The 542,557-nt window shown below is 43.0% G+C and overlaps 9 protein-coding genes and 3 long non-coding RNA genes across 21 annotated transcripts; 3 read left to right on the top strand and 9 right to left on the bottom strand.

Annotated features, from left to right (window-relative positions):
* Positions 1–23,303: 23,303 nt before the first annotated feature.
* Positions 23,304–24,601, bottom strand: LOC128807913 (uncharacterized). Of its 2 annotated transcripts, none has more exons than XR_008437307.1 (3): positions 24,375–24,601; positions 23,734–23,808; positions 23,304–23,521 (listed from the first exon to the last, which is right to left on the bottom strand). It is a non-coding gene; the product is annotated as an uncharacterized LOC128807913 (long non-coding RNA). The 2 variants fall into 2 exon arrangements; XR_008437308.1 differs by having other exon boundaries at positions 23,769–23,808.
* Positions 24,602–70,540: 45,939 nt separating this feature from the next.
* Positions 70,541–73,235, bottom strand: KCNA1 (potassium voltage-gated channel subfamily A member 1). Its single transcript, XM_053977589.1, has one exon. It carries the CDS (start codon positions 73,218–73,220, stop codon positions 71,745–71,747), a length of 1,476 nt encoding a protein of 491 aa, XP_053833564.1. The 5' UTR covers positions 73,221–73,235; the 3' UTR covers positions 70,541–71,744.
* Positions 73,236–138,228: 64,993 nt separating this feature from the next.
* Positions 138,229–160,563, bottom strand: LOC128807873 (uncharacterized). Its single transcript, XR_008437300.1, has 3 exons — positions 156,632–160,563; positions 156,237–156,323; positions 138,229–139,711 (listed from the first exon to the last, which is right to left on the bottom strand). It is a non-coding gene; the product is annotated as an uncharacterized LOC128807873 (long non-coding RNA).
* Positions 160,564–160,698: 135 nt separating this feature from the next.
* LOC128807872 (potassium voltage-gated channel subfamily A member 6-like) lies at positions 160,699–162,775 on the bottom strand. The gene has a single exon (XM_053978543.1). The coding sequence runs from the start codon at positions 162,773–162,775 to the stop codon at positions 161,219–161,221; it is 1,557 nt and encodes a 518-aa protein (XP_053834518.1). The 3' UTR covers positions 160,699–161,218.
* A 32,503-nt stretch (positions 162,776–195,278) lies between these two features.
* On the bottom strand, positions 195,279–207,355 carry NDUFA9 (NADH:ubiquinone oxidoreductase subunit A9). The gene is made up of 11 exons (XM_053978175.1): positions 207,285–207,355; positions 205,089–205,259; positions 204,236–204,333; positions 203,961–204,052; positions 201,465–201,606; positions 201,025–201,127; positions 200,484–200,551; positions 200,273–200,349; positions 198,759–198,854; positions 196,895–196,961; positions 195,279–195,555 (listed from the first exon to the last, which is right to left on the bottom strand). The coding sequence occupies exons 1-11, from the start codon at positions 207,322–207,324 to the stop codon at positions 195,388–195,390; spliced, it is 1,122 nt and encodes a 373-aa protein (XP_053834150.1). The 5' UTR covers positions 207,325–207,355; the 3' UTR covers positions 195,279–195,387.
* A 28,879-nt stretch (positions 207,356–236,234) lies between these two features.
* On the bottom strand, positions 236,235–352,578 carry LRP6 (LDL receptor related protein 6). 2 transcript variants are annotated; one of them, XM_053977922.1, is made up of 23 exons: positions 352,332–352,578; positions 337,216–337,609; positions 301,601–301,798; positions 292,501–292,697; positions 291,666–291,797; positions 282,752–283,148; positions 282,089–282,260; positions 267,358–267,574; positions 265,974–266,263; positions 264,640–264,866; positions 261,629–261,813; positions 259,599–259,925; positions 256,109–256,311; positions 253,339–253,550; positions 252,970–253,160; positions 248,659–248,868; positions 247,306–247,431; positions 245,701–245,937; positions 243,929–244,039; positions 241,927–242,157; positions 241,028–241,164; positions 239,752–239,849; positions 236,235–236,628 (listed from the first exon to the last, which is right to left on the bottom strand). In XM_053977922.1, the coding sequence occupies exons 1-23, from the start codon at positions 352,384–352,386 to the stop codon at positions 236,337–236,339; spliced, it is 4,839 nt and encodes a 1,612-aa protein (XP_053833897.1). In that variant the 5' UTR covers positions 352,387–352,578; the 3' UTR covers positions 236,235–236,336. The 2 variants fall into 2 exon arrangements, with proteins under 2 accessions (XP_053833897.1, XP_053833898.1); XM_053977923.1 differs by lacking the exons at positions 337,216–337,609; positions 352,332–352,578 and adding an exon at positions 314,722–314,780.
* Positions 352,579–359,768: 7,190 nt separating this feature from the next.
* Positions 359,769–369,980, bottom strand: MANSC1 (MANSC domain containing 1). 3 transcript variants are annotated; one of them, XM_053977926.1, is made up of 4 exons: positions 369,928–369,980; positions 364,275–364,453; positions 363,797–363,937; positions 359,769–362,005 (listed from the first exon to the last, which is right to left on the bottom strand). In XM_053977926.1, the coding sequence occupies exons 2-4, from the start codon at positions 364,366–364,368 to the stop codon at positions 361,014–361,016; spliced, it is 1,227 nt and encodes a 408-aa protein (XP_053833901.1). In that variant the 5' UTR covers positions 364,369–364,453; positions 369,928–369,980; the 3' UTR covers positions 359,769–361,013. The 3 variants fall into 3 exon arrangements, with proteins under 3 accessions (XP_053833901.1, XP_053833900.1, XP_053833899.1); XM_053977925.1 differs by lacking the exon at positions 369,928–369,980 and adding an exon at positions 369,281–369,434; XM_053977924.1 differs by lacking the exons at positions 364,275–364,453; positions 369,928–369,980 and adding an exon at positions 364,783–365,200.
* Positions 369,981–370,076: 96 nt separating this feature from the next.
* Positions 370,077–427,417, top strand: BORCS5 (BLOC-1 related complex subunit 5). Its single transcript, XM_053977282.1, has 4 exons — positions 370,077–370,184; positions 370,594–370,737; positions 407,368–407,525; positions 423,732–427,417. Exons 1-4 carry the CDS (start codon positions 370,127–370,129, stop codon positions 423,960–423,962), a joined length of 591 nt encoding a protein of 196 aa, XP_053833257.1. The 5' UTR covers positions 370,077–370,126; the 3' UTR covers positions 423,963–427,417.
* Positions 427,418–428,250: 833 nt separating this feature from the next.
* DUSP16 (dual specificity phosphatase 16) lies at positions 428,251–491,309 on the bottom strand. 5 transcript variants are annotated; one of them, XM_053977281.1, is made up of 7 exons: positions 491,233–491,309; positions 456,681–457,284; positions 455,386–455,524; positions 443,030–443,193; positions 436,641–436,800; positions 435,833–435,956; positions 428,251–432,005 (listed from the first exon to the last, which is right to left on the bottom strand). In XM_053977281.1, exons 2-7 carry the CDS (start codon positions 456,909–456,911, stop codon positions 430,856–430,858), a joined length of 1,968 nt encoding a protein of 655 aa, XP_053833256.1. In that variant the 5' UTR covers positions 456,912–457,284; positions 491,233–491,309; the 3' UTR covers positions 428,251–430,855. The 5 variants fall into 5 exon arrangements, with proteins under 5 accessions (XP_053833256.1, XP_053833252.1, XP_053833253.1 ...); XM_053977277.1 differs by having other exon boundaries at positions 491,172–491,304; XM_053977278.1 differs by lacking the exon at positions 491,233–491,309 and adding an exon at positions 490,886–490,963.
* LOC128807149 (uncharacterized) lies at positions 490,900–495,500 on the top strand. The gene is made up of 3 exons (XR_008437064.1): positions 490,900–490,958; positions 491,696–491,786; positions 494,064–495,500. It is a non-coding gene; the product is annotated as an uncharacterized LOC128807149 (long non-coding RNA).
* Positions 495,501–509,498: 13,998 nt separating this feature from the next.
* On the top strand, positions 509,499–524,328 carry CREBL2 (cAMP responsive element binding protein like 2). Of its 2 annotated transcripts, none has more exons than XM_053977879.1 (4): positions 509,499–509,671; positions 517,044–517,241; positions 518,315–518,462; positions 523,211–524,328. In XM_053977879.1, exons 1-4 carry the CDS (start codon positions 509,657–509,659, stop codon positions 523,213–523,215), a joined length of 366 nt encoding a protein of 121 aa, XP_053833854.1. In that variant the 5' UTR covers positions 509,499–509,656; the 3' UTR covers positions 523,216–524,328. The 2 variants fall into 2 exon arrangements, with proteins under 2 accessions (XP_053833854.1, XP_053833855.1); XM_053977880.1 differs by lacking the exon at positions 523,211–524,328 and adding an exon at positions 519,171–520,987 and having other exon boundaries at positions 509,501–509,671.
* A 5,969-nt stretch (positions 524,329–530,297) lies between these two features.
* On the bottom strand, positions 530,298–541,302 carry LOC128807466 (probable G-protein coupled receptor 19). Its single transcript, XM_053977902.1, has 2 exons — positions 540,876–541,302; positions 530,298–531,649 (listed from the first exon to the last, which is right to left on the bottom strand). Exon 2 carries the CDS (start codon positions 531,612–531,614, stop codon positions 530,385–530,387), a length of 1,230 nt encoding a protein of 409 aa, XP_053833877.1. The 5' UTR covers positions 531,615–531,649; positions 540,876–541,302; the 3' UTR covers positions 530,298–530,384.
* Positions 541,303–542,557: the final 1,255 nt, after the last annotated feature.

Below are 542,557 nucleotides of genomic sequence, written 5' to 3'. Positions count from 1 at the left end.
TCCCCTCATATCCAGCCTGTGTCCCTGGGGGAGTCACATTTACTGCTTTTAATGACAGGAGAATATTTGGAGGGGTGTGCCAGACACCAAGTGATCTCCAGCAACTGCATCAAGGGAAAATGCAGAGAGCTGCAGTGATTCAGTCCCACGTGGGGGGACCTTTGCAGAACCAGGAGCCTGGACCCCACCCTCCAAGAAACAGCCCAAAGCCAAGTGATGGGGTTCAGCTTGGTCACCTGGGGCCACCTGGAGGGTGGATACATCCTCTTCTTTTCCCAGTGGGCACAGATTATTAGCAAACTCCTAATAAACTAGAAGGTAGCACCATTTCTCATACCACTGCATTGTGTCTGTCACTAGATGCATGACAAACCTTTTGGAAGGGCAAAGCACCAAAGATTAGCTTTTCAAAGCAGCTTTAGGAATTAGGCAGATCATGTGCTGGGAGTTTTTCATTGAAAGACATCACGTGCTGATGTTGCTGGACAGCTACTGCATTTCTATGATTTATGGAAACCATGGGAGAATTTAAACAAATATTTTTGGGAAAGGTGATTTAGGATGAAGGTTTTGAATTTGCAGGGTCAGGGGGTTAGAAGGGCAATCCAGTTTAGAAGAGGGTTTGGCTGACCTTTGGTAGCATGTTGGCTTTTTTGCTGACCCAGGGTCAGGGAGACAATTATAGTGAACTTTACAATCATAGTGAACTTTACACACTTCTTTTTGTGGTTGTTTTTGTTTGGTTTTGGTGGGGATTTTTTTGTTTGTTGTTTTTTTTGTTTGTTTGTTTGTTTGGGGTTTTTTTGTTGGTTTTTTTTTTTGTTTGTGTTGTGTTTGGTGTTTTTTTTTTTGTTTTGTTTTTTTTTTGTTTGGTTTTTGTTTGTTTTTTTTTTTTTTTGTTACAGAGCTTCCTATAAACACCTTTCATTGAATCTATATTTTTGGTGCCTCAGTCCTAAAAAGGGTTCAATGATTTATCTGTGTGAATCAATGGAAGTGATAAATCAGACCAGTCCTTTCTATCTGTCACATGTAGATGGGACTAGATTTTATTATATCCATCTGGCAGTTTTAAGTAAACTACCATGTTTGTTGAGTTATTTATATTGATGTATAAGACTCAGAATTACAGACACAAAACTTTTCCATCAAATGTTTTTTACCCTGGTGAAAAAATAATCACCTGCAGTGAATTTTCACAAATTTCATTTATGTGAACTATTTCATTGTTCACATAAACTGGATTTTTTTTTTTTTTTAATACCATGAAACATATTTTATTTTTTTTTAAACCTTCTCTCTTCCTGAAGTATTCCCAGTGGTGCTGTTGCAGATGTTCGCTAGCACGGCTGGCAGATGGAGAGATGTCCTCAGCAATGTGGTAGTTTTAGACTCCAGGAATGGGTGTCCTTTGATGAATGTCAGCACAACTGTGAGGGCAGCTCTGAAGGGACTGCACACAAAAGCCTCAGGGCTTTCACTTTTTTCTACTGACTTTCACTCAGTAGAAAAATAACCCCCAACATTGCTCCTTCACTGAAATAGTATTAGGGGAGCTCTTAGTGCCAAAGTGAATTGGGTTTTTCATTCAATGACTTGGCAAGAAAAAAGGGGATTGCAGGGACATGAATGACAGGCACAGTAATAAGGAACTCAGTTATATAGAATGTGTGACAGATCAGACAACTCCATCAGAGATTAAAAAATATATTAACCACTGAAAAACCTGGCTGTCTCCAGCATCCTTTAGAGGTGATTGCCACAAAATCATTATCAAGAGCAAGTACCAGCAGCAAAACAATCCTGAGGGCTTCTAGACTGTGCAGCTTTTGCTCTTTGGTCCTATGATCGCTATTGCTTCCAACCAGAGCTGTACTAAAAGCACAGATTACCAGAGGAGACCTGTTCTAATGCTTGAGAAAGGCAAGGAGCCACTCTCATCTGGAAACACAGGCTATGTCATGGTGCTGCTCTGAACCCCACAGCAGAGACTTGGCAGATTATAGAACCACAGAATGGTTTGGGTTGGAAGGGACCTTAAAAGATCAGCCAGTTCCAGCCCCTGCCATGGCCAGGGACACCTGCCACTAGCCCAGGTTGCTCAGAGCCCCATCCAACCTGGCCTTGGACACTGCCAGGGATGGGGCAGACACAGCTTCTCTGGGCAGCCTGTGCCACGGCCTCAGCACCCTCACAGGGAAGAATTTCTTCCCAATATCCAATCTAACCCTGCTCTCTGTCAGTGTGAAGCCATTCCCCCTTGTCCTGTCACTCCAGGCCCCTGTCAAGAGTCTTTCTCCATCTTCCCTGTGGGCTCCGTTCAGGGACAAGAAGGCCACAATGAGGTCACCTCAAAGCCTTCTCTTCTCCAGACAGAAGAACAAGATGATCTTTAAGGTCCCTTCCAACCCCAAACCATTCTGTGATTCTCTGATCCCTTCTGCAGCAGAACACACCTTCAAGTGATATCACCAACCTGCTCAGAACAACAAAACACCAAATAATAGCAGTAGGAATTTCAAGCTGGGTCAAAGAATATCTAACCACTTAAGGCACCACAACCTTAGCTATCAGCACACACTTAAAGATCTGATATGGCCAGATGCCTTCTCAAAACTTGCACATACCTGGCCCTCGGAACTCCTGAATGGCATCAAATTCACTTCCTATGCAATTCAAGTGGATCAAACTGCTCAAGTGTTTGAGGCATGCAGATATTCAGAGGTAGTGTTTTACATACAGAAAATAAAAATACTGTTAACTGTATGTATGTATGGAACTGGCTTCAATGAGAGGTAAATATCAGAGCTGAGGATTCCACAGAACAGGAAGGAAGGTGACAAACCCACAGCTCATATCTACATCTGCACTCTTGCTAAACAAGCTGCTTATGGGATAAAACATTTACAAGTCAGGAGAAGTTTAAGGATCATATTGTCAACACTTCCAGCAGATGAAGCACTACCTTGCTCCTTGGCAAATGTGCTTCAGAGCAAGCTCTGAACTCCTGCAATGGTATCTTTGTGAATATATTGCCAAGGGAGGTTCATGTCATCCCCCCTAATTCATGCTTTTTAACAACCACCTCAGCCCTCAATTGCTCGCAACAGAAATAAATGACAGCTGGTTTTATGAGTGCTCTCTCAACAATGGGGAACACAATAATAGATGTTTTCACAGCAATAGAATTTCCCACAGAATAATAATTGAATGGCTGAGTTAGTTTTGCTAATATGCAATTACCAATTTATACATGTTTCTGGGGAAATACAGTGGTTTCAGGTGACAATCAGCCGCCACTAAAACACTCTGAAGACCTCCCCAAACTTTCCAGTACATCTGGGTCTAGTCCACAAAGCTATTGTGCATGAAAAAATCCAAACTCACAGCAAAAAGAAGCCCTTAAGAGGCCCAGTGAAGCAGCTGAAGATGCTTCTGGCACAGGGATTCTGTTTCTTGATTGCCTCGCTTATGCACCATGCAACCAATTGCACAGACCTTGAAAGGTTTAAAAGAGATTACAGGAAGGGATTTTTGGCAGAGGTACTGAGCAGCCTGTCTCTGTGCATAGGACTGGGAGATTGCATCAACTCTTGTGTAAATTATGGTCTTAAACCCCAGTATTTTAATTTTACCAGCATAGATTTTTCAGTTTAATTAACCTGTGAGGGTCCCAGAAAAGTCATTTAGCCTCTCTGTGCTTCAGTTCCCAGAGCTGTGAAGGAGAAAGAAACCTTGTCTCTCCAACAGGAGTGTGGTGAAGGTGACCTGCAGTGAGTGGAGAGCCAAATCTGCCATGTTCCACCCATCTGGGTGCAAACTAGGGTACTTCTGGCTCTGGGACTGCAGTCTTTGTGACGTTGGGTCAGTAATTTCAAGTGTGAACCATCTAATAAAAGCCCTAAATGTAGGTGTCTACACCTAATGAACTTCTGCAAGGCTTAAGGGAGTTTTAAAGGCTAATCCAGCTGTCTACACAGAGGAATGTGCTGACATTCAGGGTGCCCCAAGGTATCTCACCTGAGCTCCCACTGTTCTGGTAGGCAAAGTATTCCTGCAAGCTCTGTGTCATATCTGTGAGATCCACGTGGATAGCAGAACTATCTTAAGGCATCTTCACAGTGGCACTGGACACCTACCAATGTACAGGCATCCTCTTTGCTTCTAGACCCACCTTTTGTCAGCCTTGCCTACTTACTTGATCAGTTCTTTGAAATAAGAACCTTCTCTCATGATGTTCTTTTGTCACCAAGCGTCAGTCTTGATTGTGGGAGCCTGTCACTCTGTTTTTTTAAAAGTTTTCTATGCCTTCTGATGTTTACATATTTCTACTAGAGTTCTCATGCACCATTCATGTAAATAATGATTGTTTTGCATTCTTCTTTGTGGGAGGAGAGAATTGGTAATCTGTTGGTTTGACCAGTGTGGTTGGAGAGGTGACAATTTCATCCTCCAATCCACTGTCACTTTTAGAATTCCATATATTGCGAGGTCAGAAATAAAAGTTACTTCCTTTTGCTCTTTTAATCTTAGTATGAGTGCATGAGTTATTTTTTGTCATAGTGTCACAGGAGCCTGAAACAGCCCTGTCTCCAAAAATGCATTCCCAAGTAACTACTAGGTCTAGAGAACTCAGAAACCTTCAACTTTCATCTCAAAATCTGTTGTCTTTTCAGCATGTCTTGAATTAGTGTTATTTCAAATTTGCACTGTGACTTGCAAGGAGATGGGACTTAAAGCTGATACCAAGCATCATCCAAAAACTTCCCAGAAATGAGTTTATTGATCAATCAGGTAACAAACCTCTTCCAAAAATAAAAACAAAAAACCAAACAAACCAAAACCCAAATCTTAGGCATCATGGTAGCAACAAGGTTTTTATGCCAAGATGTTGGCATAAAAGGAGTGAGAAGCCAAAAGAAAGAGAAGGTGATGAGCCTTCATTTAGACATCCAAGGGATGCCAGGAATATTTTTTTAGTCCTAGAGCTCTACAGAAAACACAGAACAAACTTGATTGTCCAATAGAAGCAGCCTGTGGATCTCCAAACCCAGACCACATGGCATTCCCAACATGCTGGAGCCATGGGTAGAGCACAGATGGAATTCCTGCTATAATTAGTGCAGTACCCATATAATGAGAGTACAGTGCTGATGATTGCTGTCTCTTGTTTTCCCATCCCATCAAGGGAATACAGAATCTCCATGTACCTGTCTCTTGGTAATGCTCGAATGTTTCAGTGCTTCTGAGAACTTCCCTCGTCCATTTCACTCCCACACAAACCCACCAACAGCACTGAACTGAGAAATTAATTCTGACCAGCTGTTCCTATTGAAGGGAGAGCACATAATAGAACTTGCCACTGAAAATCCATTGACATTGGAGAAGGGATTACTTTTCCTTTTTTTTTTTTTTTTTTCCACCCTCTAGATTCTGATATTCCTCCACTATGTGCACTCAGCTGATCAAACATACCAGTTATAACAGTTTCTGCTTCAGAAGCTGGAGATATTAAATGGTGCACAAACGTTGTGCAGGACACCTGCAAATGTCTGGGGTTCACACTGTAGGAAAGAGGATGCTCTTGTAATTGAAATGGTGCTCTTGAAAGAAAATAATGTGTATTCTGTTTTTATAATCAGATGCTCTGAATTACCACACCAACATCTGTCAGCCTCATGGGGATTCTGGAAGTCTAAGACAACTCTTCTTTTTTTGTTTGTTTGTTTGTTTGCCTGGTAGATACCCATATCATCCTTCTTCTGCAAAGATGTGCCCACCAAATTAAACTTACCTGGATCCCTCTGGGATGGTTCCATGCTTTCATCCCCTCTCCACAGAAATCTCCATGGAAATTAGTATGGCTCCTTTTCATCATCAAACCTTTCACCATAATTATGCCACCATAAAAATTGCTGACATGTGGTGGTCAACCAGTCCGTGATGTATCCCCAGCTCTTTCCACTTCACTTTTTATTCCAATTTTGCCTGCTCCCGCCTTTCTCCTGCTCATGCCTGCAAAGCACTGGATCGTTTCTAACATGCAGATTGCAGGCTCTGCAGAGTCTGATTCCCTGTGCAGTGACTACCCAAGTATTTATGACAGCAATAAAAATTGAGGATGCAAAATCCTCTTTCCTCCTCTAATGATCTGGTACATCTGCTCCCAGTGATCTGGAAGCCAAATAGAGCAGATATTTATAGGAGCCAGAAAATGAGCAGTTCGACTTTCCAACTTCCAATGGTAGATTTTGGAGCCAATAGGCAGCACAGAGTGTTCTGAGCTCTGTCCTCTAAAGCAATTACTGTGTGGCGAACAGCAGACCGTCCTGAAATTCCCTTATATTTACAACAGCAAAAAAGATTCAGTTTTGTCATGGTCCATCCTGAATCTCTAAGTGTGAAATAGAAGATTTCTCCCTGAGTTAAAGTAACTCATGACAAAAGACAGTGACATGAAATCCTTACTGAGGCAACAAATTCCTCCACGCAGAAAAAAATGGCAACATCTCTACTGGGCAGGACTTTGGCTGGATTTTATGTATTGTTCTCAAAGTGATGAACACTCTGTCCAAGGCCAGGTTGGATGGGGTTCTGAGCAACTTGGTCTAGCAGGAGGTGTCCCTGCCCAAGGCAAGGGGTTGGAACTGGATGATCTTTAAGTTCCCTTCCAACCCAAAACATTTTGGGATTCTCTGAAAACAGCGTGGGTGATTCACTGGAGAAAAACTGCCATTCCCCCTGGATTTATTGCAGAAAAAGAATGTGGTTGGGACTCCTCCAGTTCAGATTCCTTGTGCCTGTGGTGAATCAGTCAATAATAAAAGGGCCATACACAGCTGTAGAGCTGCATCATAAAAGTGACGTGATTCCTTTGCAACTCCCCGAGGCGTTATGAGGTTTAATTACTGTTTTATTCTTAGGGATCCTTACAGAAAGGCAATCTGTTCATGGCAAGAACTGTTAATATCATTGCTGCTGCTGGCAAGTACAGTCCTGGTAAAGGTGGCAACAAATGAACCAGAGTAAAATGCACAAATTTCCTCTCCTCCTGCTTTCCATTTCCCTGCGACTGCATTATGTCCTAGGGAAAGTTAACCTGGCCTACAGGCATTGGTCTTGTCATAATGCCAGGCTACAGGCCAAATCCTGAGGGATGATGTGGGCTAGCCCAATGTTACTTCAATAGACTTCATCCTTCCTTTTTATCTTGACCACCCTGAGAAGTTTGGAACTGATCCATTTGGGCTTGTGCACGCCACTTTGGTTTGTGGGATAGTCCTTGTTGCCCTACAGTGCTTTGAGACACAACCTTCTACACATCAGTGTGAGCAAAACACACTGATAGAGGATTCTCCTAGCTTGAAGGAAACCACCCCTCTGAGAGGAAAACACTGATCTCTGCGGCAGGAGAGACAACAGAGTACAGAGCAGGCACTGACCTTGGAAAGAAAGCCTGGTTCTGAGTATGCAGGTCACACACTCCTGCCTCATCTGTTTGTTAAAAAAAATTGAGGGTGTACAATTTGTCTTCATCTGTCTTACAGCAGATGAAGGAAGCCTTTTAATGACTTTCTGTCAGGAGGAGATTTAGGCAATTAGAATATGATATAATGACTCTATAGCTAGGAAGGCCCAAACTAATGATATAAAGAAAGCAGACAGAAGAAAAAGGGGCCTCCTTTTGAAAGAAAAAAAAAAGTCTACATGGCTCATGAGCTTCCTTAAGACTACAGAGATCGTGCACTGAAATTAGGATAATTTGCTGATAGTTCCATCTCTGTGCTAAGTAGGTAAGGAAGAAGATTTAAAGAGAGATTTGGAGGTTTCCTGCTGCCCCTTGGAAAAGCATCTCCAAAGGCATGTGTTTAGGACTCTGCTGAGTGCCAGCACAGGCTGCTTTGTGCAGTGCCAGAATTGCCCTCTGCACAATTCACCAACAGATCCCTCCCATCTGCTTACAAAACTATTCACTTTCACAGCCTCACCTGCCCAGCCTCTTCCCCAGGAGCAATGTCTCAACCAAAAAACAGCTGCCAGCAGTAAGAGGCGATGAGAGAAGTGCCTCATGTCACATCTGAGAGCCAGCAGTGGTACCCTGGCGAGCTGGTGACACTCCCCAGGTGGGAGAGGTGCAGCAAGGTTTCCACCCCGTGAATGGCAGAGGAGGACAGACCACCTGTGGCCCTAAATTAATAGAATAACCCACCCCTCAGCACTATCAGGAAATCACTTCTGTTGGGGTCCTTACACCTCAGTTAAATGGATTATCAGAATATCCTGTAGATCCCAGGCAAATATTCATTCTCCCTGAGCTACCTGGAAATCAGCCATAGATGCCAGGGCTCAGCTGTGGACTAGGGACTTATGCCAGTCTTTTTATTACCTGATTTTGGTCTTTTTGACATGTAGCCATGAGTCTTTAGCCATGTCTCAGGCATCACAGTCTTGTCTTCTGTACTTGGGAACATTTAACAGCTGCAAGAAATCTGTTTAGAAGGTTGATTTAGCAACAGAATCATAGACTCTCATGGATTCTAGGATCATTGGGTCCAACTCCTGGCCCTGCACAAACACCCCAACAATCCCACCCTGTGCCTGAGAGCGTTGTCCAAATGCACCTGGAGCTCGGGCAGCCTTGGGGCCGTGACCATTCCCTGGGGAGCCTGGGCAGTGCCCGGCACCTCTGGGGGAAGAACCTTTCCCTGATATCCAACCTAACCCTCCCCTGACCCAGCTCCAGCCGTTCCTTGGGTCCTGTCCCTGGTCACAGAGAGCAGAGATCAAGGCCTGCCCCTCTTCTTCCTCTCCTGAGAAGCTGCAGAACTGCTGTGAGCTCTCACTCAGGATGCTCTGCAACTGGACTGTTATGCTGAATGAAAGATTTTTTTTTTTTCACTGTGGATCATGAGAGGGAATGTTTGAGAAACATTGGCATTATTTGTACCAAAATGGTCCAACTCACACATCCCCTGGACAGGACTGGCAAGTGTAAATCATAGAATGGTTTGGGTTGGAAGGGACCTTAAAGATCACCCAGTTCCAACACCCCTGCCATGGGCAGGGACACCTTCCACTAGACCAGGTCCCTTCCACAGATCCAAGAGAGGGCCTGAAGCCACTTAAGCCCATGATGATGCATCTTAAGGGAATGCATTCATTGCTAAATATGATGTTCTGATTTGAATGCCACCCTCAACAGACTTTTACTCTCTTCTGCCATCACTCCTTCCATGGTCTTTGTTCACACAGAGGTTTTGATGACCTTAAGCTTTCCTCCACGGCTCTTTAGTCCCCAGATATACAGCATTTCATTTGACCTCTTCTGAAGCCTTTCAAATTAGCCTGCTCCTCCACCAAAATGCAGTGACCAGTGACCAAACCCCATTTTCCAATAAAAAACACCTAAGGGGGGAAAAAAATCACTTCTGACACTTCTCGCTTTTTATTTTTTTTACATATAATATTCCTTTCCACAGTGTTAACTCTGTTAAAAATGTAGTAAAATGCTGCGAGTTTTGAGAAGTATAAATTTGCATCACATTTATCTCAGAAATGAAGAGTTTGAGAGTATTATTAGTAATCTTAGTGGAAAATTGTAATTAAAAAACAAAACAAAACAAAACAAAAAAGCCAGAAAACCAAATCACCAAACAACCCTGTGGGAATTGCTTAGTCACTGCCTTGTACTTTGTGCAAAATAAATAAATTTGTGCTGAGTAAATCAAACATTAAATGCTGTGAGATCAGCCCTGGCAGGAGGATGGATATGCTCCTTTTGCAAGAGCTGAAAGGAGGATGCTCCTGGACAACTCTCACCTGAATCTGGCAGGGAGGTGAGAAGCAACCAAGCTTTGAGATGGCCTGGCAGAGTCCTGTGCCCACACAGACCTGGCAGAGAAAGGGGTGGTAAGGCTGGAGCCTAGGCAGGTGTGGTGTGGCATGGTTGTAACCTGCCAGACTCACAGCATTCTACCTCTTTTGCCTACTGCAATTAATTAATTAATTGAGCGAGACTAGGCCTATGCAGAATGTGCTTTTCTCCTTTTTTTTTTAAACCTGGTTTACTTTCTCATTGGTTTTTTTTTTTTTTTTAGATTAACAGAGAATTGTCACTGACATCTCTGACCTCTGCTGAATTTCCATTTCCCTCAGGTGAGCAAACTACAAGGCCAAATCTATAAACAGAAGGCATTATGTAATTTATTAAGACTGGAATTGAGTACCATCAGGAACTGTTACAGTTAGGATGGATCCTAAGCTAGAATTTTTTTTTATTATTATCTCTACCACTAGAGGCCTGTAATGTGCTGCACATTTGGAAAAATCCACATTATGTCAGTGGCATGAGAGTACTGTGAGTACAAATCTGCACCATGATTGTAAAGAAGTTTTTACATATTTAATTTCAGCTTCTGAAGACAACTTTCTGCCAATGGCAGAACAAGTTCAAATAAGCAACTTTTCAGCAGTTTAATAAGAGAAAACACTTAATAAGCAAATCATTAAATATTTATGAATATGAGCAACTTTCCTCAGCTCTCTTTAAAACCCATGGACTGATCTCTTGTGCAACATTGCTTAGATTGGGATTTACTGAACAGACACCCAACCAGCTGGTTTTGAGTTAGGAATAAATAGAGATTCAGGAATAAATATTCACATCTAGTGTGTTTGTGCATTTGTTTTGATAGTATAGCACATCTGACATCTTCACTGGTGTTGGTGGTCTGGAAAAAGGACCTCACCTATGCATGAAGGCTTAATGCTATTAAAGAAATAATTTTTTATTCTAAAGAAGTCATAAGAGACGGGTATTTCCAAAACAATAGTGCTGTTTATATCATGTTGGGGGGTTGTTTTGGTTTGGTTATCTTTCATGTTGATTTGGCTACCTCCTCACTCTGCTTTGCTCTGATAGGCCAATTTTCTGCTCGTACAGAGACAACTTTTCTGTGGATTTCAGAGTAACCCCTGAGATCTCTCTGTAAGTGAATTTCTGTGGGTAAAAGCAAGCTGAGCACTCAGACTGATGGTTTTCTACTCCTGACACGCCCCCAGTCCAGGTCTAATAACTACTTTCTTACGAGCTGGCCATCGGTCTGCGGGCAGAGCTGTCACCAAATGACACAAGCAAAAACGACGCACCACAGCCTTGGTCACGATGAAGAGACTAATTTATTTTTTCTGACTCCAATCTTTTATAGTTCTCAAAAGATGCCAGTGGATTGGAGGGTGAACGTGCCACCTCTCCAACGACACTGGACAAACTACCTGTACATCAAATTTCTCCGCCTCTATGAAAGAATGCAAAACAATAGGTTATTTACAGAAAGTTGTGTGAGAAAGTTCTCTACAAGAATGTAAATTCAGAAGGCTTTAGAAAACTCTTGATAACCAGGGCGACACAGAGCCACTGACCTTTCACAATATTCATTTCAGAGCTGCTGCTTCATCCTGAAGAGCACATTTCTTCACAAGTCACTCTCACTGGAGATGTTTGCAGAGGAAGGCAAGAGATGGCAGCAGAAATTGCTTCCTGGGATAAGATTCATCTCACCTAAGTTTACCCACCTGAAAGTTAGATGTCTTCAGCAAACCCACAGACCCTGGAGAGAAACCAGTGTTACTGGGAGGTGAGTCACCAAGCCTGTCAGCTCTGCCATGAATCACCAGTCAGCAGTGCTTTGGTTCTATACTGACAAAATAAAGCACCCAGAAGAGCCCAGACAATTAACTGAGACTTTATGCCTGAGTGTCATTGTTCAAATGAGGGGAAATATCCCTTTTGCTGCCCCCAGTGCTGGGTATCGATGGCAGTACTGGCAATATGCAGCTGTGAAGCTCTCAGAGGAGGGCTCTGGGAGGTAATTTCTCTGTGTGGGACATCAAGCAAGCAAAGTGGAGTGTAAAGAATTGGAGATGCTTTGATTTGCTGGTGCTGCCTCCCCCAGTGCTGTGAGTGCTAAGTGACTACATAAAACATGAGGGAGCCAGGCTTACCCAGAGCCCCATGGCCAGTCCTCTGCCAGCCACTGATGGCACAGGCCTGTGACACCCACACAGAAGGTGCTGTGCTTTCCTGCCCTGACCTTCCCTCGCTGGGGCACTGCCACTGTCCTTCTCTGAGCCCAGGTCTGGGGGTCACTGCAGAGCCTGAGCACAGCAAGGCAGTGAAAAAGCGAGGGGAGGAGGCGTTTTGGAGGTGGAAGCGCTTCCCTTGCCACCCAAGCCAAAGCCTGGAGGTGACTCATCCTCCTCTGCACCCGCTCTCGCACAGCTCCTTCACATGCTGTTCTTCCCTTCCTTCCCCTTCCTCTCCCTCCCTGTAGAGGTGGTCCAAAAAGTCCTTCTTTCCCCAGAAACAGATCTTTTTTTTTTTGCTTGGTCACTGGTGTATCCAGCCCTGGTTTTATGCATTGCTTCAGGCACTGCACGAGTTACTGCAGAACAGGGCAGCAAATCTGACACACTTGGTGGAATAAGCATTCCAAGTCAGGGGATCAGCAGATATAAACTGATGTGGCTCCAGAGAAAATATGACCCTCAGTCCTCCCTTTGTCTCTTGGGACAGCAAATGCAAAATGCCCCTGGTGAAGACTTGGAAAGCAGACTGGTTTAAACTGGGCACAGCTTTGCTGATTTTTAAAACTGTGCTGCTTCTAATTCCCACCAGCATGGGAATGTTCGATAACAGCCTTATTGTGCGCTTCAGCGCCCAGCTAAGCCCATCTTCCCACACACAGCAAGGAGGTGTCTGCTAAAATTAAACGTCATTCTCTCTGGCATTGTAGCACACCGAATATTCCTGCTGAAATGTGGCATGTGGAAGAGCTGATAAACAAATCCTCCGGGCTGAGACTTCAAACAGGGGAAGGCAGTAAAGCAGCATTATGCTGCCTCTCCCCAGCTGTAGAATTGGGGCTGTAACTCTCTGGAACAGAGAGCATCTGAGCCTCGGTGTCCCTGGCATGCTCATCCTAACAAAGCAGAAGTGCCAGAGGACTCGGTGACCCTGGGAAGCTGATCAGCTTCTCCCTCCAGGAAACTCTCACCATGGGAAGCCAGCATTCCCTTCCTGGGGTTGTTAAAGGATACACACACCCCTGGACTCATCAGGGAAGGCTTCCCTCCTCTCTTTCTCAAGGCTGCATCAGTAGGCTGATGCAAACATTTCAAAAAACGACATGGGAAGTACAGAAGCATACATCTCATCCTAAACCAAGTCCTTCAGCCTGGCTGAGGCTGCCCTTGAGGCAAACAGCTTAGCTTTGCACACCGAGGCAGGCTCCCTCAGCTGCCCTGAGCAGGTGTGGTTGGTCTGACGTCAGGGGACACCAGCTGAGGCTCAGGTCAGGCCTTTCTCCTGGGCCCATATGTTTCACAGGACACTGGGGCCATACTGTTGCACTTGAAGCAGTCACTCCTGTATTTAATAAAAAGCAAAAATGAGCCTTCTGGCAATGGAGGCAGAGCACCTCAGCATGACTCCATTGCAAATTGTTCTCCTCCCGCAAAAAAACATGGGGAACCATCAGAAAAAAAGGAGGTGATAACAATCCAGCAACCAGGGCTGGGGATGAGATCCACCAACAAAATTTCATTTTTAGCACCAACTCTCCAATGAGCACCTTGCTTTAGCCCTTCTGGAAAGTCCTTACCTTCTCATGCAAGATGGATATTCACACCAATATCCTTTAGACAAGCTCAGACCACCACAGAAATATATACAATATCCCCTTCTCTGACCCTATTACACTTTCTTTGAGAGGAAAAATGTTCCTCCTGCAAGAGTAAGCATTTGTGCTCTGGAGACTTCCCCTCATTCCTCAGTCTCTGTACAACATACCAAGAATTTAACATTGAGTTTATAAGTCGCTTCTAAAATAGGATTTTAACACCAATGATGGGAACACCTGCACTCACAGATTCTCAGAATCCCAGGATGGCTCAGGCTGGAAGGGACCACAGTGGGGCAGCTGGTCCCACCTCCCTGCTCCAGCAGGGCCCCCCAGCACAGGGCACAGGAGTGTGTCCAGCTGGTTCTGGAATATCTTCAGTGAGGAGACTCCACACCCACTCTGGTCACTGCCCAGGGAAGAAGTTCTGCCTCCTGCCCAGGTGGAACCTCCTGGGATCAGTCCCTGCCCGTTCCTCTGGTGCCATTGCTGGGCCCCCGGAGCAGAGCCTGGGCCCTGCTCGGAGCCCTCCCTGCACACAGGGACACCCAGGCCTGAGGTCTGGGTTGGAAAGGGCCTTAAAGATCATCCAGTTCCAACCCCTGCCATGGCCAGGGACACCTTCCACTTGCCCAGGTTGCTCAGAGCCCCATCCAACCTGGCCTGGAACACTGCCAGGGATGGGGCAGCCACAGCTTCTCTGGGCAACCTGTGCCAAGGCCTCAGCACCTTTATAGAGAATAACTCCTTCCCAATATCCAATCTAACCCTACTTTCTGTCAATGTGAAGCCATTCCCCCTTGTCCTGTCACTCCAGGCCCTTGTCCAGAGTCTCTCTCCATCTTTCCTGTGGGCTCCCTTCAGGCACTGCAAGGCCACAATGAGGTCACCCCAAAGCCTTCTCTTCTCCAGGCTGAACAATCCCAGTTCCCTCAGCCTTTCCTCCCAGCAGAGCTGCTCCATCCCTCTGATCCCCTTGGTGTCCCTGCTCTGGCCTGGCTCCAGCAGCTCCCTGTCCTTCCTGTGCTGGGATCCCAGGGCTGGAGGCAGCCCTGCAGGGGGGGTTGAGCAGAGCAGGGCAGAGGGGCAGAATCCCATCCCTTGATCTGCTGGAGTCCATGCAATAAAACATATGGACACTGGAAAAAATGCCAAGCTTCTTTCCCCCCCCCCCCTCATTTTGATTTCTTAGCTTAGGGATATAAGAAAGGGACAACTCTCCTCAAGCTGATGGAAGTTCTGCTACTACCAACATTCTGTTCAGCACACGCACTCAGATGGGGTACAGCTACTGAACACATAAAACAAAGATGCCCTGCATGCAAACACACCTTCTGTCTTTTCTGGAAGTGGAAGCCTGCAGAGGGAAGTGATGGCACTCCCACCACAGCGGCACTCTTCCTGTTCCCATCCTGGAGCAGGGTGGGAAACAAAGACTGAGCATCCTGCTCCCAGCTCACACAGCAAAGTCACTGAGGCAAAAGGCTTGGATGCAGGAGAAGGGGAAGGCAGGGAGAAAGGAAAGTTCCTTCTGCCTTTCAAAACTAAACATCAGATTTGGAGCTCATGAGCAGCTCATGCTTTTGGTTTGAGCCAGGTTCAAGGCAGGCAGGTGCTGGGCCAGCAGCCTCTGCAGTGCTGTCAATGCCTTCCACTGCTGATCTGCAGTTCCTTAACATCTTGGCATGTGGGAACTGCTCTGGCATCCACCTCACTTGAAATCTGCTGCCCACAGCCTCAGGGAACAGCCATGTCTTTTGGGACCCTCATTCCCTCTTTTTCCCCTATTCACAGAGAAGACAATGACTGCAAGAATAGAATGGAATAGAACAGAATAGAACAAAATATTTCAGTTGAAAGGGGCCCAGAATATTTATTTACATCCAGTCCAACAGCTGGAGCATGTCAGGGTTGACCAAAGGTTAAGGACATTGTCCAAATGCCTCTCAAACTCTGATGGACGTGGGGCACTGACCAGCCCTTCAGGAAGCCTGGTCCAGTGTCTCACCCCTCTCTTGGTAAAGAAATGCTTCCCAATGTCCAGTTTAAAAATCACACAGGGCAAGGGAATGTGCTGCATTTTCTGCCACTGCAGAGACAGAGAACTTGGGAAAAGGAAGGATAAATGTCCCCAGAAACTTTTCTCTGAAAAATGAACTTGGATATTGAAGCTATGGCTGCTGTTGTGCCATCATTCATGCTGATATTTGTTGTTGTGATCAACTATTAAATTCAGGTAAGGAAACTCTCAAGTAAAGGCTTAATGAAAACCAGTAATATTTCATCTTTCCTTTCTTTTTTCCTATGTGCATATTTGAGGGGAAGATGGCATAGAAATGACTACTTTCTTTCCTTTCGACCCTTTTACCAATGTGGGATTTCTGCCATTTGGCTAAGTTGACTTAGAATCTTTTTTTCTATAATAATTAGGATTTATCTGAAGCTGCTCTAGTGAGCTAGGCATGAGGATCTAGAATGAAAGACTGGTTGTTACTGTGAAAGCTGCTATTACTTCAGTATCTGAGCCTGATTGTGCTGGCCCTCAATTTCTTGTGAGAAATGACAGTAAATGGATTTCTGACTATCAGTGTCTGGGAAGAGACCTGATGCACTTACAAACTAAAATAAAGTCTATCCCTCCCCCAAAATAATAAACCTCCCAAAATACTGGACAGCAAGACCTTCTGGGACTCCCATGCATTTGTAGAGGATGTGTGTATGCTGAGAGGAAATCCTGTCTGTTGTTGCCATCTTGAATGCACAGGAAACATTTCTTTTGTGGATATGAATCCTTCTGTTGCAATTCTCCACGCATAGGAGGTGGCAGGATTCCCTCTAAGAAGAAATGAAAGTCCTTGCATGCCCCCACACTGATCTATCCTTCAGGATTCCCGTAAGGACTTGGAGCAGCTTATTTGCCATTTGTTAATCAAACTCAAGGGGACTTTTAATGTGAAAAAAGTCCTTTGAATGAGACAGTTGAGTGCATCCAGCGAGGGTTGCTCTAAGATGCAGACTGGCAGCCAGTACAGCTGATATTTGGTCCCAGAACTTTGACCCAAAGACTGACAACTTTTTTTTAGCATTTTTTGGAATTCTATGAAAAACTGAGGGGGGGGGTGGGGCGTGGAAAATTGCTCTTTTGAAAATCTTCCACATGTTGCCACAGAGCTCAGAGCAAGAGACTCACCAATATTTATGACTCCAGGGTCAGAACTGCTAATTGAATTAATTGAGGCTGTGCTGATTTGCACCGTCAGAGAACATGACCCCAAAACGTTGCATTTAAATTCATTTTCCCCATGTTTCCAGAGTTCTAATGAGAGACAAACTGCCTCCCCCTCAGGAGTCATAGGGTAGGGTGGTATATAAAATAAGAGCTGTTTGACTCCCCCTGTACCATTAGGGGCAGGGAATGAGGAGAGAATATTGATGGAGTGTGAGTGTGTTTGTCAAGGAGGAACAGGAAGGAAATGGAGATCTGCTGATGCTGACAGTATTTCCATGATCTCCAGATCTCCCCTGCAGCATCCCACCTCTACCAAGGCACCCCCTCCTCCAAATGGAGCACTTTGGGACCCTGCTGTGGTTTCTGTGTCAAAGCAGAAGTCACACACCAGTTCTGTTGTATCAAGCAGGGATCCTCCTTGCTGTGCATCTCTCCAGGACCCAACCCAGCAACTCTGACAGTTTGTCCCCAGAGACTGATCACCTCTTGCCGTGCTTCAGACATAGAACCTCTTGGCCATCCCACTTCTGCAGGGGATTGCTGGCTGCCCATCCCTCCAAGTGCTCTGCATCAAACCCAGCTAATGCTACACACAGAGCCCTGTAACCCAGGTGAACTCTGGCTCACCCTGCTACTGCTATCTGCTTACACCTCAGCTGCCTCCTCCAAATGATGGCTGCTGACCTGGTAATTTAAGCCTGGTCTCCCTTCACATGATTATATCATTCCTAGAAGCTGCAGTTGGCTTTGTAACGGAGCAAGTCCTCTGTGCAGGCCCAAGGGAACTTTCTAGGATGCTGTGGTGATCCTCACAAATTCCCCTGTCCTCCAGTCATCTGATGCATCACCAGATGCCACTTGGCTTGGATGCAGAGTGCTGTGCACACCATGGGTTTTCCAAATTCCCCTACCAATAAACCAGTTGCTCATTCCCTTGCTGGCTGTTGTTCATGAGAAGCATGGAAACTGCAAGCCACAATTATAAGCAATTATAAGCTCCTGTCCTTATATGATTCCCATGAAAAGAGCATGGGAGAACTTCGGTGTTCCTGACACCTGAGAGGTGTCCCTGCTCATGGCAGCAGGGTTGGGGCAAAATGATCTTTAAGGTCCTTTCCAGCCCAAACCATTCCATGAGCTTTGTGATCTTTGGAGCAAAACCTTATGGGCACAGGAAAGTGCTGTCTCCTCCTATGCAGAAATTGAGGTGCAGGACACCTTTCCCTTTTCAGGAGGGGATGGAACTTTGTGGAGCTGGAGATATGTAATGGACAAGGGATTTTCCACCCTTCAGTCCCTGGAATGAGCTCTGCCGAGAGAGGCCAACTTGAACTGCTGCCTGAATGCTGCAGTAACAAACTGGCCAAGCTGGCAGCTGCTGAACCATTGGTAGTCACACTCCCAGAATGGCCATCAGCTGCCACTTTGACAGGAATCCAGCAATGTTTGGTGGCATTTACCTTAGGGGACAGATATTTCTCTGCATCAGGGAGAGCAATTTAAGCTTTCAGAACTGTGTTTATATGTTTATTGCTTTTTTTTTTTTTTTTTTTTTTTTTTTGCATTCAAGAATTATTCCTGTCACAGATCAGACTCTGACTCAACTTAATTAGCATTGGAGAGGTCACCTCACAGAAACTGAGGTAGATGAAGGACAGGAAGTCATACACCATTTCCTTCCCTTCCTTGCTCCAGAAGGGAAAGTCTAAACATTTCTATGCTTGTGCCTGGCTCTGGTCCTGTGCAGGGCCAGGAGTTGGACTTGATGGTCCTTGTGGGTCCCTTCTATTCTGAGATTCTGTGAGATGACATTATATTAGCTATGACTGTTCAATTTTACCTTTATCTATAGCCAGCAGAGAAACCTTCCAAAACAGTGCTTTTTCTCTTTTTCTATGGCGATGAAATATGTTTGAAAAAGAGTGGAAACCACAGAATTAGCTGGGAATGCTGGCCCTCGGGCAGTGTGCTCCTGGACATATCAAATTTAGTAATGTATATTTAATAGTATGTCATTAAGATGATGTTGAGTTGGTTTCATCCTCATAAATCACACATCTCACTGCATGATCCAACTGGATTGCTCCAGTTTTGTTTCAATAATATTTAAGGGACTAGGCCAAGTTAACAGGCTAATTTTCATGCAGTTCATGCCCACAAGTACAGCTTTGCCTGGTATTTCTATGTCTCATCCAGCAGCTCCCGGATTCTTTACGAGATGGCAAAAATGAGGTAACTATAATCCATTGTTATTTGTGTTTCTGCTAACAATAAAAATCATCATGGATTTGCTGTCTATAGAGCACCTGACCATCCTTCCTGGAACAAAAATGCTGTAGAAGTGTTTCACCTCATTATTCAAGGATTTAGTCCAGCATTAAAAACTAACTTCTAGCTGGGAAAACTCACTCTTAAAATTCAATCTGAACTTCCTCTCTGTCAGTGTGAAGCCGTTCTCCCTTGTCCTGTCACTCCAGGCCCTTGTCAGTAGTCTCTTCATCTTTCCTGTGGGCTCCCTCCAGGTGCTGGAAGGCTGCAAGTTGTGTGGATGCTGAGGGCTGCAAAAGGACTCTCTCTGGGAGAGAACCAGACATGTAATTTTGCAGGCACAGCCTCAAACCACTGGTTTCCACACCATGACATGATAGCTAGTGAATGCAACAGTCCTCCAGGGTCCTGGCTCTGGAAAACTGGAGCTGACCCTCACTGTTTGGTCCAGCATGCCAAGGCTCACACAACCACATTTTTCACTCTCCCCTTCCCCTAGAAACCAGGGTGTCCAAATGGCCTGACCAACACATTGCAGTTTTTGCCCTTTGCTCCCTACAGGGACTGGTGTTAATCTGGTGGTTCTCTGCTAGTGCCTGTCCTTTGCCTTAAGGATAAACTCAGTGCACATTTCAAGAATTGCTCATGCAGTACAAGTTATTCCAGCAGATTCTAACACGAGAGAGGAACCACTGAGAGCAGCACAAAGCTGGTGGGAGGCAGTGCTTGGAGAAAGCCCAGGACCAGAGCAGCAGACCCAGGAAGGAATCTGTGTGTGGCAGCACCGTGCATCTCCACAGGAACCGTGTGACGGGGTCAGACTGACATCTGAGACACAGCAGAGCAGTGCTTGGAAGCACAGGGTCTCTCTCCTCTGTGCTGGCTTTCCTTCACTGCCTCATCTCACGATCATGGTTACATCCAGAAGCTACCAGCAACATCTTCCCCAAAACTACCATTTTTGTACCTGTTTCCAACAGCACTCCCCTGGATTTCAGTGAGCCTGCTGAAAGGAGAAGGAAAACCACTGGAAATGATTGTCCTGGGTGGTCTGGGGGTGCAGCTGTGTGTAAGCACAGCCACTTTGTACTCACAGCAATTCACGGTTCCCCTGGGGCTAAACCCCCTCTCAGTGTCTGCTGAGCTGGTGCTCACCTATAGCTGAGGATCAGATGGAGGTGTGGGGGTGGTGACACACGCTTGCTTGGAGGCAATTCCAGTCACACAAATCCAAAAGAAAATTCACAGAGCAGCCACCTGAAGCAGAACAGTCACTGCAAATGCCACCTCTCTGCCATCATGGAGCATGTTCAAAGCATGGAGGTTTCCACAGGTCAGGGACACAGCAGCAAAAACAAGGCAAAGATAATCTGCTGGGTATTAGTAGTAGGATATGGGTAATAAAAGGTCAGCTAGCTCAGGAGAAGCCCCTTTGATGTTTCAGATCTGCCTGACATCTGAGAAGTCTGCTGCCTTCCAGAGCTGGCAGCAAGAGCTACTGTTTTTCTCAGGCTCTTTTCTCCATGCCTGTGGCAAGTAAAGCAAGGACATATTCAGCACTGCCTGGCTTGGAAATGCTGTTTTTGGGGATGAGGGAACTCCAAGTCCTTACAGGATTACTGCTAGGGAGACATGTTGTAAAAAGAAAAGGCCCAGAGTTCATTTCCATTCCTGTTCCCACATTGCCCAGCCACCATGTCCCCTTCTTTAAGTTTGGCCTATGGCTGGCATCCAAGAACACAGATTCAAAACAGGCTTCTACTGCCCTACCTCCCTAGTTCCTCTTCTACCCCACAGCAACTACCACATTCCCAGCCTTGCTAAGGGGGTGAAATGCCAAAGGGCTTTTGCTGGAGGCTGCATGTGGCTTCAGATTGGAAGAGTGTAGGTTTAGATTGGATATCAGGAAGGAATTCTTCCCTGTGAGGGTGCTGAGGCCCTGGCACAGGGTGCCCAGAGCAGCTGTGGCTGCCCCATCCCTGGCAGTGTTCCAGGCCAGGCTGGATGGGGCTCTGAGCAAGCTGGGATAATGGAAGGTGTCCCTGTCTATGGCAGAGGCTGGAATGAGATAATCTTCAAGGTCCCTTCCAACCCAGGCCATTCTAGGATTCCATGATGATTCTCTGTGGATCATAACTGAGAAACAAAGGGTGGCAGCCAGCTCAGGAGCTGTGTCCTTCAGATGGGAGGTCAGGAGCAGCACTTTCCAGTCCTGCTTTTTGGACCTGCAGCACAGCTTTACTGTTGCTAAGCAAGTCAAAACTGTAGCTTCAAGAAGTCATGGCCACAGCCAAGCCAGCAGCCTGAAACCTGACCTGGATTTATTCTGTGAGCACGTGTTCCTGTGCTCAGGGTGTGACTGTGCTTGGATGTGGGGATGGCACAGTCTGATTGCACAGTTAATCCTTCATTACTAAGGTACTTGCTGCCTTCTCAGCTGCTAGGAGGGAGACAGACAGACAGATGAAGCCCTGACATTTTGTCTGCACAGAACCAGAGACCTGAACTTCTCCAGAGAGGAAATGCTGCTGGATACTGCCAAAAAAAAAGGACTTTGCTGTGCTCAAGTTTCCCTGACTTAGGTCTGCTTGGGGATACAGAGACGGAGCTGCTGTTACAAAATGTCTCCTACCCACGGAGCTCTTGGTAACATTTTCCTCATGGTTCCCAAGCTCCTCTGTCTCCACAGAGAACAAAAGAACATTCCCATTGCCTTTGCAACACAAACGCATCCTCACCTCAGCCAGCTGCATCAGTCGCGAGCCTTTTGCAAAGCAAATCCTTTGTGAGGAGCTCCGCTTGGAGCTCCAGTGGCTCGTTCCTGCAGGCAGAGCTCTCCAGGGCCGGGACTGCATCGTGGCTCGGCTCAGCTCAGGGCACTCCGTGCGCAGCACCAGCATCTGCAAAGTCATCTCACCTTGGCTGCAGAGAGCTGTGCCAAGCCGGAGCCCAGCTCCACGGGCGCTGCGCACTCCTGCCCGCAGGAACAGGCTCCGGGAGCACGGGCAGCCTCGCCGTGACCTTGCAAAACCTGCCAGAGAGGAGAGAGGCAGAGGAGCCCAGGCTCTCCCGGAGCGGGGCACAACCTGTCACAGCATCCCTTCTAAATTCCCCTCTCGCTCTGCCCCCTCTTCCTCCTCGTCTCTGGTGGAGGACAGGAGAGGTTGCTGGATCACCTGGTCGTGTCCAGCTGTCGTCACGCCCCTGATGACTGCGGTGTAATTATAGGAAGTTGTCTTGGCCCAGCTCCAGAAGCCAAGGACTCGGGTCTGGTATCCAATCATTTATTTCCCCCACAACTCAGGAACACTCAGCCTCTGCAACTCCAAACAGATCTAGGTTGCTCAGACTACCGGACCAGTTCTTTAGAGATGACTGTTCTTGGTTTTTAAGAAACAACTTCACCTTCTAGGATATTTCAGGTAGAAACTTCTGAGCAGAGCCACTCACTGTAAAATAATGAGCACACAATCCTGAAAAACGAGCTGCAGTGATGTTTTATACAACCAAAAAGGAAGGGAGGAGAAGAAGAGAACAGTAATCACGTCTGGATGCACCCACAGTGTCACTATTGCACTGGCAATTATGCCAAGCCTGTACATTTTTTTTTAATATTGAAAAGAGGGTAGGTTTTTTAATATCACATATCTTTAATATCACATTTCACACAATGGCTGTGAAACACATTTCACACACCTGTAACACACACCTTTTGTCCTATGATGCTCTCATGCTTACATAAGATGGAGGGATGAAAACCTCTGAAGTGCCAGCTGCAAGAGAAATTACTTTCCCCCTTATTCCACCACAGAGGAACCTGTGTTGGAATCTGCTAAACTGGGAACAGCTTCCACTTGAGCAATGCTGCTCTTACAGGCACCAGTCACGTCCTTACTCTGAGAAGGAGACAGAGGGCTCCACATCAGCGAGCTGCACACTCCCCACAGCTGACAAAGGAACGAGGAGCTCAGGGGGTCCATGACAGCGTTTGACAAAAGAGCTGGAGAAAGCCACCCCTGCTGTGAGCACAATCACCATTCCTGCTGCAGGAAGTGGAACACCAAGGCCGGCTTTCTAGGGACACAAGGATTAGCCAGGACAGATAAAAATGGCAATAACAGAAAATGAAATACAAGGCATTCCTTGCAAATTTAATTCTCCTCTTAGTGATGCATGTCCTTTTCATTTGCCAGGCTGGCACTGTCACCAAGGTCAATGCAAATGTGCTGTCAGCTGCAGGAAATTGGTGGCAAACTGAGCATTTCTGAATGTCCCCAGGATTTCTGATGGCCTCTGCAAAATCGCACTGGGCTTCATTCTCTTGTCACAAGTCCCACTTGTAGAACTAAATCAGTTTTTTTCCATTTAGGGAAGAGAAGACATCTCCATTAATCTGATTATCTTATCCCAACTCCCAACCAACAGAAGCTCTCCCATACCTAAGACAGAGGGTTTGCTGGAATTTTAGAAGAGATAAGAACATCACTTCACTGGTTCTCCTCTCCTAAAAGCACCCCAGCAGCTGCGATTATTTGTTCCCTGCAGTCCCACTCTCACCCTAAATGGCAGAGCTGGTCCAGCCAGAGCAGTACCTATTCTCCATCAGTGCTGTGCCAAAAGCTGTGCAGGCAGCTGTGGAACAACAACAAAAAAAGGTTCCAGAAGAGAACACTGGTAAAATACCACTTCTGAGACCCATCAGTTCTGTGAAATGTAAGAACATTGCTATTGCATCGTCTGCCAGCACCATGGCACTGCAGAAATCCTCCTCTCTGTAGAGAATGGGTGGGCTCCACCATCTGTCTCCTGAGCACTGCAGAGAGCACAACAACTCCCTCTGCACATGCTCTGGCACGCAGCAGCAGTGAGTGATGTCCCCAGCTCTGGCTCCGAGTGGGCAGATGCGAGCAAATAGGATTTATCAATTCATCACTGTGTTGCTTTTAGTTTTGCCTTGGTACAACTGCACTGAATTCCGAGCTAAGCTGGAGTAATACCTCAGGGAACCTGCTCCTCCTTCCTCCACCTACACATGCCCCACTTCACCCACAGCTTTCACCCCATGGAAAAGTGGGTTTGGGAAGAAAACTCTTTTAAAAATGAAGCGCTGGCAGAGCGGACAGCTTGAGGAAAGTTTCTTTCTCAGTGAAGTCACCTCTGAAATGGACTGGGGAACCAGAGCATCAAACACTCAGTACCTTGAGAATGACTTTTGTTCCCAGACTCATTTCATCTCCTAGCAGAGGACAGGAAGTGTCACTTGTAGTTATTGAATGGGACAAGCATGGCAAACAAGAGGATCCATGTTCCCCATCTCCCAGACAGGCTGTTCCATTGCTTTATGGATCCTGTAATTATTTCTGAAATCCAGCATTCAGCCGGGTGAAAAGAGATGAGACTTGCCCACCAGGTCATCTTCTCTCCATCAAACCCATCCCAATGTAATGGGAGTGGAGGATGTCAGAGATGTCACATCCACCAAAGCTGCCGACTTTTCTCTTAGCAACCCTAACAGTTGCCAGGAAACGATGCTTTGCTGTTACTACGGTGACACAGGGGACCAAAGCCACATGCCACACAACACCCACCTGCCAGGGAAGGGGAGAAATGCTCACCCTGGCTCTCCCATCCCTTCACAGGTGAGGAAAGCCTCCACTCAAGCCACAGAAATTCCAGCAGTGTAAATCAGGAGCAGGGTTCCTGCCATCTCTGGTCTAGAAAGGGCTTTGACCACTGTCCAGGTCACCAACAGGTTTGGTATTGCACTGCTTCCTGCCAGCACCCAGAGGGCCTTACTGAGGAGTGACATGAATCCTAAGGGAAGGTCTCAAAGGTGGCAGAGATATGTCAAGTGATCCAGAAACACCATCACCAAAACCCAGCACACAGAAGAGGGAAGAAAAGCCCCATTCTTTGTCTCACTGGATGACACCACTTCCTATTCTACAAGGAGCAAGAACAGGGAGAGGCATTTTTTTTTTTCTTTTTTGCTGTTTACTTGGCACACTTCAGATCTCAAACAGTACCACATAAAGCAGCAGGCCTATGTAAGTACCAACTCCTTTTGAGGGATCCAGCCAGGCTGTGCAAGATGGTGAGGGCTACAGCGAAGGGCCTGGAGGTGAAGACACAAAAGGAGTGGCTGATGTCACTTGGTCTGCTCAGCTGGAGAGGAGGAGATGAGGCCAGAGCTCACAGCAGTTCTGCAGCTTCCTCATGAAGGAAGAGGAGGGGCAGCTCTGATCTCTGCTCTGTGTGACCAGGGACAGGATCCAGAGAACGGCTGGAGCTGTCTCAGGGGAGGGTTAGGGTGGATATCAGGAAAAGATTCTTCCCACAAAGGGTGCTGGGGCACTGCCCAGGCTCCCCAGGGAATGGTCAGGGCCCCAAGGCTGCCAGAGCTCCAGGAACATTTGGACAACGCTCTCAGGCACAGGGTGGGATTGTTGGGGTGTCTGTGCAGGGCCAGGAGTTGGGCTGGATGATCCTTGTGGGTCCCTTCCAACTCAGTGGATTCTATGATTTTGTGACTGCAAGACCCCACAGAAGCAGAGACAGACACACAGCCTGCTGCAGGATCACACGGGGCGTTGTCTGCCCAGCCCAGGAGCTGCAGTTTTCCACGGTGCCACCACCTCAGCACAGCAAATGGACAGGATTCCAATCCCTTGTAAAGAATGGGAAGGAGGTTTCCTGCACCTCCCCCAGGCGGTTCCTGACCCTTGACACTGCAAACCTATGGTCTTCTGCAGAACAGGAACAGGATTCCAGCTCTGACTTTGCCAATGCATTAACTCTGCCTTTTCCTGCCTCAGGAGGCACCAAGTGTCAGCCCAGATGGAGCCTTCTGGAAGAGCAAACTACCTGTGTCAGCTAAGTGAGAGCCTTGACACCAACACAGATTTCTGTCCCCTCTTAATAGAAGCTGGGTTTCCTTTCCTTGCTACAGAGGAAGAAAAAAGGCCTTAGATTATTATCTCCTGGCCTAAAATTGGTTGAGTGTACCTCGCACCCCAAAGAAAACGTAGGTGGAATTGAAGATGGATGGGAAGACTGACGTATTGCCTCTCCCCCATCCCCAGCCCGTGTGGAGGTGAGCCAAGAGGAGCAGGGTGTTCCAGCTGAAGGGGTGGTGCAAAGTCCTTCCCTCCTGCAGAGGGAACAGCAGGGAATATTCTGCTCTCACTCCACATGAAACAGCACAGCTCCTCACCACATCCCACCCAGCGGGTGAGGGCAGAAGATACCAAAGTCTTTCAGAGCTGCCACTTTGCCACACATCAGAGCCAAGAGGATTAACTCAGTACGGGCAGATACTAAGCTCTGATCATCTTGTTCCAAGGCTACAGATTACTGCAATATGAGCCATGGGAAAAAAAAAAATACTTGAAAACCAGCTGACAACAAATCAAGCCAAAACATTTTTCTCAGAATGGGTAATGATAGAAAGAAAAAAAAAAAAAGAGAGAAATTATCACTTTTCTTTTTTTTTACCAGTTCAGAAGCTGATTAGAAATGTTTTGCTCCAAACTCTTAACAGAAAATACAGGCAAAAGATTTTCTGAAAGATGTAAGCACAAAGGAGCCATTTGATCTCTTGGTGCCATTCCTTTGTGTTCCACAGACTCCAATTGCATCCATTTGCTTCTTCATTAAACACAATGAGAAATATTGAGCTAAAACTTCTACTTTCTGAAAGCCATCCAGTTTTGAGAATATCAAGAGGTAGTGATGCTTCCCTTGATCATGTCCTCCAGGGAATAACAACTGGCCCTCATTTTCTGTTCTCTTACACACCAGTGACAAACTGTAGATCACCTGGAGGGCACGGATATACACCCATGCCATCCAGCCCACTCTACCAAAATTATTAGCACATTTCAGAGACAACCATCACTGGAGCCATTTATTATTTATCCAGCTCTGGAAGGTTATCAGCTCCCAGCTGAGATCATCAGAGACATTCTTCCTCCATCCTATCTGATTGAAGAGCAATGGAAATCCTGTCTGGGCTTTCTGACTGTGGGAATCGTGCCAGTTTGACCTCCCTTGGTGCCTCCAACAACCCTGTTTATGTAACCACAGAGCCATCCCCTGCCCTGGAGCAGTTGGCCAGAAGGCTGATGGGTAGTCTGGAATTACAGTAAATTTATATATGAGGTATGGCTTCTGTTAGGAATTGGGAGTGCCTTCTTATGGCTGACATAAGCAGGCCTGCATGTGAGGTTTACAAAGCACAATACTGCAGGTCACCAGGGAAATCAAGGCTGGGACTTTCAGGAGAGACTAGGAACAAAGATCCAGCTTAAAGCCAATGAGAAAGAATTTGCTGATTCTCCTTGGTGGGTCCCAACCCAAACAGACAAACCCAACATTCATCTGGAAGATCTGAATCCCAACCAGGGAGCAGTAGAAGTGGCATTTAGATGATGATTTGAGCTTGCTCTGATGCTTAAGGCAGGCTCAGCAAGGAAAAAAACCTCTTAGTGAGAAAAATTCTTGAACAGATTCCCTGTGATTCACTGTGTTCCTTGCTCCATCTGTTTCTCTTAATATCCAATGTAGCTACACATTAACCTCACATTTTAAGAATGAATGATGAAGGCTGTAGCCAGCATTATAGTCTACAGTGAAAAGGCTCCATAAGGCTAAGCTAAAAGAAGTTAACACTTCTAAGTGGTGTCTTTCAGTGTAAACCTGTCAAACCCTCCCAGCAGTACAACCCTGGAACACTAACCTGCTTTAATATGTAAGAAGCTGTGGCAACTGCTTCTAATGGGTTCCCGTTTTTGTTTTTTTTTTGTTTTTTTTCTTAATATTCCCTAACTCTTATTTCCTATTTTTGAGGTGATTCTCAAGCCAGGGACTCAGCCTCTGGGAGGTTCTGTGAAAGCAGTGGTCACCCTTTTCTTGTTTGAGTTGGCCAGTGCAAGCCAGGCTTGACACAAGCTGTAGGGAAGGAGTTGCTGAGGTGCTTTGCAGCACAGCACAGTCCTCAGGACAGGTTTTAGCAAGGGCAGAAACTTGCAGAAGGCATTTTTAATGTCCCCCTCTGCTACGTGAGAAGGAAATGCTTCTAGCACAGCCTGCCCACCCTGTCTCCTCCAGCCTGTTTCTCACCTCACATAAGTCCAGAACCCCTGAACTTCCCCGAGCTAAGATGGGAGGGAATTCTGGAATTCGGGAATTTTGCCCAAAAAAAAAAAAAAAAAAAAAAAAAAAAAAAAAAAAAAACCCGTGCATTTTTAGGTGGTTAAATCAAGAATAGAGCTCAGTCCTAATTTTCACAGAAAATATCCTGTCCACGACACTGTGTGTTTCTCACCAATCCAGGGCAGTGGAGCACAATGGAAAATCATATAGAAAAATCATGTTGGGATCTTCATGGATTGGCAGTGAAAGGTAACAGATGGTCTGCAAGAAGGATGGAGAGGGACTTTTTACACAGGCCTGGAGTGACAGGACACAAGGGAATGGCTTCACACTGACAGAGAACAGGTTTAGATTGGATATGAGGAAGGAATTCTTTCCTGTGAGGATGGTGAGGCCCTGGCACAGGTTGCCCAGAGAAGCTGTGGCTGCCTCATCCCTGGAAGTGTCTAAGGCCAGGCTGGATGGGGCTCTGAGCAAGCTGGGATAGTGGAAAGTGTCCCTGTCCATGGCAGGGGGGCTGGAATGAGATGATTTTAAATGTCCATTCTATGGATAAATTGTGCTCTCCCTTTTCTATCTCCAAGTCATACTTGGAATAAGCTGAATTTTACAAAGCCATTTTCCAGCTTTGTATTATTAAACAAAACATCATTGTGCCATTGGATCTGCCACATAAACAGACTCCCTCCAAGCGAGTTCTTATTCTCATTGGCATCTGTGATGTGTTTAATCACAGAGAGGTTTATCTCTCTGAACTTCAGGCATTTGATGTGGCTGTTCTAACCTCCAGAGGTAATGAACAGAACCAGAGACTTCCAGGATGCACCACATTGCCGTCAGAATGGGGACAGCTCCCTACACCAGGCAACTCCTGCTCCTTGATTCTGGATATCATGGGAGTTATCTTGCTCAGAATTATGTCTATGTCTTTGCAGTTGATGTCTACACATAAATGAAGTAAATCCTGTTCCAGTTGCCTCTGAGACTGTAAAGGAGTGGGCCAATCAGCTTTGCATCCATGAAGTTATAATGAAATGGTTAATGTAACACGGGCTGATATCCCTGGCTCTTTGGAGATTTAGGAGTTTAAGGTTCTTCTCAGGACATTTCAGATCTTCCCAGTCTAATGCCCATGTCAAGAAAAAACTCAAATTGCCAGGATCAACCACTTCATAATGATTTGTGTAGGAGAAAGGATTTCTACATATTCAGTTTAAATTAATGTCACTATTAGGCTGCTATTCCTTTATCCCAACTCTTGTCACACAATGCAATTATTATTGTTTTGGCAGCACCTTCCCTGAAACAACAAAGTACCCAGAGCCTGGAGCAGGGCCTGCCTGTCATCTTTTCACAGCTGCTGGATATTGATTATCACCCAATTGACATCCTCCCAGTTTTATTGTCTTGTTAAGGAGTTTATCATAAGATCTGTCTGACAATCCAAAAAGACTTAATTAGCATAGCACTAATAATTGAAGACTTCAGATGAGTAATAAAATACAAGACATAAATTTCTTATCACTCCTTCTTGCTACTTCCCTCCTGGCATGACAAAGCACAGTAGATGATGATGATGCCTCACAAATCTGTTTCCCTTCTTCACCCCAGAGACTCTATCTGATAGTACCTAATTTTGATAAGGAAAAAAATGCTGAAAATAAGGGTGGAAATCAGAAGGGACAGCCTTGTTTACTGGTATTCTGGAAGTCAATCCTATCCAGTCTTTCTGTAGTCTTGGAATGTATCAACCAGAAAGATCAACCTCCTTGCAGAACTATTGTGCAAGTACACCTGCTTTGTCTCCTCCTAGTCCCCAGGAAGGGATGGTATCACACAAATCCTATTCAGCAATTTCAAATAAAATTTGAACCCTTCAAGTTTGGGGCTGATCAAGTTTGGGGATGATCATCAGAGCTCCATAAGAGCATTTCACTTGTTGGAGTCAATATTCCACACAAGAAACACGCTGGTTCACCTTTGTGGAATAACTTCAGCCACATGTGATTCAGTTCAATTTATAAAGGAAAAAACTTGAATCTACCCACTCAGAGCACAACAGGGCATAAACTTTGGATGAGAGTCACCAAGAAATCTTTGCAAAGCTTTCCCTTTGATTTCTTTGAATAGAACAGAATAAAATCAGCAATGCACTTGGAGCAACCTTGAGCTAGAAGGGAGGAAAAAATTTCCAGAGCTCTCAGGGTACAAATGAAGCACCAGCAAGCTCTGATTCTCTAAAGCAAGACAAAATCACATGACAAGCTGCTCCACACAGTGACACAAAGGCATGAAGTCTTATCACTGAAAAGGTGATGCCAGATATAGAGTACTATGTCAGACAATGCAGATTTAATTCTCTCCCTTGGAAAAAAAAACTCTTTTTTTTTTTAATTACTACCCCCAGATGTGCTGCAAGACATAGATATGCCCATATTAAAATCCTATAAGGGTTTTTTAAAACATCTAATAATTTAAGAACGATTTAAGAACAATTAGATAAACATCTAATAATTTAAGAATGATTTAGTATATAAATACACCCTTCACTAACAAAAGGGGAAGGTTTCAAAAGCAGAGCAATTCTTTGTCCCACTCTTCCTGAAAATGAAACAGATTTTTCTCAGGTGAACTGTTGCTTCTTCAAAAAAACTTCTGTTCGGACAGACAAGAAAAAATAGTAGCTGAACTGGTAAAACATTATAATTTTTTATCAGTTATAGGAAAATGAACAAGAAATAAACTGTCTTTGAATGTATCCTTACTTTTACTTTGAAGGCATCCTTGGCAGCTTCCTTTGTTATTTTCTGTTTGAATTCCACCTAATGAAGACCAAAATGGCTTTATATGCAAGTGTCAGTTCAGAACATAAGGTCTTAAATAAGGTCAAGGTACTTTCAGATTCTCAAAGGCACCTAACTCTCAATCAATTAGCTCCAAGCAATCTTCAAGCAATCTGAGAGACTTTGGAGTCTTCATATAGCACTTGGACAGTTTGAAATTTAATCCATTTCATCTTGCACTGGATTTTATGCTCTTGGATGCTTGAAACGCTTTTGAAGACCAATCCTACTGATGGAATTGATGCCTTTAAAGATGCAAAGGGCAACAGAGCCACTGGACTTTCAGAAATGCATATTTTCTTTCCTCTGTACAACAGTTGCCTAGCTAGAGACCAAGGATAGCAGCAGTAGAGTCCTATTCCCACAGACTGGGATAAGAACAGGAATGATTATTAGGCATAGAGATTATACAGGAACAGTGGATCTGACTATGATAAACCCTGATTCTTCCAGATGCTTTTAGGCCAAGGTAAAGAGTTCTGACCAACCCTGAAAGGGAATGGGCAAGACTAAAGGACCTAATTGTGGCCTTTCAGGGCTTGAAGGGAGGCTGCAGCAAAAATGGGGAGACTATTTACAACAAATTACACTCCCAGCCCAGCTCCTGCAAGGCAGAGAAGTTCTGGTGCAGGAGAAGAAGTACAGGGAGTCACAGCCTTCCAAACCAACAAGATAAGCCCCAGGCAGAGCATATCTTGTTTTCTTTCCCAGCCTCCAGAAGCCTTCTCTGGAAGGGAAAGAAGACTGACCCCTTCTGACCCCCTTCTGCAACGTGGCTTTGAAAGCTGGATGTCAAATCCTCCCCCTTCCTGCCAAATAGAGACATTTTCAGAAGTCAAATTCAGTTTCCCAACTCTTACATGTGTTTATCCTGCTCACAGGATGATATTTAGCTCCCCGTATTTCTTCCCCTCTCGCTGGCCTGTCATCCAAGGGTGTGATTAGTTCATCAAAAGAATAAAGGGCAGTCCAACCTGCCTGAAGAGAGGTGATGGAAAATAGAGTCCTTGCTAACAAGAGCAGCAGGACAAGGGTCACATATTGGTAGAGGTGATGAAAGCTCCTGCAGGTCTATTCAGTGTGGCTTTTGCTATGAGAGTGAAGAGATTTGCTGGCCCTGAAGCAGGGAGAGGACACAGATGCTGTTTTGTTCCATATCAGTTACAGATTCTGGTCACTTGTGTAAGTTAATACTCTCCCAACTTCTTTTAGGCTCATTACAGCTCTTCTTCTGTTACAACTTGGCAGCACAGTTCTGCCTCTCTTTCCACAGGGAGAACATGCTGCCTTCTGCCCCTAACAGGCACACAGGGGCAAAGGGCAGATTTTAATCTCTGGATCTGCACTGGTGCTTCTAGCTCAGGTTTATTATCTGTGTAGAAGAGGAAGACAACAATCTCAGGAGTGCTCTCCCATTCAGAGCCAGTCTAAGGCTCTATTTGTGCTGATGAGAAAACATCTTTTCACCACTGTTCTCAAACAGGGCCATCTCCAGTCATTTTCTGCTGAAAACAATAATGTGTAAATAGGGAAGGAAATAAGGACTTGTGTCTCTCTATCCAGGTGAAATAAAAAGATTATAACTGTATAAAAAGGCGAGTTCCTGATGCTGTTGAACTTTCTTTTGAAAGTTTGTTCCCACCACAATTAGACTTTGGCTGTTGTTTTTTAGGGCGACAGCACCAGAATCATTGCCCAGAGTGTTGCTTCAGAAATTAATTCCGTCTCAGGGATGATGACAGGTTTTGAGATAGCCAAGCAAACAACATGCTGAAGTGCTGCCCATACTGTGCAGTGCTGTGAGTCCCAGCATTTAATCAGTTCTGGTGAAGGGGAAATGGTAGAAGCACACGTTCTGCTTCCCTGTTCAGCTCCTGAAGCACTCTGGCTACATCCAGAGCTCCAGTACAAGAAGCCACCACTCTAAGGTGAAAGGTGGCTTCTTGTATGGAAGGTGAGGGCCTCTGCTTCTTTATCCTCTCAAGAACCCTTTCACTTCCAAGAGAATATTAAATGAAGGAGGAATTTGTAAACAAGAACATGCAGAGGCCCAAGCCAGGTGCACAGGAGAGGGAGATGCACTGGGAAAGAACAAAAGCCACCCATTGATGGGACCACCAAGGATCATCAGGCACAGCTTTGGAGAGGAATTTGTAACTGATAAGGAGGAAACAGGAGGAACAGGACAACTGAGGATATTTGAGGAGGGCCTGAGAGACTGAACTTAAGGAACATTTAGTGGGTCAGGGCAAAACAAGAGGCAAGGAAAAAATAGGACATGAAGGGGTATAAAGAAGGGTCAGTCAAATGAAACCCCTCACTGATCAGTGTATTTGGCTGAACAAGCCTGCACCCAGTCACTACAATCCATCCTATGTTTTTATTAAAGCCACTTAAAATGGCCTTTTAAAGTATTTTAAAGCCTTTTGCTGCCTTTCTGTACAATTTCACAGTCTGTCCCATGTGTGGGAATGTTCTAAGGACAGGGTCCCAGCTACTGGGGACAGGAACTGACACAAACCAAATAGAAAGCATTTTGGAAAGGTTAAGTAGGGTGAAATGTCTCTTTGTTTTCTAACCTCAAATCTACTTCTTTGCAACTCAAATTTCCCCTCAATTTTTTTTTCAAATGCTCTCATGTGACAATTGCTGAAGCAACTCTCAACAAATTTAGGTGCTTAAATACAAAATATTTCAAGTTGTAAAGACTGTATTTAAGGAGAAAATAGATGATTTTTTTGGTCAACCCTGGACAGCAGGTGTTGTCTTCTATAAGATGGTCTGTATATATTCTATAGATGTAGGTACAGACACACTAAGGTAGCATTTAAAAAAAAAACAAACAAAACAGAAAATTATAATAAAGGTAATATCACATTCTATTTTCTTTCTGTCCTTATTACAAGGCAAATCATCTCTCCTGAGCAGCAGTGGGAAAGGCAGCAAGTTTTTCCTATGAACACATTACAGCAGGAATGGTTTAGCAGCATGGTTTAGACTCTGTTCCTGGGTCTCAGTTGAGAGATTCCTGATTTGAACACCTTTCAGTCAAGAAAGAGAGAAAACAATCCCTCCAGAGATATGGCTTTATCGAGGCATAATCCCTAATAAAGTAAAAGCCTTAATTTCACAAGGGAAGCAGATAAGGAAGCAATGCCTAGAAAGGGTTTAAACAGAGAGGCTTGAATAGATTCCCCAATTCCCTTTTGTATTGTGCATTTCTGGCCAGAGAAATATGTACAGGAGCTCCTGAAAACTGGAGTCCATAAGGTTTTCTCATCACCATCTAACTCCACCCCAGCCTTATTTTGTACTTTTTTCATGAAGCCAACCCTTTAGCTTCTCTAAAATTTGTTGCCACAATTTTCTATTCTGAGATCTTGTGGAGACAGGAAACCTTCAGAGGCACTCATACACTAATGCCAGCATCCATCAGCAACCACATTAGACAACAAAACCTCTTCCAATATGTCAATACAATAAACAGTGATCAAATTCCACTCAGTGCAGGCCACGAAGCCTTGCCTGTACTTCCTCATGATTTTTACATGACATGCTTAAATTTACGGGAACTGTCCTGGCCCATTTCTAAAGAAAGGAGTCAAAGAACTGTGGGTATTCAACTAAATAAGCAGGAAAGACAATTCCCTCTCTTCCCAGGGACAAATGCACAGCCATATCATCAACAAAATGGAAAAATGTCATTTCTGGGTTGCTTCAATTTTAAGCCAAATCCAGCAGCAGGCAGGCTTAGTTATGGTGGAACAATGCCTATGCTTTGCTGTGACCAAGATCTCTCAGATTCATTTCAGACATGGCTAAAATGGAGTTCTTTGGAGGGGAAAAAAAATATGCTGCTTATAAGTGAAAAAGCACATTCGAGGAGCTGCACACCCAGTGCTCCCTGGCACGAGCCAGACCACCGCAACTTCTGGAGCTACACATTCCCTTCAGGAGCCTCTGTTGCTCTGTCCTTCAGAAATCCAGCATCCCCTGAATCCTGGGGAGGGAGAAGGTTGAACTTCATGATGGAACAGTATGTAATTTTAACTGCTTAAATACAAATCTCATTTATTATGAAGGTAGCTTTACCACAGAGATAATGGCTGTGCTGAAACTATTATAAAACCTGCCATCCATTCCCTTCAGGAATCTTTACCAATGGCCCAGGTTTCCTGTTGGAATCTGACCTATGTAGATGCCAGTGGCTCTATGGTAAGTCACTAACCTTTTCCCAGCCTGTTTGTTTTTTTTTTTTAATCTGTTTACCAGCATATTCCACAATTCCAGTTTCCTCCAGTGACATGAGGAAGTTTCTCTAGGATGCCATCAGCATTCCCTGGTCTACAGAGCCCAGGAACTGTGCTAGTAGCATATTTGTTGCATTAAAGAAAAAAGAGAGCTCAGAAAGCTAAATTATCTAAAGCTATCTCCACAGATTGAGCACAGGATTTTTTATTTCAGAAGTAAATACTCTAAAATCCAATTTCACCTCCCACCAAGATTATGCAATATTAATTATGCAGTTATTAAAATTATAAAAATGCAATTATTAAAATTATAAAAATTAACTATGTGATATTAATATGCATAACAGATTTTCCTAGTATTGCTTCCAGTTCTTATCTTCCCTACCACTGCACTTTTTCTTTATAGAGTTATTGCTTATAGTGGAGAAACTTCTGCCACATGGAGCCTAAAAAATAATGTTTTGATTCCCAAAGGCCTTTTGGTAATATGGTAATGCAAACAATAAAGGCAAAATTTCCCTGTGGAGCTTTGCAATACAGTATTACCCACCCACCCCAAGAACTTACACTATAACTCTCTTTTTCCTAATGCTGGTATTCAGGAGAAAACACAGAAATGACAGAATTTAAAGCAAAAAGACAGATGATGCAGACATTTGTCATGCAGCCCTTCTATATGTTTGTTACACCTTCTCATCCTACTTTTCTTCTTCCCATCTTAACTCATTTGCTTTGAAATTCTTCCTTCTGCTGGATTCTGTAGCATGAATCTTGATCATTTTTAGAACAAACCATGCTCAGTTCATTTTAAAAACAAGGGTTTCTTTCCCACAAGACCTTGTGGGACCCATCTCCACTGTCTGCAGTCTGCAGGACAACTCACTTCACTTCCACTTCACTGCACTTCCACTTCCAACATTCCCATTCTGTGTTACTGCAGCATTTTTTGTGGGATCTCTCAGAAATTCCTGCCCCACCAATGCCTCGGGTTTTAGCTTCTATATTTTTCAGATTCTGTGCTGCTTTCATGTGGGGGTCTGGGCTTCATATAAGAGGATAGTAAGCTCTCTTCACAGAATAGGTAGACAAAACAATTCCTTCTCTAGCTGGGGACCAAGGACAGATCTCAGGCCCAAGAGCATAAACAATGGTGGATTGAAGAGAGAAAAACAAGAAGGATGGGACTTCATGGGCTAGAATTGTAATTATACAATTAGCTCCAATATGCAAATGGACCAAAACTTATAAAAGTGCAAGACCCTGTGACCAGTTGTCCATTTTTGTGACCTGGGGTGTAGCCCTGGCTGGGCTCTCATGCTGCTCAAGGTGGATCTACTGAGGCCTCCTAATAAATTCCTGCTTTATTCTTTAACTCTGTCTAGCCTCTGTTCTAGGCCAGCCTTCAGAAGGCATCACCACCACTACACACGTAGCTCTGCAGTGCTTGCACATTCCTTGAGCATTCCCGTTGTACTTCATAGCATCTCCCAGTCACTCCCCAGCATTCCCTCAGCCCACCCTCTCTGGAGCCAATGAAACACTCACTGCCAGGCACTGAGCTCCTTCATCTTGCCAGAGAATGTGGGAAAGGGCAGCATTGGTGTGAGAACTAAAATGGAACTGAGCACTGAAAAAGCCAACGTCACATTTCAAAAACTGACTCTCTCCAAACATAATTTCTGCTGTGTATGTAAAAGGTATTAAATACGTGAAAGAACTTGATCTTAGCCCCCATCAGGGGACAGGAGACCCAATCCAACAGAGCTATACTGAACTCTGAGGTTTCTACACTGAAGTTCCTCTCAGTTCCTTTTCCAGGAGATGATGTCAGTGCTGTTGGACAGGTGGATTACATGCAAAGGCTGCAGGCCAGGGTTTGCTCATCCTCTGATTTTGTCTCAGCATTTTGCACTGAAACAATGTCAGCTGGCTCAGGGCTTGCAGGTGCCATGGGGGGCAGGCAGGCAAGCCCAACTCACCTTAACTCACCCACCCTCCTCCCAAAATCCTGAGCTTTGTGCTGAATTGGAAATAAAACCAGCTCCCAGAATCACAGGATAGGTCAAGTCAGAAGGGACCACAGTGGTTGGTTTGGTTGGTTTTTAAACAGCTAATTCAGGAGATCTCTAAAGCTCATTATAAGGATATCCTGATAGTTACTGGATAAATTTTGTTTACAGCAATATTATTGTCTGCTATAGAATTGGACTGCTATGCATTTCTACCTCTATTTTAGCAATGTTTTTGGATTTTCTTAAGAAGGACTCCGCTGCTTTGGACTGGAAATGTAGGAGTCCATAGCCTTTAAGGAAGAAGGATACATGAATTATAGCAGGACTCACCAAAGTTCAGTATCCAAATGCTGAGGGACTCAAAAATGGGGAGGAAGGGGGTGCAGTGGAGCACCAACACACTTCTAAAGGCTCAGAGAAACCACAGCACATTTTTCCTGTTAATGGCTAGCACTTGTCCATGGTATTCAGAGCATAAATGGGATCTAAAGAGCAGCCAAAGAGCAGCCAATAGCAGTTTTCTAAGCACTGCTAGAATCAGTTATATTCATGGTGCAAAACAGACCAGTGGAATGACATTCATCACTCTATAGGCAAATTTAACATATGAGGATGCCTATCCTAAACCCTGGGACAGTACCTGGGTGTCTGGCCTGGCCTTCCAGAGATTTGGAATTTGATGCTGCCCTTTTAGTTGACAGGATTCCAGTGATTTTCAGGTTCAGGATACCAGAGTGATGCCACCAGGGTGCTTTTAGTTCAGGATACTGAGAATTGTATGGCATCCTCCTCCCTCTTGCCATTTTCCAGTCCTTCCCACTTTAGAGGGAAGCTTTGATGCAACAAGGATCACAGGCAAAAGGCTGGTGAAATCCCAGATGGAAGAAGGCCAGTGCAATTAGACAAAATCCCTCTTTGTAACTCACAATGTTTTCCCTAAGTAAATTATTACTAATTTGATATACCAGGAAACACAGCTGATATTTTTGAAGAAAAAAAAAAAACCAAAAAAAAAAACAAAAAAAAAAAAACAAAAAAAAAAAAAAAAAAAAAAAAAAAACCACCAAAAAACAACAACAAAAAAAAAACCTCTGTTCATGAAGACACAGCACTACAGGCCACAGAAAGACTAAGCCATGCTTAAGGACCAGCAATATTTACGGATTATTGGAGCAGCTGAATTTGCCCCAGGACCACATCTTCTCTGAAAGATGCACAAACCAAGTAGGCATCACAAGGAATGGACAGACAAAAAAAGTAGAAGAAAAGGAAATCTCTGTTTAAAGACTAAGATAAATGAGTGATATGACTGTTAGCAGTATATTTCCTTAAGGTTACCCATCCAAAAATTATGAAGGAATAGAAGTCATGTCACCAGCATAGAAAAATATCACAGAATACGTAAATTTGGAAGGGACCTCAGTGAGTCATCTGGTCCCACCTCTGTGCTCAAGCAGGATCAAAATATACAGCCTAGACAGCAAGAACAAGAGAAGCTTGAACAAAAACCATGTCTCAAACATCACTTCAAACCTTTTAAATGTTGCTTTTAATACTCTGTGCTTTTAGGCATGAATCTCACAGCTTTAAAATGAAAAAATACACATACACACATTTCCAGCCTTGGGATAACTTGACAAAACCCAGCATTCCACTTAATTAGAGTTTGTGGAAGATCATTTTTGAAGAGGCAGCTTGTGTCCCCTCACTACAGACCAAATGTTCCACTCTTTCCTCATCCAAATTTGAGATAGAGATGAATTCATCTTCCTTACTCCCTGTTGTGTAGAACAGGTTGTTCACAAAGTGGAAAAGCCTTCTGGAGTCTTTATTAGGGAAAAAAAAAAAAAGGGGGCAGAAGCTGACAATTAATAACAGTAAACTCCTGGAGTGACAATGACTGTGGCTTGTCCTCGAGTTATTACTTTCCCACCCCCTATTCAGATCTGAAATTCATGCTTTTCTGTTTGTGAGCTTCCCATCTGTTGCAAAGACAGCAAGAAGAAATATTCCACATGCATTTCTCCCACCATGGAAGAGGCATGAGAGGAGAGCTGATATTCCTGTATTGCTGTGCAGCAGCATCCAAAGGCTTCCCTTGGGATCAGTATGTGCTGGGCTGGGTTCTCTGTCAGTGCAGAGGACTTCAAGACCATGCTGCTTACAGCTTCAGGCAAAAGCAAGTGCAAATGTCTGTGAAAAACACTCCTGGACTTAAAATGTAAGCATTAAGATCCTTAAGACTTCAGAGTGATGGAGAAGTGGAGACAACTGAATAGAAAGAGAGTCTTGGGCTCTTTCTCAGATAAAACGTTCCAACCAACCATCAGCACCTCTCCTTCCACACTTGCTTCCTACCTCTGTGCATCAGTGGGGGACAGCAGCATTCCTTGCTAGGTAAAAAAAAAAAAAAAAAAAAAAAAAAACCACCACAAACAAACAAAAAACCACCAACCCCCCCCCCCCAAAACAAACCACCCAAAGAATTTTGCATCCATTACTGATACACCTTGAGCAGTGTGAGCTTAGAGGATGAACGTTACATTTATTTTCACTGATGACATAAGAAGGAAAACCCTGAACAGTCCAATAGGGAAAACAGTGGAAACCCAGTGATATAAGTGTGTAGGAAGTACATGAGCCACAGAACCTGGGAATCTGCTGAGATCTCCCTGCAGGGCTGCCTCCAGCCCTGGGATCCCAGCACAGGAAGGACAGGGAGCTGCTGGAGCCAGGCCAGAGCAGGGACACCCAGGGGATCAGAGGGATGGAGCAGCTCTGCTGGGAGGAAAGGCTGAGGGAACTGGGATTGTTCAGCCTGGAGAAGAGACTCTTTGGGGTGACCTCACTGTGGCCTTCTAGCACATGAAGGGAGCCCACAGGAAGGATGGAGAGAGACTCTGGACAAGGGCCTGGAATGACAGGAATGGCTTCACACTGACAGAGAGCAGGGTTAGATTGGATATTGGGAAGAAATTCTTCCCTGTGAGGGTGCTGAGGCCCTGGCACAGGTTTCCCAGAGAAGCTGTGGCTGCTCCATCCCTGGCAGGGGGTTGGAACTGGATGGTCTTTAATGTCCCTTCCAACCCTGGCCATTTTGTGATTCTGTGAATGTTGAAGAAATACTGATTTTCTGTAGAGGCATTAAAAATATTGGGGAAATGGTTGCCTGCATCCATGTGTTGTGCATGCTTTAGGAGATAGGGACTGACTGCACATAAATCTACTTGCTGTGAACTCATTTTACATCACCAGAAAACCCAGCAGGTTTTTGCTTGTCACATACAGGGGTGTCCTTCTGGTTGCCGAATCACATCCAGCTCTTACACAACAAGAACTTCAGATTAACCTTCATGGCTGTGATGGTGCATATTGGACTACACTTCCCCAAACACATTTTCTTAATGCCCTCCCAGTCCTTTGTTAGGAGATTAGTGCAAGCAATTATTCTCATGCCTTCATCTGTGTGAGGCCACCTCCCTCACGGAAGCCACCAGCAGAACTTGGTGATTACCAGGCTCAGTGCTTCAAAGGGCAAGAGGAAAAAAATAATCCTGCAGAGGGTTAGAAAGCCAAACTGCTGATTCATAGGCAGCAAAAAAAACCCTTCCATCCAACTGCTCAAAGATACAACCCCTCCATTCCATACACAAGCCCACATCTACACATTCATTCCTCCTCAGACACAGTGGCACACAGATATATTTTGCTCCTGTGGGTGCTTGTTACTACAAAATTGCAAAGCATTAGTGGACCTCCCTCCCACCTCCCTATCTTTGACAAAAATACTCTTTTTTTTCTTTGAAAGAAGTGCTCTCTTCCACCTCAGCCTGGTGTATGTTTGATAAAGCATGTAGCTCAGCCTTCTTATTTTTTAACTTGATAGACTCATTTCCATAGAGATCTCTGGAAGGCCAGAGAACAGAACCATCACACTCCCCCCTTCTGCTATCTTCACTTGAGTCTACAGTGCTTTTTTCCACATTTTCTTCCCATCCTCTCTCTTGTTGCACTTGTGCTTGACTAGAAACTCGTGTTTACCACTACAGCACTCCTGACTCATGCAAAATGTGAGATCCAACATTAACACAATTCATGAGAAGGGAATTAGTGAACAGAGAAAATGATGTCACCCTCTTCATCTCACCACCCACTCCATCCCAGGTCCTTCTGTGGCCCCAGCTGAAGCAGTAACTGAGCACTTCAGTGCCCATCATTTGGTGGATCTATCCCTAAAAAACCCCACACAGCAAAGCATTCATTTATCTATTTAAATTAGCAATGAGCCATCAAGCATGAGCCAAACAGAACTCTGATATTTATACAGAGATCAAAAAAAAATGAAAAATATACTTAAAACCTGAAAGATGGTTCTGAAATACCATTGCATTAATTGAATCACAGCTCTTCTGCAGATGTTTCAAATATTGTGCTCTAGAGCTTCCCAAGTACTTCATTGGTCATCTGGGCCTGCTCAAAGGCACTGGCAGTCCTCACAAGGCTGAAAATCTGCATCAGACCTGTACCTAATCTCTCACAGATTTTAGAAACTGGGGGTTGGATTTATCCTGGTTGTCTCCAGTGATTTATGGACTCACTGAACTACTGAGCCAGTGGTCTGAACTCCCGTTACAGTCACTGGGGTCAAACTGGTATTTCTGCAGCATGATCCACTTACTATCTGGTCAACATTTAAAGCTGTTCATGAATCACACCCAGCAATTCCTTCTCCTCTCAACAGACTGTGAGAAACCAGAGTGAGCCAAATGCAGCGCTCATAGTCTAGGAAGGAGATCACCCCTTGCTCTGAGCAACCTGGTGCAGTGGGAGGTGTCCCTGCTCATGGCAGGGGCATGGAATGAGATGATCTTTAAGGTCCCTGCCAAACCAGGCCATTCCATGATTCTATTATTAAGTAATGTTAATTGCTGTAATAGTTGAGTGCTAATTTGTAGCTTAGCTCCCCATTACCATTCACAGGGCACACAAAAATGGGACCCCCAAAACTGGAACCCCCAAAACCCAAGTAGTACAGAGAAGCGATATAAAAATTACTTCAGAGACTCTTTGAGAGAAATATAAACAAGATTAATGCTTTCTCTGTCATTTATTCTCCCAACAACAGAATCAATGTGACTCTGCTGCCCTGGCCAACTCAGATCCTCAGGTATTGTATATTAGCCAGATAAATACAAATATATACACAAATAACTTCCTACCCACATTGCAACTCTGACTGTGTCTGTAGTTATGAATTTTGGTTGGTTTTATCTTTTTTTTTTTTTTTTTTTGGCAGACTTCAAGAAGCCAGTGAATGTCACCAAATGCTTTCACAAATTGTTTTAACAAGCTGGATTCTGATCTGTTAAAGGCTTAAAAAAGGTAGATCGGCAGCAGGAAGAAGTGGATCATGGTGCTGCTGAAGAACGGTACTAAAAGCCAAAAAGGGAAATACACAGGGCAACCAGTTTGATGATGCAGCCACCAAATGAGTCTTCAGCCAGGTTGTGTAGGAGGGGATAACAAACCTTATCATCTCTGAAAATTGGAAACACCAGAAAGATCCTAAACCATACCCACCACTATCTACATCGTGCAGCATTGCACAGGCAGACTCTCAAATAAAGAAGAGCAATGACCATCTCCAGGCATTTGGGATTCTCACAGGACAGACACAGGATGGAGAATTTAAATGGGAATCTGCAACTAAAACTGATGCATTTAAATACAAAAAAAAATGGTACAAGTGTCAATAAAAATGTCCCAGTAGTAAGATGTGGAAAACAGCCTCTTGAAAGGTATGAAATAATAGAAAAAGCATTCTACAAAGCAGTCTTCTCTTAAAAGGAAGAAAAGAGGTTTAAAGAGACATCTAATGCAGGGATATAGGTCATGTTGTTATTTATAAAATGGTGATTCCTGTCATTTTTTCCAGTATATTCCTAAAATTAATCTTTCATCAGTGACAAAAGCAGAGTGAGTGGTAAAGAGCCCTTTCAGGTTTCTGTTCTGCAGAACTGTACAGAGAAATTAGGAAGAAATTAAAGAGTTAAATGCAGTCACCGTCAGCAGAAGCTTTTCCCAAATCAGACCTTGTGTCAATACGCTGAGAAGAAACTTAGGGGGTTATCACAGAAAGGCTGAAGTTATCAGGGACCTCTGGAGATCACCTGGTCCAACACTGCTCAGGTAGGGCCAGCTACAGCTGCCTACCCAGAATCATGGCCAGTCAGATCTGGAACAGCTCCAAGGATGACAACTCCAAAACCTCCCTGGGCAACCTTTGACAGTGTTCAATCACTTGGAAAAAACCCCAAACAAACAAAAACCCAACAAAACAACAACCAAAAAACAAGTTTGTATTCTAGTTTGTGCCCATTGCCTTTGGTCCTGTGGCTGGGCACCATGGAAAAAAGCCTGGCTTCATCTTATTTACCTACTCCCATCAGATAATTCTACACCTTGGTAAGATCCCCTTGAGATCTCTCAAGAGTTACAGTGCTCTCAGCTTTTCCTCACAGCAGAAATACTCCAGTCCCTTCATCAGACTCTCTCCAGCACATCCATGTCTTTCTCTTACTGGGCTCCCAGCACTTAAGACAATTCTCCAGGTGTGGCCTCACCAGTGCTAAACAGAGGGGGAGGATCACCTCCTTGAGTCGCTGACAATGATCCTCCTAACACAGCTCAGGATGCTTTTAACTTTCTTTGCTACTGGAGTACGCTTGGCTCTCATCCATCCTGGTGCCTGCCGGGTCCTTTCCTGCCAAGCTGCTTCCCAGTCACCCAGCCCCAGCAAATACTGGTGCCTCTTCCTTTCCAGGGCCACAGGACTTTGCACTCCTCCTTCCTGAGCTCCAGGAGGTTCCTGCCACCCATTTCCCCAGCCTGCCCAGGCTTCCCTGGGTGGCAGCACAGCCCCCAAGGACACCAGCCACTACTCCCAGTTCTCTGTCTGCTGTGGGAATACTCTGCCCATCATCTACATAATTAATGAGATGTTGGACAGGATTGGACTCCATTTAGACTTTGTGCCACTGACCATCCCCTTCAGCCTGTTCTCTGTCTTCTTATTTACCCCTCCCTCCATCTGCTCTGCTGTGAGGGACACAGTATCAAAAGCCTTACTGAAATCCAGGAGGACAATATCCACTGCTGTCCCCTCATCCACCAACCCATTCATTTCATCACAAAAGGTTGTCTGGCTTGGTCAAGCACAACATCTCTTTGGTAAACCCATGCAGCCTCCTTTTGGTCACCTTCCTGTGCCTGGAAATACCTCCTAGGGCAAGTTGTTCCATCACTTTCTGCAGAGATCAAGGTGAGCATGACCAGCCTGTACTTTCCTGGGCTCCTCCTTATTGCCTGCTCGTGGAAGGGAGTGGGAAGAGTATGAGGATATTCTTTTCAAGAAAAGAAATCTGACAATTGTGTGGCATCTACCCCGTGTTCCAAAGGAGGGAATGTTAGGTCCAGCCATATCCTCAGCAACATTCCACTGGTAATTTGAGGACTTCAGTGCCATCTAAATAACCTACTTCAGTTTGAACTGCTCCAGAAGTGACTATTTTTCCCTCCATGAGAACAAAAATGTCTCCCAGGGGCATCCAGCAGCCCTCAGGAAAACAAGGAGCTTTACATGCTGATAAGAACACGTTATGGTAGGGCAACATACAAACAAAAAAAAGGTACCTAGAAAGTTAATTAATTAAGGAAAGGTATCTTCCATCTAAGAGCAACGCCTTTTTTGAAAGCAGATGGTCTGGAGTCTGAAATAAAATCAGACTTCCCCCTGACTGCTTCCATCCCACATTACTTGATTAATTTTCCTCAAAGCATTTGGATGTAACTGAACTCCAACCATTGAATCAGCTACAAAATAAACATGGCTTGTTGTCCTTAGGCTGAGCTGCTGCATCTTGAAATAGTATTCCTGTTGAAGTTTAAGTCTATTCAGTACAAGGATTATTAATAACTCCTTTTATTAACATTCCTTTGGCTGAACTGTTTGGGGTCAGCTAAAAATGTTTTCTTCAGTAAGAGATATTCTGGAAGAAGCAGTGTTCTATCAGTTGAGGAGGCAAATCCAGAGAAAACAAAGAAAATTTAATCATCATCAGCTGGTGTTTTAGTTGCTGCTATTGACAAGCCAGGATTACAAAATGTGGCAGGTGTGGCATTTGGTTGGTTTTTTTGTGGGGGTTTCATGGGGGGAGTTCTTTTTACTTAAGTCCACACCAAAAATATGCTTTAAACACTTTTCTTAGGTACCTGAATTAGCAGATGGTATCAGCTTAAATGATGCATTTCTTCAAATCTACCTGGAAATGTGCACACAATCAGTTGTTGCTGGGCAAATCTTCATTATCTGCAAGGTGCAGCTATAACCAATGGCACAGCTACTTCTGCAGCATTATTGATCACGAGCAGGGGTGACAGCTTCATGCACCAGGGTATGGAGAGTGAAGTGCTGACCTGTTTTCTATCTACACAAGAACAACACCACCCAGAATTATCTAACTGGGATTATCACCTGACTGGCAGCAAGAAAGGCTGATGAACATTTTTATTCCAAAGCCCATTAAAATGGGAAAGGCATTAAGTCCTTCCAGTGGAAAATCTTACTTCTTCATGGAAGAACTTTCATCAATATCAAGTGTCATCTGTCACATAACCCACTGCAAATCTATCTTGTGTACCAGAACAACTTTCGCCTTTACTAGCAAGCACCTAAAGCTTCATTCACCTCTTCAGGGGAGAAGTTACTCTTAAAACCAATGGCTGTGACTTGCACAAAAGCTCAATTACCTCTGAGGGGCTAACACTACTCCTGGGATTCAGCAGGTTCCCACTAACTTTTGTGTGGAAAAGCTCTGTGCCATCAACAGAACAGAGGGCAGCATCCTACTCACTTAAACACATCCCTGCAGCTGCACAGAAAGCAAGCAGCAAACCAAAAATTGTCTCTGAAATGCATTCACACTGACTGCAAACCCAACATTTCCAAGAAAGCCTTGATTAAGTCTTGGAGACAAGCCAGATAGAAAATGAAGCACTTCTCTGAAAATTATAGTCACTGTTTCGTTTCTATTGGCTGCAAAGTGGTTTGTTTAAAAACGTTTCATTCCCACCACACATTTGAAGTAAACAGGTACACATGAAGCTTTAGGACTTAATCCTCTCCCCTATCTCCCTATTTCCTTCCCACCTCCCCAGTCATTAAACATCTCTCAGCAGCTTGCAAATGGTACCTCCTCCTACCACTGAGGTCACTCCAAAGCCTTTTCCTCTCCAGGCTGAGCAATCCCAGTTCCCTCAGCCCTTCATCACAGCAGAGCTGCTCCATCCCTCTGATCCCCTGGTGTCCCTGCTCTGGTACAGCTCTGAAAGCAGAAGGAAGTGGTGACATGAACTGCCTGGCCTCAGCATTTCAGAAGGGGTTGATTTTCCTGCCCGGTGACTACATACCATATCTGCTACGTCAAACAGTTTGTCATGGGGATTTTGTTTGCCTGCTTTTTGAGCAAAAAGAATGAAAGCATTTTCTTGAGGAAGAAATACCACTCGGTACAGTCTACAAAAATGGGTAGTTTTAAGCCAATTCAACTTAATTCATAATTCATCCTAATTGATGATACAAGGAATCTGTCTAAGCAAGTGCATGTTAGTGAAAAAGTAAAATGACCACAATGAATCACTTAACACATCTTCATGTGAAGTGGGGAAAACATTCCTAGGACAGTTATTCTTCTTTTGCTAAAGCAATTTGAGCCCAAGCCCTATCCTAGCACATACACCCTGCCAAGATCTCAGTCACCTTTAGAATCATGGAATGGAATCACAGGATCATTAATGTTGGAAAAGACACCCAAAATCACTGAGTACAACCTTTGGATAATCCCCACCTTATCAACTAAAGCATTAAGTGCCACATCCAGTTGTTTCTTGAACATCTCCAGGGATGGAGACTCCACCACTTCCTTGGGTAGCCCCTTCCAATGCCTGCCCATGCTTTCTGTGAAGAAATCTTTCCTGATGTCCAACCTGAACCTCCCCTGGCACAGCTTGAGACAGTTTCCTCTCATCCTTGTCCCTGGGAGAAGAGCCTGACCCCTCCCCAGCTGTCCCCCCCTGTCAGGGAGTTGTGCAGAGCCAGAAGGTCCCCCCTGAGCCTCCTTTTCTCCAGGCTGAGCCCCCCCCAGCTCCCTCAGCCCCTCCTGGTGCTCCAGCCCCTTCTCCAGCTCCGTTCCCTTCTCTGGACATGCTCCAGCCCCTCCATGTCCATCTTGCAGTGAGGGGCCAAGAAGTGTCCCAGGATCTGAGGTGTGGCAGTGCCAGCACAGGGGACAGTCACTGCCCTGGCCCTGCTGCCACACCCTGGCTGATCCAAGCCAGGTGCCACTGGCCTCCTGGCCACCTGGGCACAGCTGTCCCATGTTCAGCTGCTGTCCCCAGCAGCCCCAGGAGAATGCTGTGTGAGACCCATGTGAGACCCTGTCACCACTTAAAGGACTGGGCCTCACTTTCTGCCCAGCCCGTAACTTTGGATACCCCATTCTTCTCCCACTCCCCCATTTTCCACCACCACCACCAATCTTCCAGTTCCATGGTGACTGCATCCACAGGCTGATGAAGCTGAAAGCTGAGTTTTGAATTCACAGAATTCACAGAATGACCAGGTTGGAAGAGACCTTCAAGATCATCGAGTCCAATCCATGCCCCAACACCTCAAGTAAACCATGGCACTGAGGGCCACATCCAGTCCTTTTTTAAACACATTCAGGGATGGTGACTCTACCAACTCCCTGGGCAGACCATTCCAGTACTTTATCACCCTTTCTGTAAAAAACTTTTTCCTAATATCCAAACTCGATTTCCCTTAGCACAGCCTAAGACTGTCCTCTCGTTCTGTCGTTGCTGGCTGGAGAAAGAGATCAACCCCCACCTGACTACAGCCACCTTTCAGGTAGCTGATGTGAGCCACAGCACAGCTTCCAGGGCACCCAAGTAGATTTGGGCCTGTTGGGAGCATTAGCTGAGCACAGGCAGAGGAGCTGCTCCTTTTGGCAGCACATCACACACAGCTCAGTCAGGGGGAGCTGGCTCTGAAGCCACATTCCCAGTCAAACACTTCTTTTACCTCAGCTCCAACAGCTGCAGCCACAGAGCAAAATCCACGGAGCCGACAGGTTGCAAATCTCCCTGGCCTAAGGACTGAGTTTTCATTTGTCTTTGTACAGCCCCCAGAAACAAAAGGCACCCCAGCTCAAGTGACATTCTTGAGCTAGCTCAGCTTTCAAACTTTAAACTATTGCAATCACTTCTCCTAGATTCACGCTGATCATGCCACATAGGAGTCCAGCTCTTGCTTCCCTGCAGAAAACAAACATATCTTTTATGAGCTTTTTTCACTCCTAAGCATACCCTGTCCCCAATAACCAAGATCTTGGTTCTTTTCCCTCTGAACCCTATCAGGGCTTTCTGCCATCTGCTGTGTCTGTGACAGATGCTTGTATAACTGACAGATCAAGCTAAATATAAGATCTCAACACCCCCGTATGCTCCAAACATTCCAAGTTTAGTTCTCCTGTTGTAAGGGAGGCCTAAATATAGCAAGGTAAACCAAAAACATCTTTTATGTTGAAGTATTCCCAAGACTGATGACACCTCAGCACAAGTCCTCCGAAGCTTAGCAGGGAAGAGAGGGGACAACATCTCCCGAGGGTGTTATTTGGAGATTTAAAGCATCATTGCCAAGGCTGTAGCAAACCCTTCCCCCACGTGAGGGTACTCTGCTCTGAAGCAGCACAGCTCAGCTGTGTTTGCCACCATGGCTACAAATCCAGAGTGCCATGGAAGCTCCCTGGTGGAGAGCAGCACCCTGCAGGCAGCACCAGCTCAGCCTGGGAGGGGACTGATGCATCTTCTGCTCCTCATCTTGCTCAGCAGAGGAAAACTGCCCTCTTTTCCAGGGACCAACATGGGTAGAAAAGCTGTCCTCTTCCCCCCTGCCAAAGCCACAAGGCTCCCATGTCTTAAGGGATGGCGAAATCAAGGAACAGGAACCCTTTGCAGGCTGAAGAACACGCAGCAGCACAGGAACTGCTGTCTCTGGAGAACTTTTCACCTTGAAGTAGCTCACAGCACTTCATGTACTCCAAGTAGCCACCATATCACCCACCCCAGAAACCCAGGTGCCCACAGGGTAAGTTGACAGCAGCTGAGGCAGGCTGCTGGGGGGAAAAAAACACTTTTTATGTGGAAGATGAAAACACCACTGAGCAAACAGCATCAGAGAGGAGGGAGAAGCACATTTAAATAAGGAAATACAGGTGCCCACAATGAACTTCAGCCAGCTACTCTGTCTTGAGAGGTCTGTTGACCACAAGGAGCCAAAATCTTCTGGGTTTTTTTTGTCTCAAAACCACATTGATAACACAAATGTCACACTCTTGCACCATTGCAGCGCCCAGATGCAGTCACAGTGCTCTGATGAACCAGAGCTACAAATACTCCAACTTCTTCCTTCCAAGTTTCACTTAGGAATCTCCTGTTCAGGCACTGTTTATGTGACAATACAAATTGTTTTGTGAAATAAAGTGCAGCCCAAACTGTTTGTGAAGTCCCACTAACTGCAAATAAACCTGCCTCTTCTGACTTTGCATTTAATCTCCACTGAAGACAGTGATAGAGCTTTGGGTGACTTTAGTGAGCTTAAAAGCAGAGCCCAAAGGGTTGAACACCTCTCTCCAACAACAGAGAGCTGGCTGAAAACCTAAATGCTGTGCACCATCAGCCAGGAAATCCTCCCTCACCTAAAACATAAAGAACAGAAAGTTCCTAAAAAAAACCATAAAGTTCCTAAAACATAAAAAAAAAACAACTTGGCTGAATGAAGCAGGGAGGACATTGAGGTCTAGCTCTTCTTTTATGACTTTTGCATTTTGATAAAAGTTAACAAGCACAAAATTATCCATATCCCATTTCTAGGAGCATTCCTGTGCTCAAAACAGCCAAAGCTACTGACAGCACACATCCAAAATCCACCCAGGAGAGCAGAAGACAAGATTAGGCACAAGCATACTTGCAACACAAGTCAGACTGAGCCTGGTGCCTCCAGCCAGAGCTGTCAGTCTGTATCAGACGTGCTATGGTAATCAGGTGATCAGGTTAATTAAGTCCCGTTAGTGCTCTCAGGATCATGACACCAAGAGCAGGAGGGCAGCTGCAAATTGTAAGACACAGAGAATTGCCACAGATGTGGGCAAAATTCTTGCCTCATGCTCACACATCCCAACTCCAGAGAGCTGAGAGCCATGGTCTACAAACCCTGGGCTGAAGCAGTTGGCACAAGCCAAGGCACAGCCTCTCTCCCCAGCATGACTGGATGATGCACAGCCCTGAAATCCTCAGCATCCCCCGTCCCTGGCAGGTCCCACAGTGTGACCTTTATCCTGCTTCATTCCTGGCACAAGAAGGACAGGAAAGGTGATTTCTGAGCTCCAGCCTGCAGCTCTCAGAACAAACTGTGATGCCTTGCTCTCTCCCCTGTCCCTTTTTTCTCATGTAGCACCTATTCTCAACACAGGAGTGCTGGCTGGAATTGAGGAAGTTTGCACTGGGATAATTTTCTTCACAAGAGCTAGTACAGGGCTATGTCTCAGATTTTTGCTGGAAACAGCATGGATAACCCTGGGATGTTTTAGTTCTTGCTGAGCAGGGCTTGCACAGAGCAAAGGTCTTCTCTGCTTCTCAGTTAGGGAGTTGGGAGGGGACACAGCTGGGACAGCTGATCCCCATTGACCAAAGGGGGATCTCATACCACAGCACACGTGAGGAGGAGGAGGAAGTGGGATGTTGGCAGTGATGGTGTTTGTTTTCCCAAGGCAGAGTTAGAAGTGATGGAGCCCTACTTTCCTGGAAAGAGCTGAGCCATGGGCAGTGGTGAATGAATTCCATGTTTTGCTTTACTTGCAGCCCATGAGTTTTCTCACTTTCACCCTCCGATTCTCTCCCCCATCTCTCACTGCAGGGCAGTGAGTGGCTGTGTGGGGCTCAGCTGCCAGCTGGGGCTAAACCATGACAAAAGGTCATCTAGACCAACCTCCTGCTCAGAGCAGCACCACCATCAAATCTAGACCAGGTCACCTGCAGCTTCATCCAGCCAAATCATGGGCATTTCAAAGGCTGGAGTTGCCCAGCAGCTCTCCAGATGATTCATTTCACTGCTAAACTACCCACATGGTGACTTTTATTTTTTTTTTCTCATGTCCATTCTGAACCTCAGTAATCTCACTAGAGACCTCACATGGGGATTTCTCTGCAATTTAATGTCTTTCCCCTTTCAGATAACTCTCAGCCTTATCCACTGAACTCCCACACTAACACAGGCTGCCTTGCCCTTACATTTTCAAAGGTTTATATAGGACATACAGCTGTAAAGCTCCTGTTAAATATGACCTAATTTAGTTCCAAGTTTAGCATTACCAGGACATTTTCAGAGATGGGAATTTCACAGGCTTGTGGCTGTGCAGCCATGTGATTTTATGAAATAGCATTCAAGTGCAACATTTTCAGTAAGGCACTCCAGAGGAGGATATTTACAGGGCATCACTGTTTTCCAGGATTTCTAGGGTCCCAGAAGTTACCAAGCACCATTTGGCTGTTTCACACAGCCAAATGATTCTGTTTCAGGCCTGCCTGCATGACAGAATGCCCACGGAGCTGTCAGACACCTCGAGCATTATTTCAAAAGCATCACAGAGAGACCATGAAAAAGGTCAAGAGATCTGAGTCCCAGGAGCCCCAAGTGCAATGCCAGCTCTCCCAAGTATGAAAGAAGCAAGCTGGGCAAATCCTGCCTCTACATTCTCAATAGAAGACAAAAAATCAAAGGCAGCCTGCAAACTGTGAGGCTCTAACTGCCCTTGGACACACTGTGCAGCTCCCTTTGAAGCCAGCAGGACCACGGGGGAAAACACTTCTGAGATGTTGCAGTGGTTCTTGGAGCATTGCTTTGCTTTGGAGGGGAAAAAAAGCCTCAAACCCTAAAATCCATGCTGGACTGTGCATTCTGACAGAAGAACAAAATGAATGGGCATAAGAAGGCAGGAGATACGGTGCAGGCAATGCTCAGCACAGTACTTAAAAGCACTTTAAAAATTATGCTCGAAATATAATTTGGGCATAATAAATGGAATTGTATCAGAGAGCCCCAACATCTTGGAGGTGATAAGAGCTCCTTAATCACATCTGTGTAAACACTTGGATTTCAAAGGAGGGAAGCAAGAGAAATCAGAATGGAAAGGAACAGCCTAGAGAGTAATGACAAAATCCGATTCATCGCTGACCAGGACATCAACACTAAAGGAGAGCCACGCTTTTCAGAACAATCTGGCAAAATCAGACAATGAAAAACTAGATAAACCCTGTTACCTGAAATGGCCAAGCTGCCTAAATCCTCTGCAGGGTTTCTCCACGTGGGGAAATGAGAGAGTGGGCAGAGAGCCCCATTTTACCAAGGAGGTACAGAAACAGCTTTACAGCCACATCACAAATGAAGTGCCCAGAAGTCAATGAAGTAATTTAAGCTACAGCTCCTCTGCAGACATAAGGTCCATGTCTACACAGTGCCTTAAATAGCACACATTATGGATTCCCCAGCTGGCCCCATGTAGAGAAACTGCACAGGGAGAGAGAGACCATGCCTCAAATTATTGCACTGATTTTTGGTATCATCTCTATTGCAAGCGTAGAAGGAACCTGGAACAATTCCATTCAAGTGTGACAAAAAGGACTTAAAGGGCTCTGTTTATGAAGAAATTATTTCTGCCCTAATTTCACTCCCCCTTTTGCTTTCAGAGATCTGCCCTGTCTCTCCCAGACAAAATGTTACATTGAGTTGAGGTAAAAAAGCCAAGTGGAGTGACAGACATCTGCCATGCACTTGGGAAGAACCAAGGAGAAGAGTGGGGAATTAACTGTCACTACAGGGAAAAGCCACAGGAAAAAGAAAATGTAGACTGTCACATTTTCCAGTGATTAAACCCTTTCTGAAGATGTTTGAATGGCAGCAGGGATTGCTGAGGATTTTTGCCTCTCACATAGAACTCGCAACTCAAAGGTCCCATGCTCAAAGGACTGATTTGTATCTTTCAGCTGTATTAATCAAGAGTTACTCTGAGATAAGATTAAAATGCTCTCTAGAATGGGCAAGAAGGAGTTCATAGAGCAGGGAATTTCTTTAGGCCTAATCACTATGCTGATGGGATTCCCATTACTAGAAACTTACAGTTACATTCCATGTAAGCCCTGAAAAGGATCAAAATATTAATCATTTTGTCTGGCTAAAAATTATCCATCAAAGCCTTGTTCAGCCAAAAAAAAAAAAAAAAAAAAGGGATAAAAATTGAGTCATCTTGTCTATAAAACACTGATGTTCAGAGAATCTGTAAAGACTCTGGAATTTCTGTTGACCCCCCACCCAGTGAGTTCTGTTCTCTCTACTTGACAAGTTCTGCTCTCTCCCCCACAGAAAGCAGAGAAAGATGTAGCAGAACTGGAGCTGTGGGAGGTGGCACCCTCTGGAAAAATTGAGTCTGTGCTGCAGCAGCTCTACACAACCCCCTTTTTGGCAGAAAAACAGTTCGTTTCACAGGTAATGATTTAATAAATCAGGGAGTTCACTAGAATGAAGCCTGCCAAGTGTGTGAACAGTTTTTTCAGTTCCCTTTCCCAAAACCAAAAAGGTATTTGTCCACAGACTAAGAGACAAAATAATTTTTGTTAGGGGATTATTTTTTCTTCTCTTTGGACAGCCAAATGTTTTCTTCTGCCAACAAGAGAACAAGGATGTGTTGCTGAAAAATTATGGAGAAAAGAGAAAGCTTCTACTTCAAATCATGTTTTTGCAAGTTTGAAAATCTTTCCAGCTATTTTTTTCTAGCTGAGAGATTCTTATATTATTGAAAGTACCTAAAATGAGGAAAGTTCCTCTCTCTTCTACTTCAGCTGGTGATTTGTGAAAACATCACTATTTCCAGAATATTGATGGAATATCCTTCAGGCCAAAGTTTCACATCTCTTCATCTGACAAGCAGGGAAGCGAGCTCTGTTCTGTGACACACCTGCTTTGTGTGGCTCCAGACTTCTTTATTTTCCCTGACTCTTACTCACCCCAAAATTTCTGCAACTGGACAAAACCCAACACCCCTCCTCCCACTCCTCAGGAAATCAGACTTCAGGTCAGAAGGTTCCCTAAACCAGAAGAATCTAAGCATGCTCTTTTTTTCCCTTGATTCTGCAGAAACTGCTAGTGCCAGATGAGGACCCCCAGCCTATAACTTTGTCCATGTTCTTTTTCATAGACAATGATTGACTAGAATGGGGATATGAGTGAATTTTAACAGTGCATTCCAGCGCAGAGTTTGTCCTTTGTGCCTGGATTGTTACAGTGGCAGCATCTGTTTCACACTGCCATCAAATCACAGTGATGTTTCCACTCTCTCCTCAGGCTATGATGAATGTAATTTTCCAATGTTTTTCTGAATCCCACACAGCACTAATCAGCAATTATCAAAAGCAGCAAACACAAATAATTAAGATATTTCCATGGCATGCAGGCACAGTCTTCTCTGGGATGTGTGCCTCACACTGTCATGGCTAAAAATGTTATCTGTACCACCCAGGAGAAACCCTGAAGGGAAGGGCAGCTTCATCTCCATGTCTTGACCCTAACTCAAGCAAAACAGTGTGGATGAGGCATCCAAGGGATTTTCTGTTTTCAGAGGGAAAAGGGCCTTAAAAGTGACACCCTGTGTTCCATAATCACCCTTGCAAACATGGGGAAGCCCAACCAGGGGATGTAACAGCATCAGGTACCTTTAGTGTCTGACATCATTATAGGTGCTATGGCAGATCAACCAGTGCCCTTCATCCCCTCACGCCCGATTTCCCCCAAATACAGCCCAAACCCAAGAGGTTTCCATCTCCCTTGTACTGATTCTCAATCACATCTCCCTGTTTGCTCCAGTCTGGGCTCCTTAGCCAGCCTCCATTTCTTTAATGCACTGCAGCCAGGGGCTCCTATCAAACTTTGACATGGGGGATTTATTTTTGTTAATGTGGAATATTTCCTCCTGCTACAATTAGAGGGATACTAAATAAGCACGCTTACATATTCAAGTGTACTTATCTCAAATTCCCAGGAATAATCAGTGGATCTGTATGAGCATGCTGAATGGGTGGGAATGCCTGCTGAAAAGCCTACACACCCAGCTCCCCTCTCCTCTCTCCAGCTTATTTTTGCTGCTGAAACCACCCTTCCAATTTGGAGCTGCTGTAAAGTGGCAGAGCTCAGAGGAAATCAGTGGACCTACAGCAGTTCCTGTGACCCAAGATCTTTATATCATATCCCATTATAAACCAAGCAGGTTTGCCTTAACCAATGGTCTACCAAAAGTCCAGACCTGAGAACCTCTCTTCCCAGAATCTTATTTAAATTTCTGCTTTAATCTTTATGTGTGTAAATCTGCACAGAACTGACTCCATTCAAGTGAATTGAATAAGCAGCAGCTCAAACAGGTGTCCTCCATGTGAATAATTCCTTAAGAGACAAGAAACATGAAAGATTTTGCCTCCATTTGCCTGCATTTTGGCTCTTGCCTTGACCAAGGCCTTTTAACCAGAGAGAGAAAGAGAGAAAGAGAGAAAGATAGAAAGAAAGAGAGAAAGAGAGAGAGAAAGAGAGAGAGAAAAGAAAAGAAAAGAAAAGAAAAGAAAAGAAAAGAAAAGAAAAGAAAAGAAAAGAAAAGAAAAGAAAAGAAAAGAAAAGAAAAGAAAAGAAAAGAAAGAAAGAAAGAAAGAAAGAAAGAAAGAAAGAAAGAAAGAAAGAAAGAAAGAAAGAAAGAAAGAAAGAAAGAAAGAAAGAAAGAAAGAAAGAAAGAAAGAAAGAAAGAAAGAAAGAAAGAAAGAAAGAAAGAAAGAAAGAAAGAATCTTTTATTTATATATAGACATCAAGGGTATTTCTCATTTCTTTAACTTGTTTAACTTTTGAAAGAGACACTGACCATCACCTTTTAGGTTTTAAAGCAAACTCTATGTACCAGAAACCAGGCTGAACATGAGAATATATCTGTAAGGTGATTTAGATGACCATCCATATAAATTCTCCGGGGTTTCTGTGCCTTCTGCATCATCCTGTGCTTGAGGACAGACAACAGGGCTGTCAGTCACACCAGCCTGGGACAAACTCCAAGCTCCTCATCTGGCATGGATGTGCAGGGATGGGGCACCAAATGCCTCTGTCTGGATCCACAGTTCCTTGTGATCACACTGCCCCACTTGTGATCACACATCCCACAGAGATGATCAAAGGACTGGGAACGTCTGCCATATGCTCCAGGAGAGGCTGGGAGAGCTGGGACTGTTCCCGGAGAAGGGAAGACTCAGGGGGACCCCACAAATGTGGATGAATCCCTGATGGGGCAGAGTGTAAAGAAGACAGAGCCAGACTCTTGTCAGTAGTACCCAGTGACAGGCCAAGAGTCAATGGGCACGAACTGAACGACAAGGAATTCCACAGAAACATCAGAAAAACACTGGTTTTGAGTGTGAAGGTGATTGAACAGTGGAACACATTTCTCAGAGAGGTTGTGAAATCTCCATCCTTGGAGCTACTCAAAACATGAGTGCACATGGTCCTTTGCAGCTGGCTCCAGGAGACCCTGCTTGGGGCACAGAGGTTGGACTAGAAATCACCAGAGATTTCCTCCACACACAGCATTTCTGTGATTCTGTGCTACTGCTGAGCAAGAAAATAACAATCTTCAATACCTGGCCCAACACAAATGAAAGCATCACCTGACAACTACAATTATTTGTTAAAGAGTGCAAAGATGAAGTTTTTACAGATACCATCCATTCTGAAATTGGGAACACAAGGAATGATGAGGGAAAGGGTGGGGAGGGAGGAAAGGGGACAGGAGGGCAAGGACCAGGATGCCCAGTACTTTAACTACTCTTTAAACTGTAGCACATTTTCACTCTCCTAAGAAGACAAAAGTGACTCCAAGAGCCACAGACCGAGATGTCCATGTGGCCCAGGGCTGCAGGACAAGTACCATATTCCTTGGAGAGCTATGGAGAAGGGGAGCGCTGGGAGAGGTCTCCAACTTATCCCTCGTGGTGATTCTGCTCCAAAGGCCAAAGAACCACACAGACCCCAAAGAACTCCTGTGTGTCCTGAAGTCCAGAACACCAGGAATTCTCTCTACCTCTATGCCCAGGGACTTTGCAGAGTCAGGTAGTGATGGAGGCAGTGCTGGTACTCAGATTTTCTCAGGGCAAATTGTCATGTGTGTTGGACAGCGAATTTGTAGATGTGGATTTTTTTGCATAGCTATTTATCCTGAAGTCTGGGAAGGCTCAAACAATTGCTTGGAAGGCTGGAACTTCCTCACAGTATCAATGGATTATAATGTCCCTTCACCATATTTATGAGCAGACAGACATTCACCTGAGAGACATTTCCTAGCAGATCCATAAACTTGCTGTTTCTACTGAGCTTCACATCTTGTGACTCAACAGAAACCTTAAAAGAGAGTGCAGCAAAGGGTGAATCAGTCTTCTATTCATGCAATAAGAAGTATTGGCTGGAAAAGTTCAAACAAATGGAAATAGTAAGACCTTCTTATGTCTCAGTTTCCCCATCAGTCACAATCTCATCTTCCACAGAGATGCTGCTCACACAGGTTGTAAATAAAATGAGTCAGAGAGCTTTTCTCCCATTTATCCACAAAACACCTGCCTCACTCCAGATGTTACTGAATAGAAATAATCAGAGAGGGCTTTGTTTTAAACACTAATCACCAAGATTATATATAAAAAAAAAAAAGCTTTGTTTTACTCATGTTTTTAGTGTAGTCACACTCTGGGATCAAAGGCTCCATTCCACTTGGTGCTTTACACCAGCAGTTCCTGTCTTGATTGGGTGTATGGGAATTTCATCTGGACTAACCACAGAACATCATTCAAGCAACAGCATCTACTGCCTTCCCACATATCATTATTAATGTAATTCCTGCTCAGTAACATATTAAGAGGTGCTGAACTCCACTGGAATTTAGGGCACTTGGAAAGATCAGCTTGGAAATGCACGGGCACTCACAGACAAATGCCCTCAATTGCTCCCTGCTGCCATAAGCGGCTTTTGTACTACAATTTCAGGGCTCTTTCATGCTCATTCACTTCACACTGATAATCTCACTGGGCCACTGGCTTCCCCAGAGCCCAGCCCATTTCAACCAGCTGAGCTTCTAAGTGGTCCTTAGTCCCCTTTCCTGCTACAGAGACATTCTGTAGGGGCCTCATTCCCTCCCATGGCACCATCCTGTAAGGAGTGACTGGACCAGGGGGAATGGCTTCACACTGACAGAGAGCAGGTTTAGATTGGATATTGGGAAGAAATTCTTCCTTGTGCAGGCAGTGAGGCCCTGGCACAGGCTGCCCAGAGAAGCTGTGTCTGCCCCATCCCTGGAAGTGTCCAAGACCAGTTTGGATGGGTTTTGGAGCAACCTGAATTAGTGGAAGGTATCCCTGTGCATGGTAGGGGGTTGATCTTTAAGGTCCCTTCCAACCCAGACCATTCTGTGGTTCTGTGATCTTCCCCCATCCTGAAACAAACAAAGATCCCCTGGGATGCATTTAATAACTCTCAGTGTGATGTAGAGGAGTCAGTCACATCCTACCAGCCACAATGCTCTGAAAAGATCCAGCTGTTTTAATTGCTATGTCATCATCACTGCTCATCAATGTTTCACCATGGAGAGCAAGAAGTCCTGAAGCTGGGTGTAAGCTTTGGTGCAATTCACACTTAAGTTGAAGAGACTCACCTCCAAAGTGCATGTAGATTATGTTTGTAGAAAGAAGATACTCTGGTGTGTGTTTTTAACCATGTTCTGCACAAAGTGAGATACACAAGCAGGCTTAAAGTATCACAGCAGATATTTACTGTGAGAGAAATAAAGACTTCATTCCCCTACATTTCCAGATAATATTTATCTGCAGGAGGTTTTCGCTTCTCTTGTAAAAGCAAATAAAGCCTGGAGCATATTTAACTTCCACTACAGTAAATCATATTTTCTGATATTTTCTACAGTAGCTTTATCACAGAAGTGTTAAAAAATTCTGGAGAAGAGCAGGAATTAAAAAGTTTGCTTGCTCTGTAGATGTCTCCATGAAAGCTGACCTTTTCCATGTATCTTAAATGGTATAAAATTAATTTTCCATCTTTCACTCATGTTTTTCAGAAACTGTTCCATATTAAGTCCAAATCTATGCACAGGAAAAGAGAACAATTTAAGTCTTCTCTAAAACAGCAAAATGGACAAAATAAAGGATGCTCATGTCTTTATTTGCCTTAATTTTTATTATCTTAAAGTATAGACTTTGTTTGATCACAGAACACTGTCCAGAGTCACAGAACACCAACAGATGAAAATATGTTTGGTGTCACTTTAACACATCTCTCCTTTAGAAGAGGTGAGTTTTTCCCATATATTATACTACAGTGGAACCTGATAGGCAAGATTATTTCCTTCTGGCCAAGCTGAAACTCTTATTTATGTAAAACTTTATCAAATGTGAGTAGGAAAGGAACACCCTGAGCTGGTTAGCTCAGAAGACATGAGTTAGGTTGACTTGCACCAGGACATTTTTCATTTTGTACAGAGCAATGAGCTGCACAAATGCAGCCAGTGAAATCTCTGTTCCCATGTCCTTCACATTCATTTTGGCACCCAAGTCACAGGAGTAAGAACTGAATAAGTATTACCAAAAGGAGACACAGAAATTAAAAGACCAACACTCTCTTCACTCTGCTACCTGTCTGCCAGTCCCAAATGCTCCAGCCAGGCTGTGGGGTTGTGTGGACACACTGATCTGTTCTGGGCTGCTCTTTGTCTTGGGGGATTTCAGCAGCCTTTGGAAGGTGTCACAAGCAGGTGGGATCACAGACACCTGCAGGCCAGGAGAATCACATCCCAGTCCTGTCAGACAGAATGCAGGCTTTGAATATTCATTAGCAATAGTGGCTCTATTCTCTGCTGTGATACCCAGCTTCCATTTGCTACCTTTAATTAATAATTGAAGGTATTGACTCCCATTGTTTCCAACTGCTGTTCAGGATCCTCGATAAATAGATTGATACCCTGGATTAACACAGCACAGCCTGAGCATTCCCAGACCCTTGACTCATCTAAGGCACTGACACCAAAGCTCCCTTCCCATTTCTGAAACTCCTGAGACAGAACATGGTTTCTCTCCGACACTGAAATGCTACCGAAGGATGAGAGCAGCACATGAAATATTCACAGGGCAAACAGACACAGAGCCAAAGCAGATCAGAGCAGAACTCCAGGCCTGCCCAGACCCCAGGAAGTTTTCACAGTTTGCACTGACACGGAGATCTTATTGCATTTCTCATCCCAAGTGTCAACAAGGTGCTGTCCTGGAGATCAATTCAACTTTACCCCAGGAGGACCAAAGCAGTGGGTTTAAAATCTCCACACCAAACATACAGACTTGCTGGAGACTCAGCAAAAGTTTCACACAAACTGTGTGTTTTTGACAGACTGGCCACAGGACAACAAAATGCAGTGGTCTGGTTCATGCCACTTTTATGTCTCAAACATGGGAGGTTCAATAAAAACATAAAGGAAAAATGTGCAAAATGTTAAGAGCCAAAATGCCAGAAGCCAATGTGGCATGAGGTCCACAATTAACCCGTCATGATTTATTGCACAAATTTGTTCAAGACAAGAAAGTTTGTGTCAGAGCAGTGTTTTCCTCACAGGCAAAAAGATTTCCCATTTGGTGTTTGGAGCCTTAAAGTTAATCCATCCTTTTGTTGAACTAAACCAAACACCCAGGGTGACTTTGGGGTCTCAGCTCAGCTGGCAACACCCAGTTCCAACTGCATCCCTACATTCCAGTGACCAGTTGTGGATGTAAGCCCAGAAGTGCACAGCCCTCTGAACATCACCTTGTCTCTGCACAAACCTTGCAGTACTCACATCTTACCCTCTTCAGGACTTAAATATTAAGTACCACAAGAGTTTAAAGCCTCATTAGCAGTAAATATTCTTCTCTTGCAATTCAAGCCATTTCTTTATCATCTAAATAATCATAACAAGGGTATGTACCCCAAGTAGCAAGATCATTTTTAATTTCTCCTTCTAACTTCACAAATTTTTTTTTTAAAATTGCAACTGAAATAACCAAACTTAATGATACTAGTTGAAGCTGCAGGTGTCAGGGCAGAGGGAAATAAGAATATCCATGAGTATTTCAGGAACATTTACCAGTGATTTATTTTCATTAAAAGCCACATCAACAGCCAAAGTCCAGCAAATCAGGTTTGGCTGGCTAAATAGAAAAGCACCAAAAGAAAGCTACATCCCTGAAAGATGGAATTGTCTTGTTTGGGGCTGAAGATGAATACTGGAACACACTGAAAACGAACCAGAAGACTCAAAGAAGGAGGCAAAGATACATCTAAACACCTACCATTGCCTGAGTGACTCCACTTGAAGGCAGGACCCTGTTGCCAGTCTCAGCTCCCACCATCAATCCAGAATGTGTCATGACCCAGCTGCCACAGGAAACTAAAAAATCCTTCATTCAGAGTTTAGTGCAGAATTCTGCACGCAGATTTTTGTTCAGAATGGCCAAACAGCAATGAGCTAAACATTCAAAAAATTAAAAAACTTTTTTTTTGTCCCCAACCTGAAAAAAAAATACTTAAAATCGATTGTGTATTCTCAGTATTCATGACAAAAGAGCTGGAGGATCCATCTGGGTATCAGCCTAGGAACTGTGGGACTCTAAATGCCACTTCTACTGCACCTAGGTTTCACTCAGCAAAATTCTTATGTGAACTGAAAAAAGGTGAGGGAGGATGAAAAGGCTGAACCCATGAAATGCACCTGTCATTGACCTATCCTCCTCCTAAGGATCAACCAGTGCTTTTTCTGCAGCTCTCCCTGTCACAGTGACAACTGCAGGCTCCCCTGCTCCAGAGCCAAATGTGCTGCTGCTCCTACCTAGTGAGAGGAGGTCACCAAATATACCATCTGCAATTACAGTTTCTTCTGCTAGCTGTAAAACCTTTCTATTCAAGAGTTGCAATTGTCTTCTCATTGGAATAAAATGTGAGGTATTTTAGGAAGCTCTTAGAGGAGCTGAGTGGATTGAAGCATTGTTGTGCTAATTAAAGCTTCTTTGATTTTCCAACGCTTAATCTAACACTCTGTGAAGTGAGCATTTTTACAGCAAGGCCAGCCATGGGAGATAATGCAACTCCAAAAGTACCCAGTAGAAGCCTTGAGCACAGAACCTTTCTCATCTTCTTTTCTCCGCAGACTGAGAAAGAGCACAAAACCGTGGTGTTTCTGCAGCCTTCTGAGGGGAGAAGACACAACCCTGGTAACTCCTGTGGGCTCTGGGTTACTTCAAGAGCCTGTATCTGGCTGTGGCAGGGCAGAGAAGCTGCTCTTGGGGACAGCCCTGAATCAGATGTCTGATCTGCTCTGGCAGTCAGACCATCTGACTTAAACTGCCAGCCATGAAGGCACCTGCCCCAGATGCTGCAGAGGATGGGATGGGCAACCCCCCAACGCTGGGGAAAGGTGCACCCATCAGAAAAGTTTGCTTTTGCTTTCAGAGCTAAATGTCGTTTTATGGCTTGGAGGAGTTTTAGGGTTCTTATTCACCGAAGAATAAAGACCTGGTTTCTGCATGGCAAGAGAGTGTATATCACATCTGAGATCCACAGGATTCCATAAAGCAATTGTTTTGTAGCCATTAATCAAGTAGCACACTAAAATTGACCAACTTCCAAGATTACTTGCCAGATAAATCAAATTCATGTTGAAATCAACAATATTATACAAAGAAGGTAACAGGAAAATAGCATCTCATTACTCAAAGGACTCAGTCCCTCTCTGTATTGAAAGTCTGCTGAATTATTGCTTCTCTTCAAACACACTTGCCAGAGCAGCTGAAGAAGAAAGGAACTTATTCCATGGATCCTCATGTCTGTTACCTAAGCTATACCTGCAGAGACACATTTTTTTCCCCTCAGTATAGGATGCTTTAGAGACAACCTATAAAGGAGGTGGCTTGGTGTAGCCAAAGGAAGAACTTAACATACAAGTTTCTTGTAAATTATGAAGTATAAAATACAACATAGGAGGATTTGCATTTTGGGGTAAAAAATCCCACATATTTACTTTTGAGATTAAGTAAGGAATTAGCACAGAGATTCAACTAACCCAGTACACAGTGTTGGTTGGTTGGTTTTTTTTTTGTTTTTTTTTTTTTTTTTTTTGTTTTGGTGTTTTTTTGGGTTTTTTGAATTGAGTGATTTTAGAGGGCTAAATCATGCCCTAGGACCTGGTCCTGAATGCACAAAGTTTCAACGGGAAATAACAGAAACATTGCTAAGAGCAAATGGGAGAAGATTGCTGCTGCAGAGATGATAAACAAGCTTTTTTTTTTTTTTTTTTTTTTGGGTTGGGTTTTTCTAAACACAAAAAAAGAGAAAAGAAAGAAGCAATGAGACTTTAGACACACCCAGAGCCAGCAAAACTCAATGACAGTGATCACCCCCTAGACCACCACAAAGCAGCCAACAACAAACACACAGCTTGGACCAGACCCATTTAAGATCACTGCAAATCCTTACTGACAACTCAACAAAACAATTTCAGACAGTTTGTAAGTGATATTCAATCAGCTGACTCAAAGCTATCCATGAACGAGGGTTTCATTGACAAAAGCTTTTCTTGACCAAGAAGTCAAACCAGGTCAGGCAATAAAATCACAGGACAGGCCACACAAAATGTTTTGCCTCATGTAAGGTCAGGATATTTTTAATTCATTTCACTAACGTGTGATCAGCACTTTGTGTGCATCCCACTGTCGGAAACTGCCCCTATCTCCTGAAAAACCTCTACATCTCTGCGTGGACTCCCAACACACAACAGCTTTGGCACAAAATAACGAGCATTTATGTCATTGCCTCCTTTGTGAACAACACAACACTGGGACACAGCAACACGTGGCTCTCCCGGAGCGCTCTGCATGAAACATGCCTTGATGAAGCAATTTTCCACAGAAAACAACATCAACTCACTTGGACTTGCTGACATCCAACCCAACCCAAAGCCCATGGTCGGTCACACAGTGGTTTGAAGCCTGGTTACAAGTCTGCACTCAGATGATGTTAATTAATACCCACAAACCTTCGGAGGGTGCTGTCAGTGCTCGTGGCCAGTAGGTTTAACCTGATTTTGAGTTTTGGTGGGACTGAGTGATGTCTCAGAAGTGAGGGCAACACAGTTTGGCCTCAGAACATTATTCAGGGCTAGGTCCAAAGCCTGCAGAAGCCAAACCTTTGGATTAATTGCCCTGTAAAGCTTGAGTTGACAATTACAAGCCTCTCAAAGCCCACAGCCACATTTCCCACTCACTACATTGCCATTTCTTGTACCACTCAGTAGGAAAACCGTCAATAAAGCAACCATTCATTTCAGACAGAACTGGCCAATAGTGACAGCAGAGAAACCAGACTCCAGAAAACAACCAGACAGAACAAACCTGGGTAAGATCCTTAAAAATTATCTTTAATTGATGCCAAGTATGAACAGATGAACGAGTACAGAAGCAGGTAAAACTGCATAGATGAAAACTATACATTTCAAATAGTTCAAGAACTCATAACATCAGATGTTCTAAAAATGGTAAGTCAAACAATTTCAGTTTGGAAGTAAAATGAGCTGTAATGTGACAATGAAGTACATACTTGACCCAAAGTATAAGTGATTGGTAAATGGTGGAAATAAGTACAGCTGTGTCAGCTTAAATGGTTTGTTGCCCTGATGGTGCACTTTCATATGGAGACTATTCAGTTTATATATTTCACATCGGCAATATTTGATCTTTAAAGTCAGAGGTATGTCTGAGAGGCCATTTACAGTTCTATTAACAGCTGTTATTTATTCATTTCAAACCGATATACTGCAAAAAAACCCAATGTTTTACATGTAAAGGAAAGGAAAAAAAAGTATTTCATCATAGCAGGTAATAGGTAAGGGTTTGCTGAATTTAGTCATAAAAATATCATTTTTACTTTTGTACAAAAGTAAAATATACATTTGATCCCAATTACATTATAGAAATGTCACTGAAACAATAACATGGATCAAAAGACTGATGCACCTAAAGGAACTGAATGCAGCGTCTTCATTTTATTATAGAAACTAGAAATGGAAGATGATTTTTTTAATATATAACTTGTAGTGACATTTGCTAGAGCCTGTGAACAGGTGAAATATACAGAATTACACATATATTAACAGAAACCTTGAGACAAATTTCAGTTAAGACCTCAGTTTCATTTTATTTCCTTTGAAAATATCAAAGCATGCTATGCCTTGACAGCATAAATGGTTGACCTCACTGGTGGCAAGTTCACCTGTACTGAGTGAAACTGTAGAACACCCTGAAGTTTCTTTTTTTTGTTGTTGTTTTTTTGTTTTTTGTTTTTGCAGATACAAATACTGACACCTTTAAGAATACTTGATAAGCATTTCAGGAAAAAGAAATTCCCTTCACCTGATTAAGTAAAACCAGAACAACAGAGAACAGAAAAAGAAACTCAGCCTGGATTAAGTCCAACCAAAACAGAAGTGTAGGTCCCTAGTTAAAGCATCTCAGAAAAGGAGCCTGTTCCAGACTTGCAGGAGGCAGGTCTGGGACAAACTTGCCCTGCTGTGCAATTGCAAGGACAGCTTTCCAGTTCCGTCCAGCTCTGCAGCTACCGAGGCTAAATCACACCTTGGAGCTGACTCTGTGTCCCTGGGAGTCTGAAATTATGCTGAGGATCACTGGCATCAGGCTGCTGGAAGCCTACAGGATCAGACCATTCCTGGAAAAGCTGCAGTACCTCCCTCTTCTTCAGGTTAGGTGAAAAGATTAATCCAGAATGGCACCCCTCAAGCAACAGTTATCAAGGTAGTATTTGGAAAGGAATACATTCTCTCCGTGAATTGCATATATATGCAGAATATTTTGTTCTAAAATACAACTTTCCACCTTTTTCTTATAAATTTCAGATGTTCCTGACCTAGTGTTGGTTGTGTTTTGTTTAATAAATGCACATATCAGAAACTGCACTGTTCAAGTGTGGACTGTGGAAAAGTGAAATTTGCCCTCAGCTCCTTAAAATCAGCAGGTTTTGAGGTTACACTTGGGCTGCAGCTCTCTCACAGTAGAAACTAACTTCCTGTACTTCTGCCTAATGAAAACAATTGTCCCCCGGTATAGAAAAAACCCTGTCAATACAAGTTGCCACTGCTCCTGTTGCCAGTTTGGGCAGCTGCAGCCTGCAATGAATGACACACAGCTGGTTTGCTAAGAAGGGTCTGATCTCTGAAGTCTCTGCGTGGGCAAAAACCACTGCTACAAACAAGAGGACTTTGGTTCAATTTTGTCCTGTCTCCAGTGCTTCGTTCTGTCTCACAAGTGCTTGCCCATGTGACTATCAGTACATCAGTACATCAGGCTAGCACCTGTGCAGTTTTGTAAAGTGGAAATTAATTTCCCTGGGCCACAATTGTTTTTGGCTTCCCCAAAGGCAGCAGGGTGGATTATCCTCACAAAGGTGTAAACCAGGAACAAAGGGAAGGACTCACCAGAACTGGCACCAGGATCAAGTGTTAGTTTTCCCCTCAGTAAGCCAGGCTGTGAATCTGCAGCACTCGTGTACCAAAAGTTTTGGTGCACATGGGCACCCCCTGCACAATGGGGTCACTTCCAGTACGTCTAATGATTACTACAGGTTTCTCTGTCTGAATGGGCTTGTGAGGCAGATGAGGTAAACTGCATTAAGCCCCATTGTGTTCGGAATTAAAGCAGCCTTAATTCAATTCAGGTTACTTCCCTTTCAAAAAGAATGACTCCAAATCAGATTAAGGTTGCTTTAATACTGCAACAGAATGTCCATGCTGGGCTTTAAAGCAGTTTAACAAATCTACTTTAAATCCACACCTTTCATTAATTCGGATTAGCTTTCCTGAAGTCCTCGGTGGAGATAAGGCTTAGGACACCCCATGCAGGGAACCTGCACAGGTTTGCTAGGATGCTGTGAACTCACAGCCTGGCTAACTGCACCCCAATTTCCTCATGAAGGTGACTAAATCCAGTTCATGGCCTGTGCTGGAGCTGCCACACAAAGGGTTTGAGCTCTCGGCAGTCTTGCAGCAAGCCCTCGGTTGTGTGGAGGAGCAGGGTACAGAGTCCTTCATTTTCACTCTCACCCTTTCTCCTCTGCCTCTTCCTAGTGCTCTAGAGCTAAGTATGGTAGAACCAGATGGGGAATTCTGGCAGGGATACCAGTCTATGGGATTCCTGCCTGCTGACTCTCTGCTCCATTCCTGCCTCTGCACTGCAGTGCACTGCTGCCTTGCCCTTGCCAGGTAAATTCCCTCACCCCTTTCCCTGAGTGGACGAAGGAAAAGCCACACAGGACCAGCTGAGAAGCACAGAGAGGCACAGAGCAGTGGGTGGTGGTAAGGGTGTGGGGAATGACTCCTGCTAGAAAAGCTTTCTTCCCCTCACCAAACTAAAGACTGTCATATCCACTGAGTTCCCTGTCCAGCATAACATGGGCATCACTTCCAGGAGGGCCCTATCAAAGGAATTCTCTTGACTCTTTCAGAGAGGCACTACACTGGCCATCAGCTCATTTCCAGTCCTCTTCCAGTTATATAGAAAACCCCTTAGAGTCCACGTGTGGCAAAAAGAAACATAAGGGCCAAAAGAAAAAGAAAAAGATATATAAAAAGAAAATAAAGAAGTAAAGAAATAAAAAAAGGATGCTTGCTGATAAGAACAGGCAGTTTGTTAAGTGCACCTTCAGGCCCACAAAGACATTTCAGCACTCCTGTGTAAAGGGAGTAAGAACCTTGGTTTTGTTGTTTATTTTTTTTTGTGTCAAACTTGTCAAAAACACATGCCTATGCTACATGACGTTAATTCCTGTACTCCATATGGGTTGAGTTCCTTTGCAGTGAGCTATAAATGGGCAAAGCAACATTCAGGCTCCCCAAACCGTGAGTTCTAATGATCCGTCCCGGTCTCTTGACAAAGAATCGCTGCATGCAGCACTTTGTGCATAAGCAGAATGATCATCACTCTGCACATTAAATTAAGGTGTGCACACCCAGCTGGGGCAGAAGGTACCCAAGTGAGGCCTCATCTCCCAGATGCATCCTTCTGACCATCGGTCCCATAGCACTGAATTGATTATTGCTGTTTAGTTTAGTCAGATGGTGTTTTTATAAGCTGAGTGCAGCATTCAAGTCCGTTTTGACATCAGAAGTCATATCCTATGATTCAAGAGTTTGGGAAGATCAGGACCACTGGAATTTAATGGGGAGAGTGGTGTACAAAGGGCAAGGACGTGAGCAGGGGACAGGAAAGAAGCTTTACAACATCTACCTAGAGGATGTAATGCCCTGTTTTATCTGATGCTTTGCACTTCTTGCAGGAATTGGAGCTCCCTCAGTTCTTGATCTTTCTCATCACTAAGATTCACAGAAGTCACACAGTGAGAAATAAAGTCAAGTCTTTCTGGAAACCTAGCAGGTCAAGCTTGTGCGTAACTGCAGAGTTAGGGTTGGTTTTTAACTCTAAGTGCTTTGATTTTATTTTATATATACATGTGCCTGCATACATATGTGACACACACAGGAGCAGACATACATATATATATATATTTTTATACACATATATACATATATCAGAAAGATAGGGGAGGAAAGGATCTGTACAGCGTGGAAGGAGATGTGTTCAACAGCAGTTGGCCACATGCTAAGTGCAGAATGAAGATCCTCAACTTTGTCCATTTGAAAAATTGAGATCAGTGCCTACGTTAGTTCAGATCAAAGGTCATCATCTTCCAGGGCCTAGCAGTCAAGGCTGGCGTGTTGCAGAAGATACCTTCTCCTAGCATTGCTTCCCTCACCAGGAAACTATGGAAGTACAGTAAGATCAGGGACCAGGAAGAAGAACATGGCTCAAAGGCTGTGATGGGATCTAAGATCTGAAAGAGGATAGAGCAGACAGGGATGGGAGGGCCCTGCAAAGCCTTTCCCATCTACCTGCTGGGGAACCTACAGGAAAGAAGAGCATGGTCCTCCTCTGGTTGCCTGACTGGGCAATGCCTGGGCTCCCATTCCTCCTGTGCCCTGCCCTGCAGGGACAAGCTGCCAAAGAGCCACCTCAGGGAAAGGAAGGGCAGATACAGTGATGGCAGTAATGCCTCTATGAACAACCTGGGGAAACTGGAAGCCTCACATGAACACAACTAGGAGTTACTTGGCAGAAGCCAGTGCAGAGCCCTGCCGCATCAGACTGGCTGGGGAAAGAAAGTATTCCATGGGCACTGGTGGTCTCTGCCTGCCTCTTCTGCATCCCTCTCACTCCCACTTGATCTTCCTATCCCTAAACCTTTCCATGCTGTGCCAGTAGACAGCACAGGACACTCCTGACACACCGGACTGACTCCTTGTCCTTTCCCTCGGTGTCTCTGATCCACTCAGTTCCTGGAGGCACTTTCAGCAGTTTTGGAGGGTGTAAGATAAAGGCACTGTGCAACTCTCTCAGTCAATCTGCTGGGTCTCTTCAGTGACTTTTGGGGGGGGGGGGGGATACAAAAAAGTCTCAACTGATGACTGCAAAGAAACCAGCTGCTGCAATTCGGATGCATATAATAGATAAGTTTCATTTACATTCTGAAAATGCACCAAAAAGCATGCATCTGCACCTTTCATCTATAGAGGATACTAGGTTTTTAGGTGTTGCTATATATAACTTGACTTCTTAATTTTCCATATAGCTTTCCCTTTAAGGGATGGGATATGTTCCTTTCCAACAACGCCTGGACAAAAGCCAATACATTTCCCTGAGCAATGCAGGAAAACAATCAGGTTTCTCTAATCAGTTCATTCAGGCCCTCAGTCTATCAAGTGCTTTTTTTTTTTGTTTTTATTGTTATCATTATTGTTGTTATTATCATCATCATCATTATTATTATTATTATCATTGAATTCATGCACTAATTAATTCAAGTTACACTTTAATCAAATAGGCCATAATGCTGAATATTTGAACATGCTTTGATCTCCAAAAGTTATTGTTCCCATTTGACTAACATACGCACTTAAATACAGTACTTTAAATTACTAGTCAACGATTTAATAAATTAAGGAGTGCACTTCTGGTGAATGCAAATCAAAAAGAAGAAGAAAAGAAACTAAAAAAGAGAGGAGAAAGGACTTATTTTTAGAAGATTCAGTTCAAACGAAAGCTTATCCGCTATTGTCTGAGGTAACGTTTCAAGCATGCGATCATAAAATAAATAGTATCAAATTCAAACATGCTTCTATTAAACTCCATTGTGCTATCTTGCAACAGAGGGGCTTAAAGTTTTGTATCCAGTTCTGAACGGGGAGGGGGGGAAAAGTGTGTTTCTATCATCTGCATGTGAGAGAACTTAGCAGCATTGCAGATGTTTTGTCTTCAGTTTTGTTTGTTATTCTCCTTTTAGGATATTTCTTCTACAGACAGCAAAAGAGACCAGGCTTAAGTAGGTTTTTTAATAAGGTGCTGTGTGGATCTGTAGGTTGGAAGGATGGAATCTTTCACAGAGGGGGCGGAAGGAAAATTTGCACTCCTTCATAAACACCACGGCAAACACTTGCCGCAGGTTTTGGCTGATCTTTTTTTACTATTATCTGATGCACTTTCTTGCAATTGTGTAGTTTTGCAGAATATTTTTACTGGAATCCATGCATATGCTTAATAGCTCTAAAAACTGTCTTGCTTAGTTTAAGATAACTTTATCCAAAAAAAAAAAAAAAAAAAGAAAAAAAAAAAGAAAAAAAAAAGAGGAGCTAGGAGAGGAAAAGTTTAGGTCTAGCGTCATAACGGCTTAAAACTAAACTAGTTCAAATGGTTATCATTTGCCAGGTGGAAAATGTTTTTTTGAAAATAAACAAAATTTTATCTTTCGTGGATCCTGGAAGCTTCTTTATCGCAGAGCAAAGATTTGCAATGCAACAATGCATTTACGAGGTAAATAAAGCATTCAAAGACTATCAGTAAAGCATCTACAAAGTGTGACTGTGTCACTAAAGTCTTCAAGCTGTGAGTGGGGATTTTGTTTTGGGTTTTTCTGATTGTTTGTTTACACATCAGTCAGCAGCTTGCTTTTATTAACGCAGTTTTGGTTGGCTACAGTGCAGTTGCCAGTTCTGAGATTAGCCTCTCTAAAATTGTCTATGCTATTATTCATATCCTCTTCGATTTCCATGTACTCAGATTTGCTGATTGTGGAGGAGCTGCGGCGACTGAGATCACTGTCAGATGCTAAATTAGGGGAGCTAACGTGAAGTAACTGAGCCTGTTCTTCCCCTTCTGTTTCTCGGTGGTAGAAGTAGTTGAAGTTGGACACGATGACAGGTACAGGCAGGGCAATTGTCAGCACACCAGCGATGGCACACAAGGAGCCTACGATTTTGCCTCCAATTGTCACAGGGTACATGTCACCATAGCCCACAGTGGTCATGGATACCACCGCCCACCAGAAAGCATCAGGGATACTTGTGAAATGAGACTCAGGTTCTTCAGCCTCAGCAAAATATACCGCACTAGAGAACAAAATCACCCCAATGAAGAGGAAGAAGATTAGTAAACCTAGCTCTCTCATACTTGCTTTGAGGGTCTGTCCCAAAATCTGGAGGCCCTTAGAGTGCCGGGAGAGTTTGAAGATTCGAAAGACTCTTACCAGTCTGATGACTCTCAGGATGGCCAAGGAGGTGGCCTGCTCTCCTTTCTGAGTCCCCTCCCGCTCGGCCATCTCGGTGCCCAGGGTGATGAAGTAAGGGATGATGGCCACAATGTCAATGAAGTTCATTATGTTCTTGAAGAAATCAGTCTTGCTAGGGCAAGCAAAGAAGCGCACCACCAGCTCAAAGGAGAACCAGATGATGCACAAGGTCTCCACAACAAAGAAGGGATCTGTGAAGATGTTGGATTTGTAGACCTGGGTGGTGTTGTCAGTGCGGTGCACTGTGTACTCCTTGTCCTCCTTCAGCTCAGGTAATGTCTCTAGGCAGAAGATCACGATGGAGATGAGGATCACCATGACAGAGACTATGGCAATAACCCTTGCCGGCCCAGAGCTCTCTGGGTACTCGAAGAGGAGCCACACTTGGCGCTGGTACTCCCCCTCCGGCAAGGGTCTCTCCTCATCTTTAATGAATCCTTCATCTTCCCGGAACTTCTCCATGGCCTCCTCGCCCAGCTCATAAAATTTGATCTCCTCGGAGAACATGTCCAGGGGGACATTGACGGGCCGGCGCAGCCGCCCCCCGGACTGGTAGTAGTAGAGGATGGCATCGAAGCTGGGCCGGTTGCGGTCGAAGAAGTACTCGTTGCGCAAGGGGTCAAAATAGCGCATGCGCTTCTTGGGGTTGCCCAGCAGCGTGTTGGGGAACTGGGCTAAAGTCTTGAGCTGTGTCTCAAAGCGCAGTCCTGCAATGTTTATCACCACGCGCTCACAGCACTCGTGGTCGTCGTGGGCAGCGGGCTGGTAGCTATCCTGGGGGTGGCCAGGTAGCGCAGAAGTCTCGTCCATGTTCTCTCCAGCCATCACAGTCATGGTGGCACAGAGGAAAGGGGACCGAGGGGCAGGGGAGAAGTGAGGGAAAGGGAGGAGGAGGAGGAGGAGGAGGAGGATGGAGGAGCACAGAGAGACCCAGGGCGGTTCAAGGGTGAGGGGGTTGAGGTGGGATGGGGAGCTTGAGGAAGGGGTGGAAGAGGAGCCTAAAGGATGGAAATACCCAAAAGGGGGAAAGAGAGGCAGGATGAAGGGAGAGGCATCAGGGATGATGGGAGGGTGAAGAAAGAGGGAAGAAGTACCTTTAGGGGGGGCAGAGGGCAGGTAAGGTGAGGGGTCCTGTCCCCCACACCGGGAGGCTGAAGGTCTATGGAGTGCACCCCCAGGCTGGGGTTCCCCTCCCCAGCCGTCTCCTTTAGCCTTTAACTCGATCCGTCCACTTTTCTCGCCGGCTCGACCATCGCCGCAGCTGCTGCCACGAAGCTACCACACACACACACACACACACACACGCACACGCACATACACATAAAATAAATAAATAAATATAGAAATAAATATATAAATCACGGGCTGGCTGGGAGGCGAGTCCTTGCAATGCCAACTCAGCAAATTTCCATCACCTGCCTCTTCCTTCCCCCCCTCCCACCACCACCACCACTGCCCCGGTCCTCTCCTCTTTTGCGCTGGGGAGGGAGGGAGGAATGGAAATACTCTGCTTTGAAGGCATAAACCTCACTTGCAGGATGGGGGCTGCCAGGGAGGAGAGAAACAGAATAAACCAGCCCCCGATCCCCTCCACATACACACACACACTCAGGCGCAATGAATTGGCTTTCACACCAGCAGGAACATCCCGTTCTGCCCACTACGGCAGCACATGCGGAGTTCTACGCGTTCCTACACATCCCCGGACATGCACCGAGGCCTCCGAGGCAGGAAGGTGCCCCGAACTCATCGGGAGCTTCCCGGGAAACTTCAGCGGGGTCAGCTCCTGCAAGGAGTCTCCCGAGCACCGTGCTCCCCGCTGTGGAGACTTAGCTGAGCACTGACAACTTCATCACACCAACTGGGTGGCTGGGGGAGGGGGGAGATGGGGAGATTAGGAGGGGGGAGCAAAGCATCTCCTCTCCTGCTTTGCAGCAGCTAAAGGTAACTGAGAGAGAGACAGGGGGAGGGACGTCGACATCCCAGACCCAAACCGTCCAAAATCGAGTGGAACATCGGCAGGGAGAAGGGGCTTTTCCTTACCTGCTCCGGGTGAGACGCGCCGCTTAGGAGTAGGAGCCAGTGGCGGAATGCGTCAAGTCGCCTTGCAGCAGCATCCAAAAAAAACCAAACCAAAACAAAAACCGCAGCGGCAAACTTAACCCTCCTCCTCCTCCTCCTCTTGCGCCCCTCTTTCTAACGCAGCGATCGCTTTACAGGGCTGCCTGCGAGACACTGAAATATTCATACACTGTCTTAGGCTGCGCCAAGGGCGAGTGGGTTTAATTAGTTTCTGCTGAGAACCGCAGTGGGGGGTGGAGGGTGTGCGTGGAAAAGAGTGCAAAGTACCTTTTCCAAAAGGCTTGAGTTAGTCAATAAAATCAAGAAGTCCTAGATAGCTGCTGGCTGTCCGGCTCTCTTCCCTTAGGACAGCTGGAAAAGGAGCCGGGCGCTGGGCAGCGGCGGCGGAGGAGATGTCAGAGCGCCGCAGCCCTGCAGCCGCATCCCCGGAGTCGGTCTTGGCTCGTCCCGGCAGCAGCAGCGGCGGAGGCAGGAGGAGGCAGGAGCTGGACGCGTGTGGCAGGAGCGAGAGGGCTGCTGAATGCATAAGAGCGAGGAGCAAACTCGAGCCATTTCTTGACGCTGCAGTATCAGCAGAAACCTGAGAGCTGTTTGGTGCAGCTCGGGGATCGGGAGGGCGGGGGAGCCGGGGGCCGGGGCCGGCGGAGGAGGGAGGGATGCGCGCTGCCCCCGGGCCGGCCGCCCCCGCACGCTGCGCGCCGCGCCCCCGACGCAATGCGGGCGGCCCCGGGATGGGGCTGCGGGATGGAGCCAGCGGGATGCCGGGCAGCCGGCAGGGGAGGCACGGGCAGCCCGGACAGGTGCGCCGAGCAGCCGCTTCCCGACGCGCCGAGGGACGGCGGGACAGCGCTTGGTCCCCCCCGCAGCACCTGCGGCGGAGCGGGCCCGAACATCCGCACGGAGCGGGGCCGCACACCCGCACGGACCCCGGCTGCGGCCCCGGAGGGCGGCGGCTGCGCCCGCAGTGCCCGGAGACCCCTGGCCCCGGGCCCCGACCCGCCTCGGTACCGAACGGGGCTGCGCAACCGGAGCCTCCTGGACACACTGGTGGAGGCTAAATCCCGAGCGGAGTGGCTGGAATTGGGAGGGTTAATCGTCAGGCAGGGACAGTGCCCTTTCATGCTGCTTTGTCCCACCGAAGTCGTTTAATTGATGAATCACATAACTTCGAGATGGAAAAGACCCATTATGTCATCAGCTGGCCTCCCCTGCCAGCACAGGATTGCTCCCCACAGTATATGATCGCTTACATTATATAAAAGCCTGCTGCTCACTTTGTCAGGGCGGGAGCGGTGATCAAATACAACCCGTGCCTGTGTAATTTGAAGCACTCCAGAGCTAAGTAACACCAAGTCCGTGTTTAACAGACCTGGTCTCATTAGCTTTCCACTGCATAATACATTATCTTCACTTAAGATCACCACCTTGGAAGTCCAAAAATACTTAACAACCTGACCTCCCTGGTGGTTTCTGTCTCTTCTTCCCTTCCCCTTACTTATGCCCATGTTTTGTTGTTTGGGGTGAGGTTTTTTGATGATGTTGTGGTTTATTTTTAATTTTTTTGCCAGAGCAAAAACCATTTTAAAATTCTCTACCCCTGGCAGTGCTGCAATCACTAGTTAGCATGCTGCTTTCACCAGCCCTGTGGAAACATAAGTGCAAAGAAACAAACAGATTTCCTGTCTAGCCTGGTACAAGGGTGAGTTTTGCTGTTGTTTGGTTTGGTTTGGTTTGGTTTGGTTTTTTTTTCAGTATCACATATGCTGAAAGTTTTGTAAGAAACTTCTGGAGAAGTTGTGGGCAAGAGAAACATCTGTTTTGCCACTCCCAGGTGAAACAATCAAAACACGGAACAAAAAGAGAGAGTCTTCTTCCAGTAAAAAATAAAGCCCAATTTTCTGTCTGAAGTTCAGCAGCTGAGCATCAGCCTCCAGCCCTGGACCCTGTAAAATCTAAAACCCCCCCACCCAAAAAAAAAAAAGAAAGGCTGTCACATCACCTAAACTAACCAGGCTGTTTTTCAACCCCTTGAGAAACTCAGTGACAGCCTTTGAGTCAACCTCCTCTTATGGCAGTGAATTCCATGCCTGGCTGACACAGCTGGCTGCACAGAGTTCCAGGAGCTCTGCATTCAGTGTGCTCGGAGCTGCTGGGCAGAAGGAGCTCTGTGAGTGAGCGCTTTGTCCCCCTGTCCCAGCCCAAAGGATGCTCAGGAGTGGGCTGAAAATGCAAATTTGACAAGCAGAGGCCGGATCTCTTAGTGCTGCTCTGCCCTTGGCTTTCTGCAGGATTGCAGGCAAGGCTATACATTCTGCTTTTGCATCTGGAAAACAGGACTTAAAAGCGCTTCCTTGCCTGTCACAGCTCCTTAGGCTGCTGGTTTCTGAGAGCTGCCTTAGCACAGCAGAACCCAAATCCTCGTCGGGAGCTGCGTGCACAGAAATAAAAAAAAAAAAGAGGAGTGATAGCAACCTTAGTTTTTCCATTGCACCAAAAGCACAAATTAGGATATTGCTCTCCCCTCTCCTCATTTTGAATAGCTTTGAACTGTGGGATTTCTCTTTGCAATCTAACTACCATTACTGACAAGCAGTCACACTGGAAGGGAGGGATCTAAGTGGGCTATTAGCCATAGGGTCAATAAAATCTTGTTAAAGTACACCAACTAATGAGCAGTGTAACTAGGGCTTGCAAGGAGGTCGTATGTTACACATTATAGGGCTAAGTAGCTTCAATTAAACGTTGAGGAATGGAAGGAGAATCCAGCTTGCTGCCAAATTCAAAGGCTGCTGCTATTTCCTACCTTCTACATTACAGAAAAGGGTCAGCAGCAGCTGAACTGGTCATCCCCCCAAAGAGCCACACTGAGAAGTTCTCTTCAGGAACAAAATTTTTTCAAAAGGAAACTAAAAGTTGCAAAAAATTTTGCAGCTTTTTGTGGTGGGAAGTCTGGTGGTACTGTTGTGATGAGAAAGAGCAGCAGGTTTGTTTTTTTTTTTTTTTTTTCGTTTTTGTTTTTGAAAGAAAGAATCAAGTTGTTGATTAAAAGTGCTTGTGTGTTGTGAGGATTACAAAAAAAAAATTGTATTGAATGAACGTGAATCTGAAACTGGTTTAAAGAAATAAGCATCGGCTTTACACAGTAAAACAGGCTTTAAACACTGTCAGCAGGGAACCTGGAAAATCCTGATTGAAATCAATGGATGCAGAAGAAGCACAGTGGATTTCTAAGAATGGCATCATTCCTGTGAGTGTCTTGAATGGCCCCCAAAATTTCCTCACCTGAAAGAGACATTCTGTGTGATAAAAACCATTGTGAAATCCAATGGCTAAAGAATGTCCTCGTTGCTTGAACACTATGGATCCTCACAGGCACTGTAATCCCAATCCATCTAAGCCTGGAAACCAACCTGGACACATTATAGCTCCATTTTGAGCTGCCTGAAGCCACCAATGTGTTGTGCAGGTGTCATCACACACCTCATTTAATGGCCCTGGGAAGCAGAGGATAAAGTGAGATGTTCTGGCCCCAGTTTGCTGTGCAGAGGCTCTGTCAATCGTTCTGGTTCATGACATGGAAAGCGTCAACAGATGGAACCAAAGGTGAGCTTGTGGTGTTGACAGTTGGATTTTCTTCCTCGAGGGCAACAAAGAATCCCTCAAAAGTTATTAATCTTTTAACACCGATTTATGAGCCTTGCTAATATCCTTCAGTATTATTATGCATTTTTTGTGACTGGGATAATCAAATCTCATGCTTCAAAGAATATTGATAGCTGATGGGAGATGACAATTACTTTGGTTCCCTCTTGTTATATAATTTCATTTTTTGTCCTGTTCCCTTTAAAGCCTTAAATATGGGCCCTCTGTGATCAAAAAAGCCAAGGAGTGGACCCAGTCCTGTTGCAACACAGAGGGAAGACGAGAGCTTGGGAGTTATCCCTGTGAAGAAGGAAACAGAAACTGCCCTCACTCATATGATAGTTGTGCCATTTGGACCAGCTTGGAGAGAAAATATGTCCCTGCCTTGCCTCTATATCCAACATCAGTAGGTTGGAAAGGTGCAAAGGGTGGCAACAGGAGAATGGCTGGGCAGAGAAGAACAAAAAATGTTCTGTATTAGGTTGGGGTTGAGCTTTCTTCTGTCCTCCTCAAAAGCAGATATATAATCAGAAATGGAAACAGAGTGCCAATCCACCCCTGAGCATATTCAGGTTTTTAACACACAGGACTTTTTTCTTAATGGGAGCCACTTTTGGCTTCCCATAATTGGATGACTTAGTACAAGATTTTTTAAAAGCAGCACAGCAAGAACATATTTATCAAGAGTGCTGCTGGCCACTAAGTGCAGAGAGGAGAGAGTGACCTTTCCCCATGTCATGAGGGGTGAGAACCACTGTCAGAGAAGGGAACAACTGAGGAGGACAGAGCACCACCAGAGCAAGCACGTTCCTGTAAAATCCCAGAACCAGTCCTTGCAGTGGGTCCTTGCAATACACAATCGAGAAGTCAGTTTTGGGAAGTCTGAGTTTGCTCCTGTGTGAGCTCATTTGCAGGATGAATCCACCCTATTAAAAAAGATTCTGACACATATTTAAACAAAGCCCCACCTCATATGGCACCGAGCTGCCCAGGAGTGAATCAGAAAGTGGTGGTGTTTTTGAAACAAGAAGTCTTGTTGTGAAGCCCCAAGCTTGAGAATGAGTGGTGATGAGCGATAGAATCCCATAATCATAGAATGGTTTGGGTTGGAAGGGACCTTGAAGATCATCTCATTCCAGTGCCACCCCCTGCCATGGCCAGGGACACCTTCCACTAGCCCAGGTTGCTCCAAAACCCATCCAGCCTGGCCTTGGACATTTCCAGAGATGGGGCAGACACAGCTTCCCTGGGCAACCTGTGCCAGGGCCTCAGCACCCTCACAGGAAAGAATTTCTTCCCAACATCCAATCTAAACCTGCTCTCTGTCAGTGTGAAGCCATTCTCCCTTGTCCTGTCATTCCAGGCCCTTGTCCAGAGTCTCTCTCCATCTTTTTTGGAGGCTCCCTTCAGGCACTGGAATTCTGCAATGAGATCACCCCAAAGCCTTCTCTTTTCTAGCCTGGAGAAACACACCAAAATGTGCCTTAGGAACTCAAAGCATAACAGGATACTCCCACTGCTCAAATATCTACCAGTCTTGCCATAGCCATAATCACAGCTACCCTACAAAATCAGAGCTAGATTTAGCCCTAGCTGGGCTGCAAGGTCACCTGCAACAGAACTCCAGGAACACTCATTGATAGCAACGTTAGTCTGCAGCAATAGGACTTAAGAGTTTATAGCAGAGCATATTTTAAGGCCACTGGACAGTTGCAAGCTCTTGATGAGTTGCCGTGAAATATGGCACATTATCACTTGGTCTTGTGATAAAGGACACTGAGAATCCGCTCACATCCATCACTGAGCAAGTCATGTGGAGGGAGAAGTCCTCATGGGCTTCATTTAGCCTTCCCAAAAAGTGTTGCCTTATTGTTTAAGCAGGCTGGTGCCTGCCTCAAAAGCTGACTGTAGACCTGAAATTCAGGCTAGCAAAACATGGCAGTCTGTTGGCACTCTTAGTGTTACTGAGGGAAAATTCCTGAAAAGGAGAGATGTAAAGGAGAGAGGTAAAGAGACCTACAGAGAAAGGAACAGATTATACATCAGTGGCAGTGAAAAACAAGAGGCAGCTGCATAAAATGAGAATCTACACTGATGCCAAACCAGTGTCTACAGGATTGAAGTCACCAGACATCAGCAGTAATCAAAGTAAGGCTCAATTAGGTGTATCAAATTCAAAAGTATTCAGTGTTTCTTAGGAGTCAGAGCAGCATCTTATACTGGATTCATGATGGTCTTTATTACACCTGACAGCATGTGAATGCTGGAATCACAATCATGTGTGCTCCAGCAGAAACTAACACATGCAGTGGAGGGATTCCCAGGCACCAAGGCAGTGGCTGAGGGTAGTTTCCGCTGGAACTGGAAGTGTTGAAGAAGAAGGAGCCCCAGCCATGATTCCAGACCCTCAGAACACTATATTAGACTGAACGTAGATAAGCCGAAGCTTTCAGAGAACAGTGACATCTATGAACTCTTCAGTGTTTCCAATTATACCTCAAAAACCATAGAGCCACGAAGGAAATGTCCAGAACAAAAGTGGTAAAGGATTTCTAGTGGTTCATAGAGAAGACCAACTACTAGATTCTTCTTTTTGTCCTCCTGCCTCTCAGGACACAAGAATTATTGAAGAAGTTATCACACAGAGACAAGATTTGCCAGCAGTCAGGGCCCCATGTGATAGGGTAAAGGCAATCCAGCACAGGGAACCAGTCCCAAACTGCTATAAACCCCTGGAACAGACAGAGCCACAGAAAGCTTGGACCTTGCTGCACAGTCAGCACCTGGAGCACTTCCTGGTGGAACCCTGACAGATAAACAAGGTGCTCCTGCACAGGGGGTGGGACAATCCCAGTGTGTCACTTTGGGGCACAGCAGGAAGATGCAGCATGAGCTCCAGCTTCCATGCTGAGGAAGTGCTGAGTGCTCCTGGAAGCTGTCTGGGTGGGATGATAAAGGCATGGAACCACTTTGTGTCTAGAGTGTGCAGCTCTGCTGGGAGGAGGAAGGAGCACAGGCGCTGCCCATCTTGTCACTAGGCAAAGGATTGAGTGTTTGTGTCTCTGTGTGTGTGCACATGTGCAAGACGGGGTTTTATTTGGAGCAGGACAAGCAATAATCCCTGAGGATATAAGAGCTGCCATCAGTAAATGAATAACTTCATACCTAGGGATAGAGGGTGCTTTATTGGAGCCAGACTATTCCTCATGCCAGGCAGCAATGTGCACTGCAGAGTGTGGTCAGGATAAAAACTGATCAGCTGGGATCTTCCTGCCGTTCCAAGACACCTTTGCAAATGGCCATTTTTAAGGATAAGAGATGGATGGTCAGCTTTTTGGGATCTGGCTCTGGAGGAAGCTCTGGCAAGAGCTGATTAGGAGTGCAGCAGTGCCTTCCCACAGTCTGACAGACTTTGCATGCCCTGCTCTGACACGGCTCGTAGCACTCTGCAGCAGAATTTGTGCCATTCAGCACTTCACAGGCCAGATTTGAGCACCAGATGTCTTGCCATGGGTATCAAAAATGAAGAGGAGTGAGATCAAATAGTTAGCAGCATAAACAGTGCAGGGAGTAATAGTCAAAACAAGACAGTCAGGAAGTGATCCTTACCTGCCTAAGCTAGGATCCAGCAAAGCTTTTTCCCTAAGACTAAACAGGGAATGACCAATGCATCTACTGAAGGAAACATGTAGAGGAGGGTAGATTGCAGTCCAGCAGCCAGGCTTTAGAAGCAGTCACACTAAACAAGAAACTCACAATAAAGAAATGGAAAAAACAGAAGGTCATTTGCATCTGCTGCTCAGAGTGGGGCAGATATGAAGACAGAGAGCAGCAGCACAGGTAAGGCCAAAGGAAAGCAGCTGCAGCCTGGCAGGGATCATACAGTGGCAGGAGAGTGCCTAAGGAAGGCCAGAGATAGCTGCAGAGCTGGGAGAAATGTCATGATACAGCCTGAGCAGAGACCAAACCAGAAAACATCAGCACCAAGGTGTTTGCGCAGCAGAGCTGCACTAGTGGGAAATGGGGTAATGTAAAAGATGTGAGGGCAACAAAGGCCTGGCCATAAAGGAGTCCTTATCTCTTGGAGGGACTCAGGATCTTCAGCCCCAGCTCTAAGCCCGTAGAAAGCCTGAAAGAACCACACAAGGGCAGAAAATGCTGAGCAGGTAGTTCAAGTGTCTGTGGAAGAGGGTTGGAAACGCTCCCTGCTACATTTGTCCTTCCCTGATGAGAATTCCCAGTGCAGGTTGCTTTGCAGAGCTGCTTTGGCAGCAGAGCTTCCTCTTGCTTTATTTTCAGCATGCAGGAGAAGCAAAAATGCTTAACAGGGTGTGTTTCAACATATATTTGCCTTAGAGCCCAAATTTAGAGTTACAGTTGCATGTCCTCTTTCAGGAACATGGTTCTTGCTGACCTGCCTGCCCAGAATTCTTCTTGTCTGCTGGAGAGAGCTCAAGTGAAGCAGAAGCAATTATTTACAGGAAAAGAAAGAACTTGAGTAAACAAAAACACCAGCGGCTACTGCATATTAAAGTGAAAGACCCAGATGCTTTGAAGCCTTGTCCCCAGGTGATTTTACGTACTCCAGAATAATTCTAAGTCTTACCAAAATGAAGGTAGCAAGGCACCCCTCAGACACTACCAGGCCATCAGTGCTTCATCTTTCCTGTGCCTTGGGCATTGCTGTTGTTCCAGCTTCTCAGTCTTGCTTTTTTCTGTCTTGTCCTACTTTATATCTGGGCCAGGGTCTGTTCTGGACTCGAGAAGTTGGTGACCTATTCCCTTTCTGGAGCTTCTTCTGTGCTGGCTGTGGCAGGAGGGTATGGTCTGCTTCCTGTTGATTGTATTCCTTAAGCACTTTGTTAGATCATAGCTCTGGGGTTTTGAGCACCTCTTTTTATGATTTATTTTCACTTGAAGTCCCAAAATCAAGTCTCACGGTGTTTAAAATGCCACTGAGTGCTTAGTGAGCACATTGCAGTAGGGCCATTACACTTCAGACAAATCTCTCCCTCCCTATGTGGCAACTTGCTGAGTTATTTACAAATTGCTTGCCTTTAGAATTTCTAAAGCTTTTGTCTGTTAGGTCCCGCTTTTCAAATCTTTGTGCATTATGTAGGAAAAGAGAAAGGACATCCATCACACACCTCCTGTCTGTGTTCAATTGCCTCAAGGCAGCAGTCAGCAAGTTAATATTCAACAGTTACAGCAGTACTTTCTGACTTCAGCAGTGCCTAAGGACCGATCCCAGGATAATGATCCCATTGTACTGCGTAGCAGAGAAATACATTGATAGTGTGAGGCATGCCAGGAAGAGCCTTTCAACAAGGGACAGGCAGCAGTGAGCATGGCAAGATGGATTTGCAGGGCAAACATAACAGCACAGGGCGAAAGGCCTTGCCAGCAGCTACTTCCAAACGTTCTGCCAATAACAGTGCATGTGAGAGATGAAAACATGAAGGATGCTCCAAATCTGAGCCAGATTATCAGACCACTGTTCTCACCCGGTCTTACCAAATATCTGCTTTTTCTACATCCTGATATGTGCTTTGGAACAGGTAATCACTGTCAAACCACATCCCCAAAGCAGCAGAACCCTTGGCAGAGATCTCTGGGATGTGTGGCAGGAGCCAGCAAAACCCTCTCGTGGAAGGAAGTTTGCTGTCTGCCTGAAGCCTCAAGGTGATTCATGTTTGATCATTTGGATTCAGAGCCTGCCCTAATCATAATCTTTCATTTCCCTCATGCTTACTGATACAGTTTAAAAACATAAACTGCTTGTTGTTCTTAAAAACATAAACTGTTTTCCAGTTTAAAGACAAGAGGTGGTGCTTGCCTCTGTCCTCACAAGCCAACATTTTGCCTATGGAAATCGCCATGGCCTGGGTGAAGTGAAAGGAATCCCACCTACCTGCAAGGACAGGTTAATACCCAACCACCCAGGCCTCCAGTGTCCTGGCATGTTTTACACATGGCAAGTCCATCCCTTTTCTCCTGTGAATGAACATGGATTTATTTAGAGTTCCCAAACTATGGATGGATTTCAGGTTCGCTTATGAAAATTTTACCTAGACCTGCCTGAGGTCACTGTGTGGGGTTCAATGAAGCCAATTTTCTACAACAGCAAAGCAGTAGAAAAGCAATTATGATCTTTTGTTTGATTGCTAAATAGAGATAGAAATATAATCATTAAGAAGTGATATCAGATGATATCTTCATCTGTAACACTATTTCCGCATTTGGGTGTCTTGTATTGTGGGGAAAAGGCAGAGATTGAAAATGCATTAAATATAACAGCTAAAGATGACAAATGGGTGTAGGAAAAAAAAAAGAAATTGTGTGGAAATAATGTATTTCAACATAAACCAAATCCTTCTTTAATTGGTCTCTGCAATTTATTAAATTTATCACAAATCTTGAGTAGTTTCAGGTTATCCCCAGCTGTGGACTTCTGGAATTAACCTTGTTAAAAAAATGATCACCCTTCTAACTCACAGGCATCTGTGACTGTGCAAATCTCCTTGGATTGCTACCAGCTGGAAAATCAGAACATGGAGCAGAACTCTGACCTTCGTGCTGCAAAATCTGAGGAAACAATCAACTGAAGGAGATAAAGGAGAATCCTCCTCATTAAGGAGGAAGTGGTACAGAAATCAAATTCGCTTGTGCAAAGATTCCCTTTGCCAGCCAGCCCACCAAGGCAAAGAGCTCCACCTCCTCAGGCAGCCGCAGGGAGGATCTGGGAATTTTACCTTGGAGCATTAAATTAACCAGAGCACTCTAAGGAGTTGGCACAGAGGGGGTTGGAGGGTCTATTTCCCTGTTTGTGGAAGAGCTGTAGGAGCAGACCAGGCTGCTCTTTTATTCTAGCCAGGGAAACAACAAAGACATGCAGGGACATTAGCGCCGAGTAAACACAGCACAATCAAAGGAGCTATTTCCTCACATAATATGAAAGTCACCACTGTATTGAGGACAAGCACAAGTCATATGTTCCTCTTAAGTCCTACTTAATCCCTGCTTTGAGGATTTAAAGGACGTTCAAGTGATTCATAAACCCTGTTTGTGCTGTCTGCACAAGAATGTTTTTTACCCACCACAAAGACAGCTGAGCCATGGGAAATTCTGCACTGGGTCTCATCAATGGAATAATGCTGTTGTGTTCAGGAAGGTGTGGCTGAGGCTCTGTCTCACTTGCAGCTGTAGCTTTAATATCTGACATCCTGATAATCCAAACTTACGGTTTATGGTGGGCCTTGATTCCCCACAGGGTTCTGGAAGTAATGTATGTGTCTTACCGGCATCATTTCATATCTGGCTGGGAAAGTAACTCAAGGAGGAGCTTTGCATCAAGCACAAGCCAGGAATAAAGGCAGGAGGTCTCTTCTGGCTGACAGTTTATTGATCTGAGCCAGCATGACCAACTTCCTGTTTTCTGAAAAAAAAACAAAAAGAGATAGAAAACTGGAAAATTGTCTGCTTGTTTTCAGAGAATATGTCCAGCTGGAAAATGGGCTGAAATCAGCAAGATGGTGCCTAAGTGTTGCTGCTTTTGAAGGTAACAATGGTTTCAGATACCTTTTGCACAGTGTGTGTGAATTTATTTTTGCTTGGGTGTTTGGTTTATGCCTTGTTGTGGTGATCTGTTCTTGTTCCTCTTGCATATTTTTTCTGCAGGTTCCTTGGCAGTGGCTCCTGCATCTATCACAGCTCGGTTCTGCAGCACGCAGCGGAAAGGAGATTATTCAGATCTATAGTTCTGTCAAATGACACTCCTTAAGATATTGTGTAAGCTTAAAAAGGTGAATTTATGCTCTGGCTTTTATATCTCTTTGTGCCAAGGCACTTTGATGTATAAAAATCCTTCAAAAAAAGCAAATAAACATGTACACCCACCACTTGCTGGAGTCATGAGCTCTGAGAGTTATTTTGCTGGGGGGCTGATACCTTCACTCCTCCTTTCTTAAAAGGAAAAAGAATCAGAGAGACTATTTACAAGGGTCTGGAGTGACAGGACAAGGGGCAATGGCTTCACACTGACAGAGAGAAGGGTTAGATTGGATATTGGGAAGAAATTTTTCCCTGTGAGGGTGCTGAGGGTCTGGCACAGGTTGCTCAGAGAAGCTGAGGTTGCCCCACCCCCAGAAGTGTTTCAAGTCAGGTTGGATGGGGCTCTGAGCAGCCTGGGATAGTGGAAGGTGTCCCTGCCCATGGCAGGGGTTGGAACTGGATGATCTTTAAGGCCCCTTCCAACCCCAGTCATTCTATGTGTCCATGAAATTGAAACACGTTGTGAGAAGCAAAGAAAAACTGGTATTGAAAAGGTATCGGAGACAAACTCTGGACAAGGTAATCTTTATTTTTGATCCACAGAATAAATCCTAATACCTAGATAAAGTTGTAGATGCTGGATTCTAGTCCCAGAACCCTGGTTCTCACTTGTGACCCTCAGCAGCAGCAGCTTGGTCCACACACTTTTCTTCCCCTTCCCATTTTTCATCTTGCCTTTCCTATGTAGACTGTAGTCTCTGTGGAGCAAGAGTTTGTATGTCCATGTGATATGTAATTCAGGTGGCCCTGATCCTGTGCCAGTAAAAAAATATAAAAATCTCCAGTCTGACAGTCAGCAATGCAGCTGGGAAGTTGGAGAGGGAGCAACAGTACTGTTTGTTCCTGATGGAGCATGACATCTGTCTCTGTCCAGCTTTGATCACTAAAGAAAAGAAAGCTTTCCCAGGTCCTTTCGTACTGCTTTCCCTGCTGTGCTGCTCTTTTTTGCTCCTAGAGAGTTCCCCAGCTGCAGCAGGAACTCCCAGCTCTCTGTCCCTGCTGGGGGGAAATGGTGCTCCCTGCCAGCAGAGGTGTCCTGGATGCAATTATAAACCAGAGGGATCTCCTGTGGCATGAGGAATATTGCATTTACTCTGGATATTTAGCAAGAACTGGCAATCCAAAACTTTCTGGGTCCAGTCCTCCTTTCTTTCAAAACCCCTCAGCAGTTCTCTCCTATAAGCCCATGTTCCATGCTGGAACACCTTTGGCTTTGCAGCAGATGGCAATGCAGCACTGCCCGCTGCCAAGATGAGCCAGTTCATTTTGCCATCGTCTGCATCTTACTATGAAGCAGCAGAAAAAGAGGGAAGAAAACCCCCACTTGGCAGCTGATCTGTGGCAGGTTATCTCCTGTTGTGGGGCTCTCAGCAATATGAGCACATTGATTCAAATAACTCGGGAATAAGCAAACGGAGAAGTCCAGAGACGGCTGGCCCTTACTGACATGGTGGACATAGTCCTGAAGACAAGCTACAGAGCCAGCTAAAATTCCAACCTCAGATTCCTAAACAGCTCAGATTTTCCTGTGCTTTTTCCCATGGGAGGGGCAGAACATGTCCCCTTGGTGCAGCATTGAAATGGAGCATTTTCTTGGCATTGTACCTTTCCTGTCTGCTCTCTCCACCCGCTTTCATCACACTGTGTCTCAGCATTAACCTGGCTCTTGGGCAGGCACATGATGCTATGGAATTAAAAGCTTGAGTTTTTAGCAGATTAGTCCAATCAACTTTCAGTTGTGACAAAAACAAAACCTTCAAATGGGGAGCCAGCAAGGAATGCACAAGATATCCATGGGTAGATTTAGTTCAATTAAAAATATCCATTTTATTTCTTATGCCCTGTATGTGCTTTTAATCATTTCAATAAAGGCAAATCAAGAGCTTTCAACTTGCTCAGGTCCACAGTGAGTTAAAACTCATCTTTTATGAAGAAGTTTCTAGTTTCCTATTTTTTGGAGCATTTTCCATGGGCCACTGAATGTCTTCAAAATAACAACCAAAGCCTTATAAATACAAGCACAGCCTTCCTTTCCCTCTGAAACTCTGAATCTCTCTTAGAAAATAAACAGGGATGGACACTTCAAGATGATGGTTCCTGTTCCAAGACCTGAAGAATTTTACAGAAATCCCTCTTGCTGCTCTTCTACCTTGGGGCTGTGGCAGAAGGGAGCTGTGGAGCCAGATTCAAGCTCTTGGTGCACTGCAAAGCCACAGCTTCTGATGGATTTGCTCCTCATTGAGGATGCCACAAGAGTGAAAAAAAGGGTCAGGAAGTTCAGATACAGCCTCAAGGAGCAGCCTCCAGCAGCAGGTAAAAAGATAGAGAGCATCATCATTTTCCAGGGAGCTTGATAAAGTTTTCAAATAAAACAGCATTTCTGATACCACACAGAGTAAATGCAATGCTCTGTTGTAAATCAAATTAGGCAAGGGATACCAACATTTCAATATCCCCCCCTGCAAAAAAAAAAAAAAAGTTTATACATCCAAAACAAACAAACAACAGGAAAAAAGAAAGGAATATGAAAACATCATAGCTAAAATGTGCCTTTCATCTTTTTGTGTCAGGTTCTGAATTATTACAGATCAGCAGTGTGCTATCCTGCTGCATACTTGTGAAACATCCATAAGAAATTTTTGGTTTTACTTGAAAACAAAACAAAACAAAACAAAAACAAAAACAAAAACAAAAACAAAACAAAAAAAAAACAAAAACAAAAAAAAAAAAAAAACCAAAAAAAAAAAAAAACATGCAAACTATTTCAGCTAAATCCAAGGGATCATTTTGTATTTCCAAATGCACAGAAAACTCAAGTCACTTGCAGTTAAAATTACCTTTCCCAACCCAGTGACATTCATTTAGGCTCTGCAGTGTTTTTGCTGAGCTGTGCTGGAGTTTTGACTGGAGTTTGGTATAAATCAGGATTTTCATGCCTGTGCTTGTCTGTGCAGCAGAAATAATAGGCAGTAGTGTGTACCTAGGAAAAACTGACCTAGCTGAGAAGTTTAAGTTGATTATCTTGGAGCACAAACCTGAGAAGTTAAGGAAAGAGAGGGTTTTCCTGTGCTGCTTTTACTATGGGTGAAGCAAAAGCAGAAATTCAGGTGGACAGATGGAGGTGCATTTCAAAGCACAGCACTTAAAACTCTCCAAAGCTCCCAGAGTCCAACAGTATTTTATTTTCCTGAGCTGCAAGAACCTGCTGGACACAGATGTCCCTGCATGGGTGAACACAAGCATTGCCCATCTGGATACAGATAAAAAGGCAGTGCAAATTACAGGAGGACATGCTTCAGTAATGGTGTCTTAGACAAGACTCAGTGAAACAGGGAAGTGTGGACAGAAATCTGATGGTTAATTCTAAAGATTTATTTACTTAGTGCATCAAAGACTGACACAGTTCAGATACCTCCTAGATCCTTGGAGACAGGTATTTTACTAAATATTTATTGGTTTTCAGACACTGAACTTCCGTCTTCAGCTACCATTGTGCAGTTTTGGGGTTTTCCCCCTTCTTAAATCTGTTATCCCAGAGGTGCTACCACTGTCCCTGATAGGCTCAGCCTTGACCAGTGGCAGGTCCATCCTGGAGCCATCTGGAACTGGCTCTGTTGGACATGGGCAGAATTTCCAGCAACTTGTCACCCCTTCTACCAAAACTGTGACCTGCGAACACAATGCACCCCAAAATGAAAATAACCACAGTGAAATGTATATTTTTCTCAAACCTCTTCTGTGTATTTTTCAGGCTTAAATGGATCTGATTTTAGAATACTACCTGTTCAAGGTAAAGCTAGGAATAGCTTCCCTGCCAGAAGCAATTCATGCTAAGTGCATTCTTTGAATGCAGGGCTGGCCTTTAGGGATCTGCTTGTGTGATGCAAATGTGCAAAGCTGGATGTGGAAATAAGAAAAATCCTTTCACACAGGCTCTTCATTGAGCTTTCTTGTCCATAGAGAGCAGGGGTGCAAAGTTCAGTGGCCTAAACATAAATTGTAGCTTGGAGTATTTTGCTGTGCTACATTTTATTTCTGTGACTTTCCCAAGTAGATGTTACATGTCAAAATATGATCCTAAACAGGCTTATTTGCTTCAAAATGTTACATTTTGCTAGCCAGGATTTCTTCATAATTTTCAGTCTAAACCTGCTCTTGGTCAGTGAGAAGGCAGTGAAAGTTGTGCCAGGGCATCCTACTATAGAGAGGATTACAAAATATGTCATATAATGTTAATCCAGTCACAGCCAAAATAACACACTTTAATTCACAGGGCAACTCACAGCACCATTGTAGGGTGACACAAAAGGTGGTGAGGATGGTAACTGCAGAAAATTCCTACTAGTTTACTAGGAGAGGAACATGAAGAGGGACTATTTACCAGGGCCTGGAGTGACAGGACAAGGGGCAATGGCTTCACACTGACAGAGAGCAGGGATTGGATATTGGGAAGGAATTATTCTCTATAAAGGTGCTGAGGCCCTGGCACAGGTTGCCCAGGGAAGCTGTGGCTGCCCCATCCCTGGCAGTGTCCAAGGCCAGGCTGGATGGGGCTCTGAGCAAGGGGCTGGAACTGGATGATATTTAAAGTCAATTCCAACCATTCTGTGATTCTGAGAAAGTGGTTCCAGGTGGTAAAACCACATCTGCCCACCACCCCCTCAAGCCATAATTTGAATGAAACAGCACAGGCCAACCATTGCTTTAGCCTTTTGCTCTTTGCATAATATTACCAGCCCTCCCAGGCTTGAGTGTAAGGAGCTTAGCTCTGCAGCATTATTGTGACTAATCTCATCAGAGACTGCTGTGGCAGCCAGGCTCCCCGAGACAGACGATGGGGAGGATCTCAGAATAAGGGAAAGGCAGATGGGGAAGCCCCACATAAATCATAAATAATATGAAATAAACATTCAAGAGCTCAATGAAAATCCCAGATTAAAAAACCCAAAAAACCCCATGTCTAGTCTCAGGCCGCTTTGCACCTAAAAATATCAAAATCCCATTTCTGTTCTTTCATAGACTGAGAGAATATAGATCTGTATCAGAAGAATCTAATGTGGGCATGAACCTATATGGGACATTTCCTGCTGGACTTCCCATAAGTTTAAAATCTATTTTACACTTCAGAAGTACTACATTAGTAGTGGCAAATTCACCAAATAATGTGACTCCATCATCCTGAAAATTAGTTTATCCTCAACCTCAAGGCACAAAGTTATCTTAAGAAAAGATTAATTAAAACAAGACTTTCTTTTTATTTGCTTTCTCTCAGGTAAAAAAGAAAAAAAAAGTCACTTGGCTGGAAATAATAGGATGATTAGAGAGGATGTCTGGCTTAGACTGTGATGAAGACCCAAAAAGCTAGGACATTTCAGGTTTTCCTACGGCTTCCAACAGAGACCAAGAAAGAAACTTGTACCATAGAAAGGGCCAAAAGGATAGATCCAGCCCAGTGGAATAGATGGGAAGAGACCCTGGGCAAGGTTATGAACTTTCAAGAGAGAAAAGTGTATTGCTGGGAATCTACTGTAACTGTTCAGTGGCTACAAGCTTCCAGAATCATGTAAAATGTGCTTTCTTCAGCGATTTTGATTTGTATGCTAGGAACTCACCTGTTAAGGCAGCATTTTCTTAACAAAACAAAACAAAACAAAACAAAACAAAACAAAACAAAATACAGTCTCATGGAAAACATGAGATTGGAAGTATGTAGGCACTGAAAAATAATAGTCATGAAGACTGGACAAAATTACATCATGATCCACAGATTAACCTTTGTCAGATCTGTTGCAAGGCATGTCAGAAGAACAGGGAGGGCTGGCTGGGAAAACATAAAATTGCCTGAAAGAATACATATTTATCCACTCATATCTGCCCATCCATCCATTCACTGATCTTGTGCACACCCTGACAAGACATGCTTCCAGCTTCCTTTCTTTCCCTCTCACACATCAATCCAGGCAGTTACTGGACATGATAATTATAGTAAGCTCTAAAATCCCAATAAATACTACCAAGCTGGCTACTCAGAGGCTTCCATGACATCGACTTTTTAACACAGTAATGATGATTAGACTGTATTGCATCTGAGTATTTTAGAGGTTTACCCCTTGATTAGACTTAGGGAGAGGGAGGAAATACTGTCAGAAATGGGAAGGAGATATTTCAGCGTGGAAAGAGGTTATGTTTTCAAATTTTGACTTTTAGAACAGTGGCAGAATAATAAACATGTAGAGGTTCCTGGTTTTAGGCTCTGGTGTTCTTTCAGTGACAGAGAAGTGATGCCCCTGCTGCTGTGAGGGCTCTGGAACACCCAGTGCTGTGGAAACTGGGCTAGCCCATGTCCTGTAGCATGAGCTCAATTTCTTAGGCTGTACTTGCAAAAGGGCAAAAAGCTTGGCTTGCTACTCATGGTTGTGCCCAAATTCCATCGCCCAGTGTCACCAGTGGAAATGCCCAAGCTTTTCACTACCAAGAGCAAAATCAGAACCAGGGTGGGGGGCAGTGGAAACAAAACCAGGGATGTAGCACATCCCACCCTCCACCTGCATGTTGGCCAGGCATTGCCTCAGGGTTATATCAGTCCTACCTGCCCCCTCTCTCCATCCCACCTGAGCCAGGAAAATCGTGCAGCTCACTGTAAAGTTTAGGAAACACAAACTAGTTCCTCTTCTGGCCTAAACTCACAGAGCTCAAATGCTTCCTCTGAGGGAAATGCCTTCTGAATCTCAAATTTCTCATGATTCAGAACTTACTCAGAGCCCTTCTTTCCAGCACATCTCACAAAAGGCACCATTTAGTTTTGCTGCCTCAAGATCTTTCTATTCTGCAGCAGCAGCAGCAGAGTAGGACCAGGATGAGGAGGGAAACACACAGGATAAGTGAACATTTGGCAGTCCAAATGGCTGAAAGGTGAAGAAGGGATCCTGGCACATGGTGAGTCAAGAAAAAAGAAAGTCAATAGTCAAGAAAAAAAATCTGGGAAGGGTTGATACAACTGCACATGAGAGGAGTATGCTCTGGGTGGAGAAGGGTTGCAGGGGACTAGCAGCATTGCAGGGGCTGCGAAATCTCTAGAGGGCTATGGGTGAGTAGAGTGAAGCAAGGTTCATCAGATCCTTCTCCTGAATCCAGTAAGTGACTCTTACAGAATCTGGATATCAACAAATACATCAGAACCAGGTGACTCACTCCATTTTGGTTGCTCTAAGTGCTGTGAAGTTCTGTGTACAGCAAACAGTGATTCACAAAGGATGAGTAAGGCCCAGCAGTCTGTCGCAAGAGCAGTGGAAACCTGCCAAGGCCATGGCAGCCCGTGTGTTCTGTGTGTCACAGGATGGAGTGACATGTCAATCCCCTTTCCTCCTTATTTTCCATTAAAGTTTGTCCAGACTCCTGGCCAGAATCAAGGCCCATTGGATGCCCAGGTCATTTTGTACCAAGACACAGCTTCTGGTTCTGGGTGAAATTACTTCTGAAAGGCAAAAATAAAAAATATCATCAGTATTGTAGCTCTTGGTAGGAATTGAGGCTCTGGTTCTGTGTGGCACTGAGGAGGGAAAAACGAGACTTTAGACAACAACCACTGTTCCTGACTAGGAACAGCAAATGTATATGAGAGGAGCCAAATGAAAGATACGTCAGCTGAAGAGGAAATCAGTTGAAAGGGGCAGTCTTAGTTTCCTCAGCAAACTACAGTTCAAAGGCTTGATCAGTGAGGATAAAAAATGGTAGATTTTGATATTGGGGCTATTTCATATTCCTGCTGACTGACCTACAAAAAGAATGTTTATGTTTCTACTGCTTTGAAATGTTTTATACCTTCCAGCCTGTGTTTACTTGTTGCTTGGTATCTGTACTCACTTCCACTGACACTGAATATAAACAGAAAAACAGCTGTCTTTATAAATTCCAGCATCTCCTTCTGCAGAAAACTCCCAGAGCAGACATGGCAGCTGTTTAGCAGCACACAATATTCCTGTGCACCACTTGAGGGTATGAAGGAGTGCAGATCCCCATATCCCATTGCCATTGCAAGAGGAAAGCATAGATGATTAGGCTATAGTTTGCCACACTGAATTTGAGCAGTAAGCTAAGGTTAATGGCCCTACAACACTTGAGAAAAGTGTAATTGATCTCTTAGAGAGCATGAGTGATTAGGAGATGGGTTTGTGTCACTGGGAAGGTAGTGCTGTCAACACCACAGTGCCACTAACAGTGTTCACAGGGCACCCCTTCACCCAGCCTAGTGAAATGGATCTGCTTCATTGCTCACATTTGCCATCATCTTATAAAAATGGACCTAGGCTGATTCCATTGCTTTTTGTGTTGGTCACAACCAGAGGAACTGCTCAAATAGGGATTCATACATCTCAAAATAATCCATTTCCTGCTCCTCCCAAAGTCAGGTAATGTTGCTATACCCATTTCATTGCATTTGAGTCAGAGCTGCAGTAAATTGCCTCAAACACCAGGAATTGTCGTGGTGCTGCATCCGAGGTGATGAAGCCGGAGCCACTGAGGATATGGCAAACTGAGATCAAAGTCACAGAATCACAGAATGGCTTGGGTTGGAAGGGACCTTAAAGATCATCCAGCTCCACCCTCCTGCCATGGGCAGGGACACCTGCCACTATCCCAGGTTGCTCAGAGCCACATCCAACCTGGCCTTGGACATTTCCAGGGATGGAGCAGCCACAGCTTCTCTGGGAACCTGTGCCAGGGCCTCAGCACCCTCACAGGGAAGAATTTCTTCCCAATATCCATTCTAACCCTGCTCTCTGTCAGCGTGAAGCCATTCCCCCTTGTCCTGTCACTCCAGGCCCTTGTCCAGAGTCTCTCTCCATCTTTCCTGTGGGCACTGCAAGGCCACAGTGAGGTCACCCCAAAGCCTTCTCTTCTCCAGGCTGAACAATCCCAGTTCCCTCAGCCTTTCCTCCCAGCAGAGCTGCTCCATCCCTTGGTGTCCCTGCTCTGGCCTGGCTCCAGCAGCTCCCTGTCCTTCCTGTGCTGGGATCCCAGGGCTGGATGCAGCTCTGCAGCGGGGGGTCTCTGTCAATGTGGACTTGCAGATTTGCTCTACTCCCACAGTGGGACTCCAGCATGGGAGAATCCCCCTCTGGAAATGAGAGGAAAGAGCAATAAAAAGTTTTTGTCTCATCAGATTCACCAGAGTTATCTTCCAGAAAAAATTCTGAGGAAGAACTTTTCAACTGCAATCCTTTTCTTCCCAGCAAAACCAAATGTAACAAAATAAAGTCAGTAAAACAAACCAAAAAGTTTATGGAAGGATGGAAGTCTTTCCCCTTTCCATTTCCATTCACAGATTAATTTTAATTCATTACCTTGTCTACCTTATCATACAAACTGACTAAAATAACAAATGATCTTTTAATTGCATGCCCTTTCTTAATGCAGATGTGAGCCTAAATTTCCTTCTCAACAATTGGTTGTATTTCTACTTGAGCTTTTCACAGTAGAACAGAAATAGATCTTATCTGACTCCAAAGGGATTGTTAGCAACGTGCAGATTAGAAGGAAAACAGATACTGGGGCAGAAAAGATGTAGTTCTGCTCGTATTTTTAATCAGATCTAGATGTTGTCCCCAAGTTAAGAAACACTGCAGCCAGGGTGGACCAACCCAGGGCTGAGCATGAGTTTAAACTGCTTCTGCACAGAGGCATCACATCCAACAGGCACAAGCCTTGAGCCACTCAAGTGCACAGAAGACACAATCCTGTTAAGGACATGTTCCGGTTTGAAAGCAAAACCAGTGAGAGACTCCAAGTCAGAAATACAATTTATTAGAAAAAAGGAAAAAGAAACAAAATACATGCAATAATACAAAAGGAAAACTACTGACAGAGTCAGAATACAACCTGACACCCCTTTGGCCAGCGTGTTGGTAGCAGTCCAAATTGGAATGGCTGCAGTCCTCCTGGAGTGGCAGATGTGGTTCCTTTGGAGCACCGATCCTGTAGAAGGGCGCAGTCTTCCTCTTAGGGTCCAGTGGAAAACCCCAGCTGATCCTCTTGGAAACCAGTGGAAAGGCTGCCTCTGATGTCCCCAAAACCCAGATTATATCCAGGTAGGAATGCTTGGCTCCTCCCTCTGGGCAGAGCATCTCACAATGGGATGTTACAGTTCTTATCAGTCACGGAGTGACATTCAATGGCCCATTATCAGCAGATGTCTCCCAGGAGAGAGGATTGGTTGTGGAAGAGATAAAGAAAACTGCCCACTTAACAAAAGACAACTGCCATACAGATGGAAATGGAATACATCTTGCCTTTCAATCTGGGATAGGACAGTCGCAACATCTTTCATCCTGCCAGCCTTGGATTTTGAGAAGCTTTTGAAAAGGATGTGTCTTTCAGCAGGCAAAGCCCTTGTTTCTCTGGTGTCATATGCACACCTGAATACCTTTATTAGAAAGGTGAATAAGTGACATTCTTCAGTTTTCCAAGAACAGAAATTTAATTTTGTGGCCAAACAAAGGCAGCTGGATCACAGCCCATGCTGTTAGAAATTCCTCTGAAGTCCCCAGTGGAATGCAGAGTGGTTCACAATGTGAAGAATGCACACAAAAACTCAGAGCCCAGTGAGCTGCACTTGGGAAGGATTTTGGCCCCCTCATATCAGTCTCCTCCTTCCCTCTGCTGAGCTAAAGCACCAGGCATTAAGATGCTGAGCCAAAATGTAGAATTTCCTGCAGAGCTCTGGTTTAGAGACATTTGAAATATGACAGTGAAACTAAAACCCATGTTTTCTTGATGGCAAAGAGAGGAGCAGGAAAAAAAATATTTTCAAGGACACAGTATTGCTTGGGTCATCCAGTCAGCAGCAGAAACTTGTAACAGGACAATGAACACCAAATATACCAATATTTGAGTATCCTTGAATGTTTGTGGGTGATGTTTTCACTTTTAAGCCTTAAAGAAAGCTCATGACCTTGCAGTGGCACATCCCTATGGCAGAATCCTGTCCACTAATTCTCGCATTAAACCTGCATCTTGCCTTATAATGTGAACAATTCACGTTAAATGGCAGCACAGGGACTAGAAAGGTGCAGGTTAGTATTTTTCCAACGTAGCAATAGTTGAACATAAGTTTAATCCTGGGCATGCCAGCCCATCACACTCTGGGCTGGGAAATGTTCCTTTTTAATACATTTTTCCATTGTTTTCCCACCAGCACTTGAAATCTTACTAAGGCAGCATTTGCTTTTTTTACAGTTCATTTCTCTGCTACAAATATCTTTAAAAACAGGCAGTTAAGCAGCGTAAGACCACAGATGGACAACACTAATCTTCATAAAAATGAGCAGAACCCCCTTGTTTTCCATCAGTGCTGCATTCATATCAAATGTGTGTCTGAACAGGCTGGCACAAGGGTGCTGACTGCCCATGTTCCCAGCATTAGTGCTCACCTTTCCTTCACCAGCCCATTGGAAAGAGGAAAGGGGAATTTGCCATCCTCTCTGGATGACAGCTGCAATTCTGAACTTTCACACCTAGAGCTGAGAGCCTGATTTTGAGGAGAACCACAATAATGAATGAGGCAAACATTGCAATGGTGAAAAGGGAAGTTGTGGCCAGCACAAAACTCTTTGTCTAATCTGGTGTGACACGAGACACCTTTTGTCCTTATGGCACTTGAATTGTTGACTGATTTATTTTCAGTTTGAAAAAGCTTTTTAAGATGACACCTGAGGGCAGGGTGTTTTCAGGATAGTTAACTTTGCTGTTATGTCAGTTAACATTAAGACAGGCAAAAAACAGCTTTTAAAATGAAAATATAAGTCTTATCCAGCAAAGCAAGCAGCTGTTCAGGCTTGGCTTCTTTCTTGATATATATTTAGTCAAATGCACTGAGCTTGCAAGGGACCAAAAATAAAATATCTATAGTATGGCTTTCTGCACCCCCACATCCCCAAAATCCCAGCATCTCACAGATATACAAAACCAGCCTAAAATCTGAGCAGCAGGGTCTCCACTAGAATATACTTGCCTAGCTCAGCAGCTGGACTTTTATTTCACACAGACCAATAGCCAAAACCTGGAGAAAGCTGCTACAATGCACTCTGTGCTCTGCTAGCCCCACCAGGGTTCTCAGACGGCCACAGTTCCTAGTATTTAATCATGCCAAAACTCACTTAGCCCTTGAAATCAGACAAGATCAAGCTTATGAAGTGTGGGAAGCTCCTCCAGCATTCACTCAGTGGCAATTTACTGTAACTCCAGTAATGAGTTCCTCCCATGAGGCACTTGCATATCTGAGGCACTATTTCCTGAGGCTGTCATGTCATTAATTTCCAGTGTTTATAGGCCAGTGGAGCTCCTGGATTTGCTGTGTGTGAAGGCTGGGAGATTCTAGTGCATCTGCTGCAGTGCAGAGCATGGGCATCCAGCCCCCAGCACAACCTCTTCAGAGGGAGGAGTTCAAAACAGAGGACACCCCTGGAACTGGGAATACAAGTATGGTGAACACATTTGCTTTCAAATTATCTTTTAAGCCCACAGCTAAACACTTGCTCATCAAAATTAGGTTTTAACTTGGATTTTCAAACCTCCTCCAAGGCAAATCAGATGGAGGAAATTTTCTTATATTCCCCCCTACCTGAATTCAAAATTTTCATTGTGAACCATGAGTAACTCTGAAAACAACACTGCTATTTGTTGTTGCTGTAATGAACATTTTGTTCCAGATTGGAAATCTCTCTCTCTCTTTTCTTCTCTTTTTTTTTTCATTTAAAGTAAGTTTTTAAGCCTGAGTAGATTTTTTTCTTTTACCTACCAAGATTTTTAATCAACCAAGTAAACAAAGAATGCAGTATTCCATCACCTCTTCTATGAGGAACTACAAAGGGATTTTAAGGCATCCTCAATGTGCCTGCAGAACTATGGATTGTGACCAGGGGAGGTAAGATGATGAAGGCAAGGCAGAAGGTTAAACAGTAGAGTAAGCAGCATGTCAGGAAATGCAGAGAAAAATGTCATTTATTTTTATCCAGAAGCCTTTTCGCTTGACAGAACTGAAGAACCCCGTTTTATAGGGGGTACCCATAGGACTTGCAGACTTAAAGTAATTCCATTTAGATTTTAAGCCAGAAAAACACAGTATTTCCATTTAGGTGTGTGTGTGTCTGGTGGAGGGAGGGCACCCCTGGGGGTGGCCCTGCCTTGGCAGGAAGGTTGGACTGGATGATCTCCTTCCAACCCAAAGAGTTCTGTGATTCTGTGACCATAAGTCATGCTATAGGATTTGGATCACAGCAGGAATTTGTAACCAGAAAATTCCCCAAGAAGTCTAAGAAGTCCTCAGGGAACATGTGATGATGTAACTGCTGCTTGATAGCTTTTTTATTGTTCTTCTCTGTATTCTCCACTTTGTGAATCACATTTTTACTTCTTGAAAGTAATTTTTTTTTTTATTTTAGGAGTTCTCTTTGAAATAATTACCTTTTTTTCCTCTGACAAAAAAAAAAAAATTGTGATTTATACCTACATCTCCTCTCCAGCAGTTCTGACTTTTAAAGCTTTGAATATTTGTGCCTTTGCATAAAATTAAGGAAGCAGATAATTTATCTCTTGATTCCTAACACTGCTGTAAAGTAGTGAACTTTAAATAAATTGGTTTACAGTAGTAACCAGGCAGTCCAGACGAGTCCCTGCCTAAACATCCTACAATCCAAGAAGATAGAGAGGATGTTTTATGAGAAAAAGAGACATGGATTGATCACACACAACATGAGATACACACCTGAATGCTGGACACGTCAGCCTCTCTCTGCCTTGAGAGCAACACCACAGCTGTGGTAAAAGTGGGATTTGATCCTGGCTTCCTTACACACATGGAAAAAGAAGTTCCAATGCTAGGATCCTGCAGCTCTTTTAAGATAACTGTCCAAATTAAAAAAATAAAAAAATATAAAATACAAAATAGGCAGTGTTGTCTGGAAACCAACTGGAAAGACACAGAATATTTGTGGAATAGAATTTTTTAACAAAATATTACTTTCCTTAGACCTGCAGCTCTCCTCTCAGCCTCTGCAGTCCTCTGAGCCTTAGAAATATCTGCTTTTCAGGGAGATTGGATAATGCACAACTTCTGGTTGCACCTTTTGCCATCTTCCCCAGGCACTGTGCCAGACAAATGAAAGTCACTAGCCTCCTTTCCAGTCATGCTCACTTGGAGGCTGAGCTCAACCACCCACCTACTCCCCAGTCCTTGTCAGCTGGTGATTTTTCACCTCTTCTCTCATCATCCTGCCGTTCCCAGCACCCCATTAAACCCTGCCTGTGTGTCTGCTGCCTTGCCTTCACCCAAGAAAGCTCAGCACTGCAAGCCCTGATAAGTGAATTTAACCTTCAGCACGAATATCAAGTCTCACATGACTCAGGCACACAATTAAGCTTTGCAAGATAAGGGGCTAATTAATTTAATTGCCAAACAGAAAGAGGGAACTCCTACTCAGGTTTGCCTGAAATCATGTTGTTAATTAATAATTTATTTATTTGCCATTTTACTTTGAAACCAGAAGGTAATGGAAATGTGAACAATAGCTCCCTGTTCCTCCCTTTAAATGTTGATTTTCCACATCAAATGGAAGCCTCTCTTTTAGGGCATGTGGGAGGAAACGAAACAAAACAAAACAAAATTCTGATGTTTCAGACAGAATTTTAAAAGCTGTACTTTTAGTTTAATCAAGAAGTAGTGGGATTAAACAACAATTAATACATTATCCTCTATCATGAGACCTTTGCACTAAATGTGATAGTGATAACAATTTGTTCTGTGGAAAAATGTTCTGAAATCAGGTGGATTTGGCTAACCTCATTGGAGACATGCTTATTAGTGACTCACTCAGGATTCTGGTAACCAGGAGGATTTAGAACATACCTGATTTTAAGTGGAGCAGTTCAATGAATATATGTAATATCTGCTCAAATCATTAAGGTTAAAAAGTTGCATAATAAGCATTTGACTAAACCACAAATCTAAATCTGGTTCTCAGAAGAAATGTTTCTAATTTTTTTCTCCAGTTTTCCTCAGGAATTTATTCAGGCTTTTTGCAAAATGTGTGTGTTGGAATAAATGCTAATATTTTTCCCTGTGAAATGGCCTGAGTTGGCCAGAAGTTCTCCAAAAGTAAGTGGAAGCAAAAATTTAATTATTTCTTCAGAATACATTTTTCCCAGCTTTACTTTAAGTCCGTTCTCTTGACACTGAAGATAAATTTTAATGTACCAATATCCATTTTATAATAAAATTCAGTGTAGAAATGGTTCAGCACTCATTCACTGCTTCTGTCCTAGAGCAGTGAAGAACCACACTTAATAACATATTTGCTGTCTACCTAGTAACAGTTTCTGCAGCATCTTCTGGGATGCTACAACCCAGAGCAGCAGGAAACCAGTCAACTGAGCCAATCCCTCCAACCCTGTAGATTCATTGCAGCCTCACCAGCTGTTTTCTTATCCAACATAAAATGCATGAGCAGATGTGCCTGTCCCCAAGGCTCCTCTGAGAGATTTTAAAGCTTTCCAGCAATGATCACAGAATCACACAATGGTTTGGGTTGGAAGGGACCTTAAAGATGAGCCAGTTCCAATCCCCTGCCATGGGCAGGGACGCCTCCCACTGGACCAGGTTGTTTGAAGCTTCATCCATCCTGGAACCCTTCCAGGGGCAGCCCCAGCTTCTCTGGGCACCCTGTGCCAGGGCCTCACCACTCCCACAAGGAAGAATTTCTTCCCAGTATCCAATCTAACCCTGCTCTCTGTCAGTGTGAAGCCATTCCCCCTTGTCCTGTCACTCCTGACCCTTGTCCAGAGTCTCTCTCCATCTTTCCTGTAGGTTCTCTTCAGGCCCTGCAAGGCCACAGTGAGGTCACCCAAAGCCTTCTCTTCTCCAGGCTGAACAATCCCAGTTCCCTCAGCCTTTCCTCCCAGCAGAGCTGCTCCATCCCTCTGATCCCGTTGGTGTCCCTGCTCTGGCCTGGCTCCAGCAGCTCCCTGTCCTTCCTGTGCTGGGATCCCAGGGCTGGAGGCAGCCCTGCAGGGAGATCTCAGCAGAGCAGGGCAGAGGGGCACAATCCCTTTCCTCACAGGGTAGAGAATGGTAGAGAAGAGCAGGCCAGCAGGCAGTGCTCCTCCTCAGCTGGATTTCCCCAGTAAGGGAATCTGTGGTCTCTCCCTCTCTGGGAAATGCCCAAATGCTGTCCCAGGATGAGAAAGGAGAGACTGGACACATTCCTGGGCACTTTGTTTCTGTGGGAGGTGGAGCAGTAGTCAAGGTTCTGAGTGGCAATTTGGAACAAGGCTCTGCAGCAGGATACAGGACAGGGATAAGTTACTCATGAGCACAGATGAAGAGTAATCCTGCATTAGTCACACCACAGATAATAAGAGCTGGAAAATGATGACATGTGAGCCTCATGTTAAACCCACTTATGCTTAATTCTCGGTGCTGAATATAAATTGTTCTAAAGAACAACGCATTCCTCTACAGAACAGTTCTTCACATCATGCCACTAACATCTCTGTCATCTTGATTTAGGCCATTTAAATGTCAGTAAGACAAGTTAACACTGCCTGAGGGCAGCTCTGTCCCATGCACCAGAAATCTTTTTCTGTCACATTCTGCTTTCCTGCAGTGCCTCATGAAAAGATGCAACTTTCGCATGCAGGGGTAGATTTGCAGTGGGGTTACAGGGGAGAGGGATGGTGAATCCCCTTTCTCCCCCCCATATTCCTCTCCAGTGCAGTATGAAATATAAAGAATTAAGATCTATTGTGACTTGGTGTATCTCTGCCACCACCCTGGCCATGCTGTAGCCAGCCTGCCGTTTTCCGACCCTGAATGCCTTGATTCTCCAAAGGTGTGTTGCTACATCCCCAAAAAACCCCAAATGAAAAGCCATGGATGATGAGGGAGCCCAAGTCAAATTTTCCATATGAATACAGGGAGCCCATCTGCCTTGCAACCTCTTTGAATGCCAAAAGAGACACAATTTCTACCATCAGACAGGATTATTAGACATTAAAAACACAGAAAATATCACAAGCCACAGAACCACAAAATCAATTAGGTGGAAAAGACTTCCAAGGTCATTGAGTCCAACCTTTGTCTAGTGCAACTTTTGACCATGCTGGTCAGGGAGAAACTGGATTTTGAAGGGCAGAATATTCCAGAGGGAAAGGGGAGCTACTGTGTTGCTTTCTGAGGACGTAAGTTCAACATAAAAAGCTATAATGAATTCTTCTTTTGGCAAAAGTGGGTGTAGAGCCTGACAGCATTAAAACCTCGGAGGTGAAATTTGAAAATGTTAGCAGATTATTAGCATTGTATAAAAAAAAATGTGCAGAAAGCTGCAGTGCTGAATTAATGAAGTGCTGCCCTCTCAACCCCTTGCAGCCTGTTTGAAGAGAGTCTCTGAAGCTCCTGCCACAAGGTTCCCCCCACCTGAAGCCATGGGGTTGTATAGTGCAGACCACACTCAACCAGGTGCCTCCTACCTGCTGAGGTTCCAGGTTTGTCCCACCTGCAGGAGAATTTCAGAGCAGGGGCTCAAAGGCACCTTTGAAGGAGAGTTAAAAATGAATTTTATAAACAATCTTTGGGTCCTGGGAGAGCTGTACCTACTCCTGCAGCTTTCTCTAAAGGTAACATATAGCCTGAGACTCACAGGAAATGTATTTTACCCACCCTTCTGGAGACTGAACTTCCGAAGCACTGTCACAGCATTTTTTCCTAATGACTTTGTGTATTTGTTCTTGAAGAAGAACAACAACTTTGGAGGTGGGGAGGAGAAGAGAAATATGTTCTCTGAAGATGCTGTTTCTGGAGGTTACTTTTAGTAAGCCTGGAGTCTGCTGCCACTGAAATCAGCCAGAAAGTTGTCACTGGCACCAGTGGGAACAAGAGCACGTGCAGCAGTTTTACATTCAGAGGCTGAGTTAGGAAGTCTTTTGTTCTTTCCTCTGGTTTACATGTCTTGTTTACACAGGACAGTTAATGCCAATAAAGGGACTAACCACCACTAACAGGCAGCTGTAACAGATAACCCGTGAGCATGGGATGGATTGTGTTACAGCAGGGAAGGGGGGATTTGTAGCTCTGTGTTAAACTAGGATGCTGCTTCCCCAGACGAGGAGCATTTTCTCCACTAGTTAAATCGAAGCAGGGATCTAATTTATTTGTACTGAATCACTCCTCCTGTACCCACCCCTGAACACCCTCTCCCTGGGAACAAGGCAGTTGAAGGTATTCATCTCCTAGCATCAATGCCTGCCTGGTGAATATGCCAAGCACCTTAGCAGGAGGTTTCAAAGGCATTTCCCTACAGCAGGGAACTGATAGAACTCCTGTCTCTTAGGATTTTTACACTCTCATGGAAATAAAAGTGCTGTGACTGACACAGTAGCATCCACCCCTTCCCTGCAACCCCCCTGCCCCACATGCTTCAACGTTGCCATCATTCCTTTGCACACCCTGGATTTCTCTCTGAGGTCTTTCTCTGAGTCCCAGGCTCTTCATTTAACCATACAAGAGAGGCTCTTCATGCTCCCTCTCTCTCTCAATCTCTTCTCAACCTCAGCCCTTCCCTTCCACTTCACAGTGTTTTTATTTACCCAGATTCACTTTCCTCCATACCCCACCCTGCTGCAGACCCTCCTTCACTGTCAAATTGCTCCTGGCTCCCCCTTTCTGTTTTCATCATCTTGGCTTGCACTCTCAGCATCCCTTCCTTCCTCCTTCTCAGAGTTACCCTCGGTATGCCCTGCACCCCCTTTGCCATGACCTTTAAGCTTTCCCACACTAATATCTGGTACCCAACAGGTGCCCCCTGCCCTCTCCAGGCATGTCAAACATCAGGCTGTGCAAGCATCCCTGTGAAGGCTTTGAATGTCCAAGCAGGAAACCCAAGGCAGTGCTGTATGAACTGAGTTCTCTCCAAGGGCATGTGTGGTACCTCGGGGTCTGGGCTCTGCTTTGCTCCTATAAAGACTTGAGACTCCAGCCCAGAGCAGAGGGCATCCCTGCCCTCAGACAAGCACCTTCAGGATTTGCAGTCAACCCACAACAAGGGTTATCCTGCATTTTTCTTGCAGTGTCTGCTTGGTGCCAACAGGGTCTCCTCGATTTGCAGAGAGGAGTCCAGGTGTGGATCCATCTGAGACACGGCCAAAATATTGGAACATGCCCTGTGCTGTTGCATAATGTGGGCTTAACTTTCAGTGTCTTCTGAGGGAAAATCTATAAAAGAGTTTAACCCTCTTTGCTATAAGGTTTCTGTTCTTTTCTGTCATCCCTCTGTGTTACTAGTGTGTCTTTCACTAATATCCTCTCTCACTAATACCTCCTTTTCATTTCCACGCTTCCCTTTCTTCCTCCCAGCCAATTTACAAACCCTTTGGCAATGGCAGAGCTGGGTGGGAATGGCTTCACACTGACAGAGACCAGGTTTACATTGGATATGAGGAAGAAATTCTTCCCTGTGAGGGTGCTGAGGCCCTGACACAGATTTCCCAGACAAGTTGTGGCTGCCCAGCTTGGACAGGGCTCTGAGCAAGCTGGGATAGTGGAAGGTGTCCCTGCTCTGGCAGGGGGTTGGAACTGGCTGATTTTTAAGGTCCCTTCCAACCCAAACCTCTCCAGGACTCTATGAAGGGGTCAGGGAGGCAGCATCCAGCTTTGCAAATGAGGTCATTACAGGCAAAGCTGGAAATTTAGCCCAGTCCCTGATAGGATTGGGCTGACTCCCAGTGGGTTTGTTTCTCTGGAGACACCCAGTCTGGGTTTGGTCACTCTGTCTGCAAACACAGCTTTAGCTCTTAAGCCCTGCTCTTCTTCCCAGCACAGATATGAAATCCAGCAGATAAAAACTGGGATCCTTTCCCTGCAATAAAGGAGGAATTTTTATTCCCTGCAGAAAGCTTGTGCAGAAGATGGTTGTTCTGAGTGTGCTGCTTGCTGTTCATTTAACCAGTGTGCCAGGCTGCAGTAAGCCCTAGATTGTGTTGTTTGTTAAGGAGTTTTCAGCAAAATTTCTGCTATAAAATATCACCATGGCAAAAAGAAACCTTTCATGGCAGTGTTTTCATTCAGTGAAAACTCTGGGGATGCAGAAGCCTGGGTCCAGGAGGAAAACCCTGATAAAAAGCAGTGTGAAAGAGTCTATTTTCCTTGTGTATGACACATGGCTTTATCTCTCAACATCTGGATTAGGCAGGGAACCTCATCCTGAGTCTCCTGTCCCTCCTTTACTCCAGCAAAGCCACATCCAAAGGGAACTTTCTAGCCCAGGGCAGGTGTTTCACAGTATTCCCTGCTGGAGTGTATCTAACCTGCATAAATACTTAAACACTTGCTGAGAGAGGAGAGCGTTTTGCAAGAGATTGATTTGACAGTGCTGTTGTTCAGGCGTTCACACAGGATGTGGGAAACTGAGGTTCAGGTCCCTGCCTCAATGAATATTGAATTATTTATGGAAAGAGGAGCAGCTGCAGTAGGGAAGAGAGAGACACAACAATGCCTCTGCAGCTGGGGCATTTATAGGGCATGTTGGAAAGGGCAGAGCAAGATCTCATCCCCAACTATCCCACATTCCTGGTGACTGTCCCAGCCATGGCTGGCTCCCTTGCTCTGTTACCTCAGAGGAAACCTTCAGAGCTTGTCCCTGTCCCACTGCAAAAGTTGTAAAGCCTCTGTGTAGTACAAATTACTCCAGTTCTGGCATTTTTCAGCCTTTCAGACCTCTGGTTTTGAGTGTAAATATTCTTTTACGCCGTACAAATATTTAAAATGCAAATTAAAAGATTTCTGTCTTCCCTGTGACCTCTCAAGGGAGCAGTCTGAATAGTTTGCTGTATTTTCAGCCTGGATTACAGGGCCTACTGGTCTGGGCTTCTGAGTACTTCTGTGGCTGAGAAAAAAATAATTAAAAAAAACCAAAATTAATGGGGTTTGTATTTGGTTTGGACAGTCATAAGGCTTGAGGTCAGGCTTGCAGGAGCAATTTCCGTAGACTAACACTCCCAAGCTGTGTCTTATAAAGTCCTTAAGGATCAGGAAAGGAGGTTGTAAAAATAAAACATCCTCTCTGAAGAAACATGAATATTAGGTTCTCAGGCCTCACCACAGAGGTGTTGGCTTACCACCTACAGGCACTCCTCATGGAGTCCAGAAGCTCGGGCTCACTCTTCCACAGAAAGTCCACATGCAGAGGAAGGAGTGGACATTATGTGGCAAGTGGGGTGAACTTTTGAGTTTCATGGTGTCTCTGGACTTTCTTCCCAGTCCTTTACTCTCCTTCAGGTTGTCACCCCCTTTTTTATGCTTGCTGTTTGCACCAGGTCAGAGAATTTATTATGTGAAATCTCAAAGCTTCATCCTTGCTTATGTTCACACAGTCATCCCAGGTCATTTTTGCTTGGCCACTGTTGTCCTCAGTGTGGACTTCAAGCCTGTCAGATCTAACTGTTCTGCTCACCCCATGAATACAGAAATACAGGTGTCCCTGGCTGCTGACTTCAGTAAACACTGGTTCTCTTCAAAGCTTCCACCAGCTAAATGCCTTCAAAACCATAAAATTCTCCTTAGAGCAAATGGGTTATGCATATTCACATCACTGCTTCCTCATCTTCCAGCTTGCTGAAATCCTCCTTAACTTAGCAAGGAGTGCAAAACTGAAGGTGTTGCTATCCATCAGGCAGGGATCTCTTGGCAGACAGGGATAGCTCTGCTTTGAGGCAGGGAAAGGACATGAGTGAGGAATGGCACCCAAACTTCCCATCTGGTCAGTGACTGGGGCAGCTCTGTGCTCAAAGGAGCTAAAGGAGGGCCCAGATCTGTTAGACTGCTCCTAAACAGGAGATGACTGCCTGCAGACTGGAGTTAGGACTATTTAGGAAAGGTCAATTCCGTGCCAGCTCTTTCCTAGCACAGGCAGTGACCTTGCAGCTCCCAGGGATGCTCCCAGACCACACGCAGGTTTAACGCGACAGACACAGCCTTGTTGCCAAACCCTGCAGGATGAAGGATCTCACTTTTATCTTACTCAATTCAGAAAACCTCCAGCTTGTGGGGAAGGGTAAGACATGTCCTATTTTGCTGCTTTGTGAAAGGCCATTTAGCAATAAACATGTAGCAGAGAAGGCAAAATTTGTTGCACAATCCATCACCCTGACCTTTGCAGGAAATAAAGCTCTGCTTCGGAGCTCATCAACAACAACTCATGGCCTGATTTACTGCTAGGGCTCCCTAATTTTATGCTAATGTAACTCTATTGATTTCTGCAGATTTGCAGTGGTATTACATGGGAGGAACATGAAAATAAACTGAGCACTCAGTGTGATGAGGGGACTGTGTGACAAAGAGCTTGCCTGTGTTTTCCAATTTTATCATCTGGCCTAATGAAAGCCACTACTTCTCCATGCACTCCTTGATGCCATCAGTCCAAGCACAGTGTTAGTTTGAAAAAGTGATAAATTACCTTCTCTTAGTGCTGCCTGGATCTAAAGCTATTTGTGAATTACTGCCAGTAGGTATTTAAAGACAAGAGAAAAAAAAAAAAATTAAAATCAATTCAGCAAATGCCCCTAAGTAGTACAAACAAAGGAAAATTTGTAAATGACCTGTGCTCAGCATATCTGTCACCAACAGAGATGACAATGTTTGGCAGTATTTTTCCAGTTGATTTGTAACCACTCTGCAGAGCAGTGAAAGTTGGATGAAATTCTTGTGCTGCCACTTATTTTTCTATTTGTTTGTTGATGGTTTTTTGTCTCTGCACTGAGCACAAATGTTCTCCTTTGGGCTGCTTCTCTGACTTTTGGTTCATGCTGCAGAAGGAAAAACATGAATCCCTTCACAGCTGCTATTCTGGCTTATCAAAGACTTGCTTAAAACACATTAGAGTCAAAGAAAGGCTGCTGTGCAGCAGACACAGGACAACAGGGTGAAAAGATGATGTAAAAACAACTCCTTTGCAAAGCAAAGTTTAGAAAGCAGAGCTTAGTGTGAAGCAGAAAAAGACATGCATGTTAATTTGACCATATGACTGGGAATAAGGAGCCCAATGATTCTTTTTGGTAGGGAAAAATAAATCCATGGGACCTCCTCAGGTGGAAGAGCATATTCATTACATTTCTGGCAGTAGGATAGAAAAAGGGTGTCTCATTTTTTGAGAGAATGTACCTCACACTTTGTTCAGAAGCTTGCTTTGGTCTCAGTGTCTGGCTCCTGACACCTGCATGGATTTATTTCCACCACAAGCTCCTGTGTACACCTTCTTTCAGGATGATGCCTGTCAAAACAAAGCCATGAATTCAACCACTGGCCCTTCCCTCTCTCCGTGGTCTTATCCCTAATGCAAACTAGAAATTAAAGCTGTGCTTTTTTTAAAGGAAGTTTCTGGATTTTGGCAGAATATGGAATAGGAAATATTGATAGGGCAAAATGATTATCCACAGAGCAGAAGAGGGGATTTAATTTAATGCTATGGGGATAGAATAATAGTACTACTAAATTTCTTGGGAATAATAGGCAAACAGTAAAACTATTTCCATACAAGCTCAGAAGATCAAACAGGAAAATGATCTAGAGTTACTGAATTTCACTGACCAAGGCCAAAATCTGAGATTCCAGCAGGAGGATGTTCATTCAGGGTGGTAAGGGATGGACCCACGGTACCAGAAGCTGTTTGGATTCAGCTGACAGCAGCTCTGAGTTACAGGTTAGTTGGTGGTCATAAAACGGATCAAGAACTGACATTCATTCATTAATTCTTTACTGGGGACACAAAGGAATATTTTCCTTACCCTGCATCCATCAGCTCAGTCTCGAACAGCTGGCAAAGACTGGTGAGGTACAGGCATGGCTACCCAAAAACAGGGAAGAATTCAGGGAACAAAGGAGAAGAGCTTTACTTAGATTCCCATCCTAGCTCCCAGTTAGCCTTAGAACCTGCTGCAAAGGACCTTGTCACTGGCCTTTCACCCAAGGTGCTGCCTGTGTAATATTTAGCTCCACAGCTGGGTTGGTCCTGTAGTACACACATACACACACTCCTTGTGCACTTCCAAAGGTTTTCTGGTCTGCTAGAGCATGAAGGGGAAGTAAATAGCACACACAAACTGCCTTCCCATTGCAAGCAGAGAGGATCAGACTCTCAGACCACGACAGCAGAGTGTGACCAGTCCCCTGCAGCCAAACATCCCCTCAGCCAAGCTGGGCCCATTGCTTGCTGCTCTCCAGCATTATCAGGGAATATTATCACTTATATCAGCCCCCAAATCCTTCAAATTCCACTGCAAGATGTGGCAGACAGTAAGATGGCACCCACCAAAGTAAAATGAACCCCAGCTGCTGGGTGACAGAAGTAGGGGTGTGGGACTGCCCTTTTTCTCTGGCTGGGAGGGAAGGAGTGATGAGCAGAGGGGAGCAGCTGCAGGAATCCCAAGCTGTGCTTCCCATTTCTTATTCTGTCTGGGAAACTGGGAGATGGTCAGGAGTGAGTCTGAGAGGTGGGGGAGCAGGAGGGTGAGGGACAGGAGGCCTTTGGTGTAGGTGTGGGAAGCACAGGCGCCGTGCAGCCGTGAATCCAGGGCTGACAGCAGCATGGCAGGACTGTCACGTTCACACTCTGCCTGGAATTACCTCACCACCAGCATCTCTTCCACAAAAGCTCTTTCACACCTTCTACAAATGTGTAAAAGTAAACAAACTCCCACTACGGGTAAAAAAACTCTGCCAGCGTAAGAAACCTCGAGCAGGTTTTTTTTTTTTAAGCTGAGGAAAAGTGCACAAAGATTGTGCTGGCTTGTTAAGCTGTATGTACATGAGGACTTTGTGACCTGCTCTCACTTTTCACAGGACTTATCCTGGCTTCCCATGGGTTTGTAAAATATAGGTATATTGCAAAATATCCCTTTTACACCCTTCAAAAGGAAACATTTTTTCTTCACCAGTATTTGCTCTACAGTGGGTTGAGCTCATCCTTCATGTCCCTGCAAAACTGAAGGGAGAATTACACAGGATCAGGTTTGGGTATCTGCTGTGAGTTAGTGGGTACAGAGGCCTATCCATAGGGTGAACCAAATTCCCTTGTTCCTTTGATTTATTTCCAGCCACCAAGAGTAAGGCAGTTAAACGTGTCAACTCAACTGGATTTTAATCCAAGTTTTCACTGAAAATTTCCATGGCTTAAAATCATGTATTTCTTAAAACAGTAGCATGCAATAAAGTACAATACATGCCCCTGCCACTAAGCAAAAACCAAAATCTACAGAACCCTGTGTGTTTTCAGCAGCTCAAATGCTGGGAGCCCTTGGATCCAATGCAAGCATGATGCACTTTGGTTTGCCTCCTGTTCTTCAGGGCATTTCTGTCTAGTGTAAGTGTTCAGTGGGAATAAGAACATGAAATGACCTGAGAGAAAGCTCAGTGCATCAAGGTCTACATATATTCCAAAAAGTAGTAGAGAAACTGTTGCCATAACAAAGTTCATCTGCCTTGAAGGCAGAGAAGAAAACAAAGAATAAAGATTTTTATCATAACTCCAAGAAGGTCCTTTGCTGCATAAACAGCTCAGGCTGATGCTGAGCTGAGGAGGGCTAAAGGGTTTGGTGATGCACAGGAACACCACCTGCACCACAAGATTGTTGTATCACTGCTGCTCTGCACTTCAGAAAATCATAAAATCACAGAAAGGTTTGGACTGGAAGGGATCTTATAGATCATCCAGTTCCACCCCCTGCCATGGGCAGGGACACCTGCCACTATCCCAGGTTGCTCAGAGTCACATCCAACCTGGCCTTGGACACTTCCAGGGATGGGGCAGCCACAGCTGTTCTGGAAAACCTGTGCCAAGGCCTCAGCATCCTCTCAGTGAAGAGTTTCTTCCCATTATCCAATCTAACCCTGCTCTCTGTCAGTGTGAAGCCATCCCCCCTTGTCCTGTCACTCCAGGCCCTTGTAGATTGTTTCTCTCCATCCCTTCAGGCACTGCAAGGCCACAATGAGGTCACCCCAAAGCCTTCTCTTCTCCAGGCTGAACAATCCCAGTTCCCTCAGCCTTTCCTCCCAGCAGAGCTGCTCCATCCCTCTGATCCCCTTGGTGTCCCTGCTCTGGCCTGGCTCCAGCAGCTCCCTGTCCTTCCTGTGCTGGGATCCCAGGGCTGGAGGCAGCCCTGCAAGGGGGGGCTGAGCAGAGAGGGGCAGAGGGGCAGAATCTCCCCTCACTCAGAGCATCTGCACATTACTCCTACTGATGGTCTTTGTAGTGTTAAATGTGGGCTTGGGAGTCATCTACAGGAGCTCCTCGGACCTGTGTGGCAGCAGAAGTCTCACAAGAGAGAATTGGCCATTGCTTTGTGAAGGGCTGGCATGATGGGTGCTGACAAAGGCACTCCATGGAGCCAGGGCCTTGCTTTCTCCAACAAACTGTCAAGCTAAAGGCAAGATACATAAAATCACTGCTTCTAAAAGGAGATGTAAGCCTCTAGAAACAGAAAGTGGGGCCACGCTCCCAAAGGATTTGCCAGTCTTCTCTGGGAGCAATCCTGATATAAACACACTCACCAGTACAAAGAGTAAGAGCTGCTTCTTTGGAGGGGGAAAGACACCTTCATTTGTCAGAGAGGAGCAGACAGGGTAGAAGCTGTTTAAGAAAACATCTTTCTTGCATTTCAGGACACTGGGGAACACTGGAGCTGTGACAATGTTTCGGGTCTTGAAATGCGGATGTAAGGAAAAGAAAGTTTACTTCATCTAGATGTGGAGTGTAGAATAGTTACTTGTCCCCCCTGCCTTCCTATGCCACAGAGATGCAGGCAGTGGAAGAGGGAACTCTCAGGTGCCACCGTGTTTGCCTCAGAGTAGATGTGTGCAGGTGTTTTAAAACTCTCCCTGTCTGAGGGGGATAAAAAACTGAGCTGTTTCAACTGGTTTAAGAGCAGGCAAATGTAAGAACTCCCACCTTGCAAACAAAGGTATGAGACCAAACTGAAGTTCAAGTTCACTTATCAGAGGAAGCACCATGCATTCATGCTTTACAGTTCCCTCTGTCACTGCTGACTTGGAAAAAACAGTAGCTAGGCAAAGTGTGGCTTCACCTGGAGAAGTGTGGCTTCACCTGGCTCCATGGTCCTTTCCATCCTGTGGATTAAATTTCCTTGGGAAGCCATCAGAGGATTGCATGGGCCTTTGCTAGGAAAACTGCAGCACTAGCATGTGACCTGGGGAAGATCTCTTCACTGAAACAATTATAATGGTCACTTTTGTAAGCTCAGGGAGGGACAAGGCATGTTTAATATGGCACCTGGCTGTGCCCTGGCAGCCAGGAGGGACAGCCCTGTCCTGGGGGCACCAGGCTCAGCATGGCCAGCCAGGACAGGGAGGGAATTGTCCCACTCTGTTCTGGGCTGAGGCAGCCTCACCTCGAGTGCTGGGGCAGCTTTGGGTGCCACAATAGTAGGAAGATCTAAAGCTATTACAGAGCTGGGTCAGGGGAGGGTTAGGCTGGATTTCAAGAAGATATTCTTCTCCCAGAGGGTGGCTGGACACTGAACAGTCTCCCCCAAGCACAAAGCCAGAGAGAGCTCAAGAAGTGTTTGGACAATGCTCTTGGGCACATGGTGATTCTTGGGCTGTCCTTTGTGCAGGGCCAGGAGCTGGACTGGATGATCCTTGTGGTTCCTTTCCAGTTCAGGACATTCTGTGATTCTATGAAGCTTCTCCCAGTGAATCTTCAGCAAGTTACAACATAGAATCAGTCCTCCATTTCCATTTATAGCCTAATTCCCTTGATCTTTCTAGCACTAAGTGGTTACCACTGTGTCATGCAGGCCCAGATTACAGCAGCTCTTCCAGGCAAGAGAAAGGTGATGCCAGAATAGGGAGAAGACTTTGGTTTCTCCAAAGGCTACAATGAGTTAAGCAGGTGCAGCATTCCCATTTTTACACACAGATGGGAAGATGGAGCCATTCCATGCAGATGGTGAGCTGTGTAACAAGAAATTCCTGCTCTGCATCAGCCTGCTGATGTGCCTCCTGCCAGAGGGCATCTGCAGCCTGAGCACTGCCAGTTTCCAGCCCGGGCTTTTCCCCCATTCCACCAGCACTGCTTGTACAAACAGGGAGAAGGCACCGCATCCCACCATCCCTCCTCTGCTCCTTCAGGCCTGGGGAAGCAGAAAATCTACACATTTATCACTCAGAAAGGCACTTTGGTGACAGTGGAAAATATTACACACAGACATAAAAATAGTCGTGTCTCCTACCCAACAACAGCATTATTTTAATGTGATGGATGGCTTAAACCAAATAAAGTTACTTTCAGAGGCAAACCTCGACCTTCAGGGCTCTTTATTAGATATGTAAAGCTTCATCCACCAGGGCTCTCAAGCAGCTGTTTAAACATGCAGTCTTAATGAAGTCAGCAATGCTCCTGATGTGTTTCAAGCACACTTTGCTGGATCCATGCCCCTAAAACAACTCTGCTGTCTTTAACCGTGGAGGTGTTTAATGGCCCAGGTGTCACACAGTGGAAGTGATCACTGTTCCTGTCACCCAGAGGGAGATGAGGGCATGTTTTAGGCCAGGTTCAAATGCTATTGGTTTTTCATCAGTTTCAGCAGGGCTACTTCCACTCCAATTATTAAGACCAGCATCACAGAGTTGTGCCTCCTCCCAGAAGCTTAGTTATTGTTGGTGTATTATTTACATATTTAGCCAAGAGAAATTCACAGTGCAGAGTCTATTTTAGCCCTAGTTTTGGAAGGGGTCTGCTATAGCTGGCGTTATTATATATGCGGAATTCCAGGTGCACATCTGACCAAAGTACCAACAAGTATTTTCAATCTCCATGGAATGCCTACTAGTGATGCTCCAAAACATCTTTCTCAGACTGCCTGTGTAGCTCATTCTTCTTTCTAGTAATTCTTCCATCTCTGACCAGTGAAAACAGGGACACCATTATATTTACCCAACCTCATTTGCCATCTCAGCTGGGGTGAGGCTGAGCTCAAGATGCCAACCAGGCCCATGGCAGTGCTTACAGTGCAGGCTGGTTGTTAGGGCTGGGCCTGCAGATGCAGGAAATCCAGGCAGTGCTGGCTCCTGCAGCCCAGTGACACAGCTGATCACCAGCCAACACTGCTTCAGACAAGCAGGAGATCTCTCTTGGCTCCACTGGCCATCATTGGGATCTCCATGGCTCAGAGCAGGTGCTTAATCATGGACATCTGATGACATCTGAGGTTGACAAGGCTGTCCCTGCTCTGACTTTCAGTTCCTGCTGCAGGAGAGTGCCACACTCCATGCTGTAATTCCCCAAGCACCTCTGGGATACCCTAGGAAGCTCACTGCTTATTTACTTCAGATCTTGTTAGTCTAGAAGACTTGGTTGTGTCAAGGACCAGAGGTTTTTGCTCTGTCCTCTCAAGAGAGGGGGCCTAGTGGGACACATTTACCACTGACATTGACACAAGTAAGAATAGTGTTTGCTTTGAAACCAAAAATCCTGTACCAACAGCCCCATTGCTTATGAGACTTATTAGTCAAGCAACAGTTTTAAACCTTGTGAATTAAATACTCTATTATAAAAAATAAAGCTTAGTGGTAAGATAGTTGAAAGAAGCAGAAAATTCAAAGTCAGTTATTCAAAACAACCAAAGGAAGTCCATTTTAAAGGTATTGATGAGACTATTTCTCTCAGACCACTAAGCATCTGAGACATTCAGATATCCAGAAACAGAGTAGACTGCAATTTATTTACCTGATCTATGCAGGCTAATGTAACTGGGGTTTTAAGTAATAATTTATTGATAGACACCTATTTGTGAGCACTATATAATCCCCTGAGATTGTGGCATATTTCTTCAGACACAAGGGGTCAGGCAGTTAAGACAAACTGAGAGCAGAGAGGATGCAAACACAACAAATTTTCACCTGATTTTTGCAAAGCAGTATAGAAAACACCAAAATAACAAGATCATCGCTTTTGTACAACAGTGCAGTCACTGTTCCTGGGTGTAGGACTAACCTCTGCAAAGAATTTTTTATTTGCTGTATCTCAGTTTCTCCAGTGGAAAATGGCCAGTCTGCTGCCCGAAACAAGAAGTGCTGTGTGAATTCAGCTGCTGATGTGATGTCCCTGATTCTGTTCACAGCTGGTGAGGGCTGTTGGCACAGCAGACCTGTGTGGGTCAGGCAGGCATTCTGTTTTCCACACAGTGCTGGAATGCTGGTGTGCAGAGGTGGCTGTGTGGGTTGGCAGTTGTGGTGCTGTTGACTCTGAGCTGTCCATGATGGCATCATTTGTACACAGCTCTGAAGAGAGCCCTTGTCAGGCTCATTACCATCTGGGCAGAGTCATTCCCAGAGCAGAGCCAGCCTGGCTGAATGGACAGACTGGGGGAGGTGATGTTGGGGACCAGTGCTGTGGAAAGAGACCTGGGGGTCCTGGTTCATGGCCAATTGGACATGGGCCAGCAGTAGCCTGGAGCCAGGAGGGACAGCCCTGTCCTGGGGGCACCAGGTCCAGCATGGCCAGCCAGGGCAGGAAGGGGATTGTCCTGCTCTGCTCTGGGCTGGGGCAGCCTCACCTCAAGTGCCAGAGCAGTTTTGGGTGCCACAACATAAGAAAGATCTAAATCTAAAGAGAGTGTCCAAAGGAGGCCACCAGGATGGGGAAAGGCCTGGAGGGAAAGCCACATGAGAAGCAGCTGAGGGCACTTGGTCTGTTCAGCTGGAGAAGAGAAGACTGAGGCCAGAGCTCACAGCAGTTCTGCAGCTTACTCATGAAGGAAGAGGAGGGGCAGCTCTGATCTCTGCTCTGTGTGACCAGGGACAGGACCCAGGGAACAGCTGGAGCTGTGTCAGGGGAAGTTTAGGTTGGATATCAGGCAAGAGTTCTTCCCCCAGAGGGTGCTGGGGCACTGTCCAGGCTCCCCAGGGAATGGTCACGTCCCCAAGGCTGCCAGAGCTCCAGGAGTGTTTGGACAATGCTCTTAGGAAAAGGATGGGATTGTTGGAGTGTCTGTGCAGGGCCAGGAGTTGGGTTGGGTGATCCTTGTGGGTCCTTTCCAACTCAGGATATTCTGTGATTCCATGGCTATGTCAACTGCAGGGAACACTAACCAGGAATAAGCTGATTTTATGGCAATGAAGCACAAATGGGTGGTTTACAAATTGCAGGACAAGGAAGCTGATCATATATCCTGAAAAGCTAATGATGATATGCAAGGAGATAGCCAGCCATCCCACGGCCTGGTCAAGGTGAAGACAGGTAGGAAGGTGGGCACCTTCTTACTTGAAACTAAAACCCAGGCAAAACTGATCTCTGCTTAGGTTTGATTACAAGCACGAATCTCAGGTTGGGTTCATCAAAGATCCAGGATGGGATCTGAGTATTGAGTGAAATGAGTGCTCAGATTTCCAGCAGGTCCAATTCATGTTTAGACTCAAGCTCAGCTCTCAGGCTGGGGATCTACAGTTGCAGAAAGGAAGGTGATGAACCTCAGCAGTTTTAACTGGAAACCACTCCAAACTAAGATCTGGGAAAGTGCTGCTTTCTATTATATGAAGAATAAAATGATAACAAAGCAAAAAAAAAAAAAAAAAATCTAACAGAGCTGCTTAAAAGTGGGGTCCTGTACAATTTTCCTCTGCCTCAGATTTTGGAGCCTTGTTCAAGCTGGAAATTGGAGGGGAATTCTGATTTGGTTTGTTTTGTGGGCATTGTTATGTTGGCAATTTTTGGCTTGTGTCTGCTTCCCAAATTGGGAAGTTACATCAACATATGCATTTTTTATTCTTGTTTTAACCCATTCTCAGGCTCACCTTCAAGACAAGGACTTGGAACCCCACATGTATTTCAAACTTTTTTTTTTTCCCCCACTGGATTTGATTTCACTTTTTACTTTCTCTGATTGAAAGAGGAAAAGCAGAACAGGTGTCACTTTATCAAACTCTTCTGAACCACATGCATTTAGGCAGATAAGGGCCCAGAAAGGACCATGCAGGTCTGGTTCTGTCAGGATTAAAGCCTCCAGGAGGGCAAACATAGGAGGCAGTGTGCAAGGGGTGCTCATGCTGTGTCTTACCCTATTTATAGGGTAATGATGTTGATATCTGTGTTTGTAGGAACTGAAATAATAAATTGAGTCAAGAGTATGCCCCTAGAGAGATCACCATGAACCCCACCTCTTCCCTGTGTCCTGCTGCATGACATGGTATTATCAGTATAACTGGGATGCTTATCTGTGTCCAGGTACTGCTGCTCCCTTTTCCTCTATCACCTGGGGTCAATCTCTACAGCCAACCTCACCAGAACTTTAAGGGCTTTAAAATATCCCTACAAACCCTTCAGGACTGCACTTGGTGTGAACAATACAGACTGTTTCTGCTCTGGACCTCCACCAACAAGCCAGTGCTCAGGCTGCTCTTGCTCTGCTTCTCATCTCATGTACATTAAAAATACTTTCCTGTTCTCCTAGAGCTCCCAGGCACCTTCCTGCTCCCTTCCTGTCTGCCTGGTGGACCTGCTGCTGTGCCAGCACTGTGTTCTCTGTGCCTGCAGGCCTATTTCTGTGCACACCAGACCAAGAAGTTTCTCCAGTGCCACACCTGAATGGACAGAGCCTCCCATCTGCCTCACTCCCACCCACTCTGCAGATTTGGGCTGGTGCTTCCCACCAGCAGAAGGCAAACTGTGGCACAAGAGAACACTTGAATCACAGAATCACCCAATCATTCAGGTTGGAAAAGACCTCTGAGATCATCAAGTTCAACCTGTGACCAAACACCAGACCATGGCAACCAGTGCCATGTCCAGTCTTTCCTTAAACACTTCTGGAGATGGGGACTCCCTCACCACCCTGGACAGCTTCTTCCAATACTTAATCACCCTTTCAGTAAAGAAATTCTTCCTAATATCCAGTCTGAACCTCTCCTGTTGCAGCTTGAGGCCATTTCCTCTCATCCTGTCCCGTGTTCTATGGGAGCACCTGGCTGCTCCCTCCTGTCAGGGAGTTGTGCAGAGCCAGAAGGTCCCCCCTGACCCTCCTTTTCTCCAGACTGAGCCCCTTTTCCAGCTCCCTCAGCTGCTGCTCATAGGACTTGTGCTCCAGACCCTTCCCCAGCTCCGTTCCCTCCTCTGGACATGCTCCAGCCCCTCAATGCCCATCTTGCAGTGACAGGTGCAGAACTGGACACAGGATTTGAGGTGTGGCCTCACCAGTGCCCAGTACGGGGGGGCAATCACTGCTCTCATCCTGCTGGCCACCCCATTGTTCATCCCAGCTGGGTGCCATTTGCCTTCTTGCCCACACGTTGGCTCCTATTCAGCCACTGTCACCAGCACCTCCAGGCCCTCTCCCTTTCCAGCCATTCTGCCCCAGAATGGAGCACTGCAGGAAACTGCTGGGGCCAAAGTGTAGGACCCAGCACTTGGCCTGGTTGAACCTCAAGTTCCCCCTAATGACCACAGCAGTCTAATTGTCTCCTGTCTTTGAGACCTTTGACTCTTGGAAACAGTTGATAAGAAAGATCCTTTGCTAAGGCAACACCTCTGGCTGTCCAGGGATCTCTGTCTGAGTGTCCATCATCTGTGAGGGTAGCCAGCACTGCTCTGGAAAGCAGCCTGCAAAAGGCTGTGTCCTCTGGGAACAGAGTCCCCGCACTGAGACCATCCCCAGCCAGTCAGTTTTGTGTTATCCTCAGCTGGCATCTCTTTGCCATGCAAGCTAGGGGCTTGTCTTCCCTGCCCCCAAGTCCAGGGCTGTCTTAGGTTACATTGTAAGATGTAACCAAAAATATGTATTCTACCACCACCTTCAGAAGCTGTTAAAGCATGTGGGGCAGTGTTCCTTATCTCCTTCATGATCTCCATCCCTGATAACTCCCGGGGCTATCTTCTGTTAATGGGCCATCGAGTCTCACTGCATGACTGACAAAATTACATCATCCCATTGGGAGATGCTCCGCCCAGGGGGAGGAACCAAGCATTTCTACCTAGGTATAATCTGAGGCTTGGAACTCCACAGGCAGTCCTATCTACTCCATTCTCAGAGGACAAGAGCTCCATAACCACCACCAGACCTTCAGAGGAAGACCCAACCCTTCTACAGGATCACTGCTTCAACAGAACCACATCTATTACTTCAACAGGAATGCAGCCACCATTTAATGGGACTGCTACCATCACCATGACCAACAGGGCCTCCTTGGGATCCTCCCAAGTCAGGGCCTCCTGACAGGGGATCTCCCACTGGCTTGTTTTCAAACTAGCACAAGGGCTGGCTATAATTCATGCAATGCTGCTCCAATTTCTTTCCCCAATTCATGTTTTCCCCAGGGGTTGCTCCCTGTAAATAGGCTTCCTTCTGCAATAGTAGCACAAGGTGTACATTTCCCATCTTCTTTACGAGCCCCTCCTGCCTTTCCATATTCTTTTATGCTGTTCTGATCTTTCTGTACTTACCTAGGTAATACTGTGTCAGAACCCATCCTCCTTCAACTCTAAATTGCTTCCCCTTTCCTTCTGCCTCCCCATTTGCACGCAATTTTTTGTCTTTTCTAATTAATCTCCCTGCAATGCTGAGATGCTAATAAAATCAGAGGGAGAAAGGATTTTTATGGGACCTGGAGCTTGCTTGAAAGCTAATAACCTTGCTAAAGCAGATTTAAGAGATGCTAGGTGCAGCCTTGCTCTGTGTGCAAACCTTGACTCAGCACATATGCAAACAGGCTCCAAAAATAGCTTGCACTTTCCCAATTCACATGTGATGCATGTGCCATAATTCTGCACTGTGCTTTCCAAAAATAGCACTCACACACCATTGGCTGGTCTAAATCCATGGACATTTAGCTTTTTCAACCCAGGCATCAAAGCACGTGGCTGCACAGCTTTTTCATAGAGGGATTTTTCTCCTGGGCGCCTCCCCCTCTATTCACAAAAATAAAGAGGTTTATCCCCTCCCCTGTGCAATTGCTTAAGATCCCCGTGGCAACTGCAGAAACCCCTCGTGAGGAGAAGTGACATTAGGTGTTGGCTCAGAGGTATTTTTAGCTTCTTGCTGTGCTCTCTAGCAGCTGGGAGCAAAGAGGTAACCTGTCACCTTGAAGCCAGCCAATTCCCCTGGAACAGCAGCGAGGGCTCTGCAGAGCAGCAACCCAGAAACCACAGCCTGACAAGCAGGGCTTGTCTGCACGCAGATCTGAGCAAGGAGCTTGGTTAGAGACTGAATGAAAGCCTGCTTTCCTGTATTTCAAGGGTAGAGACTGAATGAAGGGCTTCTCTCCTGTATTCCAGGGATAGAGACTGAATGAAGGGCTTCTCTCCTGTATTTCAGGGATGGAGACTGAATGAAAGACTTCTCTCCTGTATTTCAGGGATGGAGACTGAATGAAAGTCTTCTGTATTTCAGGGGAGCAGGTGAGTGTCTGGGACAGGACTGGAAAGGCAGAGCACTGATCTGATCACTGGGATCAAGGCCAGGGTGGATGGAGCTCTGAGCAATCTGGGCTAGTGGGAGGTGTCCCTGTCCATGGAGGGGGGTGGAACAAGATGAACTTCAAAGCCTTTCCAACCCAGACCATTCTAGGATTCTGTGAGAACCATTTCTTTGGAATAAAGCAGCTAGGGAGCTGGGGAGCCATGTTTGCATGGTCCAGCACAACTCCAGGGCACTACAGGTCCAGGGATGCCTCACAGGTTTCCAGCCACACTTCAAATCATGGTTACACACCCACTGTGGTACAGGACACAGCAAGAGTCTACACCCCATGAAGGGACACTGCGAATTCCTTTGAGGACTTCTCTTGCTAAAGCAAATATGGCACAGACACAGAGCAAAAGCACATAAAGTGTCCACTCAAATGCAGCCCAAAATGTACAAGAATAACTCTGTCCCACCAGGCCTTTATGTCAGAGCAGGTGCTGTTCTTCCTGCAGCTGTGGCGAGCAGCTCCCATGGCTGCTATCAATAGTGCAGCAGGAACGTGAGGAACATCCATACCTTCTTTCCAGTGGTCCTGCTGGATGATCCAACACTGCTTTAATCCCTTATCAGTGATCATTAGTTGTGCAACAGCCTGAAAGGATAAGACAGATGTGATACATGAGTCTTATCACTTAGCAGACCAGGTCTTCAAGTGCCTGTAGTGGTGAGAACAGATCTGAAGTAAACGGCAGTGCACCTTCTTGGGGCTGTGCTGTGCAGGGCTAAGGGCTGGCCTTGGTGAGCCTTGTGGGTCCCTTTCAGCTCAGGAGGTTCTACAATTCTATATTCTGTGATCTATCAGGCTGATAACACTGATATTGTCCTCCAAGCCTGAGGAAAGGAATTTAACCTGCAGATAATCCAGGGACTGAGAGACAGCCTGGGCCAAACTCATTTGGGATCGATACTGCAAGGTCCCAAGTACTCACTGGCAGCACACCACACCTCCTTTCCCTTATCTAAATAGCCTGGTACTACCACTACCTCTCTTATCAAGTCCTGCTTTACACTCACTGAACTCCAGCAGCTTTGCTCCTAAAATATACAGGCACACAAATATGCTGGCATGACTCAGAGGTGGTAACATCAGTGGGATTTTTTTTTGCATAGCAGGAATGTTTAAAGATAAAAATTAATGCAGCTACTCCAGGGGCAGAGGGAGAACTCAAGGAACTGGCAGCTCAAATCCCATTACCTGTGGGTATCTTTGCAAGTACTCACAGCCTCTGACCAAGGGCCTTTCACATCTGCATCAGCTCATGGTGGAGATGCTTAACCCTCAAAAACAGGCACTGAAGGGGAAACCTCTTGAGGGTTTGCAGCTTTCCTTCTATTCAGCCATCTTTACTGCAACACCAGCATCTAACACTTCGTTATTCCCGAGGAAAATAGAGGGAATTTTTGCCAGAAAGCACTTGGGGGTGCTGGTGGGCGAGAGCTGGCCCTGTCCCAGCTGTGTATGCTGGGACCCAGAACACCTCTGTGCTGGGCTGAGCCCCCAGTGTGGGCAGCAGGGAAGGGGAGAGGGGGAGAGGGGGATTCTGCCCCTCTGCCCCTCTCTGCTCAGCCCCCCCTGCAGGGCTGCCTCCAGCCCTGGGATCCCAGCACAGGAAGGACAGGGAGCTGCTGGAGCCAGGCCAGAGCAGGGACACCAAGGGGATCAGAGGGATGGAGCAGCTCTGCTGGGAGGAAAGGCTGAGGGAACTGGGATTGTTCAGCCTGGAGAAGAGAAGGCTTTGGGGTGACCTCACTGTGGCCTTGCAGTGCCTGAAGGGAGCCCACAGGAAAGATGGAGAGACACTCTTGACAAGGGCCTGGAATGACAGAAGAAGGGGTAATAGCTTCAAAATGAAAGAGAATAGGTTTAGATTAGACAGTAAGACAAAATTCTTCCCTGTGAGGGTGCTGAGGCTCTGGCACAGGTTTTCCAGAGAAGCTGTGGCTGCGCAATCCCTGGAAGTGTCCAAGGCCTGGTCTAGTGGAAGGTAGCCCTGCCCATGACAGGGGATTTGGAAATGGATGATCTTTTAAGTCCCTTCCCACACAGCCATTCTATGATTTTATGATTCCTATCCCTCCTGTCCCAGTCCTTCAGCTCCCATATGATTTTCAGATTCCTACAAGCCACTCCTTGGGGACAGCAGTGCTCCAAACTGCTGATAGCCGGTTTGCAGTGGAAGTACAGCAGTGACCTGGAGCTGCTGACTGGGCACGGGTCACAAAGGGTGTCTTAAAGGATGTCCCCAAGACAGAGTCTCTGCTCCATTCCCCCATGAGCAGAGTGGGTTCAGCTCTTGCTGGAACACCTCCGCTGCTCCGTGGTGCAGACGGAGCCCACAGCCCCGCTGAGCTGGCACAGACTGTGGGCTAGAGCAGCGCCGGGGAGTTGGTGTGTGACAGACAGGCTGGCTCCTCCGCTCCTGGGTCACCACGGAGCTCCTGGATGTCACCGTGCAGCTGTGGGGGGGATGGGGGATGTGAGCGTGCTCTTGGCTGCCATTCTGTCCGAGGAAAGGCAGCCTCATTTATGCAGAGTTCTGAATAAATTCCCTGCTAACCTCCCAGCCATCTGCCGTGGCAGTTGTACCTTCAGAGGCAGCCAACCAGCTCAGCTGCCAGCAGCACGAAGCAGAACTGGTGCCTTCTCAGAGCATGGGGGCTGCTGCCAACAGAACTTGAAGTCAGGCAGTTTTCCTGGGGGCTGCTCTTTGTCCAGTGGCGTGAAATGTAAGAACAGTGTGAGGCACCTGCGATGAAATGCAAACCTAGGCAAAACCCCCCCGGTTTGGTTACAAATGTGAGTCTCAGTTTAGGTTCACAAAAGTTCAAAGGTCTCCTGGTGAACTTGGCGTGAGCCTTTTGAGAACCAGTACTGGATGCTGGGAAATTTAGAGCCCTGAGCAACCCTTTGAGATCAAGGTGTGACTGAGGAAGCACCAAACAAAGAGGCAGGTCCGTGCAAGAGGTGGTGACTCTGTTTGGGAGGGCAGAGTGCATCAGCTCCAGGTCATGCTGTACTTCCACTGCAAACTGGGTTTGGAGCACTGCTGCTCCCAAGGAGTGGCTTGTAGGAATCTGAAAATCAGATGGGAGCTGAAGGGCTGGGATAGGAGGGATGGGAATCATAAAATCATAGAACGGCTGGGTGGGAAGGGACCTAAAAGATTATCCATTTCCAAATCCCCTGTCATGGGCAGGGACACCTTCCACTGTCCTAGGTGCTCAGAGCCCCGTCTAACCTGGCCTTGGACACTTCCTGCAGGATTCTGTGGATAGTAGCTGTTTACAAGTGTTCAGCTGGTCAAACTCATGGAAGAGAAATCCCTTGGAGGTTTATACTTGAAATAAATTCCACCAAGTTGTGAAACTTCTGGATGTTTCCTGGGTTCAGGGAATGGACTCGGAGCAAGAACAGCACTAAGAGTCATTCCTGTGTACTGCATTATTTCCTTGACCAGCACTCAGGGTTCAAAGGTGCAAAAGCATTTATAATCTCAAGTTTTACTGAAACAAGGGAGTTTAAGTTTCTATGCCTTTGTGATTCTGCAGAAGGGTGGCTCACCACCTCCCACAGAGACTTTTGCTCAGTCTTCCCATGACATTCACACAAGTGATGGAGGAGGTGCTCCACATGTGTCCATGGTCTGTTATATCAATATTCAAAGGCTCAGCTGAGCTAGTACAGCCCAATGAACAAATCCATGTAGTTAAAGGACAGGAATTGTCCTCTTGGGCAGTGTTGTCTACAGCAGGAAGTATAGAAGAGACATTGGCTTAAGCATCCATGAAAAGATTAAATTCAGACATCATCCCTCACATTTGTGAGGGGATCAGAGCATGACATGGGCAAATACTACATTCAACTGATGTGTGATCATCTTCTGTGAGGGTGGGGAGGCCCTGGCACGGGCTGCCCAGAGCAGCTGTGGCTGCCCCAGCCCTGGCAGTGTTCCAGGCCAGGTTGGAAGGGGCTCTGAGCAACCTGGGCCCATGGCAGGGGGGTTGAGCCACATGGTCCTGGATGTCCCTTCCAAGCCAGGCCATTCTGTGATTTCTATGGAGCCACCAGAGCTCAGTGATAAATCTTGCTTCCCTTGCAGACAAATGTTCCCCCACATCAACTACTTTGACTGACATGACTGGAGCAGTGCCAGTTTACACCAGCAGTACATCTGCTCCCACATCTTTACATAACTGTTCCTGAATTTCCCCCCCCCCCTTTTTTTTCCCCCTCCCCAAAGGTAAAAAGAAGCTGTGATTATGCTGGATTCATTTGAGAAATTCAACCAAAATTGATGACACCATGATGATTATTACCAATATTTGCCATCATTCATATTTAAACTTTTCCCCATGTTTCTTTCAGAGCTGGGTTATTTAATTCATTCCCAATATAAAAAGCAAGGGGAAAAAAAAGCTTTGTAAAAACATTAAACATGCTGCAAGACTTGGGCCAAACCTGATTTACAGTCACTCTAGATGATCTAATAATGTACAGATCAGATTCATGCAGCAGTGAGCAATTTGACGGTCAGACCAACAGTGTTTCAGAAAAGGGGAAAGCCACGAGGCAAGCAAAAGGATGCTCTGTGCAAATGAAACACTTCATAGTGGGGCTCTGCTTGCAAAAGCATTTTTCACCCTCAACATTAATGTTTATCTGTTCTAAAGCATCACCTATGGTAAATGCCAGGCACGTTTACTATAGGCACTGTGTTGACATCACCCTAGAGAAAAGAACAATGGTTTGGCAGCCTGCAAAGTCTTTTTAAAAATAGACTATGAAGCCCCTGAGAAAACGACAGGCTCTAAAAATAGGACTAGAGCTGAGGAAGGCCAAAAAAAAAAAAAAAAAAAAGTAGAAATAAAAAGCTTTCCTGATGCTAAAGCTCAGGGTCAGCTGCAAAATGTGGGGTTCCTTCAAGGACACATAATGAATGCATTGCAGTGCTCTGCAATGAATGAAAGCTCCCTCTCTGAGGTTTTCCTGTGCTGCACTGGTCTCTCAATGAGGGGGGAAGAGGGAAAAGGCACAATTTTAGCAAATCCAAGTAGGTACAATCTAGGATTTCCCCTCCTTCCTCCCCCTGACCAGCCCTTGATAAAAACATCTCCCAGAAGTGGTGTGGATCTCCCTTTGCTTCTCCCTCCACACACCCCCCAGCCTCTGTTCTCCAGTGCCAGTGTTCCTTCTCATAAAAACAGATTTTGTGAGCACATCTTTGCTGCACTGGCACAGAGACAGACCTCAGGAGGCTGAGAAAATCATTGTAATAACCCAAATAATTGCAAGCAAACGTCCCAGATTCTTGGTTATTCGTGATGGAGCAAGCTGGACATCCCATTTTCAACTTTCATGCCCAAGTATCAGGATAAAGCATGAGGCTTCTGCAGGAGTTTAGACCCTCCTTTTGGCCCACAACACTGGTAATTTTTAGTATCATTCTCTCATAGAATGAGAAAATATGAAATATTTTATGAAATAAAACCAGAGCCCTCCAGTGGCCAAAAGCACACCAGTAACCTTGCTGGAGGCTAACCAGGGATGGACTCCAAGTTAGCTGCCCTACTTTAACTTGGCACCAGCCAACAACTGGTTTGGGAAGGGCTGGACAGCTGCAGTCAGTGGGATGTACTGGGACAGACACACGTGAGGACTGTGGGATCCCATGGGTTAAAATCCTGGCATCACTAGTGGAGTAGACACCAATGAAACAGGGAGCCACTTAAAATGGCCATGGTCACCTGTTGGGAATAAATTGATTTCCCTTAAAAAGTGGCAGGGGAGGAAGGGGCTAGCCTTAGTTTTTGACAGGAATGCAATGGAAAGGCAAGCCATGGGCACAGCCATGGGTCAGGCACCCCAGAAATGCCACTCTGCCACCTTAGAGGACAGCTGTGAGCCCCCAGGGAATTCTCTCCCTGTAAGGCAGGCACCAAATTCAGCCAAAGTTGTGCCTGTGCTATAGGCAGCTGCCCTACAAACAACTGCTCGGTGTAGATGTTTTGTTTCCTTGGCCAGTCGCCTAAATGGAGCTCTTCTTTCTCCAGTTCTGTGTTATTTACCAAGGAGTGGATTCTGCAGAAGCTGAGCCTGTGTGTGTGTCATTCAGAGTCTCAGGATCTCCTAATGGTGGATCCTGAAGGTGTGACAGCACTTTCCTTTTGGGATTATCCTGTTCCTGTGACCCTCCTTGCCAGGTGCTCTCTGTTGCAAAAGAAAGCAGGTTTTCTTATCTAGGGTTTCCTTCCTTTAACTTTGATGACTCCAGTTTTGATTTTTTTTTTTTCCCAAAACCACAAGGAAATTGAGTTACCTCTAAAGTCATGGAAATGCCACGCAGTCTCCTGATTGTCAGTTCCCTCCTCACAGGGTGGGTCCACTCAGCAGCAGATCCAGGCTGCTTTGGGTTTCTCCAGCTGAGGAATGCCATGGAAGAGTCTTCCCTCACAGGCTGCATAAACCTCAACCCTGCCCCAGCTCTCTTTGCTCCTGGGACAAACCCTCCAGAGGACCAGGAAACTTTACCAAGTGTGGAGTAGATCTTCCCCACAAGGCTCCAGCCCCATTTCCCTGCCCACTCACAGATGCTGACAGTGAAGGAGTGCTCCATTCCACTGAGCTTCCAGACACCAGGATGATATTCCCAGCTGGCACAGAGGGCTGGCACTTTTTGATTCCAGGGAGAAGATTAACCTTTCAGCCCATGTTAAATGGATATTCAAAATCAAGCTGGATACAGAGATGCCATTAAAAAAAAACAATCCAGGACATAAGAAGTATGAGCTGAATTATTCTCCAGAAACCTCAATATACTTAAAATGGGGGAAACAATGGAAAATAATGGGAAAACCTCTAGAAATGCAGTTTTGCAGAATCATGAGCCTGGTATAGCTTTCTACAGATGAAAACCCAAGAGCCAGAAGAAGATTAGTAAGAAAATTCATTTGTCCATTCTTTTTTTCTTTCCCACCACAGGTATCTCAATCCTCAGACATCAATGAGCAAAAGTAAGGATTTTTTTCCCCAGCAGCCCTATCCACAAATGGCTTTAAAATTATCACTTCTATTCTGGGAGGGATACCACAAAAGGAAAAAAAAAAAACAACAACTTTCACTCTCCCACAATCTATCAACAGAATGAAAGGGGTGTCTGCATTTGGAAGAACTCAAGGAAGCATTTGGCAGAGTTCATAAGACAAAAGGAGAAGATCAAACAGGTGAGAAAGAAGAAGGAACTGTGGAAGAAATTTTGAAAGATTACAGAGGTACAACTGGAGAAACTTCCTATGGGTGAAAAAGCACCCCAATGGCCTAGAAAAAAAAATGTTCATGTGTGTTATATACTGCTTTGAGATCAAGATGACAGGGAGGAGAAATGACCACTATTTAACCAAGATAGCAATAAAGTGTCTTTAAATACCTTAAAACAAACTGTCTCCATGCAAATTGGAGATATTCTGGTTTTATACAGCAGAATTTACTGCAGTCGAGACAATAAATCAGTGTTTTACAGCTTGTTTACCATGCATGGAGCCAGTCAATCCAGCTTAATGACTTGCAGGACACGAGCTCTAGAGGCTTCTGGCTGCATTATTCAACACTGATAGAGAGCCCTGAGAAGAGCAGAAACAGGTCCTCATGCCAGCAGCATACAGATGATATCCAGGTGGGCAGGGACAACAATGCTGAGAAACAGACAGTCAGGGAATCCTTGTCACCAGGACCTAGGGAAAAACTGAGTGTCTGCCTGACCTCGCTTAGCAAGGAGAGTCACGTTAATTTATAATCACAGAATCATAGAATGGTTTGGGTGGGAAGGGGTCTTGAAAATCATCCAGTTCCACCCCCTGCCATGGGCAGGGACACCTTCCACTAGCCCAGGTTGCCCAGAGCCCCATCCAACCTGGCCTGGAACACTGCCAGGGATGGGGCAGCCACAGCTTCTCTGGGCAACCTGTGCCAGGACCTAAGCACCCTCACAGGGAAGAATTTCTTCCCAATATCCAATCTAACCCTGCTCTCTGTCAGTGTGAGGCCAGTCCCCCTTGTCCTGTCACTCCAGGCCCTTGTCCAGAGTCTCTCTCCATCTTTCCTGTGGGCTCCCTTCAGGCACTGCAAGGCCACAATGAGGTCACCCCAAAGCCTTCTCTTCTCCAGGCTGAACAATCCCAGTTCCCTCAGCCTTTCTTCCCAGCAGAGCTGCTCCATCCCTCTGATCCCCTGGGTGTCCCTGCTCTGGCCTGGCTCCAGCAGCTCCATCCCAGAGCACAGCCTTTTGGCCTGGGATCCTTTTGCAGCATTCCTGAGCACCCCACGTGAAAAAAAGTTATCTCCAGTCTCTGGAGGGAATTGTTTGGAGACATTTTTCCTGGTATGTATCCCATTCTCACTACTGTAGCCTTTAAAGGGAAGACACAGACTAGAAAGACAGGCCCAGAATGTATCCTGGACATTAGTCCTGCATGTGTTGGATGGGAATGCTGGAGAGTGACTTTACCATGACAGAGCTCTGCCATGGGTCTTAAGAGGAGTAACAATTCTTTGATTAGTGGCAAAGAACTCTGTGTTGCTCTAATTGCCAGATTAAGCACCTTTGTCAGCTTAACCATCCCCAAAAGATGCAAATCAGACTGTAACAGGATAACCATCCCCATCACAGTCCTCTACAACTGAGAGCCTGCTGAGCAGGGAATGTTACTAGAGGTCAGAGAGGAATTTTTTCCCTGCATCCACCCCAACAGGAGGATTTGTGGCGACACTGTCAGACTCAGCAGCAGCACTGCTGGTGTGTTTGATGCAGCCAAGCTTGGCCAGGGTAAGAAAATGCTTTAAGCCCTGCTTGGCCTGATTTTTGGAGTCAAAAAGTAGTGGTTTCTTTGTTAGTTCCTTGAGAAGGTTATCACAGCATTGGGCTCTGCCTTGTCTGAAATGGTTTGATTTTTTCTGGAGGAGTTAAAGCACACCTGGGTCCCCACATAAGGCCCCCATTGCCATTCACCTCAGCAATGAGTCCTGCAGTGAATGTTGCGTGTTTGCTCTGCTCCCTCTGACTCTACAATGTTAACTGGAATCAAGACCACGTCTCTGGCTTGCACCAGATCCCAGCTACCCAACCAGAACCAAATCTAGACATGTCCCACCAGCACCTTCTCTAAGCCTTCCTTCTCTCTCCTTCTCTCTGCCACACCTGCTTTTCCAGCCTCTCTCACAACAGGATGTGGCTGCTCCATCAATTTTACCTCCCAGGAACCAGCCACTTTCTGATGCAGAGAAAGCTGCAGCTTTGACATACAGGCAGCTCATCAGCTCCATTTGCTGTCACTCACTGCTTCAATTTTTGTGCACATGATTCTATTCACTGAACTCCCACTGAAACCTAAAGGAAAGATTTTAGATGTACCTAAACATCTACTCCTTTTATTCCCCTCAAAGACATTTCCTTCTCCTAGCAATTGATTTCCAGAAAAGTAGAGATTAAGGAGCTGTTTCTTACAAGCTGGCAACAGTTTGAGTATCCTCTAGTGGCATGAAATGGGATTTCAATCACTAAACCTTGGATGTCTGTAAGACCTCCCACCCTTCCCATGCCAGCAAATATCCTCCCTCCCCTGAATCTGCTTTGCTGTGCTCCCTAGCATCCCTCACAATCCCAAATTCTGGATAACTTCAGCTGTGGTAGCCACAAGAAAAGGAAAAAAGAGTTTCCTTTCAGAGAAACTTTAAGTGGCACTGCTCTGCCATGACAAGCTTGGTGACAAATCATGGTGGAACAGCTCTTGGCCCTCTGCAGTTCTGCGCACTTCACACATGGGGAACATTCCTGCATTTCCTTGTCCACAGAGAGTTTTCAGTCATCCAAAAGCATCTGCTTTAGTGTTGGCAAAGTCAGTTCTGTAATAACCCAGGTTCCAGAGGCTGAGTGGAAAAGGAGAACCTTTCTTTAGCTCTTTTTTTGCGTCATCCTGTAACCTTTAAATTGGAACAGCACCTCTGCTATTGAATTCAACAGGAGATTTCATACAGTTTTTTTATGAGACTCATTACCTGGGGAGTACATCTGCCATCAGTTTTAAAGCCAGAAAAGATTGCTATGATCATGTATTGTACTTAGAAAAGGGAGCAGTGGAATCTCAACCTACTGGCAGCTCTGTAAGGCAGCTAGCACTTCTCCCACTGTCAGCCTTGCACCTTCTCTGTCCTCTAAACCTGCAAGTTAGTATCCACAAGTTAAAATCCACTCTTCACTGTGTTAAAACTGGCTGGATGGCCAGGCAAAGGGGGTGGTGGTGAATGGAGTTACATCCAGGGGATGGCCAGTACATCCAGAGGTGTTCACAGGGCTCAGTGTTGGGACAGCTCTCTTTAAATGACAACCTGGACAAGGGGATTGAGTGCACCCTCAGTCATTTCTCAGATGACACCCAGCTGGGTGGCAGTGTGGATCTGCTGGAGGGCAGGAGGGCTCTGCAGAGGGATCTGGACAGGCTGGATCCATGGGCCCAGGCCAGTGCTCTGAGGGTCCACACGGCCAAGGGCCCGGTCCTGCCTTGGCTCACACCACCCCCCTGCAGCTCCAGGCTGGGCAGAGGGGCTGGAAAGCTGGGAAAGGCCCTGGGGGTGCTGGGGACAGCGGCTGGACGGGAGCCAGGTGTGCCCAGGGGGGCAGGAGGCCAATGGCACCTGGGCTGTGCCAGCCAGGGTGTGGCAGCAGGGCCAGGGCAGTGACTGTCCCCTGTGCTGGCACTGCTGGGGCCACACCTCAGATCCTGGGGCACGGCTGGGAACCTCAGGACAAGAAAGACACGGAGGGGCTGGAGCGTGTCCAGAGAAGGGAATGGAGCTGGGGAAGGGGCTGGAGCACCAGGAGGGGCTGAGGGAGCTGGGGAGGCTCAGCCTGGAGAAAAGGAGGCTCAGGGGGGACCTTGTGGCTCTGCACAACTCCTGACAGGAGGGGACAGCTGGGGGGATTGGGCTCTGCTCGCAGAGAACAGGGACAGGAGAAGAGGAAACAGTCTCAAGCTTTGTCAGGGGAGGGTGAGGGTGGACATCAGGAGGAATTTCTTCATAGAAAGGGTGCTCAGGCATTGGAAGGGGCTGCCCAGGGAGGGCAGGGAGCCCCCATGCCTGAAGGTGTTCCAGAAATGACTGGACATGGCACTCAGTGCTCTGGGCTGGGTGATAAGGTGATGTTTGGTCACAGGTTGGACTCAATTATCCTAAAGATCTTTTCCAACCTGAATGATTCTGTTATTCAATGATTCTATGATTCTAAGGTACCCTAATGATAACCTCGGCAGAAAAACACCCCACACTTCCATCAGCAAAGGAAGAGAGAAAAATCTAGAGACTGTCCTAGAGGCAGAGTGTGTAGGGGCAAGTATTCACACACCTGAAACAGGAAAAAAAAAAAAAAAAAAAAAAAAAAAAAAAAAAAAAAAAGATAATCAGGCATTGGAACAGCTTATTCCTGAATGGATCCCGCGCCCTCTGCTGGAGCGCTGTGCTCATCCCAGCCCAGCCAGGGAGGAGAGAACGGAATACAGGCGTGCCATGGGAGGTTCAGAGCTGGGAACAGGCAGGGGCCAGTTAGGAGGGAGAAAGCTCAAGGGATATAATGCAATGTAAAGGCTATTCATGAGAGAAAAATGAAACACTACACAATAGGTGATGAGGTGGGGGACTTGCTCCCTGCAGGGTACCCAGAGGGGGATGGATGGACAAAGGGATTTGGGGCTGACTCAGCTCACTTCACAGCAAAGACCAGACCCCAAAATTTGGACACTACAGCAGAGGGGAATTTGGAATGCCAGGTTTACTAAAAAATTCATCAGAAATCCCTGGCATGCCTGAGAACAGTGCCAATCTTTTCTGCAAGCACAGGTGAAATCAGTGATATGGATGAAGGGCACTGCCTGCACAGCCTCTGGGAGGGTTCCACCTCCACCTGTGCTGCTCAAGCCACTGCAGCCACTTTCCCAGGAAGTCTCATGATGTCCTCTAGTGTCCCAACAGCACTGTGCAGCAGATGTAAGGCAAGCTATCCTTGCAAACTTCTCCAGGCCTCTGGCATCAGGGATACTCAGAGGAGGGGCAGATCAGCAGATGCTGGAATGTCCATCCCCACTTCTGGGGATGCACAGGACAAAGGTATCAGTGAGACTCAGGCCTTTACAGCACAGTGTATTTGTACCTCTGACACCTGGGGCTGCCTCCAGTCTGGAACTGCAGCTTGGTCAGGAGTGTGGCTGGATGAAAAGCCCTGGGAGCTTTCTTCCCTCCTTCTGTGATGCCCAGGTTTGATTCCTGTGTGGAGATATAAAGGAATGGCAGGACTGTATTGGGTGTGCAGAGCAATCAGAAGTCACAAAGTGAGCAGCTGCAGGAGGCAAACAGCACCTGGTTGATTTGGAAGGAGCTACAGCTACACATCCCTATATAGCAAGTTTAGGATAGGAAGTGACTTCCTGAAACACAGTATCAAAACCTACTGGAAAAGGTGAATTTTTTCTAGTAATAAACAAGGAAATTATTCCCCTATGAGTATGCAAATTGCTACTCAGCAAATGGCCTGGGCTATGGGGAGCTGTTAATGTGCACAAAATCAATATCCAGGCAGTTTGTCTGCTCCACTCAAAGCAAAACACAGCAGCCACGCTGGCTTGGATTCGTCTAGGGTATGGAATATAATTTCCCCCTTCTTTGGAAAGAGAGAGTGCTGTGCAGACCTGATGGTGTTATCAAGAATTCAACACTTCACACAGATTTGACCAGGTCACAAAGAGAAATAGACACAGGGTTGTCACATTTCTCTGGTGAGAACTTCACCTCTTCCTTATATATGAGCTTCAGACTCTCACTCTTGTGACTACTTGCTCCTTTTCCAGGAGTGGATGTTTGCTGCCTGCAATAAATTTGAAAATTAGGGATGAACTCTACACAGTGCAGCCAATGTCCATCAAGCCATGGTTCGAAACTCTTTAAGGGTCTATGGACAAGTTTTAAGGAGTCCATAAAGGTCATTAAGAAAAAATAGTTGGTTGTCACAAACTGGTATTTACTATACTGCTATTCTCACCCCCAGCAACAATATTTAGAGTATCTGCAAATAAAAGACTGGGAAACAGTTATTTTACTCCATCAGAGCTTGGGAAAGGTCAGATCTAGATCTCTCCAAAGGGTCAAAGCTATATAACACCAGTTAATACCATTTACTATAGAAGCTGAACTGATTTTGGTCTAGACATAAGTTTCCTGTTTCTGCCAAACTTGAATGCATGAATATTAAAGTCTGAAGAATGACTACAAGCAGACCACCTAAACCTACAGACCCACTGTTTCCCATTTTTAACCATGCCAGGATCTTCTCTTTTGATCACATGAGTGGACTTTTCCCTCTAAAAGCTTCTGACCTAACCAAGAAGACTCACCATTACCGCTGTGCTTGTTTATCTCTCCAAAGAAATCAGTGTCCTAAAGGAAAACCTTTCATAACAGAAATTACGGTGACTTCTATGAAGGACATTTTTTGTATTTATCAGGCATTCATTGATTCAATTCCTTGTTATACAATTAATTCTCCTCCTACAGAAGTTAAATTTACCAGACTGCAGTACCTTAGATACACCTATGGAACTGCTTTAAAGAAAGTCACCACCTTTGTTACTCTGCAGACTTCAGGCAACAATGGAGGATTAAGTGAATGAAGTGCTGCAAGAAATTCCACAATTTCCCTTGAAAGTCATGAGTGAATATCACTCAGTTCTGATGATCTGTCAATCTGTCTGCAACACAGTTTCTGCCACAGTTATTCAATAGAAGAGATGTTGCTCTGTCTTTGATTTCATTTCTTCTAATTTAATGACTCTCCAAATTGTATTCTCTACTGGGATCGCTAATTCACTTCTAGGAAAATCATTTTAACAGACCAATTACGACAGCAAATACAAATGCTGTACTCAAAATTAATACATTTATACTCCTCCCTGCTTCTCCTTCTTCCTGACATTCCCTTTATATCTGTATTGCCATGAATGCAGTTTAATATCTGTGGGCCCTTCTGGCAGATGCAGATGCAGCTCAACTGGTCAGCCTTGCACAGCTTATGCCTTCATAATTCACCCCCTAAAAACCTTCTCTCAAACTTATCCTAAGCCTGATTGGTTTAAAAAACCCTCTTTATCTTATCTGCAGTAAGTCAGACTGAAGAGGGTGTCACAAAATTTAACACCATGCAAGGGACTGAAAAAATGTAGGAGGACAGATTCCTGGGGCTCACAGACACAGACCTCACCTTTTGCTGGGGCTCCCTAAATCCCAGATTTCAGAAGGAAGCCATGAAATGTGTATTTACAAGAGTGGAGGTCAGGGCTGCGCTTGCAGCCTGACCAGAATTGCCTTTATCTCCATCACCCATTTACAGTTCTGATGAGTGATCACCTGCAGCAGCCCAAGGCAGGTGAGATGACCACTCCTCCCTTCAGATCTTTGCTACCTGCTAGATAAAAAAGACATTTTCATAGGAAAAAAATTAATAGAAGAATTTTGAGTTTTACTTAATAAATACAAAAGGGGGAGAGGTGGTGGTGATAGGGAGCTAAAGGGGTTTGCATCATTGTAACCCAAATCTGATTAATTTTTTGGGGTGAAAAGATGGTTTATGTGATATTGCCTGGACATTATACATCTACCTGTAGTTGTGAGCAATCTCAATACTACACACATTGCTGCAGGTTTGGAGCACTGCTGGTGCAGGCTGGCAGTGGTGGGGTCTGTAATGATGGGATCCAAAACACAGCTCCTCGGTGGCATTTGTGCCACTCACTTTAGTGCAGTGGGGTTTGGGACAGCAACTGCCCTCCAGAGGGGAGTGAAGAATCATCTGGGCTGGATGAAGAAGGGAAAGAGATGAAGTAAAGTAAGCAAGTGTGGTTTGAAATGTGGCAGCTGAGAGAACAAAAGACTTTGCAAAACAAACAAAATATGTGCATTAACTCAAATGTGCAAATGTGTCCATGGCTCAAGGATTAGAGGCAGTGAGGGCTTTGGGTGACAGGGAGCAGACAAGCACATGTACTCACCAGTAACAATGCTGCCACAGTGGTGGGAAAAAAAAAAAAGAAAATAAATCTGTGTGGGAACCATTGCCCTTCAGCAAGACACAGATTCCTGCATCCACTGGGAGAACAAGGCTTTTTCCTTGACTGTTGTCTCCTTGCCCTCTTCCAGTGTGACTGTGAGGCAGACACATGGATAAATGCCACATACATGGGCTTACCTTTGTGGCTCCTGAGTCCAGGAGCAAGCAAAAGCTGAGTGAGGAGTAATTTGGAGATTGCCATTGAGCATTCCCACATGCAGTGCCCACGATGGAGCAGGACAGGTCTCGTGGAAGGTGGTAACACTCTGGGGAGTGCCCACATTGGCACTCTTTAGTCTCGGTATCCAACCAGACACAGAATGTGGGAGATGCAAAAGCACCTTCAGCAACACCTTTCCTTGAGCAAGGGCTGGAATGGAGTCAGACACATCCCTCACCAGCACCACACTGATCTCCAGCCAGGAGATCACTCCAACCTGGTGGCAGGCAGAGCTGTCACAGCACAGAGGGACCAGCCCTGCAGGACCTGCAGGGCAACATGCCAAATTATCTTCACATCTTTCCCTGTGGCAGGAGTTCAGTGCAGCACTGCAGCACCCACCTCTGAGGAAGGTGAAATTCTGCAAGGGGACATGGACTGTCCTAAAAAAGCTGCAGACCCATATTAACTCCACATCAAACATTTCATATGAACACAGTAAAGTCCAAGAGGGCAACCAACCTTTTTGACATAAAAAAAACCTCACACAACACTTTAAAAAATACTGATTTTATTCATGTCTAGCCTATTCAACAGTGGATCACACTGGCAGGAACAACCACAAATATCGAGTTACAAGGTTTCACCAGGTTCTCGCCTGTGCAATGCTGGATTTGAGTCAAGCACATATTATGGTACCACCACTAATGACAATGATTGCTGTTCAAAGCTCACTTGAGTCCCATCTCCCTGGTGCACTTCCAAGGCCAACAACCTCTTGTGTGGGATTGTCCGAGGGAATTTGTGTTCTCAAAGCCTGAATGCAGCAAACATCCTGAAGCACATACTCCAGCTAAAAATTCCTTATACCTCATTTGTTCTTTATTTGAAAGGCTTCAAGTTTTCAGTGAAACAAACAAACAAAAAAGCTCCCACCATCAACAATTGCTCAGAAATATTCGACCTGACCTGTATAAATCAGGTCCAGTAAGGGAGCTGGAATTACTTATCTCACATGACCTGGCCAGCAAATTCCAGCTATTTTCCTTGGAATGATGCATCAGACCAAGGTTTCACACCAAAAGCAAAGCACCCCTGTCAATATCATGCCTGCTGGTGGTGTCAGCACACAGTATGGACCAAGGTTTCTGTCCCATGGATTTCCCCAGGATATTCACACTTTCCCAAAGGTAGCCTGCACCTATGCTGACTCTGAAGACAATTGCCCTTGTAAGAAGGGTACGTGGCAGCTCTGGTCACTCATGGTCAGCCACATGGCCTTGACACACAGATCAGGATAAAGGGACTTGGACGATTCCCACAGCTGGCCTGCACTGATAGATAGAGCAAGTCCCTTGGGATTGTGGAGTGCATTTTGCCTCCCAAAGACTGCAGGCTCACATCCACACCCAGGACTATTCAGAAGAGCTGCACCAGGAGCAGCCTCCATCTGGCAGCTCAGGGTTTCTCTAAGCCTGTGGGAGCCACAGGTAGTCAGGAAGCTCCCCAGAGATCCAGACCCTCAGCCAACAGCAGAAAGATGTATTGAAGTCCCAGAGCTGCCAAATCAGAGAGAACTACCTTCCACCTCTTTTCCCTCACACACTGATGCTGAAAACTGTCAGATAGGCTAAAAGTCACTCAGGGAGATATAGAGGGTGTTACTGAGTTCTAGGGAAGCTGGATGCCCAGCATCCATCAAACTACCTTCTGGAAATCCCAGCTGTCACATTTCACTCCACTCTTCCCCTCAGGCTTTCCCCTTCCAGAATCAATTCTTCCTACCCCCCCTCTCCCACTCCCCTTTGCTGGCAACACACACAAGCTGGATCCACACATGGTCACGGAAATTTGGCTGCACAGCTGACCTTTGCTGCTGCCAAAGGGAGGGAATTCCAGGCCAGAGCACCCCTCTCTGCCCTTCACTTTTCAGAGCTAATTGGGTTTTCTATCACTTTCAGCACGGCACAGCATGGACTCATGGAGCTTGAAAAGCAGCAGAGGTTTTTATCACCATGGTGCAACAGGAGAAGACTTCAGAGCATTTTCTGGGAACGCCACGTACAGTTATATTACAATTGCAGAATTGTCTGGCTATTGTGTCTCCTAAGTCACACAATGGACTACAAACAGTGCTATTTCAGTGAAACTCTACAACCACTGAAAGTAAGTCACTAACTCTGTTAGAGCAGGCAATGGACTCACATGTTCACAAAAACTGACTACAGATGCTAAAGCCAGACGCTTTGTAGGTAAATGAGAAACACCTCTGGTTTGGGCCCATCCCTCAGGCAGCAGATTTTTTGCACAAACAGGATGATTACTACTTGTAGAGCTATATGAAACATTTACCTTTTTATCCAAGTTATGAAAGCATAGCTTTGAAAAGCACAGTAATCCAAGGCCAAAAAGACAGGCAGACAAATGGACAGACTTCTGCCACTCATTTGGTTTTCTTAGAGAGAGCTCTTTGCTCTTCTAAGGGCTGACCTTATGCATTTGCCAGATCTGGATGCTTCACTTGAAAAAAAGGCTTAAAGGAAGTTTCAACAGCAAACTCTTCTGGAGGTGTCCTGTGTCAATCTCCAGCTTCCCACAGGACTCAGTGCTTGTCTGGGGCTTTTGAGGAACAGCTCATAAATTGCTGCTATTCAGCCACTGGCAGTTGAATCCTGCTTTATTTAGTTTTCCCAGAAATAAGATGCATTGGAATCTTGTAGCGGATTCTCTCTGCTTCCTTCCTCCAGTCCCTGCTCACACTTCGTTTCAGTTTCCTGGAATGCTGACCCCTTTAAAAGCAGCAGCAGCAAGAAAACCACAGAGCAAGGAGAAGAGTTTCCTGACCATAAAGGTTGCACCCCCTGCATAGAGAGAAACTCCACCAACTTTACAGGAAGAAGATGCAACAACCTCTTTTGCAGCATCCTGACATGACAGCCTTGCAGCACACAGAATCCAGCCTAGCAAGGAAAAAAAAAAAAAAAGGTGTTGTGTTAAAAAAATGCACAAGAAAAAGGTGTTATTTTACATGGATCACAGTAAAGCCACAACAACCTAAGGGTTCATTTCTTCATGAGAATGTTTGAAGGGGCTGAATTTGAAATCTGTTGTCAGCTGCAGCTGGCTAAAATGGAAAGGGCTACATTTCTTTGCTTACCTTGATGCCTACTGGGATCAGCTTTAGGGCCAATTTTGCCTTGCAGCTCCTGGGAATTACACACCTGTCTTCTTGCATGAGATGAAATATATTTATTAGAAGGTTGCAAAATGTGTTAGGATGCATTGCAGTGCTGTGCTCTTCAAGGACAGAGGCACAAAGTCTGATTCCTACTGTAACTGGGACTTTGGGGATTCCCAGAGCCATTTTCATGGCACCTAATTTTAGGTCATTTTAAGATAGATATGTAATGACAATTTGGCTTATAGCCCCTCCCTCTGTGCCAGGGGCAGGAAAGTCTATCAAAGCAAATAAGGGAATTTAATTTTTTTTTTTTTAATTAGATCAGAAACTCGTTATGAGACAGTACAACAAAAATAGTTGGGTCTGCAAGAATTTTTCTTCCTTTAGGGACTTCTCCATTGTCACACTTTTGTGCAGTCCATTCCAGCTGCATCTGTGCTGGTGACTCATAAAACCTAAAGGGCTATTAATAAGTTATTAAAAGTATCTGCAGTCTTCCACAACAAAAGAAGGAGAAAGAAAAAAATGACTGGAATAAATGAAGGACTGCACCCTGTGGAAGGGATCCACACTGGAGCAGATCATGAAGAACTGCAGCCCACGGGAAATGCTCACACTGGAGAAGTTCCTGGAGGACTGACTTCCATGGGAAGAATTCCCCCACTGGACCAAGAGGGAGAGTGTGAGAAATCTGTGATGATATTTTCTCTCCCCTGTGGAGCTGAGGATAGAGAGTGACAGAGTGGCTTTGAGGGGCACCTGGCACCTAGCCAGGGTTAACCCACCACAGCTACATGGAGAGGATATGATCTTAAATTCACCGTTCCAGGACTCCTGAGTGCTAAACACAACTCTGAGGTCCAGACTTAATTGTGTGAGCAGGGCTAGTAATGAGCTTAAAGAAGTTCAGCTTGTGCCTGACAAAATGCTGAGCAGCTCAAGCCTTGCACTGCAAGGAGTTTGCACAGTTTATGCTTTTACACAGCATTTTCCACCACAATTCCCTTTCCCACTCAGTGCAGGGGTTTGAAAGCAGCTTGTTCCACGATGAAAACCATACACTTTCCAGTCCCGAGCTCCCACAGCTCTTGCTACTGCTTGGCTGTGACTCAAGTAGCCAGAAAAAGAAAAAGAACAGGCTGTAAAAAGTGTGGCAGTGAGAAAGCTCTGGGCCAGAAGGTTGTTTGTCACATTGCCAAAGCCCAAAGGAGGAGAAAGAAGTGGGAGAAACATCAGAGATGGGAGAAGCCTACAAAGTGAACAAGATTTGTCGAGTTCTGCCTAGGTTCCAAGAGGAGAAAATGTCAGCAGCACAAAAATATATAAATATGCATCCTTACATAAATATAAATATACACCAACACATTTGCATCTGCTCTTCAAAAAGTTTTCTAAGACAAAGGAAAGCCAGGTCTACCAACAAAATGCACAACTTGCTTGCTTTGAGTTCACCACTATTGTGAGCAATCTCTGCTTTCCAGGCTAAATATGTGCTGATCTTCAAAGCAAAATTCCCTCAGCGAGTTTTCTTTCATGTCAATTCCTTTTTTCCTGGGGATTTATATGTTGGAGAAGAGAGTTTTCACTTCAGGGATTACAGAGGATGGAAAAATTGAGATGCTGAGGCCAGCTCACAGTTTTCAAGAGATTCAGAGTGGCAAGAATTGAATCCCAGTGATTGTTTGGAGTTTGGCAAAGCAGAGACCCCATCAGACAATCCAGAGGCAGAAAGACATGTCTGCAGCAGCTGCATGAATTGAACCTCTGACAAATGCCTGGATTTCTCAGCAGTGTGAGCAATCACAGTGGTGGTTTGGTCTGATTCTTGTGCTAGTTTTACACTTATGTGTATGACATGGATCTTCCCCAAAGGTAGTAGAGATGTTCCATGGGGAAAGGAGAGGATGAGACTCTAAATAGTCAATATTTGATGTCTAGGATCTCCTTTTAGCCACTGTGTATATTAAAAATAAAAAAAATGCTTAGAAATTGTAAAATATACTCTCTTACAACTTGTTTCTGACCTGCAGGGAGATGATTCCTGCTCCTTTATGGTTTGTAAATTCATTTAGGAAAACTCTCTGGCAGCAAACCTGACTCCTCTTGAACTGGAAGTGCTGCATGTTTAAGGTGTATAATGTTACCTCCCCGTTCAAAGCAAGGGTTGTGCAAAAGAACCGTGGTCCCAGTAAATAAAAAGGTAATGAATTTTATAAACAGGTTTTTGAGTTTAGCATGAAAAATTTTCTTGAATTACTTGTAAATCGAAAAGCCAAAGTCTAAATTTTTCTGGCCAACCTTTCATTGGGTGTTCTAGAAACAAAGCATATGCAGGGATCAAACACTGCAGCCATAAGCAGATCTCTGCAAACAGCTTAGAAAATATAACTGAGCTGTTTTGTTCAGTTACAGCAGAACAAACAATCATTCAATACTGAAGATACTGGGAAAAACCCAACCAGCTGTGGCCAGCAAACCTCACATTCTAAATCTGTCCACTAAGCCAGGGTTTAGCCAGCACAGCACAGCAGAGACTGGCATGAAATCATCCTGTATCCAAATTTATGACAGTGCTGGAAAGCACCATCAAAATAATGATTACTTTCACTCACACAGGGAAAGCAACAGGAAAGGTTTGCACTGGGCCAGAAGAGTGGCAGGTGGACCAAAGAAGATTCTTCTATCTCTATAACTCTACAAATACAAAAGTAATAAAGCACCTAAAAGGAATGGGCATGAAGGCAAATGTGAAGCATAGAGAAACAAAATACCAAAGTACTCCTTGCCTATGACTTACTCATTACTCAGTTATTGCTTAGTTACTTTTAAATACTATTTAAAGTACAAAACTAAACCAAGAACTTCCCACGTGGTGAATGACATTGGACGCTCAGCTTGAAGTCTAAAGGGGCTGAGTTCCAGAAAGCAGAATGAAGGTCTTGTACACAAACAAAACCTGCTACACTGCTGTTGTTTTTTACAAGGTGGGCCTCATTTATGTGTAGAGGGTTGCAGGGGGTTAATTTTGGGCACCCACTTCTCTATTCTTTATTGTCCTTAATTTTGAGAGCCTGATACTGATGCCTCAATTAATAATAAATAGCTCAACACGCCTCGGTGAAGTTTTCTGAGAACAGAGATGTGAAAAATTGGACTATGCTCTGGAATGGGATCTAAACTCACCTGAGCAACTTTTCAGCCACACTTCAGACACCTTCTACATTTATGAATTGAAAACATGGAATAACACTCATGTTTAAAACCAAACTTCTGCCTCCTGCTTCCATGCAAGGTCTTGGAATGCCCCTCAGTGGTGAGAGATGCAATCCCATTCAGGCTCTACATGCAAGTAAGAAGATCTACAGACAGAAGCAACTTCTACTGGGTTAACTGAGAATAATTTCAGGCTTTGAATGTCCCTGAGTATGGCAAAAACGTGGGAAAAGTTACTTCAAGTGGATGTAACTCCACTGAAGCAAATTTTACTCGCTTTCATTAGGACAGACCCCTGTGGCAGCCAGGCTATCCCACTGTGCAGAGATAAGGGAGAGGTGATTAAACAGACCAGATCCAATGTATTTATAGTGCCCATCTTAAAGCACAGAAGCAGAAAAGAGCAGCGGGATTGTGAAGTGAGCAGCTCTGTTCCTGACGAGAGGATGAACTCCTTCCAGTGTTTCTCTGTTGCAAAGGACACATCAAACCAGCCAGCAGAACTAAGTGGAAAGATCCAGCACAGCCTCATGTGAGATTGCTTGTTTTAGCTTGACTGAGCAAATCAAAATACTCAAGGAAATTCCCAACACTTCACCATCCTTCCTCAAATTAAACCCCCAGTTTAACCCCCTATATGCAGCTCACACTTCCCTCCCTGGGAGCCATCTGGGACTCCTTTGAGGAATCCTGACTTTCCAGCACATGTTGTGTTTAATTCTGACATTAAAAGGACGTTGTTGGGTTTAATGACATTGTGCAAAGACTACACTGACTTGTTCCAGAAAATGCACCATGTGACAAGTCCCACATCCATTCCCTAAATCTGACCCAAGCCTAAGTGCTTGTCCTCAGCTGCCACCAAAGCAGCTCCTTCAAAGCTAACTCTGGAGATAAAAACCACAGGGAATCTTGGGTTTCTGTACATAAAGGAAATGGATTAATAAATGCTGGGGCAGACAGTGCTGCTCATGGGAGTGCAGCTTTCATGGCTGGGCTGGTTTTGGCTGGGGTACAGTTAATTTCCTGCCAGGGGCTGTGTTTTGGGTTTGTGCTGAACACGGGGTTGATCATACAGGGATGGTTTTGGTTGTGCTGACACAGACCCAACTGTTTTTCCTACTGCCATGCTGGCAAGGGGACTGGGGGTGTGTGGCAGGAGACACAGCTGGGACAGGTGACCCCAAGTGACATTCCAGACCTTATGGCATCATCATCAGTGTATAACGTGGGGGGAAGAAGATGGAAAGGGATGGATGTTCAGGATGATGGTGTTTGTCTTCTCATGTCACCTTTAGGTGTGATGGGCCCCTGCTCTCCTGGGGATGGCTGAGCACCTGCCTGCCCATGGCAAGCAGGGAATTAACTTTGCTTTGCCTGTGTGCACTGCTCTTCCTTTCCCTATAAAACAGCCGTTATCCCAACCCAGAGGTTTTCCAGGTTTTACCCTTCCCATTCTCTCCCGTATCCCGCTGGTGGGAAGTGAGGGAGCACTCACCGGGCACCCGCGCAGGTGTCCCCTGTCTCATACCTCCCTGGCCCACAGGATGGCACTGCGACACTCCACAAACTCCTCCCGGGCTCTGGGGGCTGCTTCCTGACAGCAACAGTCAGTATTTTTCCCAAAGTCAGACTTTTTCCCACTGCAATTCAAATTTCCTCAGAATTTCAGGCTTTTCGGAATTCAATAGAATTCCACAGAATCTCCCATGCCGGTGCATGTCCTTGGCCAGAAAGATCAACTCTCTTTCTGTGGGCATTTTGCTGGAATAAACAACAATGATCTTTACCCCAGAAAAGGCTCCATTGGAAGCTACACACCAACCCTCCAGAACAACGATGTTTTTTGCTGCTGAGAAATTGTATTCAGTAAAACCTGAGATTAATTAATAACAAGGAAGGGTCTGGAGAGCCAGTTCTGTGAGGAGTACCTGAGGGAGCTGGGGGGGGGCTCAGCCTGGAGAAAAGGAGGCTCAGGGGGGACCTTGTGGCTCTGCACAACTCCCTGACAGGAGGGGACAGCTGGGGGGATCGGGCTCTGCTCCCAGGGAACAGGGACAGGACGAGAAGAAATGGCCTCAAGGGGAGGGTCAGGTTGGACATCAGAAGGAATTTCTTCATGGAAGGGGTGGTCAGGCTTTGGAGGGGGCTGTCCAGGGTGGGGGTGTGATCTCCATCCCCAGAGGTGTCCAGGGAATGACTGGACGTGGCACTCAGCGCCATGGTCTGGGGACAAGGTGGGGATCAGACAGCTGGACTTGGTGATCTTGGGGGTCTTTCCCAACCTTAATTACTCTCTGATTCTATGACCAGCTATTGCTTCCAACACACTTCAAAGTACTGTACAAAACCAAATTCACTTTGCAATCTCGCTATTTACCACACCACCATTTGCATTTTACTGAAGATCACTACAAAAACCTTGCAGTTTGGAGAGCCTACAGCTTTCCAGTACTGACGTCCACCACACCTTCACAAGCGTGGACACACCTGGCACACGAGCTCCTGTTCAACTGGTACAGCACCCACACAGTTTCCCAGTCCTTCCCCATTTATGGGTCAAAGATGCAGCCAAACCACCAACGTGAAAATTTGGGCTGCACAGATTTCGAAGTCTTCTCGTCAGTGCTGGAGGAGCCTATGACACAGGGCTTAGGTTTTTCCCTAGGCTCACAAAGTATCCCTTCCAGAGAAATATTTTGGGAGAACTGCAGAGTCAATGACTTTAAATTAAAATTCAACAAGATACGCTTGCCCTTATTAAAATTTTTTTGAAAGGACCACAAAGGTCAATGTTTTCAGCTTAAAGTGGCTGAGAAGATGAAGCAACCAGAGCTCTACTCAGCTTGAATCCAACCTTCCTTATCAACTGTAACCTCACTGCTAGCCCTTATTAAATCCTCATCTTTCTTCACTGCTGTTTGAAATGCCTTTTTGAAATATCCCAAGGGAACCAGCACACAAAATCCCACCAAAACAAACCCTGAACATACCTTTCTCTTCCTTATTTCTTCCTCCACTTTATATACTGAGCCACAAGGTCTGGAATATCCCTCTGCAGCAGAGGCAAAGACAGCAACTGCTAAGGACAACAGCCTGCTGGGGACAGCAAAACAGCCATGGTCCTGCTGCCACCCCAGCCCTGGATGGCAGCTGCTGCCATGTGGGAAAGGGGCTTAGGGACAAGGAAATTCCTGCCATGATTGTGGCAGTGGCCATAGTCATCTCCACTCCTCACCTCTCCCCTTGTCCCAAGGGTCTCCAGGGTTTCCCTGTGATCAAAGCCAGCAATGGGAATACAAGCAGCAAGTTCATGTCCCCTGTGAAGGAGACTCAGGCACTGCCCAGGGAAGAAGTTCTGCCTCCTGCCCAGGTGGAACCTCCTGGGATCAGTCCCTGCCCGTTCCTCTGGTGCCATTGCTGGGCCCCCGGAGCAGAGCCTGGGCCCTGCTCGGAGCCCTCCCTGCACACAGGGACACCCAGGCCTGAGGGCCCCTCTCAGCTGGGGCTCCTCTCGAGGCTGGACAGCCCCAGCTCCCTCAGCCTTTCCTGGTCAAGGAGATGCTCCAGGCCCTTCCTTATCTCTGCAGTCTCTGCTGGCCCCACTCCAGGAGCTCCATGGCCCTGCTGTGCTGAGGAGCCCAGAGCTGGACACAGCTCTGCAGATGTGCCCAGGGCTGGGCAGAGGGGCAGGATCACCCCTGAGCTACTGCTTGGAGCAAGAGGCAGCATTTTGAAATGCATGTGCTATTGCTCCAACTCTGTTTCACTAAAGTCACTAGAAAAAATTCCCAATGGCCATGGTGTGCTTAGGCATTTTTTTAAACACCACCTTCTATCAAAGTTCTAGAGGTGTGAATTTATGGTATCTCCTGAGTGCCTGGCTGCTTAGTTAAGTATTTATACTCCCACTATAGTCACCTGAAGACACAGTAGTGAGGTTTCCAATTATTGACAGAAAGCATGGAAAGGGATGTAGGGGCACAGGGAAATAGTCAGAGAATCACAGAATAGCCTGGATTGGAAGAGATCCTAGAGATCATTTGGTTCCAACCCCTGCCATGGGCAGGGACACCTTCCACTATCCCAGGTTGCTCAGAGCCCCATCCAACCTGGCCTTGGACACTGCCAGGGATGGGCAGCCACAGCTTCTCTGGGCACATCTTCCCTGTGCCAGGGCGTCACCACCCTCACAGGGAAGATTTTCTTCCTAAAATAAAATTATCAATGGCAGCATCATTACTGAAGCAAGTAAAGATTGTCAACATCCCATTTATCCTGCTTCCAGCTGTGAAAATAACAATATCCTTTACAGAAGTTACAACCATGTGAAATCAGGAACAGATCATAGAAGCTCCTTGAAGATCTCAGAGTAAGCAGCTGCCCCAGGTGCACATTTAGGTTCAATCCCCATCCTTGGAAGTGTCCAAGGCCAGGCTGGATGGGGCTCTGAACATCCTGGTCTGGTGGAAGGTGTCTCTCCCTTGGCAGGGGCACTGAATGAGATCAACTTGAAGGTCCCTTCCAACCCAAGCCATTCTGTAATTCTATGATTCTAATTTCCCAGGGCTGTCTCACACCATCTGCTTGCGAGTTCCTGCAGGAAAAAAATGGCCATTTGCATTATATGAAGACAAATGAGTGCACCTAGAAATTTACCATTGATAAACACCCAACTGCACGCTGAAGAGATAAAAATGTTATTTCTCTTCCAGAGTCAGAGGAATTGAAGTACAGGAAAAGTGAAATGTTAGATCCATCCCGGATCCTGACCCAGAATGTGCCTGTGAGCATCAGTCTGTCCACAGATCAGCATGGTGCTGTGGCACATCTGACAGTCAGAGCTCAGAAAACATTCAAATGGGAATTTTAGTTACACTTCAAAACATTGAATTTTCAAGATAAACAGGCATTGCTTCCCAATGATACAGTGAATAGACCTAAAAAAACCCCCCTAAATTATGAAAAAGGCTTCTAAAGTACCCTGTGCCATGCTGCCTAGTTGGCATCAGAAGAGAAATGTGCTGATGTATGAACACCAGCTGAGAATTTGGCTCCATTTGCCTGAAACCAAGTCTCTGTACCAGCAGGGATATTAAAACATTTCAGCCATCAAAAAAAAAAAAAAAAAAAAAAAAAAAAAAAACAAAACAAAAACCTTCATGCATCATGGTGGACACAAAGACATGGCATGACCCTTTCTCTAAAAACATAAGGTTTTTGTAAGACTCATGCACTGCTTGTAAGACTCCAGCACCTAAATGTGCTGTAGGACAGGAAGGAATTTGCAAGAGGATTCATCTGGGCCTTTTTACATATGCTTGCTTCTGAATCACCAATATATGACTAAATATAAACCATGAAGAGCTGTAATTGCTATTCTATGTATCCTCATATCCCTCTGAAATACCATAAAGGAAGAAAAACTACCAAATCATTTAGGAGGATTAGTTTCTAACAATGCCAGTGAATATCTGCAAAAAAAAAAAAAAAAAAAACCAAAAAAACCAATCTTGCCAGATTGTGCAAAGTGCAGATTTGACTGCTCAGTATCAGTCCTTCATGCTTGGAGAGTTGACACAAATCTCTGAAAGAGCTGGTGAACTCCTTCCACCTCCAGCATATTTTTCTTCTGCTGTTTTAACACCTTGGTCCCTGAGGGGAACTCAGGGGGTAGAAGAGAAGAACTTGCTTCAATTCCCTTCTTCTGAACTAGCTGTGAAAAGTGATGTCAGCCTCTTATCTCCATGGAGCAAGCATTCCAGGAGCTTTCAATTTACCTTGCAGTTAAGTCAGCTCTGGGCTTTGTCAGACAGAAATATTCTTGCACACTTTTAATTATCTACAAGGGAAGATGATTTTAAGCCTGCAAGGGAAGGGGAGTCACAATTGAGGGGCCTGCTCTGAGTGTTTTGTGCCTGAGCCGGGAAAACAGGGATCAGATCAGCCAAGCCCAACACAGAGCCAGGTAACAGCAGGACTTGTCAGCATTTGGGTATTCCATGAGTCCCATGCACAGGGACAAACATTTTCCTGTGCTTTTTTCATCCTCACTGCCCATCTGTTTGTCACCGCTGTTGTGACAGCAGCACAACACCGTGTCCTGAGGGAGGAGAAGTCTCCAGCTGTGCCTGACATTATCCAGGTGCCAGGGAGAAGATGAGGAATACTCAGAAAGATCTCCCTGTCTAAGAGGTTTAGGGAAAAGAAGGAAACCAATGGTTTTATACTGTCCCATCTTATTGCTGAGGCACTGAGATGTGAGGGACATCCAGTACTGGGGACTGTCCCCTTGACTCCAAACCCAATATTTAAATCACCTTCCTTCCTAAGCAGTCTCTTAACTATCAAAAAAAAAAAAAAAAAAAAAAAAAAAAAAAAAAAAAAACCCACACAACCTTTTGATGCAATTACAACAAGCAGAAATGCCAGGGCCAGAAGTACCAGTGGGTGGTTTTTCTACACAGTTTCCATGATTGGGGATGGAGGATGGAGAGGAAAGCTGCATCAGCCTCCAGAACCCCTCCCAGCTGCAGCTGGCTCGATCAATATGTATTCAGACATCTTCTATGGGGATGCTGATTAGTGGTTACTGTGCAAGGAACTCCCAGCTCATCTCCTCTGAAATCCCCTTAGCTAAGTGTTAGTGGCAGCTCACAAATCTGCATAGGTTTGGTTTATTTTTTTCTTTTTTTAAAAAAAGAAAAAAGTAAGGGAGCAGCCACAGTCCTCTGCAGATAGCACCTTTTCCTTCCATTCTCAATTCACCCAGAAAATTTTAGTAACAAGCTTTTTGTAGTTTTTTAAATTTTTTTTTTATCACATAATCTCGGCGTAAAAAGATCCTAAAAGCTGACCAGCTGAGTGGGAACAGGAGGAGTTCACAATTCAGAATGACATGTTCTAACAAGTCAGACAGCACTGGAAAAGCAGCTTGGTCTCATCAAAAAAACTTTCTCACCTGGGCAGGTGTTGCAGCTGCAGAAAAGAACAATTAGCTTGGCTCAGCCATAGCCAAAGCACTGAAACATCCCTTCTGTCACTGGGAATACATGCTGTAATTACCAGTGAGCTTTGGGCTGTCATTCCATCTCTTCTGGAGCATTTGAGTATCACCTAGCTGAATTCAAGTAGTAGAATTCAAGTATTGGAGCTGACACTGGAGCCACACTGGTAATGAACAGGAACAACCAATGCCTACCACTACACTGCTTAAAAAAAGAGTTTATTAAAAATAAACGCCCCTAAACCAAGGATAATCCCCTTCCTTCCAAAAGGAAGAAAACCCCACAAACCCCAAATCCATGTAATATATTTCATTCCAGATCAAAGTTAGGAAAAAAACAAACAAAACACCGAAGAAACAAACAAAAAACCACCAAAAACAACAACAGCAAAAACTAAACAAAACCAAACAAACTAAGAAAACCAAAACAGGCCAAATTTTGTGTTTTTCCTTGTTTACATGCATTTTCTTAAAAAAAAAAAGGCAAAAAAAAAATTTAGAATATTAAGAAAGAGATCGTGCACGCTACAAAATTTTCCAAACATGCCTTTTGTGAAGAGTACCAAAATGAACTGAAATGAAACTTCTCTCCCAAATATTGCTGATTTTGAGGAAGGGGAATATTGCTGATTTCGGGGAAAATACATCCTAGAGAAATGTTTGCAGTCCACTGCTGAAAACGGTAGCAGATCATCAAATACCGGACTAATGTGGCAGTGAATACTCTCCAAAACTTTTCTGAAAGTCACTTCCAAGGACAGACTACAAAGATCAATTGCTTTGTCATAAGCATGAAAGGCCATAGTCTACAGTTCTCAAAGGAATGTGCCAGACAGTGCTATTTCTGACACGCTAAAATATGAGAATAATTCAGAGCCTGAGAACTACACTCTGCTAAGGGTCCCTTCCAGCCTGGGCTATTCCATAATTCTGTGAGTAAACTGAGATCAGAAATAAATGCACCACTGTGTTCATGGTTCAAATCAAACTCCTTGGCTTACTCGGTGTTTCTTACAACTCCTTTCTAATGTGGCTTGCTGCCATGACTCAAAGGATGCCAAGTGCTTGGGACAGGTTCTTAAGACATCTTAGGGGTCACCAGATTTGTGTGCACCATCCTGCCAACACCGCTGATAGAGCACAAGTGGTGTCCACATTCACAGGCTTTTGTGATGTGCATGGATAGTCATAACATTTCCATTGCCTGGCTTTCCTTTTCATTGAATCACAAAATCATAGAACACCCTGAGCTGTTGATGAGTTGGACGAGACCTACAAGGATCATCAAGTCCAACTCCTGGTCCTGCCCAGGACACCCCAACAATTCTGAAGCTCTGGCAGCCTTGGGGCCATGACCATTCCCTGGGGAGCCTGGGCAGTGCCCCAGCACCCTCTGGGGGAAGAACTCTTGCCTGATATCCAACCTAACTCTCCCATGACACAGCTCCAGCCATTCTCCGGGTCCTGTCCCTGGTCACACAGAGCAGAGATCAGAGCTGCCCCTCCTCTTCCCCTTGTGAGGAAGCTGCAGAACTGCTGTGAGCTCTGGCCTCAGTCTCCTCTTCTCCAGCTGAACAGACCAAGTGCCCTCAGCTGCTCCTCGTGCAGTTTCACCTCCAGGCCCTTCACCATCTTTCTATTCACAGGAGAAAAGCTAAAGAGCAGAACTGGTTGGCCAAAATAGCGATGGAAATGACAAGACAATGGTTGCCTCACTGAAGCGAACAAAGAGCATCAACAAGCTCAAGGAAAGCTCAAGGACCAAGTCGAAGGACAGCTCCTTCCTGGCATTTCTGTGACACAGCTGGCTGAATGGATGAAGCTCCCACCTCGGTCAATATTTTTTCTGCCTCCTGAGCTTAAGGGAATCTTCACCTCCACAAGGGGAAACAATTTGAGAGAGGTAAGAGAGGAAATGTGAAGTTTTGTTCTGTCTGTGTCAGAACAGTGTGTGCAATAGGAAATTCTTCTGCTCATCTCTTCAGACCAGAGTGGATCGATGGCTCTGATCTCATACCCAACAGTGCTGCTCCCCACAATTCCCTGACAGGAGGGTGAGGCCAGGTGAGAATCAGCCTTTTCTCTAGGGGAACAAGGGACAGAACAGGAAAGGGCCTGAAGTCACATGAGGGAAGGTTCAGGTTGGATATTAGGAAAAAAAATTTACTGAAAGAGTAGTTAAACATTAGAACAGACTGCCCAGGGCAGTGCTGGAGTCACCAGCCCTGGAATATTCAAAGAATGAGTGGACATAGCACTTCATGATATGGTTTTCTGGGCACTGTGGTATTCCACTGAAAGCTGGACTTGATGATCTTGGAGATATTTTCCAACCTTAATGATTCTGTGAGCAGCAGTTGTTGAAGACCATGCATCACTGCTTATTTCTGCAACAAACCATGGAATCACAGACTGCTTTGGGTTGGAAAGGACCTTAAAGATCATCTCATTCCAACCCTCCTGCCAGAGGGGCAGGAACACCTTCCACCACAGCAGGTTGCTCAAATCAGATAATCTAGCTGAGCTGCAGCAGAGCTGGTTCAAGGCTTTCCCCCACATTAGTTGCAATGCACTGTTCTGATGATTCCAGGCAGCTCATGGGAGTGAGGAATGACCACAGATTCCAGGAAGAAGGAAGGTCAGCTAGAGAGCTCTGAATAGGGAGAAAGGACTGGACAAGGTGAGTAGCCATTCCAGGCTGAGGGGAAGAGCAGTGAACAGAGTTGGGTAGGTTTTTTAAAGGGTGTGAATTTGCTCTCTAACCCCACACCAGCTGCTTGAAGGATATGGTATCCCCTGTGCCATTCTACCCCACTCCTAGGACTTCCTTCTCTCTCCTCAGTCCCACAGAGGAAAAAAACTCCCAAAACTCACAGTTCCTCTCCTAGCTTTCCCTCCTACCCACAAACCCCAAGTATTTAATAGTAAAATCACCAGGATTTGGTCTTTTGTAGGTAAATGTGCAGTATGGCAAACGATCTGGAGACAAAAGAAATGTGGGAAGATCTTACAATTTCTCATATTTTTCTTCTCTTTTAGTTACTTTGCCCCCAGTACTTTCCTAACTAGAGGTCTTGTCAGTCTTTTGCTGGCCTAGGAAAGTCAGGCTCTTCAGCTTCTCTATAGCAAAACACTTTCCATCCACCTGACCATACTTGCTGTTCTTCTGTGCATCCTGCCTGACCAAATTTAGGTCACCAACAATGCACACAGCATTCCAGATGAGGTCTTGCAGAATTATTATTTCCCAGGTGTTACTGAACGTGCTTGTCCTGAGATTTTCCAAGACTTGTACCTCGATTTTTATGGCTGCATTACTCTGGTGGCTCAGTTAGTGACGCTGGCACTCTGGCTGAGTGAAGGACAGGGAGCTGCTGGAGCCAGGCCAGAGCAGGGACACCAAGGGGATCAGAGGGATGGAGCAGCTCTGCTGGGAGGAAAGGCTGAGGGAACTGGGATTGTTCAGCCTGGAGAAGAGAAGGCTTTGGGGTGACCTCACTGTGGCCTTGCAGTGCCTGAAGGGAGCCCACAGGAAAGATGGAGAGAGACTCTGGACAAGGGCCTGGAGTGACAGGACAAGGGGGAATGGCTTCACACTGACAGAGAGCAGGGTTAGATTGGATATTGGGAAGAAATTCTTCCCTGTGGGGGTAGTGAAACCTTGGAACAGATTTCCCAGAGCAGCTGTAGCTGCCCCATCACTGGATATATTCAAGACCAGACTGGATAGGGCTCTGAGCAATCAAGATGTCCCTGCCCATGGCAGGGGGTTGGAACGAGATGATCTTTACGGCCCTTTCTAACCCTGGACATGCCATGATTCCACAACTATTCCTTCTACTCACCCTCATCTGCCCCATCTCCAGTGGTATTTTCCCTTATAGCAAACTTTTAAAGGGGATTTTACACAAAGCTCTCTGTCCAGTTTCAGGGAAGGCAGGACTGAGATCAGAAGAGTTAGAGCAGGAAAGTCCCATTTTTTCCAACCTAGTACACCCTGTAAATGGAGACTTTGAAACCAGCAGATGTAGAGCCAACCTACCAGGACTGCAATGATTTTCACATAGCCCTATCAGCAAAAAAAAATGTAGGAGGCGCAGAGCTTGCCTCCACATCTACCTCTGCCACCCTTCTGTTGTTCTATTACTCGAGAATTGCAACTACATTTCTTTAGCCTAAAAAGCTCTGTCTCCTTGGGACACATATCCAGGCAAGAGGAAGCCAAGATGGAGAGTGGTCAGGAATCCAGAGCCAGCAAGTGCTCCATTCAGCACCAGGAATTTGGTGGCCATGCACGCCCCAGGCCAGCCGGGCTCCTGTTCCAGCCAGGCACGTGAGTGGGGGTGTCAAGGGCACAAAAATGCCAAGCACAGCACAGCAGACAGGCACTCGCTCTCACCTTATGGTGTGGCAGTGGCATACCTTCCCCAGAGCTCCGGAGCAGACAGGCAGACAAAGAGACTGTGGTCCAATTCTGCTTTTGCCGGGGATAAATTTGGAGTCACTTCACTGACGTCAGTGGAGTTATTCCAGAATTGCACCAGTGTAAAAGAGGGCAGCATCTGCTTTCTGAAAATGGATGCCATCAAGCTAATTGAAAACAACAGATGCATCAAGGAGCAGCAAGAAGGGATGGTAATGTTCCAGTTTTCTTGTAAAATACCATTTAATTTCCCTCCAGAGAATGTAAGAGAATAAACCGATATGTACTCTAAAAGCCAAACCTTTTGTTGGTGTAAAATTGTATACAACCTTTTAGGTGAATGGACCAATGTGCACCTACAGCGCCCTAAAGAGATCCAGACTAGTCATGTGCACTTATAGCCTTCTTCTTTGGGCCTGATTCTTCTCTCAGACTCATTTAAATCAGGAGTAATACCATCCAGAATCTTAAGGAAACACTTATCTAACCTTGGGGAGAGAGTAGAATCGAGGCCGTTCATTTTGTTAAATGGACAATGGCTAGATTTGGTAATTAAATCAAAAAATTTGTGACTTACGCCACTTTTGGACTAAGGGCGTTCCAAAATTTTATGCCACTGAATAAATATCTTTATATTAATTTAGTGAAAATGAAGCCAAAGAAGTACTTGCTCAGTTTTCTTTGTGTGAAGACAAAGGTTTCCCCCAATTCTTATCTCCAATGAATAATTAACACAGCTTCATTATTTATGGTGACCATGGAAATTGATAAGCACATTCCCTCCTGCAAATCCTTTCTTTCCTTTCACTAAGAAGAAGTTTGACACAGCAGAGCTCAATTATTTCATGGGCTCCATCTTATTAATTGGCACTACAGACAACCTGGATATTTCCAGTGGTGAGGATTCATCATTGAATGTTCTAGGACCGTAAAACCCACACTGACCTCAGCTATGAGTTTCCCAAAATGTAAAGCCATGTTATGATATTCAAACTCCTTGTGCCAGCCAACAAGCCCCGGACAGACTTCCCTGGAGCAAGGGAAAACCCACCCAAAGAGGGAAAATCATGTGGAATTAACATGTACTAACAGCATCTGCTGCACTGTTAATTTGCACAGTCCCTGTCTGCTTTCCCCAGAAACATTTTTCTGGATTTATCTCCTGGGTAGGGTCTTGTAGGACCCCAGTCTGAACAAGAAGAGCTCCTTGAAACTGGCAGGCAGTTTCCTCAGGCACTGTCTTTGGTGGCAGCTAAGGACACGCAGCATCCCCTGGTTCCTTTCATCAGGGGATTAAGTCTTTTCATCCTGCCAACACCTGCTCCCCTCCTTATGCCTGAAGCAGGTGCCTGCAATTCAGGCATTCTCCTGCGAACCTGCTGATAACATGGCTGCAAATCTCTTCAGAAGGGATCTGCCTCTAGTGCAAGCTTCAAAGAGCCACGATGAAGGGCTCAAGGCTTTGCTCTTGGTTACAGCAGCACCAACAGAGCTATCTTGTGCTCACAGGGCTGCCATGGAGGCAGTATCTTCCAATTCCCCGTCAATCTGCCCACATCTTTCCACCACTGAGAAATAAACGCATTAAATGCTGCTGCTCTTAATTTCTGTCAATAAAAACTTAAAGTTAAGCTTAGCTCTGCTGAGTTTTGTGGGACTTACTTGGACTTGAGTCAGGTGAGAGCTTTTGGGAAAGCTGTGATTGACTCCTGCTGTAATCTGCAGATCTTTCCCTGATGTAAACAGGACCTCAAGAAAAGAACAAACAAAAATAAGCAGTTTATCAAACAGTACACATGCTTGGATTTGATGCAGAAGATTGAAGTTGGAACCCAATATAATCCAAGGTAGTTGTACTAAAAGGAGTTTTGCCAGCTTGAATCAGCAGATGGTGAGGATCTGGCTCATACTACATTTCTGTAGTTTATAATTATCTTTCTTTCTTCACCTAGAACCAGATTCTCCCTTTAGGCTGCAAATCTTAATTAGAAAATCTTTCCTCATTAATTTCAAGAAACTCTTGGTCGTTAATTTCCCAGAACAGAAAGAAACCTTACCTATTTCTGCAATAGCAGCAGATGCTGGAGCTGTTTGTTCCTTTGCTTTTAGGCTTGATGCTGTTCTTTCCATCACCATGTGGAAGACACTTCAGTCCTTACCCTGTCTCTTGCTGCCCTGAATTTTCTTTACACTCACTCTTCTTTATCCCATAGGGACCTCCGAATGAGAGGACCCAGGAGAGAAGATCAAGTCCACCTTCACCCTCACAGCTGCTGTAGCAGTGAATTTTTATCCACGAAAGCTGGATCAAAAGGCCCAAACAGGAAATTACTTAAAAATCCCAAATTCTAACATTTTCCAAGAAGGAGCAGAACAGGAATCTTGGAGGTGAGAACAGGAGTCCAACAGTAAAACACCACAGAACAGGTCTTGATGCCTTTCATGCTTCCAGTCCTTTGTGTGGACAAAAAAAAATGGTATCCTCAGTAAAATTCTTCCTTTCCTTCCTTTCTTCCCCACCTCCAAGGAGATGATTTCTGCCCTGCCTGCTTTGGTGCAAAACATCCTGTGGGAAAATTATCAGGGGAACCAACCGTCACAAACCAGCCAGGGGATCTGGAAGGAGCAATAGTTTCTTCCACTGCAAAACTATTTCCTAGTGAGATTGCTGCAAGAGGAATTTCTGGGTCTTTAATGCAATGCTTTAGTTTATATTCCTTGTCACCAGGCACCCAGATGACTGTACATTCACAGGCCAGTTGCCCCTCAGCTCAGATTGTCCTTCACACACTCTCCAGCTCTCTGTGTGCAAGAATGGACAAAAAGAATCTCTTCCCCTCTCCAGGTTTGCACTCCCTGCTTTCAAAGGCTGGAGATTGCCCACCTGAAGTTGGACAGGGCAGCTGTACACAATATAAGGTGATGGGATCAGCTCTAGTAGGCAAAGAAAACATCTGTAAAGATAAGGTGCTGAAATCTGAGCACAAAATATCCAAAGAGTGCTTTCACTTGTAGCCACAATCACAGCACGGAGAGAAACAGTCCGGGAGGTTGTTATGGAAACAGGTCCCTGGAGGTGCCTACTTGGCTTCACAGGGATGTGCTCTACCTTCAGAAGGAAACAGATTTGCATTTTGAGCAGCCGGGGGCAGTGCTAAGGGCTGAGAACTTCAGGTAAGGTTTTTGAAAGCATCTCTGTGGTTCGGTGGCACGAGACCTCTGGTAAAGTCCATGGCACGGGTGCCACTGTGTCATTTCAGTCATGTGAAAAAAAAATCTGAAGGTGCCTTAACAAAGGTCAGATTCCACAGGTTCTGTAACATATAGCATTACTGATGACTCTGGGACTTCACTGCTTTTCAGGAGGTGCTTAGAGAAGGATTTACATGCCCCAGATGAGTCCCAAGATTACAGTTTCCATGCTTCTGTTGGTGTTCTGTATTTGCCATTCTGTATCTCTTAGAGCAAACACAGAAAACCCAGGGAGCAAACACCACTCCTGCTTTACACATTTTCATGTGCACTTTTCTTTTCAGAACTGACAAACGTGGCTCACAAAAACTGCACAGAGCTGCCTTGCTCATCACAAAATTCCTTCACAGCTTGGGTGCGATCTGCGGGTGGGAGGTTTCCAATACCCACTAGAAACTCACTGCTGCATTCCACCTGGAAACTCACTGCTGGATCCCACCCAAAGGCAGGACAGCTCTTTGCAAGAGGATCTGTGTAAGACACGCTGGGATTGTGCTACCAGTGATCTTTTTCTCTTGCTGGAGTCTCCATGCCCAGCCGTAACAACCTGTTCTGGGCAGGGAGGGCTCCTGCCTGGCAGGGCCAGCAGGGCCAGGCCCAGGGGGAAGAACGAGCACAGGAATTTTCTGACGTAGGCTCAGCATGTCTCATGACTCCTCCTGAACTTGTGTTCAACCTGAGTTTTTTATATCTTACTTTGGGGGAACTTTTATCAGCTGATAGACTCAGGCATAAAATATCCCCAAACATGGGCATTCTGCTGGGAGAGGGCAGCAGCCTCGAAACATCCCTCTTAAATAGCAGCTTCTTTTGCTAGTTTCTAGCAACACAAAATTTGAAGAACAGTCCCTCTCTTGGCCTCACAGTAAAGATTTCATTAAGGTGACCCCGAAACACAACTAAGAACACCACCAAGACTAAGACACACTAAGAACTGGACAACTTTTATACAAAATCAACAGAGATGCCACCATGCCCCTCAGTTCCACTTATTCACCAGGACAATTTACCCACCAGCTGATTACACACATCAAGGGATGCAGAATGGTCCCCAAGGCTCAGAACTTCACAAACATTTGCCTCAGTCCCATGAAAAACAGAGCAATTAGGCTTTATTCAGGCAAACCCCTCTGAGCTATGAGCCCTCACCACATCAAACTCATGTCTCCCAGACTGAGACGAGTGGCATCTTCCTACTGATTTCAGCAAGAGGGAGAGCAGAGGTTTTAATATAATGGTTGTGTGCTGACCCCAAGGGAGATCCCTGCACACCAAAAACATTTCAGAAGGCAACAGGACTCAGGAGAAATGGAGTAGTTATGATTTGCACAAACAACTTCTACCATATGAGCAGGGCCAGGATGGAGAGAGGCCACAATAAAAGCACTCTAGGCATGGAGCCATATCTCAAGACAACTGAAAACAGGCAGAGTAATGAAGATGCAAACAGATCCCATCTCACAACCAGTTCCATAGCCAGTTTTGACTATATTAAAGGATAGGGCTCTGAGCAACCTGGTCTAGTGGAAAGTGTCCCTCTTTGGAAAGAGATGACTTTTAAGGTCTCTTCCAACCCAGGTCATTCTATGATGCTATGATATGACTTTAGCATTCTTAGTCTTATGGCTTGAAAAGCACAATATATACACAAAATCTATTCTCTGTATTTTTGCACCTTGGCATTATGTCTGGTTTATGTATTACACATGTCCCATGCAATATGTAGTACATTCCAATATGCATTTCATACAGTGTGATGCAAGGCATTAATGGCTGCCTTTGCTTTCATACACATGCAGACGTGTGAATGCAGAATAAACACTTAGAATTCAAACAAGAAGGACTTTTCCTTGCAGGAAAATCTGCCAGTGGAATGTGAAAGCATCCATTTCCCTTTCTCACCTGCTGGCAGAGCTTGAAACATTTTTCAAGTTAGGCGTAAGGCAGAGCTGACTGAAACTAATGAAATGATCTGGGAAGCAAAACGTGTATTTGAAGATAGAAATCTCTGGTCCCTTGGCAAACCCAGAACTGCAGGCCAAGCTGTGCATATTTTGCATGGCTGGCACAAACTGCTCTCACAAAACCAAGTGCAAAAACACTGCTGTCCCTCCTATCCATGAAATACCAGTAGCTGGCTAGGCCAGCAATAGAGCAAAAGCATCTCTACAGGGCTCGCTGTTTCTCCCCTCATTCAAAGGGTCTGGAGGACGCTGCTGGCTTTGTGCAGACAGCTTAGGGAAGTTTGTATCCATGCCAGTCTCAGTTTCAAATGTTGACACGCTCACCCTGGGGCATTTTATGCCTGTGACTTGCCAAACCAGCGCGATCCTCGCACAGCACAGGTGCAGAGCCCTCTGTGGTCAGGATTTTTCTGCCATGTCAACAAAATGCCAACACGCAAACTTCCCTCAGCTACACAAATGCTCAATTAAAAAAAGCAGCAGAGTCAACTGCTCTCACATGCCTGAATACAGAGCTGGGTGTCTGAAGCACAAAGAACATCTCATTAAACGCTATTGTGTGAAGATGAACTCTGCAAATAACAAATGAATTTACTCCAACACGCCTTGCATCAGAAGGCACTTACCACTATGAAGATTAAGTTGGTACTATAAAAGCCAATTAACATCAGGGCACTGGCATAAATAAGGCTGAGATAAGCTCAAAACACAGAGAATCTTCACCAAGTCTGTTGACTACTTTAAGCCTGTTTTTGATACATGATGTATGGTCACAAGTAGCAAAGAGCTTTTAGATTTATGCACCTTTTTTTCCTTTTTTTTTTTTTTTTTTTTTTTTTTTTGAAACACAAACCAGGAGGATCTTTTAGCATGCCAAGGGTTGCAAAGAAGGCATCTGCTTGCTGGCTTTCCTCTACAGCTGCAGAGCTCCCTGTGATCCTGGCTGCAGCGTTTCCATTATTCAAAGGCAATGGCATGGCAGGCGTGACTGATCCCACAGCCAAGGGCACTGCGCTGGCACAGGGACTGAGAGCACGGCTTGAGCCAGATGTTTGTAGCCCCTTTAACTGTTCACTCTGCTGAATGCTTCTGCTGAAGTAGTGGCAAGGGCTTCTCTGCTAGTGGAGTTACAAGACTTGGTTTCGGAGCAAATGTTGGATTAAAGCAGTCATCAAAAGCAGAGAAATGCACAAGGGAGTGGGGATGACAGCTAGCACTCCACGGAATAAAGCAAGAACATTTCTGGCTGCACACAGTAATGAGAAACAGCACATCAGGCCAGAAGAGCCCATTATCACAATCATTCTGTTTACGGTATCACAATTCACAGTCTGGCATGTAAATGCTGAATAGATCCAGCTGCTTGTAGGAAGACAACTGTAACAGCAGCTTGCAGCTCCGTGTCTGGACCCAGGACAACAAAACTCATCACACCTCTGTCAGCATTTTCTTCTCTTTATATCCCTGGTTATTGGGAGGAATGAAGTTGGAATATTTCATGGACTCCAGGTCTTCGGCTTCCAGGAATTCAGATTTGCTGAGGGACTGATTACTGTCCCCCTTCTTGGGCTCAGAGAAGGGTGACTGTTGCTGGCCACAGGTGACGTGGGTGTACTGGCACTGCTCCTCGTGGTCAGTCTCTCGGTGGTAGAAGTAGTTGAAGTTGGACACGATGACAGGGACAGGCAGGGCAATGGTGAGCACACCCGCGATGGCACACAAGGAGCCTACAATCTTGCCACCAATGGTCATGGGATACATGTCCCCATAGCCCACAGTGGTCATGGACACCACAGCCCACCAGAAAGCATCAGGGATGCTGGTGAACAGTGAGTCAGGGTCATCAGTCTCTGCGAAGTAGACAGCACTGGAGAAGAGGATCACCCCGATGAAGAGGAAGAAGATGAGGAGGCCCAGCTCCCTCATGCTGGCCTGGAGAGTCTTCCCTAAGATCTGCAGCCCCTTGGAGTGCCTGGAGAGCTTGAAGATCCTGAAGACTCTGACCAGGCGGATGACTCTGAGGATGGCCAGGGACATGGCTTGCTGCTGGCCCCCGTTGTTGCTGCTGCTCCCGGGCTGCTGCTTCTGCTGCTGCTGCTGGGCCAGCTCGGTGCCCAGGGTGATGAAGTAGGGGATGATGGCCACAATGTCAATGATGTTCATGATGTTGCGGGAGAACTCGGGCTTGCTGGGGCAGGCAAAGAAGCGCACGAGGAGCTCGAAGGAGAACCAGATGATGCACAGGGTCTCGATGAGGAAGAAGGGGTCTGTGAAGAACGGGCCGGAGCCGGCGGCGGGACGCAGGGGCGGGGGGGTCCCGCTCGGCGGTGGCAGCGGCGGCAGCAGCAGCACCTCGTCCCCGAGTGGCGCAGACTCCCCGAAGCCAGGCTGGGGGCCCTTGGGCTCCTGGCGGAACTCGGGCAGGGTCTCCAGGCAGAAGATGACGATGGAGATAAGGATGACCAGCACGGAGACGATGGCGATGGCTCGGGCCGGCCCGGAGCTCTCGGGGTACTCAAAGAGCAGCCAGACCTGGCGCTGGAAGTGATGCTGGGGCAGGGGCTTCTCCTCCTCTGGGATGAATCCCTCGTCCTCCCGGAATGTCTCGATAGCCTCCTGGCCCAGCTGGTAGAAGCGGATCTCCTCCAGGAAGATGTCCAGGGGCACATGGACCGGCCGGCGGAGCCGGCCCCCGGACTGGTAATAGTAGAGGATGGCGTCGAAGCTGGGCCGGTTGCGGTCGAAGAAGTACTCGTTGCGGAGCGGGTCGAAGTAGCGCACCCGGCGGCTGGGGTCCCCCAGCAGCGTGTCGGGGAAGATGGAGAGGGTCCGCAGCTGCGTCTCGAAGCGCAGCCCCGAGATGTTGATCACCAGGCGCTCGCTGCTGCAGCAGCTGCCGCCGCTCCGCTCCTCGCCCGGCGCCTCCGCCTCCGCCTCGCCGCCCGCCCGCGGGGCCGCCAGCGCCAGCGGCTCCTCCGCCCGCATCCCGCCCGCTCTGCCCGGCGCTGCCCTTCCTCGCCTGCCCTTCCCTTCCCTGCTCCTCCGCCTCGCCCCGCTCGCCTTCAGCGCCCGCCGCCCGCCGCCATCCGCCTGTTGCGCCTCGGTGCGGCCGCGCTCGCCCGGCGGCTCCGCGGGGCTCCCGGCGCGGCTCCTCCTCCGGCCGCGGGGCTCGGGGCACCGCGCCGCCGCCGCTGCTGCCGCTGCTGCCGCGCCCGGCTCCGCGCTGCGCTCCCCGCGCACACGCAGGGACACACAGACACAGAGACACGCGGGAGAGGGAGGTGTGCGAGCACACACGCGCGGTGTCACACGCGGGGAGAGGGGCACACGCAGACACACGCACACGCAGGCACCCGCACGGAGACAGAGAGACACAGACACGCACGCCGCGCCAGCGCCGACACGCTCAGCCACAGACGGATGCGCGCACCCGCCGACGGGGGATGCTCGCCCCACCTCTCCCCCCGCCGCGGAGGACGCCGCAGCCCCAGCCCAGGGGCGTCGGCTTTTCGGGGGAGACCCCCGAGTGGGAGCCGCCGGGGGTTCAGCTCTCCGGCCAGGAGTTTCGCAAGGGCTGGTCCAAAGGGTGGCACCGCCGCCGCCCTTCTTTCGCCCACCCCTCCCCCCTGGAGTCCTGCCCTCGTCCCCTCAGGCAAACCCCTGCCGGGGGCTGTCCCACACCGCCGGCTCCGGGCAGGGCTCAGAGCCCAGCCGTGGGACCAGGCTGACCTCGGTGTTGTTCCCGTCCCCGCCGCAGGCTGGAGTTGACCTTGAGCCAGTCACTCCATGCCTGTGGCTCGCAGACCTCCATTTATAAATGTCATTGCCGTGATGCAAGCACGACGGTGGCATCGGACCATCCACAGATGGAGACAACCTGTCACGGTGAACCGGGGAAAGATACAGGTAAATGCAGTTTCTCTCCTCATTTGGGGTGGACGGAGTTTGCCTCTTTTCCCACATACCAAACACGTGAGCTTTTTTTTTTTTTTTTTTTTTTGGTCCATCACCGCACAGCCAGCATTAAGTCTTCCCAAAATCAGAATCTGCATTTCACAAGCAATCAGACTACCAGCTCTTTTTGGCTTTAGAAACCTGTGGTTTGCCCTGTCCCTGTCACGCTCGGCATTTGAAAGCGCAGAGAAACTCACGACATTGTACTTTCTCCTGAAAGAGAGAAAATGGGCTAACAGGTGACTCTGCTTCCGTCCTTCCCAGGACAAAAGTCTGTCTTTCCCTTGAAAGCCCTTTGTCGGTGCTAAATGTTATAAACCAGGCTTTTATCATCGCAGCATCTGATGCCTTTGCTGGCTGCAAGCCATGTGCTTAGCCTACACCATCTCTTAGCAGCACGGATATAGAGGAAAACATTCCCCTTTTTACGCCTCCCTCCTCCCAGTCCCTCCTAACTAGCTGGCAATTCCTGGTTCAGGCTCTGGGCATTTTGACCAGCTGACTGTGGCTGCTTTCTTTGGCTCTGTTCTCAGGAAGGAGGTGAATATGAATTAAATGTCACTTCATCCCCTTTCCTTTCTTGCTCATTAGCATTGAAGACGGCTGTTGCAAAAGAAAGCATATTTTTTCATTTGTGGGGAGATGCCTGTCACACAAGGAAGCGTATTTTTGTTTCATATTATACATAATTGGGGTATGGCAGCCAGATGAAAAAGACTTTGCTGGGGAATATACCTATTCTCTGGAAAAAAAAATTTAAAAAGAATCAGTGTTTGCCTTTGTAATAGTAAAATGCTTCTTGCTGAAATTTCTTTTTCAATTATTACAATGAATTATTCATTCCCGGGATTATTTGAATTATAATTATGATTTATTCATTTACAGGGTTAATTGTTGAGAAATCCTTTCAAAACAGCTTTCAGGAAGGATGGAAAAGCTCCCGATGTTTCTAAGAGGACACACAGTGCATGTCTACATGACGGAGCTCGCCCTGTGCTGGGTTTGAAGGAGCAAGCTTCAGTCAGCAGAGCAGAGTCAGCGTGGAGCTCCAGCACGGTGTGCAGGACCATTTTCCAGCCCACACAGACATTCCATGCTGCCGCGGCTCTGGGCTCCCCGTTACCTGGGCGAGCAGCGCTCCGGGCAGCCGAGGTGCTCCCGCACCCCATCCCTTCCCACCCTCCTGCCACAGCCCAGCTCCGAGCAGCTCTGCACCGCCTGGGCTTGCTCCTGACAGCCCTTCAGAAGCCGCTGTCCCTGCGGTGCGCTCGGGCTCGGTGTTAAAGCCAGAAGCCCTTGCAGCGTGTAACACAACCCTTGTCAGCACGCAGCCCGCTCCCGAGCCGCCCCGCACCCCTCCCTCACTTCTATATTGAGGCAATGCCAGCTGCCACCATTCAGCCTCCTGCTGGGCCAGCAGCTCCCCATGGCTCACAATCTGCAGAGCTGCAGGCAAGGGGGACCCGGAGGTGTCGGGAGGGACAAGAATAGTGTCCCCAAAAGCCACACTGCTGTGCCATAACGCTCCCTGGGGAGGGATTTGGGTGCTGGCCCTGAAGCCAGCACCACAAGATGGGTGCCACTAACCTCCTCTTTGGGGCAGTGGCTGTGATCACATCTCCAAGCTCGGGTCTGGCACCTCGCTGTGGTTCAAGAGTTGCTGATGAGCACATCCTCCCGCAGGCTGTATTGGTCATTAATGCCAAGGTGCACAAAAATCCCTTCAGAGATTCATGGGGGAAATGGTTCTGGCTAGCACAGGACACTCAGTTCTGGGCTCTCATCCTGCTCCAAAAACTGGGAGGACATTGTTCTTCCAGGCCTGGTCCATACAGGCACTGTCAATCTGCAGCACAGGACTTCAGTTTCAACCATTCCTTTGGATGCACCCCCAAACGTGGCTCAGCATTTTGGGTAACACTGCCACCCTTTGTATTTCCTTTAGCTCCCTTTTGCAGGATTTGATGTGATCAGCACTGCAGCTGCCAAAAAATTGTGTCTGTGTAGCATTTTCTCAGGAAAGCCAAACCCAGAGACCCTCACTACAAAACTAAGATATCCCAAGTGGGAATCCAGGTTTGAGGCTAGGGCATGCAAAACTTCTTAGCCACTTCCTTGTCTTCCTGCATTTCCCAGTCACCTCATTGTCTCCTGAACTTTCCAATTCCCTCCTCCACGGCTCCTGTGCTACCCCTATCTTCTGCTTCCCACATTCAGGTACTTTTCCCAGTTATGGAGCTTCTCATCCCTATAACCTCACTACAGTGTCTTCACTTGCTTGCAACCCAGTAGCAAAATACTTTTCATATCCCTTTTCCAAAACTCCTTTTGGGGCTGAAGGCTGCCCAGTACGTGCTGGGGATGCTGGCTGACTACTGGACCTTCAGCAGAACAGCTTGACATGCTTTTCTCATGTGACATCTTGTAACACTCACCCCCATCAAACGGAGAAACAAGAAGAACACCTTCCATACCTGAAGTATATTTTGGTGATCAATGCACCTCTAAAATCATCCATCAGCATCCTTAATGCAGAGCCTGGGAGGCACAACAGAACCTCCCACAGGCTGGAGGCCCTGGGGTAGGAATCATTTCCCAAGAGCCAAAATATTCCACACATCAAACAAATCCCCACAGTCTAAAAAGAGCAATAGACAGGGAAAATGAAAAAAAAAATGCAATAGCTGGCAGAGCATCCCCATTTGAAATGGTAATTTACACTTATGCACAGTACCAATTACAGCCAACTTCATATTTCCCTTCTTACTCAGAGCCATAAATCTATAAATGAGAGTGCTGAACAGGGGAGGGAAGCAGAATTAGCTTGAGCCCTGGAGCTGTTAGGCATACCACTCGGAAACAGGAGTTCTCCAGGTTTGTTCTCTCACCAGAAAGCAGGAGAAGCCTGAAGGATGTTTATTAACATCCTTCCAGGCATCAGAGAATCAACTACTGGGGCATCAAATGTTCATGGTCAGATCCCTGAGTGCCTTCAGCCTCTTTATTCTAGTCCAAGTGAAGGCCTGGGTTTGAAACATTGCTCTGCATCTCACAGAATGCCAGAATCACTTAGGGTAGGAAAGAGCAGTGATTTCACTGCATATGGGCAATGAAACCTTGGCTCTCCTATTTGTTTTACACTCCAAGAGGGAAGAAAATACACAAAGAATTCTCAGTTTGTGTAACTGCAGATCTCAAAGAACCAGACAAGGTGAGGAGGGCTGGGCATCTAACAATACCCACATATCCACCATGATTTCATGCATCACCACAATGAGCAGGGATTAAAAAAAAACATTTTTCTCAAAACAGAAGTAACCCTGAATATTCTGTGATGGGAAACCCTCCATCCCAGTGCTAGAATCATAGAATGGCCAGGGTTGGAAGGGATCTTAAAGACCATCCTATTCCAAAGCCCTGCCATTGGCAGGGGGGACATCTTCCCCTAGCCCAGGTTGCTCAGATCCCCATGCAGCCAGGCCTTGAGCAGTCCCTGTGCTGTCCTTTGAAAAGGGTGCTTGTGTCACTGCTGACTGATGGAGGAAAAACTGCACTTCCACAAAGTGAAGGTGACAGTCCCATTCCCTGGATCAACCCAGACTATTCCTGGAATGCTGTCCTTTCTGTGTGTTGGATGAGGACATGTTCTTGTACTGGCAAAAATTATAATTAAAGATTTTGTGACAATACTGGGATAAATGGAAGAGGGGAAGACGAAACAGGTTGTACCAGAAACTTTGACACAAATATTTCCTAGCTTTCAAGTACTTCGGCTAACCTAAAGTGCCTTAAATACAGTGTTTGTCTTGGGTTTCCCCCCAGAATTCTATCTACAGATAAGTAACTTTTAAATCTTTCTTTTTAAATCCCTTAAGTATTTCCTATGTGAATACATTGGGGTTTTTTCAGATGTCCTTTCCCAGAGAGATGCTGTGGATGTGTTTCAGGGACTTCAGGTTCCTGTTTATCACAGGAGGAAAAACATCCTGTCATAGTTTTTAGGTTCACAACACAACCCTGTGGTTTGTGAGCAAATTAATGTGTGACAGACAGTGACAGCAGCATGCAGACCCCTCACCAGGAAAAGATGGAGGGTTTCACAGCTCTTTGCTAGGCAGCTTAAAATGGCTGAGGTGTACAAATACTGTGTCAGGTTTTGCAGCATCAGATGCAACTGCTTTGACAGCTCTGTTCATGCTTCAGCTGAATCTTGTCCTCTTGTGGGTCTGTTCAACCTCTTTTGCTCCTGCACTCCAATTTCCATTCTTTAATTTATTTCCATCCTAGAGGCCCTGAGGTGGTTCCAAGTGTTTATTCTTCCTTCCTGTCCCTCAGCTCCTGTCCATGTCCCATCCTCCTTCCCACGTCCTGTCTTCTCCCAGCCTTTTCAGTTTGCTGTTCTATCCTTCCTCATTTCCCAGTTCCTTCTGCTCCAATCCTTTCATTTAACTTTGGCTCGCACCAAAACCCCAATATTTCAATGAAGCCCTGCTTCCATGCAAGAGAAAGGCATTATTTCCAAAATTACAAGAGATTCTGGAGAATTCTGCTGTGGCATTTGGTCCATCTACATCTGGGTGCCCATCCACTGCTTCCAAATGTACAGTGAGGAAAATTATTTTAGCCCAAGTCCAGAATGCCCTTGCAAGGAGTGCTGGCTAAGAACAGGTTGTACATGCTGCCAGTGGCACCTCTGATGGTTTTAGCTGGTGGTGCAATGTTTTCTAAGTGGCCCAGGAAATGATCAGTGCCTTATATGCTGTGGAAGGCTATGTGGAAGGAGAAAGCTTCTGCTTCTTTAAGGATCCTTTCAATGCAAAGAGAAACTCTTGACAAGGGCCTGGAGGGACAGGGAATGGCTTCACACTGACAGAGAGCGGGTATAGATGGAATATCGGGCAGAAATTAGAAATTGTTCCCTGTGAGGGTGCTGAGGCCCTGGCACAGGGTGCCCAGAGAAGCTCTGGCTGCCCCATCCCTGGAAGTGTCCAAGGCCAGGTTGGATGGGGCTTGGAGCAACCTGGGATAGTGGAAGGTGTCCCTGCCATGGCAGGGGGTTGGAACAAAATGATCTTTAAGGTCCCTTCCAATCCAGTCTATGATTCTATGAAAGGTGATAATAAAGGGAAAAATAGAAAGAAAAGCACACAGAGACACAAAGGGATGACTGAGAAATGACAAACACCAACATTTTTCAGTCATTAATTTCAATGGATGAGGGCAACAAGGAACAGGAAGAGCTGTGACAGTTGAGGGGGGGGGCCTGTGAAACTATAGAAAACTTGGGGAGAGTTTAGGAGCTGCTGGCCACTTACAGCATCCTTTAACAACTGTCCCTAAGAGCTTGGGATCACCCACTGAGGACATCTCTACAGTCACATGCACTTGCAGCCTGTTTAAACTTTATTAAAAAGATAAACAAAACCAAAAGAGAAAGACAAAACCCAAGAGAAAACCAACCAACAGTAGCAAAAAACACCTCAGCTGTGGAAATTCGTTACATTTAAATTTGTTAGTCCTTACAAGTTCTAACACTCTGTTGGATGTTGCCTGTATCATCACAAAACTCACCTTATTTTATGCCACCCTCTCTTTTATTAAGATTTTAGTGAGATTTGTATGGCTCTGATGTGAAGGGAACTCTCTGCTGCAAGGGAGGCCCCCATCCCTTGTGTGTCATGCATCCATCCTGCCCCCTCTGCCTGTCCACAGTCCCAGCCACAAAGAGGAGGAAAAGGATTTGGCCTTTCTGTAACTTCAAATTGCCCCTCACAGGGATTTCTGTTCAGCCCTGGAATGGAAGTGATGAGACTTCCAGAGGTCATCTGGCTAAAAAAGGCTCATGTCCCCACCTGTGAGGACACAGCTGGCAGCACTGTTCCTTCTCTCACCTCAGGCTGCCTCTCCCTTCATCCCATTCTCTGACTTCTGCACCCTCCCACTTCCCAGTGTCCTGCCTGCAGGCGTGGAGAGCTCTGGAGACACAGCTCTCAGCCTGCCACCTGTTATCCCATCCCTTCCTGCCAGGAGCAGCAGGTCTTGGCCAGCCAGAACGGTCCCTCCCACTGATACAGGAACATCTGGTCTTCCCAGAGCTAAGGAATCCTCAGGCACTTCCATAGTAAAGCTCTGACAAGTCTCTAACGAAATGCATGGTAAAAAAAATGCATTGAGAAAATTTCTTCAAGGATGGCAGAAAGCACCATGATGTCAGAATAGCCTCCCTGCCAAATTTTCTGGCTCTGCTCAAAAAGTAGGAGAGCTTTGTAGCAAAATGAGTGTAATAAATTCTGACAGGCAGAGCAAAACATTTTCCACCATCTTTGTTTCAGAGACAGCCAAATATTCCCCCCCCCCTCCCCACTCTGGTTTGTTTTAGCAGAAGCTTTCAAAATAAAAACAAGCAAGCAAATTAGCTCAGAGGTAGACAAGCAACATGAAAAAAATCTCATTTGAGCAGTCTTAAGATCAACAAGAAACCTTCCAGCTGGGGCAGAGAGGGCTTTACCAGACTCCTCAAAATATAACAGTAGCATGATCATTGAACTTAGTATTTTGGTATTATTATCATTACTGAATATAAACCAAATAGACACCAAATTCAATTAAAGCTCAACCTGATGTACAAAACCCAGTACCAGGCTAAATCCATTCACCCAGACTTCCCACCCTTCTTGGCTATAAAGGGCAAAAATAACTTCCCCTCTTCTTAACCACTGGAACATGAAGTCAATCTTCAAATACACAGCAATAAAAAGCAGATGGAAGATTAGCTCTGTAACAAAAGCCATCTCTTCCCCTGCATGAAAATTGCTGAAAAGCAGTGGGGCATTGCAGAGAATCTGAATAAAAAACCTAAGAGTCACAAATAAGGTGAGGATGAAAAATATCTGGCAGAAATCGCCCATGCAAAAATAATCTCTGTCTGCTCCTGGATCCTGGACTTTCTGGAAACCACTGGAGAGCCACAAGTTCTGATTCTTTCAGTCTGAATCAGATTTCAGGGCAAGAGGAACTGGTTCAATAAGTAAACAGGCAAAAAAGAAAAAAAAAAAAAAAAAAGGAAAGCTAATACATAAATTGCTCAGTGAGGTAGGGAAGGTAGAGAAAAAGGACAAGAGAAAGTCTGAGGTGCTCACTGCTTTTTGTGTTTCTTTCTTTCTTTAGTTTTCCCAGCAATGTTGCCTCCCTTGTTTTGTCAGGAATACAGTGTTGTTGTCTCATCATTAATGCCCATTTTGTAGGAAACAAAAGCCATTGCACTTCCCTGGCTATGTCCTGTGCTACAATTTAATGGAATCTGAGCAACGTGTTAAACTGCAATGGAAGAGAGCTATACAGTAAATTTGTCTGATTTGAGACCTCCAATTTTAGGTTTTTTCAAGGTTTGGAGCTTGGCAGAGTCACAGTTTTAAGCACTAGACGCAGTTTAAAGCCTTCTGTGTTAATCTTGGAAGCAGACCTGGGAGAACTTTGCTGTAAAACCTCTTTGAGAGCAAGGGTTTCCAAGGAAAGGGTGTTTTCTCCAAGCTCCAGCTGCTGCTTGCAGAACACATCTACAGCACCAATATCTAATTATCTCACTGGGATGTGATCAACCTGAGGCATGCAGGAAAGGCTCCTCCAAAGGGGAAGAAGAGTTTCAGGATCACCAGGAGCCAAGGAAAAAAGCTCTCTGTCCCAGTGTCAAGCTATAGACATGGAGCTGGCACCTAACACCAGATTAGACCAAGGATTTGAGCTCTGTGCACAGCCCAAAGCAGTGAATCACACTCTTTCCATGACATCTCTCCTATCAGATCTGTCTTCTCCACTTATATCCAACAGTTTCCTAATGCTTGCCAAGCCAGGCCTCAGCTCTTGGGAGGAGGAACAACAGCAGCATCACTTTCATTATTAAAAAAAAAAAAAAAACACCCTGAACAGGCACAGGCTGCCTGTAAAACAAACCTTCCTAAACCACCCTTTGGAGTTTAATGAGAAATCCATAAAATTAAGTTTTTATAGCATTACCAGGTCAAGGCTTGCTGTGAAGATGTCAGCACCCAATGGACTGCAAGGGACAAATACTACATGGTCTTGGACTCAGGAGAAGCCTTTTATAGTAACTTAGGTACTGTTGGAGGGACAGGCATGGGAGCAGTTTTCCTTGGTTGGTGGAATCCCTCTGACCTCTTTTGGGATCACTGGAAGGGAGCCTGGAATGTCAGTGGAGCCAGGCTCTAACGCTGCTGAGGGCTTTTCTGATGAACACTTCTGTGAAATGCTGTTCCAGCACAAGAGTCAAACAAAATTCCTTAACTATAATGTTGATGCTCACTTCTTCAGAAAGAAAGGAGTGAGAACATCTCACTCAGCCTCAGTTCTCTGTCCCAAGACTGACAAAAGTTTAACTTTTTACTCTAATAACCAGAACTATAAAAGCCTTTTTCCTCTCAAAATATCGAACATCTCTTTAATAACACGTAATGAAGAGGATGTGGTTGAATAATGCAATTCTTTTGCCCCAGTTCTAATACATTTTTTTTTATAGTGCTCATCTAAGTCACTAAAAGGAATTAATATTTTATTGCTTTCTATGAAAAATGCATAATGCCTTTCCCATAGCAAGGTTTCAAACTCCAGTTGCTTCTGTTCAGATTGGAATTTTTTTCTGATTTTGCTCTCACTGAAGCCAATAATCCTCTGTGGGAAAATACCTAAATTATTTCTTAAAAGATGAAGAGGAGCCTTAAATTTATCATGGAAGATGGTTTTGAATTTGAGCCATAAAGCTCCTATCATGTTTTAGTTCCACAGCCCTGAAAACCCAGAAATTTCAGTTCCTGTTTGTAAACATGCTAACCCTTTCTAGAACTCTGCTTTGAGTAGCCTCTGATTTTTAGGAAAAGCTTTCTTTGCAACATATATAATCTCCTAATCTTTTCCTGTTATAAATCCCTGCCTGTGTGATGGGCCAGTCAAACCCTTGGAACCAAAATATTTGCAAACAAGACTTTATCAGACTGTCAATTAAGCAAACAAAACTGAACTGATAGGTCTGTGGAATCAAAACTATTGCTGGCATCTTGGTGTTGGAGGAAAAACAAGGAACCTCACTTGAATTTAAGAAGAGCTTAAGCATCCCTAAAGCAGCCAGATTCACTGCCAGACATCTAAAAATAAATGAAGTATTCTGGACTTTTAAAAAGCAAACAAAACTCGTCTTATTTCCCAGTAGGTTCACAGGAGCAGCTTCTCTAAGAATTTTCCCAAGGGAACCATTTCACCTGAGGACAGTGATCCCAATCCTGCAGGTTTTTACCCTGCTGAGAAGTGCTCTTTCAGCCATTTTAGCACAACTAGCACCTAGCTTGAGGAATGGATTGACTAAGTGATCAGGAAATGTGGAATTCTGAACTTCAGATCATTTGTGGAGACATTGCTATTAATATTTAAGAATAATAATTAAAAAAAAACCCCATAGATCAGCTCAGGACAGAAATAGCATTTAACTGCACTTCATTTTGTGAGGCATTTTGAGCTGTCATCAGAGCCAGCTATTGGAATGGAGCCTTAAAGATCACATCTATTTTTGTAAGCCCAAAATGACCAATAATTCTGCAAATGCTGAGCTAATTCTGCAAATGCTGAGCTCTTTGCAGCACCTGATGCCCAGGCTGTGGAGATCATTGCAGCCCAGGAAAACACTCCCTGTGTGCTCCCAAACAACGTACGAGGGAGGTTACACAAGAAAAATATTTGCCAAGCCTTCAGAGGAAGGCTTTTGCACAGATTTCTTTCTCTGCAGCCAAGAAGTGCTCTCTCCCAAGCACATCCCCCAGGAACACTGGAAAGATCAGGCTGCTTTCCACTCCAGGGGCCCCTTTGGCAGCTGTTTCTGCACAGGTAATGCAAGAACATGTTCTGAGAAAGGAACTCCAGCCTCCTTGTAGGGGCAACAGTGACCTGAGAGTCATTCTTGTGCCTGTAGAAGGACATCAGTGCTACTGAAAACCCACTTAATGGATTTGCTTCCAGCATTCCTTCAATTACACGTAAGCCTACCCAGCTTGCAGTGACAGATTCAGAGGTTTCTGTGGCCATGCTGTTCCTGCTCTGAGGAGATGTCTCATCCGCTGATTATCTCTGACTTATGGGGAGATTGCAGCTGGATCCAGCTGAGCACTGTGGCAACAAAGCAACATCAAACTGCTCAGCCCTCCAGCACCTGAAGGGAGCCTACAAAAAACATGTGGAGAGACTTTTTACAAGGAGATGGATGCAGTGACAGAACAAAGGGGAATGGATTGAAACAGAGCAGAGGTTTAGATTGGGTATTAGGAAGAAATTCTTCCCTGTGAGGGTGCTGAGGCCCTGGCACAGATTTCCCAGAGAAGCTGTGGCTGCCCCATCCCTGGCAGTGTTCCAGGCCAGGCTGGATGGGGCTCTGAGCAACCTGGGCTAGTGGAAGGTGTCCCTGCCCATGGCAGGGGTTGGAGCAAGACAATCTTAAAGGTCTCTTCCAACCCAAACCATTCCACGATTCTATGTCCACTCCTGCCTCATGTCAGATGAATTCACCTGACCTCTGATAGCCAAGGAAATGATAACCTAAAGGAACACCATGTGCCTGTTTTCCATTTTTTATCAGTTCACTGCACCAGAAATAGACCTGTGCAAATTCTATGTGCTTGTCATTGCGGGGTTTGGTGCCTTATCTATGCATTTCTTTCTTCCCCCATTTTCCCTGCCTGCTCCTAAGGAGAAAGAGGATTCAAGAGTGGCTGTTTATAAGAACCATAAGGCTGAGCAACAGCCTCCTGTGTCCTTCTGCTCTGCCCTTTCCCAGTGCCTGGCTTCCAAGGATGCTGCTGAGTGGAACAGGCAGGAAGGTGGCTGCAGTTCACCCCCACCTGGCAGCTGCTCCTGAGTTTCCTCTGAGCAGAGAACCAAGGATCACTCCCTCTATTCATCTTAGAGAAGGGGAAATAAAAAGCTCTCTTGTCATTAAATCTCAGCTGCTACTGATGCCTAATAATATGCATTTTCCATCAGAGAACTGTCCTCACAGAAGATTCTCAGACAGCCTTGGTTAAAATGTAATTCCCAAATCTTTGCAAGTGAAGAAGGGCTACCATCCTCATTGTTCAAAAGGAGGTTTGTCTGATCACCAATTTTTAATTCCCAGGAAGACAAGTGAAAGAGCCTCCAGTGAACAATCACTGTTTCTGAGCCCAAAATGTTATTGATTATCCCTGGGTAAACATGCAGACATTTGCTGGCAGTCATCAGGACTACATCAAGGTAATTGAGGTCCAAGGGACCCACAAGACACTGGGATCTCACTTCCAGGATGGCAAACGTATGCAGAACTTGGCCCTGGATCAGAAGAAAAAATGAATTGACAAGGATCTTCTAACAGGCACAGGTTTAAATTTAAAATATAAACTTGATAGTTATTTAAGCTACAGAGCTGCTCCTTAAAAGGGTATTAAAACAGGTAGAATTTGTGGCAAGAGAAAGGGAACCTGAACACTTCTGAGGGACAGAATTTGTGTGCTCCACAATCTTCTCAGTGGGTGAACTGCACATAAAGTCAGTGGCACAGACCAACATTGCAATTCAGATAATTGGGTGAGGAACAAAAAATTAGGGATCATCACAAAATGGATTTCTCTCTGCTATTCCCAAGTGATTGCCATTATTTGCACCAAGGACTTCCATAATGAGTTCCAAGCACTACACAATGGCAAATCATCTCATATTGATTTCTTAGGAAACAAACCATTATCTCTATCTCCTTTTTTTTTTCCTTCTGTGCTTGTTACAGAGGCACTACACTTGATCTCATGTTCAAAATCTTACCCCAGACTCAAAGAATGCTCCTTCCCTTCCAGAGAAACTTGAACTTATGTGTGAGCTTGTTATTCCATTTCCACAGGAAGCTGCTATGTTTGTGTGGTTTTGGTCCATGGTGGAAAAAGTTAATTTTCCAAGCTAGTCAGGATCACACTCCCTTAGGTGCCTGACTACGGATATTCAATGTTAATGCACTTCTGAATCATTAATCCATTTTTTCCATTTTTTCAAAGGAACGAGGTGCACAGATCTTCCCCAACTAACTGACATGAAAAGGAAACGTTCTGCTGAATACAAAGATCTTCTGATTGCATCATAAAGGAGGTAAAACACTTCACCAGCAAAGTGACAGGAGGTGAATACCTCAGGCTTCATGTAAAACAAAAGGTGCATTGAGCCTGAAGGGTTCAGATGAAAGAATCCTTTCATTCCAAGGTAGCTAGGGTACAAATTAGGTGAGTAGGCTCTTAGAACAGAACCATCTTTTCTTTCTCGGTCACATTCAGTGCTGAAAGTTTGGTGTCTGCAAGTCCCAACTTTTTGAGGGTCTTAAACAGAATGACTCCATGTTTCAGTAGTGCCTTCCACCCAAACTTCTTGACTCACCCTTAGAATTTTTGTCAGATTCACTTTTACTCTTCCCAGGTATGTGGGTAAGTTATTAAAGCCAAATAATGCAGGCTTTGCACAAATCTTTAGGTATATTTGGGCATGTTTGCATGCATATTTGGTTGCAGGGCTATGCTTATTTACAGAATTATCCCCTGGCTGTAGAAATACTCGTGTCCTTGTAAATTCATACATGCCAGTGTTATTGAATCTTTTAGGGAGTTTTTGCATGATGCATCTGTAAATGCACCTTAAAAACTGTTGCATTACCCTTTCTTTTTTTTCCCTCATGACTTTTCTGCTTCTGGTTTCAGATATTGTTTTCCCTCATGACTTTTCTGCTTCTGGTTTCAGATATTGGAGAACAGATGACCAATGCACAGCAAGAACAGGAAAGGGAGCTTATCTTCAAACAGTTCAGAGGTATTGCAGAGTTACATGAATTTAACATCTGCTTTTCACTGTGAAGTTTCAAATATTTATTTCAAGACAGATCAGGACTGGATTGCTCCAGAGACCAAGGTAATTTGTTCTATAATTTACTCACAGAGAACTCGGTGAGATTTAAATCAAGGCTTTAGAAGATGAGCAGCTTTGTTTTTGGTGCAGGGATGCTCAGCACCCTCCATTAATTGGCCCCATGGAATCTTCTCCAGACAAACTACAAAACTCTAAATCTTTCCCTGAAAAGGGTATGGCTTTGGAACAGGTCAGCTTTAGTGATGGTTTAGTTTTGTAGATGGGGAAGAGGCACAAGCTGAGTGCCCAAGGACACAAAGCCCCTCAGTGGCAGGGCTGAGGTTATATTGGAGTTATCTCTGTTCAGTGCAGTGCTTTAACAAGCTCATATCCATGTGTGGCAATGTTCCATCCCTCTCTTGTCACACACAGCACATCTCAGGTGGTCATTCCTGGATACAGACAGAGGTTTGTGTCTTCAGGGTTAGCTTGTTTCAGAGAAAAACTTATCCCAAAAATATCCTATCACTGATCCTCCCTGCTCTTTCTCTGCCCCAAGTGCCCTATTCTCTTCCTGAAGATCCCCAGCTTGCATCTGGCTGTCAGGAAGGGAGAATAGCAAAAAATTATAAACCTACCAAAAAATCTTTCCCAACTGTTAATGAAGCAGGGAAAGTGAAGAAATGAGCTATTAGACACCAGGTCCTGCCTTGAGGGGGGCATGCAAGGCTTTTCCCATATCACAGAGGATTCCTGCTCAACATCAGGCAGGAGCAACCCACCTGCAGTGAGCAGAGCAAGTGCTGAACCCACTGAACACAGGATCAGAGCCCGAGGCTCTTTGGAGGACAAACACAATCCATCCCAAGGCTCGGCTCCCGTTTCACCACAGCCGGAGGGGAAAGAAAGCCAAGCCGAGTCTGCCACGCTGCTCAGAGCTTCAGACACACTGGAGGGAGGGTGAGAGCACCAAGGAGATGTTTGTAATTGAATTTCTGTTTATTTTGGTCCAAGGTTGAGGTCAGTGCACAATGAGGAGGTTATCAGATGACTCATATTAGCCGGAGCACTGTGCTGGGATAAAGTTAGTACTGTGCCTACTGGGAAGATGTGAGGTTGTCAGATAGCCAGGGTACAGCCTTATAGAATTCATTTCTATTCCTGAAGTGATTTTCTTGACCAAGTCTGAGAAGAGAAGGAACATTCTTTTGTAGTGGTATGAGGCGTTGGGAACCCAGGCTTTATTCATCATGTGCTCATCTGAATTGACAGGAAAACTCAATATTAATATACATTACTTGCACTTTTTAACATTTGCCAGGATAATAAGACATATGCAGTGATATCCAGGGGTTTTTCTACCTGAAGAACCATAGATGTACATCTCTAAGAAGCATTTCCTTGATGTTTTGCCTAATTAATGACACAAGCGGTAGGAGTAAGACAAAAACTTAAAGAACCCTTTTATTGCTTCATTCAAGTCCAAGGCAAAACCTCTGTATTTTCTCTGTGGCAAGAGTCTGGGACCTCCTGGGTGTCATGGGAGAAACACAAAATTAAAGAGATGACCCAGAAAGGAAGTAAAGGGAACACAAAACAGATGCTGTGTTCATATATTTGTGCACAGGCCTGTAGGAAATCCAGTCAAAATGTTTTAGCCAGGATTATCCATCCTTGTGGATGAATCATAAACCACTCCTAAAGCATGAACAGCTATTTCAGTGAGTCTTTTAAAATATAAACTGGAGTAACTTCAGTGGAATGGCACCAAAGTTGTCCAGCCTTGAGAGTTTGTCCTGTGAGAAGAAGCTGAAGCAACGGAGCTTGATTACACTGAAAATAAAACTTCGGGGACACATTAAAGCCACCTTCCAATCCCTGACAGGCTTTTGCCAAGGCCAAAGAGCAGGGATCTCACATGCCCAGCTCCAGAACAATGCAAAAGGGTCCTGAATTGAAGCAAGAGGGGTTCCTACTGGACATAAGGGTGGGGGGGAAAGGCACAGGAAAATATCAAAGCACAGGAACAGGTTACCTAGAGATGTTGTGGTGACGGGCAGTCTATGGCGTTAAAGGTTTTTAAGACCCAACCTGACACATTTCTGCACAATCTGGTCTCATTTCAGATATAATGCTGCTTTCAGCAGCAGGCTGGACTATGGAGATCCAGAAACACTTGATTAATTTGAGTAATTCTGTCATCCTGCCCTGTGGCCCTGAATTATGCCATAAAATGGTAGCAGCTCAGAGGCCTGTGCAGCTCTGATTTGTTTTGTGTTTTGTGCAAACACAGAAAAACCAATAAAGAACAGGATGTGGCTCCCTGTCCTCCAAGGCTTCCCCAAACCATCCTCTGGAAAGACAGAAGATGGAGACCAAGGCCATGAGTTTCTTGAAACTGTGCATCCATAGTGGAGAGAGACTCTTGACAAGGGGGGGACAGGATTCCTGGAGTGACAGGACAAGGGAGAATGGCTTCACACTGACAAAGAAAAGGGTTAGATTGGGTATTGGAAAAAAAATTGTTCCCTGTGAGGCTGCTGAGGCCCTGGCACAGGTTTTCCAGAGAAGCTGTGGCTGACCCATCCCTGGAAGTGTCCAAGGCCAGGCTGGATGGGGCTCTGAGCAACCTGGGCAAGTGGAAGGTGTCCCTGCCCATGGCAGGGGGTGGAACTGGATGATCCCAAGGGCCCCTTCCAACCCAAACCATTCTATAACTCTCTGATTCTATTAAAATCTCCTATTTTGGGAAAAACAGTTAAGTTTTAGAGCTTTTGAAAGACAGGAAAAAATCTGAGCCATTCAGTTTCTGAATAATTAACTCCCCTAACTCATTCTGCATGTCCTGATCTCCATTTTGAAGCCTGATTATCCTCAGGATCAGGGGAACAAAAGCCCTTTAATTTTTTCTAGAAGTATAGGTGCTAAATATAGAACCAGCTTAAACTATTAAAATATAATGCACCAATTCATCTGAAAAGCAACAAACCAATTAATCTTTATTTCTGCAGCTGTGGGCACATTTTTTCTCCTTTAGCCATGGATTCCCACAAAGCTTTTGTGGGGGATGAGTTGACACAAATGACAAGGTATCATTTTCAAGGGCTCCTGTGTCACAGAAACTTCATCAGCAAAAGCCTCCAAGATCCAGACAGGCAAAGCCATGGCTGGTGTCACCTGGTGGCAATTTGCCCTTGCAGGAGGATTCCCAGAGGTGCCCTCCAGCCAACACTTCCATGATTTTTCCAAAGCTCCTCAGCAGAATTCTGGCAGCTCACTGGTCATACAGAAGTGCATGTAAAAGTCATGTTGAACAGACCTCTTAAAACTCTGCAGCCACTCCACTTATCACCCTAATCACAAAGATCCTATTCTCTACCACGTGAATTTTCCAACAGGAAGGTGGGGAATCAAATCTGCAAGGACAAGGATCAGCTCAAGAGTCAAAGGACTGATACCTCCTCATGTAGTCTCTGTTAAAGAGTAAGATAGAAAAATGGCTGTGCATCTCAGCTTGGAAAAAAAGATCTTTTTTTTCTTTGGCCCAACTTCCTAGCCCTCAATGAAAATCCAAAAATTTTTTGAAGTCTCCCAAGTACATCTTTTTTATACAGATTATGCTTCTTCTTTATTAACTTCAGATCAAAGCTCTTCACTCTTTAAGTGGGGAGCCAAAGGGATCAGGTAAAGTAAATATCCTCTTCTCTGCAATTTCATATGCAAACACTGAGTTTTCAGGCTGGGAAGACATGATTTAGTAGTTTTACTGCAAAAGAAAAATCTGCATTTATACCCTGATTGTCACATGGATGACTTTGCTCTTTCTCAATATTTTTTTTAATGTGATGATTATACCTAACCAGAGAGGGCATATGGATTAGTTCTTGGGTTCAATACAGGAAAAATTAGATGAAGTCTCTCACCCACCATCATTAGACATGTTAGATGGACTATTCTATGCAAAATAAAGTGAGTAGATACCTTGAGTCCCCATTAAAACATTTCCCAAAGGCAACATCCAAGCTATATTATGCTGTACAAAGAGTGCCAGAGATTTTTCCTGCCCCAGCCAGTCATTCACATTCAAAACCCATGCAGCTGAGCTCTGTCATACACTCATTTTGAAACTTGTCTGCTAATGAGAGGTGCACAACCAGTTTTGCTCCCATCAGTTATATTAAAAATAAAAGTTTGATCCTGAGGCCAGGCCAACGTTTCTGTAGCAGTTGGCAACCTTAAATGATCTTTAAGACCAAAACTCTCTAATAAGAACTTCATTATGAAATTTTATTCCACCAAGACCTGCAGCCCTTCTCACATGGAAGATCTATACAAGTGAATATTTGCAGACTCACACCCTCATGAAGAGGTAAATCCAGAGAGCTGGATTTATTACTGGGGGTGGGGGGGGGGAAATAATCCATTTCAGACATATGACCTGTTAGCTAAATATCTATTCCTCAACTTTTTACTATTTTGATAACCATCTGCGAAGGAGAGAGAGACTATTTACATGAGCATGTAGTGACAGGAGAAAAGGGAGTGGCTTCACACAGAAAGGAAATTTCCATTAGATATCAGGAAGAAATTCTTCCCTGTGAGGGTGTGAGGCCCTGGCACAGGTTTCCCAGAGAAGCTGTGGCTGCCCCATCCCTGGAAGTGTCCAAGGCCAGGCTGGATGGGGCTCTGAGCAGCCTGAGCTAGTGGAAGGTGTCCCTGCCTATGCTAGGCTTGGTTTATGTCAGCATAAACTGTATTTTACAATAATTGAGCCTGTTTATTGTAATATTTTTAGACCAATTTCCCAAACTGAATAGGAGTGTGTGTGAAATTACCCCTTGTGAAAGAATCTTGAGGCACCAACCACTGACAGCCAAGCTCCCACAGCTTTTCCTATCTGCGAGATGAAAATTACTCCCCAGGAGCACTGATGCTCCCCTAGAGGACACAAGGGTTCCTCTAAGCCACTATCAGCAGCATCTGAATTAAATTAGCCTTAGAAGCCCTCACTAGCTCATTCCCTGTCAGCTCACGTGCCAGCACATCTACAAAGAGGCCATAAAACACAGCCTCGGAGCAGGACTGGTGCTAAAAGTGTCCAAGAACTGCTCTTTACTCAAATCCCACCTGATTTCTCTCTGCCCAAGCAGCTGCCCTTGTCTCTCTAGCAGTGCCACCACAGCCTGATTTCAACTAAAAGCACCAGAAAGCCATAAATCTCTGATACAGCAACTTTCCACAGAGGAGAGAAAGCCTAGAAATTCCCCTTCCAAAGGGAAAAAAAAAAAAAAAAAAATCAACATTTGGCAGAGAAAAATCCTACCACAATTCATCCCTGTGTAGGAAAGAAGATGTGATCAGCTCCAGTGCTCAGGTGTGTCCTGATGTGTGCCCTGGCTGTTTGCACACACATTCCTCAGGGAAATGTCAGCTTTGCAGTGGTTACACGAGGGCTGCTGAGCAGGGGCAGCAGCACAGAGCCTGCACTGCATCTTGATCCGTGTCTGAGAAACTCAGCAAAGGCTCTTCCTATGGGGTGGCCACGTTTTAAGCCTGCTGGGAGCTTGTGTAAGTGCTCTGTTGACATTTTGGAAAGCAAGGGAGACACATTTGGGGTTAAATCCCTGCCTGCCTATCTCACTGCATGTTCCTGGCTTTAATCAGGGGGTGAATATAGATAGAAGTAGGAAGTGGGAAGAGATGCAGCTCAACTATTTAGAAAACAGAGCTCTGATGAATTATGCAGCTTTCCTCCATCATTTTCAAAAAGTATTCACAAGGAACAAGTGGAGTTGCATTTCTCCAACTGCAAAGACCTAAGGCTTTGGGAAGACCTTGTCCCATGGAGGAAAGAAATCCCCCCCAGACAGGCAGATATTGATTTCAAAGCTGTGGAAATGACTCCTGAAACACAGGAGATCACAGGAAATTTAATTTTTCTGTACTAATAGGCTTAATTTATCATCTACAGGGTTGTTTAGGAGGGGAGAGAGCGGGGAACCCCACAATATTTTAAAATGGTTCAAATGAGATGTGGAAAAGTTTAGCAAGGAAAAATAAAAGCAACTACAAAACTTCGTGGAAAATTGGGGGGAAAGGGCACTTTTACATGGAAAAAGAAAACAAAAAAATCTGCCCTGCCATCAATGAATTCTGAAGCTCATGTTGAATTTCTTGACTGAGCATCTCTCCTCAGGATCTACAGTAAGCCATCCTGCTGGAACTAAGGAGATTTGTCTGGAAGTTCAGCCAGGTGCCTTAAACCTCCTGGATGAAAAAGCACTTCAACACTGAGCACTCCTAATTCACAGCTCATCCCTCACAAATCTCAAGACAAGCAGCAGCCGAGGCAGAGCTGGAGAGCAGGTCCCAGGGCAGTTTAAAATGATTAAAAAGAAACACAAACAGCCACAGAGAAAAGAAAATCTCTTCATTCAAGAGGATGGCTGATCAGCTCCTCCTCTCCATCAAATCTGGTTTTCCTTGGAGGGTGCTGGAGAGCCCTTTCAAAGTGCAGTGCTTGTCCTGGCTTTGGGATGGCACAGCAGGCACAGGAACTCCATCTCCTGGGTGAAATTCAGCTCCCTGTATCCCAAAGGCAGGTCCCAAAGCTGTCTAAATTGTGATCTAGAGATATCTTCAGGCTCTGTTTAGACTAGTAACAGCTTTGGGTGCACACCATCCACACATAGATGGAGAGGCCACTGCTTGGTTCCCAGTGATCAACCACAGTAACCACAGCTTGGACTAGATGATCTTTAAGGTTCCCTTCCAAGCCAAGCCACTCTTGATATGATTCCATGAAAAATTACCTAGTTTTGAGACTCTCCAAGGATGAAGATTTCACTGTCTCTTGGAGCTTTACCAACAGTGAACAACTCTCACGAGGAAAATATTTTTCCTTGCATCACATCAGAGAAGATACAGTCCTCACCACAGACCTGAAACTGGAGACTCAGAACTTTTACTTCCCACACAACTGTATCTAGACTAGAGCTGTGCACAGCTGCAAGCCTGGACAGAAATCTAAAATTAGTAATATCTTCTCTAATTTCAAACCTACCTTGAGACCCTCTCCTGCTCCAGGTGTCCAAAATAAGTTTCTGCCTGGAGACAGCACACTGGGGTTTGCAGATTAAAAATGTTTAAAGCCCCAAATGATCAAAACTCCCCGGCCACAATCCCTAAGAGAGAAAGTGAATATCCACATGTAATTTCATCTGCTGACTACCTCTTAACACCATCTTCTGATGGGACACTTCAATTTCCCGGGTTTCTGCTGGAACTGCAATGCTGCAGAGGGGAAATGGGACAGGAGGCTCCTGAAGAGAATTTCCTGGCACAGCTGGGAGGGAGCTGACAAGGGAAGGCACCCAGAGAAGGACTGGTGGGAGATGTGAGGGTTGGAGGCTGTCTTGGACAGAGTCATGAGGTTTTGGTTCTCTGAGAAGTAAGGAAGGGTGCCAGCAGAACTTCCAGCCTGGATTTCCTAAGGTCAAACTTTGGCCTGTTTGGGATGACAGAGTCCCTAGGGAGGCAATGCTGAAGGGCAAAGGAGACCAGGAAGGCTGGAAATTCTTCATGAACGAAATCCTACAGGTGCAGGAACATCCCCATGAGGAAGGAGACCAGCCTGGATGAACAGGGAGATTTGGTGAGAACTCAGGACAAAAAAAAGGCTGTTGATCACCTTGGGAAGAAGGGGCAGCTGTGCTAGAGGACTACAAAGATTTGGTGAGGATCTGCAGGGAGAAAGTTAGACAGGTCAAAGCCCAGCAAGAACTTGCTCTGGCTGCTGCTGTAAAAGACATTAAGAACTGTTCTGCTACCAAATCTTCAGCCAAAGATACTGTGGGCCATTGAAAAAAAAGGTGCCTTTTGAGGAGGTTTTTATTCCTATTGTTTCATAGGGATGATAAAATCAGTTTTAGAGGTGTCAGAGAGAACCTATCAAGGAAGAAAGAGACAAATCTCCAGGTTAGGAAGGAATTTAGGTAATGCAAAACTACCAGACACACAAAGCAGCAAGGCCTCTGTTCTCTGAATGTTTCCTTAAGTCTTGCAAATATTTCAGTGTTTGGCTTTGTGTTTACTACACTTGCACTGGACTAACCTGGCTGAACCACTGCCTCACATTCACCTGAACTCACAGCAATCTCCAAACTTTTGTGTCCTTTTTGGCAACTGGGGGACTCTCCCATTTGGTTGGTAAGAGTCCCCACCAAGGAATGCATTTACTTTCTTTTCCCATATTTCACCCCTGAAAGCTGGCTTGAGGCTGCTCATTCAGCTGTGCAGCATCCAGCTGAGAGCAGCAGCTTCTCACACTGTCCTGAGCCTCACCCAGCTCTGAAGTGCCTCGTGTCCAAGAACAGCCTAAGTTTCATCCAAAACCTCCCAGGGCTCCTGCTGTGGAGAAAGGAATCAGGAAACCCCTTGCCTTTCCTCTGGACATAAGCCACACAGTTTGCCCTAGAGCCATGCTCTGCAGGAGACAGAGGACTTCAAGCCTTGCAACTGGGTGGAAGCAAATTTGGCAAAAATCAAAATTCCTTCTAAAAATCCTTAGCCCTGTTGAGAAGAAAATGCAATGTCCTTGCCTGTGGACTCCAGAGGCACTTCATTCAACCTTGAAACACACTCTCCTTAAACTCCAAAACTGGTTCAGGTCAGTGTCAGTTTGTACATTTCCTTAACCTTATTTTCAAAGCTGAGGACCACCCAATATTCCCACCTCAAATGGAGACAAACTTTTTCCTGCCCTTTTTATTCTTTAAGCAGCTACCTATTTTCAGGGTTGGGGTTTTTTGTTGGTGTTTGTTTGGTTTTTTTTTTCCCCACAGGCAGTGTCTTGCATAAAACATCTATTAATGAAGTGGCAAAGACAAGATCTGGTTGCTTTGTGGTTTGCTTGGTTTTTCATTCTCATTGTCAAAAATAGTTGATAGTTTCTACTGCAGATATCACTTCTAAAATGCTGCTTCTGTGGCCATGACAATGAAGAGCCATATCATTAGTTTGTTAAATCAGGCTTTTTCAGAATGGCTGGGAAATCAGTCCAAAAAATTGGGTGACCTAAAGGATTACAATGATAGAAATCACATGAAAAAAAACCAAGTAAACAGTGTCTACTCAGAGATCGATCAGAATTTCTCCTCTGTTATGTGTTCAGACTGAAAAGGAACGAAGGCTCCATTTGCTGCTTGATTACAGGATGACTGCAAGAGATCAATAGGACAAAACTATGAAGGTAGTTAAGAACATCCTTTGAATGAAAAGAAACTAAGAAAAAAAAAAAAAAGCTTACTTTGTGTCACCTAAGAAAATGAAGTTGAAAATGAAATTGCCTAAGTTGAAGTTGACTACTTCTTTGGTTTCCCAGGAGGGAAAAATACAAAGGAAAGAAATTTCTAAGTTAAAAGACAACCCTAGCTTAAGAAGCACACATGGACTTGTTTATCTCCACTCCCCAATGAAAGATGTGGGCTGAAAATTGGGGAGAAGTTTCTAAGGATCAGAACTATGAAGTTCTGGAGCAGCCTTCCATGAGCAGGGAGCAAAGGAGCTCTTTTTTGACACAAAGCTTGAGTAGTTCTTCCATTAAAAGACTTATGGGCTGTGTGCACTGTGCATGCATGAGAAATTATCCTAAACAGCATTATGGGAAAATGCTACAGATCAGAGGTATGAAACACTTGCACAGGCTTTATTATTATTTCTATTATTTGGTCAAAGTTTACTGAATCTTTCCTGTTCCTAGTAATCTTTTTGCGGTGATGAAATCACCAGAGTTAAAAAAGCCAAGACAGAGAACTGTCCAACCTGCTGAGGAGAGTTTCAAACTAAGAATGATGGAGGATGGACAGAGTGACCAGCAGTTTGGTGAAGAAATAAGCAAAGAGAGTGGGATAGTGTGAACAGAAGGGACCTTACTTGAAATGAGAGACCCAAAACTGGGCACAGCACTCGAGGTATGGCCTCACCAGTGCCAAAGGACACACAGAGGGACAACCACTTCCCTAATTAACAGCCTAGGCTCTTAAATCCTGGCATTGCTCAGTGAAATGCACCATAATCAACTTCACAGTAGCTTAGCAGGGTCTGTGCAAAAGCAATCTGCCATAATTGCAGCAGCAAGATGTTGTGAAGGGCTCCTCCCTTACAGAGGGAGACGCTGGCTCATGTTTCCGAGCACTTAAAAGTGTGGACAACTTGACACAGTCCCTGCAATACTGCACTGTTGCAGTGTCATGCTTAGAGAAACAGCCCATCCGTGGGGGCTTCGAGCAGTCAGACACTTCTAAGGTTTCTGTCTTGAAAGGAAGGGGATGAACAAGACGAGAAATAAAATTTTTATACCCATTTTTTCATTTCATTTCACAGAGAAGGGGGGAAGGATTGCTCTGTGAAGGATCAAATGACATAATTATAGAATCATAGAATGGTTTAGGTTGGAAGGGTTGAAAGATCATCCAGTTCCACCTCCTCTGCCATTGCAGGGACACCTTCCACTAGACCAGGTTGCTCAGAGCCCCATGGATACCTTTAATCCAAAACATTCTATTGTTTTAAATGAATAATGGTAAATTAAGGCTATTTGGTATTTGCTGACAAACACAAGCAGTGCCCATCACAGAGAGTTTTAAGGCAGATTAAATATGTATAAGGAAGATACTTTGAAGAGAGATATTTTGTAGAATAACAAGAGCATGTTTGCCCTGTGTGAAGGTGATTCACCTCATGAGATATCCACCTCATTGTGGCCTTCCAGTGCCTGAAGGGAGCCTACAGAAAGATATGGAGAGACTCTTGACAAGGGCCTGGAGTGACAGGACAAGGGGGAATGGCTTCACACTGGCAGAGAGCAGGTTTAGATTGGATATTGGGAAAAAATTCTTCCCTGTGGGGGTGCTGAGGCCCTGGCACAGGTTGCTCAGAGCAGCTGTGGCTGCCCCATCCCTGGCAGTGTCCAAGGCCAGGCTGGATGGGGCTCTGAGCAAGCTGGGATAGTGGCAGGTGTCCCTGGCCATGGCAGGGGGTTGGAACTGGACGATCTGTAAGGTTCCTCCCAGCCCAGGCCATTCTGTGATGGTCATGTGAGACCTCACAATCACAGCTCCCTCAGAGCTCACACACTGAAATTTCCTCTCTGTTTATCCCATAGCTCTAAGTGTGTTTACCATCATCATCTTGTTCCCAGGGCTTTTCCCCTGCAAGCCCAAAGGCCTGTTTTAATTGGGGGGTGTTCACCACTGACATTTAATAAACAGTAATTACTTGAGCTTTAATCTGTTCTGCAGGTTCTTCTAAGAGGAACTCAAACCTTCAGGGAGAAAATCAACTGCTATGATGCTTTTGTGAGCTATAAGCAGACAAGGTTTTTTTTGCCCTCCCTAAAGAGCAGCAAGCCCTGTCACAGTGTGACATAGGTAGCAAACTGTGAATCTAATTAAGTGTATAATTATGCAGCAGATTGCAGCACAGTGTGCTGTTACTTAAACCAAGTGACTTGCATGCCAGTCCCAGAGACATGGAACTCGATGCAGACTGAGCTGAACACATTAGGGAGCATTTCTAGGGTGGGGTGAAGAAGGAGCCAGGCTCAGTTCATCCACACTAATGGCACCTGCACCCCTTCAACAAAAAAAAAAAAAAAAAAAAAAGGAGGTGCAAAAACAAACTTGGGCAATGCTATGGAGTTGCTCATGAAGGTTTGCAAATATTTGTCTCAGCCTTTTTTGGATGTGGCTGTCAGCATGGAGCTCTAGCACAGCATCCGTACTCCTTGAATTATAGCAAATTGATAATACCTCCTCAAATTGCATGTGTATGAGAAGAATTTCCCATTTATCAAACTCCCCACAGAAGCAGTAGCTGGAAGATGTGTGCCATGGCACCATGGACCTCCCAGGTTTGAGTCCTGACACTTGCACAAACAACACTTCCAGCGAGAATTCCTGTTATATAACCCACACAGAACTGACCTACATTTGCAAATCTCTCTTGAACCACTGCAAGAGGAACACAAATGGAATGAGAAGCCAGCACTGACTTCAGAGCTCTGTGTGCCCACCACAGCAGGGCTCAAGTTAGGTGTGGCTTCAGCTTCAAAGCTGCTGCACTACCGTTGTTGCTTTAGGCACTTGGAAACAGATGGCACATTTCTGGGGAACTCTGCAGGCACACACACACTGCCAGGTACCATTTTGCCTTGTCTGGGACAACTAGGGACTCCAAGTAGATTCACAGAGAGCAGATGGAAGAACACGCTCCGAAGTAACGCCGAGTCTCCCGAAAATCAGGGAAAACACAGTTTGAAATCTAATCTCAGATTACAGCTGATAAACGAAGGCAGAATCTGCTGGTGTCAGGAAATATAAAACAATTGCTAAAATCACATTTCATGTGATTTCTATCATTGTAATCCTTTAGGTCACCCAATTTTTTGGACTGATTTCCCAGCCTTTCTGAAAAAGCCTGATTTAACAAACTAATGATATGGCTCTTCATTGTCATGGCCACAGAAGCAGCATTTTAGAAGTGATATCTGCAGTAGAAACTAATCAACTATTTTTGACAATGAGAATGAAAACCAAGCAAACCACAAAGCAACCAGATCTTGTCTTTGCCACTTCATTAATAGATGTTTTATGCAAGACACTGCCTGTGGGAAAAAAAAAAAAAACAAAAAAAAACAACAAAAACAACAAAAAACCCCAACCCTGAAAACAGGTAGCTGCTTAAAGAATAAAAAGGGCAGGAAAAAGTTTGTCTCCATTTGAGGTGGGAATATTGGGTGGTCCTCAGCTTTGAAAATAAGGTTAAGGAAATGTACAAACTGACACTGACCTGAACCAGTTTTGGAGTTTAAGGAGAGTGTGTTTCAAGGTTGAATGAAGTGCCTCTGGAGTCCACAGGCAAGAACATTGCATTTTCTTCTCATCAGGGCTAAGGATTTTTAGAAGGAATTTTGATTTTTGCCAAATTTGCTTCCACCCAGTCGCAAGGCTTGAAGCCCTCTGGCTCCTGCAGAGCATGGCTCTAGGGCAAACTGTGTGGCTTATGTCCAGAGGAAGGGCAGGGGGTTTCCTGATTCCTTTCTCCACAGCAGGAGCCCTGGGAGGTTTTGGATGAGCGAAACTTAGGCTGTTCTTGGACATGAAAGTCGAGCTGAACACCCAGGTACTGTCAGTGCTTGGTTTCAAGGAGGGAGCTCCATGCAAAGCCCCAGATTCCAGGCACAGAGGATGGGATATGACCCTGATCTGCCCTGTGGGACTGATGGACCCTCCCTGTCACTGGCAGTCTTTGGTCTTGCACAGTTTACTGAGGGCCTTTGGGTGGCTGACCATGAGCAGCTCTGCCCTTTAGCCCTCTCAGTGCTGGTAATTAATTGTCAAGCTGGTGGATGTCCTCTCCTCACCTCACCTGGATCTCAGCACAAGGGAAAACGGCTCCCAGTCTGCTGAATATTTAAAAAACCCCTCAGGTTATGTACCAGAAAATTAATGCAAAATGCACTGCACTGGAAAATGGGTACAGGAAGATAGATATACACCAGGTTAAATATCATCAACAAAGCCCAGGAACATAAAAAAAAAAAAAAACAACACACAAAAAAACATAATAAAAAAAACCCCAAAACTCTGTATAGGAATGGAAAACTTGTGCTGTGATATGGACAAGAATAGTGACAAACAGATGAAACCAGTAGTAAATAATCTTTCTGAAAATTACAATTTTTCTTCTCCTGCTTTTGATACGAGACAGATGAAATTCAAATAATAATTTGGCTCAACGTTGCCCACTGGTCCTGACTGGAGCACACTTGATGCAAGCAGGGCTCTATACCCCGTTGATAACAAGTACACTTAATGTTTCAGCAGGGCTGCAGTTTCACAAAGAGGGAGGACAATGAAAAGGTAAATCTAAATTTATCTCCTGACTTTAGAGAAGTCAAGCAAAAAAAAGATGTGAATGAAAGCAGTGTGGGGTTTTTTTAACATTTTCTTATTATTGATTATCACAGTTTCACCACACAAGGTTTGCTCAGAACGAATCAAATCCCCCAGTAACAGATTAAATGATTCTGTCTCTTCTCTGATTTAGTTTCCCCTTAAAGAAACTGGCAGTTAATAGTCCCTTAAATAGCTCCTGTCTCCAGACCAGCTCTTCTATCCATTCCACCAGACACTACAGAATAAAACCTTTTCTTCCTTTTCAAATTCTTCCTCCCAAGGTGGGTTCCTGCTGCACACGCAGTAAAGCCAAGCAAGCTTGAGCACACAGCCAAGGAGGGAAGCATTTCCTTTGCATTTCTGAATTTTCTCCTTTTCAGCAAGAATTTCTTCAAGGCAGGATTATTGAGCATTGGGATAGGCTGCCCAGGGATGATGTGTCTGTGGTTCTAAAATGAAGTCAGTGGCCTGAGCAAGTCAGATTAGGAATTTCAAATAGACTTAAGCCAGTCTTTTTGAAGACTAGCATGAAAAATTTCAAATATTTAAAGTTAATTAATAGGGAAGGGTATTGTTCTATAATTTATGCTGTATCACTAGATTTTTCTTGTTTCAAGAATATACAAAGATGTGAGAGGTTCTTCTTCTTTTGTTATAGATTCATAAATGCACTGAAGTTCAGGCTGGGAGAACTCTAAAGGCAGCAAAAAGAAAGGAATAAGGTGGTCTGGGGAGCAACAAACATGGAAAAATGAGTGGCTCTTTTCTTTCTTACCCAAAACCAACTTAAGGGTATAAAGCATGGGGTGTATGTGGGAGAAAAAAGTAAGAAAAATGCTGGCAAAACTGGAAACAGGTGAATATCTTTTGTTTTCATTTTCACTCAATTGTGTTACTAAATTACTGCTCTGACACATTCTTGGGACAAAACCTCTGCTTTGCCCAGGTTGGCCTCAGACTTCAGAGGCTCAAAAAATGCAGTGGCAGCATCAGCTTTATTTTAATTAATTACAACATTAGCAAGAGGTGAACTTCCTAAGGAAATTGTACCTACGGAATGTGTATGTGCTCCTATTCTCCACCCTTCCCTCAGAAATTCCTGTTGGCCAAAGACGGGACAAATTCATAGAGAACAAAACCTGCACTTTGCCCACTCATAGAAAGACTAGAACATAAATTTAAGCCTTACACACCAGTTAATTCCATGGCAGAGAGACAACACAAACACTGTAACAGGGACAAAATGAGGCGCTGATGCCGTTATAGCCCTGAGAAGCCAAGCACAAGACACCGACCCAGAAGAAACAAGATGTCTCCAGGGGAGGAATTTTTCAGCTTTTTACTGAAGCTCCAGCTTGCAAAACCACCCATTCTTGAATCTGTAAAGCCCACAACAGATATTTCAGATAGCAAAAAGGCAAAAGAATGACTTAGCACAGGCACTGCCGGCTGAAGGGAAGCAGCAGCTCCATGAGCAGCTCCCACAACCACTACTGCCAGAGCCAAACTGACTCCTTGCCATGCACCTGCCTCCCTCACACCCACCTAAAGCTGCTTTGAGCAGTTTGTTGTCACCTTTGCCCCCAGTCTTGCCTCCAGCCACACCAGAGGGGAGGCTCACTTGAAAGGCTCCTCAGGTGCAGGCAGCTGGACAAATCCCTTACAGCACCTGAGGTGCTCCTCTGGCAGAACTGGGATTCTGTTTCTTGGTACAGACTGCTTTGACCAGGGACCAGAGAGGCATCTCCTCCATGTAGAGGAGGTTTGCAATAGTAAGGTTCAGGGATAATCTTGAGACAAGTGAACTCAATGGTTTTAAAGCAAGGAACATGCACCTCTGTTGCTAAAATCACAGAATCACAGAATGGTTGGGGTTGGAAGGGTAAAGATCATCTTGTTCCAACCCCCTGCCAAGGGCAGGGACACCTTTCATTATCCCAGGTTGCTCAGAGCCCCATCCAGCCTGGCCTTGGACACCTCCAGGGATGGAGCAGCCACATCTTCTCTGGACAACCTGTGCCAGGTTCCTCTGAATGGCGTCCTGTCCTTCAGGTGTGACAACTCTGCTTTAGTGTCATCTGTAAACTTCCTGAGGGTGCACTCGATCCCTTTGGCTGCATCATTGAAAAAGGCCTTAAACAACACAGATCCCAGTATGAACTCCCGAGGGACACCACTTGTCCCCGATGTCCATCAGGACAGTGAGCTGTTGACAACTCCCCTTTGGATGTGTATACACAAAAAACTTCGGAGGGAGGTATTTAATGGCTTTTTAATCAGTTGTATCAGCCCAGAGGATGAATGTTGGGGAAGGAGGTTCCGGAAGAGGTGAATGGAAAACCGGGATCAGGATTTGCTAAGCACCAGCTCCGTCTACTGGCGAGTCAGTGCAAGCCAGGTCTGCGTTGCTAGAGATGTTTTTTCCAGCTGTGAATTCCACGTGCTGCTTCAAACCAGAGTCTCGATAACAAAACCCCTGACGTTCCCTAATAACGATGAGAAAGGCAATCTCCATTCTGTAGTTTGCAACATGCCCAACTAATGTTAAGCTTCTCCAAGAAGGAATGGTGCTTAGAGAGTAAGTTCCAGGAAAGAAGCCCTATAGCAGCACACCATCACTGTTCTCAGTTCTGCCACCAACTTCCCTTTGCTCTTTTGTCAGTGCCCTTCACCTTCTGATCCCCTACCTCAAAGAAGCTGCAATAATATTCTCATTAATTACTCAGAATTTGGATTGCTTTAAATGTATGAATCCTCTGATCTCATCTCATAGAATCCCATCCATGTGCATTTCTTAGGGCACAGGGAAAAGAAGAAATAACAGCAGGAAGAGAGAGGTAACTACAGAATAATTACTGCCAGCATGAATGCTCCTCTCAGTCATTAAAATCTGCCCTCTAAGCAACTGGAGAAACCCTTAAGCATTTCCCAGCCTGGAGAAAAAAAGGCTCGGGGGGACCTTCTGACTCTACACAACTCACAAGAGGAGGGTGCAACCAGGTGGGGATCAGGCTCTGCTCCCAATAAGAAGAGATAGGACAGCAGGAAACGGCCTCAAGCTGTGCCAAAGGAGGTTCAGGTTGGACATCAGCAGGAATTTCTTCGTGGAAGGGGTGCTCAGGCATTGGAAGGGGCTGCCCAGGGACACTGTGAAATCCTCATCCCTGGAGGCGTTCAAGAAACCACTGGGTGTGGCACTCAGTGCTGTGGTCTAATTGTCAAGGTGGTAACCCAAGATTGGACTCAACAATCTTGGAGGTCTTTTCCAACCTTAGCAATTCCATGGATTACAGCAATTCTGTACTCAGGGCTGTATTACAAAATAAAGGAATTGCTTCAGAAAGGTAACTAAGGAGAAATCACAGTGCAGTTTCTGCAAGGTGGGAAGGGGAAGTGCTGTGTAAGGCAAAGTACTGTGGTGTGATGCTCCACTTTACCCATATTCCTGATGTGGAACAGCTGCTTCAAGCAAATTTCTCATGGATATTCACACCCCCTTCCCACTCTCTAATGGCTGTCTGAATTTAAGATCCTGCAGGAGATCTCAGCAGTGCAACTGGAAAAGCTGTGCTTTGAATGAGAGGGGCGGGAGAAATAAATCACTGCACCATGGTAAACATTTCCAGAACTGGCACCTCGCATTCCAACACTGCCAGCTTTTCCTGCAGCACTTTGCTGTCTGAAAATGGAAACTGCTCGTTAGCCATGCAGGGCTACATGATAATTGCATCTCTCTGTACTCTTGTGAAGCAGCTCAGGAACACAAGTGCTTTCACAGGAGGATGTGAGCAACATGCAATAAATGAAGATCAGGGCCACACTTAGCAAATGAGTGCTAATGAGACTACAGAGTTAAGATCTAATAGAGAAAAGCTGGCAGTCAAAAATAATAAAAACTTAGGCTCAAATTACTAACAATATGCGCTTCACTTCCAGTTTGCGTTAGCTTTTGAACTTATCAAAAGAAAAATAAACAATCCATGAAACCCAAATTTAATACTTCCTTCGAAGGCAGGATCAAAAAACTCACAAGAGCCCAACTCTTTTTCACAGAATAAACATGAGCAGCAGCAGTTTTGATGTGGAACAACAAAACGTGGAAGCTCTTGAAATCTGAGAAACACTTTGCCCAGGAGTTTCACAGTAATTTGGCAATACAGAAAGAGTGAGAGATTGTGTTCTCTGACTACAGCAATCAGCTGAGGGAGCTGGGCATGTTTAACATGGAGAAAAGGAGGCTCAGTGACTTTGTGGCTCTCTACAACTCCCTGAAAGGAGGCTGGCACTTTCTTTAAGAGCCATGTTCAGCACAGAAAACCAAGTTCAGAAGAGTCAAAAACATAAAACCAGGGCTTTGTCTGAGCCCCGTCGTCTGAACAGGCAGCCTTCCCAGCAATCCCTACTGGAAAGGGCACCTTCTGGGTGACCTAGTCCCGAACTGCAACACTCTTGAAACCATTTGAACACCTAAAGCTCAGTGATACATTTGCTTTGAGAGCCAAGGGAGAAAGGGACAAGTGTTATGGCACATTCCCTCTAATCCCAACCTTCAAAACATTACAATGCTCCCCAGCTAAGTAACCACGTTATTTGCTTTTGTGGCAGACAGAAAATCCACGTTGCAGTGATAGTCCCCCCCCTTAACTGAAAAGACAACACTGGTGAAATACAGTTTACATGATTAATACATTTTACTCAGTATGTACACAGTTCTCCAAAGAAGTTGGGTCATCCAAAGGCAGTTTAAGAAGCTTTAAGCATCCCCCTTGCCAGCTGTTACATGGGCTGTGTTTTTGGCTTTGCTTCCTCCAGCTCAGCGTCCAACCAGCGGAACCTGCGGTGACGGCGCAGGACTTCGATGGCTTTTTGTTCCAGGGGGGTTGGTTCAATCTCCAGCTCTTCAAAACCAGGAAGGTCAGGAAATGTCATGTCTGTTGTGTGAAACTTCAACAAGAATGGGGAGGGTAAGGAAAAAGAAAAGATAATTCACTTGAAATTAACAGCCTTACACCCAATGCAATCATTCTCCTGCCAAAAGTAGAGGAAGAGGAAAGATTCAAACAGAATTGTGGCATAATTACACAAGGTCACAAGTACCAAGACCTTCAACAGGAGGTACAGGTATTCTGCATCCAGCAAGAAGTCTTTCAGGCTTTAATTCAGGAATAAATACCATGCAGGAAGTGCCTTCCTTTTTTCTCCATACATTATCAGGGAGGTTACTGCATCGCAATGGCAAAATTAAGTGCAACTCCAAGGCTATACCTGAACTCCAATTATGGATATTCTGATTTGTCAAGAAAATGTTGTGTTGAATTATCACCTCTGGTAGATGGTTTTGCTCTGTTTATGGTTTAGAACATGGTTCTGCACAAATAGTTAATTCTATTACCATATATGCAAACCATATGACTTAAATCCTAGAAAACAGAAATTTCTTTTATGCTGGTGTTCCTTGAAAGGCCTTTTGAATCAAACACATCTAATACTGTACAGATTATTTAAGGAAGAAAAGCTTGGAAAGAGGAAGAATCAGACTCAGAAGTGACACAAAGAAAGTCTTACACTATTTATGCTACAGCTGACTTGCAGCTGACTTGCAGTGTTAGTGATTTGGTGCAGGCTTATTTTATGAAATGTAACTCAAGAAACTACAAAGGCAGGCAAAGAAAGGTTTTTGGAGATGTTACAATTATATTACCTGGGGGACAATCAGGTTAAGTAGGCTACTGATATTGTGTTAGAACAAAATATATTGAAATTCCAATGCTGCAAAACAGGTGGGAGAAGTCACTCCATAATTCAGAAAGCAGAAAGTTTAGGGAATGTACATGACTATCTCTGCTAGCCTACACATAAGCCAAATTTTGACACTAATACTTGCCAATTCCTACTTTTTCCTTGCTTGCAGTTGGTTTTTTGCAACTTATTTCTCCACCCCCAATGAAACACTCTGAGAAGTCAGGAATAAACATGAAGTGGCAACGTTCTCCCAGGAAACACACTTGAATGTTAAGCAAGATTTTGGAATGCGTGCAGGGTGTCAGTTCAACTTCAGTAGTTAAAAACACCATTCCCTGGATGATGGAAGTGATTTTAGTGCATCTAGAGGTACATAAACTAATAGTGGGGAGCACTGCCCCCCTCACTTTGCTCATCCAACCTCTGCTTTCGGCTGTTTTCAATTTCAAGTGGTTTTGGGGAATGCAAAACTACAAGTGGGAGTTCCAAATGCACAATAAAACATTTCCCAGGAGGGATTTTTGGCTGGTCCCACACTTACCCGATCCACCTTGTCCCGTGTCAACCATGGTTCAAATGGATTAATCTCAAAGAATCTTGCAACTAAACTGTGAACAGAAGAAATATTGCAAAAGTGCAGTCATTTATCCAGATACACAGAAATCTGGTGAAAATTATTTCAGACTTAATAGATGGTGAGCAAGAGCTTGTTCTGAAGCTGTTCTTGCAAGCTCTGAGTTCATTAAAGCATTAGATGTGCCAGCCACCAAGTTTTCAGTTGTTTTTCTGTTAATTAACTATTCCTGAATTATTGTATTATTTTACTTTGGATGGAATGGAGAAGCAGATCTCTAGAAGTTAAAATGAGCATTATTGGGTGGGGAAAAATAAATTCCCCATCCAATTCCCCACACACCGAAGGGCTGAGTCTTGCCCGTGCCGTTCATCCAAACTCTGTTTCCTGCCAGTCTAGGCAGCAATCCAATTAGTCACAAAGTTGGATTCAATGCCTTCAGGAGAAAACACACTTGCTGACAACTAAATGAGTTATCAGCAACACAAACAAGCTGGTGGAATCTGGAGCAATCTATAAAAAGGGTGAGGATTGGGGTATCTGCAGTTTTCAGAAATGAAGTTTCCCTTGAAAGAAAGGAAATCTGACAGGGAAAAGAAAATAATGCTACAGTTCTTGCTCAGTGTCTCGGGACCAGCAGCAGAATCTCTCACTGAACAGGTAGGACTTCTTGCTGAAGTGCTCCCCTGGAAGATGAGGGTGCTACTGAGTTACTGCACATAAACACAACCAGGCTCATCTGCCTTTTAGGAGCATTCTTTTCTCAAAAATATGATCACTTAGTTTAACCCATAAATAAAAAAGCATAACATGGACTGCAGCAAATGTGAATGAAACTAAGAAGCACCCACATAGCACCTCTCTAACAAGCTGCTCTGTGTCACCAGAGTCATGTTATAACCTGGTGCCTCTTGCAGCCAACACAGGAACAGCCACAATAGTTTAGGATGTTCTAAGTGTTATCCATCAGCACTTCCAATGCTGAGTCGTACTGGCAGGAGGGTTCTAACTCTGGTGACTGATTAAGCTTGTTAATTTGCATTGTACTAAAAATGAGGAGGACCAGGATGCCAAATAATAACACAGCCCCATCGTGCTGAGGGTAACTTCTGAAATGGCATTTATTGTTTGGGGTAGCTCTTCAAAAAGATGTGATTATTCCCTAAGGATCAGGTCCAGGCTCAGCAGCAGATCCTTAAGATTGTGAAAAAAAATCTGTCAGGGTCTGCAGTCAGCAACATACACAAATTTTCCCTGTGGTATTGTTAAAAATCATTTAGTTTGCTACTAATTTTATTGATTAGTATTTATTGCTACTTCTTGGCTCAGCAAAGCCATTCAATCACAGAATGACTTAGGTAGAAGACCTCCAGGATGATCAAGTCGAACCTTTGCTGTGATCACCACTTTGTCAACTAGACCAGACCACTGAGTGCCATGTCCAGTTGTTTCTTCAACACCTCCCTGGGCAGCCCATTCCAATGTTCAACCACCCTTTCTGTGAAGAAATTCTTCCTGATGTCCAACCTGAGCATCCCCTGGCGCAGCTTGAGGCTATGTGCTCTCATGCTGTCCCTAGGTGTCAGGGAGAAATGACTCTGGAATGAACACCTATGTTAAGCTCACTACAAGCATACGTTTCATGTACCAGCTCATCAAATGCAGGCCTGTTTCCAAGCTGAAGGCTCAAAACTGGCTAACAAGTACCTCAGGAAAGGCAACTTCTGCAGCCCCACCACTTTAATTACAACTGGGCAGAGTAAATAACCCATGCAAGCGGTATTTATGCTTCTGTGCTGCCAAGAGCTTACTGAATTAGGGTCCCACTTACTGGTAGAGAGGCCGTGGCAGCGGGTAGGGAATGAAGGGGTGGTGGGCAACGGCGTAGATGTACTCGACCATGTCGTACAGGAGGTACCGGTGAGGGCTGGAAGGGAACGCAGCACACATCACACCTCAGTCAGCTACACTGCAATATTAGCACCAGAAAAGAAAAACAATTTTAAACCCTCCACCCCCAAGGCTACAAAAAGCCTGTTTCTTCAATCCAAATAATTTGCCAGCAGAGATTTCCCTGTGGCTCACAGGGAGGAGGTTTATCCTGGAGGACTGCAGCTTGTGGAAGGGCCCATCCTGGAGCTGGGGAAAAGCATGGAAAAGATTTGGCAGAAAGGAACAGTGGGCATTTGGCTGCTGGCCAAGGGTAACCCACCACAACCACACTGGATGAAGTGTTTCTATGTGCTTTGAAAGCACACCTGAATATGCCTCCTTCCATGCTGATTCTGTTCTGAACTCAAAGATTTCCAGCACTGTGACAGGAGTTTGTTCAAGCCCACTTGGAAGGCAAAAATCAAATGCAGAATTAAGGATGCTTGATTAACAACACATCCCATCTCTGGTAGGAAATGGCTGCAGGGAAATTGATTCATTTGCCTTTACTTGACTAAGAGTATCTTGTTCTATTTAAAAGCAAGATGAATTGTCCAAAAAATACATTCCTCTCTCTCAAGATGGAGAGAATGAAGCAGTCAGACCTCCATCCACCTGCCTAAGAGTAACATAAACCACTGGGAATTCCCATTCCTTTCTTGTTCAGATCCTGCCTTGGCATTTTAGGCCCTCTAGATGTGATCAGACTGAGCTGTCAGGCATCTCCCCTGGCCTTCCAGGCAATTTGCTGCCATTCCAAAACATTCTGAAAAGCTCCACGACACCACAAGAGCACACTGCTGAGTAGTTTGTTAAACGCAGGATCTCACAGATGCCAAGGTCTAAGGTTACAAGCGTGAAAACTGAGCCTTCAACTGACATGTTCTCCAGAAAAGTTCTGAGAGATCAAAGAACCATAAAATGGTTTGGGTTGAAAGGGACCTTAAAAACCATCTCATTCTAGCCCCACCTCCCACTATCCCAGGTTGCTCAGAGCCCTGTCTAACCTGGCCTTGAACACTTCAAGGGATGGGCAAGCCACAGATTCTCTGGGCAAACTGTAAATCCAGTCTCTAACTGTAGATCCACTGCCTCTAAGCCATTCTAATTCCAGGTGGTTTCCACACAGCTTTCCCAGAATTCTCCCCAAATCCATGTTGTCTAGCATGGTTCCCAAGCTAGTACTTCTTTGTGTGCACATACATCACAGGAAATGCAGTGGGGCCCAGATTAGGATTTTCGAAGTACTCACTGTAAGAGCTTGAGCCATTTTTCCTCCCAAAAAGGAGGTGGAATTTATTGCAGCTTGAACTGTGTGCATGGATGGAGAAATTAAATGTACTGTGCAGCATGCCAAAAAATGACACCAAAAAGATGTACTACAGTTAATAAGAATCAGAAAAAGTGACCTACCCAGCCAAGGCATATGTTTTTCCTTTTGCATCAGGATTCTTAATTGCATTAACAATTGCCTTTGCTACATCAACCACCTGGGAGGAACAAATCCCGACAGTTACCAAGAGAAAACAGGAATACATGCACACACTCTTCTTTCAGAGGTGGTTTACAGACCAACACATCCACCCACCAAGGATTTGGGATTGGGATTTCATGGAAAACTTACATAGACTGGTTGTTTGACTGTTTTTTTGCCCAGAGAAACAAGAGGCACACCACCAAACCAGCGCATGTCTGACAGAAAAAAAGAGAAAATCTGGGAATCCTTTCAGTACCAGAATAACCAGGACATTTGACACCACACTGAGTGTGGATCTCTTCTGAAAATTGACTTCTCTTTAAAAAAAAAAATAGGATTGGGAAGAATTCCCAGCCAATTGCAGCAGCATTTTTTTTTCAAGACACATTTAGTTTTTGTATTAACAGCAATGAGAGGTCTGCACTTGCTGTTTCCTTAGAGTGGGTCAGTAACCCACCCCCCCTCCCCCAAATAAAATGATTACAAAAATAAAAACAAAGAGCAACATCTAACTAGATTGAGAAAGAATTCTGTCAAGAGGTGAGAATTTAGTATGTTGCTGTATATCCCATGCACTGCTGGTAAGAACACACCTGTCTGCTTTTCAGAAGCAAATCCTATTTTCTCTCTATTCTCTAAAGGCAGTTACACAAATCACACATGGGATTATTACTCCAAGAGTACCTACTTGCATAATGATTGAGAAATCGGTCCTCTCTCCCAAACATCTCAGAGGGCTTCAAAATTACAGCATCTGGAAATTCTTCCCTCACTGCCTTCTCTCCAACAGCCTATCAATTAAAACAAACACATTCATTAGATCCATGCTGAACCAAGCAGAAGTGAATGCCTTTCATAACAGAAGGCATCCTTGACTACAGAACTGAAAGAAATTATGCCATCAGTAGCACAAAAATTATTTATATCTAAGCCATTTGATCCTTGAGATACTGCTCTAAGATGAAGGTCTCACAGAAAGCCCAAATATTTCTCAGCTGCAGAAAACAGGTTTTAGTAAATTCATACACTGATTTCCTTCTAATAGCCCCAGCTGGGGGAAAAAACCAAACCCAAACCAAACACAAAGTACATTCTCACGAAATATATTCAAGTGGATTCCAGACTTACTTTGTTCCTGAGGTATTTGGAGGGACTCTTCATGCTAGCATTCAGGTGAGAGATATGAATGAACTTTTCCACACCAGCTTCCCTGCTTATCTGTGCGATACTTTGAGGAATATTTACAAATTCATCTTCAAATTTGAAGTTTCTAAAGCAAGGCAAGACCCAAATGTTACTTTAAGAGCAATCAACAATGCCTGCCACTCAGCCAAAAAGCAATCATTATGTTTTACTTGAATGAATTATCAAAAACCTACACTAACACTCTATGTTGGAAACAACATTTCCCTTCATGATGGACCCTTCACATAATAAAAATTAGAGGAAAATGAAATTGCAACTGTAATCTTCAATTTTAGTTTCTCTGCCCTTTCACCTGATAAGATTAAATCAGTATGAAAAATCCTCTTGCCCACTTCTCTGTGACAAAGAGAAACCTCCCAGTCAAAGTGAAAACAGGTTATTTTTATTAGAAGAAGCACTCCTGCATCTTGAACTCTGAGTAAGGTTGTGCTTTTACAAATCCTGTTCAAAACTTGCCTTGATTTGTAAAAGCACAAAGAAGCTCAAAATTTCTGAGCAGCACAAATCAGGGCAGATGTCTGGCAGGGGGGAAGAAGACAAAAACAAACCAGAGAACACAGAGGTGCTCATGAAAATGGAAAAAACAATTTGTCAGAGCATTTAGAACCATTTCAGAGCTGCAAGGGACTTCCAGGAGAAGCAATCCTCCTCACATCCTCCCTGTATGACATTCAAGGGGCCTAAATTAGGGGGTTATACTGTCAAGCAGTTTGGTATCTGATCAAGAACAATACAGACAGGAGCTCTATCTCCACACAGAACTGACATTATAGGCTGCCAACAATTCCAAAATTGCAAGAAAGAGAACTGGCTTCTCATGTTGTTGTATTGTCCCTGTAGACACCCCTGCATCTTGACCATTTGCTTTGGGTAACAAACATCTTATCCAAACACCTCCCTCTGTGTCCTTATCTCCTCCCACAGCTCTTCAGATCCCACTGGAGTCCAAAGAAAGCCTTAAAAATACAAAGTTATTTTTGAACCTTCAATAACTAATCTGATCCTGGGAACCATCACTCCTGTTCTGCTCACCAAAACAGATTTAGAAACATATGAGAATGAACAACATCCCTCCTGTAACCATGGAGTTTTAAACAACACAGTACACACAGAGGAGCCTGGACACAAGTACAAAGCAAGGAAGGAAATATTTCATGGCAGGCTTTGCTTTTTTTGACTGATCTCTCCATCTAATCTTACTTTTCTTCCTGCCCAAGTCTTTCACAGGCTCTGGGATGATTACAATGGTTACCCTGACCTCGTGTTTAACAAATCAGAGAACTTGGATCTCAGGGTTTCAGCACCACCACTGATACCCACATGCACAAAGCATGTGATTAAAACATTTGTGCCACACAGTGGTTAAGTTCTGTAATGTCCAGAAGTTTTAAACATGGACCAAGACTTGTCCATTTCAATCTATTGAAACTGCACAGAAACAAGGTTTGGGGATTTTGAACCAGAATGAAACTTTCTGCTGTTGTCCTCACACTTCCTTCTAATAATAAAAGAAACTGCCTTTTCTATAAATCATACTTTTTACACAAGTCCAGAAATTTTGAACATCAAAGGGCTGTTCATAAAAAAAAAAGGGCAACAAAAGCATTAGGTTTATAAACAGAGATGAAACTAATATCTATGTTTGTTTCTGTCTACTACCAGAGCAAAAATTATGCACCATACAAAGGCAAATCTCACCATTAAATTTTTGTCTGGCAGTTCTGCACAAGGCTTTAAATAAAATGGATATAACTGCATGAACACACACACACACAGAAGATGGCTGTTACAGGTATTTTTAACCTAAAATATGGGAATTTTTAAATGGATTTCAAAATGGAACTATTCTTAGAAATTATTATCGAAGAATGCTTCTGTAGCTAATATTGTCTGTGCCAAAATTCTACCAAGGAATAATGCTACTCATCATAATCTTAGGGACTCTCCATCAGCTATTCCTGTTTGATCATGGCTTTTTCTAGCAGGCTACAACTCATCACTATGTCCAAGTGACAGGATGAAATATTACTTCTTTGATAATGTAAATACAAATATAATGCAAATATCAGTTAAATATAAAAAATTGTTAATATAAGAAATTGGTGAGGCTTTGTCACCTATAGGAAGGCACTCAGGGAACACTCATGAGGTATGTGAAAGTAGCACATTTGAATTTTCTGACAGAACAAAAGCTGTACACTGGAAAATTGTGGAAAGAATGCACTTTTCCAAAGCAGATCACAACCAGGACTGACCAGGAGTTACCCATTTAAAGAAATTTTACATGCAAAATATTGGGGTTGTCTTTTCACAGAAGCTGAGAACAATGGCAACATCACTGCACACACATGCTGTAAAACAATGGCTACAATACCTGGTGCAAATCTATGATATATAGGAAAAAAAAAGGAAAATTACTTTGTTTCCCATTCCTTTCCAATAAGATTAATGACCACATTGCTGTGTTCCACGGCTCTTCGGATGGAATCTTTGTCCCTACAGTCCCACTCCTGCAAGCAGAGCATCAAATGGGGAAAAAATGAGATAGTGTGTAAATAAGCATCACCAAAGCAAGCTCTTTCACACCATTTCCATTTAGAGGCTAAACAACAGCTGGAGCTGTGTCTTTGAGAAGGATTACCAGGCTGCCTTGTATAGCCAGGGGCTTGTGCTTGCTCTCAAGCCAGACTCACCATGAAGAGGAGCTGCCCCAGGTCCCCCATGGGCCGCAGATACATCAGGTCATACTGATCACAGCGATAGGGGATGATGACTTGAGAGCCAATGCGACCTAAAGGGCCACAAAAACCACAAAGTTTCAAACAAATACCTCTCTTTAAGTAGATGAACTTCTGAATAAACAAAGCTCACTTTTTTCCCCTGGCATTAAAGCACTACAGTTAGACACAGATATCTTAAATGCATATCTGCAGAGCTAAAAGTAGAACAGAACTAAGGTTCTTCTTGAACCCACATAAATCAAATGCTTAAATAGGATTTTTTCCTTAATATTTAGGCTTGTAAGACAAAATGCCAAAGCTTGTTAACAAACAACAAATAAAATGGTGTGTCCTATAAACACAGCACAATACCTAAAAAATGGAACATTTGCAAGGATATTTACATTTTGTAAGCTGTATGAAAAGAAAGAGGGGGAAAAAAAGCAGTATGGGTTCTTTTCCAAAATTTAAATTCAAAAGGGCAATTTTAAAGATTTCCAATCAAAGTCCTACAAAGGTTTAGTAAAATGTCCTAATAAGGCAAAAAACAGAAGAATCAAATACATGTTGTAGCTCTCCTCAGACTTGCATTCTACAGAGGGGTAGGACTTCTTTTAATGACCTTAATCTTCCAAAGCTCCAAAATCTCCTTGATTAAAACACTTTTTACTACTTGTCACTTGCTGGAACTTAGGCAGACTGCAAAGCACTTTTAAGATCCAAAATGCCAGAGACTTCTCCATCACTCTGCAACCTAGAGACTAATTAGGGTAGTTAAACATCTTTTTGGGTAGTTTCTTTAGTCAGTACTCCTGGTGAGCATTACCTAAGCGGTTGACAACGTATCGTCCCAGGAAACCTGTGGCTCCAAAGACAGTGGCCACAATGCCACTGACAGAGGATCTTCCACTTCTCCCATGAGGGATCACGGCGTGATGGACCTGCCGGTGCTGCTGCAACACCGACGGTGCTGCAGTCAGGACAGAAATTCCATGGCCTGCAGAGGGAACAGGAGAGAGCTCAGGACATTCATTGGGATTCAGCACTGCTAACTCACAGCTCATATTGGTTTTCTTATCACAGATCCTTTTTCTGTAATATCCCACACCAAGACTCCTGATAGGCTGTTTCAGAGGTATCTGGAAAGGTCAGAGGGGAGCAGGCCTGGGAAGTTGTTGGTAAAGTTAAGGACCAAGCTGAGACAGGGAGGGAGCAAACAAAGGTTATCAGTTCTTAAAGAGCAAGGAAAGCTCACTGTGAGTTTAGGGTGAAGCAAGTAAAGAATACTCAGTAAAAATATAAAATATAGCAGAGGCAGCAATCCTGTATCACAGCTCTGAAGTGAGGAGATAGGGAGAGATGCAAAGAGCCAGATCCATGACAGATGGGATACTGCCTCAAAGCTGTTTCTTTCCTCAAGGAGCTAGGAAAACTTGGGAGCCATGGAGGCAGGACATCATCAGGATACTGAAATACAAGAGCATGTGGTAACAGGACAAGAGGAAATGGCCTCACACTGACAGAGAGGAGATATGGATAGGATATCAGGAAGAAATTCTTCCCTGTGAGGGTGCTGAGGCTCTGGAAGCAACCTGACATGTGCACCCTGAAGGAGGTTTTAACCCAACGTGGTTAGGAATTACCAGTTACACAGGGGCACTGACACTGCAGCCACAATGTTCAGAAGATCAAAAGGACAGAGTGTGTTGAGGCATAAATGATATTCTGTTACCTCAGCTGGCAGAACTCAAACCAGAAAGTCCAACCAGATTCCAGCACCTGAAGGAGGTTTTTTGCTACCCAAAAGTCTGTCTATCCCTGTTCTCTCCCCACAAACTGGAAAAAGATATTGCATCTCCAATTTTGTCCTGAAAGACAGTTTGAGAGCACTGAAAGTTAAAAAAAATCAATAATAATTTATATCTTTCAACTACTCAGTGGCTTCTTTGGCTTTACTTCAGCAAAAATTATTGGTGGCAGGCTGTTCATAATGCCCCTTTCCTCTTCGCTATCATACCAACAAATAATAGCTAATTACTGCTTTGCATTCTCCCACTTCTGTGGATTCCCCTGCTGTGCTCACCTTATCCTATAAGTGTTTAGTGATGAGCAACTTTCCTTGTTCCATCACTCTATGAGGTCTGGCTGCCCTAAATTATCACCAGCTATGGTAATATGTCCAATCATTGCTTCAAATTGCAGTTTCCAGAGCAGCTGTGGCTGCCCCATCCCTGGCAGTGCCCAAGGCCAGGCTGGATGGGGCTGGGAACAACCTGGGATAGTGGAAGGTGTCCCTGCCCATGGCAGGGGGTTGGAACCAGGTCATCCTTAAGGTCCCTTCCAATCCAAATAATTCTGTCATTGTATGGATTAAAGCTCACATATCTGCAGTGAACCCAAAGCACTTTTTTCTCTACCCAAAAGTTTGTCTATCCCCATTCTCTCCCAACCCCACAGACTGGAAAAAGACACCACATCTCCCATTCTGTCCTGGAAGGCAGTCTGACAGCCTTCTGGTAAATAAAGAACTGCTCCCATTAAAAGGATATTAAATTCCTCCCACTAAATTCCTCCCTGCCCTTTACCAACAAAAGCCGTTTGCCATCTCCCATGTTACTCAACTGTGAGCAGAATCAGTTTAAACAGAATCAAAGACCCAAATACACGCCTTAAATACAATATTGGTAGCTAAGCTTTACCATAGATCCTGGCCCAAAGGTCACGGTCACCTAAGAAAGGAATCCAAATTTTTAGCTTATAGGGCAGTGACAGCCCCAGCACGACAGCCGCAGCTACACCCCGAGCCCTTTGCGCTCCAACCCGCAGCTCCCTAAGGAGAAGGCAGGCACAAACACGTTCATTTCCGCGGCCCCGGAAAAATTCTCGGCAGCTCCCTTCCAGCCGCTGCGGGGCCAGCTCCCCTCGAGCAGAGCCGGGAGCGGAGCGTGTCCCGGGCCGGAGCGGAGCCGAGGGCGGCGTGCCCGGCGGGGGCCGTGAGGGGCCCGGCGGGGCTGACACTCACCTGCCCTTGGCAGCCGCAGCCCGCGCGCCGCCGCCGCCATCTTGCGCCTTCCCGGGGCCGGGCGGCGCGTGCGCGGGGCCGCGGGCGCAGCGCGGCTGCGCGGGGCGGGGCCGCGGGGCCCTCAGGGGCTGCCGCGGGAATGAAAGAGCCGCGGAGGGCGCTGAGGCTGCTCCGTGACCCGGCGTTGCCGTGTCAGCCGTGACACTGAGTGGTGCCTCCGGTGTTTGCTTCAGCACCTCAGAGTGTAAAAGCAACTCCAGCCTGGGCAGCCTATTCCGATGTCCAAGAAGAAAAAAAAATGCTTCTTTAAGTTAAGGGATTTTTTCGTGGTGTCCAACCCGAGCCTCTCCTGGCACAGCCTTGAGGCCGTTTCCTCTTGTCCTGTGTTCCCTGGGAGCAGAGCCCGGCCCCGGCTGGACAGTTTCAGATTAGCGGTGGCTGCGATGCTGTGCGCAGCTGAGAAGGGAGGTGCGAGCCCCCCGTGTGTTCGGCCTGTTTGCAGACGGCAAGGGGGAGATGAAGGCCTGGCTTTTCCCTCATAAAACCGACCTACGGTGGCGATGTGGGCTTGCGAAAGAAGGAGACGCTCCCGGCCTTGCTCTAAACCCTCCAAGTGCAGAGCCAAGCTGAAAACGTCACTGCTCTCCAATCCGCTGTGTCAGGACAAAAAGATCTCGCTCCTTTCAAGTACAAACTCTTATTTGCAACACGAACTCCTCTGTGCTAATAAATCTTTTCTCTCTGGCAGAGTCCAGCTACAAACCTGAAACCAGTCGGCAAAAACGCCGCTCACAAAAGTGCCAGCTGAGAAAGCTCTTGCTGCTTACAAATTCCATTGCATCCAAAGACCAACCAGTACACAGTACTGTGAGAAATGCTACTCACTTCCAAAAGTTTAGAAAGGTTTATTAGAACCTTATCAAAAACACAGCAGAAGATTGAATAGAGAAAATATTACAAAGCCGGGAGCAAAGGATCTTTCTCATCATGTGCTCACTCACACAACGGAGGTTTCACCTTTAGCCTCTCCCAAAGTTCTGTCCATCGACTCCTTTGCTGTCCAGTGGTGGAGTTTACTTCCTTAAATCTTCGTTGGAGGTCAGCTGTTGCCATAGTAGCAAGCCGACCCTCACAAATGTCCCAAACCCAGGCCGTTCCCTGATAACAGTGCAAGGGGAGGGGGGGGGGGGGGTAAAACATAACTATAAATCTATAAAACTGCTCTTAACATATGTGCGTGATATTTGCCTTTTAATTGTGAGAGTCAAGCATCGCGTTACTCATCTATCACACTGCTATCTGCACTTTCCTTCTCAGCTCTATGAAGCATCATAAGCCTTCAGTCTCACAGAGCCAGGATCTGAACGGAATGGCTCCGGTGACTGCTCACACACTAAAGGTGCCAGGACAGAAAGCTCATCAGCAGCTTGGCTTTTGCATTCCCACCGGGACAGTTCAACAGCTCTCGCCGACAGAGCTGCCTGGTAGGAAAAGCCATTAAATTTCAACAGGACTACCCAATCTGCGGATCCAAAATTGCTTTCTTTGCCAAAGAGAGGAACTATAAACCTCATGTCAAAAGAAATTCGATCCCCTCCTCCGGAACAAACAGCACCCAGGAAATGAGCCCCTACAAAGGTGCCAGAACACTGTTACTGGACATTTACCTGCCCCGGGCGCTCTTACCAGCTACTCACCAATCCTGAGCATAATAGGACTTTGTTAGAAATAAGTGCACTGCCAAAATTTCTGAAGGACACCTCTGAGAAGTGGAAGCCACGTGCCAAATTGAGCAGTGTGAGGAGCAGTTCTTTGGGTGCAGCTGAAGTTGTAAGGCAGCACCAGCATTCTCAGCTGACACTTACGTGAGCTTTGCTTTTGCCGGATGGCTTCAAGTTTGTAGCCGAGCTCTGCGAGAGTGAAAAAATGTATTAGTGTAAAGGAGTTTGTGTTGCCGCTTGAGTGTGGGGCAAATAAGAGTTTGTACTCGGGAGAGCAGCGAGATCCTTTTCTCCTGACTGTTGATTTGAGCGCGGTGGCGATTTCAACCTGGATCTGCGCTTTGGCTACTTTAGATAGGCGAGGTGCGTTTTGTTCTTTGGCAAGTCCGCACCGCCATCGTGTGGTTCATTTTATGCCAGTGCCCAGGAAAAAGCCGAGCGCTTTTCTAGCCCGGCACCATTCGTGTGAGAGCAGGGTAGGGGTTCTGTTTTGGACGTTCTATTCGACTGAAAGCACGTGATCCTGCATAGAAGTGATACAAAATTTCTATAGCCAAACCGAATTTTATTTCTATATCTTTTATTTTAAAGCCAGCAAGCAAGCAACGCCGGGTGGCCGGGGAGTCACCGTTCCACCAACGGCACACGCAACTTATACGTTCGGCAAAGTATGTCTACTGTTTTTAAGCCTACAAAGCATTTTCCAATGTGCTTGTGTTAGTCCGAATCAGCAAATATCAATAAGCTGGGATCAGCAATTTCATAATCTTTCCAGGTGGTTGTTAGCCTCCTGTCCTTCGTGTGGTCGTCTGGAGGGAGGCCTTACAGGTGTCGCCTACATGATTTTTGTCAAGTGTGTCAAGCTTTTTATTATACATAAGCATTTAGTCGTTCTGTTGCAATATCCCTTTAGCTGTACCACAACTTCCTCTATTTTATTCTAAGCATCAGTCCTCTTGCTACCTCATCTCTTTACTATACTTCTATTTTGATGCTTTATTTGGCTATTCAGTCAGAAAGTTTCAATTGCTGATTCCACTGCCAATTGACACAAATCACAAAAACATTTTTCACAAAAGGAAGGGACGAATGATTCTGCATGTGAAGGAAGACGAATTGTCTCACTGTTGGCTGTGCAGTTTATAAGGCTGCAAAAGGAAAGTGAATTCCAGCACTGCCTCTTTCTTCTAGAATTTCTCTTGTGGGACCAGCTGCTGAACGTTCTTTGCTTTGTAACTGGACTCTGATGGTGCATGAGGGTCCCCAGAGCTAAGCACGCATTCCTGGGTGTGCTGCACTTTAAAAGCTGCAGGGACAAAGTGAAGGCCAGCGCTTACTTTTTGTTCTAGGAGCTGTGGACTGAGAGCAATAGAAGGATATGGCAAGTTCTGAAGCTGGGCTCTGCAAGAGTGAAGGAATGAGATGGTCCATGGGCATAAGTCCAGGGTGTGTGTTGCTTTTTACAAGATGTGAGTTAGATGTGAAGACAACAACAACAGCTTCTTGGGCGGGCACATTTTGTGACCAATAGTTCCACTTGATACAGCTCAGGTTCAGGAAATCTTCATGATCAAAAGAAAGAATGAGGTAGTCATTTGGTTTGAAAGGAAAACGCCTAGCCACTATTTGCAGGGTGTTGTTGATAGCCTTCAAAAGGAACGTGAAACAGAGCAACTGTTTTCTCCTCTTTTGATTCCAGATTAAAATGACCCAGCTGGGCTAGTGAGAGAGCCAAAGTGTCAAGGTACATGCAGCTGAAAAAAAAAGAAGCATAATAAGAATGTGTTTTGTGGCATTTAAAGCTGCTCAGGAAAAGGGATGGCCAGCACTGTCTCTTTTGTTCCAGGATCTTTTCTTTGAGGCAGCTGATGATCCTGAAGGTCTTTAGGCATATCTGAAAGGATAGGATTCCACATTCAGCTTAGAAGAAATTTAACCTTCCAACTGAAAGCCTAATGAGACAATGGCAAGCATGAAGATTCACAGGCTGCAAAATAATTCCACAAGAGCACAAGTACCATCTCAGTACTTGCTGCCAACAGTATTCCAAACCCCTGTCCTGGATTCGTGTCTGAAAGATCTGTCCCTTGATTTGAAGGCGATTTTCTGGAGTCACAGCACATTATTCCATCAGCCAGCTTCTCAGCTCGGGGATGAGAAAGCTGCAATGCCATTGCCCCTCAATTGGGTGCATTTTCAGCATGCTGATTCCACTGCAGCCTCATCACCCACCCAGACCTTCTCTAAGGACCTCACCATGGAGGAAAGGAGGGCAGAGAGAGAGCTCCTGGCAGTGCCATGAGGTGTTAGTGAAAACAGAAACTGATATTATTGCAAACAGTAACAGTGTTTTCCTCCAGCCTGATTTGTGATAGGAAGCAATTGTGTGAAATACGTTCCAGAGAAACAAAAGGAATGCTATTAAAATGAAAAATTCTTAAAAGGGAGACACGTAAGAGGAGAAGCAATGAAATCTTTTTATTAGTTATGCTGTTTGTAAAAGTGGAATACCGGAAACTCTTGCTTGTTTCAATGATCTAGGAATGGATAATATAATTCCATATTTCTCACCTAATAATAACATTTGGCTTATGATACTTTAAAAACAATGTTCTTAATTTAAAGAATAGCCAAATCATTCTTTTAGACCAAAAAGGAATTTACTCTAATTTTTTCACAATTTTAACATTTCAAAATTATCAGTTAAAAATGAACCGACAAAATGCCAACAGTGCTTTGTGTTCCTAGGCACAAGTAAAAGCTTCTAAAATATTAAAAGAATGTTTATGCAATGAATGAGGTACAGACATTTTAAAATTCCCCACAGTGCCAGGAGCAACTGTGAAAATGCATCCCGGGGAGGAGATGCTGCATTCTGGCACAGATCTGATAAGAAAAGGACATCAGCAGCTCTGTGTGGGTGGCTGGCTGTGCTCCCACAAGCTTCCCAATATTCTTCCCATTATGTTTTAATATTTCTGTACTGTATATTTCCTAGGGATTCTGATTGAAGCAATGGGAGCAGGGTTGCATGGTAGAAAATATCAGTGTACTCAGCATATCAACCACGTCTGAAGCTCTCCTTGGCCTGAATTAGGATTTCCTTAGAATCTAACAAAAGATAGCTTTTTAAAATAAAATTTTAAAAACCCAAAAACAAAACCAGAAAACCTAAAAACTTAAAAAAAATAAAAAGAGGAGAGGGAAGGGGGAGAGGGAAGGGGGAGGGGGAAGGGAAGGGAAGGGAAGGGAAGGGAAGGGAAGGGAAGGGAAGGGAAGGGAAGGGAAGGGAAGGGAAGGGAAGGGAAGGGAAGGGAAGGGAAGGGAAGGGAAGGGAAGGGAAGGGAAGGGAAGGGAAGGGAAGGGAAGGGAAGGGAAGGGAAGGGAAGGGAAGGGAAGGGAAGGGAAGGGAAGGGAAGGGAAGGGAAGGGAAGGGAAGGGAAGGGAAGGGAAGGGAAGGGAAGGGAAGGGAAGGGAAGGGAAGGGAAGGGAAGGGAAGGGAAGGGAAGGGAAGGGAAGGGAAGGGAAGGGAAGGGAAGGGAAGGGAAGGGAAGGGAAGGGAAGGGAAGGGAAGGGAAGGGAAGGGAAGGGAAGGGAAGGGAAGGGAAGGGAAGGGAAGGGAAGGGAAGGGAAGGGAAGGGAAGGGCATAAAATATCAGCAAGCATTTGCTATTTTACTGTTCTCCTGAGGACACACTTTTAAAAGGTATTTCTGGTATCCTTACTCCCAGGTCATGTTTTCCAGTCAGGTACAGTCTGAGTTACTCAAAGTTTGAAGGCATTTGCTTTTGACATTCTAGAATTGGTTTTATTTGGTGACTTTTCACAACGTTTTGGCTTTCTTATTTACTCAAGACTGGCTTTGTGCTCCTCTCAGAGATGTATCATAAAGGGAGGCAGAACTGAAGTGTGTTTTAAATTACCTTCAAACTGACAAAGGCCACAATACAATTTTCCATATTCCTCATACAGGTATTAGAAAATCAATGGCCTTTAAATAATAGCAATAATGTTTATATTTTATTACTGTTTGAAAATGTATTTATACACAATTACACCATAAGATTTTGTTTAAAAATTGCTTTTTAACACCAATTTAATTTCTATTTTTAATTTAATTTTCTAATAGAAACAGCTTCAAGAACTTTATAAATACTGGGAAAAGACTTGCAATATCATCTAGCATTCTTACTTGCAGCTATGTACAGATCTGCAGTTCTCACACAAAATAAAAGATTTACACTACAGTTAGAACAGAGATAACTGGCATAGCAACAAAACTGGAAACCAAGGATAACTGGAGTTATGGCATTTCTACATTCCTGCCATGTGCTGAAGAGTATTTATGTGAAATTGATGATTTTTAGGAGCACATCGTATGGCACTCAGTGTATCTTTCTGGCTCTTATAGTTGTAACAAAAAGTCAAAAGCTCTGAGTATTATGTGGAATTATTTCTGAGATGTTCCTTCATTTGGGTTATTTTGTAATTTTACCTTCTCTTAGTGTTAAATGGGGGAAGGGAAGATGCTGAGGCTGTAGGGATTGTCTCATTTTTGGATTTGGGTTTTGTTTAAGGCTTCATAAATCAGTGTGGCTAGACTAATTTCTAGAATTTGACAATCTGGATTTTTATCTCAAGATACATGTTTTATAGTAGAAAGATTATTAAGACTTCAAATATGAGAAATGTAAAATATGTGTAGAAAAAAAAAAATCTCAGTTTTTTTCTAAAGAAATAAGTGGCAGCAAAATGTTACAGGCCATGCTACTGTGCAACGTGACTCCTCAAAAATAATTGCAAAAAATGTCTAAGCACTCCCTGTGCTTTTACTTTTAGTTCAGTTTCTTTTATACAAAGCAGCATGTCACATCTCCTGTAATCTGTTTTCCAAAAACTGAAAGCTTGGAAGTTTGCTTTACTCTATTAAATTTACCCATTAAGATATAGAGACTTTGCACTCCGCAGAGACCTCTGTTCAGTTATTGAGTGAATTATTTATAACCCACTTAAAGGCAGTATTGCTGTAAAATATTTAAATGTAGTTTAGCCTCTGAATCAAAGTCAATATAAACCAGACTGGTTTTGCCAAAGGGAATTCCTTATTACACAGATTCCTTTTCTACTTTAAAATTTTTCTGTTAGGATAATTTTTTAGCAGAACAATGTTTGTCTCAATACATGAGTATTTTATTTTTTGAAAAAAAACCCACAGCTGTGTTAATAAAAATGCAAACACAAATCTCAACAAAATCTCTCTACACCCACGCAGCCTTTCCCTATTTCACAAACAAGTTCCACAAAGATTTTTAATTTTTGTAGATTTATTTTAAATGGCCTATCTTCCCACAAAGTATTTTCGTATTTGAGGCTTATTTGGGATAATGACTCTGTACCTTATTATTATATTTATGAAAATAAAAAATGTCCTGAACCATAAAAATCCAAAATGTTTAATGGAAAATGTGTGTTTCCATGCTCACCACTTTAATCACTTAAGATATCAATTTATTTATGCAAATACTGACAGCAAATTATTGACAAAAGCAGTTTTTGGAAATGTTCACTTTTCTGATGGCAGCTATGAAGACTTCAAGGTTGAAACCCAAGGCCTGAGTAATTGAGGGGGGCAGCAAAATGATATTTCTACATGTGAAAAGTTTAGTATTTCTTTTCTTGAAGAATTTAGAATTGCCAACTAGATAGTAAAACCCTACATTTATTTTGCTTGCAGGTGATTTTTCTAAACTCAGGCACTCAGATCACTGAGTTCACCCTGAGACTGATCAATCCCACCTTGTCACCCAGCCCTGAGCACTGAGTGCCACTTCCAGTCATTCCTTGGACATCTCTAGGGCTGGAGACTCCACTGCCTCCCTGGGCAGCCCCTTCCAGTGCCTGACAGCCCTTTCCAGTGCCTGACAGCCCTTTCCAGTGCCTGACAGCCCTTTCCAGCCCCTCTGCCCCAGCCTGGAGCTGCAGGGCTGGTGTGACCCAAGAGCAGGACCTGGCACTTGGCCCTGTTGAACCTCAGACCAAATGTGTGACCTTGCACAACCATGCCTGGCTTAAAGGGCAAAAGGGAGAAGAGCTGGATCGGAGCAAGGACCACACATTTTGATGACCCCTTCTCTTGTCCATTGCTGCAAACACTTCTGTGTTTCTGCTGTGCTCACCACAGAGCCAAGTGGGATATTCTTTCCTCAGGAGAAAGGCAATTTTTTTCCCAATTTAAAACAAGAACGTGGAAGAGTTCCTGGTGAGTGGACAGCAACAGACATTTGGCCCCTCACTTACAAGCCTTTCCCCCTTTCTCCTAAATCGTACAGTTGTATGCAAATTATTAGCAAATGTACAGGACAAACTTGCTGATAATGTGCATGAACTCTTGCCCAGAGGTTCACAAGGTTTGGCAGCAATGTCACTGCTGATAAAAATGTAAGGAAGAAAGGAGGCAAGTGAAACCCTGCCAAGTGGAAAGTGAATGGCACATCATTTTAGCATGACCAGAGGAGCTTTGGATGCAGGGAATGGTGGTTGAGCAGGGACCACCAGCTCTTCTTTGCCAGGCTCAAACGGAATAGGAAGTGAGAGCTGAGCACAAAACAGCTCCTCAGCTGATTTATATTTAATAATTTTAATTATACCTGGAGCTAATTGTTTTGTGAACAAATGCAGTTTTAGCACATAACAAACAGTCCCTCCTTCCCATATTCCCTCTGTCAGCACAGCTGACACTTGTCTAAGGTTTACCAGCATTTATCACAGCAAAATCCTCTGCACACAGAGGAAAAACAGAGTGAGAAACTGCCAGAAGTTTTCCTCCTGAGCTGTTAACCCTGCAGATGAACTTCAGACTTGCATCATTTGTTGTGATAGTGCCCTGGGAATGCCTGTGACAGGCCAAGAGGCAAGAACTGCTGAGAATAGATTTGCTTCAAGAGTGTTCATCCCAGCATACTCCATTTGTTCAACATATTTACACTATTAAGACACACTGTGTGTGTTTGCTTTTTTGGGTAGCTTACAGTCTTACATAAAAAGAGCAGGCTGAATTTAAATTCAAAGGGAGAGAGGTGTGCAGGAAATGGATGGAGACACCAGGATTTGCAACTGTGAGAGAAAGAAAGGGGTGTCTATCATGCCCAGTCCAAATTCTTCCAGCTGCAAGAGATAATTGATTTTATAGAAAATCTGCATTTCGTCTTTGCAGAGAAAATTCTTTGAGAAATTGACATCATTTTAAATGTCTGGCACAAAGACATAACATACTTACATGATGCCTTTTGCCATAAAATATCTAATAAATATGCCTACAGTGAACATCAACAGCTAGAATAGACAACTCTATTGCTTGCCAGCATTGTTTTAGTGATGCAGAATATACCAAATATTTTCTATTTGGTGCAATTAAATCAAGCCTAGAAATCTTGTGAAATTGTGTATGAATATTAACTTACCAAATGGCAACACCCATAGTAATGGCCAAAGCCAACTGCTTAGGGCTGCATTAAGTAAAATTCATAACACACAGGACTTGAGCAGTAGAAAACAATCCTGGTACTGGATGCTCAAAAAAAAATTTTTTTTAATAAAAGTTAAAAATATAAAAGTTAAAAATATGCTCACCTTATATAGAATTACTCATTTATACTCCAGAAAGTAGCTGGATGTGTTCCTGAACAGGATGAAGTCAATTTAAAGCAGTGTAATTAGGGATAAACAGCTACAAGTGATGGAGTGGAAACTCCTCAAGAGGAAAAATGATACAACATGAGAGGCTGGTTGGTTGCCAGAAACACAATTGTAACCAGTTGCCATTTGTCTTCATGGGCAATGCTGCAAGAATAACGAGTGAAATTTAGAAGGAGAATAAAGATGGGTGCTACAGCCCTGGAGGATGAATGCCCCAGATGTGGAGGTGAACAACCTGGATACAGAGCTCACCTTGTTTAACCATGCAGCCTCCATATTCCTACCTGGGTGAGTCAGAAATATGTCAAAGGTTTTAGTAACAAAAACATCAACTCAAAATACTTCAATGTTTAAGAGGAATAAAATGGAGGAATAAAATGGAATTCTTACAGGATGCTGCTTGTTGGAGTCCAAATCTAGGCTTTGCAATATTAAAAGCCCTGGAAGACAAGACCTTCTGGAGACAAAGGAACTACTTCTGGAAAAAAGAACTTGCAGACTTTGCTTTTGGGAAAGAAATAAATTCAGGAAAGGACTGAAAGCCTTGATCTATTGACTCATGTGATTTGCTTTAATTTCTTCAACAACTGACCAGTGTAATCTGGTTATTTATGCTCCTAAACAAGATGAAGGCTAGGTGAAGGAGAGGACACATAAAAGAAAAAAAGGGGCATTTAAACTGGCTCACATGAATAAAGTATAAACCAAATACACCATCTACCCCCAAGGCAGATGCTGGATTGACCATCCAGATGCTGGTAACTCATCCTGTTTAAATCCCTCTCCTGCATTTCACACAGCTGGAAGAAACAAGAGAATAGGGACTGACTACTGTATTGGTGCACAGTAAGATACACAAGATAAATTCCTTTTCCTTTTCCAGTAGATTTGCTGCAATCATATATTGGGAATATTCTTTGTTTCCTTCACAAAGGATAGTAAAATAGCTTCTAAAACAGACAAATCACTGAATCTGGAAGGTGGAGGATTTACCAGGCTCAATGCCAGTGCTTTGGACCTTGCCTGTAGTATCTTTACTTACCCAAACATTTTAAAGACAGATTTAGCAGAAACATTCAGCTTTCTTATTGCTGGCCAGCCTTCATGACTTCTGAAACAAGAGAGCATGCAGGATCAAACAATATGCTGGCTGTGGGATGATTCCAGCTCCTTCAGAAGGAACTAGATTTTCATGGAAATACAACTTGTCCTCTGCTCTTCACTGGCTGAGTTCATGTATCTACAGCCCCTTCCCCAGCTCCGTTCCCTTAGACAGCTGACTGTGCTTGTGAATGAGCAGCTGCTGGATTTTTACAGAATTTTTACTGAATTGCCTTCAGTGTGCACACAAGCCCGCTGCTCTGCTGCTTCGTTTTTCACCTTCTGTGAATTGCACTCTACTGAAGCTGAGCCAGGCTATTCAGCTTTGCCGCTTTTCAGCATCTGTGCTCCATTTATGCACTGTGACATCTCTCGAGGTTTTTTGCCTTTGCCAGGCTGGAGTGTTCCCGCTGCTCCAGGGAGCTGGGCAGGAGCAGGCAGAGAGCACGGCCATCTGCCAGCAGTTTGCAGGTTGCCTAGGAAAGAGCAGTGTCCTTGGAATGTGCAGCAAATCAAATTTCTTGGCAAGATCGGGGTAAGTGCACAGTGCTGGTACACTTTCTCCTTGTGAGAAGTAGTGGAAAAGCTTTTTGCTAGGATGTAGACGACTAGAGACGCAGAACAGGGGGCTCCGTAGCGCTCCGAAGGGAAGTGCCGTTCCGGGCATCTTTTGGCAGAAGCGGCGCTCCGGAGCGCAGCGCTGCCGCTCCAGGGATCTGCGCGAAGCAGCCGCTCCTTCGCCTCCGGTAGCCAGAGAGCGCGGTGGCTTGCAAGAGGCGAAGAACGAAGCTGCAAAGAAGCGGGCTTGTGTGCACAGCCCTCAGACTGCTGGAGGGACGGTGGCTGACACTGAAGATCCTCTAGCCCAACCCCTGGCCATGGGCAGGAACACCTTCTGCTATCCCAGGTTGCTCCAAGCCCCATAAGCTTGGACATTTCCAGGGATGGGGCAGCCACAGCTTCTCTGGGCAACCTGTGCCAGGGCCTCATCACCCTCATCATTAAAACTTTCTTCTTTATATCCGATCTAAAACTGCCCTCTTTCAGTTTAAAACCATTGTCCTTTGTGCTGTACTGCAGGGTCTGGTAAAAAGTCCCTCTCCATTTGTCTTTGCCCCTTCTATACACTGAAAATTCACAATAAGTTCTCCTCAGGGCCTTCTCCACGCTGAACAGCTCCCAGCTCTCCCAGCCTATCTTCACACAGGAGGTGCTCCAGCCTTCTGTCCATCTTTGTGGCCTCTCCTGGACTTGCTCCAACAGAGCCGTGTCTTTCCCATGCTGAAGGCTGGATGCATCACTCCAGGAGAGGTCTCACCAGAGTGCAGTAGCAGGACAGAATCCCTCCCTCACAAACTGGAATGTACAGTAACAGATATTTCAAGAATCTGAAACAGCTCAATGACGTCAGGAAATTCAACTCAAATGAGAAAATGCTTTTCAGAGACAGCTGTATATGACTTTTTAGTCAATGCCTCTCTCATATTTCACTATTAATCCAGAAATTTACACATTTTGTACTTTGGGTTTATTATTATGGAAATAAAGGAATTAAGAAAAACTTGCTTTAGAGGGATTTTGTCTCATTTTGCCTTTTAGGGAAACAGTACTTAATGTCTTATTGAAAAGGCTGGGAGAAAAGAGGATGATACTCAAATGTTTTGCTGACTCCCATGCTCTGGAACATATCCTTGGCAGTCAGGACAGATCACAGCCTACAGTATCCTAAACCAAACTGGTTAAAGGGCAGGGTAGTGGGAGACTGCAGTGTCTTTACCTTATACCACCTGAACTGTGCTGAGCTGCCCATCAGAATAAAGACAAGACGTGACTGTAAATAACAAGAAAAATAAAAGGACACAGATTTCCCCCATGCAGTGTACCAAAAGAAATCCAGTCCAGGATTACTTTTCTACTGGCAGCTTCATGGCACAACTTGAGGTTTCTGAGAGCCTGGGTGCTACCACAGCAGGATGCTTCATAGGAAAAGGGAGCCAGGAGCTGGAGATGACAGCAAGCAGCCCAGAGCAGCATCCTTGTGGGCACAGGACAGCCTCCAGTACCTGTGCAAGGTGGGCAGAGCTGGTTTGGTGATCCCAACCAGGCACAGCCAAAGAGGCTCAGGAGGAGTCAGGGTCTGGATTGGCAAAGCTGCAGCACAAAGAGTAAGGGCCTGAGCGAGATGTAACCCTGAGCACAGCAGGGAAAAGCCTCCTCCCCACTGAAGGCTCCTCATGTGGCTTTCCCTGGCATCCCATCTGGTGTCACGCAGTCACACCACACCTGGTGGCCTGGAACATTAATGCCAAACCCTGGGGAGGAGGAGGGGGGAATGCCAGAGTGTTAAAAGAGGAGGAAGAGGAGGAGAGCAGTGCCTCCTTGACCCCCAGCCTCACTGTGCCGCATCACTCACTACACAGAGAGAAGATGAGGCAAAACACTTTGGAAAAGCTCCATCATTTGGTAACTTGAAAAAAGAAGAAAGATTCAGTCTAAAAATTTCCATCTAAGCCAAAGAGGCAAGGATAGCAGCACCACTCAGAAACACACTTTAATGCGCAGTGTATCCTTGTGCGATCTCCCCTTGCACATTTCATTTCTGGTTTGGCACAGTGACAAGTGCCAGGAGGGGCACTCAGCCCCTTCTCGGTGCCTCAGTCTCCTCCGGAGCTCAGTCTGTGTTTCACGCCTCTGGCCGGGCAGAAGAGCCAAAGCCTTTCACGCCGGGTCGGTCTCGTGGCTCTCCAGCGGAGCCATCGGCTCGTCCCGGGCTGCGGGCGCCGCTTCCGTGCCGGGCGAGGGCGGCTCTCCTCGGGCGGCTCTGCAGCCGCTTCGCCCGCCGGGTGTCGCTGCCCGACGCCTTTTCCCCGGCCGGGGCCGGGGCCGTGTTGAGGCTGGGGCCGGGGCTGGGTTGGGGTTGGCGCCGAGACTCGGCCGGGGCAGGGCACAGGCTTAGGCCGGGGCTGCCGTGGGGCCGGGACGGGCTGGGGCCGGGGCAGTCCCACCGTCCCGCAGCCTCGGCCGGCGCTCTCCGGGCAGCGCTGCGGGCAGGGGCGACCGAAGGCTCTGCTCCAAACCCCCCGTACTGCCGTGAGCTCTTGCTGAGCAGCCCGAACGCCCGTGGTGAGCGTGGCAGCTGCTGCGCAGAGATGCGCAGAGATGCTGGCGTTTGACCTGCCTGTGCCCAGCTTCGTGCCCTTGGAAGCCCCCGGCACTATTGTTGCTGGGGAGGAAAAACCGTAACCCAAGCCTTTCCATCTCTCAAAAGAAGTTCTTTCCCTCTTTGATTTATTTTTCCCTCCTGTAAACAAATATTTCCTCTCAGCAGAGCTCACAGTCTCTTCCCATTTTTAAGGGGAATCTTCTTACGCTTTTGGCTCAATACGTATCATAAAAATCAACCATAGTTTTAGTTTTAATCTGAGAAACCTTATGAAGAGACTGAGAAGCCAAAGAGAAACCAAATGTGAACATCGTGGAAAGTGAAGAATTATACTGCCATTATTCAGAATGTTTGCTCTCCTGTCCTCTTTCAGAAAAGGCTATTGAAATAAATTTTCCTTGTGAGACAAAGCAGTGGGACAAAAATAGATAAGCACAATGAAGCAAAAATAATTAAAGCACATTAAAAATGATATTGTATTGTATCTATCAGAGTTTCCCCTTTGCATCCATCTTGTCTGCTCTGGGACGGTTTCCAGTTCTGTTTGAAATAGCTACTGCCTAAATGAAAGGAGGAGTCAGATCACACCTTGCCTTACACTCACATCCACCCAGGCTGGCTGTAACACGTTTAGAAATATCTCTGTTCTTATATTGCTCCATAATGGACAAAGTCAGGTCCCTCCACCCAGAGGTTTTAGAAACCCAGAGCTCCAGCCAAGAAAGAAAGCTGGCTACAGCTTTTCTTGTCTGCCAATTTGCAAACATGGACTGACACACTATTCCCTAAATACCACCAGAGATTTAGAAGAATCAAGGTGTTTTGTTTTGATTTTCAGTTTAAAATTATGGCCAGAATGGCTATCTCAAGAGTATACTCTGAGGTGGAAAGTGGCAGAAGATCATGGAAGTAGCAGGTTGGGTGAGTGGCTGTATGTCAGAGGAGGACATTGATCCATGGGTAGTGATGCTGCCTCAATCCAATCCAATCCAATCCAATCCAATCCAATCCAATCCAATCCAATCCAACCAGATGAAAGTTATTCTTTGCCAGTATATTTCAAAAGTTATGCAGGACTATAAATACACCTGTGATTATAAGATCAACACAAATGCCAAGTGAAAAATGGACAACTTTCTTCTTTTTTGTCGTGATAGGACACAGAACAAGGCAATCATTTCTATGGGAACAGGGTAGATAAAATGGGGCAGAGTTGACATTAGTTTGGTTTTGCTCAGTCTTCTCTCTTTCTGACTGTTTCTATAAAATACAAAAATACAAAAGTTCACCTTTAAACCTGTAGTTTAGTTCTTTTTTCCTGTTCCCTTCAGGCTGCCCTTCCCTTTACTGGGCCTCAAGTACCACTTCCCTTTCCAGGGAAGGGAACTTGAGGGGAACCCTTTCCACCCCCCTGCCCTTCTTTTAGTCTTGTAACAAATACATTCTGCATCAGGATATGGAGTATGTTTGAAAAGAAAACAAAATTTGAAGTTTTTGCAGTTCAGGGCATGACAGATCATTAATAATCTTTAATATGCAAGTTTTCCATCTGCTATTCTTGTTCTGAGGTCAGCTGGTCCAAGGAAAGCAGGAAGGAAATAGGAAGCTTCAGTGAACACGAACAAAAAGCCTTCTATAAGCCTGCAATGTATATGTGAACTCCAAGCTGCTATTCCCTGGAAAATCCAAAGTTCATTTGGCGCATATTTCTGCTCCTACTCGTAAATTCCTCTGTTGGAAGGAAAGGCACCAGGATGAGCTTATCCATGCAACAGCCTCAGATCAAGGTGCAGCCTCAAGTACTTTTGTTCTCCTCCAAATCCCTCTGCATCTCCTAAAACTATTTCTCTGCCACAGATAAATGCAAGTGTTCCCCCGTTCAGCTGTTTCATATGCACGGAGCCCCTCCTAGCAATTTCATGTACAAGCTTATTTTGGAAATGGAGGATCAGTGTGGTGAAAATCCCTCTTAAAATGGAAGTGTGCTTGTGGTTAGTTATACAGGTAACAGAATCATAATTTTGGTTCACAAGCTACAAGAGCATCACCGTGCCATTTTACTGATCTTACCTAATTAATGCTTAACATGAGTTTGGGAAAAAAATGCAATGCCATATGAAAAAAAAAATAGATTAGTTTATGGGTGTTTATAACAGAAGAGTCTCAGTGTAAGCACTGCATTGGGAAGTGCCATTCCTAAATCACAACTATAAGCAGACTGACTTGTTTGAATGTTCTTCTCATAAGGAAGCACGATAGGCATTGAATTTTATTGCAAGTGTAGTGTCCTTTTCAGTGAAAGCTTATGAACATGTTTTGATGAAAGACTGAAAATATGAAATAAAAGAAGTGAACTTCTGTATTCTTAAGGGAAGTGCTGTGCTTGCAAGACTGGCTCTGGCAGGATGAGTCTAGCCACTGGAAGAGGAGAAGAAAGACTGGAAATCAGCAGGCACCCAGGTGCAATAGCCATGGAAGGTAATAAAAACCTTCTTGTCTGCACTCAGTTTCTTCTGCATTATGTTTGTCTATAATCCAGCAAAAGATTCTCTAGATATGGATTATATGGCTATATTTATCATCATTAATTTAGATACCAAACAACATCCTTTCAGGTATCAAATATTTTGTGGTATCAGAAAGGGAAGGAACTGCTCTGGGATTCTAGAGCTCTAATCCAACCAAGTGAATGGTGGGGGTGATCCAGCAGGTGACAGGCTGCCCTAAAACTGTCAGCAGGCACATCTGGTATTCCCTTTTTGCTGCCAGATCTTTTGCTGCACAGTGATGGTTAATTCAGTCTAGTGCAGGTCATAAACAGTGACCTACTACTTCTGCTGGTGCTGAAAGCCAAGCACTGCATCACTTCTCTTCCAGAAGCCTGTGGCAACCTCTCAGTTTGGAACATGGGGACTATTTCTGGACAGGCACAAACCAGCAGACAGCTCCTCTTCTGAAGGACCTGTATCAGCCTAGGCCTTTTCCTACAGCATGTGGTGTCTCTATTTCACATCAGTAACATCTGTTGCCACTAGGGATGTTTTCCCTGGCACCCTAGATCAACTCTGCCTTTGCTAATTAGGTTGTGCCCCATTCAGTTAAAGTTAAGTGAGGGGACATAATCCTTAATCTTGTGAGTTACTGCTTTCCATCCTAAGGCAACTATATCACAATGCATCCACTGTGTCATGTAGAGGGGTCCTGCTGGGTGGGTTTCTGAGCAAAAGCAGCTTCCCACACCATCCACACAGTTTAAAACAGTCCAGTTCTCTTGCACAGACAGCACCTGTCTGGTCAGGTTTTATGGGAAGGACTGGCCATGCTGTTTAATGAGCCCTGGTGACCTGTGGTGGTTCTGCTTTTCTCCATGAGAACTATAAGTGAGTCAGGGTCATCCAAGAGGAAAGGATCCAGCTGGAAAAGCTGGGAGAGAAAACCTGGCATTTTCTTCCCCTGGAATGGGAAAAGCCTCCACTACCATGTAGCCCAATCTGCTCCTCTGTACACGAGAACAGAGCTGAAGGGAAAGACCTGCACCTGGGATGGGTTGTTTTGCATGGTCAGGGTGAGAAGGAAGTGCTCTTCCACCATCCTGGAGCAGACACCAGATTTAGCAAATATACCCAGGAGCTGCTGAAGGAGAGCACAAAGAGGTCTCCTTTCAGCCCCAGCCTTACTCATGTGCCCTGTCTCAGGTATGGCTCTGACTCTTGATGCCAATGAATTATTCTTTGAGGAACCAAGGGATACTTCTGTATCAACTGCCCTTGTCCCTGTGGGGGACTTCAACTTGCCAGAAATAAACTGGGAGCATTACACAGCTGGCACAAACAGGTCCAGAAGATTCCTAAAAACCTGGATGGCAACTTTATGGAACAGGAAGTTGTCTTGGAAAGATGTCCTTGATCTGCTGCTTGTCAACAGAGAGAGTCTCGTGAGCAAAGTGGAGATTGGGGCTGTCTTGGACACAGTGATCAAGGAGCCATCAAGTTTAAAATCTCTGTTGATGAGAGGAAAAGTGACAGCAAAACCTCAATCCTGGACATGAGGAGAGCAGACTTCAGGCTGTGCAGGGAACCAGCGAGTAAAATCCCCTGGGAAGGCGTTTGTGCAGGTGCTGGGGTCCATCAGTGCTGGTCACTTGTTAAACATCACCTCCTGTGCAATTCCAAAATGTCAGAAGTCAGGCTGGCAAGACAACAGGCCAGATTGGCTAAGCAGGGATCTTCCTTTGGATATAAGGCAAAAATAAGAAGCTGTGTGCCCAGTGGAAGCAGGGTCAGGTGATGTGAAAGGAACAGAGATGTTGCTGGTCATATTAGGGAGAAAATTCAAGCAGCCAAAGCTCAATTTCCTTTTATGACAAGGTAACACACTTGGTTTCACCAAGGGAATGTGGTGTTTTTGGACTTCAAAGCTTTCGATACTGACTCTCCCAGGATCCTTCTGGACAATCTGTCCAGCTTCCAGCTGGATAAACACGTCATGGGATGGGTAAGGAACTGGCTCATGGGTTGTGCACAAGGGGTGACTATGACTGGGGTGACATCAGGCTGGCATCAGTCACTGGCAGGGTTCTGCAGGGCTCCATCCTCAGCCCTGTGCTCTTCTCATTAATGACTTGGATGCAGGACTGGAGGGAGACCAAATAAGTTTGCAGATGATACAAAATTGGGAGGAGCTGTTGGCTCCCTCTAGGACAGAGAGACCCCACAGAGAGACCTGGACAAAACAGAGAGATGGGCAATCACCAACCATGTGAAGTTTAACAAGGGCAACTGCCAGTCATATTTCAGAGTGACTGGCCATGCTTTCATTTTACATTAATCTTTCACAAAATATCTTTGTGTTCTGTTGTAGGATCCTCTGGTGTCTATTTGGGGTGTTCCTGCAAAAGGTAGAGAGATTTACTGTGAAAAACGCCAATCACTTGGTTTTTAAAATTTTAAAAAGTTTAATAATAATAAAATGGTTATAAAAATAGAAATAAAATGGTTATAAAAATTACAGTAATAAAAATTTAGAGTTAGAGTTACAAGACAATAAAAAACAAAGACTTACGGACATCCGGAGGCTCTTGGGCACTTAAGCCACGACAAGCATACCTTGTGAACAAAGGAATCACCCTTAAAACAATACACTGTTGCCTATTCATCTATACTTCATGGTTATGCATACATTATATTTAAAACAAGAAACTCTCTCTGTTATATGTCAACTGTTTCCTTTAATCCCCATGGCATCTCCAAGTCTGAGCAAGGCCTGAAGAAATTAGCTTCTTCTGATAAGAAAACCATAAAGATGAAAGATGCATCTGAAAGATGCTTTCTTTTGCCTCCCTATCCACGAAGCCAGCCAGAAAATTTTTACATTTGAATAGAAAAGCCCTAAAAGCAGGCACAAAACCTAGCTCACATGATCCATGTGCCTCAAAGCTTCAAAATCCCCCACTCTGGAGAACAGCTTGCAAAGAACCAGAGTTCTGGGAAACTCCACAAGAAGAAAAAAGAAGCCTTTCAAATTTCCTAGAACTCCAAGGATAGAGTATTAAAAAAAAAAAGACACAGGCATGGCAGGGTAGTGCCAGCTATAAGTTTATAATTACAGACTGTTTGTTAAATAGAGATCTCCAGTAGACAAAGGAAGCCACACAGACCTTTCACCAGCTAAAGAGTGCCCTCATGCCAGCTCCAACTTTAAGACTTCCAGATCCTCTCTATTCTCCCGTGTGGCTCAAAGACTTAAATTCATACCGGAGGGCAGCTGCTTACTTTTCCAAGCAAATAGATGCAATACCAAAAGATAGCCAGGTTACCTCAGAGCTGTGGCAGCAGTCGTACTGAAAGGCAGCAGGCAGGTGGGAGGTGAATTGCAGTGAGGCACAGAGGGGAACAGCTCCATTCCCCTGTGCTCAGGCACTTGTCTGAAAGTGGATTTACTGCCTGGGACTTGTCTGCTGCACGGACTCACAATCTGGAACAGGTTCAGGGTTAAAAGTTCACAGCTGGGGTGTTGCAGTGTGAGTTTCTAAATGGCTCCATGAGCGTGCACTGCTCCAAATGCATACTTTGAGTCTGTATATATGTTCTTTTCTTTCCCTTTTGCCAATTCTAAGGCCTGAGTTAGAGCAACTATCCCAGCCTTTTGTGCAGAGGTATTCATTGGCAGGGGCCCAGATTCTATTACCTCCCTGCAGGTAGTAATTGCATACCCGGCGTGTCGTTTTCCACTGATGATATAACTGCTTCCATCAGTAAACCAGAGTTCTGCATCCTCGAGAGGGGTGTCCTTCAAGTCAGGGCAGCTGGACTAGGTGGCCTTGATGGTCTCCAGGCAGTCATGTTCCACTGGCTCCCCTTGGTTTTCACTGAGGAAGGAGGCTGGATTGACAATGTTAGTCACCACTACCTCCACACCATCTTGCTCTACTATAATAGCTTGGTATCTCAGGAACCGTGGGGAAAGCCAATGCTGCCTTTCACCTCCAGCACTGCAGACACCGTGTGAGACACCAGCACAGTCATTTTCTGGCCCAGGGTGAATTTGTGTGCCTCTTGGATGTTCAGTACGACTGCTGCAACAGCTCTGAGGCACCCAGGCCACCCTCTAGCTGCTGTATCCAATTGCTTAGAGAAGTAAGGCACTGCTCTCTGGTACAGGCCGAGGTCCTGTGCTAATAGTCCCAAGGCGATTCCTTGCTTCTCATGGGAGAACAAGAGGAAAGGCTTACTCACATCTGGCAATCCCAGGGCTGGAGCTGACATGAGGGCTTTTTTCAGCTGGTTGAAAGCCTGCCTAGCTTCCTTTGTCCATTGGATGTCCCTGCTTTCAGTTGCAGTTAGTTCATAGAAGGGCTTAACAAACAGTCCATAGTTATAGATCCATAACTGCACCACTCTGTCATCCCCAGGAAAGTTCGTAGTTCCTTTACAGTCTGAGGTTTTGGGGTCTGGCATATTGCCTCCTTCCAGCTTTGGCCCAGGGTACGTTGTCCAGCACTGACTTTGTAACCCAGATAAGTTACTTTCTGTTTTACTTCTTGGGCCTTTTTCTTTGATACCCGCTACCCTTGGAGCCCCAAAAAGTTCAAGAGGCTTATCGTCCAGGCCATGCATGCTTCCCTTGTCCGTGTGGCTATCAGGATGTCATCTACATACTGTAGCAACTTCCCTTCCTCTGGAGGGGCTTCCCAGGTCTCTAATTCCTCTGCAAGTTGTTCTCCAAACAAAGTGGGTGAGTTTTTGAATCCTTGTGGGAGTCTGGTCCATGTAAGTTGGACTCCCACTCTTCACCCGCTTTTAGGACTTTCCCATTCAAATGCAAAAATTTTCTGGCTGGCTTCGTGGATAGGAAGGCAAAAGAAGGCGTCTTTTAAATCTAAAATGGTAAACCAAGTTAGCTCGGGTGTTAAGCAAATTAATAACGTGTAGGGATTGGCCACCACAGGATACAGATTACCTTGTTCACAGTTACCTTGTTCACGGCTCGCAGATCCTGTACTAACCGGTATGACCCATCAGGTTTGCAAACTGGTAGGATAGGGGTATTAAAATCAGGTTGACATTCTTTTCATAATCCTAGATGCAAAAAGTTCTCAAATACTGGGCTAATTCCTTCCTTATCCCCCCTCCTCAAGGAATACTGTTTAACCCTGACAGGTTGCTTTCCCTCTTTTAGCCTGATCTGTATAGGGGGAGCGTTTTTTGCTCTCCCGGGTACATCAGAGGCCCATACCCCAGGGAATACCTGATTCATTATCTCTTCATCAATTTCAGTTTCCCTTGTGACTTCACTAGTGGTTAATACCAAACTCAGTATTTCTACATACTTTTGATGATTTACCTCCAGAGTAATTTCCCCATTTTTAAATGTAATAGTTGCCTGTAATTGTTCCAGCAAATCTCTGCCCAAAAGTGGCTCAGGGGAGTTGGGCATATACAGAAATTTGTGGATCCCCCACTGCTTTCCCAGTTTGTATTTTAGTGGCCTAAAGAAAAATGCCTTTTCAGTTTGGCCAGTTGCTCTTGTAACTATAGCATAATCACCTCCTATGGGCATCAAAGCTGTATTTAGAACTGAGTAGGTTGCCTCAGTATCAACCAGAATTTTACTTCTTTCTCCATTTCCCCCAGCTTCAGATTTACAACCAGAGGGCCTGCTGGGGTATTCTCCTCTGGTCCCCCCTAATCCTGCTGCACATGGGCTACCACCCTTCTCCTCTGATTCAGAGGGGGCTTTGATGCTACAGTCCCTTTGCCAATCAGGGTTATTTCAGAGGGAGAAGAAAATATCACAATAAGAAACTTCCTCCCATTTCTCTTCCCTCCATAGATATTTGATTGCATTTCTTTTTGTGACAAAAAAAATTAATAATTATCCAAATATTCAAATCAAAATATTAATAAACAATTATAGTTAATCAAATAACCAAACTAAAATATAATAGCAGAATTAATAATCAATAATACTTTAATTACCTTTAATATTAAAATATTAATGTATTCATTAATAGATCATAATTAACCATTAACTCCTATTAATTTGTTGTTTGCCCAGTCCCATACAAATTTATGAACTCCTAAGGGTTCAATCCAAAACACTGGGGAGGAAAGAAAAGAAAGAAAAAAAAAATTATTTAGTTCTTCTTTTTAATACTAAGGCTGTGCCACTTCTTTATTCTTTCCCAATCTTCTTTAAACACGTCCCAGGTTTCAGAGACTAGGTGGCTTTTCCCACAGATTAAATTCACTATTTCACACCTTGCTTGTTCAGCCCCTGGGTTATAGTATCTCAGCAATTCAGGGGTGCACGCACGACACGTGGATCTCCGTCTGTATGAAATACAAAACCACCTCCTCTGGCACTTCAAGCATCGGAGGAGAACCCAAGCTGTGTGCCAGTCTGGCTTCCAGCAAAAGGTTGTCAATCCACACTCGAAACAGGGGATCACCCCCTTCCAGACCCCACCTCCAGGGGTTCCTAAGCGCCCGTTCAGCTGGCGGTTGTTCCCAGTCAAAGGCTGGACAGCAACCTGCTGAACTTTGGTACATCCCTCCCAAGAACACTCCGTCTCTCCCTCCGTCCTCTCCTTCTATGACTACCTGATGGATGAAGAGACTGACTTGGTTCAAGCTGAAACCACTTGTGTAGAGCTTGTCTCAGAGGCTGGTCTCTGAGGCTGAAGATTGTGGTCTTCCTCATGATTGAGCTTTTGAACTTTTCTCCTTTGCGCGTGCACTTTTGGTCCTTTGGTGCATATCTGAGTACGTCTGTCAGTCTTGATAAGCTTGGAGACAGAGGAGCCCCTTTATCTGGGTTCTTGCAAGAAGCTTCAGAAATTTTCATTTTCCTATGCCCTTTGTGCCCTGGCAGAGGTTTCTTAAGTAAAAGGTTAAAATTCAACACATAATTTTACAAGCTAAAATTTAAATGCTTAATTCATTTTGTTAACTCAAGTGAACTCCAAAAATCTCTATTTCAGTATTATCCTGTAAACCAATCTCAGGGATCAATGACTGAGACTTTAAGCTTTAAAATATTGTCAGTTGCACTGCAAATCCCATGTGTCTGTAGAGCCCTCTACAGCATTAGAAAACTCAGCCCATTCTGACTTTTATGAAGAGCAAAGACACACATTGTACCTTCAATTACCTGTCCTCCAGATGCCGAAATAAAATGAAACATATTTCTCCTTTTCCACTCTTAGTTTTATTATAAAAATCAACATTTCATTTGTTACAACTCAGTTTATAGTAATAATTGGAAAGGATTTTTGTACAAGGTTTATATACACCGTACAAGTAAAGCACTTTATTTTACAAAAAAAAAAATGTTAGTGAATGAGTGAATAGGGCTGGCCAAATGTTGGCCATTATAATATAAATACATCCTTGCAAAGCACCATCGTACTGAAGTTGATGAACAAGAGACACCAGCTGGCTTTAAGACAATGACAAACAGTGATTAAAGCTTACAACAAAAGAACAAACAAAACAAACCAAAAACAAAGAGTTAAAATCTGAAAGCAGCACCAGATCCTTCACTTGCAAACAAGGCTAGTTCAGATTAAGCCTAGTGGTATCCTCTTTACAAAAAAACCACTTCCCTTTTCCACTGACTCTCCCCTGCATGGCTTAAGGCTGCAGCCATTTTCATCAGGACTTCAAAGCTGCTCCTGGTTCATTTAAAGAGGGGAACACTGGCTCTCCAACAGTTTGTAACAATCACCCTCCTGCCCTCTGCTAGGACAATCCTGAATAAAACACCAACACTTTACTTATCCTGTCCTGCACAGTTCTGGTGTGAATCACCAGTTCCTATAAATGCTACAAATCCCTTCCCTTTTTAAAGATGGAAAAGAAAGAAAAATTTGGATCACTACTGTATTTTGACTTCTTTTAGAAAAGAAATCAGCTGTTTTGTAACCCTTTTCAAGCTATTCATTCATTCCTAACTTATTAGCAAGGTTTATCTGTCATCTGCCATTAAGTTAAAGGTTGATTTTCAAGCTATACCAACACCAAAATGCAATTTAAAAAATCTCATTGCTAAGAAAGCAATTTCTGAATAGCAATGCTTAAATTCTTTTTGCACTCAATAAGCCAGTTATTTTTCTGTTGCAGCACTAATAAGTAAACTGCACAGTACAGGTTCAGAAGCAGATTCTGTCACTAACAATACAGTGTGACAAACATGCTCAAGGCAAAAAGGTCAGGAAAAGAAAGTGATTGATTTCTTCTTAAGAGGCATTTTGAAGAAGTCATCTGATCCAACAGAATGTGTGACCAGGGAGTTCTGTAGCTCAAGCAGTTCCCCTCAGAATGGTGCTAATTAATTAATCTGACATTTGCCAAGCAATCAGGAATGGAAATTATATTCAAGACAGTGGCCTTTTCTTCATCTCAGCACAGGTTTAACTACTTTAAAGCTTAAACTGTGTTTAGGACTTACCAATGAAGGCATCTCTAGAGAATGAGCTGTAATGAATAGAGAAGCAATGCAGAGCTGCAGACCACAACACCATCAAGGCCCATTAGTGTAATAAATAGGAATGACAGGGATTTTCCACATGCACCTTCACTTGCAGCTGAATGCAGCACCTGCCATATCAAGCAGTTTGGGTGCAGTTTTCTTCATAATTATGCTAGGGCTACAGCAGACTGCTTTTCATGTCCCTACAAAACACAGAGGAGCTTTACTCATCTGCAAAATGGACTGCAAAAGTAGGGGAACAATATAAGAAATGTGCTTCCTCTCCTGCCTGGCTTGACAGAGCATTAAGGATTTGAGTGTTCTGCTTCTGTCATACAACCTGCCCAAAAGGAGCCCAGAGTAGGTGAGACACAGCAGGACAACACTCAGCATTATCACTCTGGGAGTCAGGGAGGCTGAATCTATGCACAAGAGAAAATTATCAGCTTTGGGTAAATGCCCATTATCAAAGATTTGGGTACCTGCACACGCACCTGTACTTGCATGTGGGGAGGGAAATGCTGCGGTAGAAATCCGGAATTTACAGTGCAGAAAGTTTCAACTCACAGCAAAGTGAATCCTTTGATATCAAATGGCTCACTTATATATTTTGCATTACTGTAAATATTTCATTTAATGTATGTGCACAGGTTGCATGAATTTATATTCATGGAAACCAGTCTTTATTTCAAATGCAGATGCCATGTGTGTGTTCTGTTTATCACATCCAAGTTATTTCCTAACAAATATTTTGGTATCCAAAAGCAGTGGGGAAATGAAGAGTGCCCCTTAGAAAGCCATGAGCAGCATGCAGCATGACATGCCAGGTATAACTTTAAAAGGTAGACTTAGGTCTCATTAATGCTGCCATTTAAACATGCAAAGTTAGTTTTCAACAACTTATGCTGTAATGTCTTGTTTTGTTTTTTAGCTACAACAGACTGGGCATGCCAGCTATTCCCATCACCAGACAGCCAGCTAGGAACTGCCCAGTATCTACAGAGAGGAAAAAATACACAAGGGTTCCTTGTGTTAATGCCCTACTTTACCTGATGCTGTAGGATAAGGACCTTTATGCTTAACTGGAAGGACAAGGAACAATTTCCACTGCCATCAGTGAGATCCCTTCCATGCTAATGGTACAAACCCACTTCAGCAATTTCCTGAATGGGCATGTCTGTGTTATCTACGGTCCCAATACCTCAGTCAACTGGAGAAGCAGGAGAAAAGATGATCCTCACTGAGGGAAAGAGAGAATATGAATCACACCTGGCTCAGTGCCAAAGGAGAACAGAGAGAAAATGTTCAGTCTCAACATTTATCCATTGGGAATGTGTCAGGTGTGGGTACTGGTTGCATCAGTGCTTTTTTAATCTGGAGATCTGCCCAAGAGGAGCTTCACAGATCAGTACCTCTTTCAAAAATTTACTCCAGTTTACTGAGAAAATACATGCATTTACAAAATCATATCACAGCTTCCTGCTCAGACGAGGAACAGCCTGTTCTCCATGCTGGGCATTTTTAGTGGAAAACCCCAGCCTGTCCACTTCCCCTCTCATGAACCTCCCAGAAGCACCCAAAATACTTGATGCACAAATTGAAACATCAAATCCTACATGGAATTCTATGGCAACTCTACTGACTTCAGTTGGGTTATGTGGATGTAAACCAGCACAGGAGGCAGCACGATCCATATGCAGAGAATGTTTTTCTTCTAAACAAATCCTTGCTTATAATTAACACACAAATTTACCTACAGGAAGCTCCCTCCAAGGGGATGCCTCAGTGAGGCAGTCCAGCTGCACCAGAAAGAGGATACCACTCCTTAAGCTCAACCATCCTGGAGTTTTTCAAACAGAAATTGGCACACGGAGAAAAGCATTTTGCAAGAAGAGACCATTGCAGTACAAGCACTTGGACTGAGATACAACAATACAATATTCTTCTGAGTTCATTAGTGCAAGTTTCCACATGTGAACCCCACACGGAATGCTGCACATGAAAAAATGTAAACAACAGAGAAATTCTAATTCTCATCGGTGTGCCAGCCTCACCCCCCACCCCAACACACCCGCCCTCCCCCCCCTTCATATATATGGTTTTCAGTTCCCTTAGAGTTCACAACACCCTCCCCAACATCCATCCTGCTGGACAACACAAGGAAGCTTCTCCACCAGCAAGGAAGAGCTGGAAGAGTCAGAAGAACAACCACCATAATTCCTAGAAACTAGAATGAAGCTGGGCAAAAAACTCCTTAGTACACCATCTTCAGAGACCAACAGCAATAGCCTGGAGATCAACAAGGCTTTTTAAAGATTCCTCAGGTATACTGGACTAGTAGGAAAAACCCTTTATTAGAGATGGAACCCCAATGACACAGTTTTCCTTGGAGCTGAAACCAAATGAGCATCCAGTACTCCAGATGAGTGGCAGCTAGCAAAAATAACTTGTCATTAATTTTGTCAACAGCATCAATTGTAAGCCCAAGCCATATTTTCAGATAACTTATGGCTGGGAAGGAAGCAACAGAGAACAATAAAACCCAAAGGCGCCTCTGGAAAGTTGCTATCCCCATTCCATACCCAAAGGTGAGGAGGCAGGAGCTCCCAGGACCTTTGTTTTGAGAAAGAAGACTCAGAGGGCCAGTCTGTGAAAGCACTGAGCACCTTCAGTGGATGTGATGTCAAAAGAAGGTGCAAATGCACAATGCCATCTAAGACCAGGTATGCTGTGTGCTCTGCTGCAACAAAACAAATTCAAAGCACTGCACTGGAGTCCAAGAGGAGCTAACAATACCCTAGGTTGCCCCTTAAACCACACAAATAATGTTTTCACTTGATTAAATAATCTCCCTGTCAAAATCACCATGGTGAGGCTGATGGGAGAAGGGGTTAAATATGACAATATACAAAAATAGAGATGTGAATATAAAATGGTTTGGTTAAGAATATCTTAAAATTTGACATTCACAGTGGTTAATACTTAAGTATTAAACTCACACCACACAAAAGAGGAGGTATGTCAAAATCATACTGAGAAAAACTGGCTTTACCTAACACAAAGCAAATACGAGCAGTTAATATAGCAGGGGAACCCCTTCCAATGATCAAAACATCTATCTTTCTTATGGACAGTTGTTCCACTGAAAGTTAAATGCTTCCTTACTAGGAAAAAATAATATATATATTTATATATATGATTTGTATACTGTGATATTAATATACACTGAAAGTACTGCAAGGATATATTATTCATTTACAGTAAAACTAACAATCCATGGTTAAATTTATAGATTATAAATATGCTGTCTATATTATATGTGGTATAAAAATATTTGACATTTTGTGGGCACTAGGTCAAAATAAGATTTTCTTTTTTAAGGGACTAAAAATCATTCAGGTATATGCATATTACCCTTGTCAATGATGTGAGAATCGTACTGACCTGGTACAAAACAGAGACCTACCATGCTGGCAAAATGAGGAGGGTAATGTATAGCGTGATAGCCACTATATGACAAGGCTAATTAGGAGAAACACCGGCATTTACAGCAGCCCAGTTCTAGCAGTACTTTAAACTGGAATATCATGAATTTAAGTGACACGGGCAGGAAGAAAGGATGAAGAAAGAAAACCTAACTGGGATTAAAAACCAAATTTTAAGATACACCCAACAAAAATAACTGAAATTCCAGAAGCGGGGAGAAAGCTTTAAACGCTCTCATTTGTTAAATGCATTAAGGAAAAACAGAGGTGTATTCATTTTAAAAAGTGTGCAATTGATTTTCTGGATTCACTGCTACGACTGCTGTATTCCTGTAGAAAACAAAGCCCTTTGTGTAAGGTTAATATCTGTCCTGACTGCATTTTCAAGTTTAACTTTAGTTGCTGGCCTTCTGCAGTTAACATAGAGGTTATTTGGCTACTTCCGAGTATCTATGGTATGCTGCTCTGAGACGGACTTCTTTATTATTAACTACTTTAAACATTTTTGGTATTGACAAAACTCACGTATCACCTCACTGGACAAGAAACATATCCCAGCCCTTCCATTTCCCTATGTGCTCAGTCACTTCACTGGATTAAGGCATGTTTTTGTGTTCCATTTGCAAAAATAAAAACTTTTTGTACAAACATCTGGGATCTTTTATACAAAAATTCTTTCTTCTTATGGCACAAGCAGCAGCTGCTGTTTAAGAAAATATATAAATATCCTTTTTTTTTTTCCTTTTTGTTGTTTTTTTTTTGGTTTTTTTTTTTTTTTTTTTTTAGAATTCTTCTGTACAAATATCTTCAGTGCTCCTCCTCCGCCCACACATTTCACTGTACACTGTCCTCTCCTCCCCCCCCCCGTCCCCAGCGGAACGTTTTGTATTTACAGCGCAGGGCGGGGGGCGGCCCCTCACGAGGAGTCGGTGCAGGGCGACGGCGGCGGCGGGTACAGGTGGTGCGAGTAGCTGCGCTCCGTGTAGGGGGACGGCGGGCAGCTCTCGCAGTTCTCCTCGGCAGACAGGTACTGGCTGCGCGGCGTGGGCGGCGGCGGCACCGGCTCCGAGTCGTAGTTGAGGTCGCTGGTGTAGCCCTTGGCGGCGGCCGCGGGGAGCCGGCGGCTCGGGGCGTAGTCGCTGTCGCACACGTCCGTGCTGCAGGGCGTCGTGGGCGGCGCGAAGTGCCGGTAGCTGTAGGGCCGGTAGCTGTAGCGGGGAGATGGAGGGGGGGGGGGGGAATGGGTCACTTTTCCTTTCTCAAAGGGGATAAGCCCAAGGTGGAAACAGAAAGCGGGGCAACCTCTGCAGTAATGCACAGCATCTCCTCTCCAAACTTTCCCTGCAGAAGGGCTACAACCCTTAAAGCTGTAGGGGTTTTTCCCCCCGCTCTGCAATAGAAGCAGGTCAAGAATTATGTATGACTGGTTATAGGCTTTGCAGACAATTTTTTTCTGTTACCAGAATCCCCTCCATCAGGTACCCATTTTGTTTTAACTAGTTGTTCTTCATATCAGAGCTACATGTAGAAAGAATTGTTATACTCTACACAACGTGGGTGGTATAAATGCAATATAAAAATGCAGATAATACACTTGGGGGACAGAGGAAATGTTTAATTTATCTAAGCTTTGCTTTATCATGACACTCTTATTGCCAGATCTGTTATCAAGGTCATTTATTCTGCAAAGCCCTTTCTCTATATTTTTGTAGTAACCCATTAAATCTTTCTTCTAAGAGGAGATCTTTCCATTGTATAACACATTATTTTGGGCTTTACTTGTAGAAAATAAATTTTGTGCTCGAAACTGCTGGAATTGGACGGTAGGCCACGTTTGGTGTAAGTATTCTATTATTCAGGTTAATTTAATCCATAATTGTCAGGATCTGTGATATTTAGATGCTCCCGAGATTGTAGAAAGTGTCTGTCTTTCAGCCTCGCTGCCAAAGAAGGAGTTGTAATTCGTCTGTGCTGGTTTTCAAAGTTGTTTATTCTTTCTCATTTAAAATAGTTTCTCTCTGACCTGCAGCAGGTCTGTCCTGCAGGGCAGCGTGCAGGGCTCTGCCCCTCAGTGGGATGTTACAAACATTCTATACTAGAAACTACGTGTGCTATATTTACAATAATGTGCCAATATCTATCACCCATGTTGAACAGTGTGTCCCCAGCCTAAACCGACAGAAAAATGCCAACACCACAGTGAAACATGGAGGGCATGAAGAAGAAGAAAAAGGACAAGGCATGCCCAGTTTCCTCCATCTTGCCTCCTTTGAATGCCTTATCTAGAATCCTAAAATTCTACTTTTGCACCCTTGCCACACTAATTACTACTTGAATCAAACACTCAGAGCTTGTAATTCATCCTGTAAGATTGAAAACTCTTTTCCGTGGACAGAGATCAGAGCCGGTGTCTCTCAGGGCTCTGTACAGGGGCGTTTCTGACCCCTTGCCAGGGTCCCAGACCTTCCAGGGTGGCCACAGGGATGCCCTGGATTCCCACACATAATGTTGTGGGTTCCCCATCCCTGGAAGCGTTCCAGGCCAGCCTGGACAGGGCATGGAATAACCTGGTCTAGGGGAAGATGTCCCCACCCATGGCAGAGGGTGGAACTGGATGGGCTGAAGTTCTCTCCTCCCCCACACCATTCTGTGATGCCAAGAACACTGAAGAGCCCAGGTTTGCCAAGTGCTTCCCAATCTCCAGATGCTTCCGGTGACCCTGGCACTGCCTGCTCAGAGATGCAAGGAGCACCTGTAAGAGCTTGTGCTGTGCCACAGAAAGGAGCAGTGGCTGAGAGCAAGTCTCACACAACAGGCTCCCTAAGGACTTAATTGAGGTAGAAAAAGTTGCTCCTAAGAGAGTGGGGCAGGGAGGGCATGGGTGTGTGCATGTGCCTCTGTAATAGCTGTGTTGCAATTATGGAGACGATAATTCTGTTTCCATTATGCAATTTCTGGATACTAACTTCCAAGGCCAGACAGAAGGACTGAAAATTACCTGGCACACTCACAGCACTCAGGAGAAGTATTCCTTAGAGAAGTAACTGGGATGAAATTCTCAAAGGCTGCTACCACAAAACATCTTTTAAAGTGAGCCCAAGATAGTTTCAAGGAAACAAATTAGAAAGGGAAATGCATGGTAACTACAACTCCCAGCATCACTGTCAGTGGCTGGGAACACGAGGGAATGCAGCTCCTCTATAGTCAAGTCAGAATATTAGGAAAGAAGTAAGATCAGAAGCAGGAAGAGCAGTGTTTATTTTTGGATGGGTGAGCATTTGGAAAAAATTAAACCCTATGCTACATCCCTAATATAATTTATAGTACTAAAAGTCACATCAGCTAACCAGCAGATGACCCATGCTGGTGCCTGAATTTGGTTTCTTTCATTAGAAAATTACTTGTAATTTTAAAAGATTTTTCATATGGCTGCAAGGGATCATTATAAACATCTGGTCTGACCTTCTGCACAACAGAGGCCATATTTTCTGCTAATGGAGAAGAGATGTCTGTTCAGCCCCAGATACCTCATTACCCAAAGCCCCCAAAGGCTCTGTGTTAGGGAGGCACATCTTTCAGACAAATACAGCGCTCTCTTCTCATTGACCAAATCTACTGGTGATTTGGGAGGGGAACTTTTACACCCTTGTGTAGCAGGGGTCTATTGCTCTATTTCTGGTAACTTGTCATAAAATCGTAACTAACTCCAGCATTCTTACAGAGAAGGTAAGAAAAATACATTCAAACAGAGATGAAATGCATGCTCATAAATACTAGTCAAGAGAAAATAAAGCAAAAGGTTAGCAATCTTTTCCAGACATTAACCCTTATTGTGTCAAACTGGAAATTCTGTGCTTTATCGAGACAACAACATTAATGTTACTTGTGACCTATTAGCCTTTATATTGCCAACTTTTCCTCCATAGGGCATTTGCTTATAATTTCTGATTATTACATAATAAATTATTTATGGCAGAAGCCTAAAAAAGGCAGGATTCACTCCAGGATAAGTTTTTTTGGCTTAAAATACTCATGGCACTACGTTTCTTTTGGCACATAGCTGGTTTTGTGATGAGTGCTGTCATTCCCCCTAAGGAATATACCCCAGGGATGTATCACTACCCACTTAGTGTATGATTTACCTCAAACAGTGCTGCACTTCCACACAGCCAGCAGTGACATGATACACGTGAGCCCATTTAAGCACCAGTTTAGTGCTTGCAGAATTAGGGCCTTTGATTGTAATTCTTACAGAGCAGAGGCTGCCTTTATTCTGCATTTTCTACACTAACTGCTTTGATCCTGACAGGAGCTACTGTAATAGTAATTACCTGTAGGATCTATGAGTGGATGGGCTGTTTGAAGAATAACCAAATTCCATGGTATAGTGTGAACGTTCAGTAGCTGGTGATGGTGGTGGGTTCAAAATCTAAGGAGTAAGAAAGGAAAAAAGGCACTTTTAAAACGGAAAGATACAAAGGGAACTCGAGAAAACACCAGTTTATAGTTTTTAGTACTGTCTAATAGGAACCTTAAGTAAAGAACTGCATGCATACATAGCCCTCCCAGCAAACAGGATTTTTTTCCTGTTTATTCCCCAGCTCTTATCAGACCCTGGAAATGCCATTTGTTGCCATTCCTATTGGCTACTACTAAGCTCTTCTCAAAAAACGCCGACTGCTTTGGCTATTTTGACACAGCCAGTGCTGAGAAGTAAAGTTGCAGCAAGCTGTTCAATTCTAGATTGTCACTAGGGATACCACTGCCCAAGGCAGACTGGCAGATCTCTGCTCCTGCAAGCTGCAGTCTCCAAGTATTGCTCTGCTTATAATACTTGCAGCATGCTGGCCAAGGCAAGCATTCCTTCCCTATGCAGGCATGTTCTTATTCCATGTATTTGGATTAATTTAAAGCTGATTTAAAGCCTGATCAGTTGATTCTCAGAACTGAAAACCAACAGTTGAAGATTCCAGCCTTCACTGACCAACCATGGGGTTCTTTAACACTCGACCGTGGCTTGGCGAGCTCCATGAAAATACCCAAACCAACCACCACAGATGCTAGAAGTGAAGGACAGGGAGCCCTCTAGGGCTGCCACCAACTGTTACACAGCAGTTAGTGCAGCACCCTACACATTTGTGATGGAGGGATGTTACAGAGCTGCAAAACACTTGTTTACTTATTTACCTGTCACTTGTAAGACACGTGACACAAAGCTTCATTTTAACTCCTTGACAGGTCTGTACAGAATCAACATTAGTTTTACTGTCAGAGGCACATGGCAGAGTATAATGAAAGGAGATCTCTCTGCCAGAGCTGCTCAACATCTACAGGGATTTTTTCCATCTCCCCTGACATTCAATCTAATATCTTTCTTCCTGGCACTGAGCTCTCTCACAACTTTTTTTAATTAAGTGAAAATTTCTAGACCATTTTGGAAAAAGACAATCCTCTTCCATTTCAAAATCACTTACTCAATATCCAAACAAGTTTATTATATTAGAATTCTAAATCAAAACATGAATCTGTCAAATTGATTAACCTTTAGACAGACACTGTCACTTCCCTGAAAGTTATTAAAAGTTTATGAATAACAGAATGACTTACTGGAGGAAAGTAAGTGCCTTTGGTACTTGAAGAACTGCTGGAGGAGGCTCCTGTAACATGGGCTCTGTCATAGGGTGGGCCACTGCTCCCTCCCATAATGCTGAGGGAGCTGATGACAGATTTACCTCGAGACATACCTGAAGAACAGAGATGTATGTCAGTATTCAATTCTTCCTCAATTCACAGACAAAAGGAAGCTTAAAAAAATAATCTGAAGGACAACAGCAGTATAAGCACAACTTGCAAACCCAAAATTAATTATCTTGGTATTAAAACCAAATCATGCTCTGAGAGGAGCCTGCTGGATCTAAAAGCCACAAGTTACAGTACATATTTAATCAATATATACAGAAGCACTGCATATAGATGAAGTGCAATGTTGTGGTTAAGTTTTACTTTTTAAACAGCAGTAGCATCATGTGCCTGGGCTGGTACTGGAAAATTCATCATTAAATTAAATAAGTTGAGACCAAAGTTATTGCTGATCATTATAGACTTGGCAAGAAGTCTCACAAGCATACAAACTTAGACTGCAAACCTACTAAGAATGATTACATAATGTTTAAAGTCCCATGAATATAACTCTGTGTAACTTTACCCTATACTGTTGTGAAAATTTGCTGGTGCTGCAATAGCCCAAAAAGGGGATTCCTTATAGCAAAAGAAGAAAATGCACAGTGTGTGCATTTATTTAAGCTAAGTGCCTAAATGCTTGTGAACAGCACGGGTAAAATAGCAGTTCATTATTGTAAAGAAGGATGGTAACAAGACTTGGCAGTCCTGGCTTCCCACAGCTTCCAAGAACTGCATCTGGAGCAGACATTTCCTGTACACAGATGCACAGTATCCTCAAGTACAGCTGTGGGGTGCCAAGGACAAGGATCATGCCCTTTACTTACCAGGGAGAGACCCTGACAGAGAGCTTGGGTGAGGCACGTAGCCCAGAGGTACTGAGGCTGGTCCGTGCACCACGTAATCATTGGTCATGGTTTCCCCATCGCCCTTCATGCGTGGGCACAGCACCCTCTGGCAGATGAAGTACATTGCTCCCACCACAAAGACTGTAAGGATCACACCAATGATGGAGCCTATGGTGTTGTTGGGCTGTGGTGCAGGTTCCTCCGTTGTGTCTAAAAGGGAAAAGGAAAATCAGACCATGTAAGTTTGGACCAACATCAATTTTTCTTGCGTCTTTCCACTTTCCTCCTCTTCTGTAGGCGGACAACAACTTTCAAATTAATATATGGGAGGAACAAACAGGCCCTAGGACAGGTCTGTTCAAAGACTCTGTGTCCATAAGGGCTACCTGCAGCTTCCAAGATGACCTCCAAACATGCCATGAGGTTTTTCAGATCACAAATAACAGGAAATGAGCAGTAAGTACATGCATGTGCAGGGGGAGTGATGGCCCTGCTCTTGCTTCAGTTTGACAAGCAGAGCTATCCTTTGAACTTGATGAACAAGACCTGCAGCCAGGCCTCCAGATGACACTGTGCAGGGGACTCCTCTTGTGCTTTTCTTGTCACACCTCAGCTATCAGAGTAACAGACCGGCCCTCCCTTTTCTCAGCAGTGTAACAATCACTTATGGTGCACCATCTTGACTGTTCAGCAGTGATGAATTTGGGGTTTGCTGCTGTTTATTAAACTACCTAAACTATTCCACATCTGACCCACCCTTATGGTTACAGATACAGCTGAGCATCAGCCTAAGAAGTGCCACCTTACGAGGACTCTGTACCCCAAACAATTATTCAACAGTCAAAATGAGTGGCTTTCTCTACAAGACCAATTCTAAGCAATGACATTTCTGGGAGTAAATGACAACCCCCTGCCTGTGCTCATGAATTTGACAAGAAAGGCAGACTTTAAAGTATTTTTTTGTTCCAGTCAGTGTTTTACATCTTACACATTACTGAAAGTTTTTTCCTCAACACATTTCCTTCTCCCTGAACACCAAACACACACTTGAACCAGCTTGTCACAGTCTACAGAGATAAGTAAACAGATTTCTGATCATAGTGAAAGAGGGATGGTGACAACTGCCATCTTATTCTGGGTGGGCCAATTTCCCATCCTCTGTTAAAAAACTGGAGAACATACAAACTCTAATAAAGGGAACTACACAAGCCTGTGATAATGTCACTAGTGACTTGGTAGCATGACAGAACATCTCTTAATACTCCTTCTTAAGATCAAGGGTCCAACTCTGGCTTTGCATTTTCAAATTATTTGTGTGCCAGCTGTGATATATGGATCTCTAACACAAGACGAGATGTTCCTATTTATAATTTCTTTTAAAGCACCAACAGTGAAAGTGAACTTTCAAATTGGAATTTTGAAGGCAGTGGCTTTCTTGTAGAGCCCTGGAGATTTCAAGGTTGGGGATATCACTTGTTACAAATCAGAAATCAAGCTCAGAATTACATCCTTTCAAGATAAAAAAAAAGAAATTTTAGAAGGTTTACTCTATAAACAGAGTGCTCCTCTGATTCTGAAAGCACCTGCTATTAATTCTCTGGATGAGAAAACCATGAAGCAGAGAAGTTATATATGAATGCTTCATGCCAGTAGATATTTTTAATATTGCACCAACTCAGGATATAAACATTATAGTAAAACAAACCTTTTACTTCTTTTAAAATTAAAAAAAAATAAGAAGAAAAGTAACAGGCATTCTCTGCCTCAGAAACTACTTGTTCAATATACTAATTATTTTTGTTATTTCTATTCCACCACATTGTGCACTAATTGCATGACAGCAGTTATGAAGAGAAGCATTTTTAATTCTGGGACCAACTAATTCAGTCTGCTTGGCAGAATAAAATCAAACTCATAGGAAAGATGAGAAGCAAATTTTGGATACTGCAACCAAGTCTCCAGTCTCAGGCAGTACACTTACAACATCCTTGCTCATCAGAGCTGTCACTGCAGTCCAGGTTGTGATCACACTTCTTGCTTTTCCCGATGCACTGCCCACTGGCACAGCGGAACTGATCCGTTAAACACAGCACTGCAAAGAACCCCCACACCAACAGTCAGCATCAGAAACCTCTCTTGAAAATCGTTAAGAAATAAAGACACCAAAGCATACAATCAGGAGTATCTTGGGAGAGCTTGGAGTGCTGCAAGCTTCATTTCTGGAAGTAGCCAGTGGCACACAAAGCCCCTCACGTGAACCATGCAGAGCAAGCGACTCAGTGTTCTGTGGAGGATAGTGCACACTGGTACCTGGGCTTTACTGCCTGCTTACAGTAAGAACACTACAAGATAAAGTGACCCTCATCTAAAATAACTCAGAGGCCATTAAGAAGACAGTCACTTATCCCTGGATATGGTTATTGCAATATTACTATAAGAATCTCCAAATCCAAGCATTTACTATAATATAAGAAAGAATTAAGTTATGAAAAATAAATCTGCCAAACCATGATAATAAAATTGTTTAAGAAAGATAAACGTCCTTCTTAATGTCCTTATGCTCTTCCTGTAAACCAGAGAAGTCCTCAATCATGAGACAATATATTGACTTGATATTATGTTTTTAAACAGAAACAGAGGACAAAATATAAAACTGAAGCTTTGCCAGTACACTGAAAAAATAAAAGGTGCTGCGGGCAAGGTGTTGGCTGCTGCTGTTTCCACATATTCCTGCCTGCTGTTTCTCTTAAATCCAGAAATCCTTTTTTGTCTTCAGCTGAATTAAGAAGTTAAACTAAAGGCTTTTCTGATTTGTAATGAACTTGAATACTCTCAGCAACAGGACCACTTTGAAGGTGATAAACAGCCCCTAGTCTTGACATCTCCAGTTGGTGAATGACAACTGGGAAGTTAACTTGCACAACATATTTTCAGATGTCAGCATCTCAGCTAGCTAATAATCACCTTTTAGCACACGGGAATTTCAGCTCTGTGTTTTTGTTTGAGCTGAAGCACATCTTTTGGAAAGAAATTTAGCCTTGATTTAAAGACATTTCAACAGTCTCCACAAAGAAGGAAAATGCACTGAAAGGATATAAAGAAGAAGCATCCTTTCGAGCTTACAAGCTGTCCCTACAACTGCAATAGGGAAAGGATGAGTTTGCTCAGATTTCATGTTTTGTAGTGGTGGTGCAGTTCAGATTCCATCAGCAAAACCTGTTCTTTCCAAAATGAACTTAATTCTCATTGTGCTGGCAACAGCACTTCCCTCTGTAAAGATGGCTTAAATACTCTCTTTTGCTGTGCTTTATGGGAAGAAGAGGTCTCCAGAAATCTCCTCTGTCTCTCACTCCCGCTTACTCAGAAAAGCTCATTTTGTTCAGGTATTGTAAAATAAACAATCCCAAAACCTTTACTCGGTACAAGGCACACAAAAAACTATGACAAGGATTTGCTCCACTTTGTAGTTCACCCCCAGATACTAGGTTTTTAGAGCTTAAAATCATGCCATTTTTGATAGTACTTTTCACAAACGGCATTTAAGCCACTCTGATGGAGATCACTCTTTATTTCCACTTCACAGGCAGAGAAACAAAAGTATGGAGTTATGAAATAACTTATATTTAACAGAGCAGTTTAAAAACTATCAGAACTTTGGATCTTTTCAAATCCTACACAGCAATAATGCTGGTACTCATCCCAGTGTCCCTGTGACAGGTACATTTCCATCCCACTTGGCAGTATCCTCCATACCTTCGCAGTTCTTCTCGTCCGAGTTGTCCTGACAATTCGCTTCCCCATTGCAGCGCAGGGCACTGTCTATGCACTGCCCACTCTCACACTGGAACTGGCTGTCAGAGCACACTGGGCAGTTCTTCTCATCACTGTGGTCTTCACACTCAGTGAACCCATCGCAGCGCCAGGCCACCGGGATGCAGTCAATCTCACCTGTGAAACAGGTGAACTGCTGAGGGGAGCATGTTGGTGGTTCTTTGAAAATCAAGCAAACAAACAGAAGTTAAAAATCCAGGTGAACAAACAGTAGATCAGGACACGTAAGGACAAGAGCTCAGCTGCTTTCCTATATCAAAGCAGCTGATGAACAACATGCCACATCATAAGGTCACTTCCACAGCCACTGCGTTCACAGACACTTTTGCAGACCTTGAGGCCAGTGTGACTGATGCAGGCTCACATCAATGGGGGCTTGACAGATGAAGAACAAGAGGAACAGAGAAACATGCACACTCAAAGCACAATTATTTTCTTCCCTTCCCACTTCAGACTGTCACACCTTTCTCTTAGTAAGACTTCAAGTCAAAGCCATCACACTCTTCAACTCACCTTTTCCTGCCACACCACTGTATACACAGCCAGTGGCTTACCCTCTTTTTCATGTTTGACAGTCATTGTATAGAAGATTTTAAAAGGATGTAATTTGCTGCAGATGGATGCACTGTGACTCAGTGTCTAGTTATGTGCCCTTCACAGCTCTATTCAGTCAAAATTATTTTAAAACAAAAAACTGCTCCATCTAGTCGAGTTCCACTACCTCAACACATCTGTTAGCTGTTATTTAACATTTACTACATTAACTGTTAATCTCAGGCAGTAAGTAAGTGTGGATATTTTCCCTTTTTTTAATCCCCCTTTCCTCCCGCGGCTTTTTGGCCTGGTATTAAACTTGCTCTGAGAAAATATCTGGATTATGTTAGCTCTTGTTCCATTGTGAGACCACACGTCGCCTCAACGGCGAGATGATTGCATAATAAATCCATTCAGTCCAGTGGCACCAAAGTGCCTGTCCTCTCCCCCATTCCAGCCCCATCCCTAGAGACACCAGGGCATGGGCTACAATGGCCATATTGCCATGGAAGGAGGCAACTTGCCCTTCTGGGTCTGCAGTTCAGAAAGACACGCACAGGGTGAGCTTGGGGAGGACAACAGAGAAGTACAAAACAGCACAGACTATGCAATGTGCCAGAATGTGAGAATCTACCACTGCCTGGAAGGGCAGAACATGGTGAGTGACAGCAAAAAGTAATAAAAATCATACAATTAAAGAATCAAGTTGATATAATTCAACTTAAGTTGAGTCTTAAGCGTGAGTCTTAAGTAGAAAGAGTGAACAGAAATCCTTATTCAACAGTTAGGGATTTTTTTCCTCTTCCCTTACTCCTTCTCAATAGTTGCAAATTTAGCTGGAGGGTGGAGGGAAAGAGGTGAGTCTGTACAGGTGTGTAACAGCACCCGGTGCACTGTCACATTCCTTTGGCTCAGAAGCCATCCCTGAAGATGGAGACCCTCCCCAAGGCTGAAGCTAAGAGCTCAGTGACACAGAACTCGTGAAGGACTCACCTCCGCAGGACAGCTCATCCTGCAGCAGCACCAGGTGCACGGGGCAAGAGCAGCGAGTGGAGCCATCCCCCTTCACAATGCAAATGTGCGAGCAGCCACCATTATCTTGAGAGCACGGATGTTGTCCTAGGATTTTAAAAATAAGACAGGGACTGATAAGAAATCCCCAACTATTTTATGACCTTTCAGTCATTTCTTCATTACCCCCTGGAGAGAGGATTAATGAAAAATCTCTGTTAATATTGTATTTTGTTGTATTTCTCCCTTTACACACATCTGTAATTACAGCACACATTGGTAATTCTCCATGATCTGAAACTACTCTAAGAATTTATACTAAAACAGTACTCAAAGCATTTTGCTTCTTGTGTGAGGTGGCAGTAGTTCTCCGCAGCAAATAGCATATTAGTAATACAAAAAGATGTCTTGGATTCCATACTTCATTTGCTCTACCAAAGACCATTTAAAAAATAAACTTTTCTAATTTACAAATTCTGAAGCTTCCACACTATCTCTGAAACTCAACACGCTCTAGATAAATATATATCTTCATTTTAATGTTTAATAAGGACAACATACTTCTCTTGGAACTCCTGACAGATTTACTGAGATTAATAGCACACAAAACTAGTAGTAGTCTGCACTGATGTTTTAATTAAACATCCCCAGACATTTTTCTACATATTTCTCCAAGGCATGCACCACAGCCTACTAACCAGGCCTATTTCCTCCAGGATGACAGCAACTCCACTGCTTTAACCATTCATCTCCCACCACTTCAAGCATGTGTGTGTGGAAAGGCCAGGTAAGCAGAAATTTTTTAAAAGTGCAGCCATGATCAACACAAATTGCTATTTAATACACATTTCCTTTGTGCAATGCAACATTGCTCTTCTGTCAATTCACTTTCAGTATGAAACACCACCACCAAAAATTGTTCACTTTGCCTTCAAGGCAGGCAGTCCACTGAAACTTTGACAGCTAGTGACAGGCCCTGAGAGCTGCGCTTGCCTAAACAGTGAACACCCAATAACAATGCACTAGCATGATCCAGAAAGTCCCCTATTAGGGATAACAGGATGTTTTCACTGTGTCTAGAGACACTCAAATGCCAGGTGCCTGGATGGGACTACCAATCAAGTTGTCATCAGCAACAAAACATGATGCTGGGGTTGTGATAGATTTCCAGTCCGTTGCCAAGTGCCTGAAGGAAACAACCTAACAGCACAGATACCAATTTCTCACCCCTTCCTTCTGCACTGATGTTGATCAGCAACAAGGCACAACAGGCTCGTGTCTCTTGGCTCGAGTCTCCCAGGCCCTATTTGTACCTGCAAGCAGGATTGCACTCACTGTATTCCTGCAGGTTGAGCTCCTTCACAGCATGGATGTCACTGAGTTGTGCAATACGAGCCTGGACCTTTGTACGTCCTTCTCGGCCGGTCATATCGATCTTTTCAATCATCTGCTGCTGCCTGTCAATCCAGTACAGCCAGTTCTCAAAGACAGTCAGTCCCACAGGCTGCAAGATGTTGGAGTCTTCCAAAACGATCCGGTTAGCACCTGCAGAAGGGAAAGAGTGCTTTGGTTCAACTAGGCAAAACTATCAGAAACATCTCCTACACTACTCACACCATTATTTTTCACTACTTTTGTGCTACTGGGTAAGCCTACTGCAAAAACCCAGGCAATACTGGATCCTCTGATGCAAGACTAATGCATTTTGCAGAGAGATGATCAAATTTTTTTTCCTGCTTTCACCAAGGAGAGAGTTTTTGTGCTCAAAAAATATCTAGTGTATTTAAGAAGCACCTGGAGTGGAGGGGCTCATCTCTCATGAGCCTCTCCAGTCTCTTATCAATATGATGGAAATCAGTAGTTCTTTTCATTCTTCTTTCCCTTTTTGAGAGATTAAATTGCTTTGTCTTGCCATACAACAGGGAATAAGAAGATGGATTATTGGCTTCAGCTAACTCATACAAGATAAATTCCAAGTGAAAGCAGGGTAATCAGGACTTCTCACATGAATGATGAGATTAACACTTCTGACTTCCTCATGTTCTTTTCTTTCAGCTATGTTACCTTCACTAAGCTATTAGTGCTAAATTGGGAATGCTCCTTTCTTTCTAGCAAATACTTTCCTGAGTTCCTTTAGCAATCACCAGGTGCAGACAAGAGGCCTTACATCTCTGGAGAGTGGTTGTTGATTTCTATGCCATATTTTCTGGCATTAAATACAGTCAAGAGCAACTGTCACATTGTTTTAAAGGTATCACTAAAGTCTGTCTGAAGACAGTGAAGATTTTGTAACTCACACAGAAGAAAAATATTAGTCAAAACCTGAGGGCTCAGGAGGGAGGCTTAATCCATGCTTCCTTTATTTAACACGATGACGTGGTCATTAACAGTCAAATATTCAGTGAGTTGATCAGATTCTGAGCACAAAATTACTTGCAAAGCTCATGGAATCTGCTTCAATTTTGAGAAGCTGAAACAGGATCACACATGTCAAGCTAAAGCTTGAAAATTTACCTATAAATCCTGGTATTTATGATATCTGAGCTCACTGCTGTGCTTATTTTTCTCTTCTACTACAGCAAACAATAGCTTTACATTGTTCATCCATAGAATGATTTACCGTAAGTTTTTATATTTTTTTTCTGTACAAATATACTGGAATAACTGAACACCAGGGGGAAAAAAAATCTACCTTAGCCACACAAGATAACCTTACAGGACAGAAGACACATGTACTACATGATTTTATACTTTGAATAAATTCTATCCCTCTCTGCTTTGTTTAGTAGTACAAAGGGGTTTTTTGCTTGTTGAGAATTTAATTAACATTATGTCAATGACGATGACTTAGAAACAAATTGAGCTATGAAAAAATATATTTATCTCCTTTTCACTAAATGCACAGAGAGCTCAGAAGTTAAGTAACCTTCCAAACATTTACCAAGTGTTAAAACCTGAAGGAAAACATGGGAATTCAAATCAGCTAGGCTGGGCTCTCACCACCACTTTGGAGCAACACCAGCAATGATCTGATTAAGAAAAGACGTTGATGAATTCTGAAGGAGGTTATACCCAGACTGATGTAGAAATTAATAGACTGAGTGATGTAAGTCAACCTAAATAACTGCAACCATCTATTAAACTCCAATAACATGATTAATTCTGTCAGAAAAACGTAAGAAACAGAAACCTGCACCTTGAGAAATAAAGTTAAGCTGAGAATAGGGCAAAATGCAAGGAAGACAGGAAGAAATACAAAAGCTAAAACCTTGACCTACCCAAATGGAGTCTGTACATGCCCTGCTCTGCCATGCCCACATCAATCAGCATGGCATTTTGCAGTATGTTCCTAAAGCTCTGAAGCTTAATATTTTCACTCCCTTAATGTCTTAATCTTTCTTTTTAATATTTGTGACCAAGTGTAGCTGACTATTTCTGACTAAACTGAGACATTAAATCCCTTCTTCCATCAACCAACAATGAAACCCGAAGCTGACTCATCAGGGTGCTAGTCTCCTTTATTGGGAATGTCAGATGAAAGGGAGACATGATTAAGAGGAGCTTTGTCTCCTGGCATCACCATCTCCTTTCCAGCAATACCATTTACAAAAAGATTTAAAACCAACTAAATAAATACAAAAATCAGGACACACCCATAGCTCATTCTATTTCCAAATAAAAATTACTTAATTTCAGAATCATTAGACATTTCCAAATCACACTAATTATTCTGGAATAGAAGAACTAATTTCCAAATAGTTTCCATGGTAGGGAGCTAATTCCAGTCACCTTTTCATAAACAACCCCTTAATCATGTGAAGAATCTGGTTAACTTCAATAGGATCTCCCATTTGGGCAGAAAAACCAAGTCCTGACTGCATGCCTGAAGGACAGGGAGGAAAAGAAGGACTACATCACATAAAAGGCATCCTAGCTTGTCTTTATGGGTACTGGAATCTACAGAATTGACAGAGCAAAAGACTGAATGCTTTTAAGAAGCTAACATGCAGAAAAATTACTCTGCTGGTCAAAAGAGCTTATTAATCAGCATTCCTAAGCACAGGAATGCATCTCAGCAGTTAGCAATTTATTGTGGTGATTATAGCAATCTATTTGTGGTGCAAATGCCAAAATCAAGGGAGGTTTTGGAATGTTTCTTCCTTCATGCTCTTCGAAATATGGTTTGTAAAGTAAAAACTTTTACTATATAACATTGGTGATCCAACAGCCACATCTTTAAGGAAAAAAAAAAAGCAGAATCATTAAACCTAGACTTAATTAGAATTTAGACCCATCTCCTTGTCTGGTGTCCTAATTTCAGGCAGATAACAGATAAAGAGAGAAATAAAGCACGTGTAATATTCTCCTGCCTGTTACTCTACTCATGCAAACTCTGGATCTGGGACAGCTTGGAACGTACCGAGCAACACCACCGCACTTCTTCTTTTGTTGTTCTTTAATAATTCACTAACTCAGGTTGTGTCTTGCATTTTAAAACTGTAAACAATCATGATATCACAGTTCAGTACTGACCCTAAATCTTCCAGTGACACACCACTGAAAAAAATTACTGTCTTTCTGAGCTTTAATTCCAACCATCTAGGAAAAACAAACTGTTTTTCAAACCAAAAGCTTATTCTAGGTACTTAGCAAAAGGCTGAAAATCCAAGTGGTGTTAACAGGGTTACATGCTGCTACTTTGAATGAAGGTACCATGTCATAAGTGGAAGACATTACCAGAAACATTACTGCAGGCTGCCATAACTCCTTTTATGCTTTCAACTCTCATTTCCAGCAACAACATCCAGCCCAATCTGTATCACAAATTAGTACTGATGCTACATGAGGCAGCTGAGCTGATCCAGCAGTTTTCTGGATTAGGCTAGTAAATGAAAGACATTTGTCTTTCTTGCCCAATCTGGACCATATAATTCTCCCCTCTTCTCTTGCTCCACTTCTGGTTGCTTGCTGGACTCTCTCTTTCCTGAAACAACGCAGCTTTCCAAGCCAACAGAACACCAATCTCTATTTGTCTCTTTCTGTATAATGTTGTTAGGTCATTGTGAAATGGGCTGAATGAACTCATAGAGGTCAGACAAGCAGCATAACCAATCTTGGGGAGCAAGCAAAGAGAATTCCACAGCTGGAAAAGGGAGGTTTGAGGACAGAGGGATGTTACATCTTCTCTATCCTTCTCACATCTTTTCACCCCAAATGACAGGTACAAGAGCAACTTGGAAACCTGCTGCTTCAAGTCTGCAGGACATATTTTTCCACTAACAGGGAACTTTCCTCTGATTGACAGATTACTGCACCAAAAGCAGTGCCTTTATAAACAACCCTTTTTCTCCCCTTTCCAAAACTGCTGCTATTTATTCGTCAACTAACTCTGGGAAACTACACAAAGGTTTTGCAGTGAGAAACCAAAGTAAATAGCATGTGTAGCAATTAATAATGCAAATCACAGTCATGAAACTGTAAAGACATGCTGCATGAATCATGCACATTCCCTGGCTGGGAATTCAGGGAGTGATTAGAATCATAGTACAGACTGTTTATAGTAGGAAGGAAAAGATGACACCTTTCTTTACATTCCCCCACACCCACACCACACAAATGAATCACTGAATTAAGGTGCTACTCTACCTGAAAGGTCACTGCTTTCAATTCTGCGCAGATCCGAGTCAGCCCAGAACAATTTGCCCAGCTGGCCGTCAACAGCTAAGGCGATGGGCTTGCTCAAACCACTGAAAAAAAGGACTTCTCGCTCAGTTCCATCCAGTGCTGCTCTCTCAATTTTAGGAGATCTCTCCTGGAGGTTGGTGAAATACATGTATCTGGAACAGAATGATTAGAGGGGAAAAAAGGTTCATTTGATCTTTCCACATTTTTGCTATAAATCCAAGACATCTTAACAAATGTCAAAGTTGTTTTTCATTCTGACAAACAGAAAACAAGCTACAGCAAGAAAACAACTTGATTCTCAAAACCCTGGGCCTGAATTTTCCTACATACCCTTTCTCTGGATTCACCACAATGGCTCTGGGCCTATCCTGATCCCCCTTGAGCACCACTCCCATGGGTCTCCCATCCAAGTGAGTCACATTGATGACGTTGGTGGCCTCGCAGGTCCAGTAGATGTAGCGGCTGTAGATGTCAATGCTGAGGTCGTAGGGCTGCATATCCAAGTTCTGATTGGGAACTGGACTTGTCACAACAGTGAGGCTCTGCAAAGGAAACAACACACAGGAGAACATTTAATCTTAATCTAATGTGAATAACTTTATTTGCTATGGATGCACCATGTCTAACTACTGCTCAGAAAAAGGAGACAGCCAAATATTACCATAAAGTAAGGAGCGACCCAGGTTCTGTTGCCACACCAACACCTTTGATAAGAAAGAGACACTTAGTCCTGATGGTTTGCTGTAATGACAATCACACAAGCTGACTGCAGCTTGTAAGACTTTGCAAGTTTGACCTCTAAGTCCAAATTCTGTCTGTGTTCAAGGTCCAGAGTCAGCTCCTATATTTCCTCTACTTTTTGGATAACTCAAGAGTTCAGTTTGGATAGACCCAAACCCAGCACATTTAACACTCTACAATAGAAATGTACCATCACTAATTCCCAAAGCTGCAGCTGAGCAGAGAAAAACAAAGGCAAAGTGAGGCCAGACTTGAAATGCTGGCCTCATTATTCTCCACCTTTGCTGCCATCTCAGTTGGAGGACATGAGGGTGGTTAATCAAGGGAAGGCAGCTCTGCAAAGATGGAAAGGACATCAGCTAGTGTACAACACTGACTTCAGAGCATTTCCAGATAACACCTTACTAGTTCAAGGTCTTGTCTTCTACTGGTCTAGACCTCTGGAGTTGGCATGCCTTTTTCTTCTTTTTGAAGAGGATTAATAAATCAGTAAACATGGCCTACATAAACATTTTGTAAGCCATGGTTATGAAGTGAGCAACCTCTACCCTCTCATCCCCAAATTAACCTTCACCAGAAAATTTGCCTAACTTTATTTGGCTTGTCACCTCTATGAAATGGTGTGCCTGCAAGTCTTCTATTTGTTTATTCTGCTGAAGCTGGCAAAAACATGGTGGCTTTGACTAGTTTTGGGTATTATTTAGATATTCCTAAATTAAAAGCATTGCTAAATTAAGAGTTAAGGCTGAAGGGCATACAGCAGGATGCAACTACTACCACACCCACCACCAGAAACCACACTCTTAAAATTCAACTGAATATAGCACCTCTCTTGTGTTGTGCTGTTCATCTTAGTCTCTCACTCGTCCCACATTCAAAAAATCAGGAAGAAAAGATCTATTTTAAAATGCAAAATCAAATAAGCAGTCACTGGTCAGAGTTAACCTCACTAAACCTGCATATTTGTTTGTATGGCCAGGTTTTGGTTGGGGGGGTGCTATAGGGATGGGTTCTCTGAGAAGGTGCTGGAAGCTTCCCCCATGCCCAGCAGAGCCAATGCCACCGAATCCAGGATGGTCCCACCACCAGCCAAGGCTGGGCCAATCAGGGATGTTGGTAACACCTCTGGGATAACATATTTAAGAGGAAGAAAAGATACTGGGCAGAAGCAGTTGCAGTCAGAGAAGAGTGGAATAAGACTGTGAGAGGAACAGCCCTGCAGACACCAATGGCAGTGAGGAAGGAGGGGCACGAGCTGCTCCAGGATTCCCCTGTGCCCCTGCAGCCAATGGAGGGCACGGGGGTGCAGAGATCCACTGCAGTCCCTGGAGGAGCCCTTGCTGGAGCAGGGGGATGCCCAAAGGAGGCTGTGACCCTATGAGATACCCCATGGAGAGAAGAGCCCACACTGGAGCAGGTTTCCTGGTAGGATGTGTGAGCCTGTGAGGGACCCAGGGCCTGTTCCTGAGAGACTGCACCCCGTGGGAAGGACTCACACTGGAGCAGTTCATGAAGCAAACATAACCCATAGGAAGGACTCATTTTGGAGGCAGAAGTTCATGGAAGACTATCTCCGGTGGGAGTGACCCCACACTGGAGCAGGGAAAAAAAGACTCCTCTCCATGAGGAGGAAACAGTGGCAGAACAAAGTGTGATGAACAGACTGTAATCCCTTATCCCAATTCATAAGCCTTTTGCTGTATCCTGTCCAGCTGAGGAGGGAACTGACAGGGTGGTTTGGGTGGGTGTCTGGCCTCCAGCCAGGGTTGAACCACCAAAACTTCTATTACCTTTTGCCTTCTACCCTACTCTACTTTCTCTGTATTCTCCAGTCAAATACATTTTCCCAAGCCTGCTACATCTTTTACAGGTTCAGTCTAGTCACTCCATGCCCCAGTGATTTACAACAACTCTCTTCCCTATCTGCTTCAGAACCTGGGAGGCTCCAGACACAGCAGTGTACTCACACAGTTCCAGCCTCCTCATTTCAGAGGATCTAGCCCTGCACTCTGCTCACATACCTTTGTCACACCCCCCATTTCTCCCAAGAACATTCCCTTTCATGTTTCATATCTCAAATATGGGCTTCAAACAGCTTCCAGACAAAAGACAGTGTTGAGCAAATAATTGTACTGGGAACAACAGTATGCTCAAGCTGGCCTTGGTTTTCCATGCTTTATTTATTGCTGCACCTCCCAGATTTACTGACTGAGGACTCCAGAAAACTCCAGATGACAGTCGTTTTACCAAGGGACAGTAACCTACAGGGAAGCCTGTGCATCTAAATTATCCCCATACAGCCAGTCCTTGTTTGGCACAGGCATGCCAAACATTCAGCAATTCCACCCCCTCAGGATACCTGGCTGCCATCTTCCTGTGCCTTCCGGATGATGTTCTGCCGAGAGTCAATCCAGTAGAGCTGCTTCTCCAGGGGGTCGTAATCAATGGCCCGGACGTTGCGGAGGCTGTGGATGGGGAGTATGATATCTGGGCTCTGCTGCTCATCTATCACCATGCGATTAATCGCGTTCTTCTGACTGAACAACAGAAAGGTGGTAGGAGCTAGATGGGTTAAAAAAAGAAAAGGGGTTGAAAGAGTTACACGTGGCAATGACACAGGGCATTTTTATGTTTAAGAATGACAACTACAATCCATAACCAGACATTTATTTCATTCCCCTTTTCCCTCTTCCTTTGCCAAAACCAAACAAAAAATCAAAACATAACAATCCCAACCTCTGATGAGTACGAAAAGCCTTTCAAATTAACTCTTTTTACTATAAATGTCCGTATATGACTATGATAGGCAAAGATCAGATTTTTTAAGTGGCAGGACTAGTGAATACAAAGACCTCTGCCAAAAGCATCTCAAAGAAGAATGGTCAATTATGCCCCTCAAAGAACTGTCCATTTTCTTTCTAAAGGGGTTTCAGGGAAATGCAGCTCCACTATATTGAAGTTGAACCCTTTGCTAGGTGCACTTCTACTTGCAGAGGAAGGTGAGAAAAAGCCAGCACAGGTTCCTTATTTAGATGTTTCAGGGAAAAGAGATTGACCGTGGTTCAGTCCTGTTCCTACAAATCCTTTTTCTGCCTGTACTGGAATGAAACAACTAATTTACAGGAAAAATTCTTAACTGTGTGTGAGGCTGTGTTTTTGGACAAAAATGCATTTGCTTTTCTCAAAGCTATGTATCTTTATTATTTCTAGATGGTTATCTGGGAATGACAACCTGCAATGAAAAAAAGAAATTTGATATTCTGCCCTGCAAAAATCTCCTGGACAAAAGTTTGTTCTTTGTAATTAGAAATACCATCAAAGATTTCAGCACCCCATACAGCTGTAGTTTACCAGCTGTAACTTACAGTAAGTGCACAAAGCATTGAATACATCATTGAGAAAAATTACAGAACTGGGTCAGAAATGAGAGAAGGTAGTGAAAGCATTTTCCTTTTTCAGAGGGTTCTTTTCAATAATGCTCTACCTGAAGCCACTGCTGTGCAAGATGGTACAAGAGTAAATTGCCAGAAATGCAGCTTAAAGCCTCCCTGAAGTTTGTACAATCAATTCTCTACAGCCCAAGTCTGTAGAGAGATTAGCAGTGGGACACTGCATTCATTTACCAGCCTGTAAAACAGGTAAGGCAGCACCTGGGAAAGGGGAGGAAGCAAAAGTCTCCTAGAGAACATCATCACCTTGCTTTGTTATTTTAGCATACACTTTGAACAGCTATTCTGAATGCTGGGGAAAAAAAAAAGGCAGGGAGGAGTTTCCTTGGAAACCAACACTCTCTCCTAACATCCTATAACAATCAGGCCTAATTGCAAGGTATTTTTGCTTTCTGGAAAATCTGTATTTTCCCTCCAAGCACTTTTCCAATACTTTAAGCAGCCTTCTACTTAGCACTAAACTGTGTAAGAAAGCACAAAAAAAAAAATAAAGCAAAGACAAGTTTATATGAATGTGTACAGCAAAAAAATGGATTCAGAAACATCAGAATTCTTACCAAGAAATTATGATAGAAATGGAAAGGGAAAAAACTTAAGGTAAAACAATGCAGGTAAACATGTAAGCACCTAAAATTATTTCTACTCTTCCCCAAAGATATCCTCTTACTTTCTAAGACTGCCTGGCTTACAACTTTGAATTGATGGCTCATTATAAAAAGCAACAGCAGAATTTCTCCCCTTGAGACTCCACATCTCTGAAACAGTACCAATTTCAGAAATCCCTTTCCAGTTTTCATCATTCTCCCTCCCAATAGTCACATATTTTATCTGTATTTTTGGAAGCAGGCAAATGGAGTGCATTGAGTATGTCTCCTGTGTAACCCTGCCTTCCAACTTCATGACACGTGGTAGGTCTGAAGAGATCTCACCAGAGTATAATTAAAAGAACTTATGCATGCATGAGCAGGGTATTCTGAAAGGGAGGACCTCTAGACAGGGCATGGACTAATAATGTTCAGGAGGTACATAAGTAATACAGGCAAAAGAAAGTTAGAACTATTCATGCTCCAATTATAGTGTCCAAAAAAAGGAATTCAATTATACACAGAGAGGCCTAAATCTTCAATTAGCTATAAATGAGAAGCTGGAAATTTCCCAGGTTTGAATATAGCAGAGGAAAACTCCTAATACCACACAAAGAGCCCTCAACTGTACCATGGGGAAATGGTTCTATTTGCTCGCAATGCATTTCCTATATTTTGCTCCTTGCTCTGTTTCCAGGAGCATTTTCACAAGAAAAACATGACCTTTGATCATTCTGCTACTTTTTCTCCACTGGAAGTCAAATTCCTCCACCTAGAAGGTCACAGTCACTACCAGAGAGATGCCAGCTGTGCCTCTTACTTGCACAAACACGTCAAAGTACCAAGGTGCAAGAATCCAGTTGTCATGTAAGGGGCCATTGTAATAAAAAAAAAGGAGAGCAGAAGTACAGAACACAAAGGGAGTAGAAAAGCCCAGTTTTTTGAAAAGTATGGTTCTCCAAAAATGCCATGAGGTGGCATTTGTGCAACAATCTGCCCAGCTTTTGGCTTTAAAACAAAGTTGGATGTCTCTACTCATGCGTAATGTGGGTGAGATATAATCTGTCTCTCTGTACCACGAATCTCTTCCCCCACTGACTAATGTGAATGACACCAGTGGAAGTCAGCCATCCAAAGTTGCTGCCAAAATTATGAGAGCTTCACTGCAGCCAGTTATTGAGAGATGGATAAATTATTTGGTTAGAAACTAATTACACACAGCCTGAGGAGCCTTGTGGTTTGTATTCTGCACAACAATTAAGAAAAATGGGGCTTGGCTGCACTGAGATCAGGAACCAGACTGCTGGGGAAGCCATGGAGCCCAACCCATCCTCACTGAGGAAAAACACTTGTAGAGGTCTGGGAGTGGCCCACCTCAGCATCTCATCAGCCAGCAAACACAGCTACTACAGAATGAAATCCTGACCCCATAAAAGCTGCACAAAGTCTAGAATCCAGACTAAAGTATCACAAATCCTTTATGCCAGGCAATACTAGGAATACATAAGCAGATAATTAAACAAACAAGTAAGCACTTGAAGAGGGTCTGACAGAGACACAGAACCAATATATGTTTAGCTTTCGTGTTTACACAGATGTAGCCAAGCCACTGGAAAAATTCACTAACAGCCATTCTTATTTAATTAAGAAAGTGGTATGTTGCAAGATTATTTTCTTTTTTCTATGTTGTCTTAAAATTCAGTAAGATATTACTACTAGAAAACTCTAAAACTCTTTCTTTCCTCCAAGTACAATGCTGGCATGGGTTACTAAACACATGTGCTCCTGCATTTCCTGTTCATTCCTTATGGCTTACCACTGCAGGTCCTGTTGTCGGAGTTCAAGGAATAGTGAGCTGGGCAGCCACAGACAAAGCCTCCCACTGGGACTGCCAGGCACAGGTGAGAGCAGTGCCCATTGCTGGAGGCACACTCGTTCCAGCCCGCCTGCCGGGAGGAGTGGAAGACCAGGATGTCCATAACGTAATCCAGGTGGCCCTGGATGATGGTTCGGTTCTGGCCACTGGTCTTGTTGGCTCGTTCGATGCTGCGCCGGCTCCAGTCTGTCCAGTAAATGTAATCCTGGTACTGGGTCAGGCCAAAGGGGTGAGGCAAATCATCAGCTATGATCTCACGGTCAAGGCCTGTGTCCAAAAAGAAGGGAGAGAAAAAGTGGAGTGACATGGGCACAATACTGTTGGACATTCCCCTGCCCAGAAAGGTTACCACACAATTACTTTAAAGTTACTCTTTCATTATTACAACAGTAAATTACAACGTAATGTACAGTAGACAAAAGGAATCTCAGAGCCTATCACAGAAATGTGCTAATCCTGCTTGTCATTCACAGAAAAAAATGTAGTTTACCGAAGAAAAAATTTCAATTTTGAAAATTATCAGGGTTCTCAGAAAGATTCTGTCCTTTCCTCCCTTCCCAAAAGTGACAGGATGCTTCTCAATCAAGTGCAGGATCCTGACACTGTATTTCCAGTTGAGCATCTCTTGCACCACACTTTTCCCATTGCTTATAAACAGAAAATTGTTATGAGCTTAATGAAATACTACATTGCATTATGAGAAAAATTAAATGTACGAGGCTAAAATAACTTGTCTCTGGAATGTCACAACATTCTAGAGCAGCCAGAAAGTCAGGACAGGGAACAGCTAATTGTGTGTACCATGGAAATGTTAAGAGATCTTAAGAAGCAGGACATGGCAGGGGGAAATTATTTCAACTCTGTTTTATCAACCACTTCATTACTAAGGTACCTCCTGCTGTGTAGTCACACAAAATGAACAGATTATGAAGCACAAAATCATTCCCTCTTTGCACACAGAAGTCAAGGATGCACAGCCCCACAGGTATCTGTGCTGTCACCAGCCACGGGCACAGGGAAAAAGAAGCTCTGATGCTGTTTCCAGTCCCACATTTCAGAGGGAAACATGGAGCAGGCCTCCCCAGCACACCAAAATATATGAGAAGCTGAAGAAAAGCTTTTCTATCACACATAATTCCCATATTGCATTTTCCTGTTTTGATCTTTTTCTAGCTTTGTTCCACTACTGCAAGCATACTGTTTAAAGCAGACTAATTCCTTTAGCATTAAATACTGGCTAATTATTAATGCTTAAATATTGGCTATTGTTAATGCTAATCTGAATAATTTAGCATACAACAAGGTAGTTCACTCCTGTGAGTGCTGAGAAGTTAAAACAAGGTACTGTGCAAATCTGAGAGGGCCTAGGTCCTCCACACAGTACTCTGGAACAGTGAAAGAATAAAATATTCCACCTCCATTTAGCTGCAATTACCAGTTTATAAAATCATCACAGACCCCAGCACAAGAAAACTCTCCTGCTGATAAACACTAGCCAGGAAAAGGTCCTTAACATGCAGAATACAGGGGGAGAAAATACCTGAGGATACTAACAAAGATATAAAACCAAATTGTATTAAATTACATGCTGAGTAAGATGTTATCTTCTTGTTGACTTTCCTTCTACCTTTGTTATGTATTTTCTAGTGCTCTTGAGAATAGCAAAGCAAGACTCTCCAAAACACTGCAAGATGACATATTTGTCCTACATATAACTGGAAATATGTACACCTTGTGTAATTTTAACTTTCTGAGCAACCCAATCACTTACAAGAAAATCGAGGCCTTGCTAACCACAGTGTCACATGAACATGATTGATAGAAGCAAACATTAAAGGCATGCGAGGTTGGGAAATTTTATTTTTGTCTTATGATGTGTATCTTTGCATTATTTAAGCCACGATTTGCCACGAGGGAGCTGCAAAAAGCAGCATTGCCCTCAGGATGCTGCCCAGGGCTCTGGGGCTCACCTAACATGTTGGAGGACTCTATCAGGTTGGTGTCCAGGTCGGTCCAGTACAGGCGCCTCTTGGCGTAGTCAATGGTCAGGCCGTTAGCACGTCCCACATTTGGGACCAGCGTGGTCCTCTCACTGCCATCCATAGCAGCTCTGTCAATCTTTGGCTTGCCACCCCACTCAGTCCAGTACATGAACCTGATTAAAAGAACAGAAGAAAGAAAAATAATTGCGTTCAATCCAAGACAACTCAAGAGGAAAACCAAAACAATAATCCTTTGAAAGCATAAGAGAAAAAGAAGAGCTGTAAATTCAAGCATTTATTAAGACTCATTGTGCTAAATTAGGTTGGCTTTTTTTTCCAAAGTAGAGGCAAGAAAGTGAGCCAAGTTTCCTCAAAATGATTCCAACATTATTTTTTCCCACTTGGACCTGGATTTTCACCAGCAAGTTCTGTGTGACAGCACTTTGCTAGTAACTAATCCATGTATGTCGTTTAAGAGGCAGAGGCTGGCAGTCAGGCACCTTCATTTACACCTGATTATTTAGCAGGGTGTGTTTCCAGAGCCCTTATCTTCTGTTTCTAGTCAGTTGTCTCTCAAATGAAGGAACACAAAAAGGTAGATCTGCAGGGTACCTTTGTTAATAGGTGCCACCACTCATGTCCACACAACTAAGTCAACCAGTCACGTACTTACATCAGTGTCTGACATCTCAGCCGAGACACACAAAACTGTATGGCATTTCCACTGGAGCAAAAATACAATTATTACATACTCACATGCCAGCTTATGCCTCATTTGGAAGAAGGACAGACTTGCACATATTTACATTTTCTTTAGGCACTGCACAGTAGAGTAGGATGTATATTTCTATATTATATATTTGATGGCTAGTTAGTCACTTCCAAAATAGGAAGCTGATACCATTTCAAAATAAAAGTGAGAGGCAGCTATCCAATATTTACACCTTTGGGTTTTAATAACTCTAGTAACAAACCCCTGGGAAGTCTTTCAGTTCCAACAAACTGCACAATAGGAAAGGTTGCTTCAGAAACTGATGATCAGCAGGGAGAAATTCATTAGACACCAGGAATACTTGCAAATTTCTCTTAAAAATTTTGCAAGTACTTTGTGTATACATTTTGCAAGTTGGACACAGCACAGAGCCAAGTGTTAGAATTGCCCCCCATGGCAGCAATGCCTTGAAAACTTCAATTTAAAATACAACTATACTGTATGTATATTTATATAAGTGTACATACATACATAAGTATACAGCTATACTATTGCTGTAAGGAAAAATGAGCATTCTGACCCAAGTAATTTTTTTTCTGATCTGTGTTGAAGAGACAAAGCACTGAATGATGATAATCCTTGGGAAAAACCTACTTCCAGTGTAAAACCAGAATCATCCATAGCAGCCTTTTGTTACAAATGAGTAACTGAGTCTAAGAATCTGATGTTGAATTCTCATCCAGGCAACCCCTGGCACATCAGGGCTGAATCCAATCTAGGATCCCACTGGAACTGAGCATTGCCATCACCATGTTGAAATAAAGCAGAAGGAATGTGTTTCAAGTTCTCTGCATTGCTGTAGCTCTCACAGTGAGACTGGGAACTGTGATAATGTCGTAACCCGTGTAAATGAAGTTCCTTCATTTGAAAAAAAATGCAATATTGGAATAACCTCAAAAAGTTTTTGCAGTAATTAGTGTTATGTGCATATGGGATAACTTGTGCATATACAATTGTTATATATATCTTATATATATATATAGGTAAGAAACATTCTTATAAAAGATTTTTTGAGCGCACAAGTCAGTGTCGGGGATTGCATCACAGTGTCAAAACCACCCGGACAAGAGGAAGGAGAACCTCATTTGGAAATGAATGAACGTAGGCAGCCCGGAGATGGGTCGTTCCCAAGGTGATCCGAGGAACACCAGGGATGGATATAAAATATCTAAGATTGAGACAGCCGGAGCCATCGGGGAGATACATCTCAATACCGGATTCTGGGAACGCAGTCATGGATGTTCATCACTCACACACCCAGAGAAAGAACTCCACATGGATATGTGAAGTTCTGAAAGGAAGAAAAGGGACTCTGCCACGGGCAGAACAAACTGTATAAAAACCACTCAGGCAGGACAGTCGGTGTGAAACACAGGGGACCCTCTGCTGTAGTGGCTGGACCTGTGTCTCACCCAGTGCTGATATCTGGGCTCAGCACTGACCCTTTCTGATTGGATTGTGGCTATCTCGCACCAAATTTTGGTCGTGTAATAAAAATCTATTTTTATTAAATATTAAATTTGGCTCAATTAATTTTTACTTATAACATTAGTTATTGTCAAGTGAGTGTGTCAGAGCTATTTCAGAAGCTGAATAGTTAGCTTGACTTGCCCCATTCCTTCCTCCCTCTCCCTGTTTATTGCCCTACTTTTGCTATTACACTTCAATCTAACTGAGAAGTGTCTTCTCAGAAAATCTTTCATTTGGGGCATAGGTGAACATAATTGTTCCCCCTCCTTCTCTGTCCTTCTTCCCTTGTCTGTACAAACGAAAAGGTTTCTTTATCTGAAGAAATAAATATCTTCCTTGTGCTCAGACTATAAACTTCGCTCTCCTATCCTCAAATTAAATCATTTAATACCTTTATTGGACCCTAACTTGTGATAAAAAGAATCCTAATTTCTAAAATGATAAATATATTCCTTTCAAAGCTATAGTCCTTTTCTAAATAATCAATTCCATAAACCTAAAATTACTTTGATTCTGTGGTTAATTATAAAACTAAATATAAATCCCTTTCTAATGAGCTGCTCTGATTTTTTTTTTTTTTAATATTTTTAATGATTATTCAGGACATTAAGAGTGTATTTCTCTAAATTACCAGGTTGTATTCCCCAGCTCAGTTCTCTCAGGGTTTACAGGCAGTGCTTAACTACCATGCCCTAGAGGAAGCATTACAATGTTGTTTTTCACTGTTCATAAACACAGAATTAAATCAGCAAGTTACCCCTCAGCAGGGTCGAGTGCCAGTGCCCGGGGACTGTCGAGATCTTTCCACACAAGCACCTGGCGGTGCTGCCCGTCCAGCTTGGACACCTCGATCCGGTTTGTGCCAGTGTCAGCCCAGTACAAGTTCTTCCCCAGCCAGTCCACAGCCATGCCCTCAGGGTAATCCAAGCCGAACTCCACGACGTGTTCCAGCGCGCTGCCATTCATAAATGCTCTGCTGATGGTCTGCAGGGATACAAAGATACACAGGCAAATTAGAAAACTTACCAGCCTGTCACTGGGCTGCTTGTTTTCTTTGTTGAATTTTAAACACTTTCAGATTTTAGACATCTCAGAGGATCTTACAATATGCTACTTATTTGCAAAGCAAACAATGCTGCTATTCAGAAGTAATGATTTACTGCGCCCTGTGAATGTATTCTGTGTCAACTACAATAGCATTTCACTGAGGAAATAAATGGGATAACTAGTCTGGTTGAATGAAGCATCTACATGACCAAGTGACCTTAATAACTCAGTGCCAGCTTCGAGGGGGAAATATTTTGGCTCTCCCAGGACTATACAAAAGCATCAATGTTATAGCACGGAACACTACTTAAAGCAGCCAAATGAAAAAAATAGTGCAGGACAGAACAGCAAATAGAAGAAAACAACCAAACGACTGATAAACTCTGTAGCTTCAGTACTGATGGCTAAATTTAATTTCACTAAGCACAATCTCTTCTTGGACTTTTATTCAAAAGACTTTTTTAAACTCTGCCATCAGGATCAGCCTGCGATAGCAGATACAGCCAGAATTCCATTTTAACAATATATTAGAGTTTAGGCATTCCTTGATAAGCCTGAAAATGTTAGAATAGTACAGAATTCTTTTGGCAAACATGGGCTACCTTTCCATGTCCTCAATATTCCCATCTGCACACACTCGTCATACTCACAACCAATCAGAAGTTAACAAATCCCTGATTTTGGTTTACTTCCTAGTTTGAACACAACCTGCTAATTATGCCAGTTTGTGACAGCACACAGCAGGGCAGTTTATGTATCAGTCTTCATGTGTATCACTTACGCAGCTCAAAAGAATATCATGCTTAGGGAGTTCAGCCAAGTCACCACTTGCAGACTCATTTAAACTCTGTGTTTTCAACTACTGCGATTCTCCAATCGCAAAAGTCCGTAAGTTATTGTTGGCATATGTCTCAAGTCAGTTGCAGAAAATGTAATTAAAAACGAAACTCTTTCACATATCCCTTGAATTTTGTAAACCCCATTAATCAACCTACTCTTAAAGATCTCAAGGAGCTTAATAGCCAACATGGACTAAATCTCTACCTTCAGTGAAATGTCAGTCCAGTAAATGCGATTGTCTGTCACATCAAAATCCAGAGCAGAAGCTTCCTTGACCCCAGTGAGCGGAATAGCAACGTTGTTATTGTTGGTTTCTAGGGAGATGCGCCTGATGTCTGCTCTCCTGGAAAAGAGCAGGAAAGCTTCTGGCACGATGCAGGTCTTCATGTCGCTGATGAGCTCCAGGCCGATGGGGCAGGCGCAGCGAAGGCCTTGTGGTCGGTACAGACACAGGTGGCTGCAGCCGCCGTTGTCTTCTGCACAGGGGTTTGTACCTAAGCAGGCAACAAGAGGAAAAGCACCCATTGCAAACTGACTGCAGGTGAAAGGTGAAGCTAGTCCTCACATGCATCAGCCACACTATGAGTCCTCCAAACTAACATGCAGTTTTTCTCCTTGTATTCTCTGATCAAATTATTTTTCATTCATTTCCTGTAATCCTTTAGACAGACCTTACTCTCCTTGGCTGGAAAGCCAGTGATTGTTTTCCTTACACCAAGAAACAAACCCAGCACTAGGGAAAGGGATCTGGGCTTCAACAGCTACTGATGATCCCAATTCACAACACAAGCACTGAATGCATGGTAAGTGTATGTTCTGCTGCCTTTTACAGTACACTGGTCCAGCTACCTACCCCCTTGCATTCCTGCAGGTAAAAAACTTGCAGAACTATTTTCACATCCATTCAATGGTCTCTCCAGGATGCACGCGAAGCAGCTCTTTGCAATACTCACTTACATACCTGCACATGCTGGAAATTGAACTAAGAGAAGCTTGGCACTAAGGAGTTCAATTGGCCAAACAGTTGGAAACAGGGCTGCATTCAAAACATGCACATCTTGGGGCATTAGCCACACAAAGTTACATATCAACTACATTTCTCTCGTTTCCTGCAGTACAATCCAGACATGACAGCGAGAAGCTGCAAGCCGTATCCACATAGCAGGACACTCAAGTACTGTGGTGAGCTCTGTGATGCTACAATTATACTGCTACCAGTGCTTGGATAGCTTAGGATAGGCAATTTAAAGCTAGATGCTGCTTTTTTACACCACAAACGCCTACAGGGAAGGAAGTACTTCTAGGTATTTTTAAAGATTATTTTCTAATATTAACGTAAAAACTACTGAACGGATTAAAACTGGCTCATTCTTAGCTTTTGCATACTGGCAGCACATGTTCAGCTTGATATTCTTCCAAGCTACAGAACTTGGAAGCTCCTCACAGAAGACCTAACCCACCTTATCAAGCTGCACCCTGCAGTCATCATGCCATAGGACCGAATTCTGCCCATTTCTAAAACTCTGCAGTACAGCACTGCTGACATTTTCTAGCACATTCTCCCTTGGCTGATTAGCAGACCACTCACCGATGATCTGGTGGACGTTGGTGGCTTTCAGGCCCATCAGATCGGGTAGCTGGTCGATGATTATCTCTCTCTCTGCCGTGCACTTGTGCACACGCTCAATGCTGCGCCTTTGCCAGTCTGTCCAGTAAATGTAGTCTCCCAACAGAGTGAATCCAAATATATGAGGCAGCTTGTCCTCCACCAGGACTCTCCTACCAGTTCCATCAGCATTCATGACCTATGAATATAGACAGACTTTTCAGATATATAGAATAAACCTGCCACTATTTGGCAGATTAACAAACTAGCTGCTCTATGCTCAGACTTCAAATTAAAAAATAATCTCCTAGGCATTATAATGCTATCAATGTTACACGGTGCCCTAATAAAAAAGAAGAGACTCTTTATTAACAGGTACTTACTCTAAAAGATTTATTTACAAGTTTAGTCTCGTAACCAGATCGTAATGTGGAATTATGACACAATACTTGTTACCTTTGCTTTAGGAACTATTATTATGGTATAATAGTTACTCCTGTTATGACTCTCTCATTTCTGACATGAGTTTTGGTTTAATTTTAAAGAGGAATCACCGTGTTTTACACAAATGAAGACAATTTATAATGGCCAAAGAGTTCTGGCTCAGCATCTTCTAGTCCACAGTCCCTCCCAAGTGAGCTTTGCCCATATTACAGAGAGCATTAAGAGGAGACCCCACACAAATACTGGGAGGCAAACAGTGAAGAAGATCTACAGAGTATATTTATATTCCCCTGTCTGAATAAAGAATCAGTTTTACATTCTTCAAAATTAAGTACAGTAATTTTTTTTTACTACAAGGAACAGCTGTAGTCTGTAAATAATTACATGCCTTTGATCAAGACACTTGAATTTACTGTGTCATTTTTCTCTACTGCTAAAAAGGAGTAATACCTAACTTCCTTAGTGATGCACTGAAAGGATTAATTAAACATATGTATGCATGTTCAAGTGATCGAGTGCCTTATGAATGCCAAATATTATTATAAAATGTACCATACTGACAGGAATAGAGTCCCATGTTTTAAGACAAGCTTAAAATGGTTCAGTGCTGCAATTTTTCAGAAAAAAAAATCCTTCTGAAGTATTTCTACTTGTTTCAAGGCCACAGCTTAAGTTTACAGTATATATACCACTCTTCCAAAACCAGGAAAAAACCTCCAACCAACCTTAAATAAAAACTTTCAGAAACAATATGATTCATAAAATCCAAGGTAGCATACTAATACCTGAAACATTAAAGAATCCTTCCCACCACCCAAGCATGTTCTAAGTCAATGACTGGGAAAGGGGTAGTTTATTAAACCACTGTTTTCAAATCTCTCTCATGGAATTGAGATAACCACAAACAAATCTATATGGCTTCCTATCCTTCCCATGGCTCCAACCCAAAGACTTATGCAATGACAACCTTCAGGATCAACTGGTTTAGAACCTCAGACTAGACTGATGATAGCTGGTGGCCAGAATATCTTCCCAGATCACAAGAAATGCTACTTTGGAGCAACTCCTACCCAGGCATATATGAGAAGAAAGGAACAGAGAAATGGAACTGAAACACACACCTTTCCCAGGACACAGTATAATAAAATATTTATAAATTCCCTTTAAAAAGTGGAAGAAATGCTATAACTTTCACAATAATTCAATTTCTCCTTAAAACTATACCTTGTCCAACTTCCCAACATTTTGGCACTTACTCTCAGTATATTAAAATAGGAACTGAATCTTTTTGTGCACATTTCCCTAAAGGGATGCTGCATATTTGCTGGATTGTAGGAATAAGCTCTGTATTTACTTCTGAAGAAAGGTCATAATTACTTAATGGAATTAGCTTACCAAAACCCTTCAGTCCAGCAGAATATACAGCATGCTTCTATAAATGCACTAATGCATGTGTATCTCAAAAATAGATGACTTGTCTGTGGTGACTTGTTTCCTCCCTCCCCCTTAAACTACAGAGATAAGTCATTTGTTTGCAACTAATTAATACATGGCAATTAGTGCTTGCTGAGCAGACCAAGAAGATACACAGAATGGAAGGATGTTGAAAAATGAACCAAATAAAACCACACAGTAATAAGCAATAAAACATCACCATCACAAAGTAGCATTTTTTAAAATTACATTTTTCTTGCCTTGTATTTATAAAAGAAAGAAAATTCTCTATTTAAGAGAATTTAACTACTGGCAAAAAAATTAGTTGGAAGGTGTGTGGTATGAGATGAATTTTCTTCGGCAAACTTTAAGAGCTGTTCAAATAAGCTTCCCCCTATACTGAAAAGAGTCAGGCAAAGATAAGGGACTTAATCCTTAAGTGTCTGCTTTTAATTAATTTTTGGTTTGACACATAAAGGCTATTTTGAAAGATAGCTTTACACCTCCTAGACAAAACATGCCCCTTTCTGAAAGTATTTACATATACCTGCCACGCTGCTCCCACTGCAATTTTACCTGAGCACATCTGGACTATGTTGCCTAATATAAACATTTGCCCACTACCACCACATATATATATATTTCCATGGCACCATGTTGTCTGCACTAACTTTGGCTGCATGTTAGGTGATTTCAATAGAAATCAAACAGTCTGGTGTAAGGCAGAAGGGAAGTGGCAAGGGATGCAGGGGTGATACGTACAAGAAGAATAAAGCAAAAAGGGACAATCACTTAATAACTACTTTCAAGGGATTTCAGCCTCATCTTTTCACATACTCAAACTCAGACAACAACCAAGTCCCAGGCTATAATCCTTTCTGGATTCTCCACATGGATCAGCTCCTCACAGCGAAGCCCCACAGAATCCCACACACAATAAACCCACCTTCAGCTGCTACGAGGCAGTATCTCCAGAGGTTTATGCTGCTTTTAACCACAATGTGGTGTGAGTTTCACATTCTGAGGCCATTCTGAATACTACAAATCACACTGAGAATATAGGCTACAACAGGAAACAGATGTGGTGTAACCACAAACACCACCTTTACTGAAAGAGCAAGTAGTTCCATGAAAAAAAAATATTTAAAAGTGCAAAAATTAAATGGCCTCAGACAAAATGCCAGATATCCTGCTTGGAGAATAAGGGCTTTGTTTATCCTAAAATAATAATGAATGCAAACCAGCAGCCTCATGAACATACAGCTTATTCAAAGTAATTGAATTACTACTGAAAATGTAGTCACATTTTAAAATGTTGTACTTAGTGATCAGCAGGAACAATAAAATAACAACTCTGAAGCACTACTTTTCATTTAAATTTACAGACTGGAATACACAATGACATATTCTAAGGGTCTTTCTTGTTATTAGATACCTCACATTCAATTCGCTTCTAAGTACCAGTAATCACTGGGATAAATAGGCTAATGCAGTGAATTTACCTTTTTGATAATCTGGGATTTGAATGTATGGTAGTTTAAACTTGTCACTTGACTGCTTTAGGTCTAGAGTTTCATCATTAAATCTCTCTCATTTATGAAAGCCATGTTCAGCTCTGCATAGAGCTTGTGCTGGGACCCTGGCAGAACTGCAGACTAGCAGTCCTCTCAAGTCCAGTGCACCGAGGCCAGGGGCAGCAGAGACTGAGCAGATGTGCACTGGTTCATGTGCACAGCACTGAGGAGAAGCCCATCACAGAAAGCATCTGTCCCTGAGATGAAGCTGACAGAGTGCAGACCATTATCTTTCATCTTAACTCATAAGCAAGGTTGAATGTTCAACACAGAACGACAGAATCATAGACCAGCCCAGGTTGGGAGAACCCCTGAAAGATCATCTGGTCCATTTTTTGATGGGAAAGAAGCCTAGATAAGATTATCCAGCATCCTGTCCAATTACATCTTGAAAACTACTAGTAAGGGGAGGGACTCGACTACATGCCTTAGTAAAGTATTTCTTTCTTATATTAAAATGAAACCTCCCTCAAGGCACCTTGTACCAGTTGCCCCTGTCCTCTCCAGTGTGGTACCATCCATGTACCTGGACAGCCTCCCTCCTCCTTTCCTGAGTACTGGAAAAATGTGAGCCTTCTCTTCCCCATGGAGAAGAGACCAAACCCCTTCTGTCTTTCCTCACAGGTTGGGCTCTCATCATTCCTTTAGGTGCTCTCCACTCTCTCTGCATCTCTGTTGAATTTGGGGACCAGAGCTAGACACAGCTGTGTATGGCCTGAGTGGGATGGTCCCCATGGATGCAGCCCAGGATCCTGTTTGTCTTCATTGTACAGCAGCACACTGGCATCATTTGCCCTCAGTAAAGCTGCATTGGCTTGTGCCAACCACCTGCTTCCTTTGGCTTGCAGGTTTCTAGGAGAACTCTTTCCAGGGACTGGAATAAGACTAATGGGCCTGTAGCTTCCCAGGTCCTCTTTTGGATATACTGGTAAATAATCAGGGAGCAGGTTAAATATCATGCATGCTAAGCTCTTTCTCTGGCTGATAGGAGCAGAGGAAGTCAACAATCAATGAAAATTTATAAACAACAAATGGTAACACTATGTTCAAAAAATATATTACTTATGAGTATGGGATAGGCCTCTGTGATGGACTCTAAGTCCCCAGCTACACTACAAGATGTTGCCAAAACATTATTTCTTTCACAGACACACATGAGTAAAACAAAAATCCAACCTCCCCTAAAACAAACAACTCTTCCAGTAAAATCCGTAAGTTCCTCTAATTTCCGATACTTGAATCTAAGCACTGATTTTTAAAATCAACAGCCTGTTTTTGGACAAACAACAGATACCTTAGCTGAACTTCAGCATCTTTACTAGCACCAGCTTACTCATTCTCAGAAAGGCCAGAAGACTTCACTTAATATGCAGGACCTCAATTGCTCTGCTCAAGTACTACTGCCATCACTGCCCCAGCTCTACAAAATTTGTATCAGGCATCACAGCTGGAAAGCATCTTCCCCCACTGAGTCACAGGAAGGATGCAATTGTAGCATTCATCTGTCTTCTGGAAGGATAAGGAATTAGAAAGCCTTCTGACCCTGTGGCAATGCTTTGCATGTCACATGTCCTACAGGTGCAGAGCACACTAGCCTGTTGTTTCCTTGGAACATGTTAAAATATACTCTGGATATATAGGTATAGTTTACCTTACAGTATGCACAAAAGCCCTGACATTTGGCACAGGCTTCTATGATGGAACTGTCACCCCCCCCCCCCAAAAAAAAAAAAAAAAGCTAAACTCTTCCTGAGCAGATCTTAAATTCTTAATTCATTCCAGTGACAACTTGGGTTTCTCCCAATAGTTTAAAACCAGCAGAAATAATCAGAAAGCATTACACCTTCACAATTTCAACATGGGTCATGCTAATGCACCACAGGAATAGATACAACTTAGAACGAGGTAAAAAGGGGAATTTCTCATGAGTTTGATCATTAACACTGATCTACTTAAGATGCTTGCAAGAAAGCATTACTGTAGAACACCCTGAAATACTGAATTCAATACAAATGCCCCAGATATTCCAATATACCATGGTGAGCAAGGCTTGCATTATACCTGAAATAATTTAGGAATACTCACACTCAAGGCTTAGTTACTTCAGCCCTGATTATGCAGAGGTAAATACCTGCATGTGCTGTTTGATACAACAAGTGACAACTCAGTTCATGGCAATGCTAATCAGGGATATGACTGTTCATTGTCTACCTAAATGTACATGAATCTTACTTTACAAGGAAAGTAAGCTTAATTAGATTTATTTGGTTAAAGAAAAGAAAAGAACCTTGGGCAGCATCTCTCTTAAAAATAACTCAAAAAGATAGCTGGAATGCCTTCTAACCATTATTTTTGCATTTTTTCGGACTCTGTTTAAGAACAATGTATTTTCAACTTCTCTAAGTAGCATAAAACAGACTGGAATGATTTTACTGTTATGGCTGCAGCAATATCATATAATTAACACATATAATTAAATGTATTTACTGCAAAACAGCTGCTCTAAGAGTGAAACAAAGAGATATCTTGTCTAAATTTCCCTCTAAAAATAGTCTTGATCAACTATAAGTGAGCAACTGAAGCTTTCAACTCAGTTTGAAGAAATTATTTTGTCAGTGTCATTTACTTACTATTAACAGCATTTCTCCTCAATTCTAAAACATTAAGGAATGAAATGGGAAGTCCTCTCTTCATTGTGGTGAAGAATCAGCTGAGGAATCAGCAGAAAGGTTCCCTGAAACCCTTTGGATTTGCTTCAGAAACCAAATGCCTCCAGCCAAGTCCATGATTTCTTACTGTTAATTGTTTTATAATAGCCATTAACAATTCCTAATTTAACAGTTGTTCAGTTTCCTTTAGAGCTCTAACAATTTTTCCGAAGAATTCAAAATATATTTTTTCTGAGCATGGATAATATTCCTAATAGGACTGCCATGAAGATAAATATGTACAAACAGTACAGAGATTAATTTCATAAACACCCTTTCTATCAAGCTACACACACTGCTGTAAGTTCATTTCTTTCACAATAAGACAACTTTCTTAGCTCACTGACCAATGCCAACAGCAGAAATGTTTTCTCTGTGGTGGAATTTAATTTTAGAAACAAGTGATTCAGTTTTTAATGCAATGGTTAAAGTCAGGTAAAGTTACAAGTAGGCAAGGAAAATATTTTAGAACCATTGTGGCAATCACAGATAACATCTCCTAGGCAATCACATGCAACACAAAACAACTCCTGCATTTGTAAAGAAAAGGCTAAGACAAAAAAATGAGCCAAAATGATAAATAAGATGAGAAGAGAGATTTTCATGGGGGGGGAAAAAGGAGCTCCCCTGAAAAGATTCAGTGGTAAAACAGCTGACTAAAAACACTTTACTACAGAGATTAATTTTGGTATGTAATCCAAAGGGTGGAGTGGCAGCAGTCAGGGAGCGTTCTGTTACCTGGGCATAGGCTGTGGGGGCAGCAAAGGAAACTAATGACTCCATTTTGCAACTTACTATTTAGCAACTAAGACCTGTGAGCAGCTACACACAACACTTTGCAGAATGTAAACCAGACTAGCCAAGACCAACCTGAAACCTCACAGTGGGTTTGGGGGAACAGTTTTACAAGATTAAGTTCAGCATAGCAACTTCTGATGGCTCTTGCATGTGGGCAAAGCCTCTGTGCTCTTCTTTCCCAAGGTCCTTTCTTTCAGTGCCTTGCACCAGAAACTTATTTTTCACCTGTTCTCTACCTAACCTGATGTTTTCCAGACTCTTTAATAAGTGACAATAATTGCTTTTTATTGAGGGGAAAAAATGTGGAAAGTTTTCTACTGTTCTACCAAGTCCAGGTAGTTCAGGGAATAGTGCAGTGAGAGACTCAGCCAGTTATGAGACACATTTCATTTCTGGTGGCAGTAAGCTTTCATGTTGATTCAATTGCTCCTGTTCACTAAATCACTTCGATTCCAAGGGTCTTGCATGTCCAAGAGCTTGGCTTACCACAGACTCTTTGCCACACTACAAGATGATGCATGGTACCAGAAAAGATGTTCAGGTTAAGACTACAAAATCTCACAGCAAAGTAAGAAGCCTGTGTGAAGAAAGCTAAATCATTATTGAGAGCGATTGGAGGTCAGGTGAATACTTCCAAAAAAGCTCAGGTCCAAGATCAGTACGAGGTTTTGTACAGCAACACAACTCAGCTTGTGAAAAGGGGAAAGAAAGACAGAATTTTGCAGATTGAGGGATAACAGTGGATTGACAAACAGTACTCAGCTGAACCAGAAACATAGACAATAGCTCAGTATCTCTTCACATTTTTCCCCACCTTGCCATAAAATATTTGAAGTATGTCAGACTCAGCCGAGCTGATGACTGGCTGTGTCGGTTTGAGGGATTTCAGTGTTTTCCCTTAGGTAACCAATACTGGCTGCTAGCAGAGGCTTGTTGCTTTCTAGGTGAGACACCTGCATAAACCAAGATACAATTTCCTAACTCCAATGTGAAAAATCTGGGAAGCATGTACAACATATGAATGTAGATCCAACAGTTATACTCCAATCAGCTGCATGCTGGGCCATGGGGACCATGAGGCTTTCAGAGCTATCAGCAGCAAAGCAGGACTGCTCATCTTTTAGCAAAGGTTGTAAGAAATGTCTCTGAATTCCCAATGTGAGCCAGGTCAGCACAACTTTCTGCTCAAATATGTCTCGAGCATGGGTATTTGCCTCTGACACAGTGATTCCAGGCTCTCCTTAGACATCACAGAAAAAAAACCAGTCCTTTTAGAGTAGGACTCATCTAATCTATTCTTAACTTTTACAGTGTGGAAGTGCAGATTTCCAACATTTTTATAAAGGCAACATAAAGGAACTTAAATGAGCTGAATGTATCTACATCTCATGAGACAAAACCCACTATAGATTTCAGGATGAATTGCAGATCTATGACAGAACCATTTGAAAACTGAATGCCAAAATCTTCTCCACATAATTTTTAGGGCAGTAATTTCACTTAGAAAAGTACCATCTTTGGTACTCAGATCAGAGAGTCAAGTTACTTTTTGGCAGGAGTTCTGGCTCCATCTCCCCAAAAAGCTTCCTTCAGTAGTCTCTTTGGTAGGAACCTCTCCCTGTCCCACGAAGCATGACAGTCTGTGGATAGCAGATCCCTCAGGACTTCTTGGAGAACTCCTCATCACAAGTGGCTTGTAATGTAAGGTCTCAATAATCATACTTTTCATATCTGGGTTTTGTTTAGGTAATCTCAACTTATCAAAAGTAATAAAAAGTTAACTTTTAATGTTCCAAATTTGAAACTAGCATGGATGTTTTAAATGCTTCTTCTATTTTATTTTTGCAATAAAACACCTGGAGTTGACTACATGATCTTTAGAGGTCCCTTCCAACCTTATGATTCTGTGAAAAGGTACATCTCTAAGTGACAATTCTGTATCCCCATGTTCAAAAATCAAAGTAAAAAAAAGGATTTTTTTTTTACACATAGTAACAAGCTTACAGTGTCAGGAGGTCCTAACTCAGCATTGGAGTCCATGACCATTCAAATCCTTGTATCCAGCTCTGCGACAGCCAGGAGACCTTACTAATATGTTGTCTATGGCCGTCGTTTGTTTGCTTTTTAATAATCTTTAACTATCTTGGTCAGCATCACAAAATTTAATTCTTCCTTAAGTTCATTCAGAAGTTCAAAAGAAATCTCTCAAATTAAAATTACACCAAGTATAAACTAATACTGGTTTGTTGTTTTGTTTTTTTTTAATAAATCCTTACTCTACTACTAATTTTAAAAACCTATATTTTTTTTTCTTAATACAGGCTTAGCATGTGTTAAGAAATAGCTGGAAATACCCCAACAAAGTAAGCTTTAAATTTCTGAAACTGGGATGGAGTACAGGGATCTGTACCTACTCTTTACAGTATATACTTGTTCTTTTGTTGAATTAAATTCCCAAGTTCCACAACTATCCAAAGCAAAAGTAAACAGCAAAGCAACTTCAGGTATTTGTTTCAACTACCTTACTTCTCATACGTCCAAAAGTTTAATGCAAGTACACAAAAGCAGCTGTGTTCAAGAGCTAGAAATATAATGGATTCTGCTTCTCAGTTTTCAAACCTGTGCTTCAAGTAGGCTGGATGGGGTAGGATCAGTAACCAGGCTTGCAAGTCATCAGCATTTCACAGTACAAAGACTAATGGTATGAGACAAAAATTCTCAGTCAGAAAATAATTGGTATGTACTTAGAAAACAAAATTTCCTTATTAGGGTGGCAGTAAAATTGAGGGAGTTGTCATCGGAGGAAAATATAGCCCTGCAATTTCAGGATTAGAATATGAATTAGAGCGTTCTCTAGATGCCAGACTATTAGCTCCTAGGTCAAAGACAAAAATGTCCTCTCTGTTCAAGATTTCTGTGCTCTATAAAGTCTTAGCAGCATCTGCTTTTCTGTTGTCCAGCAAGCTGAGTTCTGAACACTGGTGTGTACTTAAGCTGAAAAACAGCAGGATGTAATACTTTCCATATTAATCATGAGGATTAGAGACAGTAATGCTAGGCATGGCTAATAGATTTGGGAATGCAGAAACAGTTCAAGTTGGAGCTGCACTCAAAAATCACCAGATAATGCTTGGATCTGAGCAGGAGGTACATCCTTTCTTCACACTCACCACTAGTAGGTGTTAGTGGGTGTCATCTCCGGCTCTGAGAATGGAGAATAGGAGAGGATAAATAAAGAAAAATGAAGCAGAGATAGAGAAACTACGAGAAATCAGCCATATCATCATGACTTCCCCTTAACACACACAGCCACACATGCATGCAGCCGTTTATAATTGCTTTATCAATACCAGCTTTGCTGACCATTTAAATATCCAACCTATGCCTTAAAACAGGTAGTGTACGTGCCAAGAACACAAATATTCACTAGAGCAGGAAAACACAAGACCAATTCAACAGAGCAGATCATACATTTTTAACCTCATAGCACGGCAGGAAAATGCTTTAAACCTGTAGCAAGTCAATGAGAAATCTTCCCCACTGGTAAGCACAATAGCAGCCATCCATTTCAATAGAAGTTTATCAGCAGTGAAACCTGACCGAGATAAATGACGAAGCTGTTGAGCCACAGCCTGCTTCTGCCTGCTGCAGGCTGCCAGATAAAATGGGAACAAAAGCTCCCTGCTGTACCCCCTACCAGTCTCCATTAACCCCTGCTGATGCTTTATTATCGTCTGGGGGTTCCAGAACAGCATAGCATGAATCAGTGGGTAAAAAATAAATAATAAAAGCTCCTACGTAGCACAAACAAACCAGAAACATGGCTTGCAAGAATGACATTCAGTTTGGTACCCCTGCAATTAAATAATGGTTCTGAGGAATCCCACATGCAAAGGAGAGAAAAATGAGAAAAGCACAAAGTATGTAAAATCATGTATGCAAAAACTACTTAAAGGCAATAAAGGCAAGTACACAAATGCATTCTCCTGCTTTTCAACTATACACAAACACATGAAGCAAAGCAGGGACCAGGTATTTTATTCTTTTATTGCCTTCATGTCCAATTCCAAATTTCATCTTTGGAACCTGTCACAAATACCTTTCTTTGTTGCACCTACACCAGCGTCCTTTCTTCAAATATAAGTTTAAAACATTTACTGAAGGCCAAAGCATCTTCTATTACACAGATATAAAAAAAATGGATGGTGAGGGCATGGAAAGTGCAGCAAATCTCAAGATTCCTGGTTGCCATTGGAGAGTAAGCAGTGTGAGCAAACGTGAAATGTTAGTAGTATTTTAACTATCATAGATTAAGATAGGAATTTACATTTAGCAGAGGCCACCTGATTAGTTAACACCAGAGACTCTACCAGTCGAGCTGGCCCTGCCCAATCAAAATCTCCATGTACTGTAGAAGGGGATAAAGTGCCTATGAGGAATGTGTTAGGGAAGAGAGTTTGGATCAGTTCTGCCTCAAGCAAAAGCAAACCCATCCATGGGATTGTTTTTGCTCAAGACTGGGGTGTACTCGGTGGGTGATGTAGCGGGATGGGGAAACAATACGGGTACCTCAGGGGATGCATGAGAACAGTGTGTGATGTTGAGCTGTATAATATTGGTTGCTGAATGGCACTGCCATTGCATGCCATAACTCCATGGACAATGAGGAGGGACTGCTCCAGACACACCAGTCATGAGCTCCTGATGTAATTTGCAGCCAGCCAACATCACAACAGTCCTCCTGCCCTGGAAGACACTTGGGACAGAGAGAAGCCACAGCCATGGACTAAATTAACTCAACAAACATCTTGAGGGGATGGCCATTGACTACAGAAATGAGAGCTGTACTTCGTGTGTGTGTTTGTCTGTGTGTATATATACATGTATATAGTTGGAAGGAGTAGGACCTGGGCATATAAAAGGACATGGTATAAAATAAGGGGTAGGACATGTCCTGGTTCTGGCCAGGACAGGATTAATTTTTGCAGTAGTCAGGAGGGAGCATGGCCAGGACCTGGAGGTTATTCTGTACCCCTTCAAGTCATTGCTGGGGGTGGGGGAAAGGGACTCTTTTCCAGGGAGAAGGGGTTCCTTCAAATTGAGGAAACATGGCAGGAGGAGAGGGAGTCATCCAGTTTTTTCTATTGTCAGGGGTATTCTGAATGAATAATATCTTTCTCTCATTACTATTGTGCTGTTACTGTTAGTTTTCTTATCTCATCGCTGTTTTCAGTAAATTATTCTTATCTCAACCACTGATCTTTGCTTTTTGCGCCTCCAATTCTCCTCTCCATCCTGTTGGAGAAGCGAGAGGTGTGTGATTTGGAGAGTCTTGGTGGGAGCACTAAATTGGGGAGCACCATTTCTTAATCATGACAGGTGTAGATAAAAAAAATCCCCTTTAGACTGAACCTTTCTCTTGGATGGACACCTCCACTTCATCCTATAGAGCCCTTCCATGCTTTACTAACTGCAGAAGCCACACTGAACATGTGTGCTGATCACTACCAGGGTCACTGATTTTCAACCCCTTTCTGCCCCTCTGAAGTGCAGTTAGCAGGCAGCAACATTGCATCTAAGGGAGAACATGACAGAATGGCCTCAACACAGGAGAAGAGAGGCTGTATGGGTTCCATCCAAAGCTTTACCCATCCCAGTATCCTTTCTCAGAGAATAATCAACACTTACACAACTGCATAAGAAAGGAAACACATACAGAAACTTTTCAAGAAGACTCCTTCCTTCTACAGCAATTTACAGTTCAGTGATTTGTAGTTCAGAGGCAATTTTATTTGCCACTAAATTGCAGGGGAATTCCCTTCCACAAACCTACTCAGTCTTCCTAGTAACATGTACAACCATTTCCACAACGTACAACATCTACTTTTGTTTGTTCTGCACCCACCATCTAAAATTAGTTACAAGGACCAACATCTTCTGTCAAAAAAGGCGACTGTGTGGGAAGTGTTGATCACCTTACACAAAATTTTACAGATCTGTGTTGCATATGCCTAAATGAACACCTTCAGGAATCAAAAAATACAAACGCACATCCTCAAACAAAACTAAAATCCAAAAGCACCAAAGAAAAACTGTGGGAGAACTTCTCTGTTGCTTTAAAGGTTTTAGCCCGACTGTTTCAAGATTTACTGCAAGTTGGTAAGAGTTAACAAATGTTAACTTTTTATAAAAAGCTGCAGCAGTAATATAACTCTAACACTTGGAGACTCATAGGAAAAAAATAACTAGTAATTCTGAAATCTTAGAGTGATAAATCTTTTCTGATGCCCCGCATAGATGGTACATGACAACCTGGAACAAACTCATTTTGCTGGCTTACACTGATTTAAGAACAATGAAATGGAAACTGTCCCAAAAAACCTTTGTGCCAAATCAGATATCTTCTGTCCTACCACAGACACTGTAATGTTGACATAAACATTCTATGATGTGTTCTAGCCAGTTTGACAGAATTGCAGCAGTGAGTTCATGCCTGATCTAGATGAAAATTTCTGCCACAAACTGATCCAGCACTGAATATAATCATTATTAATGAATACAGAATTTCAGTGTTCTGGCAAACATGAGGGTGAAGAATGCCTAACTTTCCTTTTGCAAAACACATCCAAGGCTGAGACAGTATCAGGGCTGAAGTGCTCAATAAATAAATCTCTACACATCACTAAGACTATTTTCTCCTCTTTTCTCAGAGCTGGTGTAATATTAGGTGAATTACAGACTATAAATCTTGTTTTCAGGACAAAGAAAACTCTGCTCCCTGAGGCTCTCTCAAGGACTGCTTCAAAGCAACTCACCTTGCAGGACTGGAGTTACTTTGGCTCTAAAGGAGAACTAACAGTTATGTGACCTTTCAGCACATGACTATGACTTCACCTTGACTTATTTGTAGTTATAAATGAGTAAAAACAACTTTGTAAGTCTAGAAAAGATACAATTGTGCCTGATATGATAAGTGCTAAAAGTTATTTGCAACAGTTAGGAATCAACAAGGAAAGCTGTAATTCCTCAAAGGAAGGCAAATCTACCAGGATATAGCACAGGCAGACCTGTGTACCAGGTAGCAGTCAAGGCTTCCATTTCCAACAAAAGCTTTTGACAGCAAACTGATCAAATGCTAAACAATACCATTTTCTCAAAGACTGACAGATAATAAATGTCAAATTTGTTTTGTAACTTACACAACAAAATAAATGCAAGACTTTCAATGTGGGAGAGAAGCAAAAGTGTCTCTTTTTAAATTAAAAGTTTCAACTGGACATGTCAGAAAAAAAGGGAAATCTATACTTTTGCTGAAACTCTAATTAAACAAGGGAGATGCAAAGTATAAATAATTATATGTGAAATAAGATTTATTTCTTTAAAATATGTTTTACTAGGGTCTAAATTGAGTAGTGCAAAGAGTGAAAGGTTTTTTTTTAACTACATACATTAATCCTAGTAAAAAGCTTTTTCCCCTGATGACTTAAGAATTGACTTATTTAACAAGTCCTTATCACACATTCTTACAAAGACAGCTCTACTACATGGATATAATTTCTATTTTACACAAAAAAAAATGAGGGAAGAATAGCAAGTAACTTGCCCAAAGGCTGAGAAGAACAGAGTTATTTCTTAAAGCACAACTCAACCACCATCCTATCACCCTTTCTGGCTGTATCAAAATACAAACACCTAGAAAAGCGAAACTACATTCTATAACTTCATGGAATAAAAAATTCAGGTACAGTTACAAACCTCTATTTTGTCTGTTTTGGCATCTCCCCAGTATATTTTGCTTTCTGCATAATCCAGTGCCAACCCATTTGGCCAGCCAAGTGAGGTGTTCACCAGCACAATTCTGTCTGAGCCATCCAATGCTGCCCTCTCAATCTTTGGGATTTCTCCCCAATCAGTCCAGTACATGTACCTACAAAGGAAACAAAATCTTATTAATACAAACCTCCAATATTCTTATAGCTTCTTCTGGACTACTCTTCCCCAAAACCATACAGCACACAGAAAGTTACATCCCTAAACCAAAAATACTTCCTTACCTAGGTAACAATGCCCAAACTATTCAGAAAGAATTGGCATGTAAACACACAAAATTCCTGAAATAGTCTGCTCAGCAAGGCAATATAACCAGTGCTATTAGCGAGAATAAACAAGCTGATTCAAGCAGTCCACAAAAATATTTTTAAAAATAATAAAATAGAGACACATAAGGTGACTACCCAGGTGGTCAAAGTAGAGCAGCAGTGCTTGTGCCTCAGAGCCTTAACTTTCAGAGAATCCCAGTATTTCCATTTGGAAAGCTCAGAAGTTTATCACTGCATCCCATTATCTGCACAGAAGCAGACAGAGGTATCTTCTTTGCATGACCAATATTTTTAAAAATGCTCACAAACAGCTCCTCACCCAACCATGGGATCCAGCACAATAGCTCTGGGTTCTTCCAGGTCTTCTGATATCAAGATTTTCCTCATGGTCCCATTAAGCCTGGTGACTTCGATGCGGTCCGTACCGGTGTCCGTCCAGTACAGGTTGCGGGCCACCCAGTCCACAGCGATGCCATCGGGGTGCGCGATCTGAGCGGTGACCACGAACTGGCTGCCTGAGCCGTCAAGGAAGGAGCGTCGGATGGCCCTCACTTCATCATCCGTCCAGTAGATGTATCCTTCCAGAGGATCAAAGTCGATGGCGATGGCGTGGCGGATGTCCTCCAGCGGCAGCACGATGTCCGTGAAATCGGGGGTGTCCAAGGAAATGCGCCTCAGGTCCGTCCGACGGGCCAGGAGCAGCAGTGCAGTGGCACCTGCAGGAACAGGACAAACACAAACATCTTGGAAACACTGTGCAAGAGGTCTGGAAACAGAGAACCTGAGTCTGTTCTTTCCCAGCAACATGGTCTAGCTACCTTGATTTCACAGGACCTAACCAAACTGCTGGGTACTAGCAGAGAATTCCACTCCAAGGCTTCAAATGTGAAGTTGCTCACAATGTTCTTCTTCAGAACAAGTCAGATATGTTTATAGAGAAAATTCAGCGGTCCTTTCCTTTCCCAGGATGTATCATGTTGCACATATTCTCTCTCCATATCGTTCCATCCAAATTTACTGAAATAGATATGCAGCAACTATGCTGCTATTTTATGCAAATCAACAGATGGCCTGTGTTATATGTGTATGTGATAATTTGTGCAGAGAAAACTGTCATATATTTTATAGATATGTATTAGTAAGAAATACCCTTATAAAAAGATTTTAAACACACAAGTCAGTGTCGGGGATTGCATCACAGTGTGGAAACCACCTGGACAAGAGGAGGGAGAACCTCATTTACAAACGAATGAATGTGGCCAGCCGGAGATGGATCGTTCCTTAAGGTGATTCGAGGAACTAAAATATCTCAGGATTGAGATAGCTGAGCCATCGGGGAGATACATCTCAATACTGAATTCCTCGATCATGGATGTCCATCACTCTCATATGTTTTGTTCAGCTGGTCACAGAGAAAGAACTCTACATGAATATATGCAGTCCTGAAAGGAAGAAAAGGGACTCTGCCTCGGGCAGGAAAAGTCGTATAAAAATCGCTCGGGCAGGACAGTTGGTGTGAAACACGGGGGACCCTCTGCTGTAGCGGTCGGACCTGTGTCTCACCCAGTGCTGATACCTGGGCTCAGCACTGATCCTTTCTGATTGGATTGTGGCTTTTCATTGCTGTTCTCTAAATTTATATTTGGATCATTTAATAAATTTTCTTTAATTAATAAATTGGAGCATTCATTCAGAACAGCCTGCAACCTCTTAGATGAGAAATTAGTTATTTACTGAATGTTTGCTGCTGTTGGTGAGAGGACAACCATGACAAACAAGCTGTATGTTTCAACAATGCCTGATGAATGGAAAAAATGTAACATAAAACACCACGAGTTTCTCTTTTGAGAAACACTTATTGGAGAAGTCAGATTTGGGAGCAGACCATTGTGCAATCACCATGCAGAGCAGGAGGGCTGTCACCTTCTCCCACATTTGTTAAGGACAAGCTTATTGAAGACATGAAGATAAATAACAGTGTTTTGAGCCAAAGCACACAAAAGCCTTGCTGGCTTTTGGGTCAAAAGTCAGAATCACAATAAATAACTAAGATCAGCTTGCACTGCAGAAGATGTTTTCACATAGGCAACACAGCATGTTTAATGGTACTATCAATGACGGTTGCACTTATTGTCTAATCTAATTAATTTTCATTTAATTTTCTATTCTATGTCCCCAGTTTTCAAGGTAATGAAAGATAAAAACCACCACACCCCATTCCAATTAAAGTGGCTTATCAGTTTGGAGTCTTAGGGAGATAAGAGCAGCTCAGGCCTGAGGGAAGCCTGAGCTAAGGTGAAAAATGCATGTATAATTGCAGGGAAAGTGTGGTGCAATGGCTCTCCTCAAAGAGTGAGAGGACAGGCTTTGGCAGGGACTGATGGAGGATGAGGGGGAGGGTGGAGAAGGAAAACAAATGCATGAACATGCAGTGAAAATGAGCAATCACCAAGCCACATTTTGTCCATGTCTTGATTTTGATGTGTAAGAGGTATAAATAAGAGCTAAAAGACTGAAAAAGCCAAAACTGAAGTAAGTTGGTGATGAAAGAAGAACGTTGCTGTCTGATGCCAAATTTGTTTTTAAAAAAAAAAGACAGTAATTGATGCTGGTGCTAGCTGAAACTCACTGCATGCTAAACCTTGGAAAGATGCCAAAGCAGCCACTGCTTCATTTACAGGAAGTTTTAGGTGTTAAAAACCTCTAAGACACTTTCACAGTGCTGCAGGAAATAGCACCTTTCAACAACTGAAGCTGAGGATATTATTACAAGTGTTTCTGACTGGTAGTCCAGAATGGACTAAGATCAGCTTTGGGATCCTCTGCCCTAAAACACCTTGTGTTCAGAAATACATGTAAACACTACTCCAGAGTTCTTCTAGTGAGTAACTATTATGCATTAATTAATCAGGATTGAGGAACCTGTAATTACATGCCTATGTATCCTTCAAAATACCGTAAAGCATGAGACACAGCCAATGGAAAAAAGGCCTGTTAGAGTGGGGTTTTTTTATTATTATTACAGAAGCAATTAATCTTGACACTGCAGTCTCTATGTACATCTGTATTTGCTGCTACTATGTTTAACAAAAAATTCAGCATCAAGATTCAAGCAGATGGGCATTATGTTAACAGAAAGTCTTAGTACATAACTAATTCCTACAATTTAGGTTCAAGGAAGAAAGAAACCCCTACTACATTTTCTTAGCAACTTCAGTCATTTATCCAACCTGACTTTTAAACATAATAATGACAAACATATTAAAAACCCCAAACAATGATATCTTTTTTTGCGTTATCAAGTAAACCTAAGGTTGAGCAAATGCCCTAACCTCAGAGTTCAAAATATATATACTGTCTACCATATACAGAAAAAGTGTAAGGCATAATTTAAAAATAATTTGTGTGTTCTGGCTGAAATTGACAGTCATTTCAAAGAACCAATTCCAGGTTTCCAGAAAGACTCAGTTCAGCATAACCATACCCTTGCTCGAACTCACCCTTAAAATTGACCAACTGACCTTCCCATTTTTCCCAAAGACGACCCATTTCAACAGCTTCAGTATCCTGCTTTCAGCCTGCAACACTGTTGTTTAGTCAAACAACCCACTGTGTTTAAGCTTTAATTCAGCACTGGGAAATGACTGGCTTTCAGCTAACCCGTGCTGGACTCTGGAACCCCAAGCTAAGAATTTCATGGTCCTTATTTGGCAGCTTTGCCAGCATTCCAATCCCTCCATCAAACACCCGCCCTGAGCCCTCCAACCAGGCAATAAAAAGTTTAAAGCTTACTTCAGAGCTATTACCCAAACATTTGCAAACCAACACCTCAGCTGCTTAGTTAGCTCAGCAGTCATTCCGTTCAGGAAAAAGAAACGGAGCAGCAGAGAAGCACCACACTTCCAGGCAGGTTGAGGGAAAGATCGCTCTGAATCCCTCCAGGCTTGTCCTGACAATAGCAAGAGCTGGGCATATTTATAGACTGATCCCATTACTGCCTTGATAACAGCCAGGGAAAAGAACCCCAGGTGGTCTCAAAAGTGTGGCAAACACCAGCTGTGCAAAGTTTACCTGGCTAGGCACTGATCACCACTCAGAAGATGCTCAAGGTACTCAAAGGAGTCAGGACATGACAAAACCAATCAATTTTGTTCACTTCTACTCCAAAGACCAGTTATGAAGTAAAAGCTAAGATGACAGCAGGATCTCCAGACCTCTTGCCTTGCCTAAGAAAAATCAAACCTCTAATGACAAGCATGAGGGAGAGAATATTATGAATACAGAATCGTATTTCAAAAAAAGAAAGAAAAAGACAATGCAGGCTGCACGCAAGCATAACTTTATTTTTGGCTTTAAAAAAAAATTATCAGCACTTATTAGGGGAACTGGAACAAGTCACAAACATATAAAACTCCTACAACCTCAGCTGGCTTAGATGCTATCAAAGGGCACATGGAGGCTGCAGCCAGAACTCTGATCTCACACACATATGCAGACCTGAGTTTCTAAACCATTCAACTTGTGGACTAAGCTCAAGATTCTTTTTAGCAGTGCCTCAAGTCACAGGATATTCAAGATAGTTAGCAATTTTTTGAAAGCCAAGTCCCTTACTTGTCTAAATATGGACATAATAAGCCCTTGCTTATTATGCTATAGCCACTCTTAGTTTTGAGAGCTTCAGCCTACTTTTATTAAGCACTTTGAAAGCTGGGATTACAAGCTCACGGACGGTGCATTACATTAGTACTGGAACTAATACTTGCCTCAAAAATTCACTATTAAAATTCTAAATAATTTAAATCTGTGTGTTAGCTGAAGTTAAGGGAAGGGGGAGAAAGGGGGAATCAGAGCAAGCATAAAGATACACGCAACGGCACAGCTTTAAGTCCAATGCCCTTCTAACCTTTATAATTAATTACATATTCTCAGTGATATACAGGCCTCACTCATTTGTAAGTTATTGAACTTTAAAGCCATCAGTGGTTGCTGAGCTACACAGACACATGCTCAGGAATGCATACAAAACAAGTGTTAAACCTAAGACATGTATAATGCATTCCCTGTATCTGAGAAAACATGATTAATACATCCCAAATATAATTACTTCACATTTGACCAAAACATTTAATTATTAAATGTTTTTCCCCAGTTTTGAAGTCACTATTGTGAAAGAGTCCCTGATACAACAACACAAACAAGTTTTTCATGTAAGCTCAACCTTAAAACTACAAAGGCAAAAGAACATATATCTGCAATTAATTATATATTTCTTCTTTCCTTTAAAAGAAATTAAAGAATGAAGGTGTGAAACTAACATCCCGATCTATGCTATCAAATCGGGATCCTGGCTATTCCTGACAAAGCAAATTAGGCAGTGGACAGCCTTAAATTGCAAAAGGAAGTGCAAAATTCTGCTTCCTGCCTCCAGGCCTACTAGAAAAATAGGATGTGAGTATCCATGGGCAAAGACTGTTTTCCTGGAAGAGAACAGAATGGCCAAAACAAGGCTGAAATCAAAGTGTGAAGCACTGCTTTTTCTTTGTGAGGCAACTCAGACCTCCTTGCTCAGCTGCAGTCACCGCTGGTTTTCGCAGTTTAAACCACAACTGTGGTTTAAAAAGTGGTTTAAACCACTTTTTTCACTATTGGCAGAAGCAATTGCGGGACACAAGTCAAACTCCTTACAGGCAAAGACAGAAGCCGAGCACATGGACAGAGAGATCTTCAAGCACTGGTAAGAATCTAACTCCAATGACAAACTCATTTATATAGGAAAATTCAGGTTTGTCTTACAACTGTCAAAAGATCATTTGAATGTAGCACTGCCAAACTCAGAACAGCAGCACACACAATACTGCAAAAGAAATTCCAGTATGTTGTGCAGAAGAACAATAAATTACCAAGAATAAAACACAAGGTGGTAAAAGCTGTCTGGCAGAAGACCAGAGTCCTGCCTGGATAGAGGATTATCTGGCCATGAAATAACTTTGCTTCTCTTTTGCTTGAGGAACAGGGATTTACAAACTTTCACCTAGGCAATGGGGGAGCTAAAACCTCGCTACAAGCCCACATCTCAGTATACTCCACTGTTTTGATTTGTATTACCAGGTATTAGAAAAATAGTTAGTTTTATTCTAAGGTATCACCCCTTCCTGAATCACTGTGGAGAAATCTTTCAAAATTGGAATGTGTGTGTGCTATTGTATTCATAGATCTTACCAGAACTATTAAAACTTCTCAAAGGTAAGATTTTAAAAACCCTACAAAAATGGAGAAACTAGCACTGGGAGAAAGGCAAGGGAGGAAAAGATTTTCTATAAACCAAGATTATTCAAAAATGCTAGGTTGTCATGGAAACTGCTCAGGGAGGGTCAGCCAGCCTCACCTTTGGCTGCCAGCATCATCTGTCAATGCCAAAGCACTGCAAACACCACAAACACACACTCAAATTCACCCATCAAAATCTTTCCAGCACAGTCCAGTGCAGAATGAAACAAATCTCTTCAAAAAGGCTCATTTCCATGAAACAATTCTGTTTAGGAACCAATCTGATTTTAGTATACTGCTAGAAGACAAAACCATCTTAAAGAGGAGAAAATCAGCCTAATTTTTCACCTTTCTTCACTTATCAGTCACCAGTCTCTCCTATGGTCATGTACACATTCTAATTGCAAATGGAGATTTAATCAGCACTGCAGCATTACAGATGTATACTGAAACTATCTGACGTAAAAATGTTCAGTTCTCAGGGTTCCACTCTACTTTCACAGCAAATACAGAGAACAGGCAAGTACAAGGGGAAAAAAACAGCCCAAGAAACAAGAATCAATCCCTCACCTCTGCACACTTGAAAATGAAAAAACAAATTTACTTCCCAGGGGTCCTGGAGGAGCCTAAGAAAGGAAGTCCCCACAGAGACAAGTCCAGATTCACATCTTGAACTCTGGTCTATGGCTACTCTGGCTCTGTTCAAGTGCCACACTCTCCTCCCTCCCCCAAATCAATAATTGAAACCTTTGCACCTACAGGAAGAAGTTCCAGGGGATCTCTGCCTTGAAGAGCTCTGGAAAGTTCTAGGTCACTCACAAAAGCTCTAAGTCTGCTTAGGGATCTGCACCTCCCTTCAGAGAGAGAGGAGTGAAAAAAAAAAAAAAAATCACTATTTTGGGGCATGCTCAGTTCTAAATGCTGAACTTCTTTTATGAGTATGTAAGAAATTAGCCCTGCACAGGATCAAAGCTGCACAAAACCAATGGACCTGATGAATAATTTGAGTAGGTTGTTTCATCTGGGTTATGTGCTGTCTCCTTTCTAAGACCAAGTTAAATAAACAGTCTCAATTTTCTCCCCTCTTCCCACCCTTTTTTTCCTGAAAAGATAGAGGCAGAATGTTCCCAAAAGATAAAGCAGCAGAATGGTGGTTTAAAATGCAACATGATATTGACAAGCATAAAAGAAATGTTCCTGTATAAAGTTTTTTTGCATACAACTGGACAAAATACTGTAGCAACTTGGTTAACAATATTTCTAGTACAGTGGGGGCTTATATTCTGTAAATCAAATACACATTATGGCTGACTGGGAACATAAAATTTGGCTTCTCATGTTCAGAAGTGGGAGAAAAGAGCAACAGTTACAAATTCTGAGACATAAGAAATAGCTAAAAAAGTGAACTGATGATTCTGAATATCTCTGCATGAAAACTCCTTTTAATAAGCTTCTGGGGTGGATTTTTAATACTGTTCTTCTACTTACCCTTGGTAATTTACTTTGATACACTGGAATTTATCTGTGCATAGCAAGTATTTTTGAAAAAGCACATGGATTTGTGTCACATTCTGACTACATACAACCAACCCAGAGCAGTATTATTAAAGCTTCTCCTTACACCAAGGGAAATAGAAGAAAAACATCTTGTTTGTGTATTGGGAAATTCTTATAAACAATCCTGCCAGGCTAAATTGGGAGCTGTTTTTCACATAAAAGCAGCAATTTATTTCAACAAGGTTCACAGAGACACACAAAAATAATCAGCAGAGAGCATGAAATAGCATGAAATTAAAGAAAACTCTGAGCATAGCTGACAAACCTGAAATAATTTTTAAAATATGAAACTCCAATTAAAAAAATATTTCTGTATCCATTTTATTTGGCTTATTTACGCTAAGCTCTGCTGTATCATTTCTTCCTCTATTTACTTCTGTCCTAGGGAGATGATCTGCATGAAAGATGGTTATTTATGATCTAGCTAATTATCTCCCAGTGTTAATTTTGAGCCTGTGTACTACAGCAACCACAACACATCACAAGACCTACACTTACAAAATATAACAATTTAAAATCATGTAGCCCACAATAAGAAACTAAAAGCAGTTTTGGGTCAGCGCTTACAGCTCTAAATCTTGATCATGTCTTGAGTTTTAGAGCTTTCAGCACCTCTAAAGACATGTCATTATTTTCAGAGAGAGATGTCAGGTGTAAGTGTGTATAATAAATGGATATCAGACTTAAAAAAAAAATTAAAAAGGAGTTGTTGTACAATCTAATTAGCCAAATACTTAATGATCAATGTCAGAAATATTTTGGAGACAACAGTGGATGTAGGTATCTTTTTCTCTAAGAAAAAGCAACAACAGAGCCTCCCAAAATTTGCAGGGAGTTAGTGACATGTGGGTATTCTCAGCTCAGTCAGAGAGAGAGAGAAAGGTTTTCTAACCAGGCAAGAGCCTGGGAAACAGTTGGGAAAGAATGTAAATAATTCTCTAATCTATCTTGTTATTCACATTGTTTATAGATATGTCCTGCTACTGTGTGTCATTCACTGCACACCAATGGTGTGGGATGTTTTTACTCTAAGACCAGTGGAATTAGTCTTCTCGATGTGCTCTATATGTAGAGCGGTACATTTGAAATAAAGGAAAGAGTTCATTTTCTTAACCTTCTGATCTGGAGTTCTCTGTTCCCGTCCTGCTCAACAGCGTCAGTGACAGAGATAGAACTGCAACTTAAAATTTGTAACTGGAGGTAACCTGCCCTTTGGTCATGAGAATTCTTCCTTTTTAAAACACAGAGGGCATTTTCCAATCACTTATCTGTACTGCAAAAGCATACATCATTTCAGAATTCGCCGCCCCTAACATGCATTATTCATATAGTGCAGCTGGAAGAACCCCTTTCCCTTCAAAAGCTACTTTGTGCTTAATCTAAAGGATTTTTTTAAAAACAAAGCCTACCATCTTTGCAGGTCTTTCCATTCTCAAGAAGTTTCACACCAGTGGGACATGCACACTGATAAGAGGGCTTGGTAGGAGACATCAAACACAAATGGGAGCAGCCACCATTATTAGTTCCACATGGGTTTGTAGCTGTTAAACATAAATCACACAGATTAATGCTTCTGATAACAATGACCTCATATCATGTGTTAAGACACAAATGGCATTTGAGTGGTAGAATCAGTGGTAGCAACACAGATTAAAGGAGGAAATTATAAATACAGAACAAGTAAAAATTACTTCCAAGTGTTGACTAGTGGGGTACTTATGGTATCAAAATGCATGGATGTTTAATGTTTCCCTTCTTGGGAAAGTAGCACTTAGCTCTAAAAAAGAAATTTGTTTCAGCTCTGCTCTTCTCATTTTTACAAACTCTTTAGCATACTGGTGCTGAATGTATATATAAAAACAAAATGGTTAAGACAGTGGTTACTACACAGGGCTAGTCGTGCTTAACATCATCTGCCAAATTAACAGTACTTTTCACTCAGGAACTACCACGTAGAAAAATAAAAATACTGTGTTGCCTGAAGCTATGGTACAGGAAACAGAAAAATACAACAAGAGCATAAATGTGTCAGGCAGAAAAAAAGCAAGAGATGGGGGGTTTTCTTGCACTTAAAAATCCCTGTAAAAAATGTAGAGAATATCTGGTTTCCCTTTGGGTCTTTTGCACTGGAAAAATTGCATCATGACATGGGTGAAGCCAGCCAGCACCATACAGAAAGTCTAATTAAGACTTTTGCAAATCAGTTCCAGATTGCAATTAAAAAAGGACAGCAAGACAGCTTACCATTTGGCTGCCTCTTCTGGCTGAAGGCATGGATATCCATGGGAGAGAAGATGTTGGAATGTATTTCACGCAGGTCATCCCCGGAGTACTTGCTGCAGGCCAAGATCGAATGTGTGTTCCAGTCAGTCCAGTACAACGTGTCCCCAAACAGTGTCAAAGCAAAGGGATGTGGAAGGGAGCCTTTAACCACTGCTTGCCTAACAGAGCACAGGGAGAAAATGAATGCTCAAACACAGTTCATGTGACAGTTTTGCCAGAACACAGCTTCTGTGAAAAGAAGTTTGGGTACTGTTGATGAGAACTTTGTACTTATTTATTTCTGGGAAACAAATATACTGCCCCTGCTTTGGGGAATGATATGAAGGAACCACACAGGAATGCTATTTTCAGTCTGCCTACTGATGCTGAGAAGCCCAAGAGATGCTAACTGAAATCCTTACAGAGATCTGTTGGTACTTTTTATCTCTTGAACAGTCCATGCCTGTAGGGCTCTCTGCCACCACATGAACAGCAGATGATTTTGTGCAAGTCTGACTGCTACCTGCTGATATACCATGTCCACCAATTCCAGCCTCAGCAGATTTCACACTGAGACAAACTGGTCAATTAGCTATCCATCCATCTCCATCCATCCATCCATCCATCCATTCATCCATCCATCCATCCATCCATCCATCTCTTCCAGTTCCTCTTTTGAACCATCAAAACAATACTGTAAAGTAGTTTTTCACTCTAAAGAAATCCTTAAAGTTACTTCCATTATTATGGTAATTATTAAGCTATTGTTTTTACTATAAGCAGTGCCATTAAACAGCGTTCTAGTGATTTTCTGCCATGGTAATGATATAATTTCTGAGCAAACTGGGTCACTGCCTCTCTCCAGGTTCACAAACAAAATTAAAGTGTATACTCATATATTTTATGTATATATACAAAGACATGCTCATTAGCCATCACAAAAATGCAGCACAAACATTACTGAAGACAGTTTTTCCAGGTTCTTGTGATGTACAAACTAATTATCTGTACCTAAGAGCCTCAGAACTGGAATTAAGTAGCTCAAGTCTTATTTTTGTTTTATTCAGAATCACAGAAAAGTTTAAGATGGAGAGGACTACAGAGGTCATCTGCACCAACACAAAGCAGGGCCACCACACAAGTACCACTTACAGGAGTGCTTCTTCCCATCTCCTTTCTTCTTAACTGCCTAAGTGGAAGTGTGTTCCCACCTAGGCAAGGTCCTTCTGAACAGTGGGGATCACCATCCCTTTCCTGAACTGGAAGCATAAGGGACTGACACACAGCCCTGCTACTCCTTCTGAATAAAGCCCACTATGAACATCAGCCTCCCATTTTTCTTCTTGCAGGGAAGATGGTAATCATCCATACATTTACTGAGAAAACACCCCCGCACCACAGGCATGACTTCTGGAAATAAGTCTAACTGAAGTGGTTTAACAGACAACAAAAATACATTTTAACAGCAAATATTTGGAAAATAAGAGTAACAGAAGAGTATATTAAAGCAAGAAGCATGAAGGTGTCTTCTGAGTACAAAGAAACTATAGTCATTACCATCCTTTCACCTTAGCTTCTGAAAAAAGATGCATTATAAGCTTTTTTTTTTTCTATAGTTCCCTTGCTTATCACTCTAGTGTTCCAATTCTACACAAAATGAAATCTTCTATTTCTTGGTATTTTGCACTCAAAAGTAGGACATAGTATCTTTCTTATCTCTGTCTGGAGTCAGGTATATATATTTGCTTCTAATTAAATGCACCAACTAAGCATCTTACAAAAGACCACTGTAATATAATTTAAACCTGAAACCTGCCAGCCAAACAGTGAGGCCAGAATGACACAACACATTCTGGTACCATAGCAAGTATAAAGGCATTCTAAATCTGCAAATGTTTTAAGCAACCCTACCCCCAAACCCTAAATACCTTCAGATTTGAATTTTAGTTTAGATCAGGCTTGGAGACTAAGTCTTTATGTATGACATATTGTATAACATTTGACAAATGACACATACGATATTTTGTCATATGAAACAGACACAATCAAAGACCAAAACTCTCATTATAACCAAACCTGCACCAAAGACAGCATTCCCATAACAAGAGAAGCCACATTTTTATGAAGCATTCTGACTAACTTTAGATGTTCTAGCCTGTATGTCTCTAAACCATTAACACTCCAGCTTCACAGTAGCAAAACTCCTTTCAGGTGACCCCTGAGGCTGCCTGTGTTCAGTCTCCAGGGCAGGGTGGAAGCATTTTTGACATTTATGTTTCACTCCATTTCTCTAGTGTCCCTATGGGGCAGCCCATACCTATTACCATCTCCCAGGCTATCAGAAAGGGGGGGAAAATCTGCTTTTAGTGCTCTTCATATTAAAGAAAGCATGTAAGAGGTTTGCATGAAGCAAATTAAAATATTTTAAACAAAACCTTATTGGCCATCTACAGAATGCTTCATGCTTTGAAAATTAACAAAATTGCAGGAATTTCACATCTTCAGCTTGTGACAACTGGAAATACTAGCAAGTGGCCAAAACACTCAGAGCATGAATCAGTTGAAGCAGGATCAAAGACTAAGATGCACCCATAAAATATCACATGAAGGATGCCACAAGGAGGGCAGGGAGCTCTGGTTCCCTCAGCTCACAGGATCTCCTCTCCTGCCAACCTAACAAAAGCATTTGCAATGCAAACTCGAAAAGTAATGCATTTTTACCATGAATGCTTGTCCAAATATTCCTATCAGAAGACAAGCCTGCTTTTAATTAGCTGAGAAAGTAAGCAAGAAACATGATTTGTGGGATATAATGCTCTCTTTTCAGACTGAAGTGTTCTTGTCTTTTGCCGCTTCTTTAAGCCACAATTGCCACGTGTTTCCAGAAAGAATATATAACAAACAGGTCTAGCCATGACATTTCAAATCCAACCTGCAATGAAAGTCTGAAAAAGTCACTCAGAAATCAAATTACAGTTAAGAAATGAAGTCATTCTGTGGGTCATTTTTCAGGTAAACAGATGTTTTGAAGTTCCACTTCTCCAGCACTTTTGTTTTCAGAAGTACCTTGGGGAAGAACCAAGAAATTTAACCTAGCTCTATGTCCAAATAATCTAATTAATTCTGTTTATGCAGGATTCTCTAGCAGTTTTAATTAGGGCATTATTTGGCTTCTGCACTGGACTGTGATGGTGAGGTATTGAAACAGGCTTCTCACCACTGACTGGTTCTTCTTCATTGCTTGAATGTGTTAAGCAATTTTATCACACAGAAATATACAGAAAGGTATAAACAGAACCTGAGATTTTATACCTTGTACATAATGTCATGTACTGTACAAATTATAGGCAAATAAGGAAAAAATCCTCTTCTAAATGCAGGGATACAGTATTTTTAGTGTTTCAACACATCTGCAACTAATCATCTGGCAGACAGACATGAGCTGATGCTTGAAAAGAGGAGCTAGGAAAATCAATGCTCAAGTGCAAACTTAAGACATTCACCTCTTGCAAGAGCTTCCCAGCTTTCTGACAGTTGCTGAAAGTATGTTTTCTTACAGTGGCCTCAAAAACCATCTCATTAGCACAAAGACTTCCTGGGGGACCTTGTAAGTGCACTTCCCTTCAGCCAGTAACGTGTTAACTTATTAATTAGAACTGCTGCTGCAGGGTACAGGAAGGGGAAATTAATTCAAGAACTGCTTTAGCAGGCCAACCTATCTTGGGGACTCTACTCACAGGAGAGCTGTCTGCATTTCAGTTTTGTTTAATTAGTCCCACAAAAAGCAACTGTTCCCTCTGATAAGAGCAGGGCAAGAGCTGAAAAAAAAAAAAAAACCACAAAAACCACAAAACCGCATCTTCTATGTATCAATTTATTTCTGTGATTATTGCATTCTGACATGAAAAACTGTTCATTCCTTCCTCTCACTGGCAAATCAATGGCATTAGTCATCAAGTTCTTTGCTCTTGTCTTTATTCTAATGAGCCCAACACTGGAGCAGCTAGGGCTAGTAAATCCCAGGGCTAGCAGGTAATGAACCATAATCATCCCTGTAAAATTTGCTAGAGAGGTTTTCTCAGGAATTTATGACTCTACTACATATTTAACTGAGTACTACTGCCAGAGCTGTCATGCTATACACTGCTTTAGTGGCTCACTGTGACTCCAGTCCTACTGGAAAAGGTGACAAAAACTCCACCAAATCACAATAATTAAGGCTTATAATTTGTTTCTCTCTCTACATAATCCTGCCACCAGCCTATTGTACTCTTCCACTTTCCACTTTCCAGACCCCTGCAAACAAGTAAAGGATTCACGGCCATCATGCACCTGGGATGGGGCAGCCCTGGATGCACGGACAGACTGGGAATGAGAGGCTGGAAAGCAGTGCCAGGGAAAGGGACCTGGGGGTCCTGGTCAATGTCCCAGTTGGACATGAGGCTGCAGTGTCCTGCAGCCAGGAGGGACATCCCTGTCCTGGGGGCATCAGGCACAGCTGGGCCAGAGAGGGATTGTCCTGCTCTGCTCTGGGGCAGCCTCACCTCAAATATTGTGTGAAGTTTTGGATGCCACAATGTAAGAAAGACATAAAGCCATTAGAGAGTGTGCAAAGGAGGGCATGAGGATGGTGAAGGGCCTTGAGGGGAAGCCGTGTGAGGAGCAGCTGAGGGCACTTGGTCTGTTCAGCTGGAGGAGACTGAGGGCAGAGAGCGCAGTCACAGCTTCTCCTGAGGGGAGCAGGAGGGGCAGGCACTGAGCTCTGCTCTCTGGGACCAGGGACAGGACCCAGGGAACGGCTGGAGCTGGGTCAGGGAAGGGTTAGGTTGGATATCAGAAAAGGTTCTTCCCCCAGAGGTGCCGGGCACTGCCCAGGCTCCCCAGGGAATGGTCACGGCCCCAAGGCTGCCGGAGCTCCAGGAGCGTTGGGACAACGCTCTCAGGGATGCACGGGGTGGGATTGTTGGGGTGTCTGTGCAGGGCCAGGGGTTGGACTCAATGATCCTTGTGGGTCCCTTCCAACTCAGGATATTCCATGATTCAGATCAATGTACTTCTCTGAGATATAAATCTTTGGTTTGGATTTCTTAGAGATTTAGAGATACATCACGAATTTCTAGAGAGAACCTCTTCCAAATTTTCAATCTCTGAGGTCTGAATTTCAATACTTTAATGCTGTCAGTGACACCAATTAAAATATTTTCCTATTTACACTGCATTTTTTCATTTTCCAAAACCACAAAATCAGTTTTCTCTGAACTGTTTGAAATTTTTTTTTTGAGAGAAGGATGTTAGTTCCTACCAAGTATTTCTCCCAAAGCAATTAAAACTTATGCATGAAGCTTTTACAATTGCTTATCTGCTACAGACTCTTTCCCACCTCCTGCCATGCAACGGTAAAAAACTTGACAGATTAAATCCTTACTCATCTGCTTTCTTTTCTAGGTTACCAAAACTATCCAGATTTAGAAGACACAATTTTTATGAAGATATATGTCTTTCAGTAACCCATTTGCCTTTTTCATTTCAATAGGGCCAACTTCCAGAAGCATATATTTTCCCAGATATGCTGGCATTAGATAAGGCATCAGAAAAGCTAGTAACACTTTGGAAGGATAAAGGAATCTGTTCTGATCAAGAGAAACTTAGAAACAAAAAACCTCAAACTAACCAAGTATAAACATAAATCAGCAATTTAGAAAAGTAGTCTAAATATCAACAAAAAACAAATCACCAGAACTGGCAGTTTCTAAACAAACCAAAGAGTCTGGTTTAAGTTAGATTAGGTACTTGATAACGATCTTATTCTCCCCCACACTTAATTCTTAAGGAAAAAAAACCTAACTGATAACTTCTTGAGAAGTGGTGGTGGATAACTGTAGGTGGGGTATGGTAGTCTGTTATTTTACAGTTGGTTCTTCTGTAGTATGTTTTGATATTCCTTGTTATAAGTTATAATCATTCGTTCTATGTACCCCATTTGGCTTCCCTAATGGTTCAGCCCTGAGTTGTTCACTACAGTTTTCCCTGCCAAAATGGATGTCAATTCACTTGTCAGTCTCCCTGTACATCTCCCTTGTTCCCTTGTCTTACCCCTGTCAAAGATAACACACTCCTTTGGTTCTGGAGTGTTCCCTGCCTTTCACCCCTTCCTCGGAGCAGAATTGGGTTGTAGGGTTTGCTCCCTCCCCGTGTTGGCTTCTTTTGGGGAGCCTTACCCTGCACCCCTCCCCTGAGGCCCTCCTGCTGGTCAAAGGTTGTGTCCTCCCCGTGTTCCCCCCACCCTTTAAAAGTAGCCCCTTCAGGCTCAGATTTGTCACTTGCTCTGCCCCACTTGGAGATTAAATCCTTGGAGACTCAGACAAGTGTCCTTCCCTTATTCCCGCGCCTCGGTTTCCCCGTGCCCTGTGCCCCTGCTGCGCTGGCCACGCCGCAGCGATCACGGCCACCCGCGACAGTCCCGCAGAGACTTGGGGCGGCCGCTCCGTGTCTGTCCTGCGGCCACCAGCGGGACAGCGAGCGGCCAACCTCCGTCCCGCGGCCGCCGAGAGCCAGGCACAGTGGGGTGATTTGTTGGTTGCTTTTTTTTAAGGGGTTGGAGATGGCTAGGAAAAAAGGCTAAATGCTTTGTGGGTTTTGGGTGGTTCGGTGGGGTGATTTTTTCCACTGAAAAGGAATATCTAAAAGACTTTTGCTTCAGCTGCAGAATTAGAAGTTGTGTTTTCTTTTCTAGTATTAGTGAATCAGCTACTGGAAAAGATGAACAAAATAATTAAAAGATAAAATAAGAATTACAGCTTTAAAATAAAATACCACATTGAAAAAGCTGAATTTGTTGGATAGCCAAAAGACAGTATCTACACAAAAAAAAACCGAAAAACAACTCTTTGGACAGCCCCAGAAGATCTTTTTTCTTAATACAGGCAGAGGCTAAGTGGTCACAGCAGAAAAAAAAAACACCCCATAAAATCCCACTGTAGAACAGTCTAACTTCTGCAGTTCTTTTTTTTTTTTTTACCCCTTATGATGTAATTGCAAAGAATAAAAAATGAAACCAAAATGCCTAGATACAGATGTTGACTGCTTTTTGAATCTTCAGAACTTTCCCACATGCCTAGGGAAAAACAGGTGCTGTTAGAATTGGTTTGTGCCTCTGAGTGCTTAAGGGAAGTCCAATGTTCTTTCCTTTCTAGGAATGACTTCCCTTTCTGCCCCTCAAATAGTAATATATTAGCATACTGCCACGACATATTCCTGATACTGAAATGTATTAATTTGAAAAAGAAACTTAACCTAAAGCATTTGACTCCGTTGTTTTTTATGGCTGTGTAAGAATTAGTAGATCTAAAAATCTAAATTATTTGTCTATATAGGTCTTTATTACAGACTTAAATAATTCCAGAGAATTTACTGTGGAATGAGGTAACTGCTGGGACTCAGGTGATTTCAATTCTATGCCATGAGCAGCTGTTGGACACAGCTGTGTACACACAGACAAGGCTGGTCAGCCCCTTGCACCAAGAAAATTCAGCACTTCCTAAGCCTCATCCTACAGGTTAACCAACAGCAGACCAGGGAATAAACACCATGAAAATAAAAACAGAACACTAAACACAAGTATATTTACATCACTGTGCAACAGATCAGCAGCAAGAGAGAAACTGCAAAGAAGTCAGTAGCAAAACAAGATTGAAAAAGCAGAACTGCCAGCAGAAAACACTGAAGTAGCTCTGGAACAAGAAAGGCTGGAGACACCAGATAAAATTAAAAATAGTCAAATTTCTAATGTACATGCTGATTTCTATCCTTTGCTCTCCATTACTTGAAAACTTATGTGACAGTCTTCTTTTTGGAAAGAATCTCTATGAAATATTTCTCTCTTTTTGGTACTAAGTTTTGTTTCTTGTGACACAAACAGCAAATGAAGGACTACTTCAAAATAGATATCCATGATGTTTTGAATTAACCAAGCTAGTCATAATACTTATATCCAAAGACACAAATTTAAAACTGCATTCAACTCCAGGTACTTTCCATGAACCAACACCATTACAAACGTACTGCATGAACTTGTGATCACTTAAAAGGCAGAACTTAGGAGAAAACCAGCACTACAAAGACATTGTGGATTTCAAAATAAATATCACAAGAAGACAGTGGGCATGTTTCATGCATGTTGCCTGTGGTCCTACTTACCAGTCCACACAAAAGAATGATCTTATCAATAGAATTAATTTCTTTATGTCAAATTAACATTTGTGGTGAAAGGTGGGCAAGTCCCTAAGATGTCAGAACAAAGAGCATAAGAAAGGATATTTCATGCCTATCTAAATTAGCTGAAACATCACAAAAATTTGCAAAGAACAACTCCACAAAAAAATAATCTCTCCATATGACACCTTGGGCACAAGCTGTGATTTATTTGTGTGTGCAAGCAGTACTTGTCAAACTCATCTAACAAAGAGAGTCATGGCCCAAATTAGAGATAAACATATATACACAAAGTACCAGTTACACCCTTAATTAAGAAGTAGCCGTGATTGGACCAAAAATAATCACTTCATTGCTTTAAATCTGTCCAAGGAAAACAGATTTTTAGTTAGTCATAGAGAGCTATGTCATTTTAACTTAGTTGTCCTTTAAGGACTGTTTTTCACTAATTTCCCAGCCCCTAAGTTTAATAATACTGAAATATTAATATAGGATGATACATTTTGTCATATTATCTTCTGCATTTCTGAATACCACAGCAAGACTGCACAGGAGGCCTACTGAAAAGAGACAATCTTGCTATATAGTCTTACACTATTAAGAGCAGGATTTGAGGATTTTTTTAATGGAACTGATTCTGAGGAAAGTCTTTGGGAGAGTTACAGATTACCCTGAAGAGAAGGATACATTCCACTTCACAGTGCTGGAAAGGTGAGGATGGTGAAGGAGAAAAGTTTCTGACAGCACTGGGTTGCTTAAAATTTTGCGAGTGCTAATGTGACAATTCGCTGCAACAGAGATTACGATATTGCTTAGGCAGCATCTTCTAAGAAAATCCCCACATCACACCCATAAACAAAAAACTTTTTACCTATGACTTCCATCCAGATTTGATTTGTGGATGAAATTCAGTTTAGCATCTGCCCAATAGAGCTTCTGTTCCTCATAATCCAGCGTCAGTCCGTTTGGCCAATATATGTCTGTGTTAACGATAATGGAGCGGCTTGAACCATCCATCCCAGCTCGTTCTATCTTTGGCGCTTCTCCCCAGTCTGTCCAGTACATGAACCTACAATTATTTGAAAAAAGACAAAAAAAGAAAGAAATCATGTATAAATCTGCAACTTTCAGTAAAGACAAAGGCACTCTCCGTTCTGCAGAGACAATGTCTGTGGAGCTCTGGTCTACAGGTAAGGGGCACATACCCTGTGAAACAAAGCAAAGTTACCTTCCAAAAGCTGAAGAAAAACAACTTCAGACAAACCCACAGTGCTAAATCAGGTTATATTTCCGTATGTTTCTTTCTTTCCTTGGGTCAGCTGAGAAAGTTGGAGATATCCAACAGATCTCGACAACCATCTCAAAATTCATCATTAAACAGCAAAGGCAGATACTACAAATTGTCATAAAAGTACAACAGCTTCTCTAATGTGTCAGAATTTAGGTGGGCACAGAAGAAGGTGTGCAGACTTATAGCAGACATAGTTGCATGTGGTGCAGTGAAATGGTTTTGATGGAAGATCAATTAATGTCCTTTTATTTCCAGAGAAATTCAAGACAAGCAAGAAAGTCAACACATTTAGAAGCACAGCTTGCATCCAGTAACTGAGAAAAATACTCAGTGAAATCTTTTAAGTCTGGACAAGCAAGTTTTAAAACATGTAACATGCATCAATTTTTAAACATTATTTAACAAGTAGTGGGGAGAGGGAAGCTACTCAGTTGCATTTAAGATTGAGGCAAAGCAAGGGAAACCACTTTATTTTGGCTGGAGACTAGCAGGGGGTAAGAATATTTGGGCTTTTTCTGCAGGTGGTAGAAAATGGATTTACTTCTGTGGGTTGTTGACTGAAGTAACTAAACTGAAGTAACATAGAATATAAACAGATCAGCCAAAGTGTGTCCATGGTGCTTGCTCTGTTTTGTTGCTGCAGCTGGAACGGACTACTGTCCTAAATTGCTTCTCATAACCTCATGACTTCTGCCTGCCAGCATTACCTGCTTGTATCTGTGCTCCATAGCCTAGGTCAGTCAAAACAATCCAGATTAGGAAAAACCTGAAGCCTTTAATCAAACTCAGATCATCACACAACCACAACAGGTCAGTATATGGTAGCCACATGTGAAGAGGCCACCCATCCTCTAAAGAAAAACAAATGCACAACACGTTTAAGAAACACTTGCAGATGAAGTTATTCTTGGCAAAGATTTATTCTTATTCTTATTATTTTAAAGAGTCAGGAAATTCCATGTCATATCTTCCCCCTTAATTAATTCATGTCTACAGCATGTTTGTTTTAATGTGCAGCAAAATCTGTGGACAGAAATGCAGCTGATTAACACAAATATTGTCCTATTTGATCCCAAGTGAGTCATTCTTCATGGAGCAACACGTTTATCTTAACACAGAGCACAAAAATATCTGAAGAGAACACGTGAGATTTCTGAAGGCATAAACAAGTGCCTCAAATAAACTGGTTTTTCATCAGGAAGAAGGACAAACCCCAAATAATTTTCAGATAGGTAGCACAGTAGCAAGGCACCCGGTCAAGCTATGCAGTAAGAAATCACACACAAAAAAGAAATGTTAAAAAAAAGTCAGGCAGCATTTCACCAGTGAGCACGTGAGAAAGAAATGAGAAAAAGAGAGATTTACTTTTAACTTCTTTAAGACAGCCCTGCTTTGCCCTAGCTGTCAAGTCTTAGACTTACAAATCAAGGTTAATAGGTTCCAAGGCTCTGACCAGCCTGCTGGACTGATGTTTTTGGGCTGAAACAGCTCATTAATTGCTGTGCAGCCTCATATTCTTCCCTGTCTCGTTCTCACCTCTCATGCACGCTGCAATTACTCAAGCAAAAACAGGTAAAGGTAGTTTGGTAAGAAAGTAAAGGCTTTCCAGACATCACAAAAACAGCCCTATTTCATTTGTCAAGAGGAACACACACACACACAGAACTGGCTTTAAGATTCAGTAGTATTTCCAATCAGCTCCAGTGACCTCTGTGAACTTTCTTCAACAGTTTGGGTTTTTTCACTATCACGTTTGTTTTCCTCCACCTTGCTTGAAAGCCTGTGGGTTTTAAGGTCTCCATTAAAACTCTCTGGAACCAGCCATGCTCCAGCTGATGACAGCCATGCAGACAAGCTAAGGGCAATTCTCCCTCTTCCCCAACCTCTTCAAACACATTTAGTTATGTAAATGAAAAAAAAATTTAAAAAAATTTTTAAATTTTAAAAAGTCACCACCCAAGCCCATGGGATAGAGCAAAGTATTAAGAGAAAAGTAGAGTTTTGTGCTAAATCATCTAATTATACCTTGCAATACAATTAAAATCCAGGAATCTAGATTTTCATTTTACCAGCAGAGTCTGTAAATCTAAATAAAATCTAAAATAAGAAGAAAAACAACAACAACAAAGTGTATTTCTTTTTATATGTGCTTGTAACTTTCAGTATTACAGAGTCATGCCTCCCTCCAAAGAGTTGAGGAACATCAAGTATTTGATACACACTTAGAGAAGATAGGAAGGTTCTTAGACTTAAATAAAAAAGTCGTATGATGGTGGCTGAAAATGTTGGTTTATCTTAAAGTTTATCCCATCATTAAAAATTAGGAACAAATAGAGAAAGAGTTTTGATAGTTCTTCCCTACAAACTGTTTTCTATGCCTCTTTAAATCTAGCATTTTTTAGTTTTTGCATTCTGGTGCATAAGGTGAATCCAGGCAATAAAACTTCCTTCTGAAAGGCCTCAGAAATCACTTTGCACTGTGTAGTTGTAACTTCACAATTTTGATTTGCCTCAAATAAAAGGTTTTGCCATAGGAAAACAAAAACCCAGCAAAACAAAAAGGATGAAACAGCACGTCACAGTTCATTCTGCATGATGAACAAATCTAATAAGTAACAGAGCTTTTTTCCAAAAAGCCCATAAAGTCTAGGCACTCTGATGGCAGAATATCCCCCATCCAGAGATGGAAGCTCACAGACTACCAATGCCAAGACTACATGCTATAATTTAGCAGTGATTTCCAACAGTAAGCAGAGAAGGAGAGAAATTTATTGCCAGCACCCATCAGCTTTGCAACTTTGTGATCCACAAACATTCACTTTCCTGAATGTTACTCAGCTGCTTAATTAGGGCAGCTAATTATTTGGTGAGGTCCTTCACAGTGAAGGCCCCAGCTCTACAATTATGCTTTGTTCAGGCCCTAAGAACTTCTGAGCTCTACAGGGAGCTGCCAAACTTCAGAGCTTGCAGCAGCCCCTGTGGAGCTCATCAGCTCTGCAGTGGACCCTGTGAAACACAGCCTGCTCCAGCACTAACAGGACTGGCACTCCTGTAACCAATAAATACAAGGCACTGGAGTAGTTCAGAAAAACTAAGCACAATAAGTATGTTTGGTTACTGAAAATAGCTCTTGACTTGAGAAGAAATGTTCAGGAGTTTACAAAAAGACAATTGAATCAAGTGACCCTCCAGGTAGCTGAACGGAGACTCCTTCTGAGGCAAGTTCACAAAGGGAGTAAAACTGCAATCCAGAAGCACACAGCAGTATTGAAAGACACAGAAGATGGATGTTCAAATAAGGGGACTAAAAGTATGACAGGAAGGTTTTAATGACAAGTTTCTCAACCAACTGCAAAAATCAGAAAATATTTTCGGTCCTCCAGGAAAAGCAAAAAAAATGTACATATAAATTAAATATGGAAATAATTCTTCATAAAAGAGAGGAAGAAATATCCTTTGGGGATACAATAAAGATAAACATGAGAGAAAACATGTTTTAGCTAGCTGAGAACTGTATTCTTTTACAATAGTTTTTCTCTGTAAATAAGTATATTAGTTATTGAGTAGATTAGTTGAATGTAATTTTCAGAGCTGCTTTACAATAATGTCTTATGTTAATATTCAGTGCAGTCAACACCATTTTCTGTGCAAATCTGCAGCCTCTTGTTTGCCTCTACACTGCTCTTGCACATACTAAGAGCAGCTATGTGAGGCATGGAGGTGAATTGAGCAGGGAACTGTTAACACCCTCACACACTGAATCTTTTACTTTTTACCCTTGTTTTGGGTTCAGAAGCCAAAGGGTTCCCAACAGAGCTGCAGTTTCCCATTTCAGGTAGGCACAGCTGGCTCTGAACCACCTGCTTTAAACATTGCTATGTACACTGGACAAAATCCAATCAAGATTTCTTACACTGAAAATGAAGCCTTTTTTTATTTCACTCTTCTGCAAGGCATCAGTGTGTCTAGTAAATGACTAAACAACCCAGATGTGCTGAAAATGCTTGATGAGCAAGCACCAGTGGCCCCAGCTGTGCCTCTGTAACTGTCCCCACCCTGACCCTCCATCCTCATCCCTTGCACCTCAGGGACGGTGGAGGATGAGCACAACTCCACAGGTGCTTGGACCTCAGCTACTGAATTCCACAGTCCAGACAACCAGCATCAAACCTAGACAGGGGTCTCTGTGCAGCAACTGGAATACAATGACCTGTGACAGGGACACCTCAATATGGCATCACTTCTCACACAGCAGGAACCTGTGCAGGAACAGGGGTCATTGTGAATAAGTTACTGCAGCTTCTGCAGCTCACTTGTCAGGGATGCTAAAAGATTCAGCTGACAAGTGGGAGAAACCAATGTGTAAAATTCCATGTGTAAGTCTACTATACACACCAGGAAAAGCTCTACTGGGACTTTTATGTTGTAAGGCATACAAATATTTTGCCCAGTATACTCTATATTGGTTCTGTCAAGATGAAGATGCTGTTCTGGTGATAGCACTTTAATGCAATTGTCTGTATTTATCCTAGGACATCAGGCAGGATACTAATCAAGCAAAAGCCATCTGTAACCAGAATGGCAATGTGAGGATTTCCACTTTGGAGCTGGTTTTACTCCCCTACTCAGACCTTATCCAGCAGGAGAAATAAAATCATCACCAGACCTTCCCTTTTCTTGGAATCCATTTCTAAAATAAGGGACAAATGCAAACATTCCACTTTTGGAATGAAGAAAAGCTGTGATGAAGAGATCAAAAGGCAATGCTTTGTCTCTGGCTCAGTATCACAAATGAAGTATAAAACTATAACGAGATTTTGTAGATGGCATTCATAAACCCTGAAAATAATGCTTTAGAAAAGCCACTGAAATTCTTTCTTAAGAAATCAACACAGAAGCATAAACCTACATGATATTATAATTTCCTAACCAAAAAGAAAAAAAAAACCTCAGTGTTCAAGCTAGTTACAACTAGCTATGGCCTCTGTTTTCAGGTATTCCAATTTAAAGAAAATGCTGGGCAATCTAACAAAAGAGATGAGAGATTGTTTTCCATTTTCACCCAGACATTTCTGAGGGTCTACAGGAAGTAAGGTTTGACTGGGCTGTCAAACCAAACATACACTGATGCACTGCAGCCTCTCATGCATATGGTTGTCCTTTTGGCCACAGATCCCCAGGAAAAAGAGAGGGATATTCATTAAAAAACAAGAAGCAGTTATTTTTTTGCCGAATGCTCACAAAGGCAGAATTTTAATTGTTTGAGCAGGTGGAAAGGTCTCCTGCTCCTTGAACTTGTAAATTAACCTTTGCTATCTCCTGACACAAAAGGTCCAATGACATGCCTTCCACAGTTAGGAAACAAAAGCCGTTTCTTGGTTTCTCCTAGAGGAAGCAGGAAATAAAGCTTGTCAAAACTTAGCAGCATTTGAAAAACAGTATTTGAAACAACAATTTTCCCAGTTTATGCCAAAAAAATAGAGAAGGATACAATTTCCTCTCTCTGCTACCGATTAACACAATCCCTAGACCCTTGCTGACCTCAAGACAGAAGCAAGATCCAAATGTGCTTTGGAAGACTCCAGCCAGCCCCTTGCCACAGGAGCCACTCCAGATATTATACAGCAGACCCTGCCAAGTTCACACAGCAGGTAAGCCAACAGAAAAACAAAATGTAATTAATGGAAAAGGAGATGGACAAAATAAGATAAAATTCCTTGCCTTCCAACCTACCTTGGTTCTTCAAATAAGAAATAGAGGAAAGAAAATAGAGGAAAGAAAACCAGCTAGCAGTTTTGACAGAGTTTCAAAAACACAAGCACACAAACAAAAATACCACAAACCAACAACTGTGACAGAGTCTCTCAAGAGGCCAGGAGAGAAGCTGAGCCAGGAACATGTGCTGGGTAACTCTGCAGGGCTGAGGAGTCTCACAGAGGTCTGCTCTGGCAATGCCTCAAACATTGCCCAGGAGGAGCCCACATACACAGAAAGACACATTCCAAATAGTTCTTTAAGAACCTACCAAATGGTGCAGATCTCTATGCACCTGTGAACTGAACAAAATTGTGAAAGCTAGTACAAAAGAATATTTAGCTACATTAAAACTACGGGTGGGGGAAAGCAGTGAGAAAATGTTGGGATCACAGACAAAATTTCTCAGACAAAATTTACCTTCTTTGTACAATGAAATAATCTGTTTATTTACAGGGACATGCACTAAAAATATAAACATTTGCATTGCACATATTTAGTTGGTAAATGAGGATTTAGAATTTTGTAATTTCAAAGAGCTTTGGGTTGAAACTAGACAAGTCAGCTGCTACAATAATTTTTCACTCCTTGGAATTGTTCTCCATATCTCCTTTTACATCCTGAATGCAGGAAGGGCAGAAAGATTTTCCCTATACTTACATCTTAAATTGAAGCCCTACAACACCTAGAATTGAAGCCCCTGAACTTCTCCATGGCAAGAGAGCACAGTCATTTGTGCCAGTTGTGTTGCTCAGTGAATGAGGGCGAGAGAGAAGAATCTGCCATTTGGCATTCTGGGCTGTTTCTCAGAAACAACAATCTAGGCATAACCTACTGCTGTGCAAGGCTTGGAGTTACGAACTCCTCCATTCCAGGTACTCCACAGATATACCACTTAGACCCAGCAAACAGAACATACTGTTATAACCATCCCAGCAATCCTTAATGCAGAGTCATCTTACAGTGAGAACAGTTTTTAACCATGACCCACTCATTCAACTTTACCCACTGATTTAATGGACATTTACTCTGAGTCCCATCAATCCAGCTGCAGTTCACCTTAACATCAAGAGGGTACCTGCGCTAAAACATGGATGGGCAGGATGGCACAGCCAGGAACAAGAGAAGATTAGGTCAAAAAAACTATCAGAGATATGACCTACCATCAACTGAACTTGGGGAACAACATGTTCAGTATCATGAGATCTTTTTGCAACATTTTCTCAGTGAGATTTCTTTTTTTTTATCATTCCAAGACTTCAATCAGTAAAGTATCCCCTTGTTATTCAGCCTCTCTATCAGTACACAGCTACCAACTGGATGATTTTTATGTTCTTGATTCCTGACTCTTCCAAGAAGCCCTACAGAACTTTAATGTTCTGCCAAGCCATGCTGAATCTTACCCTCCATATCACATTTCAGCACCCTGCTAATTCTTTTTTCATAGTTTTCATCCTATTGTTTGCTATGTAAATCAGGCTTACTTACACATAACCATCATTCCTTAGGCTTTTTTTGAAATTCAATGGACTCATGTCATCTAGGGGTTCAGTGCATTTTCAGTGCAGCTCCTGTCCTTGTGATTTATCAGTTTGTTAATATGGAAACCAACCTGATGCCACTTTGATCGTCCACCGGAATCACTAAATCACTTATTCTCTTGTAAGAAAGTGGCACACACCAATTAATCTTTTCACACCACAGAATTACATGAAATATGGCCTTGTTTTTAACCAAAAGCTACGTGATATTCATTACAAAACAAACCACCAAAAAAGGCAGTGGGAGGAAGAGGAGAGATTTCTCTATAGCAGGTAAGAAGAATAAAGGGACGCATTGTAATTAATGCATAATGAGATAGGTTACATTACACAAGATTTGCTTAGAGACCTAATTCTGGAGATACAAACCTAGGTAGACTTGGCTTTTATTGAGAAGAAACTATGTTTGCCCAGAGCATTTTAGAAAGGTCAATAAAATGTGGTCTGAATTCTGGCCAAAGGCTTTGTATTCAGATGGAACAAACACCATTTCATTTCTATACTGAAGACATTATTATAAAATAACTGAGATATCTGAGACTTCACTCAAGCTTTTTCTAAGTTAGATTTTGCTATAAAGGAAGTAAGAATGCTTCTACTTTTCCATTCCTACTGTAAACAGCTAAATACCAAGTACTTGGATTCAATTTTTATGGAAAAAGTGGCTATCCATTCTACAGCAGCTATTACACACCTGGAATTCTGAAGTTAAAAATCAATTAACACAGCTTTAAACCCAGGTCATTAGCTTTTCTCCCTACAGGCTTCTTTTGCAAGTCAGTCACTGCTCTTCAAGTAAGAGCCACTTGCATACAAATTGCTTCCACCAGAGAGATACATCAAAAGTGGGAAAAAATTCCAAATCCTTGTCCTAGTACAGGCCTCATTCACAAGATATCTTCTAACAAGGCACACAAAAAATGCCCACCAAATATTATACTAAGGGAAAAACCCCAAGTATGTTTCCAGTCACTCAAGTATAAAACTTACTCTAGTTTAAACCTTTCACCTCAAGCCTGAATTGCTTAGCAGAAAAACGTGCTGATAATTTGCCCTCAGCTCACAGAATTTAAGAAAATTATACTAAATGCTGTTAAAAGGTTTTTACAAAATACAGGCTTCTTACAAAGAGAGAAATGTTCTTCCCTGTTTTTCTCACAGTATCTGCAGGGGGTGGGGAAAGGACCACATTTTGAGCAATTTATTTAGATAAAAGAGCAAGTTTTGAAATGCAGCTGCTTCTTGGGAGGGCAAGTAAGAAATGGATACTACAGAAATGATACCATGATATACTAAAAATCTTAGGGAGGGGAAGTCTACTTTTATTTAGCAACAATGTGGGGAACTATTGCTTACATAAGCGACCTCTAGAAATTTCTTATGTAAAATCTTATGCAAAATTAGAGATTTTCAACATCAGCAAAACACCCAGTTTTCGTTGTGGGCAACTTTGATGCTGACAGAAGCATAAAGTAAGATTTTAACAATATTTTTCATATTTAAATAATGCTTCTTTCTTGCCCAATAAATACTTTACTTATAAAGTGAGCCTTCTGTTTTGTAGTTGCTTTTGCCACTCAAGGCTGCCACTTTTCCACCTCTCTCCTGCATCAATGCGAAGAGTTGATGCAGAAGAGCCCAAAAGCTTCTCTCCCTACACCTACTGCTAGTTACCTTCCTCTGCTCTTACCCCACTCCAAATCTGTCCAAAGAGGTAAGAAAGATGTCTCAATGACAATACAAGAAGAGGAAAAAATGTAGAGAGGTGCAGAAAACTCCAAAACAGTGATGGTACCAAAGAAGCCCACCTAGGTCAAATCACTTATCTTGTTTTCAAACCATGCAAACTGAACAAAATCTATCTAGTTCAAAGCTTTTCCTGCAGAAGATAATAACTTGAGTCATTTTATAGAAAAACTCATTCACCTATTTTAACAAAACAATGTAATTGCTCTTTGCATCTAATTTGCAAAGCTGTCACATTAAACAAAACACTAACTACGTATAAAGTAAATTATACACCAAAACATGTATAATAAGGATAATAAGCATATGATAAAAATGAACAGGCTAAGATCAATAAATAGATAAACGTTTTTTGTTTTTTTTTCTTTTTGCTCTATGGTGAAACTTACTGCTTCATTCAGTGGGAATCTAACACATTCAGGAAGGTCCTGCAGAGAGACCTGGACAGATTAAAGAGCTGGGCAATCACCAACCCTCTCAAGTTCAACAAGGGACAGTGCCGGATTCTCCACCTGGGATGGGGCAGCCCTGGATGCACGGACAGACTGGGAATGAGAAGCTGGAAAGCAGTGCCAGGGAAAGGGACCTGGGGGTCCTGGTCAATGTCCCAGTTGGACATGAGGCTGCAGTGTCCTGCAGCCAGGAGGGACATCCCTGTCCTGGGGGCATCAGGCACAGCTGGGCCAGAGAGGGATTGTCCTGCTCTGTTCTGGGGCAGCCCCATCTCGAATATTGTGTGAAGTTTTGGATGCCACAATATCGAAAAGACATTAAACTATTAGAGAGTGTCCAAAGGAGGGCATGAGGATGGTGAAGGGCCTTGAGGGGAAGCCGTGTGAGGAGCAGCTGAGGGCACTTGGTCTGTTCAGCTGGAGGAGACTGAGGGCAGAGAGCGCAGTCACAGCTTCTCCTGAGGGGAGCAGGAGGGGCAGGCACTGAGCTCTGCTCTCTGGGACCAGGGACAGGACCCAGGGAACGGCTGGAGCTGGGTCAGGGGAGGGTTAGGTTGAATATCAGAAAAGGTTCTTCCCCCAGAGGTGCCGGGCACTGCCCAGGCTCCCCAGGGAATGGTCACAGCCCCAAGGCTGCCGGAGCTCTGTGAGCTTTGGGACAACGCTCTCAGGGATGCACGGGGGGGGGGGGGGGGGGGAGGATTTTTGGGGTGTCTGTGCAGGGCCAGAGGCCGGATCCTTGTGCATCTGTCCAACTTGGAATATTCTGTGATTCTGTGAAAAGCTGGTACTACTGATGCCTTGTGAAGACTGATCTAGAACAGAGGCTAAAGATATAATTAAAGAATAAAGTAGGTATTTATTAAAAGGTCTCAGTGGATACACCTTGGGCAGTACAATAGCCCAGTCAGGGCTACACTCAAGATGAACCCAAAATGGTCACAAAATGCATGACTGGTGATGAGGTCTCTCACTTTTATAGTCCCATCCTTCTTGTTTCTCTCTCTTCATTCTACTGTTGTTTATGCTCTTGGGCCCAACATTTGGATTGGTTGTTCTTGGTCCCCATCTAGAGAAGGAATTGTTTTGTCTACGTACTCTGTGAAGAGAGCTTACTATCCCTTAATATGAAGCTCAGAACTACATACTAAAGCAGTATAGAATCTGAAAAATATAAAAGCTAAAACCTGAGGCATCACTATTGACGATCTTGTGTTAAAAACATCTTGATACAACCCCCCAGAACAACTGCATTTCAACAGAAAGTGAGAGCTAAACAGAAGAAATGCCAACTTAATGATTAGCAATTTAATTTACAGAGAAATTGCATTTCCCAATATCTAAACTTGTGTCGCATTCTGCCCTGTAATCTTTACGTTAGGCAAGATCAACTGTTCTCTAAAGTACAACTGTACCAACCCAGGGGTGGGAACGCAACGAGAGCGGTGCTGGTGTCAGCTGCCACAGTACTCCTTCCTGACCACTGACATACAATGATGAGGTGCAGTCCTTTTTCCACTACAGAATTGCATTAGTGGGATGACAGAGTGGAAGGATACAAGTTGTCAAATTTCTCGTCCCTCAAACCACATTTTATTATTGCCCTCCCACTATATCCCTATTACATTCAAAAGCAGATGTTTTAGCACTTGGTGTAGCACTATTCCTCTACACTGTAAATTAGTTTTTTCTCAAGCTGACCGAGCACTGCATCTATTTGCCATCAATCCAAGTGCACCAAGCAACCATAATTCACTCTGTTGGAATCAGGACAGCATTAGTACTGTTTTATTGAAGAGGACAAAGCACTTAAATTCCAAAACTCTTACAGTCACAGTCTTCAGATTTGCGACCAAGCCATATAACTTACTGTATAACTTAGAGGTTTTGCTGTATATTATTTCTGCCCATAAGCGAAGTATGGTTAATACATCTGTGTTCTGGGTTTTCCTTTAAGCTTACATCTTTCATGGAAATGTGTAACATGCTCAGCCAGTGCTTGTAGAAAAACAAACAAAATCCCACATGATGTGTGCATATGTATGGATGTTCTTCTCCTCAGGAGCTGAGTTTATGTCCACCAGTGATCAAATCAAATCTCAAGTGCAACAACTTCTGAAAACTGACTGCATACACTTCCAAAAAAATTGTCTTTTGCTCTACATTTAATTTACTCCTTTCATATCAGGTCCCCTTTTAATCTGTCCATTCCATGGTCTGCTTCAGATAATACTTTCCTTTGTTATAAGTCATGAGCAGTAATCCCTTCATGGTTGTTATCCAATTTTACCAAAGGCTTTAATCTGCTTTATTGACAATAACTCTTTAACTACTCTGAACTGAACTGAATTGAAGTAAAACAGATCTCCAGTTCTGCAACTGAACAAAAAACCCCAAAAACCCAAATAAATCGACAAACAACCCAGAGTTTAGAATCACCACGGAGGACAAAAATATGTTTAGAAAATTAATTATATGAAACAATTCAAACAGAGAATTTCTAATATACACAAGTGGTAGCAACAGTAAGAATTTCCCCCAAGTGTGTAAGAAATATAGATGGTTAATTTATTCAAAAGAGACTTAACTCTTTATAACCTTGCTCTTCTTTTGTTCCATGGACTGCTGTGAGCTGCCAAGATAGGTTGGTTTTGCAGGATTAGCAGTGAGGAGACAGAGGACCAACCCTTTAGATAACAAATGGCACAGGGACCTGTGACACAGCCAGGTGACCAGACACTCAGAGACAGCAGTGACAGCCCCTAGACTTTCCTGCTCTTAGACCGAGAGGGTATAAAAGACCAGGGTCTCCTTTGTTCAGGGTCTCAGAGGCACCCAGCTCCAGCTGTTATTTTGTTATTTAGCTATTGCACCAAGATAAAATTATTTTAAGGATTGACACGCGTGACACTGTGCTATGGGAAACCTGGAATGTGCAGCTGGAAGGAGGTTTGGTCCCAGCTCAGGTGGTGCAAGAGTGACTACTAGAGTGGTCTTGGATGGTCCAACAGGGAACTTCCCTCAACACCGCCCACTAAGAGCTTGATAGAATCACACAAATTGTATAAAACGGATGGCTAGACCACAAAGTAACTCTGTTACTTGGTAGTGGAAACAAATGCATATTTAGCTTAACTTTACTAATTCAAAATCCAAGAAAACAGGCACTGCAGCTTTGTCACAACATGAGGAAAGAAAATTGACTTACCGACAGCAGTAGATACTGCGTAGAGCATGAGACTCTTAATCTCAGGGTCGTGGGTTCGTGCCCCACATTGGGCGCCAGCTGAAAGAATCCCCTGATCCCCTCTGAGCACGGTGGGGGGGGAATCCTACATGGACAAAGATAAAAGATGGGAAGCGCTCTTCTCTTTGAGACTCAAATCCTGTTAATTATTAGGAGCCACCTTGGATCCAGGTGACGCCTCAGAGGGTAACAGAGACTGAGGCGTCTGGTGGCATCCAGAAGAAAAAAAGAGACTGAAGCTGTCGTCCAGGGGGGTTTTGAGCCCAGGGAAAAAGGGGTGGGGCGGAACCAGGAAGCCACATCCAATGGGACACAAGTGAGGAGAGAGGGAGGGGGGAGCAGGTCAGGGAGAGACCACCACACCTGAGGCTTAGTGGGGAGGGGAAAGGTGTGTGGAATAGACCAATGTGACATAAACTCCATAGTGCAATATAAATACTACTGAGTGCAAATTCCCAATCACCCAGTGCAAAACAACAACTAAATAAGCTATTTAGTGCATCACAACAAGATACCTCCTAAAAGCTTCTTCTAATCAACTCCCTTCCCACACCAGTAACAATGCAAATCCCTAAGTCACAACTCAGAAATTTGCAGAAAGGGGGAAGGGGTATCAAGGTACTTTTCCCACCTCAAGTCTAATTGACTCATTTCTACAGGATCAGCTGAGAGAGCTGACATAACTACTTGCTTGAGAAAGGGCTTTTCCAGTGCAGCAAAAATTCATTCTGTAAACAAGCCCTTTTCTAGGATAGTATTCAATACCATGCTCTGTACTCAGGGAAGCTAAGAAGCTGAAATTCCAAGTAATACATAAAATTACAGAGCTGTACATACTGATGACTTTATTATCCCCTTTAGATTTTCGGTATAAAAATCTTCTCAGAGCTCTTCAGTGTTCCTCTACACTGGGCTGCGATCCCTAAAAGATTTTCCAAAGCAAATTCAGACATCAGTGCATAAAAACCATAAGAATTCCTATTAAAAAGGGGATGGGGAGACTCCACACCCTCTCTGGACAATCTGTTCAGTGCTCAGGCACTGCCCAGGGAAGAAGTTCTGCCTCCTGCCCAAGTGGAACCTCCTGGGATCAGTCCCTGCCCGTTCCTCTGGTGCCATTGCTGGGCCCCCGGAGCAGAGCCTGGGCCCTGCTCGGAGCCCTCCCTGCACACAGGGACACCCAGGCCTGAGGGCCCCTCTCAGCTGGGGCTCCTCTCGAGGCTGGACAGCCCCAGCTCCCTCAGCCTTTCCTGGTCAAGGAGATGCTCCAGGCCCTTCCTTATCTCTGCAGTCTCTGCTGGCCCCACTCCAGGAGCTCCATGTCCCTCCTGTCCTGATGATCCCAGAGCTGGACACAGCTCTCCAGATGTTCCTCACAGGGCTGAGCAGAGGGGCAGGATCACTCCCTGACCTGCTGGCACTGCTCTTCCTGATACATCCCAGGGTTCCACTGGCCCTCTTGTCCCCCAGGGCACTGCTGGCTCAGGGACAGCTCGTTGTCCACCAGGACCCCCAGGTCCTTCCCCACAGAGCTGCTCTCCAGCAGATCAGCCCCACGCCTGTACAAGTGCTTAGGGTTGCTCCTGCCCAGGTGCAGGACCTGCATTTGCTCTTGTTGAATGTCAGACAGTTCCTCTCTGCCCATCTCTCCAAGCTGAGTCCCTCTGATGGGCTGCACAGCCCTCAGGGCTGTCAGCTGCTCTTCCCAGCTTTGTGCCATCAGTGAACTGCTGAGGAGGCATCGACCCCTCAGACAATCCCTGATGAACAAGTTAAACAACACTGAGCCCAGAACAGAGCCCTGGAGGACACGACTAGTGACAGGCCTCCAACTAGACCCTAGGCCACTGATCACAACCCTTTGGGATCTGCCACTCAGCCAATTTTCAGTCCACCTCCCTGTCCACCCATCCAGGCCACACTTCTGGAGTTTGCCAGTGAGGATGTCATGAGAAGCAGTGTCAAAAGTCTTGTTGAAATCAAGGCAGACAATATACACTGCTCCACAACTACCATCCAAGCAGTTATTTCACTGGAGAAGGCAATCAGGTTGGTTAAACATTACTTACTTTTAGTGAACCCATGCTGACTGCTCCTGATCACCTTATCTTCCATGTGGACAGAGGTAGCCTCCAGAATGAGGCACTCCATCACCTTTCCAGGAATTGAGGTGAGGCTGACTGGTCAATAGTTCCCAGGGCCCTTCTTCTTGCTCATTTTGAAGACGGGGGTGACATTTGCTTTCTTTCAGTCCTCAGGCACTTCTCCTGATCTTCACAACCTCTCCAAGGTGATCATGAGTGGCTTCACTATGGTGAAGCACTCTCAGCACTCATGGAGGCATCCTATCAGGGACCATGGACTTGTGCATTCAGGTTTGTTTAAGTGTTCTCTGATCCTCCTTAACCAAGGGAAAGTCTTCTCCCTGACGTTCCTTTACGTTGTTCTCCTGGGTCAGAGATCCCAGAAGGCTGGTCTTACTGGTGAGGACTGATGCAAAGGCAGCATTCAGTAACTCTGCCTCTTCTGTGTCCTGTGTTACTAGGGCCCCCCCTTCACCTACTAATGGGCTCACATTATCCTTAATTTCCCTTTTGTTGGTGTATTTGAAAATGTCCTTCTAGTTATCCTTGACATCCTTAGCCAGATTTAGTTCTAGATGAGCCTTGGCCTTTCTAGTCTCATTCCTACTTATCCTGACAACCACTCTATATTCACTCCAAGTGGCCTAGCCTTGCTTCCATCTCCTGTGAACTTCTTGTCTATATTTAAGCAATGACAGGAGCTCTTTATTCATCCATGGAGGTTCTCACACCCTCAGCCTGACTTCTTTCTTTCTCATTGGGATGCATCATTCTTGAGCCTGAAGGAGGTGAGCCTTGAACACTGACCAACTCTCTTGGACCCCTCTTCACTGCAGGGCCTGCTCCCATGGGATTCTTCCAAGAATATCCTCAAAGAGGCTTAAGTTAGGTCACCTCCATCTTGCTTATTGTCCTGCTACCTCTTCATTCAACACTGAACTCTACAATCTCATGATCACTACAGCCAAGGCTGCACATCTTCAGCAAGGCCTTCCATGTTGGTCAGTGTGAGGTCAAGGACCACACATTCCTTGTGGGATCCTCTCACTGACAGGAAGTTGTCCTCAAGGCTTCCCAAGAACCTCTTGGTCTGTTTGTACTTTGCTGTGTAGCTTCTGCAGTAGATTCCAGGGCAGTTAAAAATCCCCCACAAGAACCAGGGACTGTGACTTTCAGACTGCTTCTACTTGCCTCATCCACTTCCCTCCTCCTGACTGGGCAGCCTGTGGCACACAGCCACAACAGTGTCATGCTTACTAGCCTGTCCTTTTGTCCCGACCCGCAAGCTCTCGACTCACTCGTCCTCCTCACCAAGACACAGCTCGACACAGTCCAAGTGCTGCCTCACCACTGTTCCCTCCTGGTCTGTCTCTCCCAAACAGTGTGCAGCCCTTGATGCCAACATTCCAGTCACAGGAGCTGTCCCACTACATCCCTGTAACTGCAATGAGACCAAAGCCTTGGGCTGCACATACATCTCCAGTTCCTCCTGTTTGTCTAGGGAGTTCCTGTTTCTTGAACAGGAATAAGAAAGCAAGATGACCCTTTTTGTTCAGTCTTTTACATCATGTTAAGAAATTGTCTAATAAACTCACATTTATGGTGTTTGCTTTATTGTAGTGGCATTTTAGATTTTCAATTAAATTGTTAAACTACAGTAATTTTTCAAAACAAGAACATACTTTTTTTCCTCCATCATTTTTACAGTCCATAGAAGCAACTGCACTCAGCAAATCTGGCACTGAAACAAATAGTTATTCATTCTAAATAATCAGAGTCTTTTGAGGGTAAGTGGCATTAATTACAAGGTCCAGTTTTAAAACCCAATTTCAAAGGGTGAGCTCACCAGCTAGGCTCCTCAAACAAAAGGTGGAAAGAAGTAGCTTTTTGCAGAGGTTACAGCACTGCTCTGACTCAGCCCAAGGAGAAAGCCACCCTGTTCCAGTGACTGTAAAGGCAATTGAGGTGGCTGTAAAGGGAGTTGAGGTGGTCAGCTCAACTCACGCAGTTGGGTACCTAAGTATGGCAAAAGAATATCCCCCCTCAGAAATTTCTTTCTGACTGTCAAACAGAAAGAAATAGGATTTGTGCCTTACTTGAGGTCTCAGATTACAGAAAAAGAAATAAGGCTTGCTCAGTTTGGCAAGAATTGAACTTTCATTTATATCCTAATGAGAGCTTACTATGTGGGTTTTTTTGTTCTTTTCAAACGCAAAGAGTCATCAATCCAAACTGATGTCACTGAGGCAGTTATACCTGGGGACTAAGTGAAGTCACCAACTTCAGTATTTAAGCAGGGCCATCGTCTCCTCTGTAGGTAGCTCCTTCTAGACAGGTACTGAAACCTGTCAAGGCAGAGACTAGAGTGTTTTTTTCAACACAAAACCCAAGCAAACTTCCTAGATCATTTAAATAAAGTTCATACAGAGACTGTTACAAGAAAACATAGTACCAGAGATCTATGTATTGCTTTTTCTATTGTGCATCCCCTGCAATGAACTGGATGTTGACTTATATTGACTAATGGGCAAAACCTCTGAAAACAAACAGAAAACACCCATAGGAACTTTCTCTGTGAACAATGGAATGAAGAAAATTTGGTCATCTAGAAAGAGGCACATCAAGCTAGATTCCTTGAAGTTTAATGAAAACAAAGGCACTAAATGAAGCACGGTCCCGCAGGTGCAGCACTTGGAGCAGTGCCTGTCCCATATGGGTGCCCTGTTACAAACATGCAGGATGCCACTGGGCTGGGAGGCCACTGGGAGAAGAAGCTGGGGCCCAGCTTGACCAAAATTGAGCAACAAATTGCAAATGTCAAATTGGGAGTGACACAGATATCTGCAGTATTCACACATGCATCATATATTAGCTACTAATGGTGCTTTTATCCCTGTTTTTAGGTTACTGTCAGCTCCTAGATCCATCAGGTTTCTGTATGCATGTGCTCAGTGTTAGTTTAACATAACCCGATCTCATATATTCAATGTGAAAAGATGTGAATACTGCTTTTCTCAGCTGCATAAACCTCAGATGCATAAATCTGTAACCTCAGAGCAGCTAATGAAGAGTATCACAAAATTGTGCAGCAACCCTTTCCTTTGCACTCTTCCATGTGATCCAAGGTCAGGAGTGAAAATTGCCATCTATCACCAACTAACAACTTTTGGCTTTTAATCACATTGGCAGAAGTAGCAAGAGGCTCTGGGTATCCATGCATGAAATATGTGGAAAACCAGCAGAGCTCTTGATAAAACTTCTTTGACAGAGCAACATTAGCTCTTGTAATATGCTCATGGGAATGGCTTGCTGCTCTTTGGTTCAACCCTCCATGGGAAGCACTAATCTGTGCCCAGACTGTTTTTGAGCTGTGCATATTTAAGACAAAATTATGAGAGAAAACAGGTATTAGTTTGCAGAATAGCCTGTCACTAACTATGCCACCACAGTAGTATCCAATCTTCACACCATTAAGCAGCTCAAACATTCAGTTAACAGCTGTTCTGACAAGACTGGAGTGGTACATGAGGCCCATGAGCTATTTATTTTGGCAGTAAAGTGATGCTACTTCTTTTCTGTTCTCCCAATCCCACCTGTAGAAGCATCCTGAATGCATCCTGTGCTAGAAGCTGATGGAGCAAGAACATCTACCAAATTATAAAAAGGGTCTGTTAATAACTGTGTATATTTCCTCTTTTGCATCTGCTCCTATATTTAAAGACAATACAACTTTCACAAAGTAAGCTGCTTAGTGCTGAAACAAAAGATGAACAAATCACAGAGTGAATTAGAAGGCTGCTGTAGCAATTCAATAACATTGCTTTGACAAGTAATGAAGTCAGATGTTTCTGCATTTCATAGTGTGGACTTCAATAATTCAGCAGGAAAATCAGACCTTTAAATAGGGATACCATGTAACTCAAGTGTCTTCTAGTCTGTAATAACCTTAGAGAAAAACCACCAGTGAGCAAAAATCAGAAAATAGATATGACAGCTTAGTACATATTAAAGAAAAAATTGCCTATAAGAACAGCAAACAGATAAATACTATTCCTGTATGTCAACCAGATTATACAATGGAAGTATACAGGTCAACAAGCACAAGAAGCTATAACTTCTGCCAAGAGGAAGAGGCTCCATCTCTCTTCAGCTGCTCTGCTTCTATCTCATGAAAAAAGACCTCAAACCTATATTTTTATCACCTTCTTGCCTTCTGGGGTCTACAAGACAGCTATAAAAATTCTGGTGAACCTGACAAGCCTGGATCCTATCTTCCATCTAGGCAACATGTAGTGTAGGACAAACCACAGTGTCAGAATGAGGAAGAGCTGACAAAGGAATGAGGACTGGGGATGTGGAAAGGGCAGTATGTTTTTTCAGAAGCAGGCATTTCACTGTCATCTAAGCATTGCTTAGCTGTCACCACAGTGGAACAGCATGTGACCATAACTTTTAAAACTGAAAGATCTGTGTGGATAGAAACACCTAAGAAGAGGAAGATTGCAATGCTGCCACAGCTGAAAATCCTCGTCCACCTTACCAGCTACCCATTGTGGAATGACTGGAAGAGAACAGGAAACTCAAGGTTCCAACCATGTGACCCAGGATGTCAGCCTTATGGAAAGCTGTCAAAACAAATGTTTCACCAAAAAAATGTCAATTTTGATGAATCAGCATTCCAACTAAAATAAATGGTCAGATAATTCTATACCAACTTAAACTAACTGAAAATCCTTTAATGGAAGTGTTAGCTCTTACTTCACCATTTAATGCAGTTTATATTATTTATCTCTTCATTAAGAAAAAATAAATCATATAAAATTAAGACAGGTCAGCACCTCTGTTTCTTTATATACAGTTCAGCAGCACATAAGCACCATGTTTTTTACAGTCATAAGGATGCAGCAATAGCAAAGAATGCTTTTATCACAAACATTCCTAGAGTCCATCTCAGAATCTCCCAAAGCGTTCCCAAAAGTGTTTACACTAATTCGAGGTTTTGAAACACATTTTTACTTTTGCCTTTCTAATTCATCTAAACCGTTTGACAAGCAGTGCTGTTAGAATGAGTATATAACAGCACAGCTGCTGCTCCACACATTTAAAACAATCACAAAAGGCTGCTACAGCTTTGGCCCAGGCCTATCCCGTTCAGGCAGAGAGAATCTCAGTACCTCTTCCAGCAGGAATCTGTAGGAGTGGAAGACAGGAAAAAGAAAAGCAGAGAACCACGTTGTGCTCATAAACCAGCTAAATAACATCAAATATCTTGAAAAAGAAAGTTAAGTCAGAAATAGTGATATGCTCAGAATTTGTCATCAAAAAAACCACCAAAACCACAATACACCACACAAAGAAGAATCAGAAACAAAATTCTCAGCTATCCACCCCTTGAAAAATGTAGTACACAGAATATCTGCTCAGCGATACACAAATCACTCACTCCACTCAACTATAGTGATAAGGCAGACTGCACCATTACTCAAACTCCTGTCTTTTCAGACATATTACACCACTAAATATGTGATGCTTTTGTAAAGTTACATGCTTGTAACTATTGCCATTTCATTAGTGTTCAACTTAATCTGTACCTAAACATTCCTTATCTAAAGAAGTAACTTCTGAAGCTCAAATGATGCAATGCTACCATATACAGTTATTATTTTCTACACACTGACTTCCTTGTGTAAACCAGCTGTTGGCATTTTCAGAACGATTATGCTGTCTGGATGCCTGATACTTTATATCATGGCCCACTCTGCTGCTAATCACAGGAGCTGAGCATTCATTATACCAAGAGTTACACAGAGAAACCTTCCTTTGAGACATCATCTATTTATCTAAACGAGTGGTTTGACAGCTTTTAACTGAAATTAAATAGCATCTCATCCTCAACTAAAATATTCAGTTGCTAGATATCCTGACTTCCTTTCCCAGGGTACATTTAGACCTTTACAACACCAAAACCTTGCAGCCTGTGCCCTTCTGGGTGACAAACCATCAATTAAACGCTCCCTTAGGCAATCGCCTATTTAAGGCTTTGTGCTGTGTTGTGATTTTTAAGCTGTCATTGATATAAAACCACTACCCACCAACTCAGAACCAAGTGCACATGACAACAGATGCTTCCAAGTGGACCCCAGTTCCAGCCCGGCAGCCACCATTTCCATGTGTTGGTGTACACATTACTCACACAAACATTCACAAATCACACAGCTAAGTGTTTCTATGCAAAAAAGAACCTACACATTAAAAAAAAAAAAAAAAAAAAAAAGTGCCTAAGTCTCTGTGAACAGCACTCCCAGTAGAGTACACTTACCTCATTCACAGTAACCTTGGCAATGGTCACAGATTTTATTACTGGGAATGCACAGTGTTAGCATCAAAATGCCAATTCAATCAAATGGTACTTTTCTTCTGGCAGCAACAAAAGTTTGTCTGTGGGATCATTCAGCTTACTTTTGCTGACATGTTTTGCCCGTTCTTGTGCTTCCAAAGAGATAAATAAAAGAACTGCTTCTCTAAACAAATTCATCCAATGCACTCTGGAACATGTCAAGAGTGACACAAACAAAACATGACAATGCAGACTAAAAGGCTGAAAGAGCAGAGGGAACTCCTAAAGTGATTGTTAAAAAAAAGTAGTTTGCTTTCTCTTATGATATGTGAAAGCAGCCCTACTTCTCAAAAGAGGAATAGTAGTAAAACACTTATGTGGAAAAGAAGTGGTAGAAAGGAAGAAAAACAGAGCTTGGTGTTCACGTGTGTTTGTGAAAAACACCTTTATCAGGTCATACTGTCTTCACTGCTAGTTATTTTTATTTAATGTAAAACCTATCTTCTCACTCCACTTTCATACCTTCCCACTTCTTAACATGGTGATAGACACAAACTTAAATTCAGTGAAACTTGTGAAAAAGAAACCAGGACTAAAATAAAACTGAATTCTGAAAGAACCAATTCAACTCCTCCACTACTAAACCGCAGTCATGTCCTCACTGAAGGGCAACTCTGCCCCAAAGCAGAATACTGTCCATATCCACTATTGTCTCCAAAATCACCAGCTGACTACAGAGAAATTCAGTTTTTGAAAACAACTTAAACCACCTTGAATCCTATAGTGGGCAAAAAATCTATCCACAAAAAAAAGTCAAGGAAAAATAAGACACTCTGAAATAAAACTGGGCATGGCCATTCCTGTCAAACAGTTCCTACTGCCAAAACACTGAATAAGGTGTTGTAATCAAATTAACTATATAACACAGCATGTGAATTGCATAACTCAATCTACCAATGTCTAGATGGAGACTGCACCAGGCCCTAAATTACCACTTTCTTAACTTACATGATTTCTCATCAGGCATGGAAACACAGCTACATTAAAATGGTGTTGTCTTTAGTTATGCAAGACAGGGTAATTCTAGGTGAAATAAAACTACTTAAAGTCAAAAACTTTATGTACACGGTTTGCCAAGGAATTTTTGTTGACTTTCTGGATGTATCAATCAATAAATCAATATCAATCATATCCCATTATGATTTTGGAAAATTAAACAGTTTTATTTTTTTACATACTTAAAACTTCACAGTTAGCAACACAAAGAAAACACCAAACTATCTCTGTGAACAGCTCTCAAGAGTATTAAGAAAATAAATGCCAGTGACTTTGTAATTCCAGAGGGACAGGCTGAAATGAAGAAACAAGTAATGTAATATCTTCAAAGTCAGACATAAAAAGGTTAATTGTTCCCATTGAGTTTTCTTATTGTTTTGTAAAAAAAGACCCAGAACTTTTCCATCATAAAAACATTAGTCAAGCATTCACTCAATATATGTTTGACAAGCTTTGTCTTATATTCATGTGAACTTCTTGACCATGCTCATACCAAAGGAAACCTACCTAGAAGCAACAGATCATGAAAATGGCAAGTTTCATGGTTCACAGGAACCATACTTTGCCACAAAGATATGTGTGCAAAAGAAACAGGTAGCCATTGCTTTTGTTGAAATTAATTTTTAAAAATTTCAAGCATAAAATTAATTACATACTTGTTTCTCACTACGTAGCTTGGCAATTTTCAAATTCCCAGCTAAACTCTACTTCATTAACCAATTTTGGCACAAGCATAGGGGAGAGCTGTCGTCACACTGTTTTAAATGTGATTTTGGTCAGAAAAAATACATAGATTAAGCTTCATTATATCCTTTACCTTCTCAAGGGGAAACCCTTGAAGTTCATATTCAGCAGTTCCTGAAAAGAAGTTTTATATGGTATCTAGAGTCCTGCACTAAGAAAACAATCACTTAAGTCTGGACACTGGAATGCCACAAACTCTTTGTACAAAACCAGACCTGTCTACCTAAACAGCATGGTCAACACTGCTATGGCAAAATAACAATTAATACTGTGATTTTATCTGTCCAAGCTGCATGGCCTACCACAACAAGCCAGTTTGAAAAAACAGACAGTTCACAGGACAGATTCTAAGGAGCATCTTAAATATAGTTTGGAAAGCAGAACTTGAGAAAGAAAAGCACTTAAAAGCCACAACCCCAAAGGATATCCCTAATGCCTACATTACACACATTCCCTCCAAAAGCTGATGGCAAAGCAAACTTCGAAAGTCGGAAAGTGAATGGTGTACACGGTGGAGGCAAATGGAGGGGAGAGAATGAAAGAAGAATGGCACAATTAGATGATCTTGACAAATACATATTCTAAAAACCTCTCATCTTCTTCCACCTCAAAACCCACATATTTGCTTCTAACTAGGTTTTTTAATGCTGAAACTTCACTGAGTAATCCTATTTTCAAAATACTACATGCTTTTCCATTAGCAGAACTTTTTCTTTTAGTATATTTACTCCATAAATTTAGTTTATAGATAACTGGCTCTGCAGATTCTTTCACTGCTACAAAACATTTTATTTTCCCTAGTTAAGCAGGTAGTTGTAAATTTAGGAACAATAATCCCCAATCAAATTTAGTCCTGAAAATCAGCAATAGAAGAATGATGCCAAGTCACTCATGAGTTTAAGATTAGACAGGCAGTACTCAAGGCAAGGTTCAAGCATCAAGTAATTCCCATAGATGACTTTCCACTTGATTTCAGAAGTGTTCTCATCAAGCCTGTTTAATTGTTTAGGGTCGCTGTCTTTTGTTTTGTCTTTTCTTACCTTAAATATAGGACTTCCCCTAGTCTATAAAGAGCTGCCAGGCAGCACTTTCCAATATTACAAATTTTACTTGTGATCTTCATGAACTTACTTTTAGAGTATCTTAAGGAGTTTCTCTCTCCTCCATCTTTTCCGAACGTCCTGAGAGGTGTTCCAATCCCTGAGCTCCAGGACCACAAAGTGTGAGGTGAAGCAAGCAGCAAGGAAGCATGTTTGTGAAGGCTTCCAGATAAAAGTCAAAAGGCTTTGTAGATTCTGAAATATCTTCACCCAAACCAAGTTGTTCTGCAATTACATTCTGTTTTTAATGGCTTGGCTTCTGTAACACATTTCAGGCCCTTCTTATTCATAGATCATTTGGTCTATGTACTGCTAACATTATACTGGTGAACTCTACAGATAAAATATTCAGCAGTTGTTTGCAGAGATCACTCTTTGCAAGCAAAAGAGTGACAAAAAAACTTTAACAGGAGCCAGAGCTCAAAAATCTAAAATCTCCCACCCTGTTGCACAGGTGGCCCTTTGGCATCTGGAAGCCTATTCATACTGGAGAAAACGTCAAGACTATCTCTTTATGGATGACCATAAAGCCCCAAAACACAAAAATTACTAAGCCTTTCTTCCAGCCACTGCTTGGCTCTATTTCAGGTGTGTCCTGCTGGACATTTAAAACTGCTGATGCACAGAAATCCTCCATATTCTGGATTTTCCTTTTTTAATTTTCATGAGCTAATTATCTGTGTGTGATAGCAGCCATTTTATTCTGAAGAGGGATACAGAGAAGACAGGACTTGCAACAATTGAGCCACAGTTTAATGAGAATCTGCCCCAGACAGGGAAACTTGTGACTGGAAGCAAGGAGAACCTGTTTACATTTCATGGCTATCAATAAGGCTGCCCTTTGTCTACTTAAATAATGGGCAAAATGCTCTGGTTATACAAGCTGATGAAAGATCACCATTTTTAATTACATTAAAATAAATACATTTATATTAAGGACTCAGTTTTCCAAGTCTCATTTCTTTAAATAGAAGAACATTCTTTTATGCAAGGAGAGAATTCTCCTCATGTTAAGCAACACATTTCTGTCAAACCTCAAGAACACATTGTACTTTCATGCTTTCATAGTATCCATCATTTAAATCCAAATTTGGTTTGTAGTTATAAAATGTTGATTAGGACTATGTAATTTATTTAATGCTAAAGCTTTTAGTGGTTATGAGCAGCAATCAGACCTTTACTCAAACAAATCTCTGGTTACAGTGCTGACTGGCTGGCCAAGCCATCCTACGCCTGCCAGCTCAGCACTGAGGGCTGGCTTGGACACCACATCCAGCGATGCTTCTGCTCAGTCAAGAGACTGCCTTTACAGGTGTGTAGAGAGAGGGCAACAGAAATGCTCAGTCAGAACCTCCAGCTACCACTGCCGGCCACAGTAAGCACATTATAAAATGCTGATTAAAACAGCATGTCATCCTATTGCAGTAAAACAACAAATTGTTTAATCAGGAAGGCACAGTAAAATTGCAGCCCAACCTGTACTTTTTATGCAGCTAATAGAGTGTTTGTGTGACATCTCATGATCAGGTGAAACACCAGTTTAGCAACATAAGCAGGGACAATAAAACCAGACAGCTCTGGACTGTTAGTAACTGCTCAAGCTCCATCACATTTAAAGTGTTTACAGTAATAAATAAGCAGGTTTTGGTTTACATATCTGAAAGTTCTTCCAGGATGTACTTACAGTTCCACTACTTTATAAACCATATATCCCTCTTGAGTTATTTCCCTCCCCCGCTTAATTTTTACACCAGGCTAGCCAGGCTTATAACCAGATCTAAACACGTCCTTCACAGAAACAATTTTTTTTAGCATAGACAAGAAAAATGCATGTTGAAAAATCACAGAAATATCAAAATAGTATCTTTTAGTACAAGAATAAGTTTGTCAGAATTCATCCTGGAGGTTAGATCATTATATAAGGCACAGTTTTATTCTATGACAAACATCTTGTTTATAGCAAAAGAATCTGCTTCTACTCGAGAAATAAAGACATTTATACGCTTCACTACAATACACAGCAAAAGAATCACACAAGCTTACACAATCACACAAGCAAGAACATTTTCTTGAATTTTAAGGGAATTTTTAAACAATGGGCTAGAGCAGAGATCTTACTTATCCTTTGAATAAGAAAAGCAAGTTTCACACTTAACACAGATTTATTTAGGAGAAAAGCTGTTAGACTTAACAGTGCTCTTAGCTGCATAATTTCCTATCTTTACTACTTCTTGCTTGAAGTGACAGAGAAAACTTAATACAACTAATACTTTATGCTGAAACATGAAATTAAGATGTAAAAGTGAGAAACGACACGGTTCCCATGAGAAATGAAAATGAGAAATGAAAATGTAAAGTATGTGTTAAACAACCCTGGGGAAAGAAAGGAGGCGGGGGAGGAGGGTGGAAGAGAGAGGCCCAGAGTGCTGACTTTTTTTTTTTTTTTAAGGAGAGTGGTATTAGAAGGATTCTAATTAAACCATTAAGGTCCAGAAAATGTGTTACTATTTTTTATATTTCTACTCATCAGTTCAAGGGGAAAAAAAGGGCTCCACATTTATGGACACTTATGGTTTGCTGTTTCTGTTTGGTTTTTTGGTTGGGTTTTTTTGGGGGGGTGGGAAGGAGATGTTCTGTCAGTTTGTTTGGATTTTAGGTTTTAAGGTACAAAACAATTAGACTGTTTCAAGTATGAGATACAATTAACTAGACACAGACACCACAAACATATATTACATATACATTCTCACCCACACATATGCATTTAAAGTACACAGTCTAAAATCTAGAGCAATACCATGGAACAGCATCTCTGGCTGATATGAAGTGACCCTGCTCCCACTGACAAGGGTCTATTTCAATTACTTTCCCTCATTACAGAACACCCACAACTGGGCCAGATGCTTTAAAAACAACCTGGAAGGGGGAATCCACTACCAAAGAAATAGACTAAGCAGAAACTCACAACTTAGGCTATAGCTGTACAACAAAGAGTTAAAAGGAGTAATTTCTTTCTCCAAGTGTCAAGCAGAAATCCAAAGCAGTAACTTTTGCTTTGTTCAGCTGATTTTCAGGGCATATAGACACCGATCCTAAAATGGTAAAATAGTACTGGTCCAGATATAAGCTCAACTAACAAGCCTGACACCCTGTAATGTGAACCAGCTCTAATCTGCTCCTGTCTCAGGGTCACTGCACAAGTTCTCAAAATGCTTATTTAGATATTTTATTAGGCCACCTCAACATCTGTCCCTGGTATGTCCTCCTTGCTCAGTGGCTGCACTGTAAAAGCTGCATTTGCTCAAAGTCCTCCACACAGTGTATTATCCTGTAGTACAGGATTTTATGCAACATTTTATCTGACCACTTTACAGAGATGTCAGAAGTGGAACACATTCATTCTCCAGGGGGACAGTTATTTTTTTTCCAGGAATGCAGCCAAATAAAGATGGTCTTCTACAGACTTTTTTCTTTGTTAATCATGCCGAAACTTCATGCAGCTGAGTGCTCCGATTTTCATTTTTAAAACAAATGTAATCCATAGTTTACTTAAAGAATATTATCAGTCTGTTTCAAATCATGTTAGCAAAGGAATTTATCAGCTTTCTTCAGGAAATAAGCCATAAATCAATCTTTTTTTTGCCAAAAATGTTAATCCAGTTATTAATGTCCTCCAGAGGAACAAAGGCAACTTTCTTCTGCTCCACTTTCTACAGCACAGACCAAAACCTTTGTTCTAAAGTTTGGACCAAACTCTAAAATGAACAGATTTCAGTAACTCCCCAAAACACGGATGGAGGACACACCTAATCCACAACCAACCAGCCCAACTTTGATTTTAAATTAAGGAAATGTAAGATTTCTTCCATCTGTGCACCCCATGAAAAGGCCAGACACCACCGTGCTCCTCTGACCCTCTGTGACTCAAGACTGGCTGTGAACAGCTACAAATGCCCCAGGTCAGCTGTACAGGTGTATTGGCTGATACAGCACAGCAAGAACTGTGAGTGTAATTGCATCTTATGGCAGAAAGTGTGTTTATGGTACTGCAGCTCACCAAGAAAGGCAAGAAGATGGTTGCAGGATGCAGATAGAAAGTTTAAACCACACTGCAATGAGCTGTAATCACTAAAGGCTAATTTTGTTTTCTGGTGCAGATCTGCCTTAAGACACACTGTCTGCAAGGCTCATCATAATTTCTAAAAAAATCCCCTCTGTAATATCCTGCTTTGAGATAGTAAAGAGATTACAAACAAAACCTTTTCCCAAGATGAATTATAAAAGTAATTCATTGTGATTATTAAGCTCAGTCAGCTGCAGTGGTTTTAGTGAGCAAGCTCCCTGCTACAAGTCTTAATAGCTGTCATGGATTCTGAAGTTACGATTTCCTGACAAACACGGCCAACTTATCTAAGTTACATCTGGGGGAGAGAAGAATTATTTCTAAGGTTTTTGGTTTGTTTGGGTTCTTTTGACTTTTTTTTTACTCTGGCCCCTTTCTCAGAAACTGCATGGACTTTCCTTTAAAGCCTCTCCACTTCCTTCACAAGCAATGCTACTTTGGACTTCTCAAGCAAGAACATAGAATGGACAACTTATCAGATTATAACTCTGCTGTAAATTAATAAGGTCCCTTTGAGCGCCTGTTAAGTTATTAAAAGTTATCTTAGAACTATTTTCATTTTTAGAAGTGTGTGAAAAAATATTTTTTAATTAACATAATGCATAACAGAAGCTTAAAATAATGATTTTTCTTTTTTTAAATACAACAGGTCTTCATAGTCTAGACTTGGATGCTAAATTATAATTGCAGGGACTGAAAATGCAGATACAGAAGCCTGCCCAAAGACTCATCACCAGACGTTATTCATGCAGAGCAGAAATTACTACCTCACTTTACATACTTCGTTCTAACTTATTAAATAAACACTGCATGCAAATCTGAAGTATTCTTTGATGCATGAATACTTTATAGCAAGTTGCATTAAGTTAACTAATTCCTGTCACCTTTATCACTACAGCACTGACCTGTTAAAGGACAGGACAAATCATACTCTTGAAAGTTACCTTAAATTGCCAATAGACCACCTTTTTGCATATCATATTTACATGTCTCACCCAAACAAGTCTGAAACTGAAGTGGAAAAAAAAAGCCAAAGAACTGAAGTGTTCTGACAAAATCTACAGTGCTGCAAGATGCTACTGACATTCACAGGAAGGCTTGCAGGATCTGGAAAGCACAGTTCTCAACTGATCCCCTTCACAATCTTCTTTTTTAGCCCAAGAACTGAATGAAGGAGGTAGGGATGTAAGATTATTTTCAAACTTGCCTACATCTAAAAGCATCTACAACTTTGTTATATGAGTCTATAAAAAAAATGTTTGTCCTGCACTAATCAATTCTGTGCATTCTCGTTTGATTTTTAGCAAGCAAAATCTCTCCCATCTCCTCCCACAAAGAAAAAAACTAGGCAAAACAACTGCAAAATAAAGAAAATATATTAGCAAGCATGTTCCTCCGAGTTCTTGGCAACCTCTGGCAATAGGGTGAGGACAGGCAGACAGTGGCACTAACATCTAAAACCAGCACAGCAAGATTTACAAGAGAGGTCACCTCTCCAAGTCCTCACTGTTTTAAGTATGTGGGTTTCTGGTTACCCTCCTTCACCTCCTCCTTCACATGAGGAGAAAAAAGATGATGAGGAAGAAACTAACACTTTGTGCTGTGCAATAAAATGACACCTTTACCATTTCTGCATCTATCCAACATGGAAATATCCTAGCATAGGACTAGAAACTAGCACCATATGGACCATACAAGACTAATCTCAAACAAACTTTGCTAAGTTTTGCCTGTCAATGACAGGCAAAAAAAAAAAAAAAAAAAAAAAAAAAACCTGAAGAAAACCAAACCCCCTAGAGTAAAAAATTCAAGGCTATTACAGTAAATGAATAGTGTCTGCTCTTGTTCACAGTAGCCACAAAGACCTCCACAGGACCAAGCTTGTACTCAAGAAGCAAAGGGAGCTACAGTAGTTCTGGGGCAGGAGATGGCAAGGACATTCTAGATACAGTGCCAGGACAAAGTGTTGCACCCTGCTGGGTTCTGAATCATGCAGTATAATCCTGGCCTAAGCAACCTTCTCTGCTTTGAAAGGCCATGCCTGGAGATCAAGGTCAACCATCAGTGCCTATGCAAGGATCACCCACCTACCAGTGACAGCAGAGCTGCATTTTAGATTGTCCCAGAGTTACATGCAGCCCCAAGAGGCAAGGTAGGCCACTCCTGGTGCAGTTTCATCAGGACAACCTCTGCAATACTGTTGCAATCTTTAAGTAATGAAAATGTACCTTGTGGTTTGTTTAATATCCCAGCTATTACCGGAATTTAGCGATGTTATTTGCAATCATCAACATCATCTGATCAACAGAGCCTCCTTAGGTGAAGAAAGATGAAATACATCTTACAAATCTCTGTGCCATAATCATAGAAGTCTGCAGATTTTATATCACTTGCCTACATGTCACCTGTAAAACCTCAAAATTACCTCCTTAGTACATGGGCCAGGCTATACAGCAAACAATTAGCTGAGTGCACTGATCTGTCACCTGTGAAACATTTCTGGCAGCAGAGGAGCAGCAGAAAGATTTCCAGTCAGAAATCACCTGCTCAAGGGAGAGGTAGCATCAAGCAAGAGAAGGTATGAAGCAAAGCCTTCAGGTGTTTGCATTATTTTGGGAATTTACATCCAAAGTGCCATTTTATGTAATGTTAACTTGCCTGAAAACAAAAATATACTGTATAAGTGAATTTACTGAGAAATTCTGAATTTTTTGTTCATTTTAAAAATGTTTTTTCCCCCCCAAATCAAAGGTACTGTAACTGTTAATAGAACTGTCCATTTCCCTTTCCTTATTCTGTTGTATAACATCTACCACTCAGCAAACGTACTACCACTTCCCACAAATCTTTTGTTGCAAGGCTAAGATGTAAGCCCTGTACTACAGTTGCTTTTGTGCTTGACATGCTCAAGACATCAGTTTTCAACTTTCAAAACACCAAAAGAAGTAGGTGCATAAAAAAAAGTATGTGTTCCCTGCAAAATTTTGCATTAAAAAATGTAAGTCTGCTGGGGGAAGGGTACCCATTAAACCTGAAGATCTTCCCCAGCATTCAAAGTACTTCATCCAGAAATCAGCTTCAGCTACCATAAAAAGTGTTGTAGCTCTTTGTACTCTAATTCCATTCATTAACCAAAACCCTTTACAACCCAGAAGTTTTACAAGACCTTAACAATTAAGGTAACTCTATATAGCCACTTGATTTAAAACATGTCCTGAAAAGCAAGCAATTAGTCACCACTTCTAGGAGACACTTAAAATTACCTTTGTGGTGAACAATACACATACAAGTGAGAAAAGCCAGTTCATTCTGGAACAAGGATAGTGCTCCTTACGAAGAAAGTTGATTGTCTACAGAGTAATTTTTGGGAAATTTAAACTATGATAATGAAGACTTGACCATAAGGACAAAAGGGCTGCACAAATTAAAAAGCAAAAATAACCAAACATATCAACCCCCCAACAACAAAAAAACACAACACAACAAGAAAACAGCAGTAGAAATATACAATACTGCACTTTAAAGCAGTACTTGCTCAAGAATCTGGATATACCTTTTTTTTTTCCAACTTGAATGCCAAAGCAGAAAAATCTCTTTTCTACTTGCTCAACTTTCATGTGAGCTGCTCTTGAATACAGTGCTCTCCTGCACTTGTTGATCTAGCACTTGGTCTTCTCCTGGCAAAAAGTCACCACTAAAGTGTCAGTGCTGCCCCAGCTGCAGATCTTATTAAAAAGGGTCTCGTGTTTAACACCAGTCAGGAAAACATTCCAGAAAGGATGGATAGGACCAAGGAGCCTTCCTGGAACCTGCCAGCTCACTTCAAAAGAAGGCTGAACTAACACCCCATTCCCCTCACCTTTATCTTGGGGCCCTTCTCTTTCCTACTACAAACAGAGTATTTTATTGAGTATCAAGACAAGTAAAACAAGGAAGTTGTAGTGTATGAACATGAGCAATGAGAAGCTCAAACCTCAGAATGTACATAGGAGATGGCCAGTGAGAAGAATATAGATGTTTCAGATTTTAATGCCCTCCTACACTAAGTAAAAAAAAAACCCAGACTTGGCTGCTGTGCCTCAGTTACCAGATAATAAATATTTTCCATTAGTAAATCCACTGCATTTTTATTACTGATAACAGACATGGGAACCAAGTCTAACTTGAACTCCAGTATCTCAGTTACACATAGAACCTCACACACAATCACCTGATGGCAGTGAAGTAAAGCTGCCCAAAACCACTTTTTCTTTAATGCCTCAACTGTTTCTGTAACGTGCTCTGAAAGAGCCCAATGACATTCCTCCAAAGCATCACAGCACCAAGCAGTGACCTTCACAACCCTGGAGTATCCTACAGCAGCAGTTGTGAGAAAGACCAGAGCACTGGTGAAACACTTAAATTTTACCAAATTTCGCTATGTGAGACACTTCCAAGAAAATGCATTATTCATCACTATGTATCTCTGCTAGTTCATACTGTTAACATTTAATTTCCAAGCAGGCATTCTCATGTTTTCAGCAAGACAGATACATTTAATATAAATATACATCCATAAAAAAATAAATATACATCCAACCCCAGAAAAGACTAATGGTTTGGGACTTATATCAGCTTTCAGATATTTCATTAAACACTTGATGCATGCTAAGTTAGATAAATTATTTTTCACAATTTAACTTTGATGAGAAACTGAACTAATTGGTAAAGATGACCTTAGTCTAAGTTTTCCTGCTAAATTATTTTTTTTCATGAATTGCAAGTTTAGAAAATTGCATCTGAAACAAACATTGTCAGAGCATAATGGGAGGTGGATTATACTGCATGAAAACATGAGGAGGAGGTTTGCTTTTCCAGGTTTCATTTTTTATTAACTGCTCTTAGAATTTTTTATGGCTTACTCCTACCACTATTTGCCAGGCAATATCTTGAAACCAAAAAGACAAACACAGGACTAAAAAAAAAATGCAAATACTAGTGAAAGAAGCATCCATACAAGAACAGTTTGGGGAATTATTTTTCTTTTTAAATTTACATCTCTGTACTCATGTCACCCTTCCACCTATATTTCAAGCTTCAGAGGCTGTTCTGAAATGTAACCAAATTTATTAAAAACTGAAAGGTTTTCTGTTATAAAACTGCATGTGAGAACTGCAAGTTTTGCACCTGCAACATGGTAAACCAGAAAGTGGATATACTGCTGTATTACCTTCTCAAAACATACTCTTCACATAACAACTTAGAAAGTGACCTTCAAAAATTTGGAAGAAAAAAAATATTTTGTCCTTAAATTACAGTTGCTGGAGAGATTTTTTTTTTTTTTTTTGCTTTGGTTAGAGGGGTTTTTTTTGAGTTGGTGAAAGGGGTTTGGTGTTTGCTTTTTTGTTTGTTTTGGTTTAAATTTCAGCATATTTTTAGGAGTGTTTACTCCTACTGCTTTAACAGATCACCAGGATAGAAACGTTACAGGTTTGCTTTACTTTTGACCTATTTCATTTTTCTTCTTGTCTTTTCCTCTTGGTGTAAAGTATTAAGAAGGAGTAAGGAGTATGCAAACATCAAGTTGGGATTGCTGAGCATACTACTCTGCACATTCAGAAACTACAAACACTGTTCTAAAAAAAGACCAACTGGCTTCATAACAGTGAGCTTTACTGCTAACCAACAAGAATCTCCTTCCCTCTGGTTACAAACCAAATCAAAGCCACTTTAAATGTGTGCTTCCTTCCTTTTTCTCTCACTTTCAGGATGGTGGGTAGAAAAGATATGAATATTACACTTTCCTTACACTCTTAAAGGGTTTTAGAATCTAATAAAATACAACTAACACTATCATTGCCTCCAATTTACAGGTTGCAAATACATGGAAAAAGCATACATACAGACTTTTGTTATTTCCAAAGCTTGAAATATGGGTACCAGCAAATAAACATATCTTCTGTTTATAAATTGTCAAAGAACTATTGGAACTGAGTAAGAAAATACTCAAGATATAGTGTTTCTATGAAGTTCAGGAAAGAAGCTGTGTTTTGCAGAGATTTTCTTCTTTTGGAGGAAAAAAGTCAAACAAAAATTATAACGCAAACAAATGGCAAGCAGTGAAATGCAACCCTCATCTTTCCAAAGAAACAAGACACTAATTTGCCACCCCTAAAAAAGAGTTGGCTGAAAAACATGCGAAATGGCAGTACAACAAGTTTTTTCCTTGCTTGTTCAAGAAAAAAAAATTGCAGTAAAAATTCATTCTATGCTACAGATGTAAAATATTTTCAAAAAAATACACAGCATCAAGGATAGTCCATTAGTATTCCACTTTGGTTCTCCCAAATGCTTTGTCACAGACAAAACCTCAAGCCAGCCATTCACATAACATCACCAAAACTCCAATGAATTTTCCATTGTTGGCAAACACTGCTTTGTTCCAAGAACAGAGCAAAAAGAGCCACATCCAGGGACTCAAATGGGAACTGAGAATATAACATCAGTTCTAGAAGGAGCTGAGACAAAACCACAGGATTTTTAAAACAGGAGTTCCTCCCAAGGGTGGGGAAAGGAGCTTCTCGTAAATTTTCTGATTAAGCTTCAAAACACATCTCAAGTTGTTATTAGTACAGTATGTTGACTTCTCCCATTTCTTCAGATACTTCAATAAAGCATGAATATCAACAATGAATAACACTCAAAAAAATTTCATTTCCTGACACTTCAGAGAGGCACACGTCTGTCTGTTCACAGGCCACTAACACAGCTTTTTAGAACTTCTCCATTTCTGCTAATCTTCTGCACTACAGCCCAACTAAGTTTCTAGTACTGTTTTCTAAAGTCTGATGATTCTTGATTGTTCACAAACCAATATGAATGGAATTTCACAAGTCTGCAAATCGCACCAATAGAAAGAAACAAATGATGCAAAATGGCTTAGGATAACTTTGATAACAGCATTTGAAATCATTCAACAAACAAGAAATAGTACAAATTTTGGTATTTGTAACTATTTTAAAAAAGACTTACCCTCTTGCAGGATCTAAGGCAATTGCTCTGGGTTGATCCAATTCTTGCCAAAACAAAACTTTCCTCAGTGATCCATCTAAGTTAGAAACCTCAATCCGATTTGTTTCTGAATCTGTCCAGTACAACTTCTCCCCCAGCCAGTCACAGGCCAGCCCGTCGGGCGACAGAAGTCCAGAAACGACCACGTTTTGTACGCTCCCGGATTTATTGAACTCTGTCCGTTTGATGGCTTCCTCGCTGACATCACTCCAGTAAATCAAGCCCTTGAGGAACACGAAGTCCACGGCGGCCGCGTCCTCCAGGCCCCCCACGATCACCGTGGCGTTCTCCTTGCCGTGGGCAGCATCCACCAGCCGCAGATCCCGGCGGTTCGCGTACAGCAGCAGCGGGGCAGCTGCACACGGGACAGAAACGGGAGGACACACAGACAGGGGTGTTAGCATCACTCATACCAAACATAGCTTGCACTGTGACAGTGTGTCAGGTCATCAGTAGCTACAGATTTAAGAGTATGTTTGTAAAACTAAGAAATGCCGGAGAGCCATTTTGAAGTTTGACTAAAAAGCACCGACTCAAACCTTTTCAACTTGGTTACAAGTCTTCGTAATGGGCAGCTCACTATTCTGGGTTGTGCATTATTAAAATAACATTAAAGAAGAAGGGAGAGAACAAAGAAAATGGAGGTTTGAAATGCCAAATGACACTGCTCTGTAGAGAATGATCAGAAAGATGAGTAAAGCAGTTTTCTAAGCATTCAGTACTGGCTCACCTGAGCAAGGATTACTTTTCTTGATAGAATTTAGTAATATACACTGCACCTCTATAGAAACATAAGTCATGTCAAGCTATCAGAGCCACCTGCATGTCAATATTCCCTTAAATTATATATCTCAGACATTTTATATAGAATACATAAAAATACAAAATTCATTGCACAGCATGAGGCAAATGTTGGTTTACAGTGTTGAAGGTAGCATGAGGAGGTACAGAGAAAAATAATTCTACAGGAATGGACAAAACACAGTTCTTTCAAACTCAACTCTACCATCCCTGCTGTGTTCTCTAACACAAAGCCTTGATTTTATATGCTTTATTTGCTTACCCTGTCAGTTTGCACAGTCTTTATATTTTTCATAACACCTAAGATGACTAATGTAAAGCAGTAACCATGAAAAAAGACAGCTTCTTAAATGTAATATGCCTGCTTAATTGTCCTTAACCACAAGCTATATATAGCATGATGAAAATTCCAGCCTCATTCCTATTTCAACAAAAGGTTCAGAAAAATACTACATTTGTATAAGGCAGACAATGACACCCTTTAAAACCCACTACCAGAAAACATTTCTACCGTTCCCTGCATTTACTCAGAAACTGTAGCACCAGAGCTCTAGAGAGGCATTTAGATCTATAAATGCTCCTCTACCTGTCACCACACAAATTTCACAGGGATCTTGCAGATTTACTCTTCAGCATAGGTGGGCACTTCAAATCTGCAGCAGGATGGACATCCAAACCAAAAGGTCAAAAATTACAGGGCAAAGGACATGCATGGCTCAGTGATGTCAAGGGCCACACTGCCAGGAGAGGAACAGTTCCCTGCATGCCAAACTCACACTGAAACTGGAAATACTAACAGACTTGAGTAAATTCAAAAGCTGGTTTCCAGGATCAGACTACTCCCCTCATTATCTTATGACAAAACAATTTCTCAAAGACCCTGTCACATGTGAATTGGGAGAAGCTGAAAGAACTAAGAACCATCATTCATCTATCTGCAATTAAATGAGTTCTATATATGTTTTGGGGTGGTGGGAGTTTTGTTGGTCTTTAAGAAAACTGAATTGCTTAGACTGTCATCCACAATTTAGAAACACTGAATATAACTTGATTTATGCTGAACTTTAGACAGAACAAGGGAGGGGTGAAACTTTGTTAGTTTTAGTAATACCAAATTTGCTTTCTGGAGAAGGGAATACAAATACAATTTTTTATTGTGGAAAAAAAACATGCAAGTTTAGAGATTATTTTCCCATGAAGAAGGGGTAGACTTTTTAAAATTAGATGGAGAATCTTTATATTAAGAATTTATTATTACCTTACTTTGCTATCTCCTTCCCTTCCTTGCATAATTTTCCACCCCTAAGTACATTTTCTTGAAGGGCAGATTGCTTACGAAGACCACATGTTTCAGAAAAAAAGTATTCAATAAACTGCAAGGCGTAAAAAATTGTAATACTATAAACTGCAAGGTGTAAAAAAATGTAATACATTAAAAACCTTTACTTTTTAAAGCCTACCTACAACTGTAACCTGAAAAATCTAGTTAACAGCCAGCTCAGTGTCATCTAGTGCACACAGGAGTGTGCAGCCAGCTGGCACACTCCACACACCAGTGAGTACAAACTTCATTATTATGTGCAACGTGGAGCACCCTTGCACACAGCATGCACTGAACTGGCACACCAGGTAATCAGCCAGGCCTGAAGGCACTGCTGAGCCTCACACAGCCACGCTGCAGAGGTTACTCACTCCCTGCTGGAGCTCAGACTGGCTGGCTGAGCAGGGACCACAGACAAACACCTCTGCAGCAATGAGACAGCTTAGCTGAATGACAACTAAGGAGAAACACAGCTACATTTAGGATGTGTAGCTTCATGCAGATTGATACAAAGCCTCAACTTGTAACACATTCCAAAGGGCTGGCAGATGAGCACGTTAAGCTTTCCAATTTGTTGCGACATTCAGGAATGAAGCCTGCATCACCAAAATAATAAAAACCAGGTTTGTTCCCCACCGCCTCCAGCCCTTCCCAGAACACACTAAGGCTTCAATGTGCTATAAAACCCAGTCACTGAAGTTGGCAGCATTAGGACTGAGTATCATCTCTGCATTTACTTCACCCAGACAGCAGTGCCAAGAGCAAAATTGTGCCAGAAGATCCCACCCTCTCCCAGCTTCGAAAGCACAGGACATTGAAGAGATGGCTTTCTTGAATAATGAAGTTATGAACTGTGCTAATAACCTGGGAAGAAGTCCAAGAGCATCCCCTTTCAAAGCTGGGCAACTATTTGGCAGTTAAGTTATAATAAGGCAAAAAGATACATTTCAGATTTTAAGAAGCTGAACTCTTTACGTGTTTTTATTTCTCTTTCTGTAGACATAACAAAATATAGTGTAACTACAACAAACCACAATACATTGAAGAGAAGCACATATTCTTGAAAGATAAAAACACCCATCCTGGAAATCAAGAACAGAAATAGTAATGAATATTACTACGTCCTCTATGACTTGAGAGGTCTACATGCAGGTGATTCTTCTAATTAAAGTACCCAATACAGAGTAAGAGTTATGCTTAGTTATAAACTGAGGGATATTTTTTTTTGTATCCACCATCAAGAAAAAATGTTTCCTTAAAGAACACAAAAGTTACAAAAACTCAAAAAACTCAAGTTCAACACATTTCAACTGCAACAAAAATAATTTGCATGGTAAGAAACTTCTGCCAGTAGTGGTCACTGAGCCTGTAACTGTTTCTTAACTGCAATGTTCAGGTAAGACCTTTCCTAAGTTTACCACGTGCAGTATTAAAGTCCAGACATTATCTTTTTTGCCTTACTTTTACTAGTAGAATTCTACCAGCATCCTTCTTCCCAATGCCAAACTCCAGTTCTTACACCACATATTTCTCTTGGCTGCAGCTCCTGTCTCTCTTACTGAAAGTTGCTAATCCCCAGGACACTCAAGTCTGCTTTCCCTTGCACTTGTTTACTCAAGTCTTGCTTTGTACTCTGACTTATGGGCATCTGTTACAGGCATAAAATGCTGCTGCCCACAGGATGCAAAGTGACAAACCAACATAAAATGTGCACTGTACCAGCTAAAAAGGATTTTTAATCTTTTTGGTGTTTCAATGGAAATTTAAAGCTGTCAGAATTTGTCATGCTTTTCTTTAACTAGTCCAGTGGCCTTTTCCACAAATTTCCACTTTCTCCTTTCTACCTTCAGTGATCCAGGACAGCTCTGGGTGCTATGAGGCAAGGGCAGTGTTACCTTCATCATGCTCATTCTTTTTCACTGACATGGAGTTTAGCCTGGCAAAAACAATTAGCACACACTCATTTCCCCCAAACCCTTTTTTCTCAGTCTCAAATCCCAGCAATACCACTTTCTACCCCGTCCCTCTGTTAAGAGCCCCCTCCCAAGCTGATTCAAATCACAACATCAGCGAAAGGTTTGACTGGGTTAGCAAGTTGAGTCAACTCAAGAAGTGGTTCAGAAAACTCCAAAGCTGACATAAGGCGAGCAGCAGGGAGCTGGAAGGGGGAGCAGCTCTCCCCCTTCCACTGGCAGCCTGCTGTATCTGCTCAAGATGTGACTGCAGCCATCTCCTTTCTCCCCAGCTTCACTTCCAGCTGTCCATTCCTGACCCCTCTTCTGCATTGGCTCAAGCACTTGTCCCATGCCACAATGCAGGCGAGACAATGCAGGAAGCTAAACCAGCAGAAGGCTACTGGGCTCTCCCCACCGCCTGCCAAAAAGCAATTTTTTAGCCAGCCATCATCTAGAATCAGTTCAGACCAAAAAATCAAATCAATATAAGCACTAGCACAGCAGGGAAAGGAAGGACTGCATCAGCTTTGACTAATTAACTGAACCAGTTCCTCATGAACCTCCAGTTAAAGAAGAGGACTCAGAGCAGAGGTGGCCACTGATAAGTTGTGGCAACCTGCCACAGAATCACAGTGTGGATACCACTGAGCAACTGCTGACATTATGGAAAGAAATATCCATGTTGAAGACACAGGAAGAAACCCCCTGGATTGTCACACTGAAAGATGATGCCATTGAGTTGGGAAGGGAATACTCCCCATCTTTTAAAAGTCTTGCTGAAGAACTCTGAGTGTCTAAAGTGAATTGGCACTGCCAAGCACACTGCTATGAGGACAGCAAATGCGAGGACTGGAGAGGCGACAGTGATGAGATGTACCAAACAAATACACGCTGACCTGGATGAGGCACAGTAAGCAAGGACTCCAAATGCCTTGACAGAATGACAATGCATTCACATTCAGCTCATAAGAGAAGGAAAAGCAGAGAAATGGACATAGATAACCAGCAAAGAAAATTAACTGCAACCTCCCTAAAACCATTCAATACACAAAACTCCTTGTATGCAATACAATAATCATCCCCAAGATGTTCCATAGAGAACCAACACAAGAATGTAAGGAAAAGTTTCTGGACTGGCACAAGGACTCAGGAGCAGTCAGTTGTGAGGACCCTTCACTCCCTGGGTTTCAAATTTCTTCATCACTGCTCATGCTTCCAAGAAATTCTGTATATTTATTTTCTGCAAATGTTTGAGTTTTGCTGCTCAGTTTGGAGAAGCAAGAATGAAAAGATCGAGGTAGCATTGGGAAGAAAGCCTGGGAGACTTGTATCAAATAAGAAGAGAGTCAATTTGAAAATTAACATAAATTTTTCTAAATAGCCTCAAGAAACTTATACAGAGATGGTTTATATTTTCAAGCAAACAATAAAATCATCAGGAAATACATAAGAGTTTTAAAGCACAGCAAGCAACAGGCCAGGATTTTGCACCCAGTTCTCCATCACAGCACTTTCCCAATTTTTTCCACAGAAGACAGTTCCCAGTTCCATTTTTAAAAATAAAAATAATTAACTGATTTAATAGTGCCCATCATTCCTCTTTCACTGTGAACAGAGAGCACGCTTCTCTGTGAAACTCATTCTCACAAATATACTTGCAGGACACAGCAGGCAACCAGGAATTTAGTAAACACACATGAGGCAGCACAAACTTGGCAGAAAGGGATTTTTCTCCTCTTTTCAGCTAACCTTAAATATACTCCTCAGGTTAAAGCCATGCAAGGGCTGTTCAGATGGTAACTCAAAAGGTCACAGGAGCAGCAGGTCAGTGAAGGAGAAGAGTAGCCAGATCAGTGCAACAGCAAAGACACCAAGCTAGACAACAACAGCATTTGGATTCTGCACTAAACTTTACTGTTTTCAGGCCTTTGGCCAGATACTAGCTTTATAGACCAAGACATCCTGCAGGACTAGCTGGTACAGAGGCAGTTAGTCATCCTTTAACCTGCTAAATACAGGGAAAAAATTACCTTACTAAAGATAGAAGGATGGAGACATGAGAATGAGAGGAAGAAAAAGAAAAAAGAAGAAGGACTTCAGGAAAGAATAGAAATACCAGGTCCAGGCATAAAAAGCCAATAGACCTGCCAGATTATAGCAAAAGCACTCATGACTGAAATACACCATGAAGTCTCAGTCCATGACAGGCAAAAAACCTTCTGAATAGCAGGTATCACCTGCCAAATCATCCCACTGGCAACAGAGCCATACAGCAGGATTACCAGAGCGTGGCTCTTCTCAGTGCTAGGTAGCACACTCACACAGATCTTTTGTCCACCTTTCTGTAACATGGACTCCCCTGTTCTGAAATTCTTTTGATTTCACTCTCATGGGGATGGAACACAGCACTTTAGCTCTGACATTTTTCTAACTTTATATTCTGAATCTACCTGGCTGACAACAGGATGAGCAGAGAGCTGATGAATCATCTTGCAGCTGCATTGCCACGAAACACCACCACCTCCTTTCCATGACCCTTCTGGTTATAGAGCAGCAGCAAAATAAAGGTGACCTGGCACTTTCCAGGGCAAACTGCAGGCTATGGAAAGCAGGAAGGCTCTTTAGGGATGTGCAATCAAGTACTTCCATGATCCACATTCATGTCTGCAGAATTTCAACATTACACAGCTCATTTTCTCAGGTGTCCTCATAATCTTCCTTCAATACTCTTCCAGCTTCTCAAATGGTTGTCAGAATAACACACAGCACTGCAAATGAAGTCATACCAGTTCCACACACATTGGCAATACTTCCCCAGTTCCACTGGCAACTCCCCTATTTAAATCAACACGATCTGTTTAATGAAAAAGTTAATTAGCAAACACCTCTGCTCCTGCAGAAAAGTCTTGTTTGTCTCCACCAGTGAGAATCCCACATCTCAGTAGGGATGGTATTCTGCCATCTAAGCTAAGCACTGTGAAGACAGGGAAGAGAACTGGATCACACTGAAACAAAACACTGCCCTTCACACCTTTTGGCATCACCTTTTCCTACAGTGCTTCTAACAGTGAGAAAACAAACCAAAAGCCTGGATGATATTCCTCAGGAAGCTGTTGAAGCTGAGTCCCTCCACTGAAGGACAGCACCGAGACACAACACTGTGGTGCTGGGACAGCTAGAGCCCATTTCCCAAATTCTAGGAAGGCTAAAGGCTACAAGACACACTTTGTACACCCTGGTAAGCCGAGGTGGGAATGCCCCAAGGTTTGCCGCTACTCTGGAGCAACTGCAGCTCACGTGTTCCAGCCTAAACAGCTCACATTTGAGGGTGCACATCTGGTCAGGAATGGCCTGGAAGTGTTACTCTCTGTCACTCCCACTAGTTTACTCACCTCCTTTGCTGGGGTGCAACCCAAGCACATGGGAACAGCCCAAGCCATGGGGTCTTACCCCAATTGCTCTTAGTTCCACATGGATCAAAGAACTCACACCCTCAACAGCAGCACACTTACAACAAATAAAGCCTTTCTCCACACTGACAAGAAGCTCACAGGCAATGAACTACTCTCAGACGACTTTTCCAACCATTTATCCAAGGCTGCACACCAGTCTAAAAGATACTCAAAAAATATTTTCTGAAGTGTGTCAGTTTGTCTCACCAGGTAAAAACCAAATCAAATAAAACAGCTTATTTATTCTGTTTAGATGCTGGGATTTTTTTGTTAGTTTAGATTTCTTAAGCACTACCAGGAAGTTATTGTAAAGCAGGAACATAGAATTTAGCATGAAAGACCCCAGTTCAAATTAATATTTATGGACTCTTTTTTAATAAGGTAAGGAAAGATGAAGACATACTTCAATAATTTTGAGAATTGTTGGACATTTAATTTTTATTTTGTAAAAAACTATTGAAGCATACTTTCAACTCTCATACTTTTAATATCCCAGCACTACTAATGTCAAATGTTCAACAGGCTTACATTAGTTGTAATAACACATAGAAAAAAAACAAACAAACCACCCCATGAAACAACACACACACACTCTCATACATGTGGAAACCCTTGGAAAAAGTGAACGACCTTGTCTTTTTCAAATTTAATGGGAATCATTTCTGGAAACTCAAAAGAAAAACCAATAAACCCATAAACACAAAACCACCCAACTTGGAATTACATTACTCATTTTACCATTATCTACAGGGTAAAAGGGTAACTGCTGAGCTTCAGTTAGGTTTTTGAGTTATAAGAACATCAGTGCATTTTCTAAATTGGCATAATAAAGACTCAAGGTCTTATAATTTATAGACCTTGTATCTTATAAGGTCCTTGTAGAGCTTATAAGATACAAAGTCTACAGATTCCTACTCCTCTGTTATTCTTAATATTCTTTCTCTATTAATCTGTGTGTGGACAAGAGGATTCTTGTATTTTCAAAGTGATAATATTTTAATTAACACTAATACTATAAGTAGTAGTTTTATTCCCTGCTTTGACAGAACAACCAAGGGAACAAAGTTTAAAATTCTATAGCACCTTAAATTTCTGTTACTTTCCACGTATCCTTAACTTCCAGAATTCCAGTAAACATATCAGCTACTTTCTATAAGCTTGAACTCTGACAATGGAGAGAGGAGAATCTTTGTTATTAAGGAATTCTAGAGGCACAAATAGTTAAAAAACCCCAGCACACTACATACAAACTGTATTTTTCTTCTGGGACCTAAATGGGCAGAGAGGGGAGGAATAACGGAAAAATATAAAGGTATCAGAGAAGAAAACAAACCATTTTTGATTAAGCAAAATGATATAGCTAGTTGATTAAATATGATTACTGTCTCAAATATGATTACTTTTCAAATTGGACATCAAGAACTCACACATGGCCCTCATAAACAGAATTAAAACTATAATCCCATTATTGCTGCATTTATTATATCACAAGGGAGTAATTCTATTTAGGTAATGTGATCCTGTAACAAGATCCTAAAAAAATCTGTATGAATGTTGCCATTTTCCATGTCTGTTTCTACTAAAAACATTTCCTTATTGTTCTCCCCATATAAATACTGAAGCTCAAAAAGCATTCCAGCTTTTAAACTAACATGCTTCTATCTCCAAGTAGTTTATAACATTTTGCAAAGGAAACAAAGTTTTACTAAGTAAAGCATTGCTTCTTTTAACCTAGACTTTGACTGGTTAGTTTCTTAAAAGTCTATTAATAATAAGATATTAACAGTATTCCCATTCTATTCATATACTGGTATGTTTGACTCCAATTCGAAATTGGTGGGGAACTGTTCCAACTACAGGGAAAGATAATAATGAGACAAAAACCCCACCCTATTTTCATAACCATTTCACCAGAGAATATATCAAAAAGCAGAAATGACAACAAGATCATTTCTACTTGCAAATGCAAGCACTGTGTTCTGGTTAAGTTTGTCCATATGGAGCAAATAGCAAGCCTTTCACAATGTGAATGTCCTGACATAAATATTTATAAACTACAAGGATATCTAGAGAGTTTAATGAAGGCTCTCTATGTCAGCATGCCTGGTAAATGCATAAACTGGAAAAAGTTGATTTATATTTAGGGTGCCAATATCCAGCATTTATGTATCATTTGTTAAAGATCCAAAGCTTTCCCCTTTCAAGCCTTGGACAATTATCACAAAAGAATGACACAGCCCCTTTGTTTGGAGCACTGGGTATTCTGTAATTCTGCAAGTGGTACATACTCTGAAGCCACACCTGATGTGTGAGCTAAAAAAACTAAAGGTTATTAGGAGAGCATGTACTTCGTTCACTGAACAGCAATTACACTTTGGAAGAGTCATCACTACAAAGTGCTTGGCACAGAAGTGGAAGCACTGGCTGCTGGCTCATCCCAAACCTCATGTGCACACACCGACAGTCATCCTTGCTGAGGCACAGCATCTAAAACTCGAGGGCTCAGTTTTAAGTGGGAAGCACCAACTGTGAACATGAGCAGACCATCCCTGAAGCCTGCAGGGCAGCTGCATGCCACTCCACATCTTTCTAAGCAACTTACACCTCTTACTGGTACAAGTCCATCTGAGGGAAATTCCTTATCTACCTAAATTCTGCCCAAAGCTCTCAGGTGAGTGGGCTGGAACAGGAGGGCTCCCCAGCAGGAGAACTGGAGAAGGAGCTGAGCAGGCTTCCAGACACAGCAGATCCACCAGCTCAGCCAGAAGCAGGAGTGTGCAACAAAGCTTTAGTTCCAACTGCATTTCTGGCACCACGCAACAGTAACATGGACCCCTCCCTACGGTACAAGGAACTCTGGAATATGCCACCAGCAAAGCAACCCATTTAACATTTCTTCAGAAATTAATGAGGTTAAATATGTTGGGGACAAAGAATAGAGTATTTAAGTCTGCAGACTTGCTGCTAGAGGAAGATGGATGGTGAGAGATCAGAAACTGAGACCAGTTTCTCCCCGTTTTCCTGCCCTAGCCCACTCCCTCAGGGGGAAGAAAAAATATCTTCACTCTAGTTGGTTTAAACTAAAAAGTAAATCCCATATTACATGCACTGCAGCAGATATTTTTGAAGCTGGCATTTTTGAAATGTGACATCATCATAAAGGTGAATTACAGATGTCCAAAGGAATCAGATTTCTCTAGCTCCCAAAGACAGAGCTTGAAAGGTTCCTATATGCCCAATCCTTAAAAACAAAAACAAAACAAACAAAAAACAAACAAACAAAACAAAAAAAAAAAAAAAAAAAAAAACACCAAAAAACAAAACCTAAACTCTCCTACATATTCTATTGCTTATAGCCAAATTCCTTACCTAGAACTCTGGGAATGCAGACTGAAGCAACTCTCTAGGGAAAAAGGAAACACGAATACAGCTCATGCCCCTCTAACCAGTATTGCTATGAAACAAAACCAAAGTTTTCCACCTGAATACCTTCATATAACTCATGCTGAAGGATACAAGAAGTCCTTTACCTGCATATACCTCTGACTAGACCATCCCTATATCTTGTCAAAAATGCTACTTTACCTTACCTCCAAGACAGTAAAAATTGCCATCAAACTTTTGCAGTCCTAATTTTTCAGTTTTAAATAAAATCTACAGCAATCTGATGATAACTAAACTGTATCACAGAGATGCAACTGAAAGAACTGTAAAATTAATAGTGGATTTTGGAACACCTTAGATCACACTAATTTTAGACTATTCTATGAAAAGATGAAAGAGGAAAATGGCAGATAAGGGCACACTGATTTCTGAGGAATCACACAATGAAGAAACATGACTAGAAAATGGTTGATTCAAGCTTGGGTGAAGAAATAGACCATGATTATAAAACAAATATATATTTTCAAGTCTTACTGCCATAGTATTGCACAGTGTCTAGGTGAGGAGACCCTTCACCTGAATGCTCTACCTGGAAATGCCACATTTGGTCTCCAACCTGAGTGTTTCAGGGGTAAAAACCTATATTCCTTGTCCACTTCTCTGACTTCCAGTAGAAAAATGTGTGCACACACTATGGATATTCTCAGTTCAGTCAGAGAGAAAAAGAGAGAGATGCTAAGCCTGGGAAAAAGTCCAAAAGGAATGTAAACAATTATTATCTCTCCTTCTGTTCATATTGTTTATAGATATGTTCTGCCACCATGTGCTATTCATAGTGCACCAATGGTGTGAAAGGTTTTCACTTTTAAGACCAATCATATTTCACCTTATTGATCCTGGTTATAAAAGAGGAACACTACTTGTTAATAAAGTTCTCTTCTTGACTTCTGACTTGGAGTCATATTATTCCTGTCCTGCCTCAACAGCAACACACACACCACCAAAGTTTAGCAAAGTTTCGAACACATCACTGCTTAGCAAAGTTTTGAACATTAAACTCTTCTAAACAACATGCAAATGGATCTATCTTAAAAAAAAACACAAAAAACCCAAGTATCTGTTTATGAAAACAGAAACAATGGAATAAAATCAATTAAAACAGTAACAATATTATAACAATAATAATGGATTCAAACAAACTCTCTTTTGAACTCTAGGAAAGCATAGTTTGAAAATACCCATTACCAAAAAGACATTTTCATTTCTTCACTTCACAGAAGTCTGTAACATTCGGTAGCTTTGCACAAACATCCTTTAAAAGATTTCTATTCAAGCAAGAGCTTTAGGTACTGCCTGCATGATCAGGGTTTAAAGACAAAACAAAACAGCAATTGCATGCTGACTGGAGAGCTATTTCAAGAAGAAAGCAAGCCATGAACACTGGTGGAGGAAGAACTCTATTTTTCACTTTTTAAAAAGTTGAAACCTCAGTTTCGCAGTTATCTGTAGTGTCCTGACAGATGTGATGACACTGCTTTTGCCTCTTTGCAGCTGTCAGTTATCTAACAATTATCTCTCTCACTGGTTTCACAGCTGTCCTGAAGAACACCTCAAAGCTGCCATGGAGCAGCTCTAACTCCACTCCTCTGGAATACCCTAAGGGAGTGGCTTCAAAAAGCACTGTTGGTCAAAGAGGTGGAAGCCCAATATCCCAAATCAAACCAAGAGGAGAGAACAGAGACCAGGGACACCTTTCTTCTGGCAGCTATAACGTAAAAAAAGAAAAAAAAAAAAAACAAGCCCAAACCACAGAGCCTCTACAGCACCCTGTCATAATGGTAACCTCCTGTCTCTTAGAAATTCAAATACTTGCCCTGACAATATCAGTAGGATCTGGTTTATTGCAGTCCTTGGATGATTTTTGAGACAGGTGCCTCACCCTATGCATCCATTTCTAGCCAGTAACAGCTTCACACTTCTTCAAGTCCTTATGCATTTCCAGGGTACTGAGTTTTTTTCCTTTCCAGACTGGTAAACAAGTCTACCACAGTTTCTTCAGAGTAATAGTTCAGTTGTCATAAACCTTTGTCCATTTGTCTTTTCTATGAGAATAGGAGGCTGTCTCTGGAAGCAGAGAGGATGCTGCAATCCAGAAACACACACCACTAGATTTGCTGGGTTTCTGTCTCCAGCACTGTCAGCTTGGCATCCTCAACCACACTGAATTCACAAACTAAACAGTGAACTTCATAACTCCAACTCTACTTTCATGTATAAGCTTATTCATACTCATGCTGGCACTGCCTCTGCCTCATTAAGGAACTGCTGACACCTCTTCTGAACTCAACACATGTTACTCAAACCTACTCCACTTGCATAGATGCTGTTTATTAGGGAGGATGTATGCATTAAAATTTGATTTTTGTTTCTTCACGGTTCAGCTGTTCCCTGCTGTTTATCTTTATCTAAAGTAACAATTAGCCAGTAGGAAAATTACTATTGTGTCACAAACAGAGGATTACAACTTCAGGTAGGCAATCAAACAGCAGGGCACCATGAACACAGAAGAAACAGAAACGCTGTTGGGATACAAATGTCCTTGGCAATAGAGAGTGGTGGGAGATGAGAAAAGAAATGACAGCCATATGATTTAAAGACTTAATGCTTTTTCAAAGTGTCCCATTAAGCATGAGGTATACAAAAATTTGCAAAAGCACGTGCCACTATTTTGAGATTAATTTGCAGAAATTACTGTAACAATATTCTGTGACATCACATACAAAAGCTATTTCTGTGCTGTCATTTCAACTGGACTGAACATCAAATTAAAGCCAAATACATGGTATATTAAGCATGGGTATGATTGTTACTTATTAAAATAAACTAATCAGGAAACAGTTTCTCCCTATACTCCAGAGCCAACTTAACTTTTAAAATTTGGGGTTTAACAGCCACAATGTAAGTATAAAAAGTTACACATGCCAAATAAATATATTTGTATCTCTGCAAACAGGATACAATATGGCAAACAGATGCACAGGGTAAAAAAAAGGCTATGGATGAGATGAAAATCTTTGTTTTCCAGATTACTGAGCAACTGGAGACTAAGCAGTTACTTCAACCTACACCACCTTTAGATTAACTTTCATCAAAACACTCTAATGGGGAGGAACTCTAAATCAAAATGTGGTTGATTAACTGTTAGCAATTAATCTCTTAATTCATTTCTAGCATGAAAAAAGTCAAAATCAAGTAAACAGAAACATTATGTATGCAAGCACCACAGGCGATTTCTTCCCAGAAAGACTGAACACAGATAATAGTTACTGTGGTTAGGTTTACAGCATTAAAAAAAAAAAAAAAAAAAAAAAAAAAAAATCCTGTTTTCTTTCACTCTGCTCTGCAAGACAAGAAATTTTGCTGGAGCCGGGAAGTAGAATCAAAAATCTCAGCACTCGACTGCTCCTTTAAACTGTATGAACATCCATGATGGTTCACCAGAGAAACACAAACTTCTCTCAAGTCCCAGCGCAGCGCCAGCCCAGCTGAGAGCTGAGCCTTCACTGCTCCCCTCGCTCCCTTGGCTGCGGGGAGAGGGTCGGTGCAGCACCGGTTCCTGGGCATCCCCCGCTCCCGCATGCCGAGCACGCGGGGGCTCCGCGCTCCCCCCGCACCCCGCGGGATGGAACCGCGGCGGGTGAGCGGGACCAAGCCGGCGGTGGGCACAGCAGGACCGGCCTGACACCGGCGGGGCCGAGCTCTGCCCCAGAGCCGCTGGTGCTCACGGACTGCTGGGCTTGCAGAGAGACACGGGGGGGAGCGTGCGGTAGTTTAGGGGAACCCTTAAAAAAAAAAAAAAAAAAAAAAAAAAGAAAAAGAAAGAAAGAAAAGAGAAGGAAAAGACAAAACTTGAAAACAACAATGGGGCGGCTCGGTGGCCGCTGGCAGGGCGGGCTGCTCCCGGCGCGGCTCGGGAAGTTGCTCAGGAGCCGGGGAGGCGGCGGCGGCCGGGAGCGAGGGAGGGAGCGCTGCCCCCGCGCCGGGCCCCGCGCCCCGCCGGCAGCCAGGCCTCGCCGCTCCCCTCCCGCACGCCCAAACATGGCCCCTCGCCACCAACCCGGCAACTTTCCCCCTGCCCCTCCCGCCGCCGCCCGCCCCGCTTACCTCGCATCAGGGAACAAAAACTGCAGGCGAGTAGGCTGCGCAGGACGGCCCCCATCTTCCCTCCCTCCTCGCTCTCACCGGCGGGGAGGCGGCGGCGGGGAGCAGCACCTCCGCTGCCAGTTCATGCTTCCAGGCGGGCGGGGGAGGCGGCGGGGAAGGGGAGGGCGGGAGGCGGGGAAGGGCGGCCGGGGGAGATCCCCCCTCGCCGGTCCCTAGCAGGCCACTGGCCCCGGCGTGCCGCTGCGGGAGCGGGCGCTGCCCTCCATGCCGGCTGCTGCCGCCGCCGCCGCCGCCTCACCGCGACCGCCGCGGTCCTTCCCCCATCCACCCCTCCGCCTCCGCCGGGCGCGCACAGGCGCAGGGATACAGTCCTCCTCCTCCCTCTCCTCCTCCTCTTCCTTTTCCTCCTCCTCCCGCGCCGCGGCCGGCCGGCTCCCGGCGCAGCGCCCGCCCCCGGCACCGCTCCCATCGGGGAGGGCGGGAGCGGAGGGGCGGGGGCGCTGGGGCGTGCAGCTCCCCTCTCCCGGGCGGGATCGCGCACACGCCCCGGCAGCTCCGCAGCCGGCAGAGCCCCGGCAGGGCGCGCGGCCCCGGGGGGACTCCCTAAGGGAGGGAGGTGAGCGGGGTTACGGCACCCCCCGAGCACAGGGACGGGGCGAGATGGGGGGCGGCCGCATTCCAGCGGGACTACTTTGCCTCCCCTCGCCCCCTCCGCCGCCTGCGATGCGTTTTCTGGCCCGTGAGGACGGGACTACTTTCTGCCACAGAGCTGCGGCGGCGTCCGAGAGGCAGCACAAAGGCTCCGATCCCGATCCCCATCCCGATCCCGATCCCGATCCCGATCCTGGAACGGGCTGTAACGCCGGAGCATCGCCCGGCGGGCGGGCGGCAGGCAGGGCGGCAAAATGAAGTTACGGTCCGTCCCCGCGGTGTGCAGACTGAAACGCAATAAATGCCGGCCTTTCCCAGAGCAGAGGGAGCAGGCGTCCCTTATCAGCAGGAATTGCTGCCCGGCTGATGTAATGATGCGTGATTTATTTCCCAGCGCTTTCGGGGGTGCTCTGCGTTATTGTCCTCCTTGCTAAACTAAATGTGCTGGGCTGGGTTTGTGCTGCTTAGAGTGGTGTTACCAATAATATGAGTGGCCAACGTGCTGTGTTTAAACATAGTCTTTTCCCCTCTTGCATAGTTAAGATTTTGTAATACACCCTCAATTGAAAAAAAACTTCCCTCCTTACTTTGTTTGTTCCGGATAAACAATGTAAAATGCAGCTTTCTTGCATTTCCTCTACATGAGAAAATCTACTTCATTATTTCAACGTGTCTAAACGTTTTCATTAAGTCTAGATGTCTATATCACATTCTCCCTCCCTCACAGAATGTGACAGCTGGTGAGCAGAATAATGATATGAAGCAGAACAACTTAGAGCAACATTTGAGGCACTTAAATTCCAAAATCGGTATTATTTTCAGGATTATTAGAAACTCACAGTAAAGTTTAACTTTTACCTTCATATGTGTTCAACATATATTTTCATAGCTTTTCTTGTTATTACAGTAGGAGATAACATCTGGGCCAGATTAAAGGCCTGGGCATTGTAGGCTGACTCTAAAGGGCTCCTGGTGTCATGTGATATTATCAGACTCTCAGCTTTTACTGCAGAATAAATGTTTAAAATAGAAGAAAATAGAGGTGTTTTTTTTGTTTTTTTTTTTTTGTTTGTTTTTTTTTTTTTTTTTTTTGTTTTTTTTTTTTTTTAATGAAGTCCATCCAACCTTCAAGATTGCAAAAAAAAAGACTTTGAAAATGTAAACAATTCGGCTCAACAGCAATATCTGCCTGAGGCCAGGTCTACATTACAAAATTTTGTCCTTGACTGTCTGCTGGGTGAAATAGCCTCCTCTGTTACTGTGCTGTCAGCTGGGAGGATTAGCAAACTCGAGCAAGATCCACATGGATAATAGATGGGAAGACTTGCCATACAAAAATATATCCTGGAGAAGAGAGAACCTGTGTCCAATCCTTGTCACCTCTAGATTTTGCAGGAGCAGGCAAAAGGAGCACACATTTATATTTATTTTCACCGTTTAAAAGGAAAATGGAGTTATTGTTGATTTGAGGTTTGGGTTTGTTTTTTTTTTTTTCCCCTCACAGTGTTTCCTTTTTCCATACTTGTAGTGTTCCACAATCTGTCACTAGCCTCTTGAGAAGTATGGCAGGTCTGTAATGAGTTCTTTGTATCTTAATCATACAGTGCACAGCTGAGGAAAACCTCAAGCCTGCACCCCTGCATCACAAGAACACATTTCTTCACATACCATTCCCTCTCACATCTTGTCTGTTTCTGCTGGAAACACTCTGGTGTCTTGACTATCTCCCTTGGGAGCCTGATCCCCTGCCTGGTTGCTCTGACTCTTAAAGACATCTTCCCTGCTGCCCAAGCTGACTGGTTTTACTTTTAGCTTTTGAATACTAATATGCTGTCACTTTGGTGCATTTTGCCATTTTTCTATAATTCAAACCCTTTCCTACTTGGATTTCCTCTAAGCCCATTAATGATTATTGGCTTCACCTCCCTCAGCCTAGTCCCTTTTCCCACAGGCTGCCTAGAATCATTCACCTTAGAAAGAGAAACCTTCATTTGCTGGCTCAAATCCAGCTGAGGCTGAGAACCTGGACAGCTTTATTCTTAACTCTGAACTTGGATGGTGGCTCAATGACCCAAGAGTTTTCGTGGGATTATTTTTAAACTTGGGCAAGTTCCCTGGTTTAGTTGGTGGCTCAGCTTCACAAGCAGTTGTGTCAGCTCCTGGGACAGCAAGGGACAGCAGTCAGAGCTCATGAAACCAGCAGCAACTGCCAGAGTCACTCTGCTTTTGGGCTGCACCCCAAGTTTGAGTAGAGTCAATGGCATCTTCTGTTGTAGATGTCGGCGAACCCAATGGGAAGAATGATGATGTCTGACTTAGTTCAGAAGGCTGAATGACTTCTTTATTATAATTATGCTATAATACATTAATATACTATATAAAAGAGGATACTAGAAACTACATGCTACTTTCTCTAACTATCATCTCTAACTACTAACAACTCATGACCCTCTCGCGCGAGTCCAGACACAGGTGGATCCAATTGGCCATCAGGCCCAAACATTCCACCATGATCCAACCAAGCGATCATTCTAGGTAAACAATTCTCCAAACACATTCCACAAGAGAAAAACAAGGAGCAGAAATAGACATTGTTTTCTCTTTCATTTCTCTCTGTGTACCTTTATGAAAAATCCTGAGAGAGAGAGAGAAATGTGCTTGCCACAATCTTCTGTAGAGCCAGAACCAAAGTCCCTAAGGAGCAAAAGCTGTTAGAAGAAGATGGATGCTCAGCAAATGAATTTGTGGCTGTCCATATGACAGAAGCCACTATCATAATTAGCTCTCTCACAGAATGTTTCATCAAGAATTAATGGGCATAGCATGCTGAAATGCTGGTCCCACTGAAGGCAGTGGTAAAGTTCTCACTGATTTCAAAAGGGCCAGGGTTTCATACTGAAAGTCAAGTTTAAGTCCTCATGCCCCCAGCAGGAAAGTCTGCAGCGCAGGAGCTGGGGAAATGGGATGTAATGTTGCCATCCAATGATGCCTGTTACAACCATTTCACAGAATAAAATAGGACATCCTGAATTGTGACATCATTGTCATCATCTTGCCACATTGCTTAGGTCATACAGTTTATAAAGAAAAATGTTTCATCCAACTCTTCCTCAAAACAAGGTCAGTTCTAATAAATGTGATAGAAATGTCTGACACAGTTTATCCTATTCCAAGAGTGCAATGGGTTCACTATAGCATTCCTTCTTCAATGAACAGAGGACCAGATCATAGAATAATCAAGAATTTCTTCCTAATATTTGCCTTTTTCCAGTTGGAAGCCATTCTCCCTTGTCCTATCACTAATGCCCTTGTGAAAAGCCCCTCTCCATCTCTAAGCCCCCTTCAGGCACTAGAAGGCTTGAAGCCCCATCTTCTCCAGGCTGAATGACCCCAACTCTCTCAACCTGCATTCATGGCAGAGGTGCTCCAGCCCCGAACTCATCTTTTTGCCTTGCCTTGGATCCAGCAGGTCCACATCCCTCTTATGTGGGGGCCCCAGAGCAGCATGCAGGACTCCAGGTGAGGTCTCCTGAGAGCAGAATCACCTCCCTCAGTGATCATGTTTTCCTTCTTGAAGTTCAATCACAAGCATTGATACTTTTCCCCTCACTTTTCCTCCTGTGCCATATGAACTGCACCTTTTTACCAGGATATAGGTGCCTTATAAGCAGATTTCCTTGAACAGAGTCATCTCTCTAGTCCAGCAATTTTCTCCAGTCATCAAACCTGACTTGTTTTTGCCATTGCTATCACCACAACCAAATCACAGCAAAATTAGCACTTCCACTAATTCTGTGGCAATTTTCCCATCAAGTAGCCCATCAAATCCCCCTTTTTTATCACACATGGAGTTGCATTTCCTCCTTGCGTTTCAGTACTATTTTATTATTCCCCAGCTCTTTCCTCCCCCTCCCCCCTTCAATACCCATCCTTTCTTTCCTATCTTCTCTACCAGAAGAGGTTGCCTGGTGCAAGAAAAAATGTGGCTAAAAAAAAATCCTTGCAACAAAACCTTCACAGAGGAGAAGGTGCTTGAGTTCAGCAGCCTGTACAGGCAAGCTAGTCTAACAGAAACCCAGCAATATCCCCACAGGGAAATATGAAATAAGATGACCTGGAAGGCTTGGGCATTTTCTTTGAGACTTTGGAGGAGCATTTGGACTTCTGCTGGTGGTGCATTCAAGGTCAGGCTGTCTACCTACTACTTCTTTTCTCCTCTCCCATCTCCCAGGGAATTGAAAATAGCCCTTCCTGAGGTCACGTTTCTTCAGCAGTCATGTTTTTTAGTGTGAACCATGCAGGATTCTGATTTTAATTTGGCACTGCCCACCAGACCACAGGGCAAGTCCAAGACTTTCCTTAGGAATATTTAGCTGTGGCTACATTTCAAAGCCATATTACAAAAATGTCATTTGAGAAAGTTACTGTTCTAAAATTTGTAAAGTGCTTTAATGCTATGTTGATACAGCAAAACCATCCTTTTAAAAGAGCTCACATTTCAGGCTGACAGACACCAAAACACTATTTTGTTTTAGCTTGCTCAGCTTTTCAAAACCAGTCAGCATCTGGGCTCTATTAACCATAACATGCGTGCCTTTTAAGCAACAACAATTTAAGAATATTTCCTTTTCAACCCCCTTTCAAACCCCTTCAGCATTTTGCAATATGCATAGTATTTAAGAATTCTACTTTGCACTACAACCTTTGAAGTTGAAAAATTAGTAACTGGTAAAGCCTTGTACATTTTCTTGCACTCTTTTAGTCACAGGGATTAGTAACTAGAATTTATGCCTATGGTCAAGAAAGGTAAGCCACAATAATTAGCAATCTTTCCTACAACAGTTTTCAATCTTTATGTATGTCATATGGTGTGACACACCATGTGTGTGCAGAGAAGAGCTCATTTACCACCTGCACTAGCCACTTCTGGGCTAAACTACTCTACCACAGACTGCAGTGTATGGCAAGTAAAGAGACCCATCCCTCTTCATTCAGACTTTGTGAGGAAGAGTCATTTATGTTTCCTGTTTGTATTTCATATTTATAGCCATGTTCATGTTATATTTATGTTGATATTAATATCTTTATATTATATATATAATTTATATTATATATAATAAATATATTATATAATATAAATATAATAATTATAATATAAATATTATTATATATAAATATTATAAAATATAGATATATAATATTATATATTATATAAATATAATAAATATATATACATTATATGTATATATATAATGTATATATATATATAAATTAGTCTGCAGTTCAGCAAAGACACTAAGCACCTCAAGAATACGGGTGTGGAGCATCAACCATGGTATCTCTTCAGGGGTGTTGTTTTTATGAGCTGTTAGTCAAGTTCTCAAAATAGGCTAGAAAACCACGCTGAGTTTCTCAGAGCAGGAAAGATTGCCCTCTAATGGTTAATCTCTAGGTCTAATGTCTGCAATGTTTTATTAAGTGCTCCTCTTCTATGTGGTTTGTAAGGTAAGGCCACACAAATGCAAGATGTTGGAACTATTTATTATTTAAAGGAAAACTCAAATCTTTGTTATACTCTTAATTGAGGAATAAATTAATTATTAAAAACAAAGATGAAGGCATATTCTTGGTAACATTCTCATTAAACTACCATTAGCCAGGGTTCCTCAGAGGAAGAGGGATGCCTCTGACAATTCAGAACTATTAATCATAATGGATTTAACAAATTTTATATTTCACTGTGGGAAATGTTTCAAGGTCTGAAAAAAATAGCACGAAAGATATCCAGTTTATTTCAGTATCTTAAAAGCTACTGTGAATGCCCTAGAGATCGATCTCACTCTTGCAGGAGTAAACTTCAAGGAACAAAATCCTTAAGAAAGTCTTTAAATCAACTAATCACAAGGCATTGCCTGTTACAGCAGGGATGCCTGTGGGTCCTTAAGCTTGCACTGGCTGCATATATAAAGATTTCTGTGGCTTATGGCCTGTAACTCATTCTTCACATGATGAGGGGATGGAAGAGGCAATTATACACAGCTGAAGTGTCATTCACTGCCTTTCCATTTTCATCAATTCTTTAAATAATTTCTTTGCAGTGTAGATTTCAATAAATGCTCTTCTAATATAGCTGGCAACTAAATGTAGATAAATAACAAAGGAAAACTCAGAGAAAGTAAGACCCAGTCCCCAAATATATTTATTAAAACACTAGTGTCTGCTATGAAGACATTATTGAAAGATGATAATATTCTATTTTGGAATAATTAGATTATATTTTTTTCTCTCAAGAAGAAACAGTGATTAGAGTGAGGTTGCCCAATCCATTCCTCATCCTTCCTTTTTCTACCCTCTCCGCAGTCAAAACCACAAAGACAGTATTTGGTCACGTGGATCTTTGCATAAGAGACAGGGAATTGTGTCTGAATAGCCCTGACTTGTAAAGCTCCTTCCAATGCCTTTTTCAGTGTCAGAGCTTTGCAGTTAATGCAACTTCTACTATTTTTTTTCCTTATTGCAATTGTAAAAAATCTAATACCTTTACAACAATTTGAAAAGGGCTTACACAGGGCAAAATCCCCGTTTAATCTCAGCATATTAAGAAATCTTTTTTTTTTTTTTTTTGAACAATACATTTAAAGTGCTATTTTCCCAAAACACTTCTTTCTTTCAAGATAACTAAAGTTCTAAATGTTGAAAGGAACTATGATTTAGAGTCCTATCTTCACTTGTGGTTTAAGAATCCTGGCACTTTAACAGGAAGAAACAGCTAGTATATGTGTGGCCTAACCATTGTCAGACTTAAACAATGTAGCAGACCAGCTGGTTTTATATATAAAAAGCAATTTGCAGTCTCCATATAGTAAGAATTCAAGTTCTTGACACAAGGAACACTGACTTTTCTTTGATCTCTGAATAATGGAATTTTCAGAGAATTTTTCTGCATTTAGTTATTTAGAGCTTTCAGAAAACTTGCCTTGAGGCCATTTTTTGGATCACACCTGTTTCCCACCACACTAAGCTCGACAGATCTAAGAATCTCTTGGATGTGAGTCAAATTTCATATTTTGTAATAGAATTGTTTCCTTGCATTCGTGAGGCACCCTTCCTTCTCTGCTGTGACGTTTGCTGTTGATCATGCCACCTGACATGAACACTGAAATCTAGCCTTTCATTCTAAAACCAGTTTTGGACTGACTGCATGAGAAGGGAAATTTAAGTAACATGAACTGGAAGTTGTGTGGCAGTAGATGTTCCCACTTACTCTCCCTGTTGAAGAGTGAGGAAAACATAAAATCATAGAGTTGTTTAGGTTGGAAAAAAAGTAGAATATCAAGATAACTGTTACTAAGCAGCCATGCTTATTACCAGCCACATGAAGGGGACACTGGAAGTGAAGAGGGTGTGCTTTGAGAGCACTCTGATTTGCAGTATGTAGTTTTAAGTATACCTGTGATGTATGCAGAAGAACTTTAAAGATATGTATATAACCATAAACTGTATTTAGATAAGGAAAATTAAATTATGACATATGTAATGTATTTTTTTCTGTTTATACCCAAAACCATTTGGATGCAAAGCTCTATTACTAAGTATTCCTTTAAAGATACAAATAGGGTAAATAGGATTGCCAGGCAATTGTATAATGCTCCAGTATTTGCTGCAAATAGCAGTGAAAACACCCATGTGCTGCACAGGTACTCAGTTTATTAGGTGTACTTCAATTTCACTAATCTTGTCACAGTACAGATTAAGCTCATGAAATGCTTTTTCTCCTTAAATATAAGACCTTCTTAGCTTAACTTGGATTTAGATGTTTACTCTCAGGATTTAGGAATAAATCAAAAATGACAGACATTATAGTTCAGCACAGACAGAGCATTTCTTCTCACCACCAAACCCATCTCCTGTCTCCTGCTTTCCCATTAGAGCTCGAAAAAGGAATCTGAGATTTCAATATCTACTGTTCCATTTCAGAGTTCTCCTCTCAAAAGTGAGAGATGCTCCTCAAAATTTTATTCCCTCTCCCAGTCAGACATCAGCATACATTCCATTGATCAAATAATCCAGCCTGGTGTAATGCCTCTTCTGAAGAGATTCATGGATTTTCTTCCCTGTCAGCACAATAACTAGCAACAAGAACATCACCCCAAAAAACAAAGCTGCTACAAGGCTGCTTTTTTCCCCCAGCTGAAAGGCACCTTTCGCTCTCAGAACACCTTCTGACAGGGAGCTTTCTGAGTCAGATGGGTTATAACCCCAAAGGTCATTTTGGGAAGATGCGGGGGAATCGCTGGACAGAATGAAACCTGGAAAAGAAAGGAGAGTCACATGGCTGGTATCATTGGAAGAGACAACTGTTGGCTCAGGAGCCATGGCTGGAGTCCTTAGTCCTGATAGGGCAGTAGCAGATCCAGATTTCATGGTCACCTGCACGGTTGTAGAAGGAGAAGCAGAATTTGTGGGCTTGGAAAGAGGAACACGAGTAACAGTGATGCTGGTGGCAGGGACAGCAGGTTTAGCTGCAGTGGCTGCAGCAGGTGGAGAGGCAGCTGTGGTGGGGCTGGGTGTGGTTGGTTTGGCAGCACCAGGATGCAGAGAGGTTGTAAGAGACTCCAGGTGGGCAGTACCTGCTGGCACAGGAGCAGGAGAAGCGCTGCTGGTTTCAGGGGCACCTGCAGTGGTGGGGAAGGAAGCACTGGGGTTTCCAACTGGAACAGCAGAAGCCGTGTTTGGTGGCAGATTAATTACCTGCTGCCTTGAGATGGGGTCTAAGCTCTCAGATTCTTTTGCTCTTTGAGATTCAGGAGAAACTGTGTGAAGTTCCATGTTGTCCAGATGCTTGCCTATGTGATTCAGGAGTTCAGATGCCTGATGAAAGATAGACTGCTCCAAACTGGCAGTGTGATTCTGATGGATATTCTGACTGTGAGAAATAAAGGTTCCAGCATCCGAAGGCAAAGAATACTCATTAGAAGAAAAGTTCTCAGTTTTGATGGATTTATCCTCTAGGGCATGAATGTCTGGAAACAGAAATACTGGTATTTAATTATTAAATCTATTTTTGACTAATGTAGGCATACTCTATTTGTATTTCTTAGAAACATTTATGTAAGGGGGCTATAAGAGATAATGACTAATGAAACTTCCTTTCTTTAAAATATGCACAGTGACATTTAAATTCTATGTCATAAAAGCTGTCAGCCTCAAGCCTAGTCACATAACAGTGTTCTGTGCAGAAATACCATGCAAATAATAATCCTAAAAGCTATCTGATTTTACAGTATTTTTTCTACAGTATTTACCTGATTTACAGGTATTATAGAAAGTATTTGGCTGAGCATAAGCTCTTTGGAAAGAAAGGCTAATTGTCAATTCATATTATATATATAATTTTATAATTTTATTTATAAAAATATTGAAATATATACAATATATTCATGATAACCATTCAGCTGCTGCACAGAACATTTAAAAGGGAGCATGCTCTCAAGTAGTTCTGACTCTCACTCATCTCTTTTTAATATTGAAACAAAAAAGTTTGTTAAATGCACTGGACTTGAAATAAATAAAGAAGTATCTTTCCCCCTTTCATCTTGGTCTTCCGTGTAACCACGTACAGATTCTCTTATGAAAGAACAAAGTTTGCAACATTTGTTGGTACCGACACTGCTCAGGTGCTACCTTTGAAAACTTGCCAAGAACATTAAACAAGCTAGCATAATCTTTCCACAATTAAATGTTCACAGAAAATCAAACCTCCAAAAAGAAAGTGTTAAATACAATCAAGTTGTTCACTCAGCATTGCATTACATGCCAAACAAAAGCACAAGCATGATCGTATTTCTTGTTTCTCTGTTTGAAACCCCAATGTTCTTCTAGGGCAGAAAGAGCTGGAGGAAAGTGTAATTTTAGTAATAATTTTACAGAAATGCAGTTCATTTGTTGCACATTGCTTTTGCACGATTCCTGTGAGATTGCGCTTGCACAAAAATGCTTGGTAACATTACGCGAGTAATCTTTCTATGTATCATACTGTTGCTCCTTGCATAGTTCCTCTTGGAAAAATTATCTTTTTCAGCAGAAGTTCGATCTCTCAAGCAGCCATATAAAAACCACCTTGGCAGGACAGTCTAATTATCAGTTTCTTATCTGAGCTATTCAAACAGGTCTGGTGCAAGTCAACGTCAATCAACAAGTAGGCCTTGCTATTAAAAAAAAACAGCATAGGCCAGAGAGCAAGAAATTTCTGAGTGTGCAGCCCACATGCCATAAAGCTCTGAGTTTAGAAAGTTTGCTTCTGCACTTCAGGTTCCCTAACTGAAAGCAGAAAATAATAATTATTTATTATAATAATTATTTATTATAACTGCAAATTATTCATCAGTGTAGCATGGGTCCTTTAAATACACAGCTGGCTACAAGGGCATGGTATTTCCATTGGTTTTTGTGATACTTTTCAGTATTGTGTACAGGAAATTTTCCTTCTTGACTATATCTAGATGGAAGCAGCTTCTTTTTGTTTTAAGCAAGGACAAATTATGAGGATTTCTGAATCTAATGTGAAGGAATATTATAAGGGTTGGGACATTACTCCAAGCTGGAAGCTGGGCCCACAAAGGAGCTCACCACACAACTGCCCATCCATCCTCCACAACGAAAAAGAGACATATTTTTAAATCATAATGCTTGACTTAGAACACTGTACTAAAAATATGACCTTCAAACAGTTCCTGATCACTAGTGAAACTTCACAGGTGCAAAAGTCATTTTGCAGTGTGGTGTGGGGGCTGATGGCTCTCGGTGTTATTTACCTGTAGTTATCTTGTAGCTCACAAGTCCTGTTGCAGGTTTCATTGGACAAGCCTCAGTGCTAGGACAGTAAAACAAGTAGCAGTTTGGATGTGTTCTTGCTCTTGCAGCATTAAAAGTAATCAAATTGCACTTATTGTCTCCTGCAAAAAAAAAAAAAGTAAATGCCTGTTTCAGCAGTAAGAACTTTTATAGCAGTATGGTAATGAGATCTAGTTTGTTAACTTTTGCTCATGTGAGTAAGAGGAAAACTACTAGCATAACATTCCTACAGGAAAAAATTGCCAGGGACTGCAGAAGAATGGCCCAGGGCCAAAATATGAAAGGTCACACCTTCCTTTTCCTGTACAAATAAAGTTGGGGAAATTATGAGTCTAATCTCTCATCCTCCCCCCATGCATACCACACCAGCACCACTTTATACAACAATTGCTCACTTACAAATTCTGATAAATCTGAAAACCTCCTTGATATACTCACGAGGAAGAAAATTATTTAGACATTTTTCCTTATTACATCTCAGGAATCGCTTGGCTAGCTGCTGCTTTGGGGGGGTCACCTTCACCACTGTCATTTCTAGTTGCTGCTCTACTCCTACTGCTCCAAGAGCTTGATTCAAACCAGCTGTCTCAGAGGAGAGTGACCATTCTCATTTTTGGCTAAAATTAAATACAATGCAAAATGTCAGCCACTTCTAGTGCATCTACTAAACACAGCTTACGCACCTTCGGGGTTCGGGATTTGGGAGGTTTTAACGCTTAAAACTAACGCTGTTTCTGCGATGCAACTATTTTCCTGAACACTACAGGGTCTTGCGTTAAGATCTAACATCTACTGGCAAAAGAAGGTAGCAGCCGCAAGATGGAACTAAGCGCAGCCTGAATGAGAGGGTAAATTCCGTGCTGAATACGGACAACACCAGCACCCCACAAGCCCAAACTCCAGAATTATTCTCCCAGGCAGCGGCGGAGAAGGAGGCCGACGTTACCTGCGAGCCGGTGCCCCGAGCAGCAGGCGCGGACACACGCACCCGCGCTGGGGACGCGCAGCGGCTCCACGCCCCGGACGCCGCGGGGCAGGGACAAGTTTATATCGATGATGGAATTCTCCATCTTCTCCGCGGAGCACTCCTGGCTCAGCGCCGGCCCGGCCATCACGCAGGTGATCGCCAGCAGGCGAACCGGCCAGCGGCTGCCCCCGCGGGACATGGTGACCCGGACCGGTCCCCGCGGGGCTCCTCCGGCACGGCCGGGATTCGCGGCTAGTAGCAGCCCTGGGAGCCGCGCCGAGGGGTCTCCGCTGCTCCCGGGGCGGGCACGCGTTCCTAGGGCACCTTCGGGCTACCCCCGCCCGCAGCGAGGGGTCGGGAAGGCAGCGGCGGAGCCCGGCCGGACTCGGGACGGCGGCTCGGGCAGTCCCGGCACGTCCGGGAGGAGGGGCCGTGGGAGGCGGGCCCGGGACGCCTGCTGCCCCCCTCCTGCCTGCCTGCCCTCCTCCTCCTCCTGGAATTCCTGCTTACCTACCTACTACCTTCCTCCTGCCTTCCAGCCTGCCCTCCTCCTCTCTTGCTTCCTTCTCACTGCCCGCCATTCTCCTGTCCCATTCCTGCCTTTTCTCCTGCATTCCCTCCTTCTCCCTTGCTTCCCCTTTCCTGCCCTCTTCCTCTTCCTGCCCTTCTCCTCTTGCCTGCCCTTCTCCTGCCTTCCTCCCGCCCTCCTCCTTCTGCGTGCCCAGAGGGGCTGCGAGGGTATTCCCGCTCCTACAGCCACTCGCCGGCACCAAGGGTCCTTCCTGAGCATCAGACACAAAGGCAAAACCACCTAGAGGAGCTCTTAGTGATCAGGGTGATAATCTTTTGCCCACAGTCAGACTTTTCCTCCACCTGAGATCTGCTTTTGGGAGCTGTAATGAAAGCGATTAATATGCATATCCTGGACTAAATGGACGTGGACATATTTACATGTGTGTGTAAAAGACTCCTTGCTACCTGAGTAATCCTGTTCAAATCATAACCAAGCACAAGACATTTGTGGAATGGGAAAAAAAAAAAAAAAAAGAACAAAAAAGCCTATCTACTGGGACCCCGATTGGTGTCTTGGCCATTCTTCTGCCAGCTGTTTCAGTCAACTGCTTGCTTAAGTCATGATTTGCTTGGAAATTTTTCATTTCCTCTTTTTTTTCTTTTTTTTTTTCCTTAGTATTTTGGGGTAGTGTTTAGGGTAATGTTTAGAGTAAAAGTAGACCAAAGGAGTGCAAAGAGTAAAATGATTACAAGATAAGATTCCTTCTTTTTCCAGAAAGAGATAATTTTCTTTTCAGAGATGTGCATTACTTGAAGAGATCCCAAAGGGCAGGTTAGTGTATATATTGTAATGGTTAGATACCAAGGCATGGGAGGCTGTCTTGTTTTTCATGCCCAGCGAGTTCCCTTTGTCAGTACTGCTGGCTGTTGGCTTTTATTTGGACATGAGTGTTGTGACTGAGCCCACCATCTCATTTTGCATCACATGGCCATCTTGGGGCAATTAATAATGTTTGTTTGTGATTCCCGCAGTCTTGGTGGGATGGTTTCTTCTAAAATTTTCAGCTGCACTTGTTTAAGAAAATGTTTCTTTCTAGCCCTCTTTTGGTAAACTGGTGACATTTTCACTGTTAAAAGAAAAAGTCCCAAGAGAATCTGAACGTTAAGGTGTTGCCTACTAACGGCATCACACAGTGAATGAACAGGGGAATGAATACTAAAAGCAAGCACAGGTATTACCCTGCTATGTATTAGACAAAGGTGCAGCTTCTGCCTTTGCTTATGTAGAGGTGGTGGAAGAAGCCAAGCAGAAAGAAGCTGAAAAATAAGGCTAAAGGTCTGGCTGAGGTGGTCAGAACAGCTGAAGAAACTGGTTTTTCACCTGAACTGTTGAGATGGAGAATGTGAGAATATGCACAGAGACTGCTGTGGTCAGACAGGCATAGACGACCACGGGAAAATGAGAAGGGCTGATGTCATCTACAAGCAGGGCAGAAGAGATACTGGGGATAACATGACTGCCCCACTCTGTCCACCATGGCAAATTTCTGCTCTTCCTGGTGGGGCAGGCACTCACTCTCCCTGGGGAGACCAGAAGCAAATTGGCCAGGCTGCTGAGGTGCAGGGAAGCCAAGGTCCATCAAAAGCTACGCAGAAACCACATCCACTGAGCTAGGAGAGAGCCAGCCTTGCCCAGCAGCTGCTGTGTTCCCTTACCACTGCAATGGGAAGAAAGGGAGGCTGAGAGAGAGAGAATGGTGGGACACCACTAGCTCTTAGACATAGTGCTAGGTCACTAAAGTTGTTTTCTGTAGAGCATCTCTCTGCTTTGGAGCCAGTGTTGTACATGGTGAAATGCTCAGGCACAGATAAGATGATATTGTGATCTATTCAAACAGGTTACAAAAGCACCTAGTGCAGCATACAGCCTACAGCTAGCAACAGCTTCTGTTGGATTGGGATTGCCTTCCCATAGCCTGGATCCCAGTAACTCTACTGAGGTCCAGTCCTCAAGAGATAGGAGCATCATTATTGTGTGAGATTAAATCTTGGTGGAAATTAGCAAAGGCAGCCAAGAGAAACGGTGCCGAGTTTGGTGCAGAGCTTTGGATGATGTTGGGCTTTGGGAGTGAGCAGAGAAAAGGCTTTTTCAGAAACCAGCACAGGCCAGGGCAGTTCTTATTTATAGACAATTCTTCTGTCATAGGCATGATGTGTTTGCTGATTTGATTGTCAAATATGAAAACAGTAAGTCTCAAATCTCAAAGTATGTTTCCTTTTCATTTGCAGTAGTGGTTTTTTTAACTTTTAAATCTTGTTTTCCTAAGCCTGAGCTGCCTGTGGACTTTTGATCTGGGCTGCTTTTCCCTCACTCCTGGCACATGGGTATATAAGGGCTGCTGGAGATGGGTGTTACCCACACTACTCTGCTCTGTGCCCAGCACTTTGGGGTTTGGCAGGTTTGCCTTGGTGCAGAAGAATGAATACATTTAATTAAAAAAAAATCACATAATCACAGAATTGTTAGGGTTGGAAAGGACCTCTAGAGATCATCCAGTCCTGCCCCACTCAGAGCAGGTGGCACAGCAATCCACATTCCAGGTGGCTTTGGAGTTTCTCCAGAAGGGAAGACTCCACAACCTCCCTGGGCAGCTGTTCCAGTGCTTGCCATCCTCAATGGGAAGTAGTTCTTCTTCATGTTGAAATAAAACTTCTCGTATTTTAGTTTATGGCTATTGCTCCTTGTGCTGTCACTGGGCACCACTCAAAAGAGGCTGGTTCCTCCTCTTGGCACCCCCTTTAAGATATTTATCTGCATTAAGGAGATCGTCTCTCAGTTGTCTCTTCTCCAGACTAAACAGGCCCAGCCCCTGCAGTCTCTTTGTAGCAGGGCATCTCACTCCTCACAAGAACTTATTTGTTAACTGGTCAGACAACTCAAACAGGACAAGCTGTCTTGTGGTAGGTCATTTTGGGGCCATGGGGTTAACATGGGTCTGGCATCTCCCAGCTGCCATTAAATATCTCACTGTCCAAGTGAGATCTGGAATGATAAGCTGGATTTCTGACTGACAGACACCTCACTTTACAACTATAAAAGCCACACCAAACTTCCACAAAGCAGAAATCTTCTACACATTTACCTGGAAATGTGTGGAGTTTCTCCCCTGAACGGGGACACTGCTTTGCCGATACTCTCCTGGAGGCTGAGTGAAGGAATCTGTGAATGTTATTGACCTGTCAGTGGGAAGTAACATATCACTCCTAATACTATTTCTTTTGCTACCTTTAATAGACGTACCTTGATATTGTGCACTGTTTTATGTTATGCTGTAATCTACCCCTAGTTGTTTTAGTTTTATACTGTGTAGTAAGTAATTCTGATTAAGATCTTTTGTCTGTTTATCACTTGTCTGTTCAATAAATAATTCATTTTAATAAATAGACCTGATCTGCCATGACTAGGAACTTGTAGGCCAGAGTGAGTCCTTACATTTAAACGGTTGCCAAAATCTGAGCTATGGCAGAGCTTATCTGAAGCTCCCACTCCTCCCATGGCACCCATCTTATAGGAGAGATGCTCCAAACCCACATCATCCTTGTGGCCTCTGCTAGACGCTCTCCTCACCACAAACTGGGAAATGAGCTCTCTCACCCAGTTTGCTAGGTTAGAAAGCTGACATTATTCAGCACAGACATACGTGGGTATTGCCTCACCAAACATGTTAATCAGTTATCAAAACTTTTGACTATTTATACATTTTGGTAAACAAAGGAATTCATTGGTTACCAGTTATGTAGTTCTCTTATTAATTAGTATTCTATCTTCTACTGGTTAATGATTCACTCGTTTTTCATGTTAATTAGTCCACATGATCAGTTTTTCTCTTCTTTTGGGTCAAGGAGTTTCTTGGGTTGGTGGCCTGTGATCAGTGGTTGGAGATCCCCCCCCTACCAGAATTACCTTTTCCCACTTGGAGCTGATTTCAACACAAACACTGAGCATCCGCGGCCGGGCCAGGGAGGAGATTGTCCTGCTCTGCTCTAGGCTGGGGCAGCCTCATCTCGAATATTGTGTGAAGTTTTAGGTGCCACAATATCGGAAAGACATTAAACTATTAGAGAGTGTCAAAAGGAGGGCACGAGGATGGTGAAGGGCCTTGAGGGGAGGCCCTGTGAGGAGCAGCTGAGGGCACTTGGTCTGTTCAGCTGGAGGAGACTGAGGGCAGAGAGCGCAGTCACAGCTTCTCCTGAGGGGAGCAGGAGGGACAGGACCCAGGGAACGGCTGGAGCTGGGTCAGGGGAGGGTTAGGTTGGATATCAGAAAAGGTTCTTCCCCCAGAGGTGCCGGGCACTGCCCAGGCTCCCCAGGGAATGGTCACGGCCCCAAGGCTGCCGGAGCTCCAGGAGCGTTGGGACAACGCTCTCAGGGATGCACAAGGGGGGATTTTTGGGGTGTCTGTGCAGGGCCAGGGGCTGGACTCAATAATCCTTGTGTGTCCCTTCCAACTCAGGATATTCGGTCACAGGCTCCTTTTCAAAGAAATATAACTTGTCCGGTAACACCGAGGAGCGCAGAAGGGGACACAGCACTACAAATATTGGCCTCACTAGAGCTGAGCAGCGGAGGAGGAGTGTCTTCCCTGGCCACACAGATCAGCGTTGCTCTGCCGCCCGCCGAGGCCTTGGCGGGGCAGCGCCGAGCAGCCTGAGCCGGGCCCCGCCCGCCGGGCGGAGCCGCCTGACCCGGCGCAGCCGGAACCCCGTGGGCGGTGGCGGCCCCCGCGCTGCGGCGGACGGAGGCACCGCCATGGGCGCGGAGCAGAGCGCCGAGGCCGAGAGCCGCCCGGGCGAGCCCAGCGCCGCAGGTCGGTGCCTGGCGGGGAGCGAGGGCGCGGAGCTGTGGCGGCACAGCGGCTGTGGAGAAGGGAAGGGCTCTTTCTCCGGGAGGCAGCGGCAGCGCGGCCCGGCCCTTCCTGTGACGGCGCGGGGGCACCGCCCGGGCCGGGGGAGCGGAGCCGGGGATGGGGAGCGCCCCGGGCGCGGATGCGGAGCTGGCGGAGCAGGAGTGAGCGGGCCGTCAGTGCTGCAGGTGTTCCGGAATCAGCTGTTCGCCGGTGGGGAGAGGGAACGGAGCTTAGAGCCCTTCAGTGATCTCGGCAATGTGCTATGAAAAGCATAGCTGTGCAATGTTAAATAGAGCGATATTCGCATAGGGTTGGATTCTGGTGTAATCTGCTTGTAAAGTTGATTATTCCCTCTCCCTTCAATATCCAGCATCTCCGTTGCCAGCCAAGCACCGAGCAAAAATGGACGACATTGTGGTCGTAGCCCCAGGAACACAATCCTCACGGAATGTCAGCAATGATCCAGATGTCATAAAACTGCAGGAAATTCCAACTTTCCAGCCCCTTTTGAAAGGTAAGTGATCGTTTTTCCTCTGTTTTTAAATGCTTTCTTTTTTTTTTTTTGTTCCTAATGGCATTTGTGTATCCTGAGGTTTCTACTGAAGTTCATGTTTCTGTCCCTATTTTTCACTTCCTCTCTTGTTTTAAACCTTAGTCTCTTTTGTTATGCCATAATTAATCCCAACCTTCTAAACAGTGGGTGAACTAGTTTAGAGGTGTGCTGGTAATGTTCTCTGCAATGGAACCATCTGCTGTGAAGACAAAACAGCTCCAAGCATACCAGCTTGCCCTGTACCACTGGTTGATGAGAGATGCTGTGTTATGTTCTAATATATAATGGATGATGGTCTCCTGTTTTGCTCTAATCTTTTAAAAACAGACTATATATTACTCTCAGAGTCATAGCTACCTGTGTATGCGTTCAGCTGTTTGAAATCAAGGTACCTTGAGGGAGTTTTCAACACAGACCAGATTTTATTCTTGTTTTTTGTAGTAGGGTAGATGGGCTGAGACTTTTCTTTGTTTCTTTTCTTTTCACTTTTTTTTTTTTTCTTTCATCCCTCGCACCCATTCTTTGTTTCTTCTGAAACAAAGGAAAGCGAAGATTTCAATCAAAGTTGTTGAGCCTGCAGTTTAACAAAAAAAACTGGCCTGTGTGTTTTGTGGCCTGGCTTCTAGCTATCTCTTTTTGAGGAAAATGCAGAGTGGCCTTAGCATCTGAAAAGGCATCACTAGAGGTAATCTACCAGAGGTAGCATCACACCACGACTTTTTGGACAGAAAGTATTTACTTTTTGTTTGTTTGTATATGCCTACTCCATGAGGGTACTGAAACATGCCTAAAACTTGTAGACATTATTATAGCCTACTGGGCCATACATTTAATATTTTATTGGGCACTTTATTTTATGAGTAGGTTCTGGATGTGCATGGCACTGACTGCTGTTTCCCTGCAGAAGGGGCAAAAAGAGAGGCCATGAAAAAAAAGCAGAACACGCTTCGCCAGTAAAGCACATGCTTTGTCCTGCTTTGTATGTAAGACAGAACCAGGGTCATGCTAGTGACAGCTTGACATGTAAATGCTGGAATCCAAATCCCTAAAAGAAATTAGGAAGTTTTAATATGAGAGAAAAAAATTTAGAAGATGCTACAATATCTGGCACAAAAGTTGTGTGTGTATAAGAGTGTGATGACAAAGAGTTTCAGTTCCACCCAAGCTCGTGAGCAAACCTGGGTTGCACAAGACCTGTGGAAGGAAGTCCTGGGAAGTGAGACTGGTGATCACTTCCAGACGTGTTGTTCCTGTGAGGCTGTTAGAGTCTCAAAGATCTCACAAGTCTCTCAAGAGTCTCAAGGCTTGAGGAGGGAAGTGAGAAAGAACAGAAAGCTGCAGCCATGTGGCTGAAACGCAAAGGCTGGAGGTTATAGCCTTGGATGACCAGTCCAGGTCAGCTCCTAAATGTGCACCCTTTAAGTTGTCTTGGTGGCTGAGTTGCTTTTTCTGGCCTTACTTTGGACCTGAAGGTGTGGATGTACAATAGAAACGTTCTCTTCTGTTTTTGTCACTTGGCCTGCTGCTTCCCTACAAGTCTCCTGAGACGTGGTGACATCTGGTGACTGCTCAAGAGTTTTGCATGCTGAATCACTTTTGTGAACACCTTTTTCAGCCTCAAGTATTTGTTATTACTTGAACAACCAGACTGTGATACTTGTGTTCACTACAGCAAGTAGTGTGGGCCTGTTGAGCGAGTTGACTCTTGAGAGATGGCAGATCTACCACAGGCCCACTTGGGAAACTGTTTTGTTTTGGACTGGTCTCTTATCTGTATTCTTCCCATGCAAGATTGTTTCTGGAAAGGTTGAAGAAGTTTCGAGATCTTTTAGGAGCTCATTCTAAAAGCTTGTGTCTTGTGATCTACCAGCTTGCAGATGGACTTATAGTCCCTGTGGACTTCATTGTTCTATTCAGTTGCTCCTTGCCTAAGCAAAGCCAAGGGGTTTTATTTTGCTTTTGAGTTTCAAAAGGGTAATAATCATTAAATAAACGGACTGGAAAGGTACATGGTCATGTTAACACTGCATGTTCTTGAAAAACAAATGCCCTTGTTCCTCCTAGCCATATTGAGTTGAGCTTGTGATCAGTGAACCTGGAAATCTTTACCATTGTGCTCTCTCACTTGGAAGAAAATGCCAGTGTCCTGTCCATTACGTCTTTCATTCTTGCCCTCGACTTCTACAGGGAGAATTGCACCTCAGAGTTACAGCTATGATCCCTTGTAAAAAGTCCCTCTCCATATTTCTTGTAGGCTCACTTCAGGAACTGGAAAGCTGCTGTGAGGTTGCTCTAAGCTCTGTCCAACTTGACCTTGAAGACTCCTCATCATAAAAAAAAATTTCTTCCTTATGTCCAATCTAAACCTACTCTCTTTGGTTTAAAACCTATCTCCTTGCTCCTTCATTGCAGGCCCAGATAAAAAGTCTCTCTCTTTCTTATGAACTTTATTTGTCTCTGGAGGTTTTCTGGGGAAAGAAACATTTTTCTTGCTTATGGCTAGAATTGTGCACTGGTAAAAGGTATTCAGCATGAAGAAGCAATAGAAACAGAGGTTACTGTATCACTGCAAAGGCACTGTGTGAGCGGCAGAAACTTCCTTACATGCTGTGCCTCCTCCTGTTCTGTAGGATTTTGTAATTAGTTTCCTCTCCAATCTCATTTCATGGTTCTTCAGGTCAGCCTGGTGTTATTGTGACCATCTGAGAATCCTGACTGGTTGACAAAAGCTGCCAGATAGGCAGTGACTGTCAGCTGCTGCTGGCAGGTCAGGGAGGACTGTGACCTCCCTCTGGTGGATCTTGTACATTAAAATTAACCCCTAACTAAAACAGCACCTGTAGTAACTTGAAACAAACTTTTGATGACTTGTCCCCTGTAAGTACTGGTTATGTTTTTGTGCTGTCCTTTCCCTTGTTGTTTCCTCCTTGTTTGGAGGAAGCTGTTTTGGCAGCATCTCTTGGAAATGTGGTACACTGGGTATTGAGCTTACTGTGAGTTCACTGAATATGGGCTAGTGGTTATTTAGAAACAATGCAGCAACCCTGGTTTATGTTCTGACTTATTTCTGGAGGAAACCTTAATACTAAAATAATAATTTTAATGCTAGATACTTAGCTGTTGAAGCTGTTGGTGGTGCCTACTTGGCTTTCTGCAAGAACTTTGATGTGCTGAGCAGAAATACCATGTGGGAGGGAGTTAACTGTGTCCTGGCTTATCAATTTGCCACAGACTTTAATGAGGAGTATCTGCATGCTGGCCAGAGTACCTTGAAATCACTACTAATAGGCTAAGGTGAAAGGCAAATAACTGCTTATAACATCTAAAATATCCAAGTGTAATCATAATTGCTAACAGAATGTGTAATCTCTTTATGTTGGGAGGAGACTGGAAGTCAGATGCATCTGATTGATTAGGTAGAGGAGCTAGTGTGTTCTGCTGGGGTGTAGATGGTGAATCTTTCCAGACAAGGATAAGCATGTAATGGGAAAGCACATGGAGAACTCTTTTCTGCCCTCAAGGATTTTAGGCATCAAAATCTGGATATAATTTTTTCTCTTTCCTCTCTCTTCCCTTCACATTTGTGTACTTTTATTCATCATTACTGCCTTGTTCATAAGTTAAGACTTGATTGAGTCTTTGACTGAGGGGCCAGTTAAATTTATCACTTTTTTTTTAATGTTTCTGTTGGCGTCTTTCTCTGATGGATGTCCATCCGTTGAACGTGATGTTTTCTATCAATGAAGATTGCATGCAATGAAATATTCATGTCTGGGAGATACATTTATGCCCTGTACATCCATACTGTACAGACCTGTCTTTACTGTATATACCAGCTGTACAAGTGTAGGTTGCTTCATGTGATGCTGCGTGACCCCCCACCCCGCTGGTTTTGGAATGTTTGTGTCTTACTGCTGGACCAGCAGCAGCATTGTATTGCATCACTTTTGAATGTTGAATGTTTCTGTTTGATCTTAGGCTTTATAGGAATTAATAAGTTTATCCAAGTCCAGAAGGTTATTTGGTTTTGGGCCAGTTAGTTTATTGAGAAATATTATGCTTACCCAACAGGATGTAAATTATTGCACCCTAATTATTGATTTTTTTTCTGTATGGGTGCTGATTCCATCAAGTGACTATGGTTGAGGTAAAAGATGAGAGGATGCTTCTGTATGTACTGCCTGTCTGCAGTTAACTGCACTTTCTGTAACATCACATCATTCAAAAACTCCACTCTTGTATTTATTTCCTGCCCAAACACTATCAGAAGAATAAAGAGCAGATTCCAGAAAGTCGTATGTGTAAATAATGTGCCCCTTTTCTAATTAGTGTTTCACTTACTAAAATAGTATAAAAATGAAAAAGGTTTTAGGGTACAAATGAAAAAGCAGGTCTGCTCCAGCCCTTAGCCTTGTTATCAAAACAGTGTGGGAGCTCAGCTTAACCATGTTCTCTCTAGATAATTGTGTAAGATGAGATCACCTTGAAGTTTAGAATCAAATTTGATCTGCCTCTATTCCTTTCTTAGGGCATCTTAACAAAAGGGAAAATAGGAATTTTGTGGTTCATTTGACTTAAACAGTGAGGTCTAACATACTGAATATTCCCTCTGTTTTCCATGTGGGGCTGGCCATGGTATGCTTGGCTTGTTGACACACCCTTGCATGCATAAACCAGAAGATGTGCAATTGCAAATTCAACCCTGAGATGCAGATGATCTCCTGGACATCCTGATTTTCAGTTTGCAGTAGTAACAAAGTGATGAGTGGTAATGTTAGTAGGGAGTGGAATTGCTGCCTGTTGTAGCTGTGCATAGGCACCACTCTGCCAGCATGCCTGCAGGCTGAGCTAAGGGGCACTAGGCAGCCTTTGGTGGGAGCTGCTAAGACACTACTCAGCCTGTGGCCATCCTTGGAATACTGTATGCATATTATTGTGGGAGATGTTTTTCTTTTTTATGGTGGAAATTCTTATCTTTCAGCAATCTTAAGCCTCTTGAGAATTTCTGAAGATGGCATTGCAGCGATGTGAGCACCTTCTGTGTGTGAGCTGGTATTTTGGATGCTTGTGGAGTTTTTTGTTTGAGGTTTTCCTGTGTGTATGTGTGTGACTGTTTACATAGGTGCTTTTAGCTGTGTTGCACATGTCTACTTCTCTCATGTTTTAAAATATTTATAATATTACAATTATGTGTGTAATTGTGGCACATAATTTCGGAGAAGACACAATATGCCCAGGCTGCCCCTTGATGTGTTCATTAAATGCAAAATGTGTATTATCTCCTGCCAGCCTGTTGTATTAAAGATCCAGTATGACTATGTTTCTTCATGTGGTAAAGAGTTGAAGGGCAAAATTAAGTGCACTTGCTACTTATGAGAGGTTTCTTAATGAGGTTAAGGGCAAACAGTAAAAATAGTAGGCTGCTGTTTGAATACACTTGTGTGGGATTTTTGTGGGTTTTTTTAATATGCTGATGCATATAGAAATGACACTCTTGAAAAGGTAGGCAAGTCTGTACTAACGCAGTGAAAACTGAGACTTTGGGGTCCTATGCTGCAATTGTTAGTTGGGATGTCCTGTGGAATTCACTTGTGTAACTTAGACAGCAGTATTGCAATGTGAAGTGTCACTCAGTGTTGCAGTAAAAGACCTGAGAAGCCCAGGCATTAAAATTAGATTATTTTCACCATGCTACATCAGCATGGCAGTGATATATTTGTGCCCAAGGGAAAGGCATAACAGCAAGTGGGATGTTGGGACAGCAGCACAGGCTGTTAGTGGGTAACTGCTGTGCAGGAGAAATCTATGCATTTCATGCCTTGGGAGTAAGGAAGTGCACCAGCAGTCCTACAACTCAGGCTTGCAAAGTCCTTTCTCTGTTTTCTGACTTGCTGTTTTTTACCCCTGTAGTTAAGAAAATGGATATTGAGATTGGAAAGCCTGCAGTCTAGGTAAGTGCCACAGGGTGTCAGTGGAATACAGAAGAAGTAGCAGACATAGTTGAAAAGGGGTGGAAACCTTGCTGAAACAGCACGCTGGAAACTTTTCTTTTCAAGCTCTTTCCATGAAACATTTGTGTTCTATTTGCACTGGTACCAAGTGACCAAGGTCTTGGTGACCTTGCTGGGTTTGGTACCCATTGGACCTGTGTGTTGAGGCACACAGTGCTTTTTACTGAGAGGCAGCTATAGGCTGAAACAGTACTAGGTCTGTGAGGAGGAGATGGTGCAGTGATGTTCAGCTGAAAACCTTTCAGGAGGCTCTGTGATATTGAAAAATAGAAATTTTGGGTGCCACTTATTTTTGGTTGTTGCTACTAGCGAGTTTCTACATGTGTGTGGTAAGAAAATGTGTAAATAGATCAGCAATAATTCAGGTGAAAGAATTTGAGGTTCAGAGGCTGTCCATGGCTCTTGATCCTCACCTCAGTACACCATCTGTAACAGGGAGTTCAGTAGCTTTTTCTTGACAACACTGTTTTGATCATAGGTATGTTGAAGACCAAGGTGATCTCATGCCAACAGTGGTGCATAGTAAGTGCTTCCCTGGTGGCCCATTGTGCTGAGAAAAAATGTTTATTTGCCACAGGGTATGGAACTTGGGAACTGTGTCTAGAAAATGATTGCAACACTTTCCTTCTCCCCAGCTCAAAAATGTTCAGTTCAACGAGGTCTTTCCAGTTCATCTCCAGCCCTACAAACCAGTGTTGCTGTGAGAGTGCAGATCATGGGATGAAGTGTGTGAGGGGTGAGACACAAGTGAGAAGGGTAAAGGGGAAGAAACAATGTGTCTGTTAAGTGATAGCCTAAAATTCCAGGCTTTTACCTCACCTTCCTCGTGTATGAGTACAGGTAATCTCACATAAATGAAAACATTTGTTTGGGAGGATCTTTGTATTGATCACATATATCTGTTCAGCTAAATCCAGTGCTTTGCTAATTCCTAAGTTATTTTTAGGAGAGGGAGTGTAGAAGAGGAACGTCTTGAACCTTAATCTCTCTTGCCTTGGAAATGTCATGAAGGTATCTTGTGTCCAGTCTATCATGCCAATAAAAGCCCTTTGAGTTGGCAAGGGATTTATGTGATTCTCTTTTCATCAGTGCAGTAATGGGAGGTCTGTACCACAACATCTGGACATCAGCTGAAGAGTACTGTCCTTCACTATATACTGCCCAAAGCTTTTGGTGCTTGGGAAGGTTGTTGGTGCACACTAAGAACTTAAGATTATAACCTATTTGCATATAACCATTAAAAAAAAAATTAACATGCTAATATAGGCAACGTTACTGCTTGCCTAAAGTTGTTCTCAGTGAGACACCATGCAAAATTACTTGTGCATGTTCTCCTCCCCCTGATCTCAACTGTCCAAAGTGAAATCCCTGGCAAGACATGCCACTTCAGCATATGGATTTCGGTGTAAAAGTACTGGAGTCTGAGTTTCCTCATTTAAAATTCACTCTTTCTGCAATTTTTTTCTAAACTCCTGTGCCAGCTACCATGGACGGGAAAGCCGTGTTTCAAGTTAGAACAAGAAGTGTAGTGCCAAGGAAAACCCTTATCCTAAAGAATCCCTTTTTTTTTTTTGGATATTAGCTGACCAGACAAGTGATTGTCTCTTCCTACTGTGTTTTTACTCTGCTGTGTCCTTACTGTGGTGGGTTTTCTGCTGTGCATCCTCCACCTTCTCTCTGACTGTTGTGTGTAATTGGAAGCTGACCTGGGATCTGCTGGACTGCAGACACCATTTGCAGCTGTGGTGCTGTAAATGGAATGCTTCCAAAGAGCTCCTTGGAAAGTGTGATATTATGGACCTGGGAATTATAAATCATAGTCATCAAGAGACTTCAAAAAACCATAATTTTCATCTGGTCGTGTTTCAGTGAGTAACCCTTTGCTTTTAGTTCTTTGTCAAACTAAGATGGTGTTGACGAGCTCTGGGAAGAACAAATCCTAGTGATGCTTCGCAAGTTTTGGATAAAATTTAAGTGTTCCTTTTGATACTGTATCAAACACAAATAAAACTGCTGGAAAGGCACTGGTGCTGGCTGATCTCTCTGCAAGGAATGGCTCAGGGTTGGCCTCAGCTGGCTCAGGAGGAGGATGGGAAAAAGGTTGGTCAGAATTTTTTTATCCATTCTCATTCTTTGTAGTAGGAGTCTTGGAAGGTTTCTGTCAGTTAAACAAAGCCTGAACCTAAAGGGGAAGCTTGATTTTTCCTTTTAACCCTGAAGTCTTGACTTCATCTGATTAAACAGAACGTTTATCTTTAATAGGAAGTGGAAGAGATATTGAAAATAAAACTTCTCAAGTACTGCATGCTGCTTTGCCTCCCATGAGAGCAAATCTTACTTTTTCTGTGATGTGAAAGTAGGAAGATGCAGGTGATTGAAATGGAAGTACATGTTTGCATTTATACATTTGCAGAAACAGGACAAATCAGGATAGAATACTTACTCTTGGTTTTGGTTGTCTCCCCGTCAGGGAACTTGTCACCAGTTTTAGTATGAACTGAAATTTGGAGTCAGTTTGGGTGGTGGCGGCTGAATTGCTTTTTTTTTTGCAATAGTTTGAACTTCTTCACTCTTGTACATTCCCTCAGTTATTCATTTGATTTATTATATTCTGTGGTAGAGAAGACAGAAAGAATTTGTAGATTAATCACTTGGAATGTAGATGATTTCTTTTGTCTAATGATCTCAATTATGACAACTGATGATTAAGTTGCAGTGGTGTTTTAGACTTTCAGTTCTTTATTGTAAATGCCAAATGCCTTTTATTACTATCTGAATCCAATTACTTTTGTGGTCAATGTTTGCATATGTATTTAGATGAGGAATGTAAAGGCTCAGCCTAGATTTTAATGCCAGGCAATGGGACAAATGTGGTAGGAGCAGAATTATTTTACATGTCTTATCTCTTGCCTGTGCAAAGAAAATTGTGGTGGTATGTCAACCTTTGTACCACCTCAACTTGCAGAAGGAAGAATCTAAAAAGATAAAAGTTTTGATTGCCTCAATTATTTAAGATGTAAGTAAAAATAAAGCAGTTTTCTGTGCTGTGAGTTAGATACTGAAGTGCTGTACTGCAGGAGTAGGATTGATGTGAAAAAGGGTGGTCTCTCCATAAAGATACAGTGAAATGGTTGAGTGAGTTGGCTAAAAATGGGCTGTGCTGATCTGCCATCATGGTCAATGTGCAGCAGGGAAAGGTAAGGGTAGTGCATTCAGGACAAAAGGTGGAAATTGTTGAATATTGACAGATTTGGTAGAGTTTTGGGAAAAGGTGAGAAACTGAGGATGTTTGTCTTCCAACCTCCAATCAATTAATGTTTAACCAGTGGTCCTGAATGACTCATCTCTACTCCTTGTAAACAAAATTTTAAGATGAAAGGAAGGTAGGGTGATCAGTGTAACCAGGGAATTCCCTGGGAAATAAAAAAGGAAAGACGCTTCTGGCAGGCAAGGAACTTGATTTGGCTCACCATGGGATCTGGCAGGCACTTTGGCTGGTGTGGGGAGAAATCTCAGGGGTTGTGGACTGTGGTCATGTGGGCACCAGCTGAGATCAGCTCTGCCAGCTGTCCCGGTTAGGTACTTTAGCACTAAGGCAAGCACATATCCAAAATCAGCTTCTGCACTTGGTGCTGTAGAAGATAACGTGCAGGATTTATTGAGGCACTCTGGCTTCCCACAGAGTGTCCCTTTTGGATTCACTGATGCTTTGCTGACCAACATACTCCTCAGGAAAGTGGGGCAGGGTGGTTATGAAGCACTGGGTGGTGATGCTGTCACAGGAGCAGAGACCACTGGACTGGTGGACTTGCACCTTTGGGGCTTCTGTACAAATATTTTGTATTCTGCTCTTTAATCCTCAGTTTGGTTTGGTGATTTTTCCAAGAGCAGAACAAGCTAAACCTAATGGCTTGGGACTCTTTTCCCTAAAACCAGCAGAATTGGTCTTTACTTTGGAAAGCTGCCATCCAGACGGAACTGAGGCTGGAAAAGATAAAACATGCTGAGACTGTTCATAAATTTTTTGTTTAGAAACTGTTTTGATGCCAGCTATTTTGATGTTTTTTATTTTCCTGCTCCCTTCTTAACTTAAGGGGCTTGGTAAGAAAACAAAACCTGTGCTACTTCTAATTTTTAACTCTACTGAAGTTTTTCAGAAGACTGATCAAGTTCTCTGCTGTGCTAAACTGCCTCTTTATTATCCAGATTGCTAGGCTTCTTTTTCTTGCAAATCAAAATAAGGTACAGTGAAATCAAGATAAGAGTGTATTATTGTATTGTTCAAGCCCTGAATATCAGAAAATAAAATGAAATAAATCTTACTATGCAGCTGAAAACCACAGAAATCTCTCTCTCCTCTGTCATTTCCTCAGCTTCTAGTCAGTACTACCATGCCTTCAGTGTAGCTTGGGAGAGTGTGTGGGTTCTTGCCTCTTTGACTGAAGCCTCTCTGCATGTAAGAGTGAAATTAATGTGACTTATTCTTGACTGATTTTCACTTCCTGTGGCCCACCACACTGATTACATCCCCTTTGAAATATTTCCTTTGCAAAATGGGGCCACAAATGCACCCCTGCATGAAATAGAAGGGATTTGAGTTGCTGGCATTTGGTTAAAAAATAAGAGATTTTCTAGTATGTGTATTTTCAGGCAGAGGCATTGCTCAGGCATGAGGGGATTCAATGGATAATGTGCTAAATTAAGCATGTCAGGGTGCACCTAATGTTTTTGTTGCATAAGACTAGATATGAGATGGTTTCTTGAAAGTAAAGGTAAGTTGTCTATTTTATTATTATTGCTTATTCTATGTCTGGTGTAAATGGAGCTGATGCCTCAGTGGGATGGAGGCAGGGAGGGGGAACTGAGTTTAGCCTGGTATTTACCAGTGACCAAAGGGTGTTGTTCAGTCTCTGTATTCAGCTTTAAATGTCAGGCAACAAACCATGTACAGCCTTGGTACTTGTGGATGGCTTAGAGCAAAATGGGAATTATTTTGAATGTCTTTCAAATATATGATAAAAAGTCTTTGAACCTCAGTGTAATAGTCTTTATATAAGCACGTGTAATGCATAGATAACTTTTTTCCTGAAATTTTAATGAGATGGGCTATTTTCTCCCGAGCATTAGACAAATTGGTGTTTTCCATGAGCAAGTCTAGGATGTATATTCGTTGCCTGTTTTCACTCAGCACTAATACTTACTTTTAATGCCCCTTCTACAATCTTGTTTCCCTCTTCTCATTAATAGGGCAGTTTCTGGAGAGTGTCCGTGACAGAAGCAGCTCTTCAGATGTGCTGGGACTGTTTCCTGTGAAAGACAGGAGTGCATAGGTTGATATGGTGGTTCAACCCTGGCTGGAGGCCAGATACCCATGGAAGCCACCCTATCACTCCCCTCCTCAACTGCACAGGGTAAAGGAGATACAACAAAAGGCTCATGAGAGATCACTTATGGGCAAAACAGACTTGACCTGGGGAAATTATTTAAATTTAATACCAGTCAAAATCAGAACAGCATAATGAGAAGTAAAACAAACCTTAAAAACACCTTCTCCTCACCCCTCCTTTCTTCCTGGGCTCTACCTCCTCCCTGCCAAGCATCACAGGGAGACTGGAATGGGGGTCATGGTCAGTTCACCACACCTTGTTCTGCTACTGCTCAGGGTTGGAGACCTTTCTGTGCTCCTCCATGGGGTCCCTCCTGTGGGGTGCAGTCCCTCAGGGACAGGCTGCTCCAGTCTGGGTCCCCCACAGGGTCACAAGTCCTGCCAGCAAAACTGCTCTAGTGTGAGCTCCTCTCTCCACAGCCTCCTTTGGGCATCCCCCTGCTCCAGCATGGGCTCCTCCAGGAGCTTCAAGTGGATCTCTGCATCCCCATGGATCTCCATGGGCTGCAGGGGCACAGGGGAATCCTCTGCCCTTCCTTCCTCCCTGCCCTTAGTGTCTGCAGGGCTGTTCCTCTCAAATGTTGTTACTCTGCTCTTCTCTGGCTGCAATTGCTTCTGCCCAGTAACTTTTTTCATCCATAAATCTTTTATGCCAGAGGTGTCACCAGCCATCCCTGATGGGCTGAGCCTCCTGGAGCTCATGGTATTGGCTTTGCTGGACATGGGGGAAGCTTCCTGCCACTTCTTACAGAAGCCACCCCTGTAGCTGCCTCTGCTCCCAACACCTGGCCATGCACACCCAGTGCAGCTGAGGAGCAGATGGGCTGAGTGGCACACAGGCTGCTGTCCCCCTCCTCAGCCACAGAGCTGTGTGCCTCATGCCACGCTGAGGTGGAGCAAGCACAGCCAAAAAAGCAGAAGTAACATGGGGTGAGATGCAGTGAGCAAAGGGGCTGGATCCCCTTTTTGAGCACTGGGGGAAGAATCAGTGCCAAAGTTCCAGGTTGTAACAAGCCTTAATACACTGATGTTGGCTGTCCTGTCAGTACATTTCTACTCCCTCTGTGTAGTGGTAAAGTAAGGTAGTCACAATCACAAACTCGCTGTACCATTGACTGTTGTCCATCTAGAGCTGTGTCTGTGAGTTCAGGGAGGAGTGAGTTCTGCTGGTGAGCTCTTCAGTACTGTTTCATTGAACTTTGGTAAGAGCTACTGCTATACCACTTCGGATTTTCAGCTGTGGGATATTTTCTCTTGAAATTAAGCCAGGATGTGCTCACTTGTACAAAGTTATGTGCAAATGCCTTTTTTTCCCTTGAGTCTCAGTTATCAATGTTTGGAGTTTACTGTACCTTGTAACTATTTTTATTCATTTAATACACTAGGCTTGTTGCAGCCAAAATGTTGGTCATGAAACAGTGCTAAGAAATTTTAAGCTTGAAAGAAAATTTTGTATTTCTTCCACAGGAAATGTAATAAGTGACCTTTAAATAGTGTCTTATCTCATGTTTATACTGAACTTCAACTCTTGTTTATCAATTTTTTTCTTATGAAAGGAATGAACATTCTTTCAATCCTTAAGGATCAGAGAGCTGAAAAACTCCTGTGTTTGTTCTTCCTTGTATTTTTTTATTCACAGTGACATTTTAAGACTTGCCTACCTTATCCTTAAAATGCAACTGCATTAGGATGTGTATTGGTGAAGGAGCAGCTGCTCCCTTTGGAGTTCCCTGTAGTTCCAGGGACACTCAGAGTCAAGGTTGCTGCAGCTGGAGGAGGCCCTCATCTGAGCTGCTGCCTCACAGGTGATGACGTAGGTATTGTTCTTGTAAAACAGGTCAGGAAATGGAGATGTCCTGTATTACTGCCCTAAAAACCTTAGTTTTGCACATAGTCATGGCTCCCACATCTGATTGTAGCATTTGCTGAGTAAAATAGGTCTAGTAGGTCATACTTCTGCCATTTATATTGTCAGCCATGTGTATATTGTCCATTTCAGCTGAACTGTTTGTTTTTATCAGCAAACTACGGTAAGAAATTTGGACCCAACAGTAAGTCCCTAGTGGAAGGAAATTAGATTTTTTTTTTGGCCGTGTCTGCAATTGTTCTGGATATCAAAGACACTCTTAAATTCTTTTTTGTTTTTAAAGACATTGAATAGCCTGTTCATTCTTGGCTGTTGTCTTCTATTTCTCTCCTTGTTAAGAGATTGCACAACTTGACATTAAAATCAATAATTCCTCATTGATAATTGCTCTCAGGCTATGACATCAGGATTTTCTGGAAATATAAATTCATAGTGCTGATAGCAGACTATATGATTTCACTGTGGAAACTGGCCAGTACACTTGGATTCCCCGATGTGCAGAAGATGATATAACATGAGTCTGTATATGTGCCTGACACATTTGGTCTGTGTTTTCGAGGGACTGATGTATTACCAAGAGCACAGTCTGTAATTCAGGTGTGCTCTGATGAAGCCAGAGCACCTCCTTGCTATTAACTGCTGGAATATTTTGCTGTTCTTATTCAGCTGTCCCGTTTTCTGCCTTTGCATTATTTATTTTTGCCTAGCAGAGGGATTAAGTGCTTCTTCCAAATATTGCTGCAGGGATTAGTCTGCCATAGGCTTTTTTCCTTCTGGCATTCCTGCAGTTCCTGGCAGTTTAATACCTTTTGGAAGCCTGGTGCAGACCTGCATTGAGGCAGTGCTCTGCTCTGAAGCAGATGTGTTCATAAGGATTATCAGGAACATTCTTCGCTTGCACGTGGGTGGAGTGGGCTCAGTGTTTAAGTGAGACAGACCACGGCAGGCGGCTCCAGAAGTTAGGAATTGCAATTAGATGCTGGAACAGTCAACCACAGGATGCTGCTGGGGCCAAGAATTTAACAAGGTTCAAAAAGGAATTGGATGTTTGCTTAGGGGTTAGGAATGGAGGGAGTTGTCAGAATAAATGATTACCAAACGTTTTGGAGGGAGTCTCATACCTTGTATTTTTGAGTCTGTGCTGGCGAGGTTACCTGATTCTGCTGATGCCTGGGCTCCTAATACTCCTATTAAGGAGTATTGGTGTGATTAGTATTATTCATTCCTCCTAGGGTGTGATGCAGCACTAGTCAGCCCTTTAGTTATGATCCACTTTGGCGGTTCTCTTTTTGAAAACTATGCCTGAGGCTTTTGGGGAACTGGGAAAATTAAATTTGCAGGTTTGGCGTGCAATACGGTTACAACCTCTTGGTTTTATGCATTTTAGGGGAGGGCTGCTTGTGGTAGGGGAAGGTATGTACACCCTCAGCAGTAATGCCATTGCTGTGAACACCCTAACTGCCTTGGGAAGGAGTAGATTTGGGTGTTAGGGACTAACTTTTAGGCAGTGCAAGGCAGTGTCAGGGAGTCTCAAACTGGAGTAGTGGGGCAGAACCATTCTCAGCTAATAAAGTTGTTAAGTATGTCCCTGAGCTCGGGCTGTGCACTTCCCCCAGACCTCAGCCTGTATCTTTTGTAAGAGCCTATACTGGGCTCTGTAGCTTTGCCTGCTTGTTCAGCATTGACTTGTACCTCTTCACAAAGCTTTTTAGTTTTAAACATGTGCATTGTACACACCTCAAACACTGCAGTGGTCTTTGGGGAGTGGCATGAGCTCAGCAGGTTTCATCTCCTGACCTTCCAGCTGGCTCGCCAAGTTCAGTTGGAGCTTAAAGCTGGTTGAAAGCAGTCTCGTTTTCCCTACTCCCTTGTGTTATCCCTGCCTCTCATGCAGCCAGACAGGGAGCTGAGCCAACTGAAAACTTAACCCTACCCTCTCTAAAGCAACACTGGTTTCTCTCAATCTCATTTCCCTGAACTAGCTTTCCACCTAGCTGTAAAAGCAATAGCGATTTAAAGGAGAGGTCTATATAGTGTATTTGGGTTGCATATGGGGATGTAGGACAGCAGCTTTGGCTTAAATTGGCCTGCCTTGTATGCTGAAATATAGGGTTTTGTCCAGCAATCCTGAACACAAATTCAAAGCAGAAATAAGTTTGGGGGTTTATACCCTTACTTTAAGTGTTTGAGCTCCATGAACTGTCCTCATTCCTCAAGAGCTTATTTATTTATTTATTTTGCTGCCAATTTTAAGAGAAAAGAAAATAAGTAAAAAATCCTATGGGGTAATTCTGTTGCTTTTGGATAAAAATGAAAAGGACAGAATTTTCATTCTCTTCCTATGCTTGCTGGAAAGACCTGTTGCAAACAAGGCCAGTGATATTGTGAAGGGCTGCTCATTAATGTTTTCTATAGCAGCAGTATAATTTCTTGATAGTTAAATGGTAGGATTTTATACTGTGCTTCTACCAGTTTTAAAAATTTTCCTTAGGAAATGAGAATAGGATGGAAAGAGACTTCCAGGATTTCAGGGTCTACAGCACCATGGATGAAAGAATGAATGAAGCCTTGCAGCATATGGTCTGATGGCTGTGGTGAAGGTGACATTTGGCTGTACAGAAGGTCACCATTTTTTAAATAATTTCAGTGTCGTGAATCAAAGACATAGTACCTTCAATATAGTGTTGTTAAAGAAGGAAACTTGAGTTTCTTTACATTGTGATTTTTGTTCTGCAGCTGTATTTGAGAAGTTATTTGTTTCTCCAGAATTAGGGTTTTCTGCTCTGTGTTTCCAGCCTGTCTCGGTGTCTGGCAGTGGCTGGATGAAGGTTAACATCTGGGATGCAAACTGCTTCCTCTTTTCCAGGTTCTCTGCTGACATCACCACTCTCTCGAATGGAACTCTTGCAGTGAAACCTGAAGGATGCAGACAGAACTCCTCAACTCCTGCCCCAGCTGGTTAAACCAGGACAGATTGGTTAAAGCATGCACAGAAATGATGGTGCTATTGCAAAATGTTCAGACCTTGCTTCTCCTTTTTAAATTGTACTGAGACATGACAGTGTTCCAGTCTCAAAACCAGTGGAGTCTGCCAAACATGTTTTGTGGTGTTAGTCTGGTGGAGAAGAGAGTGCCTTAAAGACTGAACATAGGTAGGTTGGAGATAAATAGCTGTGAAGTTTGGTGTGCTCTGAGAGGGGAGAGGCTGGGTTAAATGAAGCAAAGGAGTGGCTTTCAGTCATAGATCTTGGAATGCTTTTGGTAAAGAGGACCAGAGCAGGGCTTCAAGCCCTTTGCTTGGAGGAGAGAAAGGTGAAGCTGCTCCTGTTGAAAAGATGAGCTCTGTGTGATTGTTGAAGCCAGTGGGTGCAGGTGGCAGGAGGTGCATGACTCATGCAGGAGGGGGAGTTGTAGCTTGTTCCTGTGTGACCCCAGGGGAGTGTTCCTGTGTACAACTCATTTGGGTGATAGTCATGCATGATTTTGAAGAACTTACATGGGCATCACAGAAATGGTAAGTTGAAACACCTGTGTTTACCTTAGTTCTCTCTAAGGAAAGACTTGATGTGGATTGAAGTGTTCTGGTTGAATGACAGTTGTCTTTTCAGCCACTGAAAAGTTGCATGCTATCCACAAAAACTGCCATTTAGACATTTTGCTTTGTAGACAAAAATCAGAAGGCAAATGGAAAAGTATGGGAAGAACATGTGTTTTCAAGCTCTCTGAAGCCAGCATGTCTAGAAGTACAGGAGATAGTCCTATAACTTTGCTAATGCTGAAAGGAAAAATACTACACGTCCTAAAATTAGCAATGCAGTTGTGGAAGTAGCACTGAGTCTCAACGTGTGGGATGGGTGCATGCACATGTTCACATGTACAGTAATTACAATAGCCTGTTATGTCCTGACCGCAATAGAAGGTGAGCTTGCTCCATTTTTCAGTATCTAAGAAAGGAATTTGGCCCTGTGAATGAATTTGAAATGCTGTCAGAAGCATTCTTTCATGTTATAAGAAACATGTACATTCTGCGGTTGCAGGTGGTTATGGTCATATACCAGAATGCAAATGATGTGCTCCTTGCTGCTGCTTCTCCCACCCAGGCTGCACTTGACCAGTTTGCATTAACCAAGTGGGAGAAAAGAGGCAGAGTGCAAACACTAAGTTAGAACTTGGTGTAAGTTAAAAGTTCTGTTCTGGTAGCATTTCTGTGGACCTCTTTGTTGGAAGGATATAGAATGATCCTACTGCAAAGGGGTAATGTGCTGTGAAGTTTTGTAATGTTTTTTAAGAGTAGCAGAGATTACAGAAGCACTGTTTACAAGTCATAAAGACTTAAACACCCTAACATTTGTCTTTGTCCATTGCTCAGAATTGCTGAAGGTGGCTGGTGCCTTTGGAGACACACTAGTCCAGTTTCCCTGTACAAAGCTAGGTCAGCAAAAGTGGATTGCCCAAGACCCTGTTTGGTTGTGGTTTGGGTATCTCCAGGGATGGAGATGCTCCAACTTCTTTGGGTACCTGATCCACTGTTGGATTGCCTTCATAATAAAAAAAAAAAATCAACAAAACAAAACCAAAAGAAGCTTATGTTTATGTGTTTCAGTTTTTGTCCACTGTTTCTTATCCTTTCACTCCATACTTGAGAAGAGCCTGACTCCTTTTATGCCTCTCATCAGGTGTTTATCATAGATGGGATTCCCCCCCCATGCTTTTTCTTCTTGAGGATAAGCAGTTCCAGCTCACTCAACCTTCCCTTGTGGGACAGATTTGTAGCCCCTTAATGATCTCTGTGATCCTTATCTGGACTTACTGCCAGCATGTCCATGCCTGCCTTGTACTGGGAAGCCCAGCACTGGACACAGCACTGGGCTGTGCTGGGCAGAATGGAAGGACCACCTTCCTTGATCTGCTGGCAGCTCTTCCCCATGCAGCCCGGGATCTCTTGGCTGCCTCTGCTGCAGAAGCTTGCTGTTGGCTCATGTTCAGCTTGCTGTCTGTCTGTGAGTCCTTCTCTGTGAGGCTGCTCTCTCCCCCAGCGTGAGCTGGGGCTCAGGGTGGCTACTCCCCTGGTGCAGGATTCTGCATTTTGTGTTGCTGAACTTCATGAGATTCCCATCAGCACATTTCTCCAGCCTGTCAAGGTGCCTCTGAATGGCAGAGGTGTTTTCAGCTATTTTGTATAATCTGAAAGTTTGCTGAGAGGGCTCTGTCCCTTCACCTAGGTCATTTATAAACATGTAAAAGTAGTGGCCCCAGTATCATAGTCTGGAGTCACACCACCAGTAACTGTCCTCCAGCTGGACTTCATTCCACTTACCACAACCCTTTGAGCCTTGCAGCTAAGCCAGTTTTCAATCCACCTCACTTTTCTCCAGCCCATTTAGAGGTTGTATGAAGTTAAAATCTGTCTAAGTAAGGACCCATTGAACCATTGCTAATTAAAAGGCCCAGACAAATATTTTTTGAAACAGGAAATGAAAAGGAAATAGTAATGCAGAGGCAGAGACAGAAGGTTGCAAAAGAGCAGGGAGAGGAAAGGTGGATAAGTCTGGTTTTGGGTGGGAATTCTGCTAATGAGCTGTGGCTTAGCTTTTCCTTTGTCTGTAAGAGACTTTGGAGATGTGGACTCATTTTTGGAGGAAAGTAAGTCAAAATGTTAGGATGGAAAAGTTCAAAATATTGTTTGGAGATCTCAAAAAGCTGCAGAGAAAACCTGAGCCATGCCATGGCTCAGTTTCACAAGGACTAGCTGAATATAATATATAACTGGCTGAAATTAATGTACTGCATTCAAACCCTTCTTGTCCCCACAGGAGAAAAACTTTCCTTTTATTATTGTTGATTTATACAAACTTTTCTCTCTTGAATGTGGGAAATGATCCAGTACTTAAATATTAGGCATTGTGGACCTCAAGGTTCTGCATGCTATGCACACGTTTATCTCAGCTGGTTCTGTTTCAATTGATGCTAATTGGTTTTGTTGAAAGAAAAGCTTCTGATAAGATGTCTTGTTATTTGGGCTCATTTGAAGCTAATTAAACCCCTGAGACAGCACTGCTATATGTTTTTTAATTCCTGTTGTGAAAAAAAAAGGTGTTTATTTTGTTCACAGGCATATGAATTCCTGTATTGCAACTGTCACCTCCCTTGTTGCATGGGGTGTATCCTACTGGAGGACAGCTCTGGCAATTTCTGCAGTCAGTCTGTCCGTTGAAATAAACCAGCCAGGGAGGTGTCAGTCGGCCAAACGCCACTAAAATTAGATGTTTAATTATAGTCAAGGTCGTTTGGGAACGATGAATGGTCCTTTGGGTCGTTTGGTTGTTTCTGTTCCTGTCAGTGTTTCTGTGACCAAGCATCCTATTTCTGGGTACTGGAAATACTCACATACTTCAAATACTGTAAAAAAGATACCCTAGAAAAGAACGCAACCCTAAAATGAGCACAGGTGGGACCTGGCATTCAGGTTTCCTATGGAGCTGCATCCCTACTTGTCAGCCAAGGCTTGTTTCACCTTTAGGACAGCAAAACCACCACTGATGGGGTAGCATCAAATGGATATGCTTCTCTATCCCTCCAAAAACATTCCTCCCTTTTCCACTTAATCTCTGTCTGGACACTGTGTTTCAATGTTTGTGCTTGTAATACATGTTTCAGTGCAAATGCTTGTAAGCAATTTTGTGCTAAAAATGTTCTTTTTATGTTCTGGAAAATCAGCCTTTTTTTAAAATTTAATTTTAAGACTGGTGTGTATAGTTTCTGTTCGTGTGGGGTTTTTATGGCATGCTTGTCCACGTTTGGTTAAAGGTTTGTAGTGTTTCTGTGTGAGGTGTTGGTGCATCTGCCTGTCTGTTTAGTCATGGAAAGGGACAGGATAACCTCGAGGGCAATTGGCTACAGTAGTGGTGTAGCATCTTATCAGGCCTTCAAGGCAAGAGGAGAATTTCCATTTATTTAGGCTGACTGTCTTATTGAAAAGAGAGAGGGGAGCCCAATTAGGTTAAGCACACTACTTTGCAAATTTGTATTCGATTACTTTAATTTTTACAATTTCGAAAGAACTGTTAAGAAAACGAGATAAGACCTTGATCTTCCAAAACACCTCTCTACAAGATGGCAGCTTTCTCACTGGAAATTGATATTAAAAAGTCTTATTTGTTGATTAAAGTTAATTTGAGAGCCTGGATGTTACTTCCTTATGGTTTGAGAACATATTTCTTGCCTGACCTTGACTGTGATTGTTACTTGTACTCTGCCTACTTCCATTAAAGCAGTCAAGGCTTTTAGAAAATCACATGATGAGGAGGAACTGTCTTGTTTGTTAACATTTTCTATATGAACTAAAAAAAAAAAATAATAAAGGGAACTACACTTGGCTTGCTGTTATGTGAGAGGATGTTGCAGGTAACCCTGTGGCAGCAGGTACTGCTGGGATTTGTGAACTTGAAAGAGCAGTTGGATCCAAGAGATATTTGAGACACCACTGAGAACTGGAAAGGTTGAAGTACCCAAGGACAGGTTGACTGGCCTGTCTAATCACTGGATTCCTGTGCTTTGTTTGAAGCCAGGTTGTCATCTTGCCTTTCTTCCTTCTTACAGCCTTCTCTAAGTTATGGTGGCAAGGCAAGGAGTCATTCCCTGTGGGTTTTTCTCAGTCCTTCTAATGCTCTAGTATAGCTGGCATATGTTCATGGTAATATTCAAAACTAATTTTTTTCTTTACTTTCTTTTTGAAGGTACTTGTTGTTCACTGTATCACATAGAAGCTAAAAGAACATTGTTTTCATGAGCTGTTAAGAACAGCTGCAGCCTTTTCCTGAACACTGGGGAGATTTTAGGATGGGTTTTCTAGAAAAGTGTGAGACAGTAGGTTGGTGCTAGCAGAACATCTATTTACAGCAGACCTATTCCTTCTGGATAACTGTGCAGATGGATTTTTCTTGCTCCCCAGTGACCCAGAGAGGGATGCAATTGTAGTTGCAACATATCAATTAACCTGTAAGTTGAAGCTTCTGTAGAGTGCTTGCTCTTTGATGGAATTGTATGTAAGAGCCAGTCAGGGTGAAAGGTATCTGTTCTGAGTCTTTATTCACTGCTGGACATTCCAGGGCTCTCGACCTTTACTCAGCCCTTTAGGTTTTGTCAAAATTTTCTCTGCTTCTTGTTTTAATAGATTGTCTGTGGGCTCTGTGGGCCCATGAACAGACAGCAATACATTTTATTCAGCACTGGTTGTCTGAAGGCGCAGGTTGATGTACTTCAGATAAATGTCAGCTTGGGTAAGGGGCATGGGGAACATGCCTGGAAAGGACCATTTGCTTCCCTTTTCTCCAGAAAGCTGGTGGCTTGTGAGGAGTGGATGGATAAAGGAGGGAGGGGAGAAAAGGAAATCATAGGTTCTCCATTAGGTTGGGAGGAAGGGACAGCAGCCCATTAATCAGCTATGAACCTTCACTAACTTTAGAGCATGCTAAGAAAGGATATAAGAAAATCTATTAAAAAAAAAAACAACAAAAAAAACCTAAGGTTAAAAACTAAGGTTAAAAAGACATTGGTCTGCACTCCTGGATTTTTTTTTTTTTTTTTTTTTTTTTTCTTCTCTGCAGTATCAGCTTTTTCTTGTTCACAGAGAGACAAACAGACTCTTGTTCCAGGGGAAGGGGGTGGTGGGAGACCCGGGTAAGCAGCAAGGAATGTCCTGTTCACCGCCTCACTCGGCTCCAGGTCGAAGACATGCAGGGGGGAGGATTTTAATATATAACGAAGAGCAAAGTGTCAGAAAACAAACAACAATGAAAGCAAAATGTAGCCAGTAACCTTGGGGCTCTGACACTGAGCAAATGTTTATCAGAGGAAGATTCTGCTGGACATCACTGGATAAGAATGAGTTGATGTCACTCTTGGCAAGGGCAGGAGCTCATTTTTTTTCCACACAAACAGCACAACACAGCAAGAGGAAGGAGAGAGAACGGTGGGAAGAAGGGGAGGGGACAGAGGAAGAGGAGAGAGCTATTTGCTATAAATTGTTCTAATAATAATAATATACTAAAGCATGGCTTGTTTTGTTGGAAGGGATCTCAATGCTGGGACATAAATAGGCAAAAGGATGGACCAGGGCTCCTCCTGCACTGTGGCTCTGCAGACCTGTACACACATTCCTCACAGCTGTTGCGTAATTTGCTTTGACTTGCTCCCAGTCCAGAGTGTACTACAGGCTTATTCCTGTGGCCCTCATTCAACAAAACCTCATTTGGCTTCAATGGGAATTTCTGCTTGAATAAAGAAGTTCAGCTTTTGTGACCTCTGGTAGTTTCTGTGCCTGGCCAATGAATAGGAGGACATCCCCTCACCCTCAGTCTCTGTATGTCCTTATTCTGAAGCTTCATCATATTTTTTACTTCAAGTAATGCAGAGTTTTCTCTGTAGAAAAAGAGACTTACATCACATAGGCAGCAGAACAGTGAAAGCTGCCTTTCAACAGGGACCACTTGCTAGCCAAGAAGCAACAACTGGTAGGTATTTGGTGAATTTCGAGGTGAGCAGTCTTGGAAGGCACCTCAGAAAAGATGTAGGTATGATGAGTAGATGTAGTGATAGAACAGTTCTAGAAAAAACTGCTCCTAGAAATGAAACAAACAATCTTCTAAAACCAAAAAAACATGGGAAATCTTTAACAGCATCTAATCTCTGGGTTGTCTATACTGAAACATCTACTGCTTATCATCCCCTGTATAAATGCTCCTGCAGAGCATAGAAGTGACCGGGATTTTAAGAAAAAATTGTTTTAAAACATATAACAAGAATAGGAGTTGTATGGTGTGTGCTCTGTGTTCATGTACTCCAGCTCAGAGCAGACCATTTCTAAAGTGGCTCAAGTTAAGCTAGAAAAGAGCTCTCCAAGGCTGGAAGAGAGGTGCCAGTACTGAGCCTTCTAGGAGTATGGATGTGAGGTACTTTTTGTGTCGTGTAGCCTTCCCTTTCCTCATCCTCACCATGTACATAGGTTGCTATCAGCAACCTGAGCTATCCCAACATCTCTAAGGTGTTTTTTTGCTTATCAAACAGCTCTTCAGGATACTGAGCACTTGTGGGAAAAGGGCCATTCTCTTCCAGAATGTAGGATTTAAGGACTGGATTGTTTAGAGCCCAAATTTTCAGGTCGGTTAAACAATGTAGCATGTTCAGCTGGCTCTCACCACCAGCCTTGTGGAGCTGCTGTGGCAGTGTAAGGAGGCAAAGTTTTACGTTTGACCCTCTTGCTGTAGGATTCTCTTAGGTATGTGTGAGCCTCTGGAAGCTTTTCTGTTTGATCACTTCCTGCTAGACCACGATGTCTCATTCAGAACACTCAGCCACCATGGTGTGGAGGGAGCACATTGGGGTGTTCTCTGGTGAATGACCTTACTGGACTCGTGTGCACTTGAGACCTTTGCAGTGACTCAGCTCCGGGCATGAGCAAAGAACAGTGCATCAGCCCTCAAGGCACACTGGACAGAGAAAAGAAAAAGCTGTTGTGTTTGTGTTGGCTGGAGCCTTTGATAAGTGCAGGCAGTTTAACTTGGGAAGGAGGAACAATCAGGTTTGTTGCATGTTCCACTCCTTTACCAAAAGCTTTCAGAATCAAACAAATAATTTAACTGCTGCTGCAAGTGCTGTCCTCCTCTCCTAAATTAAGTCATAAGAAGGGGAAAAAATAATCACACATCTCCTACATGTTCATTACCTGCACAGTTGAATGAAAATATTTAAGGTTCTAGTGAATTTTTAGGAGAGTCTTAAGAAGTCAAAGGTCTGGACTTTAAAGTTCTAACATGTTCTAAATTGTTTTATACCTTAATTTTAAATAAGTTGAAGAGGTAGATACTGTTACATATTGCTGTTGCTCGTGTTTCTGTAGAGCTGGTTTTCCTATTCTTTCTTCTGCAGTCCAGGAAGAGATGCATATGTGTCTGTATTACCACAGTTTGTTTTCTTATTGCTTTTAGACTTTTATTGTTAGAGCAGAGATGTGGAGTCAAGATGTTGATATGTATTTATATTAGTAAGAATAAGAAATGCTTCATAATTTCAGAACAAAAAACTGTTCTTCTGTCATCACCCCTGTGGTTACAGATGATCAAAATTCTTCCTCTACAACTTCAAAAAATGTGTGGCCTTTACTGAAATCTACCTCTCAGTCTGTTTTTGTGTTGTCTGAAAAAGCAGTGCTAAAATCACTGTAAAAGTGGAGATGTTTGCATAGGACCTGATACAAAAACAGCATCTGGAACAGCTACTTTCTGCTAATAGCTGTAGAATTAATTACTGTCAGTGTCACAAACCAAGTTGTTGTTTCAATGAAGAGAAAGTGAGCTTTATGGACAAGTGTATATAATAATATTAAACTCAGCAGCTGAGTAACTGTTCAGTGTTTTTAGTTCAATTTGGCTGTTGTTCATATTTTCTAGTATTAGGAGCATCTGGTATTAGTATGTCCTCGTGTACCACAATTACTCTCATTGGTAGTATTTCAATGTTGTATGTATCCATAACATGATCTTCCTCACAGTGCAGGAGGATTATTCCAAGAGTGAATTCTGTGCTTGGGGAGGTGCTTTTATAAGTTTGCATGCCAGACTCTGCCCTAGACTGTGGAAAAATGTCTGTCTGTCTGTCTCCAGATCATCCCCAGAGCAGGAGAGTCGATGTAACAGCTGTGAGGAGAGTGGACATACCTATGGCTTTGTGTTTTGTGCTGCTTCTGAGGCTTGTTGGCCCCCTTGTGAGTCAGCTTGGCTCAGTGGGATGAGAATCCAGGAGTGACAAGTAGGTAGTTTTCTGGTAGGTTGGTGGGCTGAATCCATCTGTGCAGGAGCTTAGTGAGAACCAGAACTGGAATAAGAAAAGCAAGGAGGGGTGGCAGAGCAACAAGGATGAATTCCATTTTTGGGACAGCACCCCAAGATCTACTCAGGATGTAGTTCTGAGAGTGTGTCTTTAACAGGGACAGGTGGGAGGCTTTCCAGCTGGAAAGGCTTTATAGGTATTTTAATGGACCTTATAAGTACCTTGAGGGAGATGTGATTTAGGATGAGCAAAACTCCACCTGCCACTTATTTAAAACCTTTATGGTGACATTTTGCTGTAAAATGACTGATACTTTCCGTGACAGACATAGGAAACCAGTTCATGCTGTGTGTGAGCACACCATCAGCAGGCTGTATATAGAAAAATAAAAAATAAGGGGGAATGTTTTTACAGCTGCCCTGTTTTGAGGGGGTTAAGTGGAGAAATGAATGAATTGTTGTATTCTGGCTATTTCTAACTGCTGAGAAGTGGTGCACGTGCTTGAGTCAGGCTCAAGAAGCTCCCAGGCTTCCTGACCCTGGACTGTTACTTATAGCTGGTAAAAGCAGTACTCCTAGATTGCAGTTGCCTAGAAGGACAGGATCACACAAATGTTGTCATTAGGTATTTAAAGCTTGCTTAAGTAGCCACTTATTTTAATAGTGAGATTATGCTCTTTCATAATATTTTTACTAATGAGTTCATTTACTGAACTGCAGAAGGAATGTAGACTGAGGAGGTGCAGTTTGCTTTTTTTTTCCCCCCCCTCTGGGAATTTTAAAACGCTTTGTGCTAAGGATTCCTTTTTGTGCTTTGTCTTTCTTCAAGGCATGTTGCACTTGACAGTATTTGACAGAAGATGATAAATACAGAAATAATACAGAGCACAGAGGGCCACTTACTTCTGTAAGTGAAACTGTAACTGTTGAATGTTTTAGGTGCCATAATAAGGCCCTCCAAGCTGAGTGATTAGTTTCTTAAAAATACTGTCAGAAGTAAATAGTGTGTGTGTTGTAGTCTGCTTCCTTCCCCATCTCAGCTTTTAGGTCATTTCAGTATCCTAAATTTGGTTGTTATAATTCCATGGCAGCTCCGTATTTCCCTCTGGACTTTTTAGTAGACAACCCTAAAAAGCAAGAGAATCCAGTTAAACTTGTTACAAGAAAAAGTAAGGAGCCATTTCTTAATTTCTGTAAAGTATATGATGTACGAGCTATGTATGTATGGATTACAAAATATCAAATGTTTCCTCTGCCCCACTTGGACTTTGCTACTCCCGAGTAGTGCAGCCATTTCAAGTCAGGCTGGTAAAGCCTTCAGAATAGAAAAGTAGAAAATTAAAATTGCATGTGACATGGCAGCCCACATTACTAGCAAAACTGCTGAGGGATAAGTTGTGTTGCATGTGAGACAAGAAGATAAAGTAGAAAATGTCAACTCTGTTGCATTTACAAGTTTACTCTTGTTCTTTGCTATATTTTCCTGAATGCACATGGTAGAGATAAACTACTGTTCCTAGTACCTGTGGCTAGAACATGCCAATAGTATATTTTGGACAGTGCTTCTTTAATGTACATTTTAAATAGTGCTCTTGAAAAATAGGCAAAGGCCATGATATGGCCATTATTCTTTTCATTATGGCAATGTGCCACTGTTCTGTCCACTTTATTGTGTGGGTACAAAACTGATAGGAAGTAAATGAGTTGGAGTTGATGATTGTTGTGAGTCCCTTCCAACTCAGAATATTGTGTGATTCTTATTTTTAAAGGAAATCTTTTTGTGAAGGTTTTCTCTACCACTTTTAAAACAGTTTTCTCATTGCATGGAAAAGAACTGAAATCTTGGACTTGCTGAACCTGTTAGTAAATGGCCTGTTGATCAGTCTTGCTCCATACCATGCTGTGAAAATAAATTGCAAACAAGACTCTCAGATTTACATCTGAACTGAAGAAAATGCCCAAAAGTAAACTGACACTGCTGTCTGTTAATTTTCTCCAAACTTCTGGGCTCTTGGTGTAAGCAGCAGAGTGCATGTGCCCCCATTGTTTACCTGGGTTTAGTGTGTGTACACAGGCTGGGTATTGTGGAATAGCAAACGCACGCCAACTTCATGTGGGTGCTTAGAAGTGATTTTAGATGTCACCTTTTCTCTAAACCACAAAATACTGGTATTTTGGGGCACTTTTTTACTGCTGGTATGGGCTGTGTTGTGAATGAATACCCATGCACTTTGACCTAAAATAAAATAAACATTGCTGTGAGGCTTATCTTTAATACTAGGAATAGAATCAGTTGCATGGGTTTTGGCTTGTAGATTTTTTTTTTTAATTCTTTAAAAGAAATTGAGTTTATTTGATCCTGCTGTCCCATTTCTCATCTGTCTACAGCCTAGAAAACTTTGCAGCAAGAGAGATACAAAAGGTAGTTAAGGTCCCATTATTTTAAGGTAGATGGATGGACAGGTAAAGTTGAGACTCACTCAAGGCTTTGCGCACATAAAATAATTGAAGTGACATCTTGTTGCTGCTAGAACAGAGAAGTTCTCTGTCCTTTCCTTGCCCCTCTCCTGGGACTAGCTCTAGTATTTGATCTTGTGGTGCTCTGATTCCTTTTGCTACCCTAGAGGAAAGAGAAAACCACAGGATTAGTTGTCTGTGGTTTTAGTGGAGTGAATAATTTTCTGTGCAAGAGCTGTGGTGAGGCATGTGATGAAGAAGGTGGGAGTTGGATCTTCCTTTCTGCGGAGCATGAATTTGGGAGTCAGAAGGAAGAAGGTGTTGATTTGGCTCTGGCTTTTTTGAACCTTTAGTAGATATCTAGGAATCTGTGTGGGAGAGGCCGTGTCAATGCTCAGTGCTCAGCCCTTGTGGTGCTGTAGAAAATGAGGCTCCTCTGCTGCCTGTCTCTCTGGTGTTTGGTATGTGAGGGTCAGAGAAGGGGAGGGATGTTCTGGTGCTGAAGTCATCAGGCCAAGGGACAGCAGCTTCCATGTGGTCTCAGATAAATTGTCTAATGTCTTTGTGTCTCAATTCCTCATCTTTTAAGATGATGTTAGTTTAGTAGCTTTTGGGTTTGCAGAGTAGTTGGAATAACAGGGTTAGCTGCAGCCCTTGGGTATGACATGCTTGTATGATCAGATGATTGTACCCCATGGGTCTCTTGTACTGCTTTTTCAAGGAAAAAAAAGGATGTTGCAAAGCAAATACAGTTTATTGCATAGCACAAGAGCATCGTCTCCCACTTCCCTATGAACAACCCTGTCCTTTTTTCTACTCTTGTGTCTATTCTTATACTTTGAGGTCTGTTGCAGGAAGTTGGCCCAATGATATTGGAACTGTGTAGTCAAAACCACTTCTTTTCCATATTATTTCTGTGCTCTAGAAGTGAAAAGTTCGTGGGGAGATGGACTAAGTAGGATCTTGACACTTTTAGTTGACAAAGTGCAGCTGTATGTACTCTTCAGAGTATATTGTATACCTTTTTCCCTACCTGGAGCTTCAAAAGAAGTTTCCAGTTTTGTGGCAACCTCTAGGAACTTTTTGAAGGTATAACTCTGGGCAATCTCGCAATTGCAGAGGCACATCTTTAGTGACTCCAGACTGAAATCTCAGCACCTGCAGATGGTACACTGTTTTTTCATTTTCTTTTGGACATTCAGGTTCCTAACAACCTAAATGAGGCAGCATTTCTGCTTTATTTCGGCTTCATTTCTTTTAAAATGGAAGGTTGCATTTAGGCATTTTTGTACATCACTGGGAGAAATTTGTGCCTTTCAGCAGTCTTCAAAATCCTGGTCATTATCTGGCTCCATGGTGCTAACTGCTGTATGGCTCATACAAAGCATGTGAGAGAAGCTGCAAACTTCAGTGCTGTAAAAAAACTGTGTGCACAATATTGATTATCTGTGGCCATCCCTGAGTGACAGAGAAAGCTCTAATGATACATAGAAATCTTTGCAGAATGTAAGTCTTAAGCAAAATGAGTCTTCATTGGAAAGCAGAAGTATCACAAACAAATACTTAATGTAAATAATAGTAACAGCAAATTCCCCTCTGAATCACAGTTTCTTTAATATAAATTATGTGACCTCAATAGGTGGAAATGTGTAACAGTGTGGGGGGTTTGTCTTAGAATGGTAGCAAGCTGCATTTTTATAGAAGCTTAAATGTCCTGAATCCTCTTAATGTTCGTTTTTTAAGACACATGGTGGAGGAACAAAAGGGGAGGTGATTTTATATTTATATATCTCAGTGACTAATGTCTTGCAGGCCGTAACTTAGGGAGTGTTAGGAGACCCGGGTAGGGAATTCACACCGAGAGCATATTTGGGCTCTGTGGTCAGAAAAGTTGCCTGTTAAAGGATTTGACAAGAGGAGAGTCCTCAGCCCATCTGTCACCCATGCAGAAGTAAACGGTCACATGGTACCGACTCCAAAGTAGAGGGAAAGTCTGCTGCTCCAGCCAACATTCTTTGCAACAATGCAAATGTGTTCTTTGCTCACACAATAGCTATTCAGTTTGGCTACAGTCATTGTGCTCCCCCACTAAAGTTCAAAGGAAGTGAAAATATACACAGGCGACAAAGCCAACTTTTGTTTTGGAGTGAATATGTATTTTAGTATGAGGTATTTTTTCAGTAAGATTTTTAGAAAATTAACTGCTCTGAGTAAAAGATCATGTGATCATCCACATTTCAACTTAAAGATTTCTGGATGAATAGTAGTGATTTTATTTTTATTTCATTTTTCAGTTTCTTTATGATTGACTTTTACTAATTGCCTTTTTCTTAAGGGTGGCCTGAGTTTTCAAATTTGAGTGTATAAATATTGATGTTTCCTAACTCAGGTGTTATTAAAAACACACAAACCAACCAAAAGCAAACCATTAAAAATCCCACAACAAAACCAAAACAACCTTCAGAAAAGTTATTTTGGTTATCAGGCTTTGCTGAAAAATTTAGTCTTTTCTTAGTTTTTGAGAATGAGAGGGGAAGTACACAATTAGAATTCAAAGCATTTAGTCAGTAAGAGTCCTGTAAAACCGATTACAATATCTTTATGCAAGTATTCTAATACCTTTTATTGTGCTGCACATAGGTGTGCAATTCTTTCTTTTCAGTAGATGATATTGAAGTGCACCTGCATAGAGAACATATGGAAATGAGCTCTCTATTGCAGCTAATAACAAGTTGCTGCCTCTAAACATGTGCAAGCAGCAACCGTCAAGAAACAAGACTCTGTCTTTAGAGATGTAATTTCATCTGTTTCTTGTGTGGATCTTTTTTTGGTACTTAGGAATCTTGAAAGTACCTGCAAGACAATCTTCCCATGCAAATAGCAACAAGGAAGACAACGATAATAGTTAATCTGTGGCCACTGAGGCCAGACTTTATTTAAGAAGGTGACAAGACTGGGTAGCTTCTACCTAAGAGCTTTAGAAGTGCTTGATGAGGCAAGATGTGGGGTTGATAGTTTTTAAATACCCTTGGAACACAGAAAAATTCCTGGAGATTTGAAAAACACTAGTTCTTTTTGAGCTGAAACTAATGTTGCCTTGATGATAGTAAATGAAATGATTCTATTATATATACTACATTATTATTATATACTATAGTAACTGTAATCTCCTCAAATTCATGTGGAATAGAAGAGCTGTCTTGGATTAATTTTATGAAGAGGAATATCATAACAAAATGAGAGTGGCAAGAGAAGTGGGGAATGGCTGAAATAAGTTTCAGGCAGTACAGGTGGGTTTGAAGAATGGTAGAAGGAAAAGCAGTGTAGTTAAAGCAGTATGAAGGTAAAAAGATACCCACACTCCAAAACCAAACAAAGACCCCCCCTCCCCCCCAAACCAAAAGAAGATTGTGTTAGGAGAGCAAAAGGTTAAAAACTGTAGTGGATTACATAGGAAGTCATCAGAAAAGCAGAACAGAAATCTCCTTCAAAATGGCTTGAAGGAAAGCCATTTTCTACTTATATGTACTTAATAAAAAAAAAAAAAAAACTATAAGCTTTTTAGGTTCTCTAGAAACTTGCTGAAGAGTCTGTGGGATTGTCTTCAGAGAAGATTTTCAGAAAAGGATCATTCTTTACAAGGATGAATGAGACGTGTTCACAGAAGAGGTTTTAGAAAAAATGGTAATGCCCATCGTAATAACCCTCCAAAACCAACATCAGGAATGCCTCTGTAAAGCTGATGAACCATTGCTAACTGTGGTGTGGAATCTGATGCTTTATTTAACCTTAGTCTTGTAATGCACACTCTTAAAAAGGGTGTTGGTGATTAGCGGGTCCTGCAAAGGGGTAGCAGTTATAAATGCATCTGCATTTTTAGAGGTGTGACCAATATACTCTGGAGAAGAATTGATTTGGCTTTTAAAGAGAGAAGTAAGGCCTCAGGTTAGAGGCATTTGAAGATATTACAGAGGTAATCCAAGAAATTCTGTTATCTGTGGGAGAGGAGACTGAACCAGTGGGGTTTTTGAGCTTGGAAAGATGTCGGAATGCAGTGCAACCTGCTCAGACTTCTGTTGTGTCACAGCGCAACTACAGAGCGTAAAGCAAGTGCAAAGGGATTTGTTCACATCATACTTATTGTCACAAGGTATTTTGGAGATAAAGATACACCTTTCAAAAAGGAGTAGTGAAATTCAAGTATCCACAGCTTCACTGAGTACAGTCTTTTCTGCCTGAAATTTTTATTAATATCTTGTGAGGCATAAAAAAGATGTTTTTTTCCCTAAATGTCCACTGTTGTTAGATGGACAACATCTAACATGTTGGAAGCAGTATTCTGGGCAAGGTAAACTTCTGGTCTGATTTAGGAAGGTGTAACTTCTGAAATCCTCTCTTATATTCCACAGAAAGATTGGTTAGCTCATGACAGCAACTCTTTCTGGCCTTAGAATTAGTAACAAGACCCCACAACATCATATGCTTTGCTGTCTGTAATAATAAATTAACAACCTACTGGTTTTCTTTTTGTAATGCCTGCTGTTACTGGTTGAAAAGGGGATTGACGAGTCAAAGTACAGAAGTCAAAATGAAATATTAATGCTTTCAGGCTGGAAAGCACTCAAAGTGTTGTTGCGATCGCCCACTAAAGCAGCAGAACATAACTGTGGTGGGGTACTGTGTTCTGTGTGTGTGTAGAATCAGTATTGCGTGAAAAGCTTTCTTTCAAGAACTCCACTTCTAGTCATAAAAATGGTTTTTAAACTAACAGCTTTCTTCTGCTCAGTAGGATATGATATGTTGGACGTGTATGTTGACCTGGAACCAGCAAGGAGATGACTAAGTAGGAGGAAAATGGTTTTAACATGCCTCTGCTTTGCCAAGGAATATGGAAACAATAACGGATTTGTCAAGTCTGTGGGTCAGCTAGCCTTGTAGTGATATATGAGATTTCTCTGTGCACGACATACTTGGTGTATTGAGTTGGTTTTTTTTCCGAAGCATCGTTGTGTTTTAGAAATGTGACTCTTTCTTTGTCCCAGCTGCTGTTTGTCACCTCCTGGTCATGCTGTTTACTGACCAGATGTGTAAGTAAGTGGGAGATTTGACGTCTCGTCATCATGGCAGGCACAGAGGTGGTCTTCCTTGTTTTATGGTGTAATTGGATAGCCAGGACTGTGCAATGTTTGGCACTTGCCAAACCCTTCTGGTCCATGCACTGGAGCTGTGCAGGAGGCCTTCTGTTCTCCCGTTCCTGTTTTCTCCAGCCACGACATCCCCGTGCAGCCCTCCCTCCTCATGCTGAGGCGTGTTGTATCACTCATATTCCAAGCAGCCTCTTCCCAAGGCTCCAGACAGTGCACAGAAGATTTCTGGTGTGCTTCCTTCTTTGGAAGAGAGCCAGCAGCTTGAAAAATGACTATTCAGTTTAATAAGACATGAAAACTCTCAGTGCTGTTTTCTTTTGATTTAAGAGCAGAACTGAGCTCTTGGAGGGCTGGGGAGTAATAATCCCACAGAAGAAATCACAGTAACACCATTTCTTCAGTGCAGAAGGGATAGTACACCAGTAGTTGGTTGCTCTGAGATGTGCTGGTGGCCAGGTTCAAGTTCTGGATGTTTCAGGAGCGAGCCTGAACCACTCAGTGACCTCTGTCTCTCCCCTTTTTGGCACTTGTAAGAGTGACCTAATAAATATGTTATTGCAACAGATGTGATCTCATATCCTCTTACAAACCACATGTAGACCAGTCACTGAGGGATGGCCCTGTTCAGTGGAGAGGTCACAATGTGGGACAAGGTTTTAAGAAGGAAGCAATGATTTTTCAAGAGGAGAGGATTTTTACTAATACATTATATTAATATAAATAAGATTTGCTAAAAAAAACCAAAATGCAGTGAATTAATTAAATCATAGAATAGTTTTGGTTGGGAGGATGATCAGATGGTTGAGAGGTTTTGGTTGGGAGGATGACAAGATGATCTGTGAAGATCATCTAGTCCAGCCACCCTGTCATGGGCAAAAACATCTTTCACTCCCTTTCACTAGATGAGGTTGCTCAAAGTCCCATCCAACCTTACCTTGAACATTTTCAGGGATGGGACATCCAACTTCTCACCACCGTCATGTTTACAATGTTTAAAAACATGTTTACAATGTCTTCCTTATGTCAAATTTAAATTTCTTCTGATTTAAAACTATTGTCTCTTGTCCTGTTACCTGGTACAAGTCTGTCTTTTCCACAAGCCCCTTTAAATATTGATAAAGTCTCCTTGGAGGTTTCTGTTTTTCAGGCTGAACAACCCCAGCGCTCTGTCTTTCCTCACTAGAGAAGTGTTCCAGCCTTCTGACCATTTTTGTGTCCCTCCTGTGGCCTCACTCCAGCAGATCCATGTCTGTCTTACACTGGATCCCCTGAGCTGGATGCAGTGCTCCAGGTGGGGTCACACCTGAGCAGGGCAGAAGGGAATGTTAGTAAGAAATGTTAAGATTTATAGCATGGTTCGTAAGTGGTTACAGTGAGCAGCAAAAAATGGTGGATTGACCTTCTGACAATGGGAGTTCCTGCCAGGCTGCATGGCCTTTTTGGGCTCTTGTTTACTGTACTTTTTCCTTTCTTGCAAGTTGAAAATAAGCTAAATTGTTCTCTGGTATTGTCAGCATTTCAGCATGTCAGAGGTCTTTGGATAAGTTAATTCCTTTGGTTTCTCCCTACTGCATCATCCAGAATAATACCATAGTCTATCTTTAAGCAGCATATGATGTTTGTTTTTTATCCCTAGTCCAAACATTTGTACTGGATTGTATTTCCCTCTCTGCTTCTTATGAAGGAATTGAAGCCGTCTCCCTTCACTTGAGCTCATGTTTTCAGGATAGGAAACGAGAGGCTTAGGTTTATTAATTTTTGTTTTAGCATTATGTAACCTGTGCAAGGCTGTAAGTACAAGAGTCTAAGTAGCATGTTCTTTATTAGCTCATTTTACAGTTCTTGGCCTGTTCCACTTCAAAATTCTCATAAGCAGCATAAGTTGGCTAAAGTACATACTTCATGTTAATTAAATCTCTCAAACAGTATCTAATTTTCTTTTTCCTTTTGAAGTTGGTGAGAGATTAGTAATAAAAGAAAATTAGCTGGCTGATAGCATCATGTATTTGATCAGTGCAGAGACAGGATAAGTGCCTCAGGTGTATGGTGAACTCTTCATTCCTATGTGAACATTTAGCATATTAAAAGTTGACAACATTATTTGAACATTCATCCTGACAAGATAATATTGTAAAAGATCCCAATTCGTGAACTGAGGAAGCACAAGAATATGAAACATAAACAACTTTTAAAAAGTCTTATTTCCTTCAGTGGGTTTGTTCCTGTTGCAGTTTTGTACTTTACCTGAAAGTAGATTTGAAAGATCTGCATCTAAGACTTTGTTTGAGATTATTCCCTCAAAAATATAAAAAATAACTTGACTGTTGCTAATACAGGGTTTTGAGACGAAATTGTTTGTTTCCTCTCCTGACCTCTTGACTGAGGCAACACAATTGTCGTGGACAAATCAGTAAAACAAAATTACCTTTTTTTTTAATCTCTAATGATGAAGTTTTGTGTAGAGAGCAATTGAGAGCATCCTGGGAGAATAAGATGTTGAGTGTTGATGAAATGTAAACCTCCTTCTTCATATTTGATGAAGTTACTGTCGTAATTTTATTTTCATTTTGATCTGCAAATGTTTTCAAAAAAGGTTTAACTTGCTCATATTCATAAGATATTTCTGACTTGCTTCTTGGTTTCTATTTTGTTCTTGTGCTTTAGCAAGAATTCGATGTCACCAGTTGTAGCTTCCAATAGGCACAGGGGCCATTCAAAATACTTTCCATTTTCCATTGAGGTACATTCTTAGAAGAGCTTTTCCAATCCAAATAACTGGCATTTATTACTTTTTAATTGCTTAGTGTGATACTTGCTTACATTTGCTGTTTTAATGTCTTTTCCTGCCTGTAAAATGAGAGTCCCAGAGGACACATGCGTGCAGTCACTGAATTCCGTTTACATAGCTTGATGGATGTTTTGGGAAAAGCATATTGTGGGTATGTGCAGTTTGTCACAGATGGTGTCCCAACAAGAAAAGAGTTGTGCTAATGCTGAAGGAAAATGAAATGAAAGTAAGTAAATAGTAAAAAAAAAAGGATAGCCTGAGAGCTTAGCATCATTTTTTCCAGCTGCTGTGGGGATGGTGGTCAGTGTGGCACACACATGCTTGAGCTCAGCAGACATTCTCAAGTTGCACTATGTAGGCAACAAACAATGGGCAGGAGAAGTTTCTCTGGGAAATTTTGCTCCTCTGAATATTACCAGTGTTCCACTTTTAAGTCAAATGTCCTTTTTTTTGGTGAGCTTTTTATGAAACCTGGTCATGAAAGTAGGTAGGGATCTTAATTCCATATTAAAGAAACAAAAAGAGGTATATTGCTAGTCTTTGAGAGTGTAAAGAAAAGCCTTAGAAGATGGAAGAGTTCTGAAGCTTTAAAAAAGGCAAGGTAGGCAAAATGCAGACAATTCACCCCTAATAATTTAACTTAAGGTGGGCCATGTGTTTACTCAGGTTTATTTTGGGGGACCAGTGACTTTTTAGAGCTCTGGTCTTGGCAGTGTGAGTCTGGTGAAAATAGTATGACTCCAGTGCCCTTCTGAGAATGCAGATTTCAACTCCTTCCTCTTCTGGCTTAGATAAATTAGGAGAGGGCTCATTCTTCACAGTTTAGGATTGCTTGTGGAGGAGAAAGAGCATATCACTGAAAACTGAGGAGATGTGCATGATGGACCTGCATTTAGCATCTGTTTAGGTTCTGTCAGGGAAGGCCAAGCTCTATGGCGAACTGTTCTATGCACTGCTGTAAATCCAAAACATCCTGAAATGATCCTGAATTACCTTTTCATCGCCCCTCATAAACCTTGTCCGCTGGGTTTGTTCTGCTGTCTCTTGGATTGCAGCTGAGCTAACAGTAAGAACAGTCAGGTTAACTCTGGGCCTTCCTTTGCTCTGCAGGACTCCTCAGTGGGCAGACGTCTCCAACCAACACCAAGCTGGAGAAGCTGGACCCGCAGCAGGTGCTGCAGCTGTGCCTGCGCTACCAGGACCACCTGCACCAGTGTGCAGAGGCCGTGGCCTTCGACCAGAACGCACTGGTGAAGCGCATCAAGGAGGTGCGGCGCGGGGAAGGGCAGGGGCCGTGCTGCAGGGCCGGGCATAGCGCTGGGTGAGCTGCAGCAGCCTGGGCAGGCCAGGGGAGCCCTCCCTGTGCCTCTGCCCTGCGAGCCCAGTGCCCAGGCTGGGTGTGGGCTGGCTGTGCCCCAGGAGGCCTGGCCGTCAACAGCGGCTGCTCCTCTGGAATGGCAAGTGCTGCAAGCAGCTCTCAAAGAAGTAAAAGATTACTGACGTTTTTAAGGTTGCATTCCTTATTTAGGTCTGTACAGCATACATTTTATTATGCTCCATGGTTAGGCTCTAATTTAAGGAAGGAAGCAGTTATCTGAGCATCTTCTATGGCTGGAGAAGGTTTGTAGAGCTAGATTTGTTTTCAAAGTCCATAACATGCCATCTCATTTTTGACCTCCATGGCCAAAAGGTCTCCTGTGCTGCTGCTTTTACCACTAAACCATCATTTGGAACACTGATCTATTTAAATATTGAATGATACTGTTTGGGATTGAATTAATTCCTGGAATGAGCATCCTGCAATGAGATTGTCTTTCTCATGTGTTACTACTGATGTTGGAAGCAGTAGAATGGCTGCCAGATTTTATATTTTTAAAATCAAGAGTCTGGCATGACAGGGAAATGTTTCTTGAGGTGTTTTCTCAGATACTCTCAGATGTGTAGAAGAGCTGGTGAATTCTGCATATGTCAAAAGTCCTTGAGACCAAATACCTTTTCAGTGTCAAAAAAATGTTTTTGAGCATGTGGTTAATTTTTATTCATCAACTATAAACACTGACCTTGATTTGTTGTTGCTCTATTGGCTTAGAGTTAAGAAAATCCCTCATGACAAACTGGGTAATAAACTTGATTCATGTGCTGTTTTGAGAAGCTGCTGTCATCATGAAGTTGTACGTCCAACATAATGTGGGAAGCATTAAAAAGGCCTTTTTACTTTGGTGTATCAAGATCTGAGGCCAGCTATTACACAAGATGTAAAGATACTTGCAGATGTTGGTGACTCAGATCACACAATCTCAGAAATGGGATTTAATTGCCAGCCTAATGACAGTGTACTGCATTAATCCAAGCAGATTGTAATTCTTTTGGCTGTTAAAGTGTGACAGGGAATAGTGACATGATTTAAAGTCGTGGTAGACACCACCAGAGCGATATTCATTAATTGGGTTTGCCTTCTTTAGGGCAAGTGGCAGAGTCCCTTTCAAATTAGCTACACTGGTTTTCTTCTGTTCATAAGGCTTGTGATTATCTTTCATCTAAAATAAATTATGATACTGATATTCTCATTAGCTTCTTTATAACACCCTCCTCTGTCAAAGTGGTAGAGAAATGGGGAATTCTGTAAGTCAGAGAACTGACAAATCAGCTGTGGTGTGGTTTTTGGTTTTTTTTTTTTGGTCACAACTTTTAAGTAACTTCAGATGCTTTCAGTCCCTCTGCCAGATCTGGTGGGGTTTTACTGTTCATTTTCCTAATAATTTTTAAATGTTTTTCTTGCTTTGGCTGTTCTGCATGTGTGTTCTGGAGGATCTGGGTGGGACCCACTTGGCTTAAATAATTCTTTCCAAATTGTTTGGGCTCTCCTTGATGCACTAAATTGAACCACTGCTGACAGTTGTTGACAACCCAGGGTGTAGCTGAACTAGAGCAGGGGATGTCTCTCCTTACAAGTGTAGACAAAGGAAATTGCCTTTGGCTTCACCCATTTGTCAGCAATGATTTCGTTTTGCCATGTACACAAAACTTTGACCCTTAGTAAAGCATAAAAATGAAAGAGAAAATCAAGTGTATTGTGAAAATCAGAATGTGTGCACAAGCTGGGACAGTAAATTCTTTTATCCTCATTTTGGTAGCCAGTGTTTCCCTTTCCCTTTCTTTAACCCTGTAAATACTGAAGTGTTTTTCTTCTGATAATAGATTTGTCAAGTGACTGATGTTTTTAACTTTCTACAAAATGTTGGTCAGCTTCAGTCTCTGATTTCCTACCATTTGTCTGAGGTATGTTCACTTCTCAGACTCTAACTGTACTAGTAGTCCTGCTGTATAATATGCTACACTCACACAGCCTGCAGCCAGGATTTTTTTAGTCTTTCCTTGACAAAATGTCCAAGAGCAAGTATCTTTTGTTCATTGTTTGTGTCACCAGGAAAGAAGTTTCCTGGATTCTGTCAAAACTCAGAAGTACTGCTGTAAATTAATTGGTCCTCAATAACTCAGAATTAACTGTGGTGGTTTGTAAATCAGCACACAGTCTGAATTACAATGGTTCTGAATAGGAAAGAGAATGAGCTAAAGAAAAAAAACACTACTTGCATGACAGTAGTGACTGCAGGTCTGAGCAGACCCATCTGTGCCTTGAGGAAGCAGTACAGTCCAGCTTTGCTCTCCATCCCATTTCCCAGTGTAGCCAGAATTTCTTTGCAGTGTTGGCTGGATCCATATCTGCTCCTAAATGTAGAAACCTGTGCAGCTTCCAGGTGCCTGTGACTGTTCTCTCTTGAGCAGAAATGCATTTATCCAAGAGATTCCTTGAAGGGGAAAGAATTGAAGCCATGAGGGAAAGTAATTGACTCAGGTGTCTTTTTTCATACCAGCAGTTGTTCATACCCAAATGAGTTTTGGTTTTGGGAGGGAGTGATTTACTTATAACAAAAGTGTCTTCCTTGTCAAGAAAAAAAAAAAGAGGAGGATGTGCTTGCATCTTTTTAGGGAAAATACTATAGATTTGCACTGTAACTCATTTGAAGTTTTGGGGAACTCCAGCTGCTGTGGGTTTGATTGAGCCACATGTGCTCTCTTCACCAGGAGAATCTGCTCCAGTTTTGTGATCTGCAAAACAGGATTTTTGACAAGATTAGTTTGAAGGCAAATGTTGACCAGCTCTAAATGTTTAAATGGAGAAAAGCAGCAAATAAGTGGGGAGAGGACTACTTTACATTAAGTCCTTACCAGTGGAGGATATCTGTTTTGGGTGCCAGGGAGACAATTTCAAGAGTCATGTGATAGGGGATGGTGAATACCAGGGAATGGGAAACAAGCAGCTGGGGAACAGAGATAAATTTTCATAAAGGGCCCATGATTTTGTGTGCCTTCAAAATAGTCTCGTTTCAGTGCCTTAAAAAAGGATTATTTGTGCACAATGCACTAAGCTTCTCAAAAATCACCTCTTACAAAATATCTGAAGGTAAGCTTACAAAAATTACTTGTCACATGTGAAAATTGAGGCCTGTCTTCTTTCTATGAAAGCAGACAGGAAACTGAAAGCCCTCTAAGCTCCTTCCAAAGAAGCTTTGAGTGAAAAGATCTTCAGCATTTCTTACTAGAATTCCAGCATTGTCAGTGGAGTTGTGCTTTTGAAGTATCTGATGTACCCTTAAAGGCAGATGTAGTTCCTACATACTGTGCTTAAGATGTATTTGGAAATGGGTTACTGGGAGGGCTCTGATGCTTTGCCTTGAAAACAAATGTTAATGCAGTGTTATTTGTAGCTTTTATTATTACCACAGGAATCCCAGACTGCCAATAATTTTGAAAACAGAGCTGTTTTTACAATACAAGGTGAAATTTCAAATGTCTCAGTCTAAGCTGGCACACATCTATGGGGGAGAGTTGGGGGAAACCCCCCACATTTTCAAATATAATAAATATTGCTTTTATATTTGCGATAGTTAAATGAATCTTGTCCAGGCAGGCATTAATATCAGTAATTGGTTTGCCATGCAGCAAATTGCAGCGTATGGCTTGTTTCATACCTATGAATTCTTCCATGGGAGGGCTGGCTGTGGTAGGGACAGCTTGTAGCAGTCTGATGTTCCCTGATGGAAATTTAAGGGCAACGTCCCTTAAGGTGGTGGTACATGGAACATTCCAGGTGTTCCATCACCAGGAATGAATGAGATCTGGGCCAGAAACTTCAGCAGGACATTGCCTGGACCATGTCAGCCACAGCTGCAGTGAGACTCAAGGTGCACATCTGCTGTATGCACACAGAGCTTCTACTGTGTGAAACACCACAGGCACTTCTCCTAACTCCATCCCTCCATGGGCAGAAAAATCTGAAGAGCCTGGGATTCATCCCATGCTCCAGTCACAGCTGAGCAGTGTCTCTTCAGGGAATAGACTCAAATGAAGAGCAAGTTTCAGGGAGGTGTTTTTTGCCTGGTCTTCAGTTTGTTTTGTTTCAGGACTCATCTGAGTGAGGTGTTTATTGCCATTTCCTCTTAGTTATGGTTTCCCTTTAGGTGGTTTCAGACTTGAGTTTCCAAGACTGTTTGTGAAATCTGTTTTCAGCAGACGTGCCCTGAGAGTGATCCACCTTCTGACTTAGGCCAGGAAAAGAGGAATGGCTTTAATAAGTACAAAATGCATCTTCAGCTTCAGGCCTTTGCTTTAAGGCCCATATGAACCAGCCCATGAAGCTACCTTTTGGCTCATTAAAGGTGAGGGCTCAGGGAATCAAAAGTAAGCCTGTTAAAAGAAGCCTGGCCAAAGTGAAAATGGAGATGCATTTAATTTTGACACAACATATAAAGATGTTCTAGATGAGGCTGTGTTAACTTGCAAGCAAAATTGAGCCTTTTGGTTCACAGACTTAAATTACCAATGCCCCAAATCCATGGAAAGGGGCCTGAGATTCCTTGTGCTGTAATATTTCTGAAAAGGGGAAGAACTTTGGTTGAAATGTCACTTGTATTTTCAACAGATTAAATGCCACATAGCCCTTTAGAAAAAAAAACAAAAACTAGGTAATGTTGTGTTCTGTAAGAAATAAATACCTTAAATTTAGTCTTTGGCATCTTGGAAGTTGATGGATGAGGACTGTGGCAATCTATCCAGCTCTTTATGTCTCCTCTCCTGAGCAATGAAGTGTTGTTTATAAAGACTGGAATCTCAACAGGCACCATCATGCAGAAAGAAAAGCACAGTATTATGGATCTGGAAACATGTTAATCTTCATGTCCTTTAGTTGATCTTGCTCATTTTTCTTCAGTCTGCTGTGCAAGTAGTTTGAATACCTAAGTGGTGGAGTGGTGTCTTATCCAGCCAGCACCAAAATGTGAAAATGCTCTTGAAAAAACTTCACAATTGTTATTTTAATATAGAGAATTAATGTCTGGCAGTGTATCCCTGAGGCAGATGGCCAGTGCTCTGTTGTACCTGAACTTTATGAACGGATTTAGCAGTTATAAAGGAAGAGGAAAGATTGTTTGCACCGGTGACAGTCTGAAATCTGTTTTGCTGACATGCACTACTTTACTTTGTCTGGTGTCATAAAAAAGACCAGTCCCTTGCTTCTAGAATATATGTGTGTAATCAATTCCAGCATGTTCCCTTTTCTTGTGCTTTATGACCTTTTGAGGAAAGATCTAAACTGGAATCCTTTCCACAACTCAATTTCCAAGGAAGAAAATTAAGCTTGAACAAGCATCTAGCAGTCAGAAAGGTTTGTATTGTTATAGAGCTTAGGTGTTTAAGAAACTGTCACTGAATATCCCCAGTCTGGTATGCAAAGCCTTTTAGTAAACTTTCATCGGGATTAGTACATGGAGTTTATGATCATCAGTGTCTTGATTTGAAAAGACAGGTGTCTGCTAAGGAAGGTAGGAACCTCCCCTAAAATGGAAAAAAAAAAATGTAAACCCCCTCCCTCTGAATTGTTGTAAATTTGAAATTAAGGGGGGCTCTCAGGCAAAAATATGGGAGCAGGAATAACAGTTCTTTATTAGGGAAGAAAATAAAAAGATAAAATAAACAATGCAGTGAACCAAAACAACACTGACAGAGTCAGAATAAAGCCTGACACCCTGTTGGACAGGGTGTTGGTAGCAGTCCAATTGGAATTGTGGCTGCAGTCCTCCTGGAGTGTCAGGTGTGGTTCTGCTGGAGCAGTGATCTTGCAGAAAAAGGGTGTAACCTTCCTTTGAGGAGGCAGTGGAAGAGGCTCTGGGAAATCAAGTGCAGAAAAAGCTGTGTTGGTGGGCCAGAATCTCCTGACTATATCCAGGTAGGAATGCTTGGCTCCTCCCTCTGGGCAGAGCATCTCCCAATGGGATGTTACAGTTCTTATCAGTCATGCAGTGACATTCAATAGGCCATTATCAGCAGATGTCTCCCCGGAGGGAGGATTGATTGTGGAAGAGATAAGGAAAAACTGCCCACTTAACAGAAGACAACTGCCATACAGATGGCAAATAGAATACATCTTGCTTTTTCAATCTGGGACAATCAGATACCAGAAGGAATGTAATTCAGTTCCTTCTCACAGCTTGCTTTAACTAGGAAACTGGATTTCTTATTCTAGCCTTGTTTTTTCAGGTGGAAAAAACTTCCAACAACCCCCTGCCCCAAGTTTGTAGAACTTCAAATAGGAATACAAAGTGCTATATTTCATTACCAAACTAGCAGACTTGATGGTGGATTTGGGCATGAAAGGGATTTGAGATAGGAAGAAAGCAAGTATCAGCTTGGGGTGCATCACAGCTTGTACTTCCAGGAGAAAGGAGAGGATGCTGATTGTCTGGCACAAAGATGAGGGATCTCATCTGACACACTGTGTGCAGCTCTCATAACGCTCATAACATAAGAAAAGGGCTGTAAGGACGTGTGGGGAGTGGAGAACCTCCGGGAGGAAACTGGAAAAAGCTTTGCTCGTTGGTTTAGTCAAATGATGACAGAAAATGATATGATTTCTCTTTCTAAATCAGTTTGGCATTAATGTAGACTAAAAATGGCCTTCTCCCTCCCTGAAGGAGTGTGTTGATATAGGAAAAGTCAAGTCACAAGTTTCAATCTTAACTCTTCCCTCCTGTTGCAGTGTTTAATTGAATTTTCAAGGTGTCAAATCTGCCCTTAAGTGAGAATTGGGCTGGAGTGTGGAGGTACCAGGAATATTGGCTAGAAGCTTTTCAGCAGTTTAATCTTTGTTTTAGATAGGTTAGCCAGCCTTACTTCCAAATATTTGGACTAGCACTGATGACTTTAAGATGGTAGTTGGTACTTGAGGGAGCAGGGTGGACCTTGTGTTAGCAACCCCATAATGAGCATTGTGGCAATAATCAGATGTGATCTGCAGAGGTGACTTCATGTTGAAAGCATTACAAAACCTTAGTGCAAGTAATCTGCCCATCTCACGTTTTATGAAGAGTAGGGTTTCCTAAATGTTTCTGTGCCACTGGGGCATGAATGCCTCTGCATGAGAGCATTTATTAGCAATTATTGCAACACTGCTCGGAGGTATGAAACATATGATTTACTATTAATTAATTACTGTGGCCATTGCTCCTGACTGGATGTGTCATCTACCTCTAGAAGTCTGGATAAAATGCTGAACTATAGTATAGTAGAATTCCCTGTAACCACATGTATGAACCGTGCCAAAACTGTAGAGAATTGGACAAAAAAATAAAACTTTTACGCTTTCTTTTTTTTAAACTGGAACAACAAGTGATGCATTTGAAGAGTGACTGCTGACTTGCTGTAAATTGTCTGAAAGACAAAATCCCCAATCAGGTGAGTTCCAGCTGAAAAAGAGGCTCAGGTAGCAGTTGTAAAAGAAATCAACGTAACAAAAGTATATGCTAAAGAGTTTATAGGAGTTTTTACGTCAGAAAGGATTCTTGGGTCATAGCTTTTCCTTTTGCTTTATCCAGTCTGTAGAATTTAATTCTTCCTTATGCCTGACATAAGACTACACAGAAACTGAACTACTTACTTTTCAATTACAAGTTCTTTTACCAGATTGTAGTACAAATTTTCAAATTCCTTCTTGCATTTGATCAATTTATTCTAGAGATTCATTAGTAGACATAAAAAAGAGGAAAGAAATACTCAGCTTTCTGTGAATCTTAAGGCCACTGCAGCTGAATACAATAAACATGAATGCTCAGAGTGAATCAGAGCTGGCACTAGTGTCACGCTGAACTTTTGTGTGAATCACTGATCTCTGATGGTTTGTACTCTTGTTACTGTATTTTGAGCAATAGTCTATAGCCTCAGAAGAGCTTGGTCTGTAAACAATATACAGTGCTCAAGATTTCCTTGAGGCTTTCCTGAAGCCAAAGATTTACTGTCCAGATGTTGGGACCTCTGAGCTTCAGCACTGTGGAATTATGGTTGGAGTCAGCCTTGAAAGTCTCTCTTCTGGGAATGAAGGAGTAGATCCTCCCCTTAACATCAATGGGGTATACTTGGCTCATTTCATGTGTTTTTCAAACATGGAAGGAAGAGTTACAAATAAATATTTCAGGAGTTTTTCAGGTTATCAGTGAATGACTTTGTTAGAACTGATGTGTCTTTGAATTTCCCTGGTGAAGGGAAATTGATTTGGACTTTCATATGAGAAATGCAGCTGGCAGGAAAAGAGCAAAAGCTTCATCAGGGGTCTCAGGTGTCCAGAAATCCCCAAATCCTCACTGCTGGGCTCATGTCCATGCTCATCTAACACTGCAGCCTCCTTGCACGTATCCAAGGCATGCAGAGCATATGGAGGGAGGTCTGATGCACCCAGATGTGTTGGACTGGCAGTGTGAGTGTGTCAGGGTGTGTGAACCCAGCTTTGTCTGCAGTTCCCCAGAGAAAAAAAGAGGGAGTCTTAGATAATCCTTTTAGCACTTCACACACAGTAGGAAATAGTTAAAACTCAGCTCCTTTACATTCTGTGAGAGCAGATTTAAGAACATTTTCTACTTAAATATAATTTTCTTTTAGTGTGTCCAACCCTGACTAAACACAGCAATATCATTCCCTTCTGAAAGACTTCTGTAGGACATGTGGAAAAGAAGACCTACAGCTATCAAGTCCCATCTGTGAAGCTGAGAAAAAATAGCAGATGGCTTGCAAATGTAATGATGCTGACTATTTTCACTGTGAAATGAGAATAGTGGTGTTTTCTGAGAAACATCTCATTAATGATAGTGGTCATCTCTTTTCAAATCTTACTTGTGATGGGAAAACCAACTTGCTTAAAGCTAGTCATTCTGACATGTTGAAAGTACAAAACTGAAATTTATTATAAAACAACCCCATAAGGGTAAATTTATAAACAGCAATTTATAATTGTTGTTGTCTGTAACATTCAAGCTCTGGCTGGGTATAGGAGTGTTGTGGGCAAGTAATGTGTCAGCAGTGTAAAATCAGGAAACGAGGAGATTGAAGGTTGTGTTTTCTAGCAGAATTATTAGGTAGCCTGAAATAAGAGTTGTACAAGTTATCCTTTAGGCAATAGTTCTGTAATAGATACATATTTTTTCTTTTCCAGGAACAGCTGATGGAAGACAGATCAGGAATGTGTTATTAATTACTCTGGAATTGTATTCCACAAAAGAGAGGTTTTGTGAGAATATTGCACATGCAGGTGCAATAATCTTGTTTGGGTGGGGTGTTTGTATTTATTTTTCTTAAACTTGGTTATTTAAAATAGGTATGGAAGCATTTCTAATGCTCAGGATGTAACTTAACACTTTTAGCCATCATAAATTTTAGAGGTGACTTCTTGGATGTAGATTGTTCTACAAAAGTAGCAAATGACAGCTCTAAAAAGGTGTTCTTATTAGTCAAAGAAAATGAGCTAGAAATTACAATGACCTTTCCTTGGTGGCAGTTTAGAAAGCTTACTGGTAAAATAGGATCTTTTTGGGTTTTTTTTCCTTTCTGCTTTTTCAGGAATCTTGTGCATTTAAACCTGATACAACGACAGCAAACCCTGGATTTGAACCCAGGATCATGTGCAGGGGGGAGAGATGGTGCTTTTCACCATGTGACCCTGCTGGTTTGTGACTATCAGGCTGGTAGTCAGGCCAGCTCATGGGCCAGAACACCAAACCACTGAAGAGAGAGGCTGAGAAGAATCAGTTTGTTTGGAGGCCTTAGGTGCAGAACTAAGCTTGTGCTTAGTCAGCTCCTTTGAAGTAGGGTGGTGTGACTGCTGCTTTGCAGTGCCCTGAGTTTCACTTGCTTTTGTGAAAATAGTTTAGCTGTTTTGAAAGACAAAAGGGAAATATAAGTAAAGACAGACCAGTAGAATGGGACTGTGAGAGGAGATGTGTCCAAACTGGAGAGCTGGCTGTCAGGTTTTGCTGCCCATATTCTCTCACCTCTGTGAAGTGGGGCCCTACCTTTTTTAAACACTTGGAAGTCTGTGGGTGCATTAGGTCTAAGCAAGAGGAAGGTATTGCTTCAGTCATAGCTTTGGGACTCTTTTTTTAGCACTGGTCAGTGATAGCAACAATAACTTAATCTTGGGGGCCTGCCAGTTGGCAGAGGGATACTCGTGGCTCTCAGGCAAGGAGGGCTCCAGTTGGAGCTGAGAGGGAGATGTGGGCTGAGGAGGCCACGCTGTGTGGGTGTGACAAACACCTTCCTGTCCAATAACACAAGAGGCAGGGAAAGGCTGACATAAAGGTGGAAAAGCTTATTTCAAGAACAAACCTTCTTATTCTTTGGAATTCTGAATGCTTTTGTCTGTCCCAAGGCCTCCCAGAATAATCAAACTTAGAGGTGCGGCAGCTTATGTTGATACATGTTCTCATGTATCTACTGTAGAACTAAGGGACTAAACATGGGTTTAATTTAGATATTTAGGAGTAAGGGCCTTGATGTGCCTATTAATATTGCTATAATTCAGTTCCAGAGCCAGTTAAAATGGTTACTCTTCGTTCTCTAACTTGACTGGGATCTGTGCAATTCTTAGATAGAATAACCCTTAGGAACTGTTTACAGAAATGACAGATCACAGAGGGAGCAAAAGGAATATTTTGGCAGTGGATTTGATCTTAGATGTGATAAGGAAATCCTAAACACAAACTATAGTTGTTTATGTGGCAGTGGGGCAGAGGAAGGGTACAGCTCCATGAGAGCTGTACTCATGGCTGAAGCTGAAGAGAAGGGGGTGGGATCCGTGGCTGGGCATCTCTATTCTGTACCCTGGCACAGAAGGTGCCCAGTCAGGTTATCACTTCCCAGTGTGTGCTGGGTGGGAGAAACAGGGGATGTTCCCAGCATCAGGAAGTCATTGCAATCTATTGTGCTGACTTTGCGTGACATTACCAAAGAGAAAGGGGAAGAGAAAAAAAAATCCATTCATTGAGCACATTTGTTTTCAGGCAGTATAGAAAGAGGAGCTGTCTTCAGTTTTAAGTGTGTTGATTGAAAAGTATTTTCACACCAGCACACTGTGACTAATATTCCATGCAGTCATGTTCCCGCCTGCCACTTTCTGATGTGGTTTGTGTGCAGCTGCAGGAAGATGTTCATTTAACCCCAGTCAAGCACCTGACAATGTGAAAGAAAGGCTGCTTGTGCTGAGAGTGCTGTTCTAGAAAAAGAACTTTCTGGAATAAGGATTGCACCTTAAGAGCTGTGTATTTTGGAGATGCAGCCATAGGGGATGGGAGCTGAGAGGAAATTGTTGGGACAGAAGGACACATGCATGTCTGGCTGAGCTCTTGAAGGCTGTTACTAAATGTGGGGGGGGAACAAAAACATCTTCTTGCCTTTTAGGCATTTTAGGAGGGGCTGGAGAAGCTGGGAATGTCTGAATCCTCTTATGAGATGTATTTGTTTTGTTGTGAATGTCAGCAATGCCTCTCTAGAAATTTGATTCCAAGTTTAATGAACTTCTGATTACATTTGCATGCTCTGCAACCAGGGAAAATGTGTCTAGCTGCAGTTTTCAGTCTCTCAGTCATTGAACTAACAAGATATGACCTCTGTTTCTGAGAGCTTATGACACTCACATGCCCATGATAGGGGTACTATAAAACTATGCCAGGTAAGAAGTGTATATATAGATGTGTTTGTGCATATATATGTATATATATGGGCACTGGTTTGTTTTCAGTGTAGTCTCTTGAAAAGAATTGAACATTGGCCAGTGCTGACCTCAGTCTTTTGTGGGCTAAATTAATGTCTTTATTCTGCTTGGCAGTGTGGGCCAAGAAGAATTTTTAAATGAATGCAAGAATTTTTGGTGTGCAAGATGTCTGGCGATATCTTCAGTTGTTTTTGTGTTTCATCAGTGTGGTGTTACAAATGGGCCTGTGTAATGCAGAGGAGCTTCAGGGCTGACAATGTGAATGGTGTAGTAGGAGGGGCTATGCAGGGGCCCTTTTAAGTGAGGAAATATCCATCTTGCAGTGTTGTTGAAGTAATTATTAATCTGTTTTCATTTGACGAAAGAAAAGCCCAGTAGATGTCATTTCATGTTTAAATGTGAAGCTGAGGCAAAATTAGTGTCCTGCTGATGATAATCCACAGAGGAGGCATGAGCTTTGAAACAGAAGCAGACACCAATTCTGAATGTAACTGACTGTACAAAAAAAGAGTGGCATGTTGGAGTGTGAGTTTTAGGCTTGTCCATTTTTATGGATCTATGCTTCTGAAAGAACAACTGAAGAAATACCTCCATCCTTTTTCATGTAGGAAGGGAAGAAAGATCCTGTCTTCTACTCTGGGCATGTCCAGCCTCAGGTTTGCTACTTTGACAGGAGGAATGATTTTTGGAAAGAAATAACATTTGCATTTGGAGCTCTCACCCCTTCATTGAGAGCACATCTTTTTTTCTCAACTCCAGATGGGGCAGAACATCTTGCTTTGATGAAAATTAGGACTCTGACATCACATGCTGGGCTCTGCCCTCTGCTTTGTTCTGTTGCTTCTTAACAGGCTTCAAGTCCAGTCTTTTAACTCTCCAGAAACTTTTGTATACCACTAAGCTGGGGATGTTTGTAACTTACTGAGTGGTGATGTTTGAAGGACAGATTGGTTGTCAGGGGCTGGTGACAATGCTGCTTCACATCTGTCACATCTGATGAGTTCAGGGCAAGAGGGTTCAGTTGTCTGCAGCTCTGGTGGCCTGGCATCGTAGGAAGCTTGAAGCAACCAGAGCAGAAACGATGGTTCAAATGAACACTCTCAGATGGTTTTGGGACAGGGAAGAACTACTGGCTCTGGGGTGTCTTGCTGGGCTTCCCAGAGAGCTTCACAGTCTGGGATGGACAAGAAGGCTGAGACTTGAATATTTTCCAGATGAGAATGTGGCAGGGCTTCATGTCAGGGACTTGGGAGTTGATGGGAACTGCTCAGAGAAGGCAACTTCACTCATTGACCCTTGAGGCTGTCTTGGACTGCCTTGGCTGTAGGCAAGGGACCAGACTCTTAATTCCCTTTTCCAGAAAAGCTCCCCTTTTCCAGATGCTTTTTAATGCTACTGTATGATGTATGAAATTAAATAGATAGGAATGAGGTGCATTCTTATGTGTGTTCCCTACTCATTATAGATTCCTGCAAGCCAGTGTTAGTCTCTGTGGTGGGTAAATAGGGCTGACCCTCTGAACCTGAAGGCCCCATCTGAGTGCCAGAAGAACAGGACTGCATGCCAGTAGAGATAAAAGCACAAGGGCTGGCACTGGAGGAGCTTGCTTGGAGGGGGAGGAGGTAGGAAGGATGTAAGTGTGTACTTAGGCCTGCTTCAAGGAAAGCTGAGAGAAACATTGGCATTTATTTCCAGGAATTAACACATAGTTTCCTTTTTTTTTTTTTTAATAGTTAAAAAGACCAGGTTCAGACTGAGTAAAAATTGACCTTTCCTCACAATTGCTCCATTTCAGTTCTCCCTGTTGTGTCTCAGGCTGTGCAGCTGCTGTGGTCTCCTTCAGCAGGCAAACTTGGATGGTAGGTGTAAGGAAACACTCATTTCCACCCTTTCTCTTTCTTGTAAGGCAGCTTTTTTTATGGCTTTTGTGAATGTGTCCAAAGGTAGCAAAGTGCTTGGAGGCCACTCTGTATTTCTTCTTCCTACTGCAGGTCAGTATCAGCTTCTCCCCTTGTTCCCCATCAGTAAGTGGATGTTACTCATACTTACACAAGGAACCTAAAAGTCAGCAGATGGAAATTATTGGAATGGAGAGGAAGGGGGGCCTTGGGTGTCTTTTGCTTGAAAACTTGGTAGGTGCCAGCTTTGCTTTTTGTACAGTGTTGTGAGGCCATGTGGAGAATCTGCCAGTGGGGGAGAACTTGAGAACTTCAGAACCAGAGGAGGTTTCTGCCTGGGTCCCCATGCTGGTCCATTTAATGAGGCATGCTGGCTCTTGGCAGGTTTCCCACTGGCTGCCCCTCCAGGCCACTGTCTCTCATTAGGTAGGATGTTTTTAGGCACTGGATTGAACTTGCTGGTTGGTGGTGGTCTGCTTTTACACACTCCTTTAAAGAGCTAGCGCCAAGCTACTAAATTATTAAGCTGGGGTTTTAATAGAAACCCCTGTGTAGGCTCAAATGGTTTCCACTCTATTTGGAGTTTCCTGCTCTGCTGGTTTTTATTTTGTCCCATGCATGAAGGCATGGAGGAAGGAATTCACAGGAAAGCACAGAGGCAAAGAGGAAGGAATCAGCCTGAGAGCAGTAGAAAGTGCAGGTGAAATAAAAGGCCAATTGGTACCATATGGAGCTCTGATGGAGGTGATGGGGTGGAAAAATGTCCCCTAATCCCTATGAAAGTTCAGCAGAAAGTTTTGTGTTTGTTTTCAATGCTGTTTGTAACTTAGGTTTCTCAATAAAATATTTTCTTGCCCAACTATTTTTACTATTTTTGACTTGACCTCTTCCCCAGGGCTTGAAAGGGAGATTTGTGAGCACATACAACTACAGCAGTTTATCCCCAGTGTCAAACCCTGCTGCCACCAATGGGTTGGCAGAATTCTCTCTGCTGCCCTCCCTCCTCAGTGGGGCTTCCAGTGTTGTACCATGTCCACCCAGTCCTCCCTTGTTGCAGGTTCTCCCCTACAGACCCACAGCACTGGACACAGGGTCAGGATTGCACCTTGCCTGTTCAGTGCTGTGAAGTCAGGTCAGGTCAGCACCTTGTGTTTTCTTAGCACTGCACTGATAAATGTGTGTTGTCCCTGGTGACATGTATGGTCACTGTCCTCCACCAGATGGGTTGACTCTGTCACACAGTTCAGGAGAGGGATGTTATTTGTACCTCTGCTTCTTGGTAGACCAGTTCTCAGCATAGATTCTCTGAGGCTGCTTCATTGTGAGCAGTGACCTCCTTCCTCTGGGAGCAATTAGATGGGAAAGATTTGGGAAAACAGTGGTAAGAGGTGGCAGTGGGCTAAAACTGTTCAGGGTGTGTCCTCTCCTGCCCTTCACTCCCAGCCACTGTGGGCTTGTATTGAGTTCCAAGCCAGGGGACTGCTTTCCACAAAGACATCCCAGTAGGAAGAGCCAGTGCACTGGAGTCGCTGGGGCTGTTAAGTACAGCTACAGTGAGCCAAAGTAACCAAAATTTGAGTGTGCACTTGAGGGCTTGGAACAACCCTAACATGTGGTACATATCTTAGGATATGTAAAGGATATGTATCTTAGGATGGTTTACAGCTTAAACCATCTGACTGGGCTTGTGTGTAACGTACTGGCAGCTACTGGCTGAATCCTGCCTGGAGATTGCAGGTCTGGCTCAACAGAAAAATGGGCTGTGAATTATAAAGGCTGCCTTCATCACTCAATAGCAGGAACAGCACTGCAGTTCCTGTCATTGTCATCATGCTTGAGCCATGTTTGGGTACTGACTGTGTTTAATTGCATGGCTAATTTTCTTAATGTCTCTCCTGGGGTCAGTTATAACACTCTTATTTTTGGGTTTCAGGGAAATTAGATACACTAGCAGTCCATTGTGGTTCTCTCAAGGCGGGAGTTTTCCAGATGACAATGGTAATAACAGCTATGGCTTAGTTGCAGAGTAGCCTGGCTAAACTAAGAAAAAAATAGCACTGGCAACTGTGGTAGAGTTTAACGCTTGCAAATGAATGATCTCCAGTGAAAATATAGTTCAGGTGTAGGCAGAGGCCACGGTCCCCTGGGTTTGGATAACTCGGAGGATGTGTTTGTTGGTTTATTGGGTAAACCCTGGCAGCGCCTGTTGGCTTGCAGTCCTGCAAATGAAGAATTTTCTGATCAGATATTTAGGTATTTGGGTGGAGAACTGAGGTCATCATATGTCTTCCCTGGTATACAACTATGAATCATCCCATCCCATGACAGACTGGTTATGTACCTTCCAAGGAGTTCCTCTGTACCTGTCTGTTACCTCCTGTTAGTGAAGCATCCAAGGTGGTTGCTTTTGGGAAGGAGAGTGTTTTGAAAGGTCTGCGGCAACAGTTGGCCTCATGAGCCTTGCTGTGCTTGTTGTTTTTACACAGATGGACCTCTCTGTGGAAACTCTTTACAGCCTCATGCAGGAGCGCCAGAAGAAGTACGCCAAGTATGCGGAGCAGATCCAGAAGGTCAATGAGATGTCTGCCATCCTGCGCCGAATCCAGATGGGCATCGACCAGACGGTGCCGCTGATGGAGCGGCTGAACAGCCTCCTGCCAGAGGGGGAGCGGCTGGAGCCCTTCTCCATGAAACCTGACCGGGAGCTGAGGTTGTAGCGCTCTGGCAGCTCCCCGCCCCGTTACCTTCCACGCTCCACGTTCAGCACGGAAGCACTTCCAGCAGGCTCCATTGGCAGGTGTTGGGAGCGGGCAGCGCTGCTGCCTGACTCTGTGCCAGGGAACCGGAGGGAGAGCGGCGTGAGCTGCTGGAGCCACACAGCCAGGAATCCAGGAGCTCCCTGGAGGAGATGATTTACCATTCTCTCAACTCCCTCCTCTTGCCCTCCTGTCTCCTCTGCCACTACACTGCCTGTGCAGACACATTTGTTTCATTGCTGTGACTAGTTGTGGTTTACAGAGGAGGAATATCCTTTCATCTGATTTATTTTTTTTACTAAAAAAATTGAAAGGGATATGGGGTGTGACGAACCCTCTAACATGCTTTTTGTGCCATTGGGGTTTAGACAATTAGATGACTGGAAGGTATTTCTGAGATCCCCTGGCCTTGGAAATACGTGTGTTTTATAGGTGAAAATGTGGGAGTCAGGAACTGGCTTACTAAAATCTGGTCATTATCATAATTAACGTGGTTTACATGGCAAGGTTTTGGCATGTCCTTGAGGCTCCTGTTTCTATGGGCTCACTAATTTATGAGGCTGTAAAGGAGTAACTGTTCTAGATATGTATGTCTGTTAATGTAAAGCAAACCTTAGCGTTCCTCTCCCCCTTGCCCTGACAATGTCCCCATGCCCCAGCTGGTGGCATTTTGTGTCCCTCTGACAGGCACCGGTACCAACCTGCTCACTTTGCATCTTAAAGTTGGACACAAGGTGTCTTTTTTCATTGGGAAACTCGAGTTACCTTGGTGCTGTCTTTTTTACCAGTGGGGTACAGCTGCTTCTTCAAGTGCATGAGGGTGGAGGGGAGAGACACGAGAAGTCCTTTGGCTCTTTGTGTTGGTTTAGCTGCCCTTGTGCCAGGAGCTGGTGGTGGCACGCTGCTGAACGACTGAAGCCATGGGGCCCTTCTCAACCACCTGCTCCAAAGGTGACAGGATGTTCTTGCCTCCTGCCAGGTGAGCCAAGGCTGAAGAGCCCATGAACCACAAGGGTTGTCGTGTGTCAGGAGTGCAGTTCCAGCAGTGAGGACAGTCAGGGACAACCCAGCTTCCAGTACAGCACAAGGCAGGGTCATTTGCCAAAGGCAACTTGCTTCAATATGTCTTAGTACTTAAGAGCAAAAGGTTGTCTCTGAGCATTTGAAAGTAAGAGTGCAGTAGGTTTTTGATTGTTAATAATTATTGCTTGCTGGCAAGAAGTAACAGGCTGTTCTCTTGTTGCATTCCCAAAGGTCATGTAATGTGAATTTTTGTCATGCAGACTGCAGCCAACTTAGATGTGCACAGTGGTGGATGGATCCCCGGGCCTGCTGAACACTGTCTAGATGCAGAGTCCTGTAGAAATGAAGCCCCCTGGAATGATGCCCTGGGAAGTGGGACTGACTGCTTCAGGGAGGGCAGGGAACTCACCAGGGGGGTTTTTAGCAAAGGCAGCAGGTCTCCTTGCCTGCTGCTCCCACCCCAGAGGTTTTACCCAGTTATACGTACATAGGCATATGCTGTGTGTTGCCCAGCATAAAACATGAGAATTCCATCCTTGTTCAAGCTTCCTGCCATGTTTTACACTTGGATTGTTAAAAGCTTACATGAGGCTTAACCCAGGAAAAGCTGCTTGTCATGGCCATGCCCTTGTGGGTCCTCGTTTCCATCATGGAATGTGTCTCTGCCTCCCACCATCAGAAACAAGGATACTGAGCTGCTTTAAATAGTGGCTGCAGCCATTTTTGTCCTCTTTGTCCAGATGATTCTGTCTGGATGTTTAAAATGTGTGACATTCAGCTGTCTGCCAGACGGGATCATGAGTGTCCCACACCCTGGTGTGCTGGAAACCTGTGCCAGTGGGAAGATCCTGATACTGGATGTCAAGACAGATGCTCTCTCCTGTAAGGTACTTCTCTGAGGCTTGTAGATATTTGGGCTCAGGCCATTAAGTATCAAATCAAAGCATTGCTCCCTGCAGTGCTAATGAGGGCAAAGGAATAGTATTCCCAGCTGAAGGCTGCAAATCAGTTCCTTCCTCATTTGCCAAGGCGCTGGGCTGAGAATAGGAGAAAACCTTTGTAACTAGGAACACTGGTCTTTAAACTTGTGGCTGTGCTGCTGGGCCTCACAGACAGAGCTTCTTGAACAGCAAGGGTAGGTTGTGGAAGGCATAATAACTGAACTAGAAAGAAATTAGAGCTGAAATGTGAAGGCCAACCTTTTCCAATGCTCACATGTCATCACCTTCATTCCACAGGTGATAGTCTCTCGTATGGGTACTGTAAGAACATGCACCCTCTAAATGCCCTTGAATGATGGTTTACAGTTTTATTTAAAACATTGTTACTTCCTTCAGGAACTGTAAGTCCTTGGCCCTCTTGCTGAGGGGGAGATGTGTCCTGCCACATCTTCTTGAGCTGCTGTTTGTTGCTTGGCTGCTTTTTGTTGGCTTTGCTCCACATGCTGCTTTCAGCTTCAGCTCAGATGCAAGTGATGCTCAGGGTAAAGACTGATCCTTCCCTCCCATGCTGTTTAGCAGGAGCTTGGAGATGTGCCTGGAATCACCTTTCTGCATATGAATTTTCTTTTCCAAGCCAAACACTCTTGGAGGAGGCCTCAGGTATCTTTTGTGAATGTACCAGCTGTTACTTCTACCACAAATGTAGTGCTATGAACAGTGAATAATCTGGTGTGCTCCCCTGAAACCAGACACTGCTGCCCTTTTCTGTTTTCTGGTGGTGTGTGGTCTGAGCACAGGCTAAGCTTCTTGATACATGATCTTGTGAAAAGCTGGGGAGCAGGATGAGTCACTGGAGCTGTGGTTCCCCTCTGCCCTGAGCTGCTCTGGCCCTTCCCCTGATTCTGCTGTTGCAACTCCCCTGTTGTGCTGCCACTGGTGCTCCTTGTGTCTCATACTGGTCACTGTGCTGCCCAAGCAGAGCAGGTATGCTTTCTTGTTTCCGTTGTTTTTGTCACTGTATGCATTGACAGGGTGCTAAAGTGCCAGCCTACCTGCAGGGCAATTCCTGTGAAGATCTGCTGAAGGGGAGAGAAAAGAATTTTTGTTGTTGCTTTATTTTTTAAATATATGTGTTTTAAATTAAATATATTTAAATATCATTAAATATTTTAAAGTGTGTTTTCCCCTCCTTCAAGCTTTTACACAAAGAGTAGAAATACACGTTTTCACAGGCCCATTGGTTGCATGAGTCAGCCCCTCTCTCAGACTGTGTGCCAGTAGTTTCCCGAGGTACTGCTGGAACATCCCTCCTGTTCCCAAGCTGCCAGAGGATATTTTGATTGCCAGCCTTGTGGCTGAGCACTCCATGGTTTCTGGGTGGTTACTCTGTTCAGCTTCCTATGTGCTCCATGTTCCACAGCTCCAGCATTAAAACTTTTAGTGTGGCTCTTTTCCAAGTGTGTTGTTTCTCCAATTGTCTTATTGCTCATTCTTCATTCCCACTTCCCACCGTGGTGTCTGGGCAGTGCAGGCCTATCTCAGCTTTAATTTGCAACCACTCTGTGACATGGAGGTGGCTGATTTCAGCTGCTCTTGGGCTGCCTCTGCCATGGGTTTGAGAGGAAACATATCCCTAGAATGAAAATAAATGCTGGTTGGTTCCCCCCCCCCCCCGATGGTGTCCCAGTTCTGGTTGGCACTGATGTCCAGTTTGAATAGAAGATGTGAGCAGCAATGCTTGGGACTTGGTATTGGGAAAGCAGTATGGTGATGAACTCTCACCTGCACAGGTGATACTGAATAAAGAGAGAGAGGCAGATTTACAAGGTTTCTTTTTATTTTGCTGCTGGTTTATTTTTACTTTTTGGATTTTTTTTTTATGGCCTGATGCCCCAGCCTCATAGTTGCCTGTAGTGTCACACTTTGGCTTTGTACAGCAATGGAGCATGGTGAGGGTCCCTGGAAACGGCAGCTGAAATCCACTCCTCAAAGTGAGCGATCTCTTGCAGCAGGACAACTCTCCAGAAGTGTTTGGCAGCATTTTACATGCCAGGAAAGCAGCCCCTTCCCAAGAGGGGTGGGTGTTGCAGAAGGCAAGAAATAGCTCGCTTTCCTTTTCTATTTATGGTGACTCTTATTAATGTTCTTGGAAGTGCAGAATTAGCTCAAGGCTTTACTGCAGAAATACTTCAGTTTGCCTCAGAGCAACCATTTGGACCCGAGGGCCAAGAAGCAGGTTCTGCTGCAGGTAAAACACTCAACAACTCCTTCCTCAGCCTTCTGTATAAACGGGTACCATTTCTGATTTTATTTCATCATAACATACAGGTAATGTTCATGACACAACAAGATGAGAAACTCACATCTCTCTGAACCATTTCACCAGCTTGCCATACACCAAACATGCCAAGTATGCCACACACCAAATGCCATACGTTATATTCATATTGAATATGTACGCTTTTTTTTTTTTTACATTTTTCCCCTCTCACATTCTCCACTTTGCTTTTCAGACTTCTGCAAACCATTTCCAGTATTGTTCAGGGACAGGACTCTAGTTCAGGTATGAGCCAGGCCACCACTCTGTGCAGGACAGGGGGTTAAGGCTTCCTCCTATGGGAACCTGCCCCCTATAAGTACTGAGCCTATTGGATTCATCCAGAACACACTGGGAGTCATGAGGAGCCACAAGACCAGATTTCAGTTCTTCAAAAGGCAATCAACCAAACCAACCCCAAACATACAAAGAAGGGGAGAACACACGTGTCTGAAGGAGCACAAAAGAGGAAGAATCTGTTTCTGCCTCTAGGGATTGATACATGTTAACTCCCATTAACTGGTTTAAATCAAAGCCACGGGCTTTTCCTGAAATGTGGCTGAGAGGAGCCCTGTTCAACTGTTAACATAGGCAAATACACACACAGCTAAAAATAGTTGTGATGTAATCACTTCCACTGGAGATGTAAACAGAGACAAGTGGCAGCACGTTCAATGAACAGCCAGCACCTGACACCGTGTCCAGGGTGATGTCAGCCTGATGTCAGCCTCTCCCTTGCCCAGGCCCTTTGTCCAGCCTCTTGTACACGCAGCACAAAGAGCCTCTGGGCTCAGTGACTCCTGGTGCCTTCTCTCTCTGTGCCTTTTGCACTTTTTAGGATCAAGTTAATCAATGCTGTAGCTTTCAGTGCTATTTTCAACGGTCCATTGTAGGAAATTAAAGTCACATCCTAGCCACAAAACAAAACAATGACAAAAATCTTCTCCACTTTTTAATATAGTAAAACCTGAGATTTGAGTTACAAACTAGCTAAACTTACAGTAAAAAAACCCCAAACATAACCCAAGCTGCTGACTTGAATTAGGGCTTCAGTTTGCTGCTGACAATTTTTTTTTTAAAGCTGTTGGCCAGGGTTAATTATTTATTACTACAATTTTCAGCTGCCTGCACTGAAATGGGACAAAACAATAGTTTTCCCTCAGCGTGTTCTGAGAGGTGCTGGGGAAGGCCCTGGGGGCAGGAAGGATGCAGCTTTACACAGTGGCTCTGGTACCATCGCTCGCTGACCATAAATCTCTCATGGCAATGTGCACATGTAGCCCAAGGTGAGCAGCAGCCAAGCTGGGAGGGGAAGCAGCTGGGTCGTTGTCAAAAACATGAGAAGGGCTGTGCCTCATCTCCTGTGAAACCAGGGCTGTGACACCTCCTCGAGATTGAGGCGTCTGCCCTGGGGTGCAGAGGGTGAGAATGCTCAAGGCTGTACCTTGAGCATCTGCAGTTACACCTTGGAACTGCTCAGTTAAGGACAAAAGCCCTCCTCAGCTCATTTTTACCTTAAAAAAAACCCAAACCCAAACATTTGAATTGTTTTTCAGCAATTGAATTGTTAATTGGCAAGGAAAGTGTGTTGTGGCCACTCATACCAGCCACTTCTCTTGCATGTAGCTCTAGGTATCAACCACTCCTTTATAGCTTAGAAGCCAAAGCAGCTACCCCTCTCCCAGAAGTCAGCTTAATATCAAAAATACAAATACTTTATCAAAAGACTTGGGGAAACAGTCCTAAGTATGGTTCATTCATCTTCTTTTAAGAATTGCTGCTGAGCCACAACTGAATCATGTGCGTGGACAGCTTTAAAAGACAACAACCAAAAAAAAAAAAAAAAAGAAACGTGGCCAGTCATTACTTGTTCACATTGTTTATGAACTCACTACCAGCATGTGGCAGCCATACAGCCCTAGTTTATTTTATGTGTTTTTGAGGTACTGGGGTTTTTTTTTCTCTGAAGCAGCTCTCTAGCGAATCACCTACAGCCTATTCATTAGAACAATAGTTACACCAGTATTTACATTTGTCTGAACGCCGTGTTCAGACCAGCCTTGCTGTAACCGGTCCCTATGGCCTTTGGAATCGCTCCCAGTCCCCTTTTCATATAGGAAAAAGGTCTCCCTCCAGAGGTTGGCTCAGTGTCAGGGCTAAGGTGCACTGGTGAAGATGCGAGGCACGGGGAGGGAAGAACAAAACTAGTTCTGACAGGTAGGAGCGTGGTTCAGTGGAACCAGAGAAAGGGTTTGACACCAAGAGAGCTTCCTTGTTAAAAGCCACTGAAAGGATGGGCAATCCATTGCACAGAACTGCTTCCTCTGACAGGGAAAGGTCCGTGAAATGTTCTACCCTTTTCCCGGAGAGGGGAGGAGAAAAGCCCAGCAGCAACCTTGGTCTCCTCGGGCAGAGACCGCGGTCACTTCCCTGCAGTACCACCCTTTCTCCGGTTCAAAGCAAAGCCTCTGTTTCTTCCCTCCCCCCACCTTTTTACCCAAAGTTTCAGATTTACAGGGACCTCTCACACGCTGGGGGAGCAGCTCTGCCACAGTCACAAGAGCCTCTGCCCCTCAGGACACTTCAATGATTTCCATGCTGCCTGAAAAACTTGACTGACTGCCCACTTTGCCCAGTTCCTCTCTGGATCTGTTGTCCGACAGGATGCTCTCCCCGAACTCCATCTGGCAGCTCCTGCGCTTGAACTGCTTCTCGAAGGAGCTCTCCTCGTGCCAGCTGCGCCGGGAGTCGCCGCGGTCGGCCTGGCGGGCCCGGCGGCGCACGGCGCTGGGCTGCTCGCAGCCCGAGGGCAGCTGGCTGCAGCTGTAGGCGGGGAACGCGGGGCTGCCCCCGAACACCGCCGAGGCCGAGTAGAAATGCGAGGACTCGGCGGCGAAATACCAGCTGTTGGTGAGGGACGAGGGCTGCGGGGCCAGGATGTCCGAGTGCCAGCCCTTGAGGCCCAGCCCCGCGGCGGACTTGGCCAGGTGCTGCTGGCTGGTGGAGAGCCCGAACACGAAGTTCGTTCTGTAGGTGTCCTCCACGCTGCCGCTGCGGTGCAGGGGGTACAGCAGGGGCCGAGGCGCGGCCGCGCTGCCGCCGGCCCGGCCCGCGTGTGGCCGTGAGGCCGGGCTGTCCAGCGGCCACGGGCCCGGGGCCTCCTGGGGCCGGGCCGCCTCCTCCTTGTCGGGGCTGCTCCCCGGGCTCTGCTCCGACACCTCCTGCACGGGGGAGAACTGGCACAGCTTGCCGCTACCCTCCAGGGCAGCCGCGTGTTTGTAGTACTCCAGCGTGTCCTCGGAGGAGGCGAAGCCCTGCACCGATGCGGTCACGCAGCTGCTGCTCGCTGAGTAGGACACGGATTTGATATCCAAGGAAAAGGAGCGCTTCAGCCGGTTGCTGTCTTCCACCTTGTCCAGGGAGACGTGCAGCCCGTTGATGGCCTGCACCAGCGGGCCGTCCTCCAGCGGGGCCGGGTGCCCGCCCCCCTTGGGCTTGGGCTCCAGCAGCTCCGAGGCGGCGGAGAGGCAGAGCTGGCCGGGGGAGAGGCTGCCCTGCCCCACCTCCAGCACCTGCTCGCTGCTCTTCTCCAAGTGCAGGAGTTTCAGCTTGCTAATGTGGCCAGGCTGACCGCTCTGGTTCTTGAGCTTCTTCTCGAAGTCCAAAAGCTGGCCCAGGAAGTTGAAGTTGGGAGAAATTGTCGGCCTCTTTTCTTTCACAAATCTGGTAAGAGGGGACAAACAAAGCGAGAATTAATTCAAGAGCCTGCTGCTCAGTTATAAGACACCCTATACTGAATGTTGTATAACATCTACAGCCTATTCTTAACTCGGACTAAGATTCAATCAAGCATAAGTAACTTGAGGATGGAGTTAAAAAAAAGGCAGTTTAAAGCCAAATGATAACTTGCTGCATTGCTCTCAATTGTCTCTGTAGTTTAAAGGTGGCTAAAAAGTGTGCGGGGAAATAAACATTTTAACTCTTCATGATGTCCACAAGTGATTCAAGTGAATAATTGTCCCTATTTACTTCATCCCTGGGATCTTTGCTACCTTGGTTTCCGACCAGAGTAAAGAACTCCTGGAGTTTTGCATGAACAGCACTTGAGCTTTAGCCAAGAGACCACTTCCCATGTGCTACAGAGAGTGGGCGCCTCCCCCACCATTCCAGTGACATCACATGTTCCTGTCACCCCTCTCGTGTCACTACTGCGCTGCCCACCCTGTTTGCATTGTCAGGCAAGACAGCCCCCAGTACATTCTGACCTTGTCCAGCAAATGCCAGCGACTTCTGCCCCACGCTATAATTGACCACTGATGGGGTGACCAAAACTAGAAAGGTGCAAATGCAGCATTAAAACAAAAACCCTCTCTCAAGCCTTGCAGGGTTTCAGCAGTACAGGGAAAGAAAATTGCCAAATTCCTGGAAGAGTTCACCTATTTTGGGTATTTTTAGGTGCTGTAGGAAGCAGCCTGGCTGCCACAGGTGTGCCAATCCACTCATGCACTGCAAGTGCAATGATAGGGAAAATGTTTTGCTGAACCAGGATTCTAAATGTACAAAAGACTTGTATCACATTATTTCTATTATTTATTTCAAAGTTAAATATAAATACTTATTTCCTACCTGCCTGATTTGCAATACAGATAAATAAGTACTTTGCTTTTAACAGGCTGCAAAACAGAGGTGCCCAAATCCCTCCTCCTCCAGTTCTGGTTTTGTTGTTTTTTTTTTTTAAGAAACATTCCTGGAACTATGCTTAACCAGATGACAAGAGAATTAACAAGGGAAGAAACCTCGAGGAGCTAAATCCAGTACAAATACACATATAATGTGTCACTGGGAAAATTAAATACTATTAAAAATAAAACCTGTCTGGGGGAGTGTACAGAAGATGAGTGTGCAGTCATGAAAAGCGGTGTGAGAAAAATGGAAAGGTTGTACTTGTGTATGTGTGTACATGCTAGCACATGAAAAATGTCAAAACTTGCATTTTTTATTACTATTTTTTAAAACTTGCCAGAGAACAAACAATCCTAGGAGTAGTCAAGCTGACACTATGACCTGGAATATCAGATTGCACAAACTGATAGTGACAACTTCCACCAAGAAGTGTTAACACTGGCAAATGGAGAAATCTAGTGAGTCTCATCAGGAGAAATTCTGTAGTTTGTCCTCTTAGCATTTGATGTGAAGGTTTTTAGCAATTTGCTCCCAGGAATTCAGTCTTTGTTCATTTTTTTTCCAGTCAAAGTTGTTGTACTTGGGTTAGTTATTAAAGGAAGGTTCTTCTTGCCTGTGTTCTGGTAGCCTCCCCAACACTCTGTTCTTTCCACTTTCTCCTCATCTCCACTTTCTCCTCTGTCTCCAAAATACTGGGCAGTCCCAGATTTAAAACTAGAATTTTTAAAAATGAAAAGAGTAAGGAAAGCATGCTAGATCCCCCGACAAGTTTTAAAGCTTTGCAAACTTTTTCATCTCAAAATATGGATTATTTTTTCCAATTGGAAAACATGTATCATGTTTAATTCTTATGTTTATTTCTTTTAAATAGTCCATTATACAAAAGATTTTAAAAGTTTATTTCTTTGACTTTGGCTTCAAATAATAGTATCACCTTTTAATTTTTGTAATAGTGTCAGATAAACATTTTATCTAATGACTTCCACTAATTCAAAGAAAAGTATTTTTCTTTTAAGCCTGGCCAACAAGAGATCCCAAATCTAAATGAGTGAAATGTTCCTGCAGATGATTCTCCCTGAGCCATATCAAAGGAAATATGATGAAATATAAATTTCACAGCAGTTGCTCACTCCTAAGAGAAAAAGACTTAGTGGGATTAATCCTTCACACTCTGTTAATGCTTTTGATTAAGATACAAACTAGAATTTAATGCAGAGATTTCATGGAGAAATTTAGAAGCTCTCTGAAGAAGTTCCTTCAAGTGTGTGCATTTTAGCAGTGTTTAGTTCTCTGCAGCTCTGCCCTCAGCCACTACAGCCTGAGACCAGGCAGGTTTTTTCACTGAGCTCACACCTTGCACAGTATCTATCCACATCTACTGTAATTCATGCCTGTTATCTACCTGAAAAACCGAGCTTTAACTTCTTAACCAAACCTGTTCCATGCTGAAATTCCTGCACAACACCAAGCTACCAGCAGGCTCTAGTAAGGAAATGTGGGAAGTGTCCAAACACAGCAGGAGAGAGCTGTAGCTCAGGGACCTCTTGCATGCAGTTTTTTCACTGCACACATAACAACATTCAACAGCTTAAAAGAAAAGTTTCTTTGGAAATCATGCGCCACATGGCAATATCCAGTGTTCATCTCTCTGTCCTCATCCCATGTTTTAGGGATGGTGGTTTGGAATCACACAAAGGTGATTCCAAAGGGGCTTCTCTGCCCCTGCTCCAGGGCAATTAATTACTCAAACTGCTTCTGCATTACTCCTTACAGTGATGCACTAGCTGTGCCAGGGAGCCCATCAAAAAGAAAATCATCATTTTCTGTACAACACAACAAAGCAGTTTGTTTAAAGTAAATACAGAAGTTAACGAAGACACCTGGCGGGTAGGAAAGTGTTCACAATCCAAGTAGAGAAAAAATGGTATCTGTAAAGGAGGAAAATGAAGGGGGTCTCCACAAATATTACCAAATGCCAAAGTGATACTTCAAAATGCTTTCTCACATGGTTTTTGGTTGACTTCAAGAGCAACAAAGAAGCTTTCTCCATTCCTGGGCATTTCAGTTTCAGGCAGTTCTTTGTGAGAACTACCAAACTGCAGGAGACAGATCCAGCCCAGCATTTGTCCTAAGTGTGGCTGTAAGTACCTCAGTTCTGTCCTCAACCCTGACCATTCTGCTGTCCCTGTGGCTCACAAGATGCTGTTACACGTGTGTGTTTGTACACAACAGCTGTGGTTCAGGAACGATGCTCCCACCAAAACACTCCCAAACCATGCGCTGCTCCTCTGCAGCAGGATAGAGAGGAGAACTGGAGACACATGGGCTGAGATAAGAACAATTTACTGAAAACAGTGATGAGATTAGAAAACGAACAGTAACAGCACCATAGTAATGACAGAGGGTGTGAGAAAGAGGCAAATGATTCACACCATGTAGAAACCCCAGAGCACCTGACCCTGCCTCAGAAGGGATCCTTCCCCTGCTCCCAGTAGTGGCAGGAGGTGGCACAGAATAATCTCCAGGTCCTGGCCATGCCTCTCCTGGCCAGAAGCAGGACAAGACACATACATTGAATAGGCAGTTTACATTCCGTGCATTTGCCTGCTTGGATCAAAGATCATTCTCCAGTGGGCAATTAATATTAGCTGTGTGATATCTATTCAATACCATTAACTTGTTTCTGGAGGAAACCTATGCTTAAAACAAATGTGGCCAGTGAACTACCACTAATAAATGTTATTAGTGGTTAAATAAATAAATGAGAAAATGTTTGCTTCTACCCTTGGTCATAGAACCTTTTACTATCCACCTAAAAACAGGGCAACAGGCACAAGAGTTATTAGGAAGGGAAGATTTGTCCCTACCTGTAAGCTTCATCCAAGGACATATCCATTCTTTTCATGATGTATGCAATGGCAATTGTGGCAGAGCGAGATATCCCAGCTAAACAGTGCACCAACACACGGCCATTGGATGCTTTTGCTTTTTCTACGTGGCAAAAGAAATTGGCAACTGTCAAACTCAGCAGCATCATACCAGGATAAAAAGTTTTTAAAGAAAGCAGTGTTATTGAAAATTATTCAAAGCTTCCAGTTGAACTGCTAATTGGAAATCTCATGGAAGCTTGAAACAAAACTCACTTATTTCCTCTAGCACTGTGTAGTAGCATTGAGTATAGAAAAAGCATGACTACACACAGGAAATATCTTGCAGTCACAGCATAGCTCATTTTAATGTGCACATAAACAGCCCTATTTAGATGTCTGGGAAAGGTGATTGTTTCTAATTTTATATACAAGTAAAAAGCAAGCATTCACAATGGAACAATTTGGCTACTTCAAATATGTCTAGTTCACTTCCCAAAGGTAAAGAGAGAAGTTGTATGTCCGAATTTCTAACCCACTCTCTGCAGATATACATCAGGCATCTACGAGGCTGCCTGAAAGCAGCTCTGAAGTGTCTTTGTTCTGTAATGCAGGAACAAGCAGTGGCAGAATCTCCCCACTTTTTGCTCCTGTGCTTATGAAGTGATGCTGATCATGTCCATAGATCCTGAGGGTATTTTCACACTACCCTGAAAGAACTCAGGGCTTCTCCAGCCAAAACAGCACAGCAGACACACAGAGAAACCCAAACACTGTTTGAGAGAGAGAATTAAAATTTTCTACTCACCTATAAAATCGACTGATTTATCCAACCAAGGCAAAATTTTCTCACAAAAGCTGTCATTCACAGGCACTCTGAGGAAATGGGATTCTGGAATAAAATCAGGCTTTGGACAAGTATTGCTGGCATTCAGGACGTAGCCAATGTCATTCTGCTGCATCAGCTCCTAGGAAAGAGATGGAGGATTAAGCCTAGAAAAGTCAAATGGTACCTCTGGCACATTACAAAGCTAAAGACCAAACTGAAATTTGTGTTGGAATTGATCTAGCTGTGTAAGGGACATTCTTCTAGAAAAAAGACAACTCCTCAGCTTTGAATTCTTTTAACAGCTTCTAACGAGACATCTAGTGTGTCCAAATAACATATGGCCTGCAAATTCCATAAAAACAAAGTTAAAAAGAACAGAAGTAATGGTAGAATACCTCCTGCTACTCTGAAGCATCACTTCCAAGAGAATGAACTTTTTGCTACTTTGGTTTAAATTCTCAGCATGCAAGCTGACAACAAACACTTCCCACATGCAGTTTGCTGACCTGAATATGTGTTCTCCACATCACATATCTAGGACTGAAATTGCCCCAATACCACAGATATTGGTGGGAAATAGGAAATTAAATGGATGCCTCCTGCAGTCACCTCTCAAGTCCAGGAGTTTCTTGTTTCTGAGGGAATGTGCAAAACTCTCTCAGAGTGTCAAGGAAAGAGATTAAGATCTTGAATTAAACCATTTCCACACAGCACTGAGTGGCATTTTACAGGAGTCCTGCTCTGTGATGTACAATTTCAGTTTTCAGTCTCTAGGCCTCTTGCCTCTCAGAGAAATGTCACAGGAACAAGCAAAGACACTCAGTATACATTTAAGAGTCAGCTGGGATTTTAAGTAAGTCAGTTTTCATGATTGAAATAAAAGAGAGGCATCTCTTTTCTGCATCTTGCCATATGCATGGTATTTAGAGTTGTGCAAAGTAGTTTGTGATGCAGTGGGCACCTCAGTACACAATCATGTGGAAGAAGTACTGGAAAAGTAGAGATGGCTCCACCACAAGCAATCCAGTCTCCTCCAAGGAAGCATCTTGACACAGAAAAGCAATTTAGCCTGTAGAGTAATGCTTATCAAACTGCCGTGGTTCAGAGAGGATCTGGCAGCAAGTGACATGCAATACTAGGCTTGGACACTACTTACACTGAACATAAACACTGGGGAGCTTTTGGCCAGATTTCTATGGAAACTCTTATCTCAAAATAAACACTAAGAAAAAGAAAACAACCCAAAATCTGGTTTTAATCCTTTTTCTTTCATAGCAGATATATAATAAAGTTTGTCAATCCATAAGAGCAGCAGAATGAAGGAATTCTTACACTGCTGATTTCAACTGGAGATCTACCAGTAGAAAAATACAAAGTCATAAAGCCAAATGGTTGACTCTTCCCCAAATTCTTTCTGCAAGCATAGAGATCTTTAAGTGAGGAGAAACAGGGACATGCTTATTTAGCAGAAGAGCCAGAACTCTTATCTTGTTCAGTCAGAGCAGTCTAACATGTGATGTGGAGCACCAGTACCCCACATGCATGGCACAGCGTGTGTAGAAGGGATGAACATACACACACACAGGGATATCCCTGCATAAATTAAATGCTGAGTGAGAACCAAGAGCTGCAGGAAAGAAGTGAATCTACTTCAGTCACTTCAGAGGAAAGTGCACAAAGTCCAGCCAGTAGTAGTTGTAAACATGGAATTTACATGAATTCCTGCTAGGGAGCTGATTTTTGTTGCCTGGAGCAAAATGAACTTCTCCAACCTCTCATCTGAAGTCCCTCACATCAGCACATGCAGAGGCTGGAGGCGTGGGCACATTAAACCAATGGACAAGCATTATGTCATGAACACACCCATCCAAGGGGAACAGAAATATTATTTTCATCAATGGTAAAAAAAAAAAAAAAAGAAAGAAAGGAAAAGGACTGTGTGTGTCAAAGGAAGTTCTCAGCATTAGTGCTTCTTGCCTTGCTGATTTCCTGGGTCAGACTCCCAGTATAGCTCAGCTTCTTATCAACAAATTCCAGTATGTCCCTGTTTGCCCCTCTCCCTTCACGTCCCCCAGCTGAAGCACCAAGCTCCCTCTAGCCCTGCATGCCTTCCACAGCTGCTGCTGCCGCATCTTCCTTGCCTGGATTTCACTCTCACACGCTGACATGCCTAAAAGCAGGAGTGCTGTAAGGAAATATGGGAATATTGGGAATTATCCAGAGGGGAGAGGTAGTAGGAATGGGATTCCTGGCACAGGGCACTAACTGGACTCCTGGTATCATAAATGTGCCAGGGAATCCCCTGATCCCCAATATCCCCACCTCACTGTCCTGGACTGCACAGCTTTTCCCTTCCAGGATCCCAGAGCTATTCAGCAGCAAATCCTGGGAAACAATTACTGGCTTTAGGTCACTGGGCTGAAATACTGACCCCAAACAGCTCACTGCCTGTTGTCACTGCTTGAAGGAGAGCGAGGAGCAACTGGAATATCCACAAAGCACATGCAGGGTTCCTGAATTCCCAGGTATGAAGAGGGGGGGTGGTGAAGGTTTCACTAACAAATGGACTGCCACAGTCAGGTTTGTTAAGAACATAGCTAAGGGGGGGTGATGAATTGGGAAGAATAGAAAACCTTATTATTTCTTTTAAAACATAACCATTGATGGGCTGCACAGTTCAACCATCATAGTTATACCAGGTTTTTGAGGTAGGATTGATTATTCATATGGAACAAGAAGGCTGCAGACACCAAGTCTGAAATCTACAAGCCAAGAAAACCACCCCAAAATATTAGTGCTTGTCTTTCAGACTGAGGCTAAAGAAAGAAGTTATGCTTCCTTCTGTTCTGAATAATCAATCATTCCCACTGTGACATGCTCCAATGTAATAACCATAACAGTGCCTTCATTGTAAGGCACCCAAGAGGAAAAAGTGAATTACGATGGGAGGAAGATTCAGAAATCCTAATACTAACAACTCTGTGAAAAGAAGGTAAATGCTCTTTTGTAAGCTTATTTACATTTTATGACTTGTTTAATCTGAAAATTAATAGGACCTTAAAATGTTATTTTGTTCCAGGAAATAAAATCCAGGTCTGGAAGAAAAGAATAGTTATGCAAGTGGAAAGGCAGAAAGTTATACATTTTAAATGCTGCCACAAGCCATGAAGTGTAAGTAGGAAGCTCCTTCAGGCCCATAACCACACTACAGATTGCTTTCTGTCACACTAACTTTCAGAAAGGACACTGTCACTCCTGTGTAGGTTAGAATGCAATTTTCCTTGCTTTCACAAAGAGCAAGGAAGGTCTTCAGTAAAAAGAAATACTGTCTTGCAATGCCACCCCTCTATCACAGGCAAATAACCACAATTTAGCACACTGAGACCCAAAACGAGCAAACTTTTCTCTTAGAACTCTTAGGGGGTTTTTAGGATTTCAATACCACAAAAAATATGAATGTTTTCAGAATTAAACATTTAGAAAGAAATCTGCAAAAAATATTGAAATTCTCCTATGACTTTTCTAAATGAATCATTCTTTTGCTAAAGGACAGAAATCAAGCATTTGTGGCTGCTCATCTTTCCTAAATAAAGCATTATCAGTAGAGGTATTAATGGTAAATAACATTGGTATTCTGAAAAGGTCATCAATACAGATTGTACTGCAACAACAGAAGCATTTTCCTACTCAGGCACTCAGAGATAAGCTTATAAAGATTTTGAAAAGATAAGCTCATCTTGATAAAACCTGATGAAAATACACATCTTTAGTTCATCAGGTTAATCTGTAGTGCTGATTAGGTGTTTCTTGCAGATATTTTTGAGATTATTTAATTTCAGAGAAATTGGTATGTCTAGTGAATGGAAAGAATCATGAGAACTCACAGCACTTGAAGACAAAAATAAGGTCAGTATAGAGCTGTATCTTAAGTTTGGAGAATCTTACTAGAATTTTTCAGCTTTTTTCTTTTTTTTTTTTTTTTTTTTTTTTTTTTTTTAATCTGGATTTGAATAGAAGAGAGCTATTTTAATCTTAGCAGAAAGCTGACTTCCTGTCCTAAGCAGTCCCAGCAAGGCCATTAAACTAGAGTGTCCCTGCTTTTTTTTTTTTTTTTTTTTCTTGAATGTTTTTTACTTCCCAGATTTCTTGCCATGTGTTTCTGGGCAATCAGTGTAGTCAGTCATCCTCCTTGCTCTCCCCAAAGCCCCTGTGCAGGATCCAGGCTTCCCAGAAGCCAGGCATGTTGCAGGAAGAGCAGCAGAGAGCCATTATTTGTGTTTCTAATGTGCCAGTGTGTGGCTACCACTAACTTTTAGTTAAATCCAGAAACTGATGAAACCCAGGAAACTGGGAGTTGCTGGTATTGGGGGAAACATCAAGTGCCTTCTAAAAGGTAGAAATTGTAATTTGTTCACACAGCTTCTTAGTATTTTTTGGCATTAAAGATAGAAACTGTTTTGCATTTTCCAGAGGTAAACATGGAATCTGAAGATGTAGATAAGCTGTAGATAAGCCACTGGCACTCAGGTCTTGTTTAGTGCAGCCAGCAAGTGAAATGCCCAAGAAAGAGGAAAAGGTACAAAATATTAGTAGATTTGAAACCAAAATATTTGTATTTGTCCTAAAAATGGGTAAGAAATCTAAGAGGTCACCAATGGAAAAACTTCCAAAACACTGACTGTCAGGGATGACACCAGGTGGTAAGAAATTCCTGAACAGCTGAATAGATGGTGTGCTGTCATTTGGGTGGTTCTCCATACAGCACGGGGAACGCAGTAATCCTTGATTTTCAGTCCCAAGAACATGTGAAGAAGTACAAATCTGACCAGCTCCTGGGGCTCTTGCACTAATTCTGCAGCTGCAGGGTTTCCTTTGACCCACACTGAAGTGACACCAAGACTGCAGACACACTGACACAAACAGCATAGAAACATCTAATAGCTTATCAACTGAAAAAGTTTTTTGTTTTTTTTTTTAATTACTTAGTTCCTGCTGTCTTTTGTCTGGGGACCATAAAATACTTTTGTGGTAGGAAAAGTAATAAGCTGCTTTGACATCCATCATAAGTGAATCACTGAATTGAATGGCTGATTTGCTACCTGGCAATAAAGACAAGGAAGATTTAAAAGGACAAAGTAGATGCAATGACTGCAGACTATCCTCTATGTCTGTGCTTTCTCCTAAAGCACAATTACCTTCTACATGATTGCTTGTGTGTCAAAAATCCCCTTTAAAAAATTGTGAAAAATCAAAAAACAGCCTCTTAACAGCTAGACTGGGATGGAGCAAAAGTAGAAGAAACTGAAAGTAGTAGTGGTCAAAGTACATAAATTTTATCCAGTTACAGGACTAGTTATGATAGCTCCTGGCTTAAGGTTTGTACGTGGATAAAAAACCATACACATAAGCCTTGCACATAATTAGGGCAAAATTCTAGAGTGAAGCACTCCTTCCTTCTACCCCATCCATGTATTTAAGGCCAGCTTATGAAGGCTGTTGGGGATTCAACTAATGAATAGGACTGTCTGAGAGCATGAGAGGCAAGAGGGTACATGCAGCACAAGGAATAAAAATTCCCTTTGAAGGGACCCAAGGTGCAGGTTGGAAGCAGTGTGAGCTGGCTCCTCATGGAGGCAAACATCTGTGGATACACACAGGAATAGAGACCCATGGCAATTTGAGACAATCTCTCTTAGACATCTGATAGTCCAGCATTCTACAAGTGCTATATTTGATAACTTTGCTGACTATTTTAAGTACAGAAATTTTTTTTGCTATTCTTTAGGAGCAGAAATTACTAATTTTTAGTAATTTAAATTACTTAGAAACAGTAACAGTTTCTTAATGCAGTGTGACCATAAAAGCTCATTTTATACAAACATACGTAGGTGCACAAAGATTTGTTTGCAGTAATCCCTTATTATACAATTCATGGTGTTTAAATGCTGGTTTTTCCTATCACTTGAAGGAAATACTAAAGCCAGACAATCTTCCTTTGTCCTGCTGTAACCATGAATATAATTGTGTCAACCTCCAAGACCTGCCAAAACAAGTGGGTCAGAGCTGTGACAGGAACACACTTGACCTGCTGTCATGGCAGATGTGATAGTTTGGTTGATAGGTTCCTGAGGAATGTACCATTCCATCTGCCCCAGGATGAAGGAGAAAGACACCCAAGTTTCATCTTACATGACCCATAGATTAATTATGTGTTGTGTGGATTGCTGCTTCTCCCACAGCTTTCCATAGCTTGTGCATTACCTGCCTCCACTGCTGCTGTTTCATAGCTGTGATGATGCCCCATGATGGAAGATCGCTGGAGATCAGATACTCCTCCCAGTGACCCACGTGGCACCCAGAAAACTCACCTTGTTGAGGACATCTCGCTGACACCCAAGGTAGAGATGAGGCAGGATTCTAGTTGGGCCAGTGTTGGAAACAGGTAAGCAGGGTTGAGAAATGCAAGTAGGGATGAGTGTGGATTTTCCTTCACAAAGACCAGGAAAAGAGCTGGAGAACTCAGCAAATCCACCTGTGAGAAGAAGAGCAGGTATTTAATCGACAAATGTGGTGGTGCCCGTGCCAGTTCTGGGAGAGCAGCATTTAGCATGGGAGATGGGGAGGCACTGAGGGGCAGCAAGAAAGCCTTGGCAGAGAAGCTGTACATGTGCCTTTCCTTAGGTCAGCTTTGTGGTTCTCCAGACAAAATGGGAAACACAGTAATCCTTGGTTTTTCACTCCCTAGAATATGAGAAGAAATACACCTCTTTCTGTGGAACCATACATCAGCAGCCAAGGCCTGGCTACGTATTCCCACTCTGCCTGGAATATTTATTTCTGTCCCTCCACTTCTCCGAAGTTTTTGATGCTTCTTCCCATTCTTAATATGTGGAAATGATTCTTTTATAAAAAGAGGCACAGCACCCATCACACCATAAGCTGGCACACCTTTTAGTCTCCACCCTAGCAAGATGCTTTCTAGACACTTCCTTCTCCCATATCAGCTTTATACTGAGAGCTCATTAAGAAAAAGACATGTTTACTCCATTTGGTAAAAGCATTAATATGCATTTGGCAATGCTTACTTCTAAAATCCTACATTACTAATTAAAATCCTACAGTACTAATTAAAATCCTGCAAATATTTTGTGTGCCGCTCCACATTTAATGTATTTCATCCAGGATGCTGGAAGAAGTTTAATCTTTCAAAACCACACCATGCCAAGGCTTCTCCATCTCAAGTGGGGGAAGTGAAGCAGAGGGAAGACTTGCAAAGCACAGTGAAAACTCCCAGCTCTTTCCTCCCAGATGAGCAGAGTTTTAACTGAAGGAAGAGTAATTATAACCTGTTCAGAACAGAGCACCTTTTTATCACCAAGGAATTGAAGCAATGACATGCTCAATCTGCCAAATGCTATGTTCACTATGATTACAGTTTGAAGATGTGAATTAAAATTACTCAGGAATAAGCTAATGTGCTGTTTTGCCAGGGCTTGCATTACCATTGCCTGAATTATGACTATTCTTTAGATTTTAAAATCTGCATCACTAGTAAATGTTGAAATACCAAGGCAATTGTGTGTAACAACCCATTTTATCTAATAAAAAAAGCCAGCAAGCAGATTCTAGAGCAAACATTTTATGAATTAATTCCTGCTCAGTCTCCTGAATAAATAAATAAACAAATAAAACAAAAAACTTGACTATTTTGTGAGACAAACTAAGGCACTGCCCATCAGGAGCATAGATCCTGCTTGTTCCATTGAATGAGAAGAAGAGTTTGCAAAACAATTCTCTCACATACTTGCTAAATTTTTTTCTGTATGGCCCAATGTTTTCCTTTCTGTTACAGGAAGCATTCCTTGAATTTATAGGCACTATATACCTCTGAGATTGAATTTAAGCAGTTATTTGAGAGGGTAGTGAAGAAGAGTAAATCAAGTATTTGCCTTGGTTTCATTTGCTTAGCCTTTATTTTCTGGGAGCATTGTTGGCTGCTTTGTGGATCCTCTCACCGCCATGGCTGGAAATAGAGAAGCCCTTACAAAGAAGCTGCAGAAGCAAGGATTTTAATCTGTGCTATCTTTGCAAAAGACTACATGGGAAAAGTTCAGCAAAAAAGGTCTTCCCAACTACCTAGTGATTGGTCTCATTTCTGTGTCAAACCTGTGGCAAGAAATTAAGCAGGAAGCTAATGTGCAAAACACCGGAGATTCTGGGGAGATGGAACCCATGCTCTGTCATCCTAAGATAAGGAGCACTCTTTTATTTTTATTCCAGGACTCTATCAAGGGCAATTGAAATGATTCAAGATTAGATGCTTCAATACTTCCTCTAGAGCATTCATCCTTTCAAAATCATATTTCTTCTTTTCTACTCGTGCTTTCCTAGTAACATGTTGCTTCGGGATCTTTACAACATTAATTACACTCACAAAACTCTCAAATCTTTCAAGTCTAATATTATACTGCCTGCCTTTACATGTGCACCAAGTGAACCCTCCTTTCCTCTGAGTATATTTTAACCTGCTGTCAGTATCTGTACTGAACTGATTTGAGAAAGCACAAACCCAGTGATTTGTTTCAAATATTAAGCTGTCTTCCTTGCCATCCTCTATGACCAGGTTTGCAAAAGGTTAGTAGCTTTTAAATGAATCTGGCCTTGATTTATGGCACTTCCCAGTATGAAAAACCCATTCTAGGTCAACGTGTATGGAAAAATTGCTTTAAAAGCCCACAAGAAAGCAAATCCTAAACCAAGAAAACACACTCACATATGCATCCTGCTTAAGTACCAATTTCTTTAAGTGCCACAAACTATCAGGGGTCTGGAACAACAGCATCTACATGTACGATCACTGAGCTGTCATGGCATTATGAGACTCATTTCTGTTCAAAAGAACTGTACTCATCACTATTTGCTTGCACTAACTTACAAAATATACATATTTTTAAAATACATAGGGAAATGTATTTAAAAAAACCCTCAGCACCTAAAAGTGTATAGAGAAAAGGGATTTATTTCAAATGTCTCTGTTTTCTAACACAGATGGTGGCTCCCCAGATGAACTCTATGACCAGTCTACATAAGGAGCCTCTTATGAGGAAAGTGTTTTGAGCACTCAGACCACCTGTACACTTCTGCTGTAAATGAAGCAGTTTTCAAAAAATAAATCTCAAACACTTGGAAAATTAATTTAATCTACAGGTAGGAATGCAGAACAGAAAATTGAGTCTTAAAAGAAAAATGGGATAGGTTTTGTTTCAAATTCCATAATTTGGGGATGATTTTTGCAAGAAGGCAATTTTTTTTTCCTTTAAATCTCATTACCTATCTCAGTTGGAACAGGGACATTGGGAACACTGTGCAGTTTGTTTTAATAAGAGAAAATACACTTTTCTTCTGGAGCTAGTTTTTAATAACACCCTTTGTCCCACCACTGCTCCAGCCTCACATGAATAATAAATCAATTGCAAGAGCATGTTGAAACTATGGGGGGGGAGGAAAGCAAAAATCCACACATCACTAACAGAGCTGCTGGGTTAATAGAATTTCACTGAATTCTTTGATAAATGTCACTGGGCCTTGGAAATACATGACTGACAAATAACTCCAAAATATTCTCTCCTGAATAGCTCTGAACCACACAGGTTTTCTGTATTCTTAGTGGTAAGCTGAGCTGAAACAGCTCTCTTGACATTCAACAGGATGTCTCTACAAAACCATGTCAAGGTGCCAAAAGCTCTCAGTTTTGCAGCCCTTGTGTGTGGCAGACAACCCAACACCTCCCAGTCCTTACAGCAAAGTGTTTCTTGCTTACAAGCCTCCACATCCATTAGCAGAAATCTGGCAAGATCCAGGAAACTATTTGATTGCCCTGTTGCTATGGTTCTGCAAAGTGGTGACTACAAACTTCCCTTTGATCAAGGCTTCCCTCACTACAACTGGGATCATAAAGGTATGATCTCTAAGGGAATCTTGGTATCAGAAGTGTCAGCTCCCTTCTCAGCCAACTCGGGAAACAAAACAGGGCCAAACTCAGAATGGATGGAAAAAGTTTCAGCAAAATTTTGCGGTAAAAGTTATTCCTCCTTATAGATTCAGTGTGTAAGTCCTTATATAAACAGCATTCCCAATTAACTTTGCTAGAAACAGGAAGAGGCAGGGAAAGAATATGGGATCAGGAGGCAACAAATGATAGAGATATGTTGTTGATTTGGCAAGAGCTTCCTTTCAGTGAGGGAATGGAATCCATCCAGATCCTTATGATCTGGATCATAAGGATCATTATGATCATATCCTTACTAAGTTTAACTACCACTAAACACAAATCATGAATTAATCCAGAGGAATGACTCCTGGGAAGCACAAGCAGTTACAGCAGCTCATTTCTCTGTGTTCTGTGGAAACAGAGCAGGAGCATTCCAGTGCTGCCAGCTGCCCTGCTGCAATCACGGACAGAGCTCTGCAAAACATTCTGCAGGTTTGTAAATGAAGGATCAGCTAAGCCCCAAAGGTCTTGATTGAACACTTAATAAAAAGTTGTGAAGCACAGATCATATTTCATTGTTTTTATCCAATATTTAATAAAACCTTTCCAGTTAAATGACACCATAACAGGACAGGTGGATGGTTCTTATGTTCATTCCACATTACAGTGGTTTCTCTTCCTCCTCCTGGTCTTTATATTTCCTTCAATGGGATGTCAAACCCTTCAGAGATGTGACCATAATTAGACAAGACAAATTCACATCTCCATTCAGAGATGTGACCATAATTAGACAAGACAAATTCACAGACAACATACTAAGTACTGATGTGGCCCAGGGAAGAGCAAAAAGGTTAAAGAGAAGCATCAGTTACTACAAAATCAGTTTTCAAAATGGTCCTCATTCACATCACAGACCACAGATGCTCCCTCATGCATCCATCCTGTCTCTCAATGTACATGTATTTCTAACATATAGGAAAAAAAAATCATCAGGAGGCAATCCTAATATCTTTTTATCGTTGCTCATAACATTACTGTTGAAACAGCCAATTCTTGAAACAGTCAAATTCCTTTTCCTCATCATTTGCAGAGATGTGCACCAGAATTTTTATCCTTAATCATCTAGAGAGAGCTGCTCTTGCTAATCAGGCATGTGCATACTGACAAAGCAGACAAAGGAAGGGATCTGACTGTGCTTCAGAGATAAAAAGTGGGTTAAGTTTGGGTGTGAAACTGAAGAGCAACAGCCGAGGTGCAACTCTGCGTTTCCACATCTCTGCAAGGAAAGGGAAAGATGAAAAGAGGGGACCTAAACATTAGGTGTGACTTGTTTTTTCTGTGTAACTCTCTGTCCAAGTATGGAGACAACTCCTACAAAGGTGAGAGCTCCATGCATATAAAAATCCTAACAGTTAAAAATGTAGAAACAAGCTGACAGTGCATTTGTGCCATGAAGATTTTGTACTATTTCTTTGTAAATGCAGTCATGAAACCTAACTTGGAATGAAAGAAAGGTGAGAAAATAGGTGTTCACATCCCTTCACATGTTTGCAGTGAGCCTGGCCAGCTACAGTTCAATGGAGAACCCCAGCACTTGCTTCTGAGCCCCAGAGCCTGGCAGTGTGGCCAAGGCAGAGGGGAGAGGAGATTCAGCTGGAGAAGAGGTGGTAACCAGGGTGAAAGTCCACCTTTCCAACTAATGGAGACTTCTCCAACTAATGGAGACTAACTCCAAAGACCAGAGGAGCAGCTTTCCACTTTCAGGCTACATAAACATGTTTTTCATCCAAGTAACTGAGAGGCTGCAGAACCAAGGAATCCCCACCTGCCACCAGTGCCCATCTCACAGCAGATCCTTGTATACTTCCAGGCTGAGCTCCCTGAGCTGCTTGGTCACACCAGCAAATCCACTCCCAGCCCAGCTTTTCAGGGAGAGACACTAATTTGAGGCTCTGCACTATACCAGTGCTCATTTCATACAGCTCACAAGAACTTACATTATTTTTTTTCATGTAATGACTCCTTTTGTCAACCCTTATTAAAGCTGACCAATGAGCTTTTGAAACATCTTTTGTGGGTGACAGCAGAGACACAGACAACATGGCAACCCCTAAAACTCCAGGCTAGGAAAAACCTAAGATGTGTTTAATACAACATCCCTGCAGCTCCAGCTGGCCCTGCAGCTCCATGTGCCTCACCCAGGAGGCACAGAAAGATCCCATCTGGTGCTCCTGATGGAGATGTAAGAGACAGTGGATGTGTCTGCTGGAAAAGACCACAGATAAGGCACACTGGTAACAGAGTAAACTGGCATTTTTCTGAAATGCCATTCAAATCAGATACTGCTCCTTTCCCCCTGTTTTGGATTCTGACTGTTCTGAAAAAGCCAAAGGGAGAAATTTATTTTCTTCAATGAATTCTTGAAAACAGACTAGAAGCTACTCCCTTCCTTTTCCCACAAGACCTATTTGTCTGCCAGTACATCAATGTTAATTCAGCATCAAAAACCATTATTTTAAAGCAGGGAGTGGAAAAGGTCTGAGACCCAAGTGATGAACCAGAAAACCAAAGACTACATGCATGTACTCGGACAGCATTGCAAGAAGGAGAATATGAAGCTTATGGATTTAACAGACAATTCCACCTTTATTAAATCCAGAATTTTCTTCTTCATTAAGGGCACTAATTATTCACAATTTTATGTAACAACATACTAATAAATATTATATTGCTATCCCTTTTAAAAAAGGAATATTGCCATACTGGTTTTTTTTTCTGTTTTAATTTAATTTTACCTTTTAAAGGAAATAAATAATAAAAAAGCAGGAAAATTTACAACTACCTCTAAAACATAATATTTAGGCTCTAAAGTTCTAAGTAAGCCTCACCAAATGCTTGTATTCACCAAAAGTATGCAGTGTATTTAGCTTTTGGTACTTTCTTTTCCTCTTCTAAATAGCAATTTAGAATTTGTTACTGTAAATACTGATTAGTGCCAGGGCAGTAATGTAACTAGCGAAAACTAGGCTAAAAAAAAAAAAAAAAATCAAACAGTACTATAGCAAACACAAAATATACAAACCCTGAAGTTTTAAGTTTGCTTTGCCTCAGAGGCTCTTCATGCTCTTTCCCAGCCACATTCCTGTTGAACATTAATGTGTTTATCTAAAAGCTGCAGTATGGATTTTTTTCCCTTGCCATAAGGAAGGAAAGCTGTAAACTTTCTGACTCACAAGTTTTATGAATCTGCAATGTTTCCACTCTGTTTAAACGAGCCACAGACCTCCACAGGCATTACAATTCCCACATTCCAGCTCTGCTCTGCAGGGACCCGTGCCATTTTCCATTACATAAGCTCAGGCTGGAGAGCCCCGTTGGGAGGGCTCCCATCCCATTCCTGTCCCCACTCCTCAGCCTGGGGAGTCCTTCCACAGGATCCAAGGTTTCACAGTTTGGGAAAGCCAGGGGTGTTTTTATTCTGGTGGTGTTCAGAAAGTAGCCCCATTAGTCCAGGTGTTTTACAAGCACAGTAGCAAGGGAAGTTCTTTGCCCTGGAGTGTTTCTGCCTTTGGTAAGACAAGGTTAATAGGCAGGTTAAGCAAACAAGGAAGGGAAGATGTCTGAGAATGGGGTCAAAATTCCCATCCCACCCAAGTGCCATATTCCATGTGGCATGGAAAGTACAAAGAGCGAAGTGGACACTCTCAATCGCCCTTTCTGCCTTTAAGGGAAAAAAATACCCAAAAAACCTTCACCATAATTTCAGTCAATTAAATTTCACAAGCATCCAGAGGTATCCAAAACAAAAGCAAACTTAACAAGTTATTCTTGGGTTTGAGAAATGTTATGTGAGCTCTACTTGAGTCAAATCTTGCTCTCTCTCAAAAGACAGCAAGTGGATACACATATGAAAGTAATAAACCCTACTCCCACTCTTCAAGTGCTTAAAACAATTATGGCACTAAATGAACATTGAAAATTACATTTTAAGTACAGAGGGTGGGAGGATAGTCAGAGGCCTGGCTGTAGCCAAGGGCTTTTCTAAGCTGTCTTAAAAATTAATGGAGAGAGAGACTTTTCAAGGGGGTGATTCAGAGCTAAGCTCCTCTCTCACTCTCATCTCCTCCCTGCCAACACTGGCTGTACTCCATGGGTTATGGGACCACCTGGGGAATACTGCATTCCCTCAGCAAGATTTTACCTCTCTCAGTAGAGGCTTCCTTCTAATGGAATCAACCAGTCAGAATATCAGGAAAGCTGGCATCATTGTGGAACAATCTCTCCTCCTCCAAACGGTGGCAGGATATTTAACAGCTCATTCACACTATACTTACTTCAATTTGCAGATAACCTGATTATTGTAACTGATGACACCACCATTTTAAGGTGTGCTGGGGTACTCTGCAAAGACTTACATGTAGAACATATACTCAGAACATCAGTAAGCCACAACTGAAAGTTATAAAGCTCCAAATCCAAATGTTAAAAGGTGTCAACATGTTTGCCAGGACTTTATCAAACCTTGTGCCTTCTTTCAGCCACACTAAACCACATGGCACCCCCTTACTTGACACAGGGGACTGCAGAAACTGGGAATAAAGCCCTGTGTCACAGCCTTGGTCCCTTCAGCACATGGAAATGACCAGCTCTACCTACAAGAGAATATTCTTCAGATTTCCTGCTCCCCTGCCACAGGGAATGCTTCTTTGGAGATAAAGCAGGGAGCAAGCACTGACCTTTTCTTATCTAGGCTTTTCTTTAGGCAAGTAAGACAACACAATGGTGAATATACCCTAGAGATACTTCAGTATTTTTACATGAAAGATTTCTTTAAATGGGCTTCCAATTTCAAGTATTTTTTAAATGAATGGCAGGATAAAGAAGACTGAAGAAGAGTTCCTGACTTGCTTCCTTCTCCTCATATCTTCCATGCAAGTCTTCCATTTGGTTTACACACCTTGTCAGGTGAGGGACAGGTCAGGGGGAAACAAAGAATTGGGAAATTTCAGCAAAAACATACCTTTTGCTACACTCCCTGGGTAATCACTCACTGCTTTGTTTCCAGGACCTTTGTCAAATCTCACTGAACACATTCTGCCTGTGATGCCCTTCACTGTCCACTGCATATGACCCAAACATTTGCCACTGAATAAAAAACCAATAACTTATTTATTTCCCCTTATTACTCCTTTGTGCTCTGCAGGAGTTTGTCAGAGAGCTCTAGTGAAGGAAGAATCCACTACATCACATTACTACTGATATTTTTCATGGGCAGAAGGGTAGGAAGAGATTACAAGTCCCCACCAACCATTGTTTTGAGAGGGAGGCACACAGTGTTTCAGTGTTAGGCTATCATAGTTTTTAATGACAGTTTTTACACATAGAAGGGTTTTGTTTAGGTTTTTTTCCTGTCTTTCAGAACACCTTCCATTTAGATAAAGTGTTCTGAACACACACACACAAAAATAGTTTAAAAAAATCAACACAAAATAAAAAGCTGGGCTTCACCTTCTTCGTAGGAAACATTTAAAAGGTAACTGCCATGAAGGCATCTGTGCTTGAATGAGCAGAACTAAGCCAGATTAAAAGCAGGGCAGAACAAGTACTTAAGGAAAGTAGAATATGAATGCTTCCATTCACAAAGGGGAATAGAATTAAATCAAGACTCTTGATATTTACTGCCTTAATAATGATCATTCAAGCAAAAATCACTAGTCTCTCCTAACTTCCTGCAGAGCAAGCAGGAAAATCATAACACTAACTAGGAAAAGGACTCCATTGCAAGTAAATCCAATTCTCAAAATATGAGAAGGAATCAGGTGACATCCCTGTGTTTAAATCTTACTTAAGTCAGAGTAGAAGATGCCATGATGGGAATAGAATTAAACCCTTGGTGTCCACGTTTTAGTATTCTGTGCACTGTTAAAAATAAAGTACCAAATGGAATATTTAATTCCTGAAAACATTCCTCACCAAATGATAAATATTTTTATGAGTTTATATCAAGATCTTAAATTAATTGGTAAGGGTTCCTTTGAGATCTTTACAATAGTTATTTCAATTAAAAATAACCTCCAGGGCAGAGCACACCTTTATGCACAACCTAAATAAAAAACACCTTACTGAGTGCTCAGTAATGGAGAGTTTCAACAAGAACAGGGGCAGGAATTCCAGATATTTGTTAAATACTCGTTATTCTATCCCAACAAAAAATATTTTCCTACCCCAAAATGTTTATTTAAGGTCACTATTTTAAATAAACCAGATTTAGTGGCATATGGAAAACTCAAGTCCAAAGGTTCTTCTTTGTACACAGTACACAGACCCCTGCCCTCATTATGGGACATAAACATTTATTAGAGTTCGTCATCAGCTTGCTGAGACAACATATTTTATCTAGTTTCCTACAGCCACATATCAATAAACTCCAAGGAGCTTCCTGGAAGACTGAATCTACCCAATTCTCCTTCACCCCACATCCTAAAAGGTTTCTTGTGTGTGCATTGAGTAGCTAGATTTTTAACAGATGTAAAAAAAAAAAAAAGCACGTGAAATAAGCACTTAACTCTACTGTAATAGATCAGTAGTAAATAATTACTTTATATTTCCCTTTTTTTCTTGTTCTCCTCTTCTACTGCTTTTAAAGTCATCAATTGTTTCTGCATTCATAAATATCCCCATCCTAGCTATGTAAACAAACATAAGAGGAAATTCTCAAACCTGATCTTTGCCATCTGACACGCTAAAGTAAAAGTCTTGCTTTTTATAAGGAGAATTTTGACACATTAGATTCCCAAACTAACCCTTACCAGCTGTGTGTGGCTAAGTTCACCTCAGCTCTACCATCTTGCTTGTGGTTTAGGTAACATTTTCATCTTGAACAGAAAACGACCACATGGTGGAAATGAAAAGAAAACCATTTCTCCCAGTATCATTATGATACATGCAACTGGTGATTGGCCAGATGCTGCACTGGAAAGCTGGGAACACTCCCTTCCTGGTCCTGTGCATGCCTACGAGAGCCACAGGCAAGTCTGAGAGCACTTCTGTCACAGGGTCCCCCAGATGAGACAGAAGATCAAAGACATGTCTCACACAAGTGAGGAACAGTGTGAGCAAGGGAAGCTCATGACACTTTCCTGTGCTTGGCCCCTCCCCAACACCTCCCTGCCATGAGGTCCAATTCTCAGTTGTAAGAGATGTGTTTCTATCATGGAAATTAAGTTGAGGATGGTCTGATTCCTACCTGGAGCTGTAATCTGCTTCAAGTTATTAAAAAACCCCTCAGGACAGCTGAGCAGAGTTGGGAATTTGAACAATAAAAGGATTGCTGAGGAGATAGTGACTGTTTCTAGACTGGCTTATTTTTCAAATAACAATTTTCAGTTTGAGATATTAACCACTTATTTCAGCACTTTTGCATTAAGCATTTACTGTGCCTACACACCACACAATTCTTGGTAGCTCATATGTAAGAAGAGTTGCTTAATCTAATACTGTAATCCACCACCCACAGGTGTAATTCTTACCTAGACAGCAAAGAAAACAAAATCACCAACCCGAGCCAAAGCAAAACCCACTTGCCTTACTGTAAGTAAAGCTCACATGAGCACCAAACTCATGTCCAAGTGCAGAAATTATTCACTTTCTGTGCAATCACTTTCAAAGCAAGTTGAGAAAAGTTCTCTCAGTACCACAACCTCTGTCATGGGAAGTCACTACAAACTGTAGTGAAACTCTGTTGCTAAGAGGAAGCATCTCCCAGGAGTTATTTCCTTTCTCTCACCATTATTCAGTCCCTGTGTTTCAGCATTTCTCAGACACTAGGTGTACACTTCATTAGATCACTGATCCAGTCACTGCAATGGATTTCCTATTTAAATTTGTCATTCCCTCTTCTTTCAGCCTTGGATCTACGTCATACCCCTCCTTGCTCCTTGTGAACACTGTCTACTATTCCATGACAGAAATAATGGCACTAGCACATGCTGAGAGCAGCAAATCCTGTATTATAAGGAATTGAATTTCTATAAGTGCTTTGACCTGGGATTTAAAACAAAAAAACAAAAAAACAAAACAAAACAAAAAAAAATAAACAAAAAAAAACAAACAAAAAAACCACCAAACAAACAAAAAAACAAAACCCAAAACAAAACAAAAAAAAAAAAAAAAAGAAAAAAAACCCCAAAACCAAACCAAAACAAAAAAACCCACAGAGGGCAAAGGAAAATACCTAAATAAAGTGCTACCACTTAGGGAGCTGAAATTTAAAATGTCATACAAACTAATCTCCATAACTCTGGGAGAACATTTCCTTTGCTCTTATTTTAGCAATTACCAATTCAGTAAGGAAGAGATTTTCTTCCTGCCATGTACAATACTTAAAAAATCAGGGCAGCCCTTTTTTTTTTTTTACTATTTTTTGACCCTAAAGTAGAAGACATACACATCTAAAAACCTCTGCATTGCTCCATTTCCATTTACACAGGGTAATGGTGTAATATCTCCCCTGTAAGATGCAATTTCTAAGCACTGCATGTATTATGAGTGTCACTATATGCAAAAAGAACTACAGGAAAGTCTCTGCTGTAACTGAAGTTTATACCAGCACTTGCAAAACTGTACAGGTCTGCTATACCAACAGCATTTTCTTTGTTCTCCTTATTCAAAATGTTTCAGAGGTTTCTTTTGGTACATGTCACCTGAAAGCTGGTTTCTTTTGTTATATCTTACCTGAAAGCAGATACACAGAGCTGAAATTCTTCTCCAGTTTGCCCAGGAGCACAGTAAGGAAACAGTCAGATGAGAGAGAGGTCACATCTTTGGAACTTTGGTCATACACCACCACGTCCTGCTTGCAATCAATTTCAATCTGAAACACAAGGAACTCAGAGTAAAACAGGAAGGAGGAAGATGATTAAAAGCACCACATTATCACCTCCATCAGGGTTCCCACATATTTGCTATAAGAGCAGTTCAGATATATAGATTTCTTATGCACTTGTTCACTAAACAGTTTTTATTTTATACTTCATAAGCCTCTCAGATTTAATTCCCTAGAGAGTTTGCAAATTGATTATTTGCTGCAAGTTGAAGTCCACTCCACAAATTTTTATCATTTGGTAGTTTTATGTCACTTGTGAATTGCTCTACCTTCAGCTAGGCTGGTGAATTTGTTTAAAAGCTGAGCTTTTGAGAAGGTGGCCCTGCCTCACTTTCTGCTTCTGAGGGTTTTGTACATAAAGAGACCTTAAACTGCCTCTAAGCCACACACATTTTGGTTACCTGCACAACTTTATATATAAAATAAAAAGCTTCATTTTTAACATGTCAAAGCAAGAACACAGTAGCTTATTTTTGTACCAAAAACAGGTAAAACAAATATCAATGGATAAAAAACCCCAATACCCCCTCCACACACACACACACAGAGACACAGAGATACACATTAATTTTAAACAGCATAGCTATTTTCTTTTCACCGATAACACTATTTGGAGAAAACCACACCCCTCCTCCCAAATAAACAAACAACAAAACAAACAGGAAAATTCATCAAACTGCCCTCATGAAAAGCCCTTTAAACAGCAAGTAGGAGCCAGGACTGACAGAGAGGCAGTTTCTTTGCAAACCAAATGACATAAGCAAGCCCCTCCACCACAGACCCCCAAGAATCCTTCAAAGTTTAGGAGAGAATGTTTCCTGCCTTAATTACACACATTTGAGAGACTGTGCTTTGCAAGACACACAAGAATCCTGAGAACATTCTTTCTGAGTAATTTCTAAATCCCTCCCCTTAAATCTGTCACTGATTCTACAAAGAATCCCAATGATAAACTCAATAGTAACCAATACCCTCTTCAATCAGGTAACATCTCAGCTAAACTCAGTCCTCTAATCTTGCTGAGTTTTGGTTGTTGGTTTGTTTTTTTTTTTATTTAATTAAATACTTAGTGAAAAATTATTACAAGTTGCTTTCCAGCTACTCCTTTAAACAAATCAAGGAATAAGAGGAAAATGACCCCTACCTTGTGTTTTGCTGAATGCTGAATGAGCTCTGTGATCAAAACTTTGTCCTGCTGCAGCCTGCGCTTCATGAGCTTGGAGCAGTTGATGTTGATGGCGTCCAGGATGTGGGAGGTGTTGTATTCCACAAAGGGGCGGCTATCAATCAGCAGCAACTTCTCTGTCCCACTCTCCAGCAAAGCCACCAACTTCTCAGCGACAATGAGCTGGGTCCTGATCATCTCATGGGCCATGACAACAGCGAGGCCTCTTTCCCCACCGCCCTCTCTAATTTGCTGCGATGATGTAATGGCTGTGTACTCAAAGGCTTAGCCACACCATTGTACTGGAAGTGTATGAGGTCATGCTGGTAGTGACTGGCAAAAGAAAAGTTAAATCCATTTTCAGAAAGAGCTGTTGAACTGAGCGTCTCCTCCTGCTTCCAGCTGATGTACAACGGGTTGGCTCCACAAAGCGGCCCCTCACGTCTGATTCATCGGGAGATGACTACGGAGTAGCCATTTCACAATTCACACAAAAGATGCTTTCTGGCTGCTGCTGCATTACATCACCAAGCATGCTGCATTACCTTTGCTCCCACCATCAGCTTTACACCAGATTGAGAGCCTGTAAGAAGGGGAAGATGAAAAAAAACAAAAACCACAAACCAGATGAGGCCATGAAACTTCACAGAACAAAACATTCAGCTCTGAGGCTTAGCTGTACAGTGGGCCATACATGGAATAACACATTCCTGAGGAGTTCTCCTCTCTGCTGGATGTGCCAAACACCTAGAGAGAGCATTGGCAACTACAGCCTCTGAATCCATTCCAATGATCTTGCCCAGACAATTATCTTGTATTTCAGGCAACATACTCTGCCTTAATTGCAGACTTTTGTTGCCACTAGCTCTGCCTCTTCACAAGAGTTTGTTAGAACATAATTAAGAGATGCTGCCCTAAATCATGGTATTCCTTTCAATAGCAAAACTATTTAAATGCATTTCAGCACTGCACCACCTAGTAAGAAGTAAAATTTGTTTTTAAAGCACTTAAACATTTTAAATATTAAACATTTTAAAGTTTAATGACTTGGAAAATATTTCACAAAACAGCATGCGAGTTGGAGAACTGAAACTACACAAAAGAAAGCACCAAACTTACATCCACCTCTCTGAAGGAAATGCTTGAATAGAAACCCGGACAAGATGCCACATCAGGACACAAGCATTTCATTTGAATTAATCACCAGAGATGGATGAGGTCTCACACTCTTCTGTTCTTCCTAGAGCTGTGTGATGCTTATGTGAGGTGTGTAACCCCCAGCACTCATGCTAAATAATCTTTATTTATTAACAAACTATATTTCTCTAAAATTAGAGTCTGACAAACAAACTATATTTCTCTAAAATTACATCCTGACAGCATCTGAACAACGTCAGCTGAAAGAATGGCAGCAGCAGAACATTAAAACCCCAACACCTTTAGCCCCCTCCTTGTACCACTGCCTCACAGTTGCCCTTAGGCTCCTCAGAGTCTCCCAAAACACGTTCTGATGGCACAAGTCTTTGTAGGAACACTCCTCAGAAAGGAGCCACACGGGGCTACGTCCTTCAAGGATTTAGCTCACATTTGAACTTAGATTTTATAGTGTTGACTTGCTGCTTCTGTTTGAAATGCTTGTTATTTACCTTAATTAGAAGAGAAGCAATGAATTCTAACTATCAATAGATTTAGCAGTGGGAAATCCCAGTTCCGAAGATGTTTTGCTCGTCAGATATATTGCACAAATCTACATTTACACAACGTTAAGCAAAATTAATTCTGCAAAAAGTACAAACTTGACGTTAACAACCCAAAAGAGGAAACTGGAAGTTGTTTCATGACTTTCATGTGGCAATACAAGAAAAAACATTAGCTTCCATGTACACAGACATTAGGTTGACAAAATCTGATCTTCCATTTGTCCTGATTTTGTGCTGTTGTGACAGTGCTGTTAAGCTTGCCCAGATAAATGGAAGCACATAGCAGTGAAATGCACATTGCTCTAAGCTACAGTAAGAATATTGGAAAATATACTATACCAAGTTTTAATTAAATGTTTTAAAGAACCTGGTTGGCAGGTGTTCTCCCCCTCAAAGAGCAGTCGTTATACACTAGTCTCAGGAAGATATCAAAAGACAATTGATTATCAAAATGACATTTTGCAAGGCTGGGTGGGGGAGAAGAATCTTGATAGTTATGTCAAAATTTCCCCCCCCCCAGGAAAATAGTATTCTGTAATTTTAAAATTTTTTCTTATCATGTCCTGTCACAAATTTTGATTCTCTTTTATTCACATCAAAGGTTGCCAGATACCAAATCCACTGAACTCAATGAAAACTTTTCCACTGGCTCGAGTGGGAATTGGCTCCAGCTCCTTTGCAAGCTAGACAGTTTGTTCGTGAACTAGACGCTTTGTTTTGATGGATAAATTGCTGACTTAAAGCCCAAGTAATAACAGGAAAATATAGCAGCTGAGAAAGTACAGAACTCTAAAACAGATGCTGTTAGAAATACTTAATCTTTAATTTGCAACTTTCAGTTTGGGTATGCTTCTTATCTTCTAAAAGCTTACAGTTTGCTTTCTCAGCCTTCACTTTCATACAACAGAAGTTTGTTCAGAAGACTCTTGTGAAGAACTCAAACCAGTCATATCCAGTGACAGGGTGAAGAACATAGGGCAAGTGGGCTTCAGTCAAGAATCCTTTAAAAAAGCCCTATTACCTTAACATAGCAAGTACCTTGAAGGATACTGCCCATGGTTTGAAAGCAATAAACTTAAGAGTAATCAAGTCACCTTGAGTTACTGCAATTGAAGTCCTGTTTTGACAGGAACATTTCAATGGTGCTGGGGAGAAACAACATTTTATGAAGTACAGGTTTTTCTTTTAATTCTCTCAGTTTCTGGAACTATCAGTGTTTGGGAGTCTTCCCTGGGTCCTATCTAAACAAGAAGAACTGGTAGCCTCTTGCTTTAGGTAAACACTTGAGCACTCATCCCATTCCTCGTGACTGCTCTTATCATTCAGCTTCTATGAGGTGCTGAAACATCTGTTTAATTTCTAATGCATGTGTAAAACAGATAAAATTAAATTTCTTGACTGTTCTCTTTCTACTTTTGACTTAGATCTCACTGGTATTATAGTATCTCAAAAAATGATGTCATATAGTGCACTGCCCCAAACAGGGCATTGTGCTGCTGACCTTGAAGCTAGGAAGCCATCTAGTCACAGGGTGTTCCATGCTGAAATCAGGATTATGACAAGTGATCCATAATCGAGCCATGAGAATCTCCCACAGAGTCATTCATGTACCCACTGGGAACACTGCATGGCTGCTTCCTCCTTCTAGAGGGACTGCAACACTGGCACTTTTAAATAAGAAAATTAAACATTTAACTCACTATGAAATGAAAAAGATCTGTTCTACACTTGCCCAGTACCTTTACAGCTTTTCCTTATTGTTTAAAGAACCAAACCAACAATCCTCCTACTATCTTACACACAAACAACAGTGGATTACTAATGTTTACATGTATGTTTAATGCTGCCACAGAACTATAGGATCTCTTGCCTCAGGGATTCCTGTCCCCATCCCAACTGGTTCAGATGCAGTGAAATAAGCAAGTGCCACATTTTTGGTTATGTGCTTGTGTTTGGTTTTTCAGTCACTATAACTCACATTTTGTATGCACTCCTTTAATTTCTACTGCTATCACTTTGACTCCAAGCAATTCCTTTCCATCACAACGGGATGATTGTTTGAGTTCTCAGGTTTTGGCTCATACAGAATCTCAGAATTATTTAGTTTGGAAAAGACCTCCAAGATCATTAAGTCCAACTGTTAAAGTAACATTGCCAAGTCCACCACTAAGCCATGTCCCTAAGCTCTACATCTACACATCTTTCAAATATATCTGGAGTTGAGAGGCAGATGTGTTAGGAATATAGTTTAAAAACTCTCAGAACAAGAGTGTCTAATTCTACCCCAGTTAAGGAACTAGCAAAGAGCTTCTCAAAACCTTGCTACAATCTCTGAAAGACTTCTGCCTCACGTAAGAAGATAACCTTGAAGTTGAACCTTGCTGTCATAAATGTGTGGCTACGTCACTAATGCCTGCTTTGTCAGGAGCCTGCAGCAGTGCTCCCACGTCATGCAAAAAAATCACTTGACAGCACCTGAATAAGGAACTGATGGGCAGCCTTTATGGACTCAGCTGAAACACCTGACAGAGTTGGGTTTTTTTAAACTGTGTATTTTTCAAACACATGTACATATGAGAAAAACATTATCATCCCCTAGAATCCTTTTCATGATTAGGGTGGGCACCCTTGTAAAAGAAAAACTGAAAAGCTGAATTAAAATGCAAATGTAGAACATCCCAGACTGCAGGACACAAGCTGCTGCTGGCTGTTACAAAAGGGGTATTTGGCTTCAGTGTTACTGGGAGTGGCCAGTGGTTCAATAGCTGGTGCCAATACCACCAGCACCAGACCCTATTACCAGAGCCACACGTGATACTGGACAAACAAGCATACACAAACCAGAGAGGAACTCCAGATCCAGGGACCACACGGTGAATTCCTACTCCTGCAAGGGCCTTTTCCCCTCTGCCAACAGCTATGACAGGCACAGCATTCCCTCACCAGTCTCAAAAAGATGGAAATAAATTGTGTTTCTGATGGTTCCAGAGCTATGAGAGACTAAGTGACAACTGAGAGAGGTCCAACCCCTGCTTAAGATGCTACTCAGTGTTCAGAAACACAGACTGTCTATGGAGCACAAGGGAAATAAAATTTTTAATTGAAAGAGAGGAATAGCTGTTCTTTTGAATTCAGCAAGCAAGCCAGTAAATTCCAGAGATCAACAACTGTGTAATAAAGTGCAAAGTCTGGAGGAAAAAAACAGTAGCTGAAGTTAGAGAAGCACATGTATTACCTGCCATTGTGCAGAACACACAGGAGTGAGATAAATGCTCGTCAATTCAAAGAGCTCTGTTAACAAGGGCTCATGTCATTCCCTCAGTTCAGGGGAATGAGGGTGTCTTGGGCTTTTTGGATGATTCAAATAAGCATCACTATCTCATAAACACATAATTTCCTCATGCTTCCTGGCAGGGAGGTTGAAGAACAGACAGTTTCCACCACCCTCTGAGCACTCTTCACTGTGGTGCAAGATTGGACAGCAGCAGAGAAAGTCACTTAAATAGAAACACATAGATTTTAATGTTTTTTAATGTCACTCATGTACCATAAAAAAGAAGCCATTTAAAAAATTTCACCCTGTTTTCCCTTGCTTATCTATGGGTGCTCCTTCTTCTCCTACTTTTAACATACCTGTACTTTTATCCTATATATGCAGTCAAAATGCATAGTGTTAATTTTCTCTTCCTTGTAGAAACATCAGCCACATGCATTTTGGATTACACACTCTACAACCATAAGAAAGGCAAGTGTAATGCATTGGAAAAAACATAGATGAAGGTGGATTTTCTGTTCAGTACTCTTGCCCTTCATCCTGCTGGACTAATCACTCAGCTTTGATTACTAGTTCTAAAGAAAAGTCTCCCCACTTCTTTGTGCTCATCAATGTGAAAACAGACACAGAGAGAGTCAGAAAGGAAATCAACCTCCCACGAATACACTGCATAAAAGACATCCAGTTGAGATCTTTAAGCTCACTCTATTTCTACACCTACTGCTCAGCAACATTTTTACCACTGGCACTCTGAGACAGCTGGGCTAAGCAAGAGGAATGGGCCTTCCACTTAGATAACAGGTATTTTCTGTCACACAAATAATTATATTTGAAATAATATACTGTATTATTTTAAATAAAACCAAAAAGCACACCAAACCACGACGTTTGGTGACCTACTCAGCATAGCTCTCAAACATCTGCAATGTTCTTGCAAATATCATCCACATCCATGCACCATCACCATCTCTAAGCAATAGGCCAGGTTATCATCACTTGCTTTTACCAAGGAGCCAATCTCTTTGACATTCCCAGAGAAACAACAAACATTTATTAAGTGTGACTGCAGGGAAACCTGACTGGCAGAACGTGGCCTCCTGGGAAGCATTAGAACATGCTGTTGATATGTTACATCACTCTATTCAAAAGACACTCAGACTTAATCTGGGGACTCTCTTCTCCACCCAATCGAGTGGGAAGCTCTTTCCATTTCAAAATACTTTTTCACTGCAGGTTCACAGCATATAGGTCTGTGGCAACCAGAATGAGAGATTATTTAATCAGCTTCAAACATATACTATAATACATTACATTTTTAGGTTCCTATTGCCCGGGACACTAGACAACCAGGAAAAGCGTCAATGGATTTTTAAAAAATGGTTCTCCCTCTATGATCTCCAAGTCAAAGCAACAGAAAATTTTGGAGTACAAATTTTTTATTAATTCATTATTGTTTCATGTCAAAAGCTGTTACTCACCTACATTTAAGTCACAATTTATATGGCCTGAACAGGACAGAAGGTGGTCCACATACAAAGGCCAGCAGAAGGAATTACCTCAACACAGGAAAATAATAATATTAATAATAACAGCAATGAAATCCTTATTACAAGATTAAAAAACACAAAAAAAAAACAAACAAACAAAAAAAAAAAAACAAAAAAAAACAAAAAAAAACCAAAACAAAACAAAAAAAAAACCAAAAAAAACCCAAACACCCCCCAGCTCAAATCAGGAAATGGATTTTACACTTTCAGTGCAGTCATTTGCTGTACAACTCCCCCAAACACATTAAAACCTAGGTGAGAAGTTATTTATGAACGCTGGCATTCATTTATATGGAATGGGTCCAAAATAGAAAGTTATGCTACACTGATTTTCTAAAAGAAAAGAGAAAAAAACCACCACAGAAAATCCCTCTACTATCTTTAAATTGAATTTTTTTAAAAAAGTTGGAGATGCTTTAAAAAACCCCAACAAACAAAAACTAACCAGTAATAGCCTTCCAAACTCTGACACATCTCACTGCTAGAAAACCAATGTACAGCTCAGCATTAAAGGTGATGCATTTGTATGGAATTAAACAAATTCACAATCTCTTGATCAGTACCTATTAATGTGAAAGATTGCCACAAGTAAGTGTGAATGCAGCTGTATTTTGCATGGACAGAGACCAATGAAACAGGACATTTGTGTAATTAAGCCCACCTCCCCACACTCTAAAAAAGCCAGCACTGGAAACTGGTAACACTAGCATCACCAATCATCACACAGTCATACCCATACAACATCTACCCAAAGCACCTGTTGTTCCAACAGGAACAAATTAAATTACAACTTTTACACAAGGAAGCGAAGATAAACACATCAGCATCAGTTCCAAACTGCTTCCTGGGCAGCTAAACCCAAGATTCAAATCATGGCTGCCAAGAGATGACAGCTTCCCTTAATCACTGTGATATAAACCGTGGCAATAAATCATTGCCAAGCAGTGCCTTGTTGTGAGATCCAGGAGTGGCTCTGAAGCACAGAGTAAAGGATATGACAACTGAGAAGAGCCACCCCAGCAAAGGGCTGGGCATGTTATGGTGAGCAATCTGAAAACCCACAGCATCCCACAAGGAAAAGAAATACAGGGATCAATCATCTCTCTGTCTTTAGGCAAATGGCAGTAGTAGAACATGGGGTGAGAAGCCTTCAGACAATACTGAGGTTACAACCCAGAACAGGCTTTGCTCACTAGGCTCATCTCTTGGCTGGGAGAAATATGACTTGACTGTGTTTTTCCCTGGAAGGAGCCAGGCTGGAGATCCTCTCTTTTCCATCATTAGTATATATACATACTAATGTATGCAAGAGCAGCAAAGCAGAAAGCTGGATGAGAAGATCTGTTGAAATTGGGCTAGCTCCTTTTCTCCCCTCTGCCTGCTCCAGATTCTCATTCCTTTCTGAGCCTCAGGGAGAAGCTCTGCAGACCTCCCTTCTTTCCATAATCCAGTGGCAAAAGCCTAGTAGAAGGCAATATAGAACAAAGAGAAAACCCATTCTACTCATTGTACTTGTTGCTATCCCTTTTTCTGATCTCATCCCAGAAATTAACACTAAACTAATGCTCAGCACTGATGAGGCTCTGCCTTGTGATGACCCAAGGAAACAAAGTCCTGAGACAAAAAGCATCTCCCCTTTTGTTCCTTAGCTCCTCACATGCAGCTCCTGAAATCCCCCTGAAAGCTGCCAGGTAGCCTTCACACTCACTAGCACCTGCCTCTCTGTGCCATCCATGCCATGCCATGACTCCTCCTGCCAGCCACCCCTCTCTGATATTCTTACAAATAAACCAGCTCTCACCTCAGGACACTATATTCTGTGTTCCCCACTTTAATAAATACATGTAAATCAAGTGTTTAAAGCAGCCCCCAAAAAGCCCTTATTTCACCACAGGGAATGATTAATTCTTCTGAAGAGCAGATGAGAAACAAAGCATATACTTAATTTCAACATAGTTTACTGGAAGGAGGTGTTGCATTTTAAGAACAGGATCCACTCATGATTGAAGACTGAACTGCTGCAACTTCAGCCATAAGCATTAAGCACATTTGGAAATTCCCTGGCAAAGCTGTTCAAGGAAAAGACATTTCCTGTAATTTTCAGAAACATTTTATATACCCCCCCCCCACCTTTTCAGTCTTGGTGGTAAGGAGGGGAAGAGAGAGAGAGAGGATACCATATTACCATTAAGTGAAATATGAATGAGCCACCCAAGTTTAAAGTGGAAACTTCAGCTATTTGAGCTTAGAAGAAAGTTTTTAAAAAAATCTTTCATCATTAAGAGGCCAGGATTTTTCTGCTGACTTTAGAAAAAGAAATATACATCATTTCAATTAGGCTGAGTTACAGAAGGATATAAACTTGTCTTTATACTCACTTCTGGCAAATAAGAAGTCCTCCAGGCCTTATTTAAATACCTTTTTCTCTTTTCCAGAATTAAAAATTGAAGCCTTTTTTCCTCCTCTCTTGCTCAGGGCCTTCCCTAAACTGCAGCTAAACAAACCCAACCAGTGGGGTCACGCAGAGTATTCCTCCCACAGCAGAGAGTAAGGAGAATCAAGCAAGAGAGAAGCCAGGGAGAGATGGAACAGTCAAATGTGACAGTGTCCCTCTAAGGACATCACCACCTTCCTCTTTTCCCCAAAAATCTAATCTTGCATGAAGTCTCTGTTATAATATTTATAAAATCTACAGTATGTTAGAAAATTATTTCACTTATCTATGTAATCCAAGTCTGAAGTGATCAAATCCAAAGCCACAGCATATAACACATGAATTCATGAACCAAATTAAAACTAAAGGACAACTGAACTGAAGGACAACTGAAGGACAACTGAAAGGCAACTGCCTATCCCCACAGAACACATCATGAGTGCTACTTTGGCCCTGTACACCAAATGGCAAAGACTGATCATGTAATTGTGACCAATTGCCCACACCTGCCACCCTCTACCAGCAACTATATGGTAGCTTTCAAAGGCACAAAGAAAACAAAGTAACACAGTGAAAAACTTAAGGTGTTCAACTAATTCGTAAATCCTGAAGCTGTTGCAATTCCAGCGTATCTTTGCTATTTGTATGACACAGGTGCTTTACAGCTGTCGTAGTGTGTAAGTTTATTGAGTTGCATGTTTTGTCATTTTATGGTATGTTCCAGTGTCCCTCGAGTTATTCCAGTTGTTTTTTCCCTGTGTTATGCCCACCTACCCAACTGTCCCTCAAAGAATCCCTCCCCGTTTTCCAAATCCTTCCCTGCCGGTCAAGGCAACCCAATCCCTTTGCCTTGTCTATCAGCCCAAACCCGACCCTTTGTTCTAGAAAGTTCCCTGTCCCTCACCCTCCGGCCCAATCCTCAGCCAGACCCTCTCTCCTCCTCTTGCCCGGATTTGTTTTAATCCCAGAAACCACGCCCTGGAAGCTACTCATTGGTTGTATTGTTGTATTGCCTGCTTGGCAAGTTTTTAAAAACCCGTGCACAGGTGTGCTCGGCGCTCTCTTTGCTTGTGCTCCCCTCTGGCATTCCTCTCCTGTGTTCCTTTCCCTCGCCTCTTCCAATAAATTTGCTGGACTTTGCACCGCAGAAGAGCCTCCCCTGCCTCCTTTACTCAGTCCTTGTCGCTCCTCTAAGGGGTCTCTGCTGCTGGGCATCTGGCTCAGAGGTTTTGGCTCAGGCAGGACCCCAGCCTGGCCAGTTCCCCACTCTTGCCACTGGCCCCAGGACATCGCAGAGCTAGCCAGGGCTCCAGAGGACAGTGGCATACAGCAGCACCTTTCACAACACCAAGGTTTCCATCTCCTACAGAAGCTGCACACTCTGAATCACCTGTTCTGCAGCTCTGCAGACCAGCACAAACAGTGACTTACTTCTGTATTTTACATTTTCATCTTTTTGCTGAGAAACAGATTAAAAAGAGGAGCGCTCTGAAGAGTGGCGCTAAATAAACATCAAGCACAGCAGTTATAATAGCCCATGCTACTTCTTTAAAAGGCTTACCAGGAAACAGGGTAAGATGGGATCTCAGAGTCTTCAGTGATTGGTTAACTTTTAAACATAAGGCATTCTGCCTAATAAGAGCCTTTGAGGGGGGGGGGGAATATACAAATAATATGGCCCTGCAAATAAGGAGCCAAAAACTAGATTTACAAAAGGGTAACTCTTGTGGTCACTGTGTATGATAAAAACAGAAGGTGGATCTGAAACCATTGAATAAGTTCTAGCATGGATTAAAGACAGAGGATAATGATGGTAATTCTATTAGGGAAATTAATCAGAATAGCTTCTGGGCAAGGCAGGGATGAATTTCTTGCAGCAGACTTTTTATTGACTCTTCTCTTAAATTAAACTGAATGACTAAAATGAGTCAATCTCTTTTAAGAATAGAGACTTGTAAACTGCTTGCATGGTATGGAACAACGTGGGTTAAAATGTTCTGGTGTTTCACCCATTTGAGGAAATGACACCAGTTCTCCCGGAAGGCAACATGCACATTCAACCCCTTCACATCAGGGCATGAGAAAGTTTGAAAGGAATTTTTTTTTTTTTTAACTGTCAACATTAATATTTTGTTTCTTCCTGCTTATGTCTGAAAACACAGTGCTGCACTACGCTGCATGCATGTCCTGTCAGCTGTACAGGGAAATATCTAGAAGTTTAAAAAAAAAAACCTAATAAAAGTGCTAATTAAGTCTGTTGTCAAACTCACTTTAAAGCCCTCTGCATGCTCTATACAAAATTAATATTGCCACCACATAGTGATAAAAGCATGCAGAAGCATCTTCAGAAGGGAGGCTGGGCCAAATAAAACATTGACATTACACATATGTAAGCTCAATCCTTCTCATTACAGCAGTTAAATTTAATTGGGTTTCTCCTTAAATGACATTTACATGGCAAGGAAACAGAATAGATGCCGGAAAACAGTGAGTCCACAAACATGGGACAGCCCAGCTATCTTGAAGTGGGAGTAGAAAAGGAAACTTTGAGGAATATGCTGTACAGCAATGGCTCGCAATTAACAGGCGGAAATAAATCAAGTTGTTCTACATTCCCAGAAATTAAACAGTTGCAGTAATCCTGCTAAGAGGCCTCCCATTCTGGGCTGTTCAGAGTAGTGAGCGGTTCAGGCTATGGTATGGAGTGATGGCTGAATTGCAGATGAGGCACAGAAAACAAATTAACAAACCCCTAGATCCAGATGATTGTGACTCAAATCCCTCACCATGGTGTAAGACTACTGACAGCTCACACTCTGGGAACAGAACATGTTTTCATACCTAATTTGTACCCACAAAGGTAATTATGATGGCTTGCTTATTAAAATTGCTTTCAAATATTAATTCAATTGACAAGATGGTACCAACAAGGCCTCAGTCGGGAACAGAAGGAAGAGTCATGATACCTCACTGAGCTATGATCCCAGTCATGTGCTCTGGTGTGTCTTTCCCAAAGGATCCCAAATGTTTCTTTGAATTTCAATCATGTTATACCAGACCTGCAGCAGTGCTAAAGCTGCATTTCTAACAGAAAGAGAAGCCACATACATCTGTACAATGGGAGAAGGAAGGCAGAGGATGACTTCTGTTCCCCAGCTGTGCCTCTTGCATCACTACAAACATTACCACTGAAGCGAATCACAGAGTCAAAGAATGGTTTGGGTTGGAAGGGACCTTAAAGTACATTTGATTTCAACCCTCCTGCCTATTATGGATACATCAATAAATGATACTGATTAGTTTTATAATAGCTTACTCATTCTACATAAATTCCTGCTTATACCATTGGCACACGTTCTGGCAATTTGCAGATAGACTTCCAGTCTGCATGTGAGCAGCCAATAAGAACGAGTTGGGATTTGGTAGCAGTCCTGAGGTTTTTACCTCCAGAAACTGATCCTGAAGGATGAAGGTATACAATGGGTGGTCCTTAATCACTTCCTTTATGTGAAAATTGAGGTCAGAGCAGAAAGAGAGCCAAGGAAGGAAGTCTGCAGCACCTCTCAAACACCCCCTGCTCCCCCCCCACCACCTTCTTGAACAACTCCTTTAACAGCTTAGAGGGTTAACTTGTAGTTTAAATGAAGTAGTCAGAGGTTGGGATAGAAATAAACAGCTTGCACAAGCAAGATACTGTGCTATTAAGTTTTTATAAGTGACTTAAAAATTAGGTCAGTCTAATTTGTGGCTGATACTTTGTTCTTTCACTACTATGAACTCACAATGATGTCAGTCTCATGTTCAAACTTGCCACATTTAGCAGCACACAGGCTTCCTGAGAGACTCTCTCAACCTTCCTTTGTGCAAAAGGCTTCTGCCAGGTTCTTAGCTCATACTTCACTGACTCAGGCATGCCACTCCAGTTTCAAGGCAGTTACAATGGCTTCCCGTCAAATACTGCACAGTTTGGGTTTTTTTTTTATTTTTTCAGTTTTCTCTAACTTTACCAACTAGAAGTTTAGGAATATGTGTCTGTATTCAGGTTACCATTTTAGGCCTCACCTTCCTTAAAACATCCAGAACAGAACCACTCGCTAAAAGGTGCAGGAGACAGGTGTTTTTAACTAATTCAGCTCAATAATTTCAATAATTAAAGGGGGCCTACAAGTAAGTCAGGGAAGGGCTTTTTACAAGGGCATGTAGTGATAGGACAAGAGAGAATGGCTTCAAACTGAAAGAAAATAGGTTTAGATTAGATATTAAGAAGATATAGAAATTCTTCCTTGTGAGGGTGGTGAGGCCCTGGCACAGGTTGCCCAGAGAAGCTGTGGCTGCCCCATCCCTGGAAGTGTCCAAGGCCAGGTTGAGTAGGGAACATTCTCCCAAACAGGCACAATCAGGTTTTTGTGTGAATATCCTCTTAAGATGATATTAAAATTCTTAAAATTCTTAGGTGAGGGTAAAGGAAAGCCCTCTAGAAATACAATAGTAGGTAAAAAAAACCACACAAACCAGGTCACTGTTTAAAAATGGTCACCTGCAAGTTTGTTCTTAGCAATCCCAATTCTCACCATTTGACTCAAGTTTGTGCCTGTCACTAAATATCTATACTAAACATTGCCTGCAGTGAAGATGCACACAGTCTATGTTTCCCACTGCAGAGACTTTACCTATAAACACTAAGCTGGAGCAGAAGGAAAAAGAGGAAAAAGTAGCCATTTTTATGCTGCTAAAGCATTTCTCTTGAGGCAATGCTATGAGAGATGTAATGCTAGCCCAGGCTCTCCCACTCTCATTCATGAGGTTGTGTTCACAACTGATACAGGCATTTTTATTTTGGGGTTTTTTTTGTAGATTTTAAAGTATCATGTCAGTATGTTCAAACTTATATTACATATTCATGCAACAATGCTATTGCATGAACCCCTAGAACATCCTTAGAAAAGCATCCCACTATGTCTCAGGAAAAGGCAAATCATCCCACAGTCATTTCCAGCACCACAGTGAATCCCAGGTACTTTATGAAAGAAAAAAACCAGATGTGGTCCACAAGAACTGCATATCAAACAGATCCCTGCTGTCCCTGCTGCATCTGCAAGTGCCCAAGGATACAGGAAAGGCAAGTCTTGCAGGGAGAAGTGATATCTTTTATGAGAGAGGTTAATATGAAGTGATAAGGAAAGGGAGGGCATGAACTCCAGAATGCACAAGCCCTTCCTCACATACACTGACGTGAAACAGAACCAAACTGTGACAGAGAAACAGCAGCCAAGGCTTCCAAAACATCCCCACATCCAGCCTGTCCCTCTTCCCAAACAGGAAAAGAAGTCCAAAGAACATCTCAAAGCATGTAATAAATTATGCAGTGAATCATATTCTTATGGAAACTGTCTGGCTGAAGTCACACCACTGGAAATATGTGATAAAAGACAGAAAGAAACCAAAAAGATAGCCTCAAAGAAAGAACACTTTCCCCACCCAAATTCTTGGAGTTAATACCAAGACAAGAAAATCCTGGAGTCATCATGAAGTTACTAGATTTTTGGTAGATTTTTCCCATAAACAAACTTTTCCCTGGATTATAAAGTTGTTTATTGCTATTAACTGACACTTGACCTAGCTTTATATTCACTGGTTTTTTTTCAAGATTTAAGTGAAGTTTGTGTTCCTGAAACCTTGCCTGTCTTCTCCAACTAAGTCAGTTGAAACTGAAAAAATTCTTCTCCTTACAAACCCTTTTTGCAGCCTGTTTGAAAATACAAAAATATTTGTATTTTCTGAAAAATGAAACAAACAAAAATTCACCCAAACAAAAGCCTTCACAAAAACACCATAGGAAGATTACTTTCCTTTAAAGTGTTTTCCAGGTTATTGAAAAACTTTGGCCCTTTCCAGATACAACTTAAAATGTAGTGCATTAATCAAAATTCTAGAACGAGAAGTTTCATCCTGCAATGCAATGAGGAGACAGTAACTTAGGTCTTTTCAAGTAAAACAAATTTTCTTCTCCTGGAGTTCCAAGCTGACTTAGGTAGCAGTGACAAAGACAGCAGGTGAGATTAATCATATTTGACAAAGATAGCAGGTGAGATTAAGCACATTTACCTTTATAAAGTCATGACAGAGATAGATGTAGTTGATACATTTGTTACCTGGGGTAATTTTGCTCATTTTTTAAACTTTAATTGAATTGCGAAGAAATGTTGGTTGGAACTGGTTTGCCCCTGGGAATGGTGTGTGCAGTTAGGTTCTCCCCAGGAACACCAAGTGGCATGAAAAGATTAACCCTGGTGCTTTGAACCACAGAGTAAAAGGAGCCGATTCCTACCAATGAACACCAAAAGCATTTCAGATGTGTAGACTAAAGTGAGAATTTTTTTCCAGCAAAGACTTCATCCCTGACTGCAACTGCCCTCTCTGATAGGATTCTAGCATGGGTCAAAACGTGCAGGAAGAGAGCTGAGTGCACACACAGAAGCGGAGATCACCAGGAAAGGGGGGAAGGAGAAGGGCTCCTCCCACCCTCTTCAGGCTTCTTCCTCTGCAGCCACACCGCTGGGCTCAAGTCAGAGCAAGAATGCCTGGGGCATATGCTTCCAAAGGCAAGTAATCCATCCTGGGAGATGGGAGAGATCAAGCACAAATCCAAATAATTCTTTAGAACATCTATGTTTTAATGTAGATTAGACTACCTTAGAATAGGCAAAATAAATGAAACCTATGACTTGGTTCTAGAAGAAAACATATCTAGGCTACAATGCCTATCCAGGACTAAAACAGTCTTCCTAAACTTGTTCTCACCATCAGCTTAAAGCACAGTCTTACCAAGGTTTAGCTTTCTGTCCCTCTATTGAAAGCATAACCACGTAAGACCTTACTGAGAACCAGATTTAGGTTTGGCAAGGAGACCACCTGACATCAAAGGTATGCTTAAGGCCATATCATGAATTTTTGTGAAAAAGCAAGAGGCTGCAGGTTTTAGAGGGTTTTTTGATGGTTTTGGCAGCTAAATTATACTGATGTTCCATGCATGCTTTGGTGCAGGGACAGCATGCAGGGGACATGCTTAAACCTAAGACTCATGAGCTACCTCTGAGCCAAAGCACCAGTGTAGTGCTCAGGCGAGCCTTGATAAAAAGGAGGGTTTATTTGTGCAAGCTCACCTCATGGCACAGCTAGAGAGCTTTCCATTCACAAGCTAAACCTTTCCTCCATGGCAATCCACAGTGTAGGGCAGATGGACTAGGCTGAGCATCTCTAGCTGCACTGTGCCAGAGTGCCACGTCCAGAATGATTTGTTCAGCAATTGCTGCCATTACAGTACCAAACACTGGACAAAGCAGAGATCTCTAAGCTTGTGTTATTACTCCTGCTCAGATACACAAAGAGTGTAAGGAATGGAAAATAAACTTGCCACCAGCACAAACATGTTGCTGCAGACAGCAGGGGCTGTGTATGGAATTGAGTGAGAAGTATGCTGGAATAACTGAAGGAGGGGGAAAACACCCTAGTGCTCCAAGAATATCAACCCAGCCACCAGATATTAATATGTAAAATGGATAGTATTCTCCAGGATACACCTTTGGCTTTAAACACAGTATGCACTGCTTGGATGGGAAAAGGGAACTTGGCCACACAGAATTCCCACTCCACTGGTACAAATGGATGGTGCCTGGGCATGAAGGTCCAAAGTCCTGCTGCACAGTCTGAAGTACAGTATTTTCTCATATGCTGGACTGCCATGGAATTTTGGTGTGTTTGAGGTAAAATTGAAGTCAATAGTGCCTTTCAGCACAGGTCTGTAGAGTCAGGTATGAGCCAGCCCCAGCGTGATGATTGCTCACAGTCTCAGTACTGTGAGCAATGTCCTTGTTCTTACACAGCACAATAGGGACGCTCATTACATGAGCACCTTCCTCAGGGCTGTTCCCTCAATCAAGGAGTAATTATTTAATTGCAGTCCCATCTCTTTTGCGTTCCCGTTAAAGAAAATCTTATGCAAAAAGGTAAGAGCTTGGCTATGAGTCCTTGGCCCAAACATCCTCCTGCCAGAGCTGCACTGCTTGCCAAGCCCTCACTGTTTTTACTTCAGGAGTTTGCAGCAGACAGACTGTGCCAAATTCAAAGAATTTTGTCATTAAAAGAAAAAACTAACAGTAGCAAGCGCTCTTCATGCTTTGCTAATCTTGTCAAACTGTACAGGCAATTACAGTTAATAAAAGTGTTCTTAGGAAGCTTAACGACAATTTTAGAGCCAGAGCAACTCTGCTTCAGGTAGACTGGTATGAAGAAAGCAGCAGGGAAGAAACTACCTCTTGCTGCACCTTTAGCCCCTCTCAAACAAGAAAAAGACTCCCAGAGAAACTGCCCTACTTCAGATAGCAATTTAAGTAGCACAGATCTACCCAGGAACATCAGCTTCTCTCTCTGCCTGCCCAACAAAAATACTCTTGCTACCAGCACCTGAGCTTGTAACCACAGAAAAAGCATGATCCTTCTCTGCATGAGCTGCTTAAAAGCATTTGAGGTCTTTCTTCCAAAAGGAATAAACACACAAAGTTCACCAGCTCCAAGAAGAACACGTGAAAAAACACTCAACCTGTCCCAACTCCACAAAGATAGAGATGTGCAGTAAAATGTCCTGCTCCACCACACTTGGCACCTACTACCGCATATAACACCTACAACTTAAAGCAGTGGCTCCCTGGTGGGGCAATGAATAGCCTAGGTAAGTATAGTCATATCCAAAATTCTTTTGGGGAACAACTGACATCAAGTGAAAGATTTACTGACTTAGAACTCACGTTTCTTTTTAGGGATAAATGATCACAGAGAACCAGACTAAGAATTTAAATATGAGTGCCTTCTTTTTGTATTATTAAGGCATGGTCAAATCCTCCTGAGGCCTTTCACAAGCTGTATATCCATCCAGCAAGGCTAAAGGCAATTCCCATGGTATTCCACCCCACCCCTGAGTTTTTCAGACATTCAAATGCATTCATGTCTATCCCTGAGAAAGCTTTTCTAAGGAGCAAGTTCCCTGTCTGAACCCAGCAATTAGATTACCAGCAGTTTCAGACACAGACAAAATTGCAAAATCCACCTCTAGACTACCGATGCCCCAAGCAGGAATGGTGATGCATCCACCATGGCAGAAGCATTTGAAACTCCACAGAGAGAGCAGCCTGGAGGTAATAGTGCCATCAGGTTTGCTGAGATAGGCATCTTTTGATTGTCTCACAACAATTAAGAAAACCTTAAAGTTAAATAATTATGAAGGCAAAGAGCAACACTGGCCATCTTTTATGATTCACAGGTTTCAACTAAACCATAAAGAACAAGAGATTAAGCCTCCTGGAAGATCTGGTAATTTTGTTACCCTATTTATATTGTCATCATGATCAACTGTGATTTGATTTTAATTTTTGAATCCAGAGGAGTTATTTAATCTGCTATAAAACTATAAATATAGCTTAATTGTTTGAGGTTGACATCCTCACTAAGAGATAAATAAATCTGTGGCATCATATACAAACAGTTCAGTGAACACCTGGCATTACATATTAGCACTCAAAAAGACACAGTCAGATCTGAAAGTTCAATCAGAAGACTTGGCCATTTCTTGTAGCTTTGAGTTTTCTAAGAAAACCAACACCCTGAAAATAAATCTCCATTCAACACACACCATGTGGCACTAAGTTCCCAAGACAACACAGCAACAACAGTGGTCAAGGGATTTGTCCTGATACAGAAAAAACAAGTTTACATTAAATGTTTTAGGGATTGTCAGGAACAATCAGGTGTAAACCAGTCACCTGGACATCTCATCTTAGACTGGGTATCTCAAAATTTAGCTCTGTTAAAACCTCTACAGCAAACTCAATCACATGTTAAGAAACCCAGTACTGCTTATAATACAGTCTCCAGAGAAAAAGCAGCAAGACAGGTATTTACACCAGAAGTTACAGAAAAAAAATGTGGATTTATTTGTTAAAGACTTACTTTGAAAATGTCATCTTGTGCATGTCAACTGTTGGCATCATCAACAAAAATATATTCTTGCTTTTAACAGAAGTAACTGAAAAGACAGGCAACTTAACATTCATTACACCTTCTCCAGGATTTTAACCACATGTTGCAATAAAAGCAGTGACAGAAAGAAAACATGATTTACTGATGGCCAGTGTAGAAAAATGCAACACTAGGTAATGGTTTCACCTTCAAATCAAGTCATTTAAAAAATTTTCAGTACCCTCCTGAAGGAAATCAGCTACCTGCTACAGCAAACAGGTTCCCCTTTTTCAGTTTTCTTCTCTTACACCATTTTATGTGATGGATTTCTCCCCACACTTCTACATTGAAGTTAGAGTTCTTCTCATTTTTGTACTTCATCCTAAGACACTTCAAACCGCACAGAAGGATGAGAAATGCTCACCTAGGCACATGATTTCTTCTCTAGCAGCACAGTAGTGTTTCTTTTTGCCTTAACTATGCTGCTCACACCTACACTGCAGCAAATGTCATTTTTCAGACCTATTCTTTGACCAGATGCATCTTTATTTTCTTCTTAAGCCATAATAAACAACGTGAGACCATCATCTCTGTCACACTCCCTTCAAACCATTATTTGCTGAACTGTCTACAAGGACTTTGGCATCAGTACTAAGAGTATTTGTGCTGACCAGAACTGCCTAGGTGAACACTTTGCCTCTGAGACCACCAAACACAGCAGTCCATGGTCTCTGACTGGCCTCCTGGGTTCTGTAATAAATCTCTTTAATACTGTATGGAAGGGATACTCTAAAAAAAGTGTACACTAAGTAAAAATAAGCTGTGTCTTTGGTTTCACATGCCAAAGCAAACAAGATTAATACTCCACAAAGAAAATAACCAAGTTATTTACCACTTTGGAGTTTTACCAAGTATTTTATACAACCAAGCTAAAGCTGAGGATTTTAGGATATTTTCATTACAACTTGTTTTTGAATAAATGGGTCTCAAGACAGCATTATTCTGCACAAAAAAGATGCAAGCTCCAATACCTTTTCTCTACTTTTGGAGTAGAACTTCTTAATTATTCCATTTCACAACTGTGATCAAAACAAGATGAAGAAACAAGTATTTTGATAGCAAGGTCTCTGTGTTCAGCGTTTCATAACAATTTTGTGGCTGCAGAGATGCCATGTCATTCCAGACAGAGTGTATCTCAAAATGGAAACCTATCCAGAAGGAAAATGAAATGAACACAGCTGACACAGAAGCAGAGTGCACTCTACTGCTCTACTGTAGCCTAGCCTTCCTTAGTTCCATTGGTGAAATGGCACTAAAGTCAACTGAAGCCCTCTGTACACAAGGAACCATAAGTTGCCATGAAAATTGATGAGGTAATGTCTTCTCCTAGGGGAAAATAAGAACAAACCAACTCCCAAGAGAGTCCATCAGGGGAGGAGCGGAGGAACAACAGGAAGGAGGAAGAAATCACCACATATCTGGCATCTTTAATTCAGGAAAACATCAGAGCTCTTGCAATTCCCACAAACTAAACAAGGGATCACACAGTTACTGTGGAAAAGGGGGAAGGGTCCAGCCAATTCTGTTTAGAGAAGGAAGTAAGGGGAACACCGTGCCAAGCACAAGAGGAATTTCATTTGATGGAGAATCTACATTTCAATTTAGCCATTGAACCGCTGCAGGTCATGCCAAGGGACATTTTTTGTTCCGTGTTTGTTCTTTACCTGGCAATAGGAAATAAGCTTTTCCCCTGCTCTTCACTAGAAGGATCTTGCAATATGTTGGAAAGGCAGGTCACTGTTTGCATCAGCTCGCTGCTGAATGACAGTGCCCATAACACAACCAGTTCACCACATTCCTGGAAGAGCTCCCACCAAAACCCCTGCCATGCTGCTGTGTTTCAGAAACTGTGGTTTAGACACCGCTGGTCGGTCCAAAAGATCCTCAACGAGAAGGGAGAGGAAATGAAAAGCTGTGTGTTTAGCTCCCCGCTGAGTCTGGAAGCTGTGGAAGGTATACATACCACTTCACAAGGAAAGAGAACAGGAAGCCATGAAAGAAAAGAGTCATTATGTTGAAATGGTAACATTTTCTTGAGGTTACACAGGCCAAATGAGCATATCCCAGAAAAATGTGAATCAAAGCCTCAGTAAAGAAACAGAAAATAGTATAAGTGACAGCAGATAGATAAAAAAGGAAAAAAAAAAGAAAAAAAAAAAACTTTAGAAGAACAAAAGTATTAGATATAAGAAAAACCCTAAGAGATGCACAAAAATCAGAGAGTGCAATTAAATTTGATATCAGGAACTAGATAATAATAACTGAGAAAGCAAAAAGAGGTTTCTTTGCAAGGGCCTCTCCCACACAGGGTGCTGGCAAAAGGTAAGTTCCAGATGGATTAAGTCAGGATTGACACAGCAGAAGAAGAGGGGAAAAAAAGTTGATTAACTAAGACTAAGGCACCATGTTCTCAACATTTATGAGGGGATTAAGTATTTAAGGGTAGAGCAGAAAACAGAAATATGTCTGGTCACTAATGGTCACAAATCAAGCTATTCCAGCATAGGTACAAAGTGTTTGTAGAAAGTGCTGTACATGATAGAAAGGAAGAAAAAGACAGAAAGATTGCTGAACTTCAGTACCAGAACAAGTTAGTTAAGAGTAGCCACACAGAGCTTCTGGCAGACCTTATGACAGGCATAAAGGAGGATATGGCAAGAAATGAGGGAGGACACAGAACCACCCTTCTCTCCCAGAACCAATGCCACCATTAAATTTCCACATGTGTCTTTGAGCATGTCAACTCCATTGCTTGAAGGGACTTTATGTAGACTTTCTAGAAAGCTCACTTTCAAGTCTATAGCAAAAAGTTAAAAAAAAAATCTGAATTTTAAGATAAATGTAATATTTACAACCACATGTACCCATTCCCTACCTGAGGAGATGGGAAAAAACCGGTAGAGGGGGAAAAAACCCCAGATTTATGTGTCTGTTGATAGTAGCAACATTGGATTAAGCCTTAGGGAACTAACCACTTTAGATTTGCACCTGGCTGTAGGGCAGAGCTGTGCTGACATGACAGACAGGTTACTTCAGTTGGCTGGTTTGCCAAACCCACATGCAAATTTGGCACAAGTTAGCAAAATGCAGTCTTAATGGTCTGGCAGGGGAAAAAAAAAGTCTCTTCCCTGAATGACAAAAGCCTTCAGCTGACAAAATGACACCAGTAACATGACTAGTCCCAACATGCTGTAGGGATGGCAGGTTCACCAGTAGGATGTTCTGGATTCCCATCTGCACAAGACAAGATCATCTGCAACCCCATCTCTTCCAGTGTGGATGCCATCCCATTACAGCAGTGCCATGCAGCACCAGGAGCTCGGCAGAGCTCCAGCTGAACCTGCAGAATCCTTTTACTCCAGGCAGGACTCCAAGAACATGGTCCTGGTATCACCATGCTGTTACTTAGAGTACATGTAAGGAATACGCAAAACCCCCAGATAATTGAGATTGAAATTATATAAAAATACAGCATTTGGATTAAAAAGAAATCAGACACCACCACTTGAAAAGGAATGGGAGTGCTAAATGGAGTTGTAGGCTTAATCAAACCTTCCCCCAGAGCAGTGGGCAGAGATGACACAAGCTATTAAGAAGTGAGAAAACTGACAATTCTGAACACACAGGCACCATGTAAGTTAATATGAGAAGGAAAAAAAAAACAGGGTAAAAATGAATAGACATTACTAGTTATCCATTCTCATATCAGAAATTTTTCATTTTACCAAATAAATATGATACAATAGAAAAGAAATGCTTTCAAGTAGGAAGAGGTTTTTATTTCACTTTCCTTTGAAAGATAAGTAATGAATATGCTTATGATTTCTGATCAGACAGATACACCATATATATATATATATATATATATATACATATATACCAAATGTACAAAATTTATCTGCCTCCTTCAGATAGCTATGACCACTAAAACTACCTACTACATGAAGACCCTGTAACCAGATTTTCTCAATTCATTATCCCTAGAAAGAGCCTAAGAAGCCTTATCGTCTGCAAGGCTATTTTGTTCTTCTAGCTAATTAATTGCTTTTCTTATCATATAAGCCGTCAAAAAAACAAAAAGAAAGTCACATTGAGTGAAAGCTTTATAAGATACAAATTCTGGAGAGAGCACATGGGTATATATATACATGTGCACATTCATGTACGTGGTTTGTATGTGGGTGTATATATGAAAACACATATACATATATGTCTATGTCCTGGCCATGTTTTAGAGCTAAAGCATCCTGACAGAACCCAAGCTCTAAACTTGTCAGGTGGCAGACAAGAGTTTCCAATGGAGCACAAAGCTGCTGGAGCCCTGGGAAGCCAAGACAAGTCAACTTGAATGCACAGTGGCAAACAAAGAGTAATCAGCTTAATAGCCTGAATCAATGGCTCCAGCCTTGGCTTCCAGTGGGTAAATCCCTGTCATGAATATACTTCTTGCAGCCTCTGCAGAAGACAAGCTTGAGGGGGTACATTCCATGGCAGCTCAAACAAGTGAAGTCAGGGCTACCAGTGAGCACCCTCCCTCATGCCAGCTCACAAGTTAATCTAGCAAGCTGACTCAAAGAGCTACATCAGTCACAAACTAACTGTACAATCAAGTAGAATAAATAAATGCAGCAGTAAACAACAGCCAAACATTCTTCAGGCATTTCTGGTTCCCAGCTCTGGCTCACTGTGGGATCCTGACAGCCATTAGAAGAGTGAGTTTGAAAAAGACAGTGGCTGCAAAGGCAAGAAAGAATCTCAGTACCTGCAAGGCTTTGGTGTTACTTGCCACAGAAATACACTCTGTGTCATCCTCGTGAGAGAGAAAGCTCCACTACTTTCAGCAGATCCATGTTAACGTTCTCCAATTCCACTTTTACTGTGACTGAACCCACTTCTTTTGGACAACAAGGGTAATAGCCAGTTGGGCAGAACACAGAAGAAAGGAAAAGACAGTCTAGAAAGTATTTTACTTCTAAGATTTTGAGAAGGCAGGTAATATGAAGTCTGGCACGGTGCAAACAATTACCTAGAGTCCATGGAGGAAACAGTATGATGGATCTCTGGTCTGCTTCAAACCAAACACAAAATAGGCTACTTGTGAATTTATTCCCTGACTTGGCCTCAAGTGAAGTATGAACAGTCATACAAACCACCCTAAGCAGCAGGCTTAGGGTTGCAGCTACATCCAGAGGGACTGGGTCAAGCAGCCAGCCGGTAACCTTTCCTACGTGCACAGCTGGAAAAAGACACTTTGTCAATAGCCTTTAGCCACTGTTCTTCCACTTTGTGTGTTTAGGTTTAGGCTCCTTGGGGCACTGACTACTTGTACTTACAAAGCACTCCCACCAATGGCACCATTTAGCATAACCCCAAAATGTTAGAAGACAAATGGGAAGGGCCTGGGGGAGCTGGCACATTTGTACCTACAATGTATTTAGAGGATATTGGCCTCTTGCATTCAACATATTCTAGAAGCAAACACAAAATTTGCCAACTTTCTTCTTATATAATATAAGTTTCTCTTCTGTCTAGAATAACTCCATACATACCAGATCTTAAAAGAGCCAACTATAAATTACTAACAGCAGGAAGAAAAATAGCAACTCACAATAGAAGTATTCAGACAGATCATTTTCCACACTTCTTCCCATCCCCTCAGTTGCACTGAAAGACATGTCTTTATGTGGACTTAGGAGCGTGCAATTTGAAGCTTAAGCCTCTGAACCGTAAAGTTTTCAACATGAAGATATGGTCTATAATGAAAAGTTTTGAAATCAACTCATTCTTAAATATTTACAAATCTCTAGTGATAAAGACCAAATACACAAACCCACACAATGTTATTTTCTCAAAAGCCACCGCATAATCTCACCCAGCATTTCTAGGTTTTAAGGTGTATCTTCAGTACGTGAATTATAAATCAAACAAACTGTTTAACAATCTCCAGAAGATATTTTCTAGATGCACAAGTAGTATTTAATACTATGAACCTATTAGAAATTACACCTTTCCCTGTACTTCCTACAACTTGTCATTAAGACTTCATTTAGACAGCCTGTCAAAAAGACTTCTCATAAACACAGAAAATAACTCTTCTGTTATCTACTCCTGCAAGCCTAGCATTACCAACCAAAGTGGAATGATCCTATTCTGTTGTCAGAGAGAACAGACATTAGAACTACAGTTTCTGTGATTTAAATGAAATGTCATTTTCATGTGCAACTAGTGCAGAACTTTTCTTCCTTCTTCTTAGAAATATTTTTCTTTTCTGTTGACTCTACCTTCTTTCCTTCTTCCTCTATTTAATGCACATAGGTATATTTTCTCAACATCTGATCAATACCTTTCTATTGTGCCCTGTCCTTTCTCTCTCTCCAGTTCTGTTCCTTACACACATGCTCCTTTTCCAGTATTTCCACTATGACAGAAGTTGACCTTTATAACATACAGCTTTTGAAACTGGAAAAACTGTTTGAAACTTCAGCTTGAGAAAGTGATAAGCCTGAGTATTTTTCCACTGTAGTGCAATTTAACTGCATTTTGAGTAAAAGCAGGATCACAGCTCTGTCCACAGACATCAGAAAATAGAACTACATTTCAAGTTAAACACTTAAACATAAATCAGAACAAAATGTGCAGAATTTGGAATTCAAGGAAGCCAATTTTATTCTGTTGGAGAAGCTGAAGGATGTTATATGTTGATGGTTCGATTTCTTTATCAACATCTTGTCCCAAAGCAAATGATCTACTTAACACCCATCCCACTTCACCTTAAAGAAAGAGTAATTCTATTTTCTGGAACTAATCCAGATGTGCTTTCATGTATAACAATTGACATTTGAAAGGGAGAGACATTTCAAGGAGGAAGTAAGATTTGTATATTCTCACTTGGTGACATAAATTACAAAAATAGGTAAATAAGTAAAAAATAGCTAAGTAAGCACAAGGTATGACTGTACAGAAAAGCAGTACCACAAGCTGAGCCAAATACTAAGCACTCAATAGAAATGCCTAAGTTTGGTGGATATAACAAGAAGATTTTTGTAAGTGCACTTAATAATTCAGTTGAGATAAGATATATAAAAATGCTGCTACTGGATATCTACTCCAGAATCAGGTTCTAGGTCAGGGAAAAAGCATATTAGGTGATGTCTCTTTTTTCCTTAGGCTCTCTAACATCTGCCTTGTACTGAAAGGTTTGTTTTCTTTCTTTTCTTTTTTTAACCAAAATTGAACTGGAGATCACATGTCAATACTGAGGTATATACATATTTATGCTGAGCATGTACATACACAAAACCTTATATGCCTAACATTGCTCCCAAGTTAATTCATGACATAAATTCTTGGCTTTGAAATACTGAAATACTTAAATCATCAACACAGTCTTACATTTTTTAAAATTATTCATCGCGCCATGAAAGCCATTTTTCCGTCAAAGTAGACAGCCCCTTCAGGGGAAAACGGGGAGGAAAATAAAATGAAAAAAAAGTGGGAAAACTACTATCAAACAGCTTGGCAACCTTTAAAAATTCCCAAAACAACTCCTCCCTCTAAGCCAGAATTTGCTAAGAGTGTCACTGTGTCCAGCTTTTTTCTGTGCCAGCCACTAAGCAGGACATTCAAAGATACAGTCCCAAAGCCTTCTGAAAGGCCAAGACCTGAACCTTTACCATGAAGCAGTCCCCTCTTCCCACCAACCTCTCCTACTGCATTACCTCCCTATTAATTTGAACAGTAGACAAAGTTAGTGACTGAAAAGAATATTCTGCCTATTTTAATGCTAAATCTTAAAAATCCTCACCATGACTCAATGAGAAAGATTAGATGATCATTGGTTGAACCCTCAATATCTTGTAAGTAAAAGACAAATATTTAGTGTTAAACAGCAGCTGTATTTTCACTTAGCTATGCAGACATTTCATAGCCACTTTGCCATACTGGCTTATGTCTGGGGGTTTGAATAAAAATAGCTAATGTGCTTGCTTGTTACACCATGAAATGAAGTGCACAAAGCAATTGCCAAGACTGGTTTTGCCCATGAAAGGCAATGGTCATTAATAGCTTGTATTTGCAGAAGGCTGTCAGAGGAGCAGCATGCCTGTGCTTCCTCCACGGCTTTCTATAGCTTAACCACACATGAGGCAGCAGGGACAAACGCACCACACATTTCCTCATTTCACAACAGGTCATACCTGCAGGAGAGCTGGCAAGTCATGCAAGCCTCCGTTGCAGAAAAAGATTCAAATCCTGTAAATTTGAGGGGGTGGAAAGGTGTGTGTCTCTTCATGGAAGCAGTATATTGGGAAAATGTGCAATGACAGTAATAGTTAATCAGTATTTCACCACTTTCTTTTGCTGTCTGGACCAGTATCTTGGAGATTTGAACTTGTACTCCTGTTCTTTTTCATCCCTGTGTTTCTTGAAGGAGATGAATTTCTTTCAGTAATATTTAGACAGGAAACAGGGAACAAATGGTCTACTCATCCAATCATGTCTGGGCTGGATAGGCAAATTTTTCAGGCATCTTCAAATAGGTCTACCTGGAAATCCCAGCAGACAGCAAAGTGAGCCACGCTAAGGCTTTACCATCCAGGCTTTTTCACCTGGATGGTAATCACACATGGATCTGTATCTATGGTTATTAAAAGTGTGGCATTCTATCTCTAACATTATAAATTATCTATAAAGCAGAACAGAGGACTGAGAAGCTGACAGCATGCCCACACTGTGTCAGCCATGAGAAGTCAGGGATTTTCAGCAGCTGGATGAGAAAAAAAGGACCAGGAAAATCAGACCTATTCAGCTGAAAAGTTACATGCAAGAAAAACTAAAACAAAAAAATGAGATTTTGAGAAACAAGCACGGTAACAGCAGATAGTACAAATATAAACAGCTCTCTTAGCTTTATTAGACTTCATTGTAAGTCTCCCACAGGAGAACATGAAGCTTACTAGCTCTTATAAGAATGGTGCTCATCTGCCTTCAGCTGCCCCTACCTTCCTGAGACACAAGACTATGAACATACAGACCAGTTGCTGGAAAGGAAACTGAAATGACATGGGAGTAGCCTGGGGGAAAAGGGAAGAAGGTTCAGGGTCCTCTTGCTAGGAGAAGAGACTTACCATCAATGCAGAACGCCAAGCAGACTATGGGAAGAGAGTCTTTCACAGCCTATCCTCAGTTTGGAGCACAAAACCACAAGGTCTTCTGACAGGTGGAGGGAGCCCTCCTAAAGTGGTGACACCATTTGCCTTCTGCTGATCTGGATTCAGTCTATTGCATATTTTGAAACTTATTAGAATCCAACAACATGTCAACCCAATGCACTAAGATTACTGCTGTACTCCTCTGCTGCAAGCTGCAATAGTTTTTCTTCTTGCTTAAACACTGGCAAACATTTATGAATCTTTGTGGAAACCAAGCTGAAACTTATTCTGTTTGCTCCCCAGCTGTTCTTAGTAAGAGGCTTCTACCTAAATTCTCTTCATTTGGAAAGGTACTTCTGAGTATGGTGGCATTAGAAGAATGACAAGTAACACAAAGTTTCTTCCCTCTCCACCTCTCTTTCCCTCCCAGTTTTCCAGAGTTCAGACTCCCATGAAAGTCAGGGAGAGCAAAGCTGGAAAGCAAGAGAAAACACTGTGTCCCAAGCATGAACTTTCAAGTAGGGAGGTATGAAACCCCAACACCTAAGCACTTGTAACAAAACACCTGTGGGAAGTGGATAGGTGATAGGTGCTATACCTATTGCAGGTAGCATTAATAGAATGAGCGGAAAGTAACCCCATGCCTGTTCTTCAGGTGATTTCAATCCACCTCTGACATTAAGGCTTGTTTCAGTGGCAGGATGGCTGAGAGAAGCCCTGTGAAGCATAGCTCAGACTCTTTGCATGTATTTGTAAGATGGTGTTTACAAGATGGGTGCCTGTCCTGCTTGAGGGACTGCACAAACTTAGTGAAATATGCACTGTGGAGAAAGGCATGCCCCTGCAAGGACCATCTTGTAGGTAAAAACCCAAATCCTGGCGTGGGATTTGAGTCTACAAAGTCTAGGATGAATGATTCTTACAGCTAGCAATCAAGAAGCAAAAACAAGATGCGGGCTATTAAAAGTGTGGCATTTATATCTCTAACACTATGAACTATTCAGCCTGAACAGAACTATAAAGCCTAAACATGCTTTACTAGGGGTTCAGTAGGAGCAAAATGCAGCACTGAATCAATTTTATCCAGAATAGCGTGGGAGGAGGGAGAGTTCCTTTCCTATTTTGAGAGCAACATCTATGCTACACATGCAGAGCCAAAGCCTTCTAATCCAGCAGGCTGAATACATACTAGTTATTCAAACTCAAGAACGTGTGCATAAAAGGAATTTCATACAATTAGTCCGCGCTGTCCTCCTCAGTTTATGCTCTCTGTAAAGTTCTCATTCCAGTGTTGCTACATTACACACTCAGACCCATCCCATCATTTTGCCTCCCACATTGCCTTCAGTAACGTAAAAACGTTAGAAAAGCAGGCAGAGATATGTAAAAAGAGAGTATCTGTACAGCCACTGATCTATCATTTAGTCTACAGGCTCAATTAATAGACCATTTTAGTAAAGTAAAAATCAAGTGAAGCAGAATGAAAATGGGTAATGCTATTTCAGTCTCAATATTAGAAAATGTGTCAAATTTTTGCCAAACTAATGTAATGGAACACAGTTCCACTAAGATTTTATGAAGAATTTTTTCATATTATTTTAGCAGACCATCACTCTGGCTAGTGTGCAAAAAGATCTTATGGAGAAAAAAAAATACATTTATTCTCAACTAATGAAAGCTTCTGCACATCTCTTTTTATACAAAGACACAAACTTTTGTATCTTTATTTGCTAAACAAATGACAGAAGTTTATATCTTCAGCTTGAAAGTAAAGAAGAGTGCAAATGTACCTGAGGAGGTCTAAGCAAGGAACTGATCCTAGTTTATGAGGAACAGCATGAAAACTCACACAGCACAGGGAAAAATAAGTTCCAAAAACACACTTAGAGAGAAGCTGTGTAAGTCACTGGCAACATAAGTATCATATTGTAACCAGGAAAGAGAAGAGATAACTAAATTCCCCTCAAAGAAGAACCTTGTTTCAGGAGTTCCTTTGATACCTTCCAGCTTGGGACAGTGAAGGCACAGAAAAACAGCACCAAGGGAGCTTGGGAATGTTCCTACTGAATCCTCACAGCCTCACTGGAAACGTCCCATCACTGAAACAACACTCTTTCCCCTCTTTCCTACCGTGCCCAATTATTTATTTTGGTGGGGTTTTTTTTCAGCTGCCGGAGCATTTCATAGGGATACAACATGGAAGGCTTCCCAGAGCGAGCTCCGAATAGGACACTCCTGGCTCAGCAGCAGACCACATAGTGCAGCAGAAGGAAACACAGGGCCTTGAACTCATGCCCATCTTGCTCTTGCCCTCCATACACACACCCTACATGCAGGTCTGCTCTGAGCCCTGAGCAAGTAATTCACTGGTGCCCAATACCATCTCCACTGGAGACCGTGGTACCTGCCAGCAGGCCCTACCCATGGGCAAACCAAGAACTGCTCAGGATAAAAATAGGCAAATCTAGAAGCTAAGATGCCAAACTTGACCATTAATATCTATTTTTTGCTTCCTTCAGGAGTTACAGGAACTTACAGAGTAACTATAATGGAGATCTGCTATTTGGAGCTGACAAGACAACGCCAATGTGGAGATCAGACACGGTGGAGCAGAGGAGTGGTGATACGAGCTGCCCTGTTGCCATGCCTGTCCTACGACAGCAGGAATACTGCAGAAGCACAGGGCATCCCAGCCTCCTCCCTTACTCCACAGGCAGTTTGATCTCCATTGGCTTTAGTATTGGGGTGAGGATACTGTTACAATAGTGATAAATTCCAGGGGATAGGGTCCCCCAAATAACATCTACGAAGCAGCCTGAACTTAGTGTTCCCTTCACCTTCTTGCAAATGACCCCCGGTCTTCAGTCAATTAATAGCTTTATTCTAGAACAACATCCTGTCATATACCACCAGGCCAGCCATCACCTGTGGCTTTTGATTTGTGCAGAAAGTAGAGGCCATGCATGCAACTGGCAGCCCTAAAAAGGATGATACACTACCCTTTGTTTATGAGTGGGATACAAATAAACCACAGAAACACTAGCAATACTCATATGTACTTATTGGTGTTTGAAATATTCTACAGAAATCCTCCATGTCACAATGCTCATTCTGGAAGCCATCCCTAAGGAATTGTAGGGAAAGTGAATGTACCATTTGACACATTAGGGACACGCTTTCTTCCCTATTACCAAGAAAACTAGCTTCTTGAAAATTCTTAAATAATGAAGGATTTAGCATTACACAACCATGCACAAAATACTACAAGATTCCAAAAGCATTTAGTCACTACCATAACAACAAATCCATAGGGGCAGATTCAGTGGAGTCACAGATCAAACCCATGTTTCTTTCAAAGGTTGGTAAAAACGTGGAAAAGAAAAAGGAAGGGATGTGTCAATCCTTCCACACCTCATCCTTTGACAGTAACTACTCTATGCCATCTGGCTATTAAGGACTGTCAGCACTTGAAGAATATCCATGATGCTTTCCTGACTGCTTCTACAGAAAGGAAAAAGAAAAAAAAAAGTCCTAGAAAATTCAGCCGACATACTACAAAGTGAAAGCTATCATCCTGCTGCCTCCTTTTTCTTTTGGGGAAAAAATACTTCAGCTGTATTTACTGTATTTCTTAGCAAAATTGCATTTTGAGAACTGAATATTGCTGAATTGGTGTGAGAATTATGGCATTGAACTTTAAAAACCCTGGTGATGGAGCAAAACCCTCACCCTGCACACACACCTTACTGCCCAACGTGTTGGAGCAGAGCTCACTTGAAGATAAATGCAGGTAAGAGAAATCAACATCTAACTTGTCTATTTGACATTTCTTATGAAGGCCGGCCTTACAAAGAGAGCCTGAATTTAGCCCCCGAGGGCTTCGGAAGGCTTACGTGAATCTCTTATCTGATAGGCAGAAGAGCGACTGACCCATCTCACACCCAGCTGCCAGTGACTCCGTATGACTCGCAGTGAGCAGCAGCACAGAGCTCGCAGGGCAGAGTCGGTTTGCCAAGGAAGGTGCACAGGCACATGGCAGATACAACCACAACTCCTCCCACGGGCTGAGGGCTGGCATCCCGCCGGGGCTGGCTTGGGAGACAGAGCTCCCAGCGAAATCCATTTAACACATTCCTGCGCAGCTTCTGCCGATAGTCCCCATGGTCAGGCCAAGCTAAAAACAAACACCCCTGCCCGGCCAGCTGTCTTTGCTAGAAGAGGAGCATGCATTTTTACAGAAACCAAGATAACTGAGCTCGCTGTCTTCTACGGAAGTTTTTCTGGTGTGATTTTATTCCCTTACATCTGCTTGCGTAGCTAACAAAAGCAGAGCTACAGGAGCAGGAATGTACTCAGGTATCTTCATACAACATGTTACATTTTTAAATGCTTGGTTTGTTTTTCTGGACCTTCCCATATGTATTAAACCAAAGCATTTTCAAGCTACCATCTGTAGCACAGGAACTGACACATTCCCTGCTGCTTTTATGTATTTGTTAATTTTAAAAGGGACTTTTAAATTGTCTATTAAGATTTACTAAAGCACTATTGTATTAAACAAACACAACAAGTGGAACTTAGTACAACTCAGATATTTCTTAGAGATTCAATCCTCAAAATATTAATGAGCATACTCAGTAAATGCAAGATTTACTTGTGAATATCCCTATTCTTTGTATCTTTTGTCATTAAAAATGAAAGCTAAAAATACATGTACACCTCCCTGCTGCATACTTCGGTCCACATTCAAGCAGAAACTCCCAGACAACCAACATAAACAACTATGATGAATGTTTCAATCTCCAATGGGCAGTGGGATGAACACCATAAAAAGAAATTAAGACTTACTATTTTTCCACTTCCCCACAAAACACAAGAGTCTAAACCAACTCCTGTTTGGTCAGTTGTGACTTTGTAAACTCTGTATCTACCAAACCACACACTGCCATGAATAGCATAAATCTCAGAGCAAGGATTACAAAATCATTCTCGGGTTTTGGTTGGGATTTTCTCTTTTAAGAACCCCAACAAACATCCCTGCAAAGAGAAACAGTTCAATCTGCTTTTACGTTTCAAAACTAGCACAGATCTATTTATTCTGCTGGGTATACATTGAATGTTTGAACAGAAAAATTAGTCATAGGTCAGACAATATAGCTCGCTATCACTACACCCTTCATTTGAAGGAAAACCAAAGAAATTGATTTTATATTTCAACCAGCTGAAATGATGGTAAAAGAAAGTAAATTCTCCTGGGGTTCCTTTTCTTAAAAAAATAAGAATCAAAATAATTAAAAAAAAAAAATTAAATCCCAGCTTCTCATCTGACATGTAACCAAATGTTTTTTGGCCGCTGAAAAACCCTGCCATTGGTCAGGCTCGGCAATAGGCACATCCCATACACCTGGTGATGCGCGCTCAGCCCCGCATCCCGGGCCGGGGGGGACGACAAAGCCGGGAGCGGGGATCTGTCAGGCCGCTTCCCGGCGCCAGCCCCGGCCCGGGAGCTCAGGCGAGCGCGATGCCAGGTTAACAATTTGCCTCCCTCCTGGACGCCGCGGCAGCCCTCCATTTTGTCAGCCGCCTCAATTTAAACGTTTTCCAAGGCGAAGGCAGAACTTCAGCATATTTCTTCGGCAGCCCTCGGGGGCTTTAAAGCATCCCTGAGCATTTTGCGCTTAGCCAGCGCTCCGGGCTAAGTTTAGCCGGGCAGCCGCGCACGCCGCGGCTCACGGGCAGCGCCGAGCCCCCCGCGGGGCAGCCCGCGGGCTCCTTCCCATCGCTTCTCCCGGCGGCGCCTCCTCCCGCCCCGCGCTCCGGCGGCGCCCGGCTTCCTCCCCGCACGGGGAGAGGCAGGTGGATGTCGGGAGGAGGGCGAGGAAGGGACGGGAGGCAGGAGGCGCCGCGGGCAGCGGGGTGCCGGCAGCAGGTAGGGAGGGCAGCGCGGGGCGGCCGCCGGTGCCGTGCGGTGCCTGTGCCGTTCCCCCTCCCTCCGGCCCCCGTTCTTACCACCTGCGGAGGCGGCCGGAGCCCGCCCGGGCCGGGGCAGCGACCTGTCCACTGCGGGCGCTCTCCTCCGGAGGTGAGGGGGCGGCGGGGAAGGGCATGCGGGAGGAGGGAAGGAGGGAGGGCTCCCGCCGCCCGCCTCTCCCTCACCTCCCTCCCCCCTCCTCCCCGCCCAGCCCGGCCCGGCCCGGCCCGGCCCGGCCCCCCCCGCGCCCCTCACCTCCCTCCCGGCTTGGCTTCCGCGGTGCGGCCCCGGGCCGGGGTCCCCCTGCGCTGCTCCGGCACTTACTGTGTCACCCCTGTCAGTCTGGCTGCCTGTCCCCTCGGCAAGGATAAAAGCAATTGCCCACCAGCCTCGCCGCTGCCGCCCGAAACAACTTTGTCTTCTTCCAGTCGCTGGGAAAGCGCCTCTTTTTCCTTCTTCTTCAATAAGGGGGGGAAAAAAAAAAAAAAACCCAACCAAAAAAAGGCCCTCCCAAAAACAACAACCAAGCGCCAGCAAATTTAAAAATTAGGAAAAAAAAAATTATATATATTCGGGTTTTTTTTTTTTAAGAGTGGGAAGCGTGGAAGTGGGAGGGGAGAAGAGCAGAAAAAGGAAATATTTGGAGCGTTGGAGCTCTCTTTTCCCTCTCCTTCCCCACTCTCAAGATGGCTTGGAAAAATTAAAAGGGGACAGTAATGAGGGGGACACACACACCGAAAAGCTCAGGAGGAGGGAAAAAGTTTGAGGGGTTAGGGTTTTTTGCGTGTGTGTTTGGTCTTTTTGTTTGTTTGGGGTTTTTTTGTTTTGTGTTTTTTTTTTTTTTAAAGCCCTAGAATCCCAGAATGACAGAAGCAACTACAAACACCCGGGAAGAGCAGGCACAAGGAGAGGAACGAGCGAGAGAAAAGAGTTTTGCTGGTCAGTAAACTTCAAGCTGCTGGGATGAGGTCATTGGTGTAAATATAAAGCGATGGCGTCATTTGAAACCAATCCCAGTGAATGAACTCAGCCGGAGGGTGAAGGTGGGGGGAGAGGGTGAAGGAGAAAGAGGAGGAGCAGTGAGAGAGGATCCCTGCGGGGCCGCGGCGGCAGCAGGAGGCGGGAGGCGATGGCAGGGGCGGGGTGGGGTGTCTCCCACCGTCCCCAGGGGGGGCCCCGCTGCCCGCGGCCTCCAGCGACAGCCGCCGGGCCGCCCCTGGGAGGAGCCGCGGCCGCGGAGCGATTCAACCGAACCGCCGGCACGGCCCTTCCCCGCCCCTCGCTCCGCTCCGGCCTCTCTGCAGGGTCCGCCCCCGCCCGCGGCCTCTTCCCCGCGCGGCCCGCAGCCCGCCGGGCGTGTGGCGCCTCGCGACGCCTGGGGCCCGCGGCCTTGTCCGCTCGGCCTCCTCTCCTCTCCCTCTCCTCTCCCTCTCCTCTCCCTCTCCTCTCCCTCTCCTCTCCCTCTCCTCTCCCTCTCCTCTCCCTCTCCTCTCCTCTCCTCTCCTCTCCTCTCCTCTCCTCTCCTCTCCTCTCCTCTCCTCTCCTCTCCTCTCCTCTCCTCTCCTCTCCTCTCCTCTCCTCTCCCATAAATACTGCCCTGGCCTTTGCTGTTACGGTGTGCCATGGTGCGACACAGAACCGCCTGGGTGTGAAGGCATCACATCCTCCTGCAATACTGTGACGGGATCATACAACCACAGAGTGTTTGAGGGAAGGGAAAGGAGCTTAAAATCATCCAGTTCCAACCCCTGTCACTGAGGTGGGCAGAGCACCCTGTGGGTCATGTGGAACATGACTTGGGGGCCTTTGACCTTTAAATAACCTTAAATAAATTTAAAAATCTGAAACCATACAGTGAAAATCTATGCAGATCCACACAAGTATATGTTATTTTTGCCTGACATGTATCTGTTAGGGCTAGTACCAATCCGAACTGGCAAGGTACATCCTTCGAGGGTTGCATGGGTCCTGTCTGTCATGCATCCCTCTTCCAGGCATGATAGAATATTCTGCAGTCTTCTTTCTCCCTTAGAAGCATCATTACTATGATGGCATGTTACCTGCTGGCACTGCTGGGCATGCAAGACAGCTTGCACACCAAAATTCAAACTCCAGTCCATCACCTCTGAATCCCTGTGCCAGAAACCCTTGGAAGACGGCATGAGAAAGAGGATTAACTGCATGGGTCCTTACATTCTTGGTGGCTGTCTCTTCCAAAGTGCCGTCGGAAAAGCACGTAGCTATCGCTCGCAGTAAAATGGTTTGGGTGCTTGGTGTTTCAGGAAGAAGGTAACTCAGTAAATTGTATGGGGGGAGAGGGGGCTCTGTCCTGTCAATATTGACCAAGAACCACCTTGATGAAGGCCCTCGTGCTAAGGAGTTGTGAGCTGTCTCATGAGAACGCCTTGTTGGCACTTGTACTGAACAGTCATGTCCTGTGTGAGGGAGTGCAGAGCATGCAGGGAAGAGAGAAGCCCAAGCTCCACAACAGAGACAAAAGATCAAAAGCACTGAAGAAATTATGGTAAAGCAATTAACATTGGGATGTTCACTGTTTTGCACGTGTCCCTTTCCAGTAGCTGAAAAGCAGTTTTGCCCTTCTGTCTCAAGAAAGCAATGGCCCCAAAGATGCCTTTCTCAAACCCCCAAAGTGCCCACAGCATTAAAAATCTGCACAGTTAACTGCTGGTTAACGGAGCTAGAAGTGACCCATTTTGATGAAGGGGATCAGAGAGAGTGCCAGAGAAACTGGAGGTGACAGCCAGTGCCCCAGCTCTTTCATTCCAGAAAATTGCAGGAACAAATAGTTCCAGCATGGTTATCCTCACAAAGAGAAGTGGGGAGCAGTGGCGAGAGGTGCATGGTGAGGAGGAAAGATGTTTCAATTCTCTCTTCCCTTTTCTCATCTCAACTCACTAACACCGTAACAGGTTTGGGTTTTGTTTAAATTGTGGGACTCTGAAAATTTCCTGACTGTAAAACTATAACAATAAGAAGTACTTGTGATATTTTGAAAAGACTTTTCTTTTTAGCTAAAAAAAAAAAAAAAAAGATATATGCAGAAAAGTCTGTACTAGAACAGCAAATTAAAGCTTTTTCAGTATAGAGTCAGGATATTTCTTTTCCTAATGTAATTAAAGATGTGACAAAACCAGTGGTATCACAATTAATTCCTGCACATTGAAATTATGACTAAGAATAACTTTTTCTTTTCAGCCAAGCTTGAGCTAAAAGTCTGATCTGGGAGAACATTGCAGAGTGAAGCTGGCCAGGTTCATTGCTAACCTGAAGACACAAAACAGAGGAGTCAGGAAGACTCAAACACAGCAGCATCAGACCTCGCTTCACTGAGAGTAGGAGCTGCATCCTTTGCCTCCTATTTGCAGTGGCCAAAGTGTGAGTGTGTTGGCAGCTGACATCCCTCAGCTGGCCATGGCCACTTGTGTAGGAGCAGAAACTCCTTTGCGTGTCAGAGTCTTAACATCACTTAACTCCTTTTTTCCCCCTCTGAGAGCCTCTCATTCTTCCCTACCACTTGCACAGCAAGCTCCTGGAAATGATCTGAACTGCAGGTGCAAACCAGGAGAGGGTCAGGCCTTGATTTGGCAAACACCTGAACCATCTGGGAGAGAGAGTGCCTGGCTTTGCTGGTGTCCCTGGCTGCTGACCTCCCATTCCCAAGTTTTTAAAGTCTGTCAATTCTATGAAATGTATTTTGCTACACTTCTGGTGATGGACTTTTTGGCCTAAGTTCACTATTTGTTATTGAGAAAATGGTACTGAAAGAGTTAACATTAGTGCTCCTTTCTTGTGCCTCCTTATGAGGCTTATGAGATAAGAAGATCAGAAGTGTCTATATGGGGTAAAACAAGGGCAAAAGACATTGTGGTGGCTATCCAACCGGCTATGCCACAGCCCTTGAACTTTGACACTCCCCCCTGTCCTACCAGTTCAAGCCTCACTTTCTGGCAGGAGTGGCTGCAAGTGTGTCAACCCTCACTGCTCCTGTTCTTGGGGGCCAGGGAGGAGCAATACCTGGGTACTTTCAAGTGCTTGTTTACAAAGGTTTCCCTTTCTTTATTACTAAAAGCTAGTGCAGCTTTTTGTTCCTTTTCCAGCTAATGAATTTTGTGGCACTTCATCTGGTTAATCAGTTAGCAGTGATTAAACAGGGGAAAGATAAATGACAGCCTGAGTAACGTCATCATGGTTTCTGCGTGGTGGAAAGGAGTGGTTTGCCAGGGAAACGTCTTGTGAAATAAGTGAGAATTGAAATATAAGCACAGAATTTACCATGCTTTAAAATCCCCTTGTGGGTGCTCACTTCCTCCATCGGCTGAAATGGAATTGTTGAAGAAGTTACCATTCCCAGACAGCTCCCAGTCACCATCATGGCTGTCTTCTGCCAAAGACTACCACCATCCCTCCCTACCTGCAAGCTGCTCACTCGATCCCTCCCAAAGTCAACCATAGCAGCTTAAGCAGTTTAAATAGTAGAAGTCAGCTGCACTGGTTTGTTTTGGCTGAAATGGATTAGGGGAAATCCAAGTCACCAGCTGGGAAGTGAGTTGACTTTTTCATGGACAGCTTCAGGGGAGGTTGGGCCTAATCTGCTTTCAGAGCAGACTTCTGTACCAGACAACTGCTACTGACTGTTCTTCAGGGTATTTAAAAGTAGAAGTGTTGCTGAGATACTCATGTTGAAACATTTGTAGCATTTTTAGATACCACTTCCTTTGCTGGCATGGAGAGCGGGGTACGGCAGTCAGAGCAGCACAGGTTTGTCGGAGCACAGCAATGGGAACATGAGGATTTGGAAACCAGTAGCTATAGAAGATGTAGGACTGAGGGCGGGGAAAGAGCAGAAGAGAGAGGTTTGTGGCTGTAGATCAGTGGGAGACCTCAGAGCTCAGTCTAGAGAGGAGGGATTTGAGCAGCATGGGAAATGTAGGCATCAGAGATGTGGGGTGGCGAGTGGCAATGCTCAGGGGCAAACAGTGATTCTTCCCTTCCATGTGTGCATCAGACCTTGGAAGCTCCATCCCTCTGGAAAATGGTTGAATGAGAATAGCCTCACTAGTCTGACCCTGCAAGTAGTTTTCATAGCTCTACTTCCCTGTAGCTTCTCCAGGACTGCAAGATTCACAGCCCATCCAACAAGCTGGGGGTGGTATGCAAGTGGAGGGGTCTAGGTTCGATGCAGATATGGGGTTTGGGCTGGAATACAAGAAAGATGAAGCAATATTTATTCTCAGTAAGAAAACAGTGGGTGATTTGAAGCAATGAAAGAGAAAAGAAGAATTACAGGAACTGGAGCAGAAGAAAGTACAGAGAAAAAAGGAAGGAGAGCATCAGCTGTTTGCTTCCCTGCAACTCTTTATTTCATAAACACTGTATCCATTACTCAATAGAAATGTACATTATTCCTATCTCTACAGTCTTTGTTGAGATACCCTTTATTTTTCTAAGCCTTTTGTGGGATTGAGGAGCATCACGAAACCATGTTTTATGGATGTAAGATTCAGTTACTGAGATGAAGTATTTCATCCAAGGTAGTATAGCAAGATGGTTACAGATCAGAGAAATGAACCAAATTCTCTTAAATTCCAAATCTAACCACTAATTCATTCTTTTCCCTCTCCTCTCTTGCATCTCAGAAAAGAAATAGTAACTTTTGCTTTACTTACCTGCACAGGCAGTTATTAAAATTAAGCACTTGCACAAAAGCTTGTTGGTTAGCTTGCAGTTAAGGGACACACACACATGCAAAGGCTATAGCTGAGATATATAACATAAGACAATGTGAAAAGACAAAGGAAGAAGTAGCAACAATTACTGGTTCTAGAGATGGCCTTTATCAAGCTTAGGGGGCTTTGCTAAAATTCTAGTCATCTTAGAAAAAGAAGTTACTCTTTTGATGGCCAAGCCACTTCTCTATGAAACAACAAGATGAAGTTTCAAGGAGGCATTTGAAATTTGAGATCATAATAAATATTATTTACAGAAAAGGAGAATAATAACATGTTGTCATCAGGAAACAAAATAATGAAATACTGTTCTCAAGAAATAGCAAGTTCAGACAAATCTACAGCAACTGAAAAACTTAACTAGTAACATTTCTCACTTTCTAATATATCCAAAGAGAGAATATTTAAATAAAAAACCAAAAAAAGTAGATACATAAAAAAAATCACAAACACTTTCCTGAAATTAAGATAGTTGTCACAATAAACACCCACCTCACTTTTTGCTCTTACTCACTGTTAGTCACTTGTCTGTAGGCTGGTACACTTCTATTGAAATGAACTGCTAATGGGCTGTAAGCACAGATGGTGTAAATCATCATTGCTCATCTCACACTTCAGTTGCTATGCTGATTTATACTATCTGGAGAATGGCTTTGTGTGTGTTCATGTTTTGTTTGTGGCCAATGATGAATCAGAAGTAAAATGTATTTGTGTTTATTATGAGGGCAGGATAAAATGTATGAGGTCTTTGACAATTCATAGCCTCTTTTTAACTGCTTGAGTACTTCAAATTATGTGGAATATAGTAATTACCAGCCTTAAATAAATTTTAGATTTCCTGTTTTTCTAGTAATTACTATTTGCTGAGGAATACCAAGGATATGATAAAAAAGTACAGCATTCATAAAATGCTTTAAAGTTGTGATATGTGAAATGTCTGGCTCAATATAAACCATTAAGTACAAAGTTACTGTCTTGACAGCATGCTAGAATGAGCTCACAATCAAGAAAATAGTTTAAAAGTCTCAATGTAGAAAGAGAATGTATAACCTGTGGTAATGAAGACCAGTTTATTTATTTTAAAATATTTTATTTTCAACATATGTACACAGGAAAGGAAATTTTCAGACAGTTTTAGAGTATTTAGCATTTCTCATAATCCATTTTGTTGTTTCTGCCAACTTTTAATATCTCCTGACACTTACAGGTATCCTAAACATTGTGGATTTGATAGACTGCTGTTTATTTATTCTAAAGTGCAGTTTGGGTGTTACAGTAATATGCCAGTGAAACTCCATTGTTTTTCAAATGGATTGTGAAAGAAATTTCGATTCCATGGGGTCATTAAAATGTACTTAATTGATAAAAAAAGCCTAATATGAAAAAGGGAAAGACAGACAAACCCATACTGGACATGAAAAATAAACTTGAGTTCTAAAAGGGGAAAGAAAACGAAGTTAATTACTATTTGTTGTTGCTGTGGGAAAGAAGGGCAGGAGCACCACAGTGACCTGCATTTATAAGCTCTCATTCATATAAACTTTTAAATGGATAACACCCAGAACATCAATATTTTGACCTAACAGTAATAACATTCTTAGGATAAAAGACTGTTAACTCTGAACAGAGTCTTATTGAATGCACTGGTCAGAAAATTGTCAGTCTGAGATTAGCTTAATTGTCAACAACAGAGAGCAGAGATTGTTGAGAAAGACAGGTGAAAATATCAGGTTACAGAGAAAAGAAGCATGTGAAAATTTCAGAGCGTGTCTTTTTTTTTTTTTTTTTTTTTTAGATGAAAGATGGAGGTGAGGTGACAGACTGCTGGTTTATTTTTATATTGCCTCCTTAACTACCCTTCCATGGTCAGGAACAAGCTGGCTTCTGTGTTTTAGGTCTGGGTAGAAATCTTTTAGCTCTGCAGAGGGGTTGAAAATCTTGCAAGACCATATCTGCTTCAAAGCAGTTTGCCATTTGTTCTCCTTGTAGCCAGGGAAGAATCACAATTGTATTAAAAACGTTTAAAACCCCGGTTTATATTCAGCCTGAAAAAAGCAGGGGAGAAGATCAATGAAGGTGAAGCACAGGGCTGCAAATATAATGTTTTATTTTTTTTGTGAAGGTCTGCCTCAGATTTCTCATTACTTATTTGAAGCTGCTTGTGCTTACCTCAGATATAAATTTGGCTTGTTGACTCTCCAGTCACTAAAAATTGTTTCAAGTCATTGATCAAATGATAATGAGTTCCAGATAAAGTTATGCTGAAGAATGTGCCTCTTCATGACCATTTAAAATCTGAATGGGATATTATGAAATCAAACGGGGCAGAAGGTTTTTTAGGAGGGGGAATTTCAAGTAGAGGATGTGACTTTCCAAGACATTTTTTCTCAGCAGCTGTGAAAGCTCAGAAGAACTTCCTAGACAGGAACATAGGAGGACATAGTCTTTTGTGAGCCAGTCAGTGGAGACATTTGTGGGAAAATGGTGGATGCAATTTGAGTTCCAGAATATAAAAGGAAAAAGAAGCCCCTGTAAGAAGAGCCCATCTAATTACTAAGTTGCAGAAATTATATGTTTATTCATCTGTTATTTTGTAGTAGGACCTACAATTAAATGATGTCAGCTACAGTTTAAGAAAAATGGCTATTATAACTGATGATTCACTTAAAATACCTTCTTACCATCTAATGCCAGCAGGACAGCAGGCTGCAGTTGTACTAATGCTAAAAGCTGAAAAAAGAGCATGGTCACCCTTTGGTTAACAGCATGTGAACAAAGGCTTCAGCCAAGGGAGAGGAGATGGCAAAATAGAAAAAAGGCTGCCCAGCAAGTGGTAGGGAAAGAGTGAACCAACATCTGTCAGCGGCCTGGGTGTAGAGCTTGGGAAGGTGCAGGCAGGTGCCTTGGCTGAGCCCATCTATCAGGTGATGCTCTACCTCACAGTTTCCTGCCCTCAGCTTCTTCCTGTGTGGTCCTGACACTTCCCTTGCTGTGGATCTGGCGCTGTTATAATGCAACATGAGCCAGTCCTTCTTGCCAATCCAGCAGAAGCAGAGCGAGTTCCTCTTTTTGTCATTCATTCAGTTGACATTCCTTGTCTGACAATAGAGAAAAGCTCTTTAGAATGGGAGTGGTCAAACACTGCAACAGGTGCCTAGAGAGGCTTCCCCCTCCTTGGAGATAGTGCTGGAACAGTCAGGGTCCTGAGCCACCTGGTCTAACTTTGGAGCTAGTCTGAATGTTAGGTTGGCTCTGCTGGGAACAGGGAGACCAGCTGGCCTCCAGAGGTCCCTTCCAACCTGATTTATTACATGGAGCAGTCATGATTTCTGTATCTTTTATTATTTTACACTGAGAAATCTCAGTACATCAGTGTCCCTGGCTGAAGCTTTTTCTGTCAAACATGAGGATAGTCCTATCACTATTATGAAATTTCAGTGTATGAATTTCTATGTTTAGATTGTTATGAGCAAAGGGATTTCAAGAGGAAATCAGTTATTTTCAAATATAGATAATGTAAGGTTAATCCTATTATTGCTAAACCAAATATTCTAAAGTCAGGTTATTGAAGATGAATTTATACTGTAAAAATTACTGAAGTAACATGTACACAAAGTTTACAAGCAAGCTTAACGTGCTGTACAAAAAATAATTTGTTTTGTTTTGACTTCATTTTGAAAATCCCAGTTGTCTCTAAAACATGCTGGGTCTAATCACTGGTTTAGAGCAACTTAAGATCTCATTTTTCAGGTGTGGATCTGTGCCGCCTCACAGCTTCTATACTCAGTTAAAAATTATGTCTAAGTGGGAGTCAAATGCTGGCACCAGAAGGCAGGCAATTGCATCTTGGTGGTATCCTCGTGGAGCAGAGTCAATAAGAATAAAACTTGCTCTTTAAGTACACAATAAAACACAAAGAGACATAATAATCCAGTTTATTTTGTATGATTGATTATTGAGGATGAATTTATACTGTAAAAATTACTAAAGTAACATGTACACAATTAAAGTTTACAAGCAAGCTTAACTTTATGTTAAAGAGACTGCAATAATCATTCAATAATACACAATGTATTTTATCTGACTGATCTCAGTGGGTGTTAAAAACATACTCAGATCCTGTCTCTGCTTTGCCTCTCTGGGGCATGCCTGTGATGCACTAAGGCTTGTGGATTTTATAGGACAGATAAAAGTTGTTGTTGTGCTTAGCAATTGGATATTTTTATGCTAGCAAATCACATTTACATCCATAGGGAGGCCTTTTTACATTGGTAAAGGTGTGAAAAAAGCCCGGGACTAAAATGAGTCAATGCCATATATATGTAATTTAAGGAATGATGGTATAAAATCCTTCAATAACAACAACACTACCAAAATTCCTAGTAACAAATGGAAAAGCAAATATATTTTCAAAAAATCCCAGAGTCTTATTCTGAGTTACATACCTTACTTTCCATAGCTGTTCATAAGTTGACACTGTAGCTGCACAGGGTATATTTACTTCCAGTTAAATGTTTCTCAACACTTCTAGAGTGGTGCAGAAGGGCTGTATTGTATTAATTTCTTCTCTGTTGTGCAGCCAGATTGTGACATGTATAAGCCAAAACATACAAAGATTAAGAAACAAAGCCATCTGAATGTTTTATGAATTATTGTTATGCCAAGGAGCTTTATAATTTTAAAATAATATTTAACTTTAATAATTTTTTTCATTTATTTATACAGACTGCCAGCACTACAGATTCAGGGACATCTGTCTTTTCTGCAATCCATAAGGCACCTGTTTTTTTTTCAGTAGTTTACACTGGTATGCTCAAGTAGTTTGAGACTCTTGGCTTTCTATCAGACTTTTCAGTAAGTACGTGCTTCCTAATGGGACTTCAATGTATTTTGATGGGAACACAGCTATAGAATCCACATTGTGTTCAGAGAGGAGGGCAAACCATCCTGTAAATTGTCTGGCACGAGGAATTTGGACCTGAGAGGTGCTGAACAGATCATGTATTACCCCACAGTACCCACCAAATACATGTGTTGCAGATAAATTTGCCTCAGGGTACTTGCCTGCAAAGATTGTATCTACCCAGTGAAAATCTGTACCACACTGGTAGTGAGTACAACCTGTCTGGCACTACATGTTCTTTGCTCAGAGTTTTTTTCTATATTAGCAGTGAGTTGTTCCAGGAATAGACACAGCGGCACTTTTCTGGGATTCCCTGTGATTTCCTGTCTCACAGGATGCCCTGTGACCCATCCATTAAAAGCAGTAGTCTGCTGCCAAAACTGATGAAAGATCATCAGGAATTGAGGCAGACGGGACCGCCAGTGTAAGTCACAAATTCCAGACTCATTCTTTGAATTGATGTGTAGGACATCAGTCACCAACCTAAGTTGTGAATAAACCATTCTTTCTTGAAACCAGGAATTAAAAAATAATTTGTTTTGTTTTGACTTCATTTTGAAAATCCCAGTTGTCTCTAAAACATGCTGGGTCTAATCACTGGTTTAGAGCAACTTAAGATCTCATTTTTCAGGTGTGGATCTGTGCCACCTCACAGCTTCTATACTCAGTTAAAAATTATGTCTAAGTGGGAGTCAAATGCTGGCACCAGAAGGCAGGCAATTGCATCTTGGTGGTATCCTCATGGAGCAGAGCCAATAAGAATCAAACTTGCTCTTTCAGTACACAATATAATACAAAGAGACATAATAATCCAGTTTATTTTGGATGATTGGTTATTGGGGACATTGCTGATATACCCAGTGTATGACATTTCCTATTACTTGTTCATATCATTTGAGAGTTAAAGGATATAAATACTTAGGAATTTCTCAGCAGTTGGGTTGCCACCTGTCTGCTGAACACCTCAAAGGGGGAAAAGGGTTAGTTGTATTCCATTTATGAATGCTCTAGCTATTTGAGTGACTCTGAATAACATTTCTGACACTGTCAAGGGAAAATTTTCCATAGCAGTCTCAATACAGATTCAGTGATAAGGTCTTTCCCCGACACAGCTAGACATTTAAAGGATGTTAACAAAGGCAGAGGTAGTGTGAAGGGGGTGATGGCACTGAAGGAAGTTTACAGTGCTCTGAAGCTGATGCTTCTTTCCGTAAGACAAGTCACAAGAGAGCTAAGGCCTCTAGATATGCAATCAAACAGAACATTTAGCAAACAGCTGTCAATCTCTGTATAAATTCATCACTTCCTTGGTTAATGTTTATACCTGGCATTGTAACAGTTAGTTAATAAACAGCTCATTTGTGTGAAGAACTGGAGATGGTACAAACCAATAAATATCTGTAACAAACACCCATGCAAATCCCCCACCTGCATTTCTTTTTGCGAAACACCTGTCGAACTGATTGCAAAGCTATTCTGTGGCATGACATCATTCAGTTCTATGAAATGACTACCAGAGGGTCTGCTCACAGCATCTATAATTAGCTCCTTACCTCTAAGTTTCAGTGATTTGAGCAGCACACTGATGTAAATGTTTTAAATCAGCTCCTGGAAATGCCTTTGAAACCAAGCAGGACCTAACATGGGCATCAGCACTACATATGTATGTCAGGCTTTCTCCTGCAGCTTAACCTGGGCCTTACAATTGTGGAAAATACTTGGAGAAAACTCCTGAATATTCTATCTGTAAACACATAGCTGTGGATCTCAAGGGATTCTGGAGAGGATGAAAGCTCTGTTTGCTCTGGGTTTACTACCCCTGAATTACCTCATAGCAGCATTTAGCACTTTTGTAGAGATATGCCCCAGTAGGTAAAAGCCAGGAATAGTCTCTCATGGGGAGGGGGAGCCATTCAGGAATTGATAAAGCTTTAATGTCCACTACTCCTGTGTCTGACAGCAGAACTGCTGGACACAGTGCAGGAAAGGGGCTTCTGCTGCACCGCAGAACCGCCCTGCGCAGCCTGACCAGGACTGGTTTGTAACACCACACCATATCATCATATGGTCTGGTGTTACAAATACATCATATTTTGTATAGTTTCTAAATACATATTTTGTATAGTTTCTAAAACACTAGTCTTAGTTTTTAGTTCTGGAGGGACAATATAGTCCCCAGTCGCAAATTCTAACAGGAAATCATGAAGTAGAAGTTCAAAACAGACCACTTGCTTAAAAACCAGACACATTGATTTCAGTGCTACTGTTTCACAGAGTCTGTTTCCTTCTTCTCTTGGATGAATCTTGTCTGACATTTGTTTAGCAGTCTGGTAAAATTCAAAAGAAAGAATAAGAATTCAGTGTGTGGGTTTTTATTATGGTCCTTTTAGACATAGGGGAAATAAATACACACCCACCCCACCCCTGCCCCGATCTTGTACTGAAATGCTTTTTGCAAACTAGTCAATATTTTCTAATTTTGATCTTATAATTACAGCTAATCCTCCAAATCTTCAAACAGTTGCCACAAATCAGTTATGTTTTAAAGTCAGAGATCGTTTGGAGCTTACAATTGTTTTGTGTACAATATGTGCATGTGGATGAAAAAACTAGATATTTATGTGCATTTGTAGTCAATCTTCTTGGTTGTTAGATTTTTGATATGATAGTTTGAGAACTATCAGCAGTCTGACTTGCAAATTTAAATGCCATTTCTTCCAGTGATGCCAAGATCAAAGTGAGCTGAGTTTGAGGCATTATGCCTGACTGAGGAGTTTAACAGAACTTCTGAGTCTCTCATTTTAGTTGTTACCTAAATTACTCCAAATACCTGAGAAGCCATTCCAATTTGCTTTGAATTGCCAAGAGAGAAGGTATTTACATTCATTATTTAGGTGTCAGCAGTACTTTTCAAGGAATCTGACAAAGCATCAGGTTGTGTAAAAGTAGAAAAAGAAATTCAAGATTATCTGCACTTTTTTAGTAGGTTGTACCTGACCCACCTGATAGGCAAATTTTTGCAAGCTCAGTGAAGTAAAATGCAAACTTTTATCAGGCTATTTTTCAAAATACATCCTTAAAAGTAATAGTCTCTAAAACCAACCTAGCCATGTGAGTCAAACTGTGCTAGCCCCAAAAAGGTGTTACCTGTTACTGTTCTTCTCTTCTCATCTACCTGGAGCCTTCTCTTCTCCAGGCTGAACAGCCCCAGCTCTCTCCAAAGGAAGGGAAAATATGGTGGATTTTTTTCCAGGGGATATTGGTGGAATGGGAACGCTGGGACATGTCAGGAACATTTTGGGAGCCATGAAGAAGGGAGCTGACAACAGGTTAAGGGGTAACAGTGTTTTTTTCAGTGTATTTCTGAAACAACCCACTTTTATTTCCCCTGCATGGATATGGATGGGTGAGGCAGGCAGCCTGTCACCTTCCAGGTACCTGCTGTGTATTTTCCCTGTTGCAGTGAAATTCCCTGTGAATTAGTGTGTGTTGTCCAGGAGTGTATCCTTCATCTACACTTATACCAAATTAATGTAACACTTTTTGCGGTGCAGATTTGATCCTGTAACTCCTATTCACATGAGCAGTCTCATTAAATACAAACCTCATTAAACACAAATACAAGGTTCATGGGCAGCTGCAGCGACACAGGAATTCCAATACACTTAAACACAGTTGCAAGCCAGGAGTTAGCAGGTATGATGCTGACTTGAGATGGAGTGAGCAGTGCAGACCAGGGCAAAGTGCTGTATGTGATGCCCCAACCCTTCACATAAGGGACAATGGCATTTCTGACAGTAGTCAAGGTCATCATGGAAGTTCTCTAACCCAGTTACAGTGCAGAGATCCAGTTTGCCATGCAAGTCCTTCAGTTTTTGCTCGGGCTGTGCAGAAACCTTGTTTATGCCCTTGGACAAGACAACAGTATCAGACTTAGATTAGTAAATGTTTAGAATGTGAGCACAGCCCATGCCACAGAATCTGGTGCTGGACAAAAGTGTTTAAAATTATTTTCTGTCTTGTGGAAAGCAACCATAAATGCTCTTACCAGAAAAGCCAGCGACTGACAGCAGTTTTGACTGGCTCTAGTAGGTATGCATATGCAGACATATTTGTTTGCGTAGGCAAAGGGGAGTAACATGTTGCAAAATATTTTAAAAACCAAAAAAAAAAAAGCCACTGAGCTGAAGTGGATTTTTAAACCTCTTGAGAATGAACAATATGCCTTTTTAGTAAACCAGTTGTGCATAGAGATCAATGTACACAATTAAAAGACTAATCCTGCTGTAAGTTCACCTCAAGTATTTCATGAATTTCACATGATCCACCCACTTTTTTTCTGTACCTCTGCAATTACCATATCAGCAGCAATAATTCTCTGTTGTTCAAGTGCCAGATACAACATGGCTCTCACATTCCTGAATGTGGCATATTGTGCTGTTCTGTTTGTTTGTTGTTTCAGAACAAGGTTAAATTTTACTCACTTGCACACCTTGCTGAACTTCCACCCACTCTTTGTCATTTTCTTAATCAGTGATTTGTTTGTCTTGATCCTTGGCTCTCAGTTTCTTATATTTAGTTTAAATTTTGTATGAAATCCATGTTAATCAAATGACTTTTGAACCATTTCTGGTTTTCCCCTCTGATCATATTTGGAACTACCAGTCATAGGTATGAAGTGTAGGATCATTTAACTTTTTCTCCCTTCCACAAGCTAGAAAATATGAAGTAGCTCCTTTCCAACTGCAGCATAAACATTTGCATGCAATATTTTAATTTACAGATACTCTTCAGCAATATAAAAGTATCATGAGCACTGTCTCAAGATTTTGCTTATGTGGGAAAGTTACTCTGGCTAGATAAAGCAGTAACTTTTCTGCCTGTGTGTATGCACAGGACAAGAACTGATTATTCCAATTATCTTATTTCAAGTCCATTTTACTTGAGCAGTACATTTGCAATGGCTAAACAGGAAGAACTCCCCTTGTAGATGTGACTTGACACATTTGCAACTACAGAAGGCACTCATCTTGCCACAAAGTAGAATTTAGCAAATACGAGAGTAACCCCCTTACCAACATTTAATTATAGAGTGTATAGGAAGTAGTTGCAGATCAGGCTTCCAATGTGCTGTGCTTTGCTCAAACACTGATTAGGTTTTAAAAACCGACTTTCAAAGAACATTTGTTTGAAACAGAATTTCTTTTAATCATACCAATGAGGTGATCAGTCACTGTACTTGTGAGCATGTGCTGTTCATGTGTTCACCAGGACTTTAGCATATACAGCTGATTTCTCTAATGGAAGAAAAAAACCAACAAACCAACAACAAACTGGTATACTTTTATCCTAGTTATATAAACAACAATAAGATATAGAATATTAGGTAAATAAACTTTTTATGGATCACTCCTCGGTGACAAATGCTTTAACTGGTGGGTTTAAATGACAAGTTAAAGGTTTCCTCTCAGTGTGAACAGAGTCTACAAATTGAAAGACAGAATTTCTTCTATTTCCAGAAACATTTCTTGGGTATCATAATAAAGGATGCAGAAAAATGCAATTTCTCTATCAGTTCCACAAAAAAAAAAAAAAAACCCAAACCCCAAGGGATTGGAAGACAGGCTGTTCTTGCACCATCTTTGCCCCGTGGCAAATAGTTAGCATCTCTATTAAAGCAGTTAACATCTCAGTACATTTGGAAAACAAACAAGAGAATATCTCAGCTTTGTCTTTGCTTGCACATCCACAAATGAACTCATCTGAAAGGCCCTGAATCTCTAAAGACTCCACGAATGTACAGTGGAGCAATTTCAGCAAAATGCTTGATACCAAAAGATTGCAAGATTTATTTTTATTTCAGGCAGGATTTCAGAGGAACAGATTTTGAATTGCCTGAATTAACACATTTACAGATCTAGGGAGAATAAACACCCTGTTGGGATGTGTTGAAATACGAGCACATGGTGCAAAATCACCCTGTGAATTATATCTTTTTTTAGTCACACTGACATAAGCAATGATTTTTAAGCTATTGCCTGATTGCTGAACTCACTTTATTTATCTTCTTCAAAGACTCTCTGGATCTCAGAAGCACAACCCTTCTTTTAACAAATATTACTAATTTAATCAGGGACCTGCCAATAGTTATTGCACAAAACAATTTGTGACACTGAATGTAATACAAGGTAGGATTTCCTTGGTGTACATCACAATGGTTTAAATGTTTAAACAGTTAAAATCAGTTTCAAATGTCATAATCTTATCCTCTCTCTGTATGTGCATATATATATAAATAATACCCAGTTCCATTCTCAATTGTTCTTTCTGACAGACTCCCACTCAACTCGCATGTCCCAATTCACCCAGGAGGACAGCAGAGCCAGAGTGGAAAATCAGACTGCAACGCATAGTTTGAGTTGTTCCCTGCTAACATACAGAAGCCCTTAAGTGCTGAGGCTGGGAACTTGTGCTTTATTCTGGTCAGAAGCTGGGAGCTGTTCTTATGTGATATAAAGCAGGATGGGTAGTGTGGAGCAATCTAGTGGGAAGAAAAGATGCAGCTATAACTTTAATTTGCTGGTTAAAAGGATTCTGGCCTTTCTGAATCAGCAGCAGGGCTTTGTCTAATCTCCTTCCTCCACTCATGTTGCAACAGAGAGTTGCCTAAGTGAGCTATGTTGGCTCTTTGCCACTCAATATTTCCCTTCACCGGGGAAACCCCCAGCTGGCTTTTAAAGCCAGCTTTATGGCCCGAGGATAGTGCCAAAAGCAGTAGGAGGCGCCTCACCACCTTCTGGAAGAATTTGAAGGTAACGATGGGGGTGGGATCACAGGAGACAAGCTCATAGCAAGCTATTCCTTCCACTTTATTAGCTGATGCCTCTTGTTTGACACTTTGATCATCCTTGCTTTTTTACTGCTATTATTTCAAGGGAGAGTTGCCAGAACTGATTCACTGTTTTTGGACAAGCAAATAGGAAGCAGTGTGCAAACTGCCCTGTCTTTGACAACTGAGAAGCATATAAGCTTATAGAGGGAAAAAAAAAAAGCGCTTCAGAAAGTGCTTTGTCCCTGCCGTCTTGCAAGCACATCCCTCCAAGAGGAAGGTCTCTGATTCAGGGGGAAAATCCCATGACAAAGCCTTCAGCCCTAACAATTGCATGTAAAAGAGATTAAGTCATGGGAAACTCCTGCGAATAGAGCTGCATGAATAAAAAGAAACATGCAGCAACATGAAACACACCAAGCTTCAGGTTTCACCGCCAGCTTGAAACGTGGGCCGTGCTTAAGAGAATTTTGTACTGGGGTACCTGTGTCTTTCCAGCAAGCACAGGCCTCATTTCGAGGCACAGACACAGGACGATGGCCTGGCTTTACATCAAGCACTCAACATTAGACCAGTGCCCTGCGTCCACATGAAAACGGGAGGGAACTGGCGATTCTCAAAGGATTTCAAGGAATGCTGCTCCAGGCTTGGGGGAGCTCAGTAGTGTCCAGGTGGCCTAGAAAATTCGGCACTGTCTTCAGGAACTCTTAGGGCAATGCAAGGCAAAAAACAGCAGAAAATTTTGTAGTTTTATTGGTTTGGGGTTTTTTTTTCATCCAGCTCGAGACAGCCCGTGCTAGGGTCGGAGCCAGCAGCCCTGGCCCCACCAGCCCCTGGTCATCTTTCTGGAACCATTGCGGTTGCAGCAGAACAGTCGTGGAATGGTGGGAGCATAGAGAAAATTAGAGAAAAAACAAACAAACGAACACACAAACGCAAAAAACACCAACAAAACAACAAATTCAGCTGTTGCAGTGAGGCGGGGGAGCGCCCGGAGCCTCCTGGGAAATGTAGTTCGCCCGATCGGCGAGGCGAGGACCAATCGCCGCGCCACTCCTCTGCTGCGCCCGATGGGAGTTGTAGTTTTTTCCGTCCCCGTCAGGGCGGCGGCCAATAGCGACGGAGCCGAACAAGACTGTGCTTCCCAGCGTGCACCGCTCTGCTGGCGCTACCGCTGCCCTCGTCTGTAAACAAACATGGCGGCGGGCGATGGCGGCGGCCGCGGTCGGCCCTGAGGCTCTGTGAGCGCCCGTGTCTGCCGGGCTGCGGGCGGCTCCGCCTGCTCCTCGTGCAGGGGCTGCGGCGAGGTGGATCGGGGCTGGTGGCACACATGGATGACAGCAAGGTAAGGGCCTGCAGGGCCCGCCCGGGAGCTGGAGCCGAGGGCAGCCGGTGAGGCTCTCGGCCTTCTGAAATCTGCTCTTGAAAGGATCTGCTTGCTGCAGCTGCCAGGAAAGAAAGGTTGCCCCCTTAGTTCTTGTTTGCAGCGCTTCGGTGCTGCTTCTGGCGTTTCCTTAAACCTCCAGGCATGGGCCAAAGGCTGGATACCACCAGTGGTGTGCTGCAGTGGCTCATGCTCCCACCAGCACCCTGAATTGATTAGATAAATAGCAGCACAAACGGCCAGGTGCGAGGGCAGCAGCGTGGGTCGCAGCCTTGTATTGGGTGCTGGAACTTGGATTCTTCCAGCACTGGAAGAATCTCATGAGAGCAGCACAGTGGCATCCCTGAAGGTGTGGGGCTTCCAGCTGAGCAGAGAAGGTGCCCAAGGAAGGGCTCTTCCCGCTGCTTGTAGCGGGGTGCCCCCAAAGCAGCAGCCGTGTCTGCTCGCTGCAGCGCTGTGCAGCTCGGACTCTCAGCTGAGGCTGGGTTCTTCAGCTCCCTGGAGTGCTGGTTATGGGTTATCCTGGGCGTCGTGCTGGAGACACCGCTGGGATTTTACTAAAACAAAATTACGCAGCCTATGAAGATCCCCTTTAATTCAAAAGGGAGAAAAATGCTTGACGCGATTTCTTATGGAATAAAGAAATGTAGAAGCGATCAGTAATTTGGCAGTCCACAACTCACAGAGTGGATTGGAAGGCTGTGAAAGTTTTATGGTGATCTGCTATTTTAACATGTATACTATTTTATTTTATTTTATTTTATTTTATTTTATTTTATTTTATTTTGGCCTTGTCTGACAGCTGTGAAGGAGGTTGGGGGAAATCTGCATCACTGATGTCTCACAACTCTGGGAACTGCATGAAAGTTTGTGTAATTGGGGCGGTAGTTTAGAAGATCCAGAAGATTTAGTTCTGGAGGCGTATATAGTTCATGAGCATTACCTGATTGTTATTTCTTTTTGTGTTCTTCTCTGTCTGACTTAGGCTCTTTGTACTACCCAGCTTCCAGATTTTAATTTAAAAATAATTTTTGGTCTACCATTGTGTCATGTGGAGTCATGATAGTATGCCTTTTTTTTTTTTTCCCTGAAACATTTTTTGACACATTTACTAAATAAAGTAAATCTATTTACCCAGTCAGTTAGTCAAATCTTTGGTTTTTTTTTTTTTTTTCTTTTTTACATTGATGTTGAGTTGACTAGGAAAAACCAACAGAGTGGAATTCACTCTTCTTGCTGTCTTCACGGTTTTTGTAGTTTGTGAGGCTGCAGGTCACCTTGAGGGTTTGGTGACTCCATTCAAGGGATGCCATTTCCCTTAGGAGGGCTCTTCCCATTGCAGTTTGCTGTGTCAGGATGAGGCAAGCACTATTTATACCTCATTTTATGGCCACTGTGGTTACACTGGAGTCAGCATGTCCTTGAGATCTCCTAAAAATTCCACTGAGTCATGCTTTCCTCCTTGCTGAAGGGTTTGGCCTGTGCAAGGACTTTCCCTGCAAAAACTCAATCAACTAAATTGTGTTGGTAGTGTAGTGACCATTCTATAACAGCCTGCAGCCAAGTTCAGTGTTTGCTTTCATCTATGTGACACAGAGAATTTAGAACTGAGCTTGCAGGCTGAAAAGTTTTCCCTAATTCATAGAGCACTTTAATTTAGCCTTATCTGGTTTAAGAGGGCATTAGAAGAATGGTTCTTGTCAACATATTCCTCAAAATTGGAAGGAAATAACAAGAAATAAAGGGAGAGGTAGAATATCTTAACATCAGATCTAGAAAAATTTCATGTTTAATTTCAGAAGGATGTTCTTAAATTATTCACACACACACCCCAAAAAAACCCCCAAAACCCCAAAAAACAAACAAATAAAAAAAAACCCAAATAAAAAAACCCCCAAACAAACAAAAAACCCAAACAAAACCACAAACAAACAAACAAAAAACCCAAAGAACCCCAAAACATGGCCTTCTTTTCTTCTATATAACTGATTTTAACCTAGGGATTGTTCAGGTACTAGCCTCACTTCTTGCTGTGATTTGAGCTATTGGGTGTGGAAGGGAAAGAATTTAGTGATGTAGCTGTTGCTTGCAATTAGTTCATGTTAAAACATCAGTTGTGCATCTCTGAAGTATTTGGACAAAGGAAAAAGGAGAAGCTCTCTTAGGGTGGTTTCAGCCTTTATAGGTGAAATTTCTTGGTTAGTTTATAAGACTACATGTAACGTGTTATGTATTTGTTATATGCGTTGGGAAGGAGAGAATAAGGACTAGGGTAAGAAGTTGATAACTCTTGTTAGTCAACATTAAAATACAATTTTATACAGCTAACGGCAATCTTTTGTATTAATTACAGAGTTTTTATAGGGGACACTGACAAGACTTACTTCGGTAATTAACTTTTCAGTTTACGGCTAGAAACGAGAAACAAAAGTTTGCAACGTCACTTTTGTTATTCCAGTGAAGTTAAAAACAAGCAAACAAAAACCAGACCACCACCAAAAAAGGTTGGGGTTGCTGTCTTTTATTACAAATATTCTTGACTTGTACATAAAAGATATTAATATATTTGTGGATCCAGCAACCATTGATTTCTTGCTCTGGTGTTCAGCTTTCCTTTTCAAGGGAACACTTGGTGTTCCAGCAGGGGAAGGCTCTCAACCCAAGGAGCTGGGTTTCTTTCCACACAGCCTGGCTGTGAGACATCAAATACTCAGTCCTATGTGGTCATAATTATGGGGAAGCAGATGTCCCTTGGAGGGGGTGTTGGGAGCAAGCCAGGTGTGAAATCTTGTGTTTGAAATACAGAATTTGGGGGGTTCTTTGGCCATGAGCTGTCTTATAGCCTCTGACCCTCACTGGTGGGGCTCATGGGGATCAGGGAGAGAGAGATTTCCCTGGAGTCAGCTCTGGGTAATGCTCTGAATGCCACAGCAGGGACAGAGCTACTGTGGAGACACCACAGTACAGCCACACCCCTAACAACTATACATATGCTGTTGGTAAGCCAGCCCTCCTCACACTTGCACACATGTCACTCCTCTGACTCAGCTCCTCTTTCTGCCTCTTGGAGTGTGCAGTTCTTCGTGCTTCAGCATTCCCAATGGTTGGAGATCAACTTTCAACATTACAAAACTCATATATAAATATATATATATATATATATTTATTTATATATATATATATATATCTCACCAGTTCTTCTTTCATCCTTATAACATACATTCAGCATTCGTGAGAACTAACAACTAACATCCTACTATCCATTTATTATAATGTCCAGACATAAAGCATTCTCATTACTGCTTGCTTGGAAATATAAAACCTTAACAGCTTTGGTTATAGTTGGATAGGAGCAATTTCAAATCATTAAATGTTTTAAGAAACTCCTGCTCAGCATTGCTCAGATGCTCATATTTGCAAGGAGTGACTAAAATGGAGGAGATTAAAGCCTCTAAACCAGCTAGAACAGTTTTATTTCATAGTTACAGTGGGCTGGGAGGATACACATGGTAGCTGACCATCCCTGAGCCCGAGTTCTAACAGAGACAGGTTTAGAAAAGTGCCTGGTTTCTGTTAGTGTGAACTGAGAGAATGTGTAGGGCACAGTGGTGGACATAATTCCTGTGTGAGGCTGTAAGTCCTTCCTTGGGGAAGAGCAGGGCTGTCACCTGTGGAGTGGCAAGGTGGCATCTGAGTGACTGCTGCCCTGAACTTACCCATCTGGTTGCCTGCATAACGCTTCATGAAAACTTGATATTTATCCCTAGCTCATGCTTTTTTAAAACAGACGTTGCAGCAAAGACAGACAGTATTCTTTATGCTTCTGTGCTGAACATGGCATTCTTAAGATATGAAGCACGTTGTATGGTGAGAGTTTTAGGATTAATTTCTGTTGACACATCTGCTTAAGACTTAGATTGTGTTTGCTCACTAAATAGTATCTTAAGTTTTTGGATCATTATCGGATGCATTTTGTCTGCCAGTGAAAGTAAAAGAATTGTATTTGGCATCTAAAATGTCATGAAATGGAGGAGTAACAAGCATGCTCTCTAGCTGGCTTTTGTACTGCTCCTGTGAGTGGTATGCTTTGAATTGGAAGATCAGAAAACTTCATCTTTATTAGGAGACTTGTGACTGGCTGCATTTGCTTTCTGATTTTGTAAAAATGTTTGCAAGTGGGAATAGATTCTTCCCCCCTCTACTGTAACATAGCACTTAGGGTTTTTTTTTGCTTACTAATAATTTTTATAGTTTTATATAAATTCTGTAGATGATCACCATTTTGCATTAAGTTCTGCAGACCTATACCTTCAGCTGCCAATGCAATGCAGAGTCTGCATAAGATGGATCTTAAGTACTGGTTGATGGAGCTGCTTGTTTATTGGTAAATGAGCTCAGAGCTTCTGGGAGTTGCTGACCTGGTCAATGTGATCAGCAGTGCTGGTCAGTGGTGCTGAGCAGTGCCTGGGGTACTGTTGCTTTAATCTGCTAAATTGATTCAAACTTGCAGATGTCAGGATGAGGCCGATTCTACCCCAATCTTCTATCTGAGGGGCTCAGCTCCTCAGAGTTGTGAGGAGCTGATACAGTGCAGCTGTGTTATGTGTGCATCTCCTTCCTGTGGAAGACCTCTCTACTGTGCATTCTGGCAAGGATTTTGGAGAGATCTGCTGCATGCTTCTAATAAAGAAATCCAGAAGTCTGAGGGATTTTCTCTGTCAGGTCAAGTAATTGCAGCTATATCCAATTCCAGGTCAAATAACTTCGTGCCTGAACACTGATGGGAGGCAAGAATGTGATTATGCTCTAAGTAGGGTATTAAAAGGAAATTGTGGAATCACAGAATAGGCTGAGTTGGAAGGGACCAGTTGGGATCATCATGTCCAACTCTGGCTCTGTGCAGGACACCCCAAGAATCACACCATATGCCTGAGAAAAGAGTTATGATCTTCTATTTTCTGAAGTCTGAGTGAACTGAAATAGGAGCGTGGTCAGATCTCTAACTAATGCATGATTGTATTCATATTTCTCTGAAAATTTTTATGATTAATGTTGTTCTGAGTCTTGATTGCATATGACTTCCTGAAAAAAAACCCACATCTCAACTGCTGAATGCTAATGGATCACATCCCTTTATAAACTGCAGAGGAATACAAAGGGACAAAAAATGTTTGCTTGGTCTGTTGCCATGTTCAGCATCAACTATCACTTCTGCTTTGTCTTCTTTCTGTCACATCAACATAGCAACTGAGCAGGCAAACAGGACTAGAAGCCAGGGAGGTATGGTAATGCTGTATGGGGGCAAAGGATTTCTCAGGCCTTTTTTTCCCCAGCTGGGTTGTTTAAGGTTACAGCAGGAGCTTCTAAATATTGGTGAGGAAAAACTGACGAGGATGCAGGATTTGATGAAATTGCTTATGATTGCTGCCTTTGCAGGGTGATGTGTAATTGTGTGGTGAACTCCAGGAGCCATGAAGACAGTATGAGTCTTTGGGGATGGTGTGAGGGCAGATTATTAGGGTGTTAGTGCTTGGAGTCAAAAGGGAAGGAAGCTTTTCATTATCTCCATAGTCCTGGTGGTTAGAGCGTTGGCAGGTAACTGTGGTTGAATGGTTGAAGAGGTACAAGCCTTTTTCCTGCCCTAAGGGAACTTGTGTGCAGCGCTGCTGCAGTGGCAAAATACCTTGCAGGGAGAGCAGTTGGCACACCTATCTGTAGAAAGCTCTCTGGAGTGACCAAAGGGAAAGCAATTTATGGATAATGGTGGATCCAGGATGCATTTGCCATGTGCTAAGCAGTCTTTAACTTGCTGATTGTGAGCTTCATTTTTTTTTTCTTTTGCTCTTCTGAATGTATTGTGTTTGTTTCATTATCATAGATGTCCATTAAGTACTTTCTGTTCTTTCATTTGCTCATGGTAGGCAGCTACTCCTGAATAAATCAGAGGGACAATACAGAGAGGGTAGGATTATGTTGGCATGTGATTGTTGACTCACTTTCCAAAGAAATAATAGGCTTAATTGTATAATCCTTTTTTCCCCTCTTCATTCTGGCACATCAGTTCACTATGTTATTGTTTTTATTGCAGCTTGATAAGCTTGCAGAACACGTGACTTCTTTGAATGTTAAAAATTACTTATTTTGTAGCTTTTCTCAGTAAAAGTGCATTTTTTAAAATGATGAATTCTGATATTTTAAACACGGCCTATTAGAAAAAGTCTGTCTGTGTGCAAGATGATTAAATACTAAGGCAGCAGTGAAATTCTTGTATGCAGGTGTGTGTGTTAGGTGTATTTCTCCACACCCCCTCCGGTCAAACATTGTGGTCAGAATGCAAATAAAGAGAAATCCTCACTTCAGATGGGAGCTGGGGTGTGTGGCTGATGTAATGTTTACTGGGTGATACTACCCAATGACCATATTTAAGATTTTCTTGTGCCATGCCCCCATGTTAAGAATAAAATATTTGAGTGGGGAAACACAGAGTAAACTGGGTTTTAAAAATTTTTATTTTAATTTTTAAAAAAATTTATTTGTAGCAGGAGAAACTCTCAGACCTGTAAAAAAGAAGAGGGGAAAGTGATTGCAAAACCTGTATTCCATAGGGCAAGAAACTAGAGAGTTTCTGCAAGGGGGATCTACATTAGGAAAAGGGAGAGTTCAGCACTGACAGGTTGTGTGAGGAGGTGTGAGGAGACTCACCAGGCTATGGAGTAATGTTTTGAAGGTGAATATGGCCAGAGTGGTGATAGACTGCTGGAGCAAAGGCAACAGAGATAGGACTCGGTGTGGCTGAGTTCCCTGTTTAGTAAAATCTAAATTTTACTAAATTTTAGTAAAATTTCTTCCTTTGAAAGAAATCTTGCCCAAGGAAGCTCAGGTCACTAGTGAATAATTCTGAATTTAGAGTAGGCTGAAACTGTTGACTGCAGCAAAACTAAGTTTTGCATTATATTGATAGAAACACATATATATATATTTTGTTCTAAATTGAAGTGTTAATCTCTGTCATATAGTATTTCCAGACCTGCTAGAGCAGGGGCTGTTGGTGATATGAAAGCAATTTCACTACAAGCTGATTATGCCTCCTCAATAACCAGATACCCTCATAGATACCTGAAGTATTGTGTTCAGTTCTAGGGTCCCCAGTATGAGAGAGAAATAGAGCCACTGGAAAGAGTCCTGAAAACTTCAGAGCTCAGCATTCTTATTTCCTCTGTTGTTCCAGCATGTATATGCAAGATTTTATACTTGAGACTCCTGGTAGTTACTGTCACGTGGTTCCAGCATTACCTTTGCAGAACAGGATCTTTACTGTGCCCTTCCTTTCCAGGTGGTTGGAGGCAAGGTAAAGAAACCAGGCAAACGAGGTCGTAAACCAGCCAAAATAGACTTGAAGGCAAAACTTGAAAGAAGTCGTCAGAGTGCAAGAGAGTGCAGAGCCAGGAAGAAGCTGAGGTACCAGTACTTGGAAGAGCTGGTTTCAAGCAGAGAGCGAGCCATCTGTGCTCTCAGAGAAGAGCTTGAAATGGTAAGGAACTATCATTTAACCTAGCCCTCAGTATTATCTGGGACCTGTCCTCATGAACACTTGTTCTCAGGACCACAGTGACTGACAGTGGCATTTGGCTGGCCAGGAGGTATCAAAACATCAGATGCATCCAGCTGTTTGCCTGCTTTGGTGTGTAGAATACAAACTCATGTCACAAGTTATCTGCTGGTTCTGAACTGGAAGCAAGCAAAGGAAGTGCCATTACATTTGAGTCTGTTGTCTTTGAAATATCTGGTTTTGAAAAGCCTTTGACAGAGGTAGATTGTGGGAAGAGGTGTTGAATATCAAAGGGCAAACATATATCCACAGAGTGTCATTGCTTCTCTGTTGGGGAGGTGGATTCTTGCAGCATGCTCTCTGTGTAGGTGGTTCTAGATGTGGCAGATGGGGGTCTTGGCCAAACCACCAGCATTAACCAAAGAGAATGTTTCATCTGGAAATACAGACACAGTGGTGTCATTGAAACGTCACCAGTGCTGAGGAGACTGCATTGACCTGGCTTTAGGTTTGTTTGAATGGGCAGGGCTAATCACTACAAGTCAGCAGGATCAGGTGAAAAGCCAGCCAGCAGTCCACAGGTTTTTGATGTGCCTCAGGGTTTGGCAATGAAGGATGTAAGATGAGGGAAGTAGGAATAAGGCACATGTGCTTCCACTGTGCCTTGCGCAATTGGAAAGGACCTCTTAGTAGTCCATCAGCCCCAGAGTCATGTGAAATATTTGTTTTTAATAGGCCATGAACTGGAACGGTATTCTCGCATGCCAGCAGCGAGAAATTGCACAGAGTGTTCCATGTTGTTTAATAATTACAGTATTCTGTCTAGTGCTGCCTCTGAGTAGCAGTTTATTGACTGAAAGAGGCTTTGCTGAGGCCAGGTATGTGGCCATGGCCACGTGCTCAGCTCATTAGGGCTCTGCAGTTTTGTAAGAGGCTTCAGCTCAGTACATTCAGACCTTAAATGAATATAGGGGTAGGTAAAGATTACGGCCCTGTTTTGTGTGCTAATGTGATCCTGGCGGTTTGCTAAGGCCTAATGTGTTTGCATATTTCAGTACAAGCAGTGGTGCATGGCCATGGACCAAGGGAAAATCCCCTCGGAAATAAAAGCCCTGCTAACTGGAGAGGAGCAAGGCAAAGCACAGCAGAACTCAACCAAACTTGCCAAGGCTGCAAAGACAGATGCAAACAGCAGCAATCCCTGTAAGTATCCAGCCTGTGATTAATTCCTGTTTTGTTACATCTTTTGTGGTGTAGGAGGATGGCTGTGGTGTAGGAAGAAACATAAGGATGTGCTTTTGGGCAGAAATAGTTGATTGAAGCAGAGCTTAGTGGGTGGTACAAAGGCTCTGTGTAATGTTTACATGGACAACACAGAAATTCCACTATAGAGGAAGCTGGGCAGTTTCTTTAAAAGACTCTCTGTGTTTCACCAAAGCCTGTGGAGACCTGTGTAGACCTTATTTTCTTACAGCATTTTCTGTTTTTTTAATGCAAGCTAAATGGAGGACATTAAACATAATTGAACTTGAGAAACTTTATCAAGAAAACATTATTCTAGCTGCAAGCACTCCAAGAGAGAAATGCTGGAGTTTTCTTTCTGACTCCTTTGTGCTTGTGCAGGGAAAGGAATGGGTTTCTTCTGGGAATTGGAAAGTGAGAAGACTGTGTGATATAAAGTCATATTCCTGATACATATATATATATATATACAAAGGGAGAGAGTTAAGGTGTAGCATGGGCAATTCTATATCTTACTTCTAATTTTGTAATAGTTTGTACTACAGGCTAAATTACACTTCACTGAATTGTTTTTAAAAATAGGAGTTTCTAGCTTTATGTTTTTAAAGATCAACATGAAAACCACTTTTTCAACCATAACAATCTTTCCCCCTGGTGCATCATTCTCAGGAGGCCGGTGCAGAACCTTCCACACTGCAGCAGAGGTGGCTTGGGAGCTGGCAGGAGGAAGAATGCTGTTCTGAAGAGTGGATGCATCCCCAGGTGCAGGGGAAAGGATCCCAGTCTGTTCTCTTCTCTTTGCTCCTCCCCACATGAAATTCTTTGATTATGATGTTCCTAGGGCCTTGTGGATGGGGCTTTTGGAGCAGCAGGTGTTGGTGTAAGTGGAGCCTTGTTCTTCCTTTTGCTATGCTGCCCTCCCCAAATACAGCTATGGCAGCTTTGGGGCATTCCCAGCACAAGAGTGGGGCTGCTTTTATAACAGAGGCCAGAATTAGGCTGGCTTTGTGTTTGGTGGTTATGTGGTTGATAACTGTTGTTGGAGTGTGGGAGGTTCTGTAAGAGAAAAGCAAGAGAAGGATCTCGTAACAGCTTTGCTAAAGCCAAACCCAGTATTGTAGGTTGAGGAGAAGGAGCTGGATCTTTCAGTAAGATTTATAGCAATGTCATTTGTAACCTAAATGCTGGTGTTGCTCTTGTCATCCATCTTTAATGCAGCATGTCTTTTGTGTGACTGGGATTCTTAAAGACGTACTAGATAAATTTTCTGCTTGTCCTGGTTTAGGGCAAATTTGGGAGGAAGCTTCCAAATGGGTCCCTCTAGAAAGCAGATTCAAGCAGCCCCTTCCTCAACTGATGTCCTTGGAGAAAAGATTTCCTTGGAGAAAAGTGGAAAAAGTTTGTTTATTTAACAAGCAAAGTATTCACAAGCCTAAAATAAATGAATAATATTAAACAATAAAACCTCTCACTGTTCTGAAGAGATGGCAAATTCAGAAAGTCCTTTCCGTGGGGTGTGGCTCGGCTCACTCAGTCTCTTCTCCTCCTGTGCTGGAAAATGCTGCATCCCGGGCCTCAGTGGGCTACAGGCGTGAGTGTTTTTCTGGGTTTTCAGTCCAGAGCAGGGCTGATGAGTTCCAAGAAAAAGAAACACCACAGTGTGGGGAACTTCTCTGCCTCAGCTAGCTAAAAAAGCTGAGTAAAGGCAAAGGAGAGCTGTGTCCTGCTGTCCATGCTGCAGACAACACAGTCCGTGAGAGACAATGCACGGGAGCAAGTGCAGTTTCTGCAAACAAACTGTGCGCTTCTTCTCCCGCCCTTTGCTCTCAGAACTGGTCTTAAAGGTGCAGAATAAACAGAACAGACAACTGGGGCTACAAGCATCATAAAATCACCCTAGGGCACTGCTTCTGCCCATACTTCTTCCAGCAGGTGCATTTTCTACCCGCTGTGCTCCTAGGAAGACAGTCAGGGCATGTCCCTGCAGCCTGCTCCCAGCAGGAGAACAGCTGCCATTCCCTCTCACCTACTGTGCCCTGATACCTTTCCATACCTACCTACATTTTGGGCCCTAGTACCTCTCTGGACAGCGACTTAATGTGAATTCTGCTATGCTATCCTGGTTTCCCAGCCAAAGACATTGCTAGGAACTGGTAGCAAGGAAAGCAAGTTGAATCAGTTTGGTTTTGTAGTAAGAAAGGTGATGGCAAAACTCTTGTGGGCTGATGACCAAGATACGTACTCATCCCAGTTATTGACAGATAACCTGCCTCTTTCCTCAGACTGCTCTTTCTCCTGGATATTCTTTTTGTATTCATATCATCCAATGTGGAGAGTGGAGCTCCCGGGATTTTCAGAGGGTGTTTGGCTTGCTTATTCTGTTTTGTTTATGACAGTGTTTCTCTGTATTTTATGAAATGCATGGAACATTTTTTAATCTTATATTTTCAGCATTGTTTCAAAGAATAAATATTACAATGAATGACTTTGCTAGACTGCGTGTTGCCTTTTTTTATTGAACCAATTGGGTCTGTTTAGCATTGTGTCAGTTCAGGATGGGGTGAAAGCACTGAAGATAATCAAGTACTGTATTTCAGCATATAGCACAGTTGTTTTCAGAATTTTATTCTAAGCACCTATATATTGAACCTTAACACATAGTTTTAGGTTTATTCTTTAGACCCTGCAACCAAGTACTCGGCAATTGCTAAAAATGTTACACAGACACACAAGACTATTAAGAGAGGTTAAGTGACACTGAAGTAGAGATGGGGAGGATATGAGAGTTCATATTGTGTTGTCTGTGTCCTATCCTGCCCATCCCCATCATCCACCCTCTGTATCTGAAGGTCTGCACTACAATTTGTCCTGAAAGATAGCGATGAAACCACCCCATAAGTTTGGGGATTTTTGTTGATGTTGAATCCTTACCTGCTCATTTTCCTGGATTTCCTGGAGGAGGAAAAACCCTCAGCTAAATGTTCAGAACTATAGTCTACCAACCTTGTGGCTGGACTTTATAACATGATCAGACTGTGGCTGGACTTTATAACATGATCATACTGGAAGTGTACTGGATTATTTTGGGTTAGAATTAGTTTTACACAGTCCACTTTCAGATGTAAACCATGTCTTGTATTAGATACATATTTCAAACATTTTGCAGATGCTTAAGTGTCTTTCAGAGTCAGGGATGTAGAAAACATGCAGACCAGTTATGATGTGTGACCAGAACAGCTCTGCCCAGCACTCAGTAATGTGACAAACACAGCTCTGATCTTACCAGAAACACCCTGCTTGCTTTCTTCCCTCTTTGTTTCACATGCTGTGATACCAAACAGGAAGCCTTTCTGCAGAAACGTTTCTTTTCTGGAGGAAATGGAGAGTGGAAATTTCTCATTGTGGTGAGCAGCAGTTTCTTCTGTTCCTTGTCATAGTGGCTCCTGCTTCTTGGCTTAGCACTTGACATTACAAGGCTGTGTTTGGCAAGCCTGGGCCCAGCTCTGAGGCACAAATAGTGGTATCCATGTTCTTGTTTCTTGTGCTTCATGCGGATGGACAGAAGGTCTGTTACTGCCTCCATCATCCTTAATTGTCTGCAAGCAAAAATCTGTCACACATACTTACAGCTCTAACTGCAGTTTTTCCATCTGCACTAAATGCTGTAGGCCATTACAAAATGTAGGATTCCCAGCAGCAATCATTCATTAAAGTTCTGAGGCTTCCATCATGTAGCAGGTCATGCTGTGTTATACATTTTTGGGCTTAGCTGGATTTCTGGGAGTCCTTTATTTTGAAATTTGAAGTTTAGCAGTTCCCCTTGAAAACCAGCCAGTGTTTGTGGTTCATGCTTGTTTGCTGTTCTGATGCTCATACTCTTCATCCTTGTTGGGGTGGCTCCTAGGAGTGATACAGGCAAATCCTCTGGTCAGGAGTCTCATCTAGTTCCCTAAATAATGTAGGGTGGTATAGTCTTACCCTCTTTTTGTGTAGGCTGGGTACAGCCTTTCACATGTTTCTCCTCCAGTGAGTGAGCACAGCTGGTTCTCTCTCACAAGTACTGAAGAAAGGAAATGAGCATGGAAATGCCTCATTTTCCCACTTACCATGGAAATCTAATCTTCATCCAGACTCATTTGGCGAGCTAAAGGTGAGTATCTCTTGGAAACTGTCCACAGTCTTAAAATAGCTGTAGTCTGTACTATTTGGTGTTTACACCAACACCAGAACTCCTGTTAGGGTTAAGTGTAGTAAAACTGAATTCAGTGGATGATGATGGACTAAGCACTGTACAGTTGCACTAATCCTTTTGGGAAGTGTAATGCAAAGATGGACCAGATAGTGGCAGCTTCATAAGGAAAATGTGCAGTAGGTCTTGCCTTTTTGTTTGCTGTATATGTGCTGCATGCAGAGAATCCTGCAGTGAAGGGGATACATTTAATTGACTCATCACTTAATTGAGAACATTTTGTAATTATGTGTAAAAAAAAAAAGTAATCACAGTCTGCTTTCACAGTCTGATAATAAGCGTTTGTCAAAGAATCAGTATCCTGTTAAGTGCTTTTCAAATACTATCTTAATTTATATCAGGGGTTTATTTTAATGTAGACAAATTTCAAAAAGCTTTTCTCTTTCTTGAAAGCTGAAATCTAGCCAACTTTGAGAGTGCCTGTGACTGTTTTTCATTTTCTTTCCCTTTTACATTTTAGGGTGAAGATTAACCTACATCAGTAATGAATCTAGTTTTTCCTGAAGAGCTGGAGAAGGTTTGGGATCATAGTTCAATTTGCTGCTTTCCAAGAAATTGTAATCTCTATAAATAACTACCTATAAAATTACTGTTAATATAAGAAGTAAATGTTTGAGACTAGTCTCAAAATGTAGAGAAATCAGAGGAAAAGCTGAAATAAGAACCATAGTCATCCTCATTGTGCTCAAGAGTTACAGCAGGGGTGACAGAGGATGGGCTGATGTAGAAATCCCTGTTGGAGGTAAGCAGGGCAAAATACCAGTTTGTCAGTTCCTGCTCTTTGTGTCACTAAGCATTAATTTCTCCAAAAGTTATGTCACTAAATTAATTTCTTACATGACTCCATTGGGAATTTGTATGAGAAAACATAAGCTTCTAATCCACAGTGAAACCTGAGGTGTCCCACAGTGAATAGCACATCAGTGGACTAAAATTCAAACTGATGCTGATTTATGGAATGTAAGGATTTTTGTATGTAGATCTATCATGGCCTTCCAGGGCCTGATGGGAACCTGCAAGAAAGATGGGAAGGGACTATTGACAAGGGCCTGGAGTGGCAGGACAAGGGACAATGGCTTCAAACTGACAGAGAGGGTTTAGATTAGATATCAAGAAAAAAAATCTTTACTGTGAGGCCTATAACAGATTGCCCAGAGAAGCTGTGGATGCCCCATCCCTGGAGGTGTTCAAGATCAGGTTGGATGGAGCTCTGAACAATTTTTAAATTGCAACTAGAAAATGCTGTCATTGGTCAACTAAGGATTTTCAGCAACACTTCATAAAAAAATAAACTAAAAAACTTATACTGCTTTTGAGTTTGTTTTTTTTTTTTTCCTCCATAAAAAGCACTTGGGAGGCAGGAGTTTTGCTTCCAGAACTAGTACAAGATTAACTCTGCTTTTTTATGTGTCAGCCTGTATCTCACAACTGGCATAATCAATGCTACTAGCACTAACTGCTGCTTGAAGCAATTCTTGTGTATGATCTCTATGTGTTTGTGTGGGTATTGGTGACATTCCTAGCTGTGCTGCAGCTGATTGAATAAATGTGTGAATAAAAGACTAAAAGTGGATTATTAAATGTGTGTTTTCATGAGACAGGCTGTTCAGTGTGAATAGAAATAGCCCATGAAGGGTGACTTATTCCCATACTTTCTTTCTCATGGCAACTTTCAGAATACATTTTGATCAAGTTTAACAGTGCTGCCAACAGCAATGCTGGGTGTTCCTGAGGCAGTGCATTCCAGCATTGTCCTCCAACTTTGCCATCCTTCTGTGGCATGCTCCGAGTGTCTGCTGATGTGAGAACAGTCCTTTCCTGCTCCCTATCAAACACAGACCTGGCCGTGTTGCTAGGTCATTGTTTTCTGCTTTGCATTTCTGGGCTTTGTCTTTCCTCTCCCCTTTGAAATTGCCTTTTTGGAATGCATTCCTTCTTTGGTACAGAAAAAGACTATTCTGTGAATCTCCTTTCTTTCCCAAGTAGCCTGGCAGCTATTTTCAAAAGCTGTCAAGGGTTCCTTTTCCAAAGGACTGTGTATGAGTAACCCTGAGTTACTCTGCAGTTCGTGCCTCTGCACATGTGTACCACACCCACCGACTCACCCCTTCTGCATTTCACGCTCTGTGACATCAGTGTAAACACCCCTTCTGCACTGTACTGAATAATAGCATCACCCTTTGTAGCACAGGACCCTCTTGTTTCTCAGCCTAGCACAAGCAGTGCTGGTACTTGCTCACCCCAGAGTGGTTTTTGCTTGCTTAAGCATTCTGATGAGCTGTATGGTCAGGAGGAAGGTGATGGCAGTAGCAGACAGCAGTGATGTTGTTCAGTAGATGCTGGGCATGTATTGAAACAGTTCTGCAAAGTATAATTCTTCTTGCACTTGAAACATTGGGATTTAGGTGATTCTCTTACTTGTATTTCTGTACAATTCTAGGTTGCTCAGCATTTTCAGCAGTGATTTCAAATTAAAGGGCAAGTTCATTTCGGTTGACATATCTGAAACAGCCTGTGGAGTTAAGGGAGGGATTAATTTAAAACATTTTGGCCCAAAGTCATTTATCCCATGAACATAGCCCAGAAAAGGTTTCATCAAAGTAAGTACATATATATATATAATAGTGTTAGTTTTCCATTTAAACCTAGAATCATATCTAGGATCTCAGATAGTGAAAGGGGAAAGAGGTATTTTATGTCTTTCTAATTAGCTAATTACTCTTGTGACAAGTCTGTGTGCAAACCTTCCCAAGGTGATGGTACTGCAGGGATCTCTTGATGACAACAGTGTTACTATTCTCACTTCAGCAAGCTGCACTTCTCATTACTTCATTCTTAGGGTTCCTCACTTTCTGAAATAAAATAATAATTAGCTTTTTAATTACTGGTACACCAGTGGAGCCAATGTTGCTTGCTGTGGGTGTTTGAGAAACAGCCAATTAACCAAAGATAAATAGTTTTACCTGTTTCAACTTTTTGGATTTATGTAATCTTTTTTTTTTTCCCTTTTATTGTTTTTGGCAGTATCCACTTAATGTCATCATTTCAGTCCATTGCCACTAAATGAGTGGCAGTGTTAATGGAACTTATATTGTCTACACATGCTGGCAGATAAAAAAGGCTGACTGACAGCTGGAGAACAATTATAAAGGTTGTCTGATTTAATCCCTCTGCCTGAGCTACTTGTGGAATGAGCACAGTTGCAGTTCTGTGAATGTATTCATAAAAAATGTGGGCAGAATAATGAATGGCCTCTTGTGATTGCTTGCATTCACCTTGTATTTCTTTTCTCAGTCATCTCCTTTGCATGAAATAGGGCATCAAAAAAAACCAAATGTGCCTATTATTAATAGAGCTTAGCATTGGCCTGTTGGAAATACTGCCACCAGCTATAACTTTAAATATCACCTGTTAAGCATGGATTGAAATTATTTTCTTTATTACTCTAAAACTTCTTTTCCCCTGTATAACTGTTTTCAGATATCAGTGAGAATTTTATAAAGTATTAATTTCAAGTTAATTATAAGGGATAGAGAGAAGTGCAGGGATTGACAAGGATGCTTCTAAGTGCTAATTTCTTCCCTGTGTGCCATTTTTCTGCTATGTTTGGTTGGAAGATCTGCATGGAGGTGGTAAGACTGGAGGATCAACACTGGTGCACTCCAGTTTTGTTTCTGATGTCAGGAGCCTTCCAAGGAGCACTGAGAGCCTTTGAGGACACAATTTTATTGTAGCAAGGGACAGGGAAAGCTTAGCTGATAATGTTTCTCCTGTAGTAAGATCAGGCTACAAGAAAGAGCCAAGTGTGGGGGCCAGTGCTTGGCAGCAATTGTTTCTCCTGGATAAGGTGGCATTTAGAAGCCCGGGCCCCTGCAGACTCCTCTTCTGCCCTTCAAATCAAAATAGAACTTGAGTTACTTTTCATTAAATATTTTCTTTAAAGACCAGTCTCCAGTGATTTGTTACCTGGTTAGGAATTTCTTCTGGCAGTAAACATGTTACACGTGTAGGAAGTGATCTTTAAAGATGCAGTTGTGCTGAGGGCCACATCCTCAGCATCCCTCTTACAGAAAAAAAAACCCTACAAGCCCAAGAATGAAGATTCTGACAAAGATGCCCTGAGTGTGAAAGACCAAGTCAGTAATGTGGCAAGGGCTGTTTCAGAGTTTCCAAAAAGCCAGAGAGGGCAGATGAGCTCCCAGCATGGAGTTAATGCAATCAGGGCTAGTCCTGCTGCATTTACAGCTAGCTGGTGACTAATCTGGAATCTTGTTAACTCTGGGTATTTCTTAATAATTTTCCTTCCTATGTTTGGATCACTATGGGGAGGGACTCTGTGGAATATGTGTAAAGTGGAGATGGTAAATCTCCAGGGCTGAAGATAAGAGCTGTAGTGCCTTTGGAAAGAGGTGGGTACTTGCATCCATCTGTATGTGGCTTCTGCTGTCTAATTCTACATGGCCTCAAAAAAATTCAAGTCCTTGATCAATCCCTCTTCCCCAAAAGCATCTCTTCCTTTTACTGGTGCATGCGGAGAAAAAGCTTGTGCCTGCCCAGGCATGAGACAAGAACTAATTTAATTATTTAGTGGTGTAATATTTTTTTCTTTTTCTATTCCCCTGCAAATGTAGGACCAAATTGAGAGCTGGTGTAAAATGGTTGAGATGCTGCACACAAAGGAATTACTGCCATTTTTGTCACTTCTGAGTATTATCCAGGGACCAGTTTAATGAAACAAATTAAAGACTTTGTGTGTGTTAGCAGTAGTGTAGAAAAAAATCTGTGGTTTAGTCCAGACTGCTCATCAGGAGGTGACATTTATACAACAATCTTCCAGTAGGTGTATTATGTTTTACTAGAAGCCAGTTCAAATAAAGCTTCTGTAATTTATAATGGCCTATTCCACAACACTTGCTAAGTTGAAAAGAGCCAACTAATAAAGACATCTTAACTTACAGAATAATTTAAGGAGTTAATAACCCTTCCTTTGAGCATATGGGTCTGGCTTTAATAAACTTCAAATCTGCTTTTTGTTCTTTTAAACAGGAAGGATCTGATATTGAGAAGGGCTGAACACTCGGAATTTCAGCTGCAATTGACGGCGTGTGTTCAGCACCTTGGAAAACCAACTCCTAAATCAATGTCAGTTAAATCTGAATTTAAATGGGTTGAGTTGAGGAGGCTGAAAAAACTCCGGGGATTCTTAAGTGGGCATATGGAAACCCTTAAGTCCAATTATTAGTGATAGCCACTTTGGAGTCACCTCCGTGAGGCTGGTGGAAAAATTGGTACAAGTGAAGTGAGTCTCTGCTTCTCACTAGCCCCAGCCCCTCAGCTGGAAATTTTTAAAGTATACTTAACTGAAAATCCAACTTTCTGCTGAAATAAAAAGGAGGGGACATAATTTGACAATTTGTAATAGGAATTCCCAAGGGCAAGCCACTTAATACCAGGTATAAACAGCAGTGATGTAATTTCTACTTAACGTGTGTCTGCTTAATGGAAAAGAAAAAAGCCTAATAGTTGGCACTGTATCATGTTCTTACACAGGAAACATTTAAATCTAAGGAATGGATGGGCAAGAGACTGAGGAGTGCTTTCTCCCAGAACCTCCCCTTTGTAGATGGGCTTGAGATGTGTTTGTGGACTGGGAGTTTATTGTGTTTGTTTTGTGTCTATATTGATCAGGCAAATCCTACAGAATTTTCCATTTCTTGCTTAGATAATTCATGATCTGCCTCCTGTCTCTGGCACCTCTGGGACCTTGGCAAACCAGGAGGTACCTGGCATTGGTGCTACCAAACCCATCTGTCCTAAACCTGCCTGTCCACCTGTCCATCATCTGTCCTAAAATCATGGAAGGAGTGAGAAAGCTTTCTCCTTGCTCTTGTGTTTTTACCAGTGTAGTCTGGATTAAAAGAAGCCACAGCAAGCAGAGCCAAGCTCACTCTGATACAAGTGGGATTGGGATTTTACTGATGTGGAAAGGTGGTTTAAGAGACCCAGCCTCCAAACTTCACTCATGGTTGCAGGGCTGGTTAGAGCCCATGATGTCAGTGCAGAACTACCACCTCTTTCAGCTGGGGGACATTGTGTCCCTAGCTGTTGTGTCATGGCAATCCTGGACTTTTCCTGGCAACCTTCTGTAGTGAAAAACCTTTTGAAGGGGGGGGGGAACACAGCAGACTTGAAGAAACAAGTGTCCTGTGTGCCTCTGGGCACCTAGCAGGAGGTGGGTAACCATGAACCTTGGTCTTCTGTGACCTCAGGGCTCATTCTATTCAGTTCCTTTATTATTTCTTTAATAAAACTACTAACCAAAAAAAAACAACTGTTGTGTTTCAATCTCCAATCCCAAGTTGAAAATAATGTTGCAAAATTGCCTGTTTAGCCTAGATCTGATTTTACTGTGTCAGAGGCGATTAAATGTCAAAGGCAAACTAAGCATATGATAGTGTTTCAGCAAGAAACAGCCAGGTCAGAATATGAACCAGACAGAAAATACTGGTCTTGATTCACTTTCAAGGTCCTCTCATCTCCTAATTCATGGGAGCTTTTTGCTAGTGGCTTTAATGAGAAATATCGGATCCTTATTTAATGGGGATTTCTGAATTTGTGAAATACATAATGTAAGTGTTCCTGTGGTCAGTGAGGGTTCTTCCAACTCTACTTTGTGTTGTAGAGGATGAGGAAGGAAGTTTTTTACCAGACATGTAGGATTATTTCTCAGCAAAAGGGATTCCCCACTCCCAGAGTGCAGACGTCAAGCCAGCGTGGAACTACAGAGCTCGCGTTCCTGCTCCTGTTTGGAAAAGGCCACTCTTCGCTGCAGGTGCCGCAGCCGTGCCTCAGCAGAGGGGGCACAGACCAGGACACGCAGCCAATTTCAGAGCTGAGGAGGCCCTGGGTGCCCAGCACATGGCTCCTTTTGCTCTGCAGCTCTTCTTCCTGGCTGTGCCCACCTCTGGGTGGGTGCACCAGGCTGGGGCTAGAAGCAGCTTGAGAGACTGGGGAAGGTGAGACCAAGAAAGGGATTTTTCCTGGGCAACTTAGACCACGAGACCTCCAGAGAGGCACAAGGACAAAGATGCAGAAGCATCCAGTGCTGGCCCAATGCTGATCTTCCTGAGCCAGTGGGAATTTTGTCACTGATGAGGCCAGTGGGCTCAGGCTGAAGCCAATAGGGCCCCCATATGGACATCTTACCTGTGGGATCTCAACAGGATGGACAACCCCAGTGCATCTGCAGGGACATAGTGGAAGCAAGCCTAGATGACTTTGAGTGGATTTAGGCTTTTGCACCATGGACCATCCTATAAAGGGATTAAACCAAGCAGTTTTTCTTTCTTTCCCTTTTCACCCTACAGATAGAGAAGGACTCTTGTTTTGCAGATAAGCACTGCTTGTGATTATGGGAGAGGACTTTCCCAAAGCAGAAATGAAACAGAACAAATGCATCAAACCCAAGGCATTTAATAAAATAAAACATCTCTTTTCTGCCCCCTCCCCCCCCCCCCAAAAAAAAAAAAAAAAAAAAAAAAGCTAGGTTAAAAATATGTAGCTATACATTGGTTGCAAAGGAGAGAAAATTCCTTCTTGGAGTACAGAGTAACTTTTCAAAACAATGCAGCCCACTAAACAAACGTATTTGGGGGATTGGATGGAATTGGCCAGGCAAGCTTTCTTTCCTTGGCTTCTCTGTTAAAAGCATCATAGGTGGAGTCTTTGGTGACACTTTTGGCTGTAGCTGGAATATCTGCAATACCAACATGATTTTTTTTTGCTATCCTGGAACTGGTGGTGATGGTGTATGCATTACTTCTGTAGCATTTCATGGCAGACATGCAAAAAGTTTCTTTCATCCCTCTCCTGAAGTTTGCATTATAGATGGAATAGAGGGTTGGCTTAGAGGCTGAGGAACTGAAAGAGATCCAGGTGATGGCCAGGAAAAGCAAGGAGCTCTTTCTGTAGTCTGTTTCCTGTGGGTGCCACAACTGTACCATGAAGAAAGGCAGCCAGGACAGGAGAAACATCAAGTTTAACATTAAGAACATCTTAATGGTTTTCACTTTTGTTCTTGGAACAATATTTGTTGTTCTCCTGACAGTCATTCCATCTCCGCCTATTCTCCAAATGTATTTAATGACTTTCTGGTAAAAAACGATAATGAAGAGGGATGGGATCGTAAATACCAAGAGGAGATGGATGATACTGTAGGCAGATCCTTGCCAAGAACTGGGGAGAAAAAAGTTGCAGTGGTGGTCGCTGCTGGAGCTGTAGAGAAAACAGGCCGGTGACGCAAACAGAGCACCACAGAGCCAGGAGGCCAAAATCATTTTTTTGGCTTTCCCCCTGGACACTTTGAAACTCAGGGGGTAGACAATGGTGTAGAATCGATCCACGCTGATGGCGAGGAGCACGTAGATCTGGACCCCGGGTGTGAGGTACTGGATGTACCTGACCAGCCGGCACACCCCGCTGCCCAGCATCCACCGCCCGGAGCTCAGCTGCAGCAGCAGGAAGGGCGCGCTCCCCACACTGCTCACGAGGTCAGCACACGCCATGGACACCACAAAGTAGTTGGTGGTGGACTGTGTCCTCCTGCTCCTGTGGATCACTAAGCAAACGAGGAAGTTTCCCAAGACAGAGATCAGCCACAGCGCTCCCCAAACCACGCTGGCAGCTGCGATTTCCCCCGGCCTCAGCCCATATTCTACCAGAGAGTGGTTCCTGCTGGGGCCAGCTCCCAGGGCTGGAGGTTCTGCCATGTCGTAGCCAGCAGGAGGGGAGGAGACTTCGGGGCTGCTCATGTTCTGCAGCAGGAGCAAGGTAAGGAGAAGAACAGGACCACTGCTGTTATCCATGCTGTGAGGAAACTCGGCTACACCTTTTGCTCAGGCTGCAGACAGAAAGGAGAGAAAAGGTTCTCTTGAACAGCTGTGTATGAAAAGCCCATCTTAACCTACAAAAGAATATTCTCTGTAGTAGAAATATATACTGTAACTTCTGTATTTCTGGGCTAACACTGAAATACAGCTTCTGGGTTCCACTGTAGCTGGTGGTACAACAAGTTGTGTCAGGGGAATCCACCCCATTCCCTGGCTGGTTTGAGGTGGCTGCCAGCCTTTCATGCCCTTTCACATCCTTTCACTTTTTTTCCACACAGCCCCACTCCATATCTGCACCGTGTGCAGCATGACCCCAACCCTGCCTTTGTGGGGGGGATGAGAAGGGCAGGACCTCTTGGCCAACACAGAGGGTCCCCAGGTAATACGAGGCCTCAGTCCAGAGAAATTTCTGGACCATTACCATGTATGTCCACAGGCCCTGACCAGACCAGGTTATAGCCCCCCTTTTCATGTGGTTTTCCTGAGAGCAGGATGTCTGTGGTGGGAAGCCCTTCCCTTGGGGCAGGGGTGCTGCCCAAGGAGACTTCCTGGGATTGAGGATACTCACCATCAGCCCCACACCCCTGGAAGAATGGTTGTTTTGATCTTGAGTGATCCTTAGACCCTTGTGGACGAAGTGAGCTGAATTTCTGGGAGCCCTTCAGCCCTTGGGGTGTGCACTTTGGGCCATTGTTCTTGTCCATGGAGTAACAATGTCCCCGACTGGTGACACCAAACCTATCACCTGTCAAATGTCACTACCTGTGAATTACAGTTTGTCTGAGGGTGTTACCTGTGTGAAATTGTTCTCCTGCACCTTTCTGGCAGACACACCACAGATGGTGATGGGTGTGGCCTCCCATTCTATGCCTATACTGCTAGATAGTTTCCAGTGTTGGGTTTAGCCAGATGGTTGGGTTGGCCTTAGCCTGTCACAGGGATAAAATGGAAAAATAGCTCATTTTAGTGGCTATGCATATTCAAACACCCTGCTTCTGTCTGATGTTCTTTCAGTCATCATCTTGACATGCAAAGTCTTTTACTCACTAGACAAACAAAGCCTTTTCTATGGGTCTACTGTGAGAATGCTGAACTCCAGAGCTTGACACTGTGCAAGGTAATTCAGGATTCAGTTAATGACCGGAAGATCAAAAAGTTCATCTGGGAAGCCAAATGAACAAGCTCAAAAAGCCACCACCATCCTCCTCAGCTTTCCAAGTGATCCAGATTCCCAGGTTTGCCTTCTGATGGGCTTTTCCCAATACTTCATTGATGCTTTTTGCTGTGCCTACTCTGGCTCTGCATCTATACTTATTATTTTCTCCTTCTCTTCCTACTCAGAGGGAAGCCTGAAAGCACAGAGCCATAGGATGAATTTGGGACCTTGCTCCTTGTGCTGCTTTGCATGTCTCCTTCAATAATGCAGTGCAAAAAAATTGTCAGATGTGGAAGAAGTAATAATTTCTTGGTGTGGTTATAGAAGACCTTTTTTCCCCTCTAACTTTTTAGAGCCTGTACTTACTGTGGCTGTTTGTGTTATGTGAGGGGGCACTGTCAGCAGGTCATACATTGCCCCTTGTCCCCTCCTCTGCTGGAGGGCTGTGGGTGCTGCCCAGCCTGGCCTTGCCTTCCCCTTCATCCTTGGTTGCCTTCCCTTTTTGTTTTCTTAGTGGCTTTGCCTGGCAGATGATTCCTGATTTCTCAGAGGGCTCCTGCTTGTCTTTCCTCACCCTCCATTGGATGGATCTTCCCCCCTGGAGAAATCCTGCTGTCACCAGCTGTTGGCAGGGCATTTGGGCTGCTGTGTCTGCCGGAGTGGCAGGATGCAATGTCAGTGCAACCTGCTAAATTACCTGTTAGAATTATCTGTAATAAAATAATACACGTGGAGGCTATTCACTAGATAGAAAGGAACATTACAGGAAAATTTTCTTCCTTAATTTCCCTTCTTGCCATGCATAAGTATGTGCCATTTAAAAATAGCCAGCTGTACAAATTAAGCCTCATAGAAGAATAATCAGATAAAATGTCTTGACCAGTACTGAAGAGCAGTGGAAGTCTGGTACAAGAATGAAATGGCCTTTCTAAGCTGTTAAAATAGGCAGAGTTGCTAACACTGTTCTTGTGATATTTCTCCTTGTGAGCCAAATCTTCTCTCCGTGTCTGCTCAGACCTGACACATTTAGTTTTGCAGGTGGGTGAACCCCAAAACAGCTACAGGGCTGTAGTGCCTAGATAATACTTTTTGGCTTTTTTTTTCTAATGCATCTTGTTTAAGAGTCAGCCCAACCACTGTTCACGGGAGAGCTTGGGTTACCTGCAAACAGGCCTTGGAGGAGACAGGAATTGAGCAGCCCTGGGCAGAGAGCAGTGTGTGACCCAGTGGAGAGCAACCAGTGGGTGTCCAAAGGAAGGAGGATTCCAGGAGATGAATCCAGCTGCCCTGTGTCAGTGCTTTCCTGGCAGAGGAAGCAACACGGGGGTGGGAAGGGCTGCCCATGCACAGATGGTTCTTGTGTGCTGCTGCTTTCCTCACCATCAGTGGAACAGGAGAGGCACCCACCAGAGGGACAACTAATGCTGAATTTTTTGATTCTTCTTCGGAAAACTCCCAGGTCATTTAGCCCACTGCCCACGAGGCACAGGTGAAAATATAGTTGCAATTATAGGGAGTTTAACTAACTTGAGCCTAGGATTTCACTGGTTGTACAGCAATTACTTGTTTTATTTTTCAAAAAAGTAAAATACGATCTGATTAATCACTGTACTCTGACATTCCTGCATTCCTAGTCATAAGTAATTTTTTTCTTCAAATTGACCAGAAATGAATTTCTTTTATTTCAAATTCAAGCCTATTTTCCTTATGTGGCACTGAGATCAGGATCATGCCCTGATTTAGTACTAAGAACATAAGTGTCTATGGCCCAGCATATATTTTTCTTCAGTGAGCAATTCTGGTTTTTATTAGTCTGTTTTTTATAGTGAAGACTTTAACTTTTACATTATGAGTAATGCTCCAAAAGAAAACAGGATCATAAAAAGCTCAGCATAGGCACAACTCTTTATGGATCTGAGATGCAAATAACTGGAGATACCATGGCTTGCTACAGTATTTATCCCCAATTCCCATGTCTATATTTGCTACATTGTTTGCCGAAATATGCTTATTAGTTAGTGAACCCTTCAACTTGCAAATATCAGGTCCATAAAAACCAATGGTGACTTCTGTCAACTCCCTCTGCCCCAAAGGTCCATAAGCAAAAGTTTAGAAGCACAACAAGTCAAAATTATGTATAGCAAGTAGGTGAGGCCTAATTACATTTTTAGGTAACAAAAATGCTTGTATTAATTTTCCCTTTAAACCAATATAATACTGACCTGAATAGCTGCTTTCCAGTAGTTGCGAGTCTGCTTGGATTCAGCAGTGCCAAAAATCTCACTTTGTCTTTCAAGCATTTTAGAGTGGGAATCCTTTTAAAACTGGTATGAGGCCTTTCTGTATTTCTATTTAAAAACCTATTTCTTCGTTGTCTAGGTTTGGAAAGACAGGTGTCTGCTAAGGAAGGCAGGAGCCTCTCCTGAAATGGAAAAAAAATGTAGACCCTTTGCTTCTGAATTGTTATAAATTTGAAATTAAGGGGGGCTCTCAGGCAAAAATATGGGAGCAGGAATAACAGTTTTTTATTAGGGAAGAAAATAAAAAGATAAAATAAACAATGCAGTGAACCAAAACAACACTGACAGAGTCAGAATACAACCTGACACCCTGTTGGACAGGGTGTTGGCAGCAGTCCCATTGGAATTGTGGCTGCAGTCCTCCTGGAGTGTCAGGTGTGGTTCTGCTGGAGCAGTGACCCTGCAGAAAAGGGTGCAGTCTTCCTCTGAAGAGACAGTGGAAGAGGCAGCTGTTCCTCTGGGAAATCCAGTGCAGAAAAAGCTGTGCTGGTGTTCCAGAAACTCAAGACTATATGCAGGTAGGAATGCTTGGCTCCTCCCTCTGGGTGGAGCATCTCACAATGAGATGCTGCAACTTTTATCAGCCAGGCAGTGACACTCAATGGCCCATTATCAGCAGATGTCTCCCCAGAGGGAGGATTGATTGTGGAAGAAATAAGGAAAAACTGCCATACAGATGGCAAATAGAATACATCTTGCTTTTCAATCTAGGACATTCGTGCATGAGCTTTGGAAAAGAACGAGCATGCGAGATGACTCATAATCATTGAAGAGGGATTTCCTGGTGCCACAGTTCCATTTTACTGACCTTAATTTGCAGTTTGGAAACCAAATAGCTCCATTTTGAGCTGATAGCTCTCCATAACAGATCTGTTACTTAGAGATAACAATTTGAGCCACAAAAATTTCATGAAATCACTGCCACGTACACTTGTCTGCTGCACAAAGCCCATACGGCATAGGCACTGTGTGTTTGCATGTTCACTGTCCTGTCTAAAAATGCAGCACCCATTAGAGCAAAACTAATAAGATTCAAAAAGGAATGCAGGAAATGGGATTTTAAAAATGTTTCATCAAAAGAAAAAGCATTTTGTTTCCCAAGTAGTGTTTTTCAATATTAGAAGTACAGCAAATAAGCAGATCATTGTACATTACTTGACCTAAGCACTAGCAGAGGGGCTTTTTTATTCAACATTTTTTACCTCTCTGTATCATAGCTGCAAAACACCAGACAAGCATTGGCCCAGCAGATTATTTCAAAAGCACTAAGCTGGTCATTTAGTCCATAAACTTCCCTCTCTGGAGAGTATATCGGGAAGAGCTGCCAGACTGGAAGAGAAATGCTTCATCTAAATGAGTGTAATCAACATTAGGAGTGTGAGCAAATTGAATCAGAGTGGGGGAGGGGGGCTTTTGTCTGGCTGTGAGATGCTAGAAGATGACATCCACCGTGCCTAAATTCAGATGAACTGCCCTGTGTGTGCAATGTGCCAGTGTAGAAATCCCTTTGTAGAGGAGTGCAGTGTTTTAGCCTCTCTCTGTCCCTTGATGTACGGAGATGACTGTTGTGCATATTGAGGCCATTTAGTCCTCCTGCTTCCAGTGGAGGAATGTGGATGCATATGCTTCTGTAAGCACTCAGGTTCCCTGCCAGTCCTTTTCTCTGCTCTGGTGCTCAAAAAAATCCCCAGCTCTTTGCCCTGCTCCTCTTACGAAGGCGTTTCTATTCTCTGGGAGGCTCTTCTGAAAATCTCTTGAGGTGAAGTGTGTTCCTCCTCACTTTACGTATTCTAGTATGTGGGGACAGGAAACATCTGCCCCTATTTTATCTGGAGAATAACATGTTTTGAGTGCAGTGAAGCCTTTGAGATCCGTACCTGCACCTCACGTACTGCTGCCTGAGCTCTGGCTTCACCCAGCTGGTGGAGATCCTTGTCCCACAGCGTGGACAGCCAAGGATGGCATGGCTGTAAGCAAGGATTGGCTCATGGATGGAGCCCTCAGTGCTGGTGTGGACATGGCTCAGCTGATGGCAAAAGCTTCTGAGCTGAACTGATTGAGTGAGCTGATCGGTGTTTTTGCATCTTACATCAGGATCTGAGGGCCTAGCCTGTACTGAGGGGTGAGGTCATGGGAGCAGGAAGTATGGATGGAATCAAATAAAAGTAGGAAATGTTCTAATTTTCAACATATCTAAAGAATATCTGCTGTGTGTTGGAGGAAATTCAGGGCACCCAGGCAGACTCTTAGCCATCGGCCTTCTTTAGCTCTTCAAGTTCTTTTCTAACTATTTTAACAAGGTATTGAAACTGAGGACAAGGATATAATACTGCAACAGCTGCTGGGATTGGAATAAATTTTTATTTCTTGTACTGGCTGCTTGGGGAAGAATCCTTTTTCAGCTTCATCCTTCTAACTGAGCTTAGTAAGGAATGAGACATGCAGTAGCTAAGTGGAACAAGAACAGGGTCCATTCTTCCTTCTGGGTCTGTCAGCTCACACCTGGAGCACTACTGTGACCTGGAGCAATTAATTGGTTAAGGGCAATTCCACAAGGTATGATTTTGATGAACAAGGAGGATTCAAACCTCTACACAAGTCCAAGTAATTGCATTTTGGCTGAGACAAAATTAATAGATGTTGCCAACTCCTGAAGTTCATTGTGGTTTTAAACGCTCGGAGAGCAATGGCTTTTCCCTGCATCTGGAGGCAGTGAATTTTTCTCATGTATTTACTGGGGGTTAAGACTGACCTAGAGGAAGTTACTGTAGGTCTATTAATCTGGGGTAAGTTGCTAAAACCCAGTAATTATTCATGCACCTAAACCTTGAGATGTTTTTTTCTCTGTTGACACTGAGAAGGAGCCCTTACTGTAACTGCAGATTGACCCAACATCATGCTCTGGTCCAGGTACAGGCAGTGGTAAAATAGGGGCCATATCTGTGCTCAGTGTTACCCAGATAGACACCCTCACCTCCTCAGTTTACAAACAGTTTACAAACAGGTTCACAATGGTTGGAAGTCTCTTCTTGGAGATGTAACTCTTGCTCCCACAGGACAGCCCCTCAGGTTTAAGTGTTTCAGGGCTTTATTTTATCCTCCCGCTGCTGAGATTAGTATGCAAAACTCGATATTAGCCCTAAATGTCTAAAAATGTATATATAAAAATGGTGGCAGAACCCCCATCTGTGCCCAGCGTGACTGTGGGGACACAAAAAAGTCAAGCAAGCAGAAGAAGGACTGACCTAATTTCCAACTCTGCTGTCACAACAGTTTCCACCTACTGGAATCATCCAAGAAGAGTGTAGAGAAGCTTGAAATACAACTTTGGAGGCGTTTTTTCCTCCCTAATGGGGATTGAGTGTGTCCTTGGGCATGGCTAGCCTGTACCCTTCTGTGAATCAGAGGTAAAAATATAGATGCTCTCTCCCACGTGCTTGCATTAATTTTTGGCAACACCAGGCCCTCCCCACATTCTTCTGCTTGATGTGAGGAACACGACACTTACCAGGGCTGCTTTGCCATGGTGGGTGTTGACAGATAAGCAGTGGTAAATCTCACGCCTGGCTGGTTTCTCTGCCCATCTCTTGGAAATTCGCACCCTCTCCCCCACAGGGAAAATGCAGCAGCTGCAGTGAAGACTTGGGCAGCTCAGCCCACCCTCTCACCAGCAGGGAGCACAAGTTTTCCCCCTAGGAGAACCTGAGGAATTTTTTTTTTTTTTTTTTTCTGTTGGGTTTGTGCGGAAAGGTTATGCAGAAAGGAATTCTTGACAGGAAGTTTTGTGAAAATGGCTTTCTCGTCACACAAGACGTTCATGTGGCAACAGGAGATTTTTGCAGTGGTGTGAACATTTGTGCTGGGATGTGACAGTTCCTGTCACAGGGCTCTTGACCCTTCTTGGTCACATGGAACTGGTGCTCATAGGGCACACACCGTGTCAGACACGGTGACAGAGAGTGGGGTGGCGGTGGTGGCTTATAATCATAGATGCCTGAGGTGCTTCCAGGAGGACTTATCTGATAGGAATAAGAGGAGCAGACCTGCACGAGCAGTAGAACAACACTCACGTGGGCCTCTGCCTGGGGATACAGCCATTAGTGAGAGCATTTCAGTCTTCCTACACCAGCTGGGCTGGAGAAGCTGGGAGGGCTGAAGGCCGTGCACAGCCTGAAGCTGTGCGGTGAAGCTGCATGGTTGGAAATTCCTGATGTGGAGATGATTGTGGGAAGGGAGTCCCTCTGCTGGGCAAGGCTCAGGGAGGATAAAAGCAGCCCAGGAGAAGCCACTGAGGCAAGGTGTCAGCCTGCTGGTAGCCCCTGATCTGGAGATGCCTTCATGGATGGGGTGCCAGTTGCAAGAACTGTGTTTGCTGCCTGCCAGAGGGGAAGTCTAGGGAAAGATGGAAGCTGTGGAATGTAGAAATCCCAAACACACAAGGGCTGCGTCATGTTTTGGTGCTGGGAGAACTGGTAGGGAGGGTGAGCCGACTCCACCTTAGAATGTTGGGGTTTGTCCTGCGTTGTCTGACTGAAATTGTTCTCTGTTAAACACCTGAGAGAGGGCGCTCTGTGGGGCTGCAAAGGAAAATGCAGTTGGAGGTCATATGGTGTGACCCAGGTGTGGGAATTGCACTGCACAGCTCTGCAAACAGAAGCCTCACAGGAGGGCTGCGGGGGAGGGAGAGTCTGCAAGCTCTTACTTTGAGACAAGGAGCACAGCTCCTCAGATATGTCTAAGGTGTAGAGATTCCTCCCCTTACTGACTCATCTGAGACCAGAATGCTTAAAATAAATCAGAAATCAAGCTTACTCATAATCAAGTTTCAAAAAAATTCCATGTTTAGACACCCAAATAATCTTTTAAGGATGCCTCTGGGTTGGCAACCGGTTTTTCTGCAAACCAAGCCACTTGTTTAAGTGGTTAAGAGTGACTTTAACAACAAGCCTTCAAGAACCACATCTGAGAACCTTTGCCAGAAAGAACTGGCTATGAATCCTGCCTCATACACACAAATGGCCTTTTGAAAGCAGAAGGCAGCTTTACTTCCCCGTTACTCTGTGGAACTAACATACTGTTTGACATGCTGGAAGCCAGCTGGATAAATGAGAAATATTGCTATGCATTCTTAGACAGTCTGTGCCTGAATTAGCTAAACCAGAGCAGCCCTCTTGCCTGTGCTGGCTATGGATAAACAAAGATTGCTCTGCCTGTGGGGTTTCCCTGAGTAGCTGCACCAAGGCACCCACACGGAAAAAGGGAGACAGTGCTTTCAGAAAGGATGTTTCCAAATTAATGACCGAAAAATACAAAAGCAGTTGTTCCATAGCAATAACGTGAGGAAGGAAGAAGCTGCTTGAATGTATTTAGAGACAGAAAAAAACGGATTAACAGATCGGACTGCTCCATTGCTGTAAAGTAATTTTCTGTTTTCACTGAACTGATGTCAGGAGATTGTTTCAAACAAATAAGTAACATAATTGAAAGATAATGAATATAGATAGAGAGAATGTAGATTTGTCCAGAAAATATAGGTAGTTATTCTGCAGTAATTCTACACAGCCCCCCCTGCTTTCAGCAGAATAAGCTTAAAATTCAAGCCCCACAGAACATTTTCTCCTGAGAAACGAGTCCTCCTGGCTAATCCCCGAGTGATTTAAATGCACATAAGCAAATACACATAAGATAAATTACTGGGAAAGATCATGTCGTTTGCCTCCGCAGGGAGAATTACCCCTTTAGCTCCAGCAGTGCTCAGCACAGCCCCATGCATCCACATACCTGCTCCAAAGCATAATCCCAGAGGCGCTGGTCTCCTCCTTGCTCTGTTGGTTATCCCAAGCGAAGCCACGGCTGGAAAGGTCCCGCTCATACTGGGAACCACGAGGTACCTCCAGGGCTGCAGCTGCCTCTGCCCGGCTGTTCGCAAAGCCGCCGGAGGGGAAGGACGGGGTATTCCACCCCTCTTCTGCACCGGAGGAAAAAAAATGACGTTTCGCAGGGGTGGCCGCTGCCCAGCTCCTTTCTGTGTCATGTGGGATGCGGATCATGCGGCCGCCCCCCGGCAGGTCCCGGGCGCGCCTCCCGCCCCGTCGGGGCCATCAGCACCACGGACAGCGCCGGGAGCGGCGGGGCCGCCACACCGGGGGGACACCGGGGGGACACCGGGGGGACACCGAGGGGACACCGGGGGGACACCGGGAGGGCCCCAGGGCTGAGCCGCCCCCGGCCCGTGGCGGGCCCGGCTGCCGGCGCTGACGTGCCGGTTGCCATGGCGAGCGCGGCGGCTGGAGAGGATGCTTTTCTCCCACCATGGTCGCCATGGGACCCCGCCGATTGAAAGGAAAGAAGCGAATGAATAAGAGGAGGGAGGTGGAGAGAATATTTAACTAGTTTCCTCTGGGAATTTATGCCTTCTTTTTTTTTTTTTTATTCCCATGTGGATACTGAAACTCAGACAGCCTGGTCCGTTCCCCTGCTTTGCCCCCGATTTAAAATTTGGCACCCTTTTTATTTTTGGGGAATTGCACTGACCCAATTTCCTTGTGTTCTCTGTCACGTTCACTTTATTAAGCAAGTTGGAATAATAACAACCCCCGGCCCCCTCTCTTCACAAACGTTTTTCCTGCAGAATTACAACGGCTCCATAAATTGTATTAAACTGCAAGACTGAGGAAGGAAGGGATCATTTTAGTCCTGACAAACTTCCTACCTGTGAACTAAGCAATAAATTTGTTTGGAGTATGGATTTCTATTACTTCAGGATTTCTGACTTGAAATGCATTGGTAAACTGAACCAATAAAGGCTAGGTATTCTCCTTTATTTTCCCTAATTTTTCAGTGGAGAACTCCAAGTATATTTTTATAGTAGTTTTTACTAGATGTCTTTAGTGGAGAAAAAGTACAGTTTTTAATTGAAAAATACTGTCAAGGAAGAAATAATCAATGTGTCTTTTCCCCCACTAATTGCAGTGGTATAGTTCAGTTTCCTATATTTTACACTTTTAAGATACACTACTAACAGTGGAGTGGGCACCCTGGGAATCAGGTCAGAAACATAGAATAATTAGAATTATTATTCTAATAATAGAATAATAGGCTAGAAACACATCAGGTGTGGGCAGATTTTTTGACTGAATGACATGGAAAGTGTCAACAAGAATTGTCTGTTCATCTTCCAGTGGAAGAGTTTTGAAGGGACCTGGCTCAGAACATGAAGAAGGGGAATAGAGGGGAGCTCCTCAAAGTGTGGGTGCAACCTCGTGGGATTCCTTGCTGAAGGATGGTGTGGGTGCAGAATTTGATGTGAAATTGAGGAGAGATTGAACAAATGTTAGGAAAAATGCTAAATAGAACTAAAATCTCTAAACTAATAAAGCATATTGCTTTCAGAAAATCCTCTGAGCTCAGTGCATTGGAGGTTGGGAAAACTCCTGGAGAAAGGATTGTACTGAGGTCCAGTG

This window comes from Vidua macroura, chromosome 5 (genome assembly GCF_024509145.1).
Source record: "Vidua macroura isolate BioBank_ID:100142 chromosome 5, ASM2450914v1, whole genome shotgun sequence".
Lineage (NCBI taxonomy): Eukaryota > Metazoa > Chordata > Aves > Passeriformes > Viduidae > Vidua > Vidua macroura.
This window is presented reverse-complemented; position numbering and strand designations above follow the sequence as displayed.

Excerpts from the sequence above, each read along its gene's own strand:
- KCNA1 (XM_053977589.1), bottom strand. The coding sequence starts at position 73,220 with ATGACTGTGATGGCTGGAGAGAACATGGACGAGACTTCTGCGCTACCT.
- LOC128807872 (XM_053978543.1), bottom strand. The coding sequence starts at position 162,775 with ATGCGGGCGGAGGAGCCGCTGGCGCTGGCGGCCCCGCGGGCGGGCGGC.
- NDUFA9 (XM_053978175.1), bottom strand. The coding sequence starts at position 207,324 with ATGGCGGCGGCGGCGCGCGGGCTGCGGCTGCCAAGGGCAG. Across the intron at positions 204,053-204,235 it reads TGGGGCAGCTCCTCTTCATG|GAGTGGGACTGTAGGGACAA; the intron begins GTGAGTCTGGCT and ends CTCTGCTTGCAG. Across the intron at positions 198,855-200,272 it reads AAAACATATGCCTTGGCTGG|CCCTCACCGGTACCTCCTGT; the intron begins GTAGGTCACTTT and ends GTTCCCTTCCAG.
- LRP6 (XM_053977922.1), bottom strand. The coding sequence starts at position 352,386 with ATGGGGGCCGTCCTGCGCAGCCTACTCGCCTGCAGTTTTTGTTCCCTG. Across the intron at positions 259,926-261,628 it reads AGAGTCCTCCAACATGTTAG|GCCTTGACCGTGAGATCATA; the intron begins GTGAGCCCCAGA and ends TTTTGGACACAG. Across the intron at positions 256,312-259,598 it reads CGACAACAGGACCTGCAGTG|CTCCTACCACCTTTCTGTTG; the intron begins GTAAGCCATAAG and ends TAACCCATCTAG.
- MANSC1 (XM_053977924.1), bottom strand. The coding sequence starts at position 365,002 with ATGTCCCGCGGGGGCAGCCGCTGGCCGGTTCGCCTGCTGGCGATCACC. Across the intron at positions 363,938-364,782 it reads CTCGGGGCACCGGCTCGCAG|GAGACAATAAGTGCAATTTG; the intron begins GTAACGTCGGCC and ends TTTTTTTTGCAG. Across the intron at positions 362,006-363,796 it reads GAGCTACAAGATAACTACAG|ACATTCATGCCCTAGAGGAT; the intron begins GTAAATAACACC and ends TTCTGTTTCCAG.
- BORCS5 (XM_053977282.1), top strand. The coding sequence starts at position 370,127 with ATGGGCGCGGAGCAGAGCGCCGAGGCCGAGAGCCGCCCGGGCGAGCCC. Across the intron at positions 370,185-370,593 it reads GGGCGAGCCCAGCGCCGCAG|CATCTCCGTTGCCAGCCAAG; the intron begins GTCGGTGCCTGG and ends TTCAATATCCAG. Across the intron at positions 370,738-407,367 it reads TTTCCAGCCCCTTTTGAAAG|GACTCCTCAGTGGGCAGACG; the intron begins GTAAGTGATCGT and ends TTTGCTCTGCAG.
- DUSP16 (XM_053977281.1), bottom strand. The coding sequence starts at position 456,911 with ATGGCCCATGAGATGATCAGGACCCAGCTCATTGTCGCTGAGAAGTTG. Across the intron at positions 455,525-456,680 it reads AGCATTCAGCAAAACACAAG|ATTGAAATTGATTGCAAGCA; the intron begins GTAGGGGTCATT and ends CTTGTGTTTCAG. Across the intron at positions 435,957-436,640 it reads TAAATCAGTCGATTTTATAG|AAAAAGCAAAAGCATCCAAT; the intron begins GTGAGTAGAAAA and ends TTTGCCACGTAG.
- CREBL2 (XM_053977879.1), top strand. Across the intron at positions 517,242-518,314 it reads TCAGAGAAGAGCTTGAAATG|TACAAGCAGTGGTGCATGGC; the intron begins GTAAGGAACTAT and ends TGCATATTTCAG.
- LOC128807466 (XM_053977902.1), bottom strand. The coding sequence starts at position 531,614 with ATGGATAACAGCAGTGGTCCTGTTCTTCTCCTTACCTTGCTCCTGCTG.